This window comes from Mycena indigotica (genome assembly GCF_014461135.1).
Source record: "Mycena indigotica strain 171206Taipei chromosome Unknown Mind.scaff0001, whole genome shotgun sequence".
Classification (NCBI taxonomy): domain Eukaryota; kingdom Fungi; phylum Basidiomycota; class Agaricomycetes; order Agaricales; family Mycenaceae; genus Mycena; species Mycena indigotica.
Window position 1 is genome coordinate 5,556,808 of NW_023503000.1, and position 502,548 is coordinate 6,059,355.

The window sequence follows — 502,548 nt, forward strand, 5'->3', positions numbered from 1 at the left end:
TTGATTCTATGCGCGGCAGAATGCAAAACTTACAAACACTTCGCTCCCATGGAACAAGGTTTTAAACGCAGCCGCTTGTCAGGGAGTGACTTTGGGAAAAGTCGGCAATGATGGGACCCACAGGCAACCACTAACCTTGGTGTCTGTTGCATGGCAAAAAGAAGCGTGGAACAGCATCCATTAGGCGCCAGTCGCAAGCCAATGTTCGAGAACAATCAGGCCCGTGGCCTAAAAAGGTGACTTGTACTGGTCCAAGTTTGGTAATTTCAGTTTGGTTTCGTTGATAGAAGGCTTCTCCCATCAGCTGCCCTCCCACACTGAGTGTGGCGTATAGGATGCGTAGCTCATGTTTCCGGAATCAGCTAGATCGACTATTCCATGCACGAAGAGTTGGTTGAGGACAACAAGGCAATTCAATATCACGTGCTGATCACGCCCTGACTCCCGACCACCTGCAGGCTTATGCGTGTCTGTGTCGGCGTTATGCTGAGCGTAAATGTCTGCCATGCGCGATTACCACCTATTGGAGCGCTCGACCCATGAGGTGTACTGGTTCGACCGTCGCGACTTCTTAGAGACTGCAGGATACCGCCTCAGACCCAAATTTCATCCGGATTTTATACCGGATGTTGGTCGTCGCGCATTGGAAGACTATGAAGCCACTCATTTTGTGCGTCTTTGAATTGCTCCATTGACTTTCTCTCCCTTGACACCCCCATAGAAGCGGACCTTAATGGATGCACATCGCATTTCAGACAACAAACCTGTCATGCTGAAAACCGTGTCCACGAGTGTCCACCCTCACGAAGTCGAGCTTGCTGGCCTGTTTTCCTCTCCTGAACTTGCCAGAGATCCCAGAAACCACTGCGTACCTATCTTGGAGGTTCTTCAAGACCCAGAGGATTCTGACAAACAAATCATCGTTATGCCACGACTCATTGACTTTTGCCAACCCAAATTCGACACTGTGGGGGAGGTGATTCATTGCTTTCGACAAATATTCGAAGTCAGTGACGCTTCGCATCTTAGTGCTTCAACTAACTTATCCTAGGCCTTTGAATTTATGCACGAAAACTTTGTCGCTCATCGGTATATGCGTGAACACTCTCCGTTGACATTATCTAATTGTGTGCAGGGACTGCAGCCGACTCAACATCGTTCAAGACCCTTCCCGTCTCTTTCCTTCTGGGTATCACCCTGTGCATACCTGGCAGTCTGCCACGTCCGATTGGCCTGCTCGTTATATCACCCGCACGGAATGCTGGCCCCGATATTTCGTGATCGACTTCGGTCTCTCGAGACAATATGATCCCTCGGACGGGCCGCCGCTCGAATATGTCATCATAGGAGGCGATAGGTCGCCTCCGGAATTCAGAACCCACCAGCTGTGCAATCCATTTCCGACCGACATCTACTGCTTGGGCAACCTTTTGAAGAAATACTTCCTCTTCTCTCAGAAAGACGAACTCCAAGTGTGTGTCTCACTTTCCACAAGTTTTTAACTCAGGTTCTCCAGGGTATAATCCGTCCATCTCTTGGTTTCCTGGAACCCCTCATCACTGAAATGACGTTACTGGATCCCTCGATGCGACCCACCATTGGGGAGGTTTGCGAGCGCTTCGACAAACTGTGTAGCGGCTTGACCTGGTGGCAATTACGTCAGCCAGGCCAACGACATTCACTCCGTTTGTACCAACGCGTACGCCAGGTCTGGCGGACGATGTTCTTTGTCCGTCCGATTCCGCGGTACACTCCTCGAGCGGATCGACCACGACTGAGCAAGGAGTTGCGTGCTTTTTACACGCAGATACCGCTGGACAAGGGCGATTTTCTCTGGCCAGAATCGTGTGCTTCCTAGCTCAGAAACGGTTGTGTTCGAGTTGCCTATGTACAGATATTGTACCAAGTTCACAATTGGTTTTTGGACCAACCACAAATTGGCGTGTAATTGCTCCCGCCACCGGCCCGGAGTCCCGAACTCGGCCTACCCTTGTCGCGGTCACTCATCTTGAGCTCTACTACCATGCCGGCCCACCAAATCCGCCCCGCCCGCGTAGATGACGTTGTACGCGCTATTTTCCCCTTCTCCTTATCTCGTGCCAACGGCCATTCGTTCTTGAGGATGACATCCTGCGCTTGATAATCGAGCTGGCGACGTTCGAGAAAGAGCCCGAATCGGTGGTTGCCACGCCTGAGCTCGTGCGCTTCTGGTTGCTAGATCTGACGCAATAGTCACATCCCCGTAGCTACGAAAAAACCTCTTCGAAACACCTTACGCCCACGCGCTGCTTGCGTTTGCGGAAGACAACCCGCGACCCGTTGGCCTCGCGTTATATTTCTTCAACTACTCGACGTGCGTCAAAGCCGCTTTCTTAGAATTCATTCTGATTTCTTCAGATGGACTGGCCGTCCTGGACTATATGCACGTCTGCTCACTCGCAAAAAAAGAGCTTTGAACTGAACCAAATCGGCAGCTTGAAGACCTCTACGTCACCCCCGAGAGTCGTGGCTCAGGTCTGTGTTCCCCATCCATCGTATCAACCGCCCGGCATTATGTACCCTCTCCTGGGCAGCATGGTGTGGACTGAGGGGCATTGTGCAGGCCTTGGTAAAGCGCTGTTCGCAGAACTCGGCAAAATCGCACAAGAAAAGGTTTGTTTCTTTTCTTCCTAATCATCCGATATATTGAACCAACGTAGAACTGCGCGCGGCTTGACTGGTCCGTTCTCAAGGTAACGAGAAGTTGTCCAGTCGGAAAGTGATTTGAACCAAGACCGTTAGTGGAACCAGCCAGCAATCGACTTTTACGAAAAGGCGCTCAAGGCGAAGCCGATGTCAGAGTGGATGGGGATGAGGTTGGAGGAAGGCGGTATTGAGGATCTGAAAGAATTGGGGGCCTGACGCGGGAGATGTACAATTATGGGGCAAGTATTTCACAAGCAATCACACTCCGTCGTAGCTAGCACCACCAGCCTAAAGGGTCCTAGTAAGAGAGTAGAAATGGGCGGGGGGCGAAAAGCGCACCTTCCGCAACCGAGTAACAATCGCATCATGGTTGATGTCGTCCTTCTCGCGGGCAGCAACCTCAATCGAAAAGACGCGCAGCGTTTGTTTGACGTCCGCGGCATGGACCGATATCTGCATTCTCATTATTGAGGTAGCGAGTATTGGTTGGAGAACACACTTTGGCTTTCCGCATGACTTTGCATTGGGGTCCTGGCACAATTGAGGTCGGTTTCCAAGTTCTTCCGAGCAGGAAAACACACCTATCCAAACCTAGACATGCTCAGTGTGACGCGAGCAAGATATCGCGCCGACTCACCACCAGTATGAACTTCTCTCGTGTAGACTCTTTGTCGTTGGAATAGCTCACACGAGCATATGCGAAAGAGGCCTTCCCGTCATCGAGCGCTTCTCGCAGCTCTGCCAGCCCACCGCTGCCGCTCGCCGTCACCGTAAGCTTGTCGGATCGGTCGCTCTGCCCATTCTTCGTTAATGGTGCATAGGAGGAGCCAGAAAGGGATGAACCTCGTAGTCGAGCAGTACCCAGTTTGTCTCGGACTTGTCGGAACGCACATCCTGGTAGGCTGCCAACGAGAGGTCAGTGAATTGGTGGGGCGACGAAAGGACAAGCGCATACCAGCGTCGATGGCGGGATCGGTGCAGTCGGCCATCGCGGCGAATCAAATCGAAGTCTATAGCAACAGCGGAGTGAAGGAAGAGAAGATAGCAGGTCACGTGCACCAAATCTGTTCTCCTTCAGACTGTCAACGTCTGGTCGAAGTTTTCGTGAAACGGCTTTGGAATGAAGGAACTTGTCTTCTGCTACCATCAAGCCTGCCTTGTTGACCCGCCGCCCTCAAACCTAGTCTCTATTGTCTCTTCTGAAAAGTTGCACTGCTTAAAAGCCGAAGACATCCAATGCTGTTAATATTGAATGGGAATTCAACTACATCGTGATTAATTTATCACGACTGTGGGTTCCTAACTTTGCGTCTCTATGCAATGCGCTGCCTATGCGAGTCAAAAACTCTGTGGAGTCCCACTGATAAACAGACACGTTTTCGTCGCCTTCCTTACCTTGATAATGGCGCCGATGCATATTTCACTGCTGCCATAAGGACATGTTACTGCGGCTTTCTCCAAGTAGTCCAGAGATGCGCCAGTCGGCTCGACTCGCCTTTTGTTCGATCTCATCGCACTCATTTCCACATGGGCGGCTCCCGACGCCGATTTTTCAAGCGCTCTATCAACGCCACGCTACCTCTTTGAATGGGGGCGCCTCCTCTATGTGTGTGCATGTCCTCGTCCGCAGTTACATCCCGAAGATGAATGACAGTCAACGCTGGCTCCCTTTAAAATCGCGCTAGGCGTAGTTTGCAAGTGCTTTAACACCCAATCCTTCATCAATGGACTGGAACAATATGCACGTTATTCGAGGTGCCTACTGCTCCAGCTGTATAGTGCTTGTCCAGCTACTTACACTATGCTCTTCATTAGTTCGGGTCATCTTCTGCGCCATTTTATGCTTGATGCCCTTATCAAGCTCTGCATCGGACTTGGTCCAGTTATCTGGCTGTCTGGCTGACATTCGTAGCGGTAAATTCGGCGCGAATGGTATCACTGACAACAATGGTCATCCGACGACGGATTTCGCTAATGCTACATCCATCACATACAAGCTATGTGTTGAGGCCTGCGGGGCAGGTGAGTATCTGAAACCCTGCAAGGTCTCTATTGAACCGTTTTGTTGATAGGCGGGAGCACGCTTTCTCAGTCCTGGTCATCATTCTCTCAGCAGCTTTCTGCGTGGCTTCTACCGTGGTTGGCTCTGCTTTCCCAGTTCCCCTTTGTGAGAATGTTTTTTCTGTGACCTAGACATTGACCTCATTGGATGAGTTTTCTAGGGTTGCCGCTACAGATGGGACAACCTGATGTCCATCTCCTTGGCTCTCGGAAGTCCATGTCTCGCAGGCTATTCACTCACTCTCACTGTCCTCAATATCAAATGGGTTGTCCGCCGCTTCCGCAATGTCAACTATCCAAACAGCAGCTGGGCAACTCTCGTCCTTTCAAAGCTGCAACAAATGCCACTTAAATCATGGCGCACCGTTAGCACCGACGCAGGCGATTACCCACTATTGGCTTCGCTCATCGTGCTTCCCGAAAATGATCGTTGGTGGGAAAAACTCGAGAAAGACCTCAACTACGCTGACCCGCATTCATGGTCGATCGCAAGTATGTACTTATGGACTCATGATCCATTTCTCACGCGTTCTAAAGGCGTCACCTCTATTTCCTGGGTCATCGTCGCGTATGCTCTAACTGTAGTGGATGCATTCACGACGATCTCCAGCGATCCGAACCGCAATGGAGGGGGCCTCTCCGGCGTTGGGAGCATCTGGCTATGGATGATCCCGATAACTATTGGTGTGTAATTGCTCCACGTCATCTTCCTAGGCTTACATAAGAGAAGGGTACCTGCAGTTGTCCCCTCGATGTGATTTAAATCGTGGAGAAGACGTTTTAAACGACGCCAACCAGCTTTGTGTTGTCGCAGGACCGAACGGGGTCGTCAACGCCAGTGCTGTTCTCGGAGAATCCGCCTTAACGATCCAAAACTACGCACAACACCGAGAGCTCCATGCAGACCAACTAGCCACCGCCCCCATCTACAACTATGCGCGCCTCTTCTCCTTTGTAAACGTCGTCGAAGAGATCGCATGTGTGTTTGACGCCGCAAAGGAGAAAGCCCACAACCGTGAAACTGTTTCCGGGGCAGACTGGCAACCAAGTGACGGTAAGACTGTTCATGAAGCCAATCGACGTGGGACAAGCGAGCAGATTGTCCAGTATTGCTCCCCACTCCCGTCGGTCAGCCGGTCGCATTGGGGATCGGGGTCTGGATTGTCAAGTCGATTCCTCATTGCGGCAGTCGCCGGCCTCACGCTTCAATGGAGCACAATTGGGGGCTCCATCATAATCGTCTATTACTCCCCCACTGTGGGCTTTGGTTGTCGCTCGACGGCATACCTCCTCTATGCCGCCGTAGCAACCGTCGTTTGGGTCCTTCTCGTTGCAAGCGCATTTCTTGCCCACTACGCCATCTCGCCCCGGGCCGGGCCGCGGCACAGCACATACCACAAAGCTGCAGAACACATTTCGATATATTGTCGTCGAGCCGCCAAGCTCCTCGCGACGCTCAACTCGGTCTGGATCGTGGTCATGCTTCTCCTCCAATTCAGCGGCTTCCTCGACCGGTGCTACTGCAACTCGGATGTCATCGGCCTCGGCAGGCGTGCATACGATGTGATGGTCCTGCTTCCTTCAGATATTCCCAATATGAAGGCTGCCTGGGTGAGCGGAATACTGCTGGCAGTAGTCTGCACTATTGTCTGGTTGTTGTTTCTGAACCTGATGGTCGACCCACTTCCGCGGCCACACACACGCCTATCGCCCAGTGGCCGGGGCGTGAAAAGAAGAGATCGGATCACGACGGCCTGGTGATGATCAAATGTTCGTTTGCTTACAACTGGCAAGAACCATCCATCTGACTTTGTGTTGGCGACATTCCTCTGTCCAGATAACCTTGGGCTCAATTCTTCTCTATCCATCGCTATTTATCCTGTTGTTTCACGCGTTGAGTTCAGAAACTGAATTTGATCGATGATCGATGGCAATGCCACAATCAACCCTCCCAAATTCCTTGAGAATCATCTATAGCGACACACAGACCACGTAGACACCTTGCGCCACTATTCGTGCCATTTACCCGTGGACCCACATCGTGGCTGACTATGGTCACACTTCTGAGTAATCACCGAGGCTGTTGACGGTTGTTTGATCCCCAAGCCCTTGTCGTCTGCGCGTCCCACGCTTTTTTTCTACTTACCTACGGTCCACACCACCAGACCACCCCTCCCAAAATGCCGCCACAATTCGACCCCGAGAAGCTAGCGAAGCTCCAGGCCCAGGCCGCTGCTGCACGGATCGGTGCGTGGAGCGGACTTGCGCGTCTTGACTCGCGAAAAGGAAAAAAAAGACTGTGCATCGATTTGCTGATATGCCGACAGGTGGGAAGGGCACTGTCCGACGAAAAGTTGTGCGAAAAGCGAAGCCCGCGGGGGTGCAGGACGACAAGAAGCTGCAGGGGGCGCTGAAGAAGCTGAACGTACAGCCGATTCCTGGGGTCGAGGAGGTGAACATGTTCAGAGAGGATGGCAATGTCCTGCATTTTAGTGCCCCGAAAGGTGTGTGTTGTTCTGCCCTCACTTGACCTCTGACTGAATCTGTTTGTTTGCTGCAGTTCACGCCGCCCTCCCCGCCAACACGCTCGCTGTCTACGGCACCGGCCACGTCAAGGAGCTGACCGAGCTTGTCCCCGGCATCCTCAACCAACTTGGGCCCGATTCGCTGGCATCGCTGCGCAAACTGGCCGAGTCATACCAGGCAATCCAGGGCCAAACTGGCGCGCGGCCTGCCGCTGAAGATGACGACGATGACGACGTCCCCGACCTCGTCGAGAACTTTGATGTCGAGGATGCGGCAAAGGCCAGTCTCGACTAGCCGCGGGGTGGTGTCCACAAAAAAAGCAACAGCGCTTGGTTCAATGCTTTCGTGTACAGAACAAACTCTTCATTGCATTCGTGTAATAACCCCTTCGTGTGCATCTCATTCCTCAAACGTATCATTGGGAAAAGTATCTTGAAAGAGTACTTTGGAGCGCTTTTCGCGTCGCGTGCGCGTTCTCCGTTTAGGCTGGCTCAATCCGGCCTTTTTTGGCCCGAATCCGACCGTGTTCGCTAGCACTGCACCTTCTTTGTTGTAACTGCTAAGACGGCACGGTCATCTCTCCATGCACTGGGAAGCATTCTTCTGAAACAAGTGGTGGGCTGTTGTTTGGCCATAGTCTCTTCATTTGACTCTTGGTTCGTTCTCGATTTAACTTCATGCAAGAGAGGAAGCTTTCTCTTAACTTTTTGTGTGTCCACAGCCAAGTAGACGACATATCTTTATCCTGTCTTGTCCTTCTATTTAAAGCCACAAATTTCCATATCCGGCAGTTTGACGAGGTCTATATTCTGTTCACGTATTACGATAAAACACACGATTCTAAACAACCAACAAAAAGGAAAATAATCTAGGTCAATAAGTCTAGTGGGAGTTTGTCTATTCAGTTGCCCCGCTTCGTATACCGCACGACACACTCGGCTGGACGACACATCAGGCTGTCGTTCCAGTTGGGACTCGGCATCGGCCCTTCCACCTCGTGGTCAAAGGCAACGAGGAAGAGCGCAAGGACCAGCTTGAGCTCCAGCTTGGCGAGCCGCGTGCCGAGACACGTCGTTTTGCCTGCAATCGTTTTGAATAACCTGTTCTCAAATAAACAAAAGACACAAACCTACGCCCCAGCCGACATAAGCCCAGTCTGAGGATGTCTGTGGCTGTGTCCGCGCGGGGTCAAAGCGCCAAGGGTTAGGATAAAGTTGGGCATCCAGATGTATGTCGCTGAAGGGGTAGACAACGTACGCCCCCGTTGGGATGCGCGTCTGGTCGATATACGTGTCCGGCCCGATATTCCGCCGCATCGCGATGTGTGGTTGGGCAACACGTAGAGTTTCTCGGATAACCGCGTCCAGCACGGGCATCTCGGACTCCCAGCTGGTGAGGGGGATCTCGGCCAGTCGGGCAGCCAGATTTCGGGAAGAAGAAGAGGAATGAACAGCCAAGAGCCCCTCGACCTCTGCCCGCGCCTTGTCGCGCCAGTCCACGTGACCGCCCAGGAACGTGACGACCCACGACGCGGTGGTCCCTGTCGCGCGCGCGCCAGCGATAAGCAGGCCCATCACGAAGCCGACAACCGTGAGCTTGTCGTCGCCCGCCTCGAGCAGCATCTGCAGCGTGTCGTTCCGCTCTGACCCATTTCTTTCTCGCTGCTCGATCGCGTGGACGATGATATCGTAGATCTGCTTCGTGGCCCACAGTTTCTTGAGCATCGCGGGTGAGGGGAGCCACGGGAGCAATACGCTTGCAGGGGTGGTGGCGGTGTCAAGCTGGCTGTACAGCGACTTGAGCTGCGCAACCAGCGCCATATCGTCGGCAATTTCATGGCACGAAAGGCTCCGCACGGTGGTCTGGAAAATGAGCTGCAAGCCTATCAGTCCCCAACAGTCCCGAAAAAGGGGCGAGATTATACTACAGAGTAGATTTTGTCGAACGGATCGAAACTCCCCGTGTCACTAAACCCCTCCAGCACGCGCTGGGCGTCCTCGAGAATGTGAGGTATCACTATAACCGACGGAGTTCATTCAGCAAGCTTTTAGCAGATTAACAGAGTAGCCTACGTTCCGTCAACGACGCGTTGCGCTGCACACTCGCCAGCCGTTTGTGGATAGTCGCAATGCGCTTCGTGTGGATGCCAGAAGTGACACCGCGCACCATTGGAATCTGCGCTGGGTTCAGTACAACACCATCAGCGTTGGAACAAAAGAGTAATACCGCGCCAGAAAGCATCTTGAAGCCCTCTGTCAGGTCGAAGCCTTTCTGGTAAAAGAAGGCGCGCCGGGCCACCGGGCCCGAGAGCACAATGACGGTGTTCTGCACTCCGTTTCAGCTAGGGGGCCAAAGCCAGGGGCAAATAAAGGCCGGGTCACATACACCCATGAGCTTGAACTGGAAGATCTTGGCACCGGTTACGCGGAAGCCCCAGGCGAGAAAGTCGTGTCTGCGATGGAAGAACGAGCTGATATGCGTCCATTGAAAGCCCGGCAGGGTGGGTGGGGTGTCATTAGGCAGCGGTTGTCTGTGTAGGAGGAATGGCGAGACAAGGAGGAGGACGGGAATGAGAAGCAGCACTAGCCCGAGCCCGAGCGCGAAGAACATCGAGTGTGGGCCCGACCCCGGACTTGTGGCCGCGGCCAATGGCGACGACAGTGGCCAAGAGAGCAATGTTTGCGCTGCTTGGTAGAGACCGACAATGCAAGGCATCGTAGAAGCACAAACGAAGAAGCTGGCTACTTGACGGCGCAACCGGGCCCCATTTTATACGCCTGCCTGCCTGCAGGAGGAGAAGCTCCCTCGGAAAATCGTGGTTCTGTGACTAAAATCAAACGCACAAACACACACACTGCATTTCGCCGCTGACCTCCTTCGCATTTTCGCCCGAAGCAAAAAAGCTCAAAGTCAGGAATTGTATTATGTGGCGAAGGGCGTATGGAGACTATCGGATTGGTGGATCTTGATTCGATTTTTAATTTTGCGTTTGAAGGGTGACGGAAAGAAGCCCACGGGTCCCACAATGCCATTTGGCAACGGCGCGGGCCCGAGAACGACCTGCAACAGCAGATCAAAAATTAAGGATGAGAAGGCCAAAGGAGGAAGCGTCGAAGTTACCCCACGTGTAGTTACTAGACGGCCTCGGGTGCGTCGTAGTGGGGGCCGGCTCTTCTCTCAACACGACAGTGGGACGGGCACATCTTTCGGAGAAGGCCCCCAAATCGAAGTCGGGCCTCGCTTTGTGTTTTGCCTTGACGACTCTGACTCAGCGCTAGGCTATAGGCAGAGCCACACCTAAATGCAGAAAAGTGTTTAGATTAGCTCAGGTTTCGCAATAGAACTCAAGAGTAGTATGACGCGTCACGGGTAATGTTGCAGGCCATCGATATAGCTCCCATTCATCTCAGTAACTTGCCGTTAATCCTCCGAATGGGCACTGCATGTTCGCGGTGCTGCTGTCGGCGGGCATTCGGGCTTTGTTCGAACGGCTGCAAGTGTGAGCGAAGAGGGTTAAGTTGCAACGCGGGAGGGAATGATCATCTCCCATCTCCTCCGTGAGGTCTCAAACAAGAACGTTGGCTTCGATGACAAGTTTAGCGCGATGCGTCTATCTCGCACAATCAGTATGTCTGATCTTGACAAAAACCACTCACTAGTACCAAGTTGACCTGAGTTGAGATCAATCAGTAATCGGGACTGGTGAACGGAGGCAAGTTTGTTCTAAACGAGTGATATTGGCAATGAGACAGTGCGGCACAAATACATATACTCGTCCCAGAGAGAGGTAACGAGCATGTCTAGCAAATTAAATGACAGATGTTCAAGTTGGATATGGGACCTCTCGGAGTCCGGAGGAGGGGCACTAAGATCGGGGTAGCCGGCACCGAATCAAGCTGCACATGACGCTAAATGCGAATAGGAGTATTCGAGGCCGCGCAAGACGCAAGTATAGTGGGCCCCGACGCCACCAAGGACACAGACATGGAAGATTTGGTGGGACGCAAAGAAGTAGTCGAAAGTTCCGGGAGACAACGACTCGGGAATGCGGTTTGCGCTGGATGATTTGTCACAAGTTGTCAAAAGACAGGCACGGAAACGCACTAGAGTATTCCACCAAAGATGTACAGGAAGGCCGAAAAGAGCAGCCACCAGTGACCTGTCTCAATGAAGACAGTATATGCACCATCGCGGATAACGCAGTGTGTGACCGGGATGATGCCGCCTAGCCCGAGGGCAATAAAGAGGGTTGCACGTGTGCTACGATAAGCGGGCGTAGCATATGTCGGGTTGAGCAGAACATAGGCCGCGGCTAGCAAACGTTGAGGCACAGCAACAAATCTGTAGAAAACCACACACAGCAGCCGATGGAGATGAGCAAGATGGAGTAAAATGCCTGCTGGTACGGGTTGCAAAAGAATTCATATCGGATGGCAGAACATTGCGAGCCTGGACATGGTGAGAAACCAAGCTTGTTATTGACATGAAACAGTACCCATGATGAGGATGAGGATGCCAGAATAGTCGAGTGCATGACATTGGCCCATAACCTATTCTTTGTCAAACATGGCCGGCTTTCCTGTGAGCGATCTAACCTTTTGAGAATGACAAGCCGAGGTATGGAAGAATGCACTTGAAAGCAGACAGAATATGGCGCATGCGAGGAAGATGCCTAGAGCGAGTGTGTCGGCCCACGTAGTCGGATATTGTTGCAGCCATGTCTCTTTATATGTCGCGAAAAAGTAGGCAAAAAGCAGTCCGCCAGCGAGGTGACTGTGGATGTTTACTATCGTCGCTCAGCAGGAGTAAAAATGGAGTTGGCTCGGCGCTGACCGGTCTCGTTGTGCAAGTCTAAAGAAATCAGCCATTGAAAAACCGACAAAGATTGGGGGCTCACATCCAAACAGCGAGTCAAAGCACGCCTTCCAATTGTACGAGATGCGCCTATATCCGCCCAGTATGAACTCGTTGTCCTGAGCCCAGGCAGGGAGCTCCGCATAGCCTATCGTGCGGGAGCGAGAACTTGAGAGTTTGGGTTTTGGTTTGGGGGTGTGACTGTTTGCCAAGCTGTTCCGGTGGCCCATTGATTCGAAGAGAGAGTGTTGAGAAAATTGGGGGAAATGGGGGCCGTTGGGCTGGTCTTTATGCCAGGAAGCAAAGGCAATCCACCTAGCGCGATGATAGTCGTCGGGTCGGGGTTGGTGGTTATCACGCTCATGCCGCAGAGATTTTCGTCTCGCTCTTCGGCCCGCAGTCTGAATCATTGGCATTGTCAATATCCGAAGACACCCGATAGGCGTCCATGATGTCAGTCGATTTACAGTCTAAAATACGGACAGTGTTCATGGTTTTACTGCTAGAACCGCATCCCATTGGCGTAGATGGGTAATTGAGCGCTGATTTAATCGCACGCAATGAAAGGCAAAGCTCCAGTACATTGAATGAACTCCCAACGCTTCATGGGCGGCTCCGCTGGATAAAATCCAAGCTTAGTTTATCAATCGCACTGCGCAATATGACGACCAGCACACTGTGACGATCTTTGGATGAGCATCGAGAAACATGTCAGCGGATTCGCACTGGCCGTCTGGAATCAAGTCACCGGCAGGGAACAATCGAAGACGAAGTTAAAAGAGAGTGAACTTGAAGGGTTTGAGCCGACGAGAATCTGCCGGTAGCGTGAACGCATGAATTCTCTTCAACTAACGACATCTAAAAGTAAGACAGCAGCATGTCATGGCACACGATGTCGTGAATCCCAGAGTTTTATCAGTCAACAAAAGACTTGGAATAGGTGTTAAACGCAGCGCATGGTCGAGTGTAATAGCTTCGGTGTGCGATGAAGATCCGATTCGAAAGTCTGGTAATGCATGCATAATGGGCGGTGAATTGCGAGGAAGCGTTGAAAGCAAGCCGGGTTTATCAATGAAAAAAGAGGCTTCAGCCGAAAAACGAAGAAAGGTCAAAAGTGCTAGCGAAATAGCAGGTTGGTTGCCGAGGTTAGAGGACAGGAATATGGCATCTGGCACGATGCAAAGCATGAAGGAGACGCGAATAAGTTGCGGATTGGCGTCGAGCTCAGTGTCCATGCGATGTGGTTCGTAAGTTGAGGCGACAAGTCACGTGTTGACAAGCCACCAGACTGAAGCTGCGATGCTCGTTCCACACAGAACTTCTAGTTCAACTTCGTCGAGCGAATCCAAGTCTGCAGAGTCACCCCTTTGTTGGGATGGCTGGCGATAGCGGTCTTTTGCTTATTTTCCGGTCTTTTCTATCGGCGCCCAAGGTGTCTTTCTGACCGGAGGGGGCTAACAACTCTCTTTACCGTTCCACGGTCTTGTGTAGCGCTTCCGGGTGGTTTTCTTGTCTCCATGTGTTCATCGGTGCAATGTATGTTGGTCAAAAAGGTCCAAAATAGTCTTTAAGTATGCCTCACGGCTTACTTGGACTGGTCGGGTCACCATGGACCATCATGTATATGCTGTTGAACTAATATGCATGGTACAAGCGCCTTCCCGAGAATCGTTCGGCGTACGAGGAATAGCTGGTACCCAAGTAAGCTTCGACCCCATCGTCCGTTCCCAGTCGCAGCGAGCGGCAAAGACTCCGGAGCCTTCCGTTCCATTCAACTCAGACTTATCTGGGTCTGATTTTCCCAATTTTTGGGCTTTATATCGCGCTTTCCGAGCGTTGGTTTGGTTTGGTATTTGTTTGTTTTTTAGATGGGTACGTGTGTTCTCTGCACAATGCTCTTTCTTACTCATGATTAGACGTTGATTGTACTCAGTCTTGTTATGCATGCGTAGAGCAATCGAAAGTGTTTTCATCCCCGAGAATCAAAACAACCATTTTCGTGTCCCGATTCGGGAACGCCACAAGTGTCTTGTCGCGAACCATGACGACAACCTCTGAAAATGACTCGCCCTCACTTCCTGGCAACTGCCACTGTGCTGCATTCAAATTCTCTGTTCAGCTTCAGTCGAGTCCCGGCGTCCCTAATGCGCTGTTCTCTTGCGGCTGCCCGTTGTGCTCGCTCGTATGCGTTCCCTTCCCTTCGAGAACAACAGCGGTAATTAAAACAAGAATGCGTGTATCTGGGCCCAGCCTTTTGCACTGCAGGTGCTCAGGGGCGACGTGAGCTTGTTGAAAGGCTATCGGAATGGAACGACGCTGCATAAGGTCAGCGATGACTTGATTGCTGTCTATGCATCTCCGCCAACAGTCCACAGTTCTGCTCTACGTGCGGGACTTCTCTGCTCTGCTGTGATGCCGAAGAGCCCCCGCGGGTGCTGTTTGTGAATGTCCGCGACTCGCTTCTTCCGTCACGGTCCAGAGCCAAGTTAACTATTAGTAGGTTCGAGCATTGGCCGATTTCGACAGCTCGTGGCCCGTCATCTCCTCCTCGTGCCGCAAAGACGCCCCACCGGATGCTCTCGCGACCTTGGAGACTTCCGATCACTACCGCGGAAGTTGTTGCTGTGGAGGCATTTCTTACACTCTCCGGATCCCGCCGATCGACAAGACAAAATCCTGCAACTGCAGTATCTGCTCCAGGGTGCGTTGCTTCTTCATTAAGCGTCACACCCGGAAGATGAACTGAATGAAGAACGGTGTCCTGTGGACCTACCCGCCAGTCTCCGCATTTGCGATCGCTTCCGGTGTCTCCCTCGCCGAGTATACCTTTGGCCGCAAACAGGTAGTTCATGCATTCTGCTCGACTTGTGCTGTACCTGTCTGGGAGCGATTCCTCCTCCCTGCCAAAGCGGCAAGCATGGGCGTCAATGTTCGAACCATTCACGGACTGGATTATCGCGACTTACCGTCGAGGGTTCATAATGGTGTTGCAACGCTGCCCAAGTACGAAGTCGGATAGAATTACATTACACTGCGTCCAACTCTTGGTTAAGATATCTAAGTGCAAATCTCTGTTTTGATCCGGAATCTGCCGGCATCAATCGATTGTTGTTCCGTCATTGTGCGATGTGGACGCGGGGGTGGGGTGAAGATCAAAACGAGAAAGATCCACCAGGCAACTGTACTAATGACTGCCAACAGGATTCCGGCCATCCAAGCGGCCTTCATCCCTGGAATGTCAGAGGGAAGCAGACGCATAACGTTGTACGCGCGCTTGCCTAACCCAATTACGTCCGAATTGCAATAGCACCGGTTGAGGAAGCCGCTGAACTGGAGGAGGAGCACCAAGACAATCCATAGCGTGTTGAGGGTCGCGAGGACCTTGGCAGCTCGGCGAAGGAAGATGGAAATGCGTTCTGCAGCTTTGTGGCTGGTGCGTTGCCGTCTAAATGCATGTGGGACGGCGAAGTGGGCGAGAAAACCGCTTGTGACGAGAAGAACCCAAACAAGAGTTGCTACGACGGCGTAAAGAAGGTATGCTGCTGAGCGGCAACCAAGACCGACGGTGGGTGTGTAAAAACCGATTATGATCGAGCCGCCGATTGTACTCCATTGGAGTGTGAGTCCAGCTACTGCTGCGATAAAGAATCGGCTTATTACCCCGGACCCAGATTCCCAATGCGACCGTCGCTTCAAGGCTGATCGCGGAGAACAATACTGCTCCACCTGCTCGCTTGTTCCACGTCGATTCCCTTCGTGGACGCCGCCTGTCAATGGCACCCAATCGATTCCTGAGACAGTTCTTTGCTTCTGGACTTGCTCGGAAGCAGCTTCAAAGGCGCATGCAATCGCTTCTACCACCTTCACGAAGGAGAAGATGCGCACGTAGTTGTAGACGGGAGCAGTCGCCAGGTGATCTGCATGAAGGGTTCTGTGTTCGGTACATTCTTGAACAGTTATCGCGGATGCTCCGATAGCAATACTAGCATGGGTGACACCATTCGGCCCTGCCACTACGCAAAGCTGGTTGGCATCGTTCAGGACTTCTTCTACACGCTTCAAATCGCACCGAGGAGACAATTGGAGATAACCTGCTCATAGAGAATAAGGCCAGTAAAATGACATGACAAAATGCCAACCTGCGATAACCGGAATCATCCATAGCCAGAGACTCCCGACACCAGATGTCCCCAGTCCATTGTTATTGACGTCACTTGATATGCTCGTGAACGCATCGACCATGGTCAGAGCATAGGTGATGATGCCCCAGGCAATGGAGCTCACACCTTGAGAACTTTTTGAGACAAGTAAAAACGGGTGAATAGTTGGAGCATACTGGCGATTGACCAGGTATTGAGGTCTGCATAGTTGAGGTTTTTCTCGAGTCTCTCCCACCACCGATTGTTCTCCGGCAAAACGATGAGAGAAGCTAACAAGGGATAATCGCCCTTGTCGACGGTCACAGTACGCCGTACATGGAGCGGCATGTGTTGCAGGCTTAAGAGGACTGCGGCTGCCCAATCTTTGTTGGGGTAGCTGATATGGCTGAATCGTCGGACAACCCATCGAATGTTTAGCACGGTCAATATCAGAGAATATGCTGCGAGGCATGGACTGCCAAACGTCAGACAAATGGACATCAGGTTGTCCCATCTCCGTCGGCAACCCTAGAAGACAACATCATATACCATTCAGGGCGGACCAAGTGTAGCGTACTCACGAAAGGAAATTGTGAGAGTAAAGCAAGCCATGGCAGCAACCACGCAGAAAGTTGTTGCGAGAAAGATGACCACTCGGCAACGATGTGGCCACCTAAAGATTATCAGAGTCCCATAGCAAATCAACGTTAACAGAGCGAATTACCCGCCCCGCAAGCTTCAAGACATTTTTCGTATGTGATAGCAGTTGCATTAGAAAAGTTTGTTGTCGGATTGCCATTGTTGTCAGTAATACCATCGTCACCGAATTTGCCGCTCCGAATATCAGCCAAACATTTGGGCAACTGGCCCGAGTCTGCCGCTGCGTAGCTTGGTAGAAGCGTGAAGCAAAGGATGGCACACAGAATAGCCTGGACTACGTATAGGGTCAACCAACAAGTGATGAGCGAAGGAGAGATTCAAATACCCGCGGAGCCAAGCATGTCGTTGCAGGAGGATTAGAGAAGGTGAGAATTTCGCACTTTGCGCAGTCACGCAATCATATAAGTATGGGCGGTGAGCGTTTAATTGTCATCCATCTTCAAGCTGGAGGTTGTAGCGCTGATTCTCGATCCGCGGAAGACAAGTCAGGACTGTATAGTGTGGCGTTGAGAGAGCGCTTGAAGCGCTGATGGCTTAAAGCCTCCCGTCGGTGGTTTCCAGCGCTCCCAAGTGAAAGCGACCACGACGGCCCTCATAGCTTGCGACTGCTCTGTTGACTCTGTGGTGATGTGACCAGACTGATCAGTTTTTGTAGGTTTCTGTACTTTTTTGTAACGAGAGCAGCTTCAGTGGAGACGTCTGCATTGCGTACTAATTCAACAGTCCTCAGGAGCGAACGTTAGGTGTCCTTTGTTATGCGGAGTCTTAGGACAGTATAATTGTCGTCGTGATAATAATTGTAGTCTTTCTAAACTTGAATATGGTTACTGTAGACATTATGGTGGTAAATGGTACAATAGCTGTATATGATCAACATGAGGATGACCGTTTCTGACCTAGGAAGCACAAGGCTTTTCAAATTCTGGCCAGAGAAAATCACCCTTGTCCAGCGGTATCTGCGTGTAAAAATCACGCAACTCCTTGCTCAATCGTGGTCGATCCGCTCGAGGAGTGTACCGCGGAATCGGACGGACAAAGAACATTGTCCGCCAGACCTGGCGTACGCGTTGGTAGAAACGGAATGAATGTCGTTGGCCTGGCTGACGTAATTGCCACCAGGTCAAGCCACTACACAGTTTGTCGAAGCGCTCGCAAACCTCCCCAATGGTGGGTCGCATCGAGGGATCCAGTAACGTCATTTCAGTGACCAGGGGTTCCAGGAAACTAAGAGATGGACGGATTATACCCTAGAGAATCTAAGTTAAAAACTTGTGGAAAGCGAGACACACACTTGGAGTTTGTCTTTCTGAGAGAAGAGGAAGTATTTCCTCAAAAGGTTGCCCAAGCAATAGATGTCGGTCGGAAATGGATTGCACAGCTGGTGGGTTTTGAATTCCGGAGGCGACCTATCGCCTCCCATGATGACATATTCGAGCGGCGGCCCGTCCGAGGGATCATATTGTCTCGAGAGACCGAAGTCGATCACGAAATAACGTGGCCAGCATTCCGTGCGGGTGATATAACGAGCAGGCCAATCGGACGTGGCAGACTGCCAGGTATGCACAGGGTGATACCCAGAAGGAAAGAGACGGGAAGGGTCTTGAACGATGTTGAGTCGGCTGCAGTCCCTGCACACAATTAGATAATGTCAACGGAGAGTGTTCACGCATATACCGATGAGCGACAAAGTTTTCGTGCATAAATTGAAAGGCCTAGGATAAGTTAGTTGAAGCACTAAGATGCGAAGCGTCACTGACTTCGAATATTTGTCGAAAGCAATGAATCACCTCCCCCACAGTGTCGAATTTGGTTTGGCAAAAGTCAATGAGTCGTGGCATAACGATGATTTGTTTGTCCGAGTCCTCTGGGTCTTGAAGAACCTCCAAGATAGGTATGCAATGGTTTCGGGAGTTTCCGGCAAGTTCAGGAGAGGAAAACAGGCCAGCAAGCTCGACTTCGTGAGGGTGTACACTGGTGAGCACGGTTTTAAGCATGACAGGTTTGTTGTCTGACATCCGGTGTGCATCCATTAAGGTCCGCTTCTATGGTGGTGTCAATGGAGAGAAAGTCAATGGAGCAATTGAAAGACGCACAAAATGAGTGGCTTCATAGTCTTCCAACGCGCGACGACCAACATCTGGTATAAAATCCGGATGAAATTTGGGTCTGAGGCGGTATCCTGCAGTCTCTAAGAAGTCGCGACGGTCGAACCAGTACAGCTCATGGGTCGAGCGCTCCAATAGGTGGTAATCGCGCATGGCAGACATTTACGCTCAGCATAACGCCGACAACAGACACGCATGAGCCTGCAGGTGGTCGGGAGTCAGGGCGTGATCAGCACGTGATATTGAATTGCCTTGTTGTCCTCAACCAACTCTTCGTGAACAGTCGATCTAGCTGATTCCGGAAACATGAGCTCTTGACGCATCCTATACGCCACACTCAGTGTGGGAGGGCAGCTGATGGGAGAAGCCTTCTATCAACGAAACCAAACTGAAATTACCAAACTTGGACCAGTACAAGTCACCTTTTTAGGCCACGGGCCTGATTGTTCTCGAACATTGGCTTGCGACTGGCGCCTAATGGATGCTGTTCCACGCTTCTTTTTGCCATGCAACAGACACCAAGGTTAGTGGTTGCCTGTGGGTCCCATCATTGCCGACTTTTCCCAAAGTCACTCCCTGACAAGCGGCTGCGTTTAAAACCTTGTTCCATGGGAGCGAAGTGTTTGTGAGTTTTGCATTCTGCCGCGCATAGAATCAAGTTGATTGCAGCTGTCCCGCAGATCTGACTGTGTTCGCTGGTGCGACACGAATATACCCATATGTATTGGAGCCTTGCCCATCAGCTGTGTGTGTTGGCAGTGACTCAGAAAAACCGACAAGTACAAAAGGCACAATGGACAGCAGCCTGCCAGACTGGGATCTGACTCCTCCACACCCACAACGTGCCTTGTTATCGTTGTTTTCCGTTTTGTTATGCCCGTACCCATTGCTGAGTCTCAGCGTCGCCGCTCTCATGCTAAAATAACGGCCGAGGGGAGACAGCCCACACCTTACTCGAGGGGCACGTATTCGACTTCTGGCGATGGGAGCAATGCCATGACCGAACCTGCATTGAAATCCGGTCTGCCTGCAGAAAGTCGATCATTCTTGCCGCCATCTCTTCTCACTCCAGACTCGCTATTCCCCACCCTAGACCTTCCTCCGCCTTTCGTGCAAACAAACATTCCAGCCCAGGGTGAATTTGCAGTGAGTTTTCTGTTTGCGACTGCGAGGCCTCCTCACCTCGTCATCATGCAGCTAGGGACCCGCGTTTGCGTCCGCTGATACCACCGTGACATCACCAAGGGGAAAAGGTATTGGAGCAGCTGGCAGGACGGAGTTGTTGTCAAACAAATGCAATGGAGCGCTAATGTCCGTCCAGTCGCGTATTGATGCGTTCTAATCGAAAACCCAGTTCAATGAGTATGGTTCTGCGTACATTGTGAGGCTCGACCGCACCTCCCAGACGGAACAATATCTCGAGTACCTTGATGAAATCACCACACGGGACAAACACCAAGTTTGCGACGGGTTTCTGCCCCTCCTGCTCTTCGCCGCAGTGGAGCGGCGGATGTTCCAAGTAAGCCCTATTGCGATCGTTGATTGCTTTCAAGTTGACCGCGCTCGCACGACGTTGTTAAGCTGCTAACCGAGGAAGGCGATTGGGCCATCGCACATCTCTTGCCTTTGGATGCTGTATGCCGCTTAGGAATTTGTCTGTCAACTCTCTCAGTGCATTTGACAGGTTTGGAACGACGAGTTCAAGCACCCGCAGTATCACGTTGAAATAGTTCATGGCCCGAAGGTAGGCCAGCGATATATTGTTAATAGTGAAGACTTGCTTCCGATAGTGGATGGTATGTAAGTAGTCATTCTTGATCATGAAGTCCTGTTTGTACTTGCTTGATTACATCAACTACTGCTATCTAATCTCCACTCCCATGAAATTACGTTGACTTGAATGACTGGCAGCACACTTTCGCCGGGAGGCGGACACAGGGGATTACTTTCCTCATCCAGAAACGCATGAGTGCAAATATCAAAACTGCTCAGACACTTCAGTCTAAAAATGCTCTGAAGCATTTGCGAAAGAGGACTCAGTCGCAGAAGGGGGCCAGGGACAGCGTGGCAGGAAGTCAATGGATCGGCACGTCGCTTTGAATGACAAGCAAAGAACAGTCGACTCAGATTCAAGTTGTGTGATTGTGTGATAGTCAGTCCAAAAATTATTCGCAGACTCTATAGACGCTCATGACCTGTGAACGATGTCCTTGTGGTCGATCCTAGTGGTGCGGGGCATTGCGTGACATTGCGCAGGCCGGACGACAGTCCCAGTTGAGCAGACTGCCCGACTATGGCTGAAGCAAAATGAAAAACACCATCTCAACAACTTGGATTGAACGTACTTGCTCTTGCCCGAGCTTGAAAATTGCTTCCAAAACTTCTCGTGTTCGCCCCGGAGCATTGTTGACTGCTAGTGGCCTAGGTTTGATGTCCTTGACATGCGCGGCGACAATCAACCTGGCTGGTCGCAAGAGACGCCATAACCAAGTCTCATGGACTGGGAGAGCTCGTTCCTCCTCTGCTATGAACATGTACAGAGAGGAAAAGTCGGACTTGGGGGAGGGACTCGACTTGGGAATCTTGAGAAGGTCAGCCAGATGCGAAATGCGGTCGTAGCTGTCATAGGTTGCCTCATGCATAACCTACAAGTGATGAAATTTACAGGGTAGGGAAAGCCGAAATACACACCGCCAGGGACGCCGCTGGGTACGGGTGACTTGGATGAGGCAAGGGAAAGAACAGCCAGGATGTCACGCGCCAACAACACTTGCCCGCAATCCATAGAACGAGTTGACGTTTCTGTAAGTAAGCGCTTGATGGCTGAGGAAGGTGGAGGGTTGGAAGAGACATCAAACAACTCGGAAAGCGACAGCCCTTGGAGTTTTACCCGGAAATCTTCGAGTGATAACTGAGATAAGGCATCAAGGTCTGTGGCCGAGAGTTGTAGCGTTGGCTGATGAGAAGGCGGGGGAGAATATCGCCAATAAGCAGGTTCTTGGTTGTTTGGAGTCACTTGTCTCGCTGTCCTTGGACATTTCTTGCTCGGCTTGCGATTGCCATCTTCATCTTCACCTAGTTGTTGCCTTTTTCGTTTCAAGTTGACCGTTGGACTTGATCTTTTGAAGGATGATTAGAGGAAGCGGGGGGAGAGGAAATATGACACACTTACATCAGTAAAACTACATGTCCGTCTTAGACATCTTTGGTCTTGAAAGTGGGTCTTTGGTCTTTGGAAGGCGTCTTTCGGCGTCTTGGGCTTGGAAAAGGTGATCTTTGGTCTTTGACACACCATCTTTGATCTTTGGATTGGCGTCTTGGCAAGAGGAAAATTCACTTGAGAAATATTGGCCTTGTAAGCTGTTAAAGGCATCTGAAAGCAACCTAGAACCTTGTCAACAAGTTGTGCACTTATATAGAGGGACATGTACTGAGAGGGTTCAGCACATTGGTGGACCGTTGAAATATGCTAAGTCCCTAGCCGGCGCACGTGCATCTGTCACTGTCACATCACATCAGTGCCACGTCGCAAAAAATGATACCGATTTTTTGCAATTCTTCCTTCCCTTCCCCCACCATCTCCCTGTAGCGTCTCACTCTCCAACCCTGGCGAGTACTCCGCACACGGCCATATCCAGTTACTAACCTGCCTTCCAGCACCCGCCGCCCGCCGCCCGCCGCCCGCCACCCGCTACCCGCCACCCGCCACCCGCCACCCGCTGCCGGGGGACATGTAATAAGTGCCTTTTCATTGTACCGTGTACACTATATGTAGCACAATATTAATATATGTGATTTTCACTACTCTACATTTGGTCTTAGAGCATCTTTGAGCACATCTTGGTTGAGCTTTGGTGATCTTGGTCAAGATGCAAAGGATCTTTGCAAGACCATTTTCGTCTTGGGAAAGATCCCCAAGACAAATGAATCTGCTTAGCCCAAGACCATGGTCTTAGGCATCTTGGGCATCTTAGGCATCTTTGAGATCTTGCCCAAGATCTCAAAGATGCCTAAGACCGACCTGTAGTTTTACTGATTAGTAGACCGAGGAGCCATCACAATGTGGATGAGGTCAGTGAAGATATCGTCCATCCATGCTTTGGCGAGGGAGAAGTCGTAGTCCGCCAACATATGAAGGTAGATTTCGAAGGCGTCTGCTATCGTCTTGGCGAAGGGAGCTTGCGTGGCGCCAAGATGAGACAGAATTGAATGGAAGGTCGAATTCGACACCAGAGAGCGGCGAGCAGTCTGGGGTTGGAAACAGTCAACACATATTCATATTAATAGATGGGTAGCGATGGTCACTCACCAAACGTTGACGAACTGAGCTATCCAGGTAGAGCGAGGCCTGTATGTGAGCGAGAAATACGTTGACATCGGTGTCACCAGCAATCTGCCAGTTGTCCAGCATGTTCTTGTCTCGCCCGTCCAACACCTGTAGCCAGTAATGGCGAGGAATCCGCGGGAACAATATCGTAGAAGGCATCACGTTCTTGATGACGCAGGTAATACTTACGTTCTTGGTCTGTTGGCCGCCGAATGCGATGGGTGTTGGACTGGGGTAATGTGGTTGTGGTTGTGGCTGTGGTTGTGAGAGTAGTGTGTGATAAGGAAGTTGAGGGTGCGTAGGATGTTGAGGTTTGGGGCAGCATTGGGTGGCGTCGGGCGAGAATGGTGGTGGTTTGAAGAAACGGTGACGATGTGACAGTCGCGTCGGGTCACACAAAGGTCTCGCAAATCTCATTGCTCAAGTCCTGAGAGCCCAGTGATAATCTGAAGCGACCGAGGAGCCAACTCAATTCCTTTCTGTTGTACCAGGCTGTATCCGCGTGTAAAGAAAGGTCCAGCATGTTCACTGCATAATGGCAAGAGTGGTTCTCAACGCTCTCAGTCTCCCAACAATTGGCCAAGAAGTTGAATACTTGTTGTTACAATACCATGAAAAATTGGAATACGATACCACGCTGAGAGTAGTCCAGAGTGGAGCGACATCTTCCGTAACATTAACGCCAGTATTTTTGCGACGAGCAGACCCATGGAGGAGCACTTGATGACACAAGGCGCGCAAAGTGCTTAACCCGGGCGCTAGTGCGGTATCGGCGATCGAGATCAGGCGATCAATCAGACCATCAGACGTTTAAGCCGAGTCCCGGTAACGCCCCCACCCAGGCCGCCCTCTGCCCCTTGCCCTCCCCTGTGCTGAGTTGCCGTTTGTCGAAAGCTTGGAGTCCATGGATATCCGCCCGTAGTGTCCACACTGGGAAATTCGGGAAGAGTCGCCCACTCATCGCCGCCTCTCGCGAAAACTTGAAACCGGGAGCTAAGAATTGATGGACAATTAGGCACACAAACAAGAACAACAATTGTTGAATCGTACTTCTGCTGGTGAACGATGTAGTCGATGCCAGAGGTAGCCCGAGTTCATGCCGAGACGTTGTCATCAAAGCCGTTGTTGGTGGTCACTTCTTCATCATCGGCAGGTCTGCTAGTAGATGAGGACAACGAACATCGTCAAGACGGGAATTACTGGTGATGGGGGGGGACAGAAAGAGCGCGCCGATCTGCTGTGATTATGTGCGTGGGGTCGAACTGCTTAAAAAGCAATCCAGTTGAGACTGTTTCGGTTGCACATACTTTCCGCCTGCGGGCCGGCGGCTGTCTTGCGTGTCTGCTTCTGGAATGTCTCAAAATGTTAGGAAGACGCTTGGTAACACGGTAGTCGATAGACAAACCTATGGATGATTATGACTGCCCGACACCGCTTGAGAGCTTGGAAATACCCTCCGACCAAGGCTCCTGGATTTTCCAACGCCCGCAGTCGTTAACATCGCGCTGGCGAAAAATGACCAACTCTTCCACTGCTCGACATCCCTGACAACGACTCGTGGGTCGCACGCAAGCGAAAGGTGGTGTTACGATGAGGCTGCTCGACCTGGGCGATGGACAACAAATTTGCTGGATTAGACCCACCAGAGGGCCGATTTGCCCGCTTTTATCAGCTGGGAGACAGCGCTGGCGAGTATGCAATTCACAGTGGCGGCTTCCCGGTTTGAGTCAAAGGCGTGGAGGGTATCGTCGGCGGAATTGTCGTGAGTGAGGGATGGTATATTTTGCGTGTTCGATTTCACAATTGAGTTTCGGTGAGTGAGGTTCGAATGCTCCACCCAAATTCTATCTTAGGATCGAAATCATCAACCCCAACAAACAACTTGTAATTCAGCACAATTGTGCTTTTATATATGGATAAGCATTATAATGTCGAGGAAACACACTACCGCGTGGACTCCCCGTAGTACATCGCGATGGTGAAAGACGAGACTGAGTAGCATCGACAGAGTCAAATCATCCACTCCGCCCGCAATGTTCACAGACGGTGGTGGTTGGCACCATTTGAGGCATCAACACTCGCGCTCCACCAACAGCGGCCAGAATGTTGACTCCAGGCTCGTCTCGGAGATGGTCTGACACTTTCGAAAGTGCTCCTTGCTCGTCCAAGTAGAGCATCCGGCGGATTTTGACCTCGTCTATCACCCGCAACTCTTCGTGTAGCGCGGCCAGCGCTTCAAAAGTCGGATTGCCGTTGTTCGGGTTTGAACCCCTCCACAACCCACGCAATGTCAAAGTTCGGGGGCCCCAGCGACGGGGTTCAGGATTGTGAGAAGGCTTTTCGTCGATGTAAGGCAATTGTGAGGGGGGCACCATAATCAATGGGTCATAAAAATCCTTCCATGAGATGGGCGCTCGGAGAAGAAGTTCGAGGACACCATGCATCGTAGGCTCCAGACAAGATCTCCGTGATAGTCCTCGACTGGTCCGATCAACTAAAACTTGTGTGGACAGAGCGAGCAGGCGGGTGAATCCATCTTCCACCCACAACGCTGGGCGGAGTTTTGAGGAAAAGCTGAAGAAAGTATCCACCACAGAATCGACAGCCGAGTGTATCTAGGAGGTCGTCAGCTATACCGATGTGAACAAAACTAAAGGAGAATACCTCTTGCAAGATGTCTTTGCTTGCCACACGAAGCCGTCCCTCCGAATCGTAAGACAGAATGCCGAGGTCTCGGAGAAAATCTACTCCTATGGCATGACCACAGAGTGGTCGGTAGTTGGATGGCTCGATGGTACCTTGCGTGAGCAAGTCGAGGAGTGTGTTACGCGTCACTCGCTCATCGTCTGCATCGTCCTCGAGAGACCTCAAGATCGCCGAAAGTGTGGGGAAAGGGTTTGTCAGACGATCAAACAGTTCCCACTCAGGCAGAGGAGCCACCCGCCGAATGATTTGCTGGGGGTGGAGCAGCGGCTGGGGATTAGGGGGAAAATGGTATTGTCCGATTTTGTCCCGAAAGTCGGCGGAAGATAAAGGGTTGGGAAGGAATGCAGCACTAAAACTGCGTGCTTCATCTTCGGTAAATCCGCAGCACGATGAGAGCTCAGGCATCTCGGCCAGAGCAAGACTTGATAAAGACTTGCTGATTTCTGGATTCCAACTCGTGAGGGAAAGGTTGCCTGTGACGAGAAGCTTCGATATGAGGGCGATGCCATGCAGCAGAGGCTCCCAGAACAACCGGTCCAGTAGCTCTTCAATCGTGTTTCTGAGGCCTGGTCGATCATCCGCCTCCGCCTCCTCCTGCTCGCTATCAAACGGGAAAAGCTCATGCGAACGCACTGGTGCATCGTAATCGTCCACGCAAACAAAGAGAGTATGTCCACTTTGTTTCACAACGCTCTAGTAATAGTCAGTTGGTGAAGAAGCTTTCGAGGATCAGACTTCACCCAAAATTCCGCGAACATGGCCACAACATCGGGTTCTATGCTCACAGCCCGAGCTCTGATCGTCGGGGGAACCTCTGATAGCCCGAGTTCGGTAAAGTACTTCTTGAAGAAGCCGTATAGTTGGCGGGAAACGTGCGCCCTTATGTCCACCTCTACATCCCCGAAGTCCCCTCGTATAGTCGTGCCCGGGAAGCAAAACATTAGACAGAGATGCCGTTCTCGAGAGGCGAAAGAGTCCTTTGCAGCCTTGTAGATGTCGAGTCGTTCCCAAGCATACTCTGGGACAATATTGCGGGTATCATAATACCCCGCCAAAGTCGACACAAAAGTGGTCTTGCCAAAACGGGGTGGCCGAATCATCAACGCGGTATATTGGGTCGGCAAGTGAGCAATGCGGCCAGTTTTATCGACATAGGCTCCCGGTTTTTCAACCAGGTCTTCGAAGAGGTCGTCGAACCTCGGTGGCTGAGCTGGGTCAGAAGAGTGGGAAGTGGCAATATTGAAGCCGCACCTCGAGGATGTCGTGAGAGAGGTTGAAAGCTGAGGCGACCTAGTTCGCAAATTCAAACGTTTTCGACAAGGCGGTTCATCGCCAGCGTTGGACTCTAACTCTACGTCATCTATGTCGCTTTCTGACCGACGTCGCTTTAATGCTGGAGATTGAAGTCGAGCAAGGGTGGCGGGAGGTCCATTTGGTTGTGGAGGGAGAGGTGGGACGAGTGATGGTGATGATGAGAACATGACGGCTTGTTTGTTGTTTGATGGCTTCCAAGTTCGATTTGCCACCCCCACTCACTTCTGCCCCCACACAGCTGCCCAATGATGCTTCTAACCTCAAGCGCTCTTGGGTAGAAACGGAAATCCGCGACGCTTGTGATGAAACTACACTGGCAAACAAGAGGTCGACCCCTTTCAACATTCCATCTTCAGTGTTTGTGCGTATATTGTCCTAGCCTTACCGTCGATTAAAATCCCCTCCAGTTTTCAGTCGACTTGGAGAGCTTCGAAGCTATTGTGGGTGTTCCTGATATCTATATCGACAAAACTGGCGACATTCCTTTGCTCCCTCAAACTTATCGCGGCCTCTTGGTCCGACCACCAGGTTTCGGAAAGACGATTTTGCTCTCCACTTTGGCTGCATACTATGACCTTTACCCGGAGTGTGAAGATAGTGTCTGGGAAAACCTCGCGGCTGCCAGAAACGCGCCTGAAGCCTTCGCAGCTCGAGACAGACATCTATGTCTGATATTCTCATTGGGCGACATACTTCCTTGGGGGTCTCCCGTAGAGCGAGCAATTCGCGCACATATTGAACATGACATCCTTGACTTTTTCTACAAGTACAAGGCGGAGCTTGGATTGCGGCAAGACATTTCGGTGGTCGAGTTCAACCGATCCTTCGACCGCTCTAATATTGCTGGAATGTTCAGCAAACTATGGGTAGGCTATTCCAGGCTTTCTCTGGATAACTCTGCTGAGTATACTCTAGGAGCTCGTCAGATCTAGTGGCTACAAGCTATTCGTTGGTGTCGATGGGTTCGATGAGCCGTTTCGTTACGCGGCTCTCGGTAGATATCGAGATTTCTACCGCCCTCCCAACGCAGAGCTCCGACGCAACATCGAGACACTGCTCAACACCGTGCTTTGGTCCAATCTGCGTGGCGGCATGGAAGTTATCACCAAACTTCTTGTGACCGGTGTTATGAGCGACACCAAGACACTGGAGAATCTTGCCCCGTTCAACCTCGAGCAGTTGGACGGCCTCAAATCATCCTGTGGCTTCACAGAAGAGGAAGCGGCAACTCTTTGCAGGCGATTCCGCGTTACTGTTCCTTCGTCATCGGTTTTACAGGCTAAGACTGGTCGTCATTTGTTTATGCCGAATCTACATTTGCCGCCCCTTCTTGATCCCCAGCGGGTCTTTGTCCTCATCAACGAATTGTTAGGAAATAGGCCCGCTTGGCTGGGCTTTGAACCTTTTGTTCTTTTACCACCCATACTAGAAGCTTTGGAGGTGGAAGCTGACGACAACCGCCTGACAATCAACGCTCTTATTGACCTTCTTGCCAACGGAAGGATCGATCCAAATATTTCCGCACCCGTGGACGTATCAGCGATTGGACCTCACGCTCTACATGACCTCGGAATCTTGACCTATGATAATCAAGGCTTTTTCCGAGTGGCAAATGCAGACATTCTGAAGCAGGTATGTATTCACTTTATCATGACCACTAATTATTAGTGACGGTGTTGCAGATACACACGACCATAAGGAAAACACTCGACGAGCGCTACAAGGTCTACGACGGCTTTCCCCATGGCCTCGAACCCTTACTGCCGTTCTTCTCCAAGGTCTTGCTGGACCAAACACGTCGAGGAATTCTGCGGCAATCAATGATCGAGCCGACCATGCACGGGATAATGGAGCTTACACTGGAACAATTTTTCCAACTTATCATCGACCCACTTGTTCTCGTTCCTCCAGAACAAATTCCGTGCGTTGAGGAGAAGAGTTGGATCAGTGAAAAGTATCGATGGGAACCCAGGACGCTGACGCTGCGAGGTCTGTGGGCTGCACTGCATCCAAACGGCGGTGACCCGTCATTTGAGGCCCTCAGTGCGCTTCAGGAGCAGTTGCAGACCATGTCAGATGCGGAAATTCGGGACATGTCGTATCGTGACGAGCATAACATCGTTTCACGCGTTGAAGACCATCTCAAGCAAGCCAAGGATGGCATCGAGGCTGTCGTTGCCGTCGGTGGAACCCGCGTCATGTTGCCTCTGGTGAACAGCGACAGATGCGAACACTGTGGTCGCAGTGGTCCAGTGGATGTTTAACTTCGCTTCCGCTGCCCAAGAATCCTTTTAATCCATAAATCCAACTATACAATCAATTACTGTAAGTTCGAAAGCTATTTGCGTGCAGAGAAAGAGGGAGAGATCGAGAATGGTACAACAGCTTGGGTGTGATGCGGAATATGCCGAATAATGTTTATTTAAGGATTAATAATACCGTCACTTGCGCCCGCTGCTCGCCTGAGCCTGCTGCTGGGGCGGTGGGGGCGGAAGCGGGGGTGGGTGATAAGCGGACGGCGGGAATGGCTGAATATAATACGGGTATGGCGATGCAAAAGGGATGCCCCGATGAGGCACTGGCGGAGGGTACGGTGACCACATTGGCGGTGGAACAGGAGCATATATTGGCTGAGGATATTCCTTGAAGGCAGTTAAGTCATGTTGGTCCTTTTTTTTTTAAAAAAAAAGTGACCACTTACCGCAGGCTTGAATTCGCGAACTGGCGTCGGCTCCTTGGACTGGTGGACATTCAGCGTTGATAAAAACCTATGATCATGGACCCACCACTTCCGTCCCCGGTGTCGATCTCCCTGAAAGTAGTCTCCCCTCATCCACACCCTTCTTCAGAGCGTCTGCCAACAACGTGCCCACATCGAGCGAGTTGTAGTAATCCGACACTTGAGTCGTGGTCTTGTCCGGCATCGCTATTGCGATGCGTTTAAAGTTCGGACCGTGCTGCTTGACTAATGTCAAAAACAGTGCTAGGAAAAACTTGTCAGAAGCGTAGCGGGCGAGGGCATCCAAAAGCAGCACCTTTGTCCTCGATCGACCATTGCAAGCTTGCTTGCGCAAAACTAGTGGTAGGTTGGTGGTCCGTAGACGGAGGTGTCGGCACCGGCGAGTCGTCCCCAAGAGAGGCTTTCGGTCCCGGTCTCCGCCCACGCCTCTTCTTCTTCGGCTCACTATCCTAATCGCCAAGATAAGCAGCTACTTAGAAAAAAGAAGGCAAACTAAACACACCGTGTCGTCGTCGTCTGGCACATACGCATTATTGCGATTGATGGCCGAAACCCTCCTCCGTTTCGGTCGGGGCTCCGGCTCCGGTGTCGGAGTGGCCGTTTCAGTATAATCCACACCATACGCACTCCTCCGTGCGGATGGTTTCCTGCCTTCGATGGCAGCCGCAGAACGTCTCCCGCGTCTGCCAACATAAGAGTCGTCCTCTCCCAGCATCTCCGCGTCGTGCTGGCGAATGTCTGACAACAACCCATTCCCCTTCTGCCTCCCCGCTCTCCTTCTTCCCCTCTTTGGCGCAAACTGAGAGACCACCCGCCGGAAGTCGATCAACTTCTTCTTGTGCAGATAGTAATACTCCACACATTGCGCCGCAGTCTTATTTGGCAGCTGATCCGCTATAATGCCGAACTGTTTCGGCGTCTTGGCGAACGCATCAAGGAATGCCTCCTTCTCCTGTTCCGTCCAGTCATGGATACCCGTACAAGGCGCATAGTACTCGTGTGGGTTCTCCACGAGATAGTTCGTGTCGTCGTACGTGTATCGCGTTTGGCCGGTGAAAGGTATCATGTCAGGAATAATGGCCAGGTTTCGTGTCGAGAGTTGGTTGGGATCAGTAGCCTCGTCGTACCCCAAACTCGCAATGATTTGCTCCATCTCCAAGTCAGAGCGGACGAGATCACCCAGAGCAGCAGACCGGCGGGTGGTCCGAGTTGGTGCTGGTGCCGCTTCCGTTGCGGGTGGCTCCGCAGGCTTGGCTTGCGCATCCAAAGTATCACAGTGTTTCCGCCATGCCGCATGCAAGGTTTGGTACTCCTCTTGTAATCCACGCAGTCTGGTGGACAACGCCACTTGACGGCGGGCGAAACGGTTCATGAGCCACGGCTTGGCAGCAATAAACGGAGCGTCAGTACTGTGGTAGAGTCGTTGTAGACTGATAACATCGACAAGTTCCTCTTGAGATCGAAGGGCGTCAGGGTACGCGTCCTCTTCGTGGGGAAGCGATAGATTCTGCAAAAGAATGGGATTGACACGCTCGTCACGTGTTTGCGGGTCTTTGAGAAGACGGGTCATAACGACGGTCCGAAGTGCATCGGCAATAGACCGAGCATTGGACCAAGGCGGAATGTCTTCCATTGTAAATTCGACACGAGGCCAAGGAGCACGTGAAGGTTGTGACAAGGGAGGTTTGCTAGCCACCACAGAAACGGGCTTTGGGACAGGAAGAGGAAGGCGTTTGGGCGGAGGAGGCGGTGCTGGCGATGCTGCTTTCGTTTCTCGAGTAACAGCTGACAAATCAGAGGTGGCTGGAACAGCGATCGTTGTTTGTGCCTCTGTTTCTGATGCAAGGGGTTGAATGTCTTCCGTTGGACGAACAGGCTGATTGAATATATAAACACAAAGCACGATGCTCAAACGAAGCAACTATTTACCTTGTCCGGCGTTGGAAGGTCAACCACGATAGGTTCAGGCGACGGAGCTTCATTGACAATCTCCCCCTCTTCAATGTCGGGCTTGAGCTGTTCTGATTTGAGAGGGGAAGCGGCAATCCCAGGTATCGGGGCTGACATTTCGCGATCAGATGCATCAGGTGTAGAGACAGATTTAGCAGCGGCAACGGAGACAGACTTCAGTTCGGGTTTGGGGATACCAATAACGACAGTAGGCGGAGGTGATTTGTTGTCTGAGGCATGGGTGGACGCAATTGACGACCGTGACCGTGACCTTGACCTTGACCTTGACCGTCTTCGCCTTGTTCTGCGGACAGAACGAGACCTTGACCGGCTTGACGTTCGACTTCTTGACCTTCGCCTCCGACCCCAGTTTCTTGCTGGTGAGTGTGAACGGGACCGAGAACGCGAGTAGGATGGGGAGCGCGAGAAAGAGCGTGAGCGTGAGCGTGATCTGGAACGACGCGGAGGACGAGAGCGGGACCGAGAGCGGGACCGAGAACGAGAACGTGACCGTGAAGGTGATCGTGAGTAACGTTGGCTGTTGGGTCGATGGTAGCTGGCCTTCTGCCGTGGTGATGTCGGAGACAGTGTTGGCCGATAACCGGGTCCGGAACCACGAACGGGTTGATCCGTGGCCCCAGGCCGAAAGAAATCACCAGAACCTCTTCTGAGTGAAGGCGCCTGAGAAGGCACGACAGGGGACCGCAGTGAAGGAGAGCCAGGCTGTTTGTCAAAAGGGATCCGCGGACTACAAATAAAAGCAAGGACGAAAAAAATCCAATCAGCTAGAGAAGGAAAGCCCAGGATGGTAAAATACGCACCTGGAGTTTGCATTAGAGCTACTCTTCTTCTTCCATGCGGTCGATGGCTCGAATATCCGCGAAACTGAATCACTTCGGATGCGGTGATGAGACACAACAGAGGAAGTTGGAGACAATGTCAATGAGCGTCGGTCCCAAGTGGCTTTCGAGGAAGGTTGCCAGTTATTCGAAGAACGGTCCCAAGATGCACCTTCCGAGTTCCTTGTAGACTCATTGCGACGTTCGGGGCTGGGTGACCTGCTGTAGTCGCGATATCGAGGGTAATAACCGTCACGGTGGACTGGCGCGGAGCGGGGTGGAGGAGGAAACTCGTCGTATGAGCCGTATCGGCGGGGTGAGCGGGCAGGAAGAGGTCTCTGTGAAACAAGAAAAAGATAAAATAAATGTTTAGTTCTGATGTGAAGTGAAGTTGTGACGCACCTCGTATGAAAGAGGTGTATGACCTGCCGAGGCTCTTCTGGGCTGGTAATAACTCTGTGTCGAAGTTCCAGCGCTATATGCCAATGGATATCCACCTGAGGACATCACTTATGCGAAGCGGACTAGCTACCGAGTTTTTCGCACACTCAGCAACCGGAGAGCTCCGGAATTGACGAAAAGCTGGGTCGGAGGGTGGGGTGAATTCAGCACAGTAGGGGTGTCTAAAAAACCAAGTGCACGAAGAGAGGAAGAGACAGAGAGTCGAACGTCACACTGTCACTGCCATCATCATAATTCCATGCCTCCGCACGTCCACCCACCAAATACGGCGCTGCGCGACCCATCCTCTTTATTCTACCAGAAAGAGTCCAACAGGAGACTCATAATCGCGGCCTACTGGGTTGTGCTCATTGCCGCGCTTCCAATCTGGTGGAAAACGACAAGCATAGAGCGACTTTCACTCCCATCATCCCGGGTTAATTCACAAGCAGCAAAACAACTACGTTTGCCAATAGAAATCGCCTTAGAAGACGTCTCTCTTGTTAAACATCTCCAGCAAGAACTAGATCAACGCAGAGAGCAATCACCCTTGGTGTGGAATGGGTTGGACGTAACTGTGCAAAGTAAGACGGAGAATGGTGCGTCACTACACTTTGACAAGAGCTGAATCCGACTCTGTTCACAGGATCATACACTATTGTTCATGACGACAATAGAGTTGTTGCCAGCGAGCGGCGATTAACATTTCCGTTGAGAAAAACGACCGGTGAGGTATCAAAGACGTAAAGACTTGGACCTAATTTCCCCGAAGTACCTGCCCTCGCGGACACATTGACTGGTCTCCTGGTTCCGCGCTTAAACTCTCACCGTGTTGCGCACTATGCTCCCCGGTATCGTCTTGCATTCACATTGCTGAACGAGGATGCAGCAGCTGGAGACACGATCAACGGTTGGGATATTTCGAAGGCAATTTCTGGTGCGTATAGTACTGTTCAATTCTCTAACGTATAGTCTGAGAAACCAAAAACAGACCATCTCTCGCCCATCTTCGACGCGTTGTCTGTCCTCCACAATTTCACCGTGGAAAGCCAAGTCCAGTTCCACGCACCGTTGGCATTTTCTCCTCGAACTCTTTCTGAAGGTGTCGGCTTGACGCCTGAGGATCTGACTGTGTTTGTCAACTCTGCGGAATGGACTCTGTGTGCGTGACTCTACTGTCCCGTCATTCCTCATTCTCTGACAATCTTCGAAGCATCAAGCGTGTCCAATGATCCTGTTTTGCACTTCCTCGTATTTGTACCTTCAGCCACTCGTCGACCAATGTACATCCTCAATTCGCAAGGTTGTCTCATGACCTATATATCAACAACATAGTAGTTGACAACTTCTGCAGGAGAACCAACTTCTGCCAACTCTTTCCTCTTGCCTCAATGGGGCGGAATTATCATTTACAATCCACCAGCAGAAGACACACTCCAGTCCCCCATGCGCCCACTCCCCCCAACCGCCCTCAACACCATATTTTCCAAATTTGGCAAGCAGCTTTTGGCCCTTCTGGGTGTCGCGCGCCTGCCAGCAGGAGTCGACAACTCACACACCGGCATTCTGACAGGCTGGCAACTCGACGCGCTCCTCCGGCGCCGGGCGTTCGAAAACGCTGCCGAGGCCGCAGAAACACTGCAGAGCATTGTCAAACTCGTCAATCAAATCGAAAACATGCCTGTTGGCCAGGACGTGCGAGGCGATGTCCAGGATTCGCTGGACGCACTTGATCGGGTAAGTCGTCCTTGTCTTATCTTTGACACGATCCGATCTGATCCGACGGCAGATATATGCCTCCCCAATCAAGTCGCTCAACGCAACTTTGCAACACTCTGCGAATGCCTTGACGTTGGCTTCGAGAGCATTCTTCAACCCGGGAATGCTGGCGCTCTTGTACTTCCCCACAGAACACAAGTTCGCGGTTTATATGCCGCTCTTTGCCAGTGCGGTCATCCCACTTCTTGCAACAGCTGTCCGAGAAATTGCTGCGTGGAGGCGACAGAGACGGGAGGCGCCCTAGGTTTACATTTTTGTACACATATACCCAGTAGAAATACAATTAAGAGATGTAGACTCTTCTCAGCTCCGAAAAGTTGCACCTCGATTTACTCCGAGGACAGGTTACGACGCCATGGTTCTTGGCTGCCATCTCCTCCATTGCCTTGCAGAAAACATCATTAAAAATCAGCATGGAGCGACAAGACACACCTCGCGGGAATATACGAACCCAGTGTCGGGAAACGCCAAGGGCATGTTATCTGCGTCCATAATCTTGCCTGTTATGAAGCAGACGATGGTTGAATTGGCATGGTGGCTGAATGGCACCTCTTGAGCCAGCTTTCCCAGACCAAGAGAGCCGGTGCGGACAGTTTTGACGCCTTCTCCGTCGCAAACAGGACAATCAACATTTTTCGTCATGTGGTTGTGGCAGGCAGGAAGACGGAGCGAGGCGAGTCCCGCATAGAGACTGAGATTCAAAAGAGGTTGGGTGGGAAGGGTGTTGAGTGCATAAATGGCGCGGCGGAACGACTGGATTAACGCGGTCCAACGCGAAGAGTCGTACAAACGCTATATGAAGTCAGTAAAAAATGGAACGAAAGCAGCTCAATTACCTTATAACGACTCGTATTGGTCTTTGGTGGGAACGCAAGTAGCGCCATCGCCTGTCTAATCTGGTCCATGTGTGTTTCTTGCCATGATATCAGATATTTGCGTGAATATTCGATAGCCTCCGGATGTTTGAAATTCCTTGTGAGCTCAATATATTCCTGGAAGCGAAGGTCGAACTCCAGAGTACTCTAAGCCTACGGTGAGTGTCAAACAACCTTTGTAATGCGATCCCACACCTTCATTTTGCGCAATGCCGCCTTGTTTTCGCTGCACCAGGCCAACGCTTCTGTGCAACTGTGACTCTCAAGGGCTGCCTCGATGCGCTTAATGTCTGCAAACAAGTCGATATCGACCAGAGTCTGAACGATATCAAGCGCATGAATGTCACCACAAACAGAAACACACCTCGATATGCCGTTCTCTCGCAATCATTCTCGCAGTCTTCTCTCTTCCCGTCCTCAGAGTCCAGTCCACAAGCCACCGGTCCAGCCGTGTATCTGCCCACCGGCCAAATTCGGGATCGTTTGCATTGGGAAGTGTTTCCACGGCAGCAAGATGCTGGAGCCGCTCTCTAATCACGTCTTGCGTTGGCTTTCCTGCGGTATCATGCAGCTCCGCAAGCTGTGGTGGGGTTAGTTGGGATGGAGCAGGTTAAAGCAATCACACCTTCTTCTTCAGGTTCTCGACGTTGGCAATCATAGCGTCAATGGACTCGACAGCTGCATCGGGGGCAAGAGTCCCTTCTGAAGACTGTTTAGTCAGATCTTGTACTGAGTTTTGCACGGCTTTCATGTCCCGCTCGACATTCCGTTGGGTGCTGCGAAACACCTTGCGGTAATTCTCGAATGGAACCTGACTCGCTATGAGCTGCGTATGAGTACAGAATGTTTATAGTTACCCTTGCAAATGGCTGCTCAAATAATAGGATGCCATCGACGTTGAGCTTGGTGGAGGTCATGACCAAAGAAGGGTGACGCGAAGAATTGGCGTGACGGGTCGAATTCTCGATGCACACGACTGGCTACAGTAAAGTGACTTTATCTACCAGCCTCGAAGCGGGAGCTAAGGTATAGAGCTTGAAGCCATGTAAAGACCTGCCCCTCTCATTTCCGTCCAAGACGCCGTGTGTGGGGGGAAGCATCTCGAAAATCGGGAGAATGTGGCGTTTCTGACACACCCGACAAGGTAGCCTGAACGCTTCGTATTCGAGGAACTGGAAGATAGTTATTAGTACTTACCAAGGTTAAACAGAGACCCACCAATGTGATCTTACTCGAAGCTGAGTTTGTCGCGGGGATGAACGCCTTTCACACTTCCACCACCGCCTTCGCTAGCATTCTTTCCAGCATTGAAATCTCGTCTGCTCTTGACAACAAGCTCGGTTTCTGTCCGTTCTCTTTCCCGCGAGCCCAAGGTCCGCTCCAACCTCGCGTCTGCCTCTCGTCTGACCAATTTCATCCGTCTTTCGGATGACGGCTCCCATCGACTCTTCAAAATGCGGCGCACAGCCTCTGGGCTTATCCGGAAGCGCTCGGCAAGAACAGGAGTGGAGAAAGTTTCGGGGTTGATGCGATGCAGTTGGCGCAACCCATCCATTGCTTCCCGTGATAGCTTTCGGGGCGGATTCCAGCCATCTGGGAAGGCGGTCTTTAGTGTGTTACGATGCAGTTGCCAAGCAGCAGGAGTAGGAGTCGTTGGTGGTCCAAGACTCCGTTGGCGAATACCGTCGACAGCTTCATTGTCTTCCGAGAGGTCAACCGGTGAGTCGTCATCATCGAGGATAGACCGCGCAGAGCGCGACAAAAGGCGAACGGAGTGAGTTCGTGGTGTAAGCTGAGTGAGACGACCGCGCAATGAAAACATTTGAAATGCACGTGATCAGACGTGCTGTGGACCACTGACGTGCTACTCAGTCCACAAGCAAATCTATGACGGTCCGTTCTGGACTAGTCTCGTACCCAGACGTTCTTTCGAGAATCGCTCGCTGCGCGAGCAGAGTCCTGCGGACCGGCACACGTGACTGATTGGAGATTTTGATGCAGGGATTCTCTCTAGAACGTCTGGGGCAGTTCGTATCAGAAATAGCAGATCCTTGGCAAAGCGATTTCTCATGCCCCCATGCAACTTTTGGGCCCAAAAAAGCGCAGAGCCAGGAGTTTCAAAGACGAGCTTTGCGCTCCAATTTTTTCTGGATCGAACGGAGGTGTCGTTGGATGGCAAGAGGACTCAAAAAAGACCCAATTTTGGTGAAAGAATAAATTTTGGCTGGCTGACAGTTGCCATCAGCTTGAGGATCTGTCAATCCCTATACGAACTGCCCCAGACGTTCCGGTCGCCATTCCTGCACATCAACCTCCAAAACTCACGTGCAGGATCGGCGAAAACCGGAACGTCGGGTTTCGAGACTAGTTCTGGACACAACTGAAAATAAGTGATGATATGTCCAAAAAAATGATGATGAAGGGAAAATGTGGTGATATGTAATGACTGGAATGGTGACGGTATACAGGAGACCAATGACCGAAGACATTGATGATTGCACTCCTCAGCAGTACGTATCCTCGTCATCATCCAACAGTGCTGATCACCAATCCCATGTGAAAGGGGAAAATGGAGAGGGTCTGTCATTTTTCAGACCATGCTGATCACTATTGTCTTTTGGGACTCAGTTATATTATCATCATACTTGGTATCATCATACTTGGTTCTAACCGCTTTCCGTCATGATCAGATACAGAAAATGGATTTACCTTATGATTGCTCGCCGAGACCCTTGTTGCTCCTTGCAACTCACTTTCTACTACTAAGTACCTAATCCTAGGTACCACCTAACAGGCCGAAAGCAAGTGCCCCACAAGGAAATAGAGAGAATTGTGAAACAAAGTATAGAACCACTACACTATTCCTTTAACTATCTGCCCATGATACAAAACGACCGTTTGAAGAGTGGTGATAATTTGCTGAAGGCTGCCGCAATGTGCGGCGTCGAAATATTCGAAGTGGTAATGGGCCCAAAAAGGGCAGTACACGCCTAACCAGGCATCGCACGCAAAGTCGAAGTTGTCGTGGAATACACGTTCTAATCAACAGGTCAGCTAGACGAACATCAAGATAGAAAGGTACCTAGATATATCCGGTGAGGTACAGCAAACGCCAGCAAAAGGACGAAACTTTGTCCAAAGCAACGCGATCTATGCTGGCGCAAGCGGCGCCAGGCTGCCAGCAATCTATCGAATGTCCGATTTTGAAGAGCAGCCGGTCCGTTGCTGGATGGGGCAAGGCGAGAACATAGATTTCCCGAACCCATGCTGAGCGTATCTGAGCGTGGCGTGGTCGAAGGGATCGGAGTGATGTTGCATGAGCCATTTTTCATTGGCAAAGTGGGAGGACGAGATTACTATTTCGCCCGAGAGCGCGCGAAAGCGCGCGAAAAGCACTTAATTGCATTTGGTTTATACATATACGCGCCGAACAGGCACATTCATACCCTCCAGAATGAAGCTCATCCCCGTCAACACACCAGCTCGGCCCCCACATCCCGTAAGCCCAAACAGCTCCCGATGCCTCTGGCGACAGCTTCGACACGGCACACGGCCTAGCCACGCCAGACGAAACCAAGAATGCGCAATTTTTTCTGAATCGCGCATCAGCGCCGGACCCTGCGGTGAACCCTGGTGGCGTACCGAACCGCTTCGGCGTGGGGACCTCCCAAACAGCCTCCCAGCGGCGCGGACGGCACCGCTCCCACTCCCCCAGCCGCTTCTTTCCACAGGTGGTGTAGCCAATTTTGAAGGCAACACGGCCATCGTCAAGTACGACTTCCGAGCGCATAAATTTGGCCAGGTTTGTTGTCTTTGACGGCAGTGTACAGCCCCCCGATTGCCCGAACGCGATTATAGAGAGCCTCCTCGCATTTGGAGACGATTTCGACTAACTCGGCTTGGGTGGTGGGAAGGGGGTATTGCGAGAGAGTCTGACGGACGATCAAACACGAGCGCATGTCGAGTCGGCAGCCCACAGACCTTGCAGCGTCAGCGTCCTGGGTTCCCATCGATACTTTTCACTGATCCAACTCTTCTCCTCAACGCACGGAATTTGTTCTGGAGGAATGAGAACAAGTGGGTATGATAAGTCGGAAAAATTGTTCCAGTGTAAGCTCCATTATCCCGTGCATGGTCGGCTCGACCGTGGATTGCCGCAGAATTCCTCGCCGTGTTTGGTCCAGCAAGACCTTGGAGAAGAACGGCAGCAAGGGTTCGAGGCCATGGGGAAAGCCGTCGTAGACCTTGTATCGCTCATCGAGTGTTTTCCGTATGGTCGTGTGTATCTGTAACACCGTTACTAATGCACAATGGTCATCATAAAGTGAATACCTGCTTCAGAATGTCTGCATTTGCCACCCGGAAAAAGCCTTGATCGTCATAGGTCAAGATTCCGAGGTCATGTAGCGCGTGAGGTCCAATCGCCGATCCATCCAAGGGTGGGGAAATATTTGGATCGATTTTTCCGTTGACGAGAAGGTCAATAAGAGCGTTGATTGTCAGGCGGTTGTCGTCAGCTTCCACCTCCAAAGCCTCCAGTATGGGTGGTAAAAGGACAGAAGGTACAAAGCCTCGCCAAGCGGGCTGGTTTCCTAACAATTCGTTGATTAGGACGAAGACTCGTTGAGGTTCAAGAAGGGGCGGCAAATCGAGATTCGGCATAAATAAGTGACGACCGATCCTAGTCTGTAAAACTGACAAAGAAGGAACAGTGACGCGGAATCGCCTGCAGAGAGTCGCCGCTTCCTCTTCTGTGAAGCCACAGGATAATTTGAGCCTGTCCAGCTGCTCGAGGTTGAACGGGGCAAGATTCTCCAGTGTCTTGGTGTCGCTCATAACACCTGTCACAAGAAGCTTGGTGATGATTTCCATCCCGCCACGCAAATTGGACCAAAATACGGTGTTCAGTAGCGTCTCGATGTTGCGTCGGAGCTCTGCGTTGGGAGGCCGGCGTACACCTTTATATGAACCAAGAGCTGCGCAACGGAAAGGCGCATCGAAGCCATCGACGCCAACAAATAACTTGTAGCCGCTAGATTTGACGAGTTGCTGGAATGGGCTCAGCATGTTTATCCAGAGAAAACCTAGAATGGCCTACGCATAGTTCGCTAAACAATCCAGCAATATTCGAGCGCTCGAACAACCGATAGAACTCGGCGATCGAAAGGTCTTGCGGCAATCCAAGCTCTACCTTGTACTTTCTGAAGAATCGAAGAATCGCCAGTTCAATCGGTGCGCATATTGTAGCTTCTATCTGCAAGTCCCAAGGGTATAGTAGGTCAAATGAGAATATCAGACACATATGTCTGTCCCGAGATGCGAAGGCTTCAGGCGTGTTTCTGGCAGCTGCGAGATTTCCCCAGGCACTATCTTGACACTCTGGGCGAGCATCATAGTATGCGGCCAAAGTGGCGAGCAACAATGTCTTTCCGAAACCTGGCGGTCGGATGAAGAGGCCACGGTAAGTTTGAGGGAGGGAGAGGATGTGGGCGGTTTTGTCGACATAAATATGCGGAGCACGCATAATATCTTTAAAGGTCTTCCAGCTGTTGGCAAAATCCTAGGCCACATTAAATTTTCCTCTCTTGGAGCGTCGGACAGACTTCAACCCAAATGAAGCAATTTGCAGTGCCAATGCTCCACTGTTGCTCCAGTTAAGCGACCCTCCGAGCACCTCAGAGTGTGCCAGTGGGTGACATCAGACTAGTAGAAAATTTGGAGTGGCCTAGGATTTTGCCAACAGCTGTAAGTCGCTTACTGTAGCTGAGTGTGGGGGTGAAACACCCCAGACACCGTTATGCTTATGTAATTGACTGAAACAGGAAACAGTGGGTGGTCAATGCGTTACATATCATTTATTGGTGAAACACTGGGATATTTTTAGTACACGTTGATACTATATAACAGCCCTAAAGTATAGTAATTCATACCAAAATTTGACAATACATCTCACAGATAATGCTTTGACCACTTTCCTGTAGCTTATGGAAAATTTGGCCATGAAAATTAGGTTTTGAGCATATTTTAGCGGAAACACCCTGTGCGTTATGCGTTACGCACTGAAACGAAACACTGGGGGTGTTATGCGTTATGTTTCACCCCCACACTCAGCTACAGTAAGCTTTTACTCCAATAAGGTAGAGGTCGTGGGAACCCCGCACCCTTACTAATCGCATCAAATGATGGCATCAGCGACAAAATCTGGGATGTGACTTGGGAAAAAAATTATAATATGTTTATTTTAGGCACTGTGTGCATTTAGAAAGCAGTTTAGATATATGAAGAGTAAATCATGAAGATATTGAGCTATAAAACCTCTTTTTGTGCCTACTTACCACTGCCTATGGTGGAAGTCACAAAGGTGTTATGAGCTGTGACACATCTACATTTGCACCTAAAGTGATTGGAACTTAAATTGGCTCTAGATAGGGGTTGAATTGTCCCTGATATAGGCTTGTCTGCACAATTAACCCGGTCTCTTGTCATATCAGGGAATTATTGATTGATGATCAGCATCACATGATACTGATTGTCACGCTTTTGGCTGAGGTCACGCATGTCACAGCGACAAAATCTGAGGGTTAAGAAGAAATAAAATCTTAATATTTTAATGATCTGTAACCTAACATTTGTCTACAATACTCTTAGCTTCATTTTCACACTGTTTATAATTTCTCAAGTTAGTCACCCCCCTGCCTATTAGCAGCGCATCAGCGCTGATCCCATCAGCTTAGTAAAGGTGCGGGGTTCCCACGACCTCTACCTTATCAACATTTTTTTGAGTGGCCTACGATTTTGCCGTTAGCTGCCAACCCTCTTGGAGACTGCAGAGTGTTTCAGTCAATGGCTTGCCAGTGGCAAGGCCGAGAATCTCGAAGGACGCACAATAATTGAAGATGAAGTGTTGCAAAAGGTAGACCTCTTGTTTTTGGCTTCATCATGAGCGTCGCGAATTTCTGTCTCGGCCGAAGAGCGCTTGAGAGTCGATGAAGGTGGCAAATTGAACTTGGAAGCCATCAACAACAAACAAGCCATCATGTTCTCATCACCATCACTCGTCCCACTTCTCCCCCCACAACCAAATGGACCTCTCGCCACCCTTCCTCGACTTCAATCTCCAGCATTAAAGCGACGTCGGTCACAAAGCAACATAGATGACGTAGAGTTAGAGTCCAACGCTGGCGATGAACCGCCTTGTCGAAAACGTTTGCATTTGCGAACTGGGTCGCCTGAGCTTTCAACCTCTCTCACTACATCCCCTTGCGAGATAAAGGTGCGTCTTCAATATTGCCACTTCCCACTCTTCTGACCGAGCTCAGCCACCGAGGTTCGATGACCACTTCGAAGACCTGATTGAAAAACCTGGAGCCTATGTCGATAAAACTGGCTGCATTGCTCACTTGCCAACCAAATATACCGCGTTGATGATTCGGCCACCCCGTTTTGGCAAGACCACTTTTGTGTCGACTTTGGCGGGGTATTATGATATTCGCAATCTTGTCCCAGAGTGTGCTTGGGAGCGACTCGACATCCACCGAGCTGCAAAGGACTCCTTCGCCTCTCGAGACCAACATCTTTGTCTCGTGTTCCGTTTCCCGACCACGATTATACGAGGTCAACTGAAGAATGTCGAGTGGGACATTAGGGCACACGTTTCCCACCAGTTGTATGCCTTTGTCGTTGACTACTTGGGAGAGCTCGGCCTGTCAGAGGTTCCTCAAGCGATCAGCACTGGGGCTTTGCACAGAACACATGATGTTCTGACTATGTTCACGGAATTTTGGGTAAAGTCTGTTCGCTGCAGCTTGTTCGTCAACTTAATGTTGTTAGGAAATTGTGAAGCAGAGTGGGCATACTCTCTTCATTGCCGTGGACGATTATGATGCACCACTGCGTTCGCATGAGCTCACTCCGTTTGATGGTGACGAAGAGGCGGAGGTAGAGAATCGGCCGAGGTTCAGAGACGCAATTGAAGAGTTACTGGACCGTTTGTTCTGGGCGCCTCTGCTACATGACATCGCCCGGGGCCTTATATCGAAGCTTCTTGTCGCAGGCACCCTTTCCTTTACGACTTGGAATCCAGAAATCAGCAAGTCTCTATCAAGTCTTGCTCTGGCCGAGATGCCTGAGCTCTCATCGTGCTGCGGATTTACCGAAGATGAAGCACGCAGTTTTAGTGCTGCATTCCTTCCCAACCCTTTATCTTCCGCCGACTTTCGGGACAAAATCGGACGATACCATTTTCCCCCCAATCCCCAGCCGCTCCTCCACCCCCAGCAAATCATTCTGCGGGTGGCTCCTCTACCTGAGTGGGCACCGTTTGATCGTCTGACAAACCCTTTCCCCACACTTTCGGCGATCTTGAGGTCTCTCGAGGACGATACAGACGATGAGCGAGTGACGCGTAACACACTGCTTGACTTGCTTACGCAAGGTACCATCGAGCCATCCAACTACCGACCACTCTGTGGCCGTGCTATCGGAGTAGATTTTCTCCGGGACCTCGGCATCCTGTCTTACGATTCGGAGGGACGGCTTCGTGTGGCAAGCAAAGACATCTTGCAAGAGGTATTCTCCTTTAGTTTTGTTCACATCGGTATAGCTGACGACCTCCTAGATACACTCGGCTGTCGATTCTGTGGTGGATACTTTCTTCAGCTTTTCCTCAAAACTCCGCCCAGCGTTATGGGTGGAAGATGGATTCACCCGCCTGCTCGCTCTGTCCACACAAGTTTTAGTTGATCGGACCAGCCGAGGACTATCACGGAGATCTTGTCTGGAGCCTACGATGCATGGTGTTCTCGAACTCCTTCTCCGAGCGCTCATCTCGTGGGAGGATTTTTATGACCCATTGATTATGGTGCCCCCCCTCACAATTGCCTTACATCGACGAAAAACCTTCTCACAATCCTGAACCCCGTCGCTGGGGGCCCCGAACTTTGACACTGCGGGGGTTGTGGAGGGGGTTGAATCCGAATGACGGCAATCCGACTTTCAAAGCTCTGACCGCTCTACATGAAGAGTTGCGGGTGATGGACGAGGTCAAAATCCGCCAGATGCTCTACTTGGACGAGCAAGGAACACTTTCGAAAGTGGTGGACCATCTCCGAGACGAGCCTGGAGTTAACATTCTGGTAGCTGTTGGTGGAGCGCGGGTTTTAATGCCTCAAATATTACCAACCACCACCGTCTGTGAACATTGTGGTCGAAGTGATCTGTAACTACTACATTCTAGATTCGTTTCAAAGCTATGCTAATACATGACCACTCGCACAATGTCCAACTCTTCCCAAGCTGTGGTTACATGTCCCAAATAATAGTCGGGAGACCGCCATCTGTGTGACCAGTTGAGAACGGTTGAGATAGGTTCTCGTGTTAGCGCCTATATGACTTCTCTACCCGTGGTCGTCTCCTCGATGATCACACACTTCTTGTCATTGCGAGTGTACAGCATGTTCGCTGGTTCTTTTGGCGCTGAGTCAGCAATCACGATCACAGCCCCTCTTGTTTGTGCTTCCTCCATGCCCTTGCCATTGTCCGTCTCCCCAACCTTCAGCGACTGCGCTAGAAAGTCGTGTTAAGCCACATGATGGAGTCTCGTCGACACACTCCCCAACAGTTTTCGTCAGCGGGTACCAGCGACGCGGAAGAGTCTAGGGCCCATGACGAATATTTTGGGCGCACGCGTTCAAACTTGCAAACTATATCTCCTCCACTCTCATCATCTCCCGATACGTCTCTCGAGACATCTTCTGAACTAGATGTGGGTGCTATATATCTTTGGGTCCCCTAAGCCACTCACCCAGATCAGCTACCGCGATTTGACGACGTTTTCAATGACCTCGTTGAGCAACACAGAGCTTATGTGGATAAAACCTTTTGCCTCACTCAACTACCCTCCAAATATTCCGCCTTGTTGGTCCGCCCGCCACGCTTTGGGAAGACTGCTTTAGTTTCGACTTTCGAGGAGTATTACGATGTTCGAGGGGTTGTTACAGACGACCGCTGGGAGCAGCTCGATGCCTACAAGACCTCGAAAAACTCCTTCGCCAGTCGTGACCGACATCTTTGCCTGCACTTCTGCTTCCAGAACGCGCTTTTACGGGGTCAATTGCACGAACTGGAGGAGGAAATTCGGATCCATGTTTGTGCGCAACTATACGCTTTCCTTTGGAAGTATTTGACGGAGCTCGGCTTGTCAAATATTTCTGATGCAATCGAGACTGCCGCTTTGCACGGGGAACCAGATATTCGAGCAACGTTTGCCAAGTTTTGGGTGAGATCAAGTCCCTTCGGTTCTTCTCTCGCTCAATGTCGTCAGGACATCGTGAAACAAAGCGGTTATACTCTCTTTGTTGGGGTGGACGATTATGATGGCCCAATTCGCTCGCATGACTTTTTCCCCTTCGAATCCCACAATAATGAGGTCGACCGTCCAGGCTTTCGTGATGCTATCGAAGAAATCATGGTCCGCCTTTTTTGGCGCCCGCTGCTGGATGGTATGGATATCATTTCCAAGCTTCTCGTTACGGGAACCCACCCTCTCTCTTCATTCACTCGCCAACTCACGGATTCCGTTTCGAAATTCAACCTCCAGGAGCTCCCCGAACTCGCTCTTTCTTGTGGATTCACAGAAGATGAGACACAAGATTTCAGCCGCCAATTTTTTGAAGATCGAACCCCCATCATCAAGTTTCAGGATTTTGCGGGACAATATTGCTTCCCTCCTTATTTCGGTCCAGAGTTGCTGCTTCACCCACAAGAAATCATCTTGCATGTAGCCGAGTCAATGGGTCGTGACCAGCCTCCCCTCCTTCCGTTTGCTTCACTGTCTGCGGTGCTCCAAGCTCTTGAAGAGGACGCAGACGATGCGCGGGTGACTATCAACGTGCTGGTTGACATGATTACGCAAGGCACAATCGAGACTGGCCAGTATCAACCCCGTCACGGCCAAGCCTTTGGAGTCGAAACTCTGCGGGACATGGGTATTTTATCTTATGACGCCAACAAAAAGCTTCGCATTGCCAACAAGAGAATTCTCGATCAGGTAAGCCTGCATATCTTTCGGCTCAGGCTCAAGATCTTCTAAATTCCTGCTCAGATGCACTGGGCCGTTTACCCTTGGGCGGATGCCAAATTTCGGTTGGGATATAAGCTCTTGCCTGCTCTGGCTCTTGAAGGTGGCTTCCCGACCTTGCTGTCATTATGCACCAATGTTCTCCTCGATCGCACCCGTCGAGCTTTGTCGCGAAAGTCAAACCTCGAACCCACAATGCATGGGGTATTCGAACTTCTTTTCCGCAGTCCGGTCTGCTCGTCTCGTGATAGTTTTGATTCGTTCATTCTGGTGGCTCCGGAACAGCTTCCGTATTTCGTCGAAGATGTTGATCCAAATGGCCCACCACGCAAATGGAAGCTTCGCACTCTGGCTCTGCGTGGCCTTTGGAGGGGTTCACATGCAAACGACGCCAATCCAAGTTTCGAAGCTCTGACCATTCTCCACACAGAGCTACAGACGATGGATGAAGTCAAAATCCGCCAGATGCCGTACCTAAACGAGCAAGGCGTTGTTTCGCAAGTGGAAGAGCACCTTCGAGACGAGCCCGGGATCCACATCTTGGTTGCTGTTGGAGGAGCTCGCGTCTTGATGCCTCAGATTCAGTCGCCCGAGGGCACTAGTTCTCGCCCTCGTTGTGAAAAATGCGGTCACGTGGTTAGTTAGTCATTATCATTCCAGCACGAAACAATGTAGCAATAGTTGTGCTCTCGCAATCCTTTCTACTCTGTATACCAACGAATGAAAAGCCTCTGAAGAGTTTGGCCGTGATTAAGCAGTATAAAAATAGCTGATCCGCCACCCACCGGTTGTTCGGCTTCTTGCTTTTGGGCTTCTTGCTTTTGGGCTTCTTGCTTTTGGCCATCATCTCAGCACCCAAAGTCTCGCAAGAGATTATCGTCGACTTCCCGAAGCCGCATGTCCTGCTTGTCACGTTCAATCGCCCGAAAGCCTTAACGCGTTTACACCTCGGATGTCCGCACCCACTTCGTCTTAATACCGCGTTCTAGCGATACCGGTACCGCGGCTCTCAAGAATAGTGGGACATCAGGTTGGTCAATGCCTCTCTCAAGTTCTTTGTTGAACAACAACAGTTCGCGTCGGAAATGCTGGTGTTCTCGAGCTTCTCTTCCGAGCGCCCATCTCACCCTGGAGGAATATTTACACTGGCAACCATTGATTATGGTCACCCCCCTCACAAGTGCGGCACATTGTCAATGACGAAAAGGCTTCTCACAACCCCGAACCTCGTCGCTAGGGCCCCCGAACCTTGACACTGACGACGCTAATCCGACTTTTGAAGCTGGCCGCGCTACATGAAGAGTTGCCGCGGGCGATGGACGAGGTGAAATTCTGCCAGATGCTCTTCTTGGACGAGCGAGGAACACGTTCGAAAGTGGAGGACGATCTCCGAGACGAGCCTGGAGTCATTACAAGCCACGACTGTCTGTGCGCATTGCACGCGGACTCTGAGTGGATGAGTTGATTCTGTCGATGCTATTCGCAGTGCCTATACTACAGCAAGTCCACGCGGTAGTGAGTTTGCTCTACGTCATATTGCTTATCCATATAGCACAACTCTAATCGTTGCAGTTACATTCCCATTTTTAAGATAGATTGCGGTACCCCTTTGTAACTAAACTTTGTTGGTATCGGCTTGAGAATGGTTGAAATGACGCGAGAACCAACTGCACACAAAGTAATCCCAATCACCTCTTCGGCAGTGTCGAGGTCTCCTACCACCACTCTTCTATCACTCACTCCGACCCGAGACGGTCCTGCTTGACCAGCGGCAAGCAGCGTGCAATATGTCCTGAGCTGAGTTTCGGCTTCTCGGACGAGGTAAGCGAGATTATTGAAGTCGTAGCCCATACTGTCCTGGTTGTAGCGGGCATAGCTTTGCTGGAGAAGTGTGTGGTATGACAGCGTTGCAAGTTGCTGGGCTTTTTCTATGCAAGCCTTGCTCATTTCCTCGTCGCTTGAATATTTAGCGTTAAACTCTCCAGGGACATACGGCGTCCTGAGATCACCCATAATAAAGCCCTGCGTGCAAAAGCTTTTCAACTCGACGACCATGGCTCTATTGCGGTTTAGGCGGCCCAAATCACACAGCAAGATGTCAAGAAACTTGAAGTGAGTTTTGTGCTTTGTATCCTTGTCGAGATGCCGACCAGAAACGGATATTTTGTCTGCTGTATTCAAGTCGGCGACTTGCCGGACCTCACTGAAGACGTGCTTGCGGTAGGTGGGATCTCGGAAGAGAATATGGTCCTCCACCATCATATGGAAGGCGGCTTCGGACAATGACCACAAGGTTCGATAAGCGCGGAAGCACAGCTCTGTCGACAACGCCTCTGTGAACGGAAATGTGTCTCCTCCTAACAGTGCTCGAAGCTGCATATCAATGAGAGAGTCGCGATGTAGGAGAGATGCCACAGGGCAGTTGATAAACAGCTGAAGCGGCTGTGAGATTGACGAATTGATGTTATAATTTGAAAACTTACCTGTATGGCGAAGAGAGGAGAACTTATGGCGAGTTTCCAGACTGGGTCCGAGTCGGGGCGGACCCCTCCGTAGTCAATTACTCGAAGGTATCCATGAGACAGTAAGATTCGCCACATCAGTCCGTCATCGGTGAAAAGATCCGTGAGCCAGCTTTTTGAGCGTGTGTAAGATGATATTTGTCGACGAGACAGGTGAACATATCGTGAATACCGCAGGTTGGAGTCCTGAAGTAAGGGCACGCAGTGAAGCACAATCCAATTGATTAAAGGGGAAGATGCGGGACCCATCGCACCGCTGGGGACGTTTCCTACGCTTGACAGATAGTGAAACACCATGTCGAAGCGAGCTATGGCAGTTGGTTTCATCGAACTTGAACTGGGTGGTAATTTTGAACGACCCAGCGATGGATGGAAAGGATTCAGTGTTGCACTCTGATTGGTGTGAAAGAGGGCGAAGATTTTTCTCTGTCTCGTCTTCTGTGATGCCATACAGGCCAGCGAGTTGCATATAAGCGGTGACGTTGGTCGCATTGTCCCATCCCTTGAGCGAAGACTTGGGCAAGACACTATTAATCAACATCTTGGAGCCCGGGATTTTCCCTCGAGTTCCGCAGAGACCAATCAGTGCGTGTACGAGGTGTGCGATATGAGCCTCAGCCCTTTGAGATGCTTCTAATTGACCAGCCCCAGGCTGCGACACCATTGCATTGATGATAGAAAGAAGTGGTGCATCAGCATGGTCGATCGATACGAAGAGACGTTTTCCCGAAGTGTGCAGTTGGTCGGCCTACCTCATCATTGTCAAGAAAAAGGCATGAGCTGTGAAGAGAATGACTGACCAAGTACTGGACCGCTTGTACTGGCGTCCGCTCCTTAATACCCTTCACGGTATTGTTAGGTAAAGAAGAGCTATACTTGTTGGCGAAGTTCATAATGACATCATGCCAATAACCATCTAGTTCTGAGCAGATCGTCTCCTCATCGGAAGCGGACGATATCTGAATGCGGTTGAAATCGAATGACAAGCAGAGATATGTTTTTGCCGTTGCTGTCAATTTTTCTGTGGACAACTGGGGTATGAGCGGAGAGAACAGCCGCTCCAGCTCTTCAGTGTCCGTATGGAGATCATACCAGACGTTGAGCATTGCCAGGACATTGCTCTTGCCCGTTTTAGGTGGCGAGATAATGAGCCCGCAGTGAATGGAAGCAAGTACTCGGTTGAGAGCGGTCAGATAACGAGCTTTGTTGACATATGGTATATGGGACTGTGGAGATTGTTGTGAGAAGAAGATTGTGTCAGGCTGAGGTAGCGCAACACTATCAGCCGGGGACGCCAACTCGTGTACCACGAGCGGGGTTCCTTCAATTTTCCGAATCTTGTTGGATTGTGCATCCGATTTATCTCCGACCATCGGGACATCTTCATGACTGGATTCAGCGTTGTTGTTCGGAGATAATTTCAAGGTTGAGTCGACAACAGCGATCCCATTAGACCCTCTATTAATATCGGGAGGCTCATGATCATTGGATTCTGTGTCTTCGTGGCTGCGTTTGAGAGTATGACTCTGAGGAAGATTTCGGGGTGGCACTGATAGTGCCTTTAGTTCAGCGACACATATATCAGGTCTACGTACGGGGCTCATAGGTGGTCTCGAATAGAATGTGTATGTTAACACCAGGTTCACTCAACCTGAAGTCTGTCGCAGAGACATTTTCCGCAGGGTCGAGCAGACGTATATCTGCTGAGGGATCGTGTTCCAAAGGCCATGGTAGATATGGCGCATGGAACTCGAGTTTATCGACAGGTAATTTCACCCGCCAAGCTGTTTTAAAGAGTATGGTTCGACCTTTACAGCATGCACAGTTTTGACCGCGATGATCTTTCATCAAACGTTGGAAAAGATATGCGAGTGCTCCGCCCATCAAGTTGGTGGGAAGTTCGGTGGTGTAAACCAGGCGAGGGCGAGGCGCATCCCAATGTGCTGCGTCGTAGATAGCGTAATTGAGGGTGTTCGGTCCAGAGGACATTGGGGTCGCAAGGAAAGGTGAGAGAAGTTGAAGGCTATCAATCGATTATATGTCACCGACATTGTTCAGCTTCGTGCTTATGCCAGTTATGGTCGACAATGAATTTTGATTGTGACATCCGTGGTTGTCACGATCACGTTCTTCTGTTTGTGCCACCATGCCCTTACCATCGTCTGTCTCCCCGACGTTCAGCGACTTCAGCGACGTGCTCGCAGGCCGTGGCAAAGCCGATGACGACCTATCTCACCCCCACCTCCGAACCTCCACATCACGTTCCAGAGCACAGAAGAGGACATTGTCAGAAAGCGGCAGCGAGACAGACACAGACGATAGCTTGCCTGGTTCGAAGCGCCTCAATGCACGAGCGACATCACCCTCCTTCTCGCTTTCCCCAGACACATCCTTCGAAATCTCTTCAGAGCTAAATGTGTGTGTCAATTTAATTCAACGTGTCCCAGTTTCTGACTCGGTTCAGCTGCCGGCCATGGACGACCTCTTCACTCAGTTGATTCGAAAACCTGAAGCTTATGTCGATAAAACTGGCTGCATTGCTCAATTGCCAGCCAAATACACGGCGGTGATGATTCGCCCGCCACGCTTTGGAAAGAGCACTTTCATCTCGACTTTGGCCCAGTATTACGATGCTCGGGATGTTGTCTCAAAATTTACTTGGGAGGGCCTTGATGTCTACGCACAAGGCTCTTTTGCCTCTCGAGATCGACATCTGTGCCTAATGTTTTGCTTCCCGGACTCAATTATAGAAAACGACCTGAGTGGTGTCGAGTGGGACATCAAAGCGCACGTTACCTCTCAGCTGTACGCATTTGTACGCGACTACTCCACAGAACTCGGCTTGTCTGAAGTTCCAGAGGTGATTAGTACCGAGATGATGCGTGGACAACCCGACTTGCTCGCTATTTTCGCGGAATTTTGGGTGAATTCTGACGCTTTTTTGTGTTCAATGTAACCTCAATTGTTGCTAGGATGTTGTCAAACAAAGCGGCCGTACCCTTTTTGTCGGCGTCGACGATTACGATGCAGCACTTCGCTCGTACGAGCTTTTCCCGTTTGAGGGCGAGGGCAACGAAGACCGACCGCAGCTTCGAGATGCAATCGAGGAGCTGATGGACCGTTGGTTCTGGGAGCCTCTGCTGCATGGCATCGACTTCGTTCCAAAGCTTCTTGTCGCAGGCATGCTCTCGCTGGACGCTTGGAATTCTCAAATTTCAAAATCTCTCTCAAGTCTTCCTCTGGTTGAAATGCCAGAACTCTGCAACTCGTGCGGTTTCAATGAAGATGAAGCGCGTGACTTCAGTGCTACCTTCCTTCCAAGCCCTCCACCCTTTACCGACTTCGAACATACAGCCGGACAGTACTACTTCCCTCCTCATTCGGAATCAGTCCCACTCCTCCACCCTCAACAACTCATCCTACGAGTGGCCCGTTTGACGGGGCACGAAATATCTCCTCTCTTGACGACATCATTCCCCCGACTCTCGGGAATATTGGCGTCGCTTGACGCTGACGCAGACGACGAGCGTGTGACGCAAAACACACTCGTCGACCTGCTTGCGCAAGGTACAATCGAGGCTGCCCACTACCAACCTCTCTGTGGCCGTGCCATTGGAGTGGGTCTTCTTCGGGACCTCGGTCTCCTGTCTTACGATTCGGAGGGACAGCTCCGCGTGGCAAGTCAAGACATCTTGCAAGAGGTATTCACTTTTTAGTTTCAGTCGCAACGGTATGATTGACACCCTGCTAGATACACTTAGCTGCTTATTCTGTGGCAAATGCTTCCTTCAGCCTTCCATCTAAACTCCACCCTGCCTTGTGGCTGGGTGATGGTTTTGCTCCTCTGCTAGCATTGTCCACAAAAGTTTTGGCCAATCGGACCATTCGAGGACTCTCACGTGAATTATGTCCGGAGCCTACGATGCATGGCGTTCTGGAACTTCTCTTCCGAGGACCCATCTCTCCCTGGAGGTATATTTACGATCCGTTGATTATGGTGCCCCCCCTCACAACTGCCGCACATTGACGAAAAGGCTTCTCACAACCCCGAATCCCGTCGCTGGGGCCCCCGAACTTTGACATTGCGTGGGCTGTGGAGGGGTTCACATCCAAACGACAGCCAGCCGACTTTCGAAGCTCTGACCGCTCTACATGAAGAGTTGCAGGCGATGGACGAAATCAAGATTCGTCAGATGCCCTACTTAGATGACCAGGGCACTATTTCGCGAGTAGAAGATCACATTCAATACGAGCTCGGGATCAACATCATGGTTGCTGTTGGCGGAGCGCGGGTATTGATGCCTAAGGTTCAGGCGCCAGAGACCCTCTTGTGAGAAATGCGGTCACGTGGTTAGTTAGTCATTATCATTCCAGCACGAAACAATGTAGCAATAGTTGTGCTCTCGCAATGCTTTCCTCTAGATATTGTGGATACCAACAAATAAAAAGCCTCTCAAGAGTTGGGCGGTGATTAAGCCGTATAAAATAGCTGATCCGCCACCGGTTGTTCGGCTTCTTGCCTTCGACCATCATCAGCTACCCCACAATGTTCAGCACTCCAGTACCCAAAGTCTCGCAAGAGATTATCGTCGACTTCCCGAAGCCGCATGTCCTGCTTGTCACGTTCAATCGCCCGAAAGCCCTCAACGCGTTTACACCTCAAATGTCTGCCGACCTGCGTCTACTGCTTAACTGGTTCGAAGAAGAGCCCGAGTTATGGTGAAAGACTACCACCCCCACTCATGCATACTTGAACCAGCTGTTTGCAGGGTCGCTGTGTTTACTGGCGCTGGGCGCGCCTTCAGTGCTGGCGCTGACCTGAAAGCGTGGGTATTCTTTCATTCTTGCCGTCCGAGTGCTTACGCAAATGCTGCCAGCTGGCACCAAAACGAGGAGGCGGGCGAAAGCCAGCACTATGACACAATCCAGTCAGCCGTACACGGCTTTGGCTCTGTTTCCCGCCGCGTTTCCAGGAAGCCGTTCATCGCGGCGGTCAACGGGAGCTCATATGGCGGGGGGACGGAGTTTGTTGTCAACTGCGACCTCGTTGTCGCAAGCCAGGACGCAACCTTCGTTCTCCCCGAAGTCAAGCGGGGTGTAGTCGCCGTTCAGGGCGGTTAGTAGGCTTCTGGTGCCCATCCAACCCGTCTTAATACCGCTTTCTAGCGATTCCGCGGCTCTCAAGAATAGTTGGACATCAGGTTGGTCCATGCCTTTCTCTCTCAAGTTGTTTGTTGGACAACAACAGCTCGCGTCCGAAATGCTCCTCCTTGGGGAGCCAATCAAAGCTGACGATGCGCGAAATCGATTCGGCTTGTAAGTTACCTCGTCACAGTCTTATCTCTAACACCTTCGCTAGCGTTAATATCGTAGTGCCGCCCACAGAAGTCGTTCAAACCGCGCTTGCCCTGGCCGAGAAGATCACGAGCAACTCGCCCGATTCCGTGCAGAGCACCAAGGTCGGCCTGACGCTTGCACAGAACCACGGGGCGGAGGTCACCGTGTTGCTGCACTCCCGCAGCGCCGAACACCGGGGCCAGATGATGGGCGACAACGTCAAGGTGGGTACTTGGTAGTTGCACCAAATTGGGCTTATATGGTGGACAGGAAGGATTGCGGGCTTTTAGCGAGGTGAGTATTGCGACTAGGTGGATTTAACAAACGCTAACCTGCACCAGAGACGGGCTCCGGTGTGGAAAAATGCGGGGACACGGTCAAAGTTGTGATAGTATTAATGAATGTTTACTTGACTTCAAGGCTTCGCTCGAGCTCGTATGAAATTGTTTCCGCCCGCGTCATGCTAAACGCAGTCAGTAAGACAGGGGCACCAATCTTGCTTGACTCCGCCCTTCATGGCATCTTATCAGGACTACATCGCCAGTAACCCTGAAGTCATCCCTCCCAACAACCCATATCCCAGCTTCCAGTTGTGGGTCGAGGACTCGGCCACAAACCATCAACACGATGCCACGCACGACTCCCACTACGAAACGATCCACACCCTCACAACCACCGCCCTCCGGCAACTCTGCTTTGGCCGTGGGGTCGAAAGAATTTGCGACATAGCACGCCAAATCGCCCGAACCCCGCAAGCCAGGCGTCATCTTGGCCAAACAGTCCAAGTGTCTGAAGAGGAGATCCGCCAACACCTGCTCACAGCCCCACTCAAAGTCGTATTCAAGGCTATTCCGGACGATGTCAATGGCGGGATCATATGGGGCCAGGCACATAGCCAGAATGAGGTCGTGATCAACGTTGACCTGGTTTCCGCCATATGCAACCCAGTGAGTCTCCTTCGCTGACTTTGGCACCACCCCTAATGTTTACCAAGGCATGCACCGACTCCGATACGGGCCTTCGGTTTCTTTTTTTCGTGACCCTATCCCACGAGATTGTCCACACAGTCATGAAGACGGTTTTCCCGCGCCTTGTTACACCACATATCGTTAATTTTGAGGAGGACGGCAAGGGTCAGGGCGAAGCTGGAAACACTTTCGAAGTCAGGTTATTTGGGTTCCTGACTGATGTCACCATGGCCGTCGCCGACATCACTTCCGCTGAACGCCTTTCGCGAATCCAAGAGTTCACCGCAGACTACAGAAGCCCACCGACCACTGGTATTCTCGGTCATTCAATTCTCTCTCCCACTTTTCTCAGCCACTCACCCCCCTGATTCTAGATGCGAAAACCATGCGCGACATACTCAGTTCGTTAGACAACGTGGATGCATGGTCCCCCCTATGGAGTATGCTCCCAGGCGCAAATTTCGACCCCACGATGCAACGGCGAATGCGCGGTCATGATCAGCGCAGGCGTGTAGACGGAGGAGTTGAAGACAATGGCATCCTCTCAGACCCAACAAGAATCGCAAGGGGTGTTTGTGACAGGGGAATATTATCGGCTCCCAGGCATATCAAGGCGCTGGCTTAGTTTTTTCCCTTCAACCGATTCGAACACTTTAAACAACCCATAAAACACTGGTGTGCCTGTATAGCTTCATCTAATTAGGCTTGAACATGATTCGTGTTTGCAGCATGCCTTGTGGCCTATGTAAACCAACGACAACCCATTGTTTCAAGTAGTACCGCCTTCTTCATCTTTGTCCGCTTGCGTCTCCCCTTCCACTGTAGCTTTGTCGGTCAACGAGTGTATATAGAATATCTATCTGAAAAAAAGACACCCATTTGTCAATGCCCGCGAGCTACTAGTAGTCACATTGAACCGCTTGACTTCCTCCGAGGTGAAGTGGTATTTTTCGAGCCTTGCGCTTCTTCCTACCAGTGTCGCCAGTCGCTGAGCTTCCGTCCGAGTCTTCCGAGGCGCCCGGCAAATTATAAAACATTGAGTCACTGGCAAGCCCACGACTTGCAACCGGTTGAGTGTTCAGATCATGATAGAGATGTAAAGTACCTTCTTCTCCAGAAAGTCGAGTGTGAAGTGTAGTGGCGAGTCACATTCCCTGTTCACGAAGCATAAGTGCCCAAACGCAACAAACAGCAGACCTACGCGAAAGGTTGCCCCCAGCACCCTGCAATATTTTCCTTCTTTTTACCTTTCTTTCGATGGCACGCCGTTGATTCCGCTGTTTTGGCACGGTATGAAGGGTCTGGGTGCATGTCGGGGATCTACAATGGGCCTTAGGTTGAATGGGTCGTCTTCATAGAGTCATACGACTCGAGGGCTCGACTTTTCTATAGCTAACACGACTTCTTTGTGAGCATCGGCAACATCATAAATGAGCGGTCGGTAAGCAAGTATGAATTGATCGGTTTATTAGGATGTAATATGCGAACAGCTACCATCCGACCTCGTTTTCAACACAGAGTATCTACCATCCAGTTCATGAGCAAAAGAGAAACACCGAAAACAGGAACACGTACGCAAGCCAACGCCACAAATCAGACACGATACCACGCGAAGTGGATGAATAAGCCCAAAAATTCGGTCACACCAGCGTCCAGGGAAACGACCACGAAGGCCAAGTTCCGACGCTGGGTGGGGGGTAAACGCGGGAACCACCCGCAACGCAAGAAGTGACAGAGCTGGTTAGGCTCCGACCGTGGCGACCAGCCACGAGGCAATGCACGCGCGGATGGTTAGTCCTCGCGGTCGGGCGGGTGCCCATTACAGTTATTGGAACTGGCTCGTGAACAATGGACGTTCGGTTTAGGTTATTCTGTCTTTGACGACTGATTGGCAATCATGGCATGTCTTTCTGTCTCGCGACATTTCTGTTTCTGTTTCTCTTGACCGAGACCGACAGACAGATGCTCAGAGCCACCGCTCGTACCCCTGCTTGCGCAGACGCAAGAGGGGCCGGCAACGGATTTGACGGCCCGAGACACAAGTCTGGCGCTGTCCCAGTGCTTGATAGACGTTCTCCAACGAGTAAGCAGCTAAGCATCTAAAGACGCTGGCCGAATCAACCGAGCGCAAAGACAACGCGCAGGCGGACCATTGCGTGCCTTGCAGCCCGAGCGCACACCCAAAGGGTACTAGTCCGTTCTCTGATTTGGCTCTATGAGGCATTTACTTTGTCACTTGGTTTCTTTGTTTCTTTGTTTTCTTTGATTCTTGGAGACGGCATCAGAGCAAGTCGGGACCACCGCTCGTACCCAGCACGCATAAAAGCATACCAGGCCGGGGACGGAGTAAAGCTTTGACGGAACCCAGTTGTTGCTCCTGTCGACTCGTTGCTTTCATATCCACTCCAGATAGCAATAATGGCAATAACGCGAAGCGCGAGACGCAGAAAACGAGCCCGAGATTCTGAATGTGAATAGATAGACTTGGTCGTCGATGAGACGATGGCACAGGATAAAGCCACCGCCGTACACCTACTCGGGCAAAACGAGAGGAGCCGAACACGGCCAACCGACGGCTGAAGCGCCTGTCCAGGTCTTCTCGATGGATTCAAGATCGGCGATGAGACAGACTGTTGATCTCGCGGAGATGAAAAAAGGAGTCGCACGGGCAACCGAACCGAACGCAATCGTTGTGACTCTTGCTGCCTTGAGCTTGAAACGTGCATATTTGATTGTTTGTCAATGTAGTTGAGTGTCTCTCCTGACTCGAATGACTGCGATGCGTGCATAGTCTGGTCTGGTCTGGTCTGCCTAGGACAACGAGGGCCAGCATGTGGTCACCGCTCGTACCCTCATCGATGAGAGAGGGCCGGGTGCGGAGTTTTACGACCACACGACATGGCCGAGTCAACCCAGTTCGAGGAGCTTTGGACGGTGAAACGGTGTGGGGCCGCTGATATGGCAGATGACAGAAAGCGGAGGCGGACCAGCGGATACTGTCTTGTGCCTAGCCTGTCCAGAGCGCTCGTTCAGAAATTGCGTCGTGGCGACACAACCCACAAAGAGAGGGAGAGATGAGGGGAGGAAACACAAGGCAAGGCAGTGATGTCACAGGCAGTCACATATAGAAGTCCCGGACACAACTCCGGGTCCGACCGAAATGCAGGACTTGATCGATATCTACATATGGCGTCGTTCTTCCCCTTGGCTAGTGGCGCATCCGATGGCTGGTCAACGGACAACGAGGCCACCGCAACATGTTTCTGTGGGGACGTCCAATTAGCCTTTGTAAGTGTCCCACTAGGAGTCACTCATCCACCCTTTGAAGACATTTCTGCAGCCAACACAAGCCCCCGGACTCGTCACCACCTTCATCTGCCATTGCTCAGACTGCCGCAAGATAACAGCAAGCATGTTTGCGTCCAATTTCACCATCGACGACCGCTACTTGCGACACATCCGAGGTCAAGAAAACTTGCAAACATTTTCACAGTCGCATACGATCGGGTCGGGCCAGACTATGACCAACTTCTTCTGTGGGAGGTGTGGAAGTCTGATGTACCGAAGAGGTGCAGCCTATCCAGGGTTTTCTGTCCTCCGCATTGGAACTGTCGATGATTTCCATTTACACGAGACCAAGTTGCGTCCCCGACTCGAGCAATACACAAAGACGCGGGTGGGTTGGTTGAGACCAGTCGAGGGGATGAAGCAATTCCCGGAAATGGCTTATAGAGCGACGCGAAAACGCGAATCCAAGTTGTAGAGCACAAAGGAGATCTGGTTGGTAGTACAGAAACAAGAATACACACTTTTACATAGGCTCTTTAAGATGCTGTTTCGTCGTCTTTAAATATCGCATCGTAGAAGCGACTGTCGTGCATGAGGTTGATTGTGTCATTAACCAGAGTCATGTCTGGAATGAGTCATCAGCTTTCCAACAGGTCCAGAAAGAGCACGCAGCGTTACGCACCAATGTTTTCCCCCAACGGAGTTATAGCATACGTTTTAAGGCTCGTACCATCCTTGACAATACCCAGCACTTCGTAGTACTCATTCGTCTTCAAAGGACCACTCTGTCAAAGATTGGAAAGGGGGAAGAAAGCAATGGATTGGGCGCACAGGTGGACGAGTTATCGAGACTTCCCCGCCGTCAGAGGCGACGACAATAATAGTACTGTCGTCCGTCTGGGCAAAGTTAGACGGCACAAGTGGCCTGATGACAAACGCGCCTTGAGGAGTTTGCATGGTAGGCGGACATTCTTTCCTTTGTAGCGGTTGAGTAGCTTGGAGTTGACGCGTAAGGAAGGTTGGGACTGCTCGCGACTCATTTTGGTCAAGAAACAAGAAATGGATGTGTGACAAGTGGCACGTGCTGAGGATAACAACGCGTCGACGTCCTGAGTACATACTCTGAGAAAATAGGTATGCAAGTACAGGTCTATCAATCAACGCATTAGATGTAGCAAGCGAATCGCGGGTCGGCGGGATTGTAGCCCACACAGTGCCAGCAGGTTAAAATATTGTCTGGATCGTATTTTTTCTTGATTTGGAGGAGCCGAGGGTAATTTGGCCCCCAGAAGGATGTCTCGTGGTTCGGTTCGTGAACGTCTGCTTCATTCTGCTTCAATTTCAGCACGGAAGGCTACCGCATGGAAGCTAAAATACCCACTTGATATGCCCCACCACCAGGCGTAATTGCTCGCAGGAAGTCAGCGGCAGCGCTTATACCACTATAAGCCACTTTTTCTTGCGCTCGCGGAGCTGCACCGTCCCACCCACCCTCAGCGACAGCATGCCAGATGGAGTTCCGCCACGCGGGGGTCACACTAGTCGTCCCATCGTCTGGGACATTGAAGGGAGTTGTTGCAATAAGGGTCAGATCAAAGGTAACATGGGCAAGGGTCTCCATCAGTGCATCTACCAGTGTCGCACGTGAGCTCGCATTGGCGAAGTTTGCTGTCGGGATCAACCGAGACGCAATCGCTGCATTTTCGCCTACAGTCTGAGGTATTCGGTGAGCGACTCAATCAATAGAATATGATTGGTCGACCTACTGCACCGCTTCCCGCAAGAAATGCTTCATGAAAGGCGCCATAGCTAGGCAGTTCTACACTGAAAAATTGAACTCCAGGGTCTTTTGGAGCTAGGGAAGCCACATAGTCGAACAACGGCTTCATTGTGACAGCCGTCGCCGTACTGTTCAGTGTAGGTGTTACATATAATGCCTGGTAGGGCTCAATGTAGCCGCCGAAACCTGACCAAAGAGAACATCAATGCGCGTCTTACAAATAAAAGAGAAAGCCAAACCTTGCTGTGCCCACGACACTGAGTTCTCGGCCACCACTTCGTACAAGCCGCGGGTCGCATTAGTGTTGTTGCGCGAAAATGCAGCGAATGCAACTTGAAGAGTCAGCCTTGGCGCCGCAAGCGCGGTACTTTCAAGGACGACGCCGAAAGTTCCGCCACCACCTCCGAAACGCGTCAGGCATCATTATGATTAGGCCGCCATGACCTACCTCCGCGCAAAGCCCAAAATAGATCTGTGTGTTGGCATTCATTGGCAACAAGGAGTTGGCCGGTGGGTGTTACAAGCTTGAATTCGAGCTAGGTATCGATGAGATACGGAATGATTAAATTCAATAGACTCACCACACGGTCGGCGCCCAAGCCCTGCGTATTTGCAAGCGCTCCATGACCACCGCCCTAGCACCAAAATTAAACATTTTCTTCACCGACGGAAACCGAAAAGCACCATGACCCATCCACCAGATGGCCCAACGGAGGTTTCAGCACCTAAAATAACTCAGCCAAGGACAACACGGTTTTTGCAAGCCCGAACCGAGAACGAGGGTAATGTTATGTTGCTCTGCGAAAGCCACCGCATCGTTGATAATGACACCAGCCTGTCGCAGATTAATTCAATGACTTGAAATTTAGTTGATTCACTAACGCCCATTGTGACTCCGGGTTTTGCACGAGACACAGGACAACCTGAGGGCACGAAGGCTGCATGGTATGAAATCTAAGGCGCATGTCATGAAGTACAGTATCAATTCTTCATAGTCACAACTCACCGCTTTGAGGTTATGGGTCCATAACGCGAGCGCGCCAGGGGCACTACTTCGGCCGAGGTAGTCATGCTAAACGGAATCAAGGCCATTATTTGCGGCAAAGGATTTCTGGGCTTACTCCGGTATTCTTCACAACAAGCGGTATGCCAGTGTTCTTTGAAAAAGCCAGTGCTTTCTGCACGTCAGATGCGTCACGGACGTCAATCTAAGGACCTGTTATTCTTTTTCAAAAACGGGAAGAAGTACACACATAGTATGGCGGAACGCTGCCCTGGCGACAGATGTTAGGCGGATCTGAAGGAGCCGGGTCGCTGCTGTTAATACCATGAATAAGACACGATTGAGAAGTGGCTTGGCACGATCCCCATTGTGTATTCATGTAGGCGCCAAAATTCTCAACGAGAAACACTGCACATGCTAAGAATGGCCAAGTACAGGCTGGTTACGCACGGCTGTTGGACCATCCTTGACGGATCGCAGCACATTCAGATTGGTTGGTAGCTCCAGCGGTGTCTGCTAATTCGAAACATCTAGTTCGTAGTTAGACGGGGGCGGCGAGCGACGGGGTTGAGAATAGCGCGGAGAACATACGGTCGAGCAAGAGGAACTCCAGTGCGCAATCTACCCCCAACTGAAGAGTTTAGCGCCTTCCAACTCGACAATGACGGCGCGACAGTCTTCTGAGCGCCAGAATAGCTGTTGGCAGTAACGAGTGGTAGGAGCCGTAGGACCCAAGGCAGACCCCAAAACAACATGGAAACGACCGACGAAGCCTGCTGTCCAACACCCATATAAATACCCTTGCAGCTCTGATGGGTTCTGGGTCTGAATCATTCACTGGCTGTTGACAGAGTGCTCGGTGGACTCTGGAGTTGGCGGAGGGCGCTCAATGAGCGCTGTGGACGCATTTCAAGCCATTTCCCGTGGTTGACATCGCGTTGGTCGTTGCGAGTGGTAATCAACAGCAAAAGCATGCTCATGACACGACACGTGCCGCCGTGACATGTCGCGATGCGACGCGTCGCGCGATCCAAACACATGCCACATGGCAACCTGCATCAATCGAAATCTGGATTGCCACGCGGCCCATGCCGTGGAGAGGATCCCGTTGGGATCCCGACGACATGCGGAGTCCAGAAGATTAGCGGCCAACTGTCAGCGGAAGTTCAAAATGCCACTGCCAGTGAGTCTTTGGACTCTTTCAGACACCGCAATGCGTAGTGATCTTGATTCTTTTGGTACAACTTTCGAAGCTGCCTCATTCAGACGCGGCTGGCCTCCATTCATTAGGATAAACATACTTAGTAAGTATTCCACGGACTACAAAAAATCAAAAACGCGACACGACAACGGCCGAGGCACAATTAAAACGCGGGATAATGTAGTACTAACTAGTATGATTAGAGCATTCTATCTTGGTCTTCCAGGCCTTATCATTAGATCATCCTCCTTCCGCAAACGCATTGCTGGCTTTTCGCACACGCACCCTCCGTTATTGTACTGCATTGCTTGAGGTTGAGACCATGGGTAGACAGTGTTGGCGGGGCCAGGGAAAGGTCCATAGTGGACATTCTGGTAGGTATTTGACCCCTGACCTTGCTGGGCATATCCGTACTGAGCTGAAGTTGGCTGGCCATGGGCATAATATTGCTGGTAAGGATCGTGCCCTAAGTTCGGCCCACCGCCAACATGTTGCAGCATCGGCGGAGGAGCTGGCGTAGCGCTTTGGTTTCGATGAGCACTGCGTGCATATGATTCAGGATCAAGCGGCTCTAGCCAACGCGGGGATTGTGGTTGGCCATGATCGCCGTCATCGATCGGTAAATATTCGCAGACAAGTCCGTCTTTTACACAACGGGCACAAGGCTGACCAGCCTGCTTCTCAGATGAAGGACACTACAACAGAGATTAATAGTTGGATCCCAACGAAGCGAAGACCTACTTTGATTTTCCGTTTACGGCAGTTAGTGCAAGCGATTCGATTGCGTTGGTGACCTGGCGGAGGAGGTCGCGTGGAATATGGAGAAGGCGAAGCAGTATAAGGGCGGCTGGACATGTGATGCTCTTGAAACAGAGGCAATTGGGAAGTTCTTATTACTCTTTTGAACAGTTCTTGACCTCTTTATACCGCAGCAACAGGTGAATTTGCGATGAACTCATTGATTTCTGAGACGCAAGTTTTCCTAGTTTCATTCACTTTAGCAACAAATTATATCAAGCTCTTTCACCGACATCGACACATCCAGCATGTTTTGCACATGACGGAAATGACTGCAGATATAGGATGACTCCGGAAGCTCTGCCCATAAATTCGGGTTTCGAGATGATTTGCAACACTGGATGGCCCTTGCTTCCGCTTTGAGCATTGAAATCGGGGGCCCACTCGAGTGGTTTGCCGAGGCAACCGATGGCAAGAAGCCAGATCCTGACGACGGATAGACGCTCTGGCTCGATCGAACAAGTCATCTTTTCCAAATTTGACTCCGATGATGTGGACCCACGAATGTATTTTGGTACCGAAAGACACATATCAAACCGAGTTAGAGTCGCTGAGCGGCAGTGCATGCTCATTCCAAGGCGTCCCAGGCACATATCCTATTCCGCTCAACGAAACAGATGCTATTGGCGGGAACTCCGCCCGGAGCGGGTCAATCCAACCCTCGCCAATCTCGTTTTCGTGACGTCTGTGGCTTCCCGGTTCGGCGTCGTCTGGCTCCGGACACCAAATTGCTGTGTTCCACAAGGTCGGACCCTCTACGACCTGAACAAGTTGACTGGAACGCGTCGCATTTTGTCTGATTTCTGGGTGCTAGGAACTAGATACGCGCTCAGGGCAGTCGAAAGGGTCAACCGCGCCTCAGAGTCGTCATGAGGGGCCGGTAAAACTTGCATGATTGACTGGGTTTCGAGGCTGTGTATTTCAATTGTTCGATTTGGGAGGAGCGCTGCGACATATGGATAGTCGAGAACTACAGCTCGAGGGTGGTGAGGCCATTCCAGCGTCCCGCGAACCGGGTCTCCGTTGTGGTTGATAAAAACACCGAGTGTACTAGCGCCAGTCCACGAGAGAATTAAGAATTCAGCGGGGTTTTCGCTCGTTACACATATGCTGGGAGCGCCATTGAAAGCATCTGGCGATTGGTTTACCGGCAGCATTGGTATTAAAGAGGCGTTGGCAAGGTCGACAAGGTTGTATTGTGCCTTGTCTGCTATGCACAGGTATTGGCCACTGCGACGGGCAAGAACACCGCCAGTCGGAAGAGGAATCTCCTATACGAAGCTTTGTGATTCCGCAGCACAAAGTATATCGGACGGAGTACCTTTTGGTAAAACAACCGATCCCGGAGACTGTACATCGCAATCGCATTTCGTTTGATGACGCAGAAGTCGACTGGCTCCTGGCTCGAAATTGGTGCAGAGAGCGGCGGGGAAGGCCGCCTCAATTGAGCCTGGTCTACAGCAAATGCGTAGACATGTCGGATAGGCTTGATAACGTTGGCAGGAACGGGGTCCAGCGTAGGCAGGGTATAAAAATGGATTTGGTGGTCGGAGAAGACTAATGCACGGAAAAGGCTGGGTATTATGACGATTTCCTCAATAGGTTTCTCATTGGGAAGCGATTGACGCGAAATTTCACTGTAGGACTCCAACGAGTTTGGTCCGTCGGCTTGGAGCGCGAAACGGATAAGGTCGCCGTTTGAGCAGCCCACATAGATTTCGGAACCTAATGCACATCCGCAACGAGCATTGGTCAAGTTCTTTTGGGAGATAAGGGTTTGAATCTGGAATGGCGGCACGTCTACTGGGTTGGTTGGTGCGGAGGTCATTGCTTGTTTGTACCAGAAAACAAGTTGGCCGAGAGTTGGTTCAAGTTGACAGTTGATGTGACCTCCGTGACTAGTCACTCAGCGTTTGCCATTTTCTTGTGAGGATCAATTACCCTCTCTAGCAGGATGAGAAAGGCCTATCCCAGCAAACCTTCGACAAGAAAAGTCAAGCAAGTTCGGGCTATGACCGACGTTAGTCGCAAGATCAAGTTATCTTTTGAGCAAGACTGAGCTGAGCTTGAGCTGAGCTCGAATCGGGGAAATGGCCGCTGCTAGCTACTCGGAGCCGAGGTGGAAATCACGTCCATGATGATGCGCAGTAGCGCCCTTGGTCTCTTTCTCCCTGGCCACCACAATGGAAGCGGTCTTCGACAACAAAACAAACATCCTGAACGCCCACATCCGTGCAGTCCATGACAACTCCGTACTTTACACTCTCCGCACAAAATTTGGCTATCGTGGAAGGAAAGATACTGTCCTGCTGGATGAGAATCCTATTCCTGGCGCGTCGGCGACGGTTGGCGCGATTCACTGGCAAGAGAAGTCGCTGGAAATAACGGGCCATCGGAAACCGTGCTCAGAGCTGAGGAGGCACACCGGGAGGTTCTTCAATCGGTGAGCCCATACTCTATATTCTGTCAGTGCTCTTACTCGTATCTAGAACGCAGCATTGGCGTTGGTCGCAGGACCGTAAGGACTATCATATATTTCTCGAAGGCGAAGAATGGAAAGTAAGTAAACACAGAATTAAGCTCGTCTAAACAACGTGTTTTCGAGGCGACTTTGAATCAAAACATGCTTATCGCTGGCCGTTTCGCTGTTCCTCGTCCACATCTGTTCAGCAAACAGCCACCTACACTCCTGCATCTCACCAAAACGGCACTTGTGGAAGACGAAATATTCCTCATCCTCGTGTTCATTTATTGCGAAACAAAGCGGCAAAACAAAACGGTGTGTAGGGCACCTATCTCCTCGTCTGCCTCTCAGCACTGTTTTCAGAATAGTTCCATTGTGGATCCTGGCGGTTGGTAGACAGCGACTTGTTGGAAGGAGCAATAATAATACAGTGTGAAGGTCAAGACTAAAAAAGAAATGCTAAACAAAGGTCCTATGAGGCCGATCCATCAACCTCCTTCTCTTTTCCTTTCCGTGGAAGCGGTGGTGAAAGTAGCGTCGGTGAAGACATGTTGTTCAGTGCCGCTTGCTGGCCAAATGACGCCAACCGTCGTGTGCCTTGGCCTTTCATGTTGGGACTCGTCGGAGAGTTGGGAAGCGAGTTGTTTGCCCGGACAGGCGTTCCGGGATTAGACTGAGACTGCGTTGGTGGGTCGCTCTGGCCAGCGGAGGCCTCTGTAAGAAGAAACTCGACCCAGAGTCGCGAGAAAGACTGAAGGCTGTTAGTGCTTGGATTTGAACAGAAAAGAGGAAATCGATTCACCTCTGTTTCATCCGTTTTCTCTAGTTCGGTGCTCTTGGGTGCAGAAGAAGTTGAGCTTCGACCCCAAAATGATGAAGAGGGAGGTGCAAGCGAGGTTGCGCGTTGAAGGCCAGCTTTTTCGCGTTCAATGTCTGACCAAGAAAGGATGGACGCAAGAAGTGTGAGCATTTCAAAACGCTTGGGGTCGGCGCGGGGTGTTGTAAGGAAAGATAGAAGCACGTTTGTGACGAGGCGCCTATCGACATTGGTATCGGTCGTGTTCCGCCGTAGCCGGCGTAGAGCCTCCATAAGATGTTCATTGAGTATTATGGCTAGGAAATGTCAGAACGCGTTAGAGGCAGATCACCAGAGCATTACCTTCATGCCGCAGCTTTTCGACGATCACGGTCTTCTCCTTTACTTCTCTTTCTAGCTCTTGTGTCCGAGAGGTATTTGTTTTCGTTTCCTCGAGTTCGAGCTAGGGTTTACGATCAGCCGCGTGAGTGAACCGCAAACGGTAGCAAACCTCAGCGGTTAATGCTCGGTGTTTGAATTCAGCCAGTGATTGTGTTGCTTGCATTAATTGTGAATTATAGTCCTTGACTGCCTGCCGGAGTTCATGGTCCTTTGCTGCGAATGAGAGTCAGAAGCTGAAGTCAAGCGGAATTTCGATACGTACCGGCTTGGAAGTCTTGTAACACGGATTGGAGATTATTGCATCTCTCTCGCTCAGCCTCCAATTCAGCCGCCTCCCTCTCTCTTGCCTCCCTTTCCAGTTCCAGGTCACGCCTATACATGTCCGCAGTGCTCCTTGCCTCATCCGCCATCACCTTGTCTTGCGCGGCTGCCCTTTCCCACTCCTCCTTTTCCATTCGACACCGCTCCAGCTCCGTTTGAGTTTCTCGTAGCTCCCGTTCTCTGAGCATCGTCTCTTGAGAATTCTCCTCAAATGCTCGACTGCGCAATTTCGAGAGTTCGGAGGTCGCCCGCTCTGCCTCCGAAGATGCGGAAATGAGTTCCTCCTTGAGGACTTCTACGGTCGAAGTAAGCTCATCGTTTTGCTGCTGCAGTTGCTGAACAAGCGCTTCTCGTCTATCCAGCTCTTCCTACACCGCAGTTCGGATTATTTTCCTTAATAGAAAGCAAAGGAAGACACATACCGCATCTTGCTTAAGCTTGTTCCCCAGAGACGTTCGCATCGTAGTTAGCTTGGCCAACAAGTTGCGGTATTGCGTAGCAAGGGTCTCTTTCTCCTCTCTTGTCCGCTCCAGCTCGCGTTGAAGCTTTTCAATGGGGTCCGTAGGTTCATCATCGCCATTGACATGAGTTCCGTTGACGCCATTCAGCGGGGATGGTGCAGAGCTCCGGTCACTGTCTAGTGACAGTCTAGAAGCCACCGCAGACGATGGGGGAGAGGTGGGGGATTTGGGTTGGCCGTTGGCGGACATCTCAGTGCATAAATGGGCGGAGGTGGCGGATGATGGCACTGTAGCGCACGTGACCACGGCGCGTCTTGACTTCTTTACATCCATGCCGTGCAACCACTGCAACACCCTTGGCACACCAGAGACTACTGGGCCGTTGAAACAGTGCTCTCGGTGCAAACAAGCGAAGTACTGCGTGAGTATATATACTTATCTCTCTTGCAACGAGCGCCCAAGATGCGTTGTGGGTCTTTTGTCTAGTCCACGGAATGCCAGACTGCAGACTGGAAACTACACAAACGCGTCTGTCGTCCAGAAGGAACCGTTCGCGGCATAGTTATGGCGTGCGATGGTGAAACCCGCCAAAATAACGGCCTGTTCAACGAGATCGACCTTGACCCTTCTCACCCGATCCACACCAAGGGCGTCGTCTGCCCGATGTCCAAGAAGGTTGGCCTTTCCATCGTCATATACCGACATCTACAAGAAGACCCACTCTCAATGGAGCGCACTGCCAGGCTCGATAACCAGCGGGCGACTTATCTCATGATCAACCCAGTCGATGGCTTCGCGCCGCCTGAGTGAGTTTCCCGTACTTTCATTTGTTTCTTTAAAAAGACCCCAGATGGCAAATGTGTGTCGGAACGGTCACAGTAATGCGCCAGGACGGCAAACCCTTGACCAGAGAGAGCATCGAAACTATTTGGATGTACCACGACCATCTTCTCGACCTCTTTGGCGAAGGTGCCCCGCCGTACAGCCAGATGACACGCCAGAAGTTTGAGAAATATTGTGAGCGTTACAAGGAGGAAAGACTCTTGAATGGCTACACATCGTTCCAAAACATGTCTGTCCCTCTGTGAAATTCAAATCTCAGGATCGTTGTTCTGCAGGACTTGAATTGCCTCAATGCGCTAATCTACTCAGCCTGATCGTGACATGCTGGATCTGATCCTCATTCATTCAAGAGATCACTGGAGTTCCCTTCTGCACTCGTTCGGGATAGATGACATCCTCGAGGAGCTTTTGGAGACATGTCAGGCACTCAATGGACATCCTCTATGATAAACTCACTCCTTATGTAACCGACGCATAACAAGACTCGGGCTCATTTTTTATTTTTAGCAGTACATCGAGGCCAAAAAATGGAACTAGAGGTTTGGATCCACCGTTGCAAAGAGTCCGTAATGATTATGAAAGAAGGAAATAAGTTACATGCCAATAGATCCAGTCCGTTCACCAGAACTTGCCAAACACACTCCCACGTGAACTTGGGCCCAACAGCATGCCCATTCCCTCCTGGATTGCGACAGAAACTGGTCGCATTGGCGCCGCATCAAAGACATGCGGTGCCGGCTGAGACAACGGTGGCGGTGTCAGTCTTGGATGCTCCAGTTCGCGTTCATATATCGACGCCTGCCTCGCCTGCGCGCCGAGTTGTGTGAATTGCGGCTCGTCAAAGCCGCGGCGGGCGGTCTTGAGTCTGCTGAGTACTTGTTCGTAAAAGGCAATTTCGCCGTCGAGATGGTCCTTCGCCAATGTGGAAAAGTCCTCCGTCTTCTGAGTGTGATAGGTCTCCATCTCGGCCATGGTGGTGTTTAACACTGTTTCGCATCGTGAGGCCATTTCGTCATCAGTCTGCTCTCCAGGTCAGAGTAGGGAACTTGAAAACTAGCAATACGAACATGGTTAGTCGTAGCTTGGGAATACCGGCTCAGTGTAGATCGATGTGTCGTGATGACGCCCTGGTATAATGAAGAAGGATGGGCGACACCTTTGAGCGCCTCGTGGGTCGATAGTTGTGTTCTTCGAGCCTAAAACTAATCAGAGGGTGATTCTAAGCCATGAGTGGGCTTACATGATCATCGTATAGATCAGCCACACTTTGCAGCACCTCCGACGTCTTTTGCATGGCATTAGTGAGCTTCAAGCAATCTGAACACCCCTCTCGCCAACACCAAGCACCGTCTTCATTCAACAAACCTTTACCCTTCACGTTGTATTCCTCCTCTTCAACACTGGCTCCTGTGACGGGTGCAGAGGCGAGTGTCTGGGAGGTGATCAAGGAAAGCAGCGAGTATGACAGAAGTCGCTCGGCCTTGGACATCTCGATTCGTGCGTCTCGGACACGGCCGAAGATATTACGTAGGCCCTGGACACCCTTTCCCACGGCTCGCGTATGTGTGTCGAATCGCTCAACAGCGTCAGAGGCCTCGTCTGCATCAACGTTGAAGTCGGGATGGAACACGCGGGCATAGAATGAGGGGCCTGCAGCTGGCATTGCGAGGTGTTGCGGAACTAAGCGTTTCCATTCCTTTCAGGAGATTAGAAGGGAGTAATCAGAGAGAAAAGCTAAAGCCATACGGTATCACTCTCGCAACCCAGAAAGAAAGTGACGACCTCCGCATACCGGGCAACTGGATGTCGGACTATGCGAGAGATGTAACGCTCTAGATCTCCTCTTCTGGCCTCAACAAAGTCTTCGCTAAACCGGCCAGCATATTGCTTTTCGGGTAGCGGTGGAAGGGCGATTCCGGGAAGTCGTCGGGTCAGAGCGGTATGCAAGATAACAAAGTGGGAGAACCGGCGATAGACGGTAACGCGCGTGGGCGAACCAGGAGAAGAGTCGTTGTCGGTTGGAGGAGGGTGAAATAGTGCGGTTACATTATAGATGGTGAACGAGCCAGACAGTGTCGAGGTCCGTTTTGATGGAGAATGAACTAAGACTTGGAAGGGGGGTAGTTTAGTCTTCCAGTTGTGTCCTGCATCGACAAAGTGGTGGTCTGCTTCGCCTAAACCAAGTCGATTGAGGCGATTTCGCTCCTCTTCTGCTTCTTCAGAATCATCTTCATCGGCTGTTGAAAATCGTTGATGAGAGGCAGCTTCAGCAGCAGCCTGCGCTGCTAGAACCGCTTCCGAGTCGGCCGACCCCTTGAGTACCCATTCCTCCGCACCACTCGTGACAAATGTAGAAAACCGATTGAGACTTTTCCCTCCAAGTAAGCTTTGACGGAAACTCGGAAATGCCGCTCTCCACTCCCCGGTGTTCTGAGGCACGATTTCTTCGGTCCGTAACGACCCCCGTGGAGTTATCGTGCTGCTCGATGCATCCCGTTGGTGATGGGTAGTGAAACCAGAAAGGGACACTTCAGGTGCCGTAGTAAAATCGGCGGTAAACTACAGATATGAGTCTATGGACAGTAAAAGAGAAATAGAGAAACGCACCGTATAGTATGTCCTTGGCAATAGGCCAATCTCCCCTGCCACATTCTTCACCAAACTCCACCCGTCAGCCAGATCCTCCTTAACCACTTCTAGTTCATCGCCGGCTTCGACACTGAGCTCTCTGAACTCCGTCTTTCCTTCAAAGTTGTACAAGGCTCGAGCCTGACGGTGTTCTCCATCTTCCTCTTCAGGCTCATCATCTGAGAGCGACCCAGTTGCCTCGAGATGCTCAGTCCAAGCAGTCGACGAGTTGATTCCCGCATCAAAGTCCGAGTGCGGCCGTTTCTGGGTAATGAACCGTGAATTCTTGGGGGAACGAGGGAGAGTCGACATCAGTAAGTAGGATCGTCAGCTGAATGGAAAAGGGAAAGACATGCCGATCAACGAAAACGTGACAAAAATTTCATGGCTTCGTCGCTGACCCTCAACCGATACCTCTCCTCTCGTTGGGGAAGAATAAGCGTTGGTGCTACAGCGCTGGGCTTACTGTGGCTACTTGCGCATCAGGGCTATGGCACGTCACTATACCTTGGCTCGAGCGAGGCGTTACCACCTGGCCCCCCCTTCGACTTTGGACCCATGAAAGCAGACCCACAGGCGCAAGAACTGGGCTTCCCGTCATATGAAGATATTTGGCAGTTTGAGAGGAAGCTGGGCCAGCATTTCCAACCAAACAGGTTTACGGAGCCGCATCCTAGACCAAGGTGGGTTAGCTAAGTGAAGATGAGGCATTTCGCTCACTGCGACTAGGTATCTGTTCGTTCGGGATATAGACCCGGGCTCTGGGTACGCTCCTTCCACTATGGGAAGCTCCTCACTGACAAACTACCAGCTGGAATAATGTTATGCAAGAATTGTGAGTTTGGTACGAGCACCGTCCTACCATCAACTCATGTCCACAGCTTACTACACGCACACCTTGCAACACTATCCGACCGATCCATGGTCTTCCACCCTTTCACTCCTCGAGACCACGCGCCTTTACCAGACACATTGCCATCAGGCGACCGACATCACATAAGGATCCCCCTCAATGCTATCATATCGGGTGCTTCAACTGGTGCCCCATTACTCCCAGACGCGAGCGACCGCATGATCCGACGAGCAGTCAGCATAGAGTACTTCAACGCTGTTTGCGGCGAGCAACGGAAAGAAATCGGCTACAATGATGTGATGCATGGTTTCGCGATGGATGATGAGCGGGAAGGGGACGAGCGAATGATGCGGTGGGCCAAAAAGCTGAAGAACATGGAAGACCGATGCGTCGTTGTGACTGGCGGGTCCATATTCCCTTGGTGGTAAGAACTTTGCCGCCGTTGTTGATCAAAATATAATTAACCTTGCCGCAGGTTTACTGGTGGTTTCAAAGTGCTGAGCATATGGCCAGCATACAGCAACGGCTCTACGTTACGCGAATTTGCGTGGTCGCCACTCGTCACGAAGACCATTCACGACCATTACCATCTTCTAACGCCACCTTCACCGCCACCGGCAATCCCACCATATCTCCAACCGTCTTCTTCTCCTCCAGCACGACATTCTTACAACGCGTTCCATCCTTTGCGCGCTGATGCTGCCCCCATACCCGGCCTGCTCGCAATTCATGTCCGTAGAGGCGACTACGAGGGCCACTGTCATTTCCTCGCTGATGTCGGCAGCGAATACACAACATTCGACAAATTTGGCACGCCTGGAATAAAAGTGCCCCCAGAAGCGGGCACAGGCTACCCCGGCGACCCCAATGCTGGTCCGGAAGCAGGCTTCATTGGCAGCGCGATACCCAAAGGCTACAAATACCCGGCACTCCCTGACTATCTGTCGGTGCCAAAAGGAGAGGGCAAGAAAGAAGCAGCGTTGGCGCACTGCTGGCCGTCAGTTGCCCAGATCACGAAGCGCGCAAACGACATTCGGAAGGGAGCGTCAGAGTCGAGATGGGGGCTGAGCAAGCCGCAGGAGCTGAGGAGTGTTTATATATCGACGAATGGGAAGGAAGACTGGGTTAAAGAGTTGGCAGATGCGCTCAAGAAGGACGGCTGGGAGCGGGTGGCCAGCTCGCTGGACTTGGCGTCGGGGGGAAAGATGTCGAGAGAAGCGTTGACGGTCAGCCAGGCTGTTGACCAGGGAATTATGGGTGCGGCAGAGAGCTTCATTGGTGTAGGGGTGGGTGACTCCATTTGTGCCCCTTCATTGACTGATTTTCTGTGTAGTTCTCATCAATGACGGGCAATGTCGTGCAGGTACGGCTTGGGGGTGGGAGAGAGCCAGGATCTATTCACTTCTGGTAAATTTATGTGAGGCTGTAATACAGAACTAATGGGACAGGGTGACTATTAATATGCATAGAGTGTACTGTAAATCCTGCTTTCGTTCTGGATGAAAGTGAACCACGTTGGTCAGGGTCTTGAGAACTGGGCGTCTTCTGGGAGACCAAGGTGTACGTTCAATTGCCTCACAAGAATCATACCATTTCTCATAGGCTCGTGTAGTCTCGCTCGCACTCCTTTCTTCTGACCCGTGAAGACAGTCGTTCAGAGAAGAAAGTCTTGGACGTAAATGGTTACTGTTCGCCTCTCTGTTCTGTTCTGTTCCATTTGGATCGCTGCTTCGTAGGAATGCAGCCATGGACGATTTCCAAGACACTGTGGATGTATGATGTCCATTTGTGGGCTGCTTGGCAAGCAAATCACGACGATGGAATCGATTTTGATGACGATGTTTAAATTAGCGAGAACGAGTCTATGGCTGCATCCATTTCCAGTGCTAGCGACGACTCGGACTCAACATTGGTCGATGAAACCCAAGACGAGACTATGGCTGACATTTCGCTGTCGAATGAGGAGGAACATCCACAACTCGAAAAGTTTATCGTTACGCGTCCAGATCCATTCGGTGTCGGCTGGGAAACTTCTTGGGCGAAGCGGTGGGAACTCCTCATTGAACTTGTCCGCATTGACACGGAGCGGGAACGCCAACAAGCGGAGATCCTACAGAAAATACAGCCGCAGCCCAAGAAACGGCCTAAATTTTTCATCGGTGACGACGACGAGAGTGACGACCAGGATGGCATGATGCTTTTCTGAAATTATGACTTTTTTCTCTCCCTTTTCTGGCATTGACGAACAACACATCTGTACCACCATGCATGCATATTATCGTACCCTATAATCGATTTGTCTCTACACTGTACTGTACGCCAACATAAAGCACAAGCACAAGCAATCCGACTGAACTTATTCTCGCTCAATGGTGACGTAAGCGCTTGAAAACCGAATATTCACTCCAGCACGCGGTCACACCGCCTTCTTCTTCTCCAACCACATCCTTCCCACATCCTATCCACAACCCCAACTTCCCTACGCTCGCTCGTCTACAATGTCTCAACACAACTCCCTAGCTTCAACTTCCACGCCTAGTACGAAGTGTCCGCCAACTACAGAGAGCAAATTTGATCGTCCCATTCAACTCCGACCACTCCCTCAAACCAACCAAGCCCGCCTAGATTGGTTTCTCAAAGTCTCTCCAGTCGCTGTGTGGTCGCCACGTCACGAATCTTGAACCGCGAGAACAAAGGTGCGCTGGACAACAGTGAAATTCGAGGAGATCTAGACATCAACGCCTCAATTGCTCACAGTCAGCACATATTATACCCGCGCAGCTCAGTGCAACAACGCATGGTACGTCTCTCTCTCGCGGAATTCAGTTTTCTGATTGAACTCTAGTGTGCTCGCCACTCTCTCCTCTCGAATGCTACGTTCTATGGTATTCTCGTTCGTGATGGGGTCACCAAATCTTCGTTTAGCAAGCCACTCGCCGACGGGCTCGAAATCTACTTTCATACCCTGGCGGGGTTCGATTTCTTCCTCGCGGAGATGTGGGTCGACCGGGTGTTCACCCCGTTGATACACATTGTTATGTCTCCGTGCGTTGTCTCCTTCCCTCATTCAACTATTCGTAGACCAGGGTCTGTCGAAAAGCGCAAGTAGCTAGAAGATGATCATGAAGACGAGAGCAGACCAACCAAGAGACATTGCAAAGGACTCACAGCAATCGTCCGCTACCTGCCTCCAGTCCCTGTTGTCGCTCCCCGCCTTCGGCCGAATCGGCTCACCGCTACTCAGCAAGACAAGCAACTTGAAGCTCGGGGCTGCAAGCAACGCAAAGAACACAGACCACCGCATCCAAGTTCCTGTTTGCGCTTTCGTTCAACGACCCATGAAGTCTTTTGTGCTCAACTTCAAACTCTTCCCCTGTCAATGCTCTTCGACGTGGCTACTCACCTGCCTCGCACCGCTCTCGACGACCTTCTCAAACTGGAGCCACTGTGGTATAATGGTGTAATGGACTGTGGACAGACCCTCTTTGCTCGTGATCTTATGTCTGTCTTTTCTCTGGCTTCACCCACAATCTCGAGCGGGGATCTCACGGTTTGTTTTGGTCGCCACTTTTGGTCTCGAATTGATAGTCTGGACATAGCTCCTGCGGAATGCGACCTGCGACCACACTTGTCGAATGACGCAGTTAGCCGATCTTCTCAATGTTCCTTCGCTGGGTATATCACACAAGCTCGACTTGGCCGCCATCTACTTCTTCATTGCCAATCACGAACGAGATATTCCGCCTGAACAAACTTGGTTGTGGCAAGTCTCAAGGCCAGCTCGCTTAATTGCCAATGGCAGGGAGAAGAACATTCGGTCCCAGACGGTTGCAAGTGGTGGGACTCTGGATGTCTTGAGAACTTTGCGTCTTCTGGGAGACCGGGGTGTAAGTGCGATCGCGTCAAAGGAATCATGTCATTTCTTATTTGTGTACTAGGCTCGTGACCGGATGGATTGGACTAGCGCGCCGTTTCAAGTTACTGGCGGTCTAACATACAGTCCAGCACCGTTGGGTTCTGACACTAGACGGCTCTTCGGGGGTTTCGGATTCTAGCTTTTCTGTATGAAACATTTCTATAAGTAGCGATCGAGACTCCGCTGCACTGCCAACAACTCCGGTATTTAAGCTGGAAAATGGTTACTGTCACATTAGGTTCGCCTCTCTGTTCTGTTCACCCATCGCCAAGTATTCCTTCTCTCTTTTTTTCTTGTTCTGGTTCTCTCTCATGGTTATTGTCAGCTTTGATGATGACATCACCGACAACTAGGACGACATCGACCCAGACTTCGACAACCAGCGACGGCTGAGCACCATCTTCCTGGAATTCCCCAGTGTGGTTTATAATATCCATTGTGCAACCGAGAGGCCGCCAAGACAAGGGAGAGCGAGGGGCAGAAGACCACCTTGTTGCTGTGTGTTGTCGGGAAGCCTTGAAGGCGACTGAGTGTGAGCTACCCTCTGGTAGGGCCTGTGATCGCGGCGACACATCTAGCACAAGGTTAAAGTATTCTGCGCGACTTGTGTTGCTTCGGATGCTCCTGAATGCCTTCGGAAGCGCCATACTGGCCTTGATGGTACGGAACGTGGTGTGTCAGTTCTGGTCTGTCTTGGACGACACGATGCTCTGGACCGCTTGCAGTGTTTTTTTTGCTTTGTAATAATAATGATCTTCTGGACTGAACGTTTTGGCCCTCAGCCGCGCCGTTATCACCGTCCAGCCATCTTTCAGAATCTTTCTCCCCTTCGCGCCTTGCACGCCGCGTTTGTTCCGCGTCCCCGCCAATGGGCCATGGCACATATGCCACGACGTCCGCGCCGACCGGCTATTCGCCCGGGTCAAGCCGGGGTCCTTCGCTCGCGGCGCCGGATCACGCCGTACCTTGCAACCACAAGCCCGAGGTGCCCGGCGGTTTCTATCTCACCGACAGTGTCAGACTCATTGCTGCAGCACAATCCGCGTGTTGGGGCGCAATGAGAGAAGGATCCGAACCGGTAAAAGTTGATGTCTTCGACTCTTGGGTACAGTATGTTGTTTCAATGAGTAGTTGGTGCCGGCGTATTCGGGTTTCCGGGCCAGACGCAAGACTGGCTAAATGTACGTGGGTTCACCGCTTAGCGCAACTCATCCACATGTTGTTGCAGTTTCAAGTGTATGACAGCCTTGAGGATACCACCAAGGACAATCTATGGCCGACCTTGGCTTGCCTTGGTGGCGGGATTCTCGGTCGGCTTGCCTTGGTGGCGGTCTCCGAGAATCCCGAGGGATCAAAGTTTGGCCCGAAACGGATCCGATCTTCGCTGATGAATTCAATTTGCCCACAAAGGACGCCGCGGATCGCCACATGTGCACAGCCGCTAGCCTGCAACTCGATCACGTGCTTCGTCGCTCTTTGGCCTGAGGACACTTTCGAAGAAAAAGCTGGGTTTGGCTTTTGTTTGATTGCCAGGAACGCGATGGCTGGTGCAAATCCCTCACGCGGTCCTCCCATCCTTGCGCCACACTGGTGGACAAGGTTGTGGAACTTGGAAGCCGTGTCGAGCTACGCGCTAATATTATTATATGTCCCTGCCATGTAATGCCTCAGGCGCCAAAAAAAACCCATGAGAAGCTCGAGCTTTGATGAAGAGAGGGAGGAGAGAAAGAGAGTCTGAGCCAACCAGCGGCTCTTCCGGCGATGTCCCCATTGACAGAAATGTGTGCTCAACCGTCCTCAACGTGGCTCGAATGTTGAAACAGGTCTTTCGAATTTCCAACCCGCTTGCGGAATTCGACACCCCTGTCACGGTGGGCAAGCTATAAGTATGCACTTGGTGGCTAGGAATGGAGCATCGTCGTCGGTTCTTCCCTTCTGCAACTAGTCCTAGTACTCCCCCGGCCTACTCCTGCCCTTCAACTTCTTGCCGCCAGACCGGCTTTTCTTTCCTTCACTTCTGTTTGCGCTAGATCGCAACTTTCTTCTTTAATTCATTCGCTCCCCCCACCGTAACGTCCTTCTACTACGATGCGCTTCCCGACAAGCTTCCTGGTCTCGCTCCTCCTGACAGTGCCCGCGTTTGGCAGTCTCGAGCCGCCTACCGCAGCGGACGACGCCGAGCTAATGGTGAGCCGAGTTTCCTCCTTCCGCTGTACCTTTCCTGAAGCGGCTTACGTTATAGGCGCTTGAGGCGCGTGCAGCGCGCAGACAACCCGTACGTCGCTCGCCGCTGGTCATGTGCCCTGTTAACTTACTGACGGCGCCAAAAGAGATCCGCCACGGCTTTGAAGAAGCGGGTGCGTAATTTTGTGTTTGTTTGTCAGCCACGCCGCTCACTGAATCGGGACATAGGCGACGAATCCTCCGGCCAAGGCGCCGGCAAAAGCGCCAGTCAAGGCGCCCGCCCAAGCACCAGTCAAAGCGCCCGCCCAAGCACCAGTCAAAGCGCCAGCAACAGCCCCAGTAAAGGCTCCAACGGCAAATGCACCTGCTAAAGCCCCAGTAAAGGCTCCAGCAAACGTCCCAGTAAAGGCTCCAGCACCTGCCGCCAAAGCACCTGCAAAGGCACCCGCGAAAGCGCCAGCCTCAACGAAGAAGTGCTCGCAGGCCCAGATCGCCAAGGCGTTGCAAGCCCGATATGCTGAATTCGCGCTAAACCGCCACGAGGCACGTGCTGGCATATCGTACCCTAGCGGGAAGAACCGCATCACGCTCTTCCACGGCACCGATCCCAAAAACGGCGCCTCCCTGACGGCCGGCGTGAACCTCGCGAAGACCGCTCCAATAGGCGACTTCCACCGCAGGCCCGAGGTGCCCGGCGGTTTCTATCTGACCGACAGTGTCATTGCTGCAGCCCAATTCGCGTGTTGGGGCGCAGCGAGAGACGGAGTCGAACCGCCAAAAGTTGATGTCTTCGGTATGTTGTTTCAATCCCTCTAATCGTATGAACCATCCGTTGCAGAGTACACCTGGGACGGAGTTGGTGCTGGCGTACACGAGTTTCCGGGCGAGACGCAAGACTGGACAAATGTGAGTGTGTTCACCGCTTACTAAGCGCAACTCACCCACATGGTTGTTGCAGTTCCAAGTATACAACAGCCTTGAGGATACCACCAAGGAGAATCTCACCAATCGTTTCCGTCCCAAAGCCCTCGAGATCTACAAGAACGTGATGATTACCGGGCCGATGAACGCCATAGTCGGTGTGTCTTCTCTTCCAAGTTTGCTAGACCTGCTGCTCATGCTATGCAGACGACCTGCTGACCGAAGAGTTCCACCAATACGCTATCGTCAATCAAGCTGCGTTGAATTCGCGCCTCAGGCTGGTCGCGCGCCACCAGAACATCATCTGCAAGAACGTGCCCCAGGGCAATGACCTGACGTCGACGCTGTACACCAAGGGCCAGGGTGGGAACCCCGGTTTCCGGGCCCTCCTTACGAAGCTTCAGACACCGGAACTTGTTGCCTGTTAAATGTTGTGTCGGCGTTGGAAAATTGTGGGAGATGGGTTGTAGCATGCACTTACTAGCATGTACTTGATATATTATAATTCGGATGAGACTGTCTTTCACGTATTTGCGCCAGACGCCGGTTTGGCTCCTGTGTTGGCTTCAGCAGCTAAGTACTCATCTTCCATAAAGCTCGTTTTGTTTGGTTGTGTTTTGATGGACGCCGCCTTGTGCCAACTTGAAAGTGCGCTGATCCGGGGTTGTGTAACCTCTCTCATTCCACCATCTCATATCCTACACCTCTCATTCCTTGTACACTTCTACGTCGAATGGCATTCAATCGCTCGATATAACTTGTTTTCTGACCCCCCTCTTCGTTGTTGCAAAATTTGGCTTGCGAATAGCCGTTTATCCTGTTTTCTTGACTCCGAAAGTCTCGCCTCAGTACTCAACTCTATCGCAACAAGGTGCGTTGAAACGTGGTGTACCGGAGCATTGCATGGCTAAGCTTAGATTACAGGTGTTACTTTCGCGAAAAAACGCGTTTTTCGCTGTTCGACACGGTCGGCTCAATTTGGCAAGTCCATGGTCGCCGCCCATTCCACCCAGAACGCCACAGAAACCTGACTCGCGCGCAAGAAAGACTCCCCAGACCCCCGTATCGTCTTCTAGACTCCTCCAGGGTGTCAAACCAAAGCGCACAAGTCGCCCTCAGCTTGTTGCTTTGTAATAGGAGAGCAAAGGAGAGCAATAGGAGAAGAAAGTCACAGTCACCGCCTTTCCTTGTCGTCTGCAATCATGCCCACACTCACCCAGCCTATCCTCCCCGAGTTCGAGTGGCCTGACATGCCCAAGATAATGAACTCATACAGCTGTGTCGTCGAAGCAGAATCATCTGCTGTTGAAGCCTACAACGATCGCTCCCGGTCCACGGCCAGCAAGAAACATCTTGAAGACCTCGAGGCCAATATCGTCCATGCCCGAGTCGTTGGTTTTCTCTATCAACAATTCGCTCAGCTGCGCGAAACTGCTCTCGGCGACGCACCTCTGATCCGAATCTCCACAGAGGTCCTATCCACACCGAATGCGACCGCAATCTATGGCCTCGGCAAACAATATGTGGACACCCTCATCTGTAGCTGTATGTTAGTTGGTCCCTCTCTCTTTCACTCACTGAATGATATGTAGTCCGCACCAAAGGGAAAGCTGTAATTCCCTCGAGTCACTCTTCCGCTGTTGACGAGCAGGAGGTTAACTCGCAGAGTGGTGCTCATTCATCTGCAAGAAGTCGAGTCAGTTTCTTCACTGAATCTCTTCCCCTACTCAGAATTTCGCCTACAAAATAACTGATTCTTCCTCCCTTTAGGCGCTCGCGCGCGACTACTATCGATGCGCGGTGACGGACACCTATAACGACAGCTCATTTGAGAATGAACCGGTGATGAGGGTGGATGACGGGTGGGGAGACCGGAGATGAGACCGACACTACACAACTAAAACTCAACAACAAAACAACAAATAGTCGTTCTGTCTGAGCGATAACCGTATAACACCGTTCCAAACGTCCAACAACCACCAATAACCGTCTCCTAATACGAGTGCAGAACCCTGGGAACAGAGCCTGTACACGGGTGTGCAAGGTTGTAGGGTAGATCGAATGAAATCTTGTTAAAGATTTGTTTTGTGGTTGTCCTTAAGCGTACTATCGACGAAATCCAGCAATAGGAAAGCGCCAATACGATGCCCAGAACCGTTTATACTCGTTTGGATCAGGAACTAACTGCCTTAAACCCAAGGAGTCGTCTCAAGTCAGGAACTAACTGCCTTAAACTCTCGACCGCCAACCGAAACCAAGTATACGCCAACCGAAACTCTCTTATACGGCAACCGGAACCCTCAACTCTTTGATCACAACGCCTTTTTACTTGAATGAAAGAGCTAGCAGGATGATATTGACAAGCTAGATCCCCAGATGCACCTAGTAACGCGGGGCAATCCGTGAATCGCTCAAATACAGGACAGAGATATAAATACTAAAACAGAAAATGATAAGATCAGGTAAATCGCCACAACAGAATGATGGTCCATGTGCATAATTTGTAAGGTATCGTTTCGCCATAAGGCCCAGAGTCGAAAATCCAGGTCTAGATGACCGGTAGCGCGTGTTTGGTGTCAATGACCTTTGTAAATCCTCCTTTATTGCGACCGTCTATGCGTTTTTGTGAACGGTCCGCTAACCGTTGTTGTTATCGTCGTGTTGCTCCACTTCCCAGCTTTCCATCGATATCCATGACTTGAGGTTAACCGCCAGACACCGTTAGGCAAATCTCTTAACGAGATAATCGCAATCTGTTGTCAAGTTGTTTGGTTGGACGGTTGCGGGTTAAGGTCGCCGCGATCTACAGCCAAGCCCTCGTTTCCACTGAGTCATGCTTCCCGTTTAACCGCACCTCCACATGTCCTTATCCTTGCGTAAGTTCCGAAACCGCGTTCCAATGCTGTCAGGGACTGATCCGTTCGAAGCCTGGTTGAACCGTCGTTGGAGCGTTCTGAGTTCGAGTCCCAGCGCGTGCCAGACCGAATATGCCTTTTGGTTTACACTCCCTTTTGGTATATATATAGGATTGGATGGATCCTCTATGTTGGTTGGGCTCTGCTGTTGTTTTTGGTTGTTGTAAGAGTCGTTCTGAACGGCCAGTTGCTATCAACAACGGTCGAATCGAAACGCCTCTTCGCAGATATCTCCCTAACTGGCCATTCGGGACTCATGCCAGTTCCTAGACGTGCGCTGTAACCATGAAACGAACAAAAATAGTGGTTTCCTATGTGTGTTCCAGAATGCGGCTTATCATCTCCCCCATTTTTAAATCCCGACTGTCCCCAGTCGCTTGGCAATACTCGCGTTCGGCTACATCGCTGGTTCCTTCTAGCCCATCACTCTCCTCTGTTCTGTTGTTTGGAACGGGAACTCTTTCGTTCTCGTCACGGAACCAAATTTCGCTTCTCACGTCACAACCTCATGCCTGCCAAGCAAAGGCGTTTCCGCAGATCCTTGATCCTCGCTCGAACAATGAATTGCTTCCGTTTAGTCTCACAGTGGCTCGACCCTGCGTGTCCGGGGAACCATCATTTTCCAATCGTCTTTTCCAAACAACGTCGACACGACTGAATAGAGCTCGTGTTTTTCCGCGGCAGTGTCCTTGAGCTAATTTTCCCCAAGTCCGGTTCGGCATTCAAAATTAAGCTTCAGAAGCTTCATTACAGTCACGTTTTCTTCCTCAGCGTTCTTTTTCTTCAACTGCGCGTCGACCATATAAGACGGCCCGTGGTTTTTCTGCTCCTTTAATTTTCTTTCTTCCTCTCCTCTTTCCTCCATGGCTGCTCGTCGCCCTCCCCCTCGTAAACTCACCACCGCTCCCAAGAAGACTGAGGCTTCGACCCCTGGCCCTTCCTCCGCCAACCCTGACCTCGTTTATCCGGACTCCAACAATCCTTTGTGGGCGGCCTTCGCTGACCCTGAGGGCGCTCTCTTCCTGCGTTATCTTCGACACGCCACAGGCGACGACCCTCGAGTGTTTGCACGAACGTAATTCCAGCCGAAGATATGGCCAACGCCTTCGATAAAACTCTCTTCCACTTTGTACGTCAAACCCTGGTTTTCTTCCTCATTAACCATCCACTCATCGTTTTCCAGCGCTATATCTTCTCTCGCACTGCCTGCTTGTCTAAGAAGGAGCCTATGTATGCCACGAAGGACATCGTGCTTCTCGTCGAATTAGCCATCCAAGTCCGGGACTCCTTTCCTCCCACTCGACTTCATTCCGACTGGCCACATATGACGCTCGAGTACGCCGCGATTAAACCTGAGGTTCGTGCTTTCCGTTTCCTCTCGCTTCCCCTCTTTTGCTAACGCTAGCCATTTGTCTCCTAGGCGTTGGCTCCTTCGTTCTTGAAGCTTGTCCGTGGTTTCCCGACCAGCCTCTTCAAAAACCAGAAGCAAGTATCCCACCACAATCCTTCTCTAAGCGGCTCAATCAACAAACTCTTGGAAAAACCCTCTCTATCGGACATTCACCAGGCCCCTTCTGACGACGGTGAACTCAGCGAGATCGACTTCGGTTCAACCTCCATAACCCCGAAGAAGGAAAAAGGTCGGTTGCGCAGTTCTCAAGGCAAGCGGCCCTCCCTCTGATGAGGAAGACGAAAACGACGAGTTGGAGGCAGAAGAGCCCGAGTCCGAAGAAGACCGGAAGGATCGCAAGGGCAAAGGTATGCTCCTTAGTTTCACCTCTCTTTCACCCTTTTCCTAACCGTTTTCTTCCAGGCAAACCTGCGCCCAAGAAACCCAAGATTAAGGCCGAGGCCAACGACGACGGGGATGACGACGACGGACAATCCGTCCTGACTGTTGCCGCGCTGGGTGGGATGGATCCCGAGCTCCTCCCTGACGCTCGCGGTTTCTTCCATTACCGCGTTCCAAACGACAAACTCCCCGTTCAACGCTGGCGTCCCTGCCCACACCCATCGCCTTAACCGCAGTCTAATCAAGTTGATGCAGGGCACTACTGGCAACATGCGCGACGTCGTTACTTTGTCCCCGAACAACCGCGTTCGTATCGTCCTCACCGACGTTTCCAAGTCATTCTCCCCGAACCTCACTGCTCTTGCCGACGAATTCCAGCCCAAGCTTCCGAAAACGAAGGTCAAAGCTCCCGCTTTCGAGTCTTACTACGAACCCGACGCTCCCATTCCCATCCGCCACGTGAAGCAAGTCATTGCAGAGGAAGCGCCGATGCCAGAATGGCCGTGCTTTCTCTGTATGCTTTTACCAACGCGAGTGCGTTCCAGCTGGGTACGGAATTCCCTGCAACGGCTGTCACGACGATCCGACCAAGGGTAGCTTGTGCGATCACGGCGTTCGTCAACGGAGGTGTACAGGGTCATCGACCACCTTCTCCCACTCGTCGAGTCGTCCGCTCGTGACACCCAAATGGCGATCCTTCGCATGAAGCACACGATGGAGCTAGCCAACAGTACTGGCGAAGCTCACCGTCTCGCCATGCGCAGAGCTCGTCGTTCCTTGCGCAGTTTCCAGAAACACCTTCAACGCGTTGTTGAAGTCAGCGGAACCGAAGGCCTCGAACGACGCTTCCGTCTCGACCCTCTCGATGCTTCCGCCACTGAAGTCCTCAACCACATCCTGACTTCGGCTTCTGCTAGGTTCCCTAGCAACAACGGTTCGTTTTCTCTCCTAATAACGCTCTCCTCTCATGTTTCCTCCAGATTCCGATTGGGCGTCTGACGACGACGGCGACAAGGACGACGGGAAGAAGAAGGAAGAGGACGAGAAGAAAGCGGTTCCACCCAACGAACTGGGTTCTGGACACCGTTCTTTCGTCCCTGACGCCGACTCCAACGAAGCTGGTCCCTTCAAATGAGGTTCCGCTCTGGTCTGGAGTTCGCAACGCTCTTCAACTCGTTCGGTGGCTTTGCGGGGGTGTCCACGGTCACGGACCTTAAAATTTTTGTATATCGAACAGTCGCCGGTCGACGTAGTAGTATTTTGCTTGTACTGCTGCGTCGACAAAAACATATCAATAATAATCGTTTGCCTTCCCTTTCTCGTGCGATTAAGTCCGAAATAACGGATCTAAACAACCAAGAAAGCTCCAGAAAACGCAGTTGTTATCGTTCGCTTGTTCGTTTGTCCGTTCTTTGTTCCGTTAACGCGACATCTCGGCAATCTGTGATGAGGATTCTCTGATCCACCTTACTCCATCAGCCCTTCATTCGACATTCCATCATCTTGACAATATTCGTGATCGGTCGCCCACACACTCGTTCTGATGTTTCCACAACGAATTTGTAACTCCCAAAAACGAATATAAGTCGTTCCATCCTCTGTTATCCAGCGTTCCCTAATCGTTCGACATGGCTGACAACGGCATCCCCAAGTATGTCAACGAGCCTATGGTTCCAATCCTCTACACTGGTCTCTTCTCGAAAGAACCCTATCCTGCTATCTTCAAAATGTGTGCAAGCCTCGATGTATGTCCTGTCGTTCTACTCCGTTTTTCGAGCGTTTCTTCTGATATAGAACACAGATTCTCGATCCTTGCAGTTCTTGCAAAGTTCTCAACCGTGATTGCGTTCACATCATGGCAGGAATTCCATGTCTCCCTTGCGGCCTGTCGGCGCAATGATACCTGCGACTATTCCACCCTTGAAGGCTTCTCCGTTCTCTACTCCTTCAACCGTGAATCGCATTTGGCGTTCCTTGGTTCGTTCTAATTCCCGTTTTCTTGTTTTTGGCTGACCGTTTTTCAGATCACGACGATACCAAGAACGACGAGGAGAAGATTGCCAAAACCGTCGCTCTACTCCGCAACTGGGATGAGCTTCGTTCCAGTGAGCATCTCGAAACCTTCCTGGACTCTATGCGCGTCAAGGTCCAGAAAACGCTCGAATGCGGCATCCAAAGCATTTTCGGCACTCTCGATAACGATTCTCTCCAAGGACTTGAGTCCTGTCTCGAAGGGAGCCCCAGCACCCAGCGACTCTCCAAAATCGCCCACTATTCTCGCATTCTCCTCGAAGACAAAGCCGAGATCCGTCGTGACCAGATCCGCAAGAAGATCCAATCTCTGAAAACGGAGTATTACGCTGCCTGCGAGTTGCTCGCTCGGCTCGATTCTGCTCATTCTCAGGTTATTCCCCCGGTGTCTCTGTTTTTCCTTCGGTTCTCAACCCGTTCTTCAGGCTTCCCTTCATGGTTTCGTACAAGATAACGACTTCCTCACGGAGTACGGACACACAACGATCATGAACATCGCCGATATCGCGTCTTCCAGCAGTTCGTCGCTCACCAGTCTTCCTGACCTCGAGGCGGTATCCCCTGTCCTTCACCAGACCGTTATCCGTAAGATTCCTATGGGTGCCACCGATGCTCCCTGCGTTTCCTGCGCTCCAGGTAGCTCACACTCCTTTGGTTCCTGCCCTACCGAACGTCTCCCTTGATCATCCTCCACGAAGATCTCCCTAGTCCAACTCGTAGTCTGTCGTTACCGTCGAAAACAAGCATTCCTGTCGTTACAGTAGCGTTTTGAAATGCCAAGGACGCGTTGTGCCTTGATTTCCTTTGTTCTGGCCCAACAAAATCTCGTTGATAAGGTACTTTTTGAAGATCTTGGTTTCCAGATATTACGATCGAACTCCTTTCAGCGATAGAGCATACGGTCGAGCTCCGGATATATCGTTCTCCACGTTATTTCACACCATAGTTGGTCCCTTCACCGGTAGTAAGGCGTTTTGAGGGTGGAAACATGATGTTAGTCGTTCTAAGAGCATCGCCGTTGGTGCGATTAATTCAATTGCGACCCACAACCATGCTTTCCTCGTCAAACGGCCACGCTGCGCTCCATCCGGACCACGTTGTGCCCATCTCCCCCATTTTTAACATCTTGCTGTCCCAGCAATGTAGCCCACCTATTTAGGATGCCGTGGTTAGACAACCCATTCCAGTTCCTCTCCGCTCTCTACCCCAGAACATTCGCTCCATATCTTTCCCCAAAAGTACGGTTCATCGATCTAGCGACCCGAATCCTTGCGTTAACGAGCTTCCAGTCGTCCTCCAGTGACGAATCCATGGCTGACTCCGAACACGCGCCTCGAGAACCCTCTGAGGGAGTCTCAGAAGAGCTCGAAACCGACGTTCACGAGTTCATTACAACCATCCAGGACCTGCGTATTCGGACCAACGATGAAAACGTTCGCAAGATCCACCAGCTGTACCGTTATCTGGTCCGTGCCTGCGGCCATCGACCGTTTCACAACCATCTGAGACCGTTTACAGTTGCCCCAACTCAAAGACGAAGCTGTTCGCGAACGCCTCGCGGCCAGCCCGCTCATTTACAAGGACATTCCTCACTGCCTTCAAAAGCTCCACGCTATCCAGAACAACATCCGCAACGAATCAACCTGGGCTGCCAAACAGGACCAGCATCTTCGCGACACGAACGCTTGTATTGCCCACTTCAATCATATCGATGCATCCGCTCGTGCGTACGCAGCACAACGCAAGGCCGCCGAAGAAGCGAAGAAAAAGGCCCCTGAGACCAAAAAGGCAAGAACAATTCCCGTTTCGGAAACGCTTATCTTATCAATGACAGGCCACCTCCTCCAAGTCCACCCCGGTTCCTCTTGTTACTATTGATAGTTTCCTTCGCAACTCAAGCTCGTTTCAGAACACTCGTTCGACCAGCGCAGCGCAATCCAACAAGGTAAGCTCTCGATCCACACAATCCCCGCGCGTTTATCGACTGCAGCGCCAGCGTTCGACCGATCCAGAAGACGAAGAAGAAGAGGTCCGTCGTTTGTTTTACGATTCAGAGGACCCCGTTCCCATCGTTAATCTTCCTGTCTCGCCTCGTTCACAGGTCACTTCGGGCGACACTGATAAGAGTCCTTCCAAAAAGAAGCGCACTAAAGCGACTTCCCCCCGAGTTGATAGATGAAACTCGTGCCAAATCCGCAGCGTATCCTTCGTTTTCCAAGAAGAAGGATTCCAAAGACGTTCCCGTGGTCAGCGTTCCTCGTTAGCTCAAAACTCGATCTGACCATCTCTACTCAAGATTCCCGCGTCTGCTGTCGCTGGCATCGTGCGTTCATTTCAAAATCGACTTCCGTTAAATCGTTAACCCGTTTCCAGATTCTGACTAATCCCTACACTGTCGATGATTCCGCACCCGCCGATCTTGAGTTCAAGACCGTTCAAGAGCTCCTCGACCAATTCGCACAAGGTGGTGAAGTCCGCGTTACGAACAAGCAAATTTTCGCTTGTCTCGAACTCGCTCAACAACAAGTCCTTCTCGCCGTGCAACGAATGGCGTACTCGCTGACACCTACGAGGTTGTTGCTCGTCGGTACCAAACACTCTTCGACCTTGCAAAGGACCGCGGAATGAAGGTTGAAAGCAAACTTCCGTCCGTAACCCTTCCGTCTCGTCATCGTGTCTAGTGCTGAAGGCTCCCCAGTGATCCATCGCAGTATCTGGCCGTTATTCGAGGAAACGCTTCGACTCGCAACTCCCAATGGTCCGTCCCACAACCGCAAGTAAACACTTTCCAGCGTTTTCCCCTTCTCCCACAATACTATATACCCCCACGCTCGTTTACAAGGCCACTTTCCCTAGCCGTTACTGTCGTTACTCGGATTGTACTGTGTACTCGCGCCTCAAGGCGTTTGTATCTTGATGCCGCGATTCCTCTTTAACTCGGTTCGTTCCTAAGAACTCTTCAGTCCTCATCGGACGATTCCTCGTTATCGGACGTTTCTTCGTCATCCAGATCCAGATTCCCAAACTGCAAGTCTGTCCCTTCGTCATCCTCTCGACTCAAGGCCAACGAATCCAGTTCTTCTTTTGACATATCAATGAGTTTCTCAATGTCTTTCGAGAACGAAACACGTTTCCTTGCTTCATAAGGAATAACCCTGAAAGCGCCCACTTTTCCCGGAACCATCGCTCCGTTCAGTTCGCAAAAGAGGTACGATCCACCAGTCGTTCGTCTGACGACGACCATTGGGCCTAGATACCTCAGTTTCGCTTTCTTATCGAGACTCTTCTCAATCCTGGTGTTCGAACGAGGACTATGTCCCCGGCTTGAAATCGTAATCCTTTATCGTTGCCGCGTGTATCCGCTCGTATCTCCTAACAGCTTCCAATTTCTCCTTAGTTACTCGTTCCCGCATCTCCTTTATGTGGTTCCTATGTTTCACCAAGGCGCGTGCTCGATAACCGATCAATTCCGCGGTACTAATGATCTGCCCCGGGTATTCCACTAGCCAAGTCGCTTCCACAATGTCAAACGGTAAGATCGGATGACAGCCTGTCGCCGCATAATACGGAGAACAGCCTAATCCCCGTCGGATCGTTATCCTATCTGACCAAACAACTTGCGGTAAGAAGTAAAACCACTTGTTAGGGTTCCCTGCACAGGCTTTCACTATAGACTGCCTCACATCCCGGTGTCCACTCTCTACTGGTCCGTTTGCTTTAGAGTTATAGGGCGATATCCGAATGCCTTTGATTCCATACTTGTTTTCCAACCAATCCAACGCTGCGATGAACTGAGGAGCGTTATCTGTAACGATTTCCGCAGGACATCCCCAACGACAGATAACGTTTTCCAACAAAAACATGCCAATCGCGGCTGCTGTATCAGACCTAAGTCCCTTCGCTTCCAGCCATCTGCTCAACGAATCCCTTGCTGCGATAACGAGCTTGTGTCCGTTCAAGCAGCCCCCATCACCATAACGTCCGTGTGGATTTTCTGGAATAAACTTGGTGTTTTTCGTCGGAATAGGAGGTATGCGCAACAGTGTACTCTGCCGAACCTGACACATGTGGCACGTTTTAACGTACCACGACACGTCCCGATCCATTTGGGGCCACCACAGCCTGACTTCTATCAAGGATTTCGTAGCATAAGCGCCCCGATGTCCCAGACTGTCATGTGCTGAACGCATTGCATACATCCGATGTTCCTTCTTAACCACTACTTTGTGCATTCCATTGTTATCCCTCCTGAAGAGTCGACCCTTTTCACTCAGAAAGAACTTCCGTAGCGTACTGCATTAACGCGTCGAACGCTCTATCCGTAAAACCACTCGGTCTCTTCTTTGGATCCCTCAACCATTTCTCCACCAACTCCAGTTTTTCATCAGCCCGGATCGCTTCTACGTTTCGATGCTCTTCAGGGTATGATTCGCGCTTGCGTGCGTCCCATTTGAAAGCCGAATTAGGCAGCAACTTCTCAGGTTCCCGAACAAAACTCGAAATATACTGAGGCAACTCCGTTCCTTCTCGTTGATAAGCGTTTCGAATGACCTCCGCTTCGTCGATAGACTCCATGTAAGTGTCGAGACACAGCTGGCCATGTTTTCTCCACGTTTCGCTTTCCATCTCGTCATCATCGTCAAGATCCAGCGCTCGAAATAATATCCACCCGAGTATCGATTTCAGACTTGAAATCATCGAACTCCCTTGGCTGAGGGATCGAGTAATCCCAGTCTTCATGAACCCCAGGCTTGTTTATCTCCGGTCCGTCGTCAACATAGTCGTATTCCTCGTCTCCTGGAACCTTGTCTCGTCGAGACAGTCCGTCTGGCGTGAAGGTCTTGCCCATAACATGCTTCAATTCGAAATGAAACATCAAGATCTGTTCTATCCAACGGTTAATCGTAGCATTCGGGCCCATGCCAGGGTTATCTAGCATTCCCTTTATGTACGACGCATCCGTTTCCAGAACCAAATTTCGACATCCCAGTATCCAATATTGCATATGCTCAAGCCCCCTCTTGATTCCAAACAACTCTCTCTTCGCCCGCGAAAACCTTGCCTGTCGCTCATCCAACGGAATGGACGAAAACCGCGAATAGTATCGTTTCTTGAGTTCCCTTCTTGATATTGATAGATTACAATGCCGATTCCTTTGTAGGAACTGTCGATCTGAATGACTGTCGTCCAATCCTCTGAATAGTTCAAAGGACGGATCGCAGGACATTCCGCGACAGCCTTCTTTATAATCGCCATGGATGCCTCTTGCAACTCTCCCCATTCGAATTCCACTCCTTTCTTCAGCAGATCCGTGAGCGGTTTGCTCATTATGTGAAAGTCTTGAATGAAATGCTTGATATAGGTGAGGACTCCTAGGAACTGTCGAATCTCCGACACATTCTTGAGAGGAGGCCATCTGGTAATGACCCCTACTCGATCCGTCGATGGCCTTCTGCCTTCATACGAACAGGTATGCCCAACAACTACGAACTCGTCCGCACACAACACCGCCTTCATCCCAGAAACCGTTAAACCAGCGTACTTCAATCGCTGAACGACTCGGTTTACGTTCTGCATGTGTTCCCAGAAGAATCTCCTGATCCCCTTGTTCTCTGGAATCGTTTCCGCCACTCCCTTCTCATCTTCATATCGGGTTGCAGGTCCACGAATAGGTACGTCGTCGATGTATGGCATCGAAACGTGCGGTACTTCTTCCCTCAGGACGTAATTCACGTCTTCATGAAAGATCGGAACCGAGTTCGTCCATCCCTGAGGCAGTTTTACCAGTCGCAACGCTCGAAGGGCGATTGGAACGTAGTATAATCCCTTGAGGTTTCCGCTAAGTCCCTATGATCGTATCCAGAATAGAGATCCAACACTCCTCCACAGGCTCTTCCCGAAAAATGGTCTGCAAGTTCCTCCGTTGCTGGGGGTATACCCGAATGTGCGATCGTTACCGCGTTCAATGGTTCCAAAGCGTGCACCAAGCGAATACTCTTCCCATCTTTCTTGAGGACTCCGAAGAACTTGGAGCGATAGGATGCGTTCGATGGTTCGTACACTCCCGCGTCCAATTTCTTCTTGATAACTTTACAGAACTCTTCCAGTTGTCCCCTTGGAATCGGAATGCTCTTCTCAATCCACACCTTATGCTCCACGGTCGGAATCTCAACAGGCGGAAAGAAATCATGTCGCAAGGTCCCCGTTCTTCATCGTTCCAGGCGAACGCAGGCCATTGAAGCATCATAAAATTATGAATAACTTTCAACTCCTCGTCCCACAAGAATCCAGTATTATGAACCTTGTCAATGAATTCCATCCTCTCCTGCGTGTATCGTTCAGTTGGAACGAAGTCCACTGGCTTAGCTGATAACGAGGGTAGTTCTGCGAGTGGATCACCGATTATCTCACGTTTGATACGATAACGCTCTGGCAATTCGCCATAAACCGGTCTCGTTTTTAAGGCTACTGGCTTATACTTCTTGCCTGCGAACGTCTCAAAGATTTCGACTCCCGGTTCCACTGCAGTCCCGTTCTTCTCCTTATCGAAAGCCATATCCGCACATCTAAGACACGGTATCAACGGATCGTGTCTGTGGACATGTCCCAGATAAGATGCTTCTATTTCCGCTCTACGCTCTTCGTCTTGACCTTCGTCTTCCCTATTTTCCTCTGCTACAACTCGGGTTTCCACCACATATTTCTCCGTTTTTGAATCTGAAGACCTTTCTCTAACGAAATCCTGCAACAGCTCCTTTGCTTTCTGGTCCTTCCGCATCGCTTTGGAGTCCATACTTGCTGTTAAGTACGCCATTCGTAATTCATCATCCGAGAAACAACGCCCATCCTCAGGTTCCATATACCCTTCCACTCTCAACTCTCCAGACTCGTCCACTCCTACCCTAATACACAGTTCCTCGCCTCCCCAGTCCTCCACTAGTTCCTGGACGAGCTCTGAAAATCCGACTCCGCTTCGACTTTAACTCGATGGTCTCGGTTCTCCTTTTGCCCTGGCGATTCTTTCTGCGCATTCTCAATCCTCTTCGAATTGGTTGTCGATGAAAACGTTCCCGCTTGGGTTGGAATGACACATCGTCGCTCCTTGTTAGGGTCGCGAATGGTGAGCATTTGATTCCCATTTCCAAAGTTTTCCAATTTTGACTCGGTAACGATGTCGAACGGTCGTCCCAACAACACCTCATACGCTACTTGGTCGATAACGTGGACTTGCAGATACACGGGTATGTCCCCAAACAAGAAACAAACGTTCCGCTAATCCAGCCGACTTCTTCAGTTGCCGGTTCGCTCTGCATGTAGATTTGCAGATCTGGATCCCAAGGGATTCCCAACCGCTCAGCTACCGATAACGCCATCGAGACTATCTGAGAGCCACTGTCTATAACGCATTCCACATGTTCCCTTGCTGCGATTAACGGCCATACAACTCGTAACGACGCAGAGTCCTTTCCCGAAAACACTTGTTTAGGCGGTTCTCCTGGGGATAACGGCGACATACTGCAGATAAGGGTCGGTGCTAACATAACACCCTTCCTTTATCCCGTATTGACGATCTTCCTCAGTCGAGATATAGAACGAATCAACCATTGGTAGTTCATCTATATCCACAGCATCATTTTGGAGTCGAGCTCGACACCCTCGTCCTCCATGAATGGATATTCCGATCCTTCGTCAAGTTTTCCGTTAAGTAACACTGGCTTTATCGGTTGCCTCGTTCGATTCGTTGACTTCCTCATAGCTTTGGCATATTCTGGCGGCGAGATCAAATCGCCCACGGTAATATCGTGTATACGACTGTACTCTCCGTTTTCTCAACAATACGCTTAATAATATTTGGGTCATCGAACTTGGTAGCCAATTTATACGCCCGTTCCTCGCCGTTCTTGCGTTTCCCGTTTTCGCCCTGGAGATTCCGAATGAGGAGCCATCCTCGCTGCGTATTCAAATTTCTCATCTTCCGAGTCTTCTCCTCTGAAACGCGCCTTTCGTCTCTTCTTCGGCACATCCTCTTTTTCCAACACTTCGGGTTCTGTTTCTTCTCCACTATCCGATTCGACTCCTCCTCCAGTTCTCTTCGGTCCTGCCTCCGTTTTGACGTTTCCTTCGCAACTTTAGATCGGTTCTCAAGAGACTTCGTTGCCTCGGAAGCCTTCTTTCGTTTGCTTCCGGTCTCCATCCTCGAACTATCTAAAAATTTTGGTTTTCCGCCAGCCGAGTTGTCTTTCTGCGAACGTGTGTTTGCGTACTGTGACTCCATCGACTGTCCTCCCGATTGCGAACCCGACCCCGGCGAATTCTGCATTGCCTGGACCATGTTATACATCGTCAAGAACTGTTGAAAGTTCGAATCCCCTGCCCGGCAAGCCCGGTTGAACGGGCGCTTGAATGAAGGAAGGATAAGCTTTCGTTCCCAACTCCACTCTCCCCCATTCGCTGCTGCGTTCTTCCACCACTTCCGTTTTGCACCATGGGTTCCCGTTGAAGGATCTGTGGATAGGTCTGCACTGGTGCTTGAGGACTTGAAAAACGCTGCTGTTGGCCACCAGTCGACATGCTATTGGCTTGCACTTGCTTCGCCATAGCCGCCATCTGGGCCCGTAACGAACGGATTTCGTCTTCGCTTGTGTCATACAAGAGATTGTATTGCTCGTTCGGAGTATACTCGTTGAAGAACGACGATTGATAGTTCACTTGCGCGTTCCCAGTCGTTCCAGCTCCTCCTCCCTTGCTATACCAATCCAACACTCGTTGATAACGTGACACGTTCTCAGGATACTTGGGGATATAATATCCACCAGGTAATCGCAAACCCCCATTCTCCATAACGATCTTTCCTTGGTCCAATAACGCCCTCTTTTTCGGACAATCCCGCACCATATGCCCAGTCTCTTCGCAGAAATGACACTGTTCATTTCCTTGCATTCCACCATAGTTTCGCTCTCTCCACCCTGGCGATATTCTCGTTGAGGCTGCCCTTGGTGCTGGTGAGTCGCTGTTTCCTTCGATCTAGACTCAGTTGCTACATGCATCTGCTTCATAGTCTCAATCAACTGCTTATCCCCGCACGGCCATGACGTCCTTTAACGCATTTATTTCCAGCGCAAAACTCTCCATTTGGTCTCTAAACTCCGACTTGACCCTCGTATCCGAGGTTAACGGTCCTCCACTGAGATTCGACATCGAGATCGATGGTTTAGCATCATCCCTCGATACCGCATCCGCTTCTCTGCCCGACCAGTTGTTCGCAAGCCATGCCACCACCTTGAGAACCTCCTTGTAGCTCCAACGATCCCCTCTACGAGTGTTTGCTGCGTTCTGATTTGCATTTGCGTTTGGCCCTAGAATATTCGCGATATTTGGCTGGTTCAGCGCCGCTTCGACTGCTGACGCGAAATCGCTACGCAACGTATTCAAGATCAAGGACACCAACTCTTTGTTCGTGACCAACGAGGGAGGCAGGAGTAGTTTCTCTGCTTCTGGTACGAAGAACGCACAAAAACGAGTAACCAACCCCAAATCCTCTCGACTCGCCCCCTTGGCTTCCGCGCAAATCTCTCTCAAACGCCTCCTCGACCCTTCGTTCACCTCATCCAACTCTGGATACATCGACTTTATCGCCGTTTTCCACTCTTGAACGTTCCTCCTCCATATGGCGTCAAGTTCTTCCACGCTTCCTTCACATATCGAGTATCCAAATACCGCAACACCGTCTCCTTCTTTTCCGCCGCTTCAGTAATACTTGCCTGGTCGATAATGCGATCGCATTCGTCTAGGAATTTCTCCAACTTGCCAGGAGTCTTCCCATCGAAACTTCGGACGACCCGAATCCCAGGTTTCCGGTACCTTAAAACGCGCAGCCGCTCCTCCCAGACCTCCATTATTTACGTTTCCGTTATCCCCCATGTTGTTGTTTTGTTCAATCGGTTGTTCGTTAATCCGATTTGTGTTGTGTTCACCTTCAGATAGGTCCGTTAAAGGCGAAGATGGTGTCGACGATTGCTGTTCTTCTTCGACTGTAGTGTTCCTTTCGGTTGTTTTGCGCTTTGTAGCTGGTTTTGTTGGTAAGCGCTTTTTGCTCGATGCTTGAATCGGTTTTCGCGACGAAGATGCTTGAGGTTTCGTCGATTTTTGTGGTGCTTCTCTGTTCCGAGCTCCTTGTGAGTTGAGCGTGGTTCTCGGTGTTGGTTTCTTCGTTAATTTGGGAACGAAAAGTGGTGTTGGTCGCAGTTCTCCAACGCCTCTTAACAATCCAGGGAAGTCGTTTGGTTGGGAATCAGTGAGATCTTTCTGTTTCCCTTTTGGTGGAATTTTGTTCTTTGATCCAAGCGTGTGGGCGCTTGCTTGTCTTCTTTCTTGTCACAGCTGTTTTTGCACTAAACAGAGTTCTTTGCAATATAACACTCGATCACCCCTCGCGGTGGGCTCCAGATGATGAGGGTGGATGACGGGTGGGGAGACCGGAGATGAGACCGACACTACACAACTAAAACTCAACAACAAAACAACAAATAGTCGTTCTGTCTGAGCGATAACCGTATAACACCGTTCCAAACGTCCAACAACCACCAATAACCGTCTCCTAATACGAGTGCAGAACCCTGGGAACAGAGCCTGTACACGGGTGTGCAAGGTTGTAGGGTAGATCGAATGAAATCTTGTTAAAGATTTGTTTTGTGGTTGTCCTTAAGCGTACTATCGACGAAATCCAGCAATAGGAAAGCGCCAATACGATGCCCAGAACCGTTTATACTCGTTTGGATCAGGAACTAACTGCCTTAAACCCAAGGAGTCGTCTCAAGTCAGGAACTAACTGCCTTAAACTCTCGACCGCCAACCGAAACCAAGTATACGCCAACCGAAACTCTCTTATACGGCAACCGGAACCCTCAACTCTTTGATCACAACGCCTTTTTACTTGAATGAAAGAGCTAGCAGGATGATATTGACAAGCTAGATCCCCAGATGCACCTAGTAACGCGGGGCAATCCGTGAATCGCTCAAATACAGGACAGAGATATAAATACTAAAACAGAAAATGATAAGATCAGGTAAATCGCCACAACAGAATGATGGTCCATGTGCATAATTTGTAAGGTATCGTTTCGCCATAAGGCCCAGAGTCGAAAATCCAGGTCTAGATGACCGGTAGCGCGTGTTTGGTGTCAATGACCTTTGTAAATCCTCCTTTATTGCGACCGTCTATGCGTTTTTGTGAACGGTCCGCTAACTGTTGTTGTTATCGTCGTGTTGCTCCACTTCCTAGCTTTCCATCGATATCCATGACTTGAGGTTAACCGCCAGACACCGTTAGGCAAATCTCTTAACGAGATAATCGCAATCTGTTGTCAAGTTGTTTGGTTGGACGGTTGCGGGTTAAGGTCGCCGCGATCTACAGCCAAGCCCTCGTTTCCACTGAGTCATGCTTCCCGTTTAACCGCACCTCCACATGTCCTTATCCTTGCGTAAGTTCCGAAACCGCGTTCCAATGCTGTCAGGGACTGATCCGTTCGAAGCCTGGTTGAACCGTCGTTGGAGCGTTCTGAGTTCGAGTCCCAGCGCGTGCCAGACCGAATATGCCTTTTGGTTTACACTCCCTTTTGGTATATATATAGGATTGGATGGATCCTCTATGTTGGTTGGGCTCTGCTGTTGTTTTTGGTTGTTGTAAGAGTCGTTCTGAACGGCCAGTTGCTATCAACAACGGTCGAATCGAAACGCCTCTTCGCAGATATCTCCCTAACTGGCCATTCGGGACTCATGCCAGTTCCTAGACGTGCGCTGTAACCATGAAACGAACAAAAATAGTGGTTTCCTATGTGTGTTCCAGAATGCGGCTTATCACCGGAGCTCCTTGATCAACTTGAAAGTGGCAAATTAGGGCCCTTCCACGTGAACGTGGTGGAGACTTGCCACATCCTCAACAATGTCATCCTCGAAAACGTCCAACCAGGTAATGTCATTGAAATCTGTTGTATCCTGTGGCCAATTGCAAGGAAGATAGCGGAGCAACTACCTTGACTATTCTTCGCAATTTCGGTATGGGAACACTGGTATCTGTTCTAATCGATGAAGCCCAAGCAAAGGACGACAAAGCCTCATCTTCTGGAGTTCACGACCTTCGCAATATCATCACACTCGAGTCCAGCGCCCATAACCTCTTTGAAAAACTGAGAATGACTTTCGAACCGGTTCCGGACAGCGAGGTCGGTCAACTCCATCGTCCTGTTGCACGATTCCAATACTCCATTCTAGAACACCTACAACATCAAGTTTATGCACGCATATCATATCCTCCCTACCGCGAAGCAGACGATCACATTCGAGAATTGGGCTCCTACCCACAAGATCGCTCATGCCAACACAAAACTACCTTTGCCAGACCCTCGCCTCCTCAGCCTGCATTGCGCTTGTGCCCACGTTGCCCACTTATCAGGTGCAGGAGAAATGTTGGATAGGGTGCTTGATCGTGATGACTACGAAGACATTGGTGTTCTGGCAGAGGATGGTGGTTCGATGGATGTACTTCTCAGCGCACTGATTCCACTCGTGGCAGCACGAGCTTAATCGAGTGCCTCATGCTCATCGACGATAGACAACGACAAACAGGATAGCATATTGGTGCTGTTCTGAACTGATAATTTCTTCTTGGTCAATGACGGTACACTTGACTATACTGCCAGATACTCTACCCTACGTCTTGAATACGAAGCACTGTTCTACGGCGTCGATTGGGGCCACCTGGAGGGGCATGTGTGGGCCGACTTTACCGGGGAGCATCGGAAGCATAACCAGCGATGCTTGTCGGCGAAGTTGTTGGGCAGTGGCGGGGTCCATGGTGAACGCAAAGTTTTTGACCAGTTCCACAAGGAAGGATTGATACTCGTAGATCCTGTCGTGGTCACTTTCAGTTGCAACACAATAGAGTGCGGAGGGCCTACGCCAAACGGTAACCTGTAAGTGCGATGTTAGAACACGGAACACGGATAAACCATGAGTAGACCTATGCATGCTCGATGTCCACTTCCGAAGGTCATCCTGAACGAAGGGGGTTAAAACTTGTTGACATATCACGGACAAAAACCAAGTACAGGTTGCCATAGACACCAAGCGGAGCGAGCGGCTTAACGGTGTCGTCTAACCAACGTTCGGGGTTGAAATGGCCTGCATCTGCGCCAAAGATCTGGGTATTTCTATCGCTCAGGCTCCGATGAGGAAAGAAAATTTCAAGGGTTGGCACTCACCGATTGTACGCCGCCACAGAAACTACGATGACCTGATGCTTTCGAATAGGAAGTTCTGTGAGTATTTTTCCGGACCTAGTGGTGATGGGGTTTGAGAGCGGGAGGACCTCGTCTCGCGCGGCTTCGCGGGTGTTGTTGTACCTGGGTTGGCCTCGAATCCAAGTTCCAGTAATCAAAATAGACGAACGAACGCGACTGGGTGGTATCGAAGCGTTTCCTAACAACGAATAAAAACGACGGGTATTCCTCGACTAGTAAACGAACCTTCATGACCGCAATAGTGTAGGGCATGGCCTCGAAGTCTGACCAGGTAAACTGCGTTTCTCCCCGTTCGCGAATTGCGCGTTCCGTGGCTTGGATTTCAGCTCTTAGTTTGTTCTGGACATCTCGATGTTGCGTCAGTTCAAACAACGTCCTGCAAGATCGAATCAGCTGTTTTACCAATAAAAAAACGCCTGTGCATACCAGGACAATGTCACCGCCGTCGTCTCCTGTCCCGCTTGCATTATAGTCCTGCGTTGGTCTTAATGTAAACACGCAGCCACGATAACTCAGCCTTACTGCATCTGGGCCAGCATTTCGTCCTCGGTCAGACTTGTCCGGGGGTTCTCGGAGAGATTCGCCTTGACCAAGAGACTCATGATGTCGCGTTTCCGCTTCCCTGCAGCGATCTCCTCAGATTTCGCGGCAACGAGTTCCCGCGCCAGATCGGTTGCAATTTTTTCAACACGGCGACTGTTGCGGAGGCCTGCGGTGGGTGCGTGATGCATGTAGAGCCTCATAAGCCACGCCGGGAGTAATTCCAGAAGGCCGAATATAAAGATAGTTTTCTTGGTTGGGGGAGTGTACATTTGTGGACTAAAAAAGACTCTATTCAGTGGCAAATAAGAAGCCGGGTGCACTTACAGGACGCTGTTCAGGGCCGTAGAAAGAGGATGCTCGCTGTTCAAGTTGTCTGTGGTCCCGAAGCGATAGTCGAAAGCCACTAAGCAGAATTGACCAAAATGTCTCAACGAAAGGCGGCACAATGCTTACCCTCGCCGATGGCATCGAAGAAGAAGCCGCGTAAAATAGCTGGGAGTGTTGACTAAGAGTGAGCCTTTTGCGCCGATGCTTTCTTTCCAGGCCCTTGAAAGCTTGTGTCGCTTCAGAGCCGGCCAATATCCGGGTTCAAGTAGGAGATTACCTGCTATTGACGGTAAGTCGGGCGTAGCGTGGTGTACCGTTGGAGCTCACAGAGGCATACGACAAAAAGATCGGAATATAGGACCGGGCATCCATGGTACCAAATGCAGGCGAGTTGATTCGTCGCTGTCGTTTGTGCGCTTCTCCTGGAGTCACCGGTTCAACCGCGGAACTCTTCTTGCTCAGTGCACTCACCCTCGACATAACTGAGGCCTGGTCCGGTGAACACTCGACTGAGTTCCGCTCTGAGTTCCTGCTTGCGGATATTGTAGCTGGCCAAATGGTGGATGTGGTGGATGGCTTTGGGGTCAGCGACAAAGAGTCGTTCGGTCTAGAGTCAGTCAATCAGCCAGGTCGATTAATACGGAATGCAAAGCCTTGATACCCCCAAAATTCCCTTGACTCGATATACGTCGCCATATTGGGCGGCCCACTTGAATTCGGCCTAAGAATGGCTCTTAGCCTCTGCATGCATAGCGAGAACAACGAGTTTGAGCTTACCACTCCAACCTGGCCCTGTTGGAATTCTGGAAGAGAACCTGGAGCTCGGGGTGAGCAAACTAATGCCTGAGGAGCAGCTGATGTGGTACCAAGCAGAAAGGACTCGGGTTGGGGTCCAGGTAGGTCTGATATCGAAGGGCTCAGTCTGCGTCGATAGACGAGATAGCCTAGGATAATAAGGATTATGATGGGAAGCGCAAAGGTCGGTGGGTCAGGCATAATCTTACCCAATTCGTATGCTGCGACCTCTTTTATCGTGTCCACTGTCGTCAGAGGTGATCGGCGACCTCGTAGAAAAAATAGATTGCACCCCTAAGAAGAAGTCTCTGCCAACCTGAGAATGCGGCCAGGTACGTGGTCTTCCAGCGTCAAGTATGAAGCCTCGTGAATGTGAGAAGAACCCTTTCCAGAATTAGAACCTCGCAAGAACGGCCTTCGGCGCGACATCGACTGTACTCATTTCGGGTCCTCTCGAGCCTGCACCCCATTTCTTCTCTTCTCCACGCACTATCTCCCGCCAGACACTCATGTGTCGTTGGCCCCTCTCAAGGTGTTGCGTTTGCCCATCTCCTCTCACCGTCGTTTCGGGCCAAACACGGCTAGTGATTTTGCGCTATTTGTCGGAGGCCGAGGCGAGAAGGCTGCATGAAGTTGGCATGAAGACGAATATCGACGGATAGTGAGTGGGACGTGATGCCATAATATGTGACGCTATGTGACATGATCCGGCTCCGGCCCGATCTCCTATGGAAAAATGAGCTGATCTTGGGCTGATCTAACATGACAAGTTATAAACTTGCCACTTGTACAATATCTTGCTCATATACTATATGGCTAATGTCTCCCAACATGCGAGTCTAAAGAACAACTTGAAGTATGTACTACTCCATGGACAAAAAGGAGTATACTAATAGGAAAAATTAAGGACTACCCTCGAAGGTTGCTGGTCGAGAAGGTGGATCTGGAGTCATCCGACACTTTTTACGGGCCTGCGATTCGTTATTTCCCGTGATCTTGTCCGAACCACGCTTCGGAGCCCAAGTGGTAGTATTTACACAAAATACCCTAGTAGTAGCCTGTGGCACGGTTTCAGAAAATACTAACTCTATGCTGCACACATGCTCTGTTAGACGATTTTCGTAATGTATACACCTTCTCAAATAGGTAGCTGGCCGGCACCCCGGGCCATTGTTTTTGATGATGCATTGATACTAGTGATGGTATGATCCTGTTGATGGACCGATAAAATTATTGATGCAGTAAAATATAATCATATATCCTGCTTAGGAAATTGATCTGCCCTACTAAAAAATTGATCTGCCTGACGGGGAAATTGATGGCCCTACTCAAAAAATGATGTACCCTCCTAGAAAATTGATCGGCCCTACAAGAAAGTTGATGGCTCTATGGAAAAATTGATGTAACTACTAAAGAATTGATCTGCCTGACTGGTTAATTGATGGCCCTACTAGAAAATTGATCGGCCCTACAAGAATATTGATGGCTCTATGGAAAAATTGATGTAACTACTAAAAAATTGATCTGTCTGACTGGTTAATTGATGGCCCTACTTAAAAATTGATGTACCCTCCTAGAAAATTGATCGGCCCTATAAGAACATTGATGGCCCTACTAAAAATTGATCGGCCCCACTATACTAGACAATTGATGTTCTTATCAAATAATTGATCAATATTTGATGCAGCTAGCCAAATACAATTCATGTATTAATTTCAACAGAATTTTCCTATCCAGGCTTATTAAATATAAATTAAAGATATTTTCACTCAAATATGATGGCATCAGTTCTATCTTACTATTAGTTATCAGGTAGAATTTGCAACTGTTGATGTGATTATATTTATAATTGGTATTAGATTTTATTGATGGCATCATTGCAATAAACCTCACTCACTTTGAGCTCACCATCCAAACAGATAGATGTATTGTCTTATAGGTCATATTTATGCTTTGATTGATGCCATCATTTAGTTTCTTTGTCTGCCCTTAATCCGAGAATATTTTCTTTGTCCTCCTAAATCATGACTTATCAGTTGATTTACTAAGCAATTAATTGATGGCAGCACTGCTGTGTTATTTTTCACAAGTCTTCTGCAGTCTTTGTGTGTCATTGTCAACTTAACCTTCTCCATTCACGTTCAGGTCATCAAAAGATTTTATACAACGATAATATGTACCAAGTCCAACTAGTTATCGAAAGTCCGCAGGATTATTCATCTAATATAGCAATAGCAAGTCCATTCAGTACCCACTCAACGTCCTCCACAGCCTCCAACCAGTCCGCCGAGTATTCCCCGCCTTCCTTCTCCTTGCAGCCCCACCAGGTAAAGAGCGGCGACGAACGTGCTGATCCCATTGTGACCCGGAACGACCAGTTTCTCCCATTCACCAACGGCAAGCTGGCTGGCGGCGCCGTCGCGAATGGGGCGGTCGCGCTTCGTCCTTCATTCGCCAGCGTGGTTGATTTATGATCCACCATTGCCACCACTGTTGCGCATAGGCTGGGACGTTCTTGACTGTGCACTTCCGCCGCGGTCGCAATTCGACGGTTCTGGATCCAATCGCTAACATGTCGGGGACGATGCTTCGTCAACAGCCCACCCAGCCCATTCTTCCAGCCATAGTTCCGTTCTGCCGCGACCAGGCACTTAACCATTGCGGTGAACTCTGTTCCCAGCGGGACCTTCGACACCTCCTCGATCACATGAGCCAGCCAAGCAGCGTCCTTGGCTATGGCCTTTTGAACGTCCAGGAGCGTGGCGTTGACGACCATCTCTATGTGGCCTGTAGGGGCATCCCCATCCCCCATAACAACATCTTCATCTGGCCCTGCGGCCAGTATCAGATGAGTCGGTGGCGAACCAGAGGGGGGTAGAGGTGGATCGGCCGGGCTGGATAAGGTGGCCGGCGCCGGTCCGGCAGTCGGAGCGGGAGCCGGTGCGGGAGCCGGTGCGGGGGCGGGAGCGGGAGCGGGAGCGGGAGCTAGAGCGCTGGCCCGCGTAACCCGAGGAGAAGGAGCCGGACCTGATGGCTTCCCCTTGGCAGGTTTTTTCGAGGTGCTGCCTGTCGGAGCTTCGTCTTCGACCAGCGACCGTTTAAGGTCCTTAACCGCTTGCTTCAGCCCCAAGGATTCCATCAACTTTTTGTTTCTGGCAATATTCGCTTCACGCTCGGCCATTGCTTTTCGCGCAGCCTTCACACCGTTGGGGTCATCGGCGGGGCGGCGGCGGCGGCGGCGGCGGCGGCGGCGGCGGCAGCAGCAGCTTCGGCGTCTTCGTCGTCGTCGTCGTCGTCGTCGTCGTCGTCGTCGTCGTCGTCGTCGTCGTCGTCGTCGTCGTCGTCGTCGTCGTCGTCGTCGTCGTCGTCGTCATCCTCATCATCCTCGTCCTCATCATCCTCGTTGTCCTTGTCGTCGATCGCTCCAAGGGCCTCTTGATCGCCATCTCCATTCATGGATATCAGGGAGAGCAATGATTCCTTCGTTACGGGCGCGGTTGTCGAGGTTTCGGAGTTGCTGTCGACGGGAATGAAGTCGAGGGGAGCTGTGATTTCCACGGCGTTGTTCGAAGGAGAAGCGACTTCGGGCTTTGGAGGAGGAGGAGGGACTTGATCCTCGCGGGGCAACGCAGCAGCCGTACATTGCGCAGAAGCTGTAAAAGAATTCAGAGAGCATTCAGAAGATGGTTATTGTTACTAACTGAAGGCCGTCTTCAGATAATCCTTCATTAGTCCCACAACTCCCGTCCCAAAACGTTCCTTGTGCCAATTGGGAAAGGAGACGGGAACGGTCGCTTGATTGACCCCATATGCCAAACTGCCACATTTGTTAGGAGAGGCGCACTTGTACTTAGTAGGGAAAAACTCACTGAACAGTGCGTAAGCTACCCCCATATTGTGGGATTGGCCCGCCCGGCCATGAAGAAGACATGTAATCCAGTCGCCTCGGCGATTCCCTTCATGATTCGTCGTAAGAATTGACCCAAGTTATCAATCGCACTATGAGCAAGGAAATTCAGTCTCATTCGCAAAGGCGACTTCGAAATATACGTACTTCTGGTAGTCCCGCGGCGTCTTGCCTGGCCAGGCACGAAGTTTCGCAGCGTATGCCTCCCGATTGGCGGCAGCCTCTGCTTTTAGCGCGAGCGCGGTACTCCTGCTGTCGTTCGAGAGGGAGCTCTTTGAACAGACGTCGAGCAACCTTGGCACGAAAGCCCGTCTTAGGGCCCTTCGTCGGCATCTCGCCTTCCTGAGCCCCGTTCTGCGCTGCCCACTCTCGCTGAACGGTCGGGTCGATGTCGGTCATATAAGACTCGTGCATCCATTGTTGATAGCCTTGTGCGCTTTCTTGGGGGGTGAACATTGGTGGCCATTGCAAGAAGCATATTCCAAATATCGTCGCTGCTGTTGCTATTGCTGCGACTACCGGCGCCTTCAATCCGATATAAGAGCCATCGACGGATTTTCTAAGAAGCAGTGTTAGTCATCCCGCCAAAACGTGCTCGCCAGAAGCCCACACTCACAGGTTTGCTCTTCTTCAAAAACGCCGCCTTCAGAGCTTGGTCCTCGTCGCTGAGCGTACTATCGTCGACCACCACCTCCGGCGTCCAATGTGGTAGAGGGAGTTGCGGCTGCTCGCCCTTCCGTAGATTGAAAGGCACGCAATACATGAATTCGTTGATGACGTTCTGGAAGTAATCCCTCTCCGCCCGTCCGGCCCTTTTGTCGTGCCAGCCGATAGCCTTCAACGTGTTTCCCAAGGACGTAGTCTTCGATGATACCCTTGGCCCACCCGACTTCGTTCTTCTTCTCAGCTGGGTCGACATGCTTGACGGCTCGTTTTCGCTTGGGCTTGCCTAGAACGATGTCTTTGGCGGTGTCGGTGAAGGAGGATTGAGCTTTGCGGACTTTGCTCGTAGCTTTGCTTCGCTCACGGCGCGGAGACGCGGGAACGTTGGCGGATTTCGAGCTGGACGCTGTCTTCTTCATGCCGACACCCTGCTCATTATTGTCAGCTCGTCGCTCGTTCTTTCCCTCCCGCTAGGCTGACTCACCAATATACGACGGCTGTTGTCACTGTTCTGGTTGACTCGAGAGGGATCAGGAGAACGAAGAAGAATGCGGGAGGGTGCAATTCGGGGCAACGTGACTTATCTTGGCTCCTGCTAGTGTCGGCGGTAATACTCCGAAGGTGAAAAAAGTTTTTTCGCTCTCCGGTGAGTCTTCCGGCATCACAAAATATTCACATGATTTAAGCGACGATAGCCCTTGCAAGTTATCATCAGCCTCATGCCTCCAGCCGCCTCAAACTCCCAGCCGTTTGTGCCTCGCGCCGCACCGCATCGCACCCTTCACTGGTCAGGTACGTTTCCCCATCGTGCGTGAATATCCCCATACTCATATGCGTGTAGCTCAACGCTGGTGAAGTTGTCGCGCTCTTGTATCCCCTTGACGAAGTCGAGCCGCGTCTGGTTGCTTGGCCCGTGGATACCCTCGATCGCGCCAAGTCCTTAGATCATGGTCTGCCTTACTTCGACCAGAATCCTGTGTCCTGCGCCTTCTGCCTCCGCCCCTATCAAGTCTTAGATGTCGGGCCGATCATCCTCCTCTTCACCTGCTTGCATCTCGATGACGACGCTGACATCGTGACCCCCAACGAGGCGATTAACGACATCCTTCTTCGCAATGACTCTGGTCACCGCTCCCCTCTAGGGAATGTCATTGCCTTGAAGCATCAGCGTCCAGCCGTCATGGAGAACATCGGCTCAGAACGGCGGCCCTCGAAAACCGATCTCTTCAGCATCAAGCATGTCAACATAAGTCGGTGACGACGTCGACCACATCGACCAGATGGTCATCGAGTGCGTAGACCATTTCCAGCGGCTAATGCGTCTGACTAAGTACCTTGCAGAGCATGTGGGCAGTTGTGGGATATTCACAACGAATGGACATACTTCGTGCCAGGCTATATCGCCGAGGGCCTGTTCGATTCCCATGGTCGGCGCATTTTCCCCAGCATCCCCAGCCCCCAAGCGCTGGCAAATGCGAGAGGCTCCTGATGTCGATTTCGGACTCCGTAAGCAGCATGTAGTAATATGATTTGACGAATGATAAATGATAACGATTGCTGTGTGTGACTGGTGTGACTTGACTGTTATCTCCTGCCTTCGCCGATGCCGCGCCAATCGTCTTCCGTCCACCTTGACCCCGACAGCGACAACGAAACCATCATCATCTACACAGATGACGAGCGCAATGAAGAGGAGTTTGCACGACGTCAGCGTAGAAAAGCCCGACGTCAGCGCCAGTACAAAAAGCAAGATCCAGTAACGTCGCTGCTCAAGGGTGTGGGCGAACTCCGCCTTGCAGGTGCGCTATCCCTCTTTTACTCACTCCCTCGCACTCATCAGTCCCACCAGATGATGCAGTCCCTGAGGCTTCCCTTCAACACCGCCCTCAATCAGGGCCAACCTCAGCAGGCAGGCTCGCCACCCCAGTGAAGACATCACCGCCCCGGCTATATGTTTACCACTCTCCCGCGGTCCCACGCACATTCACCTCTCATTGGCATCAGGCTGCGGCTGCTACCCAAGGAGTTGCTGGAGGCCACTCTCGAGCTCTCCGCAGAACGAAGCCCAAGAAACCAAAGTCGCAGGCCTACGCAGTTATCCGCGGCTCGGAAATCGGTGTCTGGGACAGATGGGACGGGCCAGATGGTGCCCGTATTCGAGTCGAGGGCTTTCGTTTCGCTCTGTTTAGTGGTTACACCAGTCGAACGGCTGCGCGCCAGGCTTTGGATTACAGTGTGAAGGCACAATGGACTTCGACTACAACGACCTTTGCCAAGACACCTGTCGCTCTCGATCTTATCCCTCGCCCTGTTCGCGACGAGCAAGATCTTGAAGGGCGGCCTCCCGTGGAAAGGGTGACTGGTGGTATGTTGTTTTTCGTCGGAGTCTATCCTGGCCTGTTTCCCACCAGGTCAGTCCTTCGCTGTCTACGCTGTCCTTCTAATCATATTGCCTTATAGTATCGAGTCATTGCTCAATGTATTGGGCGTCTCCAAGTCTTGGCACGATTCGTGGCCCACATATGCTGAGGCGAAAGCGGAGTTCGACGATGCCCTAGACCAAGGCACCACTTTCGCTCGATTACCTGCTTGACTCGCTGTAAATTGCCTGCTTGTATAGTCGACTGTTGTAGCGCATATCCAATTATATCGATTGTCCGTCTATTATGCAAAGTATGGATCAAATACAGGCAGCTAGTGGTGGTCCGTAGGGTGCGTTGAAGTTCCGCGCTCATCTTCTTCAGCCTCCAGCTCTTCGTGGAAGAGCTGCCGTTGGCGTCGTTGTGTCGCCTTCCGCTGACGCCGGTATTCTTCGTGAGCCAACTCCTCCAGCAATAGCTGGCGGTCTTGCGCCCTTTGCCGCCGTGATCCTTCCCGTTGTGCCCAGGCCTCCTCCCCATATTTGGCTCGATAAGCCCTGGTTGGAGGTTTATTAGGAACATACAAAAACAAAACCAAGTATGCACACACTCACCTGGCTCGCCGATCCCGATCATACTGTGCAATCTCTTGCAAATGCTTCTGCCGGTATCGTTGATTGGCCTCGCGAGTGCGCAAGCGGTCTTGCTCTCGCAGAGCGGGATCCAGTCTCCTTTTTGCACGGCGGTCAGCCATTCGCTGTCGTGCACGTTCTCGCACGTCATCTTGGTGGCTTTGTGAGACAAAGTGAGATTGAAAGCTTTCATGTCCAAGAATTCTATCCACGCACCTTTCACGATAAGATTTGGCCCGCAGCGCACCAGCGGTAGGGGCAGGAGCTAACACGGAGGACATAGTCGCGTTGAAAGGGAAAGAATGAGGAAAGACGAATGAATATGCGTTGGACCAATTTCGCTGGTTTCTGTCGACTTCGGAAGCGTTAACACTACGGACATTAATGTATTTTCCGCCCCAGAAAATGCCCAGAAAATTTGAAATTTTCTGAAGATTTTCTGAAGATTTTCCGAGGATTTTCTGTCACAGAAAATTTGGAATTTTCCATCAATCTTCTGAGAATCTTCTGGAAATTTTCCCGGGTCAGAAGATTTCTCATCTTCTGTCACAGAAAATTTTCAGAAAATGTCGCCCTCGGATCTGTGATCCGGCCAATGACATTTATTCCGGCATACACATTGCCTATCAAGGCAATCAGTCGGACTATAGTCCAGTCCAATCCTCCATTTATTGCACCTAAGTATAACATATTATACACAAGGTTTTTCACATGTATGCTATTCATAATTATCCTGCCCCATACACAGCCTTTGGCCCTCTTCTCCCACTCAGCAGCAGGGGAGTGGAAGCAAAGCGACATGCAACACGACATGCGCCCCTGAGCGCCAACACTGTTTTGCATCCACCTGAGTCATGCGGCCTGACATGGCTACAAATGCGTCAATGCTTGAACCATTTGCAAAGAAAATAGCATGTGGAACTTGAAGCAACTTGAGTGAACGAGAGTATTTCTCGGAAGCGACACTCGTCGAACTGGCACAGTTGTTTCTAGACTTGGCCAAGGGGAACAACGCCCGCCCAAAATGCTGATATTGAGTCTGAGAATCAGCATCGTCAGTCATTGATTTTGGGCTGCGTCACCATGCTGCCACAGAGTCACCTTTTCAGGTGTTAGTCATACAGCGGGGTGCAGCGTCTCGTTCTTGGCCTCGAATCTCAATTTACAAAGTTAGTAAAAATATTGCGAGAAAGCAGAAGCGCACCTATTGACGGCGCTTTGTAAACATAGGTGCGCAATACGAAGGGCTCTCGATCCATATTTGGCGCTAATTTCAGGAGGTTTGCCGCTGGAATTCGGCCAGACAACATGTTCCCAGCGGACATTTATGGCGGCTCACTCGGGTTTGCGATGGACGGCGCAATCGCGGCCAGGCTTCTAGCGTCAGTCGCTTCCAATGACTAATATTGCTACTTACCACTGCACGGAACGACCTGTTTCGCCCAAAACTCCTGTTATCCTTCAGTTTGTTGAGGATGCATCTTGTTGTCGTTATTGCTGACCAAGTTTTACAGGTCTTCGGCCGAGATTTGGCCAGGCGATGCCTTTGGGATAGACGTCGAAGACAGGGCGCTTGGCCTCGCAATTTACGTCGAGGATGGCGCGCTAGATGGCGCATTTGCCGCAGGAGATTGGAAACACTGCTGGGGTCAGTCCCAGCGTTGCTTGCTTCTAATATCCCCACTTACCAAGAAACAGAAGGTCTTGTTTCGCCCACAGCTGTCCTTCATCCCCAGTTTGCGAAGGATCCTCTTGAAGTCACTATTGCTGACCGATTTTTGCAAGTTTTCCATTAGGAGTCGACCCAGCAAGCTGTCCGGGATAGACGTCGAGGACAGCGCGTTTTGGGCCGCACTGAGTGGCGCAATCGCGGCTGCCACAGGTAAGACTGTGGGGTTGGTCACAGTATCGCTCGCGCTGAACGCCGCTGGCAGTCGTTCAGCGCCAGTCTTGCGAGCAGCAGTGCCCGAGCCATCCCAGGTTTTGCAGGTATCCGGCAGGACTTAGGCCACGCAACCCGTTCCCGATGGTGCTGAGTGCCCCGTCTTGCCGAGTTGATTGTGAGCAAACGGCACTCACCAGACGCAAGTATTACCGTTGTGCCAGTTCTTCTTCTTCACCCGTGGACTAATCTTCGTTCGCAGGCCGCCTGGACAACGTCTAGAGTGTCAGCAAGTTAGCAAGCACGATACGTGTCAACAAGGCGTACTTTTCTCATGTTCTACCCTTTCCCATGCTGACTGCAGCCCGCTGCAGACGGTCCGTTTGCGATTGCCGCCCAGGCTGGCGCGTGTTTGGCTTGGTCTTGACATTGCCGCTGAAGAACGCGTTGGTTAGCATTGAGTTGGCGAGTTGCGAGAGCGGCACGGACGTTCGTGGCGCCTCGGCATCTTGTTGTGTGAGTTAAGGCCCTTAAGGATGGTTCCAAGGGCACGCTGCCGAGCGAGCGGTCCAGCTTGCCAGTAGAGGCCGCGCAGTTGACTTGGGCTGAACCAGAACACGGCTAGCACCATCCGGGTGGCTGTCGGGCAGGCTGGTCGGGGGCGGCGAGTGGGAGGAAAAGAGAACGGCCGTGGTTGGTCAGCAACACGTGTCCGGGTGACGGACCCGGGACGCCGGCCGCGGTCCCACGCTGCCTCTGCCGCCTTCCTCAGCACGCTGCATCTGCCTTCATGCCCGATGGTCTGCAACACGTCAGTAATAACTCTCCTTGCTGCCGCTTACCCTTTAACAGAGTCCTGTGCTAACTGGCTTTTTCGTCAGGCTGAGCCCACCGTCGAGGTAAGTTACCGTAAGTATCTGTCGTTGTCTCAGTTGGATGCGTCGTCGGGCTTCACAGTAAAGGGTAGGAGAGGTTGACGCTGGGGATACATGCCTTTCGTTGACGAGCAGAATGCTGGCACCGTTGTCTGGCTCTAGGCAGACAGAACTGGGAGGTGCGGTGGGCTTACGAGTGCTGGACATGCACGTTCTGGGACGACTAGTGCATTCATTTTTATTCATCTTTTTCTCGTCCCTAAACCATTCAGTACAAACATTCTCCTCGACCGATCCTCTGTACCACACCAACACGCTCTCCGCCATCCTGGCACGGTAGGGGAGGATGTGTCGAGCCAGCCGCGGTGTTGACTTGTGGGTAATCAGCTGCAGTATGTCACAGTGTTACACTGTTTTGAAACACTGATTACTTAATCATAGAGGTTGAAGCCCCGATGCTCCCCAAGAGTAAGATTGGTTTGTGATTGCTCACTCAATAAACAGGAGACGGAGTTGTTGTCGAAAGCAGCGGGAATGATGGTGCTCGACATGGTGTGTTGATTAAAGTGGGGGGCAAAGGTGCCAGTGGTGTACCTCGCCGTTCTGTCAGTCATGATTGAGTGGGATCAGGTGTAATTGTCAAGGCTGGGGTCGAGTCCTTCTGCAGTGGGGTGCCAGCTCTTCCGCAGATCTCATCGAAACAGGTGGATGTGGATTTGGTGGCTGACTTGAGGAGAACCAAGTCGGCCATTGCCACCACCACCAACGCCCGACTGTTCCTCGCGTTTGATGTTCGTGAAGTGCTTGCGACGCTCTAAATCAGCACAATATTGCTAGCCATCGCGGAACGCAACACTGTCATCTGGGGAACTTATTAGCTCTCCATTATGGAGAAGACTGCTAAACGAGTCGTCTTGAATACGACCGTAATAGCCCTAGGAAACGCACCGAAAACGTCTTTCCATCAATGTCGAGAAGACATTTGTGTTTGTATGCATTTTCCTTCGGCGTCAGTGCCCCAGTTATCTTATACTTGGCGATAATCTGATCACGATGACATTCCGGCCCATACATAGTTCGTCTGCAAACGTCGCGATTTGGGCATCCAACAGGTCCGGGTACGCGTGGGACTTGTCTACAAGCTTGAAGCACGTAAAGTTACACCAGTTGTCATTGAATATCTGCCCGCTGCTGGCAGTACTAGTACTGCGCCAGTAAATCGCTTGTCGTTCCACACGATATTATTCTCGTGCCCGAATTCGTGTGACCACCCGGCCACAAGCGGATGTAGTAGTACTAGGAGAAAGTCAGTCATAAAACAGTTTACAAGCACGAGCATACTGTACCTCAATTGGGAAGCTGCAACACAAGGGCCGACCTTGGTAATCGAGAGAATTGGGTAAAGGTCTTCGGTCCACTGTGGTTTCACACTAGAAAAGAAGACTAAAAGCAACATATGAGATTCGTAAGAACAACGGCAACATACAGGCACTATTGTTGGCAACGTCTGGACAACCGTCATTTCTCCGCATAATCGTACATCCGGGCTTGCTGTAGAAGTTGGTGTCGGTCAGATGCGGCGAAACTACGAAGGGATTCTGCTCGGTCAGCTTAAGGGCACGATCATGGATGGCATCCCCAGTTTGGCGTCCGCCAAAGACCACTCTCCTTGCCGTTGATGATGACAGTGAGGTCCGCAAAAATATGGGAGAACTGCTTTTCTCGAGTGAGTGAGTGAACGGGGAAGAAAAGCACGCACCCAGCCAAGAGTCAGCGGCTCAGTGTCCCAATAGGATGTCGGCTTCCTTTCTTGACCTGTCCCATCCTTGAGTTCATATCGCCCCATCTCCTTCGCATCGTGGACCGTCTATTGTGCCCTCAGCGCGTTGCTCTTGTAGTAAAGGAAATGACTGACCATCTTAGAAGCAGGGTCAATCATGCGCTGAAAGAAAATTGGGTCGTGCTCTGCCAGCTGGTAGAACGGCTTGGAAGTTCTGGTCGTATTCGTCGATGAGACAGTCATGAAAAGGACTGTCAAGCACCACGCCCTCGCCTTCCGCAACAGCGAGATCGTGCAGCGACATGAGAGTCGGTGAAGACAGTCGAAGTGGGTGACGGGCCGGCATCATTCCCGATTTGGCTCTGTTGGCCGGTCCACAGCCACACGCGTATGGCCATCACTTCTTCGAAACGACGACAACGGCTGGGCCTCCAACCAGGACTAACCTCAACACTGCTGCCTGCGCCGGCCTGCAGGCTCTTGAAGGACAACAACAAACTGCAGGCCGCTCGCGGCCAACAAGAACTCGTGTGCACTACTAGTGCTTACTACTATAGCTCATAAGCAGCAACAACTTATAAACCTGGCAGCTCAGCCCCGAAGGACTCTCGAAACAAGCGGCACTATCGACAATCGTAATAAGGCGACTACTTATCCCCAGCTTAACCAAGCAACAACTCGGCGTCCTGCCGCGCAATAACAAAAACATCAACAAGACAGCTGCAAACTCACCGAGTTGCCATCCCACTCGTCTCGACAAGCAATCAAGAAGGTTCCGGTGACTGAATCGGCAAACATATCCCGTCAAAGCCATCTCCCCTCCCCCCACCATCGACTATACCTAATCGCAAGCTGGACTATCCAACGCCGCTCTACCGCACACAACAAACGAGCCTGATGAAATCGGAGTCTACAGCAAGTCAGCGATGGCCTAGCAACAAGCGGCAATCAACACGGTCTGGGCGAATAACACCAAGCGATTCTCCACACAGCCAGTGAGACGCCAACAACCGCAAGCGACTGTTCCGCTAAACCACCCAACCACTATGCCAAATGAGTCGAGAAGGTCGCAAGTCTTCAACTAGGACCACGCACTTCTCCCTCACACCACGCAGCAGCAGCGGATGCTCCGGCTCGACATGCGGCTCCTCATCCACGATGTCCGGCCCTGCTCCCCACAGTCTGTCTTCTCTTAGCGCCGCCGCCAGCGCGTGTGACGACACCACGCTCCCGCGGCCGTTGTTCATGAGCACTGCCGTTCTAAGAACGCAGCGTCGACGATGTGATGTGTCTCAGGCCCGCCCGGCGCGAGGACGAACAGAGAAAGTCGGAGTCGCTGGCAAGCGCCTGGAGCGGTACTGGCCGAAGCCGGGCCAGGTTTGGAGCGAGGGATTGGAGGATGGCGTTATTGCGGGCTTCGCGCGAGCCGGGGTCGCGAGGTGTAGATGGCATCGGAAACGCCGAACCCGAGAGAGAGAGACGCGCAGGACAGCCTGGGCGATGCGACTGTGGGACTCTACCTGAAGGGAACTCTACTCAGGGCGTCCACTGGAAGGAGGGCCAGTACGTGAGAACTAAAGAACACGTACCATGTCCTTGAAACACACCACCAGGCCACTGGCCCCCACCACATTCTGCAGCAGCCACTTGCGAGGACGCGACGACACCACGGCCAGCACTGCCGTTCTCTTCATGCGGCCGACGAGCGAGGAAAAGAAAAGAGCACGAAAGGACAGGCAGCGTGGGAGCGAATTCGGCTACTCGGGCCCGCAGGCGCCACGTGCCGCCTATCAACCACACTTGCTGCTTGTCTCCCGCTTCCTCCGTCCCGCTAACAGCCCGAGACCGCCGTCGAGGCTGTCACAGCTTGGACGACGACCAGGCAACGCAAATGCAATGTGCCGCTTCACTTGGTCCGCTCACCCTTTTTCTCCGACCGCCCGCTACCCGCCCACGCCGTCTGGCCGAGGCTGTCCCGAGGACCGACAAGGACCCAGGCCCAAGCGACACCAAATGCTTGGCAACACTGGCAACAACCTAAAATGTACTTACCGCCCCGACTTTTCCCGGCTGGGACACTGAATAAGCTCATTTGCTTTGGCGCCGAACGGGCGTGTTCCGCCCAACGCGGCGTTCGACAAATTGGAAGCGCCAACAGTGCCTACGAAACCGGCACTAACGAGCACCCCAGTTCCGGCTCGACAATGACCGGAACGGCCACGTCGAATGGCGCGGGGAGAGCGCGGTGAGACGGTGAGGCTGAAAACTGCCAGTGCCAAGTTCTAACGCCAAATGTGAACGACCTTCAGGGCGTGATTCTGATGCTGTTGCGAAGCCTTGCTGACTGAGCGAAGCCTGTCGATGAAGGTCAGCCGTGAGAACATTGAACTAGGCCAGCCCAGTTCGCTCGCTGATGCAAAGCCACGAGCTCCAGTTGTTCCAGAGTGGCGGAGGGAACGACGGGTGCACTGGCAAGCTACCGCCTTCTGCTGCCCTCTGAAGTACAACACTTACCTGATCTCCTTCTGTAGCTCACCATCACCCGCCGCATGTCCTCAACAACTGCGAGTGAGTCGCGCTAAGGCCACGAGCCATTGCTGCCAACGCAAACCGTTGCTTTGCCGCTTCGGGCTTGGCTTCTCGCTGAGCTCCGCAGTCCACAAGTCGGCTGGGTTCATTCTGGCCTTGTCAAGTTGTGTCGGCACCGAGAATGCTGACCCTTTATCAAGATAGCTGCAACCAGCTGCCCTCGTCCTCTGCCCTACGCCCACTCTTGGGACACTCCAGCTTAGGCATTCACAGCACTCATGAGGCTGTCCGTTCCGCGACTAACGACGATCATCTGTCAAGCTTGACAGAGGACTCCGACCACGACCGCCCCCCCACCCTTACCTACCCAGTCGCTTGCTAGCGGCGAGAATGCTGACAGATATCCACGACCAGCGCATGCACACGCAGAGGGCTTCTCCGGATGAAGAAGATGGTGTGTTCTCTGTTGCTTTTGTCTTCATTGCTCGTCTCATGACAATATCACAGACCTCCCGAGCCTGTCGCCCAGCATGTCCAATGAATTAACACACCTGCATTCATACGGGCTGTGGCGGGATCACGGGTTAGGGCCTCGCAAGATGTCCTAGTGCTTATGTGCCGGCGCTAGGCTGAGACTGCCCTTATGTCTAACTGGGATTTGTAGCCACGTCAGGCATCAGGGCGCGCATGTCGTGTTGCATGTTGCTTTGCTTCCACCGCCAAAGGCTGTGTACGCGGCACGATCAGTATGAATATTATACCCTTGTGTACTTACATGCGTACTTACATGCAATTACAACAAATCAGAGTGAATATTGTGGTCCGACTGATTGCCTTGATAACCAATGTGTATGCCGGGAAAAAATGACATTGGCCGGATCACAGATCCGAGTGCTGCATGTTCTGAAAATTTTCTGTGACAGAAAATTGGAAATCTTCTGACCCGGAAAATTTCCAGAAGATTCTCAGAAGATTGATGGAAAATTCCAAATTTTCCGTGACAGAAAATTCTCGGAAAATCTTCAGAAAATCTTCAGAAAATTTCAAATTTTCTGTGCATTTTCTGGGGCGGAAAATACATTAATGTCCGTAGTGTAATATGCTTGTATGGCTAGGAAACATGCCCTACATGAAGCAATAAGTCTCCCTTGAGCGATTGGCGGTGTTTGTGGAAGATGCTAGTTGGAACAATGGAAGTCGAGAACAAGATTTAGAGCGTTTCTGTCATCCCGTCAAGCCTAACTCGCCACGCCGAATTTTTGTTTGCTCGGGAGATCGGCTGGATTTTGAAGAGAGGGATAGTTAAGAGGGGTCGTCACCTCCATATTCCGCTCTATTTTGAGCGAGTCTAGGTACTTGGCAATACAGGACTTGGAAAACAAGTTGATTTTATAGCCGCCTAGTGTTCGTCACATTCCGCCTAGTGTTCGTGCACCGCCTAGTGTTCGTCATGCTCGGGTTATTTGGCTGCTCGCCCTCGCCGACAACACCTCAGCACCTGGGCAAATAACTTGTAGACCGTGACCGGCGAGTGCCTGGCTCATTTGGCTGAGCTGCTCACCAAAAGCTGAAGCTACTAGTACTAGCCAAAGTACTGGCCAGTAAATGGCCCATGAGACAAAGTTAGGAAAGTTGGGGCTCGGACAAGAAAGAGCGGAGAAAGAGCAATTATATTCCTAAAATTTGCAGACAAGAACCAACTACGACTATCTAAACTTGAAGCAGGCAGCGGCAAACCGAGGCTGCGATACACGAGCATGGCGGCGAGTCGTCGTCGGAATCGCCCTCGCACTTGCACATGATGTCAGCCCCGCAAGAGCAGACAATATCCGCGTGCCTCGCAGCAGGGAAACGCAAGCCTTCCCAACCCGCTTTGACACGACTCTCGTCGACGTCAGGGAGTAAAAACTCCGCAATCTCCTCTCGCTCACTGAAGAATGGCACAGGAGGACCATATTGAATGGCGTGGCATTTTGGACACTCGAAATTGAGGCCAGCAAATGCCGTACGCGCGCAAACGTGGCAGAAGGAGTCCTTGCATGATAGTCTGTTAAGGTTGAGCGCGGTTCGCAGTGGGAGACGAGGAGCTTACTGGACAGAGTGGGATTTCACATGGTGACACACACCACAGGCCCATTTGTCAGGCAGGTCGCGATCTTCGGCTTTCAAGTCGATGGGATCCTTGGAGTCCGACTCGTAGAGGGCGGAACGTGGGACTTGAATGGCATATGGAGTATGAGCGCCCCCACAATCGTCCACTGCTCGAGTGCGACGGCGACGATTGCCTTCAACGCGGCGGAGTCTGCGACGGCAATGCTATCGAATGGAGTTGTCATGGGGAACGGCAGGGTACGACGATTGGGCAGTTCAGCCCAAATAGAGGCGGCAACGAGATCTGCGACCTCTACCACCCGACGTCGCACCCTTCGAGGAACTTCAAACCGAATGTACTTTTCAAGCATTCGTTCTGGGCGATGACATAAGTCACGACACGTCATAAGCTAGTCTTCTTACCGGCCAGGTTTTTGAGAGGCAACTGCGAAGCTCTCTGGCGGCCACTATCGGAAATGCCGAATGCATACAGCGCATAACCAGAGATCCACTGGTCCCTTTTATTCATGCGCGCCTTTCTGTCCAAGGCCTGGCGAAGCCGCTCGGTCAAAAAAACCCATGTCGTGTTCTGAAACGAGTGATCAGCGCAGAATTAGAAGAGACTTCACGAGAATTAGTACCTGCCAGTACACGAGCCAGAATGCGTTCGCCTATGTGTGAATATGAGGGGAGGACAACACAACAGAACGAAACTGAACTGACTTATAGGTACCAAGTTTTGCGGGTCCAATGGAGACACGAAAGTGTTGACAGGGTCGGCGGCTGGCTGAGGCTGAGGTGCCCGCGGAGGGGCCGCGTCTTCGTTCTCGTCGGCTTTACGCTTGACTGTAAGATGGTTAAAACTATTGCGGGCAGTAGCTGCATTAGCTCACGCGGGCGCGGCGCCGGTCTCTTCGGGCGCGGCGACGACAAGCTCAAGCTGGGGATCGTCGGAGTCCAGGCTGAGGTCAATCAAGACAGACGTTCTGGGGGCGCCATCGGGGCCCGACTCCTCGTCACTGCTGAGTTGGAAAACGTCTGCGGGCATGTCTTCTAATTCAGAGTCGTCTGCCGCAATGCTTGTGAGGGTGCGAGCGAGCGGAAGAATGTCGTGCCGCATAAGTATATGAATTCCCTGACAACTCGAAGAAATTTTTTCCCCCTTGTGCTCAATCAATTCTGTCTCCATTGGGTCGACTTTAGTATCTTTGAGGCTTCGCCTAACGATTGCTGGTTCCGGTCTCCATCAATTAGCACAGTCTGCCGCGCCCTTAAATTGGACTAGTTAGACTCTTGTCTTTTTTCATTCTCCGTTATGCAGTCGACCACTCACCTTGAACAAGCGCCTCAGGGCTCCGCCATAGAGCAACGTGTTGTTCTCTACAAATCGCGTGAGTACTCGACTTGTTCGGAGGACGCTACTTGACGGATGTGTTTCTTAGCTGTGTTGGCCCCGATGCCCCCTCCCGTGGGGAAGTAACCTACAATTTCGACTTTGTCCTCTTGAAACGCTTCAACACCTACCTTAACACCCATCCAACTTCCTACGATATCGCGTGTCAATGGCTCGTTCGCGTGCCAAGGTTCCATGAATTCCATGAACGCCCACAATTTGCATCCGTTAGCCTCACAATTGGTTGGTTGCCCGTCTTATCTCTCGTCCCAGACCTTTGCTTATCTGCTTCAAGCTGACGAGTGCGACGGCGAAAGCGTGGAAACGGCATGGGCCAGCGAATAAACATTAGTATACGATTGTTGGCTTGAATATGACAATTTTGTGGAGTTTTTAGTTTAATTCGGTCGACGGTCGACGATAAACTTGCGATAAACACTAGGATCTTGATGATACACTTGGTTCTGAAGTCATGTTGATGGTTGCTATCGGAGTGGGCCAGACATATGGGCCAGACCAGACTTGCGCTGACAGCTGGCTCGCGGAATTTTTGAAAAATTGTTGCGACAGGTTGGGTTGACGCGTTGACAACAAGAAGCGAAGGTGGCTCGGGGAAAAAGTGACAAGTAGAAGGGCGGCACTGCCATTCTCGTTTGCAATTGCAAGACAAGGGCGGATTGCCGAGAAATCTGACTGTGTGGCTCGGGGAAAAAAGAAGGTCGCGTGGAAAGCAAGGTGGAAACACTAGGATTGTGATGATACACTGCGTGTTTCGTGGGAGGATCCATTACTTTGGGTTCTTTGCGATTGCCTAGGTTGGCCGAGAAGTCCCCCATGCGCGCGCTAGGAAAAAGGCCTGAAAGGTTTCAGGAACAGTGAAGTGATATAGTGAAATCACACTAGTACTGGGTGGCGGGAGTGACAACTATACAAGCAACTTGGGCCGCTCGAGTGAAGCGCGAGTGAGTATGGTTGTGAAGACTTCGTTGCTTTCTGAACTGTCGGTATACCAAGTGCTAGGTGAGCTCAGAGAGGTGTCCTTGCTCTTCGAGCAAGCATGTGGGTAACCAGTAACCAAGTGCCAAGTGACAGCGTGTGACTGTCATCAAGATCACGCGATTCTACCTTGGCACTTTCCACGACTTCGTGTACAAGGAACGGTCTGAACGGACTTGCAGAGTTTCTAGCGTCGATTGGGGACGGCAGAGTGTTGGTGTGTGATCCTGTCTTCGCCTTTCTTCGAGTTCTTTGTTGATCGCACATGCCACAGGATGCATTCTATGTGGGGGCAGACGAAGATAGCGACTTCGAGGCGGACGAAGCCTATGACCTCAGCCTCGATGGAGTTCGTCTTCGGAAACGCCTTTTCAACGTCGAAGCCAGCTCGGCCGTGCCCGCGACAGAGACCGGGCCTGCGGTGGCCGTCGACAGTTACACAGATTGGATGGGTCTTGAGGGAGGGGATTTAGAAGCCATGGTGGCGGTCGCCGACAGCGTTTCGACACTGGTCTGGGATGTGGATGACTCCGACACCAAGAAACGGCGGCGCTATGACAGCTCGGTAAGACTCCTCTACGATATCGTTTGCTTGGCCACTGAGCTTTCTCTTCAGGACAACCCGAATCTGTTATGGCGACCTCTCATGTCCACATTCTTGGATGGAATGATACGCCACGACGGCCTGGGCGATTATTCGCAATGTACCAAATGCGCCTTTTGCAAGGATGCCAACATCAACGACCAATTGTTTCGCTGCGAGGATTGTGGGGAGTTTCTGCAATGCGAAGGTTGCGTACGAGAGCGACACGCACTTGCACCTCTCCATGTTGTGAAGGTGTGTTCCCCAGTTATCGCGGGCTCCTTCGTTTTCTCAAGTATTCTTAGAAATGGAATGGCCAATTTTGGGCAGACGCGTCGCTACACCGAACGACTACGGGCTATGACAACGGGCTAGGTCTGGTGTATCAGCTGGGGCATCATGGTCATGCCTGCCCCCTCCCCGACTCGCTCGTTAGGACGTATGGTTGTTCTCGACATCCGTGGCGTCTTCGTCCTCAATGTGCAATTCTGTGGCTGTACCAAGTATCTCGCCCACACCCACTCCGCTTTGTTGCGCAACTATTGGACAACGCTTGGTACCCGGCAACGACAGTCACTCCAGCGACATGCGCCACTTTCAGAGCGCTCGAGCTGTTTCGCTTACTATCTGTGGTGGGCAATATGAATGCTCATGACTTCGTGGGCTCGTTGGAAAGATTGAGTAATCCTACAAAAGTGGGAGCTACTCCGGTAGGTGGCATTGCTGCTGGCGACGATACTGTTACTCATTGTACCTTGTAGGATCGTTACCGCGCATTCAGCCGTATGGCGCGGCAGTACAACATGCTCAAACGCCTGAAGCGAGGGGGTCGTGGGCATGAGCCGGATGGAGTCCCGGGAACTGGTCCAGGGGAGCTGGCCGTTCCCTGCTGGGCATGTCCTTCACCAGGTTTTAACCTACCGGACGGATGGGAGTCACGGCCCGTCGCTGAAAGGTGAGCAAGGCGTCGTTTTCAAGTCCGAAGTCTTTGGCTTATGCTTCTAGATTCCAAGACTCGCTTATGCTTGCATTAGATGCAAACTTTCGATTGAAGAACCGGATTCGACCGAATGAGCGAGCAGATCCATCGTTCGGCTCGGGGTGGAGTTATTTCGTAGGCGTGAACGAGTATAAAGACCACTTGCGAAACTATGTTGGGGAAGAAGATGTGAGTTTGGTCCTAAACCTGATTCGCATTGCGCTAATCCTTTCTTGAGGTAAGCTCCTGTATCGCTTTCGCGGCTTTGGTGCAGAAGGATACCCGGTTAACGACGGGATTGCGAGTGTCTGGTGTGGGAGGCTGCGTCTGTGCCCGACACGGAGTGGTGCGACCTTTAGGCTTGGGCGATTTACAAAAGGGCGAGCGGTTAGTTTTGCAATTGCCTTTTCCTCTTCGACGCTGAATTTAGTTTCAATTCTAGCTACTCAAATATGGATTACATATTGCTTTCGGCATTGCGCTTCGCAAGCGTTCGGCGTCTGGTCCTATCGTATGACATTGTCTGTCAGTGGCAACAAAAATTGCTTGCGCGAGCCTCGACGATAGCAACGGAAAATGCTTCCATTACGGCGGACCTCAGCAACTTCGATATCGACTTCGCACTTCCTGTATGGCATGCTCTCGTCCACGAGCCCTCTTGCCAAGCGGAAAACTCGCCTCAGTTACCTGGAGGGAGTGGGAAGAACTGATGGGGAGGGTATCGAGCGGACCTGGTCCGTTTTAAACCCAGTGTCTTTCGCTACCAAAGAGATGGGTGAAGGGAACCGGCATGACACGATCGACGACAAGGTTGACCACGTCAATTTCGAGAAGAACATCCTTCAAGGCCAGCGCTTTTACCAGCTTGTGGCTATCTGGTGCTGACGTTACAATAGGCGAATCACTGTGTCGCAAACTCATTGTTGCGATTGCAGAGTGCGAGAGGCAAACCCAGCAGTTTAACGAGATGGACGAGAGTTTGAGTGATAAAAGTCGAGGGCGATGGATGGGGATTGTGGAAGCGTGGTCGCGAGACCGAACAAAACCCAACCCGTACATGACGGAAGGCGGGAAGAAGGGTCAGTTTCTGCATCTTCCCCACCACATTTCCACCGACTTATTTCGATTTCAGCGGGACCTTCCGAAACGCAAGTCCTTGCTGAACTCCGAAAAGAGGAGCTGGAAGAGATACGCGAAGGACGGGGCAGGATTGCTGAGGGAAATATGACATCGGCCGGATTCATAAAGGCCAAATTGCAGTTGGAGAATCTCCAGTAAGTGTTGGCCGCCACAACGACTGCGATGATTTATGGCTGTCCAGAATTCGAATCGCAACAGAAGCGAAGGGCAAAGGGTTGACAGCAGATCGTGCGAGTCAACTCGATGAACTTCGTGTTTCTTTCTTCAAAAAACTGCGGGTTCTCGAAAAGCTAGAGGAGGTGTTCATGCCAGGGGTCAGAGCGTTGCGAGAGTCAGCGGAAGAGTTGCGCGACCCCGACTTACCTCCAGTCAAGGCTGAACACGTTCCGTTGTTCCTTCCGTCAGACCTATCACAAGCGGAGCTGCGACCTCTGCAGGGCCTCAAAAGAATCGAGCTCCAACTTCGACGCGCTCAATGTGGTGACGCGATCGCGAGTTTGCGCTCACGGATCCATGCCATGACGCATTTGATCCTGTTTCGCAACTCACAGGTGGTGGGGCAGAAGAAGAGCACAAGATCGAATACTGCGATCGCGCGAATGAACGAGCGGAAACTGAAGGACGCGGAGAAGTATCGAAGGGCGTATCGTGCGATGAGAGCGTTGGGGGGAGCCCAATATGCCCCAGAGTTCAAGGAGCTCCGCGACGAGGATTTAAGCGATAGAACATCGGTTGAGGAAGACGACGCGGAAGCGAGGGCACGTCTGGGACGAGTCGGGGCCGTGCGGCGCGTGCGTACTGAGCCGTCACTGAAAAGGAAAACAACGGCTGTATCTTGGATTTGGTTTGTGGGTGGCAGTGTCGACAATGGCGAGATACATGACGGTAAGGCTCAGACCAAATCATGTCCATGGGCGGCTCAACTATCCACAGCTGTGCGCGTCCAATGGTCAAAGGCTCGGGCCCGTCGAGACAGGTGGACGGAGGAGGTGGCAATTCTGCGGGAGGAGATGAAGCGTGTGTTGCGCAGCTTAAACAGCGTGCAATCTGAATGGCGGGCGCGAGCGGAACGTCGCTCGGTCGGTGAAGCAGGGCTGGCCTCAGGTCTGCGGGCCTACGCCCTCAAACAGGCTGCCGTCTACCAGCGCATTGCGGAGGATTTCTTTGCCACGTGGAATGTTTCCCCGGCGCAGGCCGTCAAGGGCGTTATGAGAGAGGATAGCACTACGTATGAATTGTTGCTTGGGAGAACGAATATTTGAATATATAAATATGGGAATATATAAATATGGGAATATATATATTATTGGCATTTTATGTACAGTAAACTGGCTGCAGGTGGCGTCGGCAGGGCCTTGGGGGGAGCGGCGATCAAGCCATCAGATTATAATATACGAGAAGAAGATATACTGATCCGGATAGTGATGCGGCTGGTCGGATAGCTGATGGACCGGCTGGTCCTTGGCAGGGTGTGGGCACTTTTTGTAAAATGCCTAACATCAGCGCAGGATGGGCTGGAGTTAGGTATTTCTAGAACCGTGCCCCAGGCTACATTGCACACTTTTTGTAATATGTTACACCTATGGGTGCGCTTCGAGGGACTGGCAGCAGGAGCGTCAAGTTGTTGTTGTTGCTGTTGGGACTGCCGGGCCTCTTCGCCATTCAAATGAGGCTTGTTGGCAGAAACAAGTTTGTAGGGGATTGCAGCGTCCGCCGCTGGCCACCCATCCGCGTCGATGGCTTTCCCGGAGCAACTCGTGCCAAGCGACATGCGAGAGGGGTTGTCGGAATCTCGGGATGATACTGTTCTGCACTGAAATGTGATCGTCGGCGAGCTTGACAAGAAGTTGATGCAGGGGAGACGACTTGTCCACGGGTGCGTTCCTGGGCCGGGCGCTGATCCAAGCCAACTTGCCGCTTGCCTCTGGCGCGTCAAAGAGGTTACGACAAGCATTGGCTCCGTGGGGATGACTGTGTTTGGTGTGGCGTAAGATGAGCCAAATCAAAACCCAGTAGACGGATTCGAGATCATGAACAGTGTCATGTCGTTTGCCGCGCTCCTCCAGGATCGCGATGGCCATGAATGCAAACGTTCCCTGCGCTTCATTCGGCAACTTGGATCAAGGAAAATAAAACAAGGATTTACAGTCATGTCCTTCAGGGTTTCTTTTATCTCCTCCCAACTGGCCTTGAGGCGGTTTGAGCCAGGCGTAACGAACACTTCGTTAAATCGCTTGACGCCGTCTTGTGTCAGCTCTGCATAGTCCCAGTCCACCAGAAAGCCGGCAACGGATGATTCGGTGGACGTGTCTTCGACGAAAAGAATGTTGCCAACGCTAACGTCCCGGTGGATGATTCCCGCGTCGTAGGCAATTTTGAGGTCTACCAACGGGTTAGCAAGAAATCAAGCAGCAGAAGGACGACGAACGTATTGAAACATTCAATAGCGCTTCCACGACCCGTTTCGTCGACGGGAAGTTTTCGATTGACGAGCCAACGGGTGTGAGGAGCGTGCGAGTATGAAGGCGCTGTCTGGCGTTGTCGAAAGCGAAGCGGGTTTTGTGTAGGTTAGGGTCCCAAGTCTGGTCAAACAACGGAGATGTCGCGTCAGAAAGATCGATGCTACCACGACAGCGAGCCATCCCAATGGCATCCATGTCAATTTTGGGCTGCGCGGTCTCGCAGTGGTACTTGATGAGGTCGTAGAAATCAGCCTCAGGGCGCCCGGCATGCTTGGCGCCAAACGTCTTTGAGCGCGTAAACCGCGGGAGGACCGTCCTTGTCCAAGTCTTCTTCAATCACAACGCGGTAGACTCATGTAGCATGCCCAAATAAGCCGTTGGAGACGGACAGAATCTCGCCCACTGTTAAACAATGAACGAGTTCCTGCTCATACGACAGTGGGCCGCTGACCCGTCGAGCGGCAACAATGCGCAGACAATTGGTTTTCACGGTTTTTTTGTCGAGCGTCTTGGAGTAGTAGGGATGACGTGAAAGGACCTTCCACAGTTTGGCAATCGTCATGTCCTCGGGGGAAGTGATGGTATCGTCAAGGCCATCCATCCGCAACGAGGTAGAGGGATTGTTGACGCGGAAGAAGAAGCGAGGAAAGATGTCGCTGTCGTGCTCGAGCCAATTGAATTTCGTGGTGGCTATGAAGCCAGAGTGGTCGAAACGGAAGATACGGGCTTGATCAATGGCAAACACGGTGAGGACGTAGACGTGGCATCGTCCTAAGGCCATAAGGAGGCTTCGCGCACTCTTACATAGCTGAGCACGGGCGTTCTTTGCTGCTTCGCTCGTTAACAGTGCTCCCTCGTCGGTCATGATGGTTAAATCAGTGATATAACAGCTCAGCTTTTCGTTTTCCGTGCCGATCAATCCGCTCAGAAAATCAGGACTGGTGTGGTTGGGAGGGTCTGGTTTGAGTGTGGGAAGTTTGGCGCGATGCGTGTCTTTGAGATAGGCTCCTGCGCCACTCGCAGCCAGAACAACATTTCCATAGGTAATCTGAAGAAACGTCGTTAGCAGCACTTGAATATAAGCATGATGACACATATGAATGGTTTGGACATGACGTTCTCGTCGCGACCCTCTCTATTCTTATAATGCTGGATATATGGTTCGAGGGTTGTGTTGGCTTGTGCAAGAGCTGGCGCTGCCTTCTTCACTATACTTTGGATAGTTTTCGGCTTCAAGTTTTCGGCGGGCGTCGGCGGCAAATAGTCCTGGAAGAAGACTTCTGGGGATACAACTCTCTGCAGTCTCGACTTCGTCATGCTGTCCCAAAGACCCATGTTGTTTGCGTCTTGCTTGTTGCTGAGTATGGTACTGAACAGGTTTCAAGGAGCGAGGGGTATTGGTAAAAGACGTTATTCGATCTTCGCTCTCAGTGGCTGGGGGTGGAGTGTTTAGACGGCCAGTCGTCGATTCCCGTGGAATAATGTCGAGCTCGTGAGGACTCGGACTGGATTCCATCATTCCCGGTGCTCCGACGGCTGCGAACGACGACCTGAAGCGGACATGAGGATAGTTGCGAAGAGAGAAGAGCAACAATGAGAGGTTATGAGTACTCACCGAGTCAAAGCGATCTCAAAACCAAGCACTGACAGCGGTCCTCAACAATGCGTGTTCGTGTCACGAAGCGTGACCCCACGCGTTTTTGTTGATCATGATCCCATCTAACGCTGGATCGGCACAACTGAGGAGACTTGCTACTTGCTTGCTCTGAGCTCAGCTACTTATATCGAAGCATATCTGTTGGCACATAATATGGCACACGCAAAGAGAAACGATGCTAACTGCCATCGTTTGCTGATCAATCGGTCTTCGGCCCGATATCATCCGAGTCTGACTTGGACCTCCAGGTTGGATGGTGGGTCCACAGACAGATTTAAGCGACACAAATTCGCGTCTAAAAGCGCATCGTCATTTTTATACCCACCCTGCCGATATCAAGTATAAAAAATTAGCATACTAATAGGCTTACGGTACCCTCAATCGGTAGAAACAATGCATTTGGTAGGAAAGCAAGGATTGTGCTACATTATAAGTAAAGGAAGAAAAAAAAACACTATCTCCAAGACCATATGAACTAGTGCCCCGCCCATAACATATTAATAACATTTCCAAAAGTTAGTGTGTTCCGGTTGTGAGCCCCATACCGAGCCAGCGGCAGGGGATCCTCGTCGATTTACCTAGACCCCGTCTTGGACGGGAGTTGTATCGGTGGAGGGGGTGCGCGGCGGCCCTCACGAATGGGTGATGGTGGAGGTTGGTCGTAGGAAGAATATCGTCGACCCTTGTACCCCTCTGATGGTGGTGTAAGCAACTCGACTTCTTCCTCCGCGTCCGCCATCGATTGGGTCTCTGCATCACCCAACGCACTCGAATCTGGACTCGGCTCTTCCTTAACCACCACATCAACGACTGAGTCCGAATCCTTCTTGCCGTCAGGCGTCTTGAGAATCTCCTTCTCGATTCCACGACTGATGGCCGAAGACACGGGCGTTGGAGCGAGGTCAAAATACCCCTTGGGTTCCTCTGGCGGGCCCATAGAGTGCATACCAAACACGCCGGGGCTTCCGCCGAAGTGATGCGCAAAAGCAGGATGGACTGAACCCACTTGTCCATTCACCGGCTGACCAACAGGTCCTGGCGCACCGAAAACCCCACCGTTTTCGCCTGCGCGACCCCAGAAAGCTCCCGGAGACAAGACACCGACGCTTGGTGGTCCCATGACGATACCATTCAGTCCCGGACTCGGCAGAACTCCTGGGTTCATGATATATGCTGGGAAGTGTGGTGAAGTTGGGGTTGCCAATGGGGTAACATTCAGGAAGTGTGGAGCAGAGTAGACACCATGTGTTGGTGTGGTCGGACCGACTGCGAAGTAAGATGCCGCGGCTGGCTGGGGAATGGTTCCGGGAGATGGCATAGGCATTGGATGGAAAGAAAATGGCGGCATGCTGGGTGTTATTGGAGGCAGCCCGGCTGGAGTTAGGCCATATGGCGGAGGATTGAATGCTGCTGGGCCAGCGGCTTGATCTGAAGGGATCGCAGGGGGTGGTGGCAGGGCGATTGGCCCTGGATGATGAGGATGTGGGGATGTTGGACTGCGCTTTACCGATGTTGAGGGGGTGCTTGGAGCGGTTGATGATGTACTTGGCGGACTCGTCCTACTAGACACAGTGGCCGGTGGTTCTGACAGTTGTGGGTCGAGTTGTAATGATTGGAATTGTGCAATGGAGTGCTCGAAAGGTCGTGGTTGGATGAAAGGGTGCGGCGTAGGAAAGATCTCAGCCGTATAATCTGCGCCTAATCCGAGGTCAAACGCAGCCGAGGGCGGCAAACCGATGTCGAATGGCTGCGGACTTGGCGAAAACTTGTCGTAGTGTACTTTGAGTGTTCGTCCGTTGAATTCATATCTAGTCGAGGTCAGTCGAATCAGAGAGAAAAGTCAGAGCACACATACCCGGAGAACATAGTCACCGCTCTTCTTGCATCTTTCTCCGTAGCGAAAACTACGGTCCCAAAGCCCCTTGACCGACCCTCTGGCCCTAATGCGACATCAGCTCGGACGATGGTGCCTGCTTGTCGAAAGAGATCTTTCAGGTCTTGCCATTGGACATGAAAAGGCAGCTGCAGAAATTTAGCGCCACCGAAATGATAGCAATTGACGCACATTGCCCACAAACAAATTGCGACCCATAGGCGCATACTCCTCCTCGATTTCGGGGAAAGGCTGGTCGAAGTCGCGGACCCGGTCTGCTCTGACCTCTAAAATGCGGCCTTGCCAGGAATAGCCGCTAAACATATCGACCGCCCTACCAGCATCTTCTGCAGTTGCTAGCAAAACGGTGCCATAGCCTCGTGAGCGGTTGTCAGGTCCCAGCGAGACATCCGCTCTGAGAACAGTGCCTGCTCTTCGAAACAAGTCTTTAAGGTCCTGCCAGCGCACTCTATACGGTAGATTGGCGACGAAAAGCTGAGTTCGAGTGTCACGGAGTGGGATTGGTCTTCCGTCGGCCTGCGCAGCTTGTGTAGCTTGTTGGATGACCTTTTCGATGTCAAAGTCCGTCGGCGTCAAACTGGCGGTCGTGGTGGTCTCTGCCATGAAGTAAGGGAGGGGTCCCAGCTACTCCACTGGATGACATATGCGCCAACTATTCGATCAACCAGCCAACCGCCTTTTTACTTGACTCCCAACTCACCTGTCCGGCTTGCGCGTGGCAACTCAATTTGCCCCGGAAGGACCCTCGATATCATGTTCGTTCCGGTCTTCCAGAGTCTAGGCCGGGAGCGGCGACAAAGTTTTATGCTCGATCACGGTGATCGCTAGGGTTTTCCCTGGATTTTTATCCCATTCTGGACCATTTATACGCCGGTGATGTGCTCCCCGTTCCGACCAGGTTCATATTAAAGTACATTTACATCGACATCCCATTAGATTGGCCCATTCCCTCTATAGGATTGCACCAAGCAACCCGGGTCTTGGTAAATTGCTCGACCGTAGGCTTGAGCTTCGTTTCGCTCAATTGGAAATCATCAACCGTGCCGAGACGAAGGATCGACTGGCCAGGAAAGGCTTCGCCGACCCGGTACATGAGACTGCCACACGTCGCGCAGAAATGGTTGGTCATGAGCTTGCCTGATCCAATAGTCTTGGATTGCGCAAAGGTCTTCAGGTTTTCCTTCCCCCGCACGTGGCGTAGGTAGCGGTCGTCGATGGTAAAGTTAGAGGCAAACATGCTGGCGGTGATCTTTCTGCAGTCGGAACAGTGACAGACAAAGCTGTTGATAAGGCCAGGGCCTTCAATAGGCTGTTGATGAGCTCAGGTCAACTTTGAAGCGCCAGAATTGCAAACTCACGAATGCCAGCTGAACGGCTCCGCAGAAACAGGTCGCCGTGGCCTCTTTATCGGTCGACCAACCATCCGAAGCAAGCCCTGCAAGAGGAAATGAAGGAGCCATTAGGATTTAGGCTACTGATAGAGGTTGAGTTGAGTGAGTTCAGGGACGCGCAAGTCTTCATCTTATACTAGCCACGGTAGAAGCTTGAGCCCGTGTGGTTATTGAGCGAGGATTAGTTGAGCGGATGCTTGATAAGACAAAGCTGAGGAAGATGGGATAACGTTGCGTCGCTTCCTGGAAGTTCAAAACAGACAGACTCCGTGATGACTCATCGCTGACTGATCATGTTTCTTTGCAGACGTCACTTGAACGCAACGATGAAATGCGGCCAAGGCTTCGACAACCTCAACTCGACAAGTTGAACTCGTGGTACTTACTGGTGATACCGAGGATCCAGAGTGCCTGGTTGAGCTCATGTTCTTGTACAACTTCGCAACTTCAACTTGAAGCTTTCATGCCTACCCTGACTCGGATCCGTCTGAATATCGTGTAGTTCCTATATTTCTCCTCGTTGCCTTCGACTAATGACAATATCGAACCCAGAGCACCAACGCAACACGCGTTATGATGGATCTGGACAGTCACGACAGTCACTTTTTTTGTTGCACGCTACGAACATGTCTCTGCCACTCACCAAGCCTGTTCTCCCAAATTTCAAGTGGCCCGAGAATGCTGTGGTAGAGAGCTCATATATTTCTGTTCTTGAAGCAGAATCTTCCGCTGTCAATTCGTACAATATGTCCAAGAACGAAGCCAGCCGACAGCTCAACGCAGCCAATATCGTGAATGCCCGCGTTGTTGGTTTTCTCTATCAACAGTTTTTCGAGCTGCGTGAGACTGCTCTTGGCAACAAGCCTCTTACCCAAGTCCACAAGGAAGTCGTCTCCTCCCCAGATGAGACGGCAATTTATGCGCATGGCCAACGCTATGTTGACCATCTAATATGCCCGTGTATGTGGTAGCTTTTCTCTCTCTCTTTCACTGCTCACTGGACTATATGTAGTTCGCACGAAGAGCAAAGAAGGAATCGCGTCCAGCCACTCCTCCCGCGCTTCCTCTGATCACGCTGGCGATGCACACGATGTCGAATTGCAAACTGGTGCTCGCTCATCTCCAAGAACTCGAGTAAGCTTTTCTATAAAACTGTCCCTCGTTGAATGACTGCTTATGCCTCACTCAGGCGCTTGCACGCGACTACTATAGATGCGCGGTGACGGGCATCTATGATAACAAGTCACTCAAGACCAGAGAGAAGCTCAGTATGCAACTGAAAAGTAGCGAAGAGAACTACTACCGGAACCTGGTGGAAACTTGCCATATCCTGAACAATTCACTCTTCGAAAATGTTGAACCCAGCAGCATCAGAGTTAGCGATTTTTGTGTTTTTCGACCTTCTGATGAATTCCTCCGTCAGGAAAACAACGAAGCGACTGCCTTGCGTATTCTTCGTGACTTCGGCATGGAGACGCTCGTGGATAGTCTGCTCCGTACAGCCAATAAGGCAGCGAGCGAAACAAGGTCCTCAAACCTTTGCAATATCATCTCGCTTACTTCCAATGTTCACCACCTCTTCGGTGAACTTCAAATGACTTTTCAACCAGTCAAAGGCGAGGAGGTGCTTACATTTTTTGTACTCTTGCAATCACTCTGATTCTAACAAAATCTAACCTATAACTAGGACACCTATCTTGTCAAGTTCATGGGGGATGGACGTCAACGTACTGCTGAGATGATAAACGAGAAAATCATCTTCCGAAACTGGGCTCCTATCCACCGAATCGCTGAGGCGCGGACAGATCTTCCTTTGCCGGACGCTCGCCTCCTCATTCTGCATTGCGCCTGCGCCCATGTCGCCTACTTATCAGGTGCAGGGGAACTACTAGATGATATACTTAATCACGACGACTACAAGGACATCGGTGTTTTGGCAGAGGATGGTGGATCCATGGACGTGCTTCGTGCCGCCCTGACTCCACTCGCGGCAATACGAGCCTAATGTCCTGAGTGTATTTCAAGAGTGTCCTTGATCAATGTCCCAGCTGCCACAATTTGGTTCTAAACCGACTGTCCAAACTAAGTAAACTCGTCATCGAAGTTGATTCTGTCAGCTCCACGATTCACGGGAGGACCCGTGACCGCGTTTGATGTGACGTATGTAGCTTCTTTTTTCGTGGACACCCAGTCTGAGTGTATCCTCCATCTCCAACTATGGCTACATGGCAAATTTCTTTGATATTCGCCAAGGGCTGAGAGTGCGGGGGCTTTGCGGCCCGTGCGCGACACCGCTCCGAGGATTTTCCCTCCACATGACCTGATATCGATGGCGCTGCTATAAAACGAGGGACAGTGTTTGCTCCCCCTGCCAAGTCGCTATGCCTGCCTCGAAGTCGGTCAAGTTGAACACTGGCGCGTCGATGCCCACTGTTGGGCTGGGGACGTGGAAGAGCAAGCCTGGTGAGCCATTGACCTTCTCCTTCATCGATTTCACTGATCGATTTGCCAGGCGCTGTTGAGCACGCTGTGGAGTTTGCCCTCAAGAATGGGTACACCAGCATCGACACCGCTGCCGCTTACCAGAATGAAGCAGAGGTCGGCCAGGGCATCAAGGCATCTGGTGTCCCTCGCGAATCGTTCTTCTTGACCACCAAGCTGGATAACCCGGACCAGAAGGACCCCGATGGTGCACTCGAGTCGTCTCTCAGCAAGCTTGGGACCGATTATCTTGATCTCTGTTTGTCGCCTTTTCTCGAGCCAAACTTCATTTAATCGTTCGTAGGGTTGATGCATTGGCCTGCTCCTCATACCAAGGACAACCCGCCACTCCCCGACTACTCCGTTGATTGGCTCGATACATGGAAGTCGATGGAGCGTCTTTACAAGGCTCACCCTGAGAAACTCCGCGCCATTGGTGTCTCCAACTTCAGCGTTGAATTCCTGGAGCGTCTGCTCGCTGTGGCTACTGTTATCCCCGCCGTCAACCAGATCGAGCTCCATCCGTGAGTTAAATATTGTAGCAATAAACATCATGTTTATCAAACTCTCAGGTCCTGCCCACAGCACGACGTTGTTGAGTATTGCGAGAAACAGGGCATCGTAATCACCGCCTACTCGCCACTGGGTTCCGACAACTCGCCCCTGCTTACCAACGAGGTTGTCAAGAAACTCGCGGCCAAGCACAGCGTCGAGCCTGCCAACATCCTCATCTCGCTCCAAGCCAACAAGTCGAATGTCACCGTCCTCCCCAAGTCAGTCACCAACACCCGCATTCTTTGTAAGTCCTGTAAAATGTCCTATCCGCTGAAAGCTTACGGGCGCCAGCCAACGCTGTTGTCGTCGATTTGACCAAGGAGGAGATCGATGAGCTTGAAGAGATTGACAAGACCCACCACTTCCGTGCATGCCATCCTGACTGGACTGGCTATGGCTCGCTGGGCTTCCCTGATTGCAAGTAGATGTTGTAGAGTTATAGTGTAAATATATCAAGTCGGTATGGGCCAGCCTGACCACGACATATCCTCAAGCAACCATTAGTCAAGCGTGACAGACTGAAGACAAACACTCACAACACACGCGCATAGACAACCCAATTTTACAACACTCAGCTCGAATGACGGCAATTGGCTGCTCTCTCCTGGAATTCTTATCTCAAAATAGTTCACCCAGTTGCAACTGTGAAGTCTAAAGTTGGTGAACGGATGGGAATTTTGGTGCATTTGAATAAGAACGGAATGGATCTGGCCTGTAATTGGTGCGTATATTCTTCAATAATGTATGGTATTGCTCAGGGCAGACAGAAGACGAACGACGGAGATGTCACTTTGACCACACCCACAGTAACACGGCAAACAAACAAACAGCAATAAGAACGACCTGTCCTTCTGGTTGTTGCTCTGGTTAAACCATCACCTCCTCCCCGAGTCCCCACCGCTACCGTCTATCTGTCCACCGCCAGTGTGTTGCGCTTTCCAAGTTCAAGTTGCAATTGTGCCTTTCAAGCTACCCGGAATGCACCAAGATACTGCGAATCCCTCTACTCTCAATTCACCTCACCATTCTGCTATCACGAACATCGGAGTTCTGAACCGCGATGTTCTCCTCGTCATATTCGGATTCATGGAGCGCCGGGACCGGAAACAAGCCTCGAGAGTGTGTCGCACTTACCGCGAAGCTCTACTAGCCCAGCTCTTTGCGAATGTGATCTGGAGACCAGCTTTACGACGCTTTGCTCCAGAGAGTATCTTACCTTACATCCGGTTGAGTGCTCCATTGCCTCGACTCGAGCCGTTCATGACAAATCACCAGACAACTCACGATTACTGCTGCCGGTTTCACCTCCTTCACCGATTCTACCGCCGACGACATTCGAAGCGAAACGGCGACACTTTTGAGGGGTGCTCTGCCCCATATGCGCTCCCTCCGAATGCTTACAATCGCCAACAACATGGATGGAGGGTTGTGGCCAGAGCTTGTTGATGCGCTCAACGCCGCCACCTCTACCTTCACACTAATGTTGGACGCATCCTGGTTAACAGGGAAACATTTCAATATTCCCAAACAATCCAGTCCGCTTTTGATCGACAATTTCGACTATCCATTTGCTTATTTTGAAGACACATTCGGTCCAGAACGGGCGATTTGCGCTGCGCGACGGCCACCTTTAATTCTCGGAAGGGAACAAGACAATATAAATGCTGTTCTTTCCGCTTGTCGCACGACTGTGAAACAAATCTACGTTCCTAGCGAGCTCTTGCTACGGGCAATGGATAGTTTGGCGCCATGGGGTGAGCTACAGGAGCTCTATGTGGAGGGTTATTGGCCGGAAGAGCATTTTCATCATCAAAGTGCAAGTGTGCTTTTGGAGGCGACGGAGGAAGATATTCCATCTGATTCGACAAGTGGAGACCTTTCGCTCACCCTAAACTCAGAAACAGAAGTTCGTTCTGGCACAGGAGAGCACTCTCAAACAACGAAGTTCCTTCGCTTGCTGGAGCTTATGCCGAAGCTGCGTTCGATTGGTCTGATGCTTGCGCGCCATCCAACTGACCCAAGGCCACTGATGCCCATCGTCCTCAATGATCCATCCTCCCATCCGTCGTCACCGCAGACTTTCTTCTCCTCCCTGAAATCGTTCCAAATGTCTTCGATCGCGGCCGAAGAAAGACTGCTTGACTTTCTCCCCTCATCCCTCGAGAAGCTGGCAGTGTCAATGTACCCTTTTGAGCGAGTCCCGAATTATCATCGGGTGGAAATGAAGCCCGGAGCCCTTCTCGCAATCCTACGCCGTGCACATCTACCCCAGCTTAGAGTTCTCCAAATATCGTATATTATTCGCTCAGCGGTCGACCTCGTCTCTGACGAAGCTCTCCTCACTGAGCTTCCCTCCATGTTTCCTTTGGTCGAAGAACTAGAGATACGGCGCTGTTGGGTGCATAGAGAGCCTGGCTTGGCAGGGCTCTGGGACCCTTTCGTGCGTGCTCTCAGTGCCTTCTCTCGTACCTTACTAACTTGCATGCAGCCGCGAATTCGTGCTTGTGTCTCCGGTATCAAGCAGTTGTGCGTCTTTCGGCTCCATCCCGAGATGCCCGATCGTTTTGGCAACCCGCCTTTCAGTCAGAAATCCAAAAAATACTGGGTGCATCTTAATAAGCTCTACGATGAAGCTAAAGGCATAGTCGAAGCAGCCCCATGGCTAAAGGAGCTCTCGATGTACCTGGAACTCGGCACCGACCCAGCTTTCCATTGGAAAACGTGGCGAGTCTGTATAGAGGACGACACGACACAACTCTACCCGCGGCCCAAGGCACCTTAACACGTATATAGACAGTTCCTTTGAAGAGATACCTCATTCCCGTATACTTGTTTCGGTCGATACTGCCTTCAATCGGTTCACAACTAAAACAACGAAGCAAAAGCTTGTCGAATGAGAGGCTAAAACGTTCAGTCCAAAAGATCATTATTATTATTATTATTACAAAGCAAAAAAGCGTTCCATCGCATCGTCCAAGACAGACCAAAACGGAAACACCATTCCTCTTGCCCCCTCGCTCTCCCTTGCCCGGCGGCCCGTCGGTTGCACAATGGATATTGTAAACCACAGTGGGGAATTAGGAAGATGATGCTCAGCCGTCGCTGGCTGTCGAAGTCTGGGTCAATGTCGTCCTAGTCGTCGGTGATGTTGTCGCCGTAAAAGCTGGTGGGCGTCGCGTGGCGTCACCGCCACGCGTCACGGTCACACCTTCCCTGACGTGGCAGCGCTCTCCCACGACAACGAGGATTTCGGTCAAATATGCGCCGTGCAGCGCTCTGCTGTGTTGTCTTGAAGACACTTCACAAACGCCCTCTCTTCGCGCTACTTGTCGGACTTGGGCCTTGAATGCTCGCATATGTCCGCGAGGCATTACATAGTTGACTTGCTGAAGCCCAACAGAGGCCTGACCCAGCCAAACCGGCGTCTGGCACGAATGCGTGAAGGACAGTGTCATCGAAAGTTGTCTTTTTAAAGTTTACTACTCAACTAGTAAGTGCTACAACCCATCTCCACCACCTACTCAAGCACAATTTTCCAACGCCGACACAAGGTTCGGTGTCTGAAGCTTCGTAAGGAGGGTCTGGAAACCGGGGTTCCCGCCCTGGCCCTTGATGTACAGCGTCGGCGTCAGCGCATTGCCCTGGGGCACGTTCTTGCAGATGATGTTTTGGTGGCGCGCGACCAGCCTGAGGCGCGTGTTCACTGCAGGTTGATTGACGATGGCGTATTGGTGGAACTCGTTGGTCAGCGTGTCATCTGCATAGCATGAGCAGCAGGTCTAGTAAAACTTGGAAGAGAAGACACACCGGAGCGGGCGTCCATCGGCCCGGTAATCATCACGTTTTTGTAGATCTCGATGGCTTCGGAATGGAAGAAATGGTTGACATTCTCCCTGTTGGTGACCTCTTCGCTGTTATAAACTTGGAACTGGAACAACCATGTGGGTGAGTTTGATTGCTAAGCGGTAAACACACGCACATTGCCCCAGTCGTCCGTCTGGCCCGGAAACTCGTGTACGCTAGCGCCAACTCCGTTCCAGGAGTACTCTGCAACGTGGTTCATACGATTCTCAGCTTAGAGGGATTGAAACAACATACCAAAGACATCAACTTTTGCCGGTTCAAATCCTGGTATCACTGCGGCCCAGCACATGAATTGTGCTGCAGCAATGACACTGTCGGTGAGATAGAACCCGCCGGGCACCTCGGGACTGTGGTTGAAGTCGCCTTTTGCAGCGGTCTTCGCCAGGTTCACGCCGGCCATCAGGGAGGCGGACTGTCTTGGATCGGTGCCGTGGAAGACCGTGATGCGGCCCTTCCCGCTAGGGTGCTTTACGCCAGCACGTGCCTCGTGGCGGTTTAGCCCGAATTCCGCATATCGGGCTTGCAACGCCTTGGCGATCTGTGCCTGGCACGCCGCCTTCTTTGGTGAGGGCGCTTTCGCGGGGGCCTTGGCAGGTGCTTTGGCAGGTGCTTTGGCGGCAGGTGGCGGAGCCTTTGCAGGGGCCTTAGCGGGCGCTTGGGCGGGTGCTTTGACTGGGGCTGCTGCTGGCGCTTTGGCCGGCGCTGGGGCGGGTGCTTTGACCGGTGCTTTGACTGGTGCTTGGGCGGGCGCTTTGACTGGCGCTTTTGCCGGCGCTTTTGCCGGAGGATTCGTCGCCTATGTACCGATTCGGTGAGCGGCGTGGCTGACAAACAAACACGAGATTACGTACCCGCTTGTTCAAACTGCGGGCCCTGCGCGCTGCACGAGCCTCAAGCGCCTATAACGTAAGCCGCTTCAGGAAAGGTACAGCAGAAGGAAGCAACTCGGCTCACCATTAGCTCGGCGTCGTCCGCCTCGGTAGGTGGCTCGAGACTGCCCAACGCGGGCACTGTCAGGAGGAGCGAGACCAGGAAGCTTGTCGGGAAGCGCATCGTAGCAGAAGGGCGTTACGGTGGAGGGGGGGGCGAATGAAGAAGAAAGTTGCGATCTAGCGCAAACAGAAGTGAAGGAAAAGAAAAGCCGGTCTGGCCGCAAGAAGTTGAAGGGAAAGGAATAGGCCGGGGGAGGACTAGGACTAGTTGCAGAAAGGAATGAACCGACGACGATGCCCTTCCCAGACCCCAAGTGCATCCTTATAGTTTGCTCACCGTGACAGGCGTGTCGAATTCCGTGAGCAGGTTGGAAATTCGAAAGACCCGTTTCAAAATTCGAGCGCTCAGCCACGTTGAGGACCAATTGAGGACGGTTGAGCACACATGTACATTTCTGTCAATGGGGATATCGACGGAAGAGCCATGGCCACTGGTTGGCTCAGACTGTCTTTCTCTCCCTTAGTAGGCCTCTCTTCATCAAAGCTCGGGCTTCTCATGGGGTTTGTTTGGCGCCTGAGGCATCAAGTACATGGCAGTGGACATAGCGCGTAGCTCGACACGGCTTCCACAACCTCGTTCACCGGTGTGGACTGTGTGGCGCAAGGATTGGAGGACCGCGTGAGGGTCCAGGGATTTGCACCAGCCATCGCCGCTCGCGTTCCCGTCAATCTCGATGAAACAAAAAGCCAAAGCCAGCTTTTTTTCTTTTCAAAATTGGGCAGATCTAATAGCGGATCGCTGGCCTTGGCCTCAGGCCAAAAAACGACGAAGCACGTGATCGAGTTGCAGGCTAGCGGCTGTGCACATGTGACGATCCGCGGGTGCACGCACGTCCTTTGGGGAAATTGAAATCATCAGCGGAGATCGGATCCGTTTCGGGCCAAACTTTGATCCCTCGTGATTCTCGGAGGCCACCACCAAGACAAGCCGCCAGAACGCTAGAGCGGTCTGCGCCGACTGTGCAGAGATTCTCCCTGGTGGTATCCTCAAGGCTGTTGTACACTTGGAACTGCAACAGCCATGTGGGTGAGTTGCGCTTAGTCAGCGGTGAACACACGTACATTTAGCCAGTCTTAATGCGTCTAGCCCGGAAACTCGAATACGTCAGCACCAACTCCGTTCCAGGTGTACTCTGCAACGGATGGTTCATACGATCAGCGTCCTCCCTCAGCTTAGAGGGATTGAAACAACATACCGAAGACATCAACTTTTGCCGGTTGGAATCTGAGTCCTTCTCTCACTGCGCCCCAACACGCGAATTGCGCTGCAGCAATGACACTGTCGGTGAGATAGAAACCGCCGGGCACCTCGGGCTTGTGGTTGAAGTCGGCCCGGGATATCCACATGGGGCAAGGTACGGCGTGATTCGGCGCCGCGAGCGAAGGACGCCGGCTTGACCCGTGCGAATAGCCGGTCGGCGCGGAGGTCGGGATACGTCGGACATATGTGCCATGGCCCATTGGCGGGGACGCGGAGCAAACGCGGCGTTGTAGTGGAGTGCAAGGCGCAAAGCTCAAAGGGGAGAAAGATTCTGAAAAGATGGCCGGCGCGGTGACAACGGCGCGGCTGCCAGTTGCATCATGATGGCTGATTTGCAGTGCCGCCTTCAGTGAAAAGAAAGAAAGTAGGTCCCTACAAGGAAACAGGCTCATGTACGCTACAGATAAATGAAGACGGGAATCGTTGTGAAAACCAATGATGTATCATCAGCCTCTCCCGGAGCAATCTTCATGTCATCTACGCTTTCAAATTATATCCTCCCGGTACCCACTGCACCGCTGCACGATACACATTTATGTCAGACATCGAAAGTGTACCTAGCCAACTGCACCACCACAGACCTATTAAGGAACGTTAAATCCTGCTCGAAGTCAAACCTCTGTGGCGCAATGATGTCTTCCAAGAAAGCGTGCCTAAGTGTTACCAACTCTTCGTTAGCCTCACATCCCAGAAGCGCGTGAGCCTCATCCTCCACATCCACTAAGTATGCAGAGCCGGCACAGGCGTTCAGCCCTCGAAATGGGGACGCGACAACAAGTTTGATGACGCTGGACAGGCAATGAGACGCGTCAGAGCCTTCCGGTGGTCGGCAATTTTGATCAGAGTAAGCACAACCCACTTCGGACTCTGCTCTGTGACCCTTCGCAAGTGGATTCACAAGAAAATTTGTCGAATGAGAGGCCAAAACGTTCAGTCCAAAAGATCATCATTATTACAAAGCAAAAAACACTGCAAGCGGTCGTCCAAAACAGACCAGAACTGACACACCACCTTCCGTAACATCAAGGCCAGTATGGCGCGTCCCGAAGGCATTCAGGAGCATTCCAAACAATGCAAGGCGCGCAGAAAACTTTAACCCTGTACTGAATGTGTTGCCGCGATCACAGGCCCTACCAGAGGGTTTAAGCTCACGTTCAGTCGCCTTCAAGGCTTCCCGGCAACACACAGCAGCAAGACATTCCTCTGCCCCTCGCTCTCCCTTGCCCGGCGGCCCGTCGGTTGCACAATGGATATTGTAAACCACACTGGGGAATTAGGAAGATGATGCTCAGCCGTCGCTGACTGTCGAAGTCTGGGTCAAGGTCGTCCTAGTCGTCGGTGATGTCGTCGTCGTAAAAGCTGAGGGCGACCATTAGAGAGCAACCAAAACGAAAGGGGAGCAAGGAATACTCCGAGATGGGTGAACAGAACAGAGAGGTGAACCTAATGTGACGGTAACCATTGTCCAGCTTAAATATCGGAAGTGTTGGCAGTGCAGTGGAGCTAATGTCTCGAATCTCGATTGATAGGTGTAGAAATGTTTCATACAGGAAAGCTGGAATCCGAACCCGCCCGAGTCTCAGAATCCAATGGTGCTGGACTGCTTGTCAAACCGCCAGTGATGCGAAGTGGCTCGCCGATCCAACCCATCTCCCGAGCCTAGTGCGCAAATGAGAAATAGCATGATTCTTTTGAGGCAATTGAACGTACACCTTGGTCTCCCAGACGACGTAATGTCCTCAAGACCCCCAAAGTCTCACCGTTTGCGACCGTCTTGAACGGAATGCTCTGCCCTTTGGCTTTGGCCATTAAGCGAGCTGGCCTTGAGACTTGCCACAACCAAGTTTGTTCAGGTGGAAGGTCGCGTTCATGATTGGCAATAAAGAAGTACACGGCAGCCAAGTCGAGCTTGCGTGATCTGCCCAGCGAAGGAACATTGAGAAGGTCGGCTAACCGGGTTATTCGACGAATGTGGTCGCAGGTCGCATTCCGCAGAAGCTATGTCCAGACCATCAATTCGAGACCAAAAGTGGCGCACGAAACAAACCGTCAGATCCGCATTTGATATTGTGGGCGAAGCCAACGACAAGACAGCCAGAAGATCACGAGCAGAGAGAGCCTGACCACAGTCCATCACACCGTTATACCACAAGGGTTCCAGTCTGAGAAGGTCATCGAGCGCGGGGCGAGGCAGGCGAGCAGCCGCATCGAAGAACATCGACAAGGGAAGGGTTGGAAGTTGATCACGAAAGATCTCGTGGCTTGAACGGGGGCGCGAACTCCAGGAACTTCTATGCGGTGGTCGGTTTTCTTTGCAACGCTTGCTGCCCTTGCCCTGCGCCTCAATTTTCTTGTCTTCTTGGGTAGTGGTGAGCCGAAGAAGGGGAGCAATAGCGGGAACTTGAGGGAGGTAGTGTACAATTGCTGTGACAGGATCAAGCCCTCTGCAGTGTTTCTGAGTCGGTCTGCTCTCGTCTTCATGATCATCTTCTAGCCACTTGCGCTTTTCGAGAGACCCTGGTCTACGACGACTTGAATGTGGATGGAAGTAGAACGAAAGGAGACAACGCACTGAGACATAACGATATGTATCAACGGGGTGAATAACCCACATCTCGGCTAGGAAAAAATCGAACACCGCCAGAGCATGAAAGTAGACTTCGAGCGCATTGGCGAGTGGCTTGCTATACGAGGACTTGGTGACCCCATTACGAACGAGAATGGCGTGGAACGTGGCATTGGAGACAAGAGCGCGGCGGGCAGTCTGGTAGTTGTTAGAAACTGAATTCCGCGAGAGAGAGCAGTACCATGCGTTGTTCCACTGAACTGTTCGGATACAATATATGCTGACTATGCGCAATTGAGGCGTTGATATCTGAATCTCCTTGAATTTCACTGTTGTCGACCGTGCCTTTGTTCTCCCGGTTCAAGATTCGTGACCAGTGTGGCGAAGGGAGCCGTGGCGACCACACAGCGGCTGAAGAGACTTTGAGAAACCAATCTAGGCGGGCTTGGTTGGTTTGAGGAAGTGGTTGGAGTTCAATGGGATCAAATTTGAATTTGCACTCTGGAGTTGGCGGACACTTCGTACTAGGCGTGGACGTTGAAGCTAGGGGGTTGTGTTGAGACATTGTAGATGAGCGAGCGTAGGGAAGTTGGGGTTGTGGATAGGATGTGGGAAGGATGTGGTTGGAGAAGAAGAAGGCTGGCGGTGTGATCGCCTGCTGGAATGAATATCTGGTTTTCAAGCGCTTACGTCACCATTGAGCGAGAATAAGTTCAGTCGGATTGCTTGTGCTTGTCCTTTATGTTGGTGTACAGTACAGTGTAGAGACAAATCGATTATAGGGTACGATAATATGCATGCATGGTGGTACAAATGTGTTGTTGTGTCGTCGTCAATGCCAGAAAAGGGAGAGAAAAAGTCATAATTTCAGAAAAGCATCATGCCATCCTGGTCGTCACTCTCGTCGTCGTCACCGATGAAAAATTTAGGCCGTTTGTTGGGCTGCGGCTGTATTTTCTGTAGGATCTCCGCTTGTTGGCGTTCCCGCTCCGTGTCAATGCGGACAAGTTCAATGAGGAGTTCCCACCGCTTCGCCCAAGAAGTTTCCCAGCCGACACCGAATGGATCTGGACGCGTGACGATAAACTTTTTGAGTTGTGGATGTTCCTCCTCATTCGACAGCGAAATGTCAACCATAGTCTCGTCTTGGGTTTCATCGACCAATGTTGAGTCCGAGTCGTCGCTAGCACTGGAAATAGATGCCGCCATAGACTCGTTCTCGCTAACATCGTCATCAAAATCGATTCCATCGTCGTGATTTGCTTGCCAAGCAGCCCACAAATGGACATCATACATCCACAGCGTCTTGGAAATCGTCCATGGCTGCATTCCGACGAAGCAGCGATCCAAATGTGTTGCTTGCGGATCGTGCAAAGCGGACAAATCACCATGCCTTGGGTGGATGGTCATTGGCGGTATCGGCGCTGGCTCAGGATCGGAGACGGGAAATGAACGTGGCGGTCGTAGTGTCGACTTGGGAAGGACAAGTCCCGAATAAGCTTGGGCATCGCGCAAACGGGCGGTATGTGCTTCCCATTGCTCTTCGCGGACAGCCCAGAGAAATTTGCAGTGAAGAAGAGAGTATTTGCTCCGGCCATGGTTGCCATATGCATGCCGGAATGGCTTGGTTGCGGTTCGGGAAGAACGGCCAGTATACATTGGGGAAAGTGGCGATGGGCTATAAGAATTCTCGGCAGTCGATGCAGGCGAAGATGCAGACAAAGATGATGTTTTGGTGGGCGGTTTATTAGGAATGTTGACGCGGGGAGGGAGAGGTGGGGAGGGAGGGCGACAAATAGTGGATGTTGGCTCCAACTGAAACAAATCGAGCTCTTCAGCATCGTTCTCGTCAACAAACGAGTCAAAATCAAAGTCAGAGTCTTCGGAGGAGGAATCATCAGAGTCGTCTTGTTCGAATGACTTGTCGCAGTCCAACGAGGATGGCGAGGTTGCTGATGATGCTAGAGAAGGGAGAGTAGCGAAAGACAACGGGTCCGCGTCTTCGTCTTCTGGGTCGTTTTCCAATGTCGTGAGGGTCGTAATCTCGGTTTTGCCAGGCGTTGTCGAGAGACCGATTCTCTGAAGCAGCGCTTTGGTCCATTTGGTTGGAGAAGTGGTGTATCGCGGGCGCTTTGCGGCACGGTGTGGTTGTGGGGAGGCGGGGGTGAGCTCGCTGTTAAACCCAAGTCGGCTGGTAGGGCGAGGTGGTTCAAGAAAGTCCATGTCGAGCTGCTCATCCGCGATGTCGGACTCGAGTGGAAAAGCCATTTGAGGTAAAACGCGCTAATGATGGTCAGCAAACGCGTGGCAACGCGTGTAGAAGGGTACATACGGGTCGGGGAGAGCAGCGAGGGCCAGCCACGGCAGTTGAAGAAGCAAGCGAAGAAGAGGAAAAAAGTCACCTCGCGTGCGTGACGTGACACGAAGAAAAAGAGCTTTGTCACAAAACAATTGCACCCTGCGATCGTGAGCTAAATTTGACCTCGTATACGAATTTCTAGTAGCCTTAGAGGAGGATACACAACCAAGGTCGTCACAAACGCCAGCTCAAACCCAATATCACCCGTTGTTTCGGCGATTGGTCCAGTGTACCAAACCTGGGCCATTGACGGGATCGCAATTCCTATTCCACACATCCCCGCTACGACAGCTGCAAGTCCTGACGGTAGTCGTTTGGATTTGTTCCAATCGGCCAAGTTGTACCGCGACGCGTCTCCTCTGCGGAAGATGAAATGTTCCTCTAGAACAACGGCGATATAGCAAGCAGCCCAGTATCCAATAAGCCCCAGGAAGTTACTTAATGTCGAGTAAAAGTTGTGGGCACCGACTATAGAGAGAGGGATGACGCTGTGCGCAAATCCCGTTAGACTTCAATTATGGATTTGTTCCCGCTCACATGGCTGTGACCAGAATGGAAAAAACATAGCGTGGAACCACAACAAGGACGGGGACGAGTATTTGCAGGTTGAGAGAGATGGAATAGAATCTGAGCGTCTTGTTAAAGCGTCCAAGTGCAATTCGTGAAACTCACGTTGCAGCGACATTTCCCATCACCGACAACGCCAAAAGAACGGTCAAGAACTTTCCGAAGCCTTTTGCTGGGCTCAACATGGCGTTTAAGATCCCGCCAACATCGCCGCCTTCGTATCCAGCCTCCCAATTCGGTACGCTCGATAAACAAGCACCGATCAGTGCACCAAAACATTGAAGCGACACTGTAGGAAGGACAAGGCCGAGATACGAGTAAAGAAACACCCGTTTACTTGGGAAAATATTTAGTAAAGAAGACACGAGGTCTCTTCGCCACGCACCTTGGAGCATCAGGCGGCATATAGCAACTGAAGTCGGACGACAATGGCGACCACGTCAATACAAAGCCAGCGATCACAGCAGCGAAGGATAGCACGGTCTGGGCAGTTGGTGGCTCCACAGAAGGGATATTCTTGAAGTTCTTGCCCCCAAGACCAACCGCAATGAGGAAGATGACGAACACTGGAATCCAAGCGAACCGCTCATACCTTCCATCACAAGTCAGAAGGGTTCAAAGGAATCCGGAAAGCTGACCAGTGGAGGACTTTCCAGCCACAGAACGAGATAAGCAAAGAAATGACGGCGATAATGACGATTCCGATACTTGCAAGAATCAGAATGGGTAGTAAACTCAAAATTAGGTGTGCCTACCTCCAGCTTAGGTTTCCGTCTGCGACAGCCGCGAGTGTCTGACCACCTAGAATACAGTCCAGGATGCAGAACCCCGTCATACCAATGAGATTGAGCAGAACGGGAGCAATGACGCCAAAATAACCAAAACTGTAGCGTGCCTGGACCATTTGCCGTAGACCAAGTTTAGGTCCCCATGTCGATCTAGCCTCTATTAGTACTTGAAATGTGGGGTTCAGAGTGACGCACAGGTATCCCGGCGGGAGACAGCACAGTAGGTTCAAGAAGAGAATGACGAGACAACTGTCGCGCAGTCCAAGTCCATAAGCGATTGGACCTAATGAACCAGCTGAGAAGCTATCACAGATTGGTTAACACGCTTGAAGAGTACGACAGAGCTAAGCGCGCACGGGAGCAAGTTGAAGCTTGCAGAGAACCATATGAAGAAGATTTTGGTCAACTGTGTGTCTGTTCGCTCCTACAACACCATGGTATGAGCATCGGCTCTCGTCGTAGGGCAAGCAACTACCTCTACTGCGACCGGCCGGATTCCTGGAAAGCGTCAAGATAAGCAATTCTACTTCAAATTAGCCCCGCACCTCTTGCTTCGACACCCCATCGCAACAAACGGCGTTGCAGTCCTTGGGACTGGAAAGTGGGTTTCTTCTTCTCGACCCCGATGGGGAGCTTTTCATCGCTGCCTTCCATGGAAGCTTGGGCTAAGAAGATAGCACCCCATGGGATTCCGAGTCAATCGCTCGAAAAAAAAGATAATCGGTGACAGGATCAGCTTGGTAAGCGGGATTCCGTTGGCTTGTCCCAAAAAGACGCGATTGTTACTATTCCTGCTCTCAATCTTATATTGAATGCTTAGCATTGTGCATCATAAAGTCAACAGGTTTCAAAATTAGGACATCAGCTAGTACATTAGATACTGTAAACTAAAAGTTCAAGGTCAAAATAGCTGTATCAGTTCGACCACCTCCTTCGAACGGGGCTCGATTGAGCATTTGAAAGGTTTAGGATATCTAAGAGTAAGTAAATAACATGGTAAAGGGCATCCAAGTAAACTTACCGCAACAACCCACTGCCGAATTCGCATTTCGGTTGTATAACTTCGCTCTCGTTATTCACGGCAGGCGTAATTTTGAAGACTTTGAGTATCCCTGAGATGGTCAAGAAAAGCTCTGAGGCAGCGATCCTTCGTCCAGGACACGCTCTTCGTCCGTACCCCCATACGGCCTCGGGATCATTTACAAGGGGGTTCAATAGGCCATGTCTTGTCAAAAATCTCGATGGATTGAAACTCTCGGGCTCCGAGTAAACTTCTGGGTCATGCAATATTGCCCTTATTCTGGTCAACTTCATCCAAAGTAGTCGCAAAGAAACGTACCAAGAATTTGGAACAACGATCGTGCCAGCTTTGAGATGGTGCCCATCATACTCGTCGTCGGTCGAGAGCATATGAGGAAATGCTGTGTGGTTCAATTGGTTGAGCGCCATTTGTTTGTGTTTTAACAACTTACCGAGTGGGACTACGGGGTTCCATCGCCCGATTTCTCGAATAAGTGCGGTGATGTAAGGTAAATTGACTTCGTCAGAGAGCTCTGGGAGACGATCTCCCACTACTGTCGATCTCGACTTGCGCAGCTTCTTGCACCTCTGGATGAAGAACCTGAGGAGGATGATTAGACAAACAGAAAATGGAATGAAACAAGCCCCATACCATCGCGAGGAGGAAAATTGTTATGGTAGAAGCGGTCTTGCATAGAAACGTTCGTCAACCAAGACGTAGAGATATAAGGAGGGCATACCGCTGCTGAGCCTGAAGCAAACATGGATGCCAAGGTTTGTCGAGCGATTGTTTGGTCCAAATTATCGCTCTCGAAAAGTTCTGAAGCCGCAGAAGGGGAGAAATCACCCAATTGCTGGAGTGGTGTGAGCTGTGTCCTTGAGAGTAGAGAAATCTACCCACCACAGCTTTCGTCATCGCATCCCAAGGCACGTGGGCGGCCACGTTTGAGGCAATAGACCACTCTTTCACTTGGCCCTTGAGGCGCTCGACATGCTTCAGGAACGGCAAATAGTCGACCAAGTAGCTACCAAATATTCCCGCCTCTACCATTGATTGAACCACTTGCTTCGCTGCTTCGATAAAAGGATCGGGAGTTCCAGAAGGGTTGACCTGGATGCCAAATGTTGCTTCGAGACTCGAGCCCGTCGCAAAGCTACGGAAAATGTTGGAACAAGACTAGCAGGCGCCGGTCGACTCACTGCTGGATATGTTCGATGAAGTTATGGGGTGATGATAATAAGTTCTCGAGGAGGATGTTTGTCCACTTGAGCTGTTTCGCGATGGTAAACGTGCCGGTATGCTGAGCAAATAGCCTTCGGTGTTGCCGCCAGCCGTCACCGTAAGGCATGAACCCGAAATGCCATCCAAGCCCGATTCTGATAACAAGTTCAACCCAACCTGAATCTTGGAGGGAATAGCTCACGCTTCTTGGAGCATAGGCATTCTCGGTCTATCATGTTTTACTAGAGCTCTTTCTATGCAAAGAGACGGTACATACCTGTCGGCATAGATTGCTGACTTCTGAGTAAGGAGATCGGAGGCAGCTTTGACCAAGTTGATGACAATTATACGAGTGGCCAACACTTTCATGTGGATCACATCGGAGCCTAGGCATTATAATAAGCCCTCTTCCGCGTAGTATCAGACATGAAGCACCGTATTTCACGCTCCATGCTTGATAAACCTTCCAAGGCTCATTCGTGCTTGGAGGCAGGTCGAAAAGATTGCCCACAATAGGCCAGCCTGAAGGGCCGGGGGGAGAGCGATGTTTGTAGCCTCGCAATATTCGAGTGAAGAGAGCGACTGCCAGAATAGCGACAACGCCGGCAAGGGGACTTGTGAGTTTGAAGAAAGTGAAGAGCATTTCGCCGAGATAAATGTTGTGTGGTCTTGGCTAGAGACTTTATACGAGTGAGTCCGACCATGTCCGTGTCAATGTCGATGTAGTTGGTCAAGGATCGCGCACACAGGCTTGAGGTTGGTCGGGACGGCGAATCTCGGAGCGCGGAAAAAGTAGGAGAGTCGGTTGGCCTATCAGGGCGCACAAATTTACTCGGCGAAAGAGAAGTAGGTTGGGACAACAAGGAGCGTGTTTGGAAAGCATCTAGGCTCGTAGTATTGCAAACACCAGAGGAGTAAAACGTGGTTCGAAACAAGTTGCAGCGGTGACTAAAGAGGTGACCGCGACTTTGCCATCATCAACAACGAGTCAATGCCCAAGAAATCTACTGGAGACAAAACTTCCAAGTCTACAACCGAGAAACCATCGAAGGGCAAAGGCAAATCCTCCTCCTCTACGGATGATGCAGCGGACTCGGGCTCGAAACCTGCCAAAGGCGCTCTGAAAGCCGCTACGGCTGTGAACGTAAGCGAGCATGAACCAATTCCGAGTATATTTGGGGGATCTAAGAGGCTGAGTAGGTCCGTCATATCCTTTGCGAGAAACATTCGAAAGCAACCGAGGCGCTGGGCAAACTGCAAGAAGGGCAAGCATTCAACAGTTCGTGCTACTTATTTGGCTGTTGAGGAATGCAAAGCCAACTCGAGCATGACAGAAGTGGCGCAAGAATACTCAGAGGATAAAGCCAAAAGTTCGTCAACGGGTTTCAGATCTTGGCTGCGATTCACATCCCTTAGCGGGTGGTAGCCTGGGATGGATGGTGCGAGGGAGTATGGTCGGTGCTTTCCAGGAGGTTGCTTTCGCCTTGACGCCGTCGACTCCCGACAAACCGAACTACTCATCGTTGGTCAAAACCAACTTCGGATACCATATCATCATGGTGGAGGGCAGGCGATAGCCTCGTTTGTACGTTGGTCGGTGTTTCTTATCCCGTTTATTTAACCTTTGCTCACCCGCATCGAATTAGTGATTTCTGTAGCAATATCGATTTGTACAAAATTTGCGCTGACATAAGCACCGCTCTTAGCGCTATAAAGGTAAAGCTAGTCAATTCTGACCTGCTTTCATCTATGTCCCAACCAGGCCTCAGTGTGGCGAAGACGGCTCGTCAGAGCTGCTCCGTCTGCTACAAAACCGAAACAAAGGCCGAAAAGTTCAAGCGTTGCGGCAAGTGCCAGAAGCAACTCTACTGCGTGAGTATCAGCTTGATCTTTCGATTGTTTGCCAACATGATGATGCAGGGAAAAGATTGTCAAACCAAAGATTGGCCGAACCACAAGAAGAATTGTGCATGGCAAGGAGAGCAACGGGCAGCGCTACCTTCCAAGGGAACGGAAGAACGCGATATGTTGGGATCGATAAAGAAATGGTTTTCTGCGCGTTTTTTTCTGCTTTTTCAGCGCTTTGGATGACGAGGTGAAACAGAAACACACGAGATTGCTCGTTTATGTCGCGACACACGCCATGGAACTGCATGAACCTTCCCAACTCTCGTTGCTTCGGACTCATCTGCTGGTTGTTAGTCTGCAGCCGTCCAGCACGGGCGTCCCTGGAAAATTTGTCTTCCAATCCGCTCTTGTGAACAGTATGGCAGACCAAAGACTTGATGAAGCGACACGAGCGGCACTAAGGGATCGAGCAGACACCGTGGCAAGAGAGTCCCCTCCTCGGAACTGCCTGACCATGTTCATTCAGTCGGGGAACACGGTCTATCTTGCTCCAATCACGATTCCGCGTCTTCCCTCTGTTGTGCACACGATGTGTTATGGTCCCCCTGACGAGGACTGGCGTGGGTTCTTGGAGCGCGCGATTAACGGTACATTGGTCGAAGCTGATCAAGCTCGAGTGAAGAGGCTTGATGCCCAAAAGTAAAATTCTTGACCTCCGCTCTTTCTTCGAGTCGCGCTTCTGCAACTTCTTGACTTCAACTTCTGTCCAACTTGAATGACATTGATATTCGATGCCCTTCGTCATTTCTGAAAATCAATGCGAGCACTCCAGCTCGATAGATCCGAGAGACTCGCAGTATAGATAAGTTTGACACCATTCTTTCTTACTAATAAGTTACGGATAATCTGCCTCAATAATGTCTAACGCTTGGTCGTCTTGGCAGCGCTACTGGAACCTTTTGGTGGCTCGATACGAGTATTGTCCTTCACTTTTTTCGGCTCCTTGGGGGGGTCTTTCCTCTTGACCGGGGGTAAACCTCTCGCGGCAGATTCGGCATGGTCTGGTTGACCGCGTGGTGTATGCCTGGAGGTGATGTCAAAGGAGCTCTAGCGCCACAACGACGTTGACGTACTCTGTGGGAGGCGGTGGTGGGGGGATGTCGAACTCGTCGCTTTCTCCCTCCCGTGTTATTTGGTCTACAACGGGACTGGCTCTCTCAACCGCTGTGGGAGGTGGTGGTGGCGGAACCTCAAAGTCTGAATCGTCACTGTCCTCTCCATGTGCTGTTGGGTCGATAACGAGGCTGGTCCTGCCAGCCGCTGGCTCAACTATTAATTTGCCATTAGAAACCTCGACGGGCCGATCTACGGTCTCCTGGACCCTAACAGCATTCTTAGCCCGCTCGAGACTAAGAACCGAATTTCTTACCCTGAATCGTTGCGCGCCTCTGCCATTCAGATGTCGGGGTTGAAAATGGACCATATTAACTCATCTCAGGACACCTTTATACGGACGAATAAGCATCCCATCCCGTACAGCCTGCCAACTTGTTTGAGCAACATCTGATTGTTCTGTGCGACCGCTCTCAGGGCGAAGAACATTCGATTCCCTGCTTCCAGTGGCGGCGTAAGGAGCATCTCAACTGAACAATCAAATAAAACAAAACGAGTGTTGGCGGTGCGCTCGAGAATAGTTACATGGTACATAGTATACGCTGAATAATCTCTTATATCAGAACTTTTGGAAAAACAAATCGTTCAACGACCTCCTGGGGCAGGACGCGGCTTTCCATTGCCTCCACCAGGCGGCTTGCCTGAAATGCTTGGGGTTGGCTTGCCGCGAGGAAGATGACTGAGAGCGGAATGAGCTGAGTTGAATGTTGTGACCAGAAGAGCACTGACCCGGGAGGTTTCGGAGGCTGGCCAATCTCAAACTCATCGGAATCGTAATCCTCTGTTTTTAGTTTTGGCTGGTCGTGTTCAACAGGAGCCTTGGACTCTGTCTGGCCTTCGTGGGAGGTAGACGGGGACTCGGCCTTTGGCTGGCCCTGGATCTCTTCGATTGGTTTGGTGGAAGCGCTAGCGATAAGGGCGTTAACGGTGAGATGGCCCCGAAGTTGGTGATACATACGAGTCGGAAGACATATTAGTGAATAGGTGAATTAATGCTGCTTTTTGGGGCAAGGTAAGGCTGTTTGTTAGGAATGTGGCGGACTCGCAAGCGGTTATATAGGCTCACGGCGGCCAGCGGTCGGCCAGCAAAGGCGAAAAAAGCTGTCCGTAACTCCGATCAGGTTGGATTGGGTCCAAAGATGTTCATCGTACGCGGGATAGATGCTTCGGGGCTGTCGTTTGAGTTTGGAGCTGAGAGCGCTTAGTGATTAGGCGTCTTGAGGAAGGGGACGGATAACTCGGGTCCGGGCCGAAGTTGATTTGCTTCCGACGATCATCGTTGACAGCACTTTTTTCTCTGCACCTTAGGGAGTTGAATGCGTCAATTATCGACGGCGAACCGCCTGGCGACTGCCATGCAAACTGGATTCGAGCTGGCTAGCGTCACGGCGCATGTGGATGTCCGTTCGCCAGTTGTCAACTTTTTTGCACCGCAATACTGTTACCCGTGGCGCCAAACGTGCACTGGTCGGTCGGTCAAATCAGACAACGGGAGGATGCATTATCACGGAAGCCAGCCGTCGAAAGCGCTAATACCGCAGCGCCAGGCCAGGCTCTGGCGCTGGCGCAAGGTCCCAAACTCGAGAACGGTTTTGTTGACTTTCGGAGTTTCGGTTACTCGTGAACAACGGTCTCACACAACCCATGTCCGTCTGGATAGCTTACTGCGCCGCAGCCCCCTCCAACGGCGACGGTTAGCAAGTGTTTAGGGCCTTGGGAGAGGGGTTTGTGGAGGAGAATTTGTGGGGTCCTCTCAGGGAAACCATCAAAGAGGCATCAAGCGCCCATTCGGGTCGTCAGAAGTTCACCGCCCGTTTCCTGAACCCACTTTCTCTGGAAGGCGCGCTCCATGCCATGGAGATGAGCCTTCGGCTCGGCTCATTCTGAACAGCTTCGACTTGGGCCGAAGGCTGTTATTCTACGCACTGCTTTTGCATACTGCCAGTGATGCGGTGCCGTTTTCTTGATAGCCTCAAAGTCCATTCGTAATTTCGTCGGGACACTATTAAAAGCGAGGGGAAAATAATGTGCTCCGGATCTCTCGCACGTACTCTGGACCCTCGAGCTCTTAACCGTTGCGGCTCTCTTCGTCCCATGGCTATCCATTTCGCACCAAACGACGTAATCAAAATGGAGTCCGAGTTCTCAACTGAGACCCAAGCCGTCCTGCGACCAATCACTTCAAACGACACTGGTCGCTACGAGAGGACGGGACTGTAAGACAGTTTTCTACGCAATAATGTGCTATCTTTCTGATTATTTTTTTTACAGTTCAGAGCCGTGTAGCATGACAATTTCCTCTGCGATGTTCACTCATCGTGGGATGCCCGAGTACGATCCTCGGTAAAATACCTGCTCGTTGATCTCATGCAGGAGTTAGGCCTGAATATCTGCCCCAAGGTTGGACTGCCCATGTTCATCCAGAAGGTCAACTTTATTTTTCTCGCACGGGCTCTCCCCGCGTTGTGACGGAGGCGTACATGTACCGCAAAGACGTGCTCGAGAACGTGCTCTGCTGGACCAAGAGGATCGAAGATATCGCTCTCCAGCGAAACTTTCCCCTCTCCCCGCAAATTGAGCTCTTCCTGAAGCTCGAGGAAGAGGACTGTGCCTATTATTTCGTCGATCATTCCACTCTTGCGCAAACTTGGATGGAGCAAAATCTCGACACAGAAGAGCTTGGCCTACCTGCAGTCGTGTCCGTCCCGCAACTCAAGCTTCTTTGCGAGGAGCTATACTGGACCCACGTTGAACACTTCCCGATGCACTTTGGTGCCTTGCCGGTGGCGCTCATTGACTCATTAATCTGCGTATTTACGCATGGCATCTGTGGTATGTTCATTGCATTTTGTCGCGAGTCCGCCACCAACGGGTTCAGATCAAATGACCTCCCGGGTCTCCACCTTCCCTTACTCCAAGCAGGAATGCGAGGGATTTGTGAGTCTTCTTAAGAGTTCTCGAGGTCCGTCTCTACGCCCTCGAGACTGTCCCAAATCAACTAAAATGTTTTTGCATAGAACATCCTGCCAACGGGAACATAGTTTGTACTGTCGGTGAGCCCGATTTACACGGTATTGTCGATCTTCCCGCTCATCGATGAGTTTAGCTCGCCTGTGGAGTTTGATCTGTGAGGAGGAGAAAACCGAGTGTTGACAATGATCTGATTCACCATCACAGGTCGCAACCGATACTTGACGTTCTACGGTCAAGAATTCTCTCGCCTCTCAAGAGACCAAGCTGTTCTTTATGATCCCACAACAAAGCACGAATGGGTGTCCTCTGTCGCGTCTCGTGTCTCGTTCAAAACGACGGATAAATATCTGGCTCAACTAAACGATGTCTTCGTGGATCATTTGGTCTATGCGGAGCAGTGGAAGAACCTGGTTTCCGGCTGTCTAACAGATTGGCGCTCTGTATCACGGGAGGTGAGCAAGTGCATTCAGCCCCCCTCCGCGATCCGACTGACCATTTGATCAGGCTTTCTTTACCTTGATGTGAGCCAATGAGTTGCGGCGCCTTTGTGTGGGCTAACTCCTTTTTTTCAAGGCTGCACATGTTCTTCCTCGTGACTCCATCGTGCCTATCGCTCGCCATCGCTTCAACAGCCCTTCTTGGTGCTAGTATCCTGGCTTCTGTAGTCTTACTTCACCGATTTGAGCCCATGCAAGACTTGTGTGCTGCTGAAGCTGTGAGTTTTTTCCTCTCCGCAGATCACGTAAGCTCACATTTTGTAGATGAACTATCTTGATACTATCGAATCTCAAACATTCAAGTTCCAATTTGTCGCCCTTGCGTTTTCGCTACCCCGCACCTTCTATCTTTGGGGACTTCTCGCGGTTGTTGCAAACTGCATCAGTATGTTTGCGTGTTTTTTTGGGCGGGGTCTGGCGGCTGCGGTGTTGGTGGGGGTGGCGGTTGTGTTCTTGCTCCTTCAGTGGACTACTTCAGAAACGTTCAATCTGCGCCTGGCCCACATCCGGGCTCGGTGGTCGCGCAATGTCGAATGTACTTCTATGGTGTAAAAGTGAATTCAAGCACCGAGCGAAACCCTGTATCCTTATCTCGTACTTATTCGCAACTTCACACTGTATCATACTGCATCCAAACCAAAGCATTTGCATGGCAACAAATGGGGCTGAGTTAGGCTTAGTTTGGACGCCAAATCAAGTGATCGCGTTTCGTCCGATTCTTGCCTCAAACACGCTTCAAGTTTGCTTCAAGTTTTCTGCCAGACGTGAATGGGAGTGTTGGGGCTCTATCCTTTCCTCCGAAAAGCATTGTACGCTTTCTCTTCCATTTCAGGCAAAATTCTCACTCGAGCCAGCCCAGATGTCGTGAAACAACTCCCTCATCGTCTGCGCGATTTGGCTGGACAACGTATTGTCATGTAAGCCCTCAGACAAGCTTGAATATAACTCTCATACGTCCAGAGATGGCACCCTTATTACCCAGCGCCTTCATTTCGCGCCTGTTCCCCATGGACATCGGCATGTGCTCGGGTGGTACAAGTTGGTGAAGGAGATGCAAGATTCCGGGGTCACGGCTATTTGTGTGTTCGATGGATTCGAACGTAGCCTGGCGAAGGCGCGCGAGGTATGTTTATGTTGTTTTGCGAGAGTTTGGGTTGCTGAACTCCAGAATAGACCGAACGCCGACGAGAAGCCAGAAAGCTGACCATTGCTCGTGCATCCATAGAGTCTGATAGGATGCAACGCCTTCAACAACTAGCTCTTCTCGTGAATGATGTCCAAAGCGTCTCTGCTAAAGGCCAGCTGTCCGAGCTATTTCTTCAAATATCCGAGGAGCAGGCCTCTTACTCTCCGAAGCGTGTGGTTCACAAGCCACCCGAAGAAGAGTTGGTGCACATTCACGATATACCGGAACGCGAAATGGACGAGTACTCTCTCGACTACTTGGACACTCTTCAAGCCGACGATATAAGCTATTTATCACCCACTAATGACCTAGACGACTATACTGCAACAACACATGTATCACCAGAGTCAACTTTGTATTCGCATGTTTCCTTGGCCGAACTACCCGGCGTCTTGAACTCTTTATACTCCCAATTTCGCGGGAGTGTGAGCAAATTAGCTTCCCTCAGTCCCTCCGCCTCTGAGGAACACATCGAATATTCGATGTCTAAAACACAACAACAGCTGGCGGCAGATGAGGCCAAATTTTGGGCCGCTCTGGCCTCAGACTCGTTGACGGGATCTCTCTCAGACACGCTTTCAACCTTGACCTTGCGAGCAGAACTCATTTCCGAGTCTTACCAACGGCGCACAAATCCACCAACAACACGCACATATGACGAGTCGAAAGAGCTTTTGCGGGCAATGGGCATCCCGTGTATTGATTCGACTGGCACGTATGAAGCGGAGGCACTGGCCGCTTCCATGGTTCAACAAGGACTTGCTGATTATGTCGCGAGTGAAGACACAGTAAGTCTTGAACCAGCGATGGACTTCTCTAACTGTACCTAGGATGTGGTCATTTACGAGGCGCCACTCGTTCGAAATCTTACGAGCCGCAATTTGCCGCTGACCCTGTTGTCGGGAAAAGAGCTACGAACGACACTTGAACTAGATCGTGCCTCGTTCATCGATTTTGCGCTGTTGCTTGGCACGGACTTCACACAGCGAATAAAAAACGTCGGCCCTACGCGAGCGCTCAAGTTCATTCGGGAGCACAAATCCATCGAGCGGGTGCTTGATGTCGAGATAAAATACCCACCCCGGTCTCCCCCAGCGGCATACTTGGCGGATGTGGAGAGTGCACGACTTGTCTTTGAGACGCTTCCTCCTGTGCCGGACGCAGGCTTGCTGGATCAAAAGAAGGACTTGGATAGACTTTCGACTGTGTTGCAAAGATGTGGGCTGGGTCGGCTCTTGCTCAATGAAGAGTGGAATTACGAGGATGCCTTGGAGGGGAATTATTTTGCAGACGACCCGTCAGCATATTGATTATTGTATTTGACCTTGTTGCGCAAGTATCAGGTTGTTGCGAATGCCCTAGGCAGAATGTAGCTATTGTCCAGGCAAGAAACGAAGAGGTCTTCATAGAGTGGCTGTGTCAGGCCATCAATTTGGTCACATACGTAGCTTTACCACGTCGCGCCTCCCGCCAAAAAGCGTCTGGGAGCTTACGAGCCGCTCTCCTGCTCCTTCTAATTCACGCCGACGACCTTAATCTCTCCCTCTTCTGCCCATCATGTCGGTGATGCTCACGAAGTTCGAATCGAAGAGCAATCGCGTCAAGGGTATTTGGAAGGAACCTTTTTGCGACTAACGCTCAATCACTTTCCAGGGCTGGCGTTTCACCCAACGCAACCTTTGCTTGCTGCTGCTCTTCATAATGGCAGTATTCAGCTTTGGAACTATCGAATGGGCGTGCTTGTCGACCGTTTTGAAGAGCACGAAGGTGTGTTGCTACTCGCATCCGCCCACATCTTTCTCATTCCCAATTAGGGCCCGTTCGAGGTGTAAACTTTCATCCCAGTCGCGCCCTGCTGGCTACCGGTGGCGACGACTACAAAATCAAAGTCTGGGGTGTGTCCTGTCCCATCTTCTTCTCGGCGCGTCTGAACCTTTTGCAGACATACGGCCTCAAAACCGTCGTTGTCTCTTCACTCTCCATGGCCACCTTGACTTCGTACGGACTGTCCAATTCCACCACGAAATGCCATGGATTGTACGTTTTCTCTCATAAAAATTAACGTGGCCTTGATATTCCTTCCAGATCTCTGCTTCTGACGACCAGACAATCCGCATATGGAACAGCACCTCCAGAAACTGCATTGCAATCCTCACTGGTCACTCTCACTATGTTATGTCTGCCTATTTCCATCCGAAAGACGACCTGGTTGTTTCTGCTTCTGTTGACCAGACTGTTCGCGTGTGGGACATCTCGGGCCTTCGTAAAGGCTCTCCGAATACCAGCACAGGCCCCGGAAACTTCGAGTCCTTTGATACATTCTCGACCGTCAAATATATACTTGAAGGTCACGACCGTGGTGTCAACTATGCCATGTTCCACCCCACTCTCCCCCTCATCGTTTCCGCTGCCGACGATCGCACCATTAAAATCTGGCGGATGAGCGAGACCAAAGCATGGGAGGTCGATTCCTGCCGTGGCCATTTCAACAACGTTTCGACGGCTCTTTTCCACCCTAAACATGAACTCATCGTTTCTTGCGGTGAAGACAAAACCGTCCGTGTTTGGGACCTCGCAAAACGCACCGCTATTCAAACATTCCGTCGCGAAAATGATCGTTTCTGGGTTCTTGCCTCCCATCCGAACCTCAACCTCTTTGCTGCGGGCCACGACAGTGGACTTATTGTTTTTAAGCTAGAGCGCGAACGACCTGCATTTGCGGTGCACCAGGACTCTTTATACTACATCCGGGACAAATATGTCCGATCATACGATTTCAATACTGGTGCCGACCTTGGACTGCTTTCTGTGCGCAAATTTGGAAGCGTTTACGTGCCTCCCCGAACACTAAGCTTCAATCCCGCGGAGCGAGCTGTTCTCGTCACTATCTCCTCCGACAACGGATTATATGAGCTCACGAGTTTGCCGCAACAGGCCCAGGGTGAAATGAAGGATTCGAGTGTGGATGGGAAGCGTGGTGCTGGTCAAAGTGCCATATTTGTCTCAAGAAATCGATTTGCAGTCCTGCAAAAGGCAACTCAGGTTTGTTTGAACTCAAGCGTTGATTTTATTTTCGCGCTTAACCCCCCCTAGTTCATCGAAATTGGTGATTTGGCCAATACCGTCGTCAAAAAGATCAAGCCGCCTGTCCAAACCAACGAAATCTTCTATGGTGGCACTGCTAGCCTCATCTTGAGTTCAACCTCGACTGTTGTTCTCTATGACATCCAACAACAGAAAACGCTTGCGGAAATCAACTCACCCCCCGTCAAATATGTTGTATGGAGCAATGATGGGTCTCTGGTAGCTCTCATGAGCAAGCATAGTGTGTATATCAACCGAAACTGAAGCATTGTGCTGATCTTCGCTTAGCTATTACGATTGCCAACAGAACCTTCACAGAGCATAGTCTTATTCACGAAACTATCCGAATCAAATCCGGTGCTTGGGACGATTCTGGTGTCTTCATCTATTCGACCTTGAACCATATCAAATATTGTCTTCCTCAAGGGTGAGTTTTGTTGCTACTTGTCGAGCTCTACTAAACTCTGGTAACAGCGACCACGGCGTGATTTGCACATTGGATAATCCTGTTTATCTTACCCGGGTCAAGGGCAAGACCGTTCATTGTCTTGACCGCTCAGGACGTCCGAGAACCATCACCTTTGATCCGACAGAGTATCGGTTCAAACTCGCCCTGCTGAAGAACAATTATGAAGAAATGCTTTACATCATTCGCACCTCCACGCTTTTGGGTCAAAGTATCATCGCATATCTGCAACCAAAAAGGATTCCCTGAGGTATGATTCCGTGAGATACTTCTCAATCCGTTCCTCAACTTCTGTGTTTAGATTGCCCTGCATTTCGTTCAGGACACGAACACACGCTTTGAGCTTGCACTCGAATGTGGTAACCTTGATGTGGCTATGGAGACCGCGAAGACCATCGACCGACCGGAATGTTGGGACCGTCTTGCTCAACAAGCCCTGAAACAAGGCAACCACAAGGTACGAAACTATATGCATGCACACGCAATCCCCAAACCTGACTTTATAGATTGTCGAAAAAGCATACCAGCAGACCAAGAATTTCGACAAGTTGTCGTTCCTCTACCTCGCCACAGGCAGCACGGACAAATTAGCGAAGATGCAAAAGATTGCTGATGCTAGAGGCGACCCAATGTCTCGCTTCCACAATGCGCTATATGCGGGTGATATTGAAGGACGGATAGCTATTTTGCGTGAAGTCGGTCTGAGTGAGTGAACAACAATGCTCTGGTTTGACCACAACCGACATCGCTAGATCCTTTGGCATATTTGACTGCGAAGACAAGCGGGCTCGACGACCTGGCTCTCCAAATTCTTGAAACCGTGGGCATGACAGAAGCCGATGTTGATGATGTTCCTGCCTTCGGGACTTCAATACTCAAGCCCCCACCCGTGATCAACTCTACTGCTGACCAGAACTGGCCTGTTGTTTCGACTGGACAAAACTTCTTTGATCAAGCGTTGGCCAATGGTAGTCTTGAGACTGGTATCGAGCCTGCATATGTCAATGGTGATGCTGCTGCTGGTGCTTCATCTGCACTCGACGCGTGGGCGAAAGACGAGGAAGTGCAAGACGATCTTGACCCTGAAGAAGGAGGATGGGAACTTGATGCCGATGCCGGAGCGGCGCAGGTGACGGAGGAGGTCGAGGAGGATGCTACCCCAGATGAAGACTTGCCAGGTTCAACGCCAGGTATCAGCGAGACAGAGCATTGGGTCCGTAACTCCCCTCTAGCGCCTGATCACGTGGCGGCGGGATCGTTTGAGACTGCGATGCAGGTATGTTGTCTGCGTCTCCGTATAACATCTGCTTACGTTGATATAAAGCTCCTCAATCGCCAACTCGGCATAGTCAACTTTGTGGATCTCAAGCCGCTCTTCTTGTCGACTTATCGCTCGTCCCATACATACCTGACACCTGTTGCATCCTTACCGCCTCTTCAGCTTCACATCCGACGCAATCCGACAGAAACATCGATGTCTCGTACTCTTCCAGTTGTCGTGCGGTCATTAGCCTCTGTCCGCACTGAACTCGGGGAAGGTTTCCGGTTGGTCACTGGCAATAAATTGGCCGAGGCGCGAGACGTGTTCCGCTCTGTGCTTCGTAGCCTTTTGTTGGTCCCTCTTGCATCTGATGATGAAGCTCGAACAGTAAGAACTGCGATCCATTTCAATATACCTCTCTCATCTTGTTTTTTTAGTGGCGTGAACTTGTTACCACCAGCCGCGAGTATCTGCTAGGTGTCTCAATCGAACTCGAACGAAGGCGGGTCGCAGAGGAGGAACCGGACAACGTCAGTCGAAATCTCGAGCTGGCCGCCTATTTCACGGAGTGCAAACTGCAACCGCCTCAAGTGTTGCTTGCGTTACGAAGCGCTATTACCGTTTTCAGCAAGGCCAACAACCAATTTGACGCTGCGAGATATGCGAGACGTTTGCTTGCCCTCAACCCAGATGCCAAAGTTGTTGCCATGGCAAGTTTTTTTTTTGTACCTTGCTCTTTATCGCCCTTCTAACCATCCAGTAGGCCCGACAACGCATAGCTGCGGGAGAGCGAAACCCAAGGAATGCGGTAGAGCTCTCGTTTGATCCTTACACACCATTCGAGATTTGCGGGGCGACATTTACTCCGGTTTACAAGGGCTCTCCGGCGGCGTACTGCCCTTACACCAACCAAGCTTACTTGCCGGAATTCAAGGGCAAGCTGGATCCGTTGACGCAGCTTTCGGAGATTGGGGCAGCTGCGTCTGGGCTCCCCGCACCGTGGTGATATGTCGCGTTATTAGAGTATACTCGAGTAGGGGACTTGTAAAAATGATAACTTACTTCAATTTTCAACTTTTCTCAACTGCAGATGGAGTTATCGCTCGGACTTTACTTTGCAGTTATCGCTCAACCTGAAGGACTTGACTTCGCAGGAACGCTGACCGCATCAGATTTTTACTGCGGTTTGACTTGTGACCGCCAACTCTTATCCACCAACCACGTTTTGCTCACGAATATATCGCATCTAGAAGTCGGAAACCATGCTCAGGGATAAAATCCAAGCGCAAAACTGGACAAATTCGCCGGAAAATGACCATGTCGTGTCTCCAGCAGTCTCCTCATCGTGTCAATGATATTCTGCTGCTGCTACACTTTTCCTGCCGACCTCAATCCTCTCCAGCCCATCTGGGTAATTAAACTGGAAGAAAACCTGGCGAAGGATCACCGAGACATGATGACGATGTCTAGAGGGGTATAAATTGGTGGGTCGCGGAACACTTGAGACATTCGCGACTTCGTCTGCGACCACCACACCTGCTTCACATTCCTAAACTACGTCCTCTACCGACTTTCGACAAAAACCATGCGCGTGGTTAATGCGTCGTATGCACTCTCTCAACCTTCTCGCTAGCGTTGGATACTGATTATCTGATAGTCTGTCCGACCTCGCCCACTCCGTTGTCGACCGTCTACCTAGCAGTGGTCTCGCCCCCCTCAAGCCGCTGCAGTGGCTGCCTTCCTCGAAGACTGGTGACTGGCTCGCCAAGGAGGGCAGGCGAAAATGGAATCGGCGCCTGGTCACCAAAATCGAGGAAGAGCAGGCTCGCTATGGGCCCTTTACCAAGGGCGAGCAGGCCGTAAGTGCCGCGTTTGTTTCCTCGTGGGCCGTCTCACACTCTGTGAACAGCTGTTGATGTCAGTGGCGGGCACCGACCATGTCCTAGCTGCCGTTCTCGCTCGGTTGGGAGAAGACGTGCATCCGCTCACCAACGTTGTCGCACTCCGCCTCTGGCCGGACCACCTCCCCTGGCCATCGCCATGCTTTCTCCATCTCCTTGAGGTTTTGTGCATTTGCTTGGGAGCAGATAACCACGAAGTCGCAAACCCCGACGCATTCGCTGCTCTACGCCGCGGCATAACAAGAAGTCTGGGCGACATCATGCGGATTGCTACACGAGCCATCGTTCCCGAGTGCGTACACCTAATATCCTGCCTGTGAGCGCACTGACACTTGCTTCAGAGACAAAATGGCTTTGCGCCATCTCGCCTTGGCCGAATTGAAGGCACGAAGAAAAACGGAGGAGGAATTCCAGCGAGAGATAGAGTTGGAGGAGGTGAGAAGATCTTGCCGATGGCAAGGACTCGGTGGTGAGCAATCGACTCGTACCTCCATGACTGCGTATTGAATAAAATCCGTCGCTCAGAACCTTCATCCCTCCGTCTGGTTCCGTGTCCTCTGTGGCGCCAGCAGCACGATGGACTTTTCCCCGCGGAACCAGACGACATCCACCGGCTCTTGGATGAAGTTGAGCTCCCTCCCCCCATTTTCCCTATCGGCGGCAACGAGGATTTCGACTTCGAACACTCGGATACCGACACTCTCTTCGACAAAGTCGAGTTTGCGACAACCAGCACACCTATTCGCCCGCCGCTTTCTCCCGTTGTTAATCGCCTGTGGGCTCGTGGTACACCTCCATTCGGCAGTAACGAAGAGGAGGATTCCAATGTTGGCCACACTGACTTGGTGCTCTTCGACGAAGTCGAGCCTGTCACGTCCAACACGACCATTCCCCCCCCACTCTCTCCTCCCAAGAACCGTCTGTGGACAGCCAGCAGCAGTCAACTCGCTGATGAAAAGGTTGGATGTTTGTGCCTGTACAAGCTATTGAATCTGATTATTCCTTAGGAAAATATCTCGCAAGGCAGTGGCGATGGACGCAAGAAAGAGGAACACACGACGGCACACAGCCTTTTTTTCCATTAGAACATCCTACAGTGACAAGTGTACTATATAGCAATCATACATGAATGATGTACAGTCGTTAAGTAGTCCGTAATCATAACACGATGACCTAGGCAGAGGACCACTAGTGGGGGATCGGAAAACAGCACCTTGTTGCAACTATTACGTTGCCAAGCGGTGAGCTTGCATCAGTGGAGAACCAAACGACGACCCAGAGTAAGACTCTGAGCCGCCCGCGTCATGGGTAAACCTCGGCGTCGAGCACAAATGGAGGAAGGTTGAGGGCGGCATCCAGGAGCACAAGCACAGGCAACGGCCGCGAACACCGCCCGCAATCCCCGATTTGCTGGAAATGCTCGAGGTGGGGACCAAATGCACCAAAGGCCCAAGGACGTGAGTTGAACATGCTGATCGTCACCAGAGAGTGGCCAACCGACAAAAGAAAGAGTTTAATTACTGGGAAATGGGATGAGACTCGATAACGATGGGATAAACATCAAGAAAAGTACCTTGAGAAAAATGAACGAGCGCAAGTAGTTCGATGACCTCCGACAAGGTGGACGGCTTGAACGAAGGATCGGAAGGTTGGGATCGACTTGAACCACCGTGAGTTCTGCCATAGAGTCCTCAACGACGCAGAGAGTGGCTATCACAAATTCACAATCTTACCTGAATCCAAGCCAGCACTAAAAATGACCTGGTCTAGTGAGTGCACTGGCACTGTGAATGCGCAGAGTTGGCCATAGTCCAGAGAAAGCGACCGCCAGCTCGAGAGAGTGGTGGTTCGAGGAAGAGAAGTGGTCTGTGTGACTTGTGACGAGGTTTAGAAATTCAGCGGAATGTTCAAGTTCTCTGAACAAAGGGGCCGCCGATTCCGAGTCAGAACAGCTATACGACGAGCGGTGGAATCATCCCACAAGAACTAAAGCTCAAATACAAGCCGTAGCTGTAGTGCTAAGAGCTCGAAGCCCGGCCGCCCGAGCCCGGCCCGGATCAGTGCTCGGGCAGCCCGGCCCGGCAGAGGACGAACATCTGCCACTGTTCGGCCACTGTCTTCCCTCAAACAACCACTCTCTCGAGCTGGCAGAGGCTTTTTCTGGACTATAGACAACTCTGCGCATTAACAGTCAGTAGACCAGGTCATTTTTAGTAAAAGTCGGACTTTTAGTGGGTACGATGACGAGTGATTAAACGCACCTACTCATCTCAATCTTATAATTATCACTCCGGTTTCTAACTGGAGCCCACACAAGATGTGCATAACATGCTAGACTGTTGGGCATTTCCTCGCTCAATCTTTTCTCAGGCTCTTCCGTCCTGGTTTGAATCCCAACACGGGTACCGGTAGCAAAGCTGCGAATCTCGCAGGCATGATACTATACTTTGTTGGCCTGACTGACTCTGACATGCTTCTACCCTGAACGTGCCGCAAAAAAATGGCACAATGACCAGCAACTTGAATTTGCAACCTCGAACGTCCGACAAAATGTGAAAAAAAATCATACGCAATGATGTACAGTCGTTAGTCCGTAATCACAACACGATGACCCATGCAGATGGCCACTGGCGAATGCTCGGAAAAACAGCACCTTTGTCCAACTCTTACGTTGCCCAGCGACGATATACTTGCATCAGTGGAGAACCAAACGACGGCCCGGAGAAAAACTCTGAGCCGCCCGCGTCATGGGCAAGCCTCGGCGTCGAACACAAATCGAGGAGTATTGAGGGCGGCATCCAGGTGCACACGCCCAAACACCGGCCGCGAACACCGCCCGCAATCCCCGATTTGCCGGAAATGCTCGAGATGGGGACCAAATGCACCCAAGGCCCAAGGACGTGAGTTGAACATGCTGATCGTCACCAGAGAGTGGCCAACCGACAAAAGAAAGAATTTAATTACTGGGAAATGGGATGAGACTTGGATGCGATGGAAAAGTAAACACCAAGAAAAGCACCTTAATCAACGAGCGCAAGTAGGTCGATGACCTCCGACAACGTGAACAGCTTGAGCGAAGGATCGAAAGGTTGGGATCGACTTGAACCATGAGTTCTGCCATCGAGTGCTCAACGACGCAGAGAGTGGCTATCACAAATTCACAATCTTACCTGAATCCAAGCCAGCACTAAAGATGACCTGGTCTAGTGAGTGCTCTGGCACTGTGAAGTTGGCCATAGTCCAGAGAAAGCGACCGCCAGCTCGAGAGAGAGTGGTGGTTTGAGGAAGAGAAGTGGTCTGTGTGACTTGTGACGAGATTTAGAAACTGAGCGGAATGTTCTCTCTGAATAAAGAGGCCGCCGATTCCGAGTCAGAACAGCCCTAAGACGAGCGGCGGAATCATCCCATCATAACTAAAGCTCAAATCCCAGCTGTACTTTCTCTATGCGACGTTGTAGAGCTCGGAGTCCGAAGCCCGGCCCGATCACGGCCCGGACTAGTTGGGGCAGGCACCGCTTCCGCTCTGTAACACCAACACCATGACCATACCACTCGATCTGCTCTAACTTTTGCTCTGAATCGATCGATCCGTACCCCTTTGTTCAACTTTCAGCTCTCAGAGCAGCTCTGCAACTTCCGAACGTCGTCACAGGTCACACAAACGGCTGGTCTTCCCTCCAACCACCATTCCCTCGTGCTGGTGTACACCCTCTCTGGACCATTCGCTAACTTTACGCACTCCAACCACACTGCCAGTGTATCCACCGGACCAGTCACTCTCCGGCGACTCGTAGGATCATGCCGCTTCGTTCGTAACCTTCGTCTGGTTTACTATCGGCGTAGGACTCGATGGCAGAACGCATGGTATAAGTCAACCTCAAGCTCTCAATCCAGGCTGCTCTTGCTGTCGAAGGCCATCCAACTGCTACTGTTGACTCCTTCTCGGTCAAGGTGCTTTTCTCGGTATTCATCCCATTGGTTTCATTGTCAGACCATGTTCTAGTGACTCTTCTTGTACTCTTTCCTTTCCTTCTCTTGTCATTTGGCCACTCTCTGGTGACGATCAGCATGTTCAACTCACGTCCTTGGGCCTTGGGTGCATTTGGTCCCCATCTCGAGCATTTCCGGCAAATCGGGGACCGCGGGCGGTGTTCGCGGCCGTTGCCTGTGCTTGTGCTCCTGGATGCCGCCCTCAATACTCCTCGTCTTGTGCTCGACGCTGAGGCTTGCTGATGACGCGGGCGGCTCAGAGTTTTTCTCTGGGCCGTCGTTTGGTTCTCCACCGATGCAAGTATACCGCTGGGCAACGTAAGAGTTGGACAAGGTGCTGTTTTTCCGAGCATTCGCCAGTGGCCATCTGCATGGGTCATCGTGTTATGATTACGGACTGACGACTGTACATCATTGCGTATGATTTTTTTTACATTTTGTCGGACGTTCGAGGTTGCAAATTCAAGTTGCTGGTCATTGTGCCATTTTTTTGCGGCACGTTCAGAGTGCAAGCATGTCAGAGCAATAAGTATAGTCGCCTCGGTGGTGTCTTGCCGATCTAAAATCGTGGTTTTTATCTCCGCAAGACCGTTGTCTCGTTTGACATTGTGTAAAGGAGCATGTTCCATCGTTTTTTGACACGTAGAAACTATGCTGTTGAGTTTCGTAGTCACTTCTGAAAATGTAACTATGCACGTGACCACGCCTACGAACTCTTCACCAGCAACGCCTCAAAGCGTTCCATTATTCTAGACACCACGCCCCCCTCGCTGGTGCCACACTGTCGTCCAGTATTCAAATCACCAGTGCAGCTTCCATTCCCTACAAGCGCTTCTGGTCGGAGTGCGCCGACAGCGACTCGAACTCGGATGACGAGTCCTCAGTCAATGGAGCTCACCGTGTCAGGGTAAGTTGCCATACTACAATACTCGGCCTTCCAATTCATATGCACGATACAGCGTCGAAAGCTACCGAGATATTGGGACACTTTCTCCGACTTAACGGAGAGAAACGCGGCATTCGTCGATAAAACAGAGCTACTGCCCCATCTACCTGATTCCTTTGCTTACCTTCTTCTCCGCCCACCTCGTTTCGGAAAAACCACTTTCCTTTCAATGCTGACGCAATTATATGGTGTTGTTGAGCAAACTGAACATTCAAAGTTGTTCGCTCATGTCAAGCACAATCAACACCTTTGCTTGTCTTTCGACTTCACGTCTCTCGACGAGACTGATTCGCTCGCCATATCATCATCAATCTCCTCCATAGTGGACATATCCTTGCAACTATTTGTGCGGAATTACTCTGCCCAACTCAACATTGCCAAAGGCCACCAATTATCCGATGATACTGGCGAAATGTTTCAGGAAGTACTCGTGCGTCAATTCTGATTTTTGGTAGAAGCCCTCATCTCACCCTATTTAGACCCGCGTCCACAGTTCTGGTTTACCGTTGCTCGTGATTGTCGACACTTCGATGCACCGTTCTTTAAACCTCCCCCGCCCAAACGAAGAGTCATAAATGAATTCGGGAATCTTGCATTCAATGGCTTCGAGTTCAGGAATGTTGTGCCGCCCTCCAGTCACGAAGTTTCTCAGGCTATGGACATCCATCTTTGGGAACCCTTGATCGCCAACCGTAGGACAATTCAGAAGCTCGTCCTCTCTGGATGCACTCTCGTTCAACACTCGTTAATTCACCGACTGGGCCTCACCATTCCTCCACAACTGGTATCAGCTTGTGGGTTCACAATAGGAGAAGCTCAGATGTTTGCGGAATCTCTCCTCGAAGATTTGGACCAGGGGGACATTGACGATATGCAAGCGTCATGTGGTAGGTACTCGTTTTCGGATGCACCCTCAGAGCCGCTCTTGCATCCTCAAAAGGTCATTTCATGGGTTCAGCGATTTTCCCGCCCTGATAATGAGGACGCTTCCCAAGACATGTGTTTCAAACTGCTGTCCAGCATTCTCAGGATGTTGCCATCCGAGTCGGATGATTTTGAAGGACTTTCTCTCGTTGACGTTATGTCGTTGGTGGCCGCCGGCCACGTTGTGCCGCCACCACAAACTGCGTATTTTGTCGGTGACGATACAACTCGTCCGACTTGGCAAGCCTTCATTGGAGCGGGTGCGTTGGAAAGAGACTCCCAGCACCCACAGACGCTGCGGTTGTCGAACTGCCCCGGTGTCATCCCAGTGGTGTGTTTCCTTTTGTCGTCACCAAGCCATTGCTAATCTGTCTTAATAGCTTCACTCCTACCTCGATGATGCAGTGACGGAGCGATACGACCCGACCCGAAGACTCTTCTTTTATTGGGAAGATTTATGCTCTCACAAACCGAATATGCTGCTCAGGTTGTTGGAGCGAATGATGCGCGACCTTGGCAAACGTTGTTTGTTACAGAACAGCGAGCTCAATCTTCACGGGGTCTTTGAGCTTCTATGGCGAAATGCAGTAGATTTGCAATCTGAAGAAGACCGACCGGAGAAGCCCTTCGTCTATCATCCTTACACGGCCACGCCAACGATCATCGAGATTCCAGCGTTTGGAGGTCAAGAAACGGTCTCGGTCGAGCTCGTCACGCTGACTTTGGCTGGACTCTGGCGTGGTGCCAACCCCAAGAACGATCACCAAGAGCCCACGCGCGATGAACTGCAAAAGCTGTTTGACATCGTTCAAGACGAAGACGAAACCACTTTGTTAGCTCGACAGTACACAGTCTGGTCTTCGACTCTCAATGCTGTGGAAACAAATTTTGTCGAGAGTTTCATGCGGAAAGAGCCTAGCCACGTACAACTTGTTGCCGTCGGTGGCTCGCATGTGCTCTACCGAGGTCCAAGGGAGCAACACGAGGCGAACGACGCTTGCGTTAATTGTGGTCATTGCGAGGAGAAGCCGTTAGATCTACCTGATGAGGTTATGTTTGGCAAGTGGGAGTAGATGGCGGTCACTTGATCAATATGTCGCGCGCGCGTATTGTCACCATCCCGTGTTGTGACTCGCATCATTCTCCTCAAAACCTCACCACAGTGAGAGCGCAACATAAAGTCATTATCCACGGAACAGCGTAAAATGAGCCGATCTCAAACACCTCTTCATGAGCTGGCGCGCCTAGGCGCACCATCTACCTCCGGGTTTATCTTGCAAAGATCTTCTCAAGACTGGTCTGACCTCCTCGATGATGAACCCGACAGCGACGAAGAACTATGGGAAATGGATACTAATTCTTTAAGGCTGGACCCTCTTGCCTCCGGAGTAGGGGACTTTCCTGACCATGCGAGTTCTCCTATTTACTATATGCGCTTCAGAGCCCAAAGCTTCCCAAAGCTTGGCACCGTTTCCCGGATTTCCCCCAAAAGGAACATCACTTTCGTGGATAAAACTCATCTCCTCTGCCATCTCCCTGACAAATTTGCGTATCTCCTCCTTCGCCCGCCTCGTTTTGGGAAAACCGCCTTCATCTCGATGTTAGGTGAATTCTATGATATTGCGGCCCGAGATCGGTTCTCTACATCGTTTGGCCATCTAGAGATGACACCGCAATCGACACCTCTGTTTGCCTCTAGGTTTCCCACCGCTTTGGGCAACCGCTCCGGACAATGTTTCGACAATGATAAGCTACAAGTTGACCCCTCAGCTGGCTTACTTTGTCCAGCGGTACCACCAGCAACTGGGAATCCTCCCGGAGCATCCGTTTTCTGCCAATGCAGGCGCCATGCTCACAGAAATTCTCGTATGTACTCAGCCGATAAATCGGTTCAAGCTGAAGCTCTCTTCAGTTTCTTGTCCAAAAGGCCGAGCTATCCTTGTTCGTCAGTGTTGATGACTTCGACGCTCCCTATCTCCCATACATTGACCTTCCAAGCCCGGACAATATCTGCAATGCCCCGACTCTCTCGGAGAAGCACATCACAGAGGCTATAAACCAGCACCTCTGGCAACCACTCCTCAGCAGCGGTGATGTCGTGCACAAACTCGTCGTCTCCGGCACCACTCTTATTCAGCCAGCTCTATTCAAGTTTCCAGTTGCTGGTCATTGCGCGATTTCGTTGCGGCACGTTTATAGTAGAATCCAAGTCATATCAGAGCAATACTAGTAAGTATAGTATCATGTCTGTGCGAGATTCCGAATTCCTCTAGATCTGGGCTGACACATTAAGTACGTTGTTTGCTCGCAGCTAAGAGAAAAGATCGTGCGAGGAAATGCCAGCATGCTACGCGGGCTATGAAACTGGAGTGATAAGATCAGATTGAGATAAGTTGGTTTCCGTGTCTTTTTCCTGGGTCTTGACTTTTGCTTTGGCTGTCCCCCCAGCGCCTCCCCTGCGCGCTGTTACTAAGTACTACTAGTATCTCTGCCACTATGACAAAGTTTAGACGAACGGTATTAATTTTCGATGACAACTTCGGTAGCCTGAGCTCTCTGAGGAGGCAGTATTACTGTATTACAAACAAACATCCTACAGAATACTGAATGCTGATAAATCATACGTGCTGATGTACAGTCGTTAGTCCGTAATCGGAACACGATGACCCATGCAGATGGCCTCTGGTGAATGCTCGGAAAACAGCAAAGTTGTCGCAGCTCTTGCGTTGCCAAGCGGTGAGCTTGCATCAGTGGAGAACCAAACGACGACCCAGAGAAAAACACTGAGCCGCCCGCGTCATGGGTAAACCTCGGCGTCGAGCACAAATCGAGGAGAATTGAGGGTGGCATCCAGGAGCACAAGCACAGGCAACGGCCGCGAACACCGCCCGCAATCCCCGGTTTGCCGGAAATGCTCGAGGTGGGGACCAAATGCACCAAAGGCCCAAGGACGTGAGTTCAACATGCTGATCGTCGCCAGAGAGTGGCCAAATGACAAGAGAAGGAAAGGAAAGAGTACAAGTAGGGTCACTGGAGAGCATGGTCTGAGAATGGATCCAATGGGATAAACAACGAAGAGCACCTTGATCGAGAACAAGTCACTAGCAATGCCGGACGCAAGCAGTTGGATGGCCTTCGACAGCATGAGCAGCCGGATTAAGAGCTTGAGGTTGACTTATACCTTGCGTTCTGCCATCGAGTCCTACTCCGATAGTAAACCAGACGAAGTTACGAACGAAGCAGCATGATCCTACGCGTCGCCGGAGAGTAACTGGTCCGGTGGATGCACCGATGTTAGCGAATGGTCCAGAGAGGGTGTACACCAGCACGAGAGAATGGTGGTTGGAGGGAAGACCAGCCGTTTGTGTGACCCCGGGCCGTGACGACGTTCGGAAGTTGCAGTTGAACAGATCGATCGATTTAGAGCACAAGTTAGAACAGATCGAGTGGTGCGACTTAGATGGCGTTGGTGGATTCCGTGTCTTTTTCTTGGGCCTTGACTTCTACTTTGGCTGCCCCCCAGCGCGCGGTTAAGTACTATCTCTGCCACTATGACGAAGTTCAGACGAAACGAACAGCATTAATTTTCGATGACAACCTCCTGCAGAATACTGGGTGCTAATAAATCATACGTGCTGATGTACAGTCGTCAGTCCGTAATCATAACACGGTGACCCATGCAGATGGCCACTGGTGAATGCTCGGAAAACAGCAAAGTTGTCGCAACTCTTACGTTGCCAAGCGGTAAGCTTGCATCAGTGGAGAACCAAACGACGACCCAGAGAAAAATTCTGAGCCGCCCGCGTCATGGGTAAACCTCAGCGTCGAGCACAAATCGAGGAGTTTTGAGGGCGGCATCCAGGAGCACAAGCACAGGCAACGGCCGCGAACACCGCCCGCAATCCCCGATTTGCCGGAAATGCTCGAGATGGGGACCAAATGCACCAAAGGCCCAAGGACGTGAGTTGAACATGCTGATCGTCGCCAGAGAGTGGCCAACCGAAAAGGGAAAGAATGGAAATGGAATTCTTCAAGTTGGGATAGTGGACAGCCTTCGACAACGTGAGCAGCTTGAGCAGAGCATCGAAGGCTTGAGGTTGACTTGTACCATGAGTTCTACCATGAAGTCCTACACCTACAGTGAACGAAACGAACGACGCAGGCGCATGATCTTACCTGTGATCCAAGTTGTGCTGGCCGCTGGAGAGTCCAGCGAAAACAACGTGATTAGAGTGCACGAAGTTGGCAATATTTCAGAGAACCCCAGCACGATAGAGTGGTGGCTTGAAGGAAGAGAAACTGTTTTTGTGACCTGTGACGAGGTAGTGACTCAACAAGTTCGGAAGTTCAAGATGCGGAAATCTGAACCAAGGGGATCCAGAACAGCCATGATTCAGCGAACGAATGCCACTTAAGTAAAGCTTGAAGAAGATAGGAATCTCCAAATCACGAGCCGGGTTTTTCTCGTGCAATGCCAAACTGAAACTGAAGATTCACTGAAGATCTAGATTCTTCATGGTCTAATACTACAAAAGGATTCAAGTTTAAATATGGTATAGGTCTTCATACCCGCGCTCTCCGTCTCGGACTCCTCTTTTTTTTCGGTGTCCTAGCAGCCGCTCGTTCTGTCTCCGCCCGCGCCTTCGCTTTCCGCGGTATCGATTTTCGTATTATTGGCACCGATGTCCCAGTCGAGCCAGCATTTATGACTTTTGGGGGAGGGACGTTCTGGTTTTGTTCCACGCCCTGCTGTTTGGACCTCGCGCCCAGCCGTTCATTGCAGAAGCGTAGCCGCATTCGTTTCAACGGCGGCAGATGTGAATAGGCGTCTTCTGAGATGGCTGGGGCCTCGGCGTTGCGCGGTCTCTTCAGTCCATTCGCGTTGGCTGAACTTGAACTCTCTGGCACGTCATCTGCACCAAGCGTCAGCGGATGCCTTGACCCGATACGGAAACATGCCATCAATGCCCTCGCAGAGGGGTGAGGTGTCAAACCCTACCCAGAACGCCAGGTCCTTCCGTTTGTACTTGGGTGGGCCGCGAAACTGCGCTCGGGCGATTTCCGCACGCGCGAGGTCGCTTGGTGATATATTGGTTATTGTGGCCATGAGGCTTGGGATTGGGATTGGGAGAGAACAATACTGTAGTGCCTGGTGGACGTTGATCTTATATGTCGCCGCTGAGCTCTTTGTGCACAAAGCCTGCCGCCATTAGTGCTTTGTCCCTTTCAACTGCTTTGATCTTGATGTTATCGGATTAGGGACAGTTTACCTATTCGCAATGTAGTTTTGGCGCTACCATGGCCATGGCCACAGAGAAGTGGTTTGGATGCTGTTGGATACGAAGGTGTTGATCAATAAGGCGAGGAGGGAATATGCCGACAAGAGTACTTGATCATAGAGAACTTGAAGGATTCTTCTTAGAGTCTTGTCCCGCGAGAGATACACGACCAACTAACTGTCTTCGTTGCAATAGAGATATGTGGTGTCAGTATGACCACATGGTAGGCCACGAGTCCGTTCACTTGAAGGATTGAGGTCAAGTTTGGGTCAAGTTCTTCGTCGTTCAGTAAAAAGAGAGCGCTGTTGCTGTTCATTTTGTTGCAGACCGAGTTAGTTTTCATGGCTGACTGTGGTTGAGTCCAAGAGGCTGCGGTCGCGTGGCGGTCAAGTTGACGCGTAATCCTAAATCGGTCCGAGTCAACAGCCACCCCTTCACTCCTTCCTTCGCAATGTCATTTGCGACCTATGCCTCCCAATTCTTGAAGCAGGGCTCAGCGTCGACATCGAATACCGCTCAGCCTCTATTCTTCTCCTTCACCACGGACGAGGCGTCAGTCCAGCTCGATGATGCTGACGACCCCCATTTCGGCCGATACAGCCACGATGCACCAGAGGAAGCAGAGGACCCATATCTGAGACTAGACGACGATGAAGAGGGTGGTGGGGAGGGCAATGTTGGGTATATTGAGGACGATGAGGAGGAAGGCGGTTGGCTTGCAAATCAACGGACCCCCGAAGCAGTTCACAGACCCCTCCTGCCGCAACGGACGACCTCTCCACCGACCAATCATGCCCCACAACAGCCTCAATCCCTCTCTCTCGGTCTATCTGAATCCCTACTCCCCAGAACGGAGCCGCATGCTTTCCATCTACCCTATTCCAGACGACGGAAACCCCAGCCAAACGCCTACGCGGCGGCCACATTTCTATTTGGCTACACGGCTCTTTGCGTATGCGCTATCATATCCCTTGTTCTGGCCAACTCTCCGGAAGAACGACCGCCACCAGCATTGTTACACACTATTCCGTTATTGACGTTCCTCACGATTCTTTCCGCTATCTTGGCATACATCCATCTCGCACTACTCAGGGCATTCCTTCGTCCAGTGTTGCTTATATCGGCACTCGCACCTCCTTTCGCCCTCTTCCTGTCAGCTATCATCGCATTTGCAGGCTCATTCAGTGCTGGAGCCGGTTGGGGTCTTCGTTTGTTCGCCCTTGTGCCGCTTGCGCTAGCCGTCATCAGCGTGAGGCGTTTACCCGAGGAGTTGCGGAGGGCAGCCCGTTCTCCAGCCCTTCTCTCAATCTCAGCACGCATCTTGTTTTTCCGAGCACCACTCTTGCTTGTTCTGTCGCCCCTGATTCTTCTGGTCGGACTCATTCTCAGTCTCCCAATACTCACCCTCCTCGTCCGCCTTCCCCTCTCCCACTCATGGTACATGCAACTGGCTAGTGTAGTTGTCGCCGCTTGTGCATTACACGTCTTCTTCGTTGCCCGCTCCATCCAACGAAGTCTTGTCGCCGGTGGAATTGGCGCATGGTATTTCCGGTACTCCATTCCAGCGGGAGCGCCAAACGATGTCTGGAATACGGGCTATCCGGAACTCGACAGCCATCTACGTATAATCCACGCTGCTCTCCTTCGACCTCTCGGCCCAATCGTGCTTTCTGCGCTATTCTCGCTCATCCTCTCCACACTCTCCATTGTTCAAGTAGTCTTGTACTGGCTTCCCCTCGCCCTCCCGTACCGCTTTATTGCTCTATTTGCCGATATAGCGCTTTCCAAGGTCCATGCTTTGGGTGAGCGGATTGGTGGGGGTCGATATACTGGAGTCTATTGTGGCTTGACTGGCGCGAGCTTCTGGGATGGTGTCAGGGGTGTTCGTGACCTCCGCTCGAGTGGGTCAGAGCGTGCCGTCCCGTCTTTGCCCCTTCCCAGGCCATATACGCTGGCCCTGCCGTTTGCGCTAGTTGCGTATTTACGCACAGCGGGAGACCGTGATGGACAAGGTATGTCTAGATCTTATGCTGCTGTGACACATAGCTTATTATTATTATTAGAAGGCATTAGTTATATTGAACAGCAACGCGCTGCTGTGGTTGCTGCTGTCCTGGCTGGTCTCGTTTGCGCCGCTGTCAGTGTATTCTGTGCGGGAGTGGTTAGAGACAGCGCTGACACTCTTTATGTGTGCCATCTCATCGATCGCGCGGCCGATAAACGGCCTGAACAAGGAGACGAAGAACGAGAAGCAGTCTGGGGCTCCGTATGTTGGCCAAATTCTCGACACATTCTCTCGTTAACTTAAAGCATAGTTTGACCCCAGTCCCCCCAACCCGCCGCAAGACGCCGAGGCTGCAATTGGACTGCCGCTGCCCATCAACTTCAATTTCGGAGGTCTTAATCTTGGCGGGTTGTTTTCGACCGCTGGCCCATCAACGGCCACCGAACAAGGAGGACGGGGAGAAGAGCCTGTCTATGCGCGGTTGCGGAGGACAAGTCTAAGCCATGGAGACGATATGCCGCCCAGCAGACCGCCGCCGGCGTCACGTGGCTTCCGGCCGCCTTCCAAGGACTTTTCCAGCGCCAGTGCGGCCGTGCGGAATTATTCGCCTCCTCCCCGTATTCCGTCGGTGCATAGCAGCATTCAGCGCCAAGAGTCGCTGCATTCGGGCTCCGCCGTTTTGCCCGGAACGGCGTCGCGTGACTCTGATGATGTGGATTCGCTCGACTCCAACTCGGAAGGACGCGGCGGCGAGAGCTCGTCTGCGTTCCCCGGAAGTGGGTTCTTCTAAACCGACAATTGTATAGACTACCTACACGACATATCATAATATTTCCTACGTATGCGCAATGTACCACGGTGCTACAGTCTACCAATGACAACTGGTTTACCAAAGCCAAAAGTCACCCTCCCATTTTTTTTGGCCTGTCGTCCCAATTCTGAGGGTTTTCTGTCTGCCCATGACCTTTGACTGGCTTTTTCATGGGTCGGTAATAAATCAGCGGCAACAAATCGGACCCATTGACACTGACAGAGTAATCTTTCTGATGGTGAGCATTGCACTCTCGTTCGTAACTGGCTGGCTAGGTACACTTGATTTTCTCTCGCCCCCCAGAAGATAACTTTCGCAAAACTGGCTCCTGAAAAACGCAACTGCCACCGTTATGTGGACATAGCAGCCACAATCACCAGAGCTACCATTCTATGCTGGATTGATAGTATTCAGTTCCTACTTGGCAATGTTTCGTTTCTGCAGATCATTGTGGCAAGTAGTCGGTCCCGTTCAAAACAAACTTCTGACGGCTATGGCTATACGATGCATCAGACAGTTCCGACGCAGTTCTGTTCGACATGCTTCCGGGTGAGATCTGCCAGTCGCGTGACCGCATTGAAAGAGAGACCCAAAAAACCTGAAAATTCATTTGTTGCTGCATGAACTTACAACTAATAAGGCTATATACTAAAGGAATTAAGAAGTGAGGGGAAGAAAAGCTCTGCCAAACAGCCCTCGTGTCTTGCGTGTATAAGCAACGTAGGTGATGTAGAGATTTGGGGACGGACAGCCGCAACCGCCGTAGAAACACAAACTCCAAGCTAAACACAAGAGGGGGGGAGAGTTTTTGCCAGATACTCTGACGCGTTTATGGGCCGTGGGGCGGGCCAGTGGGTGAGCGCAACATCATCGACGGGGCTGTGAGGAGCACTGGTGCGGGATTCATGTTCATGGATGGTGCAGAGAGCGTCACGGGCGGGGATGTGTGTGGGTTCGACCGCGACGTGCTGAGGTAAGATGGACCAAGAATGCGACGTCGTCCCTATTGCAGCATTAACAAGGAAGACCCGAAAGACAAAGAGAAGGGCCGCACGTTAATCATCCAGTTGGAGACCTGGCTCATACTCAGGCCCGTTGCATGACACATTTGCTTCTTTTCGATTTCGCTGGGGTACGGATGGGCGGAATGACTGTGTAGCCATGCTTTGAGGAAATCTGTCGTCTCCTTTGGCAACCGACCACGTTTGCGCTGAGGCATTGCCTGAGGTGAACGAGCACGAGAATCATCCAGAGGTAGAGGAGCAACGACTGGAGGATATCGCTCTGGCGCGGTCTGGGCCGGCGGTAACGCGATTGGCATTGGTTGTTGTTGATGCGGCCAATCCTGTCGGTCGGAATAGACTGGACCACGGGGAGGAGGATTGAATGGTTCCGTGAGCAATGCTTGGATAGAAGGCAAGCGGACGCTCTGGTGAGGGTCCTGCTCTGGGTAGATGCCATATGCTCGATGAGCGCCTGGGTCAGTAGGAGGCATCCACGGTTGGTCGGCAGGTCGGGTAGGCCATTGTGGTTGGACGTTATACGGAGGGCTATATAGTTGCGGAGCGGGCGGTTGTGGAGGAAGTGGTTGATGTTCATGAGGTGCGCGACTCTTTATCTTAAGAACATTGTCTGTTGGGCTGACAGTCTCTTCGGTGGGGGCTGTAGCTCTCGGTTTCTCTTCCCTCTCTTGCTCCTCCTTTTCCTCAGTCTTCTCTTGCTCTTCACTTCGCTCTGCTTCGTCAGCACGCGGCTCATCGCGTTCCTTTTCTGGGCGTGGGCTGGCAGCCATGGTCGTGTTCTGTTGTGGGTGGCGGCGCCAGTCAAGATTCGTTTTACTTATACATCAGCCCATCATTCGCACGTGGTTGAAGGCTGTCTTCCTCGTTCCCACGTCAGTCATACACAAGTCATCCACCCCTCCTTCGAATTCTAATTGCCATCTCCGATCCCCGGCAAGCCCAACCCCAGCCCTACCGATGTGTGATTTCTACGCTAGCTGAATGGGTTCAGGCCGCGTTTTCCGGCTGCCGCACCCACCAACCAAAGTAGACCCTGGACGATTATTCCTGAGATAGCCAATTTCACTGCACATGCCATTCGTTCAATTTGACAGCGCAAAGCTCCCATGTCTTTCGATTGTCATATGTCTTTCCTTATATAGGCCGGTCCGGTTCCCACTCCACTTGTCACCAAACGCGACCACACTGCACAAAACCTTCTCCTTTAGGGAGAACGGCATCTATAGTCCATTCAGGGTGCATTATCGACGTCTAACCCCACAGCTTTTCGGTCTCTGTTCTCTCCCAACCTATCGTCTCTTGCCCCATAACGCTTTTCGGATGTGGCAACGTTCCTCTCTGTCAGCAGGCTTGTTCGCCCCTTGACCCGACATCCGAAATTGTGAACCTGACTTTTGACCCCCCTTTACCCCGCAACACTCGCCGCCGTACAACCGCAACCCCCGCTGTCAATGTCAGCGTTCATACTTCAAAACCTTTCAAATGTCTTTCCTTCGGGTGTAATCTCCGCAGGTCAAAAAATTCATCACCAGAAGCATCGGCCACATGGCTGAACGTGCAAAGTCCTCAAGCTGAAGGTTCCGCTATCAAACGTCCTTGAAAGATAACAGTGTCGAAAGAAATGATCCAACTTGAAGCGATGACAGCACAAGATCATAGAGAAGAGAATATCATCGTACACATCGACCGGGTGGCAGAAGGGTTCGTGGATAATGACCTTGCCTTTCGTCACGTCTTCCCAAGTCTTTTTGTGGCCACGGAAGTCTTCGCAGCCCAAACAAAGGAGAGTCAAATGCCGATTTTTATTTCGCGATCTACTGTCAAAATCCGTCGCCCATGTCTTCTTCGTCTAGCTCACCTTCTTGGATCTCCTTCGCAAGCTCCTTCTCCCGCTCACGTGCACCTTCAGCGGCAGCAAGCTCTTTCCGATGGGCGTTGAGCGGGAAACGCATTGCCTACAGACCAATCAGTCGCAACCCAACACCAAGCATAAACACATCATACCTTTACGCTCTGATTGTGCAGTTCGAGACAGTAGCCGATACGTCTCGAAAAGACGTCTGCGACCTCCGGCCCATATCCGCTCTTCTGACTACCGCACTCCATCCACCCTTGAGAATGAACGATCCGGCCCTCGATGACACCATCACGAATCGCCTTGCCCACGATGTACTCGGCATCTTCTTCCGAGTCCAGATGCAGTTTGACACAAATATCGCGCAGCGAAATGCGTGAATATGACAGAGACAGGCGGCGAATGCCCGTCTTAATCACGTTTTGCCGCAGCCTAACGATCAACGTGATCGTCTTGTCGGCCTCAAACTGGCTGGCGTGTTTTGCAAGTGTAGTCTGGAACTGCGAGAGGGAGCCAGTGCGGACCGCCTTGACAATTTCGAAGTAGGCAGTCAATGCCTTCTCAAGCACCGGATGGCGGAAGAGACTGCGGTCGGGAATGTCGCCCATGAGCAACTCGACCACGACAAAAAGCTTGTGGACAGCCTGGTAAAATCCTGGCGCAAGCTTTGCTGTCGGCGCGCGACGAATAGCCTGTTGTAGATTCGCGTGAGCGTCACTGTAGTTGAGTTGTACTGCTTTAATGCGACCGAGGTAATAATGATATCGCGCAAATTGAGGATTGCCCGCAGTAGCTGGGAATGTTGTCTTCGAGATGAGTTTGTCTGCCTGGTCGTATAAACTATATTGCAAATAGCTGCGAAGGAGACGATTGATCAAGGACGCCTGTGTCTCGTCATCGCGTCGAAGCGCTGCTGTTCGTTGGGCAGCGAGGAACAACCTATGAAAGCTCGTTACTTGGCATCCAATAAGAGCAATAAACCGTACGGTCGTGCGTCAGCTAACTCTGCCGCGACCTCATATGTCCGTTCTAAAGCGTACCAAACTTTGGCAGCAATGGGGTCCATACTTCTCCGATTCAGTGCTTGCATTTTCTCAACAGTTTGGTGCCCGAGCTCCAATGCCTTCCTGTGCGTTTCAGATGTTGCAGTGAAGAAGTGCATCATGAGTAGACGGAGGTAAATATCGACTTCAGGTATGGGCTCCGCTGTTTGAGCTGAAGCGTCGGTCTTGGTCGCGTCAACCTCCATCGCTTCGGTCGTAGTTGTTGCTTGCGATGATGCTGCAGGTAGCCATGATAGTAAAGACTCTTTGGCGAGTGACTCTGTGAAACATTGATAAGAGGCTAACCCTTCTGCCAAATAACAAAAAAGTCTACACACCTTTGGGATAGACGTCCTCGACAGCATTCCTGAGAACGGTATCATCCAGCCTCTTCCTAAGCGCAGCCATCGTCCTCAACGCTCTATGCGCGAATCGCGGCTCGATACTAGACACTGCACGCTCTATAAGCCCAACATTCGCTTTGATTTCTTGGAGTGGTGTTGGTGGTGGTTTTGGCTTCTCTTCTTCGTCTTTTCTTTTCCTTCTCGTCTTTCTTGTCTTTATCTTCTGTCTTCTCAACAGACTTCATATCGACGTCGGCAGGCATGCTGGGCTGACTGGAAGAATCTGGAGAAAGTGGTGGGTGACGCGTCGAGCCTCGTGCTCACGTGATACATTGATGGCTAGCTTCCTCCGCACTTTGCTGCAGCGATTTCGAGGCCGAGTAAGTCTTCGTCTGTAGCCTCCACAACACCTAACCCGTGGCAAGTCATACCTTGTAGGCCGCGACTTCGAAGGTATCAAACAGACTTTCACTTTGAATGAATACTGAGATGCAAAAAACCAGGAAACCGTTACTATGAACATCCCAGCGTTAACAATGGTGCAGCAGAAAGCCAAATAACGTCGTACGCTAATCTCTATTGAAGACCCTAGGCCACGACGCACGGTCAAGTATGGAGGGTCACAGGACATGCACAAATACATCGGAGGGCAGCAGCGTTTAGCAGGTGTGGTGTTTAACACCGGCATCCAACTTATGAACATGATTCAGTGCAATGGTCTTCGTGGTTGACACATACCCGCGCCGACCCACCAACGCTTGAGGTCTAACAGCTTTTCCGTGCTCACAATCGTTGCTCAACTCTAACTAGGAGCTGCAAGCCGATATGATCCGTCAAGAACGAATACGAAGGAACGTAGCGATTCTAGAAGCACGCGACAGTCCACAAATTGTTGAATCCGCTCCACCACTATCCTTACCTCGAGAATCTGGTCCCCCACCACTCGAATTACCGAAACCAGCTGTGCAACCAGCTGCAACCAGCGAACCCGAAGCTTGGACACCACAAGCAAGCTCGCGGGGATCGTAAAATGTGGCATTTACTTCAACCTTTGTACAAGTTATAATCGACAAATCTAGACGAGACTGTGGACTGGCGGATTGACCACATCTATCAACACCGAACGACGGGCATTTCCTGGATATATCTACTCGTCTCGATAACCTGGTGATGAACTCGCAGCGAAGCTCTTACCTGCAAAGACGCGCGTTTTTTCGTAAGACTCGTATCCGTGGAGCTATTTTCTGGGGCGGCGCGAGCATTCAGACTACTGAGCAAGGAGTTCGTGTATAGCTTGCAGAGCGGAATGTTGAAGATCAGGTGGCTTGTGCATGTTCAATTACCATACTGCAGACGGGAGTAAAGTAAACTGACAGCGCAACGGGCTAGTTCGAAGGTCAGCGTTTCGCAAGTACTCATGTTAGGAACTCACATCAGTTAGGAAAAGAATCAGATCGATGGTCGCGCACAGACTAGTTGCCAGTCCCGTTTGAACTGTCACTTGGGAATGGGGGTCATCAGGGATAGACCACCATGGTGGGGAGACGATGGATTTACTTCGGATGATCTGGTCGACGAGCATATCTGTCCCTGCGAGGCCGGTTTTGTGTGACTTCTGGTAATAGAGGTCAATGGAAACATCAGAACGCTACAAATACTGATACCCTGTTCAGACTTGGCCAAAGCAGTCAGGGACAAAATCGAAGGAGGCTCACAAATGAATGACTTCGTAGGGATTGAGCTTATGCTTGTCCATCTCTGACGAAACCCGTACCTAGGATAGTTGTGATGAAGATGTCTGCAATGGCGGAGGCTGCGAGCCAGATGATGACGACGCTTTCGAACTTGATGAAATCCAGAAACCGCGGGTGCATATGGACTTCAATGGAGGTTGCAACGCCTCCCGCTGTACTATGGTCGGCTCGCATTTCAGATCTCAAACAGCAACACACCAAACGCCACGAGCACAGAGGCTATAACCGCGCCGACCAACCAGCGATTTCTCGTCAGCACCTTTCGAACGTCAAATGAAAAGTAAGACGAGTTCTTATGGACGCGCCTTGACTCGCCATGCGTAATAGAGCTGAACGGATACAGCGATCATTGCCTATTAAAACCTCTGGTCAAGCTTAGTACTTTGACTGGTTGGAATGGACGCACTGTCATGACGGGATCTGTCGCGAATACTACCGCCTGCTATGAGATTTTGGGGCAGAGTCGAACGATAGGTTCTCACACCAGTTTGCACGAGTCAATTTCGCAACGTCGCCTGTGTAGAACCATGACGAGCGAATAAACGAATGGAGGTCACGGACCATAATGGACGATGAGGCATTCATACAGATAGGCAAAGTCGAATGCAGTGTTTAGCGTGTCCAGGACGAAGACGCAGAACACCTACCCTGATTGATAAGACTGCTACAACATATCTCGGCAACTCACGAAGATCTTTGTCCACGCCTTGTCACTGTTGGTTCGTCAGAAATTCATTGCTTTTTGTCAGTGGAAAGAATGCACCTTCGGTATGTGATGAAGTACAAATACGTTTGAATAATCATTATGCCTTTAAATTGGAAAGTCAAGCCGGTGGGCGAGGTTTTCATCAGTGCACGTGGCGTACCAAACAGAATGGAGTTGAAAAAAAGCCCAACAAACAGTGGCCCATGCGCAATCTCTGCGGGCCCGTAGGACTCGATTAAGCGCGCCATGAGAAATTTTGCACTGGGCGAGATTGAGAGCGAGACGAAAGAAAGAAATGTCGGTCTCTGATCCGCCGCGGCAAGGTTTCTGATGCAGCCGCGCCGGCTCCGGGCCGGGCTTCCGACTCGGCGATCACGCTATGGTCGTTGCGCAAGGTATTATTATTTCGATACGACCTATGCAAAACTTGGCTTTTCTGTTAATAGCGCACTGGCATGAGGAGCCTGATAAGATCCCGATGAGATCTAAAGCTAAGTATACCACAGCAAGGAAGCGAGTTGCACATTATGTACGGCTTAGCAGCCTGAGTGCGCATCCGCATCTGCTTCCAGTTATCGAATGCCCGGACTCGGAACCATCATGGGCATTCATCGTACAGTCGTGTGAAGAGCGCCACCGCCATTTGGTCTGTTGAAGTTTGGTGAACTTGAAATACATATTGGCTTCACCATCTGGAAAACCGTGTTCGAAGAACTCTGCCAGTGGCAGCAAGACGGACAGCTTGTCACGAAGAGGTCGAGCCAGAGTTGTCCACAGCCGCAATTTTCCAGGTTCCAGATGCTTGGTATGAATATGATCTTGCTGATAAGATCCTACTTGATGAATCATGGAGGGCCAACTGTCTGCCAATGCATTTCCTTTGAGTGAAGTAACAGTTACCAACATTATCTAAAATTCAATGGTATGGGTCAAAGAGAGCCCATCGTTACCTATGGGTACTGGTGGCCCAGAAAAATGGTCGCTGGCAGTTCAAGTTGCATACGAGAGAAGGTGTGCTAAGGTTTGAACAAGTTACAACACTGGCCATACTAGACAATATGATGACCCCAGCGGGCTCCGTTACCGAACGATCAGGCTCAGTTACCGAACGGCTATGATTCACCGGATACATCTACTCGTTCTGATTAGTCTGATTAACTGGATGCCAATGCTCTCACATGGAGGGACGTGCTTTTCGCGCTCGTCAGATTCGTATCCATGTCCACAGAACTCTTGTCTGGGGCGGCGCGAGAATTCAGGCTGAGCCAGGATGTCGTGTATAGCTTGCACAACGGGTCCACAGCCTGAGCGATAAAGAATGGCCCATGTCCGAACTCTGCTATGCCATAGGACTTGAGTGGACGCGCCATAACTCAGCAACTTGCAGCTGGGAATTGAGACGAATGCTCCATCTTCCCCAATCTGCAGTTCACCCAGATTAAAAAGCGAGTGCGAGTTGGAAGTAAGATGTGATGCTGACAAATCCAAGTCATGTGCTTATATATATTGACCCGCAATCGCAGCTCAGAGACAAAAAATCTAAACCGTCATCTACACCAACATCAATATTCCGCCTAGAACAAATCCCAGAGCTGTGATGACCGGTACTTCTACAGCACGAGGAGCTGCGCTTGGTGGTTTACTCGTGCCGCCCAGCCCATGATCCGCCATGCGGTTCCCATTGGACGTTGCCAATACAGAGGCATCGATGGTCGCTGAAATCGACATTAAGGTAATCTCAAGAAAGTATGAAGGACACGACTAACCAGTATTACGCGTCTTAGTGAGCGCTGTGGTAGTGAACGTGACGCTCGGCGCACCAGCCGTCTCCGTCAAAGCGCTGTCTGACAAGAAAACGAGCGCGAAGCCGGGGGCAGGGACTTCAACCGTACAGGTTTGCGCCGCCGCGTCGCAATTCACAGTCTTGATTTCTTCGGTTCCCATAGGCCTCCCGTCCGACTCGAATATCTTCCCGAATGTCTGGCCTGCCCATTTGATATCGCCCTTCTGGATAACCGACTCCGCAGAGAGGTACTTGACTTTAACAGACGACGGTGTCGTCCCACCTGTGATGGAGATGACAGCCTTGAGAGTGTTGGCACCGCTGGGGTCATCGACATAATTGAGGATCGCTACGCGGACAGGAGTGCCGTTCTCGTAGATTCCATAGATGGGGGTATGCTCGCTGATGTTGGCAATCGGCAGGTTAAGCACCTGGGTATTGTTCGATGGGCCGATGGCTTCTGCCATCACGAGGGCCGCGTAGTACATAGGCCCAACACTCCATTTATGGAATCCGGTTTCATTTGTGGGCCTAGAAGAGGTTAGTTTTGTGCATGAGTCTCATGAGGAGGAATACGAACGGCGCGGTAAAAGGATTGTAGAACACATTCTGTCCTCCTAAATGGAACATTGCACCGGAGAAGTTGGAATGCGCCATTTGGAGAGCATAGTCAAGACCCCATAGCGCAGCTGTAAATGAGTCTGAAATGCCCAAAAAGCCGCCGCAAGATGCGGTATTGGTTTCGAACATCAGGAATGGCTTGTTGACGGTCTGGGCAAAGGCCGTGCTGTTGAGGTAGGGAGCGATGAGGTCAACATGAGCCTGGTGAGTGAGATAAAGGTTTTGTACGTCTTGAGGTAAGGTAATTCCCGTTGCATTGGGACCGCCGAACATTCTGTTGAATCATGAGCCGTTGATACTTTTTGCGAAGTGGGTCACGTGCGCAGGCTAAACCTGTAAATCAACACTCGCCCAATTGACAGAATAACTCAGTTACTAACACAATTATCCCGTGGATATTTCTCGACCGCCAGATATGCGATGTTCTTGTCGAATTGGCCCACTATTCCGGTATTCCAGACATCCTCCGGCTTCCAAGCGTAATTTGCGATATTGGGCACAACAAGTTTGGATAGTGCTTGACCACTTGGATCGGCATTTGCTGTGGCGGACTGGCTCAATAGATCTGACATCTCTCCTTGATAGTCGAAAGGACCATATGGGTCAACGCGATGTTTGTGTAAGACATACATGTCGGGCTCATTTCCCGCCTGCAGGCAGGGTTAGACTGCGTATTGAGGTGCGGGCCAGAGAATTCACTCACCTGAAGTCCCAAAAGATAGTCTCCCAGTATTTTTTGGGACTCGGTGAGAATGTCAAGGTTGAAAGGTTTCGTGTTGAACCAAGGGATGCCCATGAACCAATGCACATTGACGAATGATGAGATATTGCGCATCATGTAGAGCAGGTCGAGGGTATATTCGAGGGGTGGGGTTTGCGTCGTCCCAGTCAAACCTGTGTAGTTCTTGGCAATGACGCGTCCATTCTCGATAAAATTCGTTAATTTGGCGGACTCTTGGGAATTGCCTGAGTAAGAGAATTGCTGAGTGCAACATAAGACTTTCTTGTTCTAAGACGAACCACCGACTCGGACCGTGACTGACCCCGCACGTTGCTGGATATTCGCCATCAGATTCAAGAACGGCACTTGAATCAAACCTGGCAAGGTTGAGAGTCGACCAGAGATCAAAGTCCTCCTCAGGCTTACTCGAATTCTTTCCCACTGGAGTATGTTTAGGTCATGCTGTAAATGAAAGACAACACTCACAAACTTGATTGCTAACCGACATCTCTACAAAACACGGTTAGTATTTGGCGAGCGGGTTGCCTCAAGATTTTTACCGATGGAGAAACCAATGAAAGACCCCTTCTGCTTTATCGACAAGTTGGGTGTGCCAGAGTTTTGCAGTTGGACTGGCACGGTGGTGACGATACCCGGTGTTGGGAGAGGAGGTCGAGCTATGGAGCTGGGATTGTAGGCTGCTGGTCCAGTATACGTTGCGCCGGGTGCAAGAGATGTAGTGACAAAGGCAGCTTGTGGGTTATTGCCCCCATAGATAGTAACATTGGCGAGAGTATGTTCTGCTAGCAGAAACACAGCTGAAAACAAAGCCAGTAAGGAACGAGGGTGCGGGTGAGAGCCCATGGAGGACAGAGAAAAGAGCATTCAATTATGCCTAATAATGGCCGAAAAGATAATCTGCGAGGGCTGTCAGGACTGTGCTCAATTTGACGCTCGATCTCGGTTTTTGCGGGCCATCCGGCGTTTGGTTGATGATAATTGTCGCGAAAATAGGTTTACTCAGTTGTTCTGCCAGTGATTGTGCCAGCATTTTACACATAGTTGGCGCTCCAGTAACTTGTCGGCTTGGATTGCCCGCGTCCGAGTTCATGTCGCCGTTCGGGAAGCAAACAAACCAAGTCACAGGGTGACAGTGCATTTCTATTTTTACCCTTCACTTTCTCGCATCACCGCAAGAAATGTCGCTTGGGGCAAAGTTTGAGCCCATTCCGCTCGGAGAGGACGATGAAGGAGATATGGAACCGGATACCAGCAGTGCGTTTTTTATTTCAGCGGTGGACAAAGATGTCGACTTCGGTGCAGGCGAGTCTGAAGACAACTCCGACAATGAGTCTGACAACGATGTATCGAATAACCACGACCCATCTACGGAGCTCGAAATTGAGGGCGACTTCGAGTGCGTCTAGTCAACCCGCAACATGGTCTTATATGAATGTGTAGTCGTTTGGTGGACCGCATCAAGCTCTCACAGGGTCTATCGACGGGGATGCTTACGAAGGATTGGGACCTGAATATGCAAGAGCAAGAAGCTCAGTTTCGAGACGACCTCAGAGCGGCATCTGGCGTTGGTAAACGACGCGGCAAGCAGAAGAAAAAAGTGTAGTTTTTTTTTCAAGACAACGATTTGATTCATTGACCGACCTTTGTAGGACCGCGCTTACGGACCAACACTTTCTTATGAGGTTAAATCTCTTCTTGGGGATGGAAACCAGGCATATGTTGACGGCAATATCCCCGAAACTATTCGCCTAATGCTCGAAGTCATTCGTATCGAGCCTCGGGCGGCTTCGCCATGGTCTGTGCTTGCCCAATGTCACGACGACATGGGCCAACACCAACAAGCTTTACAGCTGCGCATAATGGCCGCGCATCTACGCCACGATGAAGAGGAATGGGAGCGGTTGGCTCAGCAATCCAAGTATGGTGGCTGGTTGAAGCCGCTATGACACTCTAACTGTCCGACAGAGACCTGGGATACAGCCGACAAGCACTTTATTGTTTGGGAAAGCTCACGAGTCTTGATCCTACCAACGTTAACGCACAATGGGAACGCGCTCTTCTTTCCAAAGAATTAGGGGACTTCAAAATCGTAAGTGAAAGGTATCCTGCAAAAAGTATGTTGACATTGGTATCAAGACTCGTCATGCTTTCCTCAGCATACTGAAGCAAATTCCACACGATCTTAACATTCTCGCAGAGCTTCGCATGATTCTCATAGAATTGTCTGATCTCAAGACATGCACCAAGCTCTTCAAAGCTGCCTTTGAACATTACCAAGATCTCTATCCCACCGGACTCGGCCCTGATTCAGCGACACAGGAGGAGATACCTGGCGGTGGTTTTGGCTACTTGGAGGTTTTAGTGTTGGCAGATCTCCTCAACACCACTGGAGCTTACGGTCGCGCGGTAGACGTGATTCGACAAGGTATTAGGTGGCTCCAAGGCCGTTCGCAGCAAAGGTATTGGGACATTTGTGACGACGATAGGGAGTACGATGCTCCGGACACCGTTCGCGTCATCGAGGGAGGACCCCAACCCGGCGTCTTTCCGCTCGATATCAATGTTCGACATCGGCTTCTCATTGCCAGGATTAAAATGGGCGAGCTTGAGGAAGCCAAGGTTCGTCGGGTTTGTTTGCTTCGAAGATTCTATGATGACAAGGACAGTTCCACGCCGCTTCCATATTGGCAGAAGATATTCTGGACTATGCTCCGCTTTTCGTGGAAATCGCAGATGCGTATTTTGAGCGAGAACTTTATGGAGAAGCTCGGCCAATCTACGAAATGCTGGGTGCGGAAGCCAGTGTGAGTAGTATTTGACTGGGTATTCTCTCTGACTTGGGTTGCAGACCAGCAGTCTGTATATACTTTTGCAAACAGCAGCGTGCCTGCGTATGTTAAACGAATACCGCGAAGCTGCCGATGTTTACGAGTACAGTAAGTGGACACCCTCCTTCATCATGCCTCCCACTGAAGCGACATCCAGTCCGCGGCATCGAGCCTACTGATAACGACGCAAAACTCAAACTGGCCGAAATATACGAAATACTCAATGAACCGAGGAAAGCCCTTGAGATAGTCTATGAAGGTAAGTTCGGCATTGTTCCAATCCATGTCATACCGATTTTTTGCAGTTATCGACTCTCGAAGACGATCGCTGATCGATAAGACACTGGACAGCGATGCTTCACGGACAGACCAAGCCTTGTCTTCCTCACTCTTCCCGGAAGGTCAGCCAGCTGAGAAGACCGGAACATCTAAATCCACCAAATCGCGTATGACAACCGAGGCTCTGAAGCAGTTCGAACTCGAGATGGAAGCAGAAACCATCAAAGGGCACCAGAGGCTTATGGAGCTATATCCCAACATTCGGCGGGATAGTGAACCCAACGACGACGAACGCGAGTGGATCATTCAGGCCGAGAAGCTTATTGAAGCCTTTCGAGAAACCAGACAGCTCTTTTCCACCAGTCGAGTACGTATCACTATTCATTGCACCTTTACCTAAGTCAGTTTAGCAAGGGTTTCGAGGGCTCTTCCCCAAAAAAGCCAAGCCGACAAAAACTCGTAATTCCGAGGCGGATGAGTTGCGATTTGCCTCGCGATTGCAACTTGAATTGGGTAAGCTTTTGTCTGAATTCTTGGATCAGGACTAAGACTAGCCGGTAGAACCTGGGCGGACAACTAGATTTGAGAATTCGGATATTTTTCGAGGCTTGAACTTTCAACAATGGCTACAGCTATTCTTTCGGGTTCGCATTTTATCGCTCCAATATCTGATGCCCAACGTTCTTTTTCTCAGTACTCGTTTCTTTTATGTTTGCGTGGGCAATTTGCCTCGGCAGAGGAATTGCTCAAGCACATCCTCTTGTCAAACCCATTCCATTCAACGGAACTACAAGATTCGATCCGGCTGACGCTCATGGGTAACATTTCTTGACTCCAATCATCGTTTGACTGATACTTAATTTTTCAGCCTGTGCAATACATGCCAAACAACCTGCCGTCGTAGTGGAACAATTCCGCAAAATCATGACTGCACACCAATTCAACAACGAGCCACTACGCATCTTCCTCGCCGGCATGGCCAGCGGGGTACAGATGACGGATGCCTTTATTGTGTCGCCGCTACAAAAAGCTCTTTCGCGTGAAATGCGGCTTTCTAACATGGTCGCGACCAACCCCGAGGAGAGTCAAATCAAGTGGCTACCTAAGCGAAAACGATTCGGGCAGTCTACTACAAAACAGGACGATGACGACGACGGGGACCTACCAGACGACGGTACTCCGACCCCAGCAAATACAGAAACCCTCCCTGACATTGCCAAGAAATCGAATCCTGTGATTATCGCACTCTACGGACAGATGTGTGTGGCAGCAAAAAGCTATCAGAGCGCGCTATGTTCGTCAATGGATGTTTCAGTCTGTTTGGCTTCTGATGCTTCTCTCTCTCTCTCTTTAGTTTACCTTGTGCACGCCTACGAGCTCTGCCCAAGTGATCCGGTGATTTGCATGAGCCTCGCTGTTGCTTCACTAGGCCGTGCGATGCAGCGACAAGCGGACAACCGCCACAATCTGGTCGCACAAGTGAGTTGTAGCCCTTGTGTCCGAAATTTTGTTGTTGAATCGAGTTCAGACCATGGCGATGCTGTCCCAATATCGTCAAACGCGGCGCGAGGAGCCCGATGGTGTCGGCGAGATCGACTACAACTTTGGTAGGGCATTCCAACAAATAGGTGGGTTGTTATTCCTCTATTTAGGCGTTGCTAACTGACGCAGGACTGTTCTCGCATGCCGCCACACATTACGAACGAGTGTTGGAACAAGCTTCTAGGCTCGATTCGCGGGTAAGATCGTTGGTTCCCCGTTGTGCTCTTTGAAACTTGCTCTAGCGCGACTCGTTGGCCCAGGAGGCAGCGTTCAACCTTGCGTTTATTTATGTGACGACCGGCGCAACCTCTCTTGCCAAAGGAATCTATAGGAGGTGGCTCTCAATCTAAGCTTGTGGATGGCGGGTTGTAATCGAATAACTGTAGCCCTAGTTGTATTTTTCTACTTCAGAAGTTGGAGCTCTATTTCTGGGGAGGAGCCGCGAAAAACCGCGTTTGTTTCTCAATAGAGATTGTCTGCGTGGCTGACCCATGGACTTTTACTTGAACTGCTTGTCTATCACAGCTGTAAGTGGCTAGTTAAGGCAACTTTACTTGGGGATTCCATTCGCGAGCCTTTTTTAAAAGGCGTTGCATCACTGCGACCCAGGCATCCATTCCTTCAACGTCTCTAACCCACTCTTCCGCCTCGCCGCGACGCTCCAGTTCAACCCAGAATGCACGCAACAGTGCTTTAGCTGAGTACATGTCCTTCCGCCATTGGGGCACCGTATTCGAGGAGCCAGCGAACCGAAACAGCTCATCTTGGTACTTGAACTGTTGGTCTTCGTCGAAGATACTCCATAATCGCGCAACGGCGGTGTGGTCACCATTGCACGCCGTGTCGAGTGTCTGGTACCGTTTGAGGATCATCTGTGACTCTGCGTCGATGTCCAACGAGCTAGGCTCTGCGAAAACCTTGATGATGGCCGCCGCTTGAGCCTCCATGACGGGAAGCGGCGCAACACGGACGGGGAGGCCCATGAAAGCCAACGTGGAAGGGGGAAACTCGGTTTGGATCGGGAAGAGATGTCTGGCAAGGGGAAAGAGGTGGTAACTGGAGTTGTACAAGACCGACGGAAGAGGTGGACAGGCTGGTGGAATGCCGGTTGCGAGTTGGAGGAATGGTATATCAACCTTGTATCCAGTGGCCAGAATGCAGTAGTCTACGTCCGTTTCGACGGTCCCATCTGCAAACTCAACTCGGCCTGCCTCGCCGAGCTTGACCGTCCTTCCGCGTGTTTTAACATTGCCATGTTCTTCGTTGGGGGCGCCGGTATAGGACCTGATAAGAGTTATACAGCAAGACGACAGCTCGGCGGAGATGTCGTTTCCGCTAGGCCCGCCGCCAATGACCAAGACTTTGTCGCCCAGATGAGATGGCTTTCGATACCAGATGGAATGGGAAGCGACATTCGCGTCGAGCCAGGCTTGAACTCCGGGAATATCGGGTATGCGTGGAACACTGTGGTGCCCGTTGGCGACGACGACGCGGTCGAAGCGGTAGCAGGCTTTGGAAGAAGTGAGAATCCATTGCGTTGAATCCCAATGGAGGCTAATCACTGAGTACTATGATCAGTCAAAAACGAGAGAGCGCTTGTTTGGCTACCTTTCTCCCCAAATCTAATGCAGGCCATGAGATCGAAATGCGAGGCAAACTCCTCGAGATAGCTCTGGACATGTTTGGCGCTCGGAAAGACGGGAGTGGATGGGGGGAATGGAAAACACTGGAAAGACATGACGGGATGCGGCAGGTTTGTCGTCAACGAGTTGTACAGCGGCGTCTGTGGGTGCTGGTGTGGCTCTGCATCGGGAACCCTGGAGGCGAGTGAATGAAACGCGCTCGAGTAATCAATCTACCAGATTCCCCCAACGCCCGCACGTGATTCGAAAACGACAGGCTTCTCCCAGTCTCCACATTTGGTTTGAGATGTTGCAAGTAGTTCTTTGCAGATCGAGAGCCCTGCTGGTCCAGCACCAATTACTGCAATGGTGGTCATGGTAAACGTGATGCGACAAGTGACAGTGTGACAGCGCTGTGACAGCCTGAGTGTGACAACGCGTCTTGCTTCCGGAATCCAGGATGAACAACCCTATCCTGGCATCAGAGATTGCGGCACTCGTCGCGGACTCGTTGAAAGACACCTTGACCGCGCAGAATTCGGCTCTAAACACGAGAATCGATAACCTCACAGCTCTCTTTGAAAGCTTTTCATCGGATGTTGCTGAATCACGCGAGGAAAGCCAGAGGCTTTTCCGCCTGCTCGGCGACATGTTTCAGTATTCTCACAAGACCCACCACCTTCGCTTGTGCACGTTGGAAGAAAGTTTAGGTGTTAAGGTCACATTACCGCCCTTCACCACCGGAAACTACAATGGTAATTACTCCCATATCGGGCTATGGTGCGCTGACCATGCTCAGATACTGCTCCAAAGAACTCTCCAAGTCCGCATCTCCATCCGCAATCCAGTCCGGATTCCTCTTCTGTCAACCGCACCCTCGGTTCGTTCCCTCTCCTCAGTTACTATGTTTGACATTCTATGCCAGTGGCCGAAGAGTCCATTCTGAGTGGCTCGCACCTCACATCGGACTCCTGGCAGACTAATGGTATTTTCGTGCGGATATTGAAGCTTTTTTCGCTTATTGGACCTTAGGGACTTCGCATGGCAGCGCTTCGAGTTCTAGCCATGCAGCATCCACCACCTCGACATCTCCTCCCTCAACCCCCGTCCGTGCCTCTCAGAGTCTCGGTCTCTTTGAGAAGGCAGTACCGCCATCGCCCTCTACTGATTCCATCGACGATGACATGGTCCAAGAGTATATGACCAGAGGGACCTTTCCCTCTAGCCCCATATCCCCTTCATGTCTGTTCATCTGTGTCCTCTTAGTTCATGCTGAACGACATCTAGATGACGTTTACCTCTCCAAACCTCCAAGCCCTCCGCCATCTGCTATGTTCCACGATCTCTTTGATGGCCAGCTATCGCCATTGCCCTCAGAGCGTCCACCAGAAAGCGACACTGAGGATGACGTGCCTTTACTCAAGCGGGAGCCAGTAGATCCGGCCCTGCATCCCTCGCGCAAGAGAAAGCGAGAAATACGGAAGCAGAAAGCGAGCAGTGCTTCAACTTCTCAACAACCCACCAAACGCACCAAGCATGCTACCGTGAAGACGGAGAAAATCCAGCCAATCTGGCCCAAACCAACAACGGAATACTTGGATGTTTGTTGTTTTGTTTACTTTGTCCTTTACGTTTTACTCACCTCTTCAAGCACGATGGTTTATTCATCCAATGTTATGAAGACGTGTACGTTTTCAAGCTTCAATGCTTCTGATGTTTGACTACTGTTTGCAGGCTGTGTGGCCGATGGTACCATTACTGTTGTGTTGGCATCGTCCCCGATGACCCACGACTCGAGCATAATGCCAAGTGGTTATGCCCACCCTGCATCGCGTGAGTAACAGCTTTGTTTGCGCTTTAATTCAGCAAGGCTAATGTCTATCTTAGGAAAGGTCAGCAAGCTTGGAGTATTGTCTTTTTACTGATCAACCATCTAGCTGGTCTTCGCCCCACACCATGCACTCCCGGTAGCTCACAATCGTGCTCTCGTCCAGACTGTCCAGTCATCGGTGACTATTATGAACCCACCGGAATATTCGGGCGATACCATAAAACGGATCCCACATCTGGTGAACGCCGCACGTCTTGGCTTGTCTTCTGGAAAGAGTACGCCATTAGTCTGATCTGTCTATCCACTTAACAACTCTTTGTAGCTATACTTGGGCTCATGCTTCTTGGGAACCCACAGCGCCGGGCGAGGACAAACGGCAACATTTTATGGATCGAGCAAAGGTGGAAGGTCTAGATCTCAACAAAGACCTCATTATGCTTGAAGCTGCTATCCATGGAGGCGCAAAGAAGCCATGGGAGACCCCACTGTTTGACTGACGCGTTGCGACATACCTCATTTCGATTGATAATGGAATGCTACATGTATATAATCTGTCTGTATGTTCTTGTAGTTGCTTCTCTTTTTCACTGTCAGCTTACATAATGTTTGTTTGTTTGTCGACTTTGACTTAAAAGTATGAGCACCTCTCCCAGAGGGTGAAGCAAGCTCCAGGCCAAGCGATATGCGAACAATCCAATCACGGTCAAGTCATGGTCACGGTTACTGCTTGTCCACGATCATGACCAAGTACCGCTTACAAGTCCAACCTGTCACATCATAGGCAATGTGCATTCATAACGAGGATCCGGCGCCAGACTTGTCTAGTTCCCTTCTGGGCGAACTCTCAGATGCCTCAACAGTTGCACTTTCCTCGAAGTCCTCCAAGCGCGGCTGGTCTGACTGTTTGCACGACTCCGCCGGCGGCAGCGATGATGAATCGCCCGCGCGACCGCGGAGACTCCCTCGATTATGGGACACATTCTCGGATTTTGTGGAGAGGAATGCGGCCTTCGTTGGAGTGGGGCGAGATGGGCAAGAGAGAATAGATTAGATAGTAGATGTACAACAAGCCCAACGGGCGCCTCGAGGCACACAACACATCACTTTACTTCCATCTTCCTCGTTGACCAGTCCATCCGGCCGTCTCCATCGTCGACAAAACCGAGCTACAACGCCATTTACCTAGCTCCTTTGCATACCTTCTTCTTCGTCCCCCTCGTTTTGGGAAAACCAGCTTCATTTCACTTATGAAAAGGTTGTATAACCTCAGCGCGGGAGGGGGTCACCTTTGCTTGTCCATTAGTTTCAAATCCCTTGTTGAAACTGATTCACAAGGTATAGTTGAAGAGATTGGCGAACAAATTATCGTCAGCCTACAGCTCTTCGTCAACGAATATTCCGCGCAACTCAATATAGACGAGCAGTACCAGTTTTCTGATAGTGCCGGCGAAATGCTCCAAGAAGTACTTGTGCGTTTGACTCTGACGTTGTCCCATAACTCTTTTCACCTCGTCGTAGTCCCTCGTCCCAAGTGCTGGATTTCCATTGCTCGTCAGTGTGGACGATTTTGATGCGCCATTTTTCATCCCTCCCTTCGGCGACCATCCGGCCTTTCTCGATACTCAACCGCCTTCTTGTCACGAAGTTGCGTATGCCATGGACCTCCACCTTTGGGGACCTCTGATCGCCAACCGTCAAACATTTCAGAAGCTCATTCTCTCTGGATGCACGCTTGTTCAACACTCGTTAATTCAACGCCTGCGTCTAACGATCCCTCTCCAGAACTTGATAAGGCTTGCGGGTTCACGACAGATGAGGCTGAGGCCTTTGCGGAATCTATCCTCGGAAGCTTGAAGCAGGAGGACATCGACAATATGCAAGCCGTATGTGGGCGATGCTTGTTCTCGAACACGCCATCGGAGCCGCTCTTGCATCCACAGCGGGTCATTTCATGGGTTCAGCGATTTGCTCGCCCTGATGATGATGATGACTCAATGGACGAGTCTTTCAAGATGCTATCTAGCATTCTTAAGGTGTTACCACCAGAATCGAATGCGTCTGAACTACTTTCTCTTGTTGACATTATATCATTGGTGGCTGCAGGTCGCATTGTACCGAGCCCACAAACCGAATATTTTGTCGGTGACGATACCTCTCGTCCCACTTGGCAAGCCTTCATTGGAGCGGGTGCGCTGGAAAGAGATGTGCAACACCCACAGGTGCTGTGCTTATCGCAGAGCCCCAGCATCTTTCCAGTGGTGCGTCTTTCAACTTGCCTATGACTTTATGCCAACCTTACTTTGATAGTTACACTCCCACCTCGATACCGCAGTGCTTGACCGGTACGACCCAACTAGGAGGTTCCGCACGTTTTGGGACGACTTATGTTGTGACAATCCGGACCTTATGCTAAGATTCTTGCAACGGATGATGCGCGACCTAACCAAGCTTTGTCTGGTCCACAACGGCGAGCCCAATCTTCACGGGGTATTCGAGCTCCTATGGCGAAACGAAGTAGCTCTTCGGTTTAGCTCAGACCGACCAGCAAAACCATTCGTCTACCGGCCCTATACGATTACGCCGACGGTCATCGAGATTCCATCATCTGGACCGCGAGAAATATTCTCGGTTGAGCTCGTCACGCTCACTTTGGCCGGACTGTGGCATGGCGCTAACCCCAACGATGATAATCGGGAGCCGACGCGCGATGAGCTGGAGGAGCTATTTGGCATTGTGCTGCGCGAAGACGAAAATACACTGTTAGCCCGACGATACAGAACATGGTCTTCGAATCTCAACACGATGGAGACGAACACCGTGGAGAGCTTCATGCGAAAGGACCCTGCCCACGCTCAACTTGTTGCAGTTGGCGGCTCACATGTGCTCTACCGAGGTCCACGGCAGCCGCCAGAAGAGAATGATGTTTGTGTGAACTGTGGCTATTATGAGGAGGCGCCGCTTGACTTGCCTCCGGAGTTTAACAGGTGGGAATAATGCTACTTGTGTGCGTCCGAAGAGTACTCGAACGCGTTTTGTCACAGTCCCGTGATGTGCTCACGTCGATCTGACAGTTACTTGGCTTGTTGTCGTGTAGAGTACATCTACTGTCTTCTGTCGTCTCTTTCCCATACATGCGTGCTGTTCCTCGACTTCACAAAACCACGTTCCTGCTTCCGACAACGCCGTCTACATCACAGTCCATTGACAAACGGCTTGAAGGCTCAACAATGCCTCGACGACAATCCAGTTGCTATTATACTGCAATAGGAGGCATCTCGACATCACCCTGTAATGTAGCGTGGTTTCTAACGGTTTGTTGGTCTAGAAGATAGGACATGGTTGAGATATTCCCCTCGCATCTGTAAAAACAATAATCAGTTGACATTCATTCAGCCCATAAAAATTTGCAACGGACAGTTTTGAGATAGACTGTTCTGAGTCTACTAGAGCTTTTTGGAGCACTCTAAACACACTCGCATACTCCGCTGAGCGATCGCGCAGTTGTCGGCCATGAGAAACGAGCAGGGTGTTGGCCCAGAGTAGGTCGAATTCGAGATGTGGACTTTGGGCGAGGTGGTCGGCGACAAAGCGCAAAAGGAGAGGCACGTAGATGCCCGGAAGCTGGCGCGCGACAAGGCGGATGTCCCCGCGGGGAATGCCTTCGTAGACCCGCCGGATCAGCGGTTTTTCGTTGAGACGGAAAGCCATGACCAGGGATTTGAGGTATTCCCCGTCACCAAGAACGTCGAGCACGGCCTGGGGAGTGAGGTCTATCGACAGATCGAATGGGTCAAAGGACACAGTTTCGTCAAGGGAGTATATGAGCAACCCTTCGGTCGATGCAGCAGCCCAGGCCCGCCCAGTAGGAGAAAACCTCACGCATTTAGTGCGTGCTTCTTGCCTATAACGCCGAATTGACATATCGCCAGCGGCACGACTTGCTCCTGGCAGACTGAGATCCATTCGGTCCTCAAGGTCGCTCTCGTCGCCACGCGAATCAATCAAGTCTGTGTTGATTCCTGCATCGTTGACTTTCCTGCTATCGAGGAACTCTTCAGTCCCGTCCAACGACAGGTTTTGTGATATTTGGAATTTTTTGACCATCACACCCTCCCCTTCCCGGACATCGTATAACACGACATATTTGCTGTTGCCGCCCGCAAGGATGCACTTCCCATCAGCAGTATAAGCAAGACTGTTGTACGCTTTGCCGGAGGTGCTATTTGCAGCAGAAACGCGGTCGTCCGCCTTCCTTCCTCCTGACACATCTTTGCGGCCCTCGATAACGTTTGTCTGTTTCCCTTTCTCCACATCAAAAAAGGCGATCTGGCCATCCAATGAGGACGCAGCAATCTCTTTCCCATCCGGCCGAAACGCGACAGCAAGCACATCAGAGGAAATTGTGAGCGGCTCCACAGCACGTGACCGCCCAAAGACATTCCACACTCTGATTGTGCGGTCCCAGGAGCCGCTGGCGAGTTGATTGGCTCCAGAAGGCGAAAAGTCGAGTGCGCTGATGGGTCCTTCGTGCCCGGTCAAGACATCGAGCAGTTTTCCTGTCTGCACCGACCACATGAAGACCTCGAAAGAGTCAGTGGAGCCAGCAGCCACGACTTCACCTGAAGGATCGACTGCGAGGGCAGAAAATTGCACTGGCGAGGGAGATGTGAATGTGCGAAAGTTTCGATAGCGGACGAGGTCGTATGCCCGGACAGTCCCATCTAATGAAGCGGAAAACAACACACTCCCGTGTTTGGCGAATGCGACGGAGGAAATTGGCGCGGTGTGTTCCGTGAAGGTGACAAAACAGAACCCAGAATGTGTGGACCAGACTTTGACTTTGCCATCGTCACCTCCAGTCGCAATTGTTTGACCATCGGGAGCATAGGCGAGGGTGTTCATGTCGTAGAAATGGCCCTGCTGTTTGAGGATATACGACTCGGACTGCCATTCCCAAACAAGCAGCTGCCCAAGTTTTTTGGCACCAAAGGCTAACCACTCGCCTGACGCATTTATGGCAACGGATGAAATCTTTTCTTGCGAAATGCTGAGTGTGTGCACGTTGGAGAACGCCGGCATTTCCCAAAGGCCAAAGACGCCAGTGGAAAATCCGACAATGAGGAGGTTAGAGGGAGCGTGGAATGTCGTGCATACGACTTTTGTATTGGCTTGGTTGAAGTAATGGCGCTTATGAACGCCCCATCGTGTGTTGGCGATGATATTGCTTCCCGTGCCTTGCGAGGTCGATGCGATAGGCTCGTCGGAATCAGAGTCAGATTCTGAATCTTTTTTCTTCCAGGTAAAAACAGCCCCATCGCGACTGACAGTATATATCTGTGAAAATTGTCAGATTCGTGCAAAAAGGAAGGGGAGGAGAACGCGCCGTTGCACCATCGCTTGAGAAGTATGCCCCCAGTACTGCGTCCCTGTGCCCAGCAAAAGTTTTTGGTCGGAAGCCTTCCAACGGATTGAGGGTGAACAATCGAGCAGTCATGTCTCTCGACGTTGTTATAAAGCAACTAGAGTAGCTCAGACCCAGATAGACAACAAAAAAGAAGACGTACCTTGAGTCTGGTGCCCATTCAATGCTCAAAACATCGTCATGATGTCCAGTGTAAGTCCGATGCAGGTCGAATGGTGCAAATTCGCGCGCAAGGTGATTTGGGGTGCGCCAGACTTGGAGCTGCGTCCCATGCGTGACCGCAATGAATCTGGTTCAAATCAGGTTTCACAGAAAACTGTCCAATCAACCACGAACTTTCCGTCGGGGGAGAATTTTATGTCTTTCACTGGCTTCTTGAAGTTGAAGTGGTGGAGCACAGTCCCTCTACGGAAGTTCACAAGGAGGGCGCGGCCATCTTGGCAAGGTTTGAGTGGTGGTAGATTGGAATGCGCAAAAAAAACGCACCGTCATCGACGGAAATTAAGACATTTGCGTCAGGACTTAAAGCTATTGCAGCGATGTTCTTGCGATTCTCAAATGGAAGAGTGAACGACTTGTTGCTGAAATCAGTCAGGCAAAGAAACAAGCACAGAACGACAACGCACTTGACCAGATCAAAAATCGAGACGCGGTTTCCGACTGGACTGAGGAGGGTGTTGCCGTCTGGGGTGAAGAGCACATTCCCTTGTTGATAGACTGTGCCGCAAATGTTGGAGAACTCGTAAAAGCCGTTAAAAAGAGCGTTGAATGCACGGGAGGAGCGCAAACACCTTGTAGTTCGCCTTCATAATTTTTGGCGGGTCACAGATGTCACGTCACTCTCGGTCTGCTTCCTCCCGTCATGGTACGCGCGCCTGCGCTGGTACTGGCGTTCCTAATGCAACAAGCAGTCATCTCTGTCTTTCTGCTCTGAATGCAATAATCTGCTGTATCCTAAAGCGGACCCACAGCGGCGAATGATGGTCTATGCTTGCCGCATCTGCCCTTACGAAGAGGACGGAGGAAACCGAGCACGCGTTTATCGAAATGATTTGCTCACTGTAACAAAGTGCGTTCATAGTCACCCGCAACAACGAACATAGCTGACTCTTCTTGTTAGGGAGCAGGTCGGAGTCACGACTGACCTTGGAACTGATCCAACTCTTGTACGCTCCCCCAGAATATTATCTTGTCAACCTGACCCGACCATAGGCCCACTCCAACATCCCATGTCCGAGCTGTGGCCATGAAGAGTACGTGTCGGCGATACTTTATGTGTCTCGCACTCATTGTTATCAGCGCGGTTTTCTACCAGGACCAATCCAAACGTAAAGAGACCCGAATGATCCTCTTCTTCGTCTGTACGAAGTGCAATAATAGCTTCACGGACCCGTCGGTTGATCTAGAGGCCCGCGCGACGACATTTTAGTGGAACAGCGTCTCTTTTTTGTTGTATTACTAGCGTATCCCACCCATTTCCACCTTGTCTGGCCGCGGCTTTGGATCGACCAATATGCTCATCATGCTTCAAGGTGGCCAAAATATGTCTAGACTGCGAGGAATGAACAACATTAGATATCGTCATCAAAGAACCTAAACTTGACCCTCTCGGGGTGACCACAATGAGCACACGATTTCTTTGGCATTCTCGGGCCTCGGTATAGAACATGTGAGCCTCCGACAGCAACAACTTGGGCGTGGGCAGGCTCCTGTCGCATGAAGTATCCCACCGTGTTCGTTTCCATCGTGTTAAGAGTTGATGACCAGGCTCTGTATTGTCGGTCCAACAACGCAGCCTCGTCTTCGCCCAACACAGCCCCGTATAGCTCCTCCAGCTCGGCTCGTGTGGGCTCGCGGTCATCGTCATTGGGATGGGCACCATGCCACAGTCCATTCAGCGTCAGCGTAACAAGCTCGAGTGAGATCCTCTTCCCAGGCAAACACGCTGGGAGATCAAGAATCGTCGGCGTCGCCGTGTAGGGAAGATAGACAAAGGGCTTCGTGGGCTGCTCTGAGGGCAGAAGCGTTGTGTTGTTTCGACACAGAAGCTCAACCAGCCCGTGCAGATACGGCTCACTGTGCTTGTGGTGGGCCAGACAGCGCAGACTGAAATCCCGAAAAATTCGCTGCAAAAGCAGGAGGAAATTATCCGGCTCGGCTGCACAAAAGTCCCACCAAGCTGTCACGGAATATTTGTGTCGGTCATAGCGATCAAGGAAAGGAATATCGAGGCGAGAGTGTAGCTTATGGAATCACATCAAACAGTGAATCTAGATGGAGAATGGACATACCACACGCAAGACAGCTGTTGAGTTTGACAAACAATAAGTCCCAGATTTCGGATCCTTCAGCAGTGCGCCGGTGCCGATCAGTGTTTGCCATGTCGGACGAGAGAGCTGGTAGTTGGAAAAGCTCGGAATGTCTGGCTCGACTCGTATGGAACTACCAGCGGCGAGCAACATCACGTCCGACAGAGAAAGTATATCGGGAGAGTCGGATTCCAGTGGCAGTAAATAAAGGACATTTGAGAGCAGCTTGAACGCCGAATATTCCGTGTCCGACTGCGCGTTAGGTCTAATCCACTCTCTCACTTGCTGAGGATGAAGAAGAGGCTCCGTAGATGTGCTCGAAAACATATATTCCCCGCAAGACGACTTGAGGTCATCGATGTCGACCGGCTCTCCAAGAGTAGACTCAGCAAAAGTCTGAGTGTAAGCCTGGGAGTCTTACTTACATCATCCCATCACATAGTCACAGTCCTTAGTCACTCTCCTCTGTACCACATCGTCGTTTCTCGAATATAGCCGGATTCTGTTGTGTCCCGGTTCGTTCCTCAGTGTTTCTGGGACTTGACCACCCAGTTTCCACTTTTTTCACAACCCCATTCCGATTATCTCTGCTGGACATCAAAATCTGCGCCTCTACACGCTTCCCGGCCCTTCCCCGGCCTCCCCGCGGATCTCCCGGTGCTCCCGGCGGCTTCCCCGGCCTCCCGACGGCCTCGCCGTGCTTCTTCGGCCGAATTTCGAGCTTGGCGAGCTAAGCGACGTCGTCGCGGAGATTGCGCGCGAACGTTCGCGGGGGATTCCCACGTCCTGTCACATCCGTTCCCACCCTCCTCCCGCCACGTAGCACCCTTTGCGCGTCTTGTCGCGTCTCCCTCGCGTCTCCCGCTTGCCCAACTCGCCTCTCGTTCGCCCCCGCTGGCTCCCAACCCGCGCAAATCGACGGCTGGGTCGAGTTCTGGCGCGTCGGCGCGTCCTGCTACACAACGCCAACGACATCGTTCAGGGCCACTTGACGACGTGGCAGAAGTGCCTGACGACGCCGCCTTGGACCCTGACAACCAACGGCACCTTCGTTCCCCGTCGCCAACCCGCTCTCGCTCGCCGCTGCCATCTCGCTCCAACTCCCTGTCCCCAGGCCTGTCTCGTGCTCCCTCGCCAGTCTCAGCCCTGGACCTGCCGGACTCGCGCCACCAGCTTCCCCCCCACCTGCTTAACTCTGCCCCGGCTCCTCCATTCCCCCCACAACCTCGCATTACTCGCATGACGAAGCTCACTTTCCCGCTGTTTACCGACGAGCCGACCCCGCTCTCCATCCGTTCTTGGATCGGCCGCTGCCAGGACGAGCTGAAGAGCTGGCGCGCGTTCAACCCTGACCACACGCTTGGTGTCTCTGTCTTGATTGTGCTGGCTGGCAAGCAGCTCCAGCAGGCCGCGGTCGCGGAATGGTGGGACACAAACCGTGATGAGCTCCAGCGGCTGGGCTCGTGGGAAGAGTTTGCGACGGCCTTGCGCGACAAGTTTGTCCCGCCGACGTGGCGTATGGACGCGATGTTGGATGTGTTTGGTGTAAAGCAGGGCAACAACGAGACATTTACGGAGTATATCGAGCGCTTTGAACGTGCTAATCGGGTCCTTAACGCGGCTGGCGGTGATTGGAAGCTGAACGAGACGGTGGTCAAATTCTACGTGCTGGCGAACTGCCACCCAGTCCTTCGCACCAACACGGTCTCGTCTCCAGGTTTCAACGTCCACCACCTCCGCTACCCCGCTCTCGTGGCCCTCATGAACGGGCTCTACGGTGTTGCTGTCACCAATGGGTGGATTAGAAATAGCCCCCGCCCAGTACCTGCTGTTTCGAATTTTGCTCCTGCCCCTGCTTCCTCCGCCTTTCCTGCTGCTCCGACCTCGGTCGCTCGTGCCCCTCCAGCGGCTCCATCACTCCCGCCTCTCACGCAGGCCGAACGCGACCAGATCTACGCTGCACGTGGTTGTTTTCACTGCCGTAAAACGCCGACAGATAGCGACTGGGTGCCACATCACAAACGCGACTGTCCGGGTAATCCTGCCCTTGGTATTCCGGCACGCTCTGTGAGCCGTGTCGCTGCTGCCATCCCACGCCGCTGGTGCAGCTCCTCGGACTATGACTCGTCAGATAGTGAGGATGACCTGGTTGGGATCACACCCCGTGTGGCTGGCGTCATGCCTGTTCGGTACCGCGACATGGTTTTCGATTCGGATTCGGACTACGATAACGATGATGACTAAGCGCCCTGTGGATACTGGCCTTTGATGTCCATTTTCCTTCCCCATACTCTATCATCTCTTTAATCGACTTCTTCTTTCGGGTCTATTCGCTTGTTCCCATTGGAGCGTATCGGGCTAAGGCTGCTTAGCGTACGGGCTTTGCAGGGGGTTTCCTTGTGACGGTCGTATGGTTGGTGGGCTGCTTGGTGGGCTCTTCTCGGTCTGGCAACTTGTTGGTTCTTCGCTCATTTTTGTCGCCTCGCTGTTCTTTTCGTCTGGATGGGTTTGTTTCAAGTGGGGGAGGGTGTAAGCCTGGGAGTCTTACTTACATCATCCCATCACATAGTCACAGTCCTTAGTCACTCTCCTCTGTACCACATCGTCGTTTCTCGAATATAGCCGGATTCTGTTGTGTCCCGGTTCGTTCCTCAGTGTTTCTGGGACTTGACCACCCAGTTTCCACTGAGCCTCCTCTGGGGTGAAGCCACAAGCCAAATCAAGTTCTGGAGCGATGGTAAGCGCCAGTCGCTCCCGTAGAGCTGGCTGAATAAGAGTGGTGCCGGAGACGATGAGTTTGTGCACGACATCACCGCTGCTGAGGAGTGGTTGCCAGAGGTGCTGGTTTATAGCCTCTGTGATGTGCTTCTCCGAGAGAGTCGGGGCATTGCAGATATTGTCCGGGCTTGGAAGGTCAATGTATGGGAGATAGGGAGCGTCGAAGTCATCGACACTGACGAACAAGGATAGCTCGGCTTTTTGGACAAGAGACTGAAGAGAGCTTCAGTTTGAACCGATTTATCGGCTGAGTACATACGAGAATTTCTGTGAGCATGGCGCCTGCATTGGCAGAAAACGGATGCTCCGGGAGGATTCCCAGTTGCTGGTGGTACCGCTGGACAAAGTAAGCCAGCTGAGGGGTCAACTTGTAGCTTATCATTGTCGAAACATTGTCCGGAGCGGTTGCCCAAAGCGGTGGGAAACCTAGAGGCAAGCAGAGGTGTCGATTGCGGTTCTCAATGACTTCCTGCGTCATCTCCAGGTGGCCAAACGATGTAGCGAACCGATCTCGGGCCGCAATATCGTAGAATTCACCTAACATCGAGATGAAGGCGGTTTTCCCAAAACGGGGCGGGCGAAGGAGGAGATAGGCAAATTTGTCAGGGAGATGGCAGAGGAGATGAGTTTTATCCACGAAAGTGATGTTCCTTTTGAAGAAATCCGGGAAACAGTGCCAAGGTTTGGGAAGCTTTGGGCTCTGAAGCGCATATAGTAAATAGGAGAACTCGCATGGTCAGGAAAGTTCCCTACTCCGGAGGCAAGAGGGTCCAGCCTTAAAGAATTAGTATCAATTTCCCATAGTTCTTCGTCGCTGTCGGGTTCATCATCGAGGAGGTCAGACCAGTCTTGAGAAGATCTTTGCAAGATAAACCCGGAGGTAGATGGTGCGCCTAGGCGCGCCAGCTCATGAAGAGGTGTTTGAGATCGGCTCATTTTACGCTGTTCCGTGGATAATGACTTTATGTTGCGCTCTCACTGTGGTGAGGTTTTGAGGAGAATGATGCGAGTCACAACACGGGATGGTGACAATACGCACGCGCGACATATTGATCAAGTGACCGCCATCAACATCAAACACTACTCCCACTTGCCAAACATAATCTCATCGGGTAGATCTAACGGCTTCTCCTCGCAATGACCACAATTAACGCAAGCGTCGTTCGGCTCGTGTTGCTCCCTTGGACCCCGGTAGAGCACATGCGAGCCACCGATGGCAACAAGTTGTACGTGGCTAGGCTCTTTCCGCATGAAACTCTCGACAGAATTTGTTTCCATGGCATTGGGAGTCGAATACCAGACTGTGTATTGTCGAGCTAACAATGTCTTTTCGTCTTCATCTTGAACGATGTCAAACAGCTTTTGCAGTTCATCGCGCGTGGGCTCTCGGTGATCGTTCTTGGGGTTGGCACCACGCCAGAGTCCAGCCAAAGTCAGCGTGACGAGCTCGACCGAGACCGTTTCTTGACCTCCAAACGCTGGAATCTCGGTGATCGTTGGCGTGGCCGTGTAAGGATGATAGACGAAGGGCTTCTCCGGTCGGTCTTCTTCAGATTGCAAATCTACTGCATTTCGCCATAGAAGCTCAAAGACCCCGTGAAGATTGAGCTCGCTGTTATGTAACAAGCAACGCTTGCCAAGGTCGCGCATCATTCGCTGCAACAACCTGAGCAGCATATTCGGTTTGTGAGAGCATATATCTTCCCAATAAAAGAAAAGTCTTCGGGTCGGGTCGTATCGCTCCGTCACTGCATCATCAAGGTAAGAGTGAAGCTATCAAGATAGATTAGCAATGGGTTGTTTCATGCTGAAAGAACACACCACTGGGATGACACCGGGGCAGTTCGACAATCGCAGCGTCTGTGGGTGCTGGGAGTCTCTTTCCAACGCACCCGCTCCAATGAAGGCTTGCCAAGTGGGTCGAATTGTATCGTCACCGACAAAATACGCAGTTTGTGGTGACGGCACAACGTGGCCGGCGGCGACCAACGACATAACATCGACGAGAGAAAGTCCTCCAGAAGCATCCGATTCAGATGGCAACATCTTCAGAATGCTAGACAGCAATTCGAAGCACTTGTCTTTGGAGTCGTCTTCATTATCAGGGCGGGAAAATCGTTGAACCCATGAAATGACCTTTTGAGGATGCAAGAGCGGCTCTGAAGGTGAATCCGAGAACGAATACCTCCCACATGACGCTTGCATATCGTCAATGTCCCCCTGCTCCAAATCTTCGAGGAGAGATTCCGCAAACAGCTGAGCTTCTCCCGTCGTGAACCCACAAGCTGATACCAGTTGTGGAGGAATGGTGAGGCCCAGTCGGTGAATTAACGAGTGTTGAACGAGAGTGCATCCAGAGAGGACGAGCTTCTGAATTGTCCTACGGTTGGCGATCAAGGGTTCCCAAAGATGGATGTCCATAGCCCGAGAAACTTCGTGACTGGAGGGCGGTACAACATTCCTGAACTCGAAGCCATTGTATGCAAGATTCCCGAATTCATTTATGACTCTTGGTTTGGGCGGGGGAGGTTTAAAGAACGGTGCATCGAGGTCGTCGACAATCACGAGCAATGGTAAACCAGAACTGTGGACGCGGGTCTAAATAGGGTGAGATGAGGGCTTCTACCAAATATTGGAATTGACGCACGAGTACTTCCTGGAACATCTCGCCGGTATCATTGGATAATTGGTGGCCTTTGGCAATGTTGAGTTGGGCAGAGTAATTCCACACAAATCGTTGCAAGGACATGTCCACTCTAGAGGAGATTGATGATGATATGGCGAGCGAATCAGTCTTGTCGAGAGACGTGAAGTTGAAAGACAAGCAAAGGTGTTGATTGTGGTTGACATGAGCGACTGCCTCCAGCTGAGTGAAAAACTTTGAATGTTCAGTTTGTTCAGCAACACCGTAGAATTGCGTCAGCATTGAAAGGAAAGTGGTTTTTTCGAAACGAGGTGGGCGGAGAAGAAGGTAAGCAAAGGAATCAGGTAGATGGGGCAGTAGCTCTGTTTTATCGACGAATGCCCGGGCCGCGTTTCTCTCCGTTAAGTCGGAGAAAGTGTCCCAATATCTCGGTAGCTTTCGACGCTGTAGTGTGGATATGAATTCGAAGGCCGAGTATTGTCGTATGGCAACTTACCCTGACACGGTGAGCTCCATTGACTGAGGACTCGTCATCCGAGTTCGAGTCGCTGTCGGCGCACTCCGACCAGAAGCGCTTGTAGGGAATGGAGGCTGCACGGGTGATTTCAATACTGGACGACAGGGTGGCACCAGCGAGGAGCGCGTGGTGTCTAGAATAATGGAACGCTTTCTGGCGTCGCTGGTGAAGAGTTCGTAGGCGTGGTCACGTGCATAGTTACATTTTCAGAAGTGACTACGAAACTGAACAGCATAGTCAAAAAACGATGTAACCTGCTCCTTTACACAATGTCCAATGAGACCACAGTCTTGCAGAGATAACAACCACGATTTTACATCGGCAAGACCCCACCGAGGCGGCTTAGTCGAGCTGAAAACTGTTTGTACTCCTCTTGAGCTTGACGGGCGACATCCTTCGGCACAGTCACGGCCGGCTTGCCTAGAGAGTAGTGGTAGACAGGTTGTGTCGCGACACGGAGGGCAGCGCGATTGCGGGACGGTGGCGAGGACAGAAGGGAACTGAGATTGACGCGATGGTAGTGCATAGGCTGGGGAGGGGGAGGGCTGTTTGGTGCTTCTGATGACGCCAGACTGCACATACGGCTTGATATGTTACTGGACAGCTCGGTCACCTCTGCTACAGTTGACGGGGAGTGGGTTCCGTTGGGCAGCACTGGCAATTGGACAACTTGCAGACTGGGTTGGAGCTCGATGTGGAATGATTGTTCAGAGGAGGAGGGTAGGACAGGCGAGTTTCGGTTGTTTCTGATATTCTGCATGGAGCGCAAGGAGTCCCATAGCAAGGTGTTGGCGGGCAGTTCTTCGACAGCATTTGGTGGACGGATGATTTCAAGACGCTGATGAGGCGGAAGTTGGCGATGATTGTACAAACTCCTGCCGACAAGAGGGAGGCGTATCTGGCGAGCCCGCTCAGGTACCATTTGTCGCTGTCTACGCCAGCCTATTCTCGGAAGCTCGATTCGAAGAGACAAGCCGCAATGGATAATCAACCAAGAGACAGGACTGTGATACCCACAAAGCAGACAGCAGACGGCAAATACGAGACTCGCGAGGCTACAGAGCACGTCGACATACAACGACGTTGCCATGATAAGATGGTCGAGCGCAAGAAGCAAAGTCACGTGAACAAAATCTATGTAATCTGTCCCAGTCTGTCTATATAGCGAGTCCATAGCGTAGTCTAGTGTCATTAGCAAGCGGGAACTGTAAGTGGAATCTTGACCGATGTCTGCACAAATATATTCAGAGAGTCATCGTGTTGTGAAAGCAGACCCACCGCAAGACCAGAGAGCGAGGTTTCTAACAAGTGTCAGCTGTGGTTGGTTGCGACAAGAGTCAGTTACCTTTATATTTGATCTAGAGCGCCAGACATAAGCACGCGTCTGATATTAGGCACAAGGCTTACACTCATATCTGCCGCTGTCAACCGCATCGCTTCGATAGCTTTAGAAGAGCGTTAATTTGACGAAACAACAGAGACGGTGCGCCTACCTTCGTCTAGAGTCACTCTACAAACGCCATCGCTGGCGAGAGATAATTGGGCCGCGGTTATAGCTTTCACCGCTAAAGATGATGAGCTACATCTGGGTTCGACAACATAAGACAAACCTCCAAGACTGTTGCGTTCAATACACGGAACCTTGAGAAGACCACTTCAGTCAAATCAATGGTGATATGAGCACTGTTAAGTACCTGAACGAGCCCGTCTGTGACTACTTCAGAAGAGTGAAGACACATTGATAGAGAGGGAACACTACCGATTGGGTCGCATGTGAGGCCGAGATTGTGTTCAATCCCGATTTCTGCTGCTTGAAGCACAGTCGCGGGAGATGCTATGTCTTGTGAGACAATTAACGATGTGAAAACGATTGACTGACCACCCATGCATGCAGCGAAACCCGCCGCGGCCATCGAACAAGCGACTGGATGATTATCAGCGTGGTCAGATATGTTTTTAGATCAGGATTCTGTACCGCCAACTTCAGCTTGACAGCCTCCCTCCGCCGCCGCGATAGTAGACGCGCGCTTGAAAAGCATACCGATTGCGGAGGCAGTCAGCAGAAAAGTCACAATGCTTTTCTCGTGGTCATCACTGACGAACTGGAGGAACAAAATAAGCCAAGGTAGCGTAAAAATAATAACTGCAGACCTCGACGATGTATTTGAGCACAGATGGGATGATTCCAGCGGCACCATTGGTTGGAGCAGTAACGATCCGGCCGCCTAAACGGATCAAATAATGTAATTTGTCTTTACAAAACATATACCTGCAGCATTAACTTCGTTGACTGCGATGGCGTAGCAAGAGAGAAAGTCCATCGCAGGAAGAAGGGTGCTTCTCTACCAAATATTAAGGAGCCGAATCAAGATGAGATGCATAGCTCACGGGGGGCATTGGAAGGAGCGCGTGGTCAAAAGACCCTACAACGCGCGCCGGTCGTGACTTGGCAGGTCGGAGGGGAGTGGCCGCGTTAGGGCCGATGGTCGGTTCCGAATGGGTCGGCAAACGGATGTCGGGAGCCTCAATGACATCTAATGCTGGAGCAGACCCGGCCGCGATGAGAGGACTGGACATAGGCATCGCGATACCAGGATAGAAGCTTCACGGCTCTGAGAATATATTTGACATTGCCAACGGATTGGACTCACCCTCGCATTAGTCGGCGATATAACATTGGGGCCCTCCTCCGAAGCTGAAGCCGACCAGGCAATACTGTTTCAGAAGTAGAAACACCGGCTCGAATGCATTCGTCCATTACCCCCCAGATGCGCATCAACTGCCTTCACTGTCAGTGAATGTACAATTGGTCAATAGGGTACCACCTACCTTTTCATGAATATCGTCATCGGATAGACCAAAAGAGCGTTCATTGTCCCAGACAATTTGAGCAATCGTCATCTAGGGATATGTTAGCCACGGCCATCAATGCTTGTGACTAGCAACATTGTGCTTTTTGGAGAGTTCTTGCAGGTCATTTCCAGAGGCAAACGGATACGGAGGACCGGAAGGGTCTTCTTCCGAAACTTGGTGTAGTCGAGCTTCGTGAACGAGCTTCTTATCGACACCTCTGCGGAAATAAGCTTTCCGGCAGGGTAAACGAAATGACATACTTGTAAAACATGTTTTCGTCTACTTGAGTCTTATCGTTGACGACGAAACCTCCCCCTACACTTTGAGTGGAGATGAATGTAGAATTGCCGCAAAAGGTCTAGGCTTGCCTGAAATAACAATTGGTGGCCAGTAGCTCTCCGTCTTCGCCAAATGCGCTGAATCGCATTCCATTTGCATGTGAAACACCGGACGGGTTTTTCAGAACCTGCCAAAACCTTAGCAACATCGAAACACCAAGCGGGCGGAACATAACGCATACTTGATCCCAGCGCCAGAGCATGTCTCGGTCCATCGAGTAGTGGATTTTATGTGTCCCTGCTAAGACAAGCGTCTCCGTCTCCAGGATATTTGCGTAACGTGACGGAATAGTTCCCGCATCGATGGTTTCAGGGTCGCTGCCTTCCAGGCCTAAGAGGATTGCTTGAGGAGTATGATGCCTGTTGAAGGTTGTTTTCAGGATTTGGGTCGACTTCTCTTGCAGGAGCTTACCCCTTCCCAGTTGCCGCAAGTCTATCGGGATTTCAGCTGACTGAAGCCTTGCGATGTACCACGTACGAGCCATAAAGGCCTATACAGAACGCGCATAATCAGAACGGGAATGAGGGACGACGAAGACCAACCTATTTTCAGACTTCTCACTTTATCGAGTAAACTGAGTTCTTTGAGATCTGATAGTGGCCTCGTTAACTCGAAAGCAAGCTGTCGCAAAAGAACCACCCACCCGTTAAAAAGATATTCCCCGCCCTCATCGGCCCTACAGTATGGGAGCTTGAAGGCCCAACACCTATTGAGAAAAGGTCGAAGGTAGAGATGACTGCATGTGTCGTTTGTGAGGTTGAAGATAACAGTCGACGTTGCCCAACGAAGCAACGAGTCGCTATCCTCGAAAACATTGCGGAAGCGCAACTTCCTACCCGCACTAGTGGGTCAGGAAAATGGGAGATAACTGAGCGAGCAGGGGGGGAGAGACACGTCGGCCTGTGGGCAGTCGATGGATGTCGAGTTGATGATAACCTCGGCGTGACACCGTCACGGTCATCCACATCAACTCTAAAAGTAGCCACTCATGTCCCACGGCAGGACCCACGCACATCTTGGATAAGATTGGCAACTGGTTGTTTTCCAGTAGATGATTACTATAAGTGCTTTGTGCATATTACGGTTTACTATCTACCGGGAAACCTGATTTGTTGTTCTGAATTATCTTGATAGTCCGTTTTATGAGGTCCCAGGAGTGAGCTCAAGCCGACTACCAGCAGGAATGTCGAAGTTATCTGTTGTCACGGTCACGAGCACCGTGACACCACGCGCAGTTCCACGATTTAATCGAGAATTGGACCTCTTCACACCAACACTGGCAACAGATACTGTCTATCATTCGAACTTCGCATGCGCAGTGGTAAGTAGAACCTTCCGAATTTCTGTCATTCGGCAAGAGATTTGTTTGAATTGCGTAGTATATGACGTCGAAAAGGACACTGGCAGCTGTAGCGCGATGAGCACAAGTTAATTACGGCAACATTGGTCTTCTCTCGTTTATGGTCGAGAAGAGGGCCAATCGGAGCTTAGACCCACATGCCTGAGAATACTGGAGCACTCTATCGATCGCGGAACCGAGCGATGTTGCCATCCAAATTGGGTCGTCTGCGTTGCTGAATCAGAAACATTGACCTGTTTTGGGTTGATGAGATCCAGACCGTAACGTCGAGGAAAACCGCATTGTCAACATCGGCGAGAGGAGATCAACCGACGAGTCTTGTGCCAGTGCTTCCCACATGACTTGGAAGTCAGCGCCAGCCTGAGTAAAGTAAACCAGCAAAATTCGCGGTCAACCCTGGTCAACCCATGACCTGGATTGTACTTGACGACGGCGGTTGATCGGACCTGGACAAGTCTAATCGCCAGCATATGAAGAGGACTCGACGGTTGGCATGGATCCAAAGCGCAGGCATAGGAGGCGAGCAGCCAATTTAGGTGCCTAAGTCAGCGCCATGCTATCCTAGAGAATTGACCCTAATGAGCCTAGGAGACCTAAGTCAGCCATATGGTGGTGATGAATCTGTGCCAGTGAGTTACCAGCCACTGACTGGCTATACAAGACCCTCTTGAACGTGTCGCGTCTTTGGAGCAAAGGTTGTGCTCCACCAAGCATCCAGCGTCATGGATACGTATTCCTTCCACAAAATCAAACGGTGCCGCGGAACTTGAAAGCGTTATCGAGTTGTTGTGGTCCATGTCAAAGTTGTTGACTTGGAGCTCATGTGACCGTGACGTCAATCAGAGTCTCGTTGACCCCAACATCCATCGGACCGTTTTGGTAAAGATAATGTACTGCTTTTTGCTTTCAGCGCCAAGTCACAAGCAACAGCAGTTTCAACACTTCTCAGAGACCCCCGACTGATACACGTGGAGGTTTATTACTATTCTTCCAGCGTGTCTTCGATTCATGTCATCGCGGCCAAACCTGATACCGTCGTCGTCAATATACACTCTATACTCCACACTGGCGTCGGTGTACTCCATTCAACATTCCGGCTTATATCAAGCTGACCACTGGAAGACCAATCGGCAACCGGTAGTAGCCGAGATGTTCACACCAGTCAGCTGCGCCTTGACAATAAACAAACTCTATTCTTGCCCGCAATGACGATGATCCAGCTGCATTCCTAGTGTCGACAATGTGTTGCAACCATTGACGACGTTTTCCGCACGACTGGAGTCTCGCTCCACAACTGAGGCAGCACAAGCAAGGTCCGCTGCAAACAAAGTTCAAAACCCATCGGCAACGCACTTTCAGTGCAGAACGGCATCCGGACCGGTGTATCTTTAACTTGCGATCCCTCTTCTTTCACCGAACGGACGGTGAAATCATGATCAAGGTTGAACGCTGAACAGTCAAAGATGACTCATATCCACGAACAACGAAGCTCTGTACCCCGTCCCTTCGCGAACTCCCCATTTAGCTTGAAAAAATGCGAATATGAGAATATTATCCGTCGGGTCGCCGCCGCTGCTACAAACTCGTACCATTCGGAATAAAGCCAAACAATCCAGTCCGTTTCACTAGCCCAGCCCCTTTTCAGACCTTTCCTCCGAGTCGGTGTTTGCTGCTTCTCGTGGTTGTGCTACCAGCCGACTGATGCATTGAAGCATGTTACTCGACATCGGGCTGGCTCGTTTCCGATTCCCTTGTTCCCAACTTGACTGTCTCTTCTCCAAGCGACGTTTGTTGCACAACTTCGACCCGCCATCAAAACGGGAATCCAAAAAGCAGTTCAAGCCCAACATGTGTCAAGGAACGAGGGCATGGATAGCATCCCCCGAGGTTTTCGAATTCCGCTTTAACCCTAGCAGGCCACGGCGACCTTCTCGGGGCTTCTTTGCGCGGGCGCGATATGCCTCTTCTTCACCTAGCTGTCGATAGTCTGAGGGTGCCGCATTACATGATCGTCCATTTATCTGCTATCGACAGTGAGAATCCCGTTTGTGGGAGTGCAAACGTCGTCATCGAACAGTTTATAGCTATTTCCAGGCTAGCTGCAAGATCGATTCGTGAACCGCCTCTACGTGGGAAGTGGAGCGAGATGCTTACATGTCTATTTGCGGATGAAGGACCATCAGCGGGGTCTTGAATTCAGCAAACTCAGAAGTCCGTGTGGCTCGGAGGGGTCTGAGTGGATTTTACGGCGAATCCGCCAAGTCAATTCGCTTTCCTCGCAAATGACGCTTAGACTGCTCAATCTGGCCCACGTTTGCGTTCCCGGCATCAGGACACGCCAATCTGTCGGCAAAATATTGCACACATGACGTCAGCGACGACGTCAGGAAACAAGGAATGTGGGCGAGTGGGACGAAGGGAGGACCGACAAAACGAAGTTGGATTGGATAAGTTACGCAGCAAAGACCAATGTAGTATATACCCCCGAGCAATGAAACGCGTCTCCTCTTTCATAAAAACGCGCGGCGATGAAATGTGAGACGGGCGGGAAGAACGTCGTTCGGTGCGTTGAGTGGCCAGCGTGGCGGCATAAATAATGCGATGCAGAGGCGGGCAAGATGGGTTGGGCTGGTGGCATGATGTTTGGCCCAAAACCGAAGACCGATGTCACGACCCCGTGGTGGCCGACCAAGTTTGAGCGATACGCCGCTATCGACGGCCAATGAATCGCCAGTATAGGGTGTTGGGTGGTTCTGTTCCGGGTACAGAGTCATCTGAAAGGAACAATAGGTCAGTGAGACGGTAAGAAAGAGTATTGCGACATACGATCTCGAATGCATTCCCAGACTTGAACGCTCCTCGTCGATTTATCCCAGACTCCGCACTGTTGGTAGAGACTCCAGTGCTGGTTTCGCTCCCAGATTTTAGTGGATACCCCGATAGTAGTCATTAGTGTTTGTGTTGGGGAGGGGAGTGAAGAGGAGTTAAAGCAAGGTGGGTTGAGGACAAGAGTTGCGGAGAGGAACATCCGTCATTTATACCAACGGCTCAAATCAATTTCCAAATTACATAAGTCCCCATCTGAGATCTCACCCTGCGAAAATGCCCGATCCACCAATTGACGCTTTGTGACCGACCTTCAATTGCATTCTTTTTGCCCCCGTGTTCCCAGTCAGAGGGTTCGACGATAAGTGCTTGCTTGTCCAGCCGTTTGGATGGACTGATTCATCCCGCCGGATAAACCAGCCACTTCACAGCCTATTCGCAGCTGATCTTCCAGCCAAGGTCATGGTAACCGCAGCAACTCCAAATTTCTCGGCGACTACAGTGACACAGTCACATTTGTCACACCTTTCCTCCTCCGTCCAACTCCGTCAAACCGTTTACCCTACCCTCCGTTAATCACCGCACTCGTAATACTACCATGTCCCCCTTCCAATTCAATACACCATCCCGTCTTGTGCGTCTGCCTGTAGCCAGCCGCATTCCGAAGTCTTCCGAACCCTTTGACTAGTTTCGCGCTTTCGGTGGTCTCTTTGTCTTGTTTGGGATCAGTTTCTATGCCGCACGAGGAGTGGTAAAGAGCCGTCGGGCCGAAGAGCTGGAAGCATGGCGCGTAGGTATGCCCAAACCCAACCCTTTGTTCTCCCTTGCCTCCTGGCAACCATGACCTAGCATGTGTGCTGATTCTCGTTTTTTTTCTTCATCCTCTTTCATAAAAGCGGAGGACCAGGGACAGCAACCGCCACGTGGATGACATATACGAGCAAACCCTTCGTCAGAGCCGAAATCGACCCACTGTGTCCACGGAAACAGAGATTTTTTGTACAAGTGACAGCTTGAATAAAAACCGATTCACCCTTTGTCGCCAATCCTCCTCGCGTTCCCGCAGCAACAGCAAGTCTATTTCGTTGCCAAGGTGCCTCTTTGTTCATGAACTATGATTTGCGTCCTTCTCTTTGCGATCCGCCCCACTTTTTGCCAAGATTATCTTGTTGTCGAATCCTTCATGGGTCGCAACTCAGGTACCTGTTCTGAGGCAGTTCGCGACCAACGCATGCAAGTCGAGAAAATTTACCTAAAGTCTTTATGAGTAACGGGGCCAGAAGAGAGTCTCCCTTCTGCTTCTGGATTCCGCAGCTTCTCGTGAGGTGAGGGGGTCGCTATGGCAGTACAATCCCTCGAATTGTTGAGTCCGTGTTGTGCTAAGTCTTCTATTTCTTCAAGTATCGGCTATTTGAACCAGTATCAAGAATGACGAGGGATTTGGAAATCGCGGAGAACATCAGAGTGAACTTGGCTGGACAATCTATTCTATCATCGTACAGAGCCCGTCTTTCAGCAATCTCTTGTGCGCCGTGTCACTGATACCGTGAAAGGTAACTGGGTTCACGCACCACCCTAAGCCTGTACGCTTAGCATTGTCAAAGATCGCCTTTGTTCAACTGTTGAAGGAAAGCGGTTGAAGACACGTTGCAGGCATTTTAACTTCAGTGGTACACGTTGTTATCCATGGACTCAACAACGACAATAGCCGTAAGAGCCACGAGGGAGGGTGAAACGAGTCTCGTAGTGAAAGAAAAAGACCATGCCGCCCTCCAATACTGCCGGGTTGTTCGAGGACCCTAGTAGCAAACAATTTCACTGGCTGGAGTGCACCTCTGTAATCCAAGAATCTCCACCTGCCTAGTACCGACCTTCGGGAACTCCATTTTGGGTCCAACTCCCAGAGCAAACGAGTTACCAGGCGATCGCAAAGCAACAAGGATAGGGGCTTGACGGCCAGAATTAGGAACCGCAGCCGCGGGATCTAGACTTTCTCCTTGCTCCTCATTTACAGCCTTGTCGAACGATGAAACCTTGCACCCAATACTGCTACCCAGACCTATGGAAAAGCTGTAAAAACCTGATTTCATTTACTCTGAGGTACTTGGATCTCGCGATGAAGTTTGAAGGTCAAGGCACACATGTTCTAGATCGTGTCCTGCGATGAGAGAAACGAAACAACAAGCATCTTAACAGGCATCGCCATGACTCTGAGCCACGAGGAAGGCACTGTGAGCCGATGCTTGGTCATACTCGTCTGCCGGCGGTTCGGGAGGCTTTACCAAATGCATACGAGAAAAAGTGCTGCAACCGAGTGCAGGAAGCCTGAAATACGGTGCGGAAGGTCCGAAATTTCATGTGCGAAGTGAGACATGCGTGCCAACCTGCTTATTTGACCGCGACAAGAGCGGTGCCCGACCCCGAGTCTGAACCTTTTAAGCTCATAGCCATAGCCCAAGTTGGTGGAAAATTCTGCGCCGTGATAGGAGCAATAATTAGAAGGTTGCGCGGTTGCGACTCTAGTGTCGATTGAAGCTCGAGGTAAGTTCGGCGCGAGAGGTGCAGTGGCCATGATAAGGACACTGGTTGGTCAGACATTCCGATCCGCGTTGAAGGGGGGAAATCAAAAGAATGCAGAAGCAGAGTAGTTGGTAAATCGGAGGACAAGACCGAGTGCAAGACAGCGAAGTCCTGGAATTTCGAGGAAGAATGGGTCGAATTGCCAACCATTCGGAGGCGGTGCGTGACCTGTCACGCCAAATGTCAATCGTCTTCCGCCGTCTTCGAGGTCCAATACAACGCTTCATTTCGCGCAGTGCTGTAGTCTCTGCAGATCCTTGGCCCCTTCCGCATACCCCAGAACATCTTGCAAACACAGTTACACCTTCAGACCTCCCACCACCGACCCCAATACCTCGTCCCAATGAATCATTGACCTCACTTCGCGCCCGACTCGTTTATCAGTCGCGCAAACGTGGAACACTCGAAAGCGACCTGATTCTGAGTACTTTTGCCCGGGATCATCTTGGTGGGATGAGCGAGACGGAGCTGAAAGAGTATGACAAGGTGAGCATACCCGAAGTTTCTGCAATCGAGACTGACCAGAGCATAGTTGCTCGACGAGGCTGATTGGGACATATATTACTGGGCGACGGAAGAGAGACCAGCGCCAGAACGTTGGGAGTCATCCGCCATCCTTGAAAAACTCAAAATTCATGCACGCAACGAGGGCAAAGCCGTTCGAAGTATGCCAGCTTTGTCGTAGTAGTACTTGGTCATGAGACAAAGAATTGGAAACCACCCGATGTCTTTGTTTCGCTGCACACGATATGGGTAACTAATAACGCGCGCCGGCGAAGAAAAGACACTAAAAGAACTGCCCGGATAAGTCTTCCACTACCCCCATCGGACCAAAAGCGCGACATGCAAACCACAATACCACCTCCCATCGCCATAACACCATCACCATAGTCGAGAATAGTAGCAGCAGCGTCGCGTAGAGTAGAATGAGGAGTACGCCAACTCGGGAGAGTAAAAATACAATTCAGAAAAGCGAGATCAGTCGGCGGCGCAAGGGAGAATGTAAATCACAGAATGTGGGACGCTGCAGAGTCAGTAGTGGGGCGATGGATAGAAAGAGCGATGAAAGAGGAGGACTAGGTCGCAAGTGTGGGCTTTGGTCGACGCTCCACAACCTCATCGACCACCGGGAACACCACCACGATAGCCACCATGCATTCCCTGAGGTACACCATTTGACCGACCAACATGAGGAGGCTGTCGTTGGACTGGCGGCGCATTGCCATTACTCTGGTACAAAACTTGTTGCTGCTGCTGTTGCTGTTGCTGGATTAGCGCTGCCGCATGTTGTTGCAATAAAGCTTGCTGTTGTTGGTGGTGATTTGGTTGTTGAGGAGGACGAGCAGGGCCAGCAACAGGATGTTGTGGATGTTGTGGTTGCTGCTGCTGCTGCTGCTGACGTGGTTGGCCCTCTTCCTGAATAGCGCCAGGGTCGACATATAAACCACGGTCGATGGTTTGTGGAATGGGCCCAATCTCGGTTCCTAGCTCCTGTTCGATGCGATATAAGTTGAAACGGTCCTCATAGGTGACAAGATTGATGGCAAGACCCAAATGTCCAAAGCGACCAGAACGACCGATACGATGTAGGTAGGTTTCCGAGTTTTTGGGGAAGTCGAAGTTGATGACGACATTCACTGCTTGAATATCGATACCACGAGTGAGGAGATCAGAGCAGACCAGGTTGCGGCAGACACCATTGCGGAAATCGTGGAAGACGCGGTTACGGTGCGATTGTAACATTTTGGCGTGTGAGTAAAAGCAGGAGTATCCCAGCTCAGTTACTTTCTTCGCGAGCAGCTCGACACGATTCGTCGAGTTGCAGAATATAATGGATTGGTTGATTTGGAGCTTTATCAACAGACTTCAGAGAGGTGGATGGAAGATGACACAACTGACCTTGGAGAACAACGTGTTGAGGCAGTGAACTTTCTGCCGTTCTTCGACATATGCATAGTACTGCGTAACTCCACGCAGCGTCAGCTCGTCCATCAGGTTGATTTCGTAGGGCGAGACCATGTGTTTCTCCTGCAACAAGTCAGTTCAGTGGTAGCAGAATTTAAACATGCCAACCTTGAAATCTTTGACTATCATTGGGAAGGTCGCACTGAACAGCATGACCTGTCGCTTTTCAGGGAGGTAGGCCAGAAGCTGCTCCATTACAGGCGCAAATTCGGGGGAGAGGAGTTTGTCTGCCTCGTCCATTACGAAGACGGGGCATTCGCTGAGATCGGCGACGTTCTTTCCAGCCAAATCTAATATTCTGCCTGGCGTGCCAACTAAAACGTGGACAGTTTCCGAAAGACGGATAATGTCGTCCTTCAGAGTGGTTCCGCCCGTTGTAACCATGACTTGTATTCCCATGTGCTTCCCAAGAATTTTGCAGACCTGTGATGTCTGGAGGGCAAGCTCGCGAGTGGGGACGAGGAGAAGGGCTTGGATTTTGCTTTTTGCGACATCGACTTGTTGAAGGGAAGGAATAACAAAGGCAGCGGTTTTGCCGGTACCATTTTTGGCACGAGCAAGGACATCTCGCTTGGTGAGGGCGATGGGAATGGCCTCTTCTTGGATGGGAGAAGGTTTTTCGAACCCAGCCTCGAATATGCCCATAAGCAACTCGCGGCGGAGGAACATATCTTCAAACTCTGTTCCCTTTGTCGCTGTTACATCTGACGTTTGTGGACGAAGGTCTTTTGGTGGTAGTCGTAATCCATTCTTCCAAGATTCGCCGGCCGCTGGCGGAGAGGTGGCTGGGCTAGAAAGACCGCGTATATTTAGCTTGGTTGTGCCGGATATGGGCTGACACCAAAAAACAACGCACTTTGACGATGGAGGGTGCGACATGGTGAAAGCGTGTGGCAGCGGAAATGCCGAAAATATGCGGAAAAAACGATCTACGGTTGGTCGAGCTCGGAATTTCGCTAGTTAAGCGCGTCGAAGATGGAGTCTGGGACTGAGAGCTGTGGAGGGTATTGGCGAAGACGGAAAAGCAGGGTCACAATTGGTGACGCTGGCTCACGCGGTTGGTCAACTTTGCGCCAATCCACAACGAAAATATGGTTGCCTTCATTCAAAGAGCTAAACCAACCACCTACACTGTGCGCTATAGCCGTCGCTGGGCAGGAAGCTGTCTTTTGTATCTCTCTGGAGCTATGGCGAGTCTTGGCGATGCGCTATTTGGGTATTCGCAAGGTGTTACCGCCGCTTTTCAAGGTAATTCAACCAAGTAAAAAGGCAGTCATTGAATTCCATCTCAGTACAACCCAACTTTGACACCAAGATGTTTGCGCAAGGCAGACTTATCACCACAGAAAACATCAAGCTCCGCGAAACTGAAATCCCTCCCATTTTACCCGCCGTCTTTGTCTCATGTATCAACCTTTCGGCCTTGTGTGCTGCACTAGTTGCTCCGTCTCTTGACCCGCTAGGACGAAGAAACTCAATCAGAATTGGCGCTTTTATATATCTTGTTGCCTGTTCGTTTCTCTCCTCTCTTCCCCTCGACCTATCCTATGAGCCCTTCCAGCAATAATCCAGATGTTTTCGCCAAATCTCATATCGCTCACTATTGGCCGTATCGTCCAGGGGTTCGGTACTGGACTGCTTAGCACCATAGTTCCCATCTACCAAGTGGAGATTGCCCCTGCTCACGCTCGTGGCATGTTTAGTTGGTGCATTTTCCTTTGTTCACTCTCAATACTCATTCTTCGCAGTTAGTCTAGAGACTTTCTGGATGAACGCCGGCTATTGCGCCTCTTCTTGGATTGGCTACGCTTTCTACTTCGACATGCGAGGCGATGATTCTTGGAGAGGACCATACGGCATTCAAGCAGTTATATCGCTACTCTTGTTCGTCTGGACCTTTTATCTGCCCGAAACCCCTCGCTGGCTCATTCAAAATGGCTTCAAGACAGAAGGCCTCTGGACCCTGGCTGATTTACACGCAAGTGGAGATGTTACCGACGAATCTGTGACCCGCACCTTTTACGAAATCGAAGACACTATCGCTCTAGAACAACGAAATGGCAACACAGCACCCTGGAAAGACCTCTTCAGACAATACACTCGACGAACAGTCATTGCATGGATGGCGCAAATGCTAGCACAGCTCAACGGCATCAACGCCCTGTTACACTTCCTTCCAGAGACCCTGGCTCATGCAGGCTTTGAGGTATCTCAAGCACTTTTTTGGTCAAGCGTCTGTTCGGTGTTCTATCTCATAGGCACCATCCCAGCAATACTGTTTATCGACAGGGTTGGCCGGCGTCCTTTTCTTCTTGTTGGCAGCATCTCTTTGGCACTATCACTCGCTCTTGTCGGATCTCTCAAGCTTGTCATCGAACGATGGCCGACCAAGATCTCGGTCTTCAAGGGAGCGCATGGGGTAGTCGGGGGTATGAGCTGTTATCTGTTTTTCTTTGCTGCTACGTGAGTGACATGTGCACTATGAATTTTGTTTGATAGTTTAAGCAGATGGGGTCCAATTCCTTGGCTACTTGGAGCAGAACTATTCCCCCTCAAGCTTCGCTCGAAAGGGATGGCTCTCTCAACTATCTCAGAGTGGCTCTTCGAATTTATCGTTGCCTTCGCTACCCCTTCGACTTTCGAGTCTCTTCGCGCAACCTCGTACTTCGTTCTTGTCGGGTTTTGTCTCTTTTCGTGGGTAGTGGTCTGGTTGGTGTTTGTCGAGACAGGTATGACCACCCTGGAAGAGATCGGTGCTGTGTTTGGCGACGAGGTGGTTCCGCAGCGTATCCTAATCAAAGACGAAGACGATTTGGTGCAGAATCTCCAGCGACAGAGGACACGTGGTCATACAGCACTCAGCATGGACTCGGCCGTGACACAGATGACGAGAGTTCTCAGTGTTGCCTCGCGGCTAACTCGTGGAGAGACACAGCACACGACCGCTGTTGACGTCGAGCGCCACGGACAATCTTTGTTCCCTTCACCGGCAATTGCCGCCGCAACGTCTTCAGAAATGACTTTGACGCCCAGCATCCGTGCGGGAGAGGGAGAAAATACGGTTGAAAAGACGAGAATGCGGTCAGAGACTTTAAAGCAGGACTAGTAACCTTATGCAGATACTTCTCTAGACCTCTGAATATAGCAGGTTTACAGAACAGAGTTCAGAAGTCCCATCAAACGCAACGCTTTCAGTTGCTTCCAACTCACACACACTATGCTTGACCTTGACCTAGACCATCGATGGCACAAACCGACAACTACTCTCGGGAGGCGTTGAAGCAGCGCAATATTCCGTTTATGACCTTGTCCACGGAAGACAATCCACTGACTGCGCCTATCACTCGTCGCGACTCTGAAAGCCTGGTTGCTTTGACACCTTCTGAGATTGCCCGACGCCGCTTCACGATTAGTGGTAATGCCATCGGTGCGGGACAACGTTAACCTGAGAAATTCGATTTGGTTTGATGCTCTATTCACAGTCACTGGTGGCGCCGGAATGCTAGCCCTTGAAGCGGCCCGAACATTACTCGAACATGGTGCTTCGGGTGTTGCGCTGTTTGATCTTGAGCCGTCCTTTGTTTCAAAGCATGCTCGAGAGGAAATTGCTGCCTTGAAAAAAAGCTTTCCGACGAGTGTGATCCTAGAGAAGGCTGTGGATGTCACCAAGGAAGAAGACGTCAAGCAGAGCGTCGCTGAATGCGTGAACGAGTTTGACGCGGCGGGAATACAAATCTTGCTCTGTTTTGCGGGGGTTGTTGGCACGATCCACGCAGAGGAAATCCCAATTTCGCAGTTCCGGAGAATGCTGGAAATCAATACGACTGGGAGTTGGATTTGTGCCGAAGCTGTTGGGAAGTGAATATGGCGATTTCATGGCTCTCATTCAATCTGACGGTCTTCTTCTCAGGCAGATGATAAAGCAGAACAGCGGCGGCAGCATCGTTTTCACAGCCTCGATATCTGCCCACGCAGTCAACTTTCCCCAACCTCAAGTAGCTTATAACGTGTCCAAGGGGGCGTTGTTACAGCTCAAGAGCTCGCTCGCAGCTGAGTGGGCCAAATACGGAATCCGTGTCAATTCGATCAGTCCAGGTTATTGCGATACAATTTTAAATGAGGGAGATGGGTTGGCGGAGGCGAGGGCCATCTGGAAAAGTCGGAACCCGATGGGTAGAATGGCAGATCCCACAGAATTGAGTGGGGTGGTCGTGTTGCTGTGCAGCCCAGCTGGGAGGTATATCAACGGAGCGGACATTGTCGTTGACGGTCAGTGTTCATAGTGCGCCATCGTTCTAGATTGATATATCGATAGGAGGAGGAAGCGTATTCTAGATAGGCTGAACGTGACCAGACCCGGCACGCGACAGCTCGCCTCTTCCAGAGTTGTCGAAAATTGACATGTATCCACCCACGCTTACACCCCATCTCTTGTGTTGACTTGGTCCGAGATGGTCTCGAAGAGTAGTGGGTCAATTGTCCGCGTCAAACTCTCGAAAGCAGCCAAAATCGCACTTGTTGTCTCTTTGGTTTCCGCAGCGTCAGTCATGGTTGGGGTATACCTATTGCTGCGGAGATGGGTTTATCGACGTAGACTCCAAAGAGGTCCGAGATTAACGTTTAGCACTTGGAGAGCGTCATGCAGCTAATTTCGTTCAACAGCTGGAGTTGGTAGTGATGTTGCCCGAAGAAACGTGTCGAGGGGAATGAGCTCATTTTCACCGTCAGAGCAACCGTAAGCGAGCGAATTGTGGAGATTGTACGGCAGGCGCAGTGGTTATTCCTGGCCGGGTCGGCCATGCGTACGGTTGTGTTTCGAATAAGTCGTTGGAAGATCAACGAATCTGTCGTCATACTATGATAGAGTGCAAATGGCAACGGGAGCTCAAAACGACGAGCAAGAAACTTGCAGTTATTTCCAGAGAGCCAGAGAGCAATGAGGTAGTCGGAACAGAAGACGGAGCACACGGCTATCAAGTTGCTGACGACGATTCAGATTGTAAATTAGAGGCTTACTCGCCGTCATCTTTGTTTCTTTCTCCCTCCAACTCCACCTTCGTAGCAACACGATCGGCCGACCACGATGGATCGCCCGCGGGCAAATTCAGTCATGCAAGTCCGCTCGAGCCAGTCTGCCTTTCAGGTTTGCCTTGTTTCACACTCTTTCCTCTCATCACAAGCTTCCCAGTTGCGTGCAAGTAAACTGTTCCAAAAGGTGTCTTCAAAGTTTACGCGCTCGTCCCCAGACCCAGGCGGGACCCCTTCGTGCGCACTATTCATATTTGGATGGGTTTGGGAATAGCTAACAGTGGAATAGAATTCGTCGGGGCCCATATATGCACTCCGCATCTCTAGACGGCGGTGTGAAGCCATACATGTCCCAGCCGATGCTCGGCCTAATGCTTTCAACTGTGGAGGACAATGGAGATAGTGACGGAAGCGATAGTCCAGTTCGAAGTGAAATGGATAACTCTCCCTTGCCGCATGCCTCCAGTACGTCTCAATAATGATCTCGCCGTTCACCGAAATCTTATGACTATATCAGCCCGTCCGCCTCTCCCTTCAAGAGCGATTCCGCCAACTCCGAACTCCAACTCAGCGAAGCCACCGCTTTCGCTCAACTCCAATCCCCCTTCGGTCAATCTACCTATAGTCACTCCCCCCACCCCAGTTTCCCCGACAACACTTGATTCGCAGCATGCTGAGCAGCATCCAACGAGAAGAGACTCGCTCCCGGCCCTCCGTCGCTCTAGATCTCAAACACTGTCTGATGGCCGCAATTGGAGTAGGCCAAGTAGTACTGTGTTTGGCGCCAGTGCCCAGGCAGCCTTGGGCATGGGGATAGCTGTTGCTTTAGGTGGCAATACTACGCCAGGCGAACCTTCGTCAATATCGACTGTTTCTCCCACATCATCTTACGCCACAGCCAGAGCAAGTGCTATCTCGACAGCCTCAACCTCTGACCAATCTGTCTTGAGTGGCTTGCCTGTTCTGGATCGCCAGGAGACCGTGACGAGCGGCTTGCCTCTTTTGCCAAGCAACACTAGTTCGGCTGTGAATGGTGTGCCTGTTGACGGTCTTCCATTTGGTGCAGCACCAGCAGTAGACCCTCATCAGTACTATCCGGTGCAACGAACATCCATAAGTACGATAACTCCGCCGCTAACGCCCTCAACTTCATCTCAAAAACAACCAACCAACGATCATCGACGTGCTTCTGTTGCTTCATTCGCCTCTGTAACATCTGTTGACTCGTTTACGACGGCTCGAAGTGGGGGTTGGTCAGAGGACGAGGCCAATGATGATGACGAGGGCGGAATGACACCCACTGTGGGAGACGACGAAGCCAAAGATATTGTGATGCCGCTTGAAAACATCACTCTGTCAAGAGAAGATACGCTTCGGGGCGGTGAACCTCGGGAAAGGGCGGAGACGTTGCGGGGAACCACCGCTCCACCGCATTTCGTATTGAACTCTCCCACATCGTCAAAAATTATTGTGCGAGATTCTCCTCCTACGCCAACCCGTTCAAATCCCCCCAGTCCAACAACCTCAACGATCAATCCATCGTCGAGTCCTTCAACTTCTTTTTCACCACCATCTTCTCCAAAAGCCCTATCTCCTCCGCGTAGCCCAATGCGTGCCGCTAGCCTACCTCCGATAACGACCGTTCCACTCGTTATTCCCACTGCCCCAATCCCTTCAATACCACCACGTTCCTCAGTCATACTGAGAGCGTCTCCCTCAAGTGGCAGCCTTTCTGGATCACCCTGGGGGTCTGAAAATCCTTCCACGATCCCACGAACACGGACAGCATCGGCAGGAAATCCCTCTCCCTCCTCGGCGATGTCGACATCAACTGTGACTCGTTCATTTACGGGTACTTTGCCTGCTCGACGACCTCCCTCCATTCCCATGTCCCTACATCGCTACAGCATGGCTTTTAATCCCGGCGCACCACTATCTCCAGGGGGTAGCGATCTAGGCCGTCTTAGCCCGAGTATTATTGTTCGGCAACCGCCTCTGGCTATTCCGGTGTTGAAGCTACCCAGCATTTCTTCACCTGCACCAGAACCGTCTCCAGCGAGTTCGGGTACCGTGGGAAGACGATCAAGTGTGATTTTTGGACCGCATGGGGCTCATGAGCGGGAAACAAGCAAGGCGGTTGTGAAGAGCATGCCTGCGTTGGCGATGGAGGGGACTGCCGAAGTTGAGACTGCCGCGGGTGAGTCGGATTCTGACAATGAAGATGATGATGGTGGCGATGATGGTGGAGAGGGAGATGAGGATGAAGATGATTCCCAGCGCCCTTCGGTCGACGACTCGAGAGACGAAACTGAATCGCCGTTTGTGCCTTTGCGACTGAACACTTCGGCACCATTGTCGCTGGATTTGGATGGTTTGTTGAATGGTGTTGGGCTTGGTTTGGGCTCGCCAATCATTAGCAAAGGAAAGGAAAGTGTTGCATCGGTTATGCAGCCCCAAGCCTCGCAGAAGACGGTCACAGGCCCGAAGACACCGCAAGCACAAGCCCAGTCTTCGCGGACTTCGGATTACTTCTCAATTCGGTCACCTTCCGCCGAAGGTCGGACACCGATGCCAGCTTCTTCTCCGTTGATGGGAATGGCGGCCATTCCTCGAACTGTACCAATGCCGCCACTGCCCTCACCTGCTGGAGAGCGCCCTGGGATGTACAAGCATGCCTCGAGGAGCATGGTTGACATTTTAAATGCACCAGAAGATGAACCTCCCGTTTCTTCTGTCAACGCGGCAAAAAGTAAGGAAGACGAACGAGGGGCAGCGCCTGCATATGATGGTCACGGTGTCCAGCGCGGCAGCACGCTTAGGCGAAGACGGTCTATGCCAGAGGTTTCCGCTGCGCCACCACCATATACCTCGCCCATGTTCCCGTTGCAGTTCCTCGATGATGGAGAATCGTCCCATCTCCACCCTCTGGCACAAGCACGAATAGCTCCCCGGGAAGACGAGGGCCGGGAGGTGCTGCCCCCGTACTCGAATTCGATCTTATTGCGGTCTGTTATGCCTCGAAAGATGGAATTTTCCGAGCCCGGCGTGCAGGCTAAAGATCGCAAATGGCGGCGGGTGATCTGTGAATTGGAGGGGACTGTGTTTCGGGTTTATCGGTGTCAGGCAGAGGGGTGGTGGGAGAGAAAAGTTGGGGTAGGCGACTTGGCGCAGGCAAGCGTCGGGAATGCTGCTCTTGCGGCCGCTGCTGCCATCAAGGCACGTGCTGCCGCCCGAGACGGCGCTCAAGACATCAAACTGGCCGCTGAGGAGGGACGTTTGGACGCTATGGAAGAGAGTTCCGGAGCAGAAAATGGGGAAGGCACGACTGAAATACCCGTGGCGCCACGACCGAGCATGTCTTCGTCTTCTCGGAGCCGTGCTTCTTCGACAGCTACTTCTGCTTCGCCCACTCAACCCTCGTCTTCATCATCTATCACAGACATGTCTTCGTCGGCCTCTCGGTCGCGTCTCAATTTGGGGCTTGGCTTACTAAAGCCCAGGTCACATGGTCGTTCCAAAAGCGACCTGCCAAATCCCCCGCGGTCACCTGTTGGGTCGCGTTCATCGTTGTCGATCCCTCGCCCGTCTTTTTCCAGCTCTACACCGCCGATGCCGACAAGCACGAGTGGCGCGCCGCTGACTTCTTCTCGGTCGAATGTCAGCCTGGCGTCGTCAAGATCGCCACTGACAAGCTCACCACCGAGTGCCAAGGCGAAGGGGAAGCAAAAGGCGACGGACATGGACGTCCCGGAGCCCGACCCGTCAGATCTCATCCGCGCATATACGCTGCAGCACGCGGAGAGCGGGCTCGGCAACGACTATCTGAAGAGGAAACATGTCATTAGGGTGCGGCTGGAGGGCGAGCAGTTTTTGCTGCAGGCGAGAGATGTTGGGGACGTCGTTGATTGGATTGAGGTGTGTTTTTTTCTCTTCTTTGTGCAGCACGACTTGACCTGTTCAATAGGCGCTGCATTGCGCCACTAATATCGCGCTTGATCTCGACGAGCGGCCGATGCCTAAGGGCCCGTTGTTCCCTAGGTTGGTCTTCCACGCTCGGTGGCCGGATGGCTGTGACTAATACGAAATTTGCAGACGCCGCAGAAGGCGGAATCGGCCGACACAAGGACAAGGCGAGACTGCTGCTGTCCCCTCGACAGCCGTCTGAAAGTACCAAACCCTGCTCCACATAGTTTATGCATACATACCACTCATCGCATTCTTTCGGGACTCTTTGCACCTTGTTATAATCACACCCTACGCTCGTTATAGGTATGAGGCGGATTAGGATATATCCATCGCTGTTTGTTATGTTGTTAATTACAATTGAAGCAAATGTGAAATATAAAACTTTGCTTCCTTTTGGGTTTAATTCATCTTTTAAAGAAAATGACATTGGAATAAATATTTTCCCTGATGCATCTTCTAGAGAAAACTGAATTGTCATTGGAAAGTTTCCCTTTTGATACATTTGTCAGGGGAATCTCCCTTTCAGCCCTCTGGAGACATCTCTGTTTCCAGTCCAACCCCCCTTCTCACCTGCACTATCACAGATCCATCAATTCCCTTCCAACAGTCACCCTGGGACCTTACCTGCAATACCATCCAGGCCTTCTGTGCCCAGCAACAGCAGCTACAGACAAGTAGTATATAGTCAGCTACCTAGCAGGAGGACCCTTAGAGTTTCTCCTCTTTGGATTCTCCCCTGCTAGGTTAGCTCTGTTTGTATTTGCTTACCAATGTTTACTCTTTAGATCCTCCCCTGCTAGGACCTTGATCTCAGGCCTCCATGCCCTTACAACATTTTTTTAAAAATAATATATGTTTCTGTATGGCTTAAAGATTATCAGCACTTGGTTTTGCAAAATTTAATAGGTTTTACTAGCCACTTACAGCCTGTAAGGGCAACCTTGGAGGCCTGGAGATCAGAGTCCTAGTAGGGGGGACCCAAAGAGAAGAAACTCTCTAAGAGTAGGCCTGTGCGGCATTGCAGGCCTTCTGCTTGATATCACAGAGAAGACCCGGCCCGTCCTCCGAGTCTCTGGTGCTGGTGCTGGGCCACTGAGGGCCCGCAACACGCAGCACATGACGACAGGGAACATGAACCCCAGAAGGGAGCAATATATACATGGGAAGCACATGACCAAGAACGATATGTCAAACCCAATGCCGAGCCCAACTCGCAGCACTGGGGAATGGGAAGGAGTGCTAGGAGGCTAGGAGTAGCACCTGGACTGCAAGAAATATATGATTGTCTCCTCTACAGCTAGGGACAGGGATGCAGGAAGGAGCAGGAGAGGTTAAGGGTATCTGATCACCCCTCTCTCTTGCCAATATCAACAAGGGACCACTATAACAGGCCCTTTTGGCTCAACTTCCAGAGCCTACCCAACCCAGGTGAAAATCCAATCCTCCAGGCCGTATTGCGCAAGACCAGCGCCGTGACCAAGACCGAGTTGAAGAACCAGCAAGCATGCCACCACTGAGAAGTTGCCGTCCCGCCAAGTCAACGTTTCCGGAGCAACCCAGCCATCCAACCTGACCTGATGCCAATCGCCCGACAGACCAGACGTTGGGCCGAGGGCATGATACCGAAGACACCACAGATTGTGTGATGGCGAGGACAAGTACTTATACTGTGTATGATGCTGGCTACCATGCCCAAGGGCAAAGGCCAAATAAAAATACAAATAAAAAAAAAAAAAAAAAAAAACAGACGAGTAGCTTGACCACTACCCGAGGGTACAAAGGAAACATAGGGGGAGATAAAAGCGTGGCTACCTGCCACGCAGACGCCGCTTCTTATACGCTACTCCGGCCCTGCTCTATCCCGAGCTCTGGCCAGTCCTGCAATCACATGCGAGATCCGCGCATCACCGCGCGCCCGTGATTCCCGCTACCGCTAACAGCCTTGCACAGCCCAACCCAAAGCCTGACACTTGAAGGGCATTGGCAAATTGGTGATGCTGTAATATTTTACTCAATTTGAATACCAAAAATGGTGTGAGATTTGATATGAAAATTTAAATTTGAGTTATTTCTTAATTAGGAATTTCTTGACACCAGAGGCACCTGGAAATGTCATAAATTACCTTTTTTGGACAGGAATTTGAGCAAAATGGTGTGACATGTAAAAAAAATTAAATTTTAAAGCCTATATGATATGTGACATACAAACTGAGTAAAATACTACAGTAGTCCAGGCAAGGAAGGCTGTGGAGGGTGGCAAGGTAGAGTGGTGGCTATAGGGGGGCAGAGTAGAGCCGAAATGGCAGTCCAGAAGTTCTGAGAGAACCCCTGACACAGCCATACAATGAGAAACTTGCAATTTTTTGGAGAAAAGCCTTAGCATTTCCAACAAATGTTTCTGAAATTTGGAGGCCAGTTCAAAAATTTCTAAAGGCCATTTTTTGCGGCTGCTGATAATCTCTAATATGGTTAAGTATATTTAGCCTTTTTATCAATAACAATAGCATCTGTATATTTTTTTACAGAATCCTTTCCTTTTGCATATAGTTGGGGACAAACAAAGGCAGCAAACTCAATTTCAGGCACAAAGATTGTACAGAGCACTTAGCTGACTTCAGATTCAGATTCACCCAAAATTTGATCTATGTAAATATATAGGTTTTAAGTGCTTGTTGCCAAGATTTAATTGGCTAAATCAAAGCTCATGTCACTGTGACCTAACCCAATAGCATAATGAAATTCACAGCCGCGATTCAAAAATGTTTAGGTGGGAAACGTTAGTGGGAATATATAAAGTTTTTTCTTGGCCCAAAAACTCATTGCAAAACATTAAATATTTTGGTCCTAAAAATCCTGTTGCCCCAGCCAAGTCAACATTTTTTGGGCAGAAAAGCTCAAAGTTTTTTACACAATAAAAAATTAATTGCAAAACTTTATATATTCCCACTAACGTTTCCCACCTAAACATTTTTGAATCACGGCTGTGATTGGCTGAAAATTTGTGGGTCCCATCTATAAGAGCTACATTCCTACAATATATTACTTATATTATTTTGCTGTCTTTATTGGTGTGATGGGTATTGGAATTGGGCTGGTGGAAGGGTTACAGAGAGAACCAAGGCACCAGACCAAAGGTCAGAAGCACACTGCAGAGTGGGCTGAGGTATCTGCCACTTGGACGGAGTGGTCCATAACCACTATGTCTGTCACAAAAAAGTCCAGCATTGGGCTATCTTTTTTCCCAAAACCCTGATGTGAATAGACTTATCTGTGGACTATGTATACTTATATTAATTGATATAGCTACTTAGTTTACAGAAGTGTGTGACCTAGAGTCATGTGTAATGATTATCTTGTTTCTCATGAAGAACTAAGAATGGCAAGAACTGTGTATGGTTGGACCCTCCGGATGTCAACTGCTTCATGCAACCCTTGCAGTGACCAACCCTGGCCAGGCTGATTCTTACATAAATCATGGGCCTCAATCTTCGGGCACGTGACTTGGAAATCTGCGGCCTTAATTTGACTCCAATTGGCTGACCACGTTTGGCACCGGTTTCCCTACAAAAAAAGTCCTGCTTCAGGCCCCCATTTTTGCACAAATCCCCAGTGTGATTGAAGGCACCATCTTGCCAACCCCATCACAGTTTGGCAACATACAAGAACTACTAGTAAGAGCATCTTTTGGACTTACTTTCAGAATGATGACATTTCCCTCCACCTTTTGGTGAAATATGTCCACCTGCTATCAAAGGCATTTTGACTGTTTATTCATCATACAACTTGGAATGTGATACAGAAAACTTCACAATGAGGCAACTCAAGTAATATACCGGAAAGCCGGTGCCTACAAGGACGTCAACACCGGAAAGCCAAGTTGCAGAAAAACTAGCACCTTGTCGGCGAGCTCGGAGGTATCGACGCGTGCGGAGCGGTCGGGTTTGCCGTAGAGCTTGTCGCGGCGCGCGTTGTCCCGCCGATAAGAATACTGGAGTGGGCGTGAATAAAGAACGGGTGGGAAGCAAAATGTTACCGAGAGGACGAGCGAGACTATGGCGGCGAGGAACTCGAGGGCACACGAGACTGTCCTGAGTGAGTGTGTAGGAGAACGACGTGCAGGTGGACGAACCAGCGAATCCTTTACTGAATGGAAGTCAGGTAATGAATGAGGCAGAGAAAACGACATACGTATACCGAGGCCCTTCCGTTAGCGGGAATATATGCGAGCCCAGAACGCTCCCGCATTGCCCTATGGCCATGAATATGGGTATTCCGGTAGCGCGCTTCGTCTCCGAGCCCATATTGTGCGCATCTGATCCGATATAAGCGGATCAAATCAAGATTGGGCGATAAGATAACGCACACCAGGCAATGATCAGACCGATGGTCGTGTAGGTGCCACCGACGATGCAGAATACGGCGAAGTAGCGGGCATGGATGTTTGCGTGGACGGTGAGCAGGATGCTGTCGTCCAGTGAGTGAGTGATGGTAAGCAGGAAACAAGAGCCAACAAACATATATCCTATTCCACCAATTGTGCAGGCAACGGACATGAGGATGCCACGGCTTTGCATGCGGTCCGACGCGTAGCAAAATAAGACGAGCATGACGGCGGCAACTGGGTCCATGGTTAGCTGACAGAGAATCCTGGTTGTTCACGCGTCTCACGGGCATAAGGAGGAACTGGCGGTCGTCAGCAAGTGGCGCACCAGGAAAGTTTTGACGGACCAGTGAGTAGTTGAGCAGCGGCTTTGGCTGTCAAGGCGTTCAGTATACTGCTAGACAAGAACAAAGAACACGGACTGAAACCAAGAGTTGTCAAGATCGTTGGTAAGAAGGCGGAAATGGACGCAAGCGCGCAGTTGAGGCCGAAGTAGATCACGCCACCGGCATAACACTATTGGTGTCAGTCGAATATAATGGGCCAAAAATCCTCACCCGCCAGTCTCGGAAGGCCTGCACAATATGCGCTAGTTTCCCGATGAATATTGCTGCCTTGCGAAGAAGCTGGAGAATAAACGGACCTTTGGTCACCCTGGCCCCGACATCCCCGCTTGTCCCTCGATTCATCCTGTCCAGTGCGATAATGCGCTCACGATCAGTAAAAAATGTCGTAGATTCCGGTCTGTTGGGGAGGAAGAAGATCGTCACGATGCCCATTACGATCGCAGGACAGCCCTGTTTCGAACTTGGAGCCGAGAAAGGATGGAGGGAGCTATGACATACCTCGATTATGAATAGCAGGCGCCAGTTACTGATTGTTGCATGAGCGTGCTGTAAGATGTCAGCCTCGGCAGCTTGTAGATGATAATGTGCATACCTGGATGCCAAACGCGATCAGGCCACCAAATGCACCTGTAGAACAACTAGGCATACTTTCTTTCCAACCCTTGGAGAGCGTACCCGCGACGGCAGCAAAGCCAAACCAATATGCCATCCTCAATCCCATCTCTTCTTTGGTATAAAAGAGTGCTTATGGAGCCATCAGTGGGCGTGGATAATGCGGGAGCGGAGCACGCCTACAGAAGTAGAGCGGGATGACGGGGCCAAACCCAGACTCGAAGACACCCAGAAATACGCGTGTCGTCATGAGGCCGCCGAAATTAGTCGTTGTAGACATGAGGGTGGAAGAGAGGCCCCATCCTATTGCCACACCCGCAAGCCAGTAACGCGGCGGGAACAGCTTGGAAGATATTGTAGCAGGGACTTGGCAGAGAATCTGCATTGGTCAGACCAAACGTATACATGAACGACATGGTCTCACATATGCGAAAAAGAACACAGAGTTGACCCAGTCGAAGAGGTGACCTGTGGGATCACCGCCGAGTGTATCCTTCGGGAGCCCTTGCAAACGCGCATTGCCCAGGTTGGAGCGATCAAGGTCTAGGAAGAAATGAGTAAAGAGAAGCAATAGATACTTGACTTACAAGCGAAAAGGTAGAGGAGACACGTTATGGGTAGAATGCGGCCGTCAAGCTTGCGAACGAGCCGTCGCTCTTCAGCTGGCTCGAAATTTTGAGAAGAGACCGAAACAGACTCGACATTGGGATCTTGGTGCTTTTCTACAGACATTTGGCCAATCCCACTTGAAGATGGTGTTTGCAGGAAGCAACTTGTTGCCCCGGCTAAAATTGGTGTGGAGTAACGTATTCATGGTCATGCGGCGCCGATGAATGGGAAAAGAGTTGACGGCCGTCTCGGAAATGCCACGTTCAGTGTTCAACGTTCAGCAATTTTCGATCTATTGCTTTCCCAACACGAACGAGAAAACGGTGCAACGAATCTGATTGTCAGTGTTCAAGGAAAGTCGTTGGACATGTCACGGTAACATTGTGACTATAGTCACTGACTCTTGATTAAGTAACTCAAACGAACGACTGGATGTTGCTCTTCAAACACTTCGTAAACGAGACATCGCGAAGTCGAGGAGGGAGCCAGCGAAGGGCTAGATCCTCAAATCCGTCGCTAGGACATGGGCCAAACCAAACAATTTCCGATATAATCTAAATCTATGCAAACTGACCGATGAGAGCATACGACGACTGCAAGAGTCTAAGAGTCTAGTGCACGTGCAGCACGTAAATGCTAATGGACACCCTTTGACTCGGATGTCGCTCGTGACAATACTATTGTCAATGGTCAGTATGTTCAAGTCATCTTCAGTAACGCAAGTTGACTGTGCTCGTGTCTTCAGCCATTTCGGAGGACGCCATCGACAGATATACTGCGGATAGTTGGCCGGGCTTCTTCAATACGACTAACGAACGACTGGATGTCAGCGTTGCTCTTCAAACACTTCGTAAACGAGACATCGCGAAGTCGAGGAGGGAGCCAGCGAAGGGCTAGATCCTCGAATCCGTCGCTAGGACATGTAGATTCGAACTCCAATGTCTGGGCGTATTGTATAGCGTCTACAAGCGGGCGTTGCAGGCCGCGGAACCTGGCGCGGTAGAGGTCGGAGTTTTCTTCGTCGGGGAAAAAGCCAGTCCAGTGGGAGGCGTTGTAGTCGACATAAATGGCAAGCGTCATCCGAATGAGGTCTTGCTCCAGTCCGGCTACGCAGCACGCCAGTTCTTTGTTGATTCCTGCAACGTTGTATGGCGTGCTGGAGGTGACATTGGCAAGGACACGGAGGGAAAAGATAGACGAGATGCGGCGTTCCGCGAGGAGAAAGTGGACGAAGGGAGGCGGGGCGGAGAGACTGACGAGCTGAGATAAGCAGTCACGTGGTGCGACTGCCTCTTCGGAGGGCAACAACTCGCGGCCCAGACTCAAGGTGTGGATGAGTGGGTGGCGGAGAAGGAATTGTATGAAGGGCAGTAGCTGTATCTTGCACTTGAGGTGGAGCTCAAGCGTCTGCAGGGCAGGCACATGGATACTAGGCATCACATCATCCCAGCTGCTTTCTGGGATGTCTACATGGGAAATGGAGAGTGAAGTCAGGTTCGGGGTGGTCGCTTTGAACGCAGCAAGAGTCCAAGAGTAGACAGGATGGAGTAATAGGAGACGCGAGTGAAGGTTCAAGATCTCCAATTGCGATTGCCCCGCATCAATTGTACGATGGGTGTCGTGTTTTGTTAGCGTCAAGTGGCTAGCCAGTTTGCGGGTGATGTCGGACATGACTGTTGTTCGCCGTCCAATGTTTTGTGTTGCGGTATTCCAGCGAGGGAACTGAGAGGCGTGCACGATGAATATGCCGCCAACCACACTAAGTTTTTTGCACCGCGAGCTTAAGACAGCGTCAAGCAGCGCGGTAATCGCCGATCCCCATGCCTCTAAAACGCCGAGGCTTTCTTCAACAACCCAAAAGTTCAGATCTTGAAATGACAGCGTCACCTCGTTGAGCCCTTCCAAACGGGAGATAAACTTGGCCAGGGTTTTGATGCGCCGGAAGAAGACGTCTCTGTCCTCCACTTTGTACTCCCGTCGGGCGCTATTCAGCGCAAAGGAACACGAAAGGCGTGAGAGACGGCGAATGAACAGCGCGGATTGTAAGCCAGGTAAAACCTCGAGCTGTTCATGCCGCAGAATAAGCTCCTTAGAGGTCAAATCTAATGGAACATCGTAAGCAGCAAGGTGCACGGGGAGGGCCAGGTAGTGTAGCCTCCTGTTGCAAGTTGAAACGGCGAAAAGTCCGGGATCTTTGGGGTCCAGGTATTGGAATATCTCGAGCAGAATTTCGGTTGGAAACTCGTTTAACATTCGGAGGCAGAGCCAGGGTAATTGAGAGGCTTAGGTCCTGGCCTTAGGAGTAATGCGCAAAATGTGACGGTCACGCGTTGATTTGTGGTCCGGCTATTCCGCCAACTTGCCAGACTAATACTTAGCCCTGGTGCCTTGGTTGTCGCGCTCTCTGGCGAGTTGAACCTCTTCAACACATCGTGCGACAGTGCCCACGGGATACCGCATGGCCGCCAACTTCTTCGAACCGGAACAACATCATTCAAGGAGCTAAAAGTAGCAACACCATCTTCCCCCTCGACGCGCGCGCTAAACCAGCCAATGGCAGTGCGCAATAAGCACACATCTTCCTTCCTCTCTATCTTGTCGTCGATGATGCGACTCCATCAAAACCTCGGGAATGGCGATAGAAGTTTGGACGTGTGAAGTCGTCAACTTGTGGATACATTTAGCCTGATGAACTTACGGGGGAGTACATAAATAAGTCGCTCCGCCTTGGCTTCTAACCACTCGCTTCCTGCCTCCGCCTGGCAATGGGGGACCAAGTCTTCGACCTCGAGCGGAGCTGGTATATCGGTAAGGTCATTCCCATTCGTCATATTCTGGGTGTTCAAGTGCAAATTGGCAGGCAATACGTGCTTTGCCATAATTTACGGTCCGTTTTAGGCCAGCCACAACGGCCCACCATTACGGCGTCTTATACTCGTTAGGCATCCAACTTTGCATGTTCTTCCTGTCGTCATACTTTCTGTGGCTCAATTCCAAGGCCGACAAATCAAGATATATCTACATCGCGTATAGTGCCACACTCCTTTTACTGGTAACCATCGCAATGGCATGCAACCTGTTCTTTGGTGGGCATTTGTCAACTCAGCGTCCTTATCGGTCATTGACCTTCGAGGCAGGCCAAATGATGTGGATTGAGCACAGAGATGTTGAAGGTGGCCCGGTCGTCTTCTTTCTGACCAACATTGCCGGTGTGTCGCACCATGGCAGGCGCTCCACCTTTAATGAACTTGTTGATCAGCTTGGTATAATACCTTTGGAACCGCCGCGGACGTGACAGCCGACTTGCTCTCGAATGGGCTGATGCTTTATCGATGCTACGTCTTTTACAGTGGGCCTAACGTTTGGATGGTCTATATACCCGCTCTGGTGCTTCTGGCTTCTACGGGTGACCATTGTCGTGTTGTCAGTGAACTTTTCGGGCTGATCTATACAAGCTATGAGCATCACGGCCACAATCCAGTCTGGTCTTCCCGGTGGAGATTTTTTCCATGGGATCACCACTAACTTCACTATTCCCTGGCTAGGTTTGGCTGTTCACAACCCAACCAATATCAGTTGACCTCGATAACAGTTTTGACCATTACTTTCAACATCATCACCACCGGAATGATATCTCTTCGTCTCTTCATGGTCAGCCGGTCGATGAAACGTGCACTGACCAAAGAACGTGCGGAGGTTTATACGTCTGTCATTGCCATTTTAGTCGAAAGTAAGTGGAATAAAATTCGTCGGATGGCTGTTATTCAATGGCTCTAGGTGCGGCACCATTTACGCTCCTTGGAATTGGCTACCTCATCACTTATGTGCGCAACGCGCCGGAATCCTTATGGTTCGCCGACGTCTGGGGTGGTTTTCTTGTGCGTGAATTCCCCGCTCGTTATGTTCATCCCCCTCATGCTGAATAATCGGCAGGCTTTAGCGCCACAGGCCATCATCCTTCGCGTTGCGATGGGCTCTGCATGGTCGAAGCAGATGGTCGGTCAGTATACGGCCTCGAAACCCGGAACCGCTGTCGTCTTCGCTAGCCACACATATCCGTCGGAGAGTAGCGGGACGGCGTTGCAGACCCTTGATCGCAGCAAGGGCCCCTTTGACTCGCGCAACGAAAGTACTACCGCGATATCTAAAAGGTCTGAGCTGGATCAAGAACTAGACCCGTGACCGCGAGTGGCTCGGTCTTAAAAATCCCTGTTGTACATATATGTAGTGGTTACAGGAAATCAGATAACTCTAGTAATCTCGATTTCGTCCTGCAGACCATACAGTCAGCAACTGGCTCAACATCGAGAAAAGAATGACCCACCTCAAGGTCACCAGGCACATGTAGACATTTGACAGTCTTGGATTCAAACTTGGGGTGATTGCGAACATATTCGGCATACTTGGGGGCGCCAGGGACTAAAATGTTGTCCGCAACGATCTGCGACCCAGACTTGAAGAGGTTGAGAGACTCGCAAATCTGGAAGTCGGTGTGGTAGTTTTCGGCCATATGGTCGATGAACAGCATGTCGATGTGGTCCAACTTGTTCTCTTGCGCAAGTTGCTTCACGGAATCTCCGGCAGCACCAATAACGATCGTGACGACATCTGAGAGGCCAGCGAGCTCGACGAGCTTGGTGGCGACAGAGGCAAAACTTAGGTTGAACTCCAGGCTCCAGAATTGGAGCTTGGTGCTGGCTGGATGTTGGCTACGCATCGCGCTAGCAAATGAGATGGCAGAGTAGCCCACGTAGCAGCCCATTTCGACGATGACCTGGGGCTTTTGGGCAGCGATGAGGTTGTTTATGAGGTCGGCCTTGGTAGAGCCGACGTTGAGCAACAGTTCATGCTGACCAGAATATTCCTCGATTGCAGCACATACGCGGGCTGGATCGCCCCGAAGCGTATCGAGGTCTGGACGAGCATAAATCCATTCAAGCAGACGCGTATCTCGTCCATCTTTGAACTATGCAAACTTGTGAGTCCAGATAGGGGGCGTGATGAGTCGACTGACGAAGGGGGTTGCAAAATCGGTTGTTTTGAGAGAAGGGTATTTCTCGAGGACTTCTTGGGAGAATTTGAGATCCATGGCGGCTGTTTTATGCCTAGGAAATCCAGAGGCTTAAGTACTGGAGTTGGGCCGCTGTTTTACGTCTTGTCATCCTTCCCGCGTAAATTTGTGAGGCCCGCATCAGTATGGTGACGCGTACTTAGGAGCCGCAGCAGCAGCGTGTAGACCGAAGTCAAAGCAAGGTGAATACTTGCATCAGTGACCTCAAGGTGACCAGAGATCTAGATGCTGAATGGATTTTCGGGGCAGGAGTATGTGACACGTCACTGTGACACTTCTGATTTTCTCCTTCATGGCCGCCCACAGAGCTCGCAAGCCTTACAGTGTCAGTTTCCCTTGGACCGGGCCAACAACGTTTGGATTGAACGAGCCTTCAGCGGCCGGCACCGCCACGGCGAAACATCGACGACGCATGGGTCCACGACATGGCTGACGGCGCCAAGAACACACCAGCCTCCCGCATAACGAACAGACAGAGTCAGAGTACCTCCTCTGTGCCTACCGCGACATTGGCAGTCAACAACCTACACTACGAAATCACTCCAAAAGACCTCATCGTGCGTCGTGCTTTATTTGACGCCTATATGTGTGTCCTAACTGCTTTGCTTACAGGCCATTTTCGGTCAAATAGGCACGCTCGTTGGCGAGCCGCGGATCAGGGTACGATTCTCAGAATAGCCGCCACCAATCGAATGAATGACGACGCTGCACCCTTCTTCGTCTCCCCTTCAAGTATGACCGTAGTGGACGTTCCTCTGGCACGGCATTTGTCTCCTTTGAGACTGTCGGCGAAGCAACCCGCGCCAAACGCCAGTATGACGGTATCCTCGCAAAAGGTGTGTTGTCAGTTGCTGCTCATGAGTCATGCCTCATTTCTCAAATAACTTGTCAAGGTCAACCTATGACTATCGCCTTCGATGCTCCGCCTCGTTCAAGATCAGTCAGCGCTCCAAGTACCTCAACTCTGCTCAGTAGGATCCAAAAACCCCCGCTTCTTGACCGTCTTAGCAAAGATGATTTGAATGTAAAAGCCCCGTATGTCTGGTTGTTTATCCATTCGTACCTGTGACCAACCGCGCTATAATATAGGCGTGGCAATGGGATTGGTCCGATTCGCAATCGTGGAGGACGTGGCAAGCCGCCTACCGCAGCAAGGCCGGCCAAAAAGGTGCCAAAGACTGCCGAAGACTTGGACAAAGAGCTGGATGCATTCATGTGCGATGATGCTACACCATCTTCAACCGATGCAGCCCCCCCTTCGGCACCTGCCACCCAAGATGTTGAGATGGCTTAGGGCTTGGTTTTTTGTTTGCTTGGTCGCGTGTATTTTATCTTTTCCCCTTCCTGTAATCGTTTTGTCCGGGTCGTCCGTAATTCGACCGCGTTTAAAGACTCGTTTTGAGCTACTTTTTTGGTTTGGGTTGCTGAGAAACTTGAATCTTCGAATAGTTGTACGTAACCAGTTGCTGTTCTGCCGCTGACTGCCACTATGAACTTGTGGTTGACTCTGCTCGCAACATCCACCATTGCCCGTGGCCAGTTCCTTCGAGTTCAAGACCATCCACAACACCAGGCCATCTTCCAAAGCGTCCATTTCGAAGATGGCCAATTTGACAACCATTGGAACGAGCCTGGTCTGTGAGTCAGCCCCCAAACGACTCGAATACGACTGAAGCGCACTTTAGGATTCGATGTCGACCTCGACGCCCAGCGACTAGTCCAATTTTCTCTGGAGGCTGAGCCTGTGTACATGACCGAACGCGAAAAGCTGCAGGCAAAGGCGTTGGGGATCAAGTACCTTGACGTGTGCGTCTACTAATCTTGACTTGTCGTGGCCTAAAACTCTCCTAGGACCAATGTTCATCCTACAAGTTTCTCGAAGAAACGGCACTTCTCCTACCCACCGCCCAACTCAACCCTTGTGCCCAGCCTCCTGCCACTGCTCTCGGCCAAGGAGATCAAGGCGAATTTGCAGCAGTTCACGTCTTTTCGGACGCGCTACTACAACTCGGAGACGGGGAAGGCGAGCTCGGAGTGGTTATCGCAGCGGATTCGGAACTATACGGCGGAACTCGCTTCGCCTGAGCTGCAGAGGCTGGTGTCTGTGACGCCGTTTGTGCATAGATGGAAACAGACGTCTGTAGTGCGTTCAAACTTGCCTTTATGTGCGTTTATTGAAAAGCGGTTAGATAGTGCGAATAGCGCCAGAGAATGCGACAGAGGATGACCCGACGACTGTCATTGGCGCCCATTGCGACAGCATCAACCACGAGAACCCATTCCTCCCTGCCCCTGGCGCGGATGACGATGGCTCGGGCACTGTTACCATTCTCGAAGCTTTACGTGGTGTGTGTGTCTGGCTGCTGGAATTGACGTGCTGTTCAATCCACTCTAGTTCTGCTCAAGAGTGAATATATACCTAAATCACCTCTGGAGTTCCACTTCTACTCGGCAGAAGAGGTAATCCACATTGTTTCATCGGTCTCTCGCAATCCAATCTTGCTTTAGGGTGGTCTGTTGGGCTCCTTGGATGTTGTTGCATCGTACGAAAAGGCGGAAAGGCATATCAAGGGCATGCAGCACTTTGACATGACTGTGAGCTCAACCCTGTCTATTCCACATGAAGCTAATCTTTCTCCGTCGAGGCCTGGGTCGCCGCTGGTACCGAAGAAGTTGTCAATATCCTCACGAACGACGTTGACCCAGAACTAACCGAGTTCCTTTCCCAACTTGCCGAACGCTATGGTCTGTGAATATCCCCCCCCAAAAAAAATACTCTGTTGACGCCTTCTCTCTAGTCGAAATCCCTTGGGTTCAAGAGAAACTCGTTCCCGGCGCTGGAAGTGACCATATGTCCTGGACGCGCTCTGGCTACCAATCCTGCGTCGCAACCGAGGCACTGATGGCGAATTCCAACTTCGGCCGTACGTAGTTTCCGTTTTACTATGCAAACCAAATAACGTCTCGGACGACTTCAGATATCCACACATCGAACGACAGCATCACGGTGTCCCGAGAGTTCTCCTTCGAGCATATGCTCCAGTATGTTTTCCTTGCGGTTGATGGCCGACTTGTCTCATGACTTGTAGCTTTTCTCGACTTGCTATAGGATTCGCTGTTGAAATGACGGAATAGGATTAATTGAATCTAACCACCCTATTACTTCCCTTGTTTGTTTGTCCGATTCGTGTGAACGACGCAAGCTAATCCACCACTTACCACAGTTTGTAACCTGCCAAATACCAATCGTAGACCCCATCGCAGACCAAGATACTTAGTCCGGTCATGACCTGCCGCTTTCTCGCCGGATTTTATGTCAGTGTCGCGGGAAGCAAATGTTCTCTCTCCGAGGTCGTACGATACAGGTATCATGTCCGCTTTTATGACCCTGTACACCAAGGAGACGGCGCTCGTGGTAGCCGAGGCACCCGTATGTTTCACCACGTTTTAGTGTGCCTTGGCCAATTGAACTCAAAATGAAGATCGGCACGGGCGACGGTGCAAAATGGCGCGCGGTTTGTTCATGTTCGGCATTTGACACGGACGCCAATCTCTTAAAAGACGTCAGTGCTTCCTCATTATGCCTGCTTTTGCTTATCTTCCACCCTTCACTCATGCCTTCTTGGAGCACACCCTTGAGTGTCTTAGAACGCATGGACCTGAAATCCGCGCTCGTTACGCTACTCGGTGTTTCCATCGTAATGCACCTTCTCAACCTCTTCAATATGCTACGTGTGCGTATCTTGATGCTTAAACCTCCATGTTCATAGAGCTCTTGCGGTCAGGCGAAGGCATACTTTCCTCGAATGTTTCCTCCCTTCCAGCCGTTCGGTCTTCCGGGTGTCCTGCTCCCCACCAACTCCTGGTTCATCGGGTACCAGTGGCACTGGGTCCGGCGTTTCCAAAGTCAGGGCAATTCACAACCATACCGCTGTTGTGACTTATAGTCGAATCCTGCAGCATACACTCGCAATGACACCGTCGAGATCGTTCCGCTGATCTTGGGCGGCTCCAACTTGTGGACCTCCAATGTCGATGTGGCGCGCCAGGTCGCTGTTGGCTCGCATCGGAGTAGCTGGTTCAAGCCGAGGGAGGGCAGTCTCGCGCTCTCGTATGTCATACCACGGTCGAAGCATTTTGCTCATATTCTCGTATGAAGGTATTGGGGATCGAATATCATTGCCGCAGACGGTCAGTTGTGGCGCAAGCATCGCAGAATTGTAGGGCCTGCTTTCAGCACCGATCTGTCGGTCTTCATTCTCCCCCCTTCTATCGTACACTGAGCATTCCTTCAGGTACAAGCTTGTGTGGAAACAGAGCCAGGACAACTACAATGACATGATGCAAGCTGAAGGCTGGACTGGCCTTGAGAGCGTGGACATACCCGTCATTCAAAACATCACGATCAAGGTGAGCCAAACATCTCTTATATTCGTTTGTTCATTGCCTCCAGTTTGCCTTACTCATTATCTGCAACTGTGGATTTGGTCTCCCATCGACATGGTGAGTTGGGGTATGCACTAGTCAGCGCGATGCTCAATTCATCTCAGGGCGGCACCTACTACAGATGATGGTGGAATGTCGATGCAAACAGCCTTGCAAATCGTCTCTGTCCACCATTTGTCGATGATTTTCCTCCCCAAGTGGTTCTTCTACTTCCCCACCAAAACGTAGGTTCGGAACATGAACGGGAAAACAACTAACTGGAGACAGATTCAAGCAAATCCGCACAGCGCGCAACCTTCTTGTGAATTTTATGCAAACACAGGCGGCAGAGCGCAAAGTAGACGTTACTTCAGGGAAGCCTCTGCAGTCCGACCTGTTTACGAAGCTTGTCGCGGCTAATCAGGAGGAGGAAGGGAAATATACGCTCAGTGACGACGAACTTGTGTGTGTTCATTTTCATGCCTTGTTTGGGTCCAGACAAATATTCCCAGATCGGCAATATTTTCGCGTTCATGTTTGCTGGGCATGAAACCACGGCCCACACACTCGCAGCCGCCCTCGGCCTTATCGCGCTGCATCAAAGTACCCAAGACGAAGTCGTGCAGCAGATTATAGACGTGATTGGCTGTGACCGGGACCCGGTAAGCATTGCCACAAGTGTCTTTTGGCGGCGACCTCTGACACTATTGGCGTAGGAGTATGAGGACTACAACAAGCTCGACAAAGTTTTGGCAATCTTCTACGAGGCGGTTCGCCTGTACCGTGAGCTTCCCTCCTTTGGCGCTACCCGTTACTGACACCATGTTTAGCAGCAGGCCATATCATGATGCGCGAAGCTGCCGAGGACACGATTTTGCAAGTGCCTAACCCGATCGGCCAAGGCGGATTCACGGCTGTGCCTATCAAGAAAGGAACTAAAGTCAGTCTACCGCTCCCGGCCCAGTTGACCAGTACTGACAAGTCAATAGCTCAATGTCGACATGATTGGAATGCGTTTGTCTTCTGTTTTTTTATGATGTTCACAACTGAGCATTGTTGGCCAGAATATAACCCTCGCCACTTCGAAGACCCTGCAGAGTTCCGTCCTTCGAGGTGGTACGGTCTGCCGACTGACTCGGAGGCGTTTACCGCGTTCAGCGTGGGGACGCGAGCGTGCATTGGTCGTCGATTTGCTACAATCGAGGCAACATGCTTTCTCGCTATGCTCCTACGCGACTGGCGGGTCAAACCGTTACTGAGTGAAGGAGAGACTACATCAGAGTGGAGAAAGAGAGTGCTGGACGGACACATCGCGTTGACGCTTGCCGCTCACGATATTCCGCTGACTTTGGAGAGGAGACGCTGATTAAAGTACAACAAACATTATGCACACAGAGCCATAAATGCATCCCAAGCCTGGACAAGCTCCACTTTCTTGTTTTCTATGCGCCAACGGTCATTCGTGGCAGAGTCAATTTCCGCGCCCGCTTGATCATGTCCCCGTGCAAAAGGCAGCTCCACAAATCGTTCACAGACGCGCATCCTCAGACCAGAAAGGACCTGGCGGAGCTGGGCATTAGCTTTCCCCCCACCATGCGAGCCGTAGGAGATAACGACGGCAGGCTTCTTCGCCCATTCGTGGTAGAGGGCGTCGAGAGCGAGTTTCAGGACTGCTGGGTAGCCCCAGTTGTGCTGTGGGGTAAGGATAATGAAGGCGTCGAAACTGCTGATGACCGCAGACCAGGCATTAGTCGCAGCATCTGGGTAAGATCCAGGAGTAACTCCCGCTGGTGGGGCATCGAAAAGGTGCATTGGAACCGGGTGGTCTTTAAGATCAAGGATTTCGAGGGTAGAGCCAGAAGGCAGCAGTGGTTTTACTATTTCGAGGACAACATTGGCAATGCTGGGCCCGATTCTGGGGGTGCGGGTAGAGCCGATGATGAGAGCGATGCGCGTCATTCACCCATCGCAAAGGCGAGCCCATTCCCTCCGCTGTCCACCTCAACGCTGCTTGCTCACCCATCGCAAAGGCTCGCAGCTCGCTAAGGCTCGCAGCTCGCTAAGGCTCGCAGCTCGCTAAGGCTCGCAGCTCGCTAAGGCTCGCAGCTCGCGCTCGTATTTTATGCACCTGTATTACGGCAAATCCACTGGAAAAAAAAACTTTTATTCAAGGTACCCAACACCGACGCGTGAAAATTCAAAGGTACCCGACGCGTAAACTACCGTGTTTGACGCGTAAAAAAAACTACTATCCCCAGATCCAGCGAGAGATACGCGTCCGCCGCGCTATCCCCGTGTAGCTCCCGATCCGAGTCTCCCTTCCCGCCAATTCCATCCCTTCTCCATGTCAAAGGCCACGTCTCGCCAGATTCTAACTCATGCTGCTATCGCCAGATGCCCAACACTGAGGTCGCTCTGGTTTCTCACAGTGTCGCTCGCCGTTTCTGCTCTGTGTGTTGGTGACAAAGTTTGGGTCCAGCAGGATCCAAGTTGGCATTGAGCGCTGCAGGTAACCACACACTAGCACAAGTCTTTCGACGGCCATGTTGGCGACAGAGATTGTGCGCAACACGCGGCGAGATAGGCTGCAACGGCGCCGCAGGCGAGCTCCCGCTGAAAAATGGGGGGTCCAGGGGCGAGCTTTGGAGGGTATTATGGGCAAGTCGCGGCTTGGGCAAAACGGCGCTGCAGGCGAGCTCGAGCGAAAATCGCTGTTCGGGGGAGGGGAAATGGTATCGAGATGTTGGGGTCAGCGACGGGCTGTTGCTCGTGGGCAGTATTGAGCTCCAATGGCGCCGCAGGCGAGCTCTTGCGAAAAACGTAGTGGTTGAAGGGAAGGAATTGACAGTCGTGATTGCATAAGTAGGGCCGATAGCATTGCACGGCGCGGGTGAAGACCCCCTGGAGCGAGTGACGCCCAAGTTGTTGAAGGCGGACAGGCTTGGGTCACTGCAAGTCTTGCGACCAGAGAAATCAAGGACTGCGTGGCGCCGCAGGCGAGCTCCCACAAAAAATGGGCATATCCAAACCGCGAGTTTGCTGCTGGCGGATGCCGGTTGCAGGAACTTCCCTTGATGGTGCTTGCTTGCGGCGACACACGAGTTGTGGGAGGGGAACAGGCTGGTAGTGGTAATAGCGCTGAGCACAAGAGCGGCTCCAATAGCGCCGCAGGCGAGCTCGAGCGAAAAATCACTGTTTGGGAGAGGAGAAGTGGTCCCGGGAAGCAAGACCAACTGGCCAGACGCTGTAGACAAACACACGCGAGGGAAAGTCATGTCGATGTGACAGACATTAGCCTCGCGGCGCCGCAGGCCAACTCGGGCCAAAAATGAGTGGTGAGGAGGCGAGTTTCGGAGGGGAGGGAGTCACGAGTCGTGTTTGCGCGGAATATGTTGGCCTTGGGTAATATCTCTATGGCGCCGCAGGCGAGCTCCAGCGAAAAAATCGCTGTTTGGGGGAGTGGAAATGGTCTCGGGAGACAGGCGCGGTGGTAGGGAACAAGATCAGGGAGCGTGATTTAGCTGTAGAGAATGAGCATTCACATTGACAAGAAGATTATGAAACTCACCAACAACGCCGTAGGCAGGCTCTGGCGAAAAAATTGGTGTTGCAGACGCTGGGGCATCATCAATGTTGTATAGATCTAACAATGAATGAGCATGAGAACACGAGAATAGTAAGAAACTTACCAAGTGTTTCAACTGCGAGTCTTGTGCGGAGTTGCCGAGCTCTATACCCTCGACCGCTGAAATGATGGCAGAGAGTCCGAGTCAAACAATATAGAGATCAATGGAAGAAACACAAACCTGTCCTGGCAGCAAACAGCTGCCAACGCAACATTGCTAGGCCACCCGTTATTTGTGCCTCTGGCGGCAAAATCCCGCAAAAAATGGGTCGAGTTAGCCCGTTTTTGGACAGCAAAAGTGCTCCCCAAAAACATCGGAAAATCCGGATCAATGATCGGATCTACGGCCGGCGGCTCGGCATCACGGGCCGGGCTCATTCTGGCGAGGAAATCAGTCCAGGATCAAGTGAGGAGGCGCAGGAGACTGACCATGTGCTGAAAGTATCCGCAGCCGGACTCATCACCTCTTGCAGTAAAAATCTGGCATAAAATGCGTCATTTTGAAAGCCCCCCGAAGCGACAGAAAGTGCTTACGTAATCGTATCGTGGCATATAATTTGTGCCAGGGAGTTTGGGCAAGGCGTTGAGGGAGCTGTTCTGGGCGAAATTTGAACAATAAATAAGCATTTAAACATGAGAAGAGCACAAAACATACCTGCCGGACAATGACGAGTAGTATTTTAGGTTGTACAGCGCCACAGAGGCTGGCACAAGCCAGCAACAACTCGCCCGAAACAAGAGCACTGTCGTAGAGTCTGCGCAGGCAGCGCAGCAACGTCAGAGGACTTGTGACGACGGCTCCGCGAGGTCTTTGGAAAGAGTCAGACAATCAAAGGTTGAATGAAGGAGAGAAACATACCAAGTTCACGTCAGATAGTCTGCGGGCCGGGACACACACAACCACCAACATAAATCATGGTGAAGTCGTCAATGCGGCACCAAAAGCATAAGTTCTACAGGGAATGAGGGTGATGTTACACCGGCAGATGAGCAGAAACACCACATACAACACGGAGGCTTGCAGAGAAGCTCAGCGTGAAGACTTTCCCGCAGACTGTAAGGACTTGTAAGCAACAACTATCAACGAAATGAAGCCGCACACCTGGTGGTTGACACGAATCCTTGAGACATGTGGAGCCTCGGAGGTTGCTGGGTGAGCAATGAGGCGGGCACGGCAGTAGGAAAGACCAGTGAGGACGACGCGCTGGCTGCGGAAAAGCCATCTCGCGAGCAGTCTGAGAAAAAGTGAGTGCCAAGAGCCAAGAGCTCGAGTTTGGAGCACGGAAACTCACCGAGAGGGCAGCAACGGGGGGCGCAACGACAGGCAAGAATTGAGAAAAGAAGGAGGAGGTGGTGGTTTTGAGCAAACGTTAGGCAACGTGTGACACTGAAAAAAATGCCGTCAGACAGGCACGCGTCGTAACGCGTTTGTTGACGCGTTGGTGAGTTGCCCATGACGGTGGGAAGAAACCGGGTGACGCGGCGTGACAAGGCCGGAAACAACGAGAAATAATGGCGCCATGTCGGCGGAGCGCGTAAGAAGTTCCCGAGTCATCCTAAGCGGTTCCCGAGTCAAGTCATAAGCGAGGTTCCTGTGGGTGACATCAATACCGTGATTCGGCTGTAGGCGGTCGACAAGTGATGCTTCCTGACACCGGTTCCTGTACCTGCTTGGCCTAGCGTGCTTTATGCCGCTCGCCTAGTTTTGTTGTCGGCGCATCTTTTGCGTTGACTCACCTTTTATTTTTGCAGATCTCCGATGCCATCGGGTTTTTTGGGAAATCCCATGGCGCTTTTTCCTCTGCCTTGTTTCACCCATTTCGTGGCTGAATTGAGGCCTTCTGGAGAGCATCCCAAAAGGGTAATCACCACAACAAACACGTCGTTTGCATGTTTTCAGACCATGATCGACCGATCTTCAGCGTGGGAATAAATGTTGACATCCCCAAAACACTATCCCCGCTTCAATCGCCACTATCCCTGGTCTCAAAGCCTCCCAGTTTGCTGAATACCACCCCAGTAAGATATCTCTACGGCGCCACATCGCCTTTTCCGATTGTGCCGGGCTTGTGGGAAACTCACGTCACCATCATTCCTGACAGATGGATGCGAGGATCGGACGAGAAGCGCAACACCGCCCAATGTAAATGCGAAATACGCGACTTTGCATATTCCGCCCCAAGCAACATCCCAGCGGTGTCCGTTCCCGCCGCAACGCTCCCCAGCAGATGGCAGTCAACCTGGGAAATGTTCCAGCTTCATTCAACAGGCACCGCGCTATCTATAAAACCCAAGCCGCGTCAAGTTACGCGCAAACATGCCCTCCTTCCCCCTTCAGCATTGCTGATACCATAGTGCCATATCTTCTCTCCTTGTACATACAACGGTACTTAGCGTTCCAAACTTCCATCCCTTTTCCGCTTCCTTCTGCTGTCATCTCCGAGATCACTCAGCAGCCGCCTCCGACTTCACGGTTCATCGTTCATCGTTGCCGCAAACTGAAGGTGAGTTAGCTTTCTACTCGACTTTCCTTCAGCTAGCCCACCTCATCCTCACAAAGTAGTGCGGACACCAATGCTGATTTCGAGTTCAAGCGCGAATCCGCCATGGGCCTGTGGAAACTGCACGTAACAGGCATGTAAGTGTGCGATTCATTTGACTGTGCTGCTTTGCTTACCTATTCCAAGTCAAACTAGCGCTCGTTGTGTTGGGACATCAAATCGGTAACTCGGCGCCAATGCTGTTTTTGTGCTCAAGGTTTACGATTTCATGTTCCGTTCCTTGCTTACCTCGTCGTCAATAGCTTCATTTGTCGAAGGTCTTGCGCAATATGTCAACGTGTTGGCGTTTGCGTGCTCAACAGTTAAGCACAGACTGGCGCTCAATGGCGGCCAGCTTTGTTTGCGATGTCCGACCCTGCGAAAACGTCAGTTATGCGAGACGACTTTGACCTTGTTCAGACAACAGACCTACTGGTGTTTGCGCTGGAGCGCGAACGTGAGCCCGCGCTCGATGTCGGTCGGTTCCGCGATGCCCAAGATCAAATCGAGCGAAAAGCACCCGCCTGGTTGCAACAAGTAAGCCTATTGTCGAACCTGTTTAGACTTTGGACGGTTGTCTCGCAAAAAAGTAAGCATATCGTTTCAAACTAAACAACTTGATTGTTGAACTGACTTTGTCATTTTAGCTCGTGCTCGCAACCCAAACTGGGGTTCATGACCGCTGCCCGCGATTGTCGTTCGCGCGTTCTCCTGTGTTTGCTTCGAAGGCGGATCAGGTTGCGCGCGCAATCCTGTAATGGGCAAGTTTATAGGTGAGTTTGCTTGTGCTAAGTCGGACATACCTGATCGTTGCCAGACCAGCCGTCGCGTTGGCTTGCCAGCCGAGTTTTCCTACAAAGTGGTGATAAGCACGGACTTGTCAATATCGCCTTAGTCTTTCTCGTCCGAGATAGCGGCCGCGCGAGTACTCGCTTGGCGTCGCGAGTTCAGGCAAAGCCAGACATTGCAAAAGTGAGTTCTATATCTTAGGACTAAACGACCTTCAAGCTCACCCGTGCAGACTTGGTATTGCTTTGGGGAAGATGAAGTGAGATTGCTTTAAGATGAAGTGAGTTTGCGTTTGAATGAACTGGACAATTGCAGACTTACCAAGATTCCCGCTGCAGCCCTAAAGTCTTCGTTTCATATCCGTTGACTGTTGTCGACTTATGCCGCTTCGCAAGCGGATCGGGTTGGCGCTGGCAAGTTTATAGGTGAGTTTGCTTGTGCGGAGTCGGCCAATTCTAGACATACCTCATCGTTGCCAGACCAGCCCGTCGCGTTGGCTTGCCGGCCGCAGAATCGCGAGTTTACCTACAAAGTCGTGATAAGTCCTGCACCTTACAGACTTGTCAATGCCGCATTAATCGTTGTCGTCCGAGACAGTGGCCGTGCGAGTTGGTGTTGCCCCAGTATTCGCAGAACGTGTTGTTCTTGGTGAATTCGTTGTCGTTGGCGCCGGGGAAGAAGGTAGTTGGCGTTGATGAGGTTTTATAACCTTCTCGCGCTGACCGTTTGGCAGTGTCTGTCGGGTCTTGTCTTGCCGCTGCTCAAGCACGCCAACCGTCTCCATCGTCCCGCCTACCATCACTGATGGAAAAGTGAGTTGTGCACCCAGTTTCCCATTCTGGCACGCTCACCGTGACCTTGAATCCAAAGCAGCGTTGTTGCCGTCGTTGCCAGGGACGGTCCCGCCTGCAGTCGCCCACGTTTGTCATCGCAAGCACTAATCCTTCTGTTATCCCGTCTTGCTGATTGACTTGAGTAGTTTTGTCTTCGTCGTTGCGCGAGCTTGCTGGTGTTGATGGGCGTTTTCAAGGAGAGTAGGAGCGTGGGTTGGCGGTAATGAGTCGTTTAGTTTTGGCGGCACTCCCGAGTTGCTCGGGCTGCTGCTGCCGCTGCCTCGAAAGGCGCGCCGGCCCCAGCCGCTTGCCCAGATTTGGATGCAACCGGGCGGACCGGCAGTCCTGCAATTCGCGCAGCGTGCCGGCCGAATTCGTAGTTGGTAGTAGGTCGTGAGTTGCCGGAGGGGAAGGTGAAGCCGGATAGGCGCCGGCGTAAGTTGTGGGGTCGTCAACTTATGTTGCCGTTTGGGAGAGGGCAAGGTCGGCGTCGCTGTTGATCGCTAAGTGCGGCCTGGTACAAGTCTGATTGCTGGCACTGGGCTGGACTCACCGCTTGGCTCGGCGATATGCCCGGCGCCGTTTCTCGCCCGCCGTTTCTCAGCGGACATGCTGTCGGTTACCCTGATGAAGGACAAGAGGAAGAGATGTGAGTCACGAGATCTGTGACGGGACGCGCAAAGGTGGTGGAGTAGATGCAGAAGAACGCGGTGGTTGGTCACGTCTGTGACCCGGCGTGCGGCGTGCGGCGTGCGGCGTGCGGCGGTGCGGACAGGACGAGGGACGCGCGCGACTCGGAGGCGGCGCTGTTCGCCTGTACCGTGAGCTTTCCTCCCTTGGCACGACCCGTTACTGACACCATGTTTAGCAGCGGGCCATATCATGATGCGCGAAGCTGCCGAGGACACGATTTTGCAAGTGCCTAACCCGATCGGCCAAGGTGGATTCACGTCTGTGCCTAGGTCTACCGCTCCCGGCCCAGTTGACCAGTACTGACAAGTCAATAGCTCAATGTCGACATGATTGGAATGCGTTTGTCTTCTGTTTTTCTATGATGTTCACAACTGAGCATTGCTGGCCAGAATATAACCCTCGCCACTTCGAAGACCCTGCAGAGTTCCGTCCTTCGAGGTGGTACGGTCTGCCGACTGACTCGGAGGCGTTTACCGCGTTCAGCGTGGGGACGCGAGCGTGCATTGGTCGTCGATTTGCCACAATCGAGGCAACGTGCTTTCTCGCTATGCTCCTACGCGACTGGCGGGTCAAACCGTTACTGAGTGAAGGAGAGACCACATCAGAGTGGAGAAAGAGAGTGCTGGACGGACACATCGCGTTGACGCTTGCCGCTCACGATATTCCGCTGACTTTGGAGAGGAGACGCTGATTAAAGTACAACAAACATTATGCACACAGAGCCATAAATGCATCCCAAGCCTGGACAAGCTCCACTTTCTTGTTTTCTATGCGCCAACGGTCATTCGTGGCAGAGTCGATTTCCGCGCCCGCCTGATCATGTCCCCGTGCAAAAGGCAGCTCGACAAATCGTTCACAGACGCGCATCCGCAGACCAGAAAGAACCTGGCGGAGCTGGGCATTAGCTTTCCCCCCACCATGCGAGCCGTAGGAGATAACGACGGCGGGCTTCTTCGCCCATTCGTGGTAGAGGGCGTCGAGAGCGAGTTTCAGGACTGCTGGGTAGCCCCAGTTGTGCTGTGGGGTAAGGATAATGAAGGCGTCGAAACTGCTGATGACCGCAGACCAGGCATTAGTCGCAGCATCTGGGTAAGATCCAGGAGTAACTCCCGCTGGTGGGGCATCGAAAAGGTGCATTGGAACCGGGTGGTCTTTAAGATCAAGGATTTCGAGGGTAGAGCCAGAAGGCAGCAGTGGTTTTACTATTTCGAGGACAACATTGGCAATGCTGGGCCCGATTCTGGGGGTGCGGGTAGAGCCGATGATGAGAGCGATGCGCGTCATTGGGAGGTTCTGGTTGACCACAAGCTCTTATAAACGTTCGTCGGGCGTCGTTAAGGACGACTGCGTTGGGCCGCTTTGGAGCATTGGGCCGCCGCCAAGGTCAGCGTGATTGCCAAGAGTGATTTGATCCGCCATCACGGTCACGCGCTTCTCCTCTCCTCCGAGCAAGCGCCACCGTCGACAGGCTCAAACTCAGTTCATTATGTACACTCTCTTCTTCTCGTCCCCCCATGGCCTCCACATGGCTCGAGGCCTCAAGTGAAGCGCGCCGACTTCCTCCTTCCGTGAACAATCCTGCCGATGCTGGGTCCCGTGTGTAGTATAACTTGTTGGAAACATAGCATTGACCTCGCATTAGGCTACTACATCATGGGTGTGCTGCTTGCGCTGGGTATCATCCTCGGCGTCTTCATGCTCTGGGCCCGCTGCCGTTTTCCTGTTGTCCGCCGAGTCACACTCGCAGTGGCAACCCCTCCTCCCGCAAAGACGCGTCAAACGACACCGCCGCCCATTTTCGACGTGTTTGTCGCACCAACCAACGTTCATGCTGCTCTGTGGACCGATATGCTGGTGTGTTCCCTTTCCGCCGCCCTACAAACGAGTCATCCAACCCGTCAGCCGCTTTCGCTTTCGCTATTGCCCCCACGCACTTGCGCCGCTGGCAAGGAAAATGCTGGACTGCAGTCCGTCCCGGCCCATGTTGCCGCCCTCGTCGCGATGCCAAGCTTGTGCCCGGAAGAGTGCTTCGAGTTCGCTGTCGGCACTGTCGAGGTTAAGCTTTAGAAGTGCAAAGAAGGAGCTTCAAGCTTCAAGTTCGACTCTCGCGGTGGAGGAATCACGTCATTGATATAACTTATTCTATGGCATACGGACTATTTGCGAGCCTTACGAGGAGCCTCAGTACTGTAATTAATGCTAGATCTTTCAAAATGCTCACATTCTTTTACTAGAACCTAGAAGGTGTGTGAAGGAATATAAGACTCAGTCTGTATTGGAATCTACGGAAAGTTGCGAATTCCCTTCAAATCCGAATGCACTTTGAGTTAGACACCATGGCTCGCTATGTGACATTCAAACCCAACATAACTCAACGGAGTTATCGAACAAGCAAATCACTTGCTTGCGTCTCGTCCGATATCGAGAGGTGCATGAAAGCAGGTAGGAGTTGCCCTACCTCCCGTCCATGTCGGCGCCGCCATCACTGACTCGTGTTACCCAGGTTGCTATTTGGCAAACCAGGTAGGGAATGCAGGATTTGATGCACCGACTGTCGGGACTCTCTTCAGAGTTGTCGCGCCTACTATGCACACGGGGCGCTCGGTCCGTCTTTTCCAAGTTTGATCATCAGACCTCTGGAGAACTTGAATGAGAGAAGAGGCCTCGGGTTTTGGTCGAAGACTCGGACTTACCAAAGTCTACCAAGCGAAAATTTGGGGCAAGATGCGTCGTGCAGCCAACACAGACACCATGGCTCGCTATGTGACATTCAAACCCAACATAACTCAACGGAGTTATCGAACAAGCAAATCCCTTGCTTGCGTCTCGTCCGACATCGAGAGGAGCATGAAAGCAGGTAGGAGTTGCCCTACCTCCCGTCCATGTCGGCGCCGCCATCACTGACTCGTGTTACCCAGGTTGCTATTTGGCAAACCAGGTAGGGAATGCAGGACTTGATGCGCCGACTGTAGGGTCTCTCTTCAGAGTTGTCGCGCCTACTACGCACACGGGGCGCTCGGTCTGTGTTTCCCAAGTCAGAAATCGAGATATAAATATGCTGTCGTGTCTGAGACTTTGTAGGGGCTTGAGAAGCTGAAACCGCCGCGCGGCATAGTGTCTGAAATCCATGGGCCTCTAGCTTGCTATATCAATACCGGGAAAAGGAATATGTTGGAGGCAAGAATAGAGTTACGCAAGTTACGCAAAGATGTTTGGAAATAATTATTTAGTTAATTTTCAGCAGAATTTATGCTGGAAAAGAGGAGGTTGGTTGCAACTACTAGCTAAGGCTGGGACAAAAGGAGCACTAATGTAACGTAGGAAATGGTCCATGCACCCACTGGCCTTTCCAAACACCCATGATCACACTCACAGGCAAGCCCTCGGTCATCTGTCCCTCCCGTACCAGAGTTTCCTGCCACAGCGGCCCCACCAACGCAAACCAAGTCAGCGTCGTGAAGTAGCCGACGTAATTCCATTTGTCACTCTCCCAGCCAGCACGGCGGCCACACCAGATGACAAAGTCTTCCAACATGATTCCACACGGCTGCAGCATGAAGAATATCATCGCCATGCCGGCGTAGTTGCGCATAGCAATAACCTCAGCAGCGTAGTGGACGACGCCAGAGATGAAGAAGGCCACGAAGAGCTGGGTGTAAGCGGAGGGGTTTTTGCCGCGACGAAGTCCGAGGAATTGGACCAGTCGTCTGCCATGCGATGAGACGAACTAAACAGAGATGAGCAGAGCAAGAGTGGATGGAAAGAGGACATACTCGGCGCATTAACTGGTGCCATGTCCGACTTTGTTGTACGTCAGTGAATCAGGACGAAACTGGGGGGAATAAGCTTACCCCCAGAACCGTCGGATCGTATACGCGTCCCCGGGCCTACCCATGAGAGCAGGCCACGCTTGGGGCTCTGAGAAACGCGTCACAACGGCGAGTACGCTCAACAGCGAGAATATTAGGCACAGGGCAGTCGATGCCGACAAGGCCCATGAAACTGTGACGATATAGCGCCAGAGCCAGCCGTCTGAGCGCCAGCCAGGGCCCTCAGGGTAGAACATCGGGTTGGCGCGCACGTGGAGGTTACACAGGTCATGGATAAGGAAGAAGACTACCGCGCTGCGCAGTCGCTGGAGGACAAAACGCGTCCGTGATATGTTTAATGGTGGGTGGGGCGGCAGCGAGTCGGTTGGCTCGTGTGCCCAGCCAACTCCACGGGGGCTGAAAAACAAAGAGTTGGCCCAGCAAAACCGCCGCCACAGTGACGCGTTTTCGATCCCGTTTTTCGTGTCGGCGTCCCCTGGCACTTGCCGCAACTCTCTTTGCACATCCGTCATGAGGATGTAGTCCGAGGCAAAGAAGAAGTAGGTCATCCATTGCAGGGAGTTGTAGTAGTCGTCGAGAAAGCGGCCTTTTGTCGAGAAGGCCGTGTACACTGTCAATGCAAGGATTGGCACGAAAAATAATGGGCGGTATTGGGATGGTTGTAAAATGAGGGGAAGCTGCATGAGGACTAGATAGAGAGCCCATTGCGCGTCGCTGAAGGTGAAGAGGGGGTCCAGGGCCATGGTGGCCAGAAGGGATCGCTAACAAATCGTGCGACCTGACAAACTGTGAAACGCTCATGTTTAATGGCGTCGTAGATTTCGGTAATTTCAGCGGCGCTCCGAACTTTATTCAAGCAGGGAGCCCGCCACCAACCCCTATAAGTCCCCACCAGCACGGCGAAAGGTTTCTCGCCATCACGGTGTGGAGAAGAACGGGAGCGATCACATGATTATAACAACTGGTTACATAAGACTCATCTACGATCGACCATGAACATCCTTAGTTCTGCATAATGCTCTGTTGTTCCTGTTAATAACGGAGCCCATTAGGTCTACACACATGCGTACCTTGAGAGCATTCTGTGTCAGGACCTTTTTGCGTACATAGGACACCATCCGTCGAATGTCGGGACCCAAGAATATGGCCATTGTCACGGCCAGAACTGGGATTGCAATAGCCCAGAAGCTAGAGATGCTCGTCAGCTAAAGAAGCCAGGTCACGGTTCGTCAACATACGTAACGTCGTTGTGCTTGTGGGAGGTAAACCACATATTTGTGGCTACGTCCGGATATTGGAAGTTCATTCCAGCATAGCCAGCAAGGAGGGTGAGAGGGAGGAAGATGATGGAGGCAAGGGTCAGCCGTCGCCTGTCGCTGATTTAGAATGAGGGCGAACGAGGAGAGGGAAGCAATACATCACTTCGTTCATCTCGTATGAAGTAAGCTGCAAAAATGTTGAGCAACAGAACGACAGCAATCGATTCCTCCCACATTGAAGGTGTAGGTGACGAGGTTTTCTCCAATCCCGGCAATCATGTCGAGCTGGCTCAGAACATAGTCCATATTGTCGTTCACATCCGCCTACTCATAATCAACACTAATTCAGAGAATAGACCAACACATACCAGATAAGTTTGGGCCTTTTTACTCATATACCCAACGACCTGTACGTCCTTGCCAATCGTATCTTGAACCGCCTCGTCCAGCAAGGCAGCTACTCGATCAACATCATACCGCCTCAGCCCACTGACGACCGTGGTAATGGGGTCGAGGGTTCGACGGTGTAACATAAGGTCTGCCGAAAGGATGTGGAGATCGCGAACAGTCTCCATTGTTGGATGGGACAGAATCTGTCGCTCAAAATGCCTGATTTTTCCTTCATACGCATGGACTACTTCGAGCGCCATGTCTGCTACCAGACCCAAGAGACTTTGGATCAAGAGGGAAGCATCGGCCGACGTTCGCAACACACTGTCGAACTGGCGGAGACGTGCGGCTATTGGCTCGGTCATGTCCAAATTGGTATTTGAATGCATGGTGATAACAGTCCCTGCAAAGTCTCAGTCTTAGGATGATGGCTATGAAACGGCGTACCGTCGCGAAGAAGGAATGCGAACATGGGCGCAACATTGACGCTAATTCTTGCTTGTTTTTTTATTTTGCGGAGAGCAGGACTTTCTATGTCGTCTGGAGAACGCAAACCGGGGGCAGTCGCTGTTTGAAATGCCGCCTTTGCTAGCGCGGGGGTTGTTCCCCGCTTTTCTCGACGATGTCGAATTCCTGGTCGTAAAGGAGTCACTGGTTTAGCAGCCGCTGAGCGAGAACGCTTTAAATGGTCGGTCTGACGCTCGCTCTCATCCAACTCATGGCAGAGAATGCGCATAAATAGGTGTTGGTTGTAATAGTCCACTTTGGACCGCGCTCGCGGGTGAGCGTGAAGTATATCGTCCAGAGCGAGGGGATGAAGGTCTGTGAAAGTTTGCTATCTCTTCACCACCCAGCTAATCACTCACTGTAGCGTATCGAAACAGCTTTAATGACGTCCCAGCTAACGCCTCCAATGTTGATCCACCGCACCTTAACCCACTCCTGCGGCTCACTCGCTTGAAAGTCGTTCATAAACTCGACGAATTGGTGATTTGCCATTCTCCGAACATTGCTTCGAACAGCAGAGTAGTCAATAATGTCGATGACTGTGTTGGCCCTGAGGGAGCCATATTCGGCATCGGCAGAGGGTTTGAGAACGTCTACGCCAGGCTCCGCGCCTGCAACGCGACCAGAATCGAGGACATTAGTCCCCTGGCGAAGTGCAATGACTTTCTGGACTGCTCGGCGGAATCGCTCTTTGGGAGCGATGAATGTGGGAGGGTATACTGGTTTGGCCGAATGTGGTGGTGAGCGGACAGATTCTCGTGTTCTTGTCGTGTGGAGGTTGGTGGGTTGGGCCGAGTATCGTGGGGAAGCTGGTCTGGCAAATGGGTCGATTTCGTCCTCCAAATCTGGGGTCAACGAACGCCCATCTGAGTCGCTGAAGCTGTTTTCGCGAGGCATCGGAAGGAGTGAAGGAGTGGTATGTGTTGTGAGTGTTTAGAAACAAGTCATGGTTACACCCATGAGACAGCCCGTTGATCAAGCGTGTTGCTTGATGGCCACCGGAATACTATGTTAGTGCTACAGTGGAGGGCTTGTTGAGAGCTTTTACGCAATTTCTCCCTCCAAGTAAGCCTCAAGAAACAGTGTTCACTGTGTTGTGTGGCCCTTGCGTCCATAGAATGATTGAATCACCCGATAGTGATGGAATCATTGCACGTGATCTATGACGAATGCGACCTACTTTCGATGGCAACCAAACTGCAGCCAATAACTTCAAGTATCATGAAGAGAAAACCGCATGAAGAGCATATGTACACTGTTTCTTCAACCCTCCTTACTATTAGGTAGAGAGACTCCCTTCAAAACCATGTCTTAGAACTCCGACCCAACATCTTGACCATCGTCCCGGCCCTGGTCGCGATCGGCAAACGTCTTCACTTCAAAGTAACTTATTCTGATCCGTGTTTCATATGGTCAGGGGATTTCCACTGCATGGTTGCACTACCTGCGCAGCTGGAATTCAACTCCTGAAGGCCTGACAACGCCTCCACTTGCCTCCACAGTGTCCACTTAGGGATCTAGGAGGTCAAGTGATCGTGCCTCAATTTCACTCGTGTTATTTGGTCCACTAAGCCTTTTTATATGTAGGGTGTCTGACATTCCTTGGCACTCCCCTTGCACTCTCCCATCATGGGCATTCTCTCTAACCAGGTTGCCGATGTATCCCGCGCTCTTGCGGCGAGAGCAGCTGCAGAACAGGTATGTGCTCCCCCTCCTCACCACCTTTGTTCAGTCATCTTTGCAGGGAGGAATCATCTCCGGTAGTAACCCCACACACTACAACGCCAGCGACCCCATCCAACTATGGGTCATCCAAGTTGGTGCGCTGCATTCAGTCCTCGTTGAATATTCAAAAGACCTATTTTCCCCTAGTTATTATCATTTCTATGACCCAATTCCTCTCCCTCTTTCTACGCCGTATTCGCCAACCACGAGTTATTGCAGAAGTAATTGGAGGGGTGCTGCTCGGCCCTTCCGTTATGGGCCGCATCCCGAATTTCTCCAGACGCATCTTTCCCCCAGCAGGCATGCCATTGCTTACCCTCACCGCCACAATTGGTCTTGTTCTTTTCCTCTTCTTGGTCGGACTTGAAATCGATGTCCGGATCATCAGAAAAAACGCTCGCGCAGCTTCGTTCATCTCGATCGCCGGTCTCGCTGTCCCCCTTGGCCTCGGTGCCGCCTTGGGAGTTGGTGTCTATCGCGAGTTCACAGACCCCAGCGTCAATTTCGGCTATTTCCTTCTCTTCGTTGCTGTTGCCATCGGGATCACTGCCTTCCCCGTCCTTTGTCGCATCCTTACAGAGCTCCAACTTCTCGACACGACCGTCGGCACCGTGACTTTGGCTGCGGGTGTGGGAAACGATGTTGTGGGATGGGTTCTTCTGGCGTTAACTGTTGCTCTCGTCAACGCCAGCAACGGTCTCACCGCGCTTTATGTGCTACTTGCCAGCGCGGGCTACGTCATCTTCCTTTTATATCCTGTTCGCTGGGCATACATGTGGCTGGCGCGGCGCACTGGAAGTCTCGAGCAAGGCTCTCCTACCACTAGCATGATGACCGTGACCCTTTTAATGGTGTTTGGGTCCGCCTTTTTCACCGATATCATTGGCGTTCATGCTATCTTTGGTCTGCTCCGCTCGTCCGCTTTTTGACTCCGCTGACGGCTTTTCCAGGTGGCTTTTTGGCTGGAGTTATCATCCCTCACGAAAACGGATATGCAATTGCGATGGTCGAGAAGCTTGAAGATCTGGTCTCTATTCTCTTCCTGCCCATCGTACGCAGTCTTGTATTGTTCAATTACCTTTCGCTGATGCCTTGTAGTATTTCGCACTTTCCGGTCTCAGAACCAATCTTGGTTTGCTTGACAATGGGGTTACCTGGGGCTACATCATCATCATCTGCCTGGTCGCCTTCGCCTCCAAGTTCATCGCTTGTGGTGCGACCGCTTATCTGTGTGGCTTCAACTGGCGTGAGGCCGGGGCAATCGGCTCGTTGATGAGTTGCAAAGGGTCCGTCAAATAATCCTTACTCTTCCGTTTTAGATCTGATTGATTTTAGTCTCGTTGAGCTTATCGTGCTTAACATCGGTCTTTCTGCCGGTATTCTTGACTCACGGACTTTCTCGATGTTCGTTTTGCATGCCATTATCCTCACGGTCATGACTACCCCCTTGACAATCATGTTCTATCCGCCCAAACACCGTGTTCACGAAGGCAGGAGTAAGAGCACGAAGAAGGACCCGGAGGGCTCTACAGGCCATCATGAAGGCGAGATCAAGACCAAATTCTCCATCGTTCTGGACAAATTCGAACAACTCTCGGCCGCAATGACTTTTACACAACTCCTGCAGTCTCCCAGTGCTCCTCCATCCTATGAGTCGTCTGTCGGCAGTGAGAAAGAGATGGAGGCCAACATTCCTAGTCTTTCTCCGGAGCCCCGCTCGGTACACGTCGCGGTTGATGCTCTCCGCTTGATTGAGCTCTCCAACCGGACTTCTGGAGTGATGAAAAGCCAGGAGGCGGACTCGCTGCTTCACAACGACCCCATCGTCTCTGTCTTCCGAACATTTGGCCACCTCAGTCGTCTCGCAGTCGGCGCTGCACTGTCGGTTGTGGAGCATGCCGAATTCCCAGAGGCCATTGCTAACCACGCTACGGAATCAGGCTCGCAGATGATCATTGTCCCATGGGCTCGTGGTGCAACTTCCACTGAGGATACGGAGGCGATTGGGGCTCGTAATCCATTTGACGGTGTTTTCCATAAAACGACGACGCAAGATCAGACTAGCTCGGTGGTTTACTCAGAGCTGATTCGCAAAATCTTTGTCCAGGCGCCAACGGACGTTGCGTTGTTTGTTGATCGTGGGCTCAGTCCTAACACGTCTGTTGGCGTTGCTGAGCAGAGACTTTTCTTGCCATTCATTGGGGGCCCTGATGACCGTCTCGCACTCAGTTTCCTCATTCAACTGCTCTCGAGAAATCCAAACATCAAGGCCACCATCGTATGGGTTCGGAAGACTGAGGGAACAACACAAACAGGGGCAGAAGCCCCCGCCGCCAATGCTGGTGCGATCCAGACAATGGCTGCTGCTGACACGGTCTATGGCAATCACACCACCGAAACGCGCATGATCAGCGAGACGGCCGATAACCTGCTTTGGGACCGTCTCTCCGCCTCTGCTCCTTCCTCGCGCGTAACGTTCCTCAAGAAGGACGCGCCAAAACCGCTCCACGCAATTTGCGAGCTTGTTGATGCCGAATCAGCTGTTGCAGGCCGACCGCTCATCGTGTTTGTTGGGCGGTCCCGGAGAATGGCGGTCGAGTCACATGCGAGCGAGTTGGCGAACTTGGTCAGCGGGAGGGGGACACAGATTGTGAGTGCTTTGAGCAAGACGCTTGGGGATGTCGGAGCGGCTTTGGTGGCGAGTGGAACCAGTGCGAGCTTGCTGGTGACCCAGGCGGCCACTGTGGCTTCCTGAAGTAAGATACGACACGCATATAACATACCTATCACGATCCATTTTGTACACACGTTCATGACCACATCATCTAATTTAATGACCTCTATCTGTTGATTCAGAAACAACTAATCCTCACGTAGACAGAATGGTTGTGTTGACGGGTCATGTGATCGCGCCTTCTGCCTTCGACTTTCAAGTTCTTCCCCTCCGACGTCCCCAAGCCCAGAAACACATCTCTCTTGAGACAACGCCACAGCCATGCAGATGCCGGAATTGCCACGCACGTCCGTCCCCTCGATTTCGGCCAGCTGTTGTCGAATCAAATCTCAACATCGTCCAACCGACCGACCAACCAACCGTCTCATCGTGACCGTGGCTAATAATCTCTCCTTTGGGCTCCCCGGGTGAATAAATGGCACTGGAATTGGTGAAAACGGCACGAGGCGGGGACACAACATGAGTCGACATGCATGTCTGGCTAGAATGGGTTGTTTGCCATTTGCGACTGTCTTTCCGACCAGGCGGGTTTGGCTGGGTTTGTTGTCCCTCGATTCTGATTCAGCTGTGGGAGCGGACCCGTTTTCTCACTGTTGGTGACGATGTGCTAGGAAAGGGCTCGGTGGGTATATTTTCACTTCCAAGTTGCTTCAGAAATCTTACGCTACACGCAGCAGTCGACCAACCTGCTTAGCACCCGTTCAAACCTCGCAGTACAGGAGCAATGTGGCCTCTTTCTCGGGCACTCAGCAACTTCGTGTCGGCATTCTTGGCTCAATTACATCGAGGATCTCATTCTGTTCTTTGCTCAACTGGGATCGCCACCTCCTTTTTCCTTGATTTCGTTGTGTCGGATAACTGTGTCGCGGAAGGATTTTCTCTCCCCAGCTTCCGAGTCAGCCCCACGAAATTCTACTACGTCATCGCACGTGGCAGTGAGCAGTATCGCTGAAACCGCTCTTGCTTCCGGCGTCTTCTGTCTCGGCGCCTACAGTATAGACAACGAACAGGTGTGTTTATGGTCACCAATGCGCCATTTTACGACCCAGAATCTCATGTCCTATATAGTTTCTACCCCGCACTGTAATAACTGTCTTGCTAAATAGGACTGGGTCACCAAATTGCTGGTATCTACCTTTGGATAGCTTGCGGTTGTCTCCGCGGAGTCTGTTCCGAGCGGAATGTGGGGTTGGGCAGGCTGTGGGGGCGGGACATGTCTCCGGCGGAATGTCTCAGACGATGTCTGACCTTCCCAGCGCATATTTAACGGCGACCACCCCCACTGTAACTTCACTCTGCCTCTTGGCTTCCGCCCCCCATCTCAACCCAAACCAAACACCCAATACTACCAATCGAAACCATGTTATCTGTGATTGGCATCCACTCGACAGCCCCGACGCCTCCCTCAATGGTATTTGCTTCTTCCTCTCATTGCTCAGCCCCAACTCACTTACCCTCTCTTTTCAGTCATGTTCCAAATCAGCGTCGTCGATTACGTCGCTTGACATTCCTGGAACTTGGAAGGTGTCCTACGACAGTGAGGAGACTACCTGGGTACGGTCGCATTTCCTTTCGAGGATTCTCATGCTGACGTTGCTTTCAGACTTCGTTAGTAAAATCATTCTACCAGTCTCAAATGATGCCCGCTTGGTTCTCATATAACGTATGTCGTTGTTATCGTCCTCGAATGTACCCTGTCTCACTACTCCTCCAGCATGTCGCAGTCAATGAACCGATTGCTGATACGACGAGTCCTGCCATCGAGCCGGTGCTTGACATAAAAGCCAACGGCAATGGCCGTCCCATTCTGGCGACTCGTCCCCCAGTCTCGATTCCCATACCTCCCCTCATGGAGCCATCACCCTGCGAGCCTTATATCCCGGAATTACCTAAGGCCCTCGACTGGGACCTTGACCTTGCCATGCCGCTCGATTATAGGCCCACCCGATTCCAACCCAGTTTGCGCATCGCTGTTCTCACCCATCAGGCGATACTTGCCCAAGAGAGAGCTGACGAAGCAGAAGCGCGGGCATTTTGGAAGGCTCAGCGGAAGGCGGCGGAGGACGAGAAGTGGCGGCTCATCGGGATCAAGATGGACCTCCTTGTCCCGAAAAGGTTAACGATGATGCAAAGGTTCAAGCGCAGACTTGCGCGGATATGAGTATGGTGACCAAATACGATACCCACCTGAATAAACCATTTTGATGAAGTCCATCCTTGACCACTTTTAACTAACCCTCTCCACATCTGAGCCTTGCGTTCTAAACTGTTTAACTTCTGAGAGAAAGGCTTTGCCCTGCCCAAACAATATCGAGTGGACGATGGATCATCGTAACCCCAACCAAGTCGGAGTACTAATTGATAAGCCAAGCTGATCTACTGAGGAAGTTATGCGGCTCTCAACAGTCTCTTCTGCATTATTACCATGCTAGGTGGCCAGTTCGTTTATCAACTGGGAAATTGAAGGCCAATATCGTGAGTTATCACATCTACTCCCACCTCCCAATTTTCTTTTCTGGGGTCTTCGTGGTGAACGCCAAACTCGGTCGTTTAACAGTTGACACCCTTTCTTGACTTGCTCCAGTTTAACAAAGGAAATCGTTGATTCGTAAATACACACTAAGATACTCTAAATCCTCTCTTTTGATTTTGTCACGTCGTAGTAGTCGAAAAAAAAGCAAAGAAATATGTACAAGGCCCGACCCCGCCCCAAACAAACTGCGCGTCCTTACCGTCCGCCGCTGCGTTAACGGGGCGAGGACGGGTGCAAGAACGAGTGTGTGTGGAGGCCGTTACTGGTACACAGAGATTCCCCGGGTAAAACTACGAGCGGCGATAGGTGTGCTGGTTATGTATAGGGGACAAGAGAGAGATGCGATGGCTGATGGTATAGTAGGGTGTTGGATGCGTGCAGATGGGCGGCGCGGCGGCAAGGGAAGGTCGTCGTGTAAAGGAGGCCGGCCAAGGGAGGGAGGGAGAGAGTATTATGGTACAGGCGCGGCGGTCTAAGCGGAATAAAAAGGAAATGTAAGGGGGGTGATGACGGCCGCGTTTAAGCCGCGCCACTGCCAGTCCTGCTCGGGTTGCGAGCAAGAGTCGCACCAACACGCTGGGCCTGGATAGAGCTGAACCGTTGCAGCTCTTCTGGCTTCATCGACACCTTTTGTCCAAACCCAACCTTGCGAGCCGCACGCTTGATGAAGCTGACACGATTCGAGTACAGGCTTTCGTGAATAGAAGCAGCACGTGATTGAGTGCGAGTGATTGGCACGCCATCGCTGGTTTGCGCTGGTCCAGCCGCTTGTTGGGCAAGACGACGCTCGCGGAGGTACTTAATGACTGTGGCCTTCATGGCAAATTTGATCCAGTCAAGGGGGAGGAACCATACGATGTTCTACCAACAAGTCAGTTAAGGTTCGGTCCAATCACAACCCCAAAACTTACCCAGACCCAGACAATACCAATCCAGCCACCGCTGATACCGTGGATCTTGGTGAAGCCCCAGTCAGCATAACGAGCGATGATGCTCGAAATGAGCTGAGCAATGGCGAACGCGCAAAGCAAGGCCGTCGAGGGACGCTCCATGAAGAAGAAGCCATGCGAACGCGTGACGAAGATGAGGGCCTGTGAGATGATGGCAACCTGGAGGTAGACAACCATGTGGAGACTGGCGTCGTTGGCCTTGACAGGGATCGAGTCCAACTCGACACCAAACTTGTCCTGGAAGAAGGTCGTCTCCATGATAATAACCACCAAGGCGACACTGTAGGATTTGTCAGCACCGTAAAAAAGGGGCTTGGGGCAAGACTTACGTCGACAACGTGAGATAGAGGCCATAGGCGACGGCGTAGCTGAAAATTTCGGCCAGGTCCCAACTATCTGGTGTGTTGCTGGGCAAAACACGGTCAACGGACAGGGTCATGATTGTGCCATCGTTCAGGAGGGCAATGATCAGAATCATGAACGGCGGGAAGTCGAACTTGTAGGCGAACGAGAGGATGGCGAAGCAGACGACGATACGAATCGTGACAGCGCAGGCGTAAATTGAGTAGTTACGCATACGTTGGAAGATGATTCGGGAGCCGCGAATAGCGTGGACGATGGTTGAGAGACCGGGTTCAGTAAGCACAATATCAGCTGCTGAACGAGCGGCATCAGTTGCACCCTCAACAGCAATACCGACGTTGGCACGAGAAAGAGCAGGGGCGTCGTTGGCTCCATCACCAGTCATGGCGCACAAATGACCAAGGCCTTGAAGACGTTTGACAATCTCATACTTGTGTTCAGGGAAGACTCCAGCGAAACCATCGGCGTCCATAATCATTTCGTCCAAGCTGGCGTGTTTGCCACCGGGGGCAGGTCCATCCTTAAGCACCTTGGCGGGGTACATATGGTCACCCAATCCGAGACGACGACCAGTTTCCTTTGCGATAGCGAGCTGGTCGCCAGTAACCATCTTAACCTTTACACCAAGAGCAAGCGCATCGTCAATGGTTTGCTTGGTGTCCTCGCGCGGGGGATCGAAGATGGAAAGAAGACCAATGAGTTCGAATCTGTGATGGGATTAAAACAACTGCCTAAAGAAATCAAGTGTACTAACCCGTTGCCCTCAGCCTCGTGGTCATCACCGTCGATTTCCTCGTACGCAACAGCAAGAGAACGGAGACCACGGGTAGCAAAGCCTTCGACGTCCTTCTCAAGACGGGCCTCAAGCTCTTCGGTGCGGCCCCGAGAGCAAAGTTCAATAATAGCGCCAGTCATGCCCTTGGTGACACGTTTCAGTTTGCCTGGAAAAAATGTTAGCGGCTTGGCAAATTAGAAGGCGTTCACAACGGACCAGAAGATTCCTCTCGGTAGGTGATCTCAGTGCGCTTGTCCGTGGGATTAAAGGGCTTGAAGTCCAAGAGCTTAATGCCAGCGCGGGCCCGAGAAATGTCTCCGATAGCACTAGTTGTGGCCGTATCGATAGCATCTTGGTTCTCAGTGCGCGAGGCGTAGGCAGCAAGAAGGATGATGTCATCGGGCGAGAACGAGCTGAAACAGTGTCAGACATGCCATCGCCCGAAGACCGGGTGCGGAGTTAACGTACGAATAAGGGATAATAGTTTCACGGTCGATTGTGAGCTTGTTGGTGGTGAGGGTACCAGTCTTGTCCGAGCAGAGAATGGTAACACCAGCCAACTCTTCGATAGCAGTAATACGAGTGACGATGGCCTTGTGCTTGGCGAGTTGCTGAGCACCAACAGCAAGGGTAACCGACAAGACAGTGGGCATAGCAATAGGGATACCACCGATCAAAAGCACGAGAATGTTATCGAGACCTAGACTAGTCAGGAAAAACGGAATTGGAGCGGACCAAAAAAGACATACCACGGCGGTAAGGGAAACGGAAGCCGGCATACAAAACAAGGATTTCGGCGACGACGAAGATACCGATCGCAACCAGACAGAAAGAACCGATTTGTGCGAGAATCTTCTGCAAGTGACCGGTGGTGTCATCGTCCTGGCCAACCAACGAGGCAGCACGACCGAAGAAAGTATTGGCACCGGTTGAGATAACCACACCCTCAGCTTCACCGTTCTTGCAAGTGGAGCCACTGACGAAAACGTCATGAGAATTTGCAAAAATAAACCAGAGATCGCCACGTACGAGAAGCATTGGTCGCCAAGTTTCTTGGACTGTGGCAGCGACTCGCCAGTGAGGGCAGCCTGGTCAATGGACACGTTGATAGCCTCCGTCAAACGGCAGTCGGCGGGGACAATATCGCCAATCTTGAACGAGATCATGTCACCGGGGACGAGGTCGGCCGATTCAATTTCAGACCAGGCGCCTGCGCGCTTCACCTTGGCTTTCGGCGCAAGAGAGTCCATCAGGGCTTTGACAGCGTTACCAGCACCACGCTCCTCGTAGAAACCAATGGCCGAGTTGATGAAAAGGAGAAGAACGATACCGACGAAGTCCTGCCAGTCGGGCGCACGATGCTCGCCATTGGAAAGGGCAATAGCGACAAGAGCAGCAGCCTCCATCACCCAAGAAAGGGGATTCCACATGAACGAGAGGAACTAAACAGGAAAAGATGCATAATTTAGAAACGACATCCCGAAAAATGGTTTACGGCGACGTACCTGAAGAATTGGGTTCTGCTCCTCCGACTCCAGCTTGTTAGGTCCAAAGAGTTCGAGACGACGTTGCGCCTCTTCTTTGTCAAGACCGTTGTCATCACATTGAAGCAGCTTGAATACGTCGTCGATGACGATAGTTTCGAGGTCGACCTTTTCCTTGTCGTAGAGGTCTTCAGCCTTGAGTTCAATGGTGCTCATATCGACATTGGCGTGGGTGGCCTTCTGCTCATCGTGTCCAAACTCCTTGTACTCGCGCTTCGGTTTAGGTGCTTCACCCTCGACTTTCGTCGGGGCTGGGTCGGTGCCAGGGACCTTTTCGTTCTCGGACATGGGTGGGGGAGGGAAGAAGGGAAGAATCGAGAGAGCTGATGTGACCTTTTTATGTGATGGGCATCAACCTTCCAAACACAACAAATACATAAATCCTCGGCTAAGAGATATTCAGCTCGGATGGTATCCCCCCGCTCCTCTTCGTCGCCAACAACGAAACGACAGCTCACTTTTACTTCAACGGTGCCTAAATCTACCCTACCGACGTCGCTATGGTCGTCAATGGCCTCCATCACCACCCATCAAATTGCCATCAGTCTGATACCTCGTCCCGATTGACCGAAAAGATGACGCGCTGGGTCCACACGGCCGACAGGATCGTATGAATATGCAGAAGCATGTAAACGTCTTCGTGTAACGTGTCGTGTGGTTGGATCCGAATTCTCTCGAGCTCATTTGCCATTCGCTGAATCGTTATCCGAATCACGCCCACTTACCCCAGAGTAGAAACTTGGCAAAACCACCTCTGATTTCCACAGCTTCAGCGGAACGTCGATATGTGAATTTCCCGCGTCCGATTGGCCATTGGCTCTTCCCTCGGCCGACCTATAAATATCTTTATCCTCTCGTCATTGTTGGTGACAAAATTCCGTTCTACCGCTCGTCCGCCCCAACTTAGGACCTTCCAACCCGTTCCTCCCCGCACCGGTGTTCTCCCAGCTTCATTGCTGTTGGTGCCGCTCTCTGGACCATCTTCCGCCCGCATTAGTCCATTTTCCTTATTTTCCTCAGCATTCTTTATCCCGATCATCAGCCAACCCGTGATTTTGATGCGCTTCTCTGGCGTTTGAAAAGTTGCCAAATCGACGTTCGGGAGGTCGTGGTCTGCAACAACCGCACTGTCTTTTTGACTTGGTGCCTGCAACAGAAAGGCAACTTTCAAAATGCAAGACATTCACTCAGTCCAACAGGAGTCCATGTTTCCTAGCCAATGAAATGCCTCCTTGGCTCCCATAACGACCGATGCCACGCGTCTTTGACACCTGGTGAACACCCCTATTCAAGAGTGGTCGCGTTCACACCTCAAGAAAGCTCTCTTCCATCTCCGGAACAAACGGTGTGCGCCGCTTCCGCAAACTTGTTTTCCACCCGAGGCTTAAGCTCGTTACTTATGGGCCATCGTAGCATTGGTGCCGTCAGTTAGATCTTCTCACTTGTCGTTGCTCGCTCGTTCGTCGTCTTGGCAAGAGTTCTCCCGTGCACTTAGCGTTCTTCTTGTCCATCGCCCGAGCCTCCAACTCTAAAGATGCCAACCCGCCGCTTGGCATTTGGAGTATGTAGATGCCTAATTCGCTTCTTAAGTTGGTGCTGTCGATGAGGACCGTCGCATGCCATTACCAACGCGCAACATTCAATCTTGAAACGATGGATATGTGGCCACTAGATGTGTGGCGAGGTTTACATGCTACGCAGCTGTTGCCTGTCCCTTTAACGCCGCCTCGTCCTTCTCTTAAAGCCGCAATCGATTTTCGAAGACGCATCGTTCACGCTCAGCCCTGGTTGTATTTTATCTCCGGAGGTTTCTTTGAGGAACTTGCATCCAGGCCCGAGCATGCGAATGGACGATGCTGAACGAATTTCGCACAGTAAAGGCTGTGACCGGGGCTGGACAAATCAACTCGCTGTCCCAAAATAATCTTCCTCGATGCGGTCGTATCCGGGCCGCAGGTCAGTCAACCGGTATTCCATCCCTTCCAACCGCCACGTCTTCAACTGGGCAACTTGGTCTTCGTTCAACGCTTTCCTAGCGCCGAATACCAGATAGTTCAGCATTTGGTGCCCGGTTTGTCGTCGAAAACGAACCATTGCCATCAACGCCTGGCTAGCTGTGTCCCAAGCCACTTCAGGCCGCTCGTCAGGCCAACGGTCGACAATGGCCAGCTCCTTCAAGTGCGGCAGTATGGGTACTCCATTGCCAGCCTTTCGAGTGAAAATTTTGCAGACAGTGTTGAGGGCGGAGCCGCACTGGATGAGTTGCACCCGCTCGAGGAACGGGCTACATCGCAAGAAGGGGAATATTGAATCTCCCATGCGATCAGAGATGAGAAACCGGCGAAGGGAAAAGGCCGATTTTTCGTGTAAGCCAACGAAAACACTGCAAGGGATGTTTTGAACTCCTCTGCAGCGCACCGAGAGTTCTTCCAACGACGGAAGCTTGAGTGCATTCAGAAATACAGGGAGCGAGTACTGACTGACAGTGGCGTCAAGGTAACGTAGAGTTGAAGAAACAACAGAGTCGGGCTCCGGTGCACCTTCAGGGACCCGTGTAATGTGGATAGCGAGCTGGACGAGGTTGGTTGCCTGCCCAATAAGGTTGACAGCATCATTTGCTAGGACTTGAAGTGATCCCACAAGAGTGAGATGTAATAACTGCTCCAAGCGAAGGCCACTTTTCATCGGCTTGAACAGTCGTCGCTCTAATCGGGTATTATCGGGGTTATAGCAACGAAAAACAACAGTCTTCAACTGGGTGGCACCCTCCAATGACGACATGGCACGAAACCACGGGCCTTTATCACCGGAAGTGAGCATCGCAGACACTTCAATTGATCTCAGTAACTTGAACGAGCTCATTGGCAGCTTGAAGATGGACTCGGTGAACGCAATAGGCATCTGAAGTTGGAGACGTGTTATCCGATGGCGAGCAGATGACACCAGATCGCTGACGATATTTGGCATAGAGGTCGTCTCGGATGTGATGGTCAAAGAAAGTGGGAGTGGTTCAGAACGCTGGAAACAGGTGAGAGCCAATTCCTTGATTCCGTTGAAGTTTGAGACGTGTTTCCCCAGATGAAGGGCCACGGATGTCCACAACATTGGAGTGTGAAGCGCTACTGCGCGCCAGAACCCGCAAACTTTGGAGAGAGCTAACTGCACATGCATCGGAAACGAAGGTCTCAATGCCTTGTCTTCTGTCGTAGCCAACAACAACAGGAAGATTTCCGACAATAGCTCTGGAGGCAGGCGCAAAACAGGGCTGGAAGCTTGTTGCCGCTTATGCTGCGTCATGAATTCGCTGTTGGACAGTATGGTTTTTAGGGATATGTGGTGAATGGCGACTGGTTCCTCGACGCTGTAGGCACGAGAATCCGTCATTCGAGTATGAGTAGGCGGCAGATAGAGGTCCGTTGCGAAAGAGTCCATTGTGCTGCGACCTTGACGACGAAGCGGATATCGTGGTGGTCCTAATTCAAGAAGTTGATCACGAGATGATCAACATGTTCATCTTGGATCTGATCGTGGAAACACTCTTGCAAAACTTGACTGCATGGATGCCTACTCAACTACTTACAGTCTGTAGTTTTAACCTGCTACCTCGAAATAATCTTCCTGGATGCGGTCATACCCAAGCCGCAAGTCCATCAATCGGTATTCCATCCCTTCCAACCGCCAGGTCCTCAGCTGCGCAGCTTTTTTCTCACTCAATGGTCGCTCCGATCCAAACACCAGATTTCGCAGCACTGGACGGCCTTTTCGTCGCCGAGAACGAACCATGTCCACCAACGCGCGTGTAGCAGCGCTCCAGGCCACCATCGGCCGCTCGTCTAGCCAGTAGCCAACAATAGCCAACTCACGCAAGCGAGGCAAAATAGACTCCCCACCATCCGGACCTCGTTTCAGCCCACTACAAACTGTGCTCAGGGCAGAGCGACACCCGATGAGTTGCAGCCTCTCCAAGAACGGACTGCACGCAAAGAAGGGCGTCAGGGAATCTCCCCCTCGTTGTGAAAGAAGAAAGCGACGCAAGGAAAATACGGAACGCCGGTGCAAGTCGACGAAAACGCTGCAGAGGATGGACTGATTCTTCGTGCACTTTACCGAGAGCTCTTGCAAAGAAGGGAGTTTGAGGGGGGCCATGAATCGAGGGAGAGCGTCCCGACTGACTGTGACGTCGAGGCACCGAAGACTCATAGAAACAACGAATGGGAGCTGTACAGCCGCGTTGTCCCGTGGCGCAATCTCTGTTATGTGGATGGTGAGCTGGACGAGGTTGATTGACTGTTCAATTAAATCGACAGCGTCGTCTGCCAAAACTGGCAACAAGCCCACCAAACTGAGGTTTACAAGCCGCTCGAAGTGAAGTCCACTTTGAACCGGACTGAAGAGCCCTTGGTTTGGGATCGCGTGACCCATTCCGAGTCGGTGGCTTTCACCCGGAACATAGCAACGAAAAACGACACTTTCCAGCTGTGTAGCTCCCTCCAATGAAGTCATGGCACGGAACCACGGTCCCTCATCGCCCTGAGCTAGCATTGCAGCCACTTCAATCGTCCTCAGTGACTTCAGAGAGCTACTTGGAAGCTTGAACACCGACTCGGTGAACGCGATGGGGATCTGGAGCCGGAGATGTCTTATCCGATGGCGAGCGGGTAGTACCAAATCGATGATAAGATTTGGGATTGCAGGCGACTCAGAAGTGATAGTCAAGAAAAGCGGGAGGTCGTGAGAACGCTCAAAACAGGTCAGCGCTAATCTTTTGATTCCACCGAGATTTGAAGTCCGCTGCCCCAGGTGGAGCATGACGCGGGACCAGAGTACAGGAGTGTGCAGTGCGACTGTGCGCCAGAGCCCGCAGACTTTACACGCCAGTAAATGCCGATGCATTGGGGGCAAAGTTTTTGGCTGGTCTTCCGAAGTCAATTGCAGGAATACTTCTGATAGTAGCTCCGGAGGGAGGCGGAAGATAGAGCTAGAGGGTTTTTTTTTCTTGCGTTGTGCCATCAACTGACTATTGGACATGGCTTTCAGTGTTATCCGATGAAGAGCGAATGGGACTGCTTCATCGCTGTCGGACCCAGAATCTTTCATTTGCGTATGGCTTGGGGGTAGGTAGAGGTCCGCTGCGAAAGGTTCCATTTGTGCTACAGCGCTAAGCGGTCAAGATATGTGGTGGGGGCCCGAGTTGGAAGAAGAAGATGCAATCAAGACTCTCTCAATGGTGTCAAATATGAAGTCCATGACGCTTACACTTTTATTACTAATACTTTCACCGTTCAAATTACTTCTTAAGAATGGCCTCAATCTCCAATTGGATGCTTGCCAACATATCACTCGTGCTCTTGACCGGCTTCCATCCAATTGAACGCGAGTGAGTAGCATGGCAGCGTGAATTAGATCCCAGATAGTCAGCCCCCTGGAATGGTATTTAGAGATCTTTTAGCCGGCGGCATGAATTTCACGCACCCCGAAGTACTTGTCTAGTTCCGGTTTGGTGAATGTCGTCGGTGCTGGATCATCGCTCTTTCCCAGTGCAACCAGCACCTCCCCAATTGCTTTTCCGACTTCATATAAGGAGTGCTCCCCACTTGCTCCAAAGAAATATCCTTCGCGGCCGTGCCCGAGGCCGGAATTAGAAACGATTGCATCCCACAGCACACTGTACAACTCGCTGACTGGTGAAAATCAACGTGCGGAAGAGTTAATGGGACGATCAGCTTACGTTCGTGGATTTCAACGTTTGGCCAGAGATTCTTCCCTTCTCCCACCATCCCAGCATGACCACGGTCAAGGGAAGACTTGATAAGGGCGGGGATCTGTTGTGAATGTGCGCTCTGCAAGCCAGCATCCACGAAACGACCACTAGCAAGACCGTAAATGGTGGAGGGAAGAATGATATAGCTCTTGATGTAGCCTATCGTCCTTTGTCAGTCGCGCTTCCGCATTGTTGATGGCACAAACCCTCAGCATCTGCATTAGTAATTGCCAGGTCGACGTTGCGGTGGATGGCCGTGTCGGGTATTGAAGCCATCTGGGCTGCATCGGCATCGTCGTAGATCAGCTCACTCGCTGACAATCCTTTGGAATCCTCAGCAATTACGCCAGTGCCAGACTACAGAAACAGCTTCAGAATACTGGATATTGGCATCAAGTTACAAACAACTCGCCGTATTGATAAAAATGGGCGGTACTCCAGTTTTTTCGAATCGGTTCTTGAATCCGGCCAGCGTTGCATTGGCCGCGACGAGATCGTCGCAGTCAGCCTAGATATGTGTAAGCTAAGCACTACGCTTTTGCGAAAACAATGTACCGTCGCAATCACGACATCGGCCTCACTCGAAAGCTTCGCCATAAGGGGCGCATCCGAGTGAGAACCGACGACTGCATCAACGCCCAGCGTTTTGAACTTCTCCGCCTTCTTCGGGTCGCGCACGAGCACAGTAAACTCGAAGTTGTCTGCATCTGGACGAGCTAGGAAGCGATCAAGGACAGAGCCGCCGATATACCCTATATTGATTGTTGTTGTCGTTAACAGAAGCTTCAAGTCCGCGTACCTGTGGCTCCAGTTACGAGGACTTTGGTCTTAGTCATTGCGGTGGAAAGGAAGTGGGAACCGAAGTCTTCATCAGCAATGACGAGCACTTGCACGTTGGCCGGGGCGTGGTCTGAAGAAAAAGCTCTTGTGTTAGATAAGCCCCTCCAGTCGACCAATTCGTGGACGCTTTGCGGTCCCGGGGCCGGTTCCGCTCAACATTAGAGGATCACGGTCGCTGGGGAAAATTTGACTCGGCAATCGCGACCCTTCAAAAACAACCACCATCATCTGTGCAGATGACACTCACTTTATGCTCTCCATAGACGCGGTCTATGTAGGCGGCGTCGCCGTCAGTGCTCTCACTCTGCTCCTCTCCACCTATTTCTTGCAACAAAACGGAGTACAGCTCACGCGGGACAGTCTCAACCTCGACGATGTGATCCAACCCAACGACGAGTTTCCGGTGAATGAGGTTGATTTCTGGCGCAAGGTGGTCGTCATGCCACTTCTTCCCTTTGCCTACTCATGACGCGTAGATTCGTCTCAGAAAACTGTTCATCGCCGCGTCTCTTCTCGGTGTGATAGCCTGCGAAAAGAGCGCAATTTTGTGGCTTTTACCAACTTATTTGCTGCTTTTGGTTTTCGTCCCCGTCCATTCCGCCTCGATAACACACCTGTCTGTCTTGTCTCTGGGCATTAGCCTCACGAAAAGCGCGATACTACTTGCACCATCCACTAAAACATCGGCGTCGATGTCAATTGCCGCCTTCCTCTACTCCATGTGCGCCATCATAGCGCTCACGACGCCAATGGGTCCACCCCTTTGTTATCCTGGTCTTGATGGCGCCACGGAGAGTGTGTCAGAGTATGCTAGTGCGTGGAAGATTTTGATGCTTTTCTGCGAAACTAACATTTTGTCAAGACGGCTCCATCGTAAATGTCTGGCTATTCATATTCGCCACCAAGGTTCTTTCTCTTGCGAACCTTCCCAATTTTCAAGTCGAACATCTGCCCATTGTTGAAGCCCGTATGCGGGCCGTTAGAAACCACCATGATGTTCGCCGCAGCTTCAATGCCACATCCCGACTGCGCCTTATCTTTCATCTACTGAGAATCAACATTTCGACGGTCTTCAAAGTTCTATTACTGTCCTTCGTGATCTCATTTGCATATTATGGGCCGCCCTTTTTCCTCAAAAGACTTCTCGAGTACCTCGAAACCGATCCACACCGAGCCAATGCCTCGTCCGCGTTGTTGTGGGTGACGGGATTCTTCCTCGCACACTTCGGCCTGTCGCTGTGTATGCCGAAAATCCTCCTAGATGCGCAAAACTGACATCAAGCAGTAATGGGACAAATGGTGTTTATGAACCGAGTACTGAAAACCCGGCTTGAGCTCCAACTCCATTCGCTATTATTTGCGAAAGCGTTGGTTCGCAAAGACGTCACCTCTGCGCCTGCTCCAGAAGACCACAGCGTCAATCATTCGAAGGCGGCGATCATTGCGCTCATGTCCAGTGATGTGGGACAGCTTAGCGCGTTGGCGGAGAGTATCTACGATATTGCGGGTAGGCAACCGACCTTTCTTCGCCTGAAATAGGCTGATATAACTCGGAGTCCAGATACACCCTTTGAACTCCTCGTCGGAGTCTTCTTTCTCTATAAGCTGTTGGGCGTGTCTTGCCTCGTCGGCCTGGCAGTGACGCTCGTTTGCTTGCCTCTGCATCAACGTAGCGGGAGCATTGTTGCAGACGCACAGAGCCGATTGTTCAAGGCACGTGACGAACGTGTCAGCCGTACAAACGAGGTCTGTGTGTTGCAAAATATATCTTCCTTTGTGCTTCACATATAATTAGTTACTCGGTGCAATCAAAATGCTGAAGGTTCTTCTTTCACTGCATTCATATTGAAACTGACAGAATCCAGTTTATGGCACTAGAGAACAACTTTGAGAGCCGATTGCTGCACATCCGAGAGAAAGAGTTGCGTTATCAGAAGATCAGTTTCAACATTGAGGTTAGTAGGCTACTAAACTAACGACTATTGCTTACCCTGTACTTTAGACGTTGTGGACTGCGATGGGGTAGGTATCATCAGCAATTTCTTCATCTCTTCATCGTCGCTATAGGAACTCTGTGCCTATCATTTTTGCCATTGTGTCTTTTTGGCATTTTACCGTCATAGCCGGGCATTCCTTGACCCCAGCCATTGCTTTTACAGCGGTATGACCCTTTGTTGAAACAACGCTCTGTTTTCATCCTCCTATTCAAGCTCTCCAGTTAGCCCAACCCCCAAACAACATGTCTTCATCTAATTCCGCCTTAGTCTTCACCGAAATCCAATTCTCGATCAAAGGAATCCCGGCATCAGCAATTCGACTGATCCAAGGCTTTGTGTCAGCAGGCCGTATCTCACGAGTAGGTGGTACAGAACAGTAAGATTCGAAGACTCACGCTTCTTCCAGTACTTGAATGATGCAGAAATATTGCCTGTACTGCCGCTCAGTAGCCAAACCCGACGCGTCGTATTTGAGAATGCATGCATAACCTGGCCTCAAGTTGCAGAAGCAGGGCGGACGCCTTCGACGCCACAGCCGTTCACGATGAAGAATATCTCGCTCGAATTTCCCACGGGCGAGCTTAGTCTCGTTTGTGGACGCTTCGGGTCCGGAAAGACCCTCCTTTTGCTCGGTATTCCATTAAACCTATCTGTGACTTGAATTTTCACTGAATCACCATGTAGCGCTGCTTGGCGAAGCAGAGCTTCTTTCTGGACAGGTGTACTGCCCTCGGTCTCCTGCAAACATTCTGGCCTCCAGCCGCGCCATTGAAGAAGAGTGGATTGTTGACGGCCTCTGTGCATACGTACCACAGGTCTTTACGTCATCGTCAAATGGGTCTCCTGTTAAAAACACATGTTACAGACTGCCTGGTTGCGGAATCAGTCTATAAAAGGTTCGACATCATCCGAACATCGGACTCAGACCTGAAATTTGCCAGATAACATCCTCTTCAATCTGCCTTACGATGAACAGCGATACAAACAGACCATATTCGCGTGTGCTCTAGGGGAGGACCTGAGAATCCTTGAAGATGGCGACGACACAGAGATTGGTATGTCTTTTTGAATAGAACCAGTACTAATAACATGGATATGTAGGTGAACGCGGGGTTTGTGCATATTCGAGGCTGTTAGTATTTGTTCATCTCATCAAACTGACAGCTCAATCTTTCGGGGGGGCAGAAGCAAAGAGGTTTCACTCATTTGACTCGCTCGTACTCTTGTTGACACCAAAGTAGTATCGCTCGCACGTGCAGTCTACAGTCGCGCGTCGATTCTCCTTTTGGACGACGTGCTATCTGCAGGCAAGCACTCTAAATCCCACAATCATTGCATTTAACACTGCTGAACACAGTCGACTCGCACACCGCTCAACACATCTACAAGGAATGCCTCAAAGGGCCGCTCCTCCGAGGCAGAACCGTCATTATTGTGTCCCATTATGTCCAGTTATGCGCTCCTGGGGCCGCGTTCATCGTTGCGCTGGATCAGGGGAAGGTCCAACACCAGGGTAACCTTTCCCAGTTTAGGGCGTCGCCCAACTACGGTTTTCTTGTGCAAACGGATCATAACATGCTGTCGGCCGAAAATGCCGAAGGCGAGAAACTATCTGCTGTCATCGACCCAAAACAACCGCAAGCACAACAAGGGGTCGAGTTGGCCAAGAACACACCCCGAAAGCTCGTTCAAGAGGAACAGCGGGCGATTGGGAATGTTGACGCGGCCATTGGGCTGGCGTATTTCAAGGCATGGGGCAGTCGCGTTCAGTGGGGCATATCTCTGGGCGTGTTAATCATAGCAGCATTCAGTCCGTTGCTTGAAAATGGCTGGCTGAAGTCAGTAGGCTTCTTATTGAAGTCGATGGTGTAAGTTGACTTGGATAGGATTTGGGCTGGGTCTTCGACAACAATGCCGTCGCATAGTGCAGCCTTCTACGTTACTGTTTATGCTGCACTGACATTTACTGGTGCGTATGCTGACTGCGGGTAAACAACTCGTATGAACGGACACACAGGCCTTGTCGTCAAAACCCTCCGATGGTATATCCTTTGTCAGTTGGTCTATCTGTTTGCGTTCAAGACACTGATTAATCCGCTGCAGACTCAGGATCGATACATGCCTCCCGAAGACTATTTCAAGGTGTGTTGATCCAGTGCATTCCGAGATTGCTTACTCCTTAGCTTAGGACTACTTCATTCTATCCTCTTAGCCAATGTTAGGTTTCACGAGACAATTTCGCGCGGCCGACTATTAAATCGGTTTGGGAAGGATATGGAAGGTGAGAGTCGCTTCTATATTTCCAGCAACTTCATTAATTTTGCGCTAGGTATCGACAAAAGAATCTCAGCGACGATTGGGCATTGTGTCATCGCTTTTACCTCAGCATGGATAACGTTCACTATCATCAGCGTCGTCGGTGGGCCCGTTTTCTGTCTGGTGGCTGTTGTCCTTGGTCTTGTCTTTTTCCATTGTGAGTGCATTCCAACACATGAACATGGTAGTTGATGGGATTGCCAGATGGGAAGGTCTTTTGTCCACAATACTCATTCGCGGCACCGATAGCTCAATATCTCTAGATGTTCTCCATCGCCTCCCGTGAAATGCGTCGCTTGTGTTCGTTGCTTGTCCCTCAGCGGCTCGGCTTGACTTTTAACAAAAAACACACTAGCATCCGTATCTAGCTCCCCATTGCATGCATTGTACTGGGAAGCTGTGTCTGGAATCACTACCATAAGGGCCTTTGGAGGCTCTACCCAATTCATGTCGGACATGCTGAGACTGCTCGATATCGTAAGAGCAACTCTGACATATTTTTTTTTCGCTTTCTCTGACTCGATTTTCAATCTAGAACACCGCCCCAGCGTACTGGAGTCTGGCCACCAGTCAATGGCTCAGTTTCCGCGCCAATGCGCTGACCAGCGTGCTTGCCACAGCCGTCGTCGTCATGGCAGTACTTTCCCCCCGAATCGATGCGGCGCTGGCCGGGTTCACTGTGATGTTTGCCCAGAACATGACCAACGACGTCCGTCTGTCCCAATTATATCTTTGTGGGTAAAGGCTAATCGACGCAGTTTCAAAACATGGCACATCGGTTTGCGGGACTTGAGCAGGACATGGTCGCGCTGGAGCGGGTCAAGGAGTTCTCTGAAATCGAGCCAGAGGAGTTTGATGATGCAGCCAAAGCAAAGCCCCCACCAGAATGGCCTCAGGCCGGCGAAATTCGTGCCGAGAAGCTTGTCGTTCGTTATGCGGATGATCTGCCGCCTGTCTTGCACGGTGTCAGCTTCACGATCTCTGCTGGCGAGAAGATTGGCGTTATTGGACGAACAGGATCGGGCAAATCGACGCTGGCCCTCGCGCTCTTCCGATTCGTCCCTTTCACTGGCCAGATTGTCATGGACGCTGTTGATATTACCAGCATCGGACTGCGTGACTTGAGGAGGCAGTTGACGATCATCCCGCGTGGGTTGGATATAAATTCTTGTGTGCTGCTTCTAACCCGACTTCAAGAGGACCCGACGATATTGAGTGGGACAATCCGCTCCACCCTTGATCCAGAGGGAGAATATAGTGACGCAGCGATTGTGAGTTCAGTCTTACCAAATATGACAACACTGAGCCAACCAACGCAAAGTTCGATGCCCTCAGACGTGTCCATCTTCCATTCGACGACCTCGAAACAGCCGTATCAGAAGGCGGAGAGAACTTTTCTGCCGGGTGTGTGTTATCATTATTCTGAATCACTTGCTGACCAACGGCTGGACAGGGAGAAACAGCTGCTATGCCTCGGACGCGCGATTCTGAAACAGGCGAGGATTTTGATCATGGACGAAGCGACGGCCAGCGTCGATTTCTCGACTGACAAACTGATCACACAGACCGTCCGCGAGTGAGTCTTCTGCAGGCGTTTCCAGCAAGTTAACAATAGGCAGCGCCTTTCGCCGCAGTACAGTGCTCATCATAGCCCACCGATTGACCACGATCGTCGCGTATGACCGAGTCATGGTGCTACATGAGGGCCGAATCGCCGAGTTTGACAGGTGAGCATGAGTTTAACAGCTTTTGTTTCCTGTTTCTGACCCATGAAACCTAGTCCCAGGAGTCTTCTTTCCGATCCTGAGAGTGCTTTTCATAGCATGTGCCACGCGATGGGCGACGAAGAGTTGCAGGTGTTGAAGCGACTTGCTGGATTGGAGAGTCAAAGTTAAAAACACATTTGTTACAGAAGGGGAAGGCCCGATAGAGAGAGAGAGAGAGAGAGAGAGAGAGAGAGAGAGTGAAAGTGAAAGTGATGCTTGACTCCACCACATCCGAAGAGTTGCAGATGTTGAAGCGACTTGCGAGTTAAAAGGACACATTTGTTACACAAGGGGAAGACCCGATAGAGAAAGTGAAAACGATGCTCGACTCCATTCTACGTCCCAGCCATCCCAATGACCCCAACGTGGTCACGAATCTTGGCAATCTCGCTCGCAGTGAGGGTACTCTTGCTGGCGAGGATAAAGTCTTCAAAAGCAGTCTGAGCGTCGGTGTCGTTCTTGAATTCGGAGCTGTGTGGCCATTCAGCAAGGCACCAAGTATAACAGCCAAACGACATACCGGAAAAAGGCAAGCAGGCGGGCCCAGAATTCGGGCTCTGCAATGGCGGTATGGTAGGTGGAAAGCTCTTTGGCAGGAAGAGATTCGGTCGACGCGTCCAGAGTGAGCATGATGTCTCTATCGATGGTTGGGACGGTTTCGCTCGATGGAGACGGCGATAACACGACACTCGGGATGCGCTGGTGTTTGCGTGCTGAAGTCTGAGCGGGCGGGTCGAGCGAAAGAGTGGGGAGTTTTCCTGGATCCATGGTGGGAGGGGTTGAAGAAGCTGTTATTGTTGGTGCAGGTGCAACTGTCTTTAAGACAAGATTCACGGTATCACCGTCCTTGATTGGATATTCCTTGACGAGTTTCGCGTCTGCCAAAGCCTTGCCCTTTAACAGCAAGCGTTGGGCGTCGACTGGCGGTCCTCCTGGCTGAGATGAAAGTGCCGCTTTGACTGCAGCAATTGTGTCGGTTGGGTGGACTGCGATCGTGTAAGATGCCGCTGGCTTAAGCGACTTGAATGTCAGCGAGAGCGGTGCTAGTAGGTGTCAAATTTATATTGTGAGGCAGGAATCAAGCGAAACCTGAAGAGGATTCTCTTTGTTTCTTGCGTGGTGGTGGTGCTGGAACGGAAATCTGGTGATAAAGTTGTAAGCAGAAATGAGACAAGGGCACACGGCTTACTTGCAGCACAGGGACCTTCTTGAGTGAGTTAGCCGGCGGCTGCTGGTAGTCGTCCGCGTAAACAAGACTCTGACTCGCGAGGGTGTTGATATAAACACGCAGGAATGCAGCCTCTGCTTGGTCTGCCATGGATCTAAAAATGAGGACCACACTCGGGTGCAATGGGAAGAATGAACGTACAACAAGCCTGAGTTGGACGTGGAGAAGGGAGAGAGCGTCACACCGAAACCTTTCTCCGAAGACCACATCATGGTGGATTTTTCGTTCATCCATTCTCCGGGGACTGAGCTGATTCATATACGCAGTCGGGTTTCAGCTTCACTGGCGGGCCCTCTCGCTGCAACCCGTACTGGCAAGAATTTGCCAAGGTATCCTCAACCACGCGAAATTCTGGTAGTCTTGGTCTTTACCCCGCTTCTTCAGTGCTATTCCAAAGTATCCCACCCATCTCAATGTGCAAACCAACGCGACGACTACTTAGAGTGCCTACACCACAAGAAGGAGGTGCGTCGTTGCTGCTGCTATCTCAACAAGCCCGTTTGCTAACTCCGATCCTCAGAAAGCGCGTTTAGCTGCAATACAAACCGAGCTACAGAACAGAACTTTGGAGGATCTACAAGAGTATAAGAAGAAGCTGGACGCGCAAGTGGAAGGGGTGCCAGTAAGGGTCGGCTTAATACCACCAACGGACGAGGCCAAATAGAAATTCGAACCTAAGCTGTGAATTTCAATCCGTTCGCCTCGTCTCCGCGTCTTTTCAGTGACTCAACAAGCGCTTCATGGAAAATTTAAGCCAGCCGTTGGCCAGTCTGCTATCAGTTTGTCATGGATGAAGTTCGACTTTACACATTGTTACCCCCTGCCTGCTCGCCTCCGACTATGCCGTGAATCGGGTCCCGAAATAAGTCTTGCTTGAGTATTCGTGGGCCCATGCACTTGCACTCTCCTCCGCATCCACATTTAGACATTGGTCATTTGTTGTGACATTGTGTGACCCGATCCTTCTCTCTCCGTCATGGCTGCAGTTTCTCCCTTTGCGCGGAGCAGCGCTTTCGATGACCCATCGTTCGCCACACGCCAGCAGACGGTCTGCACGATTTGATTCCTCTTAAAAGAGCCTGTTTGTTCTGACATTGGCCGAGTAGATTGAGGAAATGTATAGCGTCCCAGAAAGTTTCTTGGAGATTGAAGTGCGAAACCCTCAGACCCACGGTATGCTCTCTAGCTTCCAGTAATCGGCGTGAAGCTGAATAGGGTTAGGGTTTGGCCGAAAGATGTATACGGACTACGAGATCGTGTGCAAGGTACCTATCTTTCTTTACTGACTCCTTCTTCGTCTGAGACCACCTTTCTCCACAGACCAATATCCCCGCATTCAAGCTCCGACACTCCCTTGTCCGACGACGCTACTCTGACTTCGAAGCATTCCATGACATCCTGGAGCGTGAGTCAACGCGCGTCAATATCCCTTCGCTCCCGGGCAAGGTCTTCACCAACCGCTTTTCCGACGAGGTTATCGAGAACAGGCGGGATGGACTTGAGCGCTTCCTGAGTATCGTCGCTGGGCACCCACTGCTTCAGGTATGTGTTATCTGTAGTGACAATTATTTGTCGCTGATGAGTCGATCTCCAGACTGGGAGCAAGGTGCTCTGTGCCTTCCTGCAAGACCCGTCATGGGACAAGGCTCAGTGGATTTAAGCGGGAAGGAAGGGGGGGGTCCAGGTTTCGTCGTTGCTCACTACTCTGCTGTTTTCATTTCTGTATTTTTTACTCCAACGACCAGTTTCTGTTCCCGCTGTCGCGCCCATCCGTCGTCGATGACTCTGAGCATCATTCCCACCAGATAGGCGCCCGCCTAATTTCCTCAAACAAACAGATTGATGCTTATAGCCCTTCCACTCGAAAAATTCCTCGCTTTGTACATAACTGCATCTCTGAAGCCACCTGATTGCCCACAGACTCGTTGCTGGTTTTGAACATGAACAGCTCTAGGCTCACAAATACTTCGTCTTGGGATAGTAGTTCGTCGATATCGCTCCATTTATTCTCATCGCTGACGCGGGTGGGGGCGCCGTAGAGGTCGACGAAAGTAATTGTCTTGAGCGAGCGCGCAACCACGTTTTGCAGGGTTTTGAGGATCTTTTGGCTCATAGGCGTATGTCCATGAAAGTTGAAGACGACCTTGAGCTCGCGAAGAGCCGTGCAGAAGGTGAGGGCAGGCAAATGTTCAAAATCGTGTCCTGTGTGGGGAATTGTTTAGCGGGTAAATGCCAAGTGCGAGCACTGACTCTCAGTCTCGATCGTCAGTCGTTGCAGTTGGTTTCCATGTTTTTTCAAAAACGCGCCGAACTCTGCGCCTTTACTTGGGTCGTAGGCTCGCACTGAGAGGGCGGTGAGATCAGGAGGCGATTTCAGTTTAAGGAGTGCCGCAAACAGGTGTTCGGATGTTGTTATTACTGGTGGTGGGTCAGAGTTGTAAATCTCCTGGCTCCGGTCTTTTTTCTCCGGCCGAGGGTGAGAGACCAGGTCGACAAAGAGACTGCTCCAATTCGGATGGGCATTGTTTACTGTTGGTAGCTCGTGGTTGGGTATATAGACCCACGAGAGTGTAAGCGATTTGAGTTTCTCGAAGGAGTCAGCTGCAGTAAGGATGGTGGCGAGTGACAAGTCGCTGTTGAGCAACGTCAGATTGAGGACGCCAGGGAAAAGCTCTTTGAGGAGAGGAAGGTTTTTGGCAAACACCCGCTCATTCATCGTTACACGCAGTGTGGTTATGAGAGGCAGCGCCCCTAGTCGGGGTATATTCATGCTCAGCGCCCGGTCCTCCCGGCCAGAAGCAAGCTCTAGACTGCGAATGACGCCTGGGATGGGGAAAGAGGACTTGGATGTTACAGATAGGAACGAGATCATATTACGCTCGTTGAGGGTGACGTCTCGAAAGAGTTGGTATCGACTGGCGACACCCCAAGACTTGCAGACAAGTCCACTGCGAGCGATTGATCGCCGACCGTAGTAGTTTGTGACCCCCAGGTGGTCAAATACACGATCCAGAAGTTCGAGTGGGAGGCTGTCAGCCATTCTAGCCTCTCTCCCAAATTGCGATGGGGGGCAGAAGATGAAGTTCGAATCCCTAGTGTCACGAGACGACACGGATCAACTTCGGGGGACGAAGTCGCCGAAAGGCAACAGCACCAAACAACTCTACGTGTTGCCTCAGAATGTCATCTTCCCAATAGCCGAAAGACACGACCTCAACTTTCATTTGCCAATCTAACGCTCCTTCTGCTCTCGCAAGAGTACAAACTATCAAGATATCCAACTGTCCTCCTTGCTGACATAAATGGTGGCCTTGAATGACCGCTATGTCGGGCTCCTACTCGCTGTTGCTGCCTCCATTGCCATCGGAACGAGTAGTGTAATCACGAAGATGGTAATTTCAACCCTTTGCTCGACTGCCACGTAGCTCAGCGCCTTATTAGGGTCTCACGGCTGCTGCGGGACAGGGGAAAAATGCGACGGATGGCTTTGCATACCTTCAGAATCCAATATGGTGGGGAGGCACCCTTGCTTGTGAGTACTCTCGCCTTCCAGAGCTATCAGAGCTCACCGGGGACAAGTGGCTGTTGGTGAAGGTGTGTGTTCAATATTGCCTTGTATCAGACTAATGAATTGCCAGCCGCAAACTTTGCTGCGTATACGTTTGCACCGCCTGTAATGGTTACGCCCCTGGGAGCTCTAAGCGTCATTATCGGGTGTGTCTTGCTTCTATTTACTGGTGTCTCGACACTGATATCTGTTAGGGCAATCCTTGCCTCTGTTATTCTCAACGAAAAACTTGGCCACCTTGGTCGCGTAGGCTGTGCTTTATGTATCCTCGGAACTACCATCATCGTCCTCCATGCTCCAGCCGACGCGGACATCACCACCATAACTCAGTTTCTCGACTACGCACTTGCTCCTGGATTCCTCTTCTACTGCTTCACTGCAACGGTGTTCTCATTAGCGATGATTTTTCGTTGCTGCGCCCAAGTACGGGCGCACGAATCCGCTGGTGTACATAAGCATAGCAAGTATTGTGGGCGGGGTATCAGTCATGTTCATCAAAGGATTTGGCATTGCGTTGAAGCTTACATGGGAGGGCAGCAACCAGTTCGTCTACCCAAGCACCTACCTATTCGGATTAATTGGGCTGGTATGCATCGTCATTCAACTCAACTACGCCAATCGCGCATTAGATATATTCTCCGTGAACTTGTGCGTGGTTTCCTTCTACATTTCCATTGCTCATGGAGCTTGCCCAGAGTCAACCCACTCTACTACGTCGGCTTCTGTACCGCAACGATTGTGGCCTCCCTTATCCTCTTCAAAGGCTTCAATACGACCTCGCCCGCCAATACCATTTCCCTTCTTTGCGGCTTCATAATCACATTCCTTGGTGTCCATATACTCAACATCGCGTTATTGGACAGCGCTGTCGAGGCTAACACGCAACGCTTAAGCGGTTCTTATGGCCGGATGGGAGTCGGCGATCATGACGAAGAGAGGTATGTCCGGACGCCGCTGTTTGCTGCCTATGACGAAGAAGAGCAATTGCAACATGAGGGATCGGATGAGGTCCGAATGCACAGGGTCCACGCGAGTAGAGGGTCGAGAGGGGAAGACATTAGGGCTTCGAGAGCAGTTTAACATCTAATCCATGCACTTACTCTGGGATTCTGTTTCTGGAAGGTTGATTACTGCCCTTCGAGACGGCCGTTGAATCGGCTTTTGCAGAATCTCCGCCTATATCTTGTCCTTCGCTTCTAGGTTATAACTCTGAAGTGAACAGACGACCTGGCGGTTCGACTAGTTAGGTGCAGGTAGCGACGCCTTGATGCCGCTGTCCTCAATTCAAATTTTTGTGATATGTTCTCGATGCCAGTCTAATCCTTGTTTGGACCCAGTTACACCTTCTTTGAGATGCCAATACCTCCCAAGTATCACATGCGAGACATACGGAACCCTTGCGGAAGCCACGCTTCAATCTGATTCTTTACTTCTAGAGTACTTCCTTCCCGCGCCTCTCAGTGGATGATGTAGCTGATTGGTCGGCCGGAACACAGTCGGCGTGTTGGATGATCCAGCAACGACAGACGTCATAGCCATCGAGCAGGCGATAAGGATGGTATTGGCTGGCGGAGCTAGAACGATTATACTGGAATTCAACCGGACTTGTTACCCAATGCGTGGCCCGTATAATATACCGACGAATTCATTCGCTATCGCGTCTTGAAGTCTTTGTTTAATTTCGCCGGATTCGGCAATCACGTCACAGTCGCGGGGTAATTTGCTCTTTCCTCCTACTCCCATGAGTCCCGACACGATGCCCTCAGCGTTCAAAGAACTCCCCGTCGATGTCCTTATCCATGTCCTTTCCTTCCTCCCAGCATCTGATCTATTGTCTCTACGAAGAGTCAGTTCTTGCTCGACAAACGATAACTTTCTTACCCGCCAACTCTAGGTCTGCAGATTTCTTCGCGCGGTTACCAATGAACGTAGTGTTTGGATAAACGCGCTTCGCTCCTATTGCAAGCAACACAATGTCTATGGATCGTCGTTTCCCGTTGCAGAAATGTCGAATGGCGAACTCAAGTCTGCTGCCACTGGTTGCACGCGATTTAATGCCCACATGCGACGCGTTTTTGCGCTGTCTCCAGCGGACAACAGCGAGATCGCTCCACTGGCGACCCGGGTGTTACAAAACCCCCTCGAGCCCCGCGAAGAGTTTGACAATCTTCGCTTTGTCCCTGGTGGTCGGTTTGTTTTGTCGAGCCACCAGAATTTGGTGCGAGTTTGGGACGCGGGAACTCAGGGAGGTACCCCTGTGGTTGGTCCAATCGCGTCTTACGAAATTCCCGCCATCACACGCATAAGGAGTGTCCGCACACGAGCATCTCCCGTGGCCCAAGATGAAATTCTGGTGGTGGTCACGAGTGTCCTTGACCACTTGTACGTGTTTAAAACGCGATCTACGCTCTGCTTACCTTACCCATCATAGTGCATTTCGCTTGCATGTATTCCGCTTCCGGCCCACTGCTTGTCCACCCAAACTTGAGCCATTTTGTGAAGACCTCGTGCTGCCCATATTCGACGATGTCCCAATCTTTCTAGGCAGTACCAACCGACATATTGCGGTTGCGACCAACTCGAGGGTCCTTCTCTGGAACATCGTCAAAGACACGTGGGTTTGCTGGGAGCAGCCCCATACCCACCTGGAAGATGTGAGCATTCGTCAATCCCCTCCGCCAAGCGTCTCAATTTCATTTTCCAGGCCATATATGTCTGCGATAACCACATCGTCACCATTCGCGCGGACTCGGCTGAAGTGTACCTTTCACCCATGCCCTCGCTCAAGCCGCGAAAGGACAGCGACACGGCACCTTTCGTGAACCTACCTGTGACGAGCACATTTCAGCTTCACCGCATCGCTCGTCCCGACGAACAGCTCAACACATGTGTCAGCGGAATAACACTCGTTTTCCAAGGGAGAGAGACGAGCCCGCTCTTCTTCGATGTCATGAACGAACACGACAATGGCAAAGTGTTGCTGTCCCATTATGTACTCGAGCGAGGCAAAGACCAGACACTCAAGTTGCGAGCGCTAGGCGAGAGCGCAATCCCTGCGCGGTTCGCCCATTCGCACACTCTGCATCTGGAATGGCTGGGCTGTCGGATCAGCGAGGGCCGGCCGTGTGTCCAGAGCTACGTTGTGGAGGGGTCCAAACTGCATGTTTGTCTTGCAGATATTGACTTGGCTGTGGCGGAGGGAAAAGACAAGTCAGTGTTGCCGCGGTACACGTTGGGGACGCTCGAGACGCCAAATTTGCTCGTCAACGAGGTGAATATCGATTTTTGCTCGTTTTCGGCGCGGATTTGTGCGCGGGTGCCGGGCGAGAGGCAAGGGCAGTACAAGGTCAATGTGATGGAGTATGTTGGGCTGAAGGAAAGCGCTGATGTGGCACATAAAGTAACGAAGCTGTAGAGATCGTGAGAAGGCCTCTTGGGGCAATTTATAATCGTAGATAATGCTGCTTATTCAAGGCTTGCCGCTTCATGGTCTTCGAGTACTTAAGTTTACAGTGGACGTTATTTTGTTCAAGCCAATTTGCTCCACTATGGCGAGTTTCAATGAAGACAATAATATTAATGCAACTTGAAGTTGGTGGTGTGTCGATGTCCACTAGTCGGAAACGATTGTCGGTGATTTAAATTGAGCGCGCTGAAGAGCTATCCAAGCGCTAAAGTGGCCAATGCATGGAGCTGGCGAGAATCGGGGTTGTACAGTTTTTAGGAAGCATTATACTGTGGTTTGAGGTTGTGGTTGTGGACGAACATTTCGATGACCAACCATATGCACGTAAGCATCATCCACATCATTTCTTAGACTCGAGCCAGTCGTTATTTGGCATTTTAGTCCTGCCGCCTGCGTTGGTCTTAATGGAAATACGCAGCCACGATAACTCAGCATTTCGTCCTCGGTCAGACTTGTCCGGAGGTTCTCCGAGAGATTCGCCTTGACCAAGAGACTCCGACGGAGAGTGAGTGGGAAGCAGGAAATGTTGATGCTGATCTAATGGCCTCAACAATTTACATTCAAGTTCGACTTGTACGCTGTTCATCTACTATACGTCTTGGCTAATGTCTCCCAACAATGCGAGTCTAAGGAACAACTTGAAGTACTACTACATGGACAAAAGCAGCGTAGGAATAAATTAAGGACTACCCTCGAAGGTTGCCGGACGAGAAGAAGGTGGATCCGGGGTCGTCCGACGCTTTTTACGGGCCTGCGATTCGTTATTGCCCGTGATCTTGTCCGAACCGCGCTTCAAGGGGCCGGTAACAGGAGCTTCAAGTTGTTGCTGCTGAAGCGATTTGCGCTCGCGGGCTTGGGACTGCCGGGCCGATTCTCCATTCAGATGAGGCTGGTTGGCAGAAACGAGTTGGTATGGAATGGCGGCGTCATCGACAGGCCACCCGCTCTTTCCCAGAGCATCCCGCAGCATGGCGCACCATTTTTCATGCAATATAGACTGCCTGAGGTCCTCAAACCTGACAGCGCCAAGGTAGACCATCCGGGCCATTTCGAGGAGGAGCTTGTGGAGGGGCGTTTCTTTGTCTGGCAGTGGAGCTGTTGAAGGGCCCGAGTTCAGCCACTGCAACTTGCCGCTTGACTCCGGCGCGTCATAGAGGTTATGACAAGCATTGGCTCCGTGGGGATGACTGTGTTTGGTATGACGTAAGATGAGCCAAATCAAAACCCAGTAGACGGATTCGAGATCATGAACAGTGTCGTGTCGCTCGCCACGCTCCTCCAGGATCGCGATGGCCATGAACGCAAACGTTCCCTAGGCTTCATTTAGCAAATTAGATCAAGGAAAACAAAACAAGAATTACCGTCATCTCCTTTAGGGTTTCTTTTATCTCCTCCCAACTGGCTTTGAGGCGGTTTGAGCCAGGCGTAACGAACACTTCGTTAAATCGCTTGATGCCGTCTTGGGTCAGCTCTGCATAGTCCCAGTCCACCAGAAAGCCGGCAACGGATGATTTGGTGGACGTGTCTTCGACGAAAAGAATGTTGCCAACGCTAACGTCCCGGTGGATGATTCCCGCGTCGTAGGCAATTTCGAGGTCTACCAACGGGTTAGCAAGAAATCAAACAGCAGAAGGAGAATGACGAACGTATTGAAACATTCAACAGCGCTTCTACGACCCGTTTCGTCGACGGGAAGTTTTCGATTGACGAGCCAACGGGTGTGAGGAGCGTGCGAGTATGAAGGCGCTGTCTGGCGTTGTCGAAAGCGAAGCGGGTTTTGTGCAGGTTAGGGTCCCAAGTCTGGTCGAACAACGGAGATGTCGCGTCAGAAAGATCGATGCTACTGCGACAGCGAGCCATCCCAATGGCGTCCATGTCAATTTTGGGCTGCGCGGTCTCGCAGTGATACTCGATGAGGTCGTAGAAGTCAGCCTCAGGGCGCCGGCATGCTTGGCGCCAAACGTCTTTGAGCACGTAAACCGCGGGAGGACCGTCTTTGTCCAAGTCTTCTTCAATTACAACGCGGTAGACTCGTGTCGCACGCCCAAATAAGCCGTTTGAGACGGACAGAATCTCACCCACTGTTAAACAATGCACGAGCTCCTGCTCATACGACAGTGGGCCGCCCGTCGAGCGGCAACAATGCGTAGACAATGGTTTTTCACAGTTTTTTTGTCGAGTGTCTTGGAGTAGTAGGGATGGCTTGAAAGGACCTTCCACAGTTTGCCAATTGTCTTGTCCTCGGGGGAAGTGATGGTATCATCAAGGCCATCCATCCGCAATGAGGTAGAGGGATTGTTGACGCGGAAGAAGAAGCGAGGAAAGATGTCGCTGTCATGCTCGAGCCAATTGAATTTCGTGGTGGCTATGAAGCCAGAGCGGTCGAAACGGAAGATACGGGCTTGATCAATGGCAAACACGGTGAGGACGTAGACGTGGCATCATCCTAAGGCCATAAGGAGGCTTCGCGCACTCTTGCATAGCTGAGCACGGGCGTTCTTTGCTGCTTCGCTCGTTAACGGTGCTCCCTCGTCGGTCATGATATCGGTTTCCCATTTAAGTTCGCCAGTTAAATCAGTGATATACCAGCTCAGCTTTTTGTTTTCCGTGCCGATCAATCCGCTCAGAAAATCAGGACTGGTGTGGTTGGGAGGGTCTGGTTTGAGTGTGGGAAGTTTGGCACGATGCGTGTCTTTGAGATAGGCTCCTGCGCCACTCGCAGCCAGAACGACATTTCCATAGGTAATCTGAAGAAATGTCGTTAGCAGCACTTGAATATAAGCATGATGACACATACGAATGGTTCGGACATGACGTTCTCGTCGCGACCCTCTCTATTCTTATAACGCTGGATATATGGTTGGAGGGTTGTGTTGGCTTGTGCAAGAGCCGGCGCTGCCTTCTTCACTATACTTTGGATAGTTTTCGGCTTCAAGTTTTCGGCGGGCGTCGGTGGCAAATAGTCCTGGAAGAAGACTTCTGGGGATACAACTCGCTGCAGTCTCGACTTCGTCATGCTGTCCCAAAGACCCATGTTGTTTGCGTCTTGCTTGATTTGCTGAGTATGATACTGGACAGGCTTCAAGGATCGAGGGGTATTGGTGAAAGAGGTTATTCGATCTTCGCTCTCAGTGGCTGGTGGTGGAGTGTTTACACGGCTAGTCGTCGATTCCCGTGGAATAATGTCGAGCTCGTCCGGACTGGATTCCCGGTGCTCCGACGGCTGCGAACGACGAGCTGAAGCGGACATGAGGATAGTTGCGAGGACAGAAGAGCAACAATGAGAGGTTATAAGTACTCACCGAGTCAAAGCGATCTCAAAACCAAGCACTGACAGCGGTCCTCCGAGTCAACAATCATGATGCGTGTTCGTGTCACGAAGCGTGACCCCACGCGTTTTTGTGACTCGTGCTTGCTCTTTTCATTCGCCGTAGTCCGCCGTTGGGTGCTGGCATTGAAACCGAGCCTAATCATTTCTCACTTTCTTGCTTGAACGTTGACGTTTAAACTCCCCCAACTGCTCTGAATGCGCTCTGTCGTAGCACAGTAGTGCTCGTTCAAGACGGTGTTCATGCTCATTGACACCCACTCTGGCCAGTTGGCCATTCACCGTGCGCGCGTTGAAGTTATCCAAGCTTGCTGTTTCCTCCAAAAATTTCGACTGCTCACCCTATGCCTGCACGCTCGCCCGTAATGCGGAGCCGACACTGGATCTGTATCATTCGAGCCCAGCATAAGAACACCATCGTTGGCCGCTCGGACCGAATTTGAGAACGAGAATGCTCCTTCATGTCTTGCGCGCTCTCCTGCTCACACTTCTATATCCGCAGAGACCCCTTCCGGCCTCTGCGACAGCGTATAACTTGACGGACTTCCTTTCTGCATTTTCTTTCGAGGACATTACGGATCCGACACACGGTCGCGTGTGCGCCCTCTTCGAGCCTGACCAATTCCATTCAACAACGCTGATGCTCGCATCTCACAAGGAACTACACCGATCAAGCAACAGCGCTGGCTTCAGAACCTCGTTTACACCCACCGTGACAGTAGCTCGGGTTTCAACACATTCGTTCTTCGGGCGGATTCGGAGATGGTGTTGGCTCCCAGCGGGCCTGGTGCGCACTCTTTCGGAAACCCCTTGGCTTGAGGTTAAATCACCTTTCTTTTACAGGACGCAACTTTGTCAGGTTGGTTTCCGATAAGCAAATAACGAGGGGAGTAATGTAATTTTCGTGCCATTTCTCTCTTGGCAGCTAATGCGTTCAAGGAGTCCCAACTGCCTTCTTCCCTGCCACGACCTGTCCTAAATTTGGGCTCCTCAAGTTTCAACATTAGTTACTTTCTGTGACCGATCATCTCTTTTGGGTTCTTGAACTTGACTCAGCTGGCTTCTGTAGGCGGGGACTGGGCTGGCCAGTCTGAAGTATACGCATCCTCAAACTGTCCCTCCACTTGCAGTTGGTCCGTCACATACCCCAACTTACTGCATACCGACTAATTCATTCTCATGATAGATTTCGTGGATAATAACCCTGCAGCGTTCACAGAGGCATACTTCGAGCTGAACTGGATTTATGGTTAGTGCCATTGGACCAGTGAGGTACATAATAATTCAAAAGAGCGACAGTCAAAAGGAAGGTGGAGACGAAAAATGAGTGTCTTCAAACGAATGTGTGGCAGCCATTGTCTCATGGCTGAGAGCGCGTTGGGGTCGGGGTCGTATAGTGCTTCCTGCGTTTGCCGGCCCGTTTCACGTGGGCAACGTGAGGATGCTCCGAGGGTGAAAGCGGTACGGGTTCGAGTTGGAGAACTTGAACACCATCCTTGTCGGCCTCGGCCCGGGCCTCCGATTTGTCGGGGTACTCGACATCAACAAGGACATCGACTGGGATGGGAAGCGGCTTATCGCGGAGCGGCACAGCACCAAGGGTCTTCGCGCTGGATGCATGTTCCCACGGTTCCGAAACAACCTGATGACGATGAACAGTCACGAGCACTCCCGCTGTTGGATCGTCGCCGTCCGACCGCATGAACGGCGTTGACCGCAGTCTGGAGTCGGTGCTGAGGCCCCGTGTTGTGCCCGCGGTGGCCTGCAGCCTCGCCATCAGGTTGATGTTGAGGCTTGGGAAACAGGGGATGGCAACCCACACTGGTGGAGAAACTTTGTTCCCCAGGGAAAGATACCCTTCCGCAGGGGCCCGGGGGGAGTGTTTCGGCACCAACAAATCCTCCTGTGACGAAGAGTAGTCGCCATCTGACTCGTCGTCGCTGTCGTATGTTGCGCCATAGCGGGCATGGCCCAGGGAAATGCGGGCGACAGAGGGCGAGCTGAGCGAGGCGTGTCGCAGATGCCGAAGAGGCTGCAGTCGCGAATGCGGAATATTATGGGCTACGCAAATTGGTCATCAACGAGCCAGAAATATGAAGCTGGCGTACCTGCTGGTATGCGAGATTCCAGTTCGGCTGGCAGCGCAGGCAGCTCGCCGTCACGCATCTTCAGGCTCAATAAGGAGTTGTTGGCAGCATAGATCGGGGTCGGTGCAGGGAGAGAGGAGGTCCGGTGTGGAGGATGGAGCATTAGATGGAAGGGAGGGAAGGGAAGGTGTCGACAAGATCAGCGACAAGGACATGCTATATGCTGTAGCGGCCATCCAGAGTTAGAACACCAGCAAGGGAGATAACACGTTGGCAGATGAGCGGCTGTCAGATCGAGGCTCGTTGTCTTTTGATCAGTTCATGACTTGTTAGCAGGCCGCAAGCAGTGAAAGCTTTTCGTTGCGTCAAAAGATGGTTTCAACCGATGCGACGACACGTGACATGTCATCATGAAATCCACTTTTGGAAAGTTTCCAGTTAAATGAAGTACACCAACGTCAAGTGCGATGCGTAAAGACAGACAGAGAAACAGGTAATGCAAACACTCCCAGAGACAACAGGAAACCTTGGATGTGTACTTGAGTAAAAGTCTATATATGGATGCCGGTGGAATAGAGGAAAAAATAAGGCGGCATGAGATCCAGATGTGGTAAGTATGTACGAGAGCATGGAAGATCAGAGGAGCCGCGAGTCGCGGTCGTAGGCGAGGAGAGTGTCCGGGTCATACATGGACGACAGCCTCCGCGAGCTGAGCGCAGGCAGAGGGGAGTCGGGATAGAAGCGGGGCGGTGGCGGTGCTCCGTCAAGCGAGGTGGGCCGCGAATCAGCGAGCGCTGGCTCGTCTTGCCAGTGGAGAGGAGATTCTGATTCAAACGGCGAGTCGGCAAAGACAGAAGCGCCATCACCGCCCCCGTGGGCGGTTGAGACAGTGTGGCTCCTCGCAAGAGATGATGAAGGAACAGCCATAGTAGCTTGGGTTGGAACGGGTGGGGGAGTTTTTGGGGGCGGAGGGGGAGGAGGGGGAGATGGTGACCGTGGCGTATTTGACCTTGAGACAGTCGCCGAATGCATGTGTGGAATGCTGGCAAGGTCTCCTCGCGAGGACATCGCAAGACGGCTCCAGGCCCCGTTGTTTGGACTCCGCGAGGCAACATGGGATGCATCGCCTCTGGTAGCGGCACCTTTGCGCCGGCGGTAGAAGTAAACGACGGCCACCGCCCAAAGGAGCAATAAGATGAGGATTGGCACGACGATCTTCGCAATCAGACCAGAGGATGATGAGGTCGATGAGACGGGATTTGAGCTCGAAATACCACTGGCCGCGGGATCAATCGACATTATTGACATAATCCCAACTGAAGACACTGTGCTTGGAGACCAGTCAGCAGGAGTTTGTGTAACGCCCTGGATCGAAACAACGGTTTTGGGAGCCGAGGTCTTGGTGGTAGTGGTGGTTGTAGTCTCTTCATGTCTGCGTACAGAGTTAATATCGCGCAAGAAAGAAAGAAAACAAGTTGAATGACACACGTAGTAGTATGGGTTTGTGGTGGGGGGGCAGGAGCAGTTGTGGTTATTCGGTGTTGCTCGGTCGTGGTAGTTGTTGTGGTTGTTGGACGCCCAAACGGATTTCCGGGACCTTGGGGGACACCACCAATTGGATTGCCCGGGTTGCCAAAGCCGGAGCCGGGCCCTATACCGCCTGGACCAGGGATGGTCATAGCGAAGCCACCGAAAGTAAGCACCAGGTCGGGAGCCGGAACGGGTGCCGCCAGCAACAGAGTAATTTGGCCGAGTAATAAGGAGAGTAGGGAGAAAACGAGTGGAAGGCGGGCGGGGCCCATGGTGGTCAACGCCGTCGATGATGACGGTTCGTTGTAGACAGAGAGAGCTAGAGCCTAGAACTCTTTAGGGGGGCAAACGAAACAAACAAGAACTGGAACAATACTCACGCTCCTGGTCTGTCAAGGACGAGGCAGCGTCGAGCGCAACTGCGACTTGAGGGTACAGAAGAAACAGGCTCAGAGGGTTCGATTAGCCGCTGTTAGACTAAAACAAGCCACATGGGAAAAAAAGAAGATTTGGTGAGCAAACCTTCGACGGAGGCTTTTGCCTCGGCTTTTACGGTTATGAAGATCGATCGGTGCCTGCCGGAGGGGAGAATGCATGGTGTCGGAGCTGCAAGCATTCTGTGGCCCTAGTATTAGCCGCTGAAGTTGTTTTGCCTCAGCTTGTCGCAGGATTTCTGTTGAGTTTATAGGAGCTTTCGTTTGAACTTCCGGAGTAACGAGCATCACGATCCGTCGATTGGCGAAGATAGGGCTGATGGAAGCTGCTCGCATAAATCATTGAGCAAGTGGCGGGTGGACAGCTTGAAGTCGGTTACAAACCAGTAATGCGATGGAATCGTTGAAGAGTTGCTCAACAGCGACCAGAAAGAGGTCGGTCTTGGGCTCTTCATGATCAAGGCTTCTAGTCAAGCGCATTCTCATCGTCACGGTCCGGCGTGACTTGGCTGCAGTCACTCAATCTAAACTTGCTTCAAACCATGCCACTACCGTCATCCAACGACCAATACGGCCACAAGTCCTACTGGCACGACTTTAGTACTCAGTGAAGCTTATCTGAAAGCAGCCAGGGACGAGCGCTACGCCCAGTACTCACACCCTCTCTCGATATAAATCAGTTCTCATCGAAATCAGGGAATCTGCAAACGATGCGGCATTCGATTGGTTCAAGTCCTATGCAGACCTTGCGCCTTTGATTCGGGACCTCATACCCAATAAAGACGCCAGAATACTCATGCTTGGATGCGGTAACTCGACGTTATCGCAAGATGTATGTGTTAGTATGCCTTGTCCAAACATGTCCTAATCCGGCCTTAGATGTATGACGATGGGTATAAGAACATCGTCAACGTGGATGTAAGCCATAGTGGCAGCATTCAACGCGCGGTTGATGACCAGAACAGTACTCGGGCGTGGTGGTAGAGCAAATGCGCGCTCGTCACGCGGAAAAGAGGCCAGAGTTAGAGTGTGCGTGTTTTTTGGGGCTTTAGTTCAACCAAGCCTGATGCTTTCTGCAGGGCTTGAAATGGATGTTCGCGATCTCAAGTTCCCAGATGCGTCTTTCGATGTTGCTATAGACAAGGGTACAATGGACGCCATGATGACCGCCAAAGGCGATGTTTGGGTGCCTCTATCTCGTGACCTGTCTGGCCTGACCTGACATGCACTCTAAGGATCCCCCACAGCAAGTTGTGGATGACTGTACGGCTGAAGTCGACGAAACGATACGCTGCCTGAAAAAGCCTTCTGGCGTGTTCATCTACCTCACTTTCGGCCAGCCTCATTTTCGCCGTCGATACCTCACTCGCCCAGGAACCAACACCAAGTTGGAGGTCAAAGAGCTTGGAGAGGCATTCCACTACTATCTCTATATTCTCCGCATGTCCAATTAAAATGTTTCGCCGCTACCTAACGTGCGACTCAACAAACGCGCTAGTGACTCACACAGTCAACCACGCATTGGCTTTTCCCGTTGCTGGATAGAATACCACCACCATGCTCTGTAGGTGCAGCGTCACCATGCGGTTCCCATTCTTGACTTTGCTAACCCCAAACACATCTCCGGCTTGGGAGTTGTTTAGTTCTGCGACGATGACCGGGGAGTCCTTCGAGTAGTCTGTGTGGTCCCAAATGAGTATATGCAGCTGGTAACCGGCTTACTGTCACCTGCTGGCGTGATCCTCGCGTGCCCTCCAAAAAACGAGCGGAAAAACGCGACGTCCATGGTTAGCTATTAGAAAAGGCGGTCCAGTCTCCCGTTTTCCACTTTTAGACGCGATATGTACTCACGTCAATCCGCATTCGCTGCACGTCGTACTTTTCTATACGCAACGCCGCCTTGATCCTGTCACCGAACTCCTTCTTGGTGAGAGAGCAGGTCCCTGCCGCCATTGCAGCCGCCGACGCGCGTGGTTTTTTCGTAGTTTTGGCTGTCTTGGTTGTGGGCGCAGCCATGTCGGGCTCGGGTACAAAATCGTCTGAACCGTTTTCGTTGTTGGTCCTCTGTAAACAGGTATTTCTCAGTGGTAAGCATGGGTTCTCAATGCTGCGTACCTTGCGCTTCAAGGTGAATATGGGGTGAATACTTTCAGTAGACATGGTGGTGATGGAGCGAAGTTTTACAGACACGAGTGTCACAGTTCACGTGTTTGGTGACAACCGTTGTTTTTCCTATGGTACAAATACTATACATACAAGAATACGGCGATAGGAAAAAGCAATCTATGTGGTATTATCTGTTCTCGTGTCTATTAAAAATTAACAGATAGCTTAGAGGTTGCTTTGTGCCGTCGCAGTGGGTGTCGTTGCTTCTGCATTGACCAAAGCAAGCATATGGTCAACGATCTCCTGAGGCGCCGTCACGTGCCAGCTCGCCAACGTCCGCTTGCTGCTGTGGCCCACCGCCGTCGTGAATACACTGTCGGGCTTGATGGTCAGGTCAACAGGCGGTGCGTTGGGTTGGTCGATGAGTGTGACAGAAACAGGGGCTTCCATCGAGGCAGTTGTTGACCCCGTGTTGAATAGGATGAGCGCGCGGAACATATCTTCGTCAGTCTTGTCGTCTCCAGCACAGAAGATGAACTCGGCATCCGGATTGAGGTATAACAGCCGCTTGACGATCTCGCCCTGCAGCAAGTTAGCCTTGGTGTCAACAAGTCAAACGAGAGATTCTTGCCTTGTTTACTGCAATTGGTCGCACCTCCAAATTCTTCTTACCGACCAACACTGTAACATGATCAATGAAGGCGAAGATTCTAGACAAGGTAAACGCACCTTCAATCGGTCGTTTGTGTGCAAGGTTGTTCTCTAACAGATCCTGGCACTGTCGGCACTGGAAGAGGCCCCACTCTGGATCGGCGTTTCGATAATGCCACGTTATCGAAGTCTTCTTGATCTCCGTCGTGCTTCCTGTCGTGCGCTCGGTGTAATACCGGAAAATCTCCTCGACCTCACTCATCCAGCTCATGTCCAGCTTTTCGGTGAAATTCACCCACGGCTGGTTCTTGCCGGGCACACGGATGAAGCCGCCGTGTTCGGCAGAGAAGCCGACAAGCGGCAGATGTCCCAGATGTTGCTCGAGGAATGCACCATCGCGACCAGAGATGATGTAGACGACGTTGCGGGGGTCTGAGGAGAGTTTCTCCAATGCTTCAAGGGTTGCAGCGGTTGGAATCGCCATGCTAGGTTCTTTGACAATCGGCGCAAGAGTACCCTAAACCAGGAAATTAGCTACAGAAACGAGAGAAACAAAAGACCAACATCGTAGTCAAAGAAGAACAACCGCTTCTTCGCAGCATGATATTTGCTTTCCAGCACATCTTTGGGTATATATGGCGTCCGGCGTGCCGTTTCTTTCTTGTCGAGCTGGCCTAGAAGCATCTTGACGAGCAGGGCGGCCCATGTGTGCGAGGTATGTGTCGTGACCACCTTGTACAGCATCTCGTGTCGCATGAGTTTCTCCGGCTCGGACATAAGCAGGCCCTCGTTGATCGCGGCCGCGACATCCTAAAAGCAGGTTACTCGGTGCAAAACTTGGTAGATAATACCAAAAACTTACCCCGAGATTCCACGGGTTCACCATGAGCGATTGCTCCATGTGCTTGCTGATCCCCATGAACTCGCTGAGAACAACCGGACTTTTCTTCGTGCCCGCTTGAGCGATAACGAATTCCATCGAGGTAGTGTTCATCCCATCCCGAAGCGGAGTAATCACGGCGAGGTCTGCAACACTCAGTAGCGCGTAGAATTCATCCTTCTTCAACGTTTGATGGCTGGAGGCTATGAATTGGGTGGAAAAGAAAGTAGTAAAAAACACGTACTAATGGTGGACGGGGATGAAATCTAGACTGCCGAATTCTCCGTTGATGTTGGCAACGAGCTCGCTAACTTGTCGCTCGAGTTTGGGAGAATCGGTCAGCGCAGGTGAAGTCACTTGGATAAACACAACGTTGCCGACCCACTGGGGGTACGTTTGCAGGAATTTTTGGAACGCAAGCAACTAAAATAGATTAGTGTGTTGCAGAGCGTCATAATGGACATGACAGACCTTTTGCAGAACACCTTTGACGACATCGAGCTTGTCTCGTCCAACGATAATTTTCTTCCCTTCGTAAAGAGCGCGTAGAGCCTCGAGTTTGGGCGTGATACCGGTTCGGAGCAAATCACGACTCACACGCTCCGCGTCAACACCGACGGGGCAATGTGAGATAGAAGTAATGTGCCCTTCTACGTCTATTCCTCTGGGTGTGTTTTCGTACCCACAAACACGAATGCAAGTGCTAATAAAGTGACGGGAGTAGGAGTATGTCTGGAAGCAGACGAGGTCGGCGCCAACCATTCCATCGAGAATCTCTTTTCGGCGCGGTAGACAGCGGAAAACTTCGCTGCTGGGGAAGGGAGTGTGGACAAAGAGACCCAGAACGGCATCGGGTATGACCTCGCGAACTAGCTTTGGTACGAGAAGGAGGTGGTAATCGTGGACCCAGATGAGGTCGCCTGGTTGGTAAACCTGGGCGATACGCGCTGCAAACGCGGCGTTTGCTGCTGCATATGCTTTATAGTGCTTGTCTTGAGAAGTGTCCTCGTTTGCGATGTCTTGCCAGAGGAGATAGTGGAATAGCGGCCATAAAGCTAATGTAAAGATGAAAAGGCGAGATGGGGGGATTTGCAGAAACGAAACACACTTTGTTTGCAGTACCCGTCATAGTGGCCATGTGCAACCTTATCATCAAGCCAGACGGGAACATACGTCGTCTTGCGGTCATCATCGGGGTCAGACTCCTTTGGCTGATAAGTTTTCAAGGCCTCTTCCAGCGCCGCGCGATCCTCCGAGTCCACTTTGTCGACAGCAACTTTTTCGCCAGGGACGGTTGATAAGATGTCCCCAGTCCAACCAATGATAAGTTGTTCGTGGGTTGCGGAGAGGGACCGTATGCCAGAAATCATCGCGGCGTGGCCATAACGAACACCCAATGTCCAAGCAGAGGTGCTATTACTCGGTATATCCTTCGTGTCTTGGGGTGGAGTGAGCAGAACGTCAGAAGTTTTGGGTGGGGGAGTTGCGGGTGGGCTGATAACACCAGGAGCGGTGTTGAGGGTGGCGGTAACGGGTAGGTAGTGGCAAACGTGAAGAACTCGTCCAGACAGTTCAAGTCCAGCAGCTCGATGGTCCGCTTCAAGGGCAAGAACTTGTCGACGGACCTCGTCAATGGAGACGTTGTCGCCAACGCGGGTGTACGGCTCTGCGAAAGAGTCCATGGTGGTGGCAGAAAGCAAGGGAGAGGAGAAGGATTAAAGGAAGCAGTAGGCGATTAAGAAGATGTACGAAAGAGAGCAAGGTGCTACATCGATCAACGCATAATCTCATCATGGCTGTCCACTTCATTCTCTGCTTCTTCCACTGCCGACAACAGTCCGCGATTGGCCACGTTTATCCTTAAAAGTATCTCGAACGTTTTATGGCCTAGAATCGTCGGATTCTCTCTTGGGATTGGCCAAGGGTAGTGGCCAACAAAGATGAATGGCTCTGACGGCTTCAACGTTCATTGGTGGTCTAGGTCTAGACCAACTGCACCGGAGAAACGCTGTTCCCACTGAAGCCTGAAGGAGTGGATGAATTTTGCTCAAACTTGTTGTCTTTGACGCGTTAAACGTTCCTTTGGTGTGTCTTCAAGTCCGCTTTCTCAGTCCAGCTAGATCCAATTAAAGTCTCCTATCCATACGTACAACCCGACACAAGTCCATAAATACCCAATAAACAACCCTCAAAACGCGAAATACCGGACATACTTCCCTGTTGGCCGCTTCTCGTCCGTCGCCTTGCCTATCACTTTCGGAGCACGCGCCGTAGACGGACCGACAGGGATGGCAGTGCCACCTATCGGCAGTTTTGCGAGATCCTCGGGCGTTTGGACGAGGTTGCGACGATGCTCAGGAATTGGTGGGTGGTGCCCGAAACGGTCAAGAACATACCAGACCGGAAATTCTAACCATTGTTCAGAGAGAGAAATCGTCCCGGAAAGAGTCACGGCTACCTGCGAGGATTCCGGTTGCATTGGGCGAGATGTGGTTGTATTGTGGGTGGGTAAATATCAAGTGGACCACATACTGCAATGCGGCTTCAAGTCAACGAATTTGAACAAACAAGTCAAAATTCTTACCTCGCGGCCCATGTGGGTGTATCGGAAGTTGGGATGGGTGCAAGCCGGGACTTTGACCTCGCCATCCATACGCAAAAAGTGGTCTTCCGTTTCCTCTTCAATGTCGTCCAATGACGGGGTTGGAGAAGGGGCTCGCTCTGTGACGCTCTCTCCGTCTGCAACCACAGTTTCCTTCGTCGACTCCCCATCATCAGCCAAATCCGGCTCTTCACTCTGTTTCTGCACCAATTCGGCATCCTGATTCTCCAAGCCCTTCGTCGACTCACTATCATCGGCCAAACCAGTCTGTTTCTCCACTATTTTGGCCTCCCCTTCCAAGTCTTCTTCATCTGCAACATATACTTCCTTCATTCTGGAGGACGATGCACCCTTAACTCGATAAGACCCCCCCTCAGGCAGTGTTTTAGGCTTTGGCTCGGGAAGCGTCACCAGCTTGAACTCTGGAATCGGTTCATCATCCTCTGGCCTTCCATCATCCGTCCTCCAAGCCCGCCCCGCTGCCAATCGACCAAGATATCGATTCTTGCGCGTCGATGTGCGTGGGGTCATGACGTCAAGGGCAAACATGTCTGATTTCAAGAAAGCAACCTCGACTGCCGCAGGCTGCCCTAATGCCTCCAGCGCCAGCGGATTCTTGGACCACAGAAGAATCGAGAATTGAATCGTGTCGTTGGCGGTGTAAACTGGTGGATCTTGGACGCCCAATATGCCCTCAACCTCTACCATCTCCTCACCCAATCGACCTCTACCCCCAAACGGCGTCAATATCCATCCACCAACCGTCTCGCGACTGAATGGCCAGTCCTCGCGTGTGGGGATGAACGGAAAGGCAGTTGGAACACGTGGAAGGGGTTTGCAGAGCGGAAGATACTGGAATTGCATGTCAAGCTCGTCGTCGATCCCATTAAATCCGTCGCGCTCGATGTTGACGCCGACGATGTACTTGATACCCCCCGAAAAGCCCGTCACTTGGCTTATGAAGTATGTTGCTACGATGCATGGTCACTGTGCAAGCAGAAAATGGACAATAAGACTCACGAGGCAAAGGGACTCGCGCAAGGTTTCTACGTTTGCCGTCCGTTGGATGTTTCACGACCACATCTTTGGGAAGCTCTGGAAACTCGAAAGGAAAGACGAATGTCCCCTTCGGAAATCGTCCTCGCCATGGATGAGTTTCTTTTGATGAGTCAATTTTCCGAGGATCGCCCATCTCACGGTTCCACAAGTTGGCCGTGAACGCATACATCGGCGGGGTGAATATATCGAGGACACTTTCCGCCGCAATAGTAAGCTTTACAATTGGTTAATGCCGGCGAGCTCCCCCGCTTGAACACGCACCCAAACATTGATGCTCTTGATGTTGTCCTTCTTCCTGATGTCGAGCCTTACTTCGCCTTGCACCCGCGCTGTGTGGGTCCAATCAATGCAAGTTGCCGAGAGAAGAGTTTGGACATGCCTTCGTTGTGATATAGGGCTGCATTGCTGTGTGCTGGCGCATGACTGTAGAGCACAATCCCCACATATGGCTTGTCTCCAGGAAACCGCTCATGAATGACATTGGCCATTCCCCTCACATATAACGGCGGCACGGGCGAGTGTTCAGCAGTTCCAGGCATCAAAGGCGCCGGCGGAGGGTCTTCGGCATACCATTCCGGTACACCTAAGTCATGTTAGCTTTCCGTGAAGATTGCGATGACCAAAACACACCTAGTTTGGAGAAATCCGGCCTTCGCCGTTTCGGAACACGGTCCCCGCCAGTTATCATGCTGTAGAAGCTGACCATTGACTGGGCCAGCGACGCGATAGACCGTAACGAGGCCGCGCCAGACGAGCGGATCGAGCCAGAAATGCTCTTTGCTGAAGAGCTGGGCAGCAACAGGCTCTTCATGCTTCGCCGCGAGGAAGAGGGATTGAACGAGCCTGTTGTTGACTTCTCGCTTGAGTCAACCAGCGTTTGCGTCTCGGGTGCCTTGCCCTTCTCTTGATTCCGTTTGAGCACATCCCGAAGTAAAGACTTCGACATGGTCGCTAGATCTAGAGTCCAATCTCGAAAACGCGGCTACTTATAGCCGGGCCAATCTATGTTACCCGCCATAGACAACGCTATCGCGATCCAAACTGACAGCGTACGTGGTACCAAAATATACCTCGGTCCTTCGGCTGATGGTCAGTGCCAAGTGGCGACATCCTCAAAACAGCACCCGTTTGCCGAGTTTGAATGGCAAACATTTCACTGGTGAGCGTCGGTTGATCTTCAGTCAGTATGGGCGAAGAGGACGATGAACTCCGAGTAATCTAATCGAAAAGCTCATCCAACTCTTAACCCGGACCGGGCCGGGCTTGATCCGACCAAAAACTGTAACTCGTGCCAAGCCATGAATAGCCACATATAAATAGCTGAAGCTTGGCTATCTCGGGGTATGGGCGCCAACGAGCTATATGTTGCACGTGGAGATTGTGCCTTCTAGTGTGTTTACAGATTCAGAGTATCACAACTTTTGTATCATGTCATTATGAACTACACTAAATTACAATTTCAAGCCAGAATCTCGCTCCAGTCATTAGCCTGCACATACTCCTTCCAGGTGCTCGGCTTACGCGCGAGGCCGTCCTGCGAGGCAATAGCATCCTTGGCAAAGTCTGAAAGACACGTGAGAAAAAGGCTTCACCGTCAGAGACAAAAAAGACGCACATCCAAACTCGCTGATGGAGGTGAAGACTTCCTGGATGGCCGTGACGATATGGGGCGGTGTGCCAAACGACGCGAGGCCGGCACCGTACGCCTCAGGCGTGATTTCTTGGTAAACAATTTTCTTGCCAGTCACTGCGAGGCCGTCAGCGGGATCAAAAAATAAAAATAAAAGTTTGCAACACACCTTCCGCAAGTTGCTTCACTTGGTCTTCGTTGCTGATGAGGTCGCCAAACGATGTCCAGGTCTGCTTGTCGGGGAAGACTGGTGCCTCAAGAGCTTTGCGCACGAAGAGGCCATAGTCTTTGTCGCAGTCGATGATCGGGGTCTTGGTAGAGGCGGATTGGGGCAGGCTGACGGTCCAAGTGTCGTCCGAGGTTTTGATGGGACGAGAGAAAGTGCGGACGTTGCTGGCATAGCCACCAGCCTGGACATCGACAAAGGGGACACCGGCAGCACGTCCGTACTCCGAGACACGTGCCTTGCTTTCGAAGTGGCCGACTCGCTTGTATTTTCCGCCAGAAATGGCTTCGATGCTGGGCAAGCCAGACCAGACGATGCCTTTGACACCAGCAGCTTTGGCAGCGTCAATCATCAGCTTGCCTTCAACGGTTTCCTGTACACGAGTTAGGCCCCTGTAGAAGGAAGAGGAAAAGCAAACACACGCGAGATGGGTCTCCGTGCTCGGCCCAGTTGGTGACAAGCTGTCAACAGTAAGTAGACGAATGGATTGGACTGGAAAAGGACATACGAAGACATAGTCCGCCCCCTGGAAGGCCTTGAAGACCGCGTCCTTGTTATCGGCCGTTATCGACACAGAGACGACTTCGACACCCTTGTCGGCCAACGCCTTCGCTTTCGGTTTGGAGACATCACGCGTGAAGGCGCGGATGCGGTAGGGCTTGTTGGATTCAGAGAGAGCAAGCACAACGCTGCCGCCCTGTGTACCAGTGGCGCCGACAACGGCAACGAGGGGAGCAGAGGAGTCTTTGGAGACGGTCATTGTGGTCGGTGATGGTTGAAAGGCAGAGACGGATTGGTGACGAGGTGGTGCGGTTGGTGAGGAACTGCCCAGCTTTCGAGCTCGTTCTTAAGCAGTCCGTAGCTGGCGCTCCTGGGCCAAATTGGCCACATTGCTCAGCGCAAAAGTCAGCATTGTGCGATCCGATCGAGGAATCGGATGAGCGGAGAGAGGAGAGGAAAGTCAGGGATTCGGAAAGTCAGCCATCATAATGCTTAGTCATGACTTTCCGCCTGGGTATCGGACATCACTCTTTGGCTTCTACGGATGAGCAACGGATGAGTGGCTAGCTTGTATCCGACCTGTCGGACTCTGTGTCTTGGTAATTCCCGACTCCTGGTTTTTACTACATATATCTACACGGAAGCCCTCTGGCCAAACAAACTCCACGATAATGTCTCTCGCTCAAACCAAAGTCCTTTTCACCGGCGCAACAGGTAATCACGCTCTTTCTCGAAGGCTGCAGAGGCTGACGGGCATCAGGCTACATTGGGGGCTCTGTGCTGAACAGGCTTCTGTCGCGTCCAGATGCCAGCAAATTCGAGTTCACCGCCGTTGTTCGTGACGCCAAGAAAGCTGAGACGCTGCGCTCGTTTGGCGTGAAGACCGTGATTGGCTCGCACTCCGATGCATCTCTAATGGAGGATCTGGCGAGCAAGACGGATATGGTTATTGCAACGGTGTGTCGACCAAAGACTTGACAACGAAGACTTACTGACCTGCTTCAGGCGGACTGCGACGATCTTGTTGCCGCGAAGGCGACTTTGGCTGGCCTCAAGAAGAAGTTCCAGTCGAGTGGTGTCCCGCCGGTCTATATCAACACCGTCAGTCCGATTTCTCGCCTTTGACGCATTTGCTGATAGCAAAAACCAAGTCAGGGACAGGGGTGCTGACTGAAGACTCTAAAGGACTTGTCCTGAGCGATACGATTTACGATGACACCAACCCTGCCCAAATTGCCTCCCTAGCAGACACCCAAATGCATCGCAACGTCGATTTGGCTGTAACGAATGCTGACACAGAAGGTCAATTGGAACTTATCTGCCTAAATCACCTCGACTGACAAGGCTGATAGGATATGTGAAGAGCTTCATCGTCCTTCCCGCCATCATCTACGGTTATCCCACAGGGCGAATCATAGAGTCTGGGATCCAGAATGGCCATTCGATTATCCAGCCGATGCTCCTTCGCACTGCCCTCGACCGCGGCAGGATTGGTGTAGTCGGCCAGGGAAAGAACATGTGGCCCAACGTCGAACTCCATGAAGGTGCGTGGCTAGGATGAAATCCAAGTCTTTAATTAATCGTTCTTCAGTTACAGACTTGTTCAGTCTTCTGATCGACGCAATCGCCTCAAACCCACAGCTCGACCATGGACCCAACGGCTATTACTTTGCTGAAAATGGCGAGCACACATCCTACGAGCTGTCCGTTGCCTACGGCAAGGTGCTGGCCGCCCTCGGCAAGCTCGACAATCCAGAGCCCACTTCATACACCCAAGAAGAGCTGAACAAGTACTTCGGGGTACGTCATTTGTCCAGTTCTGCTCTCCCCCCTAAGCTTCTATTTTCTAGGGCTCTGCTGTCTTGGGCACCAACGCGCGATGCCGCGCCAACCACGCACGGGCGGTCCTCGGCTGGAAGCCAGTCAAGACCACCAGCGATTTCTTTGCCAGTCTCGGGCCCGAGGTGGAGCGCTTGCTGAAGAGAAACCAGAAGTAACTTGGAGATTTGTATGATATGACGTATAATACCAACGTGACCGTGTTAATGACTGTCGTGCTAGCCACGTGATAGCGCTATCACGTGGCTCCTTGTTGAAAATTTGCATGAAAAGATAATCAAACCCGATGCACAGCAGACGACAATGCATTCAAATGGTTTGCTTGTCTTTGTAGTTTTGCTTAGCAATGGACTCAAACAAGCCATGTAGCTGTGTTGTAACTTGTCACTGCTGTGACTCGCTGCTGTGACTCGTAGTCGTGTGTGGATACACACCACAATGGACATGATTGAAGGTATGCCGATGTAGCGGCATAGCACAAACTGATGGATGACTTATTAACACTATGTACAGAGTAAAAAGATAAAAATAATATATTAGATAAACCAAGCCATATCTAAGTCATTCATAGACTACATCATCTGTCAACTTCACATACCAACTTAAAAGGTTTTTGGCACGTATTGCAGTATCCTGTGCATCACATAAGCAGAGGATATAGAGGCACAACTTTCCAGATGTATTAAGCCTTTATTCAATGATCGACTCTGTGAGTTATAAGCTGTGAATGCAAAACCAGGTATAAGTGGTAGTTGTTGGCGCATTGCAGAATAGGTCTTTCCAGATTTTTGCTGGACAAACTTAATAGGTCTTGTAACAGCTGCTAAGACTAATCAATGTGGATGTGTGGCTTGTGGGTCCAGGGAAGTATAAGAAGCTAGCTCAACTTCAGCAGTGATAGTATAACGGTGTCCATTATGTTGCTCAAATTTCAAGCCAACTAAAGTGCCTCTACTTCCATTTGAGAGCCCTAATTCTACAGCAATATTTTCAACCACATAGACAGGCATGCCAATGATGAGAGGAAGACGACCACTCAAATCTTCTGCATGAGACTTAATAGGAGTGTTCCATGCATCATTAGCATTAGAATGCTGAAGCTCAACCTTGTCATCACCTTTTCCCACAGTATCTTTAGCATAATAAATACCAAAGTCTTGCCCAGTGGCAGCAGCAAAAGACTGAGATGAAAGCCAGTTATGTGTGTTCCGCACATGATTTGTATATGTAATTAGGGGTGCTGCATTATCTGGAGAGATGAACCAGTCCAGAATATTTAAAAAATCATAAGGAACAACTGAGTTTATGGCACCTAGTTGATACTGTTGAAGAAAGTCTAGATCATTATTTGGCCCTGAAACAGTGCACATTCCACGGCAAAGCCGATTGAGTAAAGCAACATATGGTGGATACTTTTGCCTAACAACTTCATTAAAAATAACACAGTCTCTGATAGACCAGTAGTTTTTAATTGCTGTAACCTTTCTCTGAACACCTGAATTCAAAGATTGAAGCTGGGAATTTGATTGAAAGATTGATATATACTCAGATAAAAACAAAGGAACTTGGCGTGGACTAGTCAACTGATATTCGTCTCCAGATAAAATAATATCTTGATTAGCAAATGGATCATCATCCATATTTAATGCAAGACATAGATGATGAGAGAGTTTTTCAAAATCATCACATCCCAAAAAGAAGTATTCATTAATAATTACCGTCTTGCAGCCTGTGAGACGTTCCTGTAGTAGCTTCATAGACTTGGAGTTATGTTTCATAAGTTGAGCAGTAGAAGTTCGTAAAGAGAAGGCTGCAAAGGTAGTTGAGCCACCACAGTTGTTTGCTGCAACACCAGTAGGTGCAGTAAACAATAGCTCTCCAAGAGAATTGATACCATTATAATAGAACCTTAAAGCATCATACAAGTGAGATTTTCCTGCTCCTCCATAATTAAACGAAAAGGTTCAGAAGTGATATTATCCATCTTCAAAGTCACTTTCAATAAGAATGTAAGACACTGTTTATGATTGAGAGTAAACTTTTGGATTGTTTCCAAAGCAAGAAGTTGCCAGAATTCAAGCTCATGATTTTCAGAAACCACCTTTTCTATCTTTTTGTATAATGAAAGCTGTTCCAAAGAGAAAGAAGTGACTTCTGGAGAGAGTTGAGAACTGACACTTCCTATTTCAAATCCGTTTGGGGCAAAGTTCTGGAAAGAAGGACTAGATATGTCTAACAAAATTTCTGGTTAATGTTAATAAATGTTTATACATCAAGGTATATACCTTTATTCATCTTGATAGTACGTACAGCAGCAACATCTTTAGCAATTTTCCTAGTTGCCTTACGTGCTTCATTCCAGGCTAGTTCTGGATTTAATGACTTTTCAGCAGGAGGCCAAGGAAAGTCCTCAATATTCATTGGATTTTAAGGTATATTGTAGCAGCCCTGTGCATCTGCCAGTGCAATAATGGCTGATGTATGTGCCTTTGCATGATCACTGCAGGTCTCTTGATAGCCACCAAAATCCAATAATTCAAGATCATCTGCTACTTGATTCTGAGTAAAAAGATCTTCTTCATCTTGAATTTGACCAAGTTACCAATCAACATCATTTGAGAGCTCTGTAGTATCATTATCTGCTCCATCTGCACCAAATGATATTGTTGATGCCCTAAGGAAATTACTAATGTGTGCTTTATATTCACCTGTGAACTTTTTGGCAGCAAGTCGACATTCCCATTGTTCCTGAAAATGGCCAATAATCTTAAGTTTATCAGATGTCAGAGAAGACAGCATATTCTGTAAAGCATCTACATTTTCTCTGAGCGGATTTCCATGAGAGCTAAAAGTAAAAATAATTTAATGCATATATATATATTAAAATCTTACCGGTACCAAGGTTGAAACAGAGACAACATTGCAATAGCATATTAATTGCGATGTGAGGCTAGATCACTTCTAGGAATAGGTGTTCCTGATAATACAGGAATACAAGATATCCGGCGTTTCCGTAAAACATGTGAACCTTGCTGAGGATGACCACTAGTGAAGTGGAAAATATTTGATTTAGATGATGCTATAGTTATATTTAGTTTTCCAAAATAATTCAAGTAAGCTGATACTAACTAGTGAAATCTGCGTGATTATTATTATCATCTTCTTCTATATCCAAATCTTCATTGTATATGTTGATTTTTTGTTTGATCTGAGTTTCCATATAGGGATCTTCTCATATAAACTACATTGGTCCCACATGCATATATTTTCAAGCTTATTAGGCCGAAAAAGAATATCATGAGCTAGTGAATTAGGGGGTGGTAGCTTATGATTATTCAAGATTACAGTAGTTAAACCTAGCTCAAGAAGATCATCTGGATCAATAACATTATTAGGACTAAAAGTGTTAGTATAGTATCAATAAATCAAATAGTTGCTTACTCATTATCAGAACCTAATAAATCCATTGTAGGTAAGATGTTCCTAGATTATGTTCATTAACATATATTAATAAATGAAAATGATTTTATATACTCAGTTGACTCTGGAATATCTTCTTCATTTTCAAGTTCTTCCAGTGAATTATCTTGAAAATGTAGAGGAAAGTCATGAGGAGAAAGCCAGCATAGTAACTTGATCCAATAGTAAACTGCAAAATGCTCATTTGTAACATGGTTCCCAATACCAAGTAATGCAGCAGCTACAGCTTGACCTGACATTTCTGAACGTGCATTAATCTGGTTTAAAGTCTTTTGTCAGGGGAACCTCCCTTTCGGCCCGGAGACGCGTCCGATTCCGGTCCGATTCCGGTTCCGACTCCGGTCCGGCCCTCCATCTCGCCCGCACAATCACTGATCCGTTGATTAACACCCTCCCGACAGTCACCCTGGGACCTCGCCTGCGACGCCGCCCAAGCCTTCTGTGCCCCACAGCGGCAGCTATGGACAAGCAGTATATAGTCAGCTCCCTAGCAGGCGGACCCTTAGAGTTTCTTCTCTTTGGATCCTCCCCTGCTAGGTCAGCTTCATTTGTATTCGCTTACCAATGTTCACGCTTTGGATCCTCTCCTGCTAGGACCTTGATCTCAGGCCTCCAGGGTTGCCCTTACATCTTTAATAATAGTTTGCGACATTGTTCCTCTTCTTTAGATACAGATGTGGCTGATTCTGTATCAAGAAGTGATTTGGTTGCAGCAGCTAATGCACTCATAATAGTTGCTGAATCTACAGAGGGTTTGACAGTATATAAAGTGCAGTATGTCACCATGACTAGAGCAATAAGGCCTGAGCCAATAAACCTGCCATTAGTATTGCATTGCATACCCCCATATATAGTAGGATTATAGCTGACAACAAATGGATTATCTCTTTTCTGGGAAATGGTTACATCAGGCTCTTCTAAGATAGTATAAGGTGGAAACCGGCCTACTAGGGTAGGCGGAAACACTAAGGGCGTGTCGATGTGGGGACTGAGAGATGATAGAACCCGTCTGTGGGTGATTCAAGATATGTATCGATACAGACAATGGAAGCAGGTGAAGAAAGAAGAATGATCCCATCAATGATGTGAGCCCCAGGCTTACACCCTCCCCCTCTTAGAAAACCCCCCCCCCCTCCTGACCAACTGCGGGCACTTCACATACAACCTAAGTTGGTTATGCGGCAGACGTGGACACCCTTCCATCGATCCCTCGGTTGTGCAGCGGAAGCTCTCTCGGAGGCATTACAAGCCTCTTACGTTCTCGCCTCGGTTTGTCACTAGAGACTCGTTCTTGCGAAGCATCTTGAGGTCCAGTCGAGTCCAGGATATGGTTGTTCTTGAGGGGTGTTGGTCGCCTGTCACAAGAAATCTGAGGTAATGTCGTCCTGAGGTTGTCCGGCCTCGAACGCTTCCACGTGGTCGGAATCTTCGAGCTCTGTGGCATCCACCCAAGAATCGTGTTCCCTACCATAACCGTACCACCTTACCTTATATTGTAGTCTCCTGTAGCGCGTTCTTTTCTCCAGAATGCGCCCAACATAATACTCCTCCACACCATCTGAGTACCTGATCGGCTCTGGCTCTGGAAGTTCCCTATCCGGGAACAAACTTGCGTCATTCTCTATAAACATCTTAACTTGAGACGAGTGCAATACTGGGTGGAGCTTTGATCCCTTCGGTAGCTCGATCGTAATGGTAGAGGCATCCTTGTGAACATCTGTGATTTTGTATGGACCCTCTGAGCGGACCATAAACTTTGCTACCCGACCCTGGCCACTACCCAGGAAGTGTTTCCTTCTCTTGGCTGTGTCCACCAGTACCCTATTGCCCACTTCATAATCAGGGTCCTCTGTGCGGTATTTGTTAGCTTGATCAATCTGTTGCGATTTTGCCAGAAGTAGGTTATCCTTGGCCTGGGCAACGTCGTCTGCCAGCTGTTGCACAAATCTCTCAGCATCAAAGGCTTCCTTACTATGATCCTCCCTTTCATGAACATGAAAAGGGGGTATGAGTCTAGCTGCCCTTCCAAAGCGTAACTGGAAGGGAGTAAACCCTGTTGAAGCATTTAAAGAGTTCATAATATGGAATCAAACTTTCGGCAAGGACCGAACCCAACCGCGCTGGTTGGCATCCACGTGATACCGAAGGCATTGTATCAAAGTCTTGTTCGTACGCTCACTGGAACCATCCGTTTCAGGGTGGTAAGCCGTAGACATCTTCAGTTTCACACCCGTCAACCTGCAAAGAGTCTTCCAGAACTTTGAAACAAAAAGCCTATCACGATCGCTAACAATGTTCAAAGGCAGACCGTTCTCACAGTACCAATTGTCAAAAAACAAGGAAGCAAAGTCCTCGGCCTCTATGTCAGTCCGAGTGGGGCAGATGCGGATATCTGAGCCCAGCCTATCTGTCATTGTCACAATACAGTTGTACCCCGCATCCTCTGGTAGAGGGCCAATAAAGTCAATTGCCACTGAATTGCAGCGAGCATCAGGAACAGGAAGTGGGTGCAAGGGTCCCGCTTTTCGTTTTGTAGAAGATTTATTTCTCTGGCAATCTGCACACCCTGGGATATACTTGTTCTCCAAGTCATCACACATCCGAGGCCAATAATAGGCATTTCGCAATGATGCATAAGACTTGTCAAACCCAAAGTGTCCCATGGAGTCGTGAGTTAACCTATATAACGTTTCCTGGAGGTTATTGGCCCGCGGGATAACCAGTCTGTCACCAATGTACAGCAAACCATTGTCTTCGCGTAGTCCAGGGAGGGACCCAATCTTTGTTCGCAATCTTGCAGTCCATTCATCTGCTACGTAACCCTGGCTGATTGAGTCCAGAAGGTCCTTGTCTGCAGATATGTTCAAGACGGCACTTAATCTAGTCAAATGTTCAAGTCCTCGCAGTCGGGTGCTAGCCATTGATTGGCAGGCCTGTAGAACTGGAAAAACAGCTGCAACCACCCGGTCGCGCTCAGATCTATCGAGCTGTTCGAAATTCACTGGTAACCTTTCACTAAATTCCGTCCGGGACAGTGCATCTGCACCCTCGTTGATCTCTCCTGGAACGTACGTTATCTTTAAGTCAAATTGGGACAGCAGTTCCATCCATCTGGCTTGACGTCGAGACAAGTCTCTTTGCGTAGCAAAATTTTCCAGAGTGTGATGATCAGTGTAAACCTGCACTGGGATACCAATAAGGTCAGTCCTCCAGCGCTTAAAGGCTCTAATAATGGCCAGTAACTCCTTTTCGTGGACGGGATAGTTTAGTTCTGCACCTTTCAGTGTCATTGACTCAAACGCCACTGGACGCGCAGTTTCCCAGGAAGGGCCATACGAAAGTATTCCACCAGTCCGGGTATCACTGGCATCCGTTGTCACAAACACCTTATTATCTCCCATGTTTTGGTGGTCAATTGTGGTCAAACAATCAGCACTAACCACCAGTTGTTTAATAGCATCAAAGGCAGACTGATGATGGGACTCCCAACCTGGCCAGTCCTTGTCCGCCGACTTGTGTGTCAGTTTTGTCAACACCTCGGTATGTCTAGCCAAATCAGGCAAGAACTGTGCCACAAATCGCACTATTCCCAGGAACGCCCGTACATGTGTCGAATATTTGGGGGTGGGCCAGTTGACAATTCTCGCAACTTTAGACTTATCTGGCTCGATTCCACGTTGTGATATATGGTGACCAAGGAAATCAATTTCATAGCAAAATAGCTGAGTTTTCTTTTCATTGCAGTATAATGAAGCCTTTTGTAAGGCGGCAAAAATCAAGCGTATGTGTTCTGTGTGTTCATCCTCCGTCTGGGACCAGATGATCACATCATCAATGTAAACGTGACAAAATTTTCCAATATAATCTCTAAGAGCAGCAGTTACACGACGCTGCTGTATGGAAGGAGCATTACGTAATCCTTGCGGCATCACCAACCATTCATAAAGTCCTAGTGGGGTTGCGACTGCCGTGTATTTGACTGAGTCGGGATGCATACGTGTTTGAAAGAAAGAATCTGTAAAATCTATTTTTGACCAAATTTTGCCTTTCGCACAGTCATTCAAGATATCATCCACCCGTGGGAGGGGAAAGGAATCCGTAACAGTGTTTGAGTTAATTTGTCTAAAGTCATTCACCCATCGTGGTAAAACAGTTGAATCCGATTTGGGTATCAGCATGGCGGGGGACGCAAAGGGTGAATTCGAAGGGACGAATCCTCCCCGCATCCAAATGTTTCTTTATCAAAACCCCCCACGCTTCCTTGTACTTTCGTGGATTGGGATAAGACTGCTTTATCAGTGTCTGTGTGGCCTCCTTGACACTGATTTCACATAGAACGTCAGCGGGTAGTTCATCCACATGTGGTATTGGTTCAAAAATTCTGCGATATTCGCTCCTCAACGTATCTCCCTTCAGTTTCAGTCTCTCCCATTCAGCCAACACTTGCACCCGTTCCTGAATCGCCGCAACTACATTCACTGGCTTCACATACTCGAAGAGATTTTTCTCTTCAAGGTCCAGTCTACGCTTCTCGCAAACACCACGCAGTTCGGCGGCGACCTGCTTACGATTTGCTTGCACCTCGTTAAACACTTCTCGTAGTTTCTTTTTCGGTTTTGGATTCGGTTCCCGAGCCCTTGTAAGGGCAACCCTGGAGACTCCGACGAAAGCCTAGCAGGGGAGGATCCAAAGCGTGAATAAAAGCTACGGGAAATACACGGAGGGACCGACCTAGCAGGGGAGGATCCAAAGAGAAGAAACTCTAAGGGTCCGCCTGCTAGGGCGCCAACTATATACTGGTCGTCCGTAACTGCCGACGTAGAGCGCAGAAGGCCTGAGCGGCGTCGCAGGCTCTGTCCCAAGATGATCGTTGGGAGGGTCTTGACGGATCGGTGATTGTGCGGGCGAAGGAGGCCGTGGGACGATGGTCGGGTGGGTCGGAGCGTCCGAGGGGGGCCGGTCGGATGCGCCTCGGATGCGTTCGGAGGGTCCGAAGGAGGCCGAGCGGGGGTTCCCCTGACATCACCCCCCTTTGAATGCGGCGTCCCGGACGCATAATACGGAAGGGCAGCGAGTCGAAGGTTGCTGAGGCGATGTGCCGTGGTTTACCCGGGTATCTCCGATAGAAGTCCGCAATCTTGTCTGGCGCAAAGACACGGTCGAACCGAACCCACGAGTCGTGTGAAGCATCGTAGCCTTTCCACCTGACGAAATAGTTAAGACGCTTATACCTTATCCTGGCATCCAAGATTTCCTCGACTTCCCATTCGGGAACTCCGTCCTCTAGTTCGGGGGGCGGTTCGTCGTAGCCGGGTCGTCCATCGAAGGGGTCGTCCTGAGCGGGCTCGAGCTTAACAACGGGGAAGACGGGGTGGAGCTTGGAGTAACGCGGGGGAGGTCTAGCTTGTAGGCACCTTTGCTAACCTCTGCGAGCACCTTGAACGGTCAAGGCGCTTGTGGGAGAACTTCTCGGAGGGCCGAGTCGTTCTAATGTCAGAGGCGTCCAACCAAACCTTATCACCAACTTGAATATTCGGAGCGTCCGAACGTTTCCGATCGTAGTACCGTTTATACTCGTCTTTGGCTTTAACGAGCGCGGCCTTTGCCTCGGAGACGCCGTTTGCTATCCGATCGAAACTCGTTCACCGACTCCAACTCTGAGCGGGCGCCTGGCTCGAAACCCATTCGGGGGAGCCGACCAGTGTCAGTCATAAAGGGTACCTGTTGAGTGGAGGAGTGAACGTGGTTGTTATAGGCGAACTCAGCGGCAGGGATAAGCTCGTCCCAGTCGTCTTGTTGGTAGTTGGTGAAGATCCGGATGTACTGCTCGAGCTCTTGGTTAACGCGCTCGGTTTGTCCGTCGGTTTGCGGGTGGTAAGCCGTGGAGGTAGCCGGTTTGACGCCAATTAAGCGCCAGAGTTTCGCGTGAAGTCAGCGATGAACTGCGAGCCACGGTCCGAAATGTACTTCTCGGGGTTCCGTGGTGCCTCCAGACGTTCGATAGTACAAGCGGGCAGCTCCGACCGCGTCTATTGTCGTATGGCACTCAGTGAAGTGGGCGCGCTTTCCGAGGGCGTCGACCACTACCATAACCGCGTCATACCCATGGGCCTCGGGCAGCTCTACAATGAAGTCTACAGTGACGGTGTGCCAACGTTGGGCGGGACTTCGGTCGGATGGAGCTCTCCATGCGGAAGCCTTGGAGGGCCTCGTGCGGCAGCATAAGTCGCAGGTCGCGACGTAGCGTCCGATATGGCGAGACATCTGCGGCCACCAGTAGTTGCGCGAAACCAACTCTAAGGTCTTGAACCGCCCGGGCGTGTCCGGCGACTCGCGTATCGTGGCAGAGCTCGATGATGCGCCTCCTTAGGTCCTTGTCTTTAGGGACTACAACCTTGCCGCGGAAGTACAGGAGGTCGCCGGAGACGGCCCACTCGTCCGAACGTGATGAGCGGGGGCCCCGAACTTGACCTCGGACCTTCAAGAGTTGCCGGGCCGCAAGCGCGACGGGCTCCTCTAGGTCAGGCTCACCGGATAGCGCTTCCTTGATGTCGCGGACAAGTTCGGAGCCAGGCCCAGAGACGGTGACGGCCTCAAGCGCGCGAACGTGGAACAGTTCGGGGCGTAAGAGGGTGACATCCGAGTTGTCGTCGGAGATACCGTGGTCGGGCCGGCGAGAGAGAGCATCGGGACGGCCCATTTGGCGACCTGGGACGTGGTGTAGCGTAAAGTCAAACCTGGAAAGGTACAACGACCATCGGGCTTGCCGACGGTTAAGGTGCTGTGCCTTTCGGAAATACTCCAAATTCTTATGGTCAGTCCAGATCTCGACCGGATGCGCGGCGCCCTCGAGGAAATGCCGATACTCCTCGAGTGCGCGGATGATCGCGAGCATCTCCTTGTCGTGAATCTCGTAGTTGCGCTGGACATCATTTAAGCTTTTGGAATAGAACGCTACAGGGTGCCACTTCCCGTCCGGGGCGGATTGTTGTGAAAGAACCGCCCCGTCGCATAATCTGAGCTGTCTGCTTCAAGTCGGAAAGGCCGGGAGTCGTCCGGGATCGCTAAGACGGGCTCTGAGACGACCGCGTCTTTGATAGCTTGAAAGGCGGCGGCTTCGGCGTCTCCCCAGGCCCATTTCTGGTCTTTCTTGGTGAGCGAAGAGGGGTTGCGCTAGGGCCGAGAAATCCCGAATGAACCTGCGGTAGAAATTAGCAAACCCCAGGAACTGCTGGACGTCCTTCTTGTTCTCGGGCGGAGGCCATGCGGAGACTCCGGCAACCTTAACGGGATCCATTTCGACGTGGTTGTGAGAGATGATAACCCCCAGGTACTCGATTGACGATTTCTCAAGTCGCACTTCTCCTTGCGAAGGTACAGCTTGTGCATTCGGAGTCGCCGAAGGACTTCGCGGACGATCTCGCGGTGCTTACGGAGGTCCGAATGCGCGATAAGGATATCGTCGAGGTAGATCATGACGTCTCCTGAGAGAATGAGATCCTGGAAAATGTCATTCATCATCGTTTGGAAAGTCGCGGGGGAGTTCGTCAGGCCAAAATACATCACCAAAGGTTCGAACAACCCTCGGTTGGTCTGAAAGGCCGCCTTCCACTCGTCTCCTTCTTTAATCCGGACGTTATTAAAGCCCCAGCGAACGTCGAGTTTGGTGAAGTAACGGGCGCCCTTAAGCCTGTTGATAAGGTCGTTAATCAACGGAAGGGGGTACCGGTTCTTAATCGTCATTGCGTTAAGGGCGCGGTAGTCCTGGACAAACCAAGTCCTCCGTCCTTTTTCTTAACGAAGAAGACGGGGGAAGCCATCGGAGATTTCGAAGGGCGGATACGGCCTGTGGCAAGTCCCTCCTCGATGAACTCGTCAAGTTCGCGCTGTTCAAGGGGGAGATCGGATACACCTTGCAATTAGCGGGCTTCGCGTCGGGAACGAGTTCGATAGCGTGGTCCCAAGCCCTCCGCTCTGGTAACGTGTCGAAGGACTCCTTGTCAAAGACGTCTTGGAACTCCTTGGCCCAGTCCGGAATCTCCGAAGGCGGGGGGGCCGAGTTACGGGCGAAGGCCTCTGCAAGGCGTTGGGACACGGTGCTCCCAGCGCGAATCTCCTCGATTGGGCGGAAGGAGGTGTAGAAGATGTGGTCGCCGTTTTCAAGATGCTCGTCGTCGTCAAGGTCTGGTGAGCGCTCCGGAGGGTCCAAAGGAGCTCCGAGTTCGTCGTCGGCATCGTCTGGGCCAGCGATATCGATAGCGCAAACGGTGGGGAAGGCGCCCGCAAGCAAGCGCGATTTAAGGAGTCGGAGGCAGCGAACCTCAGCGCGCTCGGTCCGTTCCTCGTCGCGGCAGGTGGAGCAGCTTCGGGGCAGCGGCTCATTTTCACCTCCTTTGTTTCCCAGTTGATCTCGGGGTTATGCTTTTTGAGCCAGGAGTACCCGAGTATCAAGTCCTGTTTCCCAAGGTGGGTTACAGCCAGCTGAACGCGTTCGGAGTGTCCGTTGTATCATAGGACCAGGTCCGCGATTTGGCGAATAGACCCAGCATCATTGGGGGTGCCGTCGACGTTGTAGACCGGTATGGGTACTGAGAGATTTCGGACTGGCACGTTGTTTCGGTTGACGTATTCTGTGTCGATAAAGTCCAAGTGGCTCCGCAGTCGACCAGACCTGAGAGGGAGAGCTTGAGCGCGTTCGCAGTGGACTCAAGCTCAAGAGGAAGGTGGAGCGAGTTAACCCCAGGAGCGGCAGAGATGGTATAGCTGCCAGGTAGCTTTTTCTCCCAGGCAAGTCGGCGAATCCGAACGGGGGGCTTCGGAGGGGGCAGGGGGTGCGTCTTTCGTTTCAGGCTCGTTGTAAGGCAAGGGAGTTGATTCATCATACAAACAAGTGAAACGATTTATGGACGCGAACGAGGGCACACCAGTCACTCGTCGCGGGGACAAAATCCTCTGCCGGAGCCTCCGAATGCGCCTCTGCTAAGGCCGCGGTGTCGGACAACCGCGCAAGTAGCTCTCCCAGCATCTCATCGCCAAGTTGCTGGATCACCTCGTCGAGGATGTCCATATGGCGAACATCGGCGGGGAGCGGACAGTCCCGAGCCAAGTGATTGGGGTCGCCGCATCTGAAGCAGGCTCGCGAGGGGCGCCCGAGCCCTAGTACGATCCAACTCCATAGGGACGGGAGCCGGAGGTACCGGGACGGGGCGGGCCGCGGGTGGCGCAGGTGCGGCCACCGGGCGGATGGGGAACGGAGTTGCCGAACGAGTGATGGGGAAGGCGCCGCGCCGGAGCTCCCGAAGCGGTCCGCGGGGTAGCCGTTCCCTTAATGAGCTTCGCTCGCACCAGGGCTTCATATTGTCGGAAAGCCCGAGTGCGCCAGCCCAGATAGTCACGGAGGTCTGGGGGGTCGTTCAAGACGTGATGCCGTTGTTGATCAGGGGGTCAAGTCCGTGGCGGTACTTGGTCACCTTAACCAACGCGTCTTGAAGCCAGCGAGGTCCATCAAGTCCTCGAAGTCGTCGGTATATCCGTAGACATCCCGCGTTCCCATGTGATAACCCGCTTCCAACTTAGCGGCGCGAGGTCCTGTTCGTTCTCCTCAACGAACCCGAAGGCGAAACTCGGAGAGGAACTGGCTCCACCGGGGAAGGGGAAGGGGTTTTTGCTCCCATGACGCTCTGCCCATTGCTGAGCGGGTCCCTCCGCCATATAGGACATGGCGTAGCGGACGGCCTTTTCTTCACTCGGCTCTCCGTTAACCACGAAGGCCTCCGGGGCAAGCCGGCGTAGGTTTTGACCGCGTATAGGAAAGGCGGCCGCGTTTGCGATCTCCGTTAAACGCAAACGGGGGGTTTGGTCGTAAGACCAGTTTTGAGGCGACAGTAATGTCACCAAATAACGCATCCGCGTCGGGGCATTCGGAGATGCCAGGCGGTTCGGGAGCTGCCGGAGGTGGTGCGGCAGCGGAAGCCTGGGAAGCAAGGTGGGTGAGGATGTTGGTGAGGTTGTCTAGTTTCGCCTCAAGTGCGTCCCATGCGCGTCAGCGTCCGGAGCAGCTCCGGTAGACATAGCGGGCGTAAAGACGACAAGAGCAGAGGAGGAGGGGTCAAGTGGCAGGGGCGGTGACGAGGGGGGTACGGACTCGTACTCCGAGCCTGAGTCAGCACCAAACCTGGCAATCTTGACCGGTTAATCCCGTAGAGAGTTTCTTCTGCTGTAAGGGCAACCCTGGAGACTCCGACGAAAGCCTAGCAGGGGAGGATCCAAAGCGTGAATAAAAGCTACGGGAAATACACGGAGGGACCGACCTAGCAGGGGAGGATCCAAAGAGAAGAAACTCTAAGGGTCCGCCTGCTAGGGCGCCAACTATATACTGGTCGTCCGTAACTGCCGACGTAGAGCGCAGAAGGCCTGAGCGGCGTCGCAGGCTCTGTCCCAAGGTGATCGTTGGGAGGGTCTTGACGGATCGGTGATTGTGCGGGCGAAGGAGGCCGTGAACGATGGTCGGGGTGGGTCGGAGCGTCCGAGGGGGCGCCGGTCGGATGCGCCTCGGATGCGTTCGGAGGGTCCGAAGGAGGCCGAAGCGGGGGTTCCCCTGACAGCCCTTGGTTTAGTTCCAAGTAAGTCATAATCACAAGTTTTATCAATCACAAGTCGCAAGTCATGGTCTACAACAATTTTATTACGAGCCAGGAAGGGCAAGCCTAGTATCAACGGTTTACACAGATTCGGAACGATGAGGAAGCGCGCGGAACGAGAGGAATAAGAGTTATCGTGGGAGTGTAATCGTAATTTGACATAATGTGTCGCGGAATATTCGGAGTCTTTATCGAGTGCGAGGCCAAAGGGAACTGGCTTGGAAAGAGTGTATGTGGGTAACGAAAGACGGGAAACAACAGCAGAGTCAATCATATCGAGTCCTGATCCATTGTCAATCAGTGCGTCAATAACAATGGGGAACTCGTACTTCGGCGCATCAATCACGCACGGCCAGAGGAGGGGATCCCCACCCAAGGTGTAGGACTCTCGATCTGGGACAGGCGGTGCGGTGGCGCGCGAGGAACTTGACGCTGACAACACAGCGTCAGCTTCACTGATCGTGGCCGCTATGCGGGGCATGTACGGTGAGAAATTACTCACCGACGTCGTGGTCAAGTCGTCATCCGAATCGTCCGAGTCGAAGACGTTCTCGACTGCGCGAGCCGGAATGTGCGCAGCGCATGCCTTTCCTCTATCGTTGCCGTTCCCCCCTTGGTTGTAACGGTTGGCATTGTTGGCAGACGAAAGAGGTTTGGGTTCATGAGTGCGCATGAACGCGTCAACACGAGAGAGGTCCGAGGAAGACAATTTCTTCCGTTCTTGGTCGATGAGGCCCTGCGTGACGAGGCGGTAGGTGTTGGGATCAGGGAAACCATTTTGGCACTCGCCGGCGGTGTGACAAACGAAAACGCGGCGGCATTTCATGCAGCCTGCGTTTGCCCGGATGAGATCGCCCTGGGCCTTGTCAAGTGGGCCTACTCGCTGGCGTCCATAGTAGGGGAAGTCCGCATTATGTGCGCGTTTGCGTGGGCTCTCATTGGGGTCGTCGAAACGAGGGCGCTTCCCGTTGGCGTTAGTGGACGGACCCATCGGACCGGTGTTCACGGCCATGTTGGAGGCGTTGTTCGTGAGGTGAATGCGAGGTGGTGGCCCGTACTGAGCACGGAGGATGGCCGTGATGCGTTCCTTCTCTTGAATGCGCTCGTGGTCGTACTTGTAGACCAGTTTGAGCCAGTCGACGAGTTCGACGACTGCTGCTAGCTCGATGCTGTTCTTGTCGAGGATTGCTTGCAGGTCGTGGACGATGTTCGTGAAGATGTGGGCGCGAAGAGCGTCGTCGTCCATGCAGAGTTGGTGGCCGCGCAAGAGATCGTTTTCGTCGCATAAGTGCACGACGAAGCGCTCACAAGTTTCGTGGTCGCTCATGCGAGTGTTGCGGACACGGCGCATCTGCTCGGAGGCCCAGTTGTTGCCCATTGCACGTTGCTTCACCAGCTCCACGAATTCGTCGAACTCGAGAGCTCTCAGAGTTTCGCCTTGCGTGCGTACCCAGGCAGAGAGAAAGGTGTCCTTGAGGCCATTCATCACTTTGCCGACTAAGTCCTTCTCCTTAATCTTGTTATAATCACCGTACTCGCGGCATTCGATGGCCCAGTCGCGTAGGACAGGGAGCGTGTGTCGTCCGCCAGTCAGGTGAGGTACTAGCTTCGGCGCTCGGTTGTCTTCGAGCCGCGCAAAGTAGACTTGGTTGTAGGACGTGAGTGGGAGGGTATTGGAGGCCATTATCGCGTCGGGCGTGGTGTGGGGCGCGGGAGGAAGAGATGGGGTTGTGAGGAGTGAGGGAATGAAGGCAAGAAGATATCTGGCGTGAGGCCGGCGTTACGGGGCCAAATTGGGCAGGTGGAGTGATCTCGGCTGTGATGACGGTAAAATGACCGCCGATATGACGGTGTGTGAAGTGATGCGTGCGTTTGCCGCGGGGGACGTCTCCCGCTGGTGTGTGGGACGTGAGCGGTTCGTGTGAAGCCCAGTGAGCCTTGTGGGTCTCGGGCGAGCTTCCTTTGGTCTTGGCGAGGCCGTTGGTGGACGGCGAGACGCTCAAGCGTGAGAATTGAGGCGTGGATGTGTGTGTGAGGGCACAGAAGTGGTTGTTATCGTCAAAAAAGTGGAAACCGGCCTACTAGGGTAGGCGGAAACACTAAGGGCGTGTCGATGTGGGGACCGAGAGACGATAGAACCCGTCTGTGGGTGATTCGAGATATGTATCGATACAGACAATGGAAGCAGGTAAAGAAAGAAGAATGATCCCATCAATGATGTGAGCCCCAGGCTTACATGAGGCACAATAAGAGCAGGATAGCCCAATCTACAAAGCTTATCCATATCATCAGGTGTCAACTTGTTCATGCTAAAAGGAAGTTTTTTGAAACATGTTTCACTATGTTTATGAATCTGTGCAGATGAATCAAGAATATCCCTTAGATATTGAGGCCATATAGTTTCAAAGGATAGATCATCTGGATGAGGTGGTCTACCTATTAAACAAGCCTTATCCTTCTCATAAATTCCTGTACTAGAATCCTTGGTATTCTTAGGCAAATCATGCTTGAGAATACTCTCAAGCCAAGAAAACATTCTAGTCTTGAATATATCATCTGCTCTTAAGCAATTGTATAATGCCTGAGGCGAAAGTGCTCCTAATTTATTAAATCAGTTATAGAAAAAAAAGAGTAGAGGATAACTGACCCTCTAGCCAGATTAACATATGCATATATAATGAACCACGGTTTTGTGTTTCAAAAACACCATAGTAATGTTTAACTCGACCAAATACACCTTGCTTATTATCTCGACCATATCCCAAAAAGACATTAATGAAGACATCTACCATTAGCTTGAACAACTGAGCTCCAGCTATAGGATTTAAGGCAAGAAGGTATGCACGATTAAATGAGGAAAATTGAGAGTTAGGATTACTAAAAAGAGCCTTTAGATCAATATCCTTTCCTGCTTTAAATGCTAAAAGGGGATTATGGGCATCTGCAGGATTCAATGTAAAGAATAATGATAAGGTACCAGAAGAACGGCTGATTGCTGTAATTTCTTCCCACATACGTAGAAGAGCTGCATAAGATCCTTCAATATTATCTAACACATAATCGACATAGCGCAGAGTTTCCATTACAGCTACTTCTTTATCATTTTCAGGCTTATAAGGAGAATTGTCTTTTTGAGCTTTCCTGGCTTTCATTTTTTGCTCCAGATTGTCTAGTGTCTCGATATCAAACTTAGACATACTGGCAACAGCCTGATCCCACCATTTTCTTTGAACTGCAAGATGAGACCGGAAGATTGATTGTCGCCCCAAAATAATATTGTGCATAACAAAAATAAAGCTAAGATGAGTCTAGAACCGCCAATCTGCTAATTGCAGATAACGACCAACATGTGACTTGAGTGGGATTTGCTTAAAGCACTTGTCCTTCAGAAGTCGGACAGGATCATCAAATGATCCTAAACCATAAGAGGCCAAACACTGGCATATAGTCCAGGATTATTACGACTTGAGATAGTTTCATGAGAAGAATGTGTCTTGATGAATGATGTATCATCATCTTTTAATCTGCGCAAAATCTGGATTTTCTTTGCATTTTAGAGAACGGCGAATATTCTCAATATCAAAAGTTCCTGCTGTACTGAATGGTACTGTTGCTGTTGTGCTTGATGACTCTGCAAATATAGCCTCTGTTGTATCAATTCCATGTCCAGTATAGGTAGAGTTTTGACTACAAAGTGTATCACTCTGAGCTTGATACTGAACTAGAAATGGTATAATTCCATCCATAGGATATTCAGCTAGTGCAGCCTTGTCAATAAGAATATCACGATAGCCTGAATTATTTTCTTTCAGCCATTTTAAGGCTCTTAATATAGATCCCCTTCATACCACCAGTGGTATATGTTTGAACATCTCTGGTATTGCCTTCTGATTTTCAGTAACACAAATGACCACAGTAAGATCATATGGTGTGTCAATTGGATGTGGAAGAGATGTGGCTACAGAGGATATTTCATGTGGATGGAAGCAAACATTTCCAAATGCAGCCCGTTGATATGATACTGGTGATGTACCTATATTTATACGAGTCCAGCATTTTGTTGCATGTGCACGAGCAATCACTAGTTCTTCTGCAAAAGATAAATCCTGTAAAGCTGGAGGAAGATCTCCAATCCAGCAAACATGGGCCCAGCTATAGAGAGGAAGCTTGAAGAATCTGCCTGAATGAATACATTTTGTACAGGTGGCACAGGTATGAAGAAATCCTTCATAAAAATGATGTGACTCAATAGCTGGTTGACTATAATAGCTACAGAGATATTGGACTGCAGTTTCTAGAAGAGAAAAATCTAGCTGTCCAGATTTCCAAATTTTAAGATTCTGTTTAGTCTCATTATGGTTGCAGAATGAGCAAGGTACCAGTTGCATTGCAGAAGCAGATGTTTGGGCATGATATTCAGACAAAATCTAAGAAGTAATATAATTATTGAGAATATATATTATAAGAATTACTTACTTCCTTAAGTGTTGTTTCAGGTTCAATTTGTGGCCAATTTGCAGCCTAGTACTGTTTATCTGCTATATCATGTTCTTCCTTTTGCCTCTGGGACTTGTGTCTAGCTTGAGTTCTATATGGAACATGTATACCTGATTCAGAGCTGTCAGACCGTGGGTCAGGCCGTGCAAGGACCTCTCCTAAGAACGCGCGCCCTGAACAGAACAGACGGATAGTCGGGCCTGCAAGGACAGCGAGCGGGGTAGATCAAAACCGAAAGGGCCCGTGAACCCGGTCCCTTGTTGCTGTCGGTGGTCGAAGGTTCGAATCGGGCTGTGTCGTGCCCGATGAGTCGATGGCACCTCCTTGCATGGAGTAAGGTAGTTCTTCAGACAGTCTAAGCGATAGAGTATATGGTACACTATCGCGCCTTTATATATGCGGGCCCATAAAAGAGGTGATCAGACACCCTGGCCTCTCCTAAAGCTCCGCACGAGTGTCAACACCCGCGGATGTTTGCACAGGTACCTGCAGGAAAACATCCGCAGGTTTGCCATCCGCGGATACAGGTATCCGTTTCCCACGGATGCCAAGAGTATAGGTATGACTCTGGAAGATCTCAATTTTCATTATCTTCCATATGTTCCAGTCACTACAGTCTTCTTATGCCCTGTGGTGTCCATATCAGTATATTACCTGGATACTATATCCTATATAAGCTCTTAATATTGTCAATATACCTCGGTATCCTAATATTTTATTCAAAATACCCGTGGATAACCTGTGCAGGTACCCGTATCCGTGAGTACAGGTACCCATTTCCCACGGATGCTGCAAATGCAGGTATTGGTTTTAAAGCCTAAATTACCTGCAGGTAGAGTATAGGTATTTATCCGTGACACTCGTGAGAAGCCTTAGCCTCTCCTGCTCCTCCTCGCCCCCGTTCCTGGCCGCAGAGGGATGATCGTACATCTCTTTGTCAGGGGAACCCCCGCTTCGGCCTCCTTCGGACCCTCCGAACGCATCCGAGGCGCATCCGACCGGCGCCCCCTCGGACGCTCCGACCCACCCCGACCATCGTCCACGGCCTCCTTCGCCCGCACAATCACCGATCCGTCAAGACCCTCCCAACGATCACCTTGGGACAGAGCCTGCGACGCCGCTCAGGCCTTCTGCGCTCTACGTCGGCAGTTACGGACGACCAGTATATAGTTGGCGCCCTAGCAGGCGGACCCTTAGAGTTTCTTCTCTTTGGATCCTCCCCTGCTAGGTCGGTCCCTCCGTGTATTTCCCGTAGCTTTTATTCACGCTTTGGATCCTCCCCTGCTAGGCTTTCGTCGGAGTCTCCAGGGTTGCCCTTACAGCAGAAGAAACTCTCTACGGGATTAACCGGTCAAGATTGCCAGGTTTGGTGCTGACTCAGGCTCGGAGTACGAGTCCGTACCCCCCTCGTCACCGCCCCTGCCACTTGACCCCTCCTCCTCTGCTCTTGTCGTCTTTACGCCCGCTATGTCTACCGGAGCTGCTCCGGACGCTGACGCGCATGGACGCACTTGAGGCGAAACTAGACAACCTCACCAACATCCTCACCCACCTTGCTTCCCAGGCTTCCGCTGCCGCACCACCTCCGGCAGCTCCCGAACCGCCGCCGGCATCTCCGAATGCCCCCGACGCGGATGCGTTATTTGGTGACATTACTGTCGCCTCAAAACTGGTCTTACGACCAAACCCCCCGTTTGCGTTTAACGGAGATCGCAAACGCGGCGCCGCCCTTCCTATACGCGGTCAAAACCTACGCTCGGCTTGCCCGGAGGCCTTCGTGGTTAACGGAGAGCCGAGTGAAGGAAAAGGCCGTCCGCTACGCCATGTCCTATATGGCGGAGGGACCCGCTCAGCAATGGGCAGAGCGTCATGGGAGCAAAAACCCCTTCCCCTTCCCTCGGTGGAGCCAGTTCCTCTCCGAGTTTCGCCTTCGGTTCGTTGAGGAGAACGAACAGGACCTCGCGCTCGCTAAGTTGGAAAGCGCGGGTTATCACATGGGAACGCGGGATGTCTACGGATATACCGACGACTTCGAGGACTTGATGGACCTCGCTGGCTTCGAAGACGCGTTGGTTAAGGTGACCAAGTACCGCCACGGACTTGACCCCCTGATCAACAACGGCATCACGTCTTGAACGACCCCCCAGACCTCCGTGACTATCTGGGCTGGCGCACTCGGGCTTTCCGACAATATGAAGCCCTGGTGCGAGCGAAGCTCATTAAGGGAACGGCTACCCCGCGGACCGCCGGGAGCTCCGCGCGGCGCCTTCCCCATCACTCGTTCGGCAACTCCGTTCCCCATCCGCCCGGTGGCCGCACCTGCGCCACCCGGCCCGCGCCCCGTCCCGGTACCTCCGGCTCCCGTCCCTATGGAGTTGGATCGTACTAGGGCTCGGGGGCCCCTCGTCGAGCCTGCTTCAGATGCGGCGACCCCAATCACTTGGCTCGGGACTGTCCGCTCCCCGCCGATGTTCGCCATATGGACATCCTCGACGAGGTGATCCAGCAACTTGGCGATGAGATGCTGGGAGAGCTACTTGCGCGGTTGTCCGACACCGCGGCCTTAGCAGAGGCGCATTCGGAGGCTCCGGCAGAGGATTTTGTCCCCCGCGACGAGTGACTGGTGTGCCCTCGTTCGCGTCCATAAATCGTTTCACTTGTTTGTATGATGAATCAACTCCCTTGCCTTACAACGAGCCTGAAACGAAAGACGCACCCCCTGCCCCCTCCGAAGCCCCCGTTCGGATTCGCCGACTTGCCTGGGAGAAAAAGCTACCTGGCAGCTATACCATCTCTGCCGCTCCTGGGGTTAACTCGCTCCACCTTCCTCTTGAGCTTGAGTCCACTGCGAACGCGCTCAAGCTCTCCCTCTCAGGTCTGGTCGACTGCGGAGCCACTTCGGACTTTATCGACACAGAATACGTCAACCGAAACAACGTGCCAGTCCGAAATCTCTCAGTACCCATACCGGTCTACAACGTCGACGGCACCCCCAATGATGCTGGGTCTATTCGCCAAATCGCGGACCTGGTCCTACGATACAACGGACACTCCGAACGCGTTCAGCTGGCTGTAACCCACCTTGGGAAACAGGACTTGATACTCGGGTACTCCTGGCTCAAAAGCATAACCCCGAGATCAACTGGGAAACAAAGGAGGTGAAAATGAGCCGCTGCCCCGAAGCTGCTCCACCTGCCGCGACGAGGAACGGACCGAGCGCGCTGAGGTTCGCTGCCTCCGACTCCTTAAATCCGCTTGCTTGCGGGCGCCTTCCCCACCGTTTGCGCTATCGATATCGCTGGCCCAGACGATGCCCGACGACGAACTCGGAGCTCCTTTGGACCCTCCGGAGCGCTCACCAGACCTTGACGACGACGAGCATCTTGAAAACGGCGACCACATCTTCTACACCTCCTTCCGCCCAATCGAGGGAGATTCCGCTGGGAGCACCGTGTCCCAACGCCTTGCAGAGGCCTTCGCCCGTAACTCGGCCCCCGCCTTCGGAGATTCCGGACTGGGCCAAGGAGTTCCAAGACGTCTTTGACAAGGAGTCCTTCGACACGTTACCAGAGCGGAGGGCTTGGGACCACGCTATCGAACTCGTTCCCGACGCGAAGCCCGCTAATTGCAAGGTGTATCCGATCTCCCCCCTTGAACAGCGCGAACTTGACGAGTTCATCGAGGAGGGACTTGCCACAGGCCGTATCCGCCCTTCGAAATCTCCGATGGCTTCCCCCGTCTTCTTCGTTAAGAAAAAGGACGGAGGACTTCGGTTTGTCCAGGACTACCGCGCCCTTAACGCAATGACGATTAAGAACCGGTACCCCCTTCCGTTGATTAACGACCTTATCAACAGGCTTAAGGGCGCCCGTTACTTCACCAAACTCGACGTTCGCTGGGGCTTTAATAACGTCCGGATTAAAGAAGGAGACGAGTGGAAGGCGGCCTTTCAGACCAACCGAGGGTTGTTCGAACCTTTGGTGATGTATTTTGGCCTGACGAACTCCCCGCGACTTTCCAAACGATGATGAATGACATTTTCCAGGATCTCATTCTCTCAGGAGACGTCATGATCTACCTCGACGATATCCTTATCGCGCATTCGGACCTCCGTAAGCACCGCGAGATCGTCCGCGAAGTCCTTCGGCGACTCCGAATGCACAAGCTGTACCTTCGCAAGGAGAAGTGCGACTTCGAGAAATCGTCAATCGAGTACCTGGGGGTTATCATCTCTCACAACCACGTCGAAATGGATCCCGTTAAGGTTGCCGGAGTCTCCGCATGGCCTCCGCCCGAGAACAAGAAGGACGTCCAGCAGTTCCTGGGGTTTGCTAATTTCTACCGCAGGTTCATTCGGGATTTCTCGGCCCTAGCGCAACCCCTCTTCGCTCACCAAGAAAGACCAGAAATGGGCCTGGGGAGACGCCCGAAGCCGCCGCCTTTCAAGCTATCAAAGACGCGGTCGTCTCAGAGCCCGTCTTAGCGATCCCGGACGACTCCCGGCCTTTCCGACTTGAAGCAGACAGCTCAGATTATGCGACGGGGCGGTTCTTTCACAACAATCCGCCCCGGACGGGAAGTGGCACCCTGTAGCGTTCTATTCCAAAAGCTTAAATGATGTCCAGCGCAACTACGAGATTCACGACAAGGAGATGCTCGCGATCATCCCGCACTCGAGGAGTATCGGCATTTCCTCGAGGGCGCCGCGCATCCGGTCGAGATCTGGACTGACCATAAGAATTTGGAGTATTTCCGAAAGGCACAGCACCTTAACCGTCGGCAAGCCCGATGGTCGTTGTACCTTTCCAGGTTTGACTTTACGCTACACCACGTCCCAGGTCGCCAAATGGGCCGTCCCGATGCTCTCTCTCGCCGGCCCGACCACGGTATCTCCGACGACAACTCGGATGTCACCCTCTTACGCCCCGAACTGTTCCACGTTCGCGCTTGAGGCCGTCACCGTCTCTGGGCCTGGCTCCGAACTTGTCCGCGACATCAAGGAAGCGCTATCCGGTGAGCCTGACCTAGAGGAGCCCGTCGCGCTTGCGGCCCGGCAACTCTTGAAGGTCCGAGGTCAAGTTCGGGGCCCCCGCTCATCACGTTCGGACGAGTGGGCCGTCTCCGGCGACCTCCTGTACTTCCCTGGCAAGGTTGTAGTCCCTAAAGACAAGGACCTAAGGAGGCGCATCATCGAGCTCTGCCACGATACGCGAGTCGCCGGACACGCCCGGGCGGTTCAAGACCTTAGAGTTGGTTTTCGCGCAACTACTGGTGGCCGCAGATGTCTCGCCATATCGGACGCTACGTCGCGACCTGCGACTTATGCTGCCGCACGAAGGCCCTCCGAAGGCTTCCGCATGGAGAGCTCCATCCGACCAAGTCCCGCCCGAACGTTGGCACACCGTCACTGTAGACTTCATTGTAGAGCTGCCCGAGGCCCATGGGTATGACGCGGTTATGGTAGTGGTCGACGCCCTCGGAAAGCGCGCCCACTTCACTGAGTGCCATACGACAATAGACGCGGTCGGAGCTGCCCGCTTGTACTATCGGAACGTCTGGAGGCACCACGGAACCCCCGAGAATTACATTTCGGACCGTGGCTCGCAGTTCATCGCTGACTTCACGCGCGAACTCTGGCGCTTAATTGGCGTCAAACCGGCTACCTCCACGGCTTACCACCCGCAAACCGACGGACAAACCGAGCGCGTTAACCAAGAGCTCGAGCAGTACATCCGGATCTTCACCAACTACCAACAAGACGACTGGGACGAGCTTATCCCTGCCGCTGAGTTCGCCTATAACAACCACGTTCACTCCTCCACTCAACAGGTACCCTTTATGACTGACACTGGTCGGCTCCCCCGAATGGGTTTCGAGCCAGGCGCCCGCTCAGAGTTGGAGTCGGTGAACGAGTTTCGCGATCGGATAGCAAACGGGCGTCTCGAGGCAAAGGCCGCTCGTTAAAGCCAAAGACGAGTATAAACGGTACTACGATCGGAAACGTTCGGACGCCCGAATATTCAAGTTGGTGATAAGGTTTGGTTGGACGCCTCTGACATTAGAACGACTCGGCCCTCCGAGAAGTTCTCCCACAAGCGCCTTGGACCGTTCAAGGTGCTCGCAGAGGTTAGCAAAGGTGCCTACAAGCTAGACCTCCCCCGCGTTACTCCAAGCTCCACCCCGTCTTCCCCGTTGTTAAGCTCGAGCCCGCTCAGGACGACCCCCTTCGATGGGCCGACCCGGCTACGACGAACCGCCCCCGAACTAGAGGACGGAGTTCCCGAATGGGAAGTCGAGGAAATCTTGGATGCCAGGATAAGGTATAAGCGTCTTAACTATTTCGTCAGGTGGAAAGGCTACGATGCTTCACACGACTCGTGGGTTCGGTTCGACCGTGTCTTTGCGCCAGACAAGATTGCGGACTTCTATCGGAGATACCCGGGTAAACCACGGCACATCGCCTCAGCAACCTTCGACTCGCTGCCCTTCCGTATTATGCGCCGGGACGCCGCATTCAAAGGGGGGTGATGTCAGGGGAACCCCCGCCGGCCTCCTTCGGACCCTCCGAACGCATCCGAGGCGCATCCGACCGGGCCCCCTCGGACCCTCCGACCCACCCCGACCATCGTCCCACGGCCTCCCCCGCCCGCACAATCACCGATCCGTCAAGACCCTCCCAACGATCACCTTGGGACAGAGCCTGCGACGCCGCTCAGGCCTTCTGCGCTCTACGTCAGCAGTTACGGACGACCAGTATATAGTTGGCGCCCTAGCAGGCGGACCCTTAGAGTTTCTTCTCTTTGGATCCTCCCCTGCTAGGTCGGTCCCTCCGTGTATTTCCCGTAGCTTTTATTCACGCTTTGGATCCTCCCCTGCTAGGCTTTCGTCGGAGTCTCCAGGGTTGCCCTTACACTCTTGTGGGCCAGGTGCTACTCCTAACCTCCTAGCACTCCTCCCCAGTCCCCTGGTGTTGAGTTGGGCTCGGCGACGGCTCGACGTGTCGTTCTCGGTCACATGCTTCCCACGTGTGTGTTCCTCCTACTAGGGCGCATGTTCCCCGTCGTCACGTGCTGTGTGCTACGGGCCTGCGATGGCCCGTCACTAGTGCCAGAGCGGACAGGCCGGGTCTTATTTGTGACAAGAGCTATGAGAATCAACAGCCCTAGATGAGATAGTATTAGGGGTAGCTGTAAAGCCTGCCCTCATAGCATCCTGATAATTGATAACACAGTGTTGTGCACATTGATGCAGCTCATATAGCTGTATCTATGCAAAAGATATGGACAGTATCCCAGGGGGGTAATGCAAAAGATGAGGGCAACTGCCCAAGAATAAAATAAAATAATATTCTTTGACTGTTTTTGCCTGCTGTATCAAGGTATCAGTGATGGGATCAATGGCATGTCAGTATATTGATCAATGTGGAACGATTTTTGATTGCCATCAGAGCTTTTGATGACTATATCTTGCTACATCAACCTTACTTAATCAATTATTAATTTTTGGTCCCTGGGCTTATAAGTCCCAAATATTATATTGTGACTCATCGGCCTGAAGAAAAGGTGATTTCTCTTACTATATATATTTTTGTATTAGTCATATCTCTTGATTCCACTGAGAAATTCATGAAATACATCTGTCTTAACATCTTTTGCATTAGAGCCTTGGGACAGTGCCCATATCGTTTGCATAGATATAGCTATATGTACTGATTGATGTGCTGCACAACAAGTAATTAAAACAGATGTATTCCCAGTTTGAATACTATGTTCTGCTGCCAGAGTCTGCAATTTTCGATAAAATTGGCCATCAAGACGGTCTAACTTATTGAAAATCTGGTGAAAAATAATGGTCTTGTTGTGAAGTGACAACCCGGATGCAAATATATGCTCTATTTGAGGTAAAAAGGAATTAAATAATATTCATAGTCACATACCAGTAGCTGGATAAAGTTGATGCCGCTTATTAGGTCCAGCATCCTCAGGCTGGCCAGGGTAAGCACACTTTGCTGGCATTTGTAGAGCTAAGGATGGATGGAGGTAAGAATCAAGATAGCTTGCGACTGCCCCGAGTCGGAATTATGAGACATGGGAGAACAGGAACCAGTTCATTAAATACCGGAAATGACATGAGAGAAAAGTGACATAAAATCAGTGTTACGCATGGGTGACCATCAGTGCCATTCTCGACAGTGCATTAGCACAAACCTAAATCAGTTTGTGAATCTTCGACATCGCTCCCGGCAGCCTTCATGTGCTGCAAACCCTCGATATGTGCGGCGGCCTGGAAGAAATAGAGCGTACGGATTTACACAAGGTTTGCAAGGTTACTTATCGTCTCGCTTTAAATTCTGAAATGCTGCATAGTGGCTGAAAGGCAAACTATGCACTCTCGCCTACTTCAGAAAGGAACTCGAACGCGGCAACCCCCGCTCCTTCGCTGACATGTGTGTGTCTACCCCTAGCGTCCACCCCTAGTAACTTGAGTATTAATAGCGGGGAATTCACCACACTCGCTACTCAAGTTAGCGATTTCTTCTCCGTGGAATCAGGCTACTATGAAGGCGATAAGATCTATTGCGTCATCTCCCGGGCCCTCCCAGTTGAAGACATTGCCAACACTGCTTTTCAGCGTGTACAAAGCACAACCCAGCAGCAGCACATAGCTAGACTGTAAGCTCGTAATCTTGTCAGGGGAAACCCTGATGCCGTCACTTGATCCCATCAAGCACAGCGTCTCCGCTCACGTCTCCGCGTCTCCACTCGCGTCTTCGTGTCTCCACCCGAGTCTCTGTATTCCTGCACCCTGACGCTCCTCCTCCACTTCTCCCACCACATCCCGCATCCAGTGGTCCCCAACCTCTGACTCCCATGGCCACCCCTTTCTGGGAGTCTCTCCGGAGTCACCATCAGGGATCACTAATGCCATCGGAGACCTCTCCGGATGTGGCCGCACCACTTTCCTCTGAGACCTCGAGCCTATGGCCTTATAGCCTCTCTGGGCTGTCGCTCATCAAGGTCTCCCTGCAACCTCTACCCGTTGGACCTCTTGGGTGTCCCCAACCTATGTCAGCGTTCGGGCTTACACCACGGCCCCCGTCATCGGGTCTTCCTTTGGGTGAGGCCTACTGCCGTTAAGGCTCGTGCCTACTGCAGCGCCCCAGGCTGCACGCCCTCACACCTCCACCTCTCTGGAGACGTCCGGGGATGTCTCCGAGTGACCCTCCTGTCGCTACCCTCCAGTGGTCATGGCTGGCCGCCATTCCCATTGGTCCTTTCTGGCACTCCCCGGCCCTTGGGCTAGACCGACTCCTTCCCTCTCCGCTCCATGCCCCCCCTCTCCGTTTCTGGCCGTCACGTCACGGTCACACACCCGGAATCGATTCCGATTCCGGTCGTCACGGTCACGGTCACAAGCGGAGACGCCCAGAGGCAGTCTGGACCCCCCGAAGCCCTTCCTGGGCCTTCTAAGGATGCCTGGGCTCTTCCCTTGGCGTCATGGTCCCAAACCTGCCTCTCCGGAGCTTCGAGGGCTACTCGACACTCACCTAGGGTCCATTAGCGACACCTGACTTTCTCCCATGCGTCGTTCGTCGCTATGCAGTCACTCTATCATTACTCCGGTCACTAGTATATAGTAGTGCACCTGAGCAGAGGGCTCCTTGGCTTGTTCTCTAAGGATTCCCCCTCTGCTCAGGTGAGTCTGTAGCGTCCCTTCCTGTTGTAGTAGTTTCACTAAGGATTCCCCCTTCGCTCAGGACTCTGATTTCGAGCCTCGCGAGGTTGCCCTTACAAATCTGCTATACTTTTTAAACCAAAGAGCAAAAGATATGATAAACTCTGAAGTGATATGATAGCCTGTTTGACTATGAGAAGATGCATTGTTTTGCTGTTCAAGGAGGAAATGCTAGATGGTTGGGCATGGGTAGAGGTAGCCTGCTTCTATAGAATCATTTATTGCCAAACCGAAGTTTCGGCTCTTTATGTGAAGATGAAAATCAGCAACCCCATATTGGGAGTGGCAATGTTTTTGATTGTCCTTTTTGGGATGTAGTCACATGATGTTGTCTTTCCCCGCTTGCGTTTCCCACTGGCATTGCCTTCTCCCCCAGTTTACCTTACACATTTCCAAATTCATAACAACTGCTTTGCCATAACTATGGGTTAACAAAGCACATGCCAACAAAGTGCACATTAGAGTCTCACACCACTAATACCACCCTTTGACCACACTATGCAGGGGAACAGGATGCATGCTCAGCCTCTGGAGCCTTTAGGCAACAACAACCAACTATCCATGCCTCTGGTAATAAGTACCTGGGGCCGGGTGTACAGGTTTCACATAAACTTGTAACTTCTACACAAAACTAGTTTGATGGACTGCTCAGACACTAATGCACATTTTACAAATACCTTTTCATAAGACCATCTACAGTGTTGAGAACAAATAAGTAGTCTTCAAAGGGTAATTTTGGTAGCAGTTAAGTCTGAGTCGAGCATCATGATAACCAAAATATGTCATCACTGCTGACAGCCTATGAGGCAGTGTCTATGACGTAGACTGATATTGAGCAAATTCGTTCAGCCACAGTCTACGTCATTAATTGGACCTCTTCTCACAGACTCAGAAATTGTATTCCTGGTGCTCCAAAACATTGTTTTTACAACACCACCACCCAGATGATGGAGATTAGCTCATGCAATTTGCAGTTGTTATACCAGGGTTAAGCTAATAATAATAATAATAATTAGCCTATATGGTCCCATATGTGGGTACTGGGCAACCCTCATCTTCTGGTGGGAACTGCAGTCTCTTGCCATATTGACCTGCCATCTTGACACTCACTAATCGTGGTGCAGCCAGCCTGAGTTGAGCTGTTGGTATTACATAAAAATGAAATATCTATATGTACTTGTAGTCTTTGAGTAAATTTCAAGTCTGAAAGTATGTGTCAGGGGAACCTCCCTTTCGGCCCCTCGGAGACGATCCCGATTCCGGTCCGACTCCGGTTCCGACTCCGGTGATCGCATCACCGCCTCCGTCAGGCGCATCGCCGCCCCCGCCTGGCGATCCCCCTGGGACCTGGCCTGCGACATGGCGCAGGCATACTGCACGGAGCAACGATCAACCTTGGCGCGTCAAGAGCGCAGTATATAGTTCCGCTACCTAGCAGGCGGACCCTTAGAGTTTCTTCTCTTTGGATCCTCCCCTGCTAGGTCAGCCTCACTTGTATTTGCTTACTTCTATTCACTCTTTGGATCCTCCCCTGCTAGGACCTTGATCTCAGGCCTCCGGGGTTGCCCTTACAGCAGAAGAAACTCTCTACGGGATCAACCGGACAAGATTGCTAGGTTCGGCGCTGACTCAGGCTCGGAATACGAGTCCGTTCCGCCCTCGTCACCGCCCCTACCACTTGTCCCCTCCTCCTCTGTCACTCCTGTCGTCCCCGCACCTGTCATGCCTTCCGGAGCTACTCCTGACGCTGACACTCGGCTGGATGCACTCGAGGCGAAAATCGACCGCCTAACTGAGGCCCTTACTCTTCTCACCACCCAGGCTTCCGCTGCCGCTGCCGCCGCTAATACTGCTGGCGGACCCCAAACAACACCACCCCCGGAGACGTCGATTCCGACTCCGACTCCGGTTCAGGGCGATTCGAAGCCCTCTTTGGCGACATCAACCTCGCCTCAAAATTGGTCTTGCGACCAAACCCTCCGTTCACCTTCAACGGCGATCGGAAACGCGGCCGCGCGTTCCTTTACGCGGTCCGCACCTACGCCCGCCTTGCCCCTGAGGCCTTTGTGGTCAACGGAGAGGCGAGTGAGGAAAAGGCCGTCCGCTATGCCATGTCGTTTATGGCAGAAGGACCCGCTCAGCAATGGGCGGAGCGCCACGGAAGCAAAGCCCCGTTTCCGTTTCCGTCCTGGGGCTCGTTCGTTTCCGAGTTTCGACTCCGGTTCGTCAGGAGGAGAACGAGCAAGATCATGCTCTCTCCAAACTGGAGACTTCCGCCTATCACATGGGCACAAAGGATGTCTACCAGTACACCGACGACTCGAGGACCTGATGGACCTCGCCGGATTCGAGACGCGTTGGTCAAGGTGACCAAGTTCCGCCACGGACTTGACCCCTTGATCAACAACGGAATCACGTCCTCGAACGACCCCCCGGACCTCCGGGACTACCTTAGCTGGCGCACCCGGGCCTTCCGTCAATACGAGGCCCTGGTCCGGGCCAAGCTGATCAAGTCAGCCGCCCCCAAGACGCCTGGCGGTTTGATTCGGACTCCGTTTCCGGTCAACCGCATCCCGGCTCCGGCCCTTTTCCGCCCGGTGGCTCCGGTCGTGCCACCCGCGGCCCGCGCCCCGCTCCGGCGCCTCCAGCTCCCGTCCCCATGGAGTTGGATCGCACTAGGGCTCGGGGTGCCCCTCGTCGCGCCTGCTTCAGGTGCGGCGACCCAAACCATCTCGCCCGGGATTGCCCCTCCCCGCGGACGTCCGCTCAATGGACATCCTCGACGAGGTGATCCAACAACTCGGTGACGAGATGTTAGCGGAGTTGATCGCCCGCTACTCGGACACAGCTGCGCTGCCGGAGACAGCTGCGCTGCCGGAGACAGCTGCGGAGTCGATGGCCGGAGAGGATTTTGTCCCCCGCGACGAGTGACTGGTGTGCCCTCGTTCGCGTCCATAAATCGTTTCGCTTGTTTGTATGACGAATCAATTCCTTTGCCCTACAACGAGCCTGAAACGAAAGACATACCCTCCCCTGCCCCCATTTCGACTCCGTCTCCGACTCCGCCCGCGACTCCGGTTGTCGTCCTTCGCCGCCTCACTGCCTGGGAAAAGAAATTGCCCAAGCAGTACACTGTCGCTGCCTCCCCGGAGTAAACTCCCTCCACCTCCCGTTGGAGCTAGAGTCCACCACCAGTGCGTTGAAGCTCTCCCTTTCTGGGCTTGTTGACTGTGGTGCCACCTCCGACTTCATCGACACGAACTACGTCGCTCGGAATGGCATTCCGGTCCGCACCCTGGCGCAGCCGATTCCGGTCTTCAACGTCGATGGCACTCCGAATGATGCTGGCTCCATCAACCAGATCGCGGACTTGGTCCTACGCTACAAAGGCCATTCCGAGCGCGTTCAACTCGCCGTCACCCATCTCGGTAAACAAGACCTCATCCTGGGGTACTCTTGGCTGCGGAAGCATAACCCAGAGATCGATTGGGAAACCAAGGAGGTCAAGATGACGCGGTGCCCCCGCGGCTGCTCCACTTGCCGCGAGGAAGAACGCGTTGAACGGACTGAGCTACGGCGACTCCGGCTGCTCCAGAAGCGACTCCGCTCCGGCCCGTTCCCCTCGGTCTGCGCCATGGACCTTTCTGGGTCTGATGACGGAGACGATTCCGTCTCCGGCGACGACTCCGGCCTGCCTGATCTGACGCCGGACTCTGACGACGACGATGACGATGGTCAGCTTGAAGATGGTGACCGCATCTTCTACACCTCGTTCCGTCCCTCGGAGGAGATACGCGCTGGCAGTACTGTCTCGCAGCGCCTGGCTGAAGCCTTCGCCAGGAACTCCGCTCCCCCGCCCTCCGAGATCCCGGACTGGGCTAAAGAGTTCCAGGACGTCTTCAACAAGGAGTCTTTCGACACGCTCCCGGAACGGAGAACCTGGGACCACGCCATCGAACTCGTCCCCGACGCTAAGCCGGCCAACTGCAAGGTGTACCCCATCTCGCCCCTTGAGCAACGCGAGCTCGACGCGTTCATCGAGGAAGGGCTGTCGACGGGCCGGATTCGCCCCTCCAAGTCTCCGATGGCGTCTCCGGTCTTCTTCGTCAAGAAGAAGGACGGCGGACTCCGCTTTGTCCAGGACTATCGGGCCCTCAACGCGATGACCGTCAAAAACCGGTACCCCCTTCCGCTGATCAACGACCTCATCAACCGGCTCAAAGGCGCTCGTTACTTCACCAAACTCGACGTTCGTTGGGGCTTCAACAACGTCCGGATCAAAGAAGGTGATGAGTGGAAGGCAGCTTTCCGGACTAACCGAGGCCTGTTCGAGCCCTTGGTGATGTACTCCGGCCTGACAAACTCTCCCGCGACGTTCCAAACGATGATGAATGACATTTTCCAGGACCTCATCCTTTCCGGAGACGTCATGATCTACCTGGACGACATCCTGATCGCCCATTCCGACCTCCGGAAACACCGACAGATCGTCCAGGAGGTCTTGCGCCGACTCCAAGAGCATAAGTTGTACCTCCGAGCGGAGAAGTGCGACTTGAAAAATCGTCAATCGAATACCTCGGAGTCATCATCTCCCACAACCACGTCGAAATGGACCCCGTCAAGGTCGCAGGCGTCTCCGCCTGGCCGACTCCGGAAAACAAGAAGGATGTTCAGCAGTTCCTTGGGTTCGCTAATTTCTACCGCAGGTTCATTCGCGACTTCTCGGCCCTCGCGCGTCCTCTCTTTGCGCTCACCAAGAAGGACCAGCAATGGACTTGGGGCGACGCGGAGGCCTCCGCGTTCCAAGCGATCAAGGACGCGGTCACCTCGGAACCGGTCCTGGCGATTCCGGACGACGCACGGCCTTTCCGACTCGAGGCGGACAGCTCTGATTATGCGACGGGGCGGTTCTTTCACAATCCGCCCCGGACGGGAAGTGGCACCCTGTAGCATTCTATTCCAAAAGCTTAAATGATGTCCAGCGCAACTACGAAATCCACGACAAGGAGATGCTCGCGATCATCCGCGCACTCGAGGAGTATAGACACTTCCTCGAGGGTGCCGCGCATCCCGTCGAGATTTGGACTGACCATAAGAATTTGGAGTACTTCAGGAAGACGCAGCACCTCAACCGGAGACAGGCCCGCTGGTCCCTCTACCTCTCCCGGTTCGACTTCACGCTGCACCACAAGCCCGGTCGCGACATGGGCCGACCTGACGCCCTCTCTCGGAGACCCGACCACGGAATCGATTCCGACAACTCCGACGTCGTCCTTCTGTGGCCCGAACTCTTCCACGTCCCGCGCACTCGAGGGTGTTTCCGTTTCGGTCCCGGTTCCGAACTTCTTCGCGACATTCGCGATGCCCTCTCCGGTGAGCCTGACCTGGAGGAGCCCGTCGCACTAGCGGCCCGGCAACTCCTAAAGGTCCAAGGTCAAGCTCGAGGCCCCCCGCTCCTCACGCTCCGACGAGTGGGCCGTCTCCGGTGGTCTCCTCCACTTCCGTGGGAAGATTGTCGTGCCCAAGGACAAGGACCTCCGGAGGCGCATCATCGAGCTCTGCCATGACACTCGAGTCGCCGGACATGCCGGTCGCTTCAAGACCTTGGAGTTGGTCTCCCGGAACTACTGGTGGCCTCAGATGTCTCGCCATATCGGCCGGTACGTCGCGACCTGCGACTTGTGCTGTCGCACCAAGGCGCTCCGGAGACTGCCCCACGGAGAGCTACACCCGACGGAAACACCCCCGGAGCGCTGGCATACCGTCTCCGTCAACTTCATTGTCGAGCTCCCGAGGCCCATGGGTACGAGCGATCATGGTCGTCGTGGACACCCTTGGGAAGCGAGCCCACTTCTCCGAGTGCCATACTACGGTCGACGCAGTAGGAGCAGCCCGCCTCTACTACCGGAATGTCTGGCGCCATCACGGGACTCCGGAGAAGTACGTCTCCGACCGTGGCTCACAGTTCATCGCGGACTTCACCCGAGAACTCTGGCGTCTAATCGGCATCAAGCCAGCCACGTCCACCGCGTATCATCCGCAAACGGACGGTCAGACAGAGCGCGTCAACCAGGAGTTGGAGCAGTACCTGCGGATCTTCACCAACTATCAGCAGGACGACTGGGATGAGCTGATTCCGGCCGCGGAGTTCGCTTACAACAACCACGTCCACTCATCCACGCAGCAAGTCCCCTTCATGACGGACACGGGACGGCTTCCGCGCATGGGCTTTGAACCCGGAGCCCGTTCCGCTATGGAGTCTGTGAACGAGTTCCGCGACCGAATTGCCACTGGGGTTGCCGAAGCCAAGGCCGCTCACTAAGGCCAAGGAAGAGTATAAGCGCTACTACGACCGGAGACGCACTCCGTCTCCGGAGTTCAAGGTTGGCGACCGTGTTTGGCTGGATGCCTCTGACATCAGGACGACTCGCCCCTCGGAGAAGTTCTCCCACCGCCGCCTCGGTCCGTTCAAGATAGTCGCGGAGATCAGCAAAGGTGCCTACAAGCTCGACCTCCCTCCGCGCTACTCGAAGCTCCACCCGGTCTTCCCCGTCGTCAAGCTTGAGCTCGCCCAAGACGACCCCCTTCGACGGACGCCCCGGCTACGACCAGCCCCCTCCGGACCTCGAGGACGGAGTCCCGGAGTGGGAAGTAGAGGAGATCTTGGACGCAAGGGTGAGGTATAAACGGCTGAATTACCGTCAGATGGAAAGGCTACGACGCGTGCGCACGACCAGTGGGTCCGCTTCGACCGCGTCTTCGCCCCGGACAAAATCGCGGAGTTCTACCGTAAGTACCCTGGCAAACCACGGCACATCGCCTCCGCAACCTTCGACTCGATTCCGTTCCGGTCTATGCGTCGGGGACGCCGCATTCAAAGGGGGGGTGATGTCAGGGGAACCTCCCTTTCGGCCCCTCGGAGACGATCCCGATTCCGGTCCGACTCGGTTCCGACTCCGGTGATCGCATCACCGCCTCCGTCAGGCGCATCGCCGCCCCGCCTGGCGATCCCCCTGGGACCTGGCCTGCGACATGGCGCAGGCATACTGCACGGAGCAACGATCAACCTTGGCGCGTCAAGAGCGCAGTATATAGTTCCGCTACCTAGCAGGCGGACCCTTAGAGTTTCTTCTCTTTGGATCCTCCCCTGCTAGGTCAGCCTCACTTGTATTTGCTTACTTCTATTCACTCTTTGGATCCTCCCCTGCTAGGACCTTGATCTCAGGCCTCCGGGGTTGCCCTTACAGTATGACATATGTCCAGCAAGGTCATGGTTCGGCTCTCTGCCACTTGCGGCCTTATCCCTCCTCATAAATGTTTTAAATCATTTTCAACATTTTTCAATTGTTTTCCTTTGGAATTGCCACTATTCCCATTTGACAACAAAGTGATGACACAGATATGTGGCCTACACGAGGCCTGCTGTGTACATCATTAGAGTCCTGGGAAACTATCGTATCTTAGTCCCGCGCTGGAACGCCGGTGTTCTAGTGACTGAGGAAGTAAAGCTATCGCCCATCATGTACGGCTGCAGACGTATACTATATTTGGGGGGACGCCACATAAGTAGCCAATGAGGTTTATGTTACATAAGCACTTCGTGGATCACTCTGCAATCTCATCATAAAGAAAGCTGTTGTGTGTGTACGCCCATGGGTAGAGAACCTTGACTTCCGTCACCCATTGGCACCCTACTTAATCTGCCTCATCTCCAAGGACAACAGCACCCTAATCTCAGCACTCTACTAGATTCAGCCAAAGCATGAGTGTCATCGTCACCATCCGCGAACCCACAGGATTGATCTCTTACAATTTCGCAATGCAAGACGCTCGGGCGAGCAGGGAAAGCCTTGGTCTCTGGATCAGAGAAAACAAGGTGTACAAGGTGTTTACGACGCTTAACCAATATCATCGACTCCAAACGGACGTGTCAACTGCTGACGCAGTGGCCTTGCCCATGGGACGGGTTGTGCTCAGGGGAGGCAGAGTTACGCTCCCGCCCCGCACTCCTGGGGGTCCCCCGCGAGTTTCTTCCGGCTTCATCCAGATCACACCACTTTTTCGCGGCACGCAATTCACGCTGCAGCATGGAGCAGGAACCTTCATGCAAATCTTGAGCCAACTCCCGCCAGATAATGTCGAGGTCACGAAAAGGTTGTCTTGTCCTGTGTCAGCGTCATTACGGGCTCTAATGTACCACTTAGAATCGTCCGTGGTTGTGCAGCAGCCAGGGCAATCGGGCTTCAAGACCCACAAGGCTTTATCAACTCGGCTGCATATGATCCTATCGTATTCTTCGACATCCACACAGGAATCACTCCGGAGACCGGTCAGGTACGACAGAGTGCAGCTGCAGAACAGATGTTTGCGATAGCCCAGGATGCTCATGCTGTCCGGATGGAGACTGTATCAAGCGGTGCCGTGTATTACAATACTTATGGATACAGATAGTCAGATAGCGCCTTTGTATTCCAATATCCTTCTTCTTAACAAAAGTGAACAAGCAGCAAATCCGACTTGGAGTGACAACTGTGACTCTAACATGCTGTTGCTCACTCACGTCTCCTCCACCTACAGTCATGCCAAAGAAGTCGAAGAAGAATACACCCTCTGGAAGTACTGGCGGTGAACAACTTGCTGCTGTTCGCGTTCTGCCCTATCTCTATCTTGGTCCACGCACCGCAGTCCGCGCTGCCTTTTGCTCTGCCCAGGGCATTACCCATGTCCTGAGCATCGGTTCAACTCCTGCCGAAATCATTCCATCCATAACATACGAGCGACTGTCGTTGGTCGACAGTGCATCGTCGCCAATCGCCGAAGCGAGCTCTAAGGCAAACGCAATCATTCTCGCCATCGCCAAGTCAGGTGGCAAAATCCTGGTCCATTGTTCAGCAGCTGTCTCCCGTTCCCCAACTTTGGTTGCTCTCTATCTCATGGAGCACTCCGAAATGTCTCTCCATCAGGCGCTACGCTCACTCGTTCTCGCCAGACCCTCTATCTGCCCAAATCCTGGTTTCTTTGCGCAGCTCAAAGATGCGGAGGTTGCTTTGCGTGGCACCTGCAGTGTCGAAGTCGACTCATTGCCTCTCAAACGTGAGGTGAGGGTGGCGCTATTTCAACTGGAGGAATAGATGGCTGGATGGGATACTCGAATGCGGGTCGCATACTAGTAATAATTCAATAGGAATTAGATGGATTATATATACATAGTACGACTGGAGAACCTACTATGTTACGGATTAGACAATACAAACAGACCATCAACTTCTGGGGGCTCGATGCTGCCGGACGGTTGCCGTTTCGGCAAGAGTGTCAGGGGTCTCGAGGGCTGTTATATATATATAGACTGACTCGTTGTGTCCACCCACACACACACACTGACAATGGACTCGGACATCCTCGACATCCCTCCTGGCAGCCTTCGCGTGCTACGAAGACTCGATATATGCGGTGGCTTGGAAGAAGTAGAGCGTATGGACTTGTACAAGGTGTGCAAGGCTATTATGGTCTCGTTTCGTCACCGTCTTAAAACGCTGCACAGCGGCTGAAAGGCAAACCATGTACCCTTGCCTACTTCAGAAAGGAAATCGAACGCGACAACCCCCGCACCTTCGCTGAAATGTGTGTGCCCACCCAGCCTCCACCCCTGCTAACTTGTGTAGCGCACAATTCGCCAGACTGGCTACTCAAGCTAGCGACTTCTTCTCGGTGGAATCCTACTATGAAGGCGAGAAGATCTACCGCGTCATCTCTCTTCCAGTTGAAGACATTCCCAACACTGTTTTCCAGCGTGTGCAGACCACAGTACACAAAGTTCCTGTGCCCCAGATGTAATCATTATATATGCCACGACTACATATTCGAAAGACAGAATGTTCATTTTTTGCTGTCTGTGGGGTTGCTTGCTATTGCTATTGCTTGACCTCATGTGCCTGCGCCCTCATATTCTTGAAAGTGGAACCTGTTCAGGGGGAGGATAGCAGGATGATTCCATGGATGCAGTATGGGAACAGTCAACGAGTTTCGCGCCAACAACGCTCGCAAGATGTTGGCAATTCTTGCACATAGAGCGCAGCGCGTCGGTACGCCTGAGTAACCCTAGTATTTCTCCAGGTTCATTAGCTCCTTCTTCTAAGATCATATCTGCCGCGCTGCGTTCGTCACTAGAATGCGGGGTATTGACGAGTGCGACATTGACTGCTAATGTTCGCAGGGGAGTCTGGGCACTAATGTGTTTCCAGAGGCTGCCAACAACATTTAGTTATTGAAGGAAGAAAAACAAGTAACACGGACGAGGAAAACGAGACAGCCTCGGCACAGTCCCCCCAGCAACTCCCAAACAACGACCCCTCCGGATTCGGGAAACACAATTGCATCGGTGTCGGATGAATCAGCGCGCCAGTGCTGCCCCATAGCTCTTCAAGCACTTTGGCGCGTACTGACCGCGCTAACTGAAAGTGCTTCCGCGGCTTGAACCACGCAAGGCTCGAGCCAAGTGTCATCTTTGGCTGAATCAGCCACAAGAACACAGGGCACGTCCACAACGCACCGCATCACCACTCCACAGCATCTGGACCGTCGTCGGCGGGCGGGACTTGACATGGGCGGCCGACATTTTGCATAGCTTGGCGTACAGCGCAAGCAGCCTGACGCGCTCAGCAAAACTTTGCGTGTCGTAGTTCTGCATCGAGAGTATGTAGCCTATGGGAATAGTCAGAAAGACATCTGGCGCGAAGAGCACACGCACCGAGCCCAGTAAAGTAGTCCGCCACGGGAAAATCGTCGTGGTCATGAAACTTGACGTGAATGGCCTCCAACACGTCATGCTCGCGCACTTGCACAGAGGTCCCTGATTCTCTTCGAGCTGTGAGAGTCGTATTCAAGCGAATGCAAGGGCTTACAGGCAGGGCTTAATCAGTCGTTCGTGCAGGTCATCTGGACTACAAAGGGTTTTCAGGCTTTCTGAAAGCTTGAATTATTGGATTAGCATATCTTATGGTGTAAGATGAGACTAGAAGTACCCGTCGAGGACATCTAGCTGCCGGAAGAAGCTCATCGACGAGCCTCTTCAGCATACACCGAGGTCAAGAAATTTTATGCACGTGACATTGGGTATCCTACTAACAGTGATAACTACCTCCTCATGCAGACACCGTGAAGTTTCCAGACGTGCCCGTGAAGGCAGAGATGGACCCTATCAACGGCTTAGAGTCGCCAAAGTACTGGATGCGGTAAGTCCCCGCAGGCGTCCCCGCCTCAATCGTCCAGTTGAGCGTAACAGTGCTCGTGCCCAATATGGTGTTCACGCGCACCCACTGGTACGTCGTAGACGGGTGGGAGTCAGATCGCACGGCCTTCCAGGCGCCGCTGGCCAGTTGTTGAACACTGAGGAAAGTGCCCTCCAAACGCAGGTTGTTCTGTGAAAGAGGTAAGCCCTTGACTCGGAATGAACAAGTTGATATACTCTTGGTGTGGCGCCGACAAACTGGACGGAGACCGTCTGGCCGGCCGTATAGGTTTTGGCAGCATCGACAAGGACGTTACCGAAGCTCTTGCCAATCGGAGCCGCATCAAACACAACACCAGTTTGTAGAGAAATGGCAGATGACTGGAGGGCAGGCGGGGCAGCGTCTGACGCGGGTGTCCCAGAAGGAGAATCTGCAAGGAAGGGTACGAGAGAGGTGTATTTGTCGATATAAGCTTCAAGTGTGTCTAGAATGATATCAGAAAAAGAAATTCTCAGAAAAAAGCAGGAAACAAACAGGGTCCGAATAGCGTTGAAGCGCCCTCATAACGCTGGATGGCATACTCCTCACGCGTTGTGATGTAATGTCCATAAGTATTCGCTGGACCAGAAACGACAACATAGGCACTATTGTCGATAACACCTTGCGAGATAAGAGCAGCGCGGATAGCGTTGCGCAAACGTCGTCCAGCCATAGTTGTTAGCTCGCCTGATTTGCTCAGTTTGAGGTATAGGTCAAATTCCGTTGGACCTACCGGGTATGAGGGCCATGACGAAATTTCCCACTTTGAGCATCTGAATGTCGACGGTATCCGGTGACCAGCTATACGGGAATGTGGCATATCCCTGTTAAAGAAGGTTATTCCAGGAAAGCAAGGTAACAAGAGCAGTACGGTGTTAAGCAAGATCGGCTTCGGCGCGTGGCAAGCAATTTGAGCTGCAGAGGGACTGGGGGTTACAGCGCCTTTGACGATTTCCCACAAGGGATTCCTACGAAAATAAGAACGAAGGAGAGAATGGCAAATCGGCGGACGGACTGGGACGTGGAGTTGTCGCCTTGCACAAAGTCAAACGCTCCAGGACCATCACTGGAAAAAAAAGTCAACTTCTCTGAGAAGCTGACAGAACCATAACTTACGTCGTTCCGCCAGCAAAAGAGTACCCCATCGCAGCGGGACAAGTCATCGCGGTGGTTCCATTCGGCAACGTGAACGTGTGGTTGGCCATCTTCAAGTAAATGTGGACACTCCTGACTGTCCCGCTGACAGGTGAAAGTTTCCCGCCCATTATTGACTTTGCCGCGTCAACTTGGGTCTGCGCAATCATCGTGTTTGAGTGGAAGCCATATGGGTCGAGTCGGAAGCCGGGTCCACGGCCATGGCATTGTTGAACAGTCCCGCCGCAAGTAGAGGTGTTGGCCTGGCATGGTTGGCCGTCAAATGGCTGTCCGGGGGACTCGCAGAAAGCACCAAGACTAAGACGACATGAGTTTTAGAGAGAGATAAAAATATTATGTCACGTGTTGGGGCTTGTGTCTCCAACATTGGCTTGAGCAAAACCAGCGACGAAAGTATTGGCCCCGGGCATCGCGTTAGGTTCAACGGAAGCTAGACAAATTTGTGAGAAAAACTCCACCAGACAGCTGCAGGTTACCTTCATACAAATAAGCCGCCATGCCTTTGTTGTCTGTACTAATGAGAGTGTTGTTTTCGTAGATACTCGTCCCGTGGACAGCGAAGAATGATAGGAAACCACGGTCGGCACCGAAGTTGAGCAGACTCATGGTTGTGTCTTGGTCGTCGCCTTGGTTAGTGTAAAGAGCGCGTTCTGAAGCAGGGTTGGCCAAATAAGCTGTTGGGCTGCGATTTCGGTTTCCGCCAACCACAGTCCCATTCCCAATGCTCAGAGTTCCCGTTTTGAGCGAAGCATGAGCTCGGTCGACAGCAAGAACGACGCCCTGGACGATAGCGTCATAGGTCGCCTGAACGAATCCCAGTGCAGTAAGTTGAGGCAGCAGATTCTCAAGATACCCGCCAACGCCGCTGTGTTGATGGGTGCTGGACAGCGCAAAGTTTTGGGCGGTATAAAGGCTACCATATTTCGCAGCCAGTTTGGCAAGAATTGCTCGGCGAATTCCGGTGTCACCCATCGCAATGTCCGCGTTGATGAAAACGATCCGGTTGGCAGTATTGCCGGTCTCTCCAACAATGAAGGCGCGCGCGCGTTGACGCTGGTGCAAGCCAGAGTCCGTTTGGCCCAGCGAAGCATAACCCATCTGCGCCATAATTCAACGGAAAACTTGTCAGAAAGTCGCCATTCGTACCATGTTAGTTTCGGTGACTGGTTGAGCCATTTCAGCGGACAGCGAAGCAAGTGCAGAGAACTCAATGACGCACCAGGGCCAGTGATGTCAGCAATACCGAGCCCAAGGAGGTATTGTGTCTGCGCGACAGCATTGTGGACGCTCGCAGCGAGGAGAAGGAAAGAGGGGAGGAGGCGAACCATCCTGGGCAGATGGGAGAGTGAAAGAAAACGTCGACTGTCGGTATATATGCGAAGAACAGTGATGTTGAGCCAGGTGAGCCATGAGAGCACATGGAGAGCAACCGTGATGACGATCTATAAATATAGCCTCCGCATTCAAACAGCATTCAAACGTTCACCGTGGGGCATGAGCCATGTCGTCGAATCATCGTGAGAGGCAGAAGGAAGTAAAAACCAGGGCAAAATACTGGTGTTGTGGGCAGCCGAAAGAAGAAAAATAAAAATTCCTAAAAAGGAAGGAGGGAGGAAAGGAAAAGAGAGGGATTTAAATAGATATCTGCATTGTATTCCTACTGTTTTTACATGCAAAACAAGCCTCTCTCAAGAGTGAATTTCTCTGAGCGGCGCCTGCGGCGAGCAGTATCACAGAATACTGTCAACAATTTCCATTTTTGAATATTTTTGCCGCGCGGCACCCGTTGATGGCAAATACTGAACCCAAATCGGGTTTTTCTGGCCGGCTGTTCCCCGGTCCGATGCCCGTCACGTTGTCGTCACGCCATACCCATCAAACAGTAGGGCAGCAGCTCTGCTCACCTACAGAGAGGTAAGTGGTTGGGAGCATGGTCCAAGAGTATAGCTTCAACAGGCACCCTGCTCTCTAGACCAGATATTAAATTATTTACTCCCAAACATACATTATTGTGTCTATTTGATGCCTTGTGCTGTTCCAGAAGTAAATAAATTATGGAGCAAGCCAAGGTTCATGGTACAGTTATAGTAGATAAGCTAAGTCCAGCACAAAGCCCCACTTGAATCAATTATTGTTACAAAAATACAACAGAAAAATCGGGCAAAAGTGTACTTGAACGCGGGCCTCCGAGAATCACGGAGGATCAAACCCCATCCCAAAACGGATATTTGGTGATGTCAGCGTCACACCGTCAGTATTACTGCAGTATTTGCCCACACCAGTATTTAGCCAAAACCAGGACGGATCAACGACCAGTATTATTTCTTCGACCTTTGACTCTGGCCCCAAAGCTACTCCCTCTCCCCTACTACCAGCTGAGCGCAAACTGCTTTCTCGGAATGGAAGAGTCCGATGAGCATTATAGTTGGCCTTCCCATTGGCTATGACAGTTGTAGGCAAGCCCTCAGTCATCTGCCCCTCCCAAATCAGCCATTCCTGCCAACCCACACGAGCATCGTGAGACAGCCAAATAGATTGCTCTATCCCCAGTGAATAACAACTCATTGCAAAGACATTCACGACAAAGCATGGCAGTCTTCCAAAAGGAATCTAATATGTAGGCCTGCAGAAGGGCATCCACGACTAATAAAGGGTCTAAAATTATAATACGGGTAATAAAGTCTACGAGGCCTCTGGTTTCTTGCTAACCACAAGATACATCGGGGTAAACAACTACAGAAATGGTTCAGCATCAAGTTCATGAACAGCAGCGTCCAAAGAAACACACCTTTTGTTGCCCCCCACGCACAAGTGACAAGGCAGCGACCTTGAGCGCCTCGCCGACGTCGTATGTGCCCTTGGGAATCAGGCCGAGCTTTTCAAGCGTCCAGACGACATTTTGCGTGACGAGGATACCGCTCCAGCTCATCCGCCATACTGTGATGTAGTCCCAGACAGTTTGGGCCTTGCGGATATCACCCTCGAGAGGGTAGTACCATGGTACAGGGTCCGGTCGGTCAGCCAAGTCTTCCTCATGCTGAATTTCGAAGCCGACGGTTTGGAGTGCTTCGCGAGCAAGCTTGATGGGCCTCATTTCAGGAATACCGTTTCCAAGTTCGATTTCGTGTTGCAGGTCAGCATGGGCAGGAACAGAGGGATCCCAGTCATCGGTCATGCACCACTCGTAAACACCGAACTATAAGTGGGTGAGATGAAGTAGAGTTGATAGGTAATTAAATGCTCACTGTGCCTCCGGGTTTGAGCACCTTCATGATCTCACCATAGACACCCTCCCATGTCGGCGCATGGCAAGTAGCCTCAATGGCATAGACTAAACAAGTATGAGCAAGAAAATTACGGACAAGGAAGTAAAGCAAAACTCACCAGCATCGAACGCGTTTTTGCCAAACTGCTCTTCGAGCTTCATGAAATCGCCACGGACGAAGGTAACCTGCTCGCTTAGGCCGGCAGCCTTGGTGTACTTCCGTGCGCGCTGGACCTGGAACTCGTTGTTGTTGAGGCCAACGATTTCGACATCCGCAAAACGGGCAATTTCCCGAGCCGGTCCACCAACACCGCAGCCGACATCGAGAACGCGCATGCCAGGTCGGAGACCCATCTGGGCAGCCAAGTAGTGTTCATGGCGAGCGAGAGCAGCCGCGAAGGCCTCTCCCTTGTAAAAGCGACAGAAGTGGAACGACTGCGCCCATCCGTATTCATATAGTTCGGTTGCCCCATCATAGTACCCTGGAGTGAAAGCAATTGAGCTTACGACGAGGGATAGAGAAGGAAATATACCGTTGACAACGTCGGTGTAGCTCTCGCGCCTGTTTTCGGTGTTGGTAGCATCCTCGGTGGTGATGTCCTTATTCCAAAATTTTGTGTAGTTGGCAATGCGGTCGCGCTGACGGCCGTCAGCCATGCTCTTGGGGTCCTGGTAGACAAGGGACATTATGTTGTTCTATTGAGCCAAGTCGTCAGTCCAAAGTCGTCCAACGTGAAAACAGAAAAAAGGAAGTTCAGAGACTTGAATGGTTCCCGAAGGAAAACGCCCACGAAAAGGTCGCGTTCATTTGCAGTAGAAGTTTTCATCTTGAGAAGAGAGTTCGGGAGGCTACTCACATGGTGGTGAAAGGAAAGACGAAGGTGAGAAACAAGTGGGACGATACGCGGTAGGATTTTTAAAAAGTCGTGTCATGGCAGTTTTAACCGGACCGTCAACGCTTATGTAACAATTCAGATGGAGCTTGCCAGTCTCCGAGTCTGTCGCGCAATGTTCCTCTGGCCATGAAGATTCCTGTGGGCGCGCACTGTACCCAGTTCTCCCCCAGCTTGCTCTGAATCTACAACGATAATCTTGACCTGTCATTTCATTACTGCGTTACATAATAAGGCGATGTCTCCTTTCCAGGACCTTTCCACATCCTCTCCAGAGCTTTCTCCCGGCTCGTCACTTGAATTCAGGAAATTATGCATCCACTGCGTTACCTAGTAACTCCTGCCGCAGACGGTACTAGTGGTACCGCCATTGTCATATTCCTCCACGCAAGTCTTTCTTACTCTCACACGAACTCCTCAAGACCTCCTCCAAGGGTTCTGGCGGCAATGCCAATGACTACCCGTTTCAAGTTGCCGAATACATCCAACGAGACCCAGATCTGAGCCATGTAAAGTGCATTCGGCCTCAAGCGTGCGTGTTTTCTCGTGTTTTTTGGGGCGGAGAATAATGAACCACACAGGCGAGTCAGACGAATTACCGCCTCCGAGTCCGGTTCCAGGATGCCAGCTTGGTTTGATTTGTACACCTACGATCTGCCCGTAACACCGCCCCCCGCTGGCGAGGAAGACGAAGAAGGAATTCGGCAGAGCATTATGGCTCTAGACACTCTCCTGACCGACACCATCGCAGAGTCTGGTGTTGACCCAAGCCGTATTGTTCTTGGTGGAATTTCCCAAGGCGGCGCTATGTCCCTCCTCACGGGCCTGACCATACCCACAAAGCTGGGCGGGCTGATTGCGCTCAGTTCACGTCTTCCCTTACGATACAAATTCAAATCGGTCCGTCTATTAAGATAGCATGAATAGCCCGCCAGTCTTGACCAAGTTTACAGATGACCTCATCTCATGCATCGAGCATTCCAATCTTCTGGGGACACGGAACGGCGGACAGAATCGTTACATTGGAGCTCGGCCAAGCTTCTGCTCAGTACCTAATCAACGAAGTTGGCATACCACGGTCAGACCCGCCTGGCGCACCGCAAGGACTGAGCTTCCTTGAGTATTCCAACCTCGAACATAGGCTCCGTGACGATGAACTGTTGGACGTAATGGCGTGGCTGAAGAAGATAATTCCAGCTCAATGACAGTCACGGTGCAGGTTGTACATAATTTACAGGTGAGGTCAACGTTGATAGTATTGTTTTGCTCTCGCCGCATCGAGACTTGGGAGTGAGACTATGTGTCAATAATAACACGAGTGAATTTGAAACCCTCCTAAGATGGGAGGAGTGTCAACAGTCACGGGCCGGATGGCTTCATCCACAACCTGGCGGCAGCCTCGGCCCGGCCGTTGTGTGGGTCAGCGTCCGGCCCGGATCAGTCTCTGCCGACACGGCGCACAATGTGGCCTGCCTCGAGCATGGCATCGACGCGCCATCGTGTGTATCTACGAATCTACGATTTCCTTCGTTGAACGGAGAACCGTTGTGTGTTCGGTCAAGTAGGCGAATGCAACTTGTAAGGCTCAGGGAAAAGACGCAAACGACCGCCAGTTTTAGTGTACTTTTATGTTGTTCAGGATTCATCGTTGCCAGTTGGCTCTTCGAGACAAGGAGCCCCATATGAACCGCCAACTTGATAAATTCGACTTACAGGGCTCAAGGATAGAAGAGGTTAAGGATGCTTTCAGCCGAGCTCAGAAAGGATTCAAAAAATGTTTATTCAGGTGGGTATCGTATTTAGTCACCATACTCATATCCGCGCAAGTCTGCGCTTGAGTCTTTGCATCATCGTTAACCGTTTCGGGACAAGGAGGTCCATCTTGATCCCGATGAGCCGCCACTTCTCGTCCTCCGCCGCCTTCCGCTGAGCCTTCCAAAATGCCCGCGCTTCTGCTTCGTCAGCTCTCTCTTGGGCGAGTATCGCCTGATGGGTGAGAACAGCGATGCGCAGACTGGGTTGGAATCGGGTGGGCCTATAATCGAGCGGCATGGCAAGGTCAAGGTCCCAGTCGAGGGCCTTAGGTAATTCCGGGATATAAGGCTCGCACGGTGATGGCTCCATGAGGGGAGGTATGGGAATCGAGACTGAAGGACGAGTTGCCAGAATGGGACGGCCATTGCCGTTGACTTTCATGCCAAGCACCGGCTGGGCGACAGAGCTCGTTGTAGCGGATATTGGTTCTTCGACTGCGACATGCTGGAGGAGTAGTGAGACAGGGTACATTCGAGGACGATAACAACGACATACGTTAGATAAGAACCAAGCGGGCATCATTTGAGACTGGTAGAATGATTTTACTAACGAAGTCTGAAAGCAGCGTCAGTATGAGAATCCTCGAAAGGAAATGCGACCGTACCCAGGTAGTCTCCTCACTGTCGTAGGACACCTTCCAGGTTCCAGGAATGTCAAGCGACGTAATCGACGACGCTGATTTGGAACATGACTGAAAAGAGAGGGTGGTAAGTGAAAGCTAAGCAATGAGATGAAGAAGCAAATACCATTGCAGGGGGCGTCGGGGCTGTGAGTGGATGCCAATCGCAGATAACATGATTTCGATTGGTAGTATTTGGTGTTTGGTTTGGGTCAAGATGAGGGGGAGGAGCCAAGAGGCAGAGTAAGGTTATAGTGGGGGCGGTCGCCGTTAAATATGCGCTGGGAAGGTCAGACATCGTCTGAGACATTCCGCCGGAGACATGTCCCGCCCCCACAGCCTGCCCCACCCCACATTCCGCTCGGAACAGGCTCCGCGGAGACAACTGAAAGGTAACGAAGGTGCATACGAGCAGCTTGGTGACCCAGTCCTATCCAGCAAGGCACCGATGAGAGCACGGAGCAGAAACTGCTTGAGACATAAGATTCAACGTCGTAAAATGGTGCATTGGTGAGCATAAACGCGCCTTTTCGTTGTCTCGTTTTCTGTTCTTACTCTTGATTGCTGTACTCAGACTGTAGTGCGCCGAGACAGAAGACGTCGGAAGCAAGAGGATAACTAGCACGTGCCATGACGTAGGAGAGATCGTTTGTTTCGAATTGTCTTGAATGTTGAAGTAGTGGTACTTAACGCTGTTACTCTGAAGCAGTTCGTCTAGACTGTCTCTATGAGGCGACTTTGGAGTGCGTTCAAATAATGGCCATTCCATATCTCAAAAAGGGGAATTTTCATAAATTCTGGCTAAAGTTTTTTTCTGAGATTCTGAGTGCTCGGAGAGCCAAGGACGGATAGAGACTTTCTCTCCACGTCTCCACGTATACATGAGCTAAACACGGTCTACGTTGTTGCGACCCTTCAGCTTAACGCTTCTCCACTCCATTGATAACGCGCCAACAATTGACAGCGCGCTCATCGCGATCCCGACTTTGAACGCCTTCATCAGTGCAGAATTGTAGACTTCCACGACGATAGGGAGATATTGCGGGTCGATGGTGTGCGCCAGGCTGGTGGCCCCCGCATTCAGCACAATGGAGGGCTCTATTCCGGGCACGTGCGCAACCAAACCACTGGCGAGCTGTCCCGCGAAAATGTTGGCCCCAACGGAAACGAAAAGCGCGCCGCCGATCGACTGCATGAACATGGGAATTGTCGTCCCGACCGCCATGTCCGCCTCTGGCAGAGCAGTCTGAGCTGCCAAGACAGGAATTTGCGCGCCGAAGCCGACACCAACACCGTAGATAATTTGATATCCAACCCACTGCCCAGTGTTTGTGGTGGTGGTGAAAGTTGATAATAGGCCAGCACCGATCGACATGAGAATGGTGGAAAGGTATAGGAAAGGGACGTAGAATCCAACAGCGGAAATGACCATTGCTGATGAAAGAATGCCAAACACCAGCGAGCCAATCATCGGTATGGTGTCAATGCCTGAATGAACAGCGGATACGCCTTTGATTGCCTGGAGCCATATTCTGCATCACTTTCAGGCAAAGTACACAGTAAAATTGGAACACGCACGGCACATAGTATACCAGCAGGATAAATCCACCACCAAGACTGAATGCGAAAATTGAGCCTGCCCATACACTGCGTTGTTTGAAAACCCTTGGTGGGATAGTTCCGGAATCTTGAACCTTCCACTGGATGACCGCAAAAGCAACCAGTAAAACTCCGAAAAGCACGAAAAGTGCAATGATGCGACCATTGGACCACTCGTACTTCGTGCCGCCCCATTGCATCGCGAGCAGCAAACACACAATAGCGGGGACGAACGTGATGGTCCCGAGCGGATCAAGTTGTTTAATTCGTGCCCATAACGTGGTGTCCGAGAGTGTTTGCTGCTTAGCTGGCGGCATTTTGAAAAAGAAGGTCATGAACAACAGGGTTATCGAGCCGACAGGAAGGTTCTGCGGGAGTTGAGCGCTTAGCAGTTGTTGGTTGTATGCTTACTATGTAGAAACACCTGCAAACGACGGTCAGCCAAACAATCATTCAAATATCGTAGAATACGCCTACCATCTCCAAGTCACTTTGTCAGTAAATGCACCACCCTTAAGTCTATGTCAGAGTCGTGATTTTTCGATATAGACTCATACCAGGAGTGGACCAGCCACAGATGCGATTCCAAACATTCCTTGCACCAAGCCTAGATATGTCGCACGTTTTTCGAGAGGAATCGAGTGGGCTTCAAGTCGTATTAGTTGCAGGATTTTGAGGGAGAGCAAGTTCAAATTGCGCTCACAGATGATAATAAGAGCCCCACTAAATATTCCCGCAGAGCCTAAACCCGCGATAGCTCGGCCAACAATCAAAGCGGTCGAAGTAGGTGCCGCCCCACAGATAGCTGACCCAACTTCAAATATTGTTACCGCAGATATAAACACCTGGTTGCGAATAAGGTGATGAACCGAGGACAGGGGGACATGTGCGTACCCATTTGATTGGCAGAAACGAGTACAATTTTCCAAAGAGCAGTTGGAATGAAGAGCTTGTCTGGAAAAAGCTCAGTTTGTGCTAACTAAATGACGGTTGGATACCAGGAGATACGCGCTGATGTACCACGGAACATCGTCCAGCGAATTAAAATAGTCGGAAATATTTGGAAGTGCAGTGGCTTGAGGCATTTCGGTATTTTACGAAGCATTGGGATATGAAGCTCACCAAGAATAGTGTTGTCCAACGCAACGAGAAACACGGCGATGCAAAGAGTGAGCAATAACAGTGCCAGCTTCAAACCATGGGGGTATTCCTCCGCCTCTTGTTCTGTCAACTCGACCTTTTCTGGAGGCGTTTCAGTCAGAGTGGGTTCCGCAGACATGTTGGCCACGAACCAGAAGAACTGTTGCCCTTTATTTTGTTCTGAATTCACCGATGATAAATCAGCATGACATCAGCGTGATGGCAAATGGTCGGTGAATGTCTTGCTCTTTCTGTTGAATTGCCAGTGAGGGATGGTGAGAGAGATGATATTTCAGAGTCCAATACTAAATATACACTTTCCTTTCCGACGATACCTTTCATTATTGCAGCTTAACCTCCCATAATCGTACGCATCCATCGGCGCCAGCACCAGCGAGTTTGCCTTCAGCAACCCACATAACCCCGTTGATTCCGCCAGGTCCAGCGTTCTTGAGAGCAATGTTCCGAGACGGGTTGTCCACACTCCAGACATAGACATGTGTATCCAATGAACCGGATGCACAATGTTTACCGTCCAAAGTCCAAGCCAAAGAATTGACGCGAGCAGAATGGAAAGACCATCGAGCGGTGACCATCTTCTTCTCTTTGACATCGAATAGGACTATCCGTCCGCTGGACTGGAAAAAATCGTTAGTAGATGGAGTAGAGGCTGATAAGAAACGTCGTACATCACCCGCAGCCAGTAATGAGCCGTCAGGCGAGAACGCCAAAGCAGAGACGACACCCTTGTTGTTTTCAAGAAGCCCGATCTCCGTGAACTTGGTGCCGCTCCACTCATACAGCCGCACTTTCTGGTCCTGCAAAGGTTGAGCCATGTTATTATATCCACCATATTGTCGAGTTCACCTCTCCACCGACAGCAATAACGTTGTTGGTGCTGGCCCCAACCGCACTCGCATTGAAGCTCGTCGACAGTTGCGCAACCTTCTGGTTGTCACGGATGGCTTCCACACCTCCAGCTTCAACGACAAACGCGGTCCCATCTGAACCCGCAGCAAGCGTTTTGGGCTGCGACCCAGTGCCGACTGAGCCTTTCGCAAAGCTTCCACCGGAAATTTCGCGGACACGGTCATCATAGCCAGCTGAGAGCACTTTGCCGGTGGGCGTTGCAGCAAGTCCAACAACAATATTGGTGTGACCGTCGCCTTGAACGGCGGTTGCCTCACCAGTCGACGAGGTGAACTCGACTACTCGACCGTCTGCAGTACCAGCAAGGAATGTCGTTGAAGTAGAGGGTGCAATGGCCGTTATAGACTTCTGAGGACCCTGAAAAAAAAAGTTAACGTATGTCCCAACGGAGAATGAATCATACTGTTATAATCCGTGCTGGCTTGTTGCCTGCTCTGGCATCAAAGACATTGAGATCACCAGACAACGATAGCGACACAAGATCCGCTTCGCGAGTCCAGACGTTGCCAACTTGTTGGTTATTTACACCAGAGCCAAGCGACCACGATGCTGTTGCTTTGCGTGCTTCAACGTCCCCTGCAACTGTTTAAAAGGACACCGAAAGAAACGAGCCTGTTTGCCCACATAATTTGACAGTACAATCGGCCGACGAAGTGATGAATGATTTACTGTCTGGACTCCACGAGCAGGCCATCTGCGGAGTGTCGGAATACATACTGGACTGGAAGAAAAAGAACGCACAACGCTACCCGTATGTGGACTGTCTGTAAACTCCGCAATCGTTTCGCCGGTCTTGCCGTCGTAAAGGAAGATCCTCGAATCTGACCCCACACTGGTGAAATGATCTCCAGAAGGCGCGTAACGAACGTCCTGAACGAATTTCGTATGTGTTCTGATTGTCTGGGACACCTTTTGAGAAAGAGTAGATCGAAACAAACTGACACAGACCTTGTCGTACTTGTAGGGTGTGCCTACAATGGTTTGAGAGGTATAGTTGGGGAAAGAAGACGACACACCTTGGTGGAAGATAATCAGGCCGTCATCTCCTGCGGTGGCAGCTCTGAATGGCCGTTGGTGTCGAATCGCAACGGCGTTGATAGCCTGTTGAGGTCGAAAGTCAGCTTGATGAGAAAAGCTTAGGAGTTACATACCTTTGTGTGCCCGCTGATTTCCCCAGTCGAAGAGCCCGTGTCAAACATGAAAGCATGACCGAACCTATTGAACCTGAGAGACGCAGATCTAACCCCGTCTAGATGTACTTCTCTCGTCCATCCCCAACGGCGATGATACGTTTGCTTTCCCCATCCCATTCCAAATCGTTACTGAAGTAGTATTAGGCAAGCCGGAGGATAAGTTGTTGACGCACATTTTCCCTGAGATGACCTTAAATTCTCCCTTCAAAACATTGTCTTCACCAACAGTGTCCCAGACGCGGACTGGGGTAAATATTAGAATCAGTGAGAATCGAACGTCAGAGTGGCACACGAACCCGTGCCAAAGACGTCGGCAGACGCGCAATAGTAACCTGTAGGCGAGATACGCGCCACACTGGTGTTTTGGACATGGCCAACATAAGCCTTTGCTAGCAGGGGATTCTACGTTGGCTATTCAGCCAAGCTATATCGTATCCGAGTAGAGAGTACGTTTAGATCGCGAATCTAAGGGCCATGTCAGAAGGTAGCTGCAGCGGTGGTTACGAATGGAGGTACAATGACGCTTTTGCCATTCGTATAGACGATCTTCTCCTTATGCGCGCTGAGTCTTGTGGCCACACCGCGAGCTGTTGTCGGGGTTGGAGGGAAGAGGGCGTACTGCTTGAAGGACATGGTCACGGTTGAGTTGATCGTAGGAGCTGATGGGATCAAGGTTTACCTTTCTCGCATTCACAATCACCAGCTGTTGGATTTAGGTCCTCAACGCGATGAGCAGTGGTTTCCCCCCCGTCCCGCCCTTGAATCGGTCGTCTGTCGCTTCATGAAGTCCAGTTAAAGCTAAAAGACAATCTAAATGGCGTTCAAGTTTGAATTGTGGAGAGTCGGAAATACTAGCCTTTGGTGGGATTCTTGGACTCTTCGCTCATGGCCATAGTGGATGTTAATGGGTAAGATGTTAATGAGTAAGGCTGGATCAAGATCATCTGGGACGAAAAAACTTCAGGCTGGACTCGGACATGATCTTGCCCTCAGCCTGCTCCGGGTCCGGTTATTTAACAGAATAATCGTACTACGACTATCCTGCTTCTTAAACACCTAACACTCATGTCTTCTCCTGACGCTTTCGACCCCGCCGTCTTCCCAGGCTTCTCGAAGGCTCAAATCATTCAGTCTGCCCAAACACCGAGTCCAGGAAGTGCCCAAGACCTTAGCTTGTTTACCTCGCCAGCATACGGTTCATCTAATGCCGCCACATCGCCACTGGGACCATTGCGGTTGTCAGTGCACCAACTTAAAACTTGGTATCCTATTCACGAACATTCCATTCTACCAGGACTCTGGACGATAACCCCTTTCAAGCGCCGGCGGGCCAATAGCAATAGCCCCATAGGTACTTCTTCCTCACTATTCGAAACCCTTCTCAACAGCACAACAGGAGCCTTATTGCCAGTGCCCGAACACCGTGACCAAGACCTGCTACACCAGCACCGAGCACTAAAAGTTGACTACTTACGCTCGTCTCCAGGCGGAGCTTATTAAGATCATGATCCAAGCCACCAACCGTACCCTTCAAGATCATGCCGTCGACTCTCTCGCCGCAAACCTGAAGCTTAATGGCGAGGTCGCGGACCTGAAAGATCATTTGCCAACAGATTGGGAAGAACATCTGGAGGTGCGGAAGGAGAAAGAACTTTGACTCAAGGATAAGATGATTACCGAGATTACCGAACTTGAAGGGAGAAAGCATCTGTTGGCGCAACTTGTGCAGATGCGGAAGAAGTTGTCCTATGTCCAAGAGGGGGAACAGGCAACAAATTGAACGATACAAAGAAGTCCTTGCAACCTCGAGCGCTTGGTGGATGGGAGGAGAAGCGGGAGTATTCGACGCAATCCGAAGTCGTTGACTTGACTCAGCCATCGGACCCTGCTGGTATGAGCTTCAGCCTTCTAATCGTTCTCGTTCCTTATCGTGCTTGTCCATAATCTCTCCACTCATCAAAATCCTATTCATTTTTGGTCTGTGTTCAAGTTCTGTCAATCCAATTTACTAATAGGTCTCCCTCGCTGGAAACGCTTGAAAAACACAATCTGATAGTAGCTGTACATGTACATCATGATAGATACATACAATCGATAAAATGTCAAGAAATGTAAGCCAATGACAATGACACGATAACCTGAGTAACTTTGAACCCTCGACTTAAACGGCAATGGGAAACTTGGGGCGACAGACAACGCAACCATCATGGCCGACCACAAGTCCTGTTTTGTGAAAGGCCTGGCACGCATCACCGATATCCCGTTCCGCATCAAGAATCTTCTTGCTGCCTTCGTCCACTTGAGACCGGAGAAAATTCACGGTTGATATGATTTCATGAAGACGTCGTTGAGCCACGGCATGCTCCGGGCGACAGACAACGCAACCATCATGGCCGACCACAAGTCCTGTTTTGTGAAAGGCCTGGCACGCATCACCGATATCCCGTTCCGCATCAAGAATCTTCTTGCTGCCTTCGTCCACTTGAGACCGGAGAAAATTCACGGTTGATATGATTTCATGAAGACGTCGTTGAGCCACGGCATGCTCCGCCACGCAGGTTTCCCGACGAGCTTTCAAAGTATGGAGCAGCTGCTGGGCTACCACCGGATTGCCGGGGACAATGAGTGTCCAGTTGTTGTAACGAAGTTTCTCAAAGTAGTTTTAGCCCTACTCCAATCCAGCATTGCTGAGACTCGACTCACCAGGTAGCGCTCATCTGGTCGGATCATACCGCTGGTAAGGTGGGCTTCGAGTTGGATTTCATCTTCCTCGATCTCCTTCTGAGTCGACAACTTGAAAGGTGGTGCGGAGGGCATCAATTCTTTCGGAGAGGTGAATGTGGTCGGCGGTTCAATGGTTGGCAGTTCACTGGTGGACAGCTTAGCGGTCGACAGTTCAGTGGTGGTCATAGTAGATGGAGTCAGAAAATAAGTCAAGTTGTGATGGGAATCAGACATCATCATCATTGGGATCAAACTGACTCGAACTCTCTTTGTCACGGTACCGTGACTTTTTTTTTTGAATCACATTTATATACCGCGTACAAGTATGCATGTGCTACTAAGGCGCTCGGAGAGCAAGGGCCAGGGTGTGTTGGGTGGTGGGGGTTGATGTATGGGATTCCGTGTTTATAATTGAGCAGCGTCTAATTCGCTGATGTCCCGCAAGTCGTTTTTGGCGAGCGTAAAGCATGAGAGTCATAGGGGTCTAGGGCCATAATTGGGGTTGTTGTGCTGAGTTGATCGTAGGAATCGATGGGATCAATGTTTACCTTTTGCCAACTTTTCCCTGGATATTGAACGAAGGCCCAAGTATGCCCCCTGCTAGATAACTGCAGACATGCAAGGCTCTTCAATAGGGTGGAGCACGGGTCCGGGTCCGGGTCTCAGAAGGCTGACCCTGACCCTGACCCTGACTAACCCTGACCCTTCCGGGTACGGGTCCAACCGGGTCCGGGTTGACCCACGGGTTGCAAACATGGAAGCAGAAGATGTATTTAGGACAATAATTTTGACATAATATACATTTTGCTATATGATATTGGCTCAGATATAGTATATGTAACCTTTTCCTCAAGATTTTGAGTATATTCAATCTGATTTACTTCTATGTCACATGTCACATGAGTGACATGAGTGACATATGATTTTTTTTGTCTTCCAAAAACTGACAAAAATCATGTTTAGATAGGGAATTGTCCCATCACAACAGCTTATTGGACCCTCCGGGTTGACCCTGAAAGGGTCCGGGTTTGGCCGGGTTCAGAAATAGATGTACCCTGACCCTGACCCTGACAGACCCTACCCTGAAACCCTGCGGGTTGACCCTGACCCGTGCTCTACCCTACTCTTCAATCAAGAGATCTCGGATGCTCAGCGTCATAAACAACTTTCGTCAGTTGGTGAACTTGAAATGGCTACTATAGTATGGCATCGCTGCATGACACCGAGCGCTTTTGTGTCAATCATGGCAACTTGGTTAAAAGTCACTCGCAGTAACTGAACATCAACTACCGATGTAGTCTATCAAGCTCGTTCTGGTAGGGGACCAAGGCGTCGGTAAGGTGTGTGGGCGTTGTCACCAACTCAGTGCACCAGGCCTACCCGGGGAAATGAAGCTTCATATCTCTGACAGTTGTCAGAGCTGTCATGAAGCTTCGTTATTGGCAGCTTACCAGAGGTCCCCCAACAGCATATCAAACGTACCTTTTCCCTCACCCAAACCCTAACCAAACACTAACCAACCCTACCCAAACACTAACCAACCTAACCTGACCCTAACCAAACCCTAACCAAGTAAAAAAACAGTATATTTTGAGTCTAAGTTGACTGACAGTTCTTGACAGTTCTCTGATCAATGAAGCTTCGTCCTGGGCATCAGCGATCACCAGCCGCGAAGCTTCATGACATCTTGGGAGATTGTCAGTGGTGATGCATCACTTCCCCAGCCTCTGGTGAGTGCGCAAACCACAAATGCAAACCACAGACAGCGATGTGCATCTCTCAGACGACAGGCCGATTTCCCTCCAATTACATTCCTACGGTGCGTCAGCAGACTTAGACTGTTCTGATCTGTAGCTTGAGAGCCATACAGGTTTTTGACTCCCATGCCGAAAGTAGACAAATCGAAGGCAAAGATTGCCTGGACCAGGCTGGTGTGTCGGCTTTTTTGACTGTGTTGGTAAGTGGGTTGCGGCTCTTCATAGCAATTGAATCATGTTCAGGCTCTTCTGAGTACGACACACTTCGGCCTTTGTCCTATCCGCAAACAGACATTTTTGTTGCTTCAGTGTCCGGAACCGGCTTTCATTCGAGCATGTGAAGCAGCGTTGGATGGTGGAGCTCAGTCACCACTGCCCCAAGGTCCCATTCATCCTTGTCGCGAATCAAATAGATGCCCGGGATGATACTGGAGCTATTGAAAAGCTTGCCTCGTTGTCCGAGTCGACTGCGGAAGGATTGATGCTGGCTCGGGAAATTGGGGCAGCGCGTGGAATGCTCGGCGTTGACGATGAAAGGACTGAGTGGTGTGTTTAACCAAGCTCTGGCCGCATGCGTCGAGTCGCCGCATTTTCATGGCAATCGCAAAGCTACTCGATGTGTCATATTTTAGGCGTAATCTTATCGTGGTAGTTCATCTTATCTCATCTGATACAGATTTCTAAACTTGATGACTTGAAACTTTTGGTCATCCTTAACCGCTGCGGTCATTCTCGCCCCACCATGAGCTCTCTCCGCCGCTTGAAAGCATGGGCGCTGGGCCACGAGCTGGACCCCCAAAACATCAAAACGCAACTCGTCAATGCTCAGGTTCCTATTACTGACGCTCCATGTCGCGGTTGCGCAGACCCTTGTGAAGATGGTCACCCAGAGTACCCAGAACGCTTCAAGGTGGACATGGAAACGCAAATGCTGGGAAGTGTGTACCCGTATCGCCGACAGGTGCGTTGAATCATGATGTCAACATGCTTTAGACGCTCACCCTTGGTGGCAGATACTGGTTTCAACGGGCAAAACGGACTGGGACCGAGACGTTACCTCTACGCGAGGCTCTTTGGCTTCACATATCTCTTCTGCTCACTACAAGTCGTCTGCTCATGCAACACATTCTCATCCGACCGTTCCTGGAGTGTTTGACACCACAGCCTCGACCGAAATAACTATCCTCAATGGCAGCCATGCTTCCGTGTGCGAGGAAGAGACTGTTTTAGTCTTCCCAGACTACGTAGCAGTTACTGGTATCCCTCCTACCAGCAAGGGAGCCCAGTTACTCTGGAAAAACGCGTTAGACCCAGCCATCCCACGAATTCTTGGGTCAAACGACCAGCCCGGTCTCCAGACGTGGCTACTCCCATATGCCTGTGTAATAACAATGTGTGCGTGCTCCAGACTCTCCAGCTATATTTCTCTTCATATAAGCTGGTCCAGGCTCACATAAACGACGCGACAATCGTTGTGCAATTGCTGCGCCAAAACTAGAGAGAGGTTTGCCCGTTCTTGACTTGAGCAGCACAAACTGACTATTTCTAGCATTCACTGACTCTCTCAACCGACGTGGGTGGACGGTAGACAATCAGCTAGAGCATTTTATCGACCTACCCCTCGAAAAATTCGAAGGGAGTGAAGAAGACCGAGAACAACATGTTGTCAGCAGCCTCAAATCTATGCAAGACTCCAAGCGCGCGTTAATTCTGTATAATTCGCATGTTGGGGGTCACCGATACTCTGGCCTGACCATCGTTCGTCTGCTTTTCTCGAATTCTCACTTCATTCTCATTGAACTGCGTTGTCAGATTTACACCCCTGGCGGTGCATCTGTTTGGTATGGACGTGTCACCCCCCACGACGTCGAGGCTATCGTCGAGAACACCATAATTGGTGGGCTCGTCTTGCCGAGCCTCCTTCGAGGAGGTCTGGGTCTCGCGAAACCGGGCTGCACGTCACTCCACGACTGGTAGTAGGCCTTGCCGCTTATTTATTACATTTTAACGCTATTAGCTACGGTATAGAGTCACTGTAGACCCTTGTAATCGCTGTATACTCCCATAACTATTGGTTGCTCGTTACATTGTCCATGTTGAGACGCCAGGCAACATTATTGAGTCATGTTCCCGACAGAACAATGATTTCTGGGGGAGCCCGACCGCGTTTTGGCAGTGGTCGAATTGGCCGATTGATTACCACATTGTCGTCTGAACTCTCCGAATCTGTTCCAATATAAGGTGATAACTTGGCTGGAAGACGGTAGACACACCTGATGTTGTCTCTTCCTCAGATTCGTCGCTTTCTGACGTTGAATAATCCCCATTTTTATCTTCAAAAACTCCGAGGCCCAAATTCTACCAGCAATCGTTAACTTTTTTTGGAAGCGAGTGAATCCAATGGAGTTGCCATCTCTATCACTGCTTCGTCGTCGTCCACGTTCTCGATATCCACACTGTTGGGATCTGCTTCAGCCCTTTGCGCGACGAGAGCGTTCGAGGCCTCCATTTCCGGTAAGAATGCTTGGACACGGGCCAGAACTGCACGGTGTATGAACAAATGTGCAGCAATTACCATTAAGCTTACGATTTTGAAGGTGCTCGTTGTTGCCCGTCCCTAGCTCCAAAGTGCGAGGAGAGCCCAGAATGTTAGCCATGTCTGCATTGATTGGCCGGCTGGTTGAAGCATTCAGTCTTTCGAGCGCATTTTCTGGAGAAAGTCTGTTGATCATGGGCTATAGGCCCTGTGAAGGACAAACGAATTCGCTGAAGACGAGCATCATCATCTTCTATTTCGAGGATTTGGTGGTTGTGTTTAGAGGACATTCTGGAGGGTCACGCCAAGATGACTTGTCATGAACTGTCATGAGCTTGATGAGGACAACACATCCAAGTCAATGACCATGAGAGTCGTTCGTCTCTCTTTCCTGGCATGATCCTACTTCTTATCTGGTCTCTTTTCTTAGTCGCGCGGCTGGCGCAATCCCATTCTATCCAAGCTGTACTCCAGTTCGATGGCGACCAGTTCCAAAATCATCACGGAGTTGGAGGTATGGTCTCCCCTTCTCTTTTTGAGTATTCATCTCACCTCAGAAGGCTTCGAGCTCGACTTGAATGAGCTGCGTCTTGTTCAATTCCAAGATTCCGAGCCGGTCTGGATAACAGAGCAACAAAAACTTTACGCGAAGAGTTTGGGGATGGAGTATCTCGATGTGTGCGTGCTCCTCGCATCTGTTTTCCCTCTGGCTTATCTAACTCAAGCACGAATCTGCCCCCCAATTTTGGCACGCTGTTTGAAAAGCGGCGTTATTCCTACCCCACCCCCAACTCCACCCTCGTCGCGAGCATTCTACCACTGATTTCCATCGAGGAGATGCGCGTTAATTTGGAGTACTTTACCGGTGCCTTCGAGACGCGCTATTACAACTCGGATTCAGGGAAGGCTAGCTCGGAGTGGTTATTGAAGAAGATCCAAGAATATACCACGCAGCTGGCGACCCCCCAAGTACAGCGATTGGTAACAGTGAAGCCTTTCAAGCACCACTGGAAGCAGACGTCCGTGGTGGGTACCATCTTCGTCAATCTTGCCATAGCTCACAGGGCCCAAGATTGTTCACATTCAACCGAGAGAACCTATCGACGACGGGATTACTGTTATTGGCGCACATTGTGACAGTATTAACCAAGAGAATCCTTTTCTTCCAGCTCCCGGTGCGGACGACGACGGCTCTGGCACTGTGACTATTCTCGAGGCATATCGAGGTAAGTACTCCCGATTTTTCCACTGTTAGAACTGACGAGATCTAGCGCTCTTGATCAGCGGTTACATTCCGACCTCGCCTCTCGAGTTTCATTTCTACTCTGCCGAAGAGGTACTCGTCTTGTCTCCAGACCCCAAAAGACGTGACACTCGTATTTAGGGCGGTGGTCTTGGATCGCAGGACATCGTAGCTTCGTATGAAGCCGCCCGCAAGGAAATCAAGGGGATGCAGCAATACGATATGACCGTGGGTACAATTAGCAGCGGCATTCTCTTCCAACTTCTTACCTCGATTAGGCATGGGTCGCCTCAGGCACCAGTCCAGTCGTCAATGTTGTAACGAGTGGTGTCGATGCAGCTCTATCCACGTTTCTCTGCCAGCTTGTTGATCGATACCGTCAGTGTTTTCCTGCGTGTCTTATGTTTGACTGAAGCCTAAGGGGTGGTTTTCAGTTGATATTCCATGCGTCAGAGAATCCAAAAGGAAGAACGCTGGTAGTGACCATTTGCTATGGAATCGCGCTGGGTACCAGGCTTGTCATGCGGCGGAGGGGTTAATGGGCAATGAGAACTACGACAGTGGGTATTCCCCGCTGCTTTGTGTGTTTACTGAGCTCTCTCTAGACATACATACCGCCCAAGATCGAATCGATGTTTCTCCGGAATTTTCTTTCGAGCATATAAATGAGTAAGCGAGAAGCAAGCATCCTTAGTCCTGCTTATTTCGGTGCTAGGTTCGCCAAGCTTGCTGTAGCCTTTGCTGTCGAGCTCTCTAGTTGATGAATTATACCTATCACATGATGCGACGCGGTCACGTTGATATCTACTTGCGTAGCAGATACTCCACCTCTCCGTGTAAACCATTCCAGTAATCCTTCGTGGTCTTGACTGGATTCCATCCGAGTACGGAACGCGCGTGATTTGCACGACACCGAGCGTTACCACCCAAAAGTCCCATGAAGGAGCCCTGGAATAACGAGTGAGAAATGGATGATGATAGAGACTTGACCAACTGCGAGTTCTTCCTGCGTGAATGTGGTGGGTTCCGAGTTCTCGATCTTGCCTAGCGCAACCAGTGCCTCTCCAAATTTCTTAGCCAGGTCGTACAATGTATTTTCGCCATTTTCGGCAAAAAAGTGTCCTTCGGGTCCATGGCCAAGTTGTGGGTTGGATATGATTGCGTCCCAAAGAAGGGGGTATAGGTCCGCCACTGCAGGGGATGTTAAAATAGTACTTAGTACGCAACCGATTTTGGACACACAGTCGTCGACGTTGACGTTAGTCAGGACATTCTTGCCTTGACCGACTATTCCAACTCTCCCACGGCCCAGAGAAGAAGAGAGGAGCCACGGGTGTATGATAGTGTGCTTTTTTTGGATTCCGGCGTCGACGAATTTTCCACTGGCCAATCCATAGACAAGCGTTGGGACGACAATGTAGCCTTTGATATATCCTGTCACCGTTGTTGGTTGAAAGAACAGTTATGGATAAGTCTGACGAACCTTCCACGTCAGCATTTATGATCTCCAAGTCGACATTGCGGTGGATTTGTGTCTCAGGCAAGGATGCGATTTGGGCGGCGTCAGTGTCGTCGTACACGACTTCGCTCGCAGCGAGTCCTTTGGCGTCATCCAAAATGATCCCCGCTCCCGACTAGAAGCCGTTAAAAATGCGTATCAAGTGAATGAGTAGACCCACTGTGTGGATATATACGGATGGAACACCAGTAGCCACGAACTTCTTCTTGAGACCGGCCAAAGTCGCCTTAGCCGCAGCGAGATCGTCGCTGTCCGCCTATCCGTACGCATGCGATTTAAGCTAGTAATTTTTAGGGGGGGGGATAGGTCACTACGAACCGTTGCTAAAACAGCATCCGCATCACTGGCTAGTCTCTCTATCAGAGCCACATCTGAAAGCGAGCCGACAACGGTCTTCACTCCAAATGCCCGAAGCTTTTCCGCCTTGTTCGTGTCGCGCACAAGCGCGGTGAATTCGAAGTTATCTGCATCGGGGCGAGAGAGGAATCTTTCTAAAACAGAGCCCCCGATGTAGCCTCGAAAGGGATCAGCCATCGTCTTGGGACTTGAGAGAATCTGAGACCTGTTGCGCCAGTGAAAAGAATTTTGGTCTTCAGGGAACTCATGCTACCAATTGTCGATTGTCGATAACATGGAATTCGTCTTGTTGTGCGTATATATAGCAACGGGGGCGGGGGGAAGACGCCGTGCTTGATCATTCCCGAGAGCGGGGAATGACAAAACCCATTCTATGTTCAACGAAGGGTTGGGAGAGTCCAGTTGGTAAGTGAAGCCGTTTGTCATCTGCGCAATTGCTTTGTAAACAATACTAGGACTGTAGTGGTACGGTAGTACGGCGCCGTACTACGGCTACGGCGCCGTACCGTACCAGCCGGTTGTCACCCCCAGTCCCCATTCTTAGCAAGGCAATGGACGAGTCAAACGAGTCACTGAAATCATGCGCGGCCGCAGATGGTCACTGGCAGAAGATGGTTTTGTGGACCAATGTGATGTCACGTGGGATTTCACGTTCACCAAACTTTTCAATCGCTTACTGCTGTTCACTGAACTTTCAGATACTTGTCTGTTCCAAGCGTTTGCAAAATACATCATGAGGTCATCAACAAGCTTTTCTCGCATGAACAGCTATACTTTCTGTGAGTCAGTGTTTGTTCGACCAACGAGTTCAATCCTCACCAGAGGGGTATCAAGTTTCCATGGTATATGTTGGAGGCAATTCGGGTCATCACGGATGGCGACGGCGAAAACTACGACGGCGGGATTTCTCGACTCCACAGCTGAAAACTTGGTCAGACAGTAGCTTCCAAGAAAGCAGCCTTGACACATACTCGGACTGATCTGGCAAAACGACACTCTGAACATCTCGGATCGTGGCGACAATAGGCGCTTCTGGGACGACAGAACCTTGCACTGTTGAGCTCTCATGTCGTGCTAGCGCTACAGCTGGGGCTGCAGCGGCAAAGGAAGCCCAAAACAAGGCCACGAGGAAGATGGAGGATGCGCGGGGCATTTGAAGGAGTGTATCGCTGTCGGGAGACTGAGTACCAGTGAAGAACGACAGGAGCACACTCGGTTTTGTACTCCCTCCTGCGTTGCGTAAGCCGTCCATAAAGTAGGTCAGTCTCCGATTCATCTTCCGGCTTCTTTCTCCGCGGGCACTAATCCATGCTCTTCTGGAACTCTTCTAGCTGGGGCAAGTAGGCTAATAGGAATGAACGGTCTGATCGTCCTTGGCTCGGACTAGCAGTCTGCCAACCCATGTGGCCAGCCAGTATTGTCGTCTGTTCTTTTCTTCGACCGCCTGGCAGCAACCAACATGTACATTCGTCCTTCCTCTGCTGCAACCTCAGAACGCTCATGACTCAAGGGAAGAACAGAGAACTGCAACACGCCGCAAACTTGTGGGGTTCACAAATCAAATGACAGCCCTCAAGCTTCAAGGCAGAAGCAATCAACTCAACTCCACACCCGTCGCTATCCGCCTACTGCGCGATTCCGATACCCTGCTCCGCCCAACTCGCTGCGAGTTATCTGGGTCGTCGCACTCAGTCAGGCCGACGAGCTAGTGCTCCAGGAATATGCTCGCAGCCGCCGTCTCCGGGTCTCCTGCTTCGATCTGGCACATTGGTCAAACCCACAGAAAAAACCGCGCGAAGACAATGGCCGGAGTCTCTGGAAATTGACCTCCATTTACTGTGTCAAGATAGCGTCTATTAAATCAGAAATGCTCTCCCTCTTAGTCTCAAGTTGGCGACGAGGCACCCAAGCACCGAACAGCACGCATATTTCATTGCCTTCAAGGACACCATCCATCGGAACCGGATCACCTTGGTTTTCGAGGCGTATATAACCAAACCTTGAGGTTGTACTCCTACAGTGGCTTGAATACAAACCTGACAACTGGTGGTACCCATCGAGAAAATCAAAACCTTCGAGAATCTACTGGTCGCAAGTGATTTTCATTATACGATTCGTGATGGTCGTAGTCGCTTTACAAGTAGTTATGACTATTAGTACATTCAAGGCCTTGCCGGCCTAGTTAGGCAGAGTAGTTCTTTAGAGGATCGCGCCGCAAAGCTTCTGCCTCGGAGAGTGGCCCAAGATGAAGCATGTCCGCTGTCGTTTTGACCTTCATGACAGATTCGGGGGCTGGAGTGCTCATTACGGGGGCCTGGTCGGCGACCTGTGGAAGAACGTTGAGACGAGAACAAGTAGGAGAACAGGAGAACGACGCACCTCGTCCCTGAACGGCACAAATTTGGGAGTTGCTGGAACTTCCTCGTCGATAAATGGCTGGATTTGGCTCTTGGCGGGCGTTTGGGGTATTGAGCTATGTGTCTTGGATTGTTTCGAAGTGGGTGGTGGTGGCATTAGATCTTCCTCCGTGTCCACGTATGGTATGATACTCGAAGTTATTGTAGTCGAAGCCAGCCTGCGACTCTTCCCAGGTTGCCTCAGTGTCGACCCTGCCATCTTCTTTGACTCTGGGACATTTTCCTTGATACGTGTTTTACGTGTCCCGAGTTCAGGCCAGGCGTTTCCACCAGCTTCGGCAACCTGCGAGGTCGGGTCTTCGAATACTTGGAAGTGGCGAGCGCCGTTAGAGGAAGGCATTGCGGGCGATCGGATGGGGAGAGAGTCAGGAGTGACTGTGGACGTAGTTGCAAGGGCGGTCCGTCTGGGTTGAGACACTTCAGATGGCCTTGACGGGGCAGCAACAGCAGTTGTGGGGGGAGAAGAGGCCGGTAACATCATTCGCTTCTGGAAGTCTGCATGCTTGGCTTTGAGATGCTCAAGCGGATTAGCCCGTCGTGCAATACCAAGAAGGTACGCGCCATCGGCTTCTTTCCGTCTGTGAAGAGTGTCAACGACTGGCAAAAAGTAACAGGAGGACACACCTTCCATCCCTCTCTAATACAGCAGCGTGTTCTTCGTACAGCAGCGCAATGTCGGTCCCAATTTCATTTGCAATGAGGAAGTTGTAGATGACCGTAGGTTTTTCGACAAAGCTGGCGTAAAGCAGCCATAGCTTGAGGTACTTCATCTCCTGCTTCCACATCCCGTCTCTGTGGTCCTTCAACACCCTCGTTGCCTCTTCGAGAAGTTCAAGCAGCCCCGATTCATTGCTGTGGCCTTGGGGGTAATTGTCTAGCGTCCAGTTGACGAGCCGCCAATATGCTTCAAGAGGGTCGTCCTCATCGTCTTCCAGTGCGATCTCAACATTGATGCGGAGTCGATTTCGGGTGGCAGCTAGGCGGGAATCGCGCTGGGCGTGTGGAGTTGAGAGAACCGCAGAAAGGGCAGTGGCACGGCGGCCAGAAGCAAGAGGTTGTACGTTCTCCTTGGATGCCTCGAGAACGTCAAAGTCAACGATGGCTGGGGCGTCGGAGAAGACATCGAATTCCGTCGTCATCGTGAAAGCAAAGAGAAATCAACTTGACATGTGATCGCGAAAATACATAACAAGAACAAACATATTCGAGTCCGCTTTCATCTCTCTGAGTCAATTGCGCTCCGCAGGGCAACGACGGAACCCTACCTACCACTACGTGAAAGCCCTCGACAGTGTCTACCTCCACAATCCGACCGGTCCAGTCCATTACGAGTCGACGTGACCTTGAAGGCTGAGGATGACCAGGCAAATTCAAGCGCATTAAAATCAGCGACTACATGTCGTAGGCTCTATTACTACACATACAAACCTACGAAATCCGCAAGACGAAGGGCTATAGCCAGCAACAGCTTATCAAGGCTTTTATAGTTTCTCCGACCACCACACCAAACAGCTACCAACGCTGGAATCGCCACACACGCCCGCTTCCGCGGTTTCGGCAAGTCGACTCATCCTAGTGCCGAATCAAATCTCCAAAGGACTCTCTCCTCTGGGCTTCCCGGTCGAATCAATGGCCCTGGAAGTGAGAGGAATGGCCCGAGGTGTGATCCAACACGACTCGACCCTGCATGTCTGGCTGGAATGGGTCATTTACCGTTTATGACCGTCTTTACCACCAGGCGGGCGTTGCCCTGGACTTGGGTTCAGCTGTGGGAGCAGACCAATTTCCCTGCTGTTGGTGGCGATGTCCGAGGAAAGGGCACGGTGGGTATATTTTTACTTGCGAAATTGCTTCAGAAATCTAACGTTACAGACAGTAGATCGACCAATTCTATTACCCGTTCAATCCTCACGACACAAGAGCAATATGTCCTCTTTCTTGACTGCTCTCAGCAACTTCGTGTCGGTATTCTTGCCTCAACTATATCGAGGATCTCATTCTGTTCTTTGCTCAGCTGGTGTCGCCACCTCCTTTTTCCTTGATCTCGTTGTGTCGGAGAATTGTGTCGCGGAAGGGGTTCTTTCAGCTTTACTACGTCATAAATAGCACGTGGCAGTGAACAGTATCGCTGAAGCCGCTCTTGCTTCCGGCGTCTTCTGTCTCGGCGCCTACAGTATGGCAATCAGGAGTAAAAAATGAGACAACGAACAGGTGCGTTTATGGTCACCAATGCTCCATTTTACGACCCAGAATCTCATGTCCCATATAGTTTCTACCCCCGCGCTCTCATAGCTGTCTTGCTAGATAGGACTGGGTCACCAAACTGCTGGTATCTACCTTTGGATACCTTGCAGTTGTCTCCGCGGAGTCTGTTCCGAGCGGAATGTGGGGTGGGGCAGGCTGTGGGGGCGGGACATGTCTCCGGCGGAATGTCTCAGACGATGTCTGACCCTCCCAGCGCATATTTAACTGCGAGCACCCCCCACTACAACCTTACTCTGCCTCTTGGCTCCTCCCCTCATCTTGACCCAAACCAAACACCAAATACTACCAATCGAAATCATGTTATCTGCGATTGGCATCCACTCGACAGCCCCGACGCCCCCTGCAATGGTATTTGCTTCTTCATCTCATTGCTTAGCTTTCACTTACCACCCTCTCTTTTCAGTCATGTTCCAAATCAGCGTCGTCGATTACGTCGCTTGACATTCCTGGAACCTGGAAGGCGTCCTACGACAGCGAGGAAACTACATGGGTACGGTTGCCTTTCCCTGCGAGGATTCTCATGCTGACGTTGCTTTCAGACTTCGTTAGTAAAATCATGCTACCAGTCTCAAATGCTGCCCGCTTGGTTGTCATCCAACGTATGTCGTTCTTATCGTCCTCGAATGTGTCTCACTACTCCTCCAGCATGTCGCAGTCAATGAACCGATTCCTGATACGACGAGTCCTGCCATCGAGCCAGTACTTGACATGAAAGTCAACGGCAATGGCCGTCCCATTCTGGCAACTCGTCCCCCCGTCACGATCCCCATACCTCCTCTCATGGAGCCATCACCATGCGAGCCTTACATCCCAGAATTACCCAAAGCCCTCGACTGGGACCTTGACCTTGCCATGCCGCTCGATTATAGACCCACCCGATTCCAACCCAGTCTGCGTATCGCGGTTCTCACCCATCAGGCGATACTTGCCCAAGAGAGAGCTGACGAAGCAGAAGCGCGGGCATTTTGGAAGGCTCAGCGGAAGGCGGCGGAGGACGAGAAGTGGCGGCTCATCGGGATCAAGATGGACCTCCTTGTCCCGAAAAGGTTAACGATGATGCAAAGGTTCAAGCGCAGACTTGCGCGGATATGAGTGTGATGAATAAATACGATACCCACCTGAATAAACATTTTGATGAAGTCCATCCTTGACCAGCAGGTTGTCTTGAGCCTCTTCTCCATTGACATCTAGGCTTGGAAAGTCCAAGTGTCCATGAACGTTTCGAGTGGTGGTGTAAGAAGTCTAGCTGACGAAGACTTAGGCCTGCAGGCTATGTACCTTACAAACAAACCTTACTTTTTTTGCACTCCATTCATTGCTGTTTCTTGGCTGCAAATGCCCTCGATAAGTCCATCTCAACCTCTATAAAAACTGGTACAACAAAGTCCATATAAACAAGTCTTAAAATGCATAATACCGCGTATACTTCCCCGTTGGCCTCTTTTCCTCTGTCGCCATGCCTACCACCTTGGGACCGCGAACTGTGGATGGACCAACAGAAATTGCGGTTCCACTGACAGGCAGTTTTGCGAGATCTTCAGGCGTTTGGACGACGTTTTCGGGAGTCGGTGGGTGGTGTCCGAAACGGTCGAAAACATACCAGACCGGAAATTCTGACCATTATTCAGACAGAGAAATCGTCCCAGAAAGAGTCACGGCTACCTGCGAGGATTCCGGTTGCATTGGGCGAGATATGGTTGTACTGCGGGTGGGTGAATATCAAGTGGACCACATACTGCAAGGCTTCAAGCTATGAACAGGCAAGTCGAAATTCTTACCTCGCGGCCCATGTGGGTGTATCGGAAGTTGGGATGTGTACAAGCTGGGACTTTGACCTCACCATCCATACGCAGGAAATGGTCTTCCTCCGGTGTTGTTTCCTCTTCAATGTCGTCCAATGATGGGGTTGGAGAAGGGGCTCGCTCTGTGACGCTCTCTCCGTCTGCAACCATGGTCGACCCCCCATCGTCAACCAAATCCAGCTCTTCACTCTGTTTCTGCACTAATTCGGCATTACCATTCTCCAAGCCCTTCGTATCATCGGCCAAACCCAGCTTTTCAGTCTGTTTCTCCACTAGTTTGGCCTCCACTTCCAAGTCTGTTTCATCTGCAACATATACCTCTTTCATTCTCGACGACGATGCACCCTTAACTTGATAAGAAGCCCCCTCTGGCAGTGTTTTAGGCTTGGGCTCGGGAAGCGTCACGAGTTTAAACTCTGGAATCGGTTCATTGTCATCTGGCCTCCCGTCATCCGTCCTCCAAGCCCGCCCCGCTGCCAATCGACCAAGATATCGATTCTTGCGCGTAGATGTGCGTGGAGTCATGACATCGAGGGCAAACATGTCTGATTTCAAGAAAGCAACTTCAACTGCGGCAGGCTGCCCCAATGCCTCCAGCGCCAGCGGGTTCTTGGACCACAGAAGGAGCGAAAACCGGATTGTGTCGTCGGTGGTGTAGACCGGTGGATCTTGAACGCCCAAGATGCCCTCGACTTCGACTATCTCTTCGCCTAATCGACCTCTGCCCCCAAATGGTGTTAACATCCATCCGCCAACAGTCTCGCGACTGAATGGCCAGTCTTCACGTGTGGGGATGAAGGGGAAGGGAGTTGGGACGCGTGGGAGGGGCTTGCACAGTGGAAGATACTGGAATGACATGTCCAGCTCGTCGTCGATTCCATTTAACCCGTCACGCTCGATGTTGACGCCCACAGTGTACTTGATACTTCCCGAAAAGCCAGCAACTTGGTTTATAAAGTACGCCGCTGCATAGTTGTGTTAATTTTAGTGAGAAGAAAGCGGACAAGACTCACGCGGCAAAGGGACTCGCGCCAAGTTTCTGCGCTTGCCATCGTTAGGATGCTTCACTACGACATCTTTGGGAAGCTCCGGGAATTCGAAGGGAAAGGCGAATGTTCCTTCAGGAAACGGTCCTCGCCATGGTTTTGAGGAACCAATCTGCCGAGGGTCGCCCATCTCACGGTTCCATAAGTTGGCAGTGAACGCATACATCGGTGGTGCGAATATATCGAGAATACTTTCCGCAGCAATGATAAGCTGGGTGTTCAGTTAGTGCTAGTAAGTATTAGCCTCCCGAACGACGCACCCAAACGTCTACGCTTTTGATGCTATCCTTCTTTGTGATGTCCAACCTCACTTCGCCTTGAATCCTGGCTTCATTGCTCCATCAGACTGTGATCTAGCGAGAAATGAGTTGCTTGCCTCCGTTGTGATACACGGCTGCTTTAGAATGCGATAGAGCATGGCTGTAGAGCACAATGCCCATATAGGGCTTCTCTCCAGGCGACCGTTCATGAATGACACTAGCCATTCCTCTCGCATATAAAGTCGGTATGGGCGAGTGCTCCGCGGTTCCAGGCATCAAAGGTACCGGTGGAGGGTCTTCAGCATACCATTCAGGTACACCTAAGTCATGTTAGCTTTCCGTGAAGATTGCGATGACCAAAACACACCTAGTGTGGAGAAATCTGGTCTTCTTCGCTTCGGTACACGGTTTCCGCCAGTCATCATACTGTAAAAACTGGCCATTGACTGCGCCAACGACGCGACGGACCGTAACGAGGCAGCGCCGGATGAGCGAATCGAGCCAGAAATGGTCTTGCCTGAAGAGCCTGGCAGCAAAAGATTCTTGATGCTGCGCCGCGAGGAAGATGGATTGAACGAGCTTGTCGTCGGGGCGGCCTTTTCTGTTTGCGTCTCCGGTGCCTTTCCCTTCTCTTGGTTTCGTTTGAGCACATCTCGAAGTAGAGACCGCGACATGGCCCCAGCCTTGCAGAGCTGGCAGAATGGAGTCGGGGCAGGAACTCGGGCATCTTATGGCCGGTCGAGCATATAAGCATGGCCAACGTTATCGTAATCCAACAGCCAGAGCTGACAGAGTCTACCCCAAGATGGCTGGCATACTCGGCGGATCCGCTCCACCGAAAAGGTGTGTCCACTCGCGTGCAGTTCAAAGACTTGCTCCATTCGGCTAGCAGAGACCTTTAGAATAGGTTTGGGAGCGAAGAGAGCAAATGCAAGGAGGGACAACATCAAGACAACATGATGCGAAAGAAAATGATCGCGGCATTTTCAAACTGATGCAAACATTGGAGTTGACGACAGGAACGAGTTCTTTTTACAGTAGATATGAGACACAAACATGTTCGATTACAGATGCGTGAATGGATCCAGGTTCTCTATTTACACTCAGATCTGTGCCTTTCAAAAGTTGACTTGACAGTCTTCAAGCCAGGTATCCCACTCCGCGGGTCGGGATTCAACCCAACTGGCGGAGAGTGCCGCTGACCTCCTGCAATCCAGATGGTTAGGACTTGGGAGACGTGATGCACGCGTGATGGTGCAATGAGTGTCCAGAGCGGGTTGCGGTCGTGACCGAAGTTGCTCAAACAGCTGACTGATCCCGAGGCTTGGTGGCCAATGTTGCGGAGATGGGAAATTTGAGCAGAAACGGCAGCGGAGCTGAGGTAAAAATGGAACAGGGAGAGATAAGCCTCTAGATTGACCGTCGAGTGATATACGGACCCATGATCGGCAAGAAATCAAGCAAGGCACGAACATGTCTCCATCGTGGCCATGACCAAATGAACTGGCTTTGGATAATTGTCGGGAAATCGGAGCGATTTACTGAGCTTAGAAGAAGACGTCACAGTAAAGCTGATACAATTTCGACGAGCCCAAATCGAGATCTAGCCGCAAGGGAAGCTCAGAGGACCGAAGCCGACTTGCAACATTTGTTTGTCAGAGAAAGCGTCGACTCGGAGGGGATTGGGAATGAACCGGTTCGTCAGTTTGAGCGGAACAAAATTGGTGAACGTTCCAAATGAGTTGTTTCATCCACCGACAGACTTGGCAGGAAGTGGAAATGGCGAGCCATCGATATTGAGTGACATACGACTGGGTTTGCTCACGATCGTGTCCAGCAGCTGTTTGAACAAGGATAGCCAGCGGTCTTGTAGATGGACATGATGCTTGCCTTCAGAGCTTGGGCTTGGGCTGGCTATAAAGAGGGAAACACTTTGTACACTTTCGATTTCAGCGACAAGGTCGATTAAACGGCGCAGGTGATTGATAGCGGGGTAGAAACATGGAGTTTGAGGTATCGAGACATGCAAGGCTTTGAATTCCCGGAGATGGACGGCAATGGCCAAAGACGCAAGGACATCTTTCGCCTTGGGATGGTTGGAAAGTTTGATGAAACACTCTCCCGTCGCTGGGTCGTATATTTTTTGCGAGACAAGATGGATGGGCAGCACGATGGTGTTCAGTCGACGACAAACGAGTCCAACCGCAAACAACGCATCCGGAATAAGGTTGAAGATCTCGAGGAGCAACTCGTCCGGAAGGTTCAGTAATGTGGATGACTGAGATTGAACACTGGCGCTTATCATCAACTTTGGTTGGTAGATCCCTTCCCGACTGAGAACATGTGACATAACTGTCGAGGACGACGAGCCCCAAATGACCCGCTCGACTTGCGCGAAGGCTCTGAGCCAGCGAGAGAAGACAGCGTGGTTCTCCAAACCAGTAGCGTCTGGGCCAACGATCGTGACTTGTTTCATTCGACCAAAAACCTTGTTCCACGCGTCCCACATAGCCAATGACAAATCAATAGACTCCTCCATGAATAAAACGGCGCCCTTGTTTATATCGAAGTTGTTGACGCGAAGGGAGAGACGGGGCATTTGGTGACGTTCGATTGGCGCCAATGCTGCCAGGATGGTAGGCGTGGTCAGCTCAGACATAGGTATTGTTATTTCCACATTTTCTCCGGCGGGTAAAAACCGATCCTGACGAAGGAATACTGCAATGTATTCAGACGACGCTGCCAGGTGCTTCACATTTATAAGTTTGGGGATGTCGATAAGGTGGGAAATATGGTGACTTTGCTGAGCGATACGAGATTCGATGACAACTTCAACAAGCTGCGGTAGTGCAGCCAGCAATCTGAGAAGAACGGCAGAGTCCAACTCTGAGTCCAGCACCGAAAGTCTGCGAAGACAGGGGACATTGGCAGCGATGTCATAGACTCGCTCACTGACAGGGATAGAGTGGAACTCGAGAGAGTCGAGAGAGATCTTCCGGAGGGTTACCGCCCACAATGGCTGGAAATTAGGGTGTAGGAGTAGAGAACCGCTGATTCGTAAAGATTTGAGGGAAGATGACACAGAGAACAGCCTCCGAGTTGAGAATCCCTGGCTAACTTTTCTAGGTGTCGGACGAAGCGTTTCGCGACGGACGAGAGTCGAGGTTGAATAGAGCAAGTAAGTCGAGTAGAAGTGATGTCCACATATCATTGCGAAGGCGATCACTGAACGGTTTCGCATGACCGCAAGCCACAGTCGCGTGAAGGAATCATCCGATTCCTGTTGTACGCTCTTTGATTTGGTGGGTTTTTTCTTGCGGATGGAGCCTCGCAACTCAATCTCAACGTTGGGCAGATGAGCGAGATTTTCTACAAGCCTTTCAGCCCTATTCATGTCGCGGATACAGCAAGCCAGGTCCGAGTTCAAGAATACGAGCAATAACTTTTTGGTTGATGAGAAGAACGACAGTGTGGCAATGTTGAGTAAAGAGAGTGTGTTGTGAATGTCTTCCTTCGATGCGCCGTCCAAGTGAACTATGCACTCGTCCGCCGGATCGACAATGCCATCCTCGCTCAAAAGTTTACGCAGCGCAATCTCGCTGAGGCGTTTGCAAGTCTGTAAGATGGCAACGCTATCGCCGGGGTGAAGGTGTTTGCATATTTCCCTCAATATCGAGTTATCTAAACTGAAAACAGAATTGAGAAGTCGTGAAGCCAGAAGCTGAGCTAGGCGCACTTTGAGAACATGCGAGGGTGAGAGGGCAGCGGAAGGGCATCCTGATAGATCGAGTCAACACAAGGGTCGGCACCGTTGTTGATCTGAAAGCCTCAGGTGTGACTGTGACCGTTTACTCGTTGGTGGGAGCCAACACAACGACTGCCGTCTCGCAGCCCTCATTCCTCATACACACCGCCGAACGCGTCTCAGTTGTCGGTTTGCACCTGTCGTCTTTGCTGACGCCTGCATTATCGCCTTTCCCCGCCCTTTATCCCTCAATTCGCCGAATTCCCTTCTCCCCCATATCCATCCAAAACTGCCCCAGAACTCATCTGTGGCTCGCCCAACACCTCTATACCCCTCTAATACATCCCTTGCACGGTTTTTCACGAGTTTTTAGCCGTTTTCCTGCGGCCCTAAACAGTCTTTCCGTCCCGACATCCCTCGCCTACTGTCTGCATTATGCTCGGTCACCAGTTCGCCTATTCGGCGGCTCCCGTTCGCAAGGTCAAAGAGGTGCAGTTTGGTATCCTCTCACCAGAGGAAATCGTGCGTCTTTGTTTTTTCGGACAATGACTCCAACTGACACCTCGAAAGAAAGCATACTCTGTGGCGAAGATAGAGCACCCAGAAGTTATGGACGAAACAACTCACAAGCCCAAAATGGGAGGTCTTATGGACCCTCGCATGGGAACCATCGACCGTAATTTCAAGTGTCAAACGTGTGGCGAGGGGATGTCAGAGTGTCCAGGTCATTTCGGCCACATTGAGCTTGCGCGTCCTGTCTTCCATCCAGGTGTGTTAATAAATCATGGCGGCTCAGGTCTCTCATTGCTCGTAGGTTTCATTTTGAAGGTTAAGAAGATATTGGAGTGTATCTGCATCAACTGCGGGAAATTGAAGGCTGATATCGTGAGTTGCGCCTTCATTTCCTCTACTCGTTTCGCACCCCCACCTCCCAATTTTCTGGGGGCTCTCTCCACATCGTGGTGAACCCCAAACCCGGAACTCGGTCGTTTCTCGAGAATCGAGGCGCTCTGCTGCCCATTCTTGTTCCGCGCGTTTTCGGTCGCTTGATCGCCGCGTTACAAGTCTGGTGACCAGTGGACCCGATGTTGCGTGGTGAAATGGGGGGCCGAACGAGGAGTGTGAAAAGCATGCATGCGGTTCTTTTATGGATCGTCATGGCCGACCGTTCTCTGCTGTGACGCAGCGTGAGCAACGTGTCTGGTGTCTTCATTGGCTTGCTCTTATCCTCCTTGTCGTGCTTGTGTGATCCTTCCGTTTTGAATGAAGAATCGTTTGCTAACAACATAATTCACATACGTAAGTCGGACCCAACTTTCGCGGACAAGATTCGTCACATTCGCGATCCAAAACGTCGGATGGCTACTGTCTGGGGACACTGCAAGTCCAAGACGGTCTGCGAGACCGACGATCCAAAGGACGAAGCAGCAGAAGGGGAGACAGAGGAACCTAAGAAGGGTCATGGAGGATGTGGCTATCAGCAACCCGCGATCCGTAAAGAAGGGCTTAAACTTTTCGCACAATACAAGAAGCCCAAGGATGAAGATGATGTAGGCCATTGTCTTTCCATTATTCCCACCCAAAACATTTTATCTTTTCACAGGAAATGAAATCTTCACAACCCGACAAACGTCTTTTCAACCCCTCAGATATTTATACGACCTTCAAAAAGATTTCTGATGACGATCTTCATCTACTCGGGCTCTCAGACGAGTATGCTCGTCCAGAATGGATGATCCTCACCGTCCTGCCTGTTCCACCACCTCCAGTCCGACCTAGTATTGCTGTCGATGGTGGCGCCATGAGGAGTGAGGATGACTTGACTTACAAGCTAGGAGACATTATCAAAGCGTCCGCCAATGTTCGGAGATGTGAAAATGAAGGGACTCCCGCTCATGTCATCTCCGAGTTTGAGCAACTGCTTCAGGTCCGTTTTTCCATCTAAATATCCCACTCTTTCTTACCTTTACTTGCGCAGTTCCACGTCGCGACTTATATGGACAACGATATTGCTGGCATTCCCCAAGCGTTGCAAAAATCAGGGCGCCCCGTCAAATCAATTCGTGCTCGATTAAAGGGAAAAGAAGGTCGTCTGCGGGGTAATTTGATGGGCAAGCGGGTCGATTTCTCTGCGCGGACCGTTATTACCGGTGACCCGAATCTCGAATTGGACGAGGTTGGCGTGCCCCGAAGTATCGCCATGAACTTGACGTATCCTGAACGAGGTAGGTGTCACTAATGATTGCATTTTTGTTTCTTATCGTTCGTTCAGTAACGCCGTACAACATCAGTTATCTGCAAGAGCTCGTTCGTAATGGTCCGACAGCGTACCCTGGTGCTCGCTATGTCGTACGGGATACTGGTGAACGAATTGACTTGAGATACAATAAACGGGCGGATGCTTTCCTTCAATATGGATGGGTTGTAGAACGTCATCTGAAGGACGGCGAGTGAGTTGTTGTTTTTGAACCTCTCAACTTCTTACTGATCTTTCGGCCAGCTTTGTTCTCTTCAACCGTCAGCCTAGTCTGCACAAAATGAGTATGATGAGTCATCGAGTGAAGTTGATGCCATATTCCAGTAAGTTGTTGATCTGCTTCGTCAATTCCAGCTCATTGTTCTAGCCTTCCGTCTGAACCTTTCCGTGTAAGTTATTGGTGATGTCGTTCGACATCTCTTACCCAGAAATCCAGCACACCTCCTTACAACGCCGACTTCGATGGAGACGAGATGAACATGCAGTACGTATACCAACGTTGATCCTCGTCCACGACTGATAATCATTCAGTGTGCCTCAGAGCGAAGAGACGCGGGCAGAGCTCAGTCAAATAGCATGGGTTCCACGCCAGGTTCGAATTATCGTTTCTTCCAACGCAGAGGCTCATCTTTCATTCATAGATCATTTCTCCTCAAGCCAATAAGCCAGTCATGGGTATTGTCCAAGACACGCTTTGCGGCATTCGCAAGTTCACCCTCCGCGATACCTTCCTTGACTGGAACCAAGTTCAAAACATCTTGCTCTGGGTTCCTGATTGGGACGGACTAGTTCCAACTCCTGCAATCCTCAAGCCTAAACCTCTCTGGTCCGGCAAGCAGATTCTTAGTATGGTCATTCCTCGCGGCATCAACATCCTGCGTGGCGCTGAAGACAAGAGCAACAACCCCGTGTTCGACGATGGCATGTTGATTGAAAACGGCGAGATCATCTTCGGAACCGTGGAGAAAAAGACTGTCGGTGCCTCGCAGGGTGGTCTCGTGCACGTAGTATTCCGAGAGAAAGGGCCAGAGGCGACTCGGCAGCTGTTCACTGGTCTACAGATGGTGGTCAACTACTGGCTGTTTCACAACGGCTTTAGCATCGGTATTGGTGACACCATCGCCGACAAAGGAACGATGGAGTTCATCACGAAAAAGATTGCGGAGTGCAAAACCAATGTCGTGAACATCATCGAAGATGCCACACACGACCGGCTAAAAGCTGCCCCTGGTATGACGATTCGAGAGTCCTTCGAAAGTCTGGTCGAGCGACAACTCAATCTGGCTCGTGACGACTCAGGTCAATTCGCACAGAAGAACTTGAAGGAAGACAACAATGTGAAGCAGATGGTGGTGGCGGGTTCCAAGGGTTCCTTCATCAACATTTCGCAGATGTCGGTCTGTGTTGGGCAGCAATCGGTCGAAGGTCGACGGATTCCTTTTGGTTTCAAGCACCGAACCTTGCCACATTTCACCAAGGACGATTTTAGTCCAGAGGCTCGCGGTTTCGTGGAAAACTCATATCTGCGTGGCTTAACGCCCCAGGAGTTCTTCTTCCATGCTATGGCTGGTCGTGAAGGTTTGATTGATACAGCCATCAAGACAGCAGAGACGGGTTACATCCAACGGCGATTGGTGAAGGCACTGGAGGACGTGATGGTTTGCTACGATGGCACGGTCCGGAACTCCCTTGGCGACTTGATCCAATTCGTCTACGGTGAGGATGGTATGGATGGTGCTTTCATTGAAAAGCAGGACATCGCGACCTTCGCTATGAACGACGAACAATTCCGCCACAACTACCGAGTGGATGTGACAGACGAGAAGGGTGGTTTCATGCCTGGTGTTCTCCAACTCGGCCTGGATGACAGCTCGTTGGAATTACAGGCCAAACTGGACGAGGAATACACACAACTCTCCGACGACCGCAACCTGCTGCGAACCTTCATCTTCCCCCGTGCCGACAACACGACCAACTTCTATCTTCCTGTCAACATGCAGCGCATTATCCAAAATGCCACCCAAATTTTCCGTATCGATCGCCGCCAACCCAGTGACCTCGAGCCAGCATACATAATTGATGCAGTCAGGGAATTGGGCGAACGACTTGTGGTCGTTCGTGGAAATGATCCGATGAGCGCAATTGCTAATGGAGATGCTGTCTTGCGATTCCAAATGCACCTTCGGTCAACCTTTGCAACACGTCGTGTCCTCGAACGGTTCCATCTGACTCGAGAGGCGTTCGATTGGGTGTTGGGTGAAGTAGAGTCTAAATTCAACCAGGCCATCGTCAACCCCGGTGAAATGTGTGGTACTCTGGCCGCACAATCGATTGGAGAACCTGCGACACAAATGACGCTCAACACATTCCATTATGCTGGTGTTTCTAGCAAAAACGTGACGCTCGGTGTCCCTCGTCTAAAGGAAATCATTAATGTCGCCGCCAACATCAAGACGCCTTCCCTCACTGTCTACCTCCAACCGCATCTCTCGGTCAACCGCAATCTTGCCTTGACTGTCGCTCATGAACTCGAATATACGTCCTTGCGAACAATCACCTCTGCGGTGGAGATCTACTATGATCCTGATCCCACCTCGACAATCATCGAGGAGGATCAAGGTTTCGTTGAAGATTTCTTTGCTATTCCGGATGAGGAGGTCGAGAACAAACTGCATTTGCAGTCTCCTTGGCTCCTTCGTCTCGAGCTCAACCGGAACAAGATGGTCGGCAAACTCACGATGCACTATGTTGCAAGCCGGATTGCCGAAAGTTTCAAAACGGACCTATTCGTCATCTGGAGCGAAGACAACTCGGATAAGCTTGTCATTCGGTGTCGAGTGCTTGGCGGAGGGGACAAGGACGACGACGACAACGTCGAGGAGGATATCTTCTTGCGTCAGCTCGAGAACACGATGTTGAACTCCGTCAGCTTGCGAGGTGTGAAAGACATTCGCAAGGTGTTTTTGGTTGAGCACGACAAGGTGGTGACAGAAGACGATGGCAGGATCGCTCTTCGGAAGCGAGAGGAATGGGTTTTGGAGACGGACGGTGTTAACCTCAAGACGGTGTTGTGCATCGACGGTGTTGACTTCAAGCGCACATACTCCAACAACTGCGTTGAAATTTTCAATGTGTTGGGTATTGAAGCCGCTCGTGCGGCTATCCTAAAGGAGCTTCGTGGTGTTATCGAGTTCGATGGTTCCTACGTCAACTACCGACATCTGGCGATTCTTTGCGACTTGATGACCCACCGAGGGTCCCTAATGGCAATTACGCGTCACGGGATTAATCGAGCAGATACGGGGGCCTTGATGAGATGCTCATTTGAGGAAACGGTTGAAATCCTGATGGAGGCTGCAGCGGTGGGTGAGAAGGACGACTGCCATGGCATTGCGGAGAACGTTATGTTTGGCCAAATGGCGCCAATGGGCACAGGCGCTTTCGAGGTTGCGTTGGATATCGACATGCTGAAGGATGCGATTGTCGATCATCGGGTCCCAGTTCAACATATGTTGGCGGCTCAAATCGATGGCGGAATGACTCCTGGACAAGTTGCGATGACCCCATATGATAGCAACACACCCATGTGGCAAGCGGGGTCAAGCTTCAAGGCTGATCAGGCCGCTTTCTCGCCTTTGGCAGTGAACGGTGGAGACGACGGTCCCAACTTTACTTCGTTCCAGCCTGGCTGGGGTCAAACACCAACTCGGTCTGATGCGATGTCGCCTGGACCGACCTATAGCCCGAGCTCCCCCAATATGTATTCTCCAACCTCACCTGCCTATGTTCCACAGTCGCCGTTTGGGGCTGCGACGTCGCCATTCGGCACCTCTCCCTATGCAACATCACCGTTCTATGACCGTGGTCGTGCTCCCACCTCGCCAACTTACTCACCAACATCACCAATGATATTAACCTCACCGGGATATTCTCCTGCCAGTCCGCGATACTCCCCAACCAGCCCGTCCTTCTCTCCGACTTCCCCGCGCTACAGCCCGCAATCGCCGTCGTTTAGTCCTACTTCACCTCGCTATTCGCCAACGAGTCCCTCGTTCAGTCCGGCTTCTCCACGGTGTGAGTATTTTCAGTGCTGTGTTTGAACTTGATGGCTTACTTGACCTCAGATTCGCCAAGCAAGTCGCTTCTGTTTTCTTGCCGTTCTTGCGCTGACCGCTTTGCCCCCTTTTCTTCCTGTTTATCCAGCTTGTACGTGAAATTCTTTCTTTCCTTTTTCGGCATCATTAACTTGGAATTGCAGCTCCAGCGCAGTTGTCGCCAACCTCACCGAAGTATTCTCCCACATCCCCCATGGCTTCACCCTCGTCGCCCAAATACTGTCTGTCGTTGTCTTCCATCACTGATCGCCACTAACCTCTCAACAGCTCCCACTTCCCCGACGTACTCGCCAGCTTGTAGGTTTCTATCTTTTGCTTTGTTTCCGTTACTCATCTACGTCTGCCTCTCAGCGCCCGCTTATTGTAAGTCGTGCTCTGCAATTATTCCATCCACTTCTAACATATCTTTCTTCAGCGCCGGCCTCTCCAGCGTACAGTCCGACATCTCCGTCGTGGTCCCCTTCGAGCCCCAGCCAAGGGGCACCGGGAACGAACGGGCGAAGTCATGCGTATCAGTCGTCGCCGTCGTGGGATTGAGTGGTGGGATGGATTCTTCGTTTTTCCTTCATGCGTCATTTTACTTGACGGGGCCTTATAAGATATCTAGCCTCTCCGGCAAAACCCACTGTAGATTAGCATTAGTTTTCTTTCAAATACGCGCTAGATATGGCCATTGTATAGTTTTTTTGGTTGGCAAGGCAAGCAAGCTTGAAAACTAAGTTGGCTTAGGTCAGCAACCACTGGCGGCCGAACAGGGCAAGTCTGATTAGAGATTGTGGACAGCTCCCAAAAATTGCTCGCTTAGCCTCGCTTATGGCCTCAGCCAATCAGAGGGCCAGAAAAACGGTCACCGAGCGTTTTCTAAGAGTTGCCAATGAGCCCTATAGTATTAGGTAAAACATACAGTTCATTCTCAGTTTAAATCCATAACAAATCTTGGGCACAATCAATTGATTGGATCTGAAGTGCCTGGGCACTGTGGGTAACAAAGCCGCCACAGCACTGCTTTGGAAGGGTCTGCCAAATGGACAGCGAAACAGGCCTGAGGCCTAATTACTGGAGACATGATGAAACTACGAGCACAGTAAGGACGAGTATGAATAAAATGTGAAATGCAGTGTAAGGAACAGAGGGAGAGGAAAAGGTCGCGCTGGTTTCATGATTTGATGGTGGTGACAATGGGATCATTCGGATTCAACACCTGAATTCATGTACATATATGGGAGTGCAACAACCTTTACTGGAGACTACTCCTACGACGGCTACCCTTTGCACTCGAACCACCGGCACCGGAAGTTGTTGGGTGACTTGTCTTGAACCTCTTCTTTTGTGGCTCTATCTGAGACGTGACTGTGCCTCCAAATCGCGGAACGAGATTGCAGCATCATCATTCTCCGGCCAACCATCCGTTCGAGCGAGTGTCATAGCAAATAATGTCTGAACGCGACTATAGTTCATGTCTTTAGGTAAATCGCCGGGTGGAGTAAATTCCGGAAATACAACGTGAAATTCAGCCGGCATATCTAGCGTTTCGGCCGGTGGAGGATTCTGCGCCTTGACCATCTGCTTCATCAGTCTACCGAGGACGTGAAGTGCGGACTGGGTGCCTTCCGGGACGTGGACTGGGAAGGTACGGGTGGATAGTATGAGCGATTTTTTCGTTGCATCACCGCCGAAGACTTCATCGCAGGCGAGGGCTCCATGTGGCGTGTAGCGAAGCACACACCAGAGCAGCACCCAAAAGAAGGACTCGAGGTCGTGTTTGGCCGTGTGGGCGACAGACGTGTTTTCGAGAAGCCCGAGAGCCATAAACGGCGACGTTTCCCAGATAGCAGTGGTTCCCATTCGCTCGACTTTGTGTTCACATTCCCTCGCGTCAGCATTAGGGAAGTTCCGATGGGCGAGTGCATGAAAGAGCTCCCAAGCCTTGGCCAGCGAGCTTGCCATAGTCGACGAGCGTGAGGGATGCTGTGGTATAGGGAAGTTGAAGCAACGCCGCTGTAAGGACACGGACATTGTCGACATTGAGCTCGATATCGGGATGCACTGACAGCATACTCGCCTCCCAGGCGATGGGAGGAGTGAAACGAGCGGCGGGCACGCGCTCAACGCAGTGCAAGACATGCAGCAACACTTTGCCGAGTGCAACTTGAATTCAACTTGGAGAGAGTCCGAGAGACAGCAAACATGACAATTACCTGTCCATGTCCATGTCTTGAACCTTGTACATGATATGATGGTTTACAACGAACATATTACATATATATAAAATTTTGATATTTCATATACGTGTATGTATGCACAAAGTTGTGCTGAAGTTACACCAATAAGGACTTACTCTCGAGCAATTTACTCGGAATTGAACCAAACGAAGCAACTTGGGGGATCAACTTGAAAGTTGCACAAAGTGAAATGGCAAGGCGGTTAAGGCTCCAACACTTTCCGTTTGACAAACTTTATAAACGGTTTTAACCCTTTTTATTTCCGTTTTATTTGTAGGGTTGAGCAAATGGTAAATAAAAGAAAACAAAAGGTTTAAAAGGTTACTCAATACTAAATAATAATCATGATAATATGATTAGAAAATATCCAATGTATGTAGCGATGGCCAGGTCCGGTTCGGGATTTCGGTTCGAACCCGAACCGGACCGGACTGAACGCGCGTTCGGCGTTCAGGTTCGGCGAATGCCGTTTCGGAACCGAACCTGGCCCTCGGCTATTTTGGGCTAAAAAGTGCCGGTTCGGGGCCGGTTCGAACCGCCGTTCGGCGTTCACGTTCGGCCAAATCCGATTTTGAACCGAACCGGCGGTCCGGCGTTCGGCCAAAAATGGCCAAGAACCGGACCGAACCGGACTTGGCCATCGCTAAATGTATATGTATAGATATCCTGTGTTCCCTCTTGAATTGTCCCATTTGGTAGTTGTATGCAATAAGTACATATATTAGACATTTATACTATAACAAAAGTTAATGACTTAGTCATTAGCAATTTACCTGCTCTCTAAATTCAAGAAACTATTCTTAGTTTCAGTAATGATTCACCTGAATATGGTTTTAGGAATAGAGATATCAATGGCATTAGTCAGCATGTCAGCATGTCTGAATTAATACTGATGATTGTCTATTATAAGGAATTTCACAGTGATTTCATGTCTCTAGACCACAGAAATACTATCCTAGAATAATTTATCATCCTGCAGCCATAGCAACATAATAATTATATCATATTTCTGTCATTTTCTACATATGAGGAAGACAAAAATATATTAATGATTTTTAAACTGTATTAAAACTATTTAAAATATTTTAAAATGTTTGTTCCTTTCTGTTTGATTTGTCTCAACCCACAAACGGAAACAAAAAGGTTGGAGCCCTAAAGGCGGTTAAAACCCCGATGAAACCTCAACAATTCTTCATCCACCATGCCCTCCTAGACATCAGTGTAGCTGTAACACATATCCGTGCTGTTGTCAAGCCAATCGGTATACCGGTCGCTTTCCGGTGCAAGCGTGAACGACCCATCCGCTGCCCAGATCACAAACCAGGCCGCCCAGTAGGTAATGGCGCTGTACGACATTTCTCGATACATCGACAAGTGGCGGAGCGGCGGGCACGAGGCGACGATGTCCATGGCCAGCAGACGCAGACGCTTTTCGTGGTCTTCGCACTCACGTTGGTCGCTGCCCCACCTGTCGACACCAGCATGGAAGGCGCGCTGGCCATATCTATCTGGATGGTCCACGTCTATCGAGCAGCGTTCGAGTCGCGGCAATTTGGAGAGCAATTCCCGTAATGGACGCTGCAGCAGTACTTGGTAAGAAAACAAACTCGAGAATTTGACTACACTCACGACGGGGTCCCAGCGGTCTTCCAGAAGCTCATTGTAATGACTCCAGCGCCGATGGATTTCGAGATGTTGGAGCAAGGGGAATTTGCTTGCAAGGTCGGATAAGAGCGCATCCTCGTCTTCCAGCGCAGCAGGCGAGTCGATGTGATACCACACGGTCAACGATGTGAGACGAGGAAATTGCAGCGGCTTAAGAAACTGGTGAAGAACGTCGGTGGTCAGAATGGACTGCCGGGTGTTGAGGGCGGCGGCCTGGAGGGGGAACCGGGTGAGGGTAAGTGTTTGTATGTCCTCAGGCAGGAAGGAGAGGATGCGTTCAGATGGGGACAACGATGCCAGTTCGAAGTGGCGGAGACGGGAGAGAAAAGTCGCGGGGTTGCGGGGCAAATGGTCTTCCGAAATGGCACAGGTCGATGCTTCGGACTCGTCTTTTGGAACGGTAAGATTGAGTTTGAGCACGGCTAGGAGCGGGAGCGCCTCAAGAATGTCCCGCATCTTCGCCTGTTGAGACCCTTCCGGGAGAATGGGCCAAAATCCTTGTACATGCAGCTCGCGTAGATTTCCCCAGTCGAGAGTGGGATCAAAGGCAATGAATAGATGCTCTCCAAGCATAATCAGGGTTTCGAGCGTTGTGTGGGCCGCAGCGAAGACGCAAGAGAAGTTTCCCGCTTCAAGTTCGACATGCTTCCGTTCTCTGCGTGTGAGACCATAGTTGTAATTAGCGACTCTAAGTGATGTACGAAGAACCACTTTCTTTAAGGCAGGTGCACTCAGATTGGGTGCTAAACGCGGCGGGAGTATGGAACGCCCTGGTTGTGGCATCACAAGGGTAATTTTCGTCAACGCCGGGGCGGTCCGCAAGGCTTCCATCAATTCGTCAGACATATCGACAGACTTGAAGGCCAACAGATCGAGGACGGGAAAGCGGGCCAGATTCTTTCGGAGCTCTGAGGCGATATCAGCTGGCGGGGTGCGCCCATATTTATCGTCTACTATTAAGCGCCTGTGCGAAGATAAGTGGCCATAAATGACCGAGGAAGGTCAAATGTCTTACCGGATGTAAGAAAACAGCTCCTCCGGCACGAATCCACGCTCGGGGTGATAATGGGGGCTCCAAGTAACACGACGGAAGATTGCTGGCTTAACGAGTGTCCGTAGTTGACGGGAAACTTTCGAAATACGAGCTCGGTCCCAATCGTTACAGAACATTGTGAGTGTGTGGAGAAGAATATCTTGTGGAAGGTCGAGAAAAGTCTTCATGGTTGGGATGCCTTCGAGTTGGGTTGTGGAGGAAGAAGGGAGGTTGTTGTATTGGGGTGTGGGTCCGTTGACAGGATCTTGATATAGAGGTGCAGCAAGCCCTTGTTCTGAAGTGGGAATTCTGTAGACATAAGCTGCGTTGATAAATACCATTTGTGCTCTAGTTCCTGTCAGTCTTTACTGCGAGCCTGTGTGTTTGCCATGTGTTGCGAAAATCACAAACGACTCGAAATCTCAAATGGTGGAATTATCTGGTGTTGCTCTCTCCGGCTGGGCGGTGAGTAGACATCCGGCTTTTGCGGTGGAAAGACGAAAGGGAAGAGAGAAAAGACGTGGTTCGCGTGCAAAGGGAACAACCGCGCTCTCAGTCCATAAACGGAAAACCGTCACGTGCCTCGAGTTGACTCTTGACCGGTTCCGCTCCCCTCCGAATGTACTGTGAGCCCGGTTGCTAACCGTTTCACGGTCTGACCTTCCGGTTCTGCCGGCTAGTATTGTCCTTACGATGTGCCAGTGTGCCCACTGGAACTTGAGGTCAATGCGACGCTGAACGATTCAGAAGTTGATTTGCTTGCTACGGCGCACACTGTATACCAGGCCCAGACCCACCTTGGCATCGAACCAAAGCATATTCGGCTAACTTGCACCAAAGAGCCTCCCAGGTGACAATCCATCCAGCAAGAGGATGGACTTCAGGTGCGGAGCATAGATAGCGCGCCTTCTGGGTCGTTGTCGACGATAGGGTGGGCTGTGGAGCTTGGTATCCCGACATACAACCAAGGAACGAGCACGGGCGACACCCTTTTGAACCGACCGTATCCCCTGATTCTCAGTACTAGTTCACGGGCCAGGCACTAACATGCAAAAGATATATTGACAATGTGCTCTGTAGTCTTCTCGCTTCAACGACTCATAAATGGCCCCCAGAACTTATCCACTACTCCATACTTGGGTCCAACAATACTCGGCTCCAAAGCAAATGCGATGATGCTCTTTCAGCGGTGCCGATCCAACTTTACGCACTAATGCCTATGGACAACAGGTATAAAAGGCATTCTGCATAGGCAGCAACGACCCATCGTTCATGATGCTAGCCAAGCTCACCGTTTACTCCGCTTTTATTGGGGCACTGTTAATTCAGGCGGCGCCGTCCGCCTTGCAGGTATCGCTCGCTACGCCCAACCAAGTCGCACATTCTTTCCCCTACCCTGATCTCGAGCTTGATGGGAATCAACAGGCCAACAAGTTCCATGGTCCTCAGAGCGGCGATTACGAAATTCTCAATGTCAAACTGGGCACAACGGCAAGGTCATTCATGCCCAGCGTTCCGCTTTATGTGCCAGAGAAAGTCTATAAGCATGATCCTGACCCGGGTCCATACGCTCAGGTGCGTGGCGCAGTATATTTGGTGCAAGGCAAATAAGTAAAGTTACACTTTTTAGTGGACTGTCCATCGAATGGGCGACAATCGATATGTTATTCAGAACAAGCAACAGAACTTGCCAACCGCCGTCAACGAGAATGTGTGCATACCGTCTTTTGTGTTGTCGCAGCTGATTTGCAACTTGACCAGAATCACATTGTGGTGTCGGAATATGTCGCAGCTATATACGCGTTCGAGGCAGTTGATGACGCTTTTTTGGTATTTTTTTCCGTGCGTCAAGTGATCTGGTTTGTTTGACAATTGGGTAGATCAAAGCCATCGGCAACGAATCCCAAGTTTGGTCTCTTCATGGCAACTTCGTTAGCATTTTAACATATCTGTGGGTCCATGGATAACATCTACTTATTAGGTTCATTCGGAGGTGGTCAACCGTACTGAGATCTCTTCGGGCCAGCTGTGGCGGTTCAGAGAGATCAAAGCTTCCTCACCATTATTCCTCCCTAAGTTCACGGCATTGTCCAACAATCAGGTGAAGACAAACGGTTTACACAAAATCGTCAATAAAAGGGACGGGAAGGGCTGTGCGTTCGCTTAGTATCGGGGACGGCATATACTCGCCCGAAGAAGACGAGGACGAGGACGGGCCTGTTGCCACCGCACTGGTTAGTACTTCGAATTTGAGCTCGAATATTGATTAATAATTCTCTGCTCAGTGGAATATTCGACCTTCCGAGTACGAGCCTGATACGTACGAAATCTGGAGTCAATTATTCAATCTGCCAACCAATGTCCTATCTGATGTAGGTCCTTTGAAATCATGGGATGTTGTTCTCGTTCTCAGTCGTCACAGAATGCCGTTACACTCTTCCCGGGCCTGGCTGCCAGATACAGCTTCAAGAGCGTTGGACGTTCCGACGCAGTGGTGGTATGTGATCACAAACACTGGCAATGAGTCCACTCGAATAAACATACGTAGATCTGTCTTGCTGAGCGAGGCATCTGGAGTTTAGACCCCTTAGCTGCAGTGCCAACCGTGAGTAAATCATCTCCTGTTGAATGGGGGGGTGCCCATGATCACTCGTAGGTTTTTGTGAAGGAATCAAGAGGCGACGACGAAACTTGGAGTGAGGAGGATTTATGGGAATTGGTCAAGGTAGATGATGGGCTCGAGGACTCGAACCAGAAGTAAATTGTGTTGAACATTTTATTACATCGCATTTGATACTTGAGACAATTCTGACCAACGTCTGAGTGATCTGATCTCGTGACCAATCACACTCCTTTCTCTTGACCATGGTCGGCCACGGCTCGAAACACTCTCCCATCTACATTTCGGACGACGAAAGCGAGGATGGCGCACCACCTCTGGTGCCTCTGCCACCTGCAAGCTTTCCCCCCCTTCCTGCACCGAGTGTCCCGCCAAGTACGCAAACTTTCGTTCCTTTCTTCGCAGGTTTGTTCACACACCCTTTAGTCCTGCGTGTTCAAAAGCGAAAGCGGGAAGACGTTGTTGATCCCAGATGGCCACTGGAGTCGAAGAAAGCGAGAAAGCGGCGACGGAAGCTCGAGAAGGCCATGGCTAGGAGCCAAGCTTATTCTCAGCCTCCCCCGTTCTCCCTTGTCCCGTTTCTACAGTCCCCTGCACCCTGGATTCCGTCTCCTGTCGATTTTGCGATGCAGTTTATGCCGTCGCTTCCGCCATTTCGTGACACTGTCCCCCCACGAATGGAAGGCGGACACGGTTGGGGTCCTGTAGCCGGCCCTTCCAATCTACACCAACAACATTCGCCAAATCTACCCCACGTCTTACCCCAGCTCCCAATTCTAGCGTCTTCCCTTCCCCCGGTCTCGCCGCCTCCCTCTCCGGTCCCCGCACCCACAAACCAGCCTCCGAAAGCACCGGTCAAAAAGCCAGCATCCCTTACAATTGGCATGAAACCAGACCTCGATAAGAACAGCAAACATGGAACCTTCATCTACTCGCCTGTCACCATCACCTCCATCACACAACAACATGCGACCTCAAATCAATACATCCCCAACCCTGCTCGCACCCTGGTCATGGAACAGCTTCCAAAAACTCACCGATCCAAAGACTTTGTCAGAACATGGAGCAAAGGCGCATGTGGAGCCCATCCCGTTTACTTCGCTGTGGATCCACAGTCGGGAAAGGCTCTTGTCGAGTTTGCGACTGCTGAGTTGGCAAGAAAGGCATGGTCCAGTCCGAAAATCAGTCCTCCTGGTCAACCCATAAAGGGCAAACCCCGCGCAGACTTGATTCGAGCATGGTGGTACCGCGTAGAAGGTGTTGGAGCTGGCGTGGGTGAGTTGGAGGAAGGTGAAATAGAAGGTGACGAAGAAGAGATTCGCGAAGCTAGTGCTCCCCCACAACCACCAGTGCCCAAGCCAGAGACGAAGAAGGAGAGAAAAGCCAGATTAGCCAAAGAAAGAGCACTCAAGATCGCCCAGTTGAAGGCTGAGACAACATCTCCCCAATCTTCGGTTCCCCCTCTTCCTCAGCATTACGACGCAGTTCCATATCCTGCCCCGACATGGCCTACCGACTGGGAAACAAACCCTCAGACGTCTTCTGTTCCAGCTACTCGTCCACTAGACCCAACCCAATGGACAACTCATTCAACCGCAGAGTGGTCCAAATTCCAATCTCCATCATTCGTCATTCCGCCTCCTCCGGCCTCCGCATCCAATTATTCCTCGAAATCAGAAATGGATGTTGATACCGATATGGAGATGGATGCCTCTCACTTGGAATCGTATCCCAACGACAATGTGTCTCGCTCTGCTCTCGCTACCGCCAACGTCGATCGTGGATCAATGACTCCGCCATTGGAGCCCCGAGCGATGAAGAACGCGCCAAAGGGACCCAGTTTCGTCAAGCGTTCACTGCTCGCACGGCAAAAAGAACTCGAAGAACGGATTGCGAAGGGCCGACTTGAGCTTGAGGCTAAAGGGATTCCTATGGAATCTGTTTCAACTCCACCTGACGCAGCATCAATGGAGGACAACTTACGCCAGCTCGTGCTCAAGAGTCAGAAGAACAGACTTAAGGCTGCACTCCCAAAGCAACCCGTTGACATTCCCCCTCCTGTATCTTCATCGACATCCTCGAGTTCTTCTCATTCGAACACACCGTCTGCTACCGTGAGCGTGTCAACTTTCTCGTTGGACGCCATGGCCGAGTCTTTCATTACCGAAACAATTCAAAGTCTGCTGCCGAACGCCATAGTAACTGCGCCTCCCCCAAAGCCAATGGGTCTCAAGGAAGAGTTGGCTGCAAAGCAACGACAGCTGGAGGAACATATTGCGGAGACCAAGTCGTTGATGGCGCAACTAGCGGCTGCGAAAAGTAAACAGGAGAAAGATCGGCTTCTCAGTATCATGCGGGAAAAAAGCAGGTGTGTTTTCGCTTTGTCAAATAGACCAACACTGAAAATGGTAGGATCATGGACGGGTCCCCAACATTTGGCACACTGGTTTCGAAAACACTGCCTCAGTCTGTTGTCGAGCCCGCTATGAAACTCCGGTGGCCCGATAGCAGAAACGACGTCTGTGTCTTGATCATCAGCGACGACGAGGAAGACGACGAGAGTGACGCCGAATCGACACTCTAAGGTATGTCATGATAACAGTCGGTTGGAGGATGCCAAGGTGGAAGGAGATGTGTCATTTCATGCATGATCTTGGATTCATCTAAAAGCAGTTTAGGGAAGGTCGCCTCGTCTGCGTCTTTCCATTCTGCTGCACTAGGTGAGTCGGCCGACGAGACAGTAAAAGACTGCTGACGGTTACAGTTCTCTGTCTCAGTCATTATCGAGAAATCCTACAGCTGGCCTCGAGAAAAGTCTTTTAATTTTCTCGAGGTTACGAGGTTTGTTCTCGTTGTACTTTCCGTATACTGTGCAGTGTGTTTGTAAAAATGCAAAAAAAAAAACCGTATCTTTCGAGAATATTCGTGAAGAGTCTGAATGAGTCGTTACCACCGTGGCACAGCCATCGTTAGTCAGCTGTAGGCGGACATGGACAAACAAGGGTAACGGCAGCGCTACAGCTTGGTCTCCGACCTCCACCATCCACCGCCTCTTTCCTCTCCATCGTAAGTCTCTTCTCTACCATCCGTAGACGGCCCAAGGCCTTCCTTGTCACTCCATTTCCCACCTGACTATGGTCTGCTCGTTCTTCTTTGTCGTCATTTGCCCTTGCTTGATTGTGTGGCGATTGCTCATCGATTTTCAGGTCGTTGCTCTTAGCTTTCTCCTCTCTCGACATGGCCTTAAAGCGCATTAACAAGGTGCGTGATCCACTGCCATCGTTGGCCTCGTGTTGTGGCTAGGAGTAAGCTCTCGCGCTGACGATTGCACCAGGAATTGATTGACCTCGGCCGCGACCCGCCCTCGTCGTGCAGCGCTGGCCCGACTGGCGAGAACATGTTCCAATGGCAGGCAACGATAATGGGTCCCGTGCGTTGCTTATCTAGCTTGCCCCTCCACCCTCGTTTCCTTTCTTCTAACTGATTGCTAATGCGCCACAAACAGGGCGAGTCGCCATATGCGGGCGGGGTCTTCTTCCTCTCCATCAGCTTCCCGACCGACTACCCGTTCAAGCCGCCCAAGGTCAGCTTCACCACCAAGATCTACCACCCCAACATCAACGCCAACGGCTCTATATGCCTGGACATCCTCCGGGACCAGTGGTCGCCAGCCCTGACCATCTCGAAAGGCACGCTTGTCACTGACTGTGGCTGTATTCGCTGACTCATGCATTCCAATCAACCAGTCCTGTTGTCGATTTGCTCGATGCTGACCGACCCCAACCCGGACGACCCGCTCGTCCCCGACATTGCGCATCTTTACAAGACAGATCGCACCCGCTACGAGGCCACCGCTCGTGAGTGGACGAGGAAGTGCGTAGTTTTTGATTCGCCGTGTCGTGTGACCACACTAACGCCGATTTGTAGGTACGCTATGTAGTCCAGTCAAGCAGCTTGTGTAGACTACCTGCGGTTGCGCTCATTACTTCACTCCTGTACTTCAAGTTGTTCAATCACCCAATCACAATCACTGTTATAAACCACCGATGCAATTCCCTCGACATTGGACTGTTGGTGATGATCAATGCACGCTTGTTTCCTTCAGACAAGTCCTCAGTACCGTCCCTTTCATTGTTGGGAGAATGGCCATGCCGGGTTTTCCATCAAACCCAAAGTAGCTTAAGCAAGCAACTCTTATCGGCCGGCCAGCAGCTTGTTCTGGCCAACTCGAATGCACGGTCTTCCGAAAACGGAAGCAGTGCTCCGAATTTGCAGTCGGAGTCGGGACCGACAAGTATATATAAGCCGCTCTGGCACAGTGGCCAAGCTACTATTGAAGCATATAGCTTGAGAAGAAGAGTGCTTGGCATTTGGCCACAGTACAACCACTTTTTTTATTCTTGGTCGAGCACGGGATTTCGCAGGGTGAGCAATTCCTTATTTGAGGCTGCTGCAGCGACCGAGCCGCCACAACGCAAGCTTGGTCAAAAACGTTTATATGCTTCTGAGCTGGTGTGTACAATCTAACTGAGATGTGTCAGCCAAGGCAACAAACCCTGAAATCGACGACTGACTCTACAGTCAACAAAGTCAAAACTCGACAAACATGCGCTGTCGGCCAATGATCCCCCGAGCCCGCATTTCCTCCAGCCTTGCGCACTCGGGGTTCACATGATAGATGTCATGGTTTTCAGGGAGTAAGGTCCTCAGATGCTGGGTGGGTATGATTTAGTCCGTGACGAAGAAATGAGCAGGGGGGTTACCGCAATACGTCCAGGCGTCGGGGGGTGTGTGCTGAGGAATTCAGGCACGTGGACGCCTTCCTTCAGTTGCATTCGCTCGAAAAACCTGCATGTTGTTGGGCACAAGTAATGTTTGGCTGGACAACATACGCTGGGGCCGCAGCGGGATCGTAGCAAGCTCTGGACATCAACCGGAGTCCGACGATATCAGCTAGAGACAGTTCAACCAAGCTTCATCGATTGCTCTTTGGTATACCTTCTGTCTCGAGTGCCCTCGAATTGGGAAGGAAGTAGAATAGTCGCGTCAGCGAAGACGATATTAGCGGGTCCACTCCCAGGAGCCACATGAAGCCAATAATTGGGAATAAGAGCTTGAGCTTGGAGAGATGCTCAGCCGAATGCCTCATAACAACATGCCCAATTTCTATGAGTGTCATTAGGATTGATAGAATAATTTGAACGGCGCACCATGTCCAATGACAGACGCTAACCCTTCTTCATTCTGGGCAATTGGCATGATCCCAGTGGAGACACAGACCAGCCCTGGCGCTGCAAACGCGTTGACGAAATCGCGGTCGTTGACGACAAGCACAACCCATTCTTTTTCCGGGGACACGTCGTGGGCTTGGGGTATTTCCGCGTGTGGCAGCCCATTCCATAGGTCGAAATTCTCGCTGCCATACTGGGGCACATCGCCATGCAGATAGCCCAGATTTGAAGCAGTGAGGATGCGTCGCGTGATTCGCCGGACTTGTTGTGTTAGTGGGTGGTTTTCAGGCAGGATGCGGTCCTGGTAGTCTCGCAGTGTTTCCTCCAATGCCTGCTTCCTCAGCTCATCCTCCTCCTCTTTAGACACCCACATGAAACGGCGGCGTTTCGTTTCTGGCGCGCTCTCGATGCTGAAACGAACATTTAGTCGTGAATTTGCAGCTTAGGATTTCACGCACTGCGAAACCCAATATGCCCCAATTGCCAAGCCTATACCGCCGCCAATGTAGAGGGCTTTATCAGAGTTCACGCGGTTTATGAGTTCAGGCCTGCGAGCATAACTTCGCGTCTGTCTCAGTCCGACGCATATTCGAGGACTTGAAATAGAACGACGCAAAGCCTGAATGGAAGGGATGAGATGAGCGGTAAAGCCAGTAAAACCCCATAAACCACACGGTCAACATCGTCAAAGGTTTGAAGTTGGGGAAGAGGTGGTTTTGGCACTCGGCATCAGTTTTTGAAGCAAGGATTGCCGGAACGCGTCAGCGAGTCGCGTTGATGAGTCAGATAGTGATGGCATCTAGCGGCCATCGAGAAAGTACTCGTTCAATTTTCAAGACATTCATTCATGATGTACATAGCAGAGTAGACAACCAAGTCAAAAAATCCGTCATGATTACTCCGATTCCCTGCGGCAGATAGCCGTTACACGCAGAGGCATACCGTCCTCAGGTTCTACACGTAGATTAGTTTCACGCCCAGCAAGTGAAAAACAAATAGCCAGACTCATGGTAATCGCCGCAGCCGAGCGTGCTATCTGTCCTTCATAGGCTGGCTCGAATTCGAAGTTGGCAATCAGAGCGCTGGGAGCACGGTCAGTAAATCTCTAATAGCTAGGACCTGTTGCTTCACAAAATCACGGCCTTCATTTCGCTGACCGCCATTGTCTTCCCAATGCACGCGTGAGGACCTGCGATAAACGGGAAGTGAGAGTATGTTGGATTGTAGTCTTTGGACATGGGCTCCAACCACCGAGATGGCCGGAAACTGCATTGGGTCAGCGCTATCCGTGCAACGGAGCAGCTACTTGCTCTTCCGCGTCTTCGCCCCATACGTGTTTCCAGGTGTTGACAACCCGAATCTGCAGCCAATTGAGTACGAAGAGTCCCCCCAAATAACTAGCATGTTATACGGGACAAGTGATTATAGTCCCTTTAGGGACTAGCACACCATCAACATAGGCCGTTTTACCGGCCTCTCGAATAGTCAGTGGCACCGGCGGCAAGACGCGCAGACTCTCATTTCTTGGAAGATTCATTAGCTGCAGACGACGACGGTTGAGACGGACGCTGGGAGTTCTTACATAACACAATCTAACCAGCTCAGGCTTTTCAATGTGCGGTAGTCCGGCCGTGGGTTGGCAGCATATACTGGGGCAATCTCTTCTCGCAATCTGTGCTGGCTTTCGGGGTCTTTTGCGAGGAGCCACAGAGTCTGTCATAATCTTAGCTCGGAAGCCCAACCAATTATACGACGAACCCATGAGATTCCGCTGGCTGTAGTTTCATGACCCGCACTGAGGAATGTCAGGATCTGGTCGATCATGGCTTTGTCCGATATAACGTCTGTCGTGGTTGGGTTGAGTTCGAGCTCAGCCTGGCGGGCCTGAACCAAAAGAGACATGATGTCCTTCTTGGTGCCGATATCGTGCGGGGACACCGACAAGTCAACGATTTTTTCTCGCAACATCTGCGCAGAAATACCGCGAATCCGGTGCATGCAGTCGACGAGCAGTTCTAGACTGCCTCCAGAAGGTAAGAAGCGCAAAATGCGCCGGTTTCTATAACCCCACTCTGACGTTGTGAATTTCGCAAAACCTGGAAGGCTCATGAAAGCCGCAAGCTGTGCGATGTTGCGAAGTGATTGGAGGCTGACCAGCTGATGGTATGCAGTAGCAAGTTCGTTGTCTGTGTCATGCAAACTGCGTGTCTTGTAACCGAATGCTGTGTCACAGATAATGTCGAGAGTCAGTTTGCCTGCTGTTCAATGGCTCAGATTAAGATGTCTTTAGAAATTGGAGACATACCCCAGGGATAAATCGGCACAATATGTTCCCCTGATGCGTTCCTGAGCTGCTCTTTGAGAATCTCGACCAAGCTACATATATCATGAATCAGTAAATTTATGAAAGGCACAAGGAATGACCATGCCTTTCAATGTGATCATAGTACATCTCCGTTTCTATAGAATTTGAGTACGGGTTTGTCGAGCAAGGATATAGAAAACCCTACGAGCCATCAAATTAGAAAGAGAGAATGCCGGATTCATCGCTTTACGCAGTTGCTTGTGCTCGTCGCCAGTGACAGTTAACAAGCCATAACCAGCAACGAGTCCCAGTATGTTTCGTAAGAAGGCAGGCTTTTGAAAACTTCAGAAAATTTGCCAATCTGAAGAACGGACACACACCCGAGGATAAGAAAGCCATTCTTGAACAAACATCTGGTGGAGCGCTTCCGGAGATATGAAAAGTATTCTCTCCTTTCCAAAGAGTCCAAAATAGCGAACAGTACGTCCATGCACCTTGGTCCACTCGCGCATTGGGATGCAGACTTCTTCTTGGATGACGGTAAGGTATTGGCCCAGAACAGGATTCTGGAGGCCAGGACCAGGTACATTCCTGAGAGGAGACAAAAACGTTGGGTAGAGAAAGATACGATAAACGAATAAAGCAGCCGTCAAGCCTAAAAAGAATGCACATTAGGTTTTACTCTTCACTTCGTGCGGAGAGTGGACGCAACCGCTAACGGTCCGGCCGGGATAGGTAGTCATAATCTCGCATGCATAGTTGAAAGCTATGACGAGAATGTTCGAGGTCGTCCGCATTCCGCTGCTCACTGTTGGACGCGAGTTGAACGTGCAAAGCCGGTATGTATACCATCAACTGCCACAGCTGCCACAGCTAGTCAGCTGACAGTGCAAATCCGCGATATCTTTGTCTCATGGATGTGGTCGGCTGGTCACTGTCCGGGTCAAGGAGACGCTGCACTGGGAGCGATGTGCATGATTTGGGAGCTGCAAGGGATCGGATTTTTTGATCATATGATGCCGTCAACATGTCATGTGATCTCACACCATCTTTGCATTCACATTCCACTCAAGTCGAACCTCTTGCTGTCGCTCAGACGTGTACTCTGGGGACCACCACTCAAGTCTCCCCGAAAATGATATTCTAGCCTCTGAGAGGCGAGCTTCCTCGCAGAATTGTTCGATACACTTCAAGAAGCAATACTGGCGTGCCGCGTATATCCAGTCGTATGAATATTCAAGTCCACTACGTCTGCTACTCTCGTCCCAACTTGGACTGCCAGAATATGGCAGATGGGCTCTTGTACGTACGTCCAAGTCGATGTTGTCTGCTATCTTTCCGCTTGACCCGGTGTTTAGCTCTACTAGCTACTGTATGCATTGGAACCGCTGATGTAGTTCGAGAACTTCAACGCGACAGGTCAAACTCCCAGCCATGCAATGCTTGCGACTAAATATAATTCATAACTGAAAGCTCGGGCCTGTGCCATTTCGTCAGAAATCTATTCCTGATTCCTTCCCTTAGTTCAAGTCAAATCTATTCAAAGCACTTCCTGGTATCCATCGCTCTCATTGGTGTCTTTTTTTACTCCAAAGGATCATCGCTCTTTTTCGGCGGTCTGCGAACCATGACACTACGAGGCTTGATTTTGACTCGTTTGCAGGGTTGTGCATCCTAGGATATGTAGCGATCAACACCGGGTCACGTAAATGAGGGTTGCTTCTGCTCCTATGCGGCGGGGTATTATCCTCGTAGTCGACGAGCTAACGCCCTGATCATGATATGTCAATAATTACGACCGGGCCTTGGCGCGAAGTTGGTTCATTTTGCGGCTCGGCGGAATGGGTGTTGTTCATGGTGCTTGATGGCGATTCATATACCGCCAAGTTGGCCCCTGCTTTCCAAACCGGCTACGATTCTCATTTGGCTGTTATCTCAGACTGACCGGACGCCCGCGACAATTCTTTCAACATCACATGGATATGAATGGTGGGACGCCTCCTCCTCCTCCCTTCAACTCCAATTGTGGCGCAATTGGCCAACACGCCACCCCAGAGCAGCAATCGAGGCTGATTTACCCCCTTACGACAAAGTAGCGACGGATGGGTCAATCCGGCCCGGCAATGGATCACAACTTTCTGATTGACTTTGATGCGAGATCGGGTTTGCTTACAGTCGTTGAACGCCTTGACCAACCTCAGTATCGATCGTGTAAAGCCATGCTTAGGCCTTGTTTAACTGTAGGTACCCCTATATCTTCCTCTTCCCCCGTCTTGATAGGCTGACAGTGGCGAACGAGATCTTCAATCAACACTCTTATATTTGTCAAGGCGACTCTGATGCGATGGAAAGCCTACTCTGCTACATACATCCCCATTCCCGAGCCGCATAATAACGGGTCATCTGCTCCTGAAATGGCTCCCCGGAGCTGTGATGTCGATTTGTCCAGGTCCGAAACGTTCTTGATCCAACCTTTCGGAGAAACTGGTTATATGTACCCACAACGAGACACTACTACCCGGCCCATTCAAAATGCAAAAGATGACGTTTCGTCTCTTCGCGACCTCCATCAGGACGGGCGCAAACGATGATGCGGCGACCGCCTCCAACTTCGCTAGACTTCCAGGCTGTCAGTGCGCGGTCCTGAAAGATAACAACGGCTATCTAGTGTCAGTCGCAAGCAACTGCGGTCGTAGTCTCAAAGATGTACGATCTCCATCGGAATTGTTCGGGCTAAATATGCAATTGTTTATACCCAAGGTTGGCTTCTTCGTCCTCCTGCCGTGTCATTAGTTGAACAATTCAGGCTTAGCTCTCCCTCCTCTTGTTCTAGAACCATTGGCCGATGGCTGCAATGAGAAGGGCGCCTGTCGGACATTCATTTGAGACTCAGCAGACACAGCCGACTGGAACGGTCTCGTAAACACTGGTGGGACAGCCAAACCGGCTGAAACAGCCTGAGAGCGGCAGCAGATCTAGAGGATCTTATAGGTAAGATGCTCGCCTAGATTTATTTTCTGCAGGTGATCATTCTCATAAACTAAGCAAATGCGGTCTTCAAGTATAAGACTAGGATAGTGGTTGTCCGACTTGTGCCGTTGACAGCTCCCGCAAGAGTATGTCTTCTTTCAGTCTCCGCTATGTCGAATATCCGGCCTCCCCACAGCGCGAATTTGCCTGCGATCTCTGTCCTCTTTCTTTCGATCGCCACCACGATTTGAAACGCCACATCGAAACTCATAGCGGAGAAAAACCTCATATATGCGAATGTGGGAAGGCATTCACCAGGAAAGATGCTTTGAAGCGCCACAAGGCGAGTGACCGATTTTTTTTTCTCATTTCTATCCGCTAAATAAAAATTCAGACAACATTTCCGTTCTGTCCACCTCAAGCCCATGGTTCTCTACATCCCGCATCCTCATCCTCCTCCCAAATTCCACATTCGTATGGTCATTCCCAGCCTTCCACCGTACAACACCCAGCGTACGGCCACCATAGCCCACAATTTACTGGTCACATACCCGCGAATCCAAGCGGGTGGTCAAACCCTTACGGCGCTCCCCCATCGCTTCAGTATGGGGATATCACATCTGGCGCAAACTATAGCCAAGGTCCGCAGTATCCTGGGTCTACCTCGCCATCACAGGCACCCTTCGTTCCCCCTCCTCTGTACGGCGGTGATTACCCTGCCTCGCCCACCCGCCCCTACGCCTGTGATATTTGCCCGCTCTCCTTTGATCGGCACCACGATCTGAAGCGTCACCGCATCACCCACGCTGGCGAGCGGCCCCACATTTGCAACGGCTGCGACAAGACTTTCACGCGCAAAGATGCGCTTAAGCGACATCAAGTGAATTTTCTTCCATCTATCATCTCTCACGCTCACTCTAATTTCTTTTCCCTTTAGATGGCCAAAGAATGCGGCAGACCTGGCCAGTAACTCCAGCGATTTCACCGGTGCTCAATTTATTATTATTATTACTGTACCCCCACAATTTCATCGTAGCTTGGAATGATAAAACGGAAGCTAAGTTAGGAAACTGGCGGCTATTGAAGGCTACCCGATCACGAATATACCTTCTACAAGAGATCTATGACCCTAGTGCGTAGCAGGAAAAACAGAGATTGACGAGTAGTAACCGGGAAACGTTGGTGATCTGAATGATGATGCGATCATCATCTCGGCCTTTTGGTTCGGCCTTGGTTCGGCCAGCAACGCTCACCGGTCTCTCAACCACAGTATCAAGGCGCTGTACCAGTTACACCACAAACTCGTCGGGTATCAATGCAGGCGGTTGGGAGCGCAACCAAAAGCTCAGCAATAACACCAGGGGCAATGCTAGCGTCAGTTGGCTAATGGCAGACCTAGCGGCAGTTGGGCAAAGACAAAGGTTTCTTTGTTTTTAACAAAGCAAAAAAATTGCCTTGCAAACTGCCAGCAAACTGCCATATGCTATCTGCCGCTAGCTTTGCCCCTGGTGTAACAGAGCAAGTCATTTTCTTGTCTTGAATCATGGTCGCTTGTCCTCGCTTGCTGCTGGCTCGTGTCCCTGTGCCTCGTTTTGCGTGAGTGTGTCCCCGCTTCCTGCGTGCCATACTTTTAACTCCCCATTTGTAGAATATCGTATGAACGATGAGGCTCGTCTAATGCATCAAGTCAACAACCACGACATCCTTTTTGACGGACCATTGTTGGCAATGCTTCCCTATGCGTCCCTCGTCAACTATGACCATACCAAGCGCATTAGCCAGGACTTGGAGCGGTTTCACGCCGCACTCTCGGACAGGGCGAACCCTGAGGCTGATACAAACGACGACAAGGACTTGAATCGAATGAATCACACAACACAGTCCAACTTGACGGTCCGTTATGTTGACTCGATTTGGGTGCTTATGGGAACTAGTTTTTAGAGCACATATCCCTTCATAGCCCTCGAGCTTCTCCGCCACGAAGGTTCCACCATCCACAGCGTTAAACACGATCTCGAGTCTTTCTTTTGGGTTCTTCTTTGGTGTGTGCTTCGCCACACCCTACACAACCACCCCTCGAGAGCTCTCGCCTGTGATGCTGTCTTTTCTGACAATCCAACGAACAAATGGGGCATCTTAGGCCATGGATTCCCCGTCCGCACTGTCGAAGGCCCGCGATCCGCGCTTTACGATCTTGGTCGTCTGATGATGTACATGGTCAAGAGGCAGAATCCTCCATCGGGCCCAGCACAACCCACGCCGCAACATTTACTTGCTGCGGGATACGGATATCTAGACGACTCACCCCCGCGCGAGGACATGACACATGCCTCACTCCTGAAAGCGTTTGCTCTACAAGTTCCCCGAGCGGACGAGTGGCCGGAGAATGACGCCGCAATTCCCTTTCTGGAATCGGCGGCAAAGTTTGCGTTCCGGAGTTCGGCAACATTGAACGGCCAAGTCACACAAGACGATGAAGACGAAGACGCCAGTGCATCGACCTGCTCTATGGGGAGCTGGGACACTCGGGCGAAGTCCCGGTGGTCGGAGCATCGATGTTCCGAGGAGTTTTTTCAGCCGTCACCCGGCACGTGTAACGCGTAACGGGGTGTTGTTTACTGCGTTCATGTTTCCTGTCTCTACCAAGTTGTTGCGCACGGCATGCGATCGGGTGAGTAATCAAGTCGGCAAAATGTGCCTGCTACTAGCCTACATTGAGCGGCGTGTGCCCGTCGCTCAATGCTCATCTCACTCCTCCCAACCATAAAATACCGTATGGCTTGTGAGGCGAGTATTCCGTCAGTGCAGCCTGATACTAGTATCGAGCGCAAGCTCAACATGGACAATGTCCGCATCCTTACAACGTTACTTCCCCATGTTGCGTCCCTCGTCGATCACAATCATGACAATGTCAAGCGCGCTGGCCAAGGCTTGGAGCTCTTTCATGCACTCGCTGACGCGAGGGAATGTGAACACAAAGTCGGGCAAACGGGGACCACTGCTATCTGGGGCATGTCGCCGTTTATGGCTCTTGCGCTTCTCCAAAACACGTCTATCGTCCACACGGCCAAACACGACCTCGAGTCCTTCTTTTGGGTGCTGCTCTGGTGTGTGCTTCGTTACACCCCACATGTACACCCCTCCGGAGCCCTCGCCTGCGATGAAATCTTCGGCGGTAATGTGACGGGCAAATCAATCATATTCAACCGCACCTTCCCAGTCCATGACCCTGAAGGCACCCAGCCCGCACTTCTCATCCTCGGTGACATGATGAAGAGGATGGTCAGGGTGCAGAATCCTCCACTTGACGTGATACCAGGACGGCCAAACGCACGGGCTAGTATGTATCAGCACATCTCTCAACCCCCTATGCCTGTGGACATGACCTACAGTGTCCTTGAGCCGTTATTTGCGGATGCACTCGCTGATACGGATGGTTGGCCGGAGAATGATGATGCTGCAATCTCATTCCGCGATTTGGAGGCACATTTACGTCTCAGAGATGGTACGACCGGATTGGCTCCAGAGCCACCAAAGAAGAAGTCCAAGTCACGGTAGTTCAGCCCCAGCAACTTCCAGTGCCAGTGGTTCGAGTGCAATGGGTAGCCGTCGTAGGAGTAGTCGCCGGTAAAGGTTGTTTGATACATGTAATTTACATAGATGAATTCAAGTTTTGAATCTATTTTGTGCAACTTGATCCCCCAAGTTTTAAATTGAATTTCTTCTTCTGGTTGAATTCCGAGCGACTAAGTAGTAACAACTTCAGCACAAATTACATACATACATACATAATACATAATAATAGTAAAGCCCAGAAGGCCGGGCCTCAAAACTGAGTGAAAAACATCCATAAAATATAATAAAATTGCAAACCATCATATCATGTACAAGATTATGTAAAGACATGCCAGCTCTTTATCGCGTTCATGTTTGCCGTCTCTCGGACTCCCTCGTCTCACTCCTCCCCTCGCCTGTGAGGCGAGTATGCTGTCAGTGCATCCCGATATCGAGCTCAATGTCGACAATGTCCATCTCCTTACAACGTTAACGCTGCTTATTACACGCGCTGGCCAAGGCTTGGAGCTCTTTCATGCACTCGCGCATAGGAACTTCCCTAAGACTGACGCGAGGGAATGTGAACACAAAGTCGGTCAAACGGGGACCACTGAGACTATCTGGGGCACGTCTTCGTTTATGGCTCTCGGGCTTCTCGAAAACACGTCTGTCGTCCACACGGCCAAACACGACCTCGAGTCCTTCTTTTGGGTGCTGCTCTGGTGTGTGCTTCGGTACACCCCACATAGAGACCCCTCCGGAGCGCTCGCGTGCGATAACATCTTCGGCGGTTATGCAACGGGGAAATCGCTCATATTCTACCGCGACTTCCCAAGCCACATCCCCGAGGGCACCCGGTCTGCGCTGTACGACCTCGGCGACTGGATGAAGCAGATGGTCAGCGTGCAGAATCCTCCATCTGCCCCGGGGCTAAAGCAAGACACACCGGCATATCATGCTGTATTTGCGGACCTCACTTCACCTTGCGGCTATTCACCGAAAGACATGAACTATAGTGACCTCCAGAAATTATTCGCTATTGCACTCGCTCAAACGGATGATTGGCCGGAGAATGATGCTGCAATCCCGTTCCACCAATTGGAGGTATGCCTACGTTCCAGAGATGGTCCTATAATACCGGACTCTTGGCTGTCCTGGCATGCCTGGATCTAGAGCCACAAAGGAAGAAGTTCAAGGCAAGTAACGGGAGCCCCAGCGACTTCCGGTGCCAGTGGTTCGAGTACAGAGGGTAGCTGGCCTAGTCACCGTAAAGATTGTTCTATTCCTATATACATATGTACTGCTTCTAATTCAGGTTTTGAATCCATAAGTCACCGTGACTTGCAGCCTTTTCATTTTATTCCCCAAGTTGAAATTTCTTCTTCTGGTTCAATTTTGAGTAGATTGCTCAAGAGCAACTTCAGCATAAATTTGTGTATACATATATATATACATAATATATAATAATAATAATAAAGCCCATATGGCCTCAAAATTGTACATACATGAAATATAATGATTGTATCGTATATACAAAATTCAAGACATGCTAGTTCATGTTTGCCGTCTCTCGGCCCGGGACTCTCCGAGTTACGGTAGGCGAGATGGTTGCGGTTCGATTTCACATTTGACAGCTGATCCTTGGCAGATTGATCAGTCTGAGCAACCACTTTTCGACCTTTTTTAAAGGTTTTGGAGGGTATCATGGATTGAAAAAACCTAGAATAGACATTTGCTACTCCTTATGCAGCTAATTGGACAACAAATCAGTGCTTTCACTAAAACTTACTGATTTTATTGATGCCACAGCCGGCAACATACGGATAAAGCAATATGTGTGCTTTACCGGCTGCGGCATACAGGATATTACTTGAGGGCGGTGGGGGCTGACTCCAGGAGCTGGCTTGCCATGCATTTGAGATAAATTCACCAGGCTTGTCCAGAGCCGGATGACTTGACGGCTTGATGGATTTGACATCATCCGGCCCTTGACATCACTCCGATGAAATAGCCGTCACTCGGGGCACGCGGACATCAAAGTCCGTTGCCAACTCCGAAGACCTGCCCATCTCCGAGACAGCCGGTGCAATTCCCACCCTCCGATAAGCTGATTTCAGCCTCTGGGCAAAGGATATTGGGTTTCTAGGTATAGTACAGTCATAGATCAGCTCAATATACCCCCAAAATGGCTCAGATCTTCCAAAATACAAGGGAAAATAGACAGTTTTTGACCATCACCTTGCTTTCTGGCAAGGTCCTCCATATGAGAAATTCAATCAGTAAACACATGTAAACATGAAAAGTAAACATAGGTAAACAACTGTAACAGCCCGATGATTGATCGGCATATTTCAGTCAATTGCAACCTACAATTGATAATCACCGAGCCAGGCAGCCGTCCTACAGTTTTGTCGATTCTATGCTAAACATTTGAGTGCTTATTACAAAAACATCACTTCCGTAGATCCTGCTCCTGGTTATCTTAGTCTTATCTGTGCTAAATTATATTTACACAAAGGGAGAGACTCTAAGAAAGAGGGTTTCACTCCATTTTTATCTTGCTGGCCAGTGGCAATGCCTGGCATGCTCAGTTGTGAGTCTTTGCTTTTTGTCATTGGTAAAGTCTTTTTTATCATGTTGTCTCTGTGAATATTTATGCTCCAGTGCACGTACTCACCAGGGGTCAAGGGGCACGCGCTGGCACAAGCCGAGACGTCAGGGGGGGGGGTGGTCTGGTAGCCTTAATTCACTTTTCTTTTGTAGGGTACATAGGAATGCTATTAATGGTCTCAGCATGCATATAATTGTCATTGAAAGCAGATTTTGATGTTCTTCTGAGGCATGTATAAGCATTTTGATAGGAATTTCCTATTTGGGTAGTAATGACACAGCCACGGCACACCCAAGTCACACCTGCCAGCTATGCCTGCAGCCAAAATTGGTTTTATAATGATGTCCGCAGGGTGGATGTGGGTGGAGAGCACAAGAAGGGACACTATATATAGAGAAAATTAGTAGTACTGCATGACATTTTCACCAGTTTCTCGTACCCATCATGGAATTGCCTTTTTTGGGACATCACGTGCAATCACGTGGTGTGACGTCACACAGGGAGGGGGGGGTGTCCAGCAGTAGTTAACTCACTTTTCTGACCTGACGTCGGGGTTTCAGCTATGCATATCTCTTGCCAGGGGTTTTGAGAGGTTGCTTCAATTTCAGTGAAGCTAAGTTATGGTTATACAAAATTGCAAGGACTGACCTTTTCAATAGTTAATAATAATGCTGACCCATTTCAATCAATTCAGCAGGCCTGTGACACTCAATGACCCATGACCATTTGGCCAAAATTTTGTGTGACCTACTGCCCGATTAGGAAATTTAGCATGCTGCAGGTGCATAAAATTTGAAAATCCTCCCGATTAGGCTGCTGTGGGACCAAAAAAAAATAGCTCTTGCTAAAATATTTTGGCCAAAAAATGTGATGTGGCTATGACTGGCAGAATTAGCATTTGTCACGGGCCACCCGCGGGTAAATCTGGGGTGGCCCGTACAGGCTGTACCCGTCCCGCCGATGGCCCGGGTCTGCTTTGGCAGGTGCGGGTACCGCGTTTTGGCCAATGGGCTGCGGATGGCCCACGTTTCCACGGCCTGCAGACCACACAAGCCACGCCAAGGCAGTCTAAATGATCAAGACGATGTCGGGGAATGCTGTTGCGGGTTTGGGAACCCCAGCAACAGCCGTTCGACCATCCAAGCCAAGTCAGTCACATTTTCAAGGTGTCAAAACTTGGCTGGAGCTGGCTACCCCGGCTGGCTATCGGGTTGGCCAGGCCCACACCCGTACCCACGCAGGCCCGTCCTCACAGCCCGTCACGGGTCATGCCACCCGTGATGATCACTAGGCAGAATTGAATGCAATGGGTCAGTAGTAACTTGAATTATAGCTTCAAGTTACCCTTTGAGTGTACTTATTCAATGCCTCAGTGTCTATGTGCTCTGTTGCAGTCACCACAGCTTTAGGTGCCTGCCACTGCCTGGTGCCCATTCCATCAACTTGAGAATTGCTACTTGAAGCCTACTTCTTATAAGGGGTTCAATGGGAGCTCCAAAGCAGTACTCTTTCCAGACAATAACCATGAGTCTTGTCTTGCACTCTGATTCATAGCTCACAGTATACAATTCATATATACAATGGTTGTCTATACCTCCCTGTTAACTTGGCTAGGTATAGCTTTTGTACAAAGGGGATGATTCATGCCAGTGAATGGGGTCAAAGTTCACTAGTTGTGGTCATGTTTACCATCAATCACTACAGTGAAACCAAACACTGGCAGTTGTTCAATCAGGGATAGGATAGTATAGATTTACCACAGTAGGATGTCAGGTTCAGGGAATCTGGCCATCTGCTATCAAACATAAACCCTCCTCCCTAATGCGGAAATCTCGTGACTTCCATCATTTCAGCTGAGGTATGAAAAAGCAGACTGCTTATTGTCATGGTTAAGGTTATGTAGCTTGATCTTGATACTTGAGACTAATTTCTACACCTCATTCAGTTTGTGAACTTAAGGCCAAGTGTTGTTGTCAAAACCTGTCAATACTGTTGTTTTCAGTGACATTATTGTGTTGAATTCTGCTGGTTTTCGTTCTTTTCCCAGATTCTATCCAGATATATATATAAGAAGGCTGTATGAAAGCAAGGTCCCAGCCTAAGGCACATGTGCCGGAGGCCCCTAGTCATACATCTGTCAAGATTGAAATTCATCCTCAACCATCTCGCCTACCGTACTCCGAGTTGAATTCCATTAATTGGTACAATCTCCACCCAGTCTAAAGCTACATTGAAAAACACATGAATGCCTAATGTCCGTCTCAACCAGTAGACAACAAAATTCATAGTCCATGGGTCATGATTAGTATTAATACATCTCCCTAACAGGGATGCGACAGAGCGGGCATGTCCTGCTCTTGGCAGTCCACCGCGCGAGACACTGCTCGTGGTACACGTGCCCGCACCGCTCACTGAGCTTTGCAGCCTGCGCCTTCTTGAACTGGGACATGCATATCCCGCAGCGGTCGACAGTCGTGCCCAACAACACCAGCTTGAGCTTCACCCGCCCGTCTTTCAGCACACGCCGCCGCGCAACCTCGATGGTGCCCGTGCGAAGCACCGATTTGTTAGCCTTATTGTCGTCCAGAGGCGACGCAGGACCGATAAAGTCGGAAACCATGAGCAACGCCTCATAGTTGGATCCGTCCCGCTGATCATTCTCAATCCGCGAAAGTAAAACATCGAGGTCGGTGATTTCGAGAAAATCATCTGCTGCAGTCGGAGCAAGCTCAACGACCGAGGATGCCGAAGATTGCCGATTAGAGGTGGCGGTGATCAATGTTGGTCGGAGATGTGGTGTAGGGTCCAAGACCAGCGGCGCAAGGTCAGCCAAAGCAGAAGATGGAGTGGCTGTTTCTATGGCAGGCGTAACGGTATCCTCGACATCAACCAACAGCGCTACGTCTCCGGGAGCATGCACAGTCGGTGTAACAGTTGGAGTCTCGTCAATATCGACCACCGTTGAGGCCACCGGTGTCTCTATCTCATCATCCAAGTCAATCAATAACCCCTCCGGAACATGAGGCGGCTTGAGAGGTATCTCCAGTGGCGGAAAGTGTGGATGGTGTGCATAAGTCGAATCAACAATGAGGCGTGGCCGTATTGGGAGCGGTCGACCTGGATAATGGTGACGATGACCCTCACTATCGACGGCCGAACTAGGAGGTGAAGATTCAATTTCAGACGCTGGGAAGCTATGGAACATAATCTTGCGTTCTCTTGAGGCCGGTTGTGAAGGAAACGAAAACGAGTTGGCAATCACTGGGGTCAGCGGCAAAGGAGTGCGGACAGCGCGCTCCAGATCAGCATCCAAAACCGGAGACTCGCGCAAAGGTGACGGCGCTAATTGCGGCTTCCGCTTTGGAGGCGGGGGAGGCGGTGGTGGTTTCTTTGAGCGGACAGTCACGATTGGTGGGCCCTCAGCGGTGGGTGTTGGCGGTGGGGCATAAGTCGGTGAAGGCGGAATCCTCGTGTGTATCGACTGAACTTCATCGTGGGCTTGGGGCTGACGGCGTTCTCGTTCTCGGAAAGAGCTGGAGATAATTGGGATGGCCTTCTCTCTAGGAAATGCCCCTTGAGAAGGCACAGCGGCAGAAATGGATGTTGGCGTAGGAGGCTCCTGAGAAGACGCTCGATCAGACTGCGAGCTTGAAGGAATAGGGCTGGAAAGGATCGGGCTGGATGGATTTGGCGGCCATTGTGATTCTACAATCTGCCAGGAATCCAACGCTTCTCGCGCTTTCCCTTTGTCCTTGTCCTTGTCCTTGTGCGAGAAGAATCGCCGGCCTCCGAGAGGATTTTCGCTCCTAATGGATGGAGAGACTGGTGGAGACGGTGGAGCTCGTAGTGAAGTGGTACTTCGTGAATGCGGCGAATTTCGTAGCTGTGATAATGGATGAGACGGAGCACTGTAGGAGGACTCGCGATTGTTCCGAGCTGGCGGGAAAAGGGTACGCAATGGCGAGAGAGACATGTGGCGCCGGTGTGGTCGAGTATTAACAACTGATGTGCCAATTCCGTCGTCGGGCTCTGAGTCCAGAATCCCTCTACCACGACTCGGAGGTCTTTCCAAGACAGAAGCTCTCTCCGCGGACTCTCCATCGTCATCTGATTCAGAGTCTGAATCCGGTTGTGAGTGAATAGTCAAACGGCCGCTCCATGTTGTAAGCGTCGTAGTAGAGGCCATGGCTTCTTGGAATGACGGAGGCGGGTAGTCCGGGATGTCTTCCAGCGCTATCCGAAATTAAATCATGTCTCATCGTTGGGGAAAAACAACTCACAGTCTTGTTGCCTCGAAATGTGGCGAATACGGCGCATTATTCCTCCAGATGGTGATGTTCGAGGTTTAGTTGGGGATGATTGGAGTGTGCTAACGCGGGAGTCGGTAGACCTTGGAGAGCTGCTGCTGCTATTGAGATTCTCATTGGCCTTTCTTCGTCGACCATTGTTGTCTGCCGGAACGAGCGTGACTTGGCCGTGGTGGGTTGTCAAGTGGGTGAGGTAAGGCGACACTTGGACATCCGCTGGCTGGCGCGGCATGGCGGCGAATCGTTAAGAGTCGTGCTGCACGCATGTAGCGAAGGTCATCGTGTGACATGCATGTCACAATTCAGCTCCTCCACCTTCCAAAGCTGGCAATTTTTCGATGGGCGCCACTGATAGTTATGTGTCTACTGGTACCTGTTCAACAAGGTCATGGTCCGTTCGTATGACGAAATAAATAATGCTACACTCGGTCATAGTGCTTTGAGAATGTCCGAATAACTCTCGGCCATCCATCGCTCATCCTCGCCAAAATCATGGACCCAATGCAGCGAACCTCGCTTTTTCGCTTCCTCTACCATCGAATCCGACTCGTAACCAGCAATAAAATCCTCCTCGTCGCTCTCGCCACTTGATGAGCTGTCGGAACTGTCACCTCCCTCACCTCGAAGCAACGATCTATCGGGCAGTGCTCGGAGTTCCTCCAGAACACTATCAGGTATGTCCCCAACCGATCCATCGCCGAATCCATGCCTCGCTATCCTCTTCGCATTCGCCGGTCTTGCACGAATTCTGAAGCCAGGAGTGATTGGCGTGAAGCTTTCCTTCATCGGCTCAGGTGAATGAACGAGGAAGCGGGGTGTTTTTGGTGTTGGAGGAATAGCTCTGACAGCCTTCGATAATCTCGAAAGGTCGGGAAATGCGTGTGTGCTTGTTGGAGATAGTATGAGACGCGGACGACCAAGGAGGATGGGAGAGTCGGGTGATATGGGGGAGTCATTCTCATTCCGATTGCAAACAACCAGCAAGGGAGGTTTCGTTCCAAAATTTCCGCCTGATGCTCTTCTTCGGTGGGTGGGACGCGTGACACTGGCCTGAGATCCAATGGGTAACAACGGCAGAGTGGGCAATGGACGTAATTCGAGTTTCGGCCGTTTCTTGTCTGATAATGGCATCAATGGAGGTCGATGAGCTTCGTAGGGGGGCGGAAGATGGTGCACATCCGACATTGGATGGAAGTCCCAGGGTATATACCCTCGATCTGGCATGTCAAAGAAGGAAGATGGATGTGAGGTTGTTGTTGCAAGTCGACGTAGAGCGGTTGTTGGACAAGTTGATCAGGTCTCCATGCGTGGAATTCGTACGGCGCCGCGTTCAAAAAGGTTATGGGCACAGTCAAGGTAATGTTGTGGGGAAAAACAACCAGTGCTTATATGTCCTAGGTGACAACATGGACATGGCTTGTGGCGCTGTTCTGCAGATCAGTCCGTCATTCCGGTGATCCCTTCGACGAGTAACACCGCCGGTCAGTCTTCGAATTTATCGACGAGTGAATTTTCGCTGGAGGCCAACGAGCTTTGGCTACTGTGTAGACTACTCGGCGCGTTCTTCCATCGCTGCTTGCAGGGGACTTCCAGATGTGCAAGCCTATACTAACATGAAGCAGGGTATCGTGCAAGACCGACAAGTTATGGTTGCTGAGGAGTCGATTTTGATGATCATCAATGAGTCACCACCTCGTTTTGTTCCCCGCCAAACTTCTCTCCCATCGACTGGATGCCTAAGGATGCCTACCGCTCCCACATGCAAGTGCTCAACAATATTCATGCTCCGATCCTTGACGCTGGAACGTGGGCTCAATATTCGGGCCCACACCCTACAAGGACCACATCCGACTTAGAGTACTGCGGAGCGGCTTGGCCGAGGTACAATTTGCAAGACTGCAAGACCAATACATCTGGAACCTGAAACGACAAAATTTGAAGCAAGTTGGAGAATATCTAAGGTCGAAAGTTACTGCCACCTGCTATGACGAGACGAACTATAATTAATTATCTACTCGACGCGATTCTTGGCCAGATAGCTGGAAGCAGGACGACTCCCGAATCCGTCCTAAAAATTTCAGCGGTTTGGCGGAAGATGTTATGCGAAGCACCTTCGCATATATCTCCTCAATCCATTCAACGTTTGCGACGGTGTCTTGCCCCGCAATCCATGTTTGGGGACTGCGTCCCTGAACCTTGTCTACAAAGGCCTCTAACTGGTATCTAAACCACGTACGTGAGGCTCTCAAACAGTCAAAGAGCTCATGGTCACCTATATGTTGTCCACCAATCCTCCCCTTTGAAATTACCGTTGAAAGAATATGCCTTCTCGATGCGTTGCCTTTGTCCTTTAGGAGAGACAGTAATACGATGGTAGAAGTGTGGAACCAAGAAATTAAAAATCTCGATCTTGCCTGCAGAGCATTCAACGGTGGCCGAGAGCTTCGGCATACGAGGAATGATGCCCAAAATCTTTGCTTCGTCCAGATTCGCGTGTACCTCTCCTACGACCTGTGTCTCCATCGCAAGTGTGGCCCAGACCATCTTGTCGACTTTCTCATGTTCAGGCAGTGTGGAATAGCGGACGGCTCTTGCCGTCAAAACAGCGGTAGGATTAGCTCCTGCGAGATAGCGTAACACGTTGACCGTATAGCCTGAATAATCAGATGAAACAGAAAATTATTGACCAAGTTAACACCTACAACCGGGATCCATTGTTGCGCCGCCACCCAGTTCGTAATTCCAGCGAATATCGCCATCCGGTGCAGTGCCGTGTGGGGCAGTAAGCGTTGCTGTAATTGTCTCTATCACCCCAAGTTCCCCGGAATCGATTATAGACTTGACGCGTTGAACCGCAGGATGAAAACTGTGCAGATATAAGTACCGGGTGAGAAAAATAGCAGGCGTCTGACCGATAGTGAAAGGCTTCGAGGACAACAAGGTTCTTCTGAGCCGCAAGAGCGAAAATGGCCGTGGCCTCAGACGCAGTGTTTGTGGCTGGCTTCTCGAGCAGCACGTGCTTGCCTGCCTTCATTGTCCACTCAAAGTGCAACTCATTCCGATTCGGGAGCGCGTTGTACACAACATCAACATCAGGATCATCGAGCATGTCTTGAATTCTTGAGTGAGCAACATTCTTGTCAATAAAATGAATGCCCACCCTGATAGCAATTTGGACCCCCGTAGCTTTTCTGGAAACCATGCTCAGTGGCGAATTCTGCAGCGCGTTTTGGGTCGCGGGCGGCCACAGCGAACAACACAACCTCGGGGTGAGTTCGGGCTGGCTTGACCAACGCTCCAGGAGTGATTTTTGCAGCCCCCAAACAGCCAAATTTGAGCGGTTTGCCTGTGCTTCCAACGTCGGCTGCGCAACGAGGCGGCCTCCAAATCTACAGCAATGTTGGTCCCAAGCACCACGAAGCAAAACGGTTCAGTCTCGTCTTACACGGTAAGTGCGCAATATGAAGTCAAGCATTCCAGCCGACAGGGAAAGCGTAAAAACAGTTGGCAATGGTGGAAGAGACTCGAAGAGTCAGGATAGCACACTGCAAATGAACCCATCAACGGCGTTTCCTATCATCTTCTTTGTTGCCCGTGTTCTGGCGCACAAACGTCGAGCCAATGGAGTCATGTCTGCATTGCCGGAGTGCCCACATCTAAATATACTCAGAGATAAAGATACCATGCCGTCTATCATAGTCAAGGGCCGCATATTTTCGACACAAGTAAATTTTCAGACAACTTCATCGACTTTAGATCGGTTTATGCAGAAACCCTGCCACACGCATTCGTGAGCAGAACAAAAAATAATGAGGGGGGGGGAGCTCACCGGAGTAACCCATTCCTTGCAGCCACAACACATCCCTGCCCAGTCGTAATTGCCCAATTTAGCACCACATTTCGGGTTGGGGCACGTTATTTTGCCCGCAATCTGCCCTTCTTCTAAGAAGGGCTCCATCCATTTCATCTAGAAGGTGAGGGGAGTCAGATTTCAATTTTCTACACTAAGAAGGAACATACAGGTTCAACGAAGTACCCAGAGCATTTGGGATTGACGATGATAGGCTGAGACACAGGGAATGCCTTTGAAGAGGAGCCGAGCATAGGTGTTAGAGGAGACATGACGGGTGACCCGCGCAAAGCAGCAAGCTTTGGATTCGAAAGTAGTTGCTCAGCAATGTCATCCGCGCTAGAGAACCGCGTTGGGGCGTGCTCTGGCACATTTTCTGACGCCTGAGACGGCTCTCCAGGCGAGGCAATCACTGCATCCGAAAGGCGACGGCCCAATTGAGTCGCAAGCGCAAACGGATGAGTACGAGGTATTGGTTGAACCTCGCTGTTGTCTTCAGGACCACTGTCGTCTTCTGTGTCCAACGCAGAAGATGTCGACATTGATAATTGCGACATGGTCAAATCAGCGACTCCGCTGATCAAGGGTCGTAATCGTGGGCGACGGAGTGGGTCAGAAAGTGTCCTTCGGGCCTCTGGCGCTACTGGTACTTCTTCTTTGACCGTTTCCGCGTTGGGGGAATCATCCTCGGTCTCCAGCGCTGACATTTGTAGCATGGTATCGCCAAGGCCAGACGGCCGTCGTGGACGCGCCCCAGTCCCAAATGAACCTATCCGTGGTCGCGAAGCCATGGTCATTGATGGATGGCGCGAGACAACGGGAGTCACAGCAGCCGGTGTTGGTGCTCCCAACTGGCCATGGTCAAGCATGTGTTCTCTTGTGGCTAGCTCTTGTCGACACATTTTGCAGCGAATTTTGCGACGCGGCCCACCGGGAGTGCCTGGGGCAGAATCAGAAGGTGTGCGAGGGTATTTGGCGAACATGGTGGTTTCAGGCAAACTTCCGTCGCCGTCTATCGAGATGAGTCAATATTTGTGTGAAGCAGGTGAGCGGAGCCGCATACTCATGACTTCCTCGACGGCTCTCTCCATATAGAACATCCTGGTGGACTTGTCTCGACGTGAGATCTTGTAAGCCGCTTGGTGGAATATTTCGAGCTGGTGAAGGAAACCGGGGTTAGGGCTAGTAGGGTGTTGGTTTAGATAAAAGCGATTAGACTTCGATGACGCACTCGATGTTAGGTCGGGACTGGCGAATGAGCTCTAATGCCGCCTCTGTGTCGATATTCTGGGTATACATAAGATATGCGGCGACGATGGTTACACTCCTGCCTGGCCAGCGGTCTCAGTTAGAATCGAAAAGGATGACAACAAGCTCACTCATTCCAGCCTGGCAATGCACCAACACTCCCCGCCCCTTGTCCAGCTCGGCTTGGATGAACGTAATCGCCGGTATAAAGTGCACAAGGACATCAGTCTCCTCAGTATCGTCGAGTGAGATTTGGTGCCGAATGAAGGTCTGAAATCAGTGCTTCAGCTTTGAGAAAAGACGAGGGGAGAACCCACCTCGTTTATCGTAACCCTCCCCCGCATTGCCGATAAGATGCTAAATATCTTGTTGGCCTTCAAGTTGGCCGTGTTGGTGGCGCTGGGGAGGTCCCCAACCCACAAGCCGGGTATGATTTCGTCCATGGACATGGGAGAGTGTTTCAAGGTCCGTCCGTGGATGTCTTGGAGTGGGCACTGCTTGTAGATGGCGGACGCTATAAGTAGCAAGGTCGGGAGGGGCTAAGAGCGAAGTGGAGCATGAAGGTGAACGGAGATCCTGACGAAGGTACTGATTCAGATGACGGAAATATTTGCTCGTTGGTTAGGGCTAAATTTACACAACGTAGTACACAGCAAAAATACAGAAGTCTGTAGTCGTTCATCTAGTCATTCTATGCGTACATTCCAGTTGAAGAAAAGGTATCATCCTTTGGGATTCTTCGGCATAGTGATTGGTGTGGGCTCTTTTTGCCAGCGGTGTGGCACCTTGGTGCGAGCTGAGGATAACGGCGAGGATGCAGCTCTTTTGAGCGATGCTGAAGAATATTGAGTAGCGAAATTAATGGAAATTAAGCACGTACTGCGACTAGAAGTATCACTTTCAGACTGTTGACCTAGGAAAACTTCAGTTCTAGGGACTACGTTGAGCCACTCTGCATACCACGTCTTGAAACAGAACTAGACGAGTCGGTCACTTCCATATCTTGCGCTTGAACTTTTGAAGAGCTTATCGCTCTAGCTCGTTTACCCACATCAGAATCTTTCGATGTCAGCCCCCAAGTCACACTTTTTACTACGACGCATACCCGATTTCTTCTTGTCACCTTTGGCTTCTGCGGTGCTCACTGGAGTTCGCTGGACCTTGATAACTGAACGAACGGGGCTCTGGGGTGGAGCTTTGGGAGAACGAGCTTCCCAGTTTTAGTGAGTCAAGCTATGACTCCGAACATAAGGACGCACAGGAGATGGTTGGAGGATCATCTTTCTTCTTTGCTGAAGAACGGGGCTTTGAATTCGAGCTTGCTTCCAACGCGCCTGAAGAGCTTGGCCTCCGCTGACCTTGTTGCCGTTGCTTGTCATTCTCGAGGTCTCGCGCAGCCTGGGCCATCTTGGTTTGTATGTCATTATGCTGTACCTCCGCGGCTTGAAGTCGCCGGATATATTCTACCTCCCTGGCAGCAGAAATCTTCGCATCATCCGCCAACTTGTCTCGCTCAGTTGCAAGTTCGTTCATCCTAGTATGCATAGCTTCTAGACGCTTCTTTAATTGCGCTTCGCGGTCGTCAGCAGCTTGGACATCACGCCTCAACTTGTCCAACTCAGAACGCAATTGATCGCGTTCGCGTTCAACCGACTTCGACATTTCTTGCAGGAGGTCGCGCTCGATCGCCGCCTCACTTTTTGTCGTTTCGAGTTGAGTTCGCAAGGTTGAATGGGAATTCGCGAGTGAGTCCCGTTGCGTTTGGAGGCTCTCGTATTCTGATTTCTGGTGTTTGAGAAGACTGTCTTTCTCTGGGCAGAATGAATAATCAGATGTAAGAAATATCAACAAACGCACCATGAAGCGTGTCTTTCAGTTGCTTCTCCAATTCCGCCTGACGTTTTTCGGCCTACTGTGGTGAGAAGCAGGACAAGAAAATTCATGATAACTGACCACTTGTTGGTGATCTTGAGCAGAGCGCTTCAGGCCATCTCGCTCTGCCGTCACAGTATTTACATTTTCTTGCAGCTCCGTCAGCCTGGATCTCAATGTACCGATTTCCTTTTGTGTGCTCGAGGAAAAAGTATCCCTTTCGCTCTTCAGCTGATGTAACATGTCTGTTTGGGTCTGGAGTTGATTTGAAAGGGAAATGCGCTCGCCCTCCGTTTTCTGGAGCTTGGCTTTCAGGCCGGGCAGTTCGTTCGTCAAGATTATGGTGTTGCGGTCGTTCTGAGTTGTGAGACGCAAACGTTCGGTGACCCAGGAGGCAGATTGTTCCTCAAGTTCCCCGATGCTGTGATTCGCGGCAGAGAGTTGTGACTCGAGAGATGCGCATTTAGCTTGTGAAGAGTTGATTTCCGTCATGGCCATGGATATTGCGGTGGACAGCATGGTTGGATTGGTGACATTTACTGGCGCGGCAGCAGCGACCCAAGCTGCGAGTTCTTGAGCATCTGGATTGTTGGCTATCTTCTCCCGCCATTCCTGCGCCTCCATCTCATGCGCTTGCTGGACATTCTCAAGCGTTGTCTCCAGGGCCATATAACGCGCCCTCCAGGTTTCAACATCGGACTTGGCAAGAATGAGGTCCGGATTCCTAGTTCGCAAGTTCTGGACGGTTTGCGTCAACTCAACAACCCGTTGCGGAGCATTGGTAGGATCGGCGACAAGACGCAATGTTTCAACGACTAATTGCTGGTATGTAGCAAATGTGTGAGGCATATTAGTTGGGGTAAGCGGTTGGAAGCCTTGTATGGTCCGTTGTCCAGTTTCGTTGAAAAGAGCTATAGCGTCTGCTGCTTCACCACTAAAAGATAGTACGAGCATGTTGTCTTCCCCAACAGAAACGGCATAGCCGCTGCGTGCGAGTAAAGCCTTGAGTTGAGCGAGGTCCCCGACTGCCTGTACTTCGACGGTTTGGAGGGCATGCGACACCTCTTCTGCAATTAGATCAAGGATTTGCTCGGCGTTATTGAAGATGGTGTTGGAAGGGGAAGCAGTAGAGTTGGGGGATTCGACGAGGCTTGTTTCCATTGCAGCGGTAGCCACATGGGCAAAATGAACCTCACAGTTGTCGAATATCGACAGCTGGAGAAAAGAAATGATCGTGCGAATTTCAGCATTTTTGCTCCTGCCTCCATCGCCAGGTTTGCCCCCCCCCGTTTTGGGTTTGTCCCTTGTCCCTAACGATCGATTTTAGTGTCCTGGCCTACCATTTCCGATGGAAGCCGACTACCAGGTGCAGGAACAAGATGGCCCACACGACCACCCCATTCTACACGAGCCACTTCTCTACATCTCGAATCTACCACCCTACGTGACGGACGAGAATATCGCCATGGCCTTTGTTACTTGTGGTCCATTTCGTCCAAAGATCACTAGAGATGGGAGCAACAATCCGCTTAGTGGGACAATCGAGTTTAGATTTCCAGAGAAGGGTGTGTCTTGCCTTGTTTGTGTATCGTGTTGTTCACTCTTTTCAGCCGAGAAGGCACTTGCCACCCTTCAATCGCGTCCTCTCCCTGGTCTCATCCCTCCAGTACCCTTAGTTTTGTCACCTTACCCCCCCCGCAAACCCTCCAACACCCCTGCCACCACCTTCTGCCCTCCCACGACTGGTCAAACACCTCCCTGCGGGGTATAACGATTCTTTACTTTACGATTTGTTCCGTCCTTTTGGCGCACTTGCGTCAACTAGAGCTCCTACCCACTTTGGCGCTGATACTGGCATGGTCGAGTTCTGGGACGAAACAGACGCGCAACATGCGGAAGAGGCTATGCATTGTGCCGAGATCCAGGGCCAAAACATTGCGGTCCAGGTCTACCAGCAGCGAAGAACCAGTGTTGGCGGGGCGGCCGAGTTCAGCCCTAATGCACCCTCCTTCGTGCCATCAGGTTCAATGTATAGCTTCCAGCCACCCGCGCAGGTGAGTTTTCGTCACAAAACCTTTTGTTTTTCCATTCACCGTACAAATAGTATTCGCCTCCGCGTGGAAGTCCATACCGCAGTCCTGTTCATAGCTTTGTGCACGGCCCTGGCCAGCAAGTTCAACTTGCCCCAGTCTCTGGACCCGGCTCCGCTAGCCATAGCGGCCTGATAGACCCTTGCAATCTCTTTTGCAAGGTCTGATATTCTCCTCTATTTTTCTCAATTTAAAAGCTAATCCGGTGTCATTCAACAGAATCTCGATCCTGAAATCGATTCTAATGAACTTTTTACTGTTTTCCGTCAATATGGGCAAATCGTGAGGCAAGTGCGTTTTTGACTACACGACCGACTTCTGACCTACTGTAGCGCACGTGTCATGCGAAATGAGAATGGCGAGAGCCGTGGCTTTGGTTTCGTCTCCTTCCAATCTCCAGACCAAGGTGCGCCTATCGGTTGTCAATGAAGCTTCCTTTTGACATGTCATTATTCAGCTGCGGCCGCGATGCATGCGATGAACGGCGTACTGTTGGGCAGCAAACAGATTGTGGTACGGCTTCACGAGCCCAAGCAACTCCGTCAAGAGAAGCTGGCTCAACGTTTCTCTACTGGGAATGGTCATCCAAGACACTCGAGTGGAGCAACCAGTCCGACAGCGAGTGAAGGTGGTGAAAGTATTGCAGGATGGAGCCCGCGTCATCTTAATGCGAGTCTGGGCTCACCTGTCCAGAGTCATTATGATCGCCCTGAACGTGGAAGGAGAGGCTCAGGCAGCTATTACAATGTGCGTTTTGCATTACGCAAGTCTAATATAGCTAATTTCGTGGGTCATCAGGCAGCTTTGGCTGGTACTCTCAATCTCCCAATGCGCTACGATGATCTTTATGCGCTTTCACCTGTTGTGAGGCACGAAGTCCTTACTGGTGAAATGAGCCGTCGTGTTCGCGGTCTCGGACCTGCTGTTGTGCCTACGAATGAAGTGGATGCAGTTGTCGAAGCGCTCATCAGCATATCACTTGCTGATGTTGTTCAATGCATCGAGGATCCGAATCGACTGGCAGACCAAATCAGTCTCATTCGCAATTCGATACACGCGAAATCTTCGTCTCGTCCAGCCAGCAAGTCACCTTCACCGTCAGCATCACAAGACTCACGCCTGCTTGATCCAAATTCCCTTGCTGCAACAGCCAGTGCGCCAGAGCATCCGTCTACGCCCATTTCGGTCAATGCTTCTTTGTCCACCCCTCCAAGAACTTCATCGCCTTCTGGTTCCGTACCGCCTACATCCGAGCGCGACAGGATATTTGCGGCTATTGGAAAACTCGAAAGCACGAAGCAAAACGAACTAACAGAACTTTTGATGAGCTTGCCCAAGAGGGAGCGGGCAATGTGTCTGTTCAATGCCGAGGTCCTCCGTGCAAAGCTCGCAGACGCAAAATTAGTCCTCGAAAGTGACGATGGTGAAGGAGATGAATCCCCCCGTAAAGAGACTGTGCAGCCAGTACCAGTCACTCCTCAAGCAAAAAAGACCTCGACTGGTTCAGTGGCTTCACCACAGACCCCCGATCTTTCATCACGTGGTCCCAGCGCAACCGCATCTCCTGCACCTACTACCCCCAGTGTAGGCTCAACGGGTCACACCATTACATCCTTGTCTCGTTTGCCTGCAGCCGAGATTGTCCGTTTGGCTACATCTACTGCTGGATCAAGCCTGCCGATACCCAAGGCTGACCCCCTTGTCGTCCAGGCCACGGATGATTTCATAGATGGGTTGCTCGATAAACCACCTGCCGTGCAAAAGCAGCAGCTGGGTGATAAACTGTAAGATCATTCTTTCCGTTGTTTTTTCTCTAATTGATGTACGTTGTAGATTCAAAACTGTCAAATCATTTGGGATCAAGTCGGCTCCCAAAGTGACGATTGCCCTCCTTGATCAGGAGGACTTACGTGCCCTCGCGCATCTTATGAACAGCTATCCAACTGTGCTCAAGGATAAAGCACAGTCGATCGTATTACCGGCCAAGTAATTGCCTCCGAAAAGTAACGACTCCTGCAAGATGATCTCGACTTGACACGTATCTACACTACTCATCTTTGCTTCCCTACACCACCAATCGGTTTCTCCCACTCCCAATCACTCTCGTTATCTCGTCCGTCGAATATCTGTCCCGTACATACGTCGCTTGTCCCTCACCCATCTGTTATGTTTTTCGATCTCCGTTCCTCACAAGCCGCGCTGGTATTCGTTATCTATTCCCTGATCTTTCCTCGTTTACGACCCGTAATGACTTCATACAACACTACTTTCCCCCCAACTTATTCTCAACTAGTACTGCTAGTTGCTACCCACTGGAAGGTTTCCATACAATAGGACGAAGGATGGTTGGTGCAAAATCTATAATGTTGTTTGCTTGAGATCTTATTCTCGGGCTCTGAGATAAACATAGTACTTCAAGTCAATCTCCAAGTTTATAAAACACGATTGAAGATGACCACTAAAAATAGCTATAGAATTGCCATTTGCGGCGACCGGCGTAGCGATCTTGCGTGACGTGACATCGCTTAGCCAATCACCCACGACGTGACTGAAGTGAAGCTCCGTAATATGACTGCATCTTCTACCCCGCATGCGAATAGCCATCTTCGTATCTAGCAAAGCTTTCTAACATGCCGGTGGATACGACCGGCAAACCGGCTCCCAAACGCCCCCCACGACGACCACCCACTGAGGAAGAACAGAAAGACATTGATTTGAAGCGGTTGCGGGGAGAATTGTCATGTGCGGAATGCAGGAGGCTGAAGCTCAAGTGCGACAAAATAGTGCCCTGTGGCTCTTGTGTGCGAAGGGGATGCGAGAGTATATGTCCTTGTGGTATGTTCTTTCCACAGCTATGGGACTGTTGTTAATCGGTAACATAAGGAATTCTATCTGCTGGCCAAGGGACTCGCTTCATTCTCGCCGATACCGACCAATTACATGCTCAAATTGCGGCCATGAGTCAACGGATACGACAACTTGAAGAAGCGTTGGCGATCTTGCAAGGTGCGGTATCAAGTGAACGCCATCCGCTGTTGGCACAGGTTATTCTCCTCCCTTTGGACGCGTAAGCGCTACTGACCAGGCTGTTATAGGATCTTCTGAGCATAAAATTTGGAGCTGAAGCACATAAACGCGTTGAAGACCCTCCCATCAAACCGGAACCTGATATCGACGCTTTAGGCACTTTGACCTTGGGAGACGACGGAGAAGTCAAGTATTTTGGCCGGTCCGCGGGAACAGAGGCCCTGCTCATAGTACGTGATCATTTCACGTGGTAAATTTAGCTTCCTCAACCTTAGGTAGGCTGAAGACGTTGAATACGAAGAGGAGGAAGAGCAGCTGCTTAGCGACGACATCACCGAAATGGGAGATGTGTTTCCAACTGGTGGACGTCCAAACCCATCCAAACTTTCCCGTTTACGAAGTCTTCTCCCACCAAAGCAACAGGCAGCTGAGTTGGCTGAATCTTGGCTCCACCACGGCGCTCTCTTTTTCCGCCCCATCAAACAAGAAGAGCTCTTAGGCTCTTTCTTACAGTCTGTCTACGAATCTCCAGACACCGACCCTCACACACTCTCGACGATCTTCTTCATTTTCGCTCTCAGCGCTCTGTTGGATCTACGATTACCGCCGTACAACACTGACGCTGAAAGGTTTTATGGTGCTGGCCAGGCTGCGCTCGGTCTGAGAGCCGTGTACGACTCTCCCAGTGTCGATACCGTGCGAGCGATTGGTTTGATGGCAACATTTCACAGTCTGGGAGGGAAGAAATATTCGCGGAATAGTGCGTGGTGTTTGATGAGCATTGCTGCTAAGCTGGCACAGAGCGTAAGCAACATCAAGATCGATGGTTTTTGCTAACAAAATCGTAGATTGGTCTGCGTAAGACTTCTGGATGCTGATTCAACACCAATAACTTACCGAAATTAAGACCGTGACTGTGCTCGATGGCATATGGATGCGCAAACTGTACAAAGGAGGAGGTCGGCACCTGTTCTTCACTCTTCACCAATCTTATGCCTGTCCTTTTAAGATCTCTCTTCTGGGACGTATTTTGCTCGGATGTTTCCCATGTGTGGACTTCTTTTCTCCTTCCAACGACAGTATGGGTAACTTTATCCTCAGAGTTTAGCCCTTGGTCGCCCACCTGCTATTTCTCTGTCATATGTGGATTGCGAGTATCCAATCGACGAAGAAAGCACGCTGACTGATCTGGGTGAGATCAGACCAGGGTGTACGCGCTTGATCTTTGAATAATCAGATGTGCAACTCAAATCAACGCAGTTTGGCGCTCGAAATATGTCTTCTCACGTGACATCTGGGTGGGACTTGCGGAGGCTACGTTGGCTGCAAAAACGCCTGGTTATGAGACGGTCTTGGAACTTGACAAACAAGTACGCCAGTTGAGCGTGCCCGACTCTTCCAAGCCGTCCGTTTGGCCTTGTTGTTCCCAAATCTTCAACTGATAAAACTTAGCTATCCTAGTCGTGCAGACGGTGAACGAGAGTATCATTCGCCGGCTGCAAGTCTCCGTGGGTTCTACGCCAGTCAATATCGCACAGTCAGTAAGTGTTCCTACTCTATAAATTTCCCATACCGATTATTCCAGCGATGTTATACATCCATCGAAGCTTCTACGCCCAAGCATTGCTCGATTTCCCAACGAATCCTCTTCGCAGTCCGTTCGCAACATCATTCCTGACTGCATATCGCTCTGCTAGTGTGCTCATCAAAGCCACGGCGTATCAATTCGACCGCAGTGCCGAAATGGCGATGAGAGTGTGGTTTCTGTTGCATCACACTTTTTCAGCTGCAGTAAGAGGTGTGCTTATTCAATGTCACGTGGTCTAATTGTGCATGTAGGTGATTGTGGGCACAGTGGTCACCCTGTCTCCTCGGTCAAGTTTAGCAGCTAGTGCATTGAACGACCTAGCTCTTGCTGTCGATCTCTTTGAGCGCACCGCAGCACAATCGCATCGCGCCAAACTCGCTAGCGTAATGTCGAATGTTTATTCTTTGATTCCTCGTAACAATATTCTAGGCTGTGCTTTCAAAACTCAGAGATCGTGCTGTTCGCGCCTACGCGCTTTCTTCGCCCGACCTTGCTCCGACGAGTACCCTGTCGCCGTCCCATTCCGAGCCAGGGGCATTGTCCCCTGCCTCGACCGAAGACGCGGTCACGGACGAGCTGGAAATCTTTGGTGGTCAGAAGCGGATCTTGTCGCTGAAGCAGAAGCATCGGCGCGGCAAGTCCGTGACCCCGGAAGGTCAAGCCGCCGCCGCCGCCGCGACAATGCAGTCTTCAAGTATGATGGGTGCCGCGTCCGCGGGCTTTGATGCCACGGGAGAGCAATATCCGTGGCTTGACGATTTGCTGACTTTCAATCCTGCCATAAACATGGCTGAACCACAGCATGAAATGTCCTCGGTAAGTCGGCATGGTTTCAATGCCCCAATTGTTGACAATGGACTACAGGATCTCTTCGAAATGCTCTATGCCCAAAACGACTCGGACCTGGGCTTCCTGGCTTCTTCTCCCACTTTCGCCTCGCAGCCCCAGCCGCAGCTCACTCTGGGCGGCGCTGTCCCCTCTGTTGGAGGGGCCAGTGGCGCCGGGGCGATGGTTGAGCTGGGGTTGACGACCGAATCTGGCATGGACGCGGCCTGGTTGGCATTCATGCAGCAGTGCGGGGTGACCGTGACAGCGAGCGGTCAGCCTGAAGGGTTTTGAGTGACTTCTCTGTTGTACTAGTATATCTTATATTTCTGTATCATTTCTGTACTCATTATTTGCGGTGGCAAACCCAGGTCCGGCTTGCGTCTCAACAAAAGTATTATTACAACCAGCCATCATTTCCACTTGCTACGGTGCTGAACCACTATTACTTGTCTTTCGCTTCTTCCTCTGTGGCTCTGGATCTAGTCTTGGGTTTATGATCTCTGGCACGTAGGCGTGCCTCAAATTCTACGAACGGAATTGCAGCATCATTCTCCGGCCAATCATCCGTTTGAGCGAGTGCAATAGCGCATAATTTCTGGAGGTCACTATAGTTCATGTCTTTCGGTGAATAGCCGAAAGGTGAAGTCCCCAAATACAGCATGATATGCCGGTGTGTCTTGCTTTAGCCCCGGGGCAGATGGAGGATTCTGCACGCTGACCATCTGCTTCATCCAGTCGCCGACTCGGAGGTCGTAAAGCGCAGACCGGGTGCCCTCGGGGATGTGGCTAGGGAAGTCGCGGTAGAATATGAGCGATTTCCCCGTCGCATAACCGCCGAAGATGTTATTATCGCACGCGAGGGCTCCGGAGGGGTCTCTATGTATGTGGGGTGTAACAAAGCACACACCAGAGCAGCACCCAAAAGAAGGACTCGAGGTCGTGTTTAGCCTAGTGCTGTCCACAATTATATTATGCTAGAATATATTTTGAATATATTTGAATAAATATGATTATATTATGCCCTCTGCATATTCAGACCCATTGAATATGAGTGATTATGAATATGAATATATTATGAATATAATATATTATACCCTGGCCATAATTGATTATATTCAAATACACTAGCAAGCCCTTCGGCCAGAAGTACTAGCTCTGTAGCAGGCTATTCAAACTCAGTCTTTGCCATATCAATAACTCTCAGCAGTAAATCATCCAGGACAACATCTGCGTCCAGCCCTGACAGAAGGCTGAAGTTGACCTTTACATTGCCCGGCCCAAGTCATGATGATCATCACAGCGTGGAATATTTGTATGGTGTGAGGATAAGTAGTTTAAGTAGCTGAGCTTGGTGTAGACTGTGATGGCATGACAGGAGGCTTGTGTAAATTGATCACATCATAAACATGTGTATGTCACACATCTCATCACGCACCATCAAAAACTTGTTGGCAACTCATTTCTGCATATTTCTGGACAATTCCTCGACACGTGTAGGAGACAGGGGGCCGAGAGAGACCATACAGTAAGCGAGCGGCGAGTGCTAGAGCGCAGACAACCGTGATGCCTGGGGCGTGGGGGTAAATACAGGATAGGGATTGTGAGTCTGGTTCGGCTTACCTAATCGCCTGTAATGCTTTGGATTAATTAATCCGAGTCACGAGCGTGACCATAGTTGAGTGAATGATTGTCTGCTCATGACCAAGCCCTGTCTCTCTACTAAGTCTGCTGTAAATCAGTGCTAGTATTGTATGCTCTATGACATTATTGCTGGAGAGATATCAATGAATTTATTTGGTCATGTGATGGTGGCCATGTTCACTGCGTCCTCCATGATACATTTACTACGTCATATCTGCTTGTAAGGGCAACCCCGGAGGCCTGAGATCAAGGTCCTAGCAGGGGAGGATCCAAAGAGTGAACATTGGTAAGCGAATACAAATGAAGCTGACCTAGCAGGGGAGGATCCAAAGAGAAGAAACTCTGAGGGTCCGCCTGCTAGGTAGCTGACTATATACTGCTTGTCCGTAGCTGCCGCTGTCGGGCACAGAAGGCTTGGGCGGTAATACACTTAAAAAATGAGCAGTAGAGCAGATTAATGATCAATCAAACTCTAACCAAATCAAATCCTAACTATTGTGTGTGTGTGAGTTCGGGGTTTCGAGTTGCAGGAAACAACTAGCGAATTTAAAGTTTACTTCAAAGAATTGTTGTTAATTATTTTGAGTTTGCTTTCAATTAGAATGAATAAAAACAAAGAGTTATGTGATTGTATTGATGGAGGAGCAATATGGCTCGACTCCCCTGCACCTGCAATATTAGTAACCTGCAATTTACCTGCACCTGCACCTGTTTATCCTGCACCTGCACCTGCAACTTAATCCTGCAATTTAGAGTGTTGATTTCCACAGCAAAACTGAATAGATGTGACGGCTGAGGTGTCACAAACTACCAGCCTTCTGGGGATTAATTGATTGCCTATCACAAAATACATGCAGCCTTATATACCCAGTGGAACCAAATAGCCCAAAATGCTAATAATCCGACTTCCTGTGACTTTATGTGACGTTCTATACCTTATTAGGATGCTCTAGAACTTCGAGTCATAGAGGCTGTGGCTCTAGAACCTTCCTGGCGCTTCCCATGAGTCATATTTCCTTATTTGTCCGTTGGAGTCATTCATGAGTCATACTCTTCCACAGCCTTCTGGGTGCTTCCCGGCTAGAAGCCTGCACTGCCTGGCGCTTCTTATGACTCCAAATGACTCTCCCACTGAACCTTATCTGCGCTCTAGGGTCTAGATGAGTCCAGAACTTGTACAACTGCTCATAATTGATTGTTTTGCATGTTTATGCATGTTTTTGTGTTCTGAGTGTGCAAACATTGAAAATAAAATTATTCCAGTGTTTAGGACGATTTTAGGCGTGGTCTCTTTGCCTGCCTATCAGCGGCGTCGCAGGCAAGGACCCAGGGTGACCGTCGGGAGGGCATTGACGGATTGGTGATTGTGCAGGCGAGATGGAGGGCCGGACTGGAATTGGAACCGGAGTCGGACTGGAATCGGACGCATCTCCGAGGGGCCAAAAGGGGGCTTCCCCTGACACTGCTCTTCATCCTCAGAGAAAAAAACACTATGGTATCTTGTTATTTTTTTTTTTTTTTTTTTTTTTGTAGTACATATCAAAAAATGCGCAGTTAACAAGGTTATTCCGCAGGATTCGTGTAAGGTGCAGGGTGCAATCCAGGAAAGCACCCAATATTGAGGGGGGGAGAAAAGAAAAAAAGGGGGGAAGAGGCTACCACCCAGGGAAATGTACGGTTACACGCCGTATTCACGGCAGTGTGGGGATCTGCTAGGGGGGTGGAGTGTTCCTGCGGGACCCACTAAAACCCTGGGTAATTTCAGCCATTCCTCTGGGAGTTGAGCATCTCTGAGGGCGTCATGCCATGTCTTCTGCACCAGTATGAGGTCCATTCTAGGGAGGCTTCCTCCCCGGGGTCTCAGTGCTAGCACCCGGTCTATCTCCAGTCTATCGTTTATACATCGATACCATCTATTGACCACTTCTCTCGGGGAGTGTTCCTCACCATCATGGGGGATCACTCGTTCGTTCCTAAGTTTCCAGATGAGGAAGGCCGCTTCGGACACTATGATCTGGAATAGTCTCTGTTTCGCCCTGGACGGGTGGCCATCTGGCCCCCGTAGCTTTGCCAGCCCGTATCCCAGGATTGCCCCGAGGGACATTATTGGCCAATCATCCCCGGCGCAGAGCCACACTTCCTTAGTGGCTTGCCAGACTTCTGCCTGGCCGACTGCCGCGCATTCAAGAAGTATATGCTGGAGGTTCTCCGTCACACCACAGCCCCGCATACAGGCTTATGGCGTTCCCATCAGGAAAGTCATGCAAGCAGTTCCCGGAAGATCAGTGGTGCTCATCCAAGCTCATATCATCATGTGATGATCTACATTACTAATCACACACTTTAAAAAAGAGACAAATGAGCAGATAAATGAGTGTATTCAGTAAGTATCTACAACTACTCCTCTAATCAACCCAGCAGATGACAGGCTACAGTGCTGGAACCATACTGCCCATGCAAAATGATATGACATCTTGAGAAGAGATGTTGCCTCGATAATCTCACAAGGCAGACAAGAACCGCTCTTGCAGTAAGAACACTTCTTACCCACCATCTTCAATCTATCCTTCTGCTGACCTTTTGTTGCTATTGTGGCACTGGTTTACGATCTAAATTATTTAAGCAGAGATTCACACTGGGACAGGCAAGACAGACCTTCAAACCAATCTAGCAGCTTATCCCGATGGTCCTTGATTTATGCGGTCCTCTGGGGCTCTAGTGGCTCAAAATGGAGACCTAGTTGTGATGTTTCCAGGTTGGACTGAGCACAGAGTACCACATCTACTGCTGCTATGAGTAAATGATGAGAGGAGGCCAGCACTCGGTGGAAATAGACAGGGAGATGTTGAAGGAAGAAGGGGAAAACCAATGCTTATTACAGAGGAATACAGAGTATTTATACTACTCTACTTGTTCTGGTATATTCTACAGTATGGAATGTTAGAGAACATTCCCGATGCGGAGCCTCGGTCCGGCGCTGATGTCATTCGGCCGGCGATACTCGGGTTCGCTACCCGATACTTCAACAGGAGATGGGCGTAATCCAGAAGGCAATGAAAGACATCCCTCAAGTCATTGGGATGTGGTAGTACAGCATCCAGCACTTCGATCTGGCCTTGCATATCAATGACCTCGCCGACTGTGAGCTCAATGATATTGAACTCTGTGAAGAGCTCCTCTTTGTTATTAAATTCGGCCCAGACAAACTCTGCGTCATGAAGATAAAGACTCAAGAGCACGCTCCATTTTTGAGAACTTCTGTAAGGGCAACCCCGGAGGCCTGAGATCAAGGTCCTAGCAGGGGAGGATCCAAAGCGTGAACATTGGTAAGCGAATACAAATGAAGCTGACCTAGCAGGGGAGGATCCAAAGAGAAGAAACTCTAAGGGTCCGCCTGCTAGGTAGCTGACTATATACTGCTTGTCCGTAGCTGCCGCTGTCGGGCACAGAAGGCTTGGGTGGCGTCGCAGGCGAGGTCCCAGGGCGACCGTCGGGAGGGCGTTGACGGATCGGTGATTGTGCGGGCGAGATGGAGGAGGCCGGACCGGAGTCAGAACCGGAGTCGGACCGGAATCGGGGCGCGTCTCCGGGCCGAAGGGGAGGTTCCCCTGACAACTTCTTGAAGTTGATCTCTATATCTGAACCAGAGCAATCATGTGTGATGACATTGTTCTTGGCAGCAAAATAACGAAAACAGTCCTTGCGCTACCCAAAGCAATCAGAGTCTTCATAAGACTTGTTGATGTCATAAGTCTTTATGTTTGTCAGGAATATAATCATGGTTTGGAGATATTCAAGTCGCTTTGGCTCTTTCCGCTTGCTGTACAGGTACAAAACGGTATAAGGCAAGGTTGTCACAACTTCTTTGAGTATTTGTTGCAGCATTGGGAGACTTGCATTGTGTCAGACTGCGGGTCGGGCCGTGCAAGGTCCTCTCCTAAGAACACGCGCCCGGAACAGAACAGACGGATAGTCGGGCCTGCAAGTACGGCGAGCAGGGTAGATTGAAACCGAAAGGGCCCGTGAACTCGGTCCCTTGTCGTCTGCGGTGGTTGAAGGTTCGAATCGGGTCATGTCGGGCCCGATAAGTCGCTGGCACCTCCTTGCATGGAGTAAGGTAGTTCTTCAGACAATCTAAGCGATAGAGTACATAGTACACTATCACGCCTTATATACGCGGGCCCGCAAAGGGGTAATCGGATACCCTGGCCTCTTCTCCTCCTCCTCTCTCCTGTTCCTGGCTGCAGAGGGGACGATCGGACATCCCTTGTGGGCCAGGCGCTACTCCTAACCTCCTAGCACTCCTCCCAACCCCTGGGTGTTGAGTTGGGCTCGGCAACAGCTCAACGTGTCATTCTCGATCACGTGCTTCTCATGTGTGCATTCCTCCTACTGGGGCACATGTTCCCCGTCGTCACGTGCTGCGGTGTTATGGGCGCGCAGTGGGCCGACACCAGTGCCGGAGAGGACAGGCCGGGTCTTATCCATGACAGAGCATTGGCTGAATATACAAGATCCATGCCCTCATCAATGTTGAGAATCCATTGCCACCATTGTGGTGACCCGATCGGCTCGTCCAAGATGGAAAGGTTGAAGAAGTTGCCCTTTAACCCATGTTCTAGTAAGCATTCCTTCATCTCAATCACCTCTGCTTGTGTTTGACGAGCTTCACTAAGCGGGGCAGCTAAAAGTCTGAGTCTTTGGAGTTGGGGACCACGCGTAAGTTGAGTGCCATTTGTGAGATGGCAGGAATGCAGCCGATAGCAGTATGCAAGGCTTGAAAGCGTATCATAGCTCCAAAGTTCAAACAAGCCCTTGAAGTTTTGTTTTGCAGCATCCAGATGCAAATAAACAGGGGCTAGGAGTGTTTTTGACTTTGCAATAATGTGTTCCGGCCATTGAGTTGTCTTGTGTTCATCTTCCCAATCAGCAGCAGACATGGGCACCATAACAAGTTCGTTTGCGATCAAGTGCTGAAAACCAAACCGCAAAATCTCTAAAAAAAAAAAAAAGCTCTTCCCATTCCTGTTCTGTTTGGGGAGTGTATTTTCACACAACCGGAATCGGGCATGGGAAAGTAAATGAGTTTCTGAGCACCTGGACCCACAGGGACTTGAAAAATTCCATACATGTGTGATGTCGATCGAAAAATTCAGTTGCATTAGATGCCATATTCTCATACCACTGTGCAAGCTGACCTGAACGAAGTATCTTGGCAACTGGATTAGATTGGGAGACCAGAAGAATTGGGCGAGTTGCTTTCAATAAGCGCCAAAGAGAAAGCATAAATAGTTTCTAAAATTTACAGCAAGGCCCTGTCAGGAACCTCCAGAAATCAAAGAACAGACCAATGTACTGGGCCACTACGTCAACTGAGAGGTTGCCTGTTCGTGGAATTTCCAGATTGATTATAGTCTGAAAGTAGCGATCATTTGCGGGAGAACCAGTCAACTCATCGTAATAACCACGTAGAGTACCATCAAAGGCCTTGCAAGACATGTCCTTCATTATTTTCAGATATACGACACGACCGTGGTTTTCATGAAGGAAGGAAATGATGACTGACTTGACATAGTCAATATTTGTCGGTAAGGGAGATTTAGATGACAGTAACTTGTGAAGAATGTTGATTTCATTATCACATATGCATACTAGCAGTTGTTGCTTCTCGAGAGCCAGCTCCTCACCCAAAGGATATTCAGAGAGTGGAATGTTGTTGAGAGTATTGTTCCATAGCTGCTTGAGCTCTCAAGAAGGTTTCAAAGTAGGCTGCACCCCACCAGTTGAGGAATTGAGCATTAACTTCCTCCCTATGTGATTAGAATGCGTTCAATATTAGAGATGATAGGATCCACTATAATGTCGAGTGTAGACTGGATCAGCTCGCACCAACGATACAGTATGTGAGGATCTTGTCTGGAAGAATGCTATTTGCTTCCATCATACGGACGAAGTAACATGCAATACTAGCTTTGAGGTCATTAGATGCTTGTTTGTTAGGGTCTTTCATGGACAGTCCACCGTAGACAAGACCAGATGGCTCTCTGCTGGGAGATGGGTGGACATAATTGAGGAGGGAGCTGGTGGCAGGTTCTGCTGCTATCACGGAAGATAATGCATCAAGGCCTTCCATTCCTAGATATTTGAGAGACTGAGCGAAAGTAAACCAGGCCACATCCTTGAGTAGCAGCAGATGGGTAAGGATTTTGGGAAGAAAGTGTGGATAGTCTTGAGCTGTTGCTTTTTGACTGCTGCTACAACTGCCTGTTGACCACGAAGCTTGACAAAACGAATATAAAAGTCACATTCGTCTGTATTGAAAGTGCCATCACAGGCTTCCAATACTCCAGCTTCAACCAGTGGTCAGGAGTCGAAGAAGCCAGTGATGGAATATTCGACAAGGGCAATACCGAGTCTTGTGGGTAGCATATTCCAACTTTCATCCTTCAAGGGCACTGGCTCCTGTGAATGACCTTCCCACCATATGGAGGCAATATGTTGCAAATACTCAAGAGGGGGAAGATCCTGTCAGTTGACTGCTTTCAAACAGCTGGTAGCGGTTCGAATACTTGAAATCGTTGCGGTGGCCAGAGTTTCGAATATCCGGGAGAAATAATCTTGCCCTCTGCTTTTCAAAGAGTCTAGCCGCTCTTCTACATCATACTCTTCCTGCCGCTTCAGCCGTTTTTCAGCAGCTATATCTCGTTTGGATGTCTGTTACATGAGACAGTAAGCCAAAAAGAACATGTTTTAAGTAGATGTTTCATACTGGTCTCATCTCACTTCCACTTGCAATACTTGACGATGGTCGTGATTCTTGATCTATCCAGAGCTTATTGATGGTGGTAGTTGACTGAACAAGGGTCAGCTATGTATTATTAGAGCATTTTGCCTTACATTAGTTATTAGAGAGTCCTTGGTTTTCTGTGCCTTCTTCAACCGACCAGTCTGGAGAGGAATTAGTGGGAGATGGTATAGACAAGGTAAGAAAACTTCAGTCGCGTCTGCTATTCTCTGAGAAAGATTTAGACAGAGCATAAAGAACAGACGCTAATACTCACTTTGCACTTCCTTTCCTTACCAATTCCTTCCATTACAAGTTGATTATAAGAGAGAGAGTAATAGATTATATGAGTTGTTGAGGAGTCCTCGTAGCCTTTAGCCTGTAGATTACACCTGGACAAGCTATGGCTCAGACGCGAGATGTCACATGTTATCCGTCACAGTAGTAAAAAGACGTCGTTATGATGTTGACTACAGGACATCTTATCTAGTCTTGCATTTATTCAGCATTCGTTGCAACACAGTTGAGAACACTGTGAACGTAGTTAAACAACACGTCATTCAATGCCTCCACAACCCCAAATGTGGCAGCCCTGTTCGCTGCATACTGTTCCTCCACGCTGTCCGACAAACTGTCTAATATATTGGTGACGAATGGTGGGTAGCTTGTCGACACATTCCATATTTTAATGATGGAAAAGGCTGGATTCAGCAAAATCTGTGGTCCAAGCTAGTAGTTTTATCAATAACTGAATAGAATGATCGTAGTTACAACCCACTGATTGATATGCCTCCAGAATGTGATTACGAGTCATCACATCTTTCCCATGGACACAATTTCTCTAGAGGAGGTAATCAGCCTCATACTCTCTACAAATCTTGGCGACACATGCATCATAGTCATTGGTATCTGATATGCCTCCAGAATGTGATTACGAGTTGTCACATCTTTCCCATGGACACGATTTCTCTAGAGGAGGTAATCAGCCTCATACTCTCTACAAATCTTGGCGACACATGCATCATAGTCATTGGTATCTTCGAAACGCTCCTTGTGCTCTTGGATATATCGACGCTTGGTGAACTGCTTTTTTACATATCATTGCGACGTGAATGCTCATGGGCAAAGTCGATGGCTGCCGCTGCCGATAACACATGGTCAAAGAGCATTTGAGCGTCTTGATGGTCGGCATGAGTTTTGAAGACCTTCGATGTCTCAGCTAATAGTCAATGGCAACAAGAACAAATGCACCTCTTCAAGCTTCAGCAGACGTGAAAAGTCTGCCATGTTTTCCGAAGGGTGCCCAGAAGAGAGTCGGTCTACCATCTCATCCTGCATGTCTTCAGCAAGGAATATGTCACCCATTGCATCGTTCTGAAATACATGAGCATGAGCAGCTTGTTAAGCGGTACCAACTCACCCAAAGGTGGCGCCATTTGTGCTCATTGCCATCATTCGTCAGTTTGCTTATATCCTCTACTCGCTCGAGCCCAAGCCTCAGCCTCTCTGTCCTCCTTTTTCAACTCCAGATCAAAGCCACTGTCAAAAAACTCCTTGTATTCCTTGATCGTGACTGGCGTGCAGATAGATTTGGGCTGATATGTGTCCAACATCTTCTGGACAAGTGTTGAGTTGCCCTATTCTAAATTAGTTTCTAAACACAATATCCGTGAAGCAGCTGACCTTAGGAGCATTTCCTCTGGCAGTGGCACTTTTCGAACCCTTCTTCGTGAGTCCCAGAGCTTGCCCAATAGTGGTGAAGAGGTTTTTGAGATGCTCAGAGCGTGATATGACATTTTGAACTTGCAAGGGCTCCATCTCTGCCAAAGCTTGAAGGGGAATAGCAATATTGTCAACATTGTCAGTTAGAGGCATTGGTGGAGGGGATCTAGGTCCATGTCCTTCAGAACATAACAGATGAGCTGCATGTTGGGAATCCTCCTCGCGATGAACACCTTGCCAGACACCGGGTGAGAACTTGTTAACCAAGTCACTTAAGGACGATGCTAGCTGCTGTGTCTGTGGCGATTGCAAGGGGCTGCTAGTTGGATCTTGGGACATGGGGACGGTGCAGCCGTGACCTGACACGTCTGTCACAAGTAGCACATGTTACTGATTTGAGTTATGGCACTACAAGTATCCCAGAAAATGTCCTTTGCCAAACCATGAGCAGTCTTTGCTCTGCCACAGCCCAGCCATCTTATCTCCATCCCCTTTAGAAATCTTTCCATAGCACCCCTTGATGTGATACCAATTCTCTGGTATGACACAACCATTTACCAACTCCAGCCCCGAAAGTGCGGATTCAAGCCAGGGATAAGCGAGCAATGATATGACTGCATCGATTGCTGCATCTGGACAATTAATTAGAATGGGGAGTTAAACTGGGTAGAAGCATATGTACAGTCCATCTGCTCCTGCGTTAGCTGCTGCACTGCCCAATTACTTTCACGCTGTTCTTTATCGATCTGTATACCAAGAATCCGAGCAGCAGTCTCCTGAAAAGAGACGAGGGTGAAGGATGTGTGAATGGGGGCAAGATAGAGACATGCCATAAGGCCACAGTCGGTGAGGTTGGTGATATTAACGTCAAAGTCTTCTGCAAGCAATTTCACGTCTTGAGAGACCCCAAACGAAAGCTTTCTAATGTTTGGCGACTCCAAAACACATCTCAGTTGGCAAGGAAAAGCTTGAAAAAAGAATTAGTGGATAATGTCATTTCTAAGATATAAGGCACACACACTATTCATTTTGCGGAGATAAAGTATGAAAACAGAGCTTTCATAAGCAAGCTGGATAGTGCAGACACAGATTGTTTCCCAATTGATCTTGAAGTCCTCCGAAGAGTGTCGTTGGTGTATCAAAAGAAAGGTCGATGCAGTGTCACCGAAACGGGGCCCAAGCAACTTGGCTGCATGGAGTACTTTGGCTTGGGTGGAACCTTCAGGATATGCGGGGGCCATGGCGAACTCCATGTCAAACCCGACCAGGGCATGGTCTGGGATTGAGCTAAGTAGTGTGTTTGCTACATTTGCATTGTTGACATAGACTGGAGTGAACTGGGACAATGCCTAAAGAATGGTTAGCTGGAGTATGAAGAGGATATGACTCTCTCTTACCTTGAGACTCATGGAAGAGACGCATCTAAAAGGTGGGCATATCACATGCCTCATTAGTAGCTTCCATCAGATTATACATAAGTGATTGTCGTACCATATGACCCCGGTGAAGAAGTTCACCTAGGTCAGCCTGGTCTACTCTAGCACTACGACTAGCACGAAATGCGTAAAGCAAGTCCGCACCGGTCAGCCATGCAGAGGGGAGAGGGGAAAAGAAAAATAACTAAGTATTCAGACTTGGAAGAGTGAAAAAAACAGTAATTGAAATGTGAATACTACATAGAATAGTTAGTCCATTTTCATCTTCTTCAACTTTTTCTTCTTCTTCGTCTCCACAACTAGTCGGGTCTTTGTGGTCGATAATGCCCCCTATATAATATAGTACTTGCTCTCATCTAAAGTGTGATAACTCTTTATCTGGTTGGCTTGACCTGTTTCTCTTCTCTTTGTGCCACAGGCAGATAGCTAGGCACTTGTTGATGAAGTCATGTACAGGGGTATTGTGCAAGAGTTTTAGGTCCAGAAAAACTGGAAATCAGGACGTTTTGGCCCAAGTGATTGCAAATAGTGGCTATGCTATTTGCAATCATTGGGTCATGTGATGACACGAGCTCGGATGAGTGGTCACCTGATTATTCCACCTGGGCCTCTTCCCTCAGTATTTGCTCTTCTTTCCTGTTACACAAAAAACATCAAGTTACTGATAAGGCTATTATACTAAGTACCTAGGGTCAATCTGCTAAGTATAATAAAGTCTGACACATTACTTTAGCCATCCAAGCTTCAACACTCGAAGATACCAAGTAGCACGTGAGAAATGATGCGGCATGAAAAACAGCGACTCGGCTTCCATTATCTCGGAGGATTTGCAGGACGCGCTCTTGCAATGCTCACACTTTTGGCCAGTGGTTTTAAGCTTGCCCATTCTTGCTCCATGGTTTGCCTTGGTCGCCTTGATGACACAATATGTCCATTGTGGCTTGTCTCCGTCCTTGCCACGACAGCTCCCGAAGAAGAGATTTGGTTTACCTATCCAAAAGCAATCAGTTTTTTTTAAATCATGAGATGACAAGAAAACTCACGTTCAGTAAGCCAGCCCTCCAACTTCTTGCTATTGTCACTATCCCACGCGCTCCGCCTGAAATTCAATGGTTCAAAATGAGGAGGAGTCTTGGAGTCAGAGGAGCGAGACTGGCTGTGTAGAATTCGGTCGACAGCAAGGGTGAGAAGGCGAAGGGGGGAAGTCATAGTCCGGTTTGTGTAGACCACTTTGTCAGCATATGCGACTGACCCCCACATGATGGCATTGAAATCAGCATTCTGTGGGAGCGCTTCCCTCAACACATCATCCTGACCTTCCAACGCAAAGACTTGACCCACAGTATACTGAATAAGTGAGTCATCCATATCGCTGGCTTGCAGTTTCCTGTCAAGCCACAAATCCTCCACGTCATGGACATAGAGTGTTCGTTCCAACTTGGGACACAGTTTCAGGTCAATCCTGTGACTCGAGCCAGAACACTCATGCTCGATGAGATTGTGATCTGCCGCAAGCAGCGTTTTACAGCTGTTGCAGATCCCAAACCGTGAGCACTCCTCCAACTTTCAGGTTGGCAGGTCCGTGGATATGGTGGATGCAAAAGTGACTGCATTTTTGAGGTGTCGTAGACGCTTCAGCTCTTCTTCCTCTTTGCCAACAGGACAATACAATGCGATATCATTGCGGCTCTTTTGGGATGCAGCAGCTGCCTCAGCCGTTTTCCCATTCGCATTGGCAGAATAGATGATCTGAATCCCCTCCTTCAAACCCATAAACTACTCATACCACTCTTCTGAACCAATTTCTCTTCCAAAGGGCTCCACATTGTGAGGGTCATGCCAGAGGCCATAAGACTTTAAGCGCTCAGCCAGTTCGACCAGGTAATAGGCTTGTGCGGCTCGTGGTTCACCAAAGCGAGCCGTGATGAGCCCACTACGTCGTGTGATAGGTCCCATTCCTCCAGCGAGTTGAATTTTCCTCCACTTGCAGCTGGAGTTGCCGGTAAGAGGTCGCCAATGAGGAAAGGAAGCTGTTGGTAAACACGAGTGCCCGGGCATCCTCCTTTGCCGCTTCCAGCCGCTTATAGACATTGCCGAGATATTTATCCGCCTCGATGATAGTCGCCTCAAGCCAGTGTCGTGTCTTGATCTCGTGGTCCCAGTCCATCTCCAACATTGGCACCTTCTCCAGTTGCTGCGCAATGATGCGTTTGAAGCCGTAGACTACCAGCTCGGACAAATAACAGACGGTAGAAAGTCTCTCGTAGCACTGAGGACCGTATTTCAGCAGCCCATAGTGCAGCAGCGGCAGATGGATGCAGAGCCGAGCGCCTGGCCCAATCGGCAGTATTCTCGGAACACCCATAATTCGGAAATACTCCTCATTCGTAAAGATCTTGGGTGCAAGATGGGGTAAAGACTGGATGAACTCTTCCGTTGTTATACCATTTTGGAACTGTGTATTTCCTTGGAATAGCTCTTCACGATCTTGGGCAAGAATCCCAGACTGGAAAGTTTTCGCCACAGGGTTGGACTGTGTTATAACGAGGATTGGACGTATAATGTCCAGAATGCGGGTGAGAAATAGGACATGAAGGCGATAGAAGCGTCGGCAGGGTCGGATTAGGAATTTCCAAAAGTCAAGGAAAACACCATGCAGTTCTGCAAGTATTTCCACAGACAGGTCGCCAGTTAAAGGAATGAGAGAGTCAATGAGTGCTTGGAAATAACGGTGTTCCATTGGGCTTATCCCTGTGAGCTCATCAAAATAACCGTTGATGCGCCCATGGAACCCTTCCGACGTTATGTCCTTCATAACATTAAGCGCAACCACACGTCCGTAATTGTGTCGCAAGGCACCAAGCCAGAACTCTTTCACATAGTTGATGTGTTTATCAGAGGCAATGTCATCAGGGAAGATGGATTGCAGGTAGTGAATTTCATCGTCAAACAAAGATTGAATAGCCTCCTGCTTGTCTGGAGCCTGCTCCTGACCCAACGGATATGGTGGCGAGGGGAGTCGGGAAAGAACATCGTGGTGAATTGCCAAAAGCTCAGGACTTGGTGCATATAAGGGTTTGACGCCACCAAAAGCCGAGTTAAGTGACATAGGTCCCATCAGTGCAATAAGAATTCGTTCGCGGTCTCCCAGGTTCCGGTCTACCCGGATGTCGAGGCTCGAGGTGATTGGGACAGCAAGATTAACCACCTTGTATGTCTTCACATCTGAAGAGGAGATGTTGTTTGCGTTGCAGAAGTTGGTGAACCTGCACGGAACGCCACCCTTCAGATCATTGACAACACGCCGAGCTGGGTCTTCTGTAGTCATGCCCGCATACAGAAAGCAGTTAGGCTCTGGCTGAGATGAGGGCGTGGAATTGCAGAGGAATTTTGCATTAGGCGCTTCAGCAATGATGTCGCAGAGTTTATTGGCTACCGTCTCCAGACCAAAAGGGCTCCAACTATCTTCGATAGCCTTCCGAAAACTTTCAGGACCATGTCTAAGCACGGTGAGCTTAGCCAGCGAATTGGGGGCTTCCTGAGGGTGAAGGAACAGAGTCTTTGTTATAGCAGTGGCAATGGCCTGTCTGCCCTTGATAGGCACAAAGCGCAGATAGAATTGGCAGTGCTTGGCCTCCTCCTCCTCCTCCATATCGCCTGCGCATAGCTCCAATACACCATTTGCCACAAAGGGCTTGGGATCAAAGCATCCGCTGAGAGAGTACTGCACAAGTGCGACCGCAAGATCGAGTGGTACATCTTGCCAAGCCGGCGAGGTTGTGGGAATGATGCTTTGTGAATGAGACTCGATCCAGCAGTGAGCAATGTTCTGTACATCGGCCAACGTTGTAAAGCTTTGAGTGCTTGCGATTGCTCGTTGTCGGGTTGCTTCCGCTTCCAGACAGTCACGTGTTTCGTGAATGAGAACTGGGGCCACGCGAGGCGCAAGTTCACGTCCTTTCTGGCGTAGTCGTTGCAGCTCTTGCTGGGGATCGTATTTCTCTTGTCGCTTGGCGCGTCGTTGGGCAGCAGCCTGTGACGGTATATTGGCATGTTTTCGCGTCGACTGCTTCCTGTTTTGCCTTCTGAGGATGCATAAGACCACCAGAAACATGGGAAGAGAGGCCAACTACCTTCGTTGGTAGTGTTGGTGGTTTCCCAACCTTCTTAAGCTGCCCAGTTGACGTCTAATCAAGTCAGCAATAACCCAAGTAAAGTGCTGGGCCACGCACATCAGCAGAACTCTTTTCTCTATTAACATCCACAAGCTTTGGCTTCTTGTTTGTTACAGGCTACCAGCACATCAGTTTGGCATGAGACAGAAGCAGTCGACAGACCTCTGGAGCACTGGAAGAGCTCTGAATAAGATAGTCAGCTTGACGCGTAGATGAAGGAACAATGCGTCCATACCTTCCGTTTATTAATGTTTTCCATTAATTATATTTGTATTAGGTCGAGGCAGGGTAATGGCACGATGTCCAGCGTGCTATCAGAGTATGTCGAGTACGGAAAAGAGGCAAGCCTCAATATTCTTCTGTTGTCACGATAGTCACACATTTCTGTTTGAGACAGGCTTGATATCCGCCTTCAATGATGCAACTGCTGCCTGCCCATGCTAGCTCTGTGCTGTTGTCACCAGGCATCCACGCAAGATGCCCCCAGACCAGGTACAAGTGAGGTTTGTGCAGCCAACACAGAGACCAGCACAGGCAAGATACAGTAATATATGTCAGATGACAAGAGCGAACTTGACCATCGACAGAAGGTAGAGAGAGACAAACTGCCCAGCTCTGGTTTCTTTGGTGAGTTGGATGCCTCCAGCGAAAGATTCACTCACCTTGTAGATAGCATGAACGTGCTCGTTCACCAGCTGACAAAAGCAGATAGGAGGTACCAAATTCAATTGGATTCACAGGCGCATTACTTTAGATACAGGAATTGAGCTACAAAAAAATAAGCATTTGATCTCGGCCCGATTGAGAACACACCAAATAAGTAACAGTCGTCCGATTTGCTTCTCCGTTCCGAGCTTAGATTGTAGGCCAGAATTCGTGGCCAACCCACAGTATTCTCGCGGATTCCAAACATTAAAGCCCACCAGAATGGCGGCAAAACCAGAGACTGGCCACACAGGATATCGGGACAGTGTCGCTTCCATCGTTCTGACCACACATTTTGCTCATTCCCGGTAGATCACGTGCCCCGATCCGCTGGCCTCTTTGGTGTCGCCGTTGCTGCTGGGACTCTGACGACTCAGCAGGTGAGGACTGACAGTGCTGATTTGACCTTGAGTCGCCGGAGGTGCCAAGGTGTCGACGCGGAACTTGTCAGACGGAGTTCGGGTGATTTTCAAGAACTGTGCGGAGGTGAGTTAGTGAATGGCCATCGCTATCAGAAAAAAACAGGGGGGCATACCGTGGTGGACGACCAGAAGAACGTTGGATTCGCATCTAGCTTGGGGAAAGCGAGCACGACAGGCAGAGGGAGGCGAGGGGATGGAGGATGGGAACGCTGATGCGACAAGCACCAGGTTTTTCGGAGTCGAGGGGAAGGCACTCGCTACCTGCCGTTGTCTTCAACATCGTCAGTTCACTATCTCGCTGCTCGTCTGACAAGACTGACCTTTGGTCTTCGTGTATTCGCTCCACAGGCGCCCGCGGCGTGAGAGGTCGCGCGGTTGCAGGAGACGCTGAAACGAGGTCAGTTCAACGTTGCACTGCTCTTCTGACCAAGCTCACCTTGTTCCAGTAGTTCAAGTCAGCGCCGACCTGCCTCATCGCCCGCATAGTGGTTGTCAGCGTGCATGCTGACCAAGGCTTTCGACCAAGTCGTGTATTCGCGGGCGCCGCGGGCGTGAGAGCTCGTGGAGAAGGTTGTGGGAGAAGCTGAAAAAAAGGTCAGTTCAATGTCACGCTGCTCGTCTGACAAAACTGACCTTTGGTTAAAGTCACCGCCGACCCGCCTCATCCCTCGCTCGCCCGTGTACTGGTCGTCCCTCGCGCTTGCCCGCATTGTTGTCAGCGCGCGTGCTGACCAAGGTTTGTTGTGTATTCGGCGGGGTTACGCAGGCGCTCGCGGGCGCGAGAGCTCGCGCAGGCGCCTAGAGGTTGCGGGAGACCAGTATCGGGGGGTGACATCAAGCAAGTGTGAGCCTGGGTGAGGGATGTTGGTGCAGAGCCAGCCTACAACCGCTGAATGAGTGGTCAAGACAAAGGTGCTGGTCGTCAAGCAGATTGATGTCAAGATGTCATGCCACAAGAGGGCAACGCTCGATCGCAGGGTCCAACGCAACAGCTCCGTGTTCGGACACGACTCTTCCGGGACGTCGGTCATGCTTCGTTGGGTCGCTGGACGCAGACTGGAGAACCTGGCAAGAGCTTCATGAATGTTCTTCCCTTGAATTGAATCAGCGGCTGGGCTCGCAAGGATTTTCAAACACACACAACAATGGGTAACACAAATGTAAAAGCTAGCTATGTAATATAGTACTTGCTCTTGTCTAAAGTGTGATGATAAGTCTTTATCTGGTTGGCTTGACCTGTTTCTCTTCTCTTTGTGCCACAGGCAGATAGCTAGGCACTTGTTGATACTTTTTATCCAGAAAGTCATGTACAGGGGTGCTGTGCAAGAGTTTTAGGTCCAGAAAAACTGGAAATCAGGACGTTTTGGCCCAAGTGATTGCAAATAGTGGCTATGCTATTTGCAATCATTGGGTCATGTGATGACACGAGCTCGGATGAGTGGTCACCTGATTAGTCCACCTGGGCCTCTTCCCTCCGTATTTGCTCTTCTTTCCTGTTACACAAAAATAACACTATGGCCGAGTGGTTAAGGCGACAGATTCGAATATCTTATCTTATCTGTTTCGGTTTCCGAGCGCAGGTTCAAATCCTGCTGGTGTCGCTTTTTATGTCCGAGTTTTTTTTTTTTTTTTTTTTTTTTTTTTTGTATTCCACTTTTCTCTTTGGCTAGAAAATTACTCTCAAAGCTGTAAATTACGGTCCCAGTCATATACCATGACCAAGTAAATTAATATCTCGACAATAAATTCACCAGTCGCGGTCGTTGGATTTCTTTTCAACATAACTTAAACCCCAATTCCTTTCGTCAACTCCTCCGTGTGCCTCCACAGGGCCTCAGCATCCTCTTCCGATCCTTGCACCGTATCCATTCCAATAGCATCCCCTTCCGGCCCAGTTCTGCCGGCTCCAGCAGAAGCATGGAGAATTGCATAAAGTTGGTGTTCCCCACACTGCTCGATGGACTTGGCCTTGCGCGCATATATGATTTTGATCAGGTAGCCTATGAGGCGGAGCCGCCAGGTCGGTGAGGAGGCCCAAAGCGGCGTGCTGACTGCCCCGGGACTGGCGTGGACAAATACAAGAGATGGGTACCGTTTGGCAAAGGCCATGATCATCAGGTCCATATAGGTCGCCATTGCTAGCCCTGCTTGGAGCAGTCCGGGCATGGAGGTCGCGGCTGCCATCGTCTGCTTCAGGCCAAGGTCGTTGGGGTCCATGGGCTTCCCAAGTCCCGCGTTGAGAACTGAAAACACTCTCGCGTCTTCGTTTGCGGATTGAGCGGCAAGCAGAGAGGGAAGCAGCCCGGCGACAAACGCCCATCGCGAATAGTAAACCACCGCAATGCTCTTGTCGATGCCCTCAGCGGTGATGACGCTTTCCAATGTCACCGCACCAGCGGTCATGACGAGCATATTGATCCTGGGGAAATGCGTAGACAGGGTAGCGCAGACGCGTTTGACGTTGGCAAGGGAGGTGAGGTCGCACTCGACAAACTCGTGGATGACACCAGGGGGTTTGGCGATGCCGTCGATGATCTGAGCGGCTGCGACGCTGTTTCGGCCCACAATAATTATGTGCGCTTTTCCGTGGCTGTAGCGGCCGAGTGCTTCAGCGATACCCCGGCCAATACCAGAGGTCCCGCCAACAACAACAAAAACAGGCGTGTACGATGTCGGCAGAGTCCAGGACGCGTTGGCGGCTTTCACTTCTTCGAGAAGGGGCATTTGGACTCTAGAATTGACATCTTCCAAACGACCTCGGTGCTTTAAATACGGTGCTGGTCGAAGAGGAAAGGAAGCTGATTCATCACCGCTTAGTCATCGAAACCCAACTTGAACGCGTCTCCCATTGCTTCGTTCTGGATCGAGTCTGCATCGCCTCGAGAGGAGCACCGACACAGGAAACTAGCGGCTGCTAGCTCTTTCCATTGGAGACAACTCTTGCGAGCACATATATCGACCTGCAAAACTCTCGGTTGCGACCCGAAGCCATTCAAATGGCTCTTCCACTCGTATCTCTGTCCGGCCGGTTAATCTTGTCCCCGCCAACAGAGAGAGATGACCCACACTTTGTTGCGCTGAGAAGCCATCCAGAAACACGGCAATACATTCCTCGCCAATTTTTCCCGGACAATTTCACTGTCGAGGCCGCTCGCGCCCGTAGAGAATCTCGTGCCTCTGATCCAGCCATCGTCGACTTCAGCATTCGCTCAAAAGACGGCGACGAATACCTGGGCGCCATTGGGATTTTCCATGTCGACGAGGCCATGAAGTCATGCGAGTCTGGAGTCGCTATCTCACCCGCCGCGTTTCGAACTGGCGTGGCCACGGAGGCATTCCATGCGGTCATGCGGTATGCATTCGAGACGCGGGGACTGCATAGGGTCGTATTCCACACTGCTGCCTCCAACGTCCGAATGCGCGGCTTGCTGGACGGGGCTGGTGCCAAATTGGAGGGGATCTTACGCGAAGTCTGGCCAGCGAACGAGGGCGATGGATTCTCCGATGCTTGTGTGTACAGCATTTTGGCCCAGGAGTGGACGGAAACCGTCAAATCACGACTAGAGGAACGTATATCTAGACTCTGATGATGCGCTGCTGCAACTTCGTTTTCACGGCGCTCTCCCACTCGTCTTCGAGAAAACTGTACAGGCAAACACTCATATAGCTCTTCCCGCCTCCCAACGGCCAGGCATCGCGCATAACGCCCTCCAATGTTGCTCCCGCCATATCCAGCCACCCTCGCATTCCTACGTTGTCCACACTCGTGCGAAACGCAACCCGATGTAGACCAAGCTCCCCGAAAGCATACCGCAATAGCAAGTACAAAGCCTCGGTCGCATACCCGCCTCTCGCATACTCCGCCCGAACCAGAATTCCCATCTCGCACGACCTGCGCTCCAAGTCGATGTTGCTGATAGAGGTGGAGCCAATGAACGCCATATTATTACTGGCTTCGTGGATGTGGAACGCCAGCCGCGACTTGTCTTCCCCCCGAGCAAGTCGGAGACTGTCCTCGATGGTACAAGTCTCAGGGAAGTACGGCAAGTATTGGCGAACGTGAAGTTGGGACCGGAGCGCGGCGACAAGGTGATCGTTTCCCTCAGTGGGTGGTCGGAGCTCTACTCTGCCAGATAGAGTGAGAGTGGGTGGGACTGGGAAAGACATAGTCAGGTTGAGTGGACATCCGAGCTTTTGTATCAGCGCGGTGGATTTCCGTTAGTTTTGAAGGGGTCACGTATTTGTGCTGATGCAATTTTGGCTCCGCCACGTTGTAAGCACGAAACTATTCACCGCCCCAATCGGGTCGCTTCCGATTTTCCCCGGAGGTGACCATTTGGCTTCTAAGTCCATGATATATTCTGCAGTACAGGTAACCGATAAATCCAGCATAAACATAACTACAAACTTGCGTTTAATGACATTGACACCTACACGTTGTTCATTCATCATCCGAATCAGTGGCAAAAACCACGGCTCGCTCCCGCTGTGTGCCTATAGACACCTCGCTTGCTGTCATGGTATCCCGTAGTCTTCCCAATGCCTCGAATTCAGCCTGGGTTAGTGGGCTATCTGTCCTTTCCATATCCATCTCGTAAGGCGAAGATGAGCGGGCCAATAGGCCACCAACAGGCCCGTCGTACTCTTGCGGTGTTGTCGTCAGATCGGCTTCTTCTTCTGGTGGGGGCAGATCCGGTTTCGTCCATATACGCACAGCGCCATCGTGGCTTCCGGTGGCGAACATGAATGGGTCGTCGGCAGCGTGATTCCAGGCAATACATGTCAGGTCTCCAGTTTGTTGGGCTTGGGCGCGGATATGTCGGAGGAGAGTGCCACTTTCTTGGTCCCATATGTGGATATCTCCGGCTACCAAACACGGTTCAGACCAAGGAAGACGAAAGGATGTCGTAGATGTTACCTTTTCCGGCGCAAAGAACCAATTCGTCGTTCATACCTCCGAAATAGCTTGGCCCCGCAAACTCAACAGCATGCTTTGGCATATATGTGTGCCTGGAGTTCCGTTAATCTCTGTTTCAATCAGAAAGAAATGGTGCGCTACCTGAGGGTTAGTCTTGCCACCAAAAGGTTCGGGTTTTCTCGGTCCTTAAGCAGTTCCATTTTCCATAGTTGGGGAGGCGCCTTATTCTCGTAACTGACCAGCGCAACAAGCCCTTGTCGCGTATTCTTTGCCAATGTCACGTCTCGCACATCATTCAGTACCGGGGTTTGACTGGACAGACAATGAGATAAGCCAATGAGAGTTATTACCACTTACTGTTCGATTTGCTTGGTTTCCGTGTTGTAGACTAAGTCAATTAGACACAAAACGCCTTTGAAAAATGTAAAACCCACCGGCAAGACGCTTTTCTGCAGGTGATTTACTTGGCTGCAACCCGCTCGGCGACTCAAGTAATGGACCAACACCCAGAAGACGGACACCATCCGGCGTTACAGCGACATCGTGAAGTTTCATTCTTCCAAAGTCGTATTGATCCAAAACCTAGAGCAAGATTATCAGCCGTCATCGTATCTTCTTCATGTCGACGCACGTTGCCGCGAAGATCCAACTTGGTGACCACGTTGTCTTCAACCGAGAGGAACGCCTGACTGCCTGGGAACCACGTTATCGACTCGACATTGGTCTGGCGGTCGATCGTCTTCTGACAGACGCCGTCTTCCGTCCACACCTTGACACCTCTGACCAGTTTCGTGAGCAGCATGTTCCCGGTATCAGACCTAACTCTGATAAGGAAAAATATGTGGTGAAGAAAGTCGTAATTACCATGCAACTTGGCCGACAAAACCTTGAGGATGTGCAAGTACACGATGGAGCGAAAGCGAAGGCTGTCCTATGATAAGACTTGATTTGCCTGACGAGATAGAAGTATCACCTTGTGAACCCTCCAAACAATTGAGGTACGATCCCAACTAGAAGTTGCCAGAAACCTGCCATCTGGGGAGAACTGCAAGTGCCGCACGAGCGCCTGGTGAGCTTCCAACGCTTCAGTAGCCACAAGGGCCATTAATTTGGGTTTCAGCGTCGTTACGCGGGAGCGGACCAGCATTGCTTTCACAGGCTCCTCAGCAAGAGTCCGTTTCCGTTCCATGCCCGTGGTAGATGAAGATGTGCGCTGCCGATGTGGGACATGGGCTCCAAATGGCGCAGCTGCAACGGCACGCATCTTGACCGTCTTAATTGCATTCCGCCAGAGAACCTTTCCTCTTGTCGGACCCACACTATTGCTACTTGCGAGTAGCGGTGAGGCTGGGGCACTTGGTTCGTCCTTGGACAAACGACCTTGAGTCAAAGTGGGAGTGCTTGAAGGTGACGTTTCGGAGATCGGAGATGCCGACGTTAATCGTAGCTCAGAAGCACTTTGCAGAGCAGCGGCGCTTAATGTGGTGGAGGGTTCGCGAGAATGGTTGTTAGAAACTGGAAGAACATTGGCCTCGAGATCATCGGTGCTCTTTTCGGAGTCGCTGCTATTTGAAAGCAAACTGACAGTTTTGTTGCCGACGCGTTTGAGACCCTTGTGGAAAGCTTTGAACCGACGTCGAACTCCATGCCAGACTTTCCTCATTCGCTCGACACCGGGGAGAGCCATAAATTGTGCCTTCAAGTCAAGAAGAACATCTAGAAGCCATTTGCGACCTCGATGGCGTAAAAATACGTAGCGTTCCATGGCAAACCACATTGAAACGGCAGCCAGGCCGAAAGAGGTGAAGATAGTGAAGACAGTGGTGATGATAGACGTGACCAGAGACTATTCACGAGGCTTTTTTTTAGTGCAGACAAAGTGGAAGAATACAAATCATACCTGGTTCGATGCATATGCGAACAAGCAGAGCCCTATGGAGAAGCAAGCAACCGACATGACCAAGAATACCAGTGGGGATCTCTTGATCCAAATGAGGACCCACCATGGGACTCGATGCCCAGGGGAACGACTAAAACATTCCAGTCAAGCTGACATCGGGAGAGGAAGTATTGGCACTTACTACATAGCTTGCTTCCAAGTTAGTCCAAGTAGACTGTTCACTGCAGCTGCGATACTGAATACGAGGGACATAAACCAGAAGGAGTTGACTGCGTCTTGTATCGGGGTCCCCACAAGAGCAAATGAAAATTGGAGTGTTGTTGCGGTGACAGCAGAAAAGAAGGTTGCCACTGTGGACAGATTGAGACTGGAAAATATCGTGAGTAAGGCTGAAGACCAAGAGGTTAGCCGTTAGCTTACTGAAAACGCTGTTAGCTTCCATCGCGGATATCTGTAGCAGTAACTTACCAGGTTATCCGTTTTGTGCTTTTGACCGAAGCGAATGGTCGGAACACCAACTTCGACGAACATGATAAGAGTGGACGTGATGCTATCCAAATGCTCTCCCATCTCCGAAGCGAGATCATGGACATAACGCTGGACAGCCGGGTAACGGAATTGCCCATTATATACCAACAAACAGGAAGCCCAATACTAGCCCAAGATGAGACTGGTGAAATCGAATAACAGCAACTCACCCTCAGGTCGCCTTCGAAGGAGTTGATTGAGGCGTTGATTGCGTCGTCCGTAAACTCGGGAAATTCGTTCAGGGAGCGACCAAATCTGCTTAGGTTGTCTGCCAAAGCCTGAAATTGTTGCGGAAACGTTTCCTGTATGGGTTCATTTATTGTTATTTTTACTGAGTGTGGGGTGACGCACCAAGTCCAAATTCTCGTCGATAATAGGTCTTGATATATGTGGCGGCGCAGCTTGACCTGCGCCAGGAATCTTCGACTGCTTGCCTCGCCGCCTGGTCTTGATTTGTGCAGTAACTGCCCCTTCTCGCACAACGTGGGTGATTTTACGAGGAAATAGGTCGGCCGCATTTTCTCGGTATAAGAAGAGCAATTGAGCTATTTGCTCGCGGAGGTGGAAGGCTGAAGAGAGGATAGCGACCGAACTACCCAATTGCCCTGTTGTCAAGTCGGGTGAGTGAATGTTTGGGACAACCACAAGCACACCCACGTGTAGCATTGGCAAAGTTACGAAGCTGTTGGACGTATGAGCTCGGCAGGCAAATGCCAAGAAAAGCGCACTTGTTTGTCAAGGCTGTCGATTCGTCTAGATAGGTCTATGGTGAGTTGGGTGCATGGTATATGAGGTCACTCACCGATGGAAACGATTGAATTGCTCTGCACCAGCAGCTTGACGGTGTTCATCCACAGATGCTTAGTGGTGAAGATCATGAGTGCGGGCCGGCTGATGGTTGACTTTTAGGCTACTCACGAACGTCTTTGTCGTCTTCGAAGCTCGGTTGTTGGGTATTGTCCGCTGAGAATAAGGATTTGGTAAGTATGGATATAGTGCCGTTGGTGGTTGCTCACGTAAGTCGGCGGCGCTGCCTGGATGCTGCAGCAGCATTTCTACCAAACTGAGAATGGTTTCTCGGCGAGTGGGCATTCGGTTGGGGGTATCACGGTGTTCAGCGTCAGTGGACATCTGAGCTGGCTCAGCACACGAGCGGACACGGAATAGTTGAGTAAGATTGAATGACCTTTAAGTTTGTGGGCGTTTAATGTAATTTTGTGTGTGGGAAACGCGCAAGTCGTATCTCGTGAGTCGTGGGAGTCGTGGACTGGCGGTAAACGGGGTTAACGGTGGCCAGTTTGGGCGTGAGGGTTCGTAGTGCGCAGAGGAAGGTTGTGGGGTAGCGCAAGGACTACTGTCGCCTATTTCCCGAACTTCTCTCTTTGACAGTTTTCATCAACGCCGGTCGGCAGGCTGGAATAAACTTTTGCGTCATTTCACAGAAAAAGCCCCTCAGGGCCAGGGAAGAGCTATGATGAGATTGAGTAATTAGAGAGCTCCTAGCACTCGCAGAGGCAACAACAACTTCAGTCCATCCTGAAGCAAAACATCGTACTGAGAACGGAAGCAAATTTTGGCCGGTTGTTCGCGTATCAATTTGCACGTGACCGTAATGATTTCTTTCACACCCTTCTCTACACTCCATGAAGCTGAACATGAAGTTTACAATGACGATGAGGCCATGGACATCGATGACGACGTGCAAGTCTCGAAAATCACACTCCCAGGCGAAACCATAACTTCTTCCCAAGCTTACATGCGGTATGTGGTTTGCACTATTCAAAAATTATCGCTCATCTCTACCTATAAGCGGCCATGGAACCTATGTCGACAATGAACTAGTCATTGCATCTGTCGCGGGGACCATAGAACGGGTCAACAAGCTTGTTACCGTCCGCGCCGTTTCAACAAAGTACAACGAGCCCCAATTGACCGTTCTGAACTGAGTTTCGTCTCAGATACAATCCCGAAGTTGGAGATTTGGTGGTCGGGAGGATTACGGAGGTTCAGCCTCGTCGATGGAAAGTCGATGCCAACTCAAGACAAGACGCGGTCCTCATGTTGTCGTCTGTTAACTTACCAGGTGGTGTGCAGGTGTGTGTTGACAGTCTGAATGGACTACACCCTCATGAACGCTTAGCGGCGTAAATTAGAAAGCGACGAGCTTCAAATGCGAACATTTTTTGAGGAAGGCGATCTTCTTGTGGCCGAAGTCCAGGCTTTTTTTGCTGATGGAGCTATGTCTCTTCATACTCGGTCCCTGAAGTATGGCAAGGCTCGTGGTATTGAATCCTTTTTTCCATTCTCTGACGAACAATGCAGTTACGCAATGGCCAACTTGTCGTTATTCCCCCCATTCTTGTGCGCCGATTGAAATCACACTTCACAACTTTACCTTGTGGTGTTGACCTTATTCTTGGTCTGAATGGATATATCTGGGTCAGTAAGCATGTGCAAGAGAATGAGCAGGAGGGAGAGGAGGGCTTCGATGCTGAGACGATCTATTCCAATCGTAATGATGTCAGTTCCTTATTTGTCCTTCCACTTATACTCACTCTCCCTCAGCCCATCGACGAATCCACGCGCAGCGCTATATCCCGTGTCACCAATATTATTCGAGCTCTTGCAGCTCACTTTGTACCCTTGACGGACACACTGTTGCTCGAAGCGTATGAATGGACAGTGGAGAACGACATAGATGCAAAAAGCCTGTTGTCTGAAGACATTAGTGACGCTTTAGTAGCCTCGATAGCCGGTGGAACATGATTTTTGTGCGACAGCTTGGATGAATCGTTTGTAAGGACCGCAAGTTGGTCAGCTTGAGGGGTTCGGATCACTTTTGGACCCTACTCTTTCCCTCCATCGGCCATGGCCACCCTGACTCGACCTGCGACGAGTAGAGCTGAGGACTCTTCAGCGCAGGCGTTGGACTCAATTCTCACCTCATCTGTCCCTACTCCATTTCCACGCGAACTTCTTCAAGCGCCAGAAATCGTTGCAACGATGGAAGCAGGCCCGTCCCGTGTCATTGAAGTGCCACCAGCTGTGGTTCAGGTCCGTATTTCGTCTCTATCTACGAGGAGTCTCAGAATATATGCAGCAAGAACTACTACCCTCCATCGCCTTTGTCGAAAAAACTTGCCTAATGACGCTCAATACCCTTCTTTCGGGGCCGACTCGATGGACGCCCATTGTCCCCGACCGTAGACACTCGATGCCATCGTCCCCCACAGCGTCTGCTGCGCCGCAAGCGGAATTTCAGTCCTCATCAGCCTTGCAAACACTAGTTTCCAATCTACGGAGTCAAGATAGCGAAATGGTCGAGCTACAAGGCAGCTCAGACACGGCTTTATTGAACGAGCTTCGTAGCCGTGTAGACCAAATGGCTCCGTCACTCGAACCCGCCGATGCTCATTTAGCAGAGTCCATCGTTTCACTCCTCACTCATTTTAACCAACTTTCAACCCTCTATTCAACGGATAATACTTCTCGCTCCATGGCTCTCCACGAAGAGCCCCTTCTTCCGCCCCGCGATCTCTTTAATACGCTGAAACGGCAATTGAGCGACCTCCAGATTGAAAGACAGACGTCCCAACACGAACCCCTGCCACCAAACACACCTCCCGTCATAGCAGTCGAAAAAACGCTGTTGTGGTCAAAGATTGATGAAGAGCTTGACAACGTTCTCGCCCTTTGCAAGGAACACGCCGAACGCCTCGACCATCTGCCTCCCCAATACGACTATGACGACCTGGAGCACCCCCCGCAGTATGATCTCCAGTCTCCTCGAGCCAGTCTAGAAGAACCGAAGGGCAAAGCAACTCTGCAGTCTCCAACTCTTGCAACCACGAACGAGAAAATGCGTCTGGACCTGGAAGCTGTAACAATGGCGATCGACCGGCTCTATCTCGTTGCCCCTCAGTTGCATAACCAACGTGTGGAGCTCAAGTCATCCAAAGTCGCCCAAATGGAGAAGGCAAGGAAGGAAGGAGCGTCGTCAGTGGCTCGGGGAAAGCAGAAGGAAAACGATACGCGTGATCTAGAGAGGATGTTAGAGCTTATTGGGAAGGCATCAGAACGTACATTGAAGGACCAGTCAGTTATTCTTGAGGGCGGAATGAAATCAAGGCTAGAAAGGGCACGGCAACGAGATGTCGCTAAGGTACGTTCTAATGGAGTAAGATTCATTGAACTCAATATCTTGCAGCGAGAAGCTTTCGTGGAACACTTGGCCGGCTACTCAGACGCTCGGCGCTTCCACCAACAAGACGCGATTCTGCAGCCACATCGGACAAAAAGCCCAGAAGCCATGCTAACCTTGCCTGAATTCATCAGAGAGCCTATACCTGATAGCGTTCGCTTGCAGGACCCTAACGCAATGCTTACCCTTCCTGAATTCGTAAAAGAGATGCCTCCGCCACATGTTGTTGAGCGTTCTTCACCTCCAACACCTCCTTCTGCTACTCGTATCAAGTCTAGACGATCCCGCAGTCTTTCTTCCCCTTCACTTTCATGGTTAAGAAGCTCAAGCTCACGGTCAACCCTCAAATCTGAAATGAGCAACTCTGCGTCAATTGAGTCTGTACTCGAAACAGATAGTAAGTCCTGATTCCTTCCCTTGGGGCAGTGGGCCTTACGCGCACTTTCAGCTAAATTTTCTGTGACCTACGTCGCAGAGCATCACGAGAATCTCCATCATATACTCGTCTTCCTCACTATTCATGGTGCTACCCCTGGTGTTGATATCGAAGCCGAAGTCTTACCATCAGGCGGCGGAGACTCAGAATCTGGCGGGGACTATTTAGTTATCAAAAGCGGGGCCCATACATCACTTCCATTGGTTCTCCCTGGTCGAACTGCTCCAGGCAAGCAGCCAGTTCGTGTCCAAGGCTCACATTTCGAAATCAAATTGTCAACATTATCCTCCTCCAACTCATCATCCCCCGATCTCTCTTATTCCGCACCACTTCTCGACGCAACTCAGCTAAATACTTCGGCGCCATCAACTTTCATATGCGCTTCTTGTTCTTTACCATTGGTTCAATCTGCAGCGGCGGTGCAAACGTATCAAGATCTGCCTTCTGAGCATTGGGAAGAACTTGTGGACGCTTGGATGTGTCATTCGGACCAAAAACTTAATGAGCGGGTAATGAAACAGGGGAAGGGAGGTTTTTGGCCCGGACGAGGGCAGGCACTTGTTGGAGGGAGTTATATTTTGTTCGAGGAACAAGCTATGACGAGGCAAAATCTATCTCCGGCGGAGGAAACGAAGGTGCGTCCATCTACGATATCCTTTTCTTTTCGGACCAAAAAGAAGACCGGCGTTGGGTACACTTACCAACGGTCGTTGTCCCGCACGTTCCTGAAACATCTTTCTACCCCGAAAACCGTTCAGGTTTTCTGTGTGGTGGAGGTTGTGAATGGCTCGTTGAGGGCATGGCTCCATCGGTTGATACAAAGCGTCCCAAATTGATTCGACTCGCTCTTTTAACAACTCTCGAGTAAAGAGGTCAATCTCTCGGGGGCTACAATCGAGCGCACAGTTTTCGCTCCGTTTTAACTTCATATCCTCGTGTTTGCTCAACTTTTTTCTGTAGCGTGGTGAGGATTGGCGGCTCGTTCGGTGTTTATGTGGTGCTGTTGTTGGACGTTGTCAAGAGCATGAGGCGTCCGGGGAGATGCAGAATGTCTTCCGCATGCTCAAATACGCCATCCGACCAGTGAGCTCCGCAACAGAGTGAGTTTCTCGACGAGTCGCACCACTTCAGTCCGCTTATTCTTTACACAGACCGTCAAGATTGCCGCTTTCTGCATTCATCGTTGAAGATATGGCGGAGTTCGTTGAGGCCCATGCGTCATACCGCTTTATCATACTCGACGAAGAAGAAGAAAAAGCGCGAATATTGGTGCGGCTAACACTTGTTTCAAGCACAAAGCTGATCGTCTGTAGATATGGCTCTTCAAACCCAACATGCGGATGGCTTATACTACTCAAACACAATATGCCCTCCCTCGCAGTGCCTCGATTCGGACCGCTAAAGTGCTGTACAAACTTCTCGGCCCTTCTGAAGTAGTCACAGATTTGAAAAGGTAGATGACTTGACTGTTTTTTTCCCTTCTCTTGTGCTAATCTTATCTAAAGTATCCTCAACACCTATCCCGGCTTCCCGCAAGCCGAGTATCTGTTCTACCCAATGGACATCTGCCGACAGCTAGCCGCAGTCTTGAAGGAGAGCAATAGGTCGTATCCGGAGAGCATGCGAGTAATGACGGGTCTCGAGGTGGGTTGGTTGCGACGGGCGTGAACTAATTATCTTATATCAGCGAGAGCCGGTCTCGATTTACTTCTATTTGCTCCCTCATCACACTCACTCATATCGCCCTTGTGTATCGCTTTAATGTTTGTATTACTCAGTGTCTTGTAGATACGTAGAAAAAAAACAGCGCTTTCGGTTTGAAGGGCTGACTCAGCAATCAACCAAGCATAGCCACATCAATTTGGACCCTCCCTTTGTCCCACAATCCTTCATGAGCGAAAGGCGTCAATCGACGCGAATTTCTGCAGCTAGAGCCCGGGACACGTCGTCGTCGAAGAATGTACCTAATGCTCAAGCCTCCGTAAGTGACGACGACGACGGTTTTGAGGGGTTCAGCGAGGAAGACTCGGACAAGGATTCAGAAAGTGAAGCTGATTATGGTGGACAACTTTGTTTCGCTTCAGAAGAAAGCCGCTGAACTGCTGCAGGTCCACCGAGTGCCAAAAGACAAAAAACCGCAAAAAGCGCCGCAGTAGCAAAACGTGGTCCTACTACCAAGGGTCGCCGACAAAAGAACTGCCCGTTGGTCGAGTTGCCACTGGACGTTTTGTTCGAGGTGAACAGAAAGTGTCGCTTCTCATCATGATTCGTATTCATGCGGTGTTGTTCAGATCTTTGGAAGATGCCCTCCTGAAGACCTGATCTCCTTCAGTCGGACAAGCCACACCTTACGCGCACATCTCTTGTCGGAGGCCAGCGGGGGTATTTGGAGGGCTGCACGTGAACACGCGGATGGCCCTCCCGTTTGCCCTGGAATGTCAGAGCAACAGTGGGCACATTTGTTATATGGCAAGCCTGTGTGCCAGGTATGTTAGGTTCATTTTACTTTACTGCTGGCCAGTTGACAAGTATTTTGCCAGTCTTGCGGAGCCCGTAATATCCAGCGCGTAGACTGGGGGCTCCAACGACGAATATGCGTCGCCTGTCGGAAGGGAAAGTACGTCTGCCGTTGTAGTGGGTATGGCCTCTGAATGTTGAAATAGCTTGGTCGTTAAATCGCGCTTCAAGACCTCATACCCAGACGTTGATCTTAGCATCCTCGATCTATTGCTATATACTCATAGTTGCGCTGTCGCGATTACTTCTTTTATTTTGCGCTGAAACTTGACCAGTCGGTGGGCATTCGCATGGCCACGCATCGAGTAGCTTCTTCTATTGGCAAGCTGATATCACAGCGATGGTACAAAAAATGCAAGCACTCGACAAAGACATACAACTACGTGTCCCAGGTGCTCGGAAAAGAAAAGAAGCATTCATCGCCGAGCGGAAAGCTTTCATTGAATCTATTGCAGAGGTACTTCCCTTTGTACTGGCGACTTCTTCGACTACTGACTCCCTGAACATAGCATGCGGAGGTGTGTTTAAGCTGGCTTGATGGAGCGAAAGACCGTCGGCAGAAGGAGAAGCAGCTTGTGCAAAAGAAGAGATTTGACGAGTCCGTGTTTCTCTCTGCTATTCTTCGGTGTTGACATTTCGACTCAGCATTAAGGCGAAGCTCATGGCTTTGGGCTACGAAGAAAAAGATATGCAAGTGATTCGGTGGCAAACCAGTGTGCAGCAGGCTACTCCATTGACGGAGCGTGGTAAGCACCTTAACCAGTTCCATCATCTTGAGTATTTAATATGTAAACAGGTTGGAAGATCCTACGGCCATCATTGGAGACGGATGTCCGGGACGCGAAGGAAAAACGTCTAAAGGCGGAACAGCAGCAGTTGCTTGCCAAGCGGCGCAAGATTGTGGTGCAACTATATGAAGACCATAAGCGCACGCTCGTTCCAAACCAATGGAGGACCCTCCCCAAATTGTTTGAGCTCTGTGAGGATGCGATGTTCCAGTCAGTGATTAACTGTCCAGCGGATGTCGAGGTCACTGCCGCCCATTTCAACGACGCGATTCAGGCGCTTCCACAGACAATAATTGCACTCCAGACCGCACGCACGGCCAATTTACAGGCTTTGATCGATTCCAAGCCTCTCTCTATTCAGGTTACAGAACCAGAACCTGGTGAAATCGCCCCTCACCCACGATCACTGAATTCAGCTCTCGCCGTCTTTGTTTGTGAAAAAAGATGTAGTACGTGGAACACCAGCGAGGTGACCTACATTGGCGAGGAAGCCGCGGCAGCACATGAATGCAAACATTCACAATATTACAATGAAGCGCCACCCGCAGAGACGGTCTTCAAACTGAGTCAACGCGGAGTCCTCGCGGCCTCATCTCTGGTCAAATTATCTGGTCTCGACGTGACTAATGCCACCTGCGCTCAGATGGACCGGCTCGATGCGCGTTATATCTGTCTGGGGTGTCCCCGTCGTCGGTCGGCTCAGGGAGAACATCACAATGCATACTCGTGGCGTGCTGCGGTAAAAGGCTGCTCAATTTTTGACAAAACTCTGACACCATCTGCGTAGGTTACTCATTTTGCCCTGAAGGGCTGCAATCCGAATCTTGTCGCGCCTCAAATGCAACTGATGGATTCTGCTCAAACCGACGCTGTGAAGCGAACAGAGGGTGCTGATACGACATTATCATGGACTTGCAACCACTGCGCAGCCCACTTGAAAAATTGCGACACTCGCGCAAATGTTGTCGAGCACTGCAAAACTAGCCATGCCATTGTCGATCCCGTAGTCCCTCGGGATCTTTTCCGACTACTTGACTTGCAACGCCCGGCCGCTAGTTTTCTCATCCCGGTTGAGCAGAGCCAATACCACTGTATGCTCTGTTCTACGCCCTCGCAGAAAACGCGGCTGTTCATCTTCGAAGGTGTCAGATCGCACATAAAGGCCAAGTTCGTCCTGTCACTCTACGAAGTCAATCTACTCATGCGGTCATGTTTCTCAGACATAAAATACCAGAACCTAAGGAGAACGTCCATTGGAGGAAGGCTCGCAGATAGTCAAAAGCTTTAGCATGACGTGTAACGTATTTCTTGAATTCAAGTTGACGAGGCTTGATTACTGCAGGCGTGGGTGGTTTATTAAAGCAACTACGATGCAACGATGGTGAACGCTGCTAGCTCATTTTCCTTCCTTGACTGCGTTTGTCTCCCCAGATGTGATGCTTCTGGAATCTGAAGTGCGGATTCAAGTTTGCATATGACTGCAACTCGAGTATTAGGATTGTGTCAATTGAAGTTATTGAACGCGGAGCGCTCACCCATCCCGGCGCAACGCCGGACCGGCGTCCCGGTTCCTACTACTTGAAACTTGACTCAGCCGGTGACTTTCCCAGATGCAGTTATTCTCAGACACAAGCAGAGCGTCCCGCCTCCGGTAGAAAGCTTTGCCGTAACGTGGACTCGTTGATATTTAAACCGACTCGGACGGTGCGCTCTCACTGCAAACAATGTCCACCCTTGGAGCCAAGTTGGAACAGATTCTGGTAAGCTCACAGTGTGACAATTGTCAAAGATAAACTTTGTGGCCTCTAGAAGGAAGCGGTGAATGGCGGGACGATTCCTGCATCATTCGTCGCTGTCGTAGACAAAGAGGGAACGATAGTCTCACAGCAAGTTGGCAACAGGCTCGTCGATGACGCGACAAGCGGGGTTGTCGACGAAGACACAATTTTCTGGCTTTGTAGCCAGACCAAGCTCGTCACTTCTGTATGACGCCGAAGCTCTTTCGGAAGCTTGTTCGCTGACATATTTCAGATTGCTGCACTCCAGATGGTCGACGCGGGAAAGATAACCCTCGATACCCCTGTCGAGGAAGTGCTTCCTGAACTGAAGAACCCTCTGGTTGTCACTGCACACGATGAGTCTGGACGAATCAAATCGACTGTCCCCGCTAAAGGCAAAATTACATTTGGGCAGCTGCTACGCCATACGAGTGGCCTGGAGTATGCGCTTGACGGAAAACTTGCCCCCAGTGGTCCTTGGTTAGGTCTGCCCCCGGCTTACACTCACAACTACAAGGGTCAAGGCGTCGAGAAATACTTCGACCTAGTGAAGGTCAGAATCAGTCCAGAGTTTCAACACAATTAACATCTATACAGGGAGACCTTCCGGGAGTTCCGTTGCGCTTCGAGCCTGGCACAAATTGTTTGCGACAAGTTCCACTGGTAGTAACATGCTAACGATTAGATAGGGGCTTACGGCTATGGCACCGACTGCGCTGGCTTTATCGTCGAACGTCTCTCCGGAAAATCGCTGGAGCAGTACTTGTAGGAATAACTTGAGTAAGCGGTCTTAGAGCACTCAATGTTTCCAGCCAGGACCACATTTTTGCTCCGCTTGGGATCTTTTCTGCGTCGTTCAAGCTATCGCAAGACAAAAAGGACAAGTTGCTCCACCTGTCGTTACGCGAGACCAATGGAACACTCAAGTCGCTCGACATTCCTCCTTTCCACGATGAAGATTCTGAAGTCTATCTTGGAGGCGTTGGGTTATACTCGTCGCAAAAGGATTATATGCGCTTGCTGCAGCATCTACTTCAAATCAAGCGTGAGTGTCAAAAAAAGGTTTATTGAAGCGAGTCCAACAACATTCCTAGTGGGAACAGCGACTAATCCTATCTTGTCGCGTTCTTCGATAGAGGCGTTGTTCACGCCAACGTTGAACTCTAGTGGTGCAGACGTCGCCCATGCAACATCGGCATTCTACATGCCCAACGTTGGGATCCCAGCCAAAGCGGCGCAATTTTCCCATGGACTACTGCTCAACACCGCCGATATTCCCGGCAAGCGAAAGGCTGGTTCAGGTGCTTGTGAGTCGTGGTTTCCGCTGCTCTGTTTCTTGCTGAATGACGCGGACTTGCAGGGACTGGTGTGTTTGATTCAATTGAATATTTGATTCCGCGGTAACATTTGTACTTGCAGGCTGGGCGAATACCTTCTACTTTGTGGACCCATCGAAAGGGATAGCAATGGTGTTTGGGACGCAGCTGACACCTCCGGCAGACGACTTGGTGACAAAGGTGTTTTCGCAGTTGGAAAAGGAAGTTTATGTGGCGTAGAGGGCGAATATCATGTGGTGCTACTAGGCTCGCACAGAGCTCGTTGGAAACGTATGGTTGATATTGGGTTGATACATGCTTGAAAAACGAGGAGGCAACTAGCATTGAAAGATGCGCACTAGTTCTTATTGGCCCTGGATTGCGGAGGCTTTCGTCGTTGGCACGAGGCGCTGGCAGATTTTGACAAGGGAATTCGAAGTCGAGGAAGTGGGACCAAAAGAGCAAACGCCGCATAGTGTCCACTGGACAAAAAGATACTTCTGAGAAGAGTTGGCCGGAGGAGGACATGTCTAGACAAAGTCCTTGTCAATGTGACTTGCTTGAAGAACATTCGAGACTAGCGTATAAGGATCAAATCAAGACAATTGAGGAATCGGAAGCGTGTTCCGAAAGGCGGCGACTTGCAGCGAACCAGGAAGCGAGAGCCAAACGGGTGGAGCGATAACAGGTGTAACAGGCCCCAAAACCCCACCGCCGAGAAGGGAAAAGGCTGTACGAGACAGTGGCACATGGTCTATGTCGGACGATATAGCCGCAAGACAAATTTCCTGGGTGATCTGAGACAAATGATACTGCTGAGCAAACTAAGCGGTTGAAGTGCTTGCTGGCAACTACATTGTATTTTGGGGGGGGGGCAGGGCATGGCCTTTTGGTTGTTGGTTGCCATTACCGCCGACGTCGAGGAAGCAGTGAATGATGGCGTGATGCATAATGTGTCACAGGTGTGACTGATCGTCACACCGGGTGGTGCCAAAGGAAGCCAAATACAATTCTCCTCTCTCTTCCCATTCACCACCACCCACCACCACCACCGAGCTCTCCACCATTCGAGCGGTCTCCGCCATGATGCTCGTTCAGAAGCAACCACACTTTTCAACGCTGGGCACTTCACCCTACCTTTACTCTCATCGCAGGCACCCGTCAGCACCACCCGTCTCTGCGGTTGTCGTTCAGCCGACACGAACTCCTGGCCTTCTGTCCCTATCTAAACCAACGAAGAAGGAACACAAGACAGACCATAAGGCTTCACCCAAGCCTCGACAAGCTGTTATTGCTGTCCGGTCTCCAAAACCAGTACATGCTGAACCAGTTCCTCCACTCAAGCCTGCGCCAGAAATTCGCGGCCGTCAACAAGCAAAGCGACACCCTCACCAGCGCAGCTCTTCACATGCCGCACCCTCTCGTCGTCACCAGCCGTCCCCCGATCCGTTCAAAGCGGCCACTCCACCTGTCGTTGCACCGCCACCTAATAAGCGCCGACAGCCCATTCCTGTCCCGCAAAGGAAAGAGACAACCCCTCCGCCTGCCGAGGTCTCCCGTTCAGACCCAATCCTGTCTCACATGCCCCGCCGTAAGCCCCAGCGTTCAGCTACCCACGATGTCTTCCCCATCTGCGATGACATGACGGAGGCTGGATCTCGACCCACTACCCCAACTCCCCGAACTCCCCGAATCCGTCCTGAGCTCCGTCTCAATGAACCTCGCACTCCTCCTCGTCGCTCTCGCTTGCCAGAGCCGCCACTCACAGCTCCCATTTCTTCTGGTGCAACCCTTTCGTCTTTTCCCTTTCCCACCACTAGTCCTCCAAACTCGAGTCCAAAGCATCGTCCTGCAATGGCTGCCCGTCGCACCAAGCACCTTAGTGAAGGCGTTTTGATCCCTATCTCCTTCCTTCAGGATTCTCCGCTTCCCGCTGCTCGTCGTAGTCAATCAACTGAGCGTCAAGACCCAGATGACGACGGTTACTTTGCTAGTTCTCAGTTCCAGAATTCGCCCAGTCCAGACGAGCTTCCTCCCCCGTTGTTTGCCTGAGTTCGTGGAGCAGTTTTGGCTCTTATCTTTATTCTTATTTATTCCAGGCGCTCTATCTTATTCCTATTTCGGTCTACCGACACCGGCATTTTGGCACCCTCGTTCCGGACACCCGAGCTCGCTCCTTATCCTTTCCGTCTCCCAGCATTGCCTGGTTACATTGCGTTCTGTGTAACTGTTTTTTGGGTTTCACGTCTCAGCCTCTTTCTCCTCTTTGTAGCGGTTTAGTGTATACGTAGAGAGGTGACCACCTTTTCCTTTTTGCTTTCTAGTTAACTGACAGCTTTTGACAGTCTGAAACCAAAACAAGCAGCAAGAAATGAAACAGAAGGCTGCTTAATTTATCCCCCGATCCTAGTACCGCCCACACCACCACCACCCATCTTGGTTCCGCCCCCCTTCTTGATGGTGTCCTCCACCGCATCATCCTACAACAACATCCGCGATCATCACAAAACCGCCCTTTAGGGCGGTCTTTCCCTGCCGAATCAACTCGTAGGCTGGGTCCTATTTACCGGCTTGTCCGACATCGACGTTTGCACCCACCTCAAAATCCTGATGATGACCGCAACGACGACACATCTGTATCATATTGCATCGCATCGCATTGTTGTTCCTGTGACATTTCTTGACTTTTTTTCTCCTTTGGCGACATGTCGACCAGCCACCGAGTCGACTACGACCTCACGTCGCCACCTTGTTCCCCACTCCATTCGCCGCCCTATTTTATCTGCCGCCTATTACTTCTTTTTCTCCTTTCTTTTCCATCTCCACTGTGTCTATTGGTACGTTTTCGCTCGTCTCAATTTGAGCTAAATGCTGATGCTTTTTGCTGTAGCCCCCCCTATCACTGTACCATCAAGGCATACCCTATCTTAGATCGGGACTGGTGCAACGACCTGAACTCACATCCCATGAATTGGATGGAAACCGTCTCCGCACCCGTCACCACATTATCCATCAACCCCCACACTCCTTGAAGAGAAACCAGACGATGTATTTGTATCGTATCGTTAGTTGGAGCAGAGTCGTAGCAGTAGTAGTAGCAATAGCAGTCGCGATAGCAGTAGTGTAGGTAAGTTAGCTAGCATACGTACAGTGGGATACTAGAATTGACCTTGTTCCCTTATGATTGTTGTGAGCTGGTCATTCAAAGCAAGGTGGTCTGTAGTACCCGACTGGGAGCCCAAAGTAGCCGCTCCAATCGGGTCGCTTCCGGTTTTTTACGACAGTGAGTTAATGACCGATCACATGATTTTTGTTGCTTGTTGCTTGCTCCCAATGCAAAGCAGATATCCAACATCTGCTGTCAGGCTAATTTCTTATGGGAGCTATGGCGTGTCTCAAGAAGTAACACCGTCTTCAGAAACCGCGTGCGTACATGAACTACTACTAATGAAGCTGATCAGGAAAAAAGTCTCGAACAGAGCAGTGGTCTTGCCGCATTCCTTGTCTCTATTAACAGGCCCTGCGTCGCACTACCCCGCAAGAAGACCGCATTTTCAGGCCGTTTATCAAGTGAATTCCTGCGAACTTGAAAGGCCTCGTCACAATCTGCAGCCGCATTCCTGGCGTTGTCGCTGGTTTCAGTTGGACTACGATTTCGGCATCCTTCACGCAGACCAATGGATTCTGGTAGAGGACGAAGAGTTCTTTATTGCCGAGTGCTCTGGGGGGACGCTTCAAGTGGTCGCCTGCTTGTGCCCTCGAGGACTGTGTGATGGACAGGGGAACAGACCCACCCGCGGCTGTACTGGCGAAATGGGAAGCACTAGATGCGCTGGCCGGCTTGCTCGGGAACATGTTTACGCATTCGATTGGTATGGCGCTCTCCCCAGGCACGCGCGTCGGCTTTGTAGTCGTCCCAGAAGGCACAATCAACGGAGGGTATGTTGTTGACTTTTCCGTTGGCCAAACAGTGCTCGTGAGGGTATTGGTGGCAGGGCGACATATCGATCCAAGAGCTGATGACTTGGTGGAGCAGCTCTCTTCGTCAGCCCAGCCGGGCGATGTCATAGTCGTTCCTTTGGCGCATATAAGACGACATCTTTTTGCGTGCGATCTCCGGCCACAGACTGGAGAACGTATAGAGCTGGAGGGAGGGAGGAGTGGCTTTGTAGAGGCGGTGGATGAAGCGTGTCAGCCTGAGGGACACCCGCAAGTCCATTTCCGCGATAGAATTGCCCAGGCGACAGGCGTTGCTCCAGTCTCTTCTGTCCGCAGACAATTCATCCAAGGTGACCTAATCCGTGTTATCCGAGGTGCCCATCGCTCGGTGTGCGGTGTCGTGACGCGGAGGATATTCTTCAACGGCAATTTTCGATCTGTGGTGGGCTTGGAGTTGAACGTGGTAAGACGACAAATATGCTCGCCGGCATGCTGACAAAAGGTAGAGAAGGGACTCCGGCAATGGGATCTTGAAACCGGTATCCATTTCCTGTGGCACGGATGTTCTGATGACCAGACCTACTAGTTTCGGTCCTGTCTGCTGACGCAGCCATTATAGGTGGCGCCGCCCCAACAAGCGTGTGCACGCTATTGCCTTGTCACGGAAGGCCGAGCCGAAGATGGCGCTGGCTATGTCAACCCAATTTACTGCATCGTCGACTCGATGTCAAGTTCAACAACGCTGACCGTGACTCCGACGATCCGGTCAGCGGGGAGCACGCAATACGCGCGGGATGGTCCGGCTTCATCGAGATGGACGAGGTTCTTGACATCAAAGACCCATACAAAGAGCTTCTGGTGCACTTGGACTCCGGCGGAAAACAAGGTGTGGCAGCAAAAAGGCTCTTCCCGATGGACGCTTGGCTGGACCCGAAATCAAGACGGGTATGCTTGATCGGGCAAATTGGGGACAGGATCGTGGTGATTGGGCCAGACATTCGAGGGATGTGGGACAAGTTGGGTTGCTACGGTCTGGTCTTGCCAGAACGAAGCACATTCACGATTGTTGTGGTTAAACTGCAGCGGCAAAGTGTGACTTCAAGCATGGTCCAGGATTCTTTCCCTCCGAAAAGTTTATGTCGATCGTCAAACATTGACGGGGTTCGGACTCGCGCGACGCGGTCACGGTTTTATTGATATGCAGGTAGTTTAGCGTAACAGGAATGATAATAAACGTCCACTCTACACTAGGTGTCGGCCACAGCCGTCACGGACCTTGCTTTGAAATGTCGCTTTAGTTCCCGCCGAGTTCTTTTCAACCTTTGTATTCTTCTACATAATAAGTAAAATAACAGGCCCATGGACTACGCTTTTTTGTGGCAAACCAAAGTGTGCGCCAAAGGGTGTCGAGTTTCCAGAGCCTGCTCGATAGCATCCTCGCTATACAGCAAGTCTACAGTGAGAAGCGATAATGTTGAGCTAGCGAATCTCTGCATCGGCATCTCATCGACAAAGCCTAGTTTATATGATCCCAAGGGGTAAGATCCAAACTCGGAGGTGAAGAAGCTCATGGCCGAGCGTAGAGTAGATGTTGACGTTGTCATGGGCAATTCGTGGCCAGGAAGGCAGAAGGCATACATCGGACGTTACGCGAGTTGCCTTCCTCGACGGAATCGTCCGAGGGAATCGAGAGCAGACGGAGACAGACAGTTATATACCCTAATAGCATTTTTTTGGGGGACAAATGATATGAGAAAAGGCAGAATATCCATCGACTAGTGGGTGGATAACCATATTGGCAATTGCAAAAGTCTCACACACACATCTGAAGGCGTAAACCTATGTGCATAGGAGGAAAAGAGGACATGAAAATCACGGTTACGAGCGGATCATCGATCAAGACCGACATCAGAGGCTGTGCGTAGTTTCGCCGAGCTTTCTACGGAGGTTTGGGCTTTTTGGCCTTCGGGTTAGTTTGTTGCTGTTTGCAATCAGCTTGATCAAACTATCATCATGATTGGCAAGTATAGACGGGCCAGGGACCTTGCAAAGCAAGGTGACTCGACTCGACATTGAAGTCCAACCTACCCGCACACCACGCCCAACACGGCTCCAGATACAAGCGAAAGAGCGAAGAACTCGAGTGGCTCACTTGGCAACAAGATGAAGTATGTGACACAGTGAGTGACGCTCTCCTGTGTCCTGAGACCAAACCCAGTGCTGTACAAACGGCCGTCCAAATCGGGCGAATGGCCCCAAAACGGGCCCCTTTTTTGATTTTGCCTGAAGGGACATTTGATTTGTGACTGAAGGTGCCTATATTCGTACCTGAAGGCACTTAAATTTGCACCTGAGGTCTCAATATTCATGCCTATCGGCATCATTCGTTCTTGCCTGAAGGCATCTTGCAATTTATACCTGAAGGGACTTATAATTGTGCCTGAAGGATAAAAAAACTTGACTATAGGCATTTTCATCGTATAAGTACCTCTGGGGACTTGATGGTGATGTGTTCCAAAAAAGGCAATTTAAATAACATGTCATTTCAACTCATTTAAGCCACTCTCTGCTCATAACACAATGTATCTCATGAAGGGATAATTCATTAAGTTGTATCAGACTGGTTAAAAATGTCCTCAATTAATTACAGCTTGGATTTCTTAGATCATCATATACATCAGTGATGCCAAAGTACAAACCATTTAGACCTATCCTATAGCATCTTGCTCTTGTTGGTTTTCATGCTGTTTCTCTGTTATTTGGTGACTTGCCTATTGTGCTTTGCTTCAGGATTTTGAATGGTAGCCTTTTTTTTATATTACAAGTAACTTGAATTCATCTCAGTTTCTTCAAGTAATGATAGGCCTGAGGGCATTTTTATTTGCTACTGAAGGGAAAGAACAAAACTCACTACAGGAACAAGAATGAGCTGTCCTGCAGTGACCAGAACTTACACTGAAGGGGCAAAACATAATGTACTGTAGGTTCAATGCACTTGCACCTGAGGCCCGAGGGAACAGAAATTGTGCCTCCAGGCATGAAATTGAATGCCTGAGGGAGCATAAAATATTGCCCTCGGGCACGATCTTTCGTCCCTGAGGGCGCATTGGATTTTGCCCGAAGGCAACTTTTTTGTCACTGGGCCGTTTTGGGGCCGGCCCATCAATGGGCCGTGACTCGTACAGCACCAGTGCCTATCTGTGTGACCTCACCACTTCAAGTTTCGTTTGCGAACCACCTGCAATGTTCAAACATGTCATGTCAGCAGAGAATCCGCACCACTATGAGCCACAAGGCTTTCATCCCGTCCATCTTGGCGACACCTTCAACAACGGACGGTACACCGTTCTGCACAAACTTGGCCACGGTGCATCCTCGACCATCTGGCTGGTCCACGACAAACAAACCGATGGCTACGCGGCCCTCAAAGTCATAGCTGCATGGAAATCAAGTGCCGAGGCGGCCGTATTCGCGCATCTAGACTCTCATTTCGATGCGAACGAGGAGGGCAGCAATCATGTCGCCCGCATGCTTGACCATTTTTTCCATGACGGCCCCAATGGGCGACACCAATGCATTGTCGGCGAAGTTTACGGCCCGGGCCTCAACTTGGATGCCTTCTGGTTCTGGGACTCGGAAAGCTTTCCCGCGAATATGGTTCGCCGACTGTTTGGACAAGTTGCGTTAGGAGTCAGATACCTGCATCGACGAGGCGTTGCCCACGGCGATCTCCACCCAGGGAATGTCCTCCTTTGCCTGCCGATGACTTGGTCCTCTTGGGAAGACATCGAGAAGGATATAGGGGCTCCGAGAAGAAAAGAATATGGCGCATCTCCCTCTCCTCATCTGCCGAATTATCTGGTTCCGAGCCCCCTCGATGGAGTAGACTTCCTCAGACGCTGCCTGATCAGCCCCAATGTCAAGATCTGCGACTTCAGCGAGTCGACTATCGTTGGCATGACCACGCCACCTCCCCTCGCCTCGCCGTACGCTCTGCGTGCGCCGGAATGCTTGCTCGGCTTCTCAAATCACGCGACGCTGGAAAGCGACATCTGGGCGCTTGCCGCGCTATGCGGTATGCTGTTCAGCGGCGGCGGAGGGTTGTTCATGGACTACTCCGTATCTCTGTTGAGCACCTCGAAGCCGACCAAGGACGCCATATTGCAGGATATGGTCCGGAAACTGGGTGAATTTCCGGAGCCGATGCGATCGAGCTGGGCCAGCCGAGGATATGTCGACAACCATGCACACCGGGCGCGGCCGACCTTGCTGTGGAAGGGGATAGTTCGCGCGGGCGAAGAATACGAAGCCTTGGAGACGTTACTCAGGTCCATGCTGCGTTACGAGCCGACCCAACGGGCCACTGCCCAGGACGTTGTCGACAGCAGGTGGATGGAGCAGTTTTGTCGTCGGGAGATGGCGCCAAATAACACTTTCGTGGTTGAGCTTCTTGACGAGTTCAAGCCGAGCGCTGATTCGCCATGATCTGGTGATGCATAACTTTCCATGCCAACCAGCTACTAACCGTGGTGTAGTTAGTACTCGTGGCGGGACGAGGCTCCAGGCCGGGGATAAGTATGGACGAAACCGAATCTGCCCCCACCAGCAGAAGCGACGGTCCTGTTGAGGTGTCTATTGGCACACAGCAAAACGGAGAGGTCGTTTTCACCACTGATTCGGATGGTGAATAAGCAACATTAAACGCAAGTTTGTAGTTACCTGCACTGCGAAACAGATCATGGACGTCCTACTAGTACGACTAGTATGCTTACTTCAAGATTGCTTCAAGAACAGATTCTTTCCTTATGTTGGTCATGAAACAATAATAATCCCAATAAACTCTACGCCTCGACATAGAACTCCAACCCACCCGCGCACCACGCCCAACACACCCGAGGACGGCTCCAAATGCATTGCTGCACCGGACCCATACCATCTCGAATACGTCATCGCGAAAAACGCATACGCCTACAAGGAGCTTGTTCAGAATGCAAGACGCAAACCCAACCCATAGAGAATCCAACAGCCACGGCCTGTTATTGACAAACCGGACTGATCATTCTCCAGTGCTTGGTTGCTCATTGCTCTCCCACGGGGATGCACGGCTGCCACATTGGCGTTGAGGGGATGCGGATGGGGAAGTCTAGCCAGCTGGAGCCTCAGTCGAGGAGTCCAGCAATGAAGAAGAAGAAACATGTAGTCATAAACATAACAGAACCTATAAAGAACATAAACATCGACCCGTTCGAAGTCAAGATGCCACTCACCATCCAGCACTATATACGGGCTGACCAAGCGGAAATGGCACACTGATATAGTGGATAGCGTTGCACAAGAACGCTGAGAGAAGCGAAAACCCGAGTGGCTCACTTGGCCATCGAGTTCGGGAACAAGATAAAGTATGTGACAGAGTCACATCCATCGCTTATGTAATCGAACGCTATGGCTCGGGGCTCCAACTTTCAATGTTCAAGACTCTATGCTTCGAGAGAAAAACTGCGCGAGGTCGGTGATTACCGGTGGGTCAACTAAGGCTAACGGGACGGTTCGCATCAAGGGCCGAGTCATACATTCTGCAGGGGACAAATAAGATTACTGGTTTTGCCTGCAAAAGTGGTTTCCACTTCAATCCAGGGAAGAAGCTAACCTTTCCTCGACACCATTCCCTGTTTGAAGTCTGAAAAGTATTATGTAACCGCCACACAAACAGAACAGCAGAATACGCACACTGCCGGGTTACTTTCTCGTTAACTTGGGCGGTCCTTTTACGCAGAGAGTATCTTGGAGTTGGAGGGGAGGAAGGTGGATTTTCCCTCTGTGGCGTCACGGTACTGGTAGAGGGCGAAGTTGCGTGCGAGAAGCGGTCACACCTGGTTATACCGGGGGTAGAGAGCAAGAGCCCGTACTCGCGTGTTGGATTCGCATTACTTGGTAGCACAGTCGCAAGAATATTTTCCTTCTCATTCCGATTTGGCGTTGTTGGAGTCGCAACAGCTTTGTCTCCGCGAGATATGTCAACCGGTGTTGTGAGTGCCGCTGGCTCAATGGGATCGAGGACGGAAGACGGTGGTGCTGGTGGCGATAGCGACGGCGTTGATGTTGCATTTGCGGATGGTTCAGGGATGGATTTGTGGCATTGAGGTTTGGGAACAAGAGGCTGCAGTAGCGAGGAAAAGGAGATTTTGTCGCGAGGGCAAGGAAAGTCTGACATGTTGCTGAGTTGCTCAAGTTCGTTGGTATCTGGGTCCGAAATAGTCCACAGATTGAAGAAATCATCGTCTCTGACAGATCTGGACGTTTTGAGGGTGTTCTGAACGCTGGTCGTCAATGCAGTGTCAACACAGATCCACAGTATGCTCCAGCTGCAACTTCGTCAGATGGATGGTGGGACAAAGAGTAAGTCACAGACGTCGTCAATGCCAACGTCGCCAACGCAAAAAATGCCGGGAAGAGAAGGGCGTTGATAGCGCGAGGACCTCCGATAGAAGATGAAGCAGAGACTACTTGGCCGACATACAAGCACAGAATGGCGAGCAATTCGTCATCGCTTAGGTCTGTGTCGGCTGGTAGGTCGGCGGCAACAAAAGTAATTGTTGCAAGTGCAGGGAGAGAGAAAAGGACATTTTCCAATGCCTTACACTTGTGACTTCGGTGAGCCTCGAAAATGGCATGCTGATAAACACGCACCATTGAAGTGACTGAACCACCAGATTCAGGCTGCTGCTGCTGGCCCCTACAAAATTGTCGAACGGCTGCCAAAAGCGATTTGTAGCCCAGTTGCATCGTGTCCGCCGGGTCTGAATCAGAAAGGGAGACCTCGCCACAAACAGGAAAGCATTGAGGCGAAAACTTGAAGGAGGCGCGAATGTCGCGGTCGTGTCGTGCGTTTTGAAGCAATTTCAATGTCGTCTTGACTAGACCAGAGCCAGGAGCACGAAGAAGGACTGAAGAGAATGACGCAGTAGATGGAACGCCAGAGTCATAAATAGAGCGAAGGGGGTTGCGATGGTTCATGATGGTTAAGATCAAGAACTATGTGGAGTACCGAAAGCTACAACAGTCGACCAGCTGCAGTCGGCTGGCATAAGCAAGTCTAACACAACAGATGCTCACTCCGATAGCTCTCTCTATACAGATGCTGAATTAGTTGTCCATGCGCTATTAGTACACTCTAATTTTACACTTGTCCTTCCCCTTTTACTCTACACCTTTCCCTTTTCACGCAGCCCCGGGTCAGATATCGTCGCGTCAGAGGCATCCTCGACATGTTCCGTGTTCCCTTTGGCCGCCTCCGTTTCGCTGTCAAGCAACATCTCCTTCCGATACCTCGTAGAGCCCAGCACTAGAAGAAAGAAACGTCAGCACTATCTGAGTTGGCCTAAATCATGACACTACCACTCGAATTCCTGTACAACAGGTCGATCTGCTCGAGCGACAGACCCTACAGCGCACATCAGCCTCCAGTTTTTCGAGTAAGCAAGCAAGCCTGACCTTCGTCTCGGGAATAAAGAAGTAGGCGAACAGGAGGCACCCGACACACGTCGATCCCCAAATAAAAAAGACCTTGACGCCCAACGAGGCAGTAGCGACACCATTGGGCTGGCCCTTGGTGGACTGGTCAACAAGATATGGTGTCGCATACCCAATCCCAAAATTCCAAAGCCAGTTGCTAGCGATAGCAAGGGACATGCTCTTCGCCCGGAGTTTCAAAGACTGTCATCCAATCAGATCCACGCACCCCCAAAGGGCGACAACTCCTTACGAATATTTCCCCAGAAACAACCCACGCAACCGGACCCCAACTACACGCGAAGAATGCGACTGCGGTCTGGTTAAACGAGGACGCAAACCGGCGGAAGGACTGACTGTAGAAACACGCAAATGCGATGAGAACACGCTGGGCAGCCAAATTGATGCCCCCTGCCCCAGCTTGACCGACAGTAGTTCCGACAATAGCGATGATATATTCGCAGACGAGCATTCCCGCCGCCCCGATTAGAAGAAGCCGGCGACGGCCCACCCTGTCGATAAGTTGAATGCCGACGATAGTCATAGCAGTGTTGACAACGTCAATGATAATCCTGGAAGAAAATGAGACGCGATTAGACTCAACAATGGAGACATACGTGATGATGAACGAGTTCTTGATCCCAGAATTGCTGAAGAAACTGGTGCCGTAGTACATGATAAAGTTGATACCTTCCAGAGTATGAGCAAAGTGATCGGGGGAGATAAAACCTTGTGGTTTACCCGTCAATTGTTGCCACTAAATTGTCCGTTAAAACTTGGTGCGACACGATGAGGATAACTCACAGCTTGAAGCCAGATACCAGTCCAAGTGCGCAACCCGTTCTTCGACTCAGTGTTGCGGAAGCAGTCTGCCTCTGATCAACATGAAAGTCACAAAGGAGTAGCAGGACCAACCAAACCAACTAGCATTCGCGTTCTCTTGCTCGGCGGCAAGAGCCTGTTGAATTTCCTGGGTTTGCGCGTCAACTTCGGGCGAGTTGGGAGGGGTTTTCGTGAAGCGTGATAGTGCCTTTCTTGCGGCGTTGACGCGTCCTTTGTACAGTAGATATCGAGGCGATTCGGGGAGGAGGAGCATTCCACCACCGAGAACAAAGGCCCAGACGAATTGTACAGCGATGGGAATCTACGAAACGAAAATTAGCTGGAGCGATGTAGACATCAGGGTTACATACGCGCCAGGCGCTGTGGTCGCCGAAATCCTTGGTCGCATTGAGAACGATAGCCGAAATGAGGGCACCCAGTGTTATCGCTAGTTGGTACAACCCAACAATCAAACCGCGGAGACTTTTGGGAGCGCACTCGCTCTGGTACATGGGGACCAGGCAGGATACGAGTCCAACACCAAGCCCAGCAATGACTGAAAAAAAATCAAGTCACCAAAGCGAGGGGAAATATCTTGCTCACATCGACCAACGACAAACGTCGCCCACTGCGTGTCCAACTGCAGCCCGATCCCAAGACTGAAGACACAGCAGCTTGCCACAATGCCCCATTTTCTCCCAACGATGTCGCCCATAGGATATGCGAACAACGCCCCAACGAAAGTGCCTGCCGATAGAATGGACACCACCAAACTCTTGTTGGCCGTCTTGAGGAATCTGCCTTGGGTATCCGTGCCGAGCACCCCGCTCGGGTCGTATGTTCCGAAAGTCTCTATCCAGTCTTTCATGACGATGATGCCGCCAATGGTCCCCGTATCATAACTAGTCCTTGTTAGAACAGAGCTTGGAGGAAGGACATCATGTACCCGAAGAGAATACCACCGAATGCTAAACATAGTAGAGTTGAACGTCAAGAAGCAACAAGGAAAAGATGACCGAACCGGCAAATGCACTCATCACAATCGCCCATAGTAGACTGGCAGTCGCCAAACCTTCTGAAGTTCCTCCAGGACCGCCTGCCATATTATTCGTCAAAGGGGGTAGTTGAAGAGGATGAACCCCAGATTGATGAGGAGCGTTTTATAGAGCGGTCAAAATCGATCGCCGGTCGGTACGAGGCGGTCATAAAACGCAAAGCGGGAAGAGAATGGGGCTGCCGTTAGCTTGATGGGCCTTGTGGGATTGGAGTTGAGTTGGAGCAAGTTCCAACCGCGGTGACGCGTTTTTTCCTGTGGTTCCCAAGGTCGACATACCGCCTCAAATCGCGTTGGAGGTGCTTTCTTCGGGTCCAAGGTGGGTCTGAGACTACCCGGTTCTGTGTCGGGACAGTGTTAAACCCTCCCGAGTGTCTATGGATGGGTGAGAGTTCAGCCATGTTTGCATTCGCTAGACTGACGGCAACGAGGGTCTATGACGCAGTTGAGTAAGAAAGAGATGATTCCGGGAAGAGAATCATCGCATTCGAAAATGAGCAGCCTATGACGTCTCTTCTTATGGTTCATTCTTCAGGTCGCATGTGGAGGATGTCAAGCGATGGAGCTTGTTGACTGCATATGTACGACATTGTCCAGTCGGGTTTGGGGGAGGAATCGAGGATTCAGGATGTGACTGATCATGTGATATGATGTCACTGTGACGACTTGGAAAAGTTGGAAGAGCTTGGAAGATTTGATCTCACAACGAATAATGATTCAAGGTAGGGCCGACGAGCAGTGTAGCACAAACTGATTGAAAGTAAATAGAAAGTGGATGCCTTTCCATAACGCAGATTCTGTTTTACTTACTTGATAGCAGTACCACGGACAGACCGAGTAGTTAAAAGTAATCAATTTATGAGTTTGTGCGCTTCCCATAACACACTTTTTCTCAGTCAGATATATTTTCAAGTTGGCAGGTCGCGTCAACAACACGCTCTTACCCTCACACCGTGACCATAACCATGGATCCCACCGACGACGAATATATGTTGCAGCGCCTGCTGAGCGAGATGGAGTATGATGCCTGTGTTGACGAAGAGCGCCACCAGGCAGGATCTGCCATTGCAATCCTTGTTCTTGGCTCCTTGGAGGGGCGAAGGCTTCGCAGCATACGCAGACAGCCACATCGTTTCTACCTTTGCTGACCACAACTCTTCCGATCCCCACGTGGCGCGACTCCTTGGCAAATCCTCTCTAATTCACGCCATGACCGTGCATTCATTACAACAATGGGATTCGACACCAAAACATTTGACGCGATCCTAGAAGCTGGTTTTGCAAATATATGGGATAGCACTCCCATTCCACGCGATGATGCGCGTCGTACAGGTCAAACCCGACCGGGTGCGCGCTCTCTTGATGCATCGGGCGCACTAGGGCTACTCCTGCACTATCTAAACTCAACTATGCGTGAAGTTAGCTTACAACAGATCTTTGCACTCATTCCCAGCACAGTCTCACGCTATATCACGTTTGCGCTTCCAATACTGCTGCAAGTCCTCCGTAAAATGCCAGCAGCTGCCATCCGGTGGCCGCAGGGAGGGGAATTCCTTGAATACAGCAACTTGATCACCCGTCGACATAGCCGCTTGGTTGGGGCATTCGGGTCTATTGATGGGCTCAATCTGCCTTGCCAGACGTCAATCGACAAGGAGGTCGAGAACGCAACATATAACGGCTGGCTGAGCGAACACTTCATAAGTTCAGTCTTTGTCTTCTCGCCAAAAGGTCTGTGGGCTCACTCTGAACCTGAGTATTCATTCACAATATCTACAGGTACAATTATCAGCGCAAGAATGAATGCACCCGGTAGTTGGCATGATTCTCGAGTTGCAAAGCCAATCTACAAGCAGCTGGCAGAGGAAACTCCCGACGGCTTCTTCCTCGTAGCGGACACTGCCTTTCCCCATGGCGCGGTAAGCATCGAAAATCACATTCAAGCACCTATCAAGACGGTGTTGGATACCACTCAACCAGACTGGTTGAGTGGTATCCAACAAAATGCCAACCCCGGGTAGAACATGCCCGGGTATATTAAACATTCCCAATTCCCTACTCTGTAGGCGATATCGGTGGCCAGCTGTGGTGTACTCCGTAAATTTCCTAACAATGTCCCGGGAGTTCAAGAGTCTAAAGGTTCCTACCACACACAAATTGTACACCAATAGTGACAACCCGGGATTGAACGTTTGACCTCTTGATATCCACCAACGAGGTTGGCATTTTGTTGGATACCACTCAACCAGACTGGTTGAGTGGTATCAGGTTCCTACCACACACAAATTGTACACCAATAGTGACAACCCGGGATTGAACGTTTGACCTCTTGATATCCACCAACGAGGTTGGCATTTGACGTTGAGTGGTATCCAACAGACGGGGGAGAAGCTTTGTGGCACACTCAGCGAGATTAACAAACAAGTTTCATTTAATCGAGAGCTCTTATCTTATCGACAAACTGCCGAGTGGGGCATGCGCGGGCTGCAGGGATCGTTTGGTCGCCTACGGATGCCGCTGGATATCAATCATGTTTCGCAGAGAGGCAATCTGTTGGAAGTTTGTGCCAGGTTGAACAATGTTCGTGCTGAGCTGGTTGGGATCAACCAGATTCGCTCGGTGTACATGCCAATTTGGAATGAAACTCGAGAAGAGGAGGAAGTATGGTCAGGATTTGAAGATATGCTTTTTTGGGGACCAGCGTCGCCGTGACCGTGTTGCCCGCTTTCATAATATTGCTGTTTTGGATTGAATGCAAACATATGTTGTCCATTTGAGTCTGAAGAACTATTACTTGAATATAACATAGAGAGAAAAGGAGAGGACGGTATGTAGGGTATACGAGGAAATAATCATGTCCCAGGACAGCATGAAACAACTACCTTTGCAACCAAGCACCCTCACAAGACCAACCATTGTGGCCGCACCATCACCCGAAATCCCTTTATTACCGGTCGGTGCTTTACTTCTGAGTTTCCTACACATCGTCGGTTGCTGAAAGGCCATCGGAGCCTGGCAGAGAAGATGAAGCGGCAACAGAAGAGTCAGGAAGGTCATTGGTGTCGATGTTCTCCTTATCCGAGTCACTCGATGAAACTGTCAACTGAATCAGCAAGATTGCCACTACGAAGGAGGAGAAACACACAGATAGGACCAAGAATGTGGTTGTGCATACCCGTCTTGACTTGGGCAAGCTGCCAACGGAACTTATCTGCTTCGCGAGCACGTTCCAAGGCGTGATATTTCTCCTGCATCTGCATAAGCTGAGTGCGGAGGCTTTCGATAGTGTTCTGGGCATCGCGAAGCTGCTGGTTGGTCAAGAGGAGCTGTGTGGTGCTCACAGCAGCGGCAGTGCGCCGATCATCACGAGCGAGCATGGCAGCAGGATCGAATGAGGCGCCAAGGGTATTGACAAGCTCCTTAGCATGGATGCGGGACTTGGTGCGGGGAGGAGGAGAAGCGCGACGTGCTACAGCTGTATGCACCTTTGACTCGATGACCTCGATGTCACTGTCGTTGGCGTCGGGGTCGTCCTTAATCTCTGCAAACTCCGGGTCATTGAGGTCTCGGGTGCCGGCCTTCTCATCAATCTTCTTCTCGACCATCATAGCCTTCTCAAGAATTCGAGGTCGCTTTGCACTGCCCGTAACCTTTTGCGGAGGCTTAGAGATCTATGAGAAGCGATATCAGCACACTTTATTTGAAGGAAATGAGGATAAGACGTACCGCCTTCCATTTGAGACCCAGAGATTTAACTGTTCGCTCAGGTCGGCCGTCCTTGCAAGCCTGTGCGTGTCAGGGGAAACCCTGATGCCGTCACTTGATCCCATCAAGCGCCCGCGTCTCCGCTCGCATCTCCGCGTCTCCGCACCCTGACGCTCTCCCTCCACTGCCTGCACCACATCCCACATCCAGTGATCCCGAGTCTTCGACTTCCCTGGCCACTCCCCTCCGGAAGTCCCTCCGGAATCACCATCATGGATCACCAACGCCATCGGAGACCTCTCCGGATGTGGATGCACCACTTCCCTCCGAGACCTTGAGCCTATGGCCTTCTAGCCTCTCTGGGCTATTACTTATCAAGGTCTCCCTACCATCTCTATCCGCTGGACCTCTTGGGTGTCCCCAACCTATGTCAGCATTCGGGCTTACGTTCGGATGGCTGAGCTTTGCCATGGCTCCGCTCTCTACTCCGCCACCACGGCCCCCGTCATCGGGTCTTCCCCTGGGTGAGGCCTACTGCCGTTAAGGCTCGTGCCCACTGCAGCGCCCCAGGCTGCACGCCCTCACACCTTCACCTCTCTGGAGACGTCCGGGGACGTCTCCGAGTGATCCCCTGTCGCTACCCCCCAGTGGTCATGGCTGGCCGCCATTCCCATTGGTCCTCTTCGACACTCCCCGGCCCTTGGGCTAGACCAGACTCCTTCCCTTTCCGCTCCACGCCTTCCCTCTCCGTTTCCGGCCGTCACGTCACGGTCACACACCCGGAGTCGATTCCGATTCCGATTCCGGTTGTCACGTCACGGTCACAAGCGGAGACGCCCAGAGGCAGCCTGGACCTCCCGAAGCCCTTCTTGGGCCTTCTAGGGATGCCTGGGCCCCTCCCTTGGCATCACGGTCCCAAACCTGCCTCTCCGGAGCTTCGAGGGCTACTCGACACTCACCTAGGGTCCATTAGCGACACCTGACTTCTCCAACCCGTCATCCGTTGCTACGCAGTCACTCTATCATTACTCCGGTCACTAGTATATAGTAGTGCACCTGGGCAGAGGGCTCCTTGGCTTGTTCTCTAAGGATTCCCCCTCTGCTCAGGTGAGTCTGTAGTGTCCCTTCCTGTTGTAGTAGTTCACTAAGGATTCCCCCTCTGCTCAGGACTCTGATTTCGAGCCTCGCGAGGTTGCCCTTACAGTGCGTTGAAACGACGGCCCACTTCCTCCATCCCTTCCTGGCCAAGAGGAAGGACATTTTCCATAATAGCAGCGAGGGACTCGTTATCAGCGTTACTGAAGTTGGGGACACCAGCACGACCACTGCGCTTGGCAGACCCACCATTGTCACTGTCATCAGACTGGTGAGAGCGCTTGAGATTTGGGCGCGGCTTTGGACGAGCACCACCCAACGCGTGGGGCTGGGGCTCGGGACTTGAGCTTCTCGAATGCTTGAAGCCGCGCAACGTTGGGAAGATCTTCGTCATCCAAGAGGTGAGTAGCTTCCGAGTAGCGTGACGATGACTGAGCAGGGTATTGCGGCGGGCCGTGCCCATGATAGCCATAGGGAGGATACTGCATAATTTATTAGCGGTCAGTGGTGGACAAGCGTAGACATACCATATTAGCATGAGGGGGAGGATATGCTGGGTGGTTGTATGCTCCTGTGGAACCGAGATTTGGCGCCTGGATGCATTGGTCAGGCAGCGTTAGAGAAGGATATTTGGACATACAGCCTGAGAGTTCCAAGGCTCATTCCAGCCAATGTCGCCATAATGGTATGGGTCGGTGAAGCTAGGAGGAGGAAGGAGGGGTTTCTTGTCGTCGGCCATGGCTGCAAACGATCATCGATTGCTGAGGAGAAGGAAAAAAGAGAATGAGTGTGGTAAACGAGGGAGAGGTTGAATGAGGATCTAGAGGTTGGAAGTGGGCTTTTAAGTCGACGCATTCGTCGTTAACATAGCAGATAAGCTCACGGGTATCTTGACAAAATATTCGTTCCAATGTGGCGGGCTCACCGAGGTCGCCGTTGTCTAGTGAGGAGCCGTCTTCTCCCGTATTGGAACATTTTTAGTCGCCCATGGACTTGATTGGCGAGTGGTGGGATGTGAAGGCAAGTGGGTGCCATCGTAGGGCTGTTGTGCGGAGTCAGCGTCGGGTTGCGGACATGGTACCCGTACAAGACGAAGATACGATCAGATCATTCACGTGGATATTGGCCGGTTGACAGACCGAGAGCTGAATCTGTGTTTTGTAGAACGCCACAGTCTAAGGAGGGGGTATGGACCCCCTCTTCAGATTCAAGGCAGGTATGCGAGTGCAAGATGTTCATTAAGCTTCGGGGTCCTCATGCAGATCCGGCTTCTGCCCGGCATCACGTTCTAATACAAGTAAAAGTAGATATGATGTTGTGGAAAGGCATCCAGTGTCCTACATATATAGCATTGTAGTAGCAATTGAGTCCAAGACTAGCAAATGTGGGTATTTTCAGATTCTAAATTATCCTAGCAGAGCTTAAGCTTGATTTTTGACTGAGAGTAATATTCCTTCAAAGCATTGAATCACACCAGGGCTTCTGCTCAGGATTGTTCCCAAAGCATAACATAATTCTAATGTTTAACAGCTCTAATTGATAATCAAGAAAAGAACACTTAATCTGGTCAAGGAGAAATCAAGTTCTGTATCAGGGCATAAAATCTAGAATATATTGAGACTAGCTATTTTGTTAATAATAGATGCATCTCACTTAAGCCTCAATATTTTTTTAAAAAATCATTATTACCTCAATTATTCTCTTTTTTCTCTCTTAAAATATACATAATAGTCATTTTGATCTCTGATATATTGGTTACATTTTGCTGCTGTACCTGACAGATCTGGTCTTATATTTTGTGGCATATTTGCCATATTTATTTGCTACAGATTATGGTTATAAAATGGTCTGTTGATATTAGCTTTGACTCATATCCTATCTGAGAACTTGATATATGATCCAATTACTTGCAAATCAAGTCTACTTTCTTGAAGTTTTATTTTCCATCTGTTCAAGTTATTAAAATGTAAATTGGTATTGTCCCTGATATGAACTGTATGAGTTATCCCAAGTCCTCTGATTATTTACATTTATTACCAATAAAATAATATATCTTGAACATGCATATATGACTTTTGGTTTACCATACTCTGGGAATACTGTGCAAAATATTTTCTGGGCAAGCTGTTTCCTTTTGTAAGTATTCTAGTATTTTAACACAAGAGTACTAGTCTCTTTGACGTGAGAGTGTGACAGCGGCATAAGTGATGCGGTGGTCGTCACAAATAAGGGCACTTTCGGTTTGGTCACTCTAGGTCGGTATGATTTAAGGTGGGCCGACAAGCGGCATAGCACAAACTGACTAGAAACACTGTAACATCAGTTGAATATTGAGCCTTAAATACATGGTGACTAGTAACTATTGAAGCTCAATCAGTAAGAGTGAAATACTTATAATTATAATTATAATACTTACACTGATTGCAAACAAGTAGTAATTGGACCTCAATGTGCTCAGATCTGAAACTACTCTAAAATGGGGCTCATGGAGATCTTATTTCATTCAAGAGGGATATTATTTTATTTTAAAGCATTAAATCATGGAGTTTATCATTGATGAGATATCATCTCAGAGTAAATGTAGCTTTCGGTCTATGAGCAAGTCTGCAGCAACAGTGCTATTATTACTGCTTAATTTATTCTCAGAAACAATATTTTTTGCAGGATTCAGACTTAAAATTTCAGCGCCTGGACAAGCTGGAGAGTCGGTCCGAATGCACCCGTTGACATGGGAAAATGTGACACGGTATGCACTGATGCGGTGGTGGTGACAATCACCGTCATTCTCAGAGGTGTATTAGCACAAGGGGTCCTCGGTGCTGTAAGGGCAACCCTGGAGACTCCGACGAAAGCCTAGCAGGGGAGGATCCAAAGCGTGAATAAAAGCTACGGGAAATACACGGAGGGACCGACCTAGCAGGGGAGGATCCAAAGAGAAGAAACTCTAAGGGTCCGCCTGCTAGGGCGCCAACTATATACTGGTCGTCCCTAACTGCCGATGTAGAGCGCAGAAGGCCTGAGCGGCGTTGCAGGCTCTGTCCCAAGATGATCGTTGGGAGGGTCTTGACGGATCAGTGATTGTGCGGGTGAAGGAGGCTGTGGACGATGGTCGGGGTGGGTCGGAGCGTCCGAGGGGGCGCCGGTTGGATGCGCCTAGGATGCGTTCAGAGGGTCCGAAGGAGGCTGAAGCGGGGGTTCCCCTGACATCACCCCCCCCTTTGAATGCGGTGTCCCGACGCATAGTTCGAAAGGGCAAGGAGTCGAAGGTTGCTGAGGCGATGTGCCGTGGTTTACCCGGGTACCTCCGATAGAAGTCCGCAATCTTGTCTGGCGCAAAGACACGGTCGAACCGAACCCACGAGTCGTGTGAAGCATCGTAGCCTTTCCACCTGACGAAATAGTTAAGACGCTTATACCTTATCCTGGCATCCAAGATTTCTTCGACTTCCCATTCAGGGACTCCGTCTTCTAGTTCGGGGGGCGGTTCGTCGTAGCCGGGTTGTCCATTGAAGGGGTCGTCCTGAGCGGGCTCGAGCTTAAAAACGGGGAAGACGGGGTGGAACTTGGAGTAACGCGGGGGGAGATCGAGCTTGTAGGCACCTTTGCTAACCTCTGCGAGCACCTTGAACGGTCCGAGGCGTTTGTGGGAGAACTTCTCGGAGGGCCGAGTCGATCTGATGTCAGAGGCGTCCAGCCAAACCTTATCACCAACTTGAATGTTCGGAGCGTTCGAACGTTTCCGATCGTAGTACCGTTTATACTCGTCTTTGGCTTTAACGAGCGCGGCCTTTGCCTCGGAGATGCCGTTAGCTATCCGATTGCGAAACTCGTTTACCGACTCCAACTCTGAGCGGGCGCCTGGCTCGAAACCCATTCGGGGGAGACGACCAGTGTCCGTCATAAAGGGTACCTGTTGACACTGGGGGCACAGCCTACGGCGTGCCGGAACACGCGGCCTGGCCCCGTGACAAACTCCGGGCTCACCCCTGACCTACCGCGTTCCAACCGCGTTCTCCCCTCTTTCAAATAGTGTTGTGACAGCAATAATACAGTAATAAGGTACAGTCAACAAATTTGACTCATGAAAGAACCTGATGCCACATGTTGTGCACACGTTGCCAACTTGCCATCAGGATTTAGGAAGCTGCCAGTGTTTGGCGGGCCAGCGGCTCATCTCGCAAAGACTAACTAGCATAAAATTCAGCCCGCCGGACGGTCTGAGGTACTTGCGCCGAGTCGCGCGGTCATTGCTTTGTATGCTACTCTGCTCAGGCTGTCGTCTGGTTGGTCCGAGCATGACTCTACAGTGGGACAACACGTCACAAGTACCCATTGCTCTCCTTGTTGAGATCTCGATGGGCCGACCCACATCCTCTGAGAAGCGTGAAAGGCCCTGCAGCCCGATCGCCTTTTGCCTGCAGGGGAACTTGAATTGTGGCGGGTCACCGCGGGTGTGGTGACCAGTATTCGGTCGCGAGCCGGACTGTGGGCAAGTTAGGGCATTCCCGTAGCCAGTGAACACACCTGCCAGTGACTCCGAAATCCGTTTGTACCTGCACCGCCATTTCGATCTTGTTGCAGCACCGTCGGCCGTCACGGGGGCAGGAGCAACTCACGCGGTGGAGGGGGCCCCATGACCAGTGGGAATTAGGACATGGTGGTTGGTATCTGTCGCGGAGGCGGGCAGGCTGTGAGTCAACTTGAAGGTCTGTTGAGTAATTGCCGACACACCTCCCACCTGCCAGTGTACCAGCTACCAGCGCTGCCAGCCCATCTTGCTGCACCTTCACTTACCACCGGACGATCATTACCACCCGGTCAGCACGCGTTGCACGCAGATGTTGGCGGTTGTGTTCCCCGATGTCCAGCGCACAATATACGGGGCTGCAGGCAGCAAGTTCAGCACCGCGGCGACCTTGAACCCGGCATGTGCGATGCGTACATGTACCAATTCACCAAATCGTTGTTCATTAGAGCGCCAGCAGTAACTTGGAAACAGAACACACGCCTGTGAACAACAAGAATGTGTCTCTCCGAGTCGTGTTCCCCTCTCGTTGAGTTGCTGTATCTCCGCCAGCTGCTGGACTAACATACAAGCAACTCGGATACACCTGCGAAACTGCGGGCCATCGGTCGAGAAACCGTCGCCTGGAGTTGACCGCGGCTCTATAACACCTCTCGGCGACGAACTGTGACCCAGCTCTGGAGCCCCATCCGTGGCGGTGGCGAGCAGTGCTGAACTTCGCCAGGCTGGTGCCGTGTTCCTATGCGGTTCCAAAGCCTGGTGTGGACAAAAGAAGACCCGAAATCAGCTATGGAGATTTTAGACTTGTTGATGTAGACGCTTAGGCCATGCACCAGGGCACCCAAGACGCGTTTTACGCGTGTATTCCCGGCGTCCTCGGCGGGCTATTCGGGCTGTTTCTTGGCGTCGCAGCGCGTACATCCCCCAACAACCTCCGCTTGGCCCGCCACACACCATTCTTGGGTAGACGGCGAACTTGGCCATCGGTGGCCAATCCAGCTTGCCACAGGTGTCAGGGCCCCGAGTCGCATCGAACACGTCTTCCCCGCGGCCTTTCGAATGTGACCGAGAGCCTCCGAGGGCCGAGGTCCGTTCGCGCCCGAAACGGGCAAGCTTAACTTGAAGCTTGGGCCCGGGACAAAGCCAAGCCGCACGCTTGCCTGAATCCTGCCGTCAGATCGATGCCAAACCTGGGTCGATTGAGGACGGTGCTTATCCGAGACATCCAGACGGTCGCGATGAGACGGTATGTCGTTTTTTCGCCCAAAATAACCCAGAAAATGTCGAGTAGGAGGCGGGACTCGGAGAGAGGTTCGAGTGCTCGTTGGAAGGCTGCGGAGGCGTGTAGGTATACCCTGACACTAGGGTACATACGACGCACCTTGCGGCCCACTAGCACTGTCGCTCCGAGTCAGACCTGTCACCACGCCGACACCGACCGCGGCTCGGGGATGCAGACAGGGTGTGTGTGCGACACGAACTTTCTTGCAGACGAGAACAGAGGACGAGGCAACAGCGGATGCACTCGCCGACTTGCTGGTCGACAAGAAAACTGCAGATGTCGATAGCAAGGCCGCTCGGGAGACGCTGGCTGACAAAGCTGCAGCAGGCGCATTAGACCAAGAGGTAGAAATTGAAGCAGTCCGAGGCGGAGAGTGCCATGCCGGATGATGAAGCCAACGCAGCCCGAGCTGAGGCAGATGCACTTCCTGACGCAGACAGCAAGGCAGACAACAGCGCCGAGGCACTAGACAGTGTGTGAAACAGTGCTCGCTGAGGCGGAGGCACTTTCTGAGGCAGAAAGCGAAGCAGAAGCTGCTGTGGTAGACAATAAACCTGAATCCTGATGGGTACAAGACGCGGAGGTCGAGGCGCGTTCCGAGTCCGATGCAGAAGGATATCTTGCATGTGGTGGTGGTGGTGAGATGCGCGCAAGGAGAAGTGATACTGTGATACCGTCCGAATTAGCCAGGGGCGCCCGGCGGCAGAGTTGCCGCGCCAAGTGGTGGTAGTTCTGAAACGTTGCGGCTGTAAAAGACAGACATTGGTAGCGGCGCGTTGGCTTGACTCCGCCATGTCAGCCCATCTGCCAGGCAACACTGTCAGCAGGCCAATCATGGCGGTGTCTGACAGGCTCACCGGCTCTCTCTACGGCAAAGTTATGGTTCGGGAAGACCGGCTGTAGAGCCCATAGCTGGCTGGGCCCGCTCTCCGCCAAGTCGAAGTCATCGTCATGGTGGTCGTGGTCGTGGAAAGAGCGTCGGTTTACGTTCCGGTGCCGGAGTCACAGCACCGCGTTTCGGCTACCGCAAGATACTTTTTCCCGCCGGGCGCCGCCGGCCACGACGCATGACATCATAGCCTTGGATGAATGCGGTAGGCAAGCGGTAGGTACGCGGTAGGTACGAGTCAGCCACGCGGCCTGCCACGCCGGCCGGTCCGCGTGTTCCGGCACGCCGCAGCTTGTGCCCCCAGTGTGAGTGGAGGAGTGAACGTGGTTGTTATAGGCGAACTCAGCAGCAGGGATAAGCTCGTCCCAGTCGTCTTGTTGGTAGTTGGTGAAGATCCGGATGTACTGCTCGAGCTCTTGGTTAACGCGTTCGGTTTGTCCGTCGGTTTGCAGGTGGTAAGCCGTAGAGGTAGCCGGCTTGACGCCAATTAAGCGCCAGAGTTCGCGCGTGAAGTCAGCGATGAACTGCGAGCCACGGTCCGAAATGTACTTCTCGGGGTTCCGTGGTGCCTCCAGACATTCCGATAGTACAACCGGGCGGCTCCGACCGCGTCTATTGTCGTATGGCACTCAGTGAAGTGAGTGCGTTTGCCAAGAGCATCGACGACTACCATCACCGCATCGTACCCATGAGCCTCGGGGAGCTCGACGATGAAGTCCACCGTGACGGTGTGCCAGCGTTCGGGGGGGACTTCGGTCGGGTGTAGCTCTCCGTGCGGGAGCCTTCGGAGGGCCTTCGTGCGGCAGCACAAGTTGCAGGTCGCGACGTAGCGTCCGATATGGTGAGACATCTGTGGCCACCAGTAGTTGCGCGAAACCAGCTCTAGGGTTTTGAACCCCCCGGCATGTCCGGCGACTCGCGTGTCGTGGCAGAGCTCAATGATGCGCCTCCTTAGGTCCTTGTCTTTGGGGACTACGACCTTGCCGCGGAAGTACAAGAGATCGCCCGAGACGGCCCACTCGTCCGAACGTGATAAGTGGGGGCCCCGAACTTGACCTCGGACCTTCAAGAGTTGCCGGGCTGCAAGCACGACAGGCTCCTCTAGGTCAGGCTCACCGGATAGCGCTTCCTTGATGTCGCGGACAAGTTCGGACCCAGGCCCAGAGACAGTGACGGCCTCAAGCGCGCGAACGTGGAAAAGCTCAGGGTGCAAGAGGGTGATGTCTGAGTTATCTTCGGAGATGCCGTGGTCAGGCTGGCGGGAGAGAGCATCGGGGCGGCCCATCTGGCGACCTGGGACGTGGTGCAGCGTGAAGTCAAACCTAGAAAGGTACAACGACCATCGGGCTTGCCGACGGTAAGGTGTTGTGCCTTTCGGAAATACTCCAAAGTCTTATGGTCAGTCCAGATCTCGACCGGATGCGCAGCGCCCTCGAGGAAATGCCGATACTCCTCGAGTGCGCGGATGATCGCGAGCATCTCCTTGTCGTGAATAGGGTAGAGCACGGGTCAGGGTCAACCCGCAGGGTTTCAGGGTAGGGTCTGTCAGGGTCAGGGTCAGGGTACACCAATTTCTGAACCCGGCCAAACCCGGACCCTTTCAGGGTCAACCCGGAGGGTCCAATAAGCTATTGTGATAGGACAATTCCCTATCTAACCACGATTTTTGTAAGTTTTTGGGAGACAAAAAAAATTAAATGTCACTCAAGTCACTCATGTGACATGTGACATAGAAGTAAATCAGGTTAAATATTCTCGAAATCTTGAGGAAAAGGTTACATAGGCTATATCTGAGCCAATATCATGTAGCAAAAGGTATATTATGTCAAAATTATTGTCCCAAATACATATTCTGCTTCTATGTCTGCAACCCGTGGGTCAACCCGGACCCGGTTGGACCCGTACCCGGAAGGGTCAGGGTTAGTCAGGGTCAGGGTCAGGGTCAGCCTTCTGAGACCCGGACCCGGACCCGTGCTCCACCCTAGTCGTGAATCTCGTAGTTGCGCTGGACATCATTTAAGCTTTTGGAATAGAACGCTACAGGGTGCCACTTCCCGTCCGGGGCGGATTGTTGTGAAAGAACCGCCCCCGTCGCATAATCTGAGCTGTCTGCTTTAAGTCGGAAAGGCCGAGAGTCATCCGGGATTGCTAAGATGGGCTCTGAGACGACTGCGTCTTTGATAGCTTGAAAGGCGGCGGCTTCGGCATCTCCCCAGGCCCATTTCTGGTCTTTCTTGGTAAGCGCAAAGAGAGGCTGCGCAAGGGCCGAGAAATCCCAAATGAACCTGCGGTAGAAATTAGCAAACCCCAGAAACTGCTGGATGTCCTTCTTGTTTTCGGGTGGAGGCCACGCGGAGACTCCGGCGACCTTGACGGGATCCATTTCGACGTGGTTGTGAGAGATGATAATGTCAGGAATTGATGGCGGTCCGCCCCAGCCTCCGGCCCGTGATAGTGATCTCCATGGGAGTTCCGGGAGTGTCAGCAGGTACATTACATTTACATATATACTGACACCTCTTTTTCCGTTGCCCCTCAGTCTTTGATCCCATATAGCGGGAGACTGAGGGTATGTTACTTTACTTACTTAACTTATATAAATACTTACTGTACTTAGTTACTGCGCTTTCCGCGCATTTACAGGTAGTTAATACAGTCTTTGATCCCATATAGCGGGAGACTGAGGTTACTGCGCTTTCCACGCATTTACAGATTTTGACAGGTTATGGGCCCCGGAATGCTACAGCTCTGACAATATACTTGCTCTTATCAAGACTCACTGCTCGCTCTTGAAGCTAGAAGCATTTAGAAAATATTCTGCACCATCTAGGTTTTTTGCTATGGAGACTTCTAAGGTCAAATTGGCTGGAGCTTCTGATTGGCCTGCATTCAAACGTTTAGCTATAAATGAACTTTGTACTTCTGGTGTCTACACTCTGATAGCAACAGTCATCCAGGCTAATAACTCCTGCTGATGCTACTGCTGCAGTCCCTGCTGCAACTCCTACTGCTGGGTCAACTGCTACAGGTGTTCCATTTAAAGATCAACCAGAGGAACGTAACAGCAGAGCTTTAGGTGTTATCCATAGTTTTCTCTCTGATGAATTATCAGGAGAATATCTCAATGATACTAGTGCTGCTGGTCTTTGGGCCAAATTACGTGTCTGCTTTGAAGCGGAAAATCGTGCAGGAACTGCAGCTGGAATTCTCTCAGATCTCTTTGACACCAAACTGGTGATTGAAGGAGACCCACAGATTGTGGAACGTACTGTTATAGAGACACATATATCCCAAGTTGTGGGATTCTTCAACAGACTTTCCTTCCTTCAATATGGGATTTCTCCTGATCTTCAGCCACTAGTTCTCTTAGGTACATTGCCTACAGATGCTCACTGGACAGGTATCCGTGATAACATCACAACATCACTGGGTACCAGCATTACTCTAGATAATGTCCGTGCTAGATTGGTTGCTTTAGGAAGAAAACCTACAGATGGCAACAGTCAAGAGAACTCTGCTCTTTCTGCCAAATCCCTGGCTTCTTCCAATGCCAAGTTCACCAAATACTGTCTGAAACATGGGAAAAACAACTCTCATAATACAGATGAATGCACTGTCATGAAGGGTTTTCTCAAGGACAATAATAAGAATAGTGGAGGGAAGAAAGACAGAAAGAGAGGTGCTAAAGCCAAAGCCAATAAATCTACAGAGTCTGATGATGAGGATTCTGATGAAGATTCTGCTAGCTTTGCCACTGCCTATGTAGATGCTAAATCATATTCTGCTTTGCATGCTTATTTGGCTAAGGATAGTGAGAAAGCAACAGAGGCCATAATTATAGATTCTGGTGCTTCAACCACTATGACTCCAAATCTAGACTGGTTTGAAACAGGAACTTATAAAAGTCTTGATCCACCACAAAAAGTCAGATTAGGTGATAATTCATATGCAGAAGCCATAGGTATAGGCATTATGAAACATTCATGCCAGACCAAACGTGGAAAAACTCTTGTTTCTCTTAGAGCACTACATATTCCTACTTTTTGGAATCACACTCATCTCAGTGAGACAACTGGCCAAGAAAGGCTTTGACTGTATTTTCACAGGAGATGAATGTATTGTCAGAGATGCCTCTGGAAAACGCATGATTGAAGCTACTACTCATGGTGGACTTTATCATGTAAAATGTAAATCACTCAAGGATAATCCTCAAGCACTATTTGCTATTGATATAAACCACCTTCACAGAATTTCTGGACATACAAATATGCAACATCTGCAGAAGGCAGTTCAGAAAGGTCAACTTGGTGAAATCACAATATTGACAAGTCAACCTAAACTTTGTGAATCTTGTGTTATTGGGAAAATGAAAAAGTTGCCTTTCCCAAATAGCCAAACTGTAGCTCGTGGACCTCTAGATATTGTCTCATGTGATGTAGGAGGTCCAGTGACACCTGAAGGTCCTGGTGGTATGGTAGGGGCCGCGACTTCATGTCAAGCATCAATTATATATATTTTTGAACAATTTTGTGTGCAATAGACTGCATTTGGTCTGGTTTCTGTTCAAAATTTTCATCTCAGCGTGGGAATAGGTGGTCACGTGATCAACCCGCCAAATCCAGGTCACAGACCAAAATTTGAGTTGGTTAATTAGCACAAAAATAAGCCACAATAATAAATTGCTATGCATTATGGAGACTACTTGATGTAAGTTTCTGCTGCCGGCGATTCCACTCAGCCTCGGCCACCTCCAAATCTTGTTGCGTCACCCCACGATGGCCCTTATACTTCTTTGCTGCGAATTCGGCCACTGCACCTGTTGCACCAGCATTATAGATCTCAAGGTAACGTTGAGCACGTCGGAAGAATCGGCGGATAGTGATGAGAGGACACATATCTAGTGCCTCTGTCAGGAGCTTCTTGCCGTATTCAAACTTGCCATTGCTGCGTTCACGGAAGTAATTCTTGCACCAACCCCAGAAATATTCAATGGGGTTCATCTCCGGATGGAATTTTGGCAGGAAGTGGCACTTGTCTCCAGCCTCCTTGATAATCTGAAAGAATCAATGTTTGCAAGGGACCAGGAGAAATACGTACCTGCTCAAGTAGGCATGGCTCATTTTGGAAGTCACTCTGCAGTTCCATCATGCGGGCGCAAACAACAGTCGACCGGACGATCTTCATCATCAGTCTCATTCCCGCTCTCGCCATCAGCCACTTCAAGCTCCTCGGGTGTCAAATCCACCAGGTTGGTTTTGCGTGAACGCTTGGCTCTGCAGAGCTTGCAGTCGCCAACAACAATCTTCCCAACCGACTTCCCATCTTCACCAATACGCCGACCGTCCTCGTCAAGATACCCACGCTCTTGCAGCACGACTCGCATGCCTTTTGGTTGGCCAGCAAAAGCCTTGTGCGGATGATTGGCACGAAGCCGGGCTGGAAACTGCATTGACTGTGTTTCACCAGCATGGCCATAAGGATTGTCGGAGGGGATGGTGGTGTCATGCATAAGAATGGGGTTCTTGCCACCTGGCTTGACATTCATATCGCGCGCGTTGAGGGCATCCGTGGCCCGGCAGTCGTGGCAAGACGAGTTGTCAAAGATCCAGTGGATGACAGCATCTGGATAGAGACGACGAGCAATCTTGATAGCATTTCGAAGCTGAGCTGCCATCTGCTCAGCATTCCAATAGCTGTCTCCAGAGCCCTCTTTGCCTGTCGGATATATTGTGACACCTGCATCTGTCACCTCAAGTCGCTCGCTCGGTGGCAGTTTGACATTCTGTTTAAGCAACTCCTCAGTCAAACGGAGACGACCGAAACGGGCACAGAGGAAACCCGAATGGTGCATGAGCCGGCCACGGCTCTTGCGCTTGAGAACAGCTTCGCCAGGCTTGAGATAGAACGACTTGTTCTGGTAGTCGTTGTCGTGGAATGAGCTCTCATCCTGAACAATGAAGATGTGCTCTTTCTCGCCCGGTCCCAGAATTGGCATTGTCTCCGCCATATCCGCGCCATCGTAAGTCGCCGTAAAACTTGTTTCGGTCAGTTAAGCAAAAATTAAGTCTTATTGACCCACCCCTCAAGGCTCTTCATCAGCTTGCAATATTCCCGTCGATGTTTCTTCACGTCCTTCCGCCTCATGGCCATCCCAATAGACTCCCTTCATGTGTTTCTTGCGGCGATATCCAAGTCGGTACAGCCATCGGCGGCACTGGCGCGTTGAGAAACTCTTCTTCTTCATATTGAGGGACGGGAGCAAGACCTCGTTGACTTGCCGCCGCAGAAGGATTGGAGTAACCTACTGGATTTAAGCCGACTTTTTTAAATTTATCCAAAAAATTCCTACGCACCGTTCCGGGCGCCAGCGTCCGTAGCCAGCTGCGAACACCGAGATTGAAAGCTTCGTCATCCAGTGCAGACTCTGCCTTTCCCGTGGAGCGCTTGCCCTGCCGACTGGGCTTACAGTGGCCGACACGCTCGAAATGCCGTGCATGCACTGCCAGCATTCGTGCAAATGCTGGTCCACGCCCGAGATTTTTTGCCACACGCAAGGCCGACTTGATGCGCCCATTCCGAGGGATAAATCGATAGAGCTGCTCGAGGGAGGCGTAGATCACTTCGTCGCGATACACCTTCACCTTGCGAGCTTTCGTCTTGGCCTCCCGGGCAAGAGCCTCCAACTCGGGCATCGTTTTCGTCTCCTCCTCGTCCACAGCTCCCTCAACGCATGCGGCAATGGAGTCCGCAGCAGCGACGCTCGCTTGAGCAGCAGAGTCGGCGGTGGAAGACGGCTGGGAAGCGGGGGTCTGTAAGCCGGTAATTGGTGGCTCAGGCTCCGATTCCGGGTCGTTGCATATGGGGACAAGCAGGGGACCGTCGGCATCGAACGGCAGCCATTCCAGACGGTCTTGCTCATCCTCTGAGTCGTCCACGCACATGACAACCGGCCGTTGAGACGCGGAGGCGCTGGGAGTTGATTGGGGGACTGGTGAGCTCGAGGGGACCGGCAGTGCGAGTGGCATGGCATGCTCGACAGCCTGGCACACTTTGGGCTTGAAGAAATCCGCAATGTGCTTGTTTGGGGCTGCGGGCAGAGCCTTGGCACGCTGAATGGCCGCATATTGCTGCTCAAGCCAAGCGTCGTCAAGTCGGCCATTGGACGCTTGCTTTTCTGCTCTTGCAGCCGCACGCCGCCGTTCAGCCTCCCGCACTGAGATTCCACCAACGCTGTATGGCCCTCGGCATTTTTCCGACTTGTCCTTCGCGCCACCCTTCTTGTCGATCGGACCGTCAAAGTGCTGCTCGGCGTCGCGCATTGAGTGGACCACAATTGTGGTCTCTGTTGGACTCGGGGCCAGTGGTCGGGTAGCAAGCCAGGTAGATGGTGGTGGAATAGCATCGTATTCGTCGTCGGATTCATCGTCAAGCTCCGACGAATCCTCTCCACTGCCATCGTAGTCGGAATCCGAGTTGTCGTCAGTGTTAGTAGACAAGTGCCCGTTGTCGTCTGGAAGCGGAGTCTGAGAGAGACTCGGAGACTCCGAGTCTGGCCTTCTTGTTACTCTTGAAGTGCCCAGTGGAGCTGCGTGCACGTTTTTTTGTAGCCTTGGGACGTACCATGGCAGTCAAGACGAAGTAGTGTGACAGATAGGGGCCGCACGTGAGCAACACGTGACCGAGACCCGCCAAATCCAGGGCAAAAATGTTAAATTTCAGATAATAAAATTTGGTTCCATAGATTATCTTCTAAGTACTAATAGCTACTCAAATATACATTTGGGACTTATTACAACAAGTATTGCTAGTGCTATTAAGGTCAGAAGTTATAGCCAAAAGGTTTGTCACGAGGTCGCGGCCCCTACCATATTAGATATTGGATTGTCATTGTTGATCATTTTTCATCACATACTTGGGTTTTGCTTACAGATAAGAAATCTAAAGTCTACAAGTTACTCAAGGAATGGAGAAAAACCACAGAAGAGCATTTCAAACAAAACATTGCAAATTGGGAATTCTGTCCTGGCTGGATTAGATTCTTTCGTACTGATGGGGGTGGTGAATTTACCTCTAATCAGATGGAAATTGAATTCAAAAACCAGGGAATCATTCATGAAACTACAGCTCCATATACACCTGAACAAAATGGTGTTGCTGAAAGAATGAATCAAACTCCAGTGACTAGAGCTATAACAATGCTAGTTGATTCTAGGTTACCTTGTAAATTTTGGACTTGGGCCATGTTAGCTGCTGCCTACACATTGAACAGAACCCCAACTGCTTCTAAGAATTATCGCATTCCTCATACAATACTGTATGATCGGCCTGTGGATATCAAACGACTGCACCGTTGGGGTTGTAGAGCATATCCAAAAATTCCAGATGCAAAACAGGCTAGGAAATTTGGGGACAAAGCACAAAGATGTGTATTTGTTGGCTACCATGAAAACAGCAATGCCTATGATCTTTTAGTTATCAATAAAGATGGAACCTATGGACAACTTGTCACTGCCACTCATGTGAAGTTTGATGATGATCATCATTTCACTGATTATCAGCCTAAACTGGAGCCTGTGAATGATTCAACACATGAACTTGAACGCATGTCACAGATATTGCGTAAGAGGGATACACCATATTTTAATGATGATCAGGATGATATACCTGTTTTCCCATCTACACCAGTACAGAGTTCAGTGGGGGGTTCTATTATAGCACCACCACCAGATAAGAACCCTGGTCCTATACAGATTCCAGCACAGATGCCAAATGTTATACCTCCTGAGCAAATAGCTCCTAGGAGAAGCAATAGACCTAAAGTCCTTGCAAAACATAAGAATACTGAATATGAACAGATTGCCTCAGGTCCGCAAAGTTTACGTTCAACTCCAAATCTAGAGCCAGTACAAACTCCAGAAGCAGATAAAATTCCAGAAGCTCTTTTTGATATCATAGATCATGCTGTCCTCTTAGCTACTCTGGAAGATGTGCAAGATGTTGCTTATGCCACTCGCAGTCCTCGTGATCCTCCAAATTGGGAGGCTGCTAGAAGTGGTCCAGATGAAGACTATTGGAGAGCAGCATTTAAAGAAGAGATTTCTGCATTTATTGAAAATGGAGTTATTGAAGTGGTAAAAATTCCTGAAGGAGTCAAGCCAATAAAATCCAAGGTTATTCCCAACATCAAAACAGATGAGAAAGGGGACATTACTCGTTTCAAAGTCTGTATTGTTGCTAGAGGTGATCTACAGAAGGAAGGTATTGACTATAAGGAAGTTTTTGCTCCAACTGCAAACTTAGAGTCAATCAGAATCCTTTGTGCCTTAGCAGCAAAATATGATCTTGAACTAGATCAAATGGATGTTTCTACTGCTTTTTTGAATGGGGAACTACAGGAACAAGTCTATATGATGGCTCCAGAAGATGCAAATCTCCCTGAAGGATATTGCTGGCTTCTAAAACGTTCAGTTTATGGTCTACACCAAGCTGGACATACTTGGAATCATACTCTTGATACAGCACTGTTAAAACTAGGATTTCATAGGCTTAATGCTGAGACTT

General features: G+C 51.0%; 144 protein-coding genes across 144 annotated transcripts; 73 read left to right on the forward strand and 71 right to left on the reverse strand.

The window, feature by feature from the left end:
- Nucleotides 1-496: 496 nt before the first annotated feature.
- MIND_00155700 (Protein kinase domain-containing protein) lies at nucleotides 497-1,858 on the forward strand (the record flags this gene model as incomplete). The annotated part of the gene is made up of 5 exons (XM_037358482.1): nucleotides 497-670; nucleotides 722-1,006; nucleotides 1,052-1,089; nucleotides 1,136-1,472; nucleotides 1,517-1,858. The coding sequence occupies 5 exons, from the start codon at nucleotides 497-499 to the stop codon at nucleotides 1,856-1,858; spliced, it is 1,176 nt and encodes a 391-aa protein (XP_037226392.1).
- A 165-nt stretch (nucleotides 1,859-2,023) lies between these two features.
- MIND_00155800 (N-acetyltransferase domain-containing protein) lies at nucleotides 2,024-2,901 on the forward strand (the record flags this gene model as incomplete). Its single annotated transcript, XM_037358483.1, has 7 exons — nucleotides 2,024-2,065; nucleotides 2,122-2,199; nucleotides 2,247-2,426; nucleotides 2,475-2,514; nucleotides 2,603-2,652; nucleotides 2,700-2,732; nucleotides 2,782-2,901. The coding sequence occupies 7 exons, from the start codon at nucleotides 2,024-2,026 to the stop codon at nucleotides 2,899-2,901; spliced, it is 543 nt and encodes a 180-aa protein (XP_037226393.1).
- Nucleotides 2,902-2,943: 42 nt separating this feature from the next.
- MIND_00155900 (ADF-like domain-containing protein) lies at nucleotides 2,944-3,674 on the reverse strand (the record flags this gene model as incomplete). Its single annotated transcript, XM_037358484.1, has 6 exons — nucleotides 2,944-2,973; nucleotides 3,025-3,138; nucleotides 3,185-3,276; nucleotides 3,319-3,478; nucleotides 3,529-3,587; nucleotides 3,641-3,674. The coding sequence occupies 6 exons, from the start codon at nucleotides 3,672-3,674 to the stop codon at nucleotides 2,944-2,946; spliced, it is 489 nt and encodes a 162-aa protein (XP_037226394.1).
- A 1,260-nt stretch (nucleotides 3,675-4,934) lies between these two features.
- On the forward strand, nucleotides 4,935-6,507 carry MIND_00156000 (uncharacterized protein; the record flags this gene model as incomplete). Its single annotated transcript, XM_037358485.1, has 3 exons — nucleotides 4,935-5,238; nucleotides 5,284-5,430; nucleotides 5,477-6,507. The coding sequence occupies 3 exons, from the start codon at nucleotides 4,935-4,937 to the stop codon at nucleotides 6,505-6,507; spliced, it is 1,482 nt and encodes a 493-aa protein (XP_037226395.1).
- A 419-nt stretch (nucleotides 6,508-6,926) lies between these two features.
- On the forward strand, nucleotides 6,927-7,566 carry MIND_00156100 (Nascent polypeptide-associated complex subunit beta; the record flags this gene model as incomplete). The annotated part of the gene is made up of 3 exons (XM_037358486.1): nucleotides 6,927-6,993; nucleotides 7,074-7,250; nucleotides 7,307-7,566. The coding sequence occupies 3 exons, from the start codon at nucleotides 6,927-6,929 to the stop codon at nucleotides 7,564-7,566; spliced, it is 504 nt and encodes a 167-aa protein (XP_037226396.1).
- A 607-nt stretch (nucleotides 7,567-8,173) lies between these two features.
- Nucleotides 8,174-9,987, reverse strand: MIND_00156200 (Cytochrome P450; the record flags this gene model as incomplete). Its single annotated transcript, XM_037358487.1, has 5 exons — nucleotides 8,174-8,352; nucleotides 8,402-9,146; nucleotides 9,200-9,288; nucleotides 9,345-9,597; nucleotides 9,658-9,987. The coding sequence occupies 5 exons, from the start codon at nucleotides 9,985-9,987 to the stop codon at nucleotides 8,174-8,176; spliced, it is 1,596 nt and encodes a 531-aa protein (XP_037226397.1).
- A 1,176-nt stretch (nucleotides 9,988-11,163) lies between these two features.
- On the reverse strand, nucleotides 11,164-12,542 carry MIND_00156300 (Hemolysin-III channel protein Izh2; the record flags this gene model as incomplete). The annotated part of the gene is made up of 7 exons (XM_037358488.1): nucleotides 11,164-11,329; nucleotides 11,377-11,584; nucleotides 11,632-11,721; nucleotides 11,768-11,822; nucleotides 11,868-12,058; nucleotides 12,106-12,123; nucleotides 12,170-12,542. 7 exons carry the CDS (start codon nucleotides 12,540-12,542, stop codon nucleotides 11,164-11,166), a joined length of 1,101 nt encoding a protein of 366 aa, XP_037226398.1.
- Nucleotides 12,543-13,994: 1,452 nt separating this feature from the next.
- On the forward strand, nucleotides 13,995-15,145 carry MIND_00156400 (GFA domain-containing protein; the record flags this gene model as incomplete). Its single annotated transcript, XM_037358489.1, has 6 exons — nucleotides 13,995-13,998; nucleotides 14,043-14,308; nucleotides 14,356-14,451; nucleotides 14,502-14,573; nucleotides 14,627-14,827; nucleotides 14,879-15,145. The coding sequence occupies 6 exons, from the start codon at nucleotides 13,995-13,997 to the stop codon at nucleotides 15,143-15,145; spliced, it is 906 nt and encodes a 301-aa protein (XP_037226399.1).
- A 38-nt stretch (nucleotides 15,146-15,183) lies between these two features.
- On the reverse strand, nucleotides 15,184-17,266 carry MIND_00156500 (uncharacterized protein; the record flags this gene model as incomplete). The annotated part of the gene is made up of 6 exons (XM_037358490.1): nucleotides 15,184-16,217; nucleotides 16,266-16,412; nucleotides 16,463-16,793; nucleotides 16,847-16,938; nucleotides 16,990-17,199; nucleotides 17,251-17,266. 6 exons carry the CDS (start codon nucleotides 17,264-17,266, stop codon nucleotides 15,184-15,186), a joined length of 1,830 nt encoding a protein of 609 aa, XP_037226400.1.
- A 555-nt stretch (nucleotides 17,267-17,821) lies between these two features.
- MIND_00156600 (Protein kinase domain-containing protein) lies at nucleotides 17,822-19,192 on the reverse strand (the record flags this gene model as incomplete). The annotated part of the gene is made up of 5 exons (XM_037358491.1): nucleotides 17,822-18,172; nucleotides 18,217-18,553; nucleotides 18,600-18,637; nucleotides 18,683-18,967; nucleotides 19,019-19,192. 5 exons carry the CDS (start codon nucleotides 19,190-19,192, stop codon nucleotides 17,822-17,824), a joined length of 1,185 nt encoding a protein of 394 aa, XP_037226401.1.
- Nucleotides 19,193-25,372: 6,180 nt separating this feature from the next.
- On the reverse strand, nucleotides 25,373-27,393 carry MIND_00156700 (AAA-ATPase-like domain-containing protein; the record flags this gene model as incomplete). Its single annotated transcript, XM_037358492.1, has 5 exons — nucleotides 25,373-25,972; nucleotides 26,022-26,756; nucleotides 26,804-27,268; nucleotides 27,315-27,353; nucleotides 27,382-27,393. 5 exons carry the CDS (start codon nucleotides 27,391-27,393, stop codon nucleotides 25,373-25,375), a joined length of 1,851 nt encoding a protein of 616 aa, XP_037226402.1.
- Nucleotides 27,394-27,564: 171 nt separating this feature from the next.
- MIND_00156800 (AAA family ATPase) lies at nucleotides 27,565-29,641 on the forward strand (the record flags this gene model as incomplete). Its single annotated transcript, XM_037358493.1, has 5 exons — nucleotides 27,565-27,738; nucleotides 27,785-28,243; nucleotides 28,293-29,009; nucleotides 29,060-29,298; nucleotides 29,350-29,641. 5 exons carry the CDS (start codon nucleotides 27,565-27,567, stop codon nucleotides 29,639-29,641), a joined length of 1,881 nt encoding a protein of 626 aa, XP_037226403.1.
- Nucleotides 29,642-29,818: 177 nt separating this feature from the next.
- On the reverse strand, nucleotides 29,819-33,413 carry MIND_00156900 (Nuclear receptor corepressor 2-like; the record flags this gene model as incomplete). Its single annotated transcript, XM_037358494.1, has 10 exons — nucleotides 29,819-30,019; nucleotides 30,079-30,117; nucleotides 30,164-30,360; nucleotides 30,413-30,566; nucleotides 30,620-31,993; nucleotides 32,047-32,297; nucleotides 32,380-32,623; nucleotides 32,689-32,815; nucleotides 32,889-33,244; nucleotides 33,309-33,413. 10 exons carry the CDS (start codon nucleotides 33,411-33,413, stop codon nucleotides 29,819-29,821), a joined length of 3,048 nt encoding a protein of 1,015 aa, XP_037226404.1.
- A 193-nt stretch (nucleotides 33,414-33,606) lies between these two features.
- On the forward strand, nucleotides 33,607-35,370 carry MIND_00157000 (GPI transamidase component PIG-S; the record flags this gene model as incomplete). The annotated part of the gene is made up of 7 exons (XM_037358495.1): nucleotides 33,607-33,946; nucleotides 33,994-34,074; nucleotides 34,120-34,284; nucleotides 34,339-34,509; nucleotides 34,561-34,650; nucleotides 34,702-35,084; nucleotides 35,137-35,370. The coding sequence occupies 7 exons, from the start codon at nucleotides 33,607-33,609 to the stop codon at nucleotides 35,368-35,370; spliced, it is 1,464 nt and encodes a 487-aa protein (XP_037226405.1).
- Nucleotides 35,371-35,409: 39 nt separating this feature from the next.
- Nucleotides 35,410-36,924, reverse strand: MIND_00157100 (uncharacterized protein; the record flags this gene model as incomplete). The annotated part of the gene is made up of 7 exons (XM_037358496.1): nucleotides 36,859-36,924; nucleotides 36,627-36,812; nucleotides 36,366-36,581; nucleotides 36,197-36,319; nucleotides 35,963-36,148; nucleotides 35,559-35,918; nucleotides 35,410-35,511 (listed from the first exon to the last, which is right to left on the reverse strand). The coding sequence occupies exons 1-7, from the start codon at nucleotides 36,916-36,918 to the stop codon at nucleotides 35,410-35,412; spliced, it is 1,233 nt and encodes a 410-aa protein (XP_037226406.1). The 5' UTR covers nucleotides 36,919-36,924.
- A 139-nt stretch (nucleotides 36,925-37,063) lies between these two features.
- On the reverse strand, nucleotides 37,064-37,823 carry MIND_00157200 (Acylpeptide hydrolase; the record flags this gene model as incomplete). Its single annotated transcript, XM_037358497.1, has 3 exons — nucleotides 37,064-37,173; nucleotides 37,220-37,228; nucleotides 37,274-37,823. 3 exons carry the CDS (start codon nucleotides 37,821-37,823, stop codon nucleotides 37,064-37,066), a joined length of 669 nt encoding a protein of 222 aa, XP_037226407.1.
- A 5,214-nt stretch (nucleotides 37,824-43,037) lies between these two features.
- MIND_00157300 (AAA-ATPase-like domain-containing protein) lies at nucleotides 43,038-44,915 on the forward strand (the record flags this gene model as incomplete). Its single annotated transcript, XM_037358498.1, has 4 exons — nucleotides 43,038-43,274; nucleotides 43,321-43,785; nucleotides 43,832-44,569; nucleotides 44,619-44,915. 4 exons carry the CDS (start codon nucleotides 43,038-43,040, stop codon nucleotides 44,913-44,915), a joined length of 1,737 nt encoding a protein of 578 aa, XP_037226408.1.
- Nucleotides 44,916-45,587: 672 nt separating this feature from the next.
- MIND_00157400 (AAA-ATPase-like domain-containing protein) lies at nucleotides 45,588-47,723 on the forward strand (the record flags this gene model as incomplete). The annotated part of the gene is made up of 4 exons (XM_037358499.1): nucleotides 45,588-45,764; nucleotides 45,813-46,277; nucleotides 46,323-47,048; nucleotides 47,103-47,723. 4 exons carry the CDS (start codon nucleotides 45,588-45,590, stop codon nucleotides 47,721-47,723), a joined length of 1,989 nt encoding a protein of 662 aa, XP_037226409.1.
- A 927-nt stretch (nucleotides 47,724-48,650) lies between these two features.
- MIND_00157500 (uncharacterized protein) lies at nucleotides 48,651-51,589 on the reverse strand (the record flags this gene model as incomplete). The annotated part of the gene is made up of 5 exons (XM_037358500.1): nucleotides 48,651-49,511; nucleotides 49,562-49,874; nucleotides 49,933-50,348; nucleotides 50,401-51,149; nucleotides 51,196-51,589. 5 exons carry the CDS (start codon nucleotides 51,587-51,589, stop codon nucleotides 48,651-48,653), a joined length of 2,733 nt encoding a protein of 910 aa, XP_037226410.1.
- A 145-nt stretch (nucleotides 51,590-51,734) lies between these two features.
- On the forward strand, nucleotides 51,735-53,627 carry MIND_00157600 (AAA-ATPase-like domain-containing protein; the record flags this gene model as incomplete). Its single annotated transcript, XM_037358501.1, has 4 exons — nucleotides 51,735-52,016; nucleotides 52,065-52,523; nucleotides 52,573-53,301; nucleotides 53,352-53,627. The coding sequence occupies exons 1-4, from the start codon at nucleotides 51,747-51,749 to the stop codon at nucleotides 53,625-53,627; spliced, it is 1,734 nt and encodes a 577-aa protein (XP_037226411.1). The 5' UTR covers nucleotides 51,735-51,746.
- Nucleotides 53,628-54,125: 498 nt separating this feature from the next.
- MIND_00157700 (uncharacterized protein) lies at nucleotides 54,126-56,530 on the forward strand (the record flags this gene model as incomplete). The annotated part of the gene is made up of 11 exons (XM_037358502.1): nucleotides 54,126-54,319; nucleotides 54,370-54,426; nucleotides 54,478-54,716; nucleotides 54,767-54,801; nucleotides 54,849-54,916; nucleotides 54,960-55,161; nucleotides 55,208-55,231; nucleotides 55,281-55,409; nucleotides 55,468-55,884; nucleotides 55,932-56,226; nucleotides 56,280-56,530. The coding sequence occupies exons 1-11, from the start codon at nucleotides 54,147-54,149 to the stop codon at nucleotides 56,528-56,530; spliced, it is 1,890 nt and encodes a 629-aa protein (XP_037226412.1). The 5' UTR covers nucleotides 54,126-54,146.
- Nucleotides 56,531-59,043: 2,513 nt separating this feature from the next.
- MIND_00157800 (GFA domain-containing protein) lies at nucleotides 59,044-59,668 on the forward strand (the record flags this gene model as incomplete). The annotated part of the gene is made up of 2 exons (XM_037358503.1): nucleotides 59,044-59,193; nucleotides 59,234-59,668. The coding sequence occupies exons 1-2, from the start codon at nucleotides 59,092-59,094 to the stop codon at nucleotides 59,666-59,668; spliced, it is 537 nt and encodes a 178-aa protein (XP_037226413.1). The 5' UTR covers nucleotides 59,044-59,091.
- A 690-nt stretch (nucleotides 59,669-60,358) lies between these two features.
- Nucleotides 60,359-62,731, reverse strand: MIND_00157900 (FAD-binding domain-containing protein; the record flags this gene model as incomplete). The annotated part of the gene is made up of 14 exons (XM_037358504.1): nucleotides 60,359-60,523; nucleotides 60,575-60,907; nucleotides 60,960-61,159; nucleotides 61,213-61,374; nucleotides 61,422-61,509; nucleotides 61,555-61,608; nucleotides 61,658-61,698; nucleotides 61,745-61,808; nucleotides 61,856-61,927; nucleotides 61,980-62,045; nucleotides 62,095-62,181; nucleotides 62,227-62,384; nucleotides 62,427-62,506; nucleotides 62,568-62,731. The coding sequence occupies 14 exons, from the start codon at nucleotides 62,729-62,731 to the stop codon at nucleotides 60,359-60,361; spliced, it is 1,734 nt and encodes a 577-aa protein (XP_037226414.1).
- Nucleotides 62,732-64,730: 1,999 nt separating this feature from the next.
- Nucleotides 64,731-65,803, reverse strand: MIND_00158000 (CNH domain-containing protein; the record flags this gene model as incomplete). The annotated part of the gene is made up of 2 exons (XM_037358505.1): nucleotides 64,731-65,246; nucleotides 65,297-65,803. The coding sequence occupies 2 exons, from the start codon at nucleotides 65,801-65,803 to the stop codon at nucleotides 64,731-64,733; spliced, it is 1,023 nt and encodes a 340-aa protein (XP_037226415.1).
- Nucleotides 65,804-66,140: 337 nt separating this feature from the next.
- MIND_00158100 (uncharacterized protein) lies at nucleotides 66,141-66,835 on the forward strand (the record flags this gene model as incomplete). The annotated part of the gene is made up of 4 exons (XM_037358506.1): nucleotides 66,141-66,418; nucleotides 66,465-66,534; nucleotides 66,581-66,754; nucleotides 66,803-66,835. The coding sequence occupies exons 1-4, from the start codon at nucleotides 66,159-66,161 to the stop codon at nucleotides 66,833-66,835; spliced, it is 537 nt and encodes a 178-aa protein (XP_037226416.1). The 5' UTR covers nucleotides 66,141-66,158.
- Nucleotides 66,836-66,911: 76 nt separating this feature from the next.
- Nucleotides 66,912-68,704, reverse strand: MIND_00158200 (Guanylate kinase; the record flags this gene model as incomplete). The annotated part of the gene is made up of 6 exons (XM_037358507.1): nucleotides 68,381-68,704; nucleotides 67,900-68,326; nucleotides 67,747-67,850; nucleotides 67,599-67,698; nucleotides 67,242-67,552; nucleotides 66,912-67,190 (listed from the first exon to the last, which is right to left on the reverse strand). Exons 1-6 carry the CDS (start codon nucleotides 68,666-68,668, stop codon nucleotides 66,912-66,914), a joined length of 1,509 nt encoding a protein of 502 aa, XP_037226417.1. The 5' UTR covers nucleotides 68,669-68,704.
- Nucleotides 68,705-68,735: 31 nt separating this feature from the next.
- Nucleotides 68,736-69,507, forward strand: MIND_00158300 (MYND-type domain-containing protein; the record flags this gene model as incomplete). Its single annotated transcript, XM_037358508.1, has 3 exons — nucleotides 68,736-68,840; nucleotides 68,906-69,225; nucleotides 69,270-69,507. Exons 1-3 carry the CDS (start codon nucleotides 68,751-68,753, stop codon nucleotides 69,505-69,507), a joined length of 648 nt encoding a protein of 215 aa, XP_037226418.1. The 5' UTR covers nucleotides 68,736-68,750.
- A 373-nt stretch (nucleotides 69,508-69,880) lies between these two features.
- Nucleotides 69,881-72,202, reverse strand: MIND_00158400 (SH3 and PX-domain-containing 3; the record flags this gene model as incomplete). Its single annotated transcript, XM_037358509.1, has 5 exons — nucleotides 69,881-70,282; nucleotides 70,330-70,458; nucleotides 70,503-70,958; nucleotides 71,009-71,821; nucleotides 71,870-72,202. 5 exons carry the CDS (start codon nucleotides 72,200-72,202, stop codon nucleotides 69,881-69,883), a joined length of 2,133 nt encoding a protein of 710 aa, XP_037226419.1.
- A 72-nt stretch (nucleotides 72,203-72,274) lies between these two features.
- MIND_00158500 (SH3 and PX-domain-containing 3) lies at nucleotides 72,275-74,154 on the forward strand (the record flags this gene model as incomplete). Its single annotated transcript, XM_037358510.1, has 6 exons — nucleotides 72,275-72,573; nucleotides 72,620-72,655; nucleotides 72,702-72,725; nucleotides 72,772-73,167; nucleotides 73,219-74,029; nucleotides 74,077-74,154. The coding sequence occupies 6 exons, from the start codon at nucleotides 72,275-72,277 to the stop codon at nucleotides 74,152-74,154; spliced, it is 1,644 nt and encodes a 547-aa protein (XP_037226420.1).
- Nucleotides 74,155-75,540: 1,386 nt separating this feature from the next.
- On the forward strand, nucleotides 75,541-76,798 carry MIND_00158600 (uncharacterized protein; the record flags this gene model as incomplete). Its single annotated transcript, XM_037358511.1, has 6 exons — nucleotides 75,541-75,543; nucleotides 75,589-75,788; nucleotides 75,825-75,830; nucleotides 75,882-76,293; nucleotides 76,343-76,630; nucleotides 76,682-76,798. The coding sequence occupies 6 exons, from the start codon at nucleotides 75,541-75,543 to the stop codon at nucleotides 76,796-76,798; spliced, it is 1,026 nt and encodes a 341-aa protein (XP_037226421.1).
- Nucleotides 76,799-98,558: 21,760 nt separating this feature from the next.
- On the forward strand, nucleotides 98,559-99,084 carry MIND_00158700 (HNHc domain-containing protein; the record flags this gene model as incomplete). Its single annotated transcript, XM_037358512.1, has 2 exons — nucleotides 98,559-98,723; nucleotides 98,773-99,084. 2 exons carry the CDS (start codon nucleotides 98,559-98,561, stop codon nucleotides 99,082-99,084), a joined length of 477 nt encoding a protein of 158 aa, XP_037226422.1.
- A 126-nt stretch (nucleotides 99,085-99,210) lies between these two features.
- Nucleotides 99,211-101,666, reverse strand: MIND_00158800 (Cytochrome P450; the record flags this gene model as incomplete). Its single annotated transcript, XM_037358513.1, has 13 exons — nucleotides 99,211-99,555; nucleotides 99,596-99,710; nucleotides 99,762-99,902; nucleotides 99,953-99,978; nucleotides 100,026-100,176; nucleotides 100,227-100,274; nucleotides 100,323-100,619; nucleotides 100,668-100,746; nucleotides 100,797-100,848; nucleotides 100,998-101,092; nucleotides 101,142-101,277; nucleotides 101,332-101,391; nucleotides 101,448-101,666. The coding sequence occupies 13 exons, from the start codon at nucleotides 101,664-101,666 to the stop codon at nucleotides 99,211-99,213; spliced, it is 1,764 nt and encodes a 587-aa protein (XP_037226423.1).
- Nucleotides 101,667-120,838: 19,172 nt separating this feature from the next.
- MIND_00158900 (CxC2 domain-containing protein) lies at nucleotides 120,839-124,537 on the forward strand (the record flags this gene model as incomplete). Its single annotated transcript, XM_037358514.1, has 12 exons — nucleotides 120,839-121,138; nucleotides 121,190-121,411; nucleotides 121,462-121,866; nucleotides 121,918-122,111; nucleotides 122,162-122,324; nucleotides 122,374-122,522; nucleotides 122,578-122,656; nucleotides 122,703-122,910; nucleotides 123,032-123,214; nucleotides 123,268-123,409; nucleotides 123,457-124,160; nucleotides 124,209-124,537. The coding sequence occupies 12 exons, from the start codon at nucleotides 120,839-120,841 to the stop codon at nucleotides 124,535-124,537; spliced, it is 3,078 nt and encodes a 1,025-aa protein (XP_037226424.1).
- A 3,431-nt stretch (nucleotides 124,538-127,968) lies between these two features.
- MIND_00159000 (Telomere maintenance protein) lies at nucleotides 127,969-129,891 on the reverse strand (the record flags this gene model as incomplete). Its single annotated transcript, XM_037358515.1, has 3 exons — nucleotides 127,969-129,202; nucleotides 129,250-129,416; nucleotides 129,460-129,891. The coding sequence occupies 3 exons, from the start codon at nucleotides 129,889-129,891 to the stop codon at nucleotides 127,969-127,971; spliced, it is 1,833 nt and encodes a 610-aa protein (XP_037226425.1).
- Nucleotides 129,892-130,204: 313 nt separating this feature from the next.
- MIND_00159100 (GFA domain-containing protein) lies at nucleotides 130,205-130,748 on the reverse strand (the record flags this gene model as incomplete). Its single annotated transcript, XM_037358516.1, has 2 exons — nucleotides 130,205-130,597; nucleotides 130,647-130,748. The coding sequence occupies 2 exons, from the start codon at nucleotides 130,746-130,748 to the stop codon at nucleotides 130,205-130,207; spliced, it is 495 nt and encodes a 164-aa protein (XP_037226426.1).
- Nucleotides 130,749-131,305: 557 nt separating this feature from the next.
- MIND_00159200 (uncharacterized protein) lies at nucleotides 131,306-132,684 on the forward strand (the record flags this gene model as incomplete). Its single annotated transcript, XM_037358517.1, has 5 exons — nucleotides 131,306-131,639; nucleotides 131,692-131,813; nucleotides 131,869-132,054; nucleotides 132,103-132,303; nucleotides 132,367-132,684. 5 exons carry the CDS (start codon nucleotides 131,306-131,308, stop codon nucleotides 132,682-132,684), a joined length of 1,161 nt encoding a protein of 386 aa, XP_037226427.1.
- A 376-nt stretch (nucleotides 132,685-133,060) lies between these two features.
- On the forward strand, nucleotides 133,061-134,140 carry MIND_00159300 (Aldo-keto reductase; the record flags this gene model as incomplete). The annotated part of the gene is made up of 5 exons (XM_037358518.1): nucleotides 133,061-133,142; nucleotides 133,192-133,419; nucleotides 133,465-133,684; nucleotides 133,733-133,959; nucleotides 134,007-134,140. 5 exons carry the CDS (start codon nucleotides 133,061-133,063, stop codon nucleotides 134,138-134,140), a joined length of 891 nt encoding a protein of 296 aa, XP_037226428.1.
- A 553-nt stretch (nucleotides 134,141-134,693) lies between these two features.
- On the forward strand, nucleotides 134,694-136,497 carry MIND_00159400 (uncharacterized protein; the record flags this gene model as incomplete). Its single annotated transcript, XM_037358519.1, has 3 exons — nucleotides 134,694-134,941; nucleotides 134,991-136,155; nucleotides 136,204-136,497. 3 exons carry the CDS (start codon nucleotides 134,694-134,696, stop codon nucleotides 136,495-136,497), a joined length of 1,707 nt encoding a protein of 568 aa, XP_037226429.1.
- A 4,877-nt stretch (nucleotides 136,498-141,374) lies between these two features.
- Nucleotides 141,375-142,963, reverse strand: MIND_00159500 (uncharacterized protein; the record flags this gene model as incomplete). Its single annotated transcript, XM_037358520.1, has 4 exons — nucleotides 141,375-141,491; nucleotides 141,543-141,830; nucleotides 141,880-142,596; nucleotides 142,640-142,963. 4 exons carry the CDS (start codon nucleotides 142,961-142,963, stop codon nucleotides 141,375-141,377), a joined length of 1,446 nt encoding a protein of 481 aa, XP_037226430.1.
- Nucleotides 142,964-143,265: 302 nt separating this feature from the next.
- MIND_00159600 (NCS cytosine-purine permease) lies at nucleotides 143,266-144,666 on the reverse strand (the record flags this gene model as incomplete). Its single annotated transcript, XM_037358521.1, has 1 exon — nucleotides 143,266-144,666. One exon carries the CDS (start codon nucleotides 144,664-144,666, stop codon nucleotides 143,266-143,268), a length of 1,401 nt encoding a protein of 466 aa, XP_037226431.1.
- Nucleotides 144,667-144,869: 203 nt separating this feature from the next.
- On the reverse strand, nucleotides 144,870-146,766 carry MIND_00159700 (NCS cytosine-purine permease; the record flags this gene model as incomplete). The annotated part of the gene is made up of 10 exons (XM_037358522.1): nucleotides 144,870-145,245; nucleotides 145,295-145,384; nucleotides 145,430-145,660; nucleotides 145,710-145,916; nucleotides 145,963-146,031; nucleotides 146,080-146,262; nucleotides 146,308-146,415; nucleotides 146,469-146,536; nucleotides 146,588-146,610; nucleotides 146,658-146,766. The coding sequence occupies 10 exons, from the start codon at nucleotides 146,764-146,766 to the stop codon at nucleotides 144,870-144,872; spliced, it is 1,464 nt and encodes a 487-aa protein (XP_037226432.1).
- A 247-nt stretch (nucleotides 146,767-147,013) lies between these two features.
- On the reverse strand, nucleotides 147,014-148,997 carry MIND_00159800 (Cytochrome P450; the record flags this gene model as incomplete). The annotated part of the gene is made up of 11 exons (XM_037358523.1): nucleotides 147,014-147,086; nucleotides 147,134-147,406; nucleotides 147,452-147,533; nucleotides 147,585-147,720; nucleotides 147,785-147,820; nucleotides 147,873-147,986; nucleotides 148,034-148,286; nucleotides 148,333-148,509; nucleotides 148,557-148,583; nucleotides 148,632-148,740; nucleotides 148,790-148,997. 11 exons carry the CDS (start codon nucleotides 148,995-148,997, stop codon nucleotides 147,014-147,016), a joined length of 1,488 nt encoding a protein of 495 aa, XP_037226433.1.
- A 324-nt stretch (nucleotides 148,998-149,321) lies between these two features.
- MIND_00159900 (Peptidyl-prolyl cis-trans isomerase) lies at nucleotides 149,322-149,931 on the forward strand (the record flags this gene model as incomplete). Its single annotated transcript, XM_037358524.1, has 4 exons — nucleotides 149,322-149,498; nucleotides 149,555-149,633; nucleotides 149,689-149,724; nucleotides 149,771-149,931. The coding sequence occupies exons 1-4, from the start codon at nucleotides 149,346-149,348 to the stop codon at nucleotides 149,929-149,931; spliced, it is 429 nt and encodes a 142-aa protein (XP_037226434.1). The 5' UTR covers nucleotides 149,322-149,345.
- Nucleotides 149,932-151,960: 2,029 nt separating this feature from the next.
- MIND_00160000 (uncharacterized protein) lies at nucleotides 151,961-152,732 on the reverse strand (the record flags this gene model as incomplete). The annotated part of the gene is made up of 6 exons (XM_037358525.1): nucleotides 151,961-152,054; nucleotides 152,105-152,281; nucleotides 152,334-152,393; nucleotides 152,442-152,476; nucleotides 152,528-152,678; nucleotides 152,716-152,732. The coding sequence occupies 6 exons, from the start codon at nucleotides 152,730-152,732 to the stop codon at nucleotides 151,961-151,963; spliced, it is 534 nt and encodes a 177-aa protein (XP_037226435.1).
- A 668-nt stretch (nucleotides 152,733-153,400) lies between these two features.
- Nucleotides 153,401-155,397, forward strand: MIND_00160100 (uncharacterized protein; the record flags this gene model as incomplete). The annotated part of the gene is made up of 10 exons (XM_037358526.1): nucleotides 153,401-153,591; nucleotides 153,647-153,706; nucleotides 153,756-154,207; nucleotides 154,254-154,337; nucleotides 154,393-154,428; nucleotides 154,482-154,502; nucleotides 154,553-154,800; nucleotides 154,853-154,869; nucleotides 154,922-155,063; nucleotides 155,110-155,397. 10 exons carry the CDS (start codon nucleotides 153,401-153,403, stop codon nucleotides 155,395-155,397), a joined length of 1,539 nt encoding a protein of 512 aa, XP_037226436.1.
- Nucleotides 155,398-155,613: 216 nt separating this feature from the next.
- On the forward strand, nucleotides 155,614-157,341 carry MIND_00160200 (uncharacterized protein; the record flags this gene model as incomplete). The annotated part of the gene is made up of 5 exons (XM_037358527.1): nucleotides 155,614-155,654; nucleotides 155,700-155,762; nucleotides 155,806-155,968; nucleotides 156,019-156,819; nucleotides 156,862-157,341. 5 exons carry the CDS (start codon nucleotides 155,614-155,616, stop codon nucleotides 157,339-157,341), a joined length of 1,548 nt encoding a protein of 515 aa, XP_037226437.1.
- Nucleotides 157,342-157,588: 247 nt separating this feature from the next.
- On the forward strand, nucleotides 157,589-161,848 carry MIND_00160300 (Coatomer subunit alpha; the record flags this gene model as incomplete). Its single annotated transcript, XM_037358528.1, has 15 exons — nucleotides 157,589-157,637; nucleotides 157,685-157,798; nucleotides 157,846-157,926; nucleotides 157,974-158,068; nucleotides 158,117-159,073; nucleotides 159,125-159,356; nucleotides 159,404-159,542; nucleotides 159,590-159,792; nucleotides 159,821-159,831; nucleotides 159,883-160,038; nucleotides 160,088-160,286; nucleotides 160,334-160,857; nucleotides 160,906-161,229; nucleotides 161,280-161,567; nucleotides 161,606-161,848. The coding sequence occupies 15 exons, from the start codon at nucleotides 157,589-157,591 to the stop codon at nucleotides 161,846-161,848; spliced, it is 3,615 nt and encodes a 1,204-aa protein (XP_037226438.1).
- A 579-nt stretch (nucleotides 161,849-162,427) lies between these two features.
- Nucleotides 162,428-163,828, forward strand: MIND_00160400 (uncharacterized protein; the record flags this gene model as incomplete). The annotated part of the gene is made up of 6 exons (XM_037358529.1): nucleotides 162,428-162,447; nucleotides 162,500-162,701; nucleotides 162,752-163,035; nucleotides 163,085-163,212; nucleotides 163,269-163,702; nucleotides 163,751-163,828. 6 exons carry the CDS (start codon nucleotides 162,428-162,430, stop codon nucleotides 163,826-163,828), a joined length of 1,146 nt encoding a protein of 381 aa, XP_037226439.1.
- A 4,020-nt stretch (nucleotides 163,829-167,848) lies between these two features.
- Nucleotides 167,849-169,676, forward strand: MIND_00160500 (uncharacterized protein; the record flags this gene model as incomplete). The annotated part of the gene is made up of 3 exons (XM_037358530.1): nucleotides 167,849-168,113; nucleotides 168,159-168,934; nucleotides 168,984-169,676. 3 exons carry the CDS (start codon nucleotides 167,849-167,851, stop codon nucleotides 169,674-169,676), a joined length of 1,734 nt encoding a protein of 577 aa, XP_037226440.1.
- Nucleotides 169,677-174,315: 4,639 nt separating this feature from the next.
- On the forward strand, nucleotides 174,316-176,677 carry MIND_00160600 (uncharacterized protein; the record flags this gene model as incomplete). The annotated part of the gene is made up of 3 exons (XM_037358531.1): nucleotides 174,316-175,894; nucleotides 175,946-176,148; nucleotides 176,198-176,677. The coding sequence occupies exons 1-3, from the start codon at nucleotides 174,334-174,336 to the stop codon at nucleotides 176,675-176,677; spliced, it is 2,244 nt and encodes a 747-aa protein (XP_037226441.1). The 5' UTR covers nucleotides 174,316-174,333.
- Nucleotides 176,678-177,527: 850 nt separating this feature from the next.
- On the reverse strand, nucleotides 177,528-178,490 carry MIND_00160700 (Homeobox transcription; the record flags this gene model as incomplete). The annotated part of the gene is made up of 2 exons (XM_037358532.1): nucleotides 177,528-177,701; nucleotides 177,753-178,490. 2 exons carry the CDS (start codon nucleotides 178,488-178,490, stop codon nucleotides 177,528-177,530), a joined length of 912 nt encoding a protein of 303 aa, XP_037226442.1.
- A 1,050-nt stretch (nucleotides 178,491-179,540) lies between these two features.
- On the reverse strand, nucleotides 179,541-181,225 carry MIND_00160800 (PCI-domain-containing protein; the record flags this gene model as incomplete). Its single annotated transcript, XM_037358533.1, has 5 exons — nucleotides 179,541-179,675; nucleotides 179,725-180,514; nucleotides 180,562-180,898; nucleotides 180,957-181,153; nucleotides 181,203-181,225. 5 exons carry the CDS (start codon nucleotides 181,223-181,225, stop codon nucleotides 179,541-179,543), a joined length of 1,482 nt encoding a protein of 493 aa, XP_037226443.1.
- Nucleotides 181,226-182,037: 812 nt separating this feature from the next.
- Nucleotides 182,038-183,670, reverse strand: MIND_00160900 (uncharacterized protein; the record flags this gene model as incomplete). Its single annotated transcript, XM_037358534.1, has 13 exons — nucleotides 182,038-182,109; nucleotides 182,157-182,286; nucleotides 182,337-182,347; nucleotides 182,395-182,577; nucleotides 182,621-182,627; nucleotides 182,678-182,687; nucleotides 182,737-182,868; nucleotides 182,915-182,975; nucleotides 183,123-183,148; nucleotides 183,199-183,231; nucleotides 183,278-183,359; nucleotides 183,405-183,429; nucleotides 183,480-183,670. 13 exons carry the CDS (start codon nucleotides 183,668-183,670, stop codon nucleotides 182,038-182,040), a joined length of 963 nt encoding a protein of 320 aa, XP_037226444.1.
- A 1,303-nt stretch (nucleotides 183,671-184,973) lies between these two features.
- Nucleotides 184,974-187,432, reverse strand: MIND_00161100 (Glyco-hydro-79C domain-containing protein; the record flags this gene model as incomplete). The annotated part of the gene is made up of 10 exons (XM_037358535.1): nucleotides 184,974-185,137; nucleotides 185,189-185,736; nucleotides 185,786-186,100; nucleotides 186,126-186,153; nucleotides 186,203-186,476; nucleotides 186,530-186,792; nucleotides 186,847-186,924; nucleotides 186,974-186,988; nucleotides 187,034-187,057; nucleotides 187,108-187,432. The coding sequence occupies 10 exons, from the start codon at nucleotides 187,430-187,432 to the stop codon at nucleotides 184,974-184,976; spliced, it is 2,034 nt and encodes a 677-aa protein (XP_037226445.1).
- A 287-nt stretch (nucleotides 187,433-187,719) lies between these two features.
- On the forward strand, nucleotides 187,720-191,567 carry MIND_00161200 (uncharacterized protein; the record flags this gene model as incomplete). The annotated part of the gene is made up of 20 exons (XM_037358536.1): nucleotides 187,720-187,822; nucleotides 187,871-187,964; nucleotides 188,009-188,165; nucleotides 188,218-188,486; nucleotides 188,534-188,657; nucleotides 188,705-189,187; nucleotides 189,235-189,372; nucleotides 189,417-189,504; nucleotides 189,554-189,655; nucleotides 189,702-190,042; nucleotides 190,086-190,188; nucleotides 190,237-190,319; nucleotides 190,370-190,493; nucleotides 190,544-190,849; nucleotides 190,897-190,908; nucleotides 190,946-190,969; nucleotides 191,030-191,154; nucleotides 191,204-191,303; nucleotides 191,347-191,414; nucleotides 191,460-191,567. The coding sequence occupies exons 1-20, from the start codon at nucleotides 187,747-187,749 to the stop codon at nucleotides 191,565-191,567; spliced, it is 2,925 nt and encodes a 974-aa protein (XP_037226446.1). The 5' UTR covers nucleotides 187,720-187,746.
- Nucleotides 191,568-191,756: 189 nt separating this feature from the next.
- Nucleotides 191,757-193,216, reverse strand: MIND_00161300 (uncharacterized protein; the record flags this gene model as incomplete). The annotated part of the gene is made up of 3 exons (XM_037358537.1): nucleotides 191,757-192,778; nucleotides 192,826-193,034; nucleotides 193,077-193,216. The coding sequence occupies 3 exons, from the start codon at nucleotides 193,214-193,216 to the stop codon at nucleotides 191,757-191,759; spliced, it is 1,371 nt and encodes a 456-aa protein (XP_037226447.1).
- A 68-nt stretch (nucleotides 193,217-193,284) lies between these two features.
- Nucleotides 193,285-195,167, forward strand: MIND_00161400 (Chromo domain-containing protein; the record flags this gene model as incomplete). The annotated part of the gene is made up of 9 exons (XM_037358538.1): nucleotides 193,285-193,594; nucleotides 193,639-193,719; nucleotides 193,765-193,824; nucleotides 193,872-194,081; nucleotides 194,127-194,440; nucleotides 194,491-194,525; nucleotides 194,574-194,672; nucleotides 194,727-194,945; nucleotides 194,993-195,167. Exons 1-9 carry the CDS (start codon nucleotides 193,300-193,302, stop codon nucleotides 195,165-195,167), a joined length of 1,488 nt encoding a protein of 495 aa, XP_037226448.1. The 5' UTR covers nucleotides 193,285-193,299.
- Nucleotides 195,168-197,923: 2,756 nt separating this feature from the next.
- Nucleotides 197,924-200,901, reverse strand: MIND_00161600 (Small nucleolar ribonucleoprotein complex subunit; the record flags this gene model as incomplete). Its single annotated transcript, XM_037358539.1, has 8 exons — nucleotides 197,924-198,029; nucleotides 198,086-199,955; nucleotides 199,996-200,189; nucleotides 200,235-200,381; nucleotides 200,429-200,528; nucleotides 200,579-200,673; nucleotides 200,719-200,831; nucleotides 200,884-200,901. The coding sequence occupies 8 exons, from the start codon at nucleotides 200,899-200,901 to the stop codon at nucleotides 197,924-197,926; spliced, it is 2,643 nt and encodes an 880-aa protein (XP_037226449.1).
- A 53-nt stretch (nucleotides 200,902-200,954) lies between these two features.
- Nucleotides 200,955-201,521, forward strand: MIND_00161700 (DNA-directed RNA polymerase subunit; the record flags this gene model as incomplete). The annotated part of the gene is made up of 5 exons (XM_037358540.1): nucleotides 200,955-200,957; nucleotides 201,004-201,161; nucleotides 201,213-201,258; nucleotides 201,305-201,345; nucleotides 201,392-201,521. The coding sequence occupies 5 exons, from the start codon at nucleotides 200,955-200,957 to the stop codon at nucleotides 201,519-201,521; spliced, it is 378 nt and encodes a 125-aa protein (XP_037226450.1).
- Nucleotides 201,522-206,259: 4,738 nt separating this feature from the next.
- On the reverse strand, nucleotides 206,260-209,262 carry MIND_00161800 (uncharacterized protein; the record flags this gene model as incomplete). The annotated part of the gene is made up of 5 exons (XM_037358541.1): nucleotides 206,260-206,952; nucleotides 207,001-207,777; nucleotides 207,827-208,267; nucleotides 208,320-208,473; nucleotides 208,658-209,262. The coding sequence occupies 5 exons, from the start codon at nucleotides 209,260-209,262 to the stop codon at nucleotides 206,260-206,262; spliced, it is 2,670 nt and encodes an 889-aa protein (XP_037226451.1).
- A 269-nt stretch (nucleotides 209,263-209,531) lies between these two features.
- On the reverse strand, nucleotides 209,532-212,461 carry MIND_00161900 (DUF1253-domain-containing protein; the record flags this gene model as incomplete). The annotated part of the gene is made up of 21 exons (XM_037358542.1): nucleotides 212,176-212,461; nucleotides 212,075-212,122; nucleotides 212,010-212,022; nucleotides 211,944-211,964; nucleotides 211,714-211,891; nucleotides 211,562-211,659; nucleotides 211,454-211,513; nucleotides 211,287-211,410; nucleotides 211,170-211,241; nucleotides 210,992-211,119; nucleotides 210,729-210,942; nucleotides 210,610-210,682; nucleotides 210,492-210,565; nucleotides 210,316-210,442; nucleotides 210,220-210,264; nucleotides 210,035-210,174; nucleotides 209,951-209,981; nucleotides 209,834-209,905; nucleotides 209,748-209,785; nucleotides 209,686-209,698; nucleotides 209,532-209,641 (listed from the first exon to the last, which is right to left on the reverse strand). Exons 1-21 carry the CDS (start codon nucleotides 212,345-212,347, stop codon nucleotides 209,532-209,534), a joined length of 1,851 nt encoding a protein of 616 aa, XP_037226452.1. The 5' UTR covers nucleotides 212,348-212,461.
- A 3,140-nt stretch (nucleotides 212,462-215,601) lies between these two features.
- On the reverse strand, nucleotides 215,602-215,920 carry MIND_00162000 (uncharacterized protein; the record flags this gene model as incomplete). The annotated part of the gene is made up of 2 exons (XM_037358543.1): nucleotides 215,602-215,666; nucleotides 215,719-215,920. 2 exons carry the CDS (start codon nucleotides 215,918-215,920, stop codon nucleotides 215,602-215,604), a joined length of 267 nt encoding a protein of 88 aa, XP_037226453.1.
- A 2,552-nt stretch (nucleotides 215,921-218,472) lies between these two features.
- MIND_00162100 (Succinate dehydrogenase assembly factor 2, mitochondrial) lies at nucleotides 218,473-218,983 on the forward strand (the record flags this gene model as incomplete). Its single annotated transcript, XM_037358544.1, has 2 exons — nucleotides 218,473-218,784; nucleotides 218,831-218,983. Exons 1-2 carry the CDS (start codon nucleotides 218,479-218,481, stop codon nucleotides 218,981-218,983), a joined length of 459 nt encoding a protein of 152 aa, XP_037226454.1. The 5' UTR covers nucleotides 218,473-218,478.
- A 431-nt stretch (nucleotides 218,984-219,414) lies between these two features.
- On the reverse strand, nucleotides 219,415-221,142 carry MIND_00162200 (uncharacterized protein; the record flags this gene model as incomplete). The annotated part of the gene is made up of 4 exons (XM_037358545.1): nucleotides 219,415-220,149; nucleotides 220,198-220,326; nucleotides 220,372-221,053; nucleotides 221,120-221,142. 4 exons carry the CDS (start codon nucleotides 221,140-221,142, stop codon nucleotides 219,415-219,417), a joined length of 1,569 nt encoding a protein of 522 aa, XP_037226455.1.
- A 308-nt stretch (nucleotides 221,143-221,450) lies between these two features.
- MIND_00162300 (General substrate transporter) lies at nucleotides 221,451-224,598 on the forward strand (the record flags this gene model as incomplete). The annotated part of the gene is made up of 10 exons (XM_037358546.1): nucleotides 221,451-221,511; nucleotides 221,556-221,774; nucleotides 221,825-221,965; nucleotides 222,012-222,726; nucleotides 222,772-223,344; nucleotides 223,395-223,457; nucleotides 223,500-223,690; nucleotides 223,746-224,121; nucleotides 224,174-224,532; nucleotides 224,579-224,598. 10 exons carry the CDS (start codon nucleotides 221,451-221,453, stop codon nucleotides 224,596-224,598), a joined length of 2,718 nt encoding a protein of 905 aa, XP_037226456.1.
- Nucleotides 224,599-225,346: 748 nt separating this feature from the next.
- MIND_00162400 (uncharacterized protein) lies at nucleotides 225,347-229,456 on the forward strand (the record flags this gene model as incomplete). The annotated part of the gene is made up of 6 exons (XM_037358547.1): nucleotides 225,347-225,406; nucleotides 225,452-225,528; nucleotides 225,581-225,756; nucleotides 225,809-229,206; nucleotides 229,256-229,329; nucleotides 229,384-229,456. The coding sequence occupies 6 exons, from the start codon at nucleotides 225,347-225,349 to the stop codon at nucleotides 229,454-229,456; spliced, it is 3,858 nt and encodes a 1,285-aa protein (XP_037226457.1).
- Nucleotides 229,457-233,077: 3,621 nt separating this feature from the next.
- Nucleotides 233,078-235,329, reverse strand: MIND_00162500 (MFS general substrate transporter; the record flags this gene model as incomplete). Its single annotated transcript, XM_037358548.1, has 17 exons — nucleotides 233,078-233,104; nucleotides 233,153-233,245; nucleotides 233,291-233,340; nucleotides 233,387-233,400; nucleotides 233,446-233,569; nucleotides 233,621-233,721; nucleotides 233,773-233,875; nucleotides 233,926-233,940; nucleotides 233,986-234,012; nucleotides 234,061-234,154; nucleotides 234,196-234,435; nucleotides 234,484-234,531; nucleotides 234,578-234,612; nucleotides 234,661-234,729; nucleotides 234,781-234,976; nucleotides 235,022-235,140; nucleotides 235,185-235,329. The coding sequence occupies 17 exons, from the start codon at nucleotides 235,327-235,329 to the stop codon at nucleotides 233,078-233,080; spliced, it is 1,500 nt and encodes a 499-aa protein (XP_037226458.1).
- A 618-nt stretch (nucleotides 235,330-235,947) lies between these two features.
- MIND_00162600 (uncharacterized protein) lies at nucleotides 235,948-237,459 on the reverse strand (the record flags this gene model as incomplete). The annotated part of the gene is made up of 1 exon (XM_037358549.1): nucleotides 235,948-237,459. One exon carries the CDS (start codon nucleotides 237,457-237,459, stop codon nucleotides 235,948-235,950), a length of 1,512 nt encoding a protein of 503 aa, XP_037226459.1.
- A 512-nt stretch (nucleotides 237,460-237,971) lies between these two features.
- MIND_00162700 (uncharacterized protein) lies at nucleotides 237,972-239,388 on the forward strand (the record flags this gene model as incomplete). The annotated part of the gene is made up of 9 exons (XM_037358550.1): nucleotides 237,972-238,014; nucleotides 238,067-238,093; nucleotides 238,149-238,292; nucleotides 238,344-238,415; nucleotides 238,466-238,612; nucleotides 238,662-238,751; nucleotides 238,799-238,936; nucleotides 238,984-239,084; nucleotides 239,140-239,388. 9 exons carry the CDS (start codon nucleotides 237,972-237,974, stop codon nucleotides 239,386-239,388), a joined length of 1,011 nt encoding a protein of 336 aa, XP_037226460.1.
- Nucleotides 239,389-239,447: 59 nt separating this feature from the next.
- On the reverse strand, nucleotides 239,448-240,295 carry MIND_00162800 (Catechol O-methyltransferase; the record flags this gene model as incomplete). The annotated part of the gene is made up of 3 exons (XM_037358551.1): nucleotides 239,448-239,477; nucleotides 239,531-240,172; nucleotides 240,221-240,295. The coding sequence occupies 3 exons, from the start codon at nucleotides 240,293-240,295 to the stop codon at nucleotides 239,448-239,450; spliced, it is 747 nt and encodes a 248-aa protein (XP_037226461.1).
- Nucleotides 240,296-240,551: 256 nt separating this feature from the next.
- MIND_00162900 (RRM domain-containing protein) lies at nucleotides 240,552-241,571 on the forward strand (the record flags this gene model as incomplete). Its single annotated transcript, XM_037358552.1, has 6 exons — nucleotides 240,552-240,602; nucleotides 240,655-240,834; nucleotides 240,890-240,937; nucleotides 241,011-241,113; nucleotides 241,171-241,312; nucleotides 241,367-241,571. Exons 1-6 carry the CDS (start codon nucleotides 240,570-240,572, stop codon nucleotides 241,569-241,571), a joined length of 711 nt encoding a protein of 236 aa, XP_037226462.1. The 5' UTR covers nucleotides 240,552-240,569.
- A 195-nt stretch (nucleotides 241,572-241,766) lies between these two features.
- On the forward strand, nucleotides 241,767-243,412 carry MIND_00163000 (Peptide hydrolase; the record flags this gene model as incomplete). The annotated part of the gene is made up of 10 exons (XM_037358553.1): nucleotides 241,767-241,911; nucleotides 241,963-242,083; nucleotides 242,129-242,420; nucleotides 242,467-242,623; nucleotides 242,673-242,737; nucleotides 242,786-242,872; nucleotides 242,923-243,022; nucleotides 243,076-243,201; nucleotides 243,256-243,319; nucleotides 243,367-243,412. The coding sequence occupies 10 exons, from the start codon at nucleotides 241,767-241,769 to the stop codon at nucleotides 243,410-243,412; spliced, it is 1,203 nt and encodes a 400-aa protein (XP_037226463.1).
- Nucleotides 243,413-243,891: 479 nt separating this feature from the next.
- On the forward strand, nucleotides 243,892-246,068 carry MIND_00163100 (uncharacterized protein; the record flags this gene model as incomplete). The annotated part of the gene is made up of 13 exons (XM_037358554.1): nucleotides 243,892-244,011; nucleotides 244,063-244,183; nucleotides 244,238-244,388; nucleotides 244,437-244,523; nucleotides 244,573-244,687; nucleotides 244,731-244,780; nucleotides 244,828-244,947; nucleotides 244,991-245,165; nucleotides 245,215-245,364; nucleotides 245,419-245,485; nucleotides 245,533-245,642; nucleotides 245,692-245,716; nucleotides 245,767-246,068. The coding sequence occupies 13 exons, from the start codon at nucleotides 243,892-243,894 to the stop codon at nucleotides 246,066-246,068; spliced, it is 1,593 nt and encodes a 530-aa protein (XP_037226464.1).
- A 17-nt stretch (nucleotides 246,069-246,085) lies between these two features.
- On the reverse strand, nucleotides 246,086-246,661 carry MIND_00163200 (NAD(P)H-dependent FMN reductase; the record flags this gene model as incomplete). Its single annotated transcript, XM_037358555.1, has 1 exon — nucleotides 246,086-246,661. The coding sequence occupies one exon, from the start codon at nucleotides 246,659-246,661 to the stop codon at nucleotides 246,086-246,088; it is 576 nt and encodes a 191-aa protein (XP_037226465.1).
- A 464-nt stretch (nucleotides 246,662-247,125) lies between these two features.
- Nucleotides 247,126-247,977, reverse strand: MIND_00163300 (uncharacterized protein; the record flags this gene model as incomplete). The annotated part of the gene is made up of 1 exon (XM_037358556.1): nucleotides 247,126-247,977. One exon carries the CDS (start codon nucleotides 247,975-247,977, stop codon nucleotides 247,126-247,128), a length of 852 nt encoding a protein of 283 aa, XP_037226466.1.
- Nucleotides 247,978-253,374: 5,397 nt separating this feature from the next.
- On the forward strand, nucleotides 253,375-253,873 carry MIND_00163400 (uncharacterized protein; the record flags this gene model as incomplete). The annotated part of the gene is made up of 3 exons (XM_037358557.1): nucleotides 253,375-253,443; nucleotides 253,497-253,521; nucleotides 253,572-253,873. The coding sequence occupies 3 exons, from the start codon at nucleotides 253,375-253,377 to the stop codon at nucleotides 253,871-253,873; spliced, it is 396 nt and encodes a 131-aa protein (XP_037226467.1).
- A 17-nt stretch (nucleotides 253,874-253,890) lies between these two features.
- On the reverse strand, nucleotides 253,891-254,466 carry MIND_00163500 (NAD(P)H-dependent FMN reductase; the record flags this gene model as incomplete). The annotated part of the gene is made up of 1 exon (XM_037358558.1): nucleotides 253,891-254,466. One exon carries the CDS (start codon nucleotides 254,464-254,466, stop codon nucleotides 253,891-253,893), a length of 576 nt encoding a protein of 191 aa, XP_037226468.1.
- Nucleotides 254,467-254,696: 230 nt separating this feature from the next.
- Nucleotides 254,697-255,249, forward strand: MIND_00163600 (uncharacterized protein; the record flags this gene model as incomplete). The annotated part of the gene is made up of 3 exons (XM_037358559.1): nucleotides 254,697-254,778; nucleotides 254,825-255,036; nucleotides 255,085-255,249. The coding sequence occupies 3 exons, from the start codon at nucleotides 254,697-254,699 to the stop codon at nucleotides 255,247-255,249; spliced, it is 459 nt and encodes a 152-aa protein (XP_037226469.1).
- Nucleotides 255,250-256,489: 1,240 nt separating this feature from the next.
- Nucleotides 256,490-257,755, reverse strand: MIND_00163700 (MBOAT-2 domain-containing protein; the record flags this gene model as incomplete). Its single annotated transcript, XM_037358560.1, has 3 exons — nucleotides 256,490-256,909; nucleotides 256,956-256,983; nucleotides 257,034-257,755. 3 exons carry the CDS (start codon nucleotides 257,753-257,755, stop codon nucleotides 256,490-256,492), a joined length of 1,170 nt encoding a protein of 389 aa, XP_037226470.1.
- A 259-nt stretch (nucleotides 257,756-258,014) lies between these two features.
- MIND_00163800 (CorA-like protein) lies at nucleotides 258,015-260,065 on the reverse strand (the record flags this gene model as incomplete). Its single annotated transcript, XM_037358561.1, has 8 exons — nucleotides 258,015-258,032; nucleotides 258,083-258,200; nucleotides 258,251-258,382; nucleotides 258,430-258,458; nucleotides 258,506-258,595; nucleotides 258,640-259,064; nucleotides 259,109-259,483; nucleotides 259,528-260,065. 8 exons carry the CDS (start codon nucleotides 260,063-260,065, stop codon nucleotides 258,015-258,017), a joined length of 1,725 nt encoding a protein of 574 aa, XP_037226471.1.
- Nucleotides 260,066-260,797: 732 nt separating this feature from the next.
- MIND_00163900 (uncharacterized protein) lies at nucleotides 260,798-263,648 on the forward strand (the record flags this gene model as incomplete). The annotated part of the gene is made up of 6 exons (XM_037358562.1): nucleotides 260,798-260,866; nucleotides 260,913-260,988; nucleotides 261,041-261,796; nucleotides 261,844-261,944; nucleotides 261,992-262,179; nucleotides 262,229-263,648. 6 exons carry the CDS (start codon nucleotides 260,798-260,800, stop codon nucleotides 263,646-263,648), a joined length of 2,610 nt encoding a protein of 869 aa, XP_037226472.1.
- A 1,339-nt stretch (nucleotides 263,649-264,987) lies between these two features.
- On the forward strand, nucleotides 264,988-265,788 carry MIND_00164000 (uncharacterized protein; the record flags this gene model as incomplete). Its single annotated transcript, XM_037358563.1, has 4 exons — nucleotides 264,988-265,038; nucleotides 265,095-265,181; nucleotides 265,231-265,290; nucleotides 265,342-265,788. 4 exons carry the CDS (start codon nucleotides 264,988-264,990, stop codon nucleotides 265,786-265,788), a joined length of 645 nt encoding a protein of 214 aa, XP_037226473.1.
- Nucleotides 265,789-266,679: 891 nt separating this feature from the next.
- Nucleotides 266,680-270,080, reverse strand: MIND_00164100 (Plasma membrane ATPase; the record flags this gene model as incomplete). Its single annotated transcript, XM_037358564.1, has 9 exons — nucleotides 266,680-267,021; nucleotides 267,072-267,390; nucleotides 267,440-268,180; nucleotides 268,228-268,414; nucleotides 268,465-268,661; nucleotides 268,717-268,948; nucleotides 268,998-269,224; nucleotides 269,278-269,690; nucleotides 269,754-270,080. 9 exons carry the CDS (start codon nucleotides 270,078-270,080, stop codon nucleotides 266,680-266,682), a joined length of 2,985 nt encoding a protein of 994 aa, XP_037226474.1.
- Nucleotides 270,081-271,694: 1,614 nt separating this feature from the next.
- MIND_00164200 (uncharacterized protein) lies at nucleotides 271,695-273,266 on the reverse strand (the record flags this gene model as incomplete). Its single annotated transcript, XM_037358565.1, has 1 exon — nucleotides 271,695-273,266. The coding sequence occupies exon 1, from the start codon at nucleotides 273,222-273,224 to the stop codon at nucleotides 271,695-271,697; it is 1,530 nt and encodes a 509-aa protein (XP_037226475.1). The 5' UTR covers nucleotides 273,225-273,266.
- Nucleotides 273,267-275,079: 1,813 nt separating this feature from the next.
- MIND_00164300 (uncharacterized protein) lies at nucleotides 275,080-276,552 on the reverse strand (the record flags this gene model as incomplete). Its single annotated transcript, XM_037358566.1, has 7 exons — nucleotides 275,080-275,214; nucleotides 275,265-275,473; nucleotides 275,521-275,712; nucleotides 275,760-275,910; nucleotides 275,959-276,305; nucleotides 276,353-276,463; nucleotides 276,507-276,552. The coding sequence occupies 7 exons, from the start codon at nucleotides 276,550-276,552 to the stop codon at nucleotides 275,080-275,082; spliced, it is 1,191 nt and encodes a 396-aa protein (XP_037226476.1).
- A 91-nt stretch (nucleotides 276,553-276,643) lies between these two features.
- On the forward strand, nucleotides 276,644-282,601 carry MIND_00164400 (Multidrug resistance-associated ABC transporter protein; the record flags this gene model as incomplete). Its single annotated transcript, XM_037358567.1, has 33 exons — nucleotides 276,644-276,823; nucleotides 276,870-277,206; nucleotides 277,256-277,633; nucleotides 277,679-277,900; nucleotides 277,955-278,139; nucleotides 278,189-278,215; nucleotides 278,259-278,348; nucleotides 278,396-278,415; nucleotides 278,461-278,554; nucleotides 278,604-278,610; nucleotides 278,658-278,749; nucleotides 278,797-279,022; nucleotides 279,075-279,205; nucleotides 279,256-279,286; nucleotides 279,332-279,445; nucleotides 279,492-279,502; nucleotides 279,555-279,585; nucleotides 279,748-280,228; nucleotides 280,277-280,359; nucleotides 280,408-280,443; nucleotides 280,494-280,532; nucleotides 280,579-280,671; nucleotides 280,720-280,863; nucleotides 280,911-280,918; nucleotides 280,970-281,006; nucleotides 281,062-281,183; nucleotides 281,242-281,415; nucleotides 281,465-281,855; nucleotides 281,904-281,977; nucleotides 282,028-282,110; nucleotides 282,160-282,282; nucleotides 282,326-282,433; nucleotides 282,487-282,601. The coding sequence occupies 33 exons, from the start codon at nucleotides 276,644-276,646 to the stop codon at nucleotides 282,599-282,601; spliced, it is 4,287 nt and encodes a 1,428-aa protein (XP_037226477.1).
- A 206-nt stretch (nucleotides 282,602-282,807) lies between these two features.
- MIND_00164500 (Ubiquitin-like protein) lies at nucleotides 282,808-283,912 on the reverse strand (the record flags this gene model as incomplete). Its single annotated transcript, XM_037358568.1, has 5 exons — nucleotides 282,808-282,943; nucleotides 282,993-283,515; nucleotides 283,562-283,613; nucleotides 283,662-283,794; nucleotides 283,842-283,912. The coding sequence occupies 5 exons, from the start codon at nucleotides 283,910-283,912 to the stop codon at nucleotides 282,808-282,810; spliced, it is 915 nt and encodes a 304-aa protein (XP_037226478.1).
- On the forward strand, nucleotides 283,896-284,364 carry MIND_00164600 (PX domain-containing protein; the record flags this gene model as incomplete). The annotated part of the gene is made up of 4 exons (XM_037358569.1): nucleotides 283,896-283,913; nucleotides 283,967-284,029; nucleotides 284,085-284,165; nucleotides 284,221-284,364. Exons 1-4 carry the CDS (start codon nucleotides 283,911-283,913, stop codon nucleotides 284,362-284,364), a joined length of 291 nt encoding a protein of 96 aa, XP_037226479.1. The 5' UTR covers nucleotides 283,896-283,910.
- A 312-nt stretch (nucleotides 284,365-284,676) lies between these two features.
- On the forward strand, nucleotides 284,677-285,360 carry MIND_00164700 (PX domain-containing protein; the record flags this gene model as incomplete). The annotated part of the gene is made up of 5 exons (XM_037358570.1): nucleotides 284,677-284,748; nucleotides 284,807-284,873; nucleotides 284,922-284,965; nucleotides 285,021-285,242; nucleotides 285,295-285,360. 5 exons carry the CDS (start codon nucleotides 284,677-284,679, stop codon nucleotides 285,358-285,360), a joined length of 471 nt encoding a protein of 156 aa, XP_037226480.1.
- Nucleotides 285,361-285,546: 186 nt separating this feature from the next.
- On the reverse strand, nucleotides 285,547-286,773 carry MIND_00164800 (uncharacterized protein; the record flags this gene model as incomplete). The annotated part of the gene is made up of 2 exons (XM_037358571.1): nucleotides 285,951-286,773; nucleotides 285,547-285,902 (listed from the first exon to the last, which is right to left on the reverse strand). Exons 1-2 carry the CDS (start codon nucleotides 286,738-286,740, stop codon nucleotides 285,547-285,549), a joined length of 1,146 nt encoding a protein of 381 aa, XP_037226481.1. The 5' UTR covers nucleotides 286,741-286,773.
- A 229-nt stretch (nucleotides 286,774-287,002) lies between these two features.
- Nucleotides 287,003-288,348, forward strand: MIND_00164900 (uncharacterized protein; the record flags this gene model as incomplete). Its single annotated transcript, XM_037358572.1, has 7 exons — nucleotides 287,003-287,092; nucleotides 287,142-287,232; nucleotides 287,280-287,294; nucleotides 287,339-287,414; nucleotides 287,463-287,854; nucleotides 287,898-287,916; nucleotides 287,964-288,348. 7 exons carry the CDS (start codon nucleotides 287,003-287,005, stop codon nucleotides 288,346-288,348), a joined length of 1,068 nt encoding a protein of 355 aa, XP_037226482.1.
- A 661-nt stretch (nucleotides 288,349-289,009) lies between these two features.
- MIND_00165000 (F-box domain-containing protein) lies at nucleotides 289,010-290,683 on the forward strand (the record flags this gene model as incomplete). Its single annotated transcript, XM_037358573.1, has 4 exons — nucleotides 289,010-289,114; nucleotides 289,163-289,650; nucleotides 289,700-289,922; nucleotides 289,973-290,683. 4 exons carry the CDS (start codon nucleotides 289,010-289,012, stop codon nucleotides 290,681-290,683), a joined length of 1,527 nt encoding a protein of 508 aa, XP_037226483.1.
- Nucleotides 290,684-291,413: 730 nt separating this feature from the next.
- Nucleotides 291,414-292,609, reverse strand: MIND_00165100 (uncharacterized protein; the record flags this gene model as incomplete). Its single annotated transcript, XM_037358574.1, has 3 exons — nucleotides 291,414-292,046; nucleotides 292,096-292,331; nucleotides 292,381-292,609. 3 exons carry the CDS (start codon nucleotides 292,607-292,609, stop codon nucleotides 291,414-291,416), a joined length of 1,098 nt encoding a protein of 365 aa, XP_037226484.1.
- A 2,813-nt stretch (nucleotides 292,610-295,422) lies between these two features.
- Nucleotides 295,423-296,312, reverse strand: MIND_00165300 (uncharacterized protein; the record flags this gene model as incomplete). Its single annotated transcript, XM_037358575.1, has 2 exons — nucleotides 295,423-296,123; nucleotides 296,171-296,312. 2 exons carry the CDS (start codon nucleotides 296,310-296,312, stop codon nucleotides 295,423-295,425), a joined length of 843 nt encoding a protein of 280 aa, XP_037226485.1.
- Nucleotides 296,313-296,785: 473 nt separating this feature from the next.
- Nucleotides 296,786-297,951, reverse strand: MIND_00165400 (uncharacterized protein; the record flags this gene model as incomplete). Its single annotated transcript, XM_037358576.1, has 2 exons — nucleotides 296,786-297,581; nucleotides 297,638-297,951. 2 exons carry the CDS (start codon nucleotides 297,949-297,951, stop codon nucleotides 296,786-296,788), a joined length of 1,110 nt encoding a protein of 369 aa, XP_037226486.1.
- Nucleotides 297,952-298,655: 704 nt separating this feature from the next.
- On the forward strand, nucleotides 298,656-299,567 carry MIND_00165500 (Methyltransf-25 domain-containing protein; the record flags this gene model as incomplete). The annotated part of the gene is made up of 7 exons (XM_037358577.1): nucleotides 298,656-298,702; nucleotides 298,746-298,763; nucleotides 298,810-298,945; nucleotides 298,993-299,031; nucleotides 299,079-299,142; nucleotides 299,193-299,299; nucleotides 299,349-299,567. The coding sequence occupies 7 exons, from the start codon at nucleotides 298,656-298,658 to the stop codon at nucleotides 299,565-299,567; spliced, it is 630 nt and encodes a 209-aa protein (XP_037226487.1).
- Nucleotides 299,568-299,615: 48 nt separating this feature from the next.
- On the reverse strand, nucleotides 299,616-299,899 carry MIND_00165600 (uncharacterized protein; the record flags this gene model as incomplete). Its single annotated transcript, XM_037358578.1, has 2 exons — nucleotides 299,616-299,791; nucleotides 299,836-299,899. The coding sequence occupies 2 exons, from the start codon at nucleotides 299,897-299,899 to the stop codon at nucleotides 299,616-299,618; spliced, it is 240 nt and encodes a 79-aa protein (XP_037226488.1).
- A 44-nt stretch (nucleotides 299,900-299,943) lies between these two features.
- MIND_00165700 (uncharacterized protein) lies at nucleotides 299,944-300,273 on the reverse strand (the record flags this gene model as incomplete). Its single annotated transcript, XM_037358579.1, has 2 exons — nucleotides 299,944-300,177; nucleotides 300,229-300,273. 2 exons carry the CDS (start codon nucleotides 300,271-300,273, stop codon nucleotides 299,944-299,946), a joined length of 279 nt encoding a protein of 92 aa, XP_037226489.1.
- Nucleotides 300,274-300,444: 171 nt separating this feature from the next.
- MIND_00165800 (Trehalose-6-phosphate phosphatase) lies at nucleotides 300,445-303,432 on the reverse strand (the record flags this gene model as incomplete). Its single annotated transcript, XM_037358580.1, has 8 exons — nucleotides 300,445-300,801; nucleotides 300,851-300,900; nucleotides 300,949-301,387; nucleotides 301,435-301,680; nucleotides 301,733-301,946; nucleotides 301,995-302,173; nucleotides 302,222-302,805; nucleotides 302,859-303,432. The coding sequence occupies 8 exons, from the start codon at nucleotides 303,430-303,432 to the stop codon at nucleotides 300,445-300,447; spliced, it is 2,643 nt and encodes an 880-aa protein (XP_037226490.1).
- Nucleotides 303,433-303,938: 506 nt separating this feature from the next.
- On the reverse strand, nucleotides 303,939-306,357 carry MIND_00165900 (uncharacterized protein; the record flags this gene model as incomplete). The annotated part of the gene is made up of 7 exons (XM_037358581.1): nucleotides 303,939-304,159; nucleotides 304,209-304,281; nucleotides 304,335-305,323; nucleotides 305,373-305,625; nucleotides 305,673-305,740; nucleotides 305,791-305,994; nucleotides 306,042-306,357. 7 exons carry the CDS (start codon nucleotides 306,355-306,357, stop codon nucleotides 303,939-303,941), a joined length of 2,124 nt encoding a protein of 707 aa, XP_037226491.1.
- A 513-nt stretch (nucleotides 306,358-306,870) lies between these two features.
- MIND_00166000 (uncharacterized protein) lies at nucleotides 306,871-308,027 on the reverse strand (the record flags this gene model as incomplete). The annotated part of the gene is made up of 5 exons (XM_037358582.1): nucleotides 306,871-306,974; nucleotides 307,027-307,158; nucleotides 307,211-307,640; nucleotides 307,690-307,728; nucleotides 307,776-308,027. The coding sequence occupies 5 exons, from the start codon at nucleotides 308,025-308,027 to the stop codon at nucleotides 306,871-306,873; spliced, it is 957 nt and encodes a 318-aa protein (XP_037226492.1).
- Nucleotides 308,028-308,439: 412 nt separating this feature from the next.
- On the forward strand, nucleotides 308,440-309,765 carry MIND_00166100 (uncharacterized protein; the record flags this gene model as incomplete). The annotated part of the gene is made up of 7 exons (XM_037358583.1): nucleotides 308,440-308,482; nucleotides 308,529-308,725; nucleotides 308,774-308,869; nucleotides 308,920-309,070; nucleotides 309,121-309,312; nucleotides 309,360-309,568; nucleotides 309,619-309,765. 7 exons carry the CDS (start codon nucleotides 308,440-308,442, stop codon nucleotides 309,763-309,765), a joined length of 1,035 nt encoding a protein of 344 aa, XP_037226493.1.
- A 35,956-nt stretch (nucleotides 309,766-345,721) lies between these two features.
- MIND_00166200 (uncharacterized protein) lies at nucleotides 345,722-346,410 on the forward strand (the record flags this gene model as incomplete). The annotated part of the gene is made up of 2 exons (XM_037358584.1): nucleotides 345,722-346,113; nucleotides 346,164-346,410. 2 exons carry the CDS (start codon nucleotides 345,722-345,724, stop codon nucleotides 346,408-346,410), a joined length of 639 nt encoding a protein of 212 aa, XP_037226494.1.
- A 110-nt stretch (nucleotides 346,411-346,520) lies between these two features.
- On the forward strand, nucleotides 346,521-347,090 carry MIND_00166300 (Dual specificity protein phosphatase 19; the record flags this gene model as incomplete). Its single annotated transcript, XM_037358585.1, has 1 exon — nucleotides 346,521-347,090. Exon 1 carries the CDS (start codon nucleotides 346,539-346,541, stop codon nucleotides 347,088-347,090), a length of 552 nt encoding a protein of 183 aa, XP_037226495.1. The 5' UTR covers nucleotides 346,521-346,538.
- Nucleotides 347,091-347,342: 252 nt separating this feature from the next.
- On the forward strand, nucleotides 347,343-347,793 carry MIND_00166400 (uncharacterized protein; the record flags this gene model as incomplete). The annotated part of the gene is made up of 3 exons (XM_037358586.1): nucleotides 347,343-347,447; nucleotides 347,501-347,580; nucleotides 347,622-347,793. The coding sequence occupies 3 exons, from the start codon at nucleotides 347,343-347,345 to the stop codon at nucleotides 347,791-347,793; spliced, it is 357 nt and encodes a 118-aa protein (XP_037226496.1).
- Nucleotides 347,794-349,100: 1,307 nt separating this feature from the next.
- On the reverse strand, nucleotides 349,101-351,897 carry MIND_00166500 (Neutral ceramidase; the record flags this gene model as incomplete). Its single annotated transcript, XM_037358587.1, has 12 exons — nucleotides 349,101-349,376; nucleotides 349,424-349,671; nucleotides 349,722-349,913; nucleotides 349,960-350,050; nucleotides 350,098-350,194; nucleotides 350,242-350,292; nucleotides 350,343-350,678; nucleotides 350,724-350,811; nucleotides 350,858-351,479; nucleotides 351,528-351,544; nucleotides 351,601-351,823; nucleotides 351,868-351,897. 12 exons carry the CDS (start codon nucleotides 351,895-351,897, stop codon nucleotides 349,101-349,103), a joined length of 2,271 nt encoding a protein of 756 aa, XP_037226497.1.
- A 1,166-nt stretch (nucleotides 351,898-353,063) lies between these two features.
- On the reverse strand, nucleotides 353,064-354,333 carry MIND_00166600 (Delta-sterol C-methyltransferase; the record flags this gene model as incomplete). Its single annotated transcript, XM_037358588.1, has 4 exons — nucleotides 353,064-353,114; nucleotides 353,170-353,577; nucleotides 353,627-353,712; nucleotides 353,766-354,333. The coding sequence occupies 4 exons, from the start codon at nucleotides 354,331-354,333 to the stop codon at nucleotides 353,064-353,066; spliced, it is 1,113 nt and encodes a 370-aa protein (XP_037226498.1).
- Nucleotides 354,334-355,160: 827 nt separating this feature from the next.
- Nucleotides 355,161-355,744, forward strand: MIND_00166700 (Delta-sterol C-methyltransferase; the record flags this gene model as incomplete). Its single annotated transcript, XM_037358589.1, has 2 exons — nucleotides 355,161-355,439; nucleotides 355,493-355,744. The coding sequence occupies 2 exons, from the start codon at nucleotides 355,161-355,163 to the stop codon at nucleotides 355,742-355,744; spliced, it is 531 nt and encodes a 176-aa protein (XP_037226499.1).
- A 607-nt stretch (nucleotides 355,745-356,351) lies between these two features.
- Nucleotides 356,352-357,283, reverse strand: MIND_00166800 (uncharacterized protein; the record flags this gene model as incomplete). Its single annotated transcript, XM_037358590.1, has 4 exons — nucleotides 356,352-356,798; nucleotides 356,850-356,909; nucleotides 356,959-357,045; nucleotides 357,101-357,283. 4 exons carry the CDS (start codon nucleotides 357,281-357,283, stop codon nucleotides 356,352-356,354), a joined length of 777 nt encoding a protein of 258 aa, XP_037226500.1.
- Nucleotides 357,284-357,859: 576 nt separating this feature from the next.
- Nucleotides 357,860-362,486, reverse strand: MIND_00166900 (WD-REPEATS-REGION domain-containing protein; the record flags this gene model as incomplete). Its single annotated transcript, XM_037358591.1, has 24 exons — nucleotides 362,352-362,486; nucleotides 362,286-362,300; nucleotides 362,132-362,237; nucleotides 362,009-362,078; nucleotides 361,902-361,964; nucleotides 361,794-361,857; nucleotides 361,659-361,743; nucleotides 361,591-361,613; nucleotides 361,384-361,542; nucleotides 361,267-361,336; nucleotides 361,046-361,218; nucleotides 360,580-360,999; nucleotides 360,402-360,530; nucleotides 360,084-360,350; nucleotides 359,865-359,892; nucleotides 359,695-359,814; nucleotides 359,571-359,647; nucleotides 359,467-359,526; nucleotides 359,276-359,417; nucleotides 359,130-359,218; nucleotides 359,050-359,084; nucleotides 358,984-358,996; nucleotides 358,552-358,940; nucleotides 357,860-358,505 (listed from the first exon to the last, which is right to left on the reverse strand). Exons 1-24 carry the CDS (start codon nucleotides 362,466-362,468, stop codon nucleotides 357,860-357,862), a joined length of 3,360 nt encoding a protein of 1,119 aa, XP_037226501.1. The 5' UTR covers nucleotides 362,469-362,486.
- Nucleotides 362,487-363,996: 1,510 nt separating this feature from the next.
- Nucleotides 363,997-364,760, reverse strand: MIND_00167000 (uncharacterized protein; the record flags this gene model as incomplete). Its single annotated transcript, XM_037358592.1, has 2 exons — nucleotides 364,539-364,760; nucleotides 363,997-364,485 (listed from the first exon to the last, which is right to left on the reverse strand). Exons 1-2 carry the CDS (start codon nucleotides 364,743-364,745, stop codon nucleotides 363,997-363,999), a joined length of 696 nt encoding a protein of 231 aa, XP_037226502.1. The 5' UTR covers nucleotides 364,746-364,760.
- Nucleotides 364,761-366,238: 1,478 nt separating this feature from the next.
- On the forward strand, nucleotides 366,239-366,742 carry MIND_00167100 (uncharacterized protein; the record flags this gene model as incomplete). The annotated part of the gene is made up of 4 exons (XM_037358593.1): nucleotides 366,239-366,289; nucleotides 366,343-366,378; nucleotides 366,430-366,516; nucleotides 366,560-366,742. The coding sequence occupies 4 exons, from the start codon at nucleotides 366,239-366,241 to the stop codon at nucleotides 366,740-366,742; spliced, it is 357 nt and encodes a 118-aa protein (XP_037226503.1).
- Nucleotides 366,743-367,040: 298 nt separating this feature from the next.
- Nucleotides 367,041-368,293, forward strand: MIND_00167200 (uncharacterized protein; the record flags this gene model as incomplete). Its single annotated transcript, XM_037358594.1, has 5 exons — nucleotides 367,041-367,277; nucleotides 367,330-367,711; nucleotides 367,764-367,820; nucleotides 367,866-368,074; nucleotides 368,129-368,293. Exons 1-5 carry the CDS (start codon nucleotides 367,059-367,061, stop codon nucleotides 368,291-368,293), a joined length of 1,032 nt encoding a protein of 343 aa, XP_037226504.1. The 5' UTR covers nucleotides 367,041-367,058.
- Nucleotides 368,294-368,438: 145 nt separating this feature from the next.
- MIND_00167300 (uncharacterized protein) lies at nucleotides 368,439-369,142 on the reverse strand (the record flags this gene model as incomplete). The annotated part of the gene is made up of 5 exons (XM_037358595.1): nucleotides 368,439-368,542; nucleotides 368,590-368,674; nucleotides 368,727-368,857; nucleotides 368,904-369,026; nucleotides 369,076-369,142. 5 exons carry the CDS (start codon nucleotides 369,140-369,142, stop codon nucleotides 368,439-368,441), a joined length of 510 nt encoding a protein of 169 aa, XP_037226505.1.
- Nucleotides 369,143-369,330: 188 nt separating this feature from the next.
- On the forward strand, nucleotides 369,331-370,856 carry MIND_00167400 (Peptide hydrolase; the record flags this gene model as incomplete). The annotated part of the gene is made up of 9 exons (XM_037358596.1): nucleotides 369,331-369,530; nucleotides 369,578-369,878; nucleotides 369,925-370,078; nucleotides 370,124-370,188; nucleotides 370,237-370,323; nucleotides 370,374-370,473; nucleotides 370,530-370,655; nucleotides 370,701-370,764; nucleotides 370,811-370,856. The coding sequence occupies 9 exons, from the start codon at nucleotides 369,331-369,333 to the stop codon at nucleotides 370,854-370,856; spliced, it is 1,143 nt and encodes a 380-aa protein (XP_037226506.1).
- A 43-nt stretch (nucleotides 370,857-370,899) lies between these two features.
- MIND_00167500 (uncharacterized protein) lies at nucleotides 370,900-372,312 on the reverse strand (the record flags this gene model as incomplete). Its single annotated transcript, XM_037358597.1, has 7 exons — nucleotides 370,900-371,043; nucleotides 371,090-371,286; nucleotides 371,338-371,529; nucleotides 371,579-371,729; nucleotides 371,775-371,870; nucleotides 371,933-372,129; nucleotides 372,177-372,312. The coding sequence occupies 7 exons, from the start codon at nucleotides 372,310-372,312 to the stop codon at nucleotides 370,900-370,902; spliced, it is 1,113 nt and encodes a 370-aa protein (XP_037226507.1).
- A 1,841-nt stretch (nucleotides 372,313-374,153) lies between these two features.
- MIND_00167600 (BUB1 N-terminal domain-containing protein) lies at nucleotides 374,154-375,539 on the reverse strand (the record flags this gene model as incomplete). The annotated part of the gene is made up of 3 exons (XM_037358598.1): nucleotides 375,013-375,539; nucleotides 374,351-374,966; nucleotides 374,154-374,297 (listed from the first exon to the last, which is right to left on the reverse strand). The coding sequence occupies exons 1-3, from the start codon at nucleotides 375,525-375,527 to the stop codon at nucleotides 374,154-374,156; spliced, it is 1,275 nt and encodes a 424-aa protein (XP_037226508.1). The 5' UTR covers nucleotides 375,528-375,539.
- Nucleotides 375,540-378,054: 2,515 nt separating this feature from the next.
- Nucleotides 378,055-380,435, reverse strand: MIND_00167700 (uncharacterized protein; the record flags this gene model as incomplete). The annotated part of the gene is made up of 7 exons (XM_037358599.1): nucleotides 378,055-378,266; nucleotides 378,316-378,388; nucleotides 378,432-379,420; nucleotides 379,469-379,712; nucleotides 379,762-379,829; nucleotides 379,878-380,081; nucleotides 380,129-380,435. 7 exons carry the CDS (start codon nucleotides 380,433-380,435, stop codon nucleotides 378,055-378,057), a joined length of 2,097 nt encoding a protein of 698 aa, XP_037226509.1.
- A 3,506-nt stretch (nucleotides 380,436-383,941) lies between these two features.
- MIND_00167800 (DNA-directed RNA polymerase subunit) lies at nucleotides 383,942-390,597 on the forward strand (the record flags this gene model as incomplete). Its single annotated transcript, XM_037358600.1, has 17 exons — nucleotides 383,942-384,028; nucleotides 384,077-384,275; nucleotides 384,321-384,391; nucleotides 384,811-385,056; nucleotides 385,110-385,433; nucleotides 385,485-385,731; nucleotides 385,779-385,956; nucleotides 386,007-386,086; nucleotides 386,131-386,152; nucleotides 386,200-386,247; nucleotides 386,295-386,355; nucleotides 386,405-389,837; nucleotides 389,888-389,969; nucleotides 390,022-390,099; nucleotides 390,146-390,175; nucleotides 390,230-390,241; nucleotides 390,294-390,597. 17 exons carry the CDS (start codon nucleotides 383,942-383,944, stop codon nucleotides 390,595-390,597), a joined length of 5,502 nt encoding a protein of 1,833 aa, XP_037226510.1.
- Nucleotides 390,598-391,213: 616 nt separating this feature from the next.
- Nucleotides 391,214-392,106, reverse strand: MIND_00167900 (uncharacterized protein; the record flags this gene model as incomplete). The annotated part of the gene is made up of 1 exon (XM_037358601.1): nucleotides 391,214-392,106. The coding sequence occupies exon 1, from the start codon at nucleotides 392,000-392,002 to the stop codon at nucleotides 391,214-391,216; it is 789 nt and encodes a 262-aa protein (XP_037226511.1). The 5' UTR covers nucleotides 392,003-392,106.
- A 1,203-nt stretch (nucleotides 392,107-393,309) lies between these two features.
- MIND_00168000 (uncharacterized protein) lies at nucleotides 393,310-395,616 on the reverse strand (the record flags this gene model as incomplete). Its single annotated transcript, XM_037358602.1, has 6 exons — nucleotides 393,310-393,678; nucleotides 393,730-394,729; nucleotides 394,781-395,087; nucleotides 395,137-395,146; nucleotides 395,491-395,532; nucleotides 395,581-395,616. The coding sequence occupies 6 exons, from the start codon at nucleotides 395,614-395,616 to the stop codon at nucleotides 393,310-393,312; spliced, it is 1,764 nt and encodes a 587-aa protein (XP_037226512.1).
- A 454-nt stretch (nucleotides 395,617-396,070) lies between these two features.
- On the forward strand, nucleotides 396,071-397,559 carry MIND_00168100 (uncharacterized protein; the record flags this gene model as incomplete). The annotated part of the gene is made up of 11 exons (XM_037358603.1): nucleotides 396,071-396,172; nucleotides 396,224-396,373; nucleotides 396,429-396,509; nucleotides 396,560-396,628; nucleotides 396,679-396,729; nucleotides 396,780-396,951; nucleotides 396,998-397,032; nucleotides 397,084-397,170; nucleotides 397,221-397,295; nucleotides 397,347-397,403; nucleotides 397,455-397,559. The coding sequence occupies 11 exons, from the start codon at nucleotides 396,071-396,073 to the stop codon at nucleotides 397,557-397,559; spliced, it is 984 nt and encodes a 327-aa protein (XP_037226513.1).
- A 104-nt stretch (nucleotides 397,560-397,663) lies between these two features.
- MIND_00168200 (Fecal droplet protein) lies at nucleotides 397,664-400,002 on the forward strand (the record flags this gene model as incomplete). Its single annotated transcript, XM_037358604.1, has 3 exons — nucleotides 397,664-397,793; nucleotides 397,845-399,786; nucleotides 399,831-400,002. The coding sequence occupies 3 exons, from the start codon at nucleotides 397,664-397,666 to the stop codon at nucleotides 400,000-400,002; spliced, it is 2,244 nt and encodes a 747-aa protein (XP_037226514.1).
- A 432-nt stretch (nucleotides 400,003-400,434) lies between these two features.
- On the forward strand, nucleotides 400,435-402,375 carry MIND_00168300 (Fecal droplet protein; the record flags this gene model as incomplete). Its single annotated transcript, XM_037358605.1, has 10 exons — nucleotides 400,435-400,679; nucleotides 400,753-400,848; nucleotides 400,924-401,131; nucleotides 401,300-401,312; nucleotides 401,359-401,374; nucleotides 401,678-401,692; nucleotides 401,724-401,736; nucleotides 402,069-402,083; nucleotides 402,113-402,135; nucleotides 402,226-402,375. The coding sequence occupies exons 1-10, from the start codon at nucleotides 400,656-400,658 to the stop codon at nucleotides 402,373-402,375; spliced, it is 573 nt and encodes a 190-aa protein (XP_037226515.1). The 5' UTR covers nucleotides 400,435-400,655.
- Nucleotides 401,913-405,751, reverse strand: MIND_00168400 (uncharacterized protein; the record flags this gene model as incomplete). The annotated part of the gene is made up of 12 exons (XM_037358606.1): nucleotides 403,545-403,603; nucleotides 403,655-403,731; nucleotides 403,781-403,915; nucleotides 403,960-404,009; nucleotides 404,061-404,172; nucleotides 404,232-404,362; nucleotides 404,408-404,907; nucleotides 404,955-405,025; nucleotides 405,079-405,109; nucleotides 405,160-405,286; nucleotides 405,335-405,609; nucleotides 405,667-405,751. 12 exons carry the CDS (start codon nucleotides 405,749-405,751, stop codon nucleotides 403,545-403,547), a joined length of 1,653 nt encoding a protein of 550 aa, XP_037226516.1.
- A 1,422-nt stretch (nucleotides 405,752-407,173) lies between these two features.
- MIND_00168500 (uncharacterized protein) lies at nucleotides 407,174-408,894 on the forward strand (the record flags this gene model as incomplete). Its single annotated transcript, XM_037358607.1, has 7 exons — nucleotides 407,174-407,194; nucleotides 407,243-407,403; nucleotides 407,911-407,945; nucleotides 408,000-408,070; nucleotides 408,121-408,267; nucleotides 408,319-408,804; nucleotides 408,862-408,894. 7 exons carry the CDS (start codon nucleotides 407,174-407,176, stop codon nucleotides 408,892-408,894), a joined length of 954 nt encoding a protein of 317 aa, XP_037226517.1.
- A 686-nt stretch (nucleotides 408,895-409,580) lies between these two features.
- MIND_00168600 (Pkinase-fungal domain-containing protein) lies at nucleotides 409,581-410,528 on the forward strand (the record flags this gene model as incomplete). Its single annotated transcript, XM_037358608.1, has 2 exons — nucleotides 409,581-409,817; nucleotides 409,866-410,528. 2 exons carry the CDS (start codon nucleotides 409,581-409,583, stop codon nucleotides 410,526-410,528), a joined length of 900 nt encoding a protein of 299 aa, XP_037226518.1.
- A 1,308-nt stretch (nucleotides 410,529-411,836) lies between these two features.
- Nucleotides 411,837-412,652, forward strand: MIND_00168700 (uncharacterized protein; the record flags this gene model as incomplete). Its single annotated transcript, XM_037358609.1, has 1 exon — nucleotides 411,837-412,652. The coding sequence occupies exon 1, from the start codon at nucleotides 411,909-411,911 to the stop codon at nucleotides 412,650-412,652; it is 744 nt and encodes a 247-aa protein (XP_037226519.1). The 5' UTR covers nucleotides 411,837-411,908.
- Nucleotides 412,653-416,398: 3,746 nt separating this feature from the next.
- On the reverse strand, nucleotides 416,399-418,629 carry MIND_00168800 (RING-type domain-containing protein; the record flags this gene model as incomplete). The annotated part of the gene is made up of 2 exons (XM_037358610.1): nucleotides 416,399-418,323; nucleotides 418,371-418,629. The coding sequence occupies 2 exons, from the start codon at nucleotides 418,627-418,629 to the stop codon at nucleotides 416,399-416,401; spliced, it is 2,184 nt and encodes a 727-aa protein (XP_037226520.1).
- Nucleotides 418,630-418,826: 197 nt separating this feature from the next.
- Nucleotides 418,827-419,621, reverse strand: MIND_00168900 (uncharacterized protein; the record flags this gene model as incomplete). Its single annotated transcript, XM_037358611.1, has 1 exon — nucleotides 418,827-419,621. The coding sequence occupies one exon, from the start codon at nucleotides 419,619-419,621 to the stop codon at nucleotides 418,827-418,829; it is 795 nt and encodes a 264-aa protein (XP_037226521.1).
- Nucleotides 419,622-420,408: 787 nt separating this feature from the next.
- MIND_00169000 (uncharacterized protein) lies at nucleotides 420,409-423,944 on the reverse strand (the record flags this gene model as incomplete). The annotated part of the gene is made up of 12 exons (XM_037358612.1): nucleotides 420,409-420,465; nucleotides 420,509-420,620; nucleotides 420,670-421,051; nucleotides 421,100-421,263; nucleotides 421,310-421,508; nucleotides 421,558-421,786; nucleotides 422,227-422,364; nucleotides 422,418-423,259; nucleotides 423,311-423,429; nucleotides 423,479-423,578; nucleotides 423,627-423,765; nucleotides 423,813-423,944. The coding sequence occupies 12 exons, from the start codon at nucleotides 423,942-423,944 to the stop codon at nucleotides 420,409-420,411; spliced, it is 2,613 nt and encodes an 870-aa protein (XP_037226522.1).
- Nucleotides 423,945-424,217: 273 nt separating this feature from the next.
- Nucleotides 424,218-426,528, reverse strand: MIND_00169100 (uncharacterized protein; the record flags this gene model as incomplete). Its single annotated transcript, XM_037358613.1, has 7 exons — nucleotides 424,218-424,330; nucleotides 424,376-424,408; nucleotides 424,456-424,554; nucleotides 424,601-424,705; nucleotides 424,755-425,306; nucleotides 425,353-425,404; nucleotides 425,449-426,528. 7 exons carry the CDS (start codon nucleotides 426,526-426,528, stop codon nucleotides 424,218-424,220), a joined length of 2,034 nt encoding a protein of 677 aa, XP_037226523.1.
- Nucleotides 426,529-426,715: 187 nt separating this feature from the next.
- Nucleotides 426,716-427,138, forward strand: MIND_00169200 (uncharacterized protein; the record flags this gene model as incomplete). The annotated part of the gene is made up of 2 exons (XM_037358614.1): nucleotides 426,716-426,932; nucleotides 426,978-427,138. The coding sequence occupies 2 exons, from the start codon at nucleotides 426,716-426,718 to the stop codon at nucleotides 427,136-427,138; spliced, it is 378 nt and encodes a 125-aa protein (XP_037226524.1).
- Nucleotides 427,139-427,223: 85 nt separating this feature from the next.
- Nucleotides 427,224-429,447, forward strand: MIND_00169300 (uncharacterized protein; the record flags this gene model as incomplete). Its single annotated transcript, XM_037358615.1, has 7 exons — nucleotides 427,224-427,421; nucleotides 427,472-427,618; nucleotides 427,677-427,744; nucleotides 427,790-427,863; nucleotides 427,915-428,204; nucleotides 428,256-429,241; nucleotides 429,291-429,447. 7 exons carry the CDS (start codon nucleotides 427,224-427,226, stop codon nucleotides 429,445-429,447), a joined length of 1,920 nt encoding a protein of 639 aa, XP_037226525.1.
- Nucleotides 429,448-430,087: 640 nt separating this feature from the next.
- MIND_00169400 (uncharacterized protein) lies at nucleotides 430,088-433,191 on the forward strand (the record flags this gene model as incomplete). The annotated part of the gene is made up of 14 exons (XM_037358616.1): nucleotides 430,088-430,292; nucleotides 430,341-430,501; nucleotides 430,553-430,714; nucleotides 430,764-431,288; nucleotides 431,333-431,342; nucleotides 431,392-431,443; nucleotides 431,494-431,533; nucleotides 431,586-431,694; nucleotides 431,745-431,889; nucleotides 431,937-432,025; nucleotides 432,070-432,275; nucleotides 432,324-432,455; nucleotides 432,502-432,888; nucleotides 432,937-433,191. 14 exons carry the CDS (start codon nucleotides 430,088-430,090, stop codon nucleotides 433,189-433,191), a joined length of 2,478 nt encoding a protein of 825 aa, XP_037226526.1.
- An 18,379-nt stretch (nucleotides 433,192-451,570) lies between these two features.
- On the reverse strand, nucleotides 451,571-452,584 carry MIND_00169500 (uncharacterized protein; the record flags this gene model as incomplete). Its single annotated transcript, XM_037358617.1, has 1 exon — nucleotides 451,571-452,584. Exon 1 carries the CDS (start codon nucleotides 452,507-452,509, stop codon nucleotides 451,571-451,573), a length of 939 nt encoding a protein of 312 aa, XP_037226527.1. The 5' UTR covers nucleotides 452,510-452,584.
- Nucleotides 452,585-452,781: 197 nt separating this feature from the next.
- On the forward strand, nucleotides 452,782-453,372 carry MIND_00169600 (N-acetyltransferase domain-containing protein; the record flags this gene model as incomplete). Its single annotated transcript, XM_037358618.1, has 1 exon — nucleotides 452,782-453,372. The coding sequence occupies one exon, from the start codon at nucleotides 452,782-452,784 to the stop codon at nucleotides 453,370-453,372; it is 591 nt and encodes a 196-aa protein (XP_037226528.1).
- A 5,371-nt stretch (nucleotides 453,373-458,743) lies between these two features.
- On the forward strand, nucleotides 458,744-459,897 carry MIND_00169800 (uncharacterized protein; the record flags this gene model as incomplete). The annotated part of the gene is made up of 6 exons (XM_037358619.1): nucleotides 458,744-458,892; nucleotides 458,942-459,043; nucleotides 459,090-459,225; nucleotides 459,272-459,406; nucleotides 459,454-459,651; nucleotides 459,697-459,897. The coding sequence occupies 6 exons, from the start codon at nucleotides 458,744-458,746 to the stop codon at nucleotides 459,895-459,897; spliced, it is 921 nt and encodes a 306-aa protein (XP_037226529.1).
- Nucleotides 459,898-459,999: 102 nt separating this feature from the next.
- Nucleotides 460,000-466,361, forward strand: MIND_00169900 (uncharacterized protein; the record flags this gene model as incomplete). Its single annotated transcript, XM_037358620.1, has 19 exons — nucleotides 460,000-460,185; nucleotides 460,232-461,293; nucleotides 461,339-461,729; nucleotides 461,781-462,403; nucleotides 462,729-462,868; nucleotides 462,920-463,037; nucleotides 463,082-463,221; nucleotides 463,274-463,416; nucleotides 463,456-463,531; nucleotides 463,620-463,828; nucleotides 463,877-464,004; nucleotides 464,060-464,254; nucleotides 464,309-464,385; nucleotides 464,432-464,511; nucleotides 464,561-464,742; nucleotides 464,795-464,883; nucleotides 464,931-465,031; nucleotides 465,082-465,812; nucleotides 465,861-466,361. 19 exons carry the CDS (start codon nucleotides 460,000-460,002, stop codon nucleotides 466,359-466,361), a joined length of 5,172 nt encoding a protein of 1,723 aa, XP_037226530.1.
- A 436-nt stretch (nucleotides 466,362-466,797) lies between these two features.
- Nucleotides 466,798-468,407, forward strand: MIND_00170000 (uncharacterized protein; the record flags this gene model as incomplete). The annotated part of the gene is made up of 9 exons (XM_037358621.1): nucleotides 466,798-466,833; nucleotides 466,883-467,056; nucleotides 467,105-467,404; nucleotides 467,449-467,494; nucleotides 467,541-467,616; nucleotides 467,664-467,896; nucleotides 467,946-468,158; nucleotides 468,212-468,217; nucleotides 468,271-468,407. 9 exons carry the CDS (start codon nucleotides 466,798-466,800, stop codon nucleotides 468,405-468,407), a joined length of 1,221 nt encoding a protein of 406 aa, XP_037226531.1.
- A 786-nt stretch (nucleotides 468,408-469,193) lies between these two features.
- MIND_00170100 (uncharacterized protein) lies at nucleotides 469,194-470,219 on the forward strand (the record flags this gene model as incomplete). Its single annotated transcript, XM_037358622.1, has 1 exon — nucleotides 469,194-470,219. Exon 1 carries the CDS (start codon nucleotides 469,251-469,253, stop codon nucleotides 470,217-470,219), a length of 969 nt encoding a protein of 322 aa, XP_037226532.1. The 5' UTR covers nucleotides 469,194-469,250.
- A 1,720-nt stretch (nucleotides 470,220-471,939) lies between these two features.
- Nucleotides 471,940-472,725, forward strand: MIND_00170200 (uncharacterized protein; the record flags this gene model as incomplete). Its single annotated transcript, XM_037358623.1, has 3 exons — nucleotides 471,940-472,569; nucleotides 472,613-472,645; nucleotides 472,693-472,725. 3 exons carry the CDS (start codon nucleotides 471,940-471,942, stop codon nucleotides 472,723-472,725), a joined length of 696 nt encoding a protein of 231 aa, XP_037226533.1.
- Nucleotides 472,726-475,349: 2,624 nt separating this feature from the next.
- MIND_00170300 (Protein kinase) lies at nucleotides 475,350-476,591 on the forward strand (the record flags this gene model as incomplete). Its single annotated transcript, XM_037358624.1, has 1 exon — nucleotides 475,350-476,591. The coding sequence occupies one exon, from the start codon at nucleotides 475,350-475,352 to the stop codon at nucleotides 476,589-476,591; it is 1,242 nt and encodes a 413-aa protein (XP_037226534.1).
- A 2,717-nt stretch (nucleotides 476,592-479,308) lies between these two features.
- MIND_00170400 (Monosaccharide importer) lies at nucleotides 479,309-481,540 on the reverse strand (the record flags this gene model as incomplete). Its single annotated transcript, XM_037358625.1, has 12 exons — nucleotides 479,309-479,448; nucleotides 479,502-479,547; nucleotides 479,598-479,819; nucleotides 479,869-479,927; nucleotides 479,973-480,187; nucleotides 480,233-480,372; nucleotides 480,420-480,490; nucleotides 480,531-480,759; nucleotides 480,809-480,993; nucleotides 481,041-481,339; nucleotides 481,384-481,405; nucleotides 481,459-481,540. 12 exons carry the CDS (start codon nucleotides 481,538-481,540, stop codon nucleotides 479,309-479,311), a joined length of 1,710 nt encoding a protein of 569 aa, XP_037226535.1.
- Between the last annotated feature and the right edge of the window lie 21,008 nt (nucleotides 481,541-502,548).